Here is a 452,741-nt window from a genome sequence, read left to right as displayed (position 1 = left end):
CTCTAAAACGGAGCTCATTTTTATTCAATTCCGTGCCAGTGTTACACAGTTAACTCGCTTTTGTTTAATTAGAGTTCGTTCCGTCTTGCATCCAGAGCCACACACCCCCCCCCCCCCCCCCCCCACCGAGAAGCCCACAGCCCACCGTCCTTGCGATGGTTGGCTGAGCGTACACGCATGTTGTGCGTTTTGGTCAATTTTCGAAAGGCTCACAATCAGTAATGCTGCAGTGCTGAGGAAAAACGCCGTATGGACATTCCAGAGTTGCCAAATTTCCTTGGATAAAATGTTTATTTTTCAGGAAGATTATGAATATTTTTTCTTGAAATTTTCAGAAGTTTCAGATCAAATTACAAACAAAATTATCTGAGAAATTGGTAGACAATTATTCAAAAAAATCCTGAAAATTAGTGATTTGTCAAAGGAAATTTGGCAACGCCTGACGGCTTATACGGAGTTTCTCCCTAGCACGGCAGAATGCGTGTCAGCGGTGTTGGAGATATGCAATAATTAATCTGACAACGCAGCAAAGGGACCATCCCTCCTGCACTTGTGCCCTTGAGATTTTTTACGACTTTTGGGGCTATGCGCTTCCCACGCAGCTGCGACTGCGCGGACCAGATCACCAACCCCTCATCTTGCCTTTGTCTTTAGTCAGTCCAGATCCTTCTCTGTAGCTTAACGCCGTGTTCGTCTCAGTGCTGTAAAACTGAATAAATTCTATTTCGGAATTAAATCATATCTTATTAATATCATAACCTTAATTCCTTCAGGTTATGGGCCGCAGCTTACGTGATACGCGCAAATATCCGCGATCGTGACCGCGTATACGGAAAACAAGCAAAGTGTTGATTAAAACTTGTGAAAATTAAACGTGTGTGATGAAAACGCGTAAGTCTACGAAAATGAACCTAAACGTGTGTGATGAAAACGCGTGAGTGTACGTAAATGGATTCTGCACATAGAATACGCGCGAAGACATTTGATTTTCAGTCGACGGAAAATACAGTGTGTGAAAATTCTATTGCGCGCTGTGACATTCGAACCTGATATTTTGTGTGTGATCGATAATTTGATATTGCAACAAAGTTGAACATTAAAAAACAGTTATGATTTTCTGCGCTGAATCATGCTTATTTGCGCCAAGAGCCACTTAAACCGCATTCATGGTTCGTAGTTTGAATGATACCTATCTCTGATTAGAAGATAGTGAAAAAGCTCAACTTCTGCTCGGATTGAGGAGCGTCCAGATAAATCAGCACCAGAAAATTAGTTGTGCAAAACTTTCTTTGAGTTTGCTGATCACAGTGAGCGGACACAAATATACTTGGTGAAGGATAACACGCATTCCTATCGCAATGGCCACACAAATTGAGAAGACACAAAGTACTGGATGAACATGTTTCATGGACTCTGGTTTCAAAGGCATTGTGGAAGACGTTTGGTTCTGCTATGATGTACCCTATGACCTGTTATCAATACCGAAATTTGGAAAGCTGGTCATGCAGAACCCACTCATCAGGAGTCAACGTTAAAAGGGAAGTACCGTTACCTTTTGTGGTAAGCTTTTTCAGAACTTAAGTTTCGATGACAGTGCAGTGGCGAGGCGTGAATGATCGATTGTCGATGTTCCCTCATTTGAGACTATGGTAAAGAATCGATCATTAAATTGTTCGTTGCGAACACCCCATCTGTCGATATTTTTCAATACCTTTGAATGGCAGATCAGTCGATACACCGCAAAGTACGCCACGCTACTGATCGATAAGAAATGATTGGTAAATATTCCTAACTTGAGTTGACAGTTAAAGAATTGATGAGATGAATATGAAATATGGTTTGAAAGTTAGAGCTATACAAAGTAATGAGTGAATAAAATTTACAGAGTTGGAAGTTCGTAGAATATGTGAGTATATTGGTCTTAAAAGGTGTTGTATCAAACGATAATTTATGCGAGTAGTATCAATAGTAAAAATTGCCATTTCTAGAAAATTTGAAGATGAAATTTACGTCAGTATAAACCTCCATTAAAAAATGCACTCAAATATTGCTGATCCACGTAAGAAATCAAAACGATTTCGTTCTTTTCATACATGATTAGTATGCACACAATGGTGTGACTTTTAAAGATAGAACATAAATAAGAAGTATTTTGTCTTATGTTCGAAAAATTATACTGCGAGAATCTCAGAACTTTTTGATTTAGAAATTATTTCATATATATACTGTGACAATGATAGAAGTAAAAATTTCGATTAATTTAAACAGTTTTGTGTCGAGCAAGGTATCACGTCATAAGTCACCGAAATTTCACGAACCCCGCAGAAAAATGGCATCACCTAACGAATGGTGAAAGAGCTTGTGCAATGTTCATTGAAGTAGAATTATACGAGGCATTTTAGGGGTAAAGCTGTTTCAACGGAAACGCACCAAATCATAAGTACCCTAACAAAAGCCTTAGAATAAATTAAAACTTCAAATGAGTAATGGCACTTGAAATAAACCAAGGATGAATTTCCTATGCGTTTTTAGCTCTTCTGTAAGAATCTGGGATGAAACCAGGAGATGAAAATCCTGGAAAGCCATTCTGGTCCGTTTGATTTTTGAGCAGGCATAAAGCGTGGGAAGTGGAAGATAAAATTTGCGAGAGTCGAAATGTAGTAGTCGGTAAGACAAAATTACATAACATCGAGATGCGTGATGCATTTCGAGTGACCGATAAAAAAATCAAGTGGAAACTGATACGACTGAATTTGTGTCAAAATCAGGAATCTCCAAACTTGATAACAAGAAATCAAGTGGAAACTGATACGACTAAATTGGTGTCAAAATCAGGAATCTCCAAACTTGATAAAAATGATATTAACTCTGAAGACTCAGAAAGAAAATTCTGAGGATGAAAAACCAGAAAAAATAAATTCTGGAGAGGAGTTAAAATTAAAGGTCACGTGTGACTCAAAAGCAAATGAATGGTGCAACGTGAATAAAACGGAGACAAACTCTTTGCGAGACGTGAGTAAAGGTGAGCTCAGGCAAAACAGTATGAAATTCTGTGATAAGCTTAACTGAAATAGAGAGCAAGTCTATGATAAGCTTAACTTCAGAAAACTGTAATTAATAATATCATATACACAGTACTTAAAGCAAACAGTGTATGATGAAATTGAAATGAAAATACTGAAATAAGATTGAAGCGAAACGTGAGAGATTGGATCAGGCAAAAGGAAAGTGCAAATGGAAATGAGGATAAAACTGACGAGGCAAAATTTAATATTTATCTTTGTGAAGCCCAAATTTTGAACTTGCAATATTTACGAAAAGTTTCGACGAAAGTAGAAAGAAAACCGAGGAAACAACAATTTAACAGGCTCAATTCATTTACAAACGATAACTTTTGTGCTTTGATACATACTAAGGCAAAACGACAGGGTACTGTCGAGTGAAATTGATACGCGTTTTTAACATTGGCGAATAAAGGAATTTTGCAAAAATATTTGGAATGAGATGAACAGTACGAGTTTTTAGTCTCAGAAGACCGAGATGAAACCTATCCTCTCGATTACCAGTTTTTTTTGCCTCTCTAAATTCATTTTAGCGTTTGCAGCTAATTAAGAGTAAGAGAGAGAGACTTCATATTTTACACAGATTAATTTACAATCGAATTATTTTGAATGCGAAAATTGCGTTGATTGGCTACTATTTGAAAGTAGAAACTAACAATTTGAGAAGATAGATTCAAAATTTTGAGAAAGTTACTAGAATTTGAGAGGAGAGACTTCAATTTCGAGAGGAGAGATTATATTAGAAGGAGCGAAATTGAGGGGAGAAAAATGAGTATTTGAAGAAGAGAAATTGAGAAATGAAGAATGAGAATCTCTGACAGAGTTCGATTTGAAAAAATCGGAGATTACATGTGTTAATTGAAAAATACACTTCAAAGGTTCAAAGCAAGGTGCAAGGAACTCATCTGAAACGATTGCAGTCAAATTTTTTCTCTTTAACAAAAAGCAACAATTATTTTGAATATTGTGTCTGGCACGAGAATAACTTTGAAGTACTTCAGACTCTCATGCGATAGATCGTCAGATTTAAATTAAAGGTAAACTTTTGGGTATAAGCAGTGAGACAAATTATTATTAAAAAAAATTAAGCTCTAACAAGAAGAAGTAAGCAACAAAATGGTATGATAAGCTTAACTATACGTAGCGAGTGAAAAAGAAGTTGATGATTAGCCAGTGTATGAGAATGCGAATATTCGGTGAATAAGTACCCAAGTTGGGTGTGCATTTAAAAATTCAAACTGGAATAAAAGGCCTGATTAGAGAACTTAAGTAAATAAATTAAGTAAATGCAAGTAAGGGCGAAAAATACTTTATGAAAGGCAATAAGAATGAAAGAGAGACTAGAGGTAACGAAAGAGCTCTAGAAAATGTATTTTAGTAAATCGAGGTATCTAGTCAAGAGTAGACTTATTTCTATTCGAGAGTAGACTTATTTGATACCAGAAATTGAAGATGATAAAAAGTGGAAAGACAAATCATAAGAGAAATGATTTTTGAGATACGTTGAGGTAAAAGAGAAGATATTTTTGATTGGCATCGAAGATTCAAATTGGGCAAATATTGAGAATAACAAAAGGACTTTTCGAATTGAAAGTGAGAGAAAGAGAAATTCATCTGCATTATTATTTAAAACTGCATCATATGTTGGAACACAGAGAATCTGAAATCTGTGACGGCTTCTTTGGTGGAGGCAGAATAAATGCAGGTAAAGCAGTTGTAGATTCTCACTGGTCAAAAGTGATTTTTGTCAACACCAAAGCGAGTACGACGAAGCCCATTGCAACTTAGGTACGAGGATTGCATACATAAATTTAAGAATCTAGTTTGCCACGTGATATCAAAATATGAACGTGCATTATACGTGGTGAGAGGACGTCAAAATAAGGTCATTGATTTCGTACATGTGTTCACAGGAAATTAGCTGGCCGATATGATGATCAAGCTGTTACCAGTCTTGGAGTTCAATCAGTCGAGTTTTTGGACTTGGAGTAGAACTCATAGTAACAGCAAGTACACGATCTGGTGGAGGTTTTCCTGGGTTTCCCTTCATCCATGCAGCACCGAATGGTGGATCGTAAGCATCACCCCAGAGTTGGCACTTGAGGACGATTGCAGCACGGCATCGCAGTTCAACAGAGCAACATAGTCAAATCAAGCAAGAATCAGATTAATTCTTGAGGGGGCGTGTTGGAGATATGCAATAATTAATCTGACAACGCAGCAAAGGGACCATCCCTCCTGCACTTGTGCCCTTGAGATTTTTTACGACTTTTGGGGCTATGCGCTTCCCACGCAGCTGCGACTGCGCGGACCAGATCACCAACCCCTCATCTTGCCTTTGTCTTTAGTCAGTCCAGATCCTTCTCTGTAGCTTAACGCCGTGTTCGTCTCAGTGCTGTAAAACTGAATAAATTCTATTTCGGAATTAAATCATATCTTATTAATATCATAACCTTAATTCCTTCAAGCGGCTGTCCGCCGTGTCACCCAATCGCATTTCATCGCTCGTATAACATGTAGATTAGCAGAAAGTATATTCTCAGTAATAATTATTCAAGAACATTATACTGCCAAATTCAGTGGCGTGTCGTGCTTTGCGATATAATCGATTAATCTGTTATTTAAACCTATGGAAAAGAATCGATAGACAGGGTGTTCGCAACGAACACCTTAATCGATTCTTTACCATAGCTTGAAATATGGGGAAATATCAAAAATCGAATATGGTACACAGCTCAATCCAAAGGCAAGGGGTAATGCGAGCCTACCCCCCCCCCCCCATTGGATGCTTCGTGCCTCTTAGAAGGTCATTTCGAGAACAATAAACACATAAGGGTAATATTTCGGAAATCTGAAGACAGCAGGCTCGTCCTATAAGAGGCTAAGACATTGCAATGTCACAGCACGCGCCATCGCGCCTTCAATTTTGTGCATGCAACACGGACATCCATCAAGCACGAATAGTTGTATCTCTGCGCCGTCATCAACGATCGTCCTTTCTCTTGAACTATTTCTATGTTGACTTTGTTCTATTTGTCTTATTTGTAGTGGTTCTTGAAGGGTTACAGACCTCGTATTCTATAATTATGTAGGTATTTTCATCCATGATGTGGCATACATTCAATTGTCAGGGAATTTTACCAAAATGTGTCAGGAAAATCAGGGAAATGTCAGAGGATTCCATTTTCTATAACTGTGGCGACCCTGAAAACGCTCTCATGGGAGTGATGCAGAACGTTTTTGACTTATTTTGAAAACGCCCTATTTTTTAAATTTGTTCTTATTTATTGTTTTAAAAATACAGCCGAAGATAAGAAAAACGTATCGAGCCTCGTTTTTAATCGTTTTTCTTAAATGTGAGAATAACTTCGTTGGCAGAATAGAGAAGAGTATTGGAAGTTCACGCTTCGCGCCGCCATCGCACCTTCAATTTTATACATGCAACACTGACATCCATCAAGTACGAATAGTTGTATCTCTACGCCGTCATCAACGAGCGTCCTTTCTCTTTCTCTCCTTCTATGTTGAGTCTTGTCTTATTTATCATGGTTCTTCAAGGGCTACGTGAGCAACGCCACCGAGGAAAGACGTAATCCGGCCTCGTTTTTTAATTTTCCCCCAAATCAGAGCGATACACTGAGAAAAGAAAATTTGGCCGTATAAACCGAATGTGCAGTGTTCAATATTGGCCGTATTGTTCAGTTCCTGTAACCGTTCTCTTAGTTCTGCGAACCGTATCTTCGGTTCGTGCAACCGAGTTTTTTTTGTTATTACTGTTCGGTTTGAATGCTCAGCTACATGAACCGAGGATACGGTTCCCAGAACCGAGAGAACGGTTGCATGAACCGAACAACACGGCCGATATTGAACACCGCACATTCGGTTCACAAGACCGAAGCTTTTTTCTCGGTGTACCTCACTAGCAGCATAGAGCAGAGCATTCCGCGGTCACGCCTCGCGCCTTCAATTTTGCAGATGCAACACGGACATAAATCAAGCACGAATAGTTGTATCTCTGCGCCGTCATCCACGCGAGTTGCGGTGTCTTTAAAGTTTGAGAAATGTTAATCTTAAGTTTGCCGCAAGTAGGTATGTTACCATTTGCCCAAATCGACAATTTGTCGCTTGGCTGACACTGGGCGTAACTATTTTTCGCGATGAGCCATATCGTCCATACGGTTTATTAATTTTAACGACATCTCGCTATGCAGTTACGCCCTTATGTCAGCCGAGCGACGAATTAAAGGTACCTATCAAGCCGTTTTCCCGACATATCAGAGCGTTCTGCGACTCCAAATTGACATTGAAAGCGCCACATGCAACACTTATATGCTGAAACTTGCATCGTGCATTGTTTCTGTAGTGCACTGTCAACACTCGAGACTCTACTCGTTTAGAGGTTGATTTCCAGGCTTCTCGTTCTGTGATTCGTTCTTCATCTAATTTTGAACTGAAAAAATGCCTCGTAATGCCTTGTCTTGAGGCGCGCAATAGTGAAGAAAAATTAGAGAATATCTCAAGACCACGATGTTGGCATGTTCTTTTCCGTGAAAGAAAAGTGTGCGCTATTATTTTGCGATTGGAAGTCATTACGCAGTACAAATCCACCCACCTCGGGAGTTTTGAAAAAAAAAGAAAAAAAAGAAAAAGGAAAAGAGAAAAAAACCACACACTTAAGCGCAGTTAGTATATAGAATTAGTAACGTAACAATAGCTAAACTCAGAAACGAAATCTGTGTTTTTCCATGTCAGTTTCTGATTGATTCAGAAAATATACGCGAATATTCACTCTTTTTGGAGGAAAACACCTCTCCTGTGGAGTGATTATTGGAACTGATGGACAATAGGACTGTATTTTGCAATTTGGAACTATAAATTCTGGCTCTTCTAGAAAAACACTTATGTGCATTGGGAAACTAATGGCACATACGTTGTTTTTCAACCGGGCTAGAATTTATAGTTCCAAATTGCAAAATGTAGTTCAATAAGCGATAGGCAAAAAGACGACGGGAAAATGGAGCGATCTTATTGGTTGAAAAGGGTGGTTGCAATGGGCAAAAGAGAAAAGTACCAGTACCTATTTAGGTAACTAACGGCAACCCACGAGGAACCCCGCAACTTTTCCATCGTTTCCCCCTAGTCAATAATAACCACCCGTTTCAACCAATAGGATCGCTCTATTCCCTCTTTGCCTTCGATGTTTCTCGCTTTGATCGCTGGTGTAGGTGCAGAAAAAAATACTGCTGAAGGTCTAGATACACACGGCGATTAATCGCCGCGATTGAAAGACGGAAGCCAATGAAGAGCCTTGATTTCGATCCATTAACATCGATATATCGCATCAAGGCTCTCCATTGGCTTCCGTCTTTTAATCGCGGCGATTAATCGCCGTGTGTATCTAGGCCTTCATAAGTTACGCTGTTTTGAAGTTAAACCATCGCAACGCTCTTGAAGCTGAAGTTCTGTATACGAAAGAAGAGCTTTAATTTCAACATCTGGGACTGGGAGCAAGACCGAGAGCGAGATTCCGGTTGACAGAGTGAGTTTTTTCTCCGGCGGAGGGGGAGGGGGGCCTCAAGATGTGACGTGAGTGAGCCGAGCTATAAATCTGCACTGGAGCAGGAGGGCGGGGTGGGGCGAGGGGAGGGAGGGGAGGGAGGGCGGGGGCGGTGGAGCAAAGGAGTCCTCGGGGAGCCATGAAAACGGAATAACTATGCCACAGCCAACGACGCCGCCAACCCACATCCCCTGGAACCGGCCTCGCTCAGCCTTGCCGCTTTGAACGAGGATATTCAGGATCCCGAGTGGGATTTTCGAACTGGGATGTTGCGATATATTGCAGTAATACCGTAAGTAACAGTAACACTACTAGGATTTTTTGCTCAACATCTGACACGATTTTTTTCATTATAAAAAAAAAACAACAAAAAATCGTCATTTTATTGGAGATGGAATTTTCCGCCCCCCCCCCCCATTTTCCTCACATTATAATAAAAGCGATTAAAGTTCATTACCATAATTGAACATATTTTTATTTATGCTAAAAGGAACCATGTGCATAGGGATTACGTGTAACATAGTTCTTTTTAGCAGAAATACGTCCAATTGGCGAGCCACCTAAGGCAGTCCTGAGGAAAAGCCCCCACCGAATTGCCACAAAAAGTTGAAATAACTCCCATCGGCTAGGGTATCATTTACCTCAGACACGCCCTAAGTAGATAAGCATGCTAGAGGTGTGTAGCGTGTGTTGCTTATATTGAAATCGAAGGCGAACTGACATTGTAAGAAGCTATTTTTATATGTTATGAGGAAGCGTAAAATTGCACGATGACATACCTCTATTCCACTTCTTCCTCTCACTCAAATCTTCTTTTTTCTCCCATCGGATACATCCGATTTCTCTTCCTTCCATTTCCTTCCTTTTTTCTTCGACCCCTTCCTCTTCTTTCCTTTTTTCCTTTTCAATTCACCTTCTTCTCTCTTTCTTTTTTTCTTGAATTCCTTATCCTTCACTGGAAAAAAAGTAGCTTGGATCTAGAATCCAGACTCTTAAAAACATTGACAAGAAAAAATACTCTTGATCAAACGAATTTTTTGCTTGAATCCAAAGGAAATCCGCCCAAATCAAGAGGAAAAATCGGATTAAATCAAGAGTATTCTTCCTTGTCAATGGTATTGAGAGTCTAGACTCTAGATCCAAGCGACTTTTTTTCCAGTGTTTCCTACCCCATGTTCTCTTTTAACATTCTCCATCCTTCCTCTTTTTCTTTCCTTCTTATTTTTGCTCTTTTCCTTCCCTTCTTCTTCTCCTTTCTCGTTTCATTTCCTTCCTTTCCCTTCTCTTTCCTTCCTCTGCTCGTGCTTTCATGACTACAACGAGTTTGCCGAAAGGGGCGATTTGAATATGAAGGATGATACCACTATTCGATCACATGGGAGCCTGTGTTGCCTACACTAAGACTTGAAGGCGAACCGACATGGCGCTTAAGTAACCTCCTCCTGATTAGTAAAAAGCTATTCTTTGAATTTGTCCCGAGTGAGTCTGTCATTTCACTACGACACCACTATTCGCCCACGTGTGATCTCGTATTGCCCCCATGAAAAGTTGAAGGCAAACTAATGTCACGTTAAATTAACCTCTTCAAGCTTGGTAGAAAGCTATTTTTTTAGTGTGTTCTAAGGGATCGTGCCATTTCACGATAATACCGCATGTTAAGCCTCGTTGGCAAAATTGCTCAGTCCGGAGACCATAGGCAAATGTTTTGCACCGTCTGTGAGCTGGGCAGCCAGCCCGCGGAATGGCCAATCTAAGGTCTGGAAATTACGCCCATGGGCCGATTGTTAATATTAGCCAAAATCCATATGCTAACCGACGAATGTCCCTCACCGATGACACACACTCTAACGAATAATTCGCGAGAATTTTAATGAGAATAAAAAAAAAATCAAAATAAAAAACCAGTGCAATTCATAAAAATTTACTAGTTACGTTGATCAAGTTTACGATTATTTTTTTCAATTTCTTGTAAGGGTTTTCAAAAAAAAAAAATAGGGAGTTTTTTTTACAAACCCGATATCCAAGTAGGTTAATACAATTGGTGCTTAAGGTAGGAATATTCATAAGAAGATTCGACGGACGTCATTTTTCGTGTCAAAGCGACAGGCGATTTATTGATTCATCGTTCCATAATTTCGGCTACTTGTCATGTTTTTTTACTCTTCAGATTTGCACTTCTGTACTTGCTATGAGACTAAAGAATTACTGTACCAAATTTGACGAAGAAATAGAAATCCATGGTAAAAAAAAGAAGGGTTTATTTAGAGGAAAAATATCCCATTCGAGTGCACTTTCGATATCAATATCGAATGCGACATTTTCCCTCTAAAAAAAAACCCTGCCTTTATTTCTTTGAATTTTTTTGTCAACTTTGGTATACATAGATTCTTTATAGTCTTATACGTAACAACAGAAGTGCGATCTCAAAAAATTCGAAAAAATTGACAAGTGGCTGAAATTATGGATCGATGCGATGTATCGCTCGTCATTCTGACACAAAAAAGGTGTCCGTCGAATCATCTAAAGCCTTTTGAAAAATGACCAGTTAATTATTGGCCGTGGACACCTCGGTCTTGTCTCTCGTGTCACTAGCTGATAACGCTCCCCTACATAGATACTTTGCCATTAAAGTGCAACAACTGACGAGACTCGTGCATCTCTAAAGAAGTGAGAGCGAAAGTGCCTTCAATTTTGAACATGCAACACGGTCATCCGTGGAACACGAATAGTTGCATCAAGGCGCTGGATTCAACTCAGTCTAGTCTTCGTACTAAGGCAACGCCTCAAATTTTTGAGTATGCAACACGCACATCCAAAATAATGAAAATATTAACAAAATTTTTAAAAAAAAAAACTCGATTTGTACATAAACTTTCGAGGAAAAAACGAATTATATTACATATTTTTATTACACAACGCCTGAAAATGGTTTTGATAAAGTCAAGTTTCGTTCAAGATCTTGCGAATAATACGTCGGAAATCGGCCACTGAGACATTCGTGGATTAGCGTATGGATTCCATTTAAAATTGACCACCGGCCCAATGGGTTGGCGTAATTTTGTTACTTTAGACCGGGCAATCCGGGGACTGGCTGCCCAGTTGACGAAATGGGCAAGAGCTGGAATGGGCAACAGGGCTGACCTGCCCACGGACGGAACAAAAAAATCGGACTAGGCAATATGAGATCTGACATCATTGCCTGCTCCCCTCGACTTGGCGGCATGACGACTAATGTAATAGCCATTTGCTGAGCTTTGACGGGCTTTCACGCCTTTCCTCTCTTACGAATGTTCCCTGCTCGGGGAGCTGCATTTCAGCGCCGCTTAAAATCCAATTATCGGATTCAGACTCGCCAGAATTGCCAACGATATCTCCTCGCCATTGCCCTTCTTCCCTCCGTCTCCCCGACAACCACACTCCATTGATAGTTATACTCAAGGTCGTTCTAGCATCTCGAATTCCTCCGCTGGAGTCATCGATTTGAGACTGGTGTTCGCGGATTTTTAATCGATTTTCTCGAAAAATCCATTATCTCGCATCGATTTTATTAAGATCGATTCATCGCATCAATCGATTTTTTCACTCACGATCAAAAATTTCTATATTTTGACTGCCCGAATGTATAAATCCACTCATACTCGTAATGTATAAATGCACAAATTCACTCATATATAAATCCTCAAATACGTCATAACGTTAACGTATAAATTATTAAAAATATATTTATAATATTAAATAACTTAAAACATAACATAAACGGAAGAATAAGAATGAATTCTACGATATCTTGTATAAAAAAATAGATTTATGTCTCTTCTTTTTATTGATATAACTTTTCACTCAATTATAATATTTATATTTTTTTAAAAAATTATTACGTTTGTTATTGTTAGTAAAATGATACTTGAGGATAAAATTAAAATTATAATCTTAATAGGTAATAAAAAAACTTATCTCGTCCCGTTAGCCGTCGTCAATCGGCCCGTGAGCCGATTTTTTTTTAATTTTTTGAGTTCGAATTTTGAGCATTCGTAATTAACGAATTTTTAAAATCGATTCTCAGGAATTCGATTTTTTCGTCGTGATTTAAATCGATGTAATCGGATTCTCACAGAAAATCAAAGCGATTCGATTGATCGATCTTTGTTTAAAAATTCTCCAACATTAAAGCCTTTAAAAGAGAATGAGAGGGGGGGGGGGGGCACTGGCGTTCTCTGCACATCGATGGTAAAGATGAAACATGTATAGCACCATTTCAAACCCTCGAATGGTGTTTCATTAATTATTTAGCATGACCCAAAGATTTTAACAATTATTTTAGCAATCGACCAATGTCACTTAATCAACGCAATACGCGAATTCTAGAATGATGCACTATTCGATGGTAAAAGTGCAGAAGTGCGTATCTCGGAAAACACGACTTTCCAGGAGAGTAAGAAAACGGTCTACATTCCTCTTTATTGTTAGTAGAGGGGTAATCATTCTTGAGGATAGCAAGAATAAGATACTTTTTCAGACTCCATCAGTATTTTGAATAATTTCTCAAACTGTTAGAAAATACGGCAGAACTGCCGAAATTCGCGTTTTCGGCACTAAGTCGAATTGACGCTTCATCACGAGATACGGATTTATGCAATTAGTGTTTTTAACCTGTTGTTGGCGGATTTTGATCATTTACCTAATGACTGAAAAAAGAGTTTCACGCTTACAATTCCTTATCAGATAAGCTTTAGTTTGATCTCATATTCCTGGTAAAAATTGGCAGTAGAATCTGTGTTCCAAAATACCGTAGACCTACAGCCGGCTGTAAGATTTCCAATAGCTTCTACAGCCGGCTACACAATTTATTTTAGTCTTTTATAGCCGATGGCGACTAAGCAACAGCTAGGCGGTAAAGTGTATGCGAAACGTTATTAATTACGGATGCTAGGACCTAGTGAGTTTTTGACTGCTCTCTTTTTGGGCCGTAGTATCTTGGTTTATTTTGCGAGGAAAGCTCCGTACTTTTGATGGATGCCTGCCATTCCTGATATATTAGAGCGCCTTCAATTTCGTATGATACTGCGCAATACCTCTGGTGTGAAATAGTTGCTTCAAGCGCCGTGGCACGCTGCGGCGCGGCAGGCGGGCAGCCGCAGCGCGAAACGCGCATTATTGGCGCCTACAAACCTAACAGGGATACTTGACGCGTTGCGCAATGCGTGAAGTATCCCTGTTAGGTTTGTAGGCGCCAGTGCGTCGCCACTCCGCTTTGTGTTAGGCTCTGATATTTAATTTGGCGGAGTCAGCGTTATTCAACTCATGATTTCGAAATGTTTGCACATCCTGTATGGATTATTCTCATTTTAATTGATGAAAAAAAATATGTATTGAAGGAAAATATAATGTGTGTTTTGTAAATGTTAAGGTGGTTCCGTATCAAACTTAATGATTTCCAAAGCACACGAATTTCTACACAATTTCTTATAGGTAGCCTTTTATAATCGATGGCGAAAAAGCAACAGCCAGGCGATAAAGTGTAAAGCCCGCCGATAGGAACTATGGCCCGGCCATATGATTTTCTCCGCATTCTACAGCCAGCTAAATGATTTTCTTTGGCTTCCTTAGCCGGCTATAAGATTTCCTATGGTATTTTGAAACGCGGCTTTTATCGCCAATTTTTATCAGGGATGGCCAGATCAAGCATTGTATGATTGGAAAGTAAGTAGTGAGTTTGAGTAAGTTGCGATCTTGTAAATGGTGACTCTGTCAGTCTTCCATGAGACTACTATGACCAAAGCCAGAAGCCTTTAAAACCACAATTCGAACCGAGCGGTTGGACACTCTTTTTTGAAGTAGGAATAACAGAAAAGAAAATCTTAAATGAAAAAGTGCAATTATGTTCTTCGGGCCTTTCTTAAAATTACGGCTCGATTGAAGACTCCAAAATTCTGAATATTTCTGGTCAACATCGTTGTACAGGTCCACTCATATACGATACAGAAGAGCGCCTTCAACCCACTATGTAATCTAGATGCGAAATTCTGATACCACAATTCGTGCACCGCGACAGTCATTTTGCATAGCCGGCCAATTGAAGGCAAATCATGGATCCAGGCAACAGGGTAAAAATTTCAGCAGTGTGATACGTGCTTTTAACATCTCAGGGGGTGAGGGGTGCCCCACCTGGCATCCACCCAGTCTCCAGGGTGGCTCCACCTAACATCCAAGAAACCAAACCCCCAGGGGTGCTCCCCTTGGAATCCAAGAAGCCCAACCCTCAGTGGCTGCCCCCCTTGGTAACCAAGGCGCCCGACCCCTCGGAGGCCGCCCCACCTGATATCCAAGAGGCAGACTAAACAAATATTGAAGATGAAGCTGCAACTTTCGGAACTTCTGTACCATTTTCCAATTAATTCTGTTTCTGTTAAAGTTCTAAACAGAAAACTCCACTGAAGAGCAGCAATGGAGGTGGGCTAAATTTTAGTGACAGGTGCCTAGTCTAAGGGCTTACACTTTTTAAAACTAAAATCTATGAATTTACACAATTTGCTTAATATCGGCGTGAAAGGTGCCTGCAATATGTAGTTACGCACATTCCTTTCTCTTGACTCTCTTCACCTTTTTCCTTCTTCCTTTCTGTTTTTTCCTACATCTTTCCTTTCTTTTTTTTTCATAATACCTACTTACCTACCCTGTCAAAACAAATCATGGTTAAACCATGGTCAGATGGAAAATGCTTGGTAATTATTGATAAAAGGGTATGCTTGTTAGGAAGAGAGTAAAATTCTTTTTAGAGCGTAAAAAAATTATTTTATTGAAGTTGTCGAACGATTAAACAATTATTAAAATCACATCGACATTATTCAAAACAAGGAGAACACCAACAATAAGGGAACACTTAGGAGAAATAGGGCGGGGGGAGGAGGGTTGTTAGATTTACAGTTTGTGAAATGAGCTAAGCATCATCTGATCAGAAGAGTGATACCGTATGAGGAGATTTGATATACCTAATTTGAAACGCAATAGCGCTGCTTTCTCACATACTATTTGACAAGCTTGGAATTCTAATTTTCTCAGTTTTATCTATGTCAATTTCGGCATTACATACATGGTAAAAAATTATCACACTTGCAAATATAAATTCAATCTGATGGAAATCTTGGAAACAGTTCGAAGGAACAAGTTGACAGTGTTTATAGAGTGAAAATTAAAATTATGTGAAGACGAATGCTGAAAAGATTATGAGCAAACTCATAGAGTTTCATCTTTTCAAATACCTAAATACCTTTAACATTTTTTTCTTCACTGAAACTTTTTTCAATGAAAGTGGCATCCTAAAATTTTATGATCACAGAACGACTGATTAATCCAAAAGATTGACCTCCATTGGACATTTTATTTTAATGCATTGACAAAACGGTAGAGATAAAATCAAAAATGAAATTTTAAAATTTCATGGCCTTTTTTTGTGACAAAAACAAAATCAAGGGGAACAAAGGGATCATTCACTAATTGAGAGACAGGCCTCGGACTTACAAAAAAAGGAAGAAAGAGTCATACATAAAAAAAATAATTGCAGCCAGACTTTTTTGCTGTAAATTGTTTTTACCAACAAGAAACATAAAGAGGGTTTCAAAGCTAAATCGTTTTTGAAACTTGGAGAAAAATGTATCATTTAGGTCGTTAGCCATTAGTGTCAAGAAATATTTAGATACATAAGTACCTAAGTAACAGAAAAAAATTACAATTGTTGAAAACAATGGTCTACTGATAAATGATAATGTAACAATTCTACGCAGAATGTTCAGGGGTAATAAAAAAAGAGCAATGAGAATGAAAATCAACGACGATTAAAAAGAATCAGTTCGGCAGAAGCAAAACTATGGCGTGCTTAGATTAGATTGTACAACATAAAAAAACCGAGTCAGAAAATGGTACTTATTTGTAATGATAGAAAGAGGGAAGCTTAAAAAATAACAGCGAGTGATTGAAAGAAAAGGACATCTTTCTGCTACACAGAACTATGTGCATTATGACGTGAGCCCTGTTCTGCATATATTCTTATGGGTCTCACGGCTCATGTTTTAATCCACACAATTCCCTTTGGCAGAAATACCTCCAAATATGTTTATACTGGCTGAGCCTCACAGCATTGCAAAAAATAAAGGAGAGGCAATTGTGATAAAACATACAAACGCGGAGTAAAAAAAAATTGATTGGTGAGCCAGAGAGATAAAAAATTCGATAAAAATTGGAAAATTAAAATTATCAACACCTTACAACGAGCAAACTATGGTGCTACAATCTGGGGAAGGAATGCGTGAGGTTGAGGATTCGAAACTCACAAAAAAATCAAAATCTCATTGATATTAAGGCCAGAAAATGGGGAATATATCAATGTAATCAGGACGAAGTGACGTCAACTTAACAGAGTACAATTTGACACCTTAAAAATTTCAAGGATGGGTACATTTTTCAAAACGAGTTTGCTGATGACAGAATTAACTTTTCAACACAGTGGGTGTCATTGTCATGATTTTAGGCAAGTCTTGATCACATTATCATGTTACTATCATGTATAAAACTACAGGAGGCTGGGGGGCCTGCCCCTTTTCCAGGAAATTTAAAAGACTAAACAGAGATGTTTTTAGTTCAGGGAGGAGGGCAGCATGGAGGATTACTCTGCTCCTATGTCCCCTTCATACATCCTTCGTTCTGGCTACAGTTAAGTTAAAAAGGTGGATACTTTAAATATCGATTACACATTTCATCGATTTCGATTAATCTATAGTTGATGAATAATGTTAATATCAAATTTATTAAAATCACTGCCTATTTTCTTGTTCCCATGATCAGGCACACAACCACATATCTCAGCTTGCGACCTTATAGACTTCCTGTCATACTTTGTTTTTCAAACAGAAAGCTACTCAACAGCAATTCTTAAGAAATTCTGTGATTTTTCTTCTAAGTGCAAGGAAAATTCTGCCAAAACTTCAAGAAATGATGTTGATTTGTACTCCTTGGAAAAATAATAAAATAAGAGCGGAGATATCTAAACACCGCAAACAAGATACGTGATTATGAACTCACACCGTCGATATCATTTCTTCTCTAACGTAATCCATTCCTGAGTAAGCATTTGAGCTTTTCCAAGTTTAGAAAATCCAAAAAATTGTTAATTATTTCTCACTGATTTTTTTCTTACTTGCGAGTATTGATTTTTACTGATTTGAAATTCGGATCTCATTATGAAAACGCTCATAAAGCCACATTGCCAAGAGAAACAGAAATTTTTGTTTTGTTTTTTAATTTATGTTGACAATGAATAGAAAAAAATAACCAAACAGTCTCAATAAATCTGAAGAAAACAAGATATTCAAAGCCAGAAAATCACTGTGACATGATAGCCTTATAAAACAATCTACGGACCTAGCATTTTGCAACTTTCATTGAACAATTATTTAATTTCAACCAAGATATTCAGTTAAAGCTACTTAGAGACATTGAGTCAATCTGAGTTTTGACAATTATTCTTTGAAACAATCACTGGCCCTATCTCTTTTAATTTGGCAAATATTCTATTCATCCTTCAATGATTGAGCCAGTTATTTTCCACTTAAAGTAAAGAAGCCACTATTACAGGTTTGAGAAATGCAGAGAAAAGAGAATTGAACAATTTACTAACGATCTTTGCATTTTGATAGAAATACGCGTTTACGGAAAGAGAATACATTTTTCACACTGCAAAGGTTGAGAGAAGATCGGTCACTTCACTTTTCTTGCTTTCCTCTGATTTGCAAATGATAGTATGTTACTTAGGACATAACTGACTCTGCTCATGCATGGAACATACTGTAGGATTCCACAGCTTTAATACCACAAGAGCTCAGATAATATAATTTAAAATTATTTTCTTTTTTTTTTTTGGTGGGCCTTTGAATCAGTTTGGAAATATGAATTCTAATCCTTCTTATTTGAGAATTCATGGATCAGATTAAATCAAATATCTATCCAAAATGTTGGATTGAATTTACAACGTGATCAATTTTTGTGACCAAGTTGAAGGATAGAAAATAGAGAGAAAATAGTAACAAACACTTCAAAGAGATACAAAAAAAAAAATTAAATGGATCAATGACTAGAAATAAAAGTATTTAAAATGCTTCAAAATAATAAAAAGGAACATTTCCTCTGAACAATGAATTTTCTTTTCGGATAAAAAAAAAGAAATTAAATTATGCTGCGTTCTCCTTTACACTCCTTAGAAAGGAGAAAAAAATAGGAAGAGGAAAACTGAGAAGGAAAAGAAAAAAGAACAAGCATGAGAAAAATTATTCAAGGTGAATGATTAACCGTGTTGTTAATATTAAATTTCTTATCAAGTGAGGAATTATGTAAATAGTGATGTGAGCACCAAAAATCAATGAGCTCTGTCTTTATCGCTGGTGTAAACTTTGGGGGAGGGGAGGGGGTGTCTTCTATCATTGTTTTCTCAAGACTTGTCTTGTGAACTAAGTTTTGAGGTAAATATTCTACGAGAAGAGAAATGTGCAATATAAGAGAGGGCAGATCTTTCATTTTTGCAGCACTCTATTTTATTTAGCAAATTTTAACCATTGAAATTCAGAATTATGTGCTAGCAGACCAACAGCTTTAAATCAAAGTGTTCCTACAGACACTATTCCCTTAAAATTTCAGACAGAAAACGTATACGCAACAAAAGGTTAAGCAATAAACTTTTCAGCCAGATATTTCCTAATTGGTGCAGAAAATTCATTCAACCCAGAAAGTCAAGAATGATGACTTCATCCGTTTATTTCATTCAACAAAAATTGATCGCAATTGGTGCTTTGTGGCTCCTGAGGACACTGTTGAACTTTTTGCAAGAACTTTTTTTTTTTTAATTTCTACAAGAAATTATAGAAATAGACAGCCCCAAAAAATGTTTTTCGATCAAAGCCATTTATCAACTGGCTTATTATTTAATTTAAAAACTACTTCCTACAAGCAGCTGAGAAATGTCTTCAAAATGTTAAAAAAAGAGAAGATGTAGCAAATTTCCTTTGATAAAAGTGGGGGTAGAAAAAATTCCAATTTTGAATAAACCACATCTGGTAAAAGAGTAAAATATGTACGGTTCATACTTGATTGGTTTTTTTTATTTTCAAAAAAGTGTGCCTGAATTTTTTCCAAACAAAGTTAACAGAAAATTTTTATAACCCTGCAAAAATTCATTCTTCGCTTATTATACTGCCATTGGATTTGTCAAAACAAAAGAAGCCTGAGCTGATTGGAACAGACAGAACACATTGGAGGTTATACTCTAGCACTGAAGTTTCAGTTAGGAATGTTTCAGCCACAGCGAAGACAAGAGATTGTTTGACTTGACAGAAAATCCTTGGAGTAGTAGTTTATGGCAAGAATAAACTTTAATGAGAGGATTTGATTGTGGAAGGGTTAATTTCCATTATAAAATCAAACAATCATTGATGAACAAATGCTTCCCTACACTGGTTTCTCTTTCCTAATTTAAGCCTTTGGGATTCCCGATTTAATTCTTAGACATAAAAGGAGTTGAGGTTACTATCTCTGCAATCTATTTAAGCTGATTGCAAGCATTACCTCTAAATCAAACATTACCAAACATAAAGGGAATATTATTGTTTTTGTTTTCAGACATATCAAACTTCACTCCTGAAATTGAATTGAATGAATTTAATTGAAGCTAAACGCTGAAAACAGGAATGTTCTGCTATTTTTAAAAGTTAGCTTTTTATCTAAATAATTCTTCAAATTCAACCTTGTAATGAGTTAAGGGATGAAAACTCTAAAGTTTATATCTCAACGTTTATTAATGTGAAAGTTCAAGAGAATCGTGCTTCCAGACAGTTTGAACACGACTCGTTCAACAAGTAAGACCTGTGACCAAACTTGACTGGAAAAGGAATCACTTTGATGGCAGTTTAGTTTCACTTCAATGGATTCAATTTTGTGTGAGATTAAGGCAGGTTAGTATAACGTATGATTCATTTTGAAATGAAAAAGGTCATTTGTTTCACATCATTGTGAGCATCGAAAAGTGGAGATTAAAGAGCAAATTTCGTTACGGTCAGAATGATTTCATGATATATTTTAACTATATGGTTCTACCATTCTTTCCAATAATTCAGATTAGATTAAATCTTAAATTTGTGCTTAGAATTTAGACTTTACACAGAGCACTAGTTACTCCGATAAAGGAAAAACTAGAAAGGAGATTAGGTCTTGGGCATTTACAGTTACAGCTTTTAGAAAATTTTGAAAGAAAGTGCTACAAGTCAGAGGTCAAGATCAGTTTGTACCAGATAATTTTTCAGTAAAATAAAAAAATAAGATGGGTCCTTTGTCATTTCAAGAAAATAAAAGGTGAAAAAGAAAAGAAAACCTTTTTAGAAAGGCGTGAGGTTAGAGATGAACGCAGATAAAAAATTCAATTCTTTTGTGAAGGATTAGAGCTCCAAATTGAGGGAGAAGGAGATGGTGAGGGCGATGACCAGATACTGCTTAGAGATCGGAATGGGTCATACTCTTGCGTCTGTGAAAGCTTTGGCTGAAAGATAATACATGTAAAAATGCATTAAAAACCGAATGAAAGAATTTAATGTTTACATGTGCAATAGCATATACCCTCCCAACCAGTTGATACTTATTTGTTCCCACCAGGCCAAGAAATCACGCAAAATATGGTGGCTATTAACTACTTTTACTGAAGATTGCTCCTGCACAAGGGGTATTTCTTGGTAATGTTCATGATACTTTTTGATGGATTCCATGGAGAACTGACGGATCGCACTCTTACTTAGTTACTTTATTGGCGTAGAGTCACAAATTATATGATAATAATCTCATAAAAATTGGCCGAAATAGAGTAAGTATCAGAGCTATTTCAACACTTGACAGTGAATGGTGGTAATTCTTCATGCCTGTAGTCTCTGATAATTTTCTTGTGATTCTTGACCACTATTGTGTAGATCTCAGATTTCTATGAAATTTTTTATATTTTGTACTTTTTCTGTGACTGCAAATGGCTCCATTCTGAGCTGAAATGTCTTGGTTTTTACTATGCATTTTTAGTCTTGTTTCCCATTGTCCCCCTCCCCCTTGTTTTTTCATATTACTATGGTCACTGGCTGCTGTGTAGAAATTTTGTATCCCTGATAATTACAACAAGAGTTGTCAAATTCTAAACAAGAAAAAATTTAAATAATAGGCATTAGAGGAACTCACCTGAGATTTCTCTTGATTGGCAGTGTAGCTTGGTGGAAGAGGGATGTCTCCTTCATCGAATATCCGCTGGCGCGAAGCCAAATTTGGATAGACATGGAGAGGGGAAGAAGGGGCCACTCTCGGAGTGGTGGGTGCTAGCCCAGGAGGCGGCCGCAAGGGTGTGCGGGGAGGGGTAGAGGCAGCAGGAGGTGCCCAAACATCGCTGCCCCACACTGAACTCCGTGTCGGAGACGAGTTGCTCCAGACCGCATTGCTGAGTGGGCTCCCGGTGTGTAGAGAGGATGACGGAGCGTCTGACCATAGCGAGGGGATTGACTTTGGCCAAGAGTCTGAAAACCGATTATTTAATTAATATTGTAAAAAAGGGGTGTAGAAAGTTTAGTTTTTTTTTTTTTTTTTTGCTGCATCAACAAGGATGGCATCTAATGTGCGCCCATACCCCACAGTTTTCTTGAAACAGCTCCCAAATCTTCGACTGATCCTTCCCAATTTAGAGGAATTTTAGAAGTTGTTACTCGATGATTAATGAAATTTGTTACTTAATATTTACCAGAAAAGAAACGAAAAGGGTCTTAGAAAGTTTTTTGCCCTCACATTGCTGTCGACACAAGACTGCATGCTTTCCTATTTTCTTGGCATAAAACACACAGTTCAGTTTTCTTTGCTGAAAGTAATGTGCTTAGCAGTTTCCCTCTGAAAGTATGATGCATCTGATAGTTTCATTCACAAAAAGTAGCACTGCCTTTGAATGTTTCCTCTTTTTGAGTGCCTTCACACTTAAAAAACCTCCTTTGGGCAGCTTTTACATTTAAAAAACCTCCTTTGGGTGGCCTTCACATTTTTATCGCAACCACATTGGCCTTTTGGTTGGTGAAGTTTCGCATTTATGGGATAGAATTGTTAAAATTTTTGTATACTATAGCTATACCTCAGTTTTCTATAGACTAATAAACTTGATCTTAGATAAAATCCCTAGACAGCAAGAACTGATTACATAATATATCTTTATAAGCCGAGACAGATTTTAAGAAGTGACGACATGACTTCAGAATCACCTATTAAAGCATTGCGAGCGAGAGTTTCTTTCTTGATCCTTTCCTCTTCTATCATTTTCAGGACAATAGACTGATCCCATACTTTGTCAACATTGCTAAACGGAGGCACACTTGAGAATAAAGAGTTTCCCCACATTTGTGACGCTGGATTTGTGGATTTTTTGGGTCCAATTGGTTCTGCAAAAAAGAATCGAAATAAATAATTACTCCGGAACTCAGCAAATATAATTGAAGAGTAATTCTTTCTAGCTGAAAGGGGGACTACCCTCACTTTATAAGTCAAAATAATAGTAGAAGAATATAATTTTAGCATACAATATTCATCAGAAGAACATAACTTAAAATTCTTTGAGTCATAAGACCTGGTGTCTGAACTCTATCAAGATTACCATCATGTTACCTCGGCTCACAGTTCTTTGCATTGGTCCATCTCATTAGTTTCATGCTTATGTTTGTTCCTTTTCATTCCTTATTTTACGATGTTACCTCCTCTACTTGCCAGAGATTTCTTGCATTACAATAAACTACTTTAAATATTCTCGCCAATAAACACTGCTACGTATTGATAAAAAGTGTTTCAGTTACAATATCTTCATTTCAATTTTTATTATACACAATTTGATGCACTAATTAACAAAATAACTTCATGAGATGTTTTACTTCTTAACATCAGCATCATATTCACAGAACAAACAAAAGTTGAGTCACTATGCTTGAATGATACTTAAAGAGAATCTTCTGATTTACTAGCATAGATAAAGTGCAGCGTTTTTCATAGGGCATTGTGTAGGCTTTTGAATGAAAATCTTTGTCTTTAGTCTTACCTGGAGGAGGAACTGAGAAATCGAAGGCTTTTTCTCGCTTGTGGTAGGCTGCGCTGTTAGACGGTTGACGATTATCGGAGCGTGCAACAACATCACTGAAGCTCAGTCGCATGGGCTTGGATTGTTTCAAATTTTGAGAGCGGTCGCTGTAATTAAAAGGTGTTCCTGCAGGTAGCGGAGGTACCCATGCTGTAACTAAAAATAAAAAGATTCAAAAATTAATTTACATGAAAAATTCATCAGTAAAAAGACAGTAATTAATTTGCTTAAATTGTTAGGTCTTGATGAGCTTACGCTCAGCAAGAAGATACTACATACATAATTTTTAGGGCACAAAAGCTATTTACCAGTTTCCTGGCAAGATTCCCCATCAGTATAAATTGGACTAAATTTTTTTTTATAAATGCAATGGATCTGTGACACCCATTTTTCAATTCGTTTTTGGACAGTAGGTATGCAGTGAATTGCGCTTCTAGGAATTTTTTAAATTTTTTTGAAACCCTAAAAGACAAAGGCAAATAAAATAGATCTAAGGTAAATTAATTTTTGGTTTGTTGGAAAGCCAGTGCTATGGGTTAAAATAAAACATAAACTCGCAATAACTTGAAATTGAAGAATGTATTAGTTGAAGCTTTTCGGCCTCAGCCATCTTCGTACTTAGCAAAAAACACAGTTTAAGACAATACATGATTAATTTTGATTAATATCAGATCATACAAATATTCATACATTTGATGTCAACGTTTGTATAAACTGATATTAATCAAAATTAATCATGTATTGTCTCTAACTGTGTTGTTTGCTAAGTCCTGACGATGGCTGAGGCCGAAAAGCTTCGACCAATACATTCTTCAATTTCAAGTTAATGCGAGTTTACGTTTCATTTTAACCCATAGCACTGGCTAACCAACAAACCAAAAATTAAATAAAATGTTACTACCAAAATGCTGTGTATCAACACTTTCAGTAAATTAATTTTATCTGTTATACGCACCTTTTGGAGTGTTAATAGCTTTGTTGTCTTCCCAAACATGACTCCTAGTTCCATTCTCCAAATTTGACTGTACCGAGACCGGACCCACAAAGTTTCCTTTGTTACTTCTGGCCAAGGGTAGCGATTTAACATTCGTCAGCACTGTTTTGACTTTTTTCGTTTGTGCATTTTCAAAATTGGCTGTCAAGTCTAAACTGTTCGTCTTCTTGTGACCTGGCTTGGCCACCTTCACACTCACTTTAACTTTGGGTTTCTTCTTGTCACTATCATCGCTTGCCTCGGTTGTTGCATACGACACAACTCCATTGGTAAGTGGTTTGTCTACTTTGGCTTGCTTTGGAGTTAACTTGGCAGCCTGGTCACGCAGTTCTTGAAGTGGCAAACTCCTTTCTGTTTTCTGTAATGAAAAATGAAACCATTCTTACAACATTCTTACACGAGTGAAATGAGTGAGAAATATGAATCGACTGAAAAAGCTGAGAAATATTCTGAGGAATAAATGAATCTCTTGGTTCAAAAACGACCTATTTCGGAGATTTTTCAGGAGCCGATAAAAAATGAGTAACAGCTAGAAAATGAGTGTTTTTACGCATAAAAAAATTAACATCGTAAAACCCCGAGTTGAGTCCTTTCCAAACTGAGATTCAAATTGCGAGTAGCCTATTTAATTTGAAAGTCAAAAGAGGAGGTAAAGTTACGATAAAAAACCCCAGACATGACAAATTGCAATTTTGCATAATTTTCTGTCAAAACTAATTATTTTCTTATTGCTACTTTCATTCCATAATAATACCCATTTGGTTCGATATTTTGGGGAATTTCTTTTGCTAACATTTTTATGAAACACTTTTTTAAACAGTAGTATATATCAATGTTTCGATTTTTATTTTTTTTTGCTTTGAGGTCCTTCATTCTGGAAACAGTCACAAATACTTCACCTTAACCTTGAAATTTTCCTTATGATACAGTCTGAATGGATAGAAACAAAATTCATCAGAATCAAGTTTTTTAGACTGAACGCAGGTATCCTAAAAAGGTAACCGTCTTTCAAATATAGTGAATGAGTTTCTATTTAAATTTTGCAGGTGACTCAGAAAATAATAGTAGTTTCACTTCCTGTGCAATCAGGTCACAGTTTGTTACTTCTATTTCCTTTGCCTTTCTTTACAGATTATTTTTAATTTATTTCATTCTATTTTTAAACTTTAGACTGAAAAGAATGGAAACTTAGAAACATCTAAAAGAAATCACTCACTTTAAACTCCTTTTCATGACAGCTAGAATTGGTCGATGAAGGAGAACTGCTGGATGAGTTCCACTCCTCCAAATTTTTCTTCGTTAGACTAGTTTCAATTTTTCCCTCTTTTTTCGACTTGGACTTAGTTTTTTTATTATTGGCTGCTGCTTTTTTCTGCACGCTCACTTCACTTGGCAAGTGATTAGTTCTACCGTTCACTTTGGGGGTTGAAATTTTATTGTTATCGTCTACTTTGACTGGTTGTTCAGGAGGTTCCGATTTCACTTTTGGTGCACTGGACATATTCAAAAGTGAACTAGAGGTCCTGCAAAAATATAATAGACATTTCAAAATGAACAAACAAAAAAGCATATTTAAACAAAAAATGGCATGGTCAGATGAATGTAACAATATTCTACCGTGCTAAGGAAGAAAGCCGGATCCCTCAGACCCTGCAAAGTTCCTTCCGATTAATACCAAATTTACTGAAAAAATTGCGAATATTATTTTAAACAATTTTCAGACAATGTAGTATGGAATTTAATTTAAAACATCCGAAAATTTCAAGGGAAAATATGCATCAATGTCGTCAAAAATACATGTTTTATCGAGGGAAATTTGGCAACTCTCAACTGTTCATACGGCGTTCTTCCTTAGCATGGCAGGATTACACATCGGTTCAGAAATATATTGTGTAGTATATGTTACGAAAAGTGGTGCCTGAGAAGTGGAGTTAGGTGAGCAGCTCGAGCCATTTTTCAAGGATTGATTGGCTCTAGCAAGCCCCTAGTCTTTGAATGTGCCAATATGACTGTGTTCCAATCCTTGAATTAAACATCAAGCCTGTTACTAGCGCTGCTCTTCAGCCACTATTTTTCATGTCACAAATGTGCTCTTAAGTTTTTCCACTGAGAAGTTTTCTGAGGTTCTACATAGAGCTTCTAATTGCTTATGGTATGCATATACTTCATACAGTATACTTTAAAAATTTCACTCCCATATCTTTCTTGATGTAAAATGAAGTGACCAAGCTTTTTCAAAAGATGAGAATTTGATATTATGAACTTGAAACAATAAAAAAGTATAAGAAGAGACAAACAAAGGAGAAAATCGATGAGGGCTCTTACGCATTGAAAATGCTGGACCAAGAGGTGGACTCAGAGTTTTTGCTAGCAGGCGTTCTTCTTTTCAGTGTTGAATTAGATGTAGAATTAGTTGAAGATTTTGTCTTCACTTTTTCTTTATCGCTCTTCTCTTTGTAAAACTGAAAAAAAAAATGACCAAGTTATATAATGCCTTCCAAAAAATTGTTAGAAATAGGAGGTAAAAATTTACTGCTGCTTCATCGTTAGAAAAGAATAAAAGAGAATGTAAAGAGTTCAACTTTTTTACTTTCTACATGATTAGCTTTAGCACACAAGTTTGTAGAAAGTTGCTGAGGTGAAGAGAGGTTACTTGCATCACAGAAGGATTCAGGCTGAAGCCGTAGGAGTTTGTCAAATGGCAATTTTCATTCTTTGCGATGCATTTGACAGACTACATTTCAATTTTAAAATGAAAAAATGCACAGCAGAGATAAGACCATCAAATACTTTCTAACTTGATTTACTATTAAATGAGATTAGAAAAGAAGTGGAACTAAAAAAGAACTAACACTTTTCAACTTGCTCTGAAAATGAAAGTAGAGCTAGAGTTTCTCAGGAGAGAGTGAAAAAAGAAAAATTCTCGTGAAATTTGCAATTTTTGAGGCATCAACTTTTGACTTCTAATCCCTGCAAACCAAGCATGAAACCTTGCCGTTAGTCTCAAAATATGGTCTAGAAAATTCTAGACACTGTATTGAATAAATTTTCCCCGCTTTCACTGAAAGACTATTAAAATTCTTTGTTATTCACTTCTTTTATTTCTATTAAAATTGCAAAGACTTACCGATGATGGGAAGCTAAACCAGGAGGAGGACTGACTAGAGGGATCACAGTAAGATTCATCAAGGCTAATGGCGGGAGGTTTATTGCCTTCCTTTGTGCTAGATTTATCACTATAGTTCATCTTTTCTTCAATGTCTTTTTCAGCCACACTCCTGAAAATTGAGGCAACACGCAATTATGCAACATGATACTTTATCAAAGTATAATTTATTTATTAGTGCAAACATCATTAAAATTGATAAGAATTGAGATGATATTTAAAGAGCAGAGAGGGTGTGTCCTCTATCACTGACCTCCATCTACTCAATGCACAGAAAGGCTGAAATACGAGAGGTGGATTGAGTTATGAGAAATTTACTCTTTGCAAAGGATTGGAAACTTGGGCACTATTTTGGAGGAGTCTTCGAACTTTACAGAGAATTCTTTGATTCCTCCTACAAATCAATCGAATATTCTATTGGCATGAGTAGCATAATTGACGACTGATTGTGTTTCTAGTTGCGACAATAATTTCAGGTATTACTGTGAGAAGGAGAACAAAAAAATTAGAGCAGAATTTCAAATTCAAAAATTCCAATTGAAGAGCTTCAGATCCAAAAAAGTTACGAAGTGAGTTACCATGCTAATGATTGATAAAGTTGGAGACATTAAATATTTTACTGTATTTGTGACCATTCACAAGAAAAGGGACCTTGGTTCACGCAGAAACATATTTGATGGGAGCAATATTGGATACTCAATTCTATTTTCCACTAAAGAACCTTCAGCAGAAAGTTTCAGTCCTTGAAAAAAAAATTTTCTTCATCGGCTCTAAGTTCAAACTTACTTAAGATCAAGAACTGGCTGAATAGCTGCATCTTGCGCACGGATGATTACAGACTTCAATAGTCGTTCCGATTCTAAGAATGCTGCTACGATGACGCACGCTAGGAGCGTGAGTTTCAAGGTCAAGACAATGTAGTAGAGTAGCGGCTCCCAAGCAGGACGTTTAATTACTGCGGAGCAAGGGGCGAGCATGTGCGTCGGAAGAGTTGCAACAAGTGTGTAATTGGTTGGAATCGACATGTCTGTAATGATGGTAAGCGTGCGCTCTATTCGTGCCAGTGTGAAATCTGGAGTGAAGGCAATATCCACCTTGAAACAAAATCGAATTGATAGTTATGAATTTTTATGAATATTTCTCAGTACTTCTGACTGAATAAGTCAGTTAAGATTGTTAAGACGCCTCCTGAGAACTTTTCATCAATGTACAGGAGCGATTAGAGAGAGACATTAGGACCAAATCAATTCATATTGAGAGAGAGAGAAAAACAGGAATTTTCTTTTGCAAACATAGTACTAGTTAAATTAAAATTTCAACGAGACAGCTGATGGATTTTTTTTATTTCTAAGAGGAAATTGATGAATTTGAAGGGTGTAACCCAGGAATAATATCTTAATTTGTGCCGTTTCCTCTGTTAGGAGAAGTCAGCATATCGATGGTACATGGCAATCTTTTTTGAAAAACTTAATGTTTTATCTAAATTAATCAAATTTGCATTTTTTTAAAAAGATTTAATTATTTGATTTAATATTCAAACATCCATCTTCATAGGAGCAACATTAGTAAGAGGAATTTTTTATGAGAAAAAAGAGAATTGCTCATGGAATGAAATTAAACAATAATTCTGATAGAAAATACTTTTTATGACAAAATTTTAATCTAAACGATTTACATAAGACTTTTTCTTTACTTAGTGGCGAGAAAATTGAATTTTACCGGAAACTTATTGCTAATTTTGTGTTTAATTGACTGATTACTTTCTCTACCTCAGAACAGACGGCAGATAAAATGACAGAAAGAAAAGTGGAAATCCATGAAAAAGTGCCAAGTGTTTACTGGTTTTCATTATTCAAAATGTGGTATTCTACGAACCAAAAAACAAGCAGGCTTGTTGTTTTCGAAGACATGGTTCCTTTTCAATGAACACCACCTTCGAAATAGGATACGTTTCGGATATTAAATATGACAAGCTAGAAACTAAACTCTTTGTTGCTGATGATGCCACATGGAATAAGATGGATATATGCTGTGTGCTGATAACCTAAAACTACGTTGTACAGGGGCGACTGAAAATCAAGGATGAACAAGCTTGTTTTACCTTCCGCGTTGTGTTGGAGAGAAGGACAAAAGGCTCTGGATTCAGGACTTTAAAACCGTATCCTTCTGTTGGTAAGCCATTGATCAAATATCCTAGTATCAGGATCGGAAGTTCACCAGTGTTACGTGCAGTGAAGGTCCTTTTCACTGTCAAATTTGGAGCAGCTGCATCTTTTTGATTTTTGTCCTCTGCAAGAAAAAGGATAGTTTTCAATCACTTAAATCTTTTTCAGAATACGCGATGACAATTATAGTACAACTTTTCAGGGCTATGACCATCGGCAGAACATCCTGTTGAATACACTAGATTGATGACTTAAGGAAAAGGATGGATATTGACAGAATGTGATTCTTTCTGTGAGCACTATGTGTTCGTTTATCACTTACAGTAGAAATCGCACATAACAGAACGTATCGGGATCGGCCAAATGTTACATTATAGGGGGGATTCTGGTACAAGCAGTTTTCGCATAAATATTGAGTTCTATGTGGCAACAGCGCGGCCCGTGCCTCTCCACGATAACTGGGTCCGTCTGGTCCGTCTTAATGCTGCCTGATGCCGTGTCGTGACAGCTAAATACCTGATTTCTTGGGATCAATTAGAATTTTATTGCGAGCAGTACTTAACCCTTTCCGGTCCGCGGCAGTTTTCCACGGCCGTCGTTAAGTGAGGTTAAGGTAGCAGCGATGTTGTCAACAAAGACAGTGGTTTCCAAAGGCTCCACCAGAGGCCGCCACTTGCTGGAGCAGTCGAATATACCCGATATCGGGCCTGCACAGAAGTTCAAACTTTTGGGCGACTATATCCGACATCGGACCTAAACGCGTTATTTTTCACGGCGAATATATCCGACATTGGACCGGAAAGGGTTAATTTTATTATAAGCGGAAGAAATAAATTCGTTCTTATCAAATATAAAACAATAAGACTAATCCATGCGACAAGCTGTCTCTTTTTTTAAAACTGACATGAAATAATGTTAATAAATTTTGGGTGAATATGGCGACGATGGACGGTGCTCCACATAAAATGAGATTGAATCAAATATCTTTGAAGTTGGATTAAAAAAGCTGGAAATTACTTACTCTCACAATCCTTCAGATGCTTTTCTGTAATTTCAAACAAAAGTGGCGAATCAGAGCCTGGTTTTCGATTACCGAATTTGAACTGAACTTCTGTCCCAAGACCGTGCAACTTGACGAGTTCCAGTGTAGTTAAATTATTCCTGTGAACAGTAATTTCAATATTTTGAAGGGGTGCGCACTTTTATGAAAAATCATACTTGTAAGAGCTAAATTATTCTTCAATGGATCCAGGGTGCATTCTGACTTTATAAAAATGTCTAAAATAAAAGACTCGCTGCTTTCCTTGCTCAAATTGGTTTAGATAATAAGGAACCTCATTTAGGCTGCAACTCATGACTTCGTATTTGAAGGACCAGTTTTGAATGATATTTTAAGTTAATTGAAAAAGACGATAAACTTTCGAATAACAGGTTAGGAAAGAGAATAGCGTTTGAGCTTCTCTTCCTGCACTCAGTAGTGAATACCCTATCATTGTAGTCTTATTCTCACCAAAAGATAGGAAATATTACATGCTTATCTCATCAACAGATAGGGAATACAAGGCGATGATTCTGTTGCGCAATGGCACTGCCTTGACACAAGTTAACTGTCTGTCGTATTGAAAGGGTAAAAACACCAGAGTTTTAATTTATTCTTGGTTAAAAGACAGTTTCTATTGTTGAAAGCAGAAAATATATTCAAATAATAATGAAATTAAAGACTTCCTCTGAGATTTCTCAATGAAAATTTCTCAAAAGTCGCAGCAAACGAGAATGTAGGAAGAAATTTTCAGGGTGTTTGTTTCATTTTGGGAAATCCTGATTTTTTACTGCTAAATCCTGATCAAAAATAGGAGAAGGTTTTGAGCCAGGATAACTCCTCTTGCGGGAGGCAAACTGCGGAAAAATAACGTCATCACTTCATGCAAGGCGAATGTAATTTCCAAAAATAGCTTGATAAAAAAATCCGATCGGACGGCCAACTTTTCTCAAATCCTGATTGTACGACCAATTTTTCCTCAAATCCTGATGAAATCAGGATTAAACACTGATTGACCTCAAATCCTAACAGGATCGGGAAAATCCTGATGCTAGACACCCTGCATTTAATGGCAACTTTAAAGAGAACAGGGTATTAAAGTGCATCTGTACCTTTCTATCTCTAGATTTACATTGACTGAAAAAAATCTGAACACTGGAAAATATTCTTCCTAAATTAACTAAAACTAGTGAAGAGTAGTCAATTTTTTCAGTTGATTTCTGAAACAACAAAACTAGCATTGATTTCTCCGTGTAAATAAGTGCAGGAAGTTATAAGTACCTGATAGCTATATATTCTATGATTGACTCGGCATTTGATGGAGAAAAACAGATAGATAGGGTGAGGTTTGAAGCAGGAGGGATGAGGTACAAAATTGATGCTCTGTGTGCATTTGGATAGTCCCAGATCAAGGAATCTTCTACTGATACAGAAAACTGGCTTGGATCATTCAGTGCTTCATTGGTGAAATTAAAACTGAAACAAGGATTGAAATAAAAATATAAAAATTCAATTTCATTTCAATGACATGCTGCGTAAAGAGATTTTCAAATTTTTATGAAAGCAACTGCATTTTAATGGTGAAACTACAAAATGCGGATCTTGGTTGTGGTCATGTGTTGTTTCAAAATCTCAGCTCCTATTTAATGTTTTAAAAGGAGACCAAACCAGCATCATAACTTGAAATTTTCACAGTATTTCCTTCACATTGAATGAAAAATCACCGAAGTTTTTAAGAAATGACATTCAGTGGTTTTTATGTAGAAAATTAAGTATGCCAGGAAGTCTCCAACACAGCAGACCAAGATACACATTCCTGCCGTTTCACCATTGATCATTAAAATCTCTCCATCACACTGGGAATTCGACATTGACAGTTGGACATCGTAAAATTAGGCGTTTTGATTTGTTGGTATCAGTATTAGAACATCGAGGTACCTAAATAGCAGAATATCAGGAAAATTGGGGGGACTGTACAAAAAGTACATTTTACTTTTAATGGATTAAAAAAACATGGAATATTGCGGGCTTGCAGTTGGTTGATATATCCTTCTCTTTTCCATCTTCAGAGCTCTCCAACAATTTTCTATCATTTGTTAGTTTATTTATAGACAGTAGAACAAGCAGGCAGTGCAGAAAGTTCCAAGCCTTTCCTCAGATTCAAGTGGTCTTTTCCAATTTTTAACCAAAATTCATTATCATTTTCCCCTACAGACGAAAAAAAAAAAAAACCAGCCTTAAATAAAAAAAAATTAGACTTTTTTACCCCTGGAACACCAATAATAGTAATGGTATTGTTACATTATCCAGATGCTCCTGGTTGCCAGCAACTACAGGATAAAAATATTAGCATGAGGGAATATTTCTTTAATACAATCATACTTACAATTCACTGAGTTCTCGTTCATTTTCCAGATAATCTTTGTAGAGGACAAAAGGTGCAATCTGAACAACTACAGGCTGTCGACTGGAAAAATTGATTAGCGTCAAATTCCGGAACGTTTGATTCCCGATCAACGTCAGAGGAAACTCAATTGTCTTTTGAGTCATGACTGGCCATGACAGTGGGAGCTGAGCTAAAAACAGGTGGCGGCGGATTTCTGTTGTGTCAAGTCTCAACGAAAAGTTGAGTGGTTGTGAAAAAAAAGTGCGGAACTGCTGGCGCTGCGAATTTAAATGATGAAGATCCCACTCTGCAACGTTTAACGGAAGCGAGAGAGATGCTAGGAACTCTTGTGTTTCTGGAATTAAATTGAATTTAATTAATAAAGCATTCGCATGAAATTGATGCAATCAGGCTCATATTCATGAGTGATTTACTTTCTTAATCTCTAGCTTTGACAAAACGGTTTGCAAGGGAAAAATTCCTCTGATAATAGCAAAGTTTTTAATATTTTACAGAACTTTTATGAAAGATGATTAATGCATTTTGGAGTTGGCCATTGGAAAATGTCTAAACTAGAAAAAAAGTAACATATTTTCTCTTCAAAATCTTACATTAAAAACAATCCATACACAGAGATTCCATTTGTATTTTTGCCACTCAGTCAATGTTGATCTTAAACACTTATTTCTTGTTCAGAACTAGATTTTCAAACTTTCCACTGTGTGATTAGTTTTTCTCGTGAAATTTGGAAGAGATAACATGTTGCGTAGTGCTTCAATTCATGCCTTGTCTAATGGCCCATTTACAGAGCCTCATTTTAATTTTATCCAATTCACAAAAATTAGGTCTTCAATTTGAAACTGACATGCAATTGTCTATTGGAAAAAGACCTTTATAACAACACAAATTATTCGGGAAAGCAAATTTTACCAAGTTTGGTCAAAAATCTAAATTAGAGTTTTTGACAGAGAACACAGTCTCGTGTCTTAAATATTAAGTTCTGAGAAGTTATGTTCATTTTTGTGCTATGCACATGGCAAAACGGCTCACAATCTTGAACACAGGAGATTAAAATTCTCAAAACTACATGTTTTGGATTGCAAGCCTCAGACCAGGATTTCACAATTTTTGGTGTTTTTCTTTTTTGCATCAAAATACTTGGAAAACACTTCTCTTAGCGGAGGTGACAATATTTCCCTACTAATGGTTTTTTGAAGTTGTAAGGCCCTTTATGATATTTAACATGTAATTTCTTGAGTTTACATAGATACACATCAATATTTTGAAACTAAGAATACTTTAACATGATTAAATTTCTACACATAAATTGTGGTACCTGTGCTGTTGTGGAGCAGTGACTGAAACGCTTCCTCTGGAGGTTTCCAAACTAACTGTCCAACGATACTAGTGGTCATGGGATCTATTCTTGCCTCCTTTTCTGGTGAGAATGAGATCCCGCTTGCATCAAGAGAAGTGTGCGATACATTCACCACATTCATTGGAAAGTTGAATTCCGATGAAATTTCCAGTGGAATAGAACACGACTGCTCCTGGAGGTAAAAAAAATGGCAATTGTAGTCATGCTTAAGAGAAATCTACATGTAATCCACAACAAATGATTGGTTACATTTTACACCTAAAAAGTAGGGGGTGAGGTAAAATTAGAGATATGGATTGTAGAAAAATGAGAAAACTTACTGGAAAACAATCACTGAATTTGACAGGCTGATTGATAACTTTGATCTTTCCATCTACAACTTTCATTTGAAGAGCGAATGAAAGCCGCTCAAATTCTGATTCAACCCACACATCACCTTCCACGACTTCATCGGGTTTCTCTGTTTTCACCGTCACCTTCAGCACAGCCTGGTGCCCAGATTCAATTGTTTTCTGAAAGTAAAAGAAAGGGGTGATAAATTTAATTGCACTGGGAGACATGCTCATAAGTTTGTGTAGGAGAGTAAATTGAAATTGATTCAATACGAAAAATTGCTGATTTTTTGGGCGAGAAAATCAAATGAGTTTTTATAGTTTTGAAATTTTGTATTTTCATAAAGATACATATTGATTGTGAAAGTCCTAAACCATGTATCCCTTTTGCGGTGTTGTAAAATTACCGCTCTTATTTTATTTTTTCAAGGGAAAACAAATCAAAATTATTCCCTGAATTTTTTCAGAATTTTCTTGCATAGAGAAGAAAAATCATAAAAGTTTTCAACAATGGGCCTGTTGCAAACTTTTGCTAGAGCAAAAATAAGAGTTGTTTCTTATAGATAATGCCTCAAAAATCACGATGAGCGCATCGGCAAAGTCTGAAATGCACTCATAACTTCACAGTCTGCGTAAGAAATTTGCGGTTTTTTGAGCTTCCCGCTTCAAAAACGATACTACGGCACAGGTGAACATTTTGTTAGAGGAGTCGTTCCATCGTCGGCAATAATCATCATGGCCGACGCCAATCCGCCAAAACACGTTTGATGGGACGAGATAACACCTGAACTGGATTAGACCAGATAACAATCGGTGTGTTAACGTTCATATTTTCCACGCCCGAATTGATTGACCTTGAACTCTCCTCGAATTACGCGCGGAACTGCGCGCAAGCGTCGGCCATGATGAATATCGCCGACGATGGAGCGACTCCTCTAACAAAATGTTCACCTGTGTCGTAGTATCGTTTTTGAAGCGGGAAGCTTAAAAAAACGCAAATTTCTTACGCAGATTGTGAAGTTATGAGTGCATTTCAGACTTTGCCGATGCGCTCATCGTGATTTTTGAGGCATTATCTACAAGAAACAACTCTTATTTTTGCTCTAGCAAAAGTTTGCAACAGGCCCATTGATGTTGGATGGTTTTCCATTTAAAAAATATAGTATGGCAGGAAGTCTGCAACATCACAAACCGAGATACATGGTTAGGGAGTTTCACAATCGGTATCCAGGATTGAGGCATAGTAGATCATCTTTTTCTAGAAACAGAGTGGATTAAAAAATGCATCAAAGCAAACTGTATCTTTTAGCTGAATTGATAAGCGAATTGTATCTTTCACCTGAATTGATAAGACTCACCGTATCGGTAAACTTGCAAATTGCTGACTGACTGATGCATCGCAAAGAATGAGCGCAAGTACCGAGAAGTTCAACAGAAACTGCTGCCAAATCACTACCCCAACTCTGCAATTTTACAGGTGCTGGATTCAAATTCACAAGCCCAACATTTGTTGTGAGTAACCGTTGAGCCTCGATTGTACCAATAACTAAGTCATCACCTGATTCCGTTACCTGTAATCAGATTGAGAAGCTCATTAAAAACAAAACAAAAATAAGTCTGGAAAAGTTCTTGAGAAGCAGTGAAAATGATAGTTTGAATGGGAACTGCAGTAAATATACTTACAAGCGAAATTAAAGGATTGAAATCTTTCAAATGAGTTAACGCTGTTATTTTCGATCAGATATAATGCAAAGACAAACAAGAAAAATAACCTGATAAAAATCTGTATAACTTAGGACCAGAGAAGTAAAGAGGCAAAAATAAATGAGGCTAACAGCTAGCTTTTATTAAAAAAAAAAGAAAAAGAAAAATGGTAATAGCTTAAACTGTCTAGGTAGAGGGAAGTACCAAGATTCTTGACATCATGTTCCACACTGAAAAGCATTGACGTCTCCACGCTTTGACTTATGTATGAAAAACGCCTGAGATCAGCGGCAACTTTTGTAATTTATATCAGAGGAAAATGATAAATGCTGCATACCTTCATGAGATGACCGCTGTATCGCAGTAGAGGAATTTTCACAGACGAAACATTTGAATGAATTGTAATTTCTGTATTCAGACTATTGAAGTGCTCAGAACTATCGACTAAATCTAAGGTAAAAAGAGGTACTTTTTCTCCAGGCATAATGATGATCGGCTCGAAGTTGATAATCTGAAAAGAGAGATCAGAAAATTGAAATTATAACATAAGGAATACAGCGTAACTGTCATATTCTTAACTTGGCCTGAGCTGGTCCATTAGAATTTCCTGCCTTCCAACATCAGATATTTAATGCAACAAAATAGGTTTACAAAATCCAAGGTCATAGATTTCTCAATCTTGGGAGGCTGTTGACAATTAATGAAATTTGACGAGATTTAAAAAATTAGGGGGAAATTTGAAGGATCCAATACTCTTGAAACACCAAAACACAGCGATACGTGACAAAAACAGAGGAAATCTTTAAAATCTTTTTTCACTTCATGATAGTGCGACCAGCAATACTCGAATAAGCTAAAATCAGATCAAAATTCAAAATCTTTGATACTGTAATAATATTTCAATGATAGGCATTTTTCCTGACCCTTTAAAATCTGGAAATGTTTAAAAAAAAGTAGATGCTCACCCTTTTTTCTCTTTTTTTCATTTGACCTTAAAAACCCTTCAGTCGATTTCTTCTCCGGAGAGTTAAATGTAAAAAGGAGGGATAATATATGAAAAGCATACCTGTATTTGTTGGGCAGCTTCCCGAGGCACTGTGACATTTAGAATAACAACAGGCAGTGCAAACGTATTTTTGATGTGAAACGGTTGTTGATAGAACTCCTTGTTGAGGGGTTGGAATTCAATGGCAGGCACATCAAAAACAAGACCACCATGTAAAGTGCGAGCAATGTAGCTCATGACTAGTTTCTCTACTCCCCCACCCACCCCACTACTTTTTATCACAAGTTTTCCCTTGCTATAGCTCTGATCTTGCGCTAGTTTCCCTGGAAAGGAAAAAAAAAAGAGCCAATAATTTGATAGAAAAGCGACTCTCTGACAGAGGTTTTCTCAGAATGAACCACTAATCAGGGTATGAAATTATGCAACACAATGTGTACATATTTTCTCATTAAAATTTCAAGTACATCTCCATACATTGAAATTATCCACATTGAACTCATGAGTGAATAGGTAGCATTCTTCTGAACATCAATTTATATTTTCTGCACTACTTTGTCTGGGTTGCCAAGGCATTTGGAAAACGAAATTTTCTGACATTTTCCTGACGCATTTTGGTAAAATTCACTGACAATTGTGGATATGCCAGATGGTTGAAAAGACATAATTTGAAATAGTTTTCAGGCAAACTTTGTTGTTCAAAACGTAAGACCTATTCTTAAAGGAGACTTAACAAATTTTCCTGACAATTTGGTCATTTTCCCTGATATTTGTTGGTTTTCTCTGACTTTGCAAAATTCCCGGTTTTACCGCTGTTCCCTGATTGTGGCAACATCACTCTGTACTATGGCATCAATAATCTGATTTCAGATTCCATCAATGGACACCTGACAAATACTGAATATGAATAAAAAGCTTAAATTCTAATTTAAAGAAAAAAGTTAAAAGCAAAACACTTACAGTCAAAGGTTAAAGATGCAACTTTGGTTGCAGTCTGCGAATCAGGAGGCACTTTGATCGGTTGAAAATCGATCTTCAAAGCTTTCGACGGAGGAATACTCATTATATTCTGTATTTTGATAGGTTTCTTCCACGAGTTTTTAAGATGGAGTAACAAAGTTTTTGGAGGGTCTTGATGCCCTCCAATTCCAAAATCGATGATATCGTCTGGTGAGTAGATACCAGAGCTCGGACTCACTTCTACTTCGAGAGGTACGATTAATACCTCCTCACTACGATTCACTTTTAATCTAAACAGAGAGAAAAATTATATCAGCACGGGTAAATGCAACACCTGATGTGCCACAAACTAAGATTTACAATGTTAAAGTCAATGAATTAGATTTCTCAAAGGTGCGCACAAAACCACCTTTTGTCCCTGAATAATAGTTTGAAATTTTGGAGGCCAGATAAACAAGGCCTTGGTATAGGTCAAAAAGAAGAGGATGAAGAATCCTACACAGAACAAAACAAAGGTGACCTTCATTAGTTATCGATGACAAAGGTAAGTAATCTATTATGTATCTCCGTTAATTTTCTGGTTTGCATAAATTAAGTATTCAAAACTCAGCAACCTCCGAATAAACGGCCTGGCACTACATACGGACTTCTTGCAGCTCTGAAGTTTCTGATGCACATGCACACTAAAAAACATATGGCTTGCTGATATAAAACGTCATTGTCTGTACTTCCTTTGCCTAAAAAGATTGTTCATTTTCATCTGGAGTTGGATATTATACCACGAGCAAGGAGAAGTCTTCGGAGCTAAAACTTCAAAGTCTTACAAGCAAGGATGCAGAAAATACTTAGCCTTCCTATTTTTTCGACTAGTCTCCCTATTTTGAAAACCTCTTTTCCCCCAAAATTTTCTTGGCTGCGACCTTTTTTGTCTGTCATTCAGATGCTGCTACAATTTTGCAAAAAAAAAAAAAACAAGCAAAATCCACCACAATTCCACGATAAACCCAAAAATTTCAATGCAATTTTCGAAGAAATACGCGACTCAATACTTTAGTTAGTTGGCCTTCCGATTTTCATGGCCTTTGCATATTTTACATGAGCAGTGATGCAATCATGACCCTGTGATTGGTAAGTTTCTGCACTTCTGCTAAGAAGCTCGGAGGAAGAACAACCTTAGAGACTTTTATTGATTTTACCTGATATAAGCTGTGTGATTCTTTTGTGTATGTGCATTAAATTTTACTCTGATGACCGGCTTGGTGTAGAATGCAGGTATTTCCCATAGTTGCTTTGGACCCTCGAGCTCCCCGGATGGTAGCTCCAGGTGAAAATCCCCTCCACTGCTGAACACCTCCACAAGCTAGAAATTTTACAAGACAGATGAAAAAACTGGAGAACAAAAACAAGACAAATTGATAAGATTAAGCGGAATATGTCAAAGACGGTTGTATGACCTGTTCTTCAACACTAAAATGAAATATATGAAAAGAATAACTTATCAAAGGGGGCGAGAAAGATCGTGAAACTCTCGAATTCCTAAAAAAAAATTATAATAAGAGTACATGCCTTGTAAAAATCGACAAGTTAAAATAAATACAGAGCTTTACAGAATTTCCATGCTTTCTCCATGATCCAATTCCCTGACTCAAAAATTGTCGAATCCCCTGCTTTTATTTGACTTATCCTGACCTTTGAACGAAACTTCCACAGGATTTTTTTTCTCTTTTTGTTGAATAATTATGCTGACTTTTGTTCAACTTCGGATGAAATTTCCACTTCTAGAGATTCAAATTACGGAAAGCACTCTCTCCGTTTGCTCTCTCTTAAATGGAACTGGCTAAAGTTGTTGATCCAACACACTTCTCATAGAAGTCCTTGACTTTTCCAAGTCACAGTGAATTCCCTGGCTTTCCGGATTTTGTAGACCACCAGGAAACCCTTTTTAATAGAACTGGCATAAAAATAATGAGCACTATGTTGAATAATATGAAGATTAATCATGACGATGGATTCAAATGGAAACATTCCTACGAATTCTTGCATGCCCTACCTGCACATTTTTAGCACTCAATCCATTATTCCTCCCTCTTACTCCACCCCCATTTTTCCTTCCGGTTTTTTTGTGATTTCCATTTCACCTTAGGGTCACTATCTCTTCCGACCATTGCAGGTCAATTTATCTGTGCTCTCAATTAATTTTCTCTTTAATTTCTACTTTTGTTTACTTATTCAGTGATTCCAATTATTTATTTCAAGATTCGTGATGTACTTTTTACAAAACTGTTTTCTTTATCATGGTAAAATATCATTATTATTGACTTCCTTGATAATTCTGAGCTCATAATACCATTTCTTTAAATATTTCTTCTCTTTCCATGGGAATTACCGAAAAAGAATGAACTGCTTTGCCCCCACAATCATTAATAGGGTCACCAATTGATTGTCTTTTTAGAGCTTTGTCTTACTTCATGCTAGATTAACCCACAAGAGGTCAGCAAAGCGCCCTCAGAGGGTTGGGCCGCGTAGCGGCCATGGGGCATCGCCCCCTATTGGGTAAATAAAAGCTACAAACCTGAATTGGTGTTGAAAATGGATTATGAAGATTAATTAAGGGACTGAAAGATGCATTGAGAGGAAGGCGGATCCCTGACAATGGCCGCAGTCGGTAGGGGCTTTGAATACTAATGCCTCGTACCTGGTGGAACAGAAACACAAAAGAACATTAGATCATAGTATGAATGAAGACTTAGATAATCCACAACGCTAAACTGCTGTTTTGGACGAAATTCAACAAAAACTGCTCTCTTAAAAAAAATCTGTCTCGATGCACTAAGACCCTTTCACCAGAGGACAGTAAAAAATAAATACAGAAATTCAATAAACGAGTTATGCACCTTCTGGCATCCTTGACTCATTCCCTTATTTATGTCAACAAATAGTAGTGGTAGATTGTACAAAAGTATGTTAAGCGGGTGAAAATTTAGCTGTTTTTCTGGTGGTATTGATCACTAGGTAATGAGGAGGAAAATAGGGGAATCTATTGACTGCTGTCAACTCCATGTTCAAGTCACATTTTCCAACTAGTTGAAAGTATGAGTCATTCCAACCGAATAAGCAAAAACAGAAGGAAGGCAAATAAGAGTAAAATTTGCTAACAATAAGCAAAGCCTAAAATTAGGTTTACAAATAGTAAAGACTGATTGCTTCCTTCTTCTCTTTCCCCTTCTTTCTTTCTATCTCTTTCCTTATCTTGATGCAATTTAATGAAGTCAATTGAAAACATGAAAACAATGATGGTGGATTATTCCTACATGAATAAGTAAGTAAGGAACCGTCCATAAAATATGTGAAACTAAAGGGAGGAGGGCTGAGGAGAGTGATGCACCATTTTGTTTTAGTGTGTTACAGGATAGGGCCCTGCGTCAGAAAAGCACTATGAGAGGGTGAGAAGGGTCGAAAGATCCGAAATTCAGTTCTGTGTATTTAATGAGTGGCCCCTGAGGTGTGAATTAAAGCACATTTCATCTTTAAAAATTTAGAATACAAAAAGGATACTGGTTGAAAAGTTAAAAAATTAATTTCTTGTATAGATATTAGAGACTAATACTAAAGCTAAGCAAACAGAGGGAAAAAACGGATGAGATAATTAAGTTTGGGGTATTTTAATTTTGTATTTGATCAATGTTCACTGTGAAAGTTTACACTTCGATCAGGTAATAAATTTCAAGAAATCACAATTGCTTACACAATTGTATTACATTCATCTCAATTATAAAAAAGATTTTCTATTTTCCACATTTTTTCTCTCCAAACTATATACATTATGCACACTTTGTGGCATTCTGGAATGTGAACATACTAGACAGTGCTTCAATCCATACCTTGGGTACCAGCCAATTGAAATAACACAAGAGGAGGAACAAAGAGAAAACTGAAATAGCGAACGAAGAGAACAGAGAAAGAAAATTAAATCTTCAAATTAAAATGAAAAATAATGACCTGTAGCAGAGAAACCAGCATCAACAACACCAACATGATAATTTGGTAAAAAAAGAACTGGCCACTACACAGATTAAAGATTTATTGAATGTATTGAATGATAAAATTAAGTGTGGCGTGTTCTGATGCAATGGGGATAATGATGGCAAGTGTCACTGTAAGGTTGTGGAATGACATCATAGGCATGAGAGGCTTGGGCATGTTTCAGTATTTTTTTGGAGGAGCACGTAGTTTCAATTTCCTTTTTTGCCTTGTTCAAGGCCAAAGTTAGAAGAGGAGAAAAAATGATGCAGCCTCACTTTGCTCAATTTTTTTCACATTTTTTTTAGCATCATATTTTGCGATAAACTAGAGCAAAAAAAAATAAAAAAATGTTAGAAGAGTGCGTGATGAGTTCCCATGAAATGACAGTCACAGTTTCGAGAGTTCAATCACACAGAGTTCATTTTAAAAAGTTTCTCTTGTATAAAAACAGTTACCACATATGAACTCAAACCAAAAGAAATATTCGATTTTGAGTCCTCCGTTTCAATTTTAAAGAAGTTTGCTGATATTACATTCGAAATCCAACAATTTAAACCGTAAGAAAATACGGAGAGGATGCAAAACTTTTCTGAATTCATTGTGTTCACCTTAAGTTACTTGTGTCCTCTGCTATTTACCATCAATTTTCTAAAGAAGGCCTTACTTTTCCATTTGAGTGGCTCAAAATTAGATAGGTAAACAAGAAGGTGAATAGGTAGATATTCAGAAAAGGGGAGGCGAATGATACTTTAGAGAGGCCTACTTTTTTTTAACTCCTTCATTTTCAAGCTTCAAATGAAGCAACATTCCCTGAGGTATTCTAACAGAACTTAACAACTGAAAAACAAGGAAAATATAAATCTTTACATACAACTTCATCAATTTCTGGGCGCTTTTTTATTTTTTTAAGAATGAAAAGAAACACTTATTTTCCAGATACTCAGAATAAATTTTACTTTAAATCTTCAAAAAATACTCTACAAATATTCAAACTTAAAAATGCAAATTGATAAGCTTATGAAAATTCGGGGTGGACATTTGGAGCCTTTGTAAACAAGGAAATGAAGGAAACTAATCATCGATGCCCACCATAAAAACTGTTTTACTTGCATTTTCAAGTTAAAAATGTCCTCTATAGTGAGACCTGATTTTTATGTCATAAAAAAGCAAGGCATGCTCTGTATCTTACAGGGCAAACTAAAAAGCAATTGATTCATTTGAAAAAAGAGGTCAGGGTTGGGCTACTAGTTGCCCTTTGTCATGCAACTTCAAAATGTTGGGGGAAACTGATTGGTGATGAGGGGAAAACATGAAAATGTCAATGGTAATGAAAGAAAAACATAATAAAAGGAGGACATAGCTTAATCTATAATATTTACAAGAATCTCCTTTCAATGACACTGACACTACATTTCAATAAATGGTATGAGGGAACAGATGTAATTCTAGGTCACCTACATTTCTATGATATGCATGCAAAATAAAAAACTTTCAGAGGTAAGTGTTCTTCACTTTTACTTGTACGTTTGGTGCTTCAACGTTTGAGTTAACAAATCATTAAACTAAGCTATTTCTGATACCTTCTGATACTATTGACTAAAAGAGTTGTCTTGTGAGAATGATAAGCACAAGATATACAATCAGATCTTTTTATGTGATTAAATGAGCTGAGTTCGTTTATAATCCATGATGACAATAGGGTCTGAGAACCAACAATATGAAAATGACCCTCGAGAAATGGCAGTCTTTATTAAGAGCTCAAAAAGCTCTTCATAAGGGGTAGGCTTTTAACATTGTTGTTTCAACCCTTTAAGAAGTAAAAATATAATGAATGCAACTATAAACAAGCAGGAAGCTCCAACGCATTGGCGTCGGAGAGCGGCTCTGGGGGCAGTAGTTGTAGTCAAGAATGAGGGCCTAGACACATTTTGTCATTGATGTACAATCCGACAACTGTCGATTCATGTTTTGTAACTTAGCAGATTTACGTAGCCGGTGTATAAATGTGTATTGGGCTTTGATATGGCGAATACATGGCATTATCACTTGTTGTATACTTTTAATTTTGAAAGCTCTTTGGAGGTCCGCTTCCTAAAAAATCTCTGGTTGATAAGTCGTTTAGCGAGGCTGCAAAAAATTTGCATTTTTATATCTGAAAGTGTAGGTATTGGTTTTTTGTATAATTGTTTTTTTGGATTGCTGGAAAAGTAACGCATACTTCTATAATTTAGGACTGAGTCAGGGAAATATAAGGTTCGTTAAATAGTAAATATTCCTAGTACCGTGTGACACTATTGTTAACGAAAAGTTTTTGCAACTTGTCAAAGAGGTTGTTGAATGATCTTCGAATAACTTTTGATGAGCTAGAGGTAATGGTTCTATCTGCAGCTCGTGGACTTCTGTACGATATTGTCCAGAATCATCTAAATTTTCAAAAAGTGTCCGCTTGTTCGATACCCAATTTGCTCATTCATGCATACAAGGAGAAGCGCATGAAAGCTTTAGCAGACATTTTGGAGATGAATCAAGAATTAGATGAAGAATTTATGACTTAAATCACGGCACCTTAATCACGGGATGACCTTAATTACGGCAACTATTTATTGTCCATGAGATGCAGATGGTTCCATTTCCCTAGCTCATCAAAAGGTATTCGAAGATCAATTTCATCAGCCACCCGTACGAACCACGTTTCTAGTGACCCGTACTTGCTTCGCACGTATGAAACATACAATCAGAGAAAACAGAATTCATCTTACAATAATCAATAATCAGTAGGACATGAATCGTTGCGATGTATAATACGACATTATAATGCGGCATTACTATTGTAATTCATTTTAATGTTTAGGGGCATTATAAATCATTATTGCCACGTCGGAATGAAATGTTGTAGACTGAATTGAAAAGCATGTTGGCAAAATTTATTATAAAAATAGTATAACATGTAGGTACATAACATAAAGGTAATACAAATTAAATGATTAGAGCGTGTATATTTCATTACATTATAGGTATATTACAATCATTTTTGTCATTGTTGGAAATTTTGATAGTTTGAATTTTGATAGTTGATAGTTGATAGTTTGAGAGTTGAAAATTTGGTTATTTTATTTAGTTAAGGTGATTCGATAGACGCCATATTTTGTGTCAGAATGGCATGCGACTTTTCCATCAATTGGTTCCATTTTTTCATTTACTCATCATTTTTCTCCAATTTTAAGTTTCGCAATTCTGTTTTCAGGAGACTAAAGCACTCACTTATCAATTTGTATATTTATATTGAGTTAAGGGTAGAGACGTATTCCTCACCGGAATTGAGGAATGGAGGTGTTACAGTATGTCCGGCATTAGGTTCCATTTCGACATCAGCGACGATCAACGCTGCGATACTGGAAGCCAGTCTTCCGATATTAAATCCCTAGCGGGGAAGAAAAAAAATGCCTAGATTTCGCTAAAAATCCCTAAATCCCCAGATTTGCTCAAATATACTTAAAAAATCCCTAGATTTTGCAAAAAGCGCCATTTTTTTATGAAGAATCATGATGTCATTCGATGTAGCGATTTGCAATATTTAAATCTGATTGGCTCGTTTGAATTTTGGCGCTCTCTGAAAGCAGTGCTAATCCAGACCAATAAAATGAAAGAATATTAGTTGATTTCTTATTATTAACAGGTTGAATGCAGTTGAATGTCAAGTACATCGAAGGACACAATCGTTTTAATTTCCGGCTTATTTGCGGGGAAAATAGTGTTGCCAAAAAGGCCTACAAAATATAGATGAAAAAATGTTTTCGATTGTCGAAGCTATAATTGAGGTTAAAAAGTTGATTTTTGGTAACTTTACCTCATCAAAAAAAAATCCCTAGATTTCCTGAAAAATCCCTAAATCCCTGGAAATTCCGGAAAATCCCTAAATCTAGGAATAAACCCTTAGACATCGGATGGCTGTTGGAAGCATTAGAGTCAACATTTGAAACGCTGCTGCAGAATTTGCCGGGAGTATAATCGAGTGTTGAAAGTCAGTAGAATTGAACAATGTAATAATTGCTTTCCGAAATAAGCGTTATAATAAAAAAACAACGAATCTGAACTGTTAATACTGGAACACACCTTCTGTAAATGTACCTTGCGAGAGATAAGTAAAAAAATAGATGTACTGGAGGAGAAGTGCTTCTCCACAGAGTTTGAAGAAGGAAAAAAAATGCCCAAATTTACTTACTTCAGCATTTTCGGCAAAATCACTGCAATTTCCGAACCTTTTTCTGGCCAGGGGCCAAAATTAAATGATTATGAAGGGCCACTTAGATGTTGTAGATAAAAATAGGACTGTTGAAAAAGTCGCCGTTTTCAATAAATATGTTCCCGGAATGGAAGAGTTAGGTTAAAAAATTTAGAGTTAAAAAATTCCCATGAGCCGAGTGCCGTAGGTTAAGGGCCCGTTCGCCAAAACTAATCGGAACTGTATGAATGAATTGCTCCTTTTAAAAATCAAAACAATATCGAATTGCGATATATTACACAGTTAAGATAGGGCTATGTCCTGTCGTAAGCGGCGACATACAGTCGATATCATTTCAATAATCGCCCCAATGGCCACGATAGTTGTTAGACGTTTACGGTTTCCCTGGTAACCTTTGTTTGCTATCAGCTGATATCGAGTAAATGACTAGGAAGCTCCAACTCAGTGGTTAAAGCTTCCTTAACCGCGAAAACTTTAAAATTCAAATTTTCAAATTTTGAACGTAAAGTACATTTTTTCCATCACGAGATAAAAGCACAAACAAGTTTTGAATTGTTGACTGTATCACCATGATTCCAAAAATACAATACACAACATAGCATTGACTAACAATAAAACAGTATGCAATAAAATAAAGTCATGACAAGGAACATAGCCGAAAATGGCGCCGATTCCCATCAACCAACGCGCGGTCTCTACAATGTAACATGCTGCATTGATACTCCCCAGCTGGGACCGTCCGGAATAGCAGCTCTAGTGCAAGCACCAGAGCCGCTAAAAGCACATTGACAATTATTAAATACATGTTAGAAATTTATAGTAGAGGTTATTGAGTCATACTTTTGTCCCTACTTGATATAAATTCACACGGATTATTGAATACCTACATCAAGAGCCTGCAGTTTAGAATGTATTTCTATTGCTGCTGTGAGAGTTGAATTATGTGAGGCTTAAACTAAGGGATATTTTCCAATGTCAACATGTGCCAGATGAATGTTAAAATGATCACCAATTTTTCATCACGATTCAATGTTTTCTAACAACCAGGTTTCTTTAAAAAAAAATTATTTTCTTATTCATCTTTAGTTGATATGTTAATTTTGAGCAACGCCATGCAAACACACCCTTGCATAACAAATTATGTATACTTTCTTTTCTACCTTGTCAAAAATAAAGGAAACATAATGCCACTTTGATAATAATTAAATATACATTTCGCTTACTTTTAAAGCAGTTTATTTAAGAATTTCTCACTCAGGACTATTTTTTTAGTTAAAAGGCTTGATAAAAAAAATAAGAAAAACTGAACATTCAAGACAAAAGGAAGAAAGAGAAAGAAAGAAAGAAAGAAAGAAAAAAAACACTGACAAACAAAATAATCATAAAGGAGAAGAAAGCTGAAAAATATCAAAATTAAAATTACCTGATATTTAAGACTCCCGATGGAAGTGTGGATGAACAGAGAGCTTTCGACCTCTCCTTCTTCTCGTCCTAAAAATACAACGTTGAACGTCGTATTTCCAAGGGGAGGTATCAGCTAGGAAGAAGAAAAAACACATGTTCAACAGTTTATTAATTAGAATAAATAAAAGGTCATCACTGACTTGCCACAGAATTTTACCTTAGGGAGGCTGTGAACTCTTTCACATGAGGTTTTTTGAGAGCTGAAATTTTAAAGGAACAAAAAATTTCAACTTACAGATGTAAGAGACCTGGCACGCAACACCAAGAAATATGGCACCTACTAAATGTTGATATTACTTTCTATAATAATCGAAAATATTTCCGGAGCAAAATGATCTTTTAAAATCAAACTTCTAACATGCCAAAGTCTAGGAAAACCTAGTGAAAAGTGAAATGTTTATCTTTCTTACACTCGTCTTCTTATGAAGATGAGGGAGTGTTGTTGTATTAATGTTAACTCTGCACTGCGCATTGTTATTATTCTAAGGAATTGAATTATTTTTGTTTGCTTAATCTTCCTTGTTTGAAAGGAAACTAAAGCTCTTCTACATTATCAATGAGATGCTGCAACATTTCGACTAGATATTGCGCATGAAAATACTAAAAAATTATTTTTTTAGTCCCGCCTTTGTTGAGATTGGCTCTTAGAAAGTTTTATTTTAAAGATGCATTATGCTAAGGAGGCCATACAGAACATCATTTAAGATAATATTAAGATTTAGTCGGCACCAAAATTTCTTCAAATTCCGTGCGCAGTCCTTTGAATTTTATTTTCCTCTATAGTTACGAAGTGTTTGGGTCAAAAATAGTTGGATCAGTGACAAGTTCGTCCACTAAAGTTTACTCAAGATGATGAACCAAAAAAAAACAATAAATAAATAAAAAATTCCTGACTAAATTTGGTGAAATTTGAATGTCTTATTTGTAAATTTCGTTTGCAACCTCAATGTGTGGCGCAATTCAGCTATGGACTCACTCTGAGATCTAAGTTCCTAAATAAGTAATTTTTACAATTTTAGGAAATAATTTAAGATTCAAAAAATTAAAAATAAAAAAAAAAATTCATTAATTTCATCCAGCACACAAGTGAATGACAATAAGAAGAAAAACTCTTTCTGCTTCTTTAAAACCGAGTCAACCAGTTGGTTCTTCTCTGGATACTGGGCAGGGTAATATAACTTGGAAACATGATTATGCCCAAGCAACCACTGCAAGCTTATAGTACTTCAGGAGAGAAATGAAAATTTTGAATGGGTAATGTAATTTAAATTACCACCTTGCCTTAGAAGAATACGACTGTCCGAGAGAAAAGAGACCTTTGTACCAAAGTGGTGTGAAAGAATTGAGACTTTGGTATCACTGCTAAAGGAATTATTTTATCAAAATGTTTACATACGCCATGCCCAAAAATTGCAAGCCTAATTGTAGTTGGGAATGAGAGATGTCTGCAGCTTAAGATATGTAGATTTGAGATGGAGTTATTTAAATATTGGATTTTCCATGTTTAAGGCTACCAAATTCTCCATCTGAAGGCATTCATTTAACACTCTGATTGACACAAGAATGAGCTCTTAACTGCAGTGTGGCAACATATTCTTTGGGATACTAGATTATTCTTTACAAAAACTCAACTTTGCATTTTTGGGCCAAACTTGACAAACATAAGCCTCCTGAAATAGGGTCCCTTTTTCCATGAACAAATAATTAATTCAGCAAACAGTGCTTAGTTCTTACCTTATCTTCAAAAAAGGAACTATGAAAATGAACAGTGCTTCCTGATATAGAAGACATTCTGATGGTTTTATTTGGACTTAAGTTAATGATTGTTACTTTCTCATGATGAGGAATTCCTAAATGCCTGCAACAAATAAGTTAAAAGAAATGTTTCACAACAGTGTCTTTGATTTGATAGACAAAGACCGGTTTTCTTTGAAATGGTTGCATTAAAATAGAATCTGCTGGCACAAAGTAGCTTTTAAATAAAATTGAAACTACCTCTGCAATTTTGCCGCAGTAAAAGTGGAGTTAGAATTACTTATGGCTCTTCGTGGTATCCTAAGTTTTAGAAATACATTTTGAGTACAATTGATATAACTTGATTTCCAACTTATTTGAAGGCTTTGTAGACTGTCTTTGTGTACAAAAATACCTTCATGATTGATATAGAGACCAATATTCCAGTTCTTTGGCGATGGTACTATGAATAATAGATATCTAATACCTATATATCAAAATGGAGATGATTCACAGGGTTAAAAAATGAGGATTCAACTTCATCCTAAGTTGCAAGACTAATTAGTGTTTTATAATCTCAAAGGTTGGAGAAAAAGTACACATGATTCGCAACAAAGCAACTTAGAATACCGATATTATGGTTCTTCAATTATTATAAATAATAATTTTTGAAGAATACTTATAGAGTCCATTCTCCCTTCAGTTGAATAGCAGTGCTACCGATCTAAAATCCCTTCAATTTTGCGTTTTCCAAGCAGACAGCTGTTGCAGTCTAAAGCGAGGCCAGGTTGGTGGCACTGCCTGCTTTACTGTCTTAAAGAATCTAGAAGATAGTCCAATAGACCGTCTGACAGACCATGCAAACCCACTCTCACTACGATCTTCATAAGTTGAGTGCATCTGCATACCTTGTGCCAAGGTCCACTATTCTCATGAACTGAACAGGTGGCCCGTAAGAATTCGGAATCATATCTGTAACTTGAATACCACTAAATCCGAAATTGAGCTTGTATAACTTTTTAAGGGATACAATGAAGCAAGAATCAAGGTGATTACTTGCATTGCAGTATGTTCATTAATTATTTTTTCTTTCTTTTTTTTTTTGCTTAGGAAACTTAATTATTAGATCAAATATTAAAGATGATAAAGAGGATGAATAAATCTGTCTCACCTTTCTTTGAAATCTAGTGAAGGTGGCTGAAATTGAATACTGGATGCAAGGGCTGCATCTGTTCCCGAGTCTTTCAGTCTAGAGAAGAAAAAAAAATTCATGCATGAGACACAAGTGTTCTAATGAGCATAAAATAATGGAGTAGGAGAGAGGGGAGTAAACAATGAAAAGAGAGAGTAGGGGTGCGAAATATTCTTGCTTGCGATGATGGGAAGACCCTAAAAACAGGTTCTGAAAATGGGAAGGGTGGCACTTGTTAGTGCATAGTTGCGTATTCTCTAATGTATCAATATGAAAAACACAAGTTTCTTGCAGAGCCCCGGTGACTCTTCCTACTTTTTGATAAAGTCTGTATTTTCCAGAATAAGGACATTACTTCGTGCTTTTTAGACTGATTGCAAGATAAAAAATATTTTTCAATTGTGAAGTTCATACTTACAGGTACATTTTGCCCCTTATTTTTACACTAAGAAAAATTAAAATATTTCTAGGGGATTACTAAAATAGATAATTAAAAGTATCATTTACCTGTCTTGAGAGGAAGAAGAGAATTCCTAAAAATAAAAAAACAAAAGATCATTAGGAATAATGGAAGAGGCAAACTTGAGAGGCATTAGGCATGTTCATAAGGAATGTGCATACCTACTTACCGTGTGAAAGTCAGAATGAGATTTTATCTGATTTATGAAGGAAATTACATTTAAAATTACAGAAACATTACTTTTTTGAAGGAAGGAAGTTGAGGCATCAGCATTGCACTGTTGGGACTTCATTACTCCTACGTATCTTAGAATGGTTCTTCTATAAATTGACTCATACAAGTTATTTAATCCATTTCTTTTCTCTTTTCTCGTATCAATGTGATATTATTTACAGTAAAAGGATACAAGATAATTTAAAAATATATAAAAATCCTGCATGAATGTTTGGAAAATACCTAGAGAGAGGAGAGAGCATTTTTCACGCCATAAATTATTTACCTAATCATACGTTACCTGATTTAAGCATATCACAGCTAATGGACATGTTGATTGTTTGAGATATAACATACCTTTGGTATGATGACAGGAATTCCATTGACCAGAACTTTGACGTCCAGATCATTATTAAAATCTGTAAAAAATGAAAATAATTAGTATTATTTTTTTTGTACTTTGAAAAGTCTACATGAAAACTTTCTGTGAGCAGTCTAACAAAGTTCAACATTTTTGTCAAAGCCCCAGAAGTGCCCTACTTGAGACTGCGCAGCTCAGATTACCAGGTAGGGAATTCGACAAGGAATCTTCTAAAAAATCTGATTAGTAAATAGAAAAGAGAGAAAAATTAAAAGAAAAATTTGGCTCATTGATATTTTTCTTTTCCTGACAATGAGCATACAATATTTTGGGTTTAGATCAGTATGAATTTATGAGCACTGATGAGAGATGAGTAAAAAAAAGAGGACTGGAGTTGGTTGCAACATCGTACAACTGTTGGGCCAGAAATGTTCATGCAAGGTTTCCGGTAGATTAGCACCGATGTTGACTCTTTAAAATAGGACATCACACAAAATACCAAGAGTTTTGATGCCAGTTAAAAATTGATGTCAATGGCCAAAGTGCAAAACCATTTACCTCCATTGCAGTGTTTCAAAATTTCCACATGGATCTATTTAATTTTTCGAAAAGAAACAAGCCAACTTTATGACTTGAAAGGGGTGGGTGCAAAATCGACAAAATTTCCCCCCTCATGGATGTTGACCAAATTTCAGTATGTCATTCCTCACTATAGGATACGCCTTTTCCCAAAATTTCACGGCCTGAAACGAATTTCTCTCCGCGTAGCAGCGTTGCCAAGTTGAAAACCGTCGAGTTCCATATCTTTTGAACGAAAAGAGATATTGAGATGTGGTTTGCGCTAAAATTCTCCAAAAATTGCGTTCTTTCAATATATGTACTCAATTTGATCGTTTAGGTAATTTAAGATTGCAATGATGCCATTTTTCACACTTTCTTAAGGGTCAATTTTTTTTCAACCCTAGTACATCATCAAATGCCGGATTCTCGATTCGAAAAAAAAACTGTTCATTGTATTATTCGTACTTTTCCATTTCTTTTGATATATTATAGCTCCCAGGGAAACGATTAGTAACGGAGATATGAGCAATCTAAGTTAACGCTCCGCGCGCGCCGACCGGAATCCGGGCGCCGCTCGCCGCTCTGAGTCGTCTGCACACTCCCTTTCTTAAGCTTCACGAGGTCGTTCCTATGTATTTTTTTGCGTACTTTCCATTTCTGGCCTTTGAAAAGGGCTCCGATGAATTTTTAGGGGCCTCGCGGTCCATTGTTGCCATTTTTTGCTCGTATTTAGGGTTTTTTTCCCTATTTTACTCACAATTCTACTGAAAAACTTAATTTAAACGGAAAACTGTGTGCGTTGAGGGAAAGAACGTGAAGAAGAAATAAAAATTCATGTAAAAATTTTTCCTTCGTTGCCAAATTTTCGAGAAAAATCGTACTAAAGAGCCAAATATTTGAAAAATTGGATAAATCCCCACGCCATGGTTTATGAAAGTGGGGCATAGCTTTCATATTGACGTACTTACGTAACAGATCTTACCTATCTATACAACATATTAAAAAAGCATAGTTGTATTTGGATTCCCACGATCTGAAAATTGTCCGGGATGTCACCTTTTGCGGTCTTTTCTTGTGTGTAAGGTAGATCTTTTGAATGTTTTTCGACCTTTAGTCATCCTCCGTAGGGGTGTATCGTAACCATATATCGTAGAACGTAGAAGGTTTTAGGAAATGAATAATGACTTTCATGCAGAATTGAAGAGCTTTTCCGGAAAAAAGGGCACATACCGAAAAAACGTGTTGTGAGAAAAACGCATTTGAAGTTTTCATTCTTACTTTCTGGCCACTGATGATGACATACATCGGAACTGGGGCACTCATATCAACGTTCATACACTCCAGAATGAATAACGGCCATTGGTAAAACTTACACTTCTTCCAGTGTTGTGGGAAGAATTTTTTAAAATTATTCGTTATGTGCCCTTTTCCTGGAAATGGACCAGTGGTCATAGGTTTTGGCTTTTGAAGCTGAATTTTCGAGACTTCAACGAGTTTCTAAACAAGAGTAAATAATTCCGATTGACTAATAAATAATAATTTCGATTGAGAACGCGCGGGTGGATCATCTTCGATCATTAATAATGAAAAAGACTGCGAAACACGCGAAAAAATCGAAAAATTCAATCTCACACGAGACCATAAAAAATAAATCATTAATAATTAAAAAAAATTCACGTGTGACTGGTGCAACGCGTAGAGAATCCCTACAATCCCTGCAACCCGATGCTATTGCATTGATTAGCAGAATCAGTGCGATGCATCTGTAGTGAGGGATCCTTATCAGTACCCATCACCTCCCTGCCTGCCCGCGCACTATCTCCTAAACGTCGCGGCGAAAGTACCCAGAAGCCAATAGATGAAATACGTCTGTGACCCCTGACTTATGCTTAGCCTCAAAAAACGTGGTCTCGTAGATCCAAAAATTGATCAATTAAGCTGAAACTCGGGGCATTGGTACATTAGGATGCAAGGAATCCATTTCTGTCACCTCCGATAGAGGGCACATACGCGTATGTGCCCTTTTTCCGGAATGCTCCTCAATTGTGGGCTTCTCTTCTCATGCAGCCTCTCTGCCTCTCATCTTGGGGAAGTGGCCCGTAGCATTAAGTCATACTTAAAATTATAATTATAAAATTAAGTCGAAGTCATAATGCACTTTCCTAGAGACATCTTCGTCATAATTAATCCAATTTTTGGCACTTTAGGACGATTTTTCTTGAAAATTTGGCAACGTAAGAATAAGTCCTTACGAACGTTAATGATGTACTTTTTTACGTTCTTTTCAAAAATGAAAATTACAGCAAAAATACATACGATACACCCCTACGGAGGATGACTAAAGGTCGAAAAACATTCAAAAGATCTACCTTACACATAAGAAAAGACCGCAAAAGGAGACATCCCGGACAATTTTCAGATCGTGGGAATCCAAATACAACTATGCTTTTTTAATATGTTGTATAGATAGGTAAGATCTGTTACGTAAGTACGTCAATATGAAAGCTATGCCCCACTTTCATAAACCATGGCGTGGGGATTTATCCAATTTTTCAAATATTTGGCTCTTTAGTACGATTTTTCTCGAAAATTTGGCAACGAAGGAAAAATTTTTACATGAATTTTTATTTCTTCTTCACGTTCTTTCCCTCAACGCACACAGTTTTCCGTTTAAATTAAGTTTTTCAGTAGAATTGTGAGTAAAATAGGGAAAAAAACCCTAAATACGAGCAAAAAATGGCAACAATGGACCGCGAGGCCCCTAAAAATTCATCGGAGCCCTTTTCAAAGGCCAGAAATGGAAAGTACGCAAAAAAATACATAGGAACGACCTCGTGAAGCTTAAGAAAGGGAGTGTGCAGACGACTCAGAGCGGCGAGCGGCGCCCGGATTCCGGTCGGCGCGCGCGGAGCGTTAACTTAGATTGCTCATATCTCCGTTATTAATCGTTTCCCTGGGAGCTATAATATATCAAAAGAAATGGAAAAGTACGAATAATACAATGAACAGTTTTTTTTTCGAATCGAGAATCCGGCATTTGATGATGTACTAGGGTTGAAAAAAAATTGACCCTTAAGAAAGTGTGAAAAATGGCATCATTGCAATCTTAAATTACCTAAGCGATCGAATTGAGTACATATATTGAAAGAACGCAATTTTTGGAGAATTTTAGCGCAAACCGCATCTCAATATCTCTTTTCGTTCAAAAGATATGGAACTCGACGGTTTTCAACTTGGCAACGCTGCTACGCGGAGAGAAATTCGTTTCAGGCCGTGAAATTTTGGGAAAAGGCGTATCCTATAGTGAGGAATGACATACTGAAATTTGGTCAACATCCATGAGGGGGGAAATTTTGTCGATTTTGCACCCACCCCTTTATACAGAATATTCTGCTGACAGAGAAGAGACTTTGAGGAGGTTTTCACGAAATTATGTTGACTAGCTTTGCAAATCAGAAATACAGTATAAAAGGAAGCCTGTTGCGTCGCCAACGAAATACGCGGTTTCACACTTCAGCCATGCTTGGCCATGGATGCACTGGAGTACATAAAATGCCTTGTCAACATCTTCGACCAAAAAAGATGCGGAGTTGCATTACGCCAAAGATTAGTATGATTGACGCCGAAAGCATTGTACCATTGAGAAGCATGTTTTAAGAATTCCCTTAAAGAGAGCTCTTTGGCATTCAACACACAACGTGATCTTGTTTATACTGAACAGTTGGAATACAACCAACATGCTGACATTTCAAGGTATCCAGTGATTTCTACCTATTACTTGATCAGCTCAAAATAAAATGACATAGGATCCACTATTTAAGGCAAAGATTACATTTACTGCATGCTTCTGTGAGAAGTTCAACGAAGCTTACAACTGGGAACTTGTTGAACGTAAACAGACGAGGAAATCAATACATGTAAACAAACTGAGGGTGATAAAATTTCATTGGAATCTCAGCTCTCTATCAAGAATGTTATCCAAATTAGTGATTGCAAGAGAGCTTCCTACGATATATCGGTAAAATTTGATGTGATAACGACCAAAATCGTCATTGATGGAACTTAACCTCACATTACTTTGCGACCTGTCTGATCCCCAATAAGCAACTTCATGAGTCGGAAAAATTGATGGAAATGAAAAAGATAGCAAATTGATTTGCAGAAAATATTGATGTGCTAATTGCCATGACAAATAGTGGATGGATTGGAGATGGTGAGAGAGTTGCAACCATGTTTGACCATGGTAAATATACAATGACTGAAGCAATAAATATATCAGGAGAATATAAATAATGCAGCGAAAGATGTCCTTGCACCTGTTCCAGACATCTTCAAAAAATTTTCGACGGAAAATGACATTGTGAGGGCGATGAGATGAAAAACGGAAGAGAATATCGGTGCAAGGAGGGAAAATTATCCTTCATATTGATGGAGTCTGAGGCAGCTATCTAACAACAAAACAGCCACTCACCATGATTCTCCGATGATGAAAAAACTTGAGATTTGACTAAAAACAACTCTAGGGTTACGAATAAAAATAAATAAACTGCCGCGATGGTTTCCATTTTAAACTTATTACATTTCAGAGATTAGTTACACAAAAATGAAATGAGTTTGCTGATACGAAAACGAGAAGCGACAAGCGCCAATGGGGGGGAAAGCCGGATACACACTGACGATAGATTTCATCAACAGGAGCGCAAGACTTGCGCACTCATCGTCTTTCTTGTTTATACCATTATTTATTCAAAATTATTTCATCATCCCCAAAGAAATTTTAAGTCTGACGTGGAATCCCTCTGGATACCGACTTCCATTAGGAATCAATATTTTTTAAGGGCAAATTTATCATGATGTAAATATAGCTGCGCGACGGTCACGCGTGGAAACTTCACACAAACAGTCAAACAAAACACGGAAGGGAAGTTGAAGTTGTGCGGATGATAAGGTGCGTTCACACTGTCCACTAGCAAAGTGGCGCTCTCGGAGTACGAAGGAACCCAAAAATCAGCATTCTATGGTTTAATTTGGGGTCTTACAGCTACAATTAGTGAGTGATAAAGGTTTAATCTGTAATAAACCAATTAATCCAGTTATTAAACTCAAAATAAATACAGATTTTATTTGAATTATACACAGTCCAGAATTTTTTTCGCGGCGCGGCATGTGCAGCAATCACTGTTGGACCATGATAAATAAACACTGTCTGTTATCACTGTTATCAGTGATTTTTTACATTAGTACATTAAACTTCTTTCCTTTCAGATGAAGAGCTGCGATTGCTCTCTATCTTTTATCAGTAGAGTTTTGTAAATTTTATGCGTAATCATTCTTTTGTTTTGATCTTCAAATGTGTAGCCCGGTAAATTTTGCGTTGACAAATTCACACACTCGCAAAAATCAGCTGGAAGGATGGCGGGAAATCGACCCGTCGATCATTGTGATTACCCGTCCATGCTTCTCAGAATTCCCGCGGACGTTACCTTTGTAATTTCGTGTGACAATAATCATTAAATTTTACTGCCAAAATGTCGAGCCCGAAGATTGTTAGTGCCGTCAAGGAGTCCATCATTCCAAAGGGAAGGCTGTACGTCAAGAAAAGAGGTACGTACCAAGCATTTATTCTCAGTTACATAAGGTTTTGCTTCGCCTTATCAGTTGCTCTCGAAAATGGCTAGCTGGGTGTCTCGTGTTGCTTTCAAGCTCTTTAAAGTGATCTTTTGTGTGACTTTATACGAGGTTTTGTTAAGTATAAGTCGATGTTCAATCTTTACGCCCTAAATAGTATTTTCCGGAGGGGGGAGTCAGCATGTCCGGTGTGTACTCTTTCACCGTCGAGGATCACCTCCACACGCCCAACTGCCTTACGCATTCATCCTCCATACCTTATTTTCATACTTCTCTGTAATTTCATCGCCATCCCCTCAGACTAGTTCACAAAAGTGAGTATGAAAGATTGATTCGCTCTCTTCTCCAGCCACCATCATGACCATATTGTGTTCGTCAAATCAGGCTGGCGCTTCGAGTTGTAGCAACGAATACCAAGTCTGGCAAATTGGTGCACTAATCTAAGTTTCATGCCGATGATCAGGGTCAAAGCAGGAGTTACCGATCTAAGAATGAAGTAATAAAATTGCAGAATAGTACCCAGGTTGGCTGGATGATTCATGACGATGGTCCTTTGTTGTCCAACATACACTATTGCAAGATTGCTGACTTGTTCAATTTTGCTTGAAGTGCTGAACAATGACCTTCAGTTTTATTAGTATGTAGCAATCAAGAGAAACATGAAACGAGGAGATTGACTTAACGAGAGCCTACTGGAGGGGCAGACTGATATACGCAGTGGCATACTATGACATCTGGTTTCTCACTCGCTTATTACCTAGCCACTGTTTAGATCTGCAAGCGTGAAGAAGACAGTTAGCTTGCCTCGCCTGTTTTTGTCATACTCATGGGCTCAGAGGGCATCATTGTAATGTGCGAGTGAGAAACAAGATTTCAGCAATTCCCTCTGGTATTACTCATCTGTATAAGTACACCATCAACGTTCCCGGTCAACGATTGTCATTGGATGAGGGCAACTCGGTTGAACTCAGTCACCTCGAAACAAAAAATTAACCAACTTATCTGACGTGAGACTTATGTATGCAGCCTGGATTTGGCATACATTTTTTTGAAGTGCGAACATCAAATTGCTTTAACTTCGGTTTGATTGTCATGCTTAGGTGTTCTTGTCTCTCAATATTTTATCAGTCACTTAACTCTGTGTTTGCGGGTGGATTCTTTCCTCGAGGACAGCCAAATTCGCATACTTAGTGGAGTATCGGCATGAGAGTATTTCATTTCTTCATCAGCAAGTGTTTGCTGAGCTAAGTTCACAGTAGGTATGTTCTTCAATAATTCTCTGTCACAGGAGATGAGAGAAAAAAGGATTCTAAAATAAGAAGATGTACCTTCTTGTGATGTCATAGGGCAGCATTCTGCATTTAAACACATACATCTCGCCAAATTAGATCATTCTGCCGTACCTCAGCCTCCTACATATGATTGCTCGATTTTAAAATCGAGTATTTTCTCTTGCGCAGTCCATATAGTAATTTCTATTTTTTAGATGATTTTTTTTATTTCAAACCCCTACAAATTCTCAATTACTGATGCTACAAGCATCAGAAGTGATCTTTTCAAGTATGGCATCAGTCTTAACTAAATTGAACTGCATTTTTCTCAAATTTGACATTGGTCACACTCTTACTTTGAAAAGCCAAAAAAAGAAGAAATTTAGGAATTTTTGCGCAGAGTGAAATCAAATTACTTAGCATTAATGCTGCTCAGCGCTGAGCAGCAGTATTGTAATTCTATCCTCTCCCTTCCCCTTGTAAGGCCCAATTTTCCTGTCTTCATCAAAAGTATCATGTAGGCTCAATTACGTGCAGGTCGTTGTTCGATTATCCGCGATCTCGGTTTCCGCGATTTAGTTATCCGCGATTCGATCAATCCGTGATATCTATCCTCTCCCTTCCCCTCGTAAGGCCCAATTTGCCTGTCTTCATCTAAAGTATCATGCAGGCTCAGTTACGTGCAGGTCGTTGTTCGATTATCCGCGATCTCGGTTCCCGCGATTTAGTTATCCGCGATTCGATCAATCCGTGATGTGGTTCATCCGCGGCCCATACATACGTTTTTATGTATGTAAGGATTCCAAACCTGGGAAAATATTTGTCGAGTCAGTAAATTTCTTCAAATTAATTAATAACCCCCCCCCCCCCCCAAATCTGTTTCTGGTGGATAAAATCTTATTTCCTTCAATTTGAAAAAAACTTTCCTCGAAGGAATTCTCTCGGTTTCCCGGTCATTTTTTTCATGTCGCAGTAACTGCAATATTTGATCGACCATGATACCTTCGGTGCCGATCAGTGTATATGTCGATGAGTCTTCGACTCTAATGAAAAGCCCTATTTGCCTTAAATAAATTCGCCTTACGAAAATTCGGATGTTGCAAAATTTCTCAGGCGAAGTATTTTATTTTTCGTGGAACGTGCGATTTTTTGCTCGAAATTTTTAAGATAATTTTACTCGTTATTCAATCCAACGTTTCTGAAAATTTCAAGGAAAAATATTCGTACATTTTTGCACGAATGTATATTTTATTTGGGGGGGGGGGGGGGCATCTGAGAGCTCTCACGGCGCTCTTGTAACAGTAATCCTGTTTTACTCAAATAACGTTTTTGAAGAATGATAGTGTAGCCACGATGTGCAGACCATGCAATGCGATGATGGTGAGCAATACTTAATGACGATAATATGAGTTGGTTGGTAACAGGACAGGTGCGCCTGTAATCCTGAGACAAAAATTTCCATACTCGACGGACAAAGGATCAATGCCGGAAGGGGCTTAAGCATCAATGTCTTCTGTTTCTTTTAAAGACAGCCCCCCCCCCCTCCCCATTTCCCTCCTATTCCTCGCTTCCCATTTCAGCCAATCATGATCACGGAATTTCGTGTTAAATTCTGCCGATCCAAGTAAATACGCTATATCCCCTAACAAAGAAACTAAACATAATTTCCTGTCCATCATTTTTTCGAGTCGACTAGGAACTCAGAATGAAAAATCAAGCTTCATGGCAATCAGGGGCGCAGAATTTTCACGAACTAACGACCAACCGGTCGTTCGCGAATTGCGAAAGCAATTTGAAAAATAGGTGGTCTATCACCTTGAAGATGTAAAATTTGTTACGTTTTGATCAAAATGTGCTCTAGGTACTTTGGCGCAGTTTCGCACATCGCTGCCATATCGACGGTGAAACTACTAGACCCGTATCTCGGTTTGGCAAAATGTGCTCTATTTTGGCGCAGTTTCGTACGCTCGCTGCCATATCGACGGTGAAACTACCAGACCACTTATCTCGGTTTGCGACGTCGCAGACTTCCTGTCATATACTTTATTTTTTATATGGAAAACTACTTAACGTCCTCTCTTGAATTGATTCTTCTTTTCTGTGTGAAGAAAAATCTGCGAAAACTTCTAGGAATAATACTGGTTCGTTCTCTTTCACGAAAATAAAATGGGAGAGGAGGTTTTGGTATGCAAAGACGTGGTATGGTAGTTTCACCGTCGATACGCTTATCCGAGTGGGAGATAGTGCGATGCTTGAAGTATAACGACAGTTCTGCAGGCGGTACCCGTGATCATTTTTCGTCCTAAGTTCTAAGTTCCGGAAATTTTCTTCCAGAAGAATGGGGTCCTGTTTCGAAGACCCAGTCACAATTATGAAACTAGGTACAAAACTTTCTCGCATGATCACAACAGTAAAAAAGATCCTGGTCTCTTTTCCGCTGACTTTAACGCTGAGTAGGCAAGTTGAAAGGGACAGAACACGTGATAAAATTATTCCGACTTCCAAGGAGATAAAATTGCATGTCCACAAAATGAAGGAGAGCGTGAACTCTTTTCGGCTGATTCAGAGACATTGACGCAGAGTAGAAAAGTTGGATGGGCAGAACACGTGATACAATTATTCCGACTTCCAAGAAGATAAAATTGTATGTCCACAAAATGAAGGAGAACGTGAACTCTTTTTGGCTGATTCAGAGACATTAACGCAAAGTAGAAAAATTGGATGGGGCGAAACACGTAGTGTATCTTTCTTGACGTCCAAGAAGATGAAATGCATATCCACAAAATGAAAGAGAACGTGTTATCTATGTACCATCCCAACTATTCGGTTCGTCAAACTCACTTTGCAGTTCGTGTAACCGAACGTTCGGTTCGTCTCCTTTTGCAACGATTCGTAGGTAAACAATACGAAGGAATTTTTCCCTGAAACCTGCCGTAGCGTTATTCATATCTCCATTGAAATTATCATGTTTTATATTTCATCGGAGGAAAGGCAACATGTGAGTGCATTTACGAAGTTTTCCTTCAGCGCGGAAGCTCTGTGCTCCAGCTAAAATTTACGTGGAGGTAAAAGCTCTCACACTAATAATGCAAGCGCGCCTATTTTTTCCGGGGTTTCTGCGCTAGTACTGCCGTAATGGCGGGAAAATGACGTCACTTCGCAAGCACGGCCCAAGTTAGAACGCTATAATTCAGAGCTATCTCGACAGCTGAGAGCGTAGTGGCTGGAATATCGTACTTTTCTAAATGTCAACTTTAAAATAACGCGTGTCATGCAAACCGTGGCACGCAAAATAGTGCGGGAATGATGCGACACGAGATGGGAGTGGAAAAAATCACACGAATCGCGAGTAGATAATTTTCAATTCAAAAATTAATTACACGGTTGCCCAAAATCAAAAATCTAGGGAACCCTTTGAACCAAACTAAGACTATTTTTTTTTTTTTATCAAAAGTTTGATTTTGGCTGTCATTAAATTTATAAGAAATGCAGTTTCTTCTGAGGTATCAGCCGTGGATTTATACGCATGGCTTTTCTCTGCATGGGGGTGCAACTTTCCTCAAATGATATACTCGCTCGTATGGGAAGATCTATACATAAAAATCCATGGCTGACACCTCAGAACAAACTGCATTTGATTGTATTTTCCGGAGAAATTATTTTTGGTATTTATTTGTTTGGGTCATTTCAAGGGTATCATTATTCCTCAGGACAGTGAGAATCATTTTCGGTCTCGCCGTGGCCTTTTCTAAGGGATTTGTCCCAGTGAAAAATCTCAAACGGAAAATCTCCAGTTCGGAAAAGTATTGAGGTAGCCAATACAAATCACAGTACCAAGCAAAATTCTCGAGGGGCCCTAAAAGCGACTCAGGGAGAAGGCTGAGAAATTTTGCTGTTTTCTTTTCGTGAGGAGAGCCCAGAAGTTTCATCCCTGCGATTCGAACCCGGGACAAATCTCACAAATCCCGTCAAACGTCGCGTGGAGACAAGACCTAAGGGCCATCCTCTCAGAAACATAGTTCTTCACTTGATAGCCGAATCGGAAGAAAACTTTTCACCACCAAGCTGCCTTTTCAGTTTTGGAAGTGCGCGTGACTGAGGCAGTGACTTGCGTGCGTAAGGATCAAAGTTTCCCGGAAAAATTCTGGGAATGGAAAAGTTCTCGGTGGCTGTTGAAAGTTCCATTGATAACCGCCTTTACGTCAGTGGCATATCCAGACATTTTCTGGGGAGAGGCCAAAGGTCAAACATTCTTAAAAATCATCGTATGACGTTTTTAGGAAAATTTTCCGGCCTTTATTCAGACCCTGTCGGTCTCTTCCCACCGTAGCCACGTCACTGGTATCTGTGCATGCACGTGTGTGGTTTTTTTTTTTTGTAAAAGTTTCCCGGGGCGTGAACTTAGGTTGGGATTTCTCGAAAGTTCCCACTTATACTGCCGTGCTTAGGAAGGACGCCGTATGAGTTATCCAACGTCTCCAAATTTCCTTCGATGAAACATGCATTTTCCGGAGTATTTGTGATTTTTTTCCCTTTCAATTTTTCAAAGAAACTTATTCGCGATTAGATGTAAATTTTCTGAAAATTTCAAGAAAAAATATTCATAACTCTCCTCAAAAATAAACATTTTATCGGAGGAAATTTGGCAACCCGCAAATGCCCATACGGCGTTTTTCCTTAGCACGTCAGTATAAATCCTCAGTCCGGCAGATAAGTGCCGCTAAAATTAGACCACATTTTGGTATAAGGAACCACTATTTCTGGCTCTTTTCAGAAATAGCGTTTGTTCCTTCCGTTTGCCTTCGCAGATAGGTGTTTTTATGGATGAGCTAGAAATCGTAGTTTTTTTTGTCGACCAGTTAAAGGATCTCGGAGCGTATGACTGTGACTGACAGTTGAGCAACTTAAATCCCCTCATTAAACCGTGGCTGTATACTCACTCTCAGCCTAAAGTGTACTTGCTTTTTTAGGCGGTTTTTTTTTTGGATTCACACATCGGTCGAGCATTTTTTTGCCTCGTGAGTGTGTAAGTGCTGTCAGAGAGCGAAGCAGTAGAGAAGATGGAAAATTTTATTCATTTCCCCGCGTGAACTTCATGAAATCTTTGAAAATTTCCGGGAATCCATGCAGTACCGAGAAACGCCTCTAAATACTTGTTGAATCGCGCCAACTAAGTCTAACACTTTTTTAGACTGCGACAGAAGATCGTCTGAAGTCATTTTCGCATGATAAGTAAATGCAATAATGAAGATGGCGCATCATCTGTCGGAGTCTGAAAGTACGTTAACTGATTTGGCATGGACTCTAACTACCACCAAGTTATTCTTGAGCAGTACTTCTTGGTCTCTTTACTAATGTATTAAACCGCATCTAATGTTGATTTCATAAGCATTTGGCCTTTTTATAGTATTAATAAACCATGATTGATCGATGAGGATTGACGCAATAGCCGAGCCCCTTTTTTATTCCTAATTTTTTACCCCCATGCAAGCCTTAAGTATTCACTCGGTTAGTAGATGGTCAAACAAATGGATCTTTTGGAACACCGCAATCGAAACCTTTTCGGCAATGTAACTCCAAACCTTTGCGGTTTAAAGTATCCCAAAAACATTTGTTACCAAAATGAATTATTCCATGAAGACACAATTTATACCAGGGTAACTTATTGTTAGTCGAATTAGGTTTCAGATTTTGAGATTTTCATAAACCATGCAAGAAAAAACAAAGAGTTTAGTTCATTTTTGTACCTACAGAGGGCGTAAAGTTCCATTACTTTCCGGTAGTCTCGTGCCCTGAACATGGCCAATTTTGTATGGCATGTAGTTTTTTCTCGTGACTAATTTTTTCGAACTTTAAGCTTTAAACCGCAATATGTCATTTTGACATTGTCGAGCGATTTTGTCGGAAAATGTTCGTAGAACGCTCTTCTATGTTCAGCATCAATGAACCAGTCTAAAGGTTTTTTCTTCACCAGGGTTTCTTTTCCTGTGTAGGGCCACATTTCTTTTTCAGCAACATTTCATGCATGCCAATTTATCCGAACTAGAATTTGCGATACCCCAAAATGCACGTGGAATGTATACATGTTAGCGCGACCTTTCGATCGGATTCTCCGTGTTGTTGGCCCGTTCAATTTTTTCGTAGCTGATACCATGAAAAACGGTGCTTTGTGATGTGTTCAAGACAGAAAAATAGAGAGTGTACTCCTGAATTTTTCCGAAACGTTTTTGACCGAATCAGGAGGGCATGAAGGGACCATGAATAATACGAATTCAACCTTGAAACTTGAAAACAAAATTATCATGAGTCAGGCACTTGGTTAAGTGTCCAGTCCCTAAAAATTCTGTGAAACAGAAAAGTTTGCCAGAAAAAGAATAAGATGATTAAAAGAGAAAGAAAAAATGTCTATGTTTTGTTGGGCATTGCTGTGGAGGTCAGAGATTTACGAATTTGGAACAAGTGCGAGATAAATTTTTAACTCTGGATTTTCAACCGCATGCTATGAGTGAAAATTACTTTTTTTTTTTTGCGGTCGTGTTTTACGAGAGCATTGACTGCGAAGTTTTTGCCTACTACGTCAATATACTTGTATTTTTTGTTTTTCCATGTTCATTTAAGTCTCAGTCTTCTGCGTAAAAAATGGGCTCGGGCAGACTATCGTCATAGTCGGAGAAACTATTCAAATGAATCCACTCGCGTAGTTTTTTTGCAAATTTCAAGGGGGGAAGGAATTCAAGGACGTTTTTTTCCACCTACAATTAGTTCCCGATTTCTGTTTCAGGAGGCCGCATCGAGGATGTGCACTTCGATAAAATTACGTCTCGGATTTCGAAACTATGCTATGGTCTCAACTCAGAATTCGTCGATCCGGTAAGTCCCTTCTTTGCGATAGTCGATATATCGATTGATCCGCCATTTAAAGCTATGGAAAAGGATCGATATAAAGGGTGCTCGCAATAAACACCTCAATAATCGATCCTTCATCACAGCTTCAAAGGGGAAATATCGATAATAATTGATCATTCACGCCTCGTCTCACTGTGGATCGAGTCAAGTAGAGAGAGGTCGGACATGAAATTTTTGACTAAACCCGCGAATTTTGATGTTTATTTCGTCAAATTTTAAATTTGAAGGGGTGCTTTATGAGGGAAATTTTACGAGGAAACCAAGAACCACTTTTGAGCCTCAAAGTTTTGTATGAATGGAGTTATGAGCGTTTTAAAGTCGCCAAATTTTGTCCAACCTTTCGTATTGGCTGTATCCACTGTGCGCCGCTGGTCCCTTACCATGATGGAAAATGGGTGAATGCACCGCGTAACTAGTGGAGCGAAGGGAGATTTTTTTCGTCCTTTTCCTAATGACAGTATTTCAGAAACCATTAGGTGAACTCGTCATTTTCACTTCATGCATTTTTTTTTTCTTCATGTATATATTTTGTATTGGTGGGGGCACGGGAGGGGCGTTCAGCGGTTTGGACGTTTCTGATAATCGAATGTCACTGAAATCGATGGTGAATTAAAAAAACACGCAGATCGGTTCGCGGAGTGTTGTACATTCTTTTGGAATTTTGATATTTTGAAGGACGACTAATTATCGCCGGCCATCATACAAAAGCTTACATCGATGATAAAACTACCAAACAGCGACACTAAAGCGACGTCGTGAATTTTCTGACACTCGTCACATTTTTGAAGGATAATTTTATTAATCATCGTTATTCGACGAAATTTTGCGTGATTTTTCCTTGGGTTTCGGGGAAAGTTTCTGAAAATTTTGAACATAGTCGTCCGTTGATGTTCTTCCCCCCCCCCCCCCCAAAAAAAAAAATCATTCAATTTCATGAAGATGAATCTACGTCGCATTTGCTCTGTTATAAATTGGTGTATCATGGATCCTTTCTATTCAATTCAGTCCAGTTAACCTTCGTACTAACGCCTTTTTCCGTGGAAATGTTAACCCTTTTACTAACGTCTTTTTCCATGGAAATGTTAACCTAACGTCTTTTTCCATGAATATTTTTGTTCAGCAAACCGTCCCGAATTTCTCGAATTCGAATTTATCTCTTTTTTTATTTATCGTGTTTCTTGTGTATCGTGTTTCGTGGAAGAGAGGAGAGTCATCTTAAAACAACAAAAAGTGCGTGACGTAATTCTAAAATGACAAGTCCGAGACAATAGTACAAAAATAGAATTCCTCAACTTGCGTAGTCTAGGAACTTTCTCGGAAATGTTCGCTCTCATTTCCAGCAGCTACCGTGGCCCAATGATACCTATTGTTCCCGAACGCGCGGTCGCAACCAAATTGTGAAGACTGAGAGAATTTTTCCCCCTCTTCTTTCTGACGGTTTTCAGATTTTCAACTCATGTGGAATGATGCGACTTCGACGCAAATCCTGAAAGTTTTCAAAAATTAAAAAAATGTTGACAGGCGCATTGTGTTGACCCTTTTGCGAAACTCCAGCACTGCAGAATTCAGGGTTGCCGGCGGACCGGAGAGCTGGGAAAGTCAGGGAATTTACAGGAAAAGTCAGGGAATTCATAGGGAAAGTCAGAGAATTCATAGAAAAAGTGAGGGAATTCATAGGAAAAGTCAGGGAATTTTGCGAGGTGCGTTTAGTAGAAGTGAGTGTAATTTAAAGGAGGAAAAAAATCAAAGTGGAAGTTTTATTCTAATATCAGGGAAAGTCTGGGAATTCGATATTTTTGGAGTCAGGAAAAACCAAAATAGTCGGGGATTAGTCAGAAAATTTGATGACAAAACTAAAACGAATGATTGTGGTTTTTCTCACTTGATATCTGATATAATACTAATAGTGAGTGTCTGTTTTTTTAGATCGAGATCACAATGAAGGTGATCAATGGACTTTACCCTGGCGTTACGACCGTGGAGTTGGATAATCTGGCCGCGGAAACAGCAGCCACGATGACAACTCGCCATCCCGATTATGCTGTTCTAGCTGCCCGAATTGCTGTCTCCAATCTCCACAAAGAAACCAAAAAAACATTCAGTGGTAAGAACTGAGAGTCCTTTGCATCCCTGGAGAAATCCTGACTCAAAGTTGTCAAAGGGGTAAAAGAGAGCTTCATTATAACCTTACATCGTCTTCATGAAAGCAATCAATGACTTGCTACGAACACCATTGGGTGGCTACATAAGTCTCGAATCTTTTTTAAAAACACAAACAAATTTTAGAGAAAACTGACTCACTTGCGTAAAATTTTGACGTGTTTCGGGCATGACTGATTATGGGACCAAAGGTCTTGAAACGCGCCCCATCTTTTAAAATTTTATGCAAGTGAGTTAGTTTTCTCTAAAAATTTTCCGTGTTTTTTAAAAAAAATCAATGATTTTCCCTTGAAAAAAAGGAAGTACTAATTGGCTAAAAATGAATTTTCCATGTTCCTCAGTCCTAAGATTATTTTGGCGTAAGAAACCTTTGAGAACGAATATGCAAAATTGTAGATTCCTGATGCGTATGAATGTTTTACTGGCTTTTATGAAAACATGTCATTCATTCTGAAGAGCTAATTTTACAGCTTAAGGTCTTCTAAACTTTTTGAAGTTCCTTTCTGCTTTTTCCTTTAAAAAATAAGGATCTAATGATGCCTTACACCGTTTGATTCACACAGTCTTACTTGCCAGATTTTACTGATCATCCTATAGTTTTCCCCATCTGTTTCATGTTTACAAGCATTGCAACATTGTAGTAACTAAATACATAAATCCTAATTTTCTGTCCCTCAACTCACCAGTTCGTTTATTTTTATTATTTCAGATGTGGTTGAAGATTTGTATAACATGATAAGTGAAGTAACCAAAAAACCAACACCAATGATCTCAGATTTCCATTACCAAATAGTCAAGAAAAATGCAGATCGACTTAACTCTGCGATCATCTATGATAGAGATTTCAGCTACAATTATTTTGGCTTCAAAGTAAGTAACCTGCATGAAGCACAAGAATGCTTTTCAGCTAAGTAGGATCCACTGAGCAAAATATTTTTTAGTCACAAAAGGGAAGAGTAAATCTTTCTTTTCCAGTCAATGAAAAAAGAAGGGTTGTCAGATGAACTGGCTACATAGCACCTTTTACTTTCAGAAGGAGAGAAGAGGTTGTCTCCGTTTGGCTGATTGTTCCTATCAATTTCTGCGATCATCTGGTGCCAACAAATTTCTCCTTCATGTAGACAATAACATGTTTTTTGCAGTGAAAACATTTTTAATCAGAAACTTCAAGACAGTAATTCGAAACTCCATCATTAAAACTTTTTGGAAGAGATTAATGGGTTGTAAGTTCCCTTTTGATTTCATCTTAAATGAGAAATTCTCTTTTAAACTCATTAAAATAGTGGACAACTATAGGAAAGAGACTAATTTGCATCTTGCCATTGCGTACCAAGAATTATCTGCATATTGTATTGTTGAACTCGGAAAAATCCTTTGATTTGTGATTGATTCTCTCTTTGTTTCTTTTGCAGACCTTGGAGCGCTCTTACTTGCTTCGTATTAATGGGAAAATTGTAGAGCGCCCGCAACACATGCTAATGCGCGTAGCCGTCGGAATTCATGGTGAGAATATTGAAGACGCTATCGAGACTTACAACTTGTTATCGGAAAAGTATTTCACACATGCCTCACCCACTTTGTTCTCAGCAGCTACACCAAGACCTCAACTATCAAGGTAATTTTTTTCTTACACAAGCCCAGTGGCTCATTAAATACACAAAATAGTTCAGTTCAAAAGTTATTTTTCTCCTTGCCCTCTCTTTGCTTGCCAAATTTTTTCCAAGTAAGTAAATTTGGCAATTTAGGAACAAAAAATCTCTGCATGTTTAAATTTTACAATTCACTATGTAAACTGCACAACTGCCTGAAGAGTGGAAGTAGAAGAAAAAACTGTCATAAGCCTGGGAGCACTTATCCTAGGGCTTAGCAATCAGCCACTGTCCAGAATTAGTATGTTACACACTTCAATCAAATGAGAAACAACGTTACGAAAAATAATTTGGTTGCTCTTCAATGAATGCCATCAGAAACAGCATATTTTATCAAAGAATGTGGAAAATTGAATGTTTTAGTTTATATCTCGGCCATATTTTCCCCATCTGGGAAAAAGATTAAAAACTTAAAAAATTTGACCAGATCCTCTAAAATTAAATTGATCCTGTGGAATCCAGTGGAAATATCATCAAGGCCCTGAAATTCCATTTTGTAAAGCACATGCTGTTTCCCCACATTTTCCACTACTTTTTCCTACATTAAAAACAAAAATCTTCATCTCAGTGGATGGGCCTATCTTCAGAACTTATTTTCCTACAAAAATGTAAAAATTTCTGAAAATCTGAGATGTGTCGTTTCTAAACCAATCGATCTGATTAAAATTATCTTTATTTTTAGAAAGAACGTTTGTAGCTTCTCTCTAAAATCTTTCTCTGTAAATTCAGCTTACTATTTTTGTCTCATCTAATCTTTTACCATAAAAAATGGAAAATGTTTCTCATCTGTAGTAAACTTATCAAAATGTTTCTGCATCCTTGATTTTCTCTGACCATCACAGTTTGACCTTTCATTATGTTCTCTGCTCAATTTTACAGCTGCTTTTTGCTGGCCATGAGGAGAGACAGTATTGAAGGGATTTACGACACTCTGAAGCAAAGTGCTCTTATTTCCAAGTCTGCTGGAGGAATCGGAATTCATATTCACTGCATCAGAGCTACTGGCAGTTACATTGCAGGAACAAACGGAACTTCCAATGGAATAGTACCCATGCTTCGAGTTTTCAACAACACAGCCCGATATGTTGATCAAGGCGGTAACAAGGTAATTGCTGATTATTTCGCCTCTCACATCAAAGCTGTTGAGAAAGAAGCCCTTTTCACTCACTAAATTTTGAGATGCTCCATTGTCCAATAGACAGTCCAAAATTAAGCATCTCAATACAAATTTTACGTACAAACTTTACTTGAAACACATTGAGCACATATGAGTCTCGAAACTGCTCCCTTAAGTAAGAAATCAGTGTTTTCTATGTCAGCGAAGAAATTTTTGTGGAACCTTACTTTACTCATTTTTTGAGGGATGAGTTAGTTTTCAATGCCCTATGTGATAAATATGTTTTTTTGCAAGAGAGAAGAAGTTTGAATTGACTAACACTAGGAAGAACCAATAAATGGTAATTTCTCACAGGTTGATATTTTAGTACTCAACAGGTCTTTAATGAAATTCTGATCAGATAACTTATCTTGTTACTCTTATTTGCAAGTATCATTTTGTTCTCCTCTATTCGCTAACTGTTTAGCACCATTTTGTCTGTAAATAATAAAATAGTGTATATTAGTTTATTTTTCAACACAAGCAACAAGTGTTTCATACATATTAAGTTTTGATGAAGTAACATGACTAGTTATGCTTCTTGTCAATTATTTTGCTCTGCGCAAATTATTCATGAATAAGCATCTGTGAACTACAAGAGCACCCTCTCTTTCTATTGCAGCGTCCTGGAGCTTTCGCAATTTATCTGGAACCATGGCATGCGGATATTTTTGAATTTTTAGACTTGAAGAAAAACACAGGAAAAGAAGAAGTGCGAGCTCGTGATCTCTTTTACGCCCTTTGGATTCCTGATGAATTCATGAAGAGAGTTGAGCAGAATGGAGTATGGAGTCTCATGTGTCCCAATGACTGTCCTGGATTGTCAGATTGCTGGGGAGAAGAGTTCGTAAAACTTTACACTAGGTAAGTTCTTGCTCGGTTTTCTTAAATAAGCTCATTTTCTTGGAAAGTGTCTTGTTATTGTATCTAGTTTACCTGCATAAATTTTGAAGAAAAGCAGGTTGTCTAGTTCTAAACTTAGACAATCTGTATAAATATTTAAACTTTAAGAGTGGTGAATTTTTTCCCCTCCATTTCGTGTAAAGGAGCCTTCGCATTACTACGAAGTATAAACAGTGCACATTGCTCTTTTTGTCTCATCATATAGCATATCTAATAGTTTAATGATCATGATGTAGCAAATTTTACATCATGATATTGTTTTGGATCAATAAAGTAAGGAAAATCTTGTTTCGTTCATATTTGCAGTATATTAATTAAAACAATGGAATCTTCACCAGCCAGTTGTGCATTTTAACAACCCTTGTACTCCTTTTAAAGACTTCGTCTTTTTTGTAGCAATCAAATTTTGAGAGTGAGACCAGAGGCAGTTTCTCATCTCATCAGCTAAAATTTCAATGGTTTTCTGAAACAAAAATCTAATTAATTTAGCTACCCATGTTGTTTTCAGTCATGTAGAGTGCAATATAATTTAATAATGACATGACTTTCTATTAAAATATTGCATAATTTTGTAATTGATTTTTTAATTGCCTTCATGCTTATAGAACCAGAGTCTATCACAATTTTTTTCCCCAAGTCCTTACCAGTATCTTCTCAAATCCTCCCATTTTATAATCATACCAAGCAGGTTGTGAAAGAAGCTCTCAAAAATGTTTACAATCAGCATACATGATACATCAACTATGAGCACAGATTAGCTTGAAAATAACAAAGTTACTTTCATCTTCGAACTGAATATATTCCAGTATAGATGTAGATTAATCCCTAATTTTTACTTTGTCTGTCTTAATTTGATGTCGATCATCTGTTCTATCATTGACTCTATTTTACTGCGCAGGTATGAGAAGGAGGGTCGTTACATTCGACAAGTGAAAGCCCAGCAGTTGTGGTTTGCCATTCTGGATTCGCAAGTAGAAACAGGTGTACCATATATGCTCTACAAGGATGCCTGTAACAGCAAGTCAAATCAACAAAATCTAGGAACCATCAAGTGTAGCAACTTGTGTACTGAAATTATAGAATACACGTCTGACGATGAAGTAAGTCCTTACTTCAATCTGTGTCTCCCACTCAGATGACCATGGGTTTCATTTAATTTTAGAATAATTTCATTCCGCAGTCAGAGAATTGAGTTTCATAATGGGCCTGTTGCAAACTTTTGCTAGAGCAAAAATAAGAGTTGTTTCTTATAGATAATGCCTCAGAAATCACGATGAGCGCATCGGCAAAGTCTGAAATGCACTCATAACTTCACAATCTGCGTAAGAAATTTGCGTTTTTTTAAGCTTCCCGCTTCAAAAACGATACTACGGCACAAGTGAACATTTTGTTAGAGGAGTCGCTCCATCGTCGGCGATATTCGTCATGGCCGACACTTGCGCGCAGTTTTGCGCGTAATTCGAGGAGAGTTCAAGGTCAATCAATGCGGGCGTGGAAAACATGAACGTTAAAACACGCCGATTGTTATCTGGTCTAATCCAGTTCAGGTATTATCTCGTCCCATCACACGTGTTTTGGCGGATTGGCGTCGGCCATGATGAGTATTGCCGACGATGGAACGACTCCTCTTACAAAAGGTTCACCTATGCCATAGTATCGCTTTTGAAGCGGGAAGCTCAAAAAACCGCAAATTTCTTACGCAGACTGTGAAGTTATGAGTGCATTTCAGACATTGCCAATGCGCTCATCGTGATTTTTGAGGCATTATCTATGAGAAACAACTCTTATTTTTGCTCTAGCAAAAGTTTGCAACAGGCCCATTGGAGACTAACCTTCTATGATTAAGTTACTCTCCATTTGAAGAAAGAGCTTGATGCAAAAACGGCTTTTTTCGCCCCCCCTCTGGAAGTTCTTCAGACTTTGTCTATTGATTACTCATACTTGAGCGCTTCTTTTCCCAAATTTTCAGACCCCCAAAAAATTTTGGGGGGAGCTAGGGGGGGTGGAAGTCAAAACCTGTGAACCTCGATATCTCTTGAAGAAAGAAAGATATCGAGGTCCGGTTTGGACGAAAAATCGTCTGAAATTGCATACTTTAAGATTCCAAATGTCGAAATCCCGATATCACATTTTTAAGTCAACATATGTGCTTTTTTCCAGTTTTTAGGTCAAGAAAATTTCTTATAAACAAAAAATTTACAAAGATCTCAATTTTTTATTTGAACCAAAACCAGTTTTTTAAATTGTTCGTCTTTTTCCGCATCCAACGAGTGGTCCATTAAGCTGGGGAACCGAACGGTTCCGGAGTTATGATCGATTGAAGTTTCCGCTCATCGCGCGCCGACCGATTTTCGCGCGCAAAAAAGTCGGATTTGACTGTTATTAGATCAGATTGAATGTTCAAACTGAGCAAAATGCTTTATTAGGGACTCTTGAGGGTCGCTGAGTTCAGAAATTACAGATACTTCCAAAAAATTCACGATTTTAAAATTGCAGCATTGGACAGGACCACTGAGCGGCCGGTCGGCGCTCAGTGGGCCTCTAAAATAGCGCTGCGGAGCTGTAATTTTAAAAACGTAAATTATTTGGAAGTATCTGTAATTTCTGAACTCAGCGACCCTCAAGAGTCCCTAATAAAGCATTTTGCTCAGTTTGAACATTCAATCGGATCTAATAACAGTCAAATCCGACTTTTTTTGCGCGCGAAAATCGGTCGGCGCGCGTTGAGCGGAAACTTCAATCGATCATAACTCCGGAACCGTTTGGTTCCCCAGCTTAATGTACCGCTCTTGGATGCGGAAAAAGACGAACAATTTAAAAAACTGGTTTTGGTTCAAATAAAAAATTGAGATCTTTGTAAATTTTTTGTTTAAAAGAAATACTTCCAAATAATTTACGTTTTTAAAATTACAGCTCCGCAGCGCTATTTTAGAGGCCCACTGAGCGCCGACCGGCCGCTCAGTGGTCCTGTCCAATGCTGCAATTTTAAAATCGTGAATTTTTTGGAAGTATCTGTAATTTCTGAACTCAGCGACCCTCAAGAGTCCCTAATAAAGCATTTTGCTCAGTTTGAACATTCAATCTGATCTAATAACAGTCAAATCCGACTTTTTTGCGCGCGAAAATCGGTCGGCGCGCGATGAGCGGAAACTTCAATCGATCATAACTCCGGAACCGTTCGGTTCCCCAGCTTAATGGACCACTCGTTGGATGCGGAAAAAGACGAACAATTTAAAAAACTGGTTTTGGTTCAAATAAAAAATTGAGATCTTTGTAAATTTTTTGTTTATAAGAAATTTTCTTGACCTAAAAACTGGAAAAAAGCACATATGTTGACTTAAAAATGTGATATCGGGATTTCGACATTTGGAATCTTAAAGTATGCAATTTCAGACGATTTTTCGTCCAAACCGGACCTCGATATCTTTCTTTCTTCAAGAGATATCGAGGTTCACAGGTTTTGACTTCCACCCCCCCTAGCTCCCCCCAAAATTTTTTGGGGGTCTGAAAATTTGGGAAAAGAAGCGCTCAAGTATGAGTAATCAATAGACAAAGTCTGAAGAACTTCCAGAGGGGGGGCGAAAAAAGCCGTTTTTGCATCAAGCTCTTTTATTACAATGGAAATGAAGAAATTGTCAAGGAATTTTTGATAATCCCTCAAAGAAAATTCTCCAGAATTTTTCAAAGAACCGCCAGATTCAAGGTCAACTGGAATTTTTTGCAAGATTTCCTTCCGAGGAAGATTCAATCGTTAAAACTAAGTCTGCCGCCAAGATTTGTCTCTTTATCCTCTAATTTTGAAATGGTTTTGAGATCTTTAAAAACGCTGAGAATTCTGGTATCCGTTTTTCTTTTTTTGTTACTACACCTTTATTAACTAGAATTCTCTGAATTCTGTCCGTCGACCAAATTAAGACAATGTGATTTATCCCAAAGCCTTATACCACTGTTCATTGATGTTAGAGTAATATGTTTAAATTTTTTTTCTCTTACAGATTGCTGTATGTAATTTGGCCTCAATTGCTGTAAATATGTTTGTCAATCCTGATAGGACTTATGATTTCAAGAAATTGAAGGAGGTGACCAAAACTGTCACCAAAAATCTAAACAAGATCATCGATATCAACTACTATCCTGTACCTGAGGTAAGCTATCGCATTAACCATCAAAATGTCCAAGTGAAGTAGTCAAGTTAGGGAAGACTTTGTGACAGCAAAATTTCTGTCATAACCAGTCTAGACCTCATAACAGCAGTAAAACTAGAAAAATTTCTGTTTCAGCTCACTGTTCTTTAAACTTTGTGCTACATTTTATTTTATTTGTAACTGACAGCAAAGGGGCATGTGGTACCATTGCTGTAGCTATATTTTTTAACTTGACTGTCGCTACTGGGATAAAATCTATAGATCTTCTCTATCATCACAGAAGAATACCCTCTGTAAATTTTCATGCCAAACTGTCAATCGCGTCTCTTTAAAAAAGAGGTAATGAGAGTAGAAATTTTGAAACACTGCAATCGAAGTATGTTCATGTTTCTTAAGGTTCATTATTTCTTGTTTTGCTAGGCGCGCAATTCAAATATGCGCCACCGTCCCATTGGCATTGGAATCCAAGGGTTGGCCGATCTTTTCCTTCTCATGCGTCTGCCTTTTGACAGTGAAGAGTCGCAGAAGATGAACATCCAACTATTCGAAACAATTTACTATGGTGCCTTGGAAGCCAGCGTTGAATTAGCTGAAATGAATGGACCATACTCGACCTATGAAGGATCTCCTGTCAGCAAGGGGGTAAGTAATCAATCGCCTTGTAGTTTCATCTTTTTTGCAATTTTTGTCCATACTAAATACTTCAATTTTCTTTTTCCACTTCGTGAAAATAACTTTTTAAGACTATCAATGGTCAAAGTGTCACTCGTGAATCAATCTAAGTTAATCAAATTTCCAATCGTGAAGACATGTAAAATTAAAGTAAGCACTCCTCAAGAAAGAATTCTCAATTTTTTCTTTTTTGATACTTTTTACTCCTTTTCAACAATTTTTTCTTTTTTGATACTTTTTACTCCTTTTCAACAATTTTTCATCATGTATCATCCAACTTACATTTTTTTACAGTTTTATATTAAATATATTTTATGTGTCCCTCAAAGCATTCACTTACAGGTCGAGGAGTCTTATGAAATATTTCATGTCAAAGGCACATGTAATCCTGATTTCAACCTTTAAATGTTCTAGATTTTGCAGTACGATATGTGGAATGTTACCCCAACAGATTTATGGGACTGGGCTGCGCTAAAACAAAAAATTGCCAAACATGGAGTGCGTAACTCCCTCCTTCTAGCACCCATGCCAACAGCTTCAACTGCTCAGATCCTAGGCAACAATGAATCTTTTGAACCGTACACAAGTAATATCTACTCGAGGCGGGTCCTCTCCGGAGAATTCCAGGTACCTTTTTAGTTTACTTTTCTGTTTCCTTTCTTGCTCATCTGAGTTACTTTTTTATGACCAAGACAACTTCATGGTTGATGTTGCTTTTGATTTGATTTACTGGTTTGAGATGAAATCGGAAATAATAATAGAAAAATCAAGGCTTATTTTTCAAACTAATCACACGTTCAAAAGATTAGATGTTATCCATAACCCTGTGAACACAATCATCTTTAACTGAGACTTTGTATGTCCAAAAAAAAAAAAAAAAAAAAAAAAAAAACAACTAAAATGAATGAGACATTTTTATCATAAATTTGTCATTTTTCAGGTTGTTAATCATCACTTATTGCGAGATCTTGTAGAACGTGGCTTATGGAGTGATGACATGAAAAACGAGCTCATTGTCAACAATGGATCTGTGCAGGTATTTTCCAGTTATATACAACTTTCATGATTTTGAATGAGTGTTCTCTATTTCATTTGACAATGTCATGATATCGTTTTGCATTTGCTTGAATACCCAACTGTAAAAATTGAAGAAGTAGTTGGAGATTTTACTTTCCCCAGAAATATAAGGGGCATTCTATTTTTTTATGGAAAATTCTAAGGATTTTTTTTTGTACGCACACTGCAGCAGGAATGCAGAAACCTCTAAAATGCTGATTGCTTGTTGCGATCGGGGGGCTTCTGCCTCAAGGTAAAATTGTCAATTTGCCTCTTTTTCTGAAAAAAGATGAGTAGAAAAAAAAAGATCAGTCATAATCTTTTAAAATTGCCTTTCAGCTTTGCTCACGTTTACTGTGATTAAACTTCATATTACTCTCATATTTTTTTCTGCAATCTGCCCTCTTAATCCTTTCCACAATTATCGCTAAGTAAATTTTGTTCACATTTGCCACGCTTACTAGCCAGCACGCGAGACTAACCGACTGTCCTGCAAAGCATCTAAGCAACACTGAACTCTTTTAGCGCATTGCCACTGAACAGCCTTTTTTTGTTCTTCTTTTCAGAATATCAAAGAAATTCCAGATGATTTGAAGGCTTTGTACAAAACTGTATGGGAAATTTCCCAAAAAACTATTTTGAAGATGGCTGCTGATAGAGGTGCTTTCATTGATCAATCTCAATCCTTGAATGTCCATATTGCAGAACCAAACTACGCCAAATTATCGTCAATGCACTTCCATGCATGGAATTTGGTAAGTTAACCATTATGTACAATTTATTTTCACTGCATCAAGTTACTTTTCCAACGAAAAAGGCTTGAAATAAAGATCCACCTAGTTCTTGATCCATTGTATTTATAAATAGATACATACATAAAGTCGCTTTTATAGCGCCGCCTCGCGCTCTGCGACGCCCAATCGCCATTGCCCCCTATCCTCCCAGAGATCATCAGGCAATTGGCACCTTCTGATCTCCTCCTCCACCCCTTGTCGCCAACCTTCCACAGGACGTCCACGCCGTCGCCTTCCGGGAAGAACCCAATCGAAGACCTGCTTGGGCAACCGGTCGTCTGCCATCCTTCGCACATGTCCATACCAGACCAACTGCTTGGACCTGATATCGTGCACGATGTCCTTCTCTACACCCATGATCTCGCGTACTTTTACATTGCGGATACGCTCTCTTCTTGAGATGCCAGCAGACCTCCGCCAAAAGTCCATCTCAGTTGCCCTAAGCATGTCTTCAGTTCTTTTCTTGAGTTGCCAGACCTCACTCCCGTAAGTTACGATACTCTTCATGATGACGTTGTAAATTTTCCTTTTGGTCTCCTTGGAGATACTCTGGTCCCAGAGAACCCCATTTAGCATCGCGATAGCTTTCCTGCCTTGCACATTCCGATCTTTAATAGCCCGATCCAAATTTCCGTCCTTAGTTAACCAAACTCCTAGATATTTATACTCTTCACAGTCCTGAATTTTCCGACCATCCTCCAGTTCAATGCTTTGCTGATCACCACCGATAACCAACTTCTCCGTCTTAACCACATTTACTTCCATTCCCCACTTTCGGTATACTTCCACTAGCTTCCGCGTCATGTAATTCGCATCTTCTTCGTCCTGAGCTATTACCACCTGATCATCAGCAAAGCACAGAGTATAAAGGGTGCCATCTTCACGTAGCGGGACGCCCATTCCCGAACAGCATCTTTTCCATTCCTTTAAAACTTCTTCCAGGTACACTTTAAATAAGGTTGAATAGATGTATAATAAAATAAAAAAATAGATGCGTTATAAATAGATGCTTTATCAATTTTATTTTTATTCATGAGTTATTTTAAATTAAAACAATTATCCTATGGCTGTTTTTTTTTACAACCGATTTCCTACAGATGAGCCAAGATTCTTGCATATACTGGGATCTAAACTGAATTCTCACCTTAGATTACCTAATTACAATTTCAATGTCAGCCATTTGTCGATTTATTACATTTAACGTATGATGGACTTTTTCTTATGAGAATCTCAATCTTTTAATATCGCAATTTATGAATTTTAAATTTTTTTCTCTAAGATGTAGCCTCCTTGCATTGTTTTAATTCTATGAAATTATTGGGCATTTTTCAGGGTTTGAAAACAGGAATGTACTATTTGCGGACAAAGCCAGCCGCACAAGCAATCCAGTTCACTGTTGACAAAACTAAACTACGAAAAACAGTCAAAACAGAACAGAACGGTGTTCAAAACGGAGTCCAGAATGGTGTAGAAAATGGAACTCATGAGAACGGAACAGCAGAGGAAGAACAACGTGCTTATAACATGAGTGCAATGGTCTGTTCACTGCAAAATAAGGACGATTGTTTAATGTGCGGATCCTAAATCACTCACCCTCTTCTGTAATATTGAGGACCAATTTACACTCCTTATCAACGTTAAAATTATTCAGCGATTTTCTTAAATTTTAACCATTGTTTTAAGATTTTAACAATTATTTATGATTTTAACTCCTTATCTTACTTTCAAATTCAGTTTAGGTACATGCAAATAATCCTAGAATGGGAACCGTAAGATTTCAAAGATTTTCCTAGCAGCACCACCTTATTGAACCATGATGACAAAAGCTGTAGTAAGATGATCAAATCAAGCTCTCAAATGTAACAGGATTTAGCAGGGCTGGCAACTGCCAACTCTGACAACTTTTCTTTTGCACCCCAATCAGAACTATTCATTTAATCTAATTCCAGCAGGTAGCTCGAATATGATAGAATAGAGTGTGTGATTGGCTGTAGATGAGTGACTGGAGTGGAGTGCTTTGTGTTCAAAAGTTGTATCTCCACAACAATTTTTGATCTTGTCAATTTGATGACCCGATTTGATCGTCTAATAAGGGCCTATGTTATCTCTAATTAGTATTCAGTCCTCACAAACAGCTATATTTAGGTTTAAAGTTTTTTTATCGTTGAATTTTCCTCAGTTGCCTGTGATTTAGCAGGTAAGAAGATCACTTGCGTGGTGTTTCCTTTTTTTATTGTATTTATTCAAAAATGTCTGCACGTTTATATCCCCATCTTTCAGATCTCAGTTTAGAAACTTTGTCTGCAGATTAAACTCGTGATGTGTTGCGGCTAAATCTGATATTGGATTAAGCTTTGGTTTCAAAACGTTTTGATAATTATAGTATTACTTTCAACTTTACGTCTGTAGAAAACACGCTCCCAGTGACCTTATTTTTATTTTCCATCAGCCAAAATTGCCAGCTTGTTGGTTTGCGCTGGTTATATTTTATAAGATTTTTGAAACCGTATGTATTTTATCAGATTTTAATGATGTAATGAAATGCGCAAAGTGTACATAATTATATTTTTTATCTGATTCAGAAAATTTTACTCGATGATACTGTCATAATTGCTCAGGAAATTTATTTTGGAAACTGTCTTTTGGGTAAAGCACTCTCATGTACTCAATTATTTTGTCAGGTAGCACTCTCTCCTTCTTAGTATTTAACTTTCTCCTGTCCTGTATTATGTCTTTCATTGGTTTTAAAGTTCTATTGGGTCAAGTTTTTTACATTTTGGTCATGATTTTTTTCTTCTTTTTGGCCCTGAAAAATTGTATAGCAATATGAATTAATGTCATGTACCAAACAAAACCATACTGTTTCTTTCTGCTGTGAGAAGCTCGAATACCTGGTTTGGTCTAAATATCTGCATTCAACATTTACTGAAACACATTTATACTCTCTCGATAATTAATAACTGGTTTTTATTCCAGCAAATTTTTAATATATTGATCTTTGAAGATATTTTATATCACTGATAGAAATTTAATAAGTAATCTTCTTCTGCAGTCATGAATCAGAACATTTGGTTCATTTTTATGTAAGATGTGGTATACTTTATTTTTATTCAAAATGAGAAAAGCGGTGCCTTTATTACCTAAGTGAGAAAAAACAAATTACCAAGAATGTAGATTATTAAGTTAAAAAGCAGTGTGTATTGTAATTATGAAAGTTATGTTTTTGGCCGTTGTAATGCCTTCAAAATTTGACTTGAAGTTTTAAGTAACCGATGTTGAAGGATGTTCACCAATGTGTGTGCATGTGTAAAAATAATTCAAGTAGATAAAATGTTCTCCGAGAGTAAATGGAGACTCTGTCAAACATGAAGCTGTGCATGTCCTTGCTACCTTAATTATTAAAGAAGCAATCCGTAAATTTTTATGTTTTTTTTAAATTATTACTTCCTCTTTAACATTTTTCCTAAGTTATTATTCACATGGGATGTGATGAGAGATTATTCCTTGAAGAATTCGAATACCTAACTATTATAGTGCCAAAGCAATTAAATATGTCAAAATGGTAAACCCAAAACTACATTCACTGAAATATGATTCTGCCATGTCCTGTTACAATCTAACTTCCACTCAATTTTCAATAGGTACTCTGATTCTTAAGTGGGTATGTACTAAGTTCATCGGTCTCTTGATATCCCAACAAATCGATACCTTAACTTGGAAACTTCTCATTCCGGTTCCCAAAGTTACGGAGCTCTATCATTCTTTATCATTCAACTGAGAAACCAGTCAAAGCAATCTCTTGGAAATTTTTTGGAGCTTCTTTTCAGTTTAGTGAACACTATGATGGTTTCAAGCAACAAAGTTTACAAGTTTATTCTAAAAAATCTAAAGAAAGGAAAATTTTGAAATCATGAATTTGAGACTCGTGGTTCCTGGGTGAACTCTATGATGGTTTCAAGCAACAAAGTTTACAAGTTTATTCTAAAAAATCTAATAAAAGGAAAATTTTAAAATCATGAATTTGAGACTCGTGGTTCCTCGAAGTGAATGAGATTGAAAATATCTTGCAGACTTCTTGCTGGCATGGAGGGCCTCATTTAATGAGTAACAGTCTCCTCAACCAGGACTTTCTTAGAGCATGCTAAATTAATTGCCCATTTTGTTCTTCTCAAAGGGCTGTTCAAATATTAAGTTGGCCGTTGAGTCGGGTGGGGGTCTGAGCTTGCCTAACAAAGGGGGGGGATAGCAAACCTTGTTTTACGTCAGCCTCCCACTTCAAAAGAGAAAGAATAACTCGAAGGAATTCATATATTTAATATATTTTATCTATTTTCATATAAATATTTTATCATATTTTATATAATTCATATATTTTACATTAATATTTTTCAGCTAAGCGCCAGATTTTCTCTATTACATATTTTACAAAGAGCATTCCAATGTCGCTAGGATTGTGCAGCTTACATTCTTTGCCAAAAAATTACTGAAACCATGCAAGAAATTGAATTTACAAAGGTAATTTTAGTCTTGAATTTATATTTTATTGGAAGTAAAGGTATAACTTGTTCAGATGACTAGCTTATGTTTGTAAGGAGAAAAAAGTTGCACAATCTTAGTGATATTGGAATGCTCTTGGTTCCTTTTTGCAAAATCCAAGCAGAGGGTGGGAAGTCACGCCATAGTCTTACATACTCCAAAGAGGAGGGAGGGTGTGTCTAGAAGTTGGTTCAAATGCCTTATGTAATATTTAAACGGCCCCCAAAGTAGAATATGAGCACCATCATGGACGGAGTATCGATGGCTGAAGTGCAAGAGCCACATATCTCCATTGCGATGTTTCAAAATTTCTACTGTTGTTTTATTATTGCCAGTCAAGGGAAACAAGTTAACTTTTGTAGTCTAAAATTCAGACAGGGTGTCCATGGAGACGAAAAATCAAGGCAATTCTCAAGAAATTACGTCAACAAGTTTTCTTAAGAGGGCATTAGGTACTTTAAGTATGACAGGAAGTTCATAACGTCGCAAACATAGATACCTATGTGGTTTCGCACTTTTTTCCATCGATTTGTGGATTAGCACAATATTCCGATGCCTACAGGCTACAGTTGAAAAAAAATTGCGTATTCCCAAGCAATTGCGACGTTGCAATGCTTTGTTGACATTTAATTTTTCTCAGAGAAAATCAGTCTACGCAGTTTTTCTATAAATTTTGTTTTAATTATTTACCCATAAAAGTATAATAAAAGGTTTATTTGAAAAGCGGCAATAAGGGAGTCACGCATTTTTCGATTAACGATAATTATGCACTTACAGCCATCTATGTCTATGTCGTGTGAATTAATGTCGCGTTAGTGTCAGTGATTTTCGTTTTTTCGTGGGACAAAATAGAAGCAACTTTCAATGATGACTGCCTGGAGAAAGTCTTTCATCAAATTCTAACATTCAGTGCATCAAATTCACGTGGGTTTGACATTCCCACCATTATAAATGTATTCATTACATAGTCGGCTGTCAAAGCTTTTGATCAGTTTAGAAAGGAAGGGATAAAGGGATTCGAATTTCGAAGATCCGATCGCCGTGAATAAGTCTGTAACCGCATTGGAACGGAAAATTTCTCTCCCCCCCCCCCCCCCCCCTACTGCTACCACTTGCTTCTTGCCAGAGTCTGCGCTCTCCCCCACCCCGCTGCGCAGACGCACAGCGCCGCAGGACGCTCACGCATCTGCAGTTCTTCGAGATCCGAGTTCCTTCGCCGGTTGGCACGCGCCACGCGTTGTGTGCGTTCATCGTTTGATGCTACACCGCCGCCGTTCGGAAAACGTTTACTTTTCATCCATTAAATCATTTCTAGAGTTTCGTTTAGCACATCTGTCGACTTCAAGTCTCGCGTACGAATTTTCGGAGTGCGTTTACCGCCGTTCACTGACTGTGTCGTGTTTCGCGAATCGTAATGAGCCGGTCGGTTTCGTTTTCGGTTTCCTCCGTTCCAAGCCACGCGGTTTTGTGGCTCAAGATCTGATTTGTGTCCCTTTGAGAGTTTCGCCTACTCTCTCGTCGTGAAACGAACTTTCACTAACTTTCAGTGCGTGAACGATTCGTGTGGAAACTTTAAGTATCGGGACTCGCTCGAATGGTGTCGGATACTTAGTGTTAGTTCTGGTGCTCACTCTACGTTTGAAAACTTGGCCTTTCACCTTCGTCTCAATTTGGTTTGGTGGTTCTGGATCAAGGTTTGAGATACTTTAATCGTTTACTTCTGATTTAAATTCTGCCCATCCTTTGAGTACTTAATTCACTTTATTTCATCATGTTTCGATGTGCCTATTTGACAGAAGTTGTGTCTCATCAGTTATTGAAACACACGCTGGCCTAAAAGCAATTTGCCGGTAAGAAAGCGCCCTTGGCCGCCAAGAAAATCGTTGTTAAACTCAGTTTTTGAGGTTTTTTGCGCTTTTGGGGTTATTCAATGGGGTACCTACTCCAGGCATTTCGAATGGGCAATTTTAGGTACCTACTCTAGGCAATTTTTCATGATGGCCCCTATAAGAAAGTTGCAGGCCAGATAGCGGCTAAGATTTCTTGCCGAGTTAAATATGTACTGTGTCTCATGTTGTATCTCTTTTTCTTTTCGTCTGATTTTTCTCTTCTCCCTTTCTTTTTCTAGTTTCCAACCGAAAATTCAGATATTTCAGGTACCCTACGCAGTTGCCCAAATCAACTAGGTAGGCTATTTTCCTTGCTAGGCAGCATCTAAAGTAGTCGCCACCGACGCTTGGATTCGTACTTAAATGGTATCTAACCGGGACAATACTTTAGTGCACCTACGCATTTTCCCAAGTCTCTTGCAATTATGTTCACAAAAAATTCCAGGAGTACCTATTAAATAGTAATTGGGTATTATTGTCCGATTTCTCTTAGTTAAAATTACCCATCATCGTAGATTTTTAAACATCTATTTTTCGACTTTAACAAAAGCCGTAGAAATTTCCTGAAACCGTGTCCAAATCCCTGAACAGACCAAATCAATCAGAGCAGAGAGAGTGGGCGGGGGGGGGGGGGGGGGGGAGAGCTCATGAAGTGATGAAAGACAAAGGAACTTTCCCGCTTAATTTGAATGAAATAGCGATTATCGGTAACTCAGGATCGATGTTTATCGAGTCTTTTGACTGTGTGAACATGAAGTAGAGTGAGGGGAACGAGGTGGGTGGCGGTCGGAGGCAAGTGGCGACTACGGGGCAGCGAAAGCCTTTTCGTTTTCCTCACGTAACTAGCGACCCACCGGATGTCTGTGTCTGGCTGTCCGGTCTAGGAGGTAGATAAGCCCCCTTTTTCTCGGAATTATCGGCTCGCCTCGAATGATTTCAGCAGATTTCATCCGCCCGATTTCTTCACTCCGTTCTTTCGGTGACTTGTCTTCGCCCTTTGTCAGTCTGCCGCATTACGTCCGTGTCAATCAAATTCACACTTCCTCCCCCCTTCATCCACACATGTGTTTCAGGCATAGTGCCGGCGAGTTATTTCCTTCTCTCTCGGTCTTTCTTCGTCTGTCACCACTTCTTCCAGTCTGCCGTGTCATGTTGCCAAGTTTCTCCTCATAGAATCTTTATTTTTGAGGAAATCCGTGAATGTTTTTCCCTGAAATTTTCATCGGTCTCTCTTCGTCAGTCACCGCTTCTTCTACTCAGCCGTGCCTAGGAAGAACGTCGTTTGAGTATCCGGATGCTGCCAAATTTCCCTTAATAGAGTATTTATTCTCGAGGACACTCGTGAATATTTTTCCTTGAAATTTTCAGATTCTGCAGATTCAATTGCAAATTAAATCTATAGAATATTAATTGAATGAAAAATATCCACAAGTTTCCTTGAAAACTCGTATTTAATCAGATGAAATGTGCTAACGTCTGAAAGCTTTTACGGCGTTTTTCCGTAGCACGGAAGCATTCTTTCTGATAGTTTTGAAATCCACTAGGCCTGCGACCAGTGCAAATTCTTCATAGAGAAAAAAAGGGAGGTGTTCGCATTTCGAGCATCTTGGACTTTTTTGATGATTGAGGTCGGTATTCGGACGACATTTATCATCGATTTTCTTGGAAATAGTGTAATTCCTTGAAAAAAGTCATTCTATGAAAAGTGTTGGAAATTAGGTATATCATGAGTTCATTTTGGCAAAAAAATCGGACTTTATGGTCCGTGTTTCATTCTTCGATTTCCGGATTACCCTTCCCTGCCTCGCTGGATGGCAAATAGGCGGCTGTCAAATTCAACTTTAAGTAAATTATTTCATGAAATTGCTACGTCTCCATTCAACACCACGAAGCGGAGTAAAATTCTTCAACTGTGATTAAGATCAGATCAGGTATCCACAGTTTCCTAACACTAAAGTAAACTGATCCACTGAATACGGCGTGTCATCCAAAACGCCTTCAATTGCGTATGATACCATGCAACACCCCAGAGTTGAAATAGTTGTATTCTTAGGTTTGAACCCAATCAAGGATTGAGGCCGATTTTTCATGCGTGTTTTTCTTCTTACGTGCTCCTCTGCTTACTGCTTACCACCCATTTCCCATTGAACTTGTTTCTTCAGCCCCTGAAATTTCCTGCCTCACAACCGCTCTAAATGTTGGGAGGTCTTTGTAAAACCTTCCTCTAATTACATATTATCTCCCTCTTTTTTCTACTTCTTTCTTCTCTCTTACTTTTTTTTTCTTTTTCTTCCCTTAGGTAATCTCTTTTTTCTTCGTTTAATCTCTACTCCCTTCTCTTCTCCTCTCTTAATATCTCTTTTTCTTCCTTTACTCTCTCTTTTTTCTCCCATCACTTTTTTTCCTTTCCTCCTATTCCTTTCTTCCTTTACTCTCTTTTTTTCTTCCTTTACTCTCTTTTTTTTTCCTTTACTCTCTTTTTTTCTTCCGCCACTATTTTTCCCCCCTTTACTTTATTTTTTTCTTCCTTTACTCTCTTTTTTCCTCCTATAATTACTTTTTTTAATCTCTTCTCTGTCTTCCTTTAATCTCCTATTTCTTCCTCTAATCACTTTTTACTTCCTTTAATCTCTTGCATGTACACTTCGTCTTGGAGGTCAAAGCCCACCCCGGGCTGAAGCGCCATTAGTAAGTAAGTAAGTAACTAAGTAAGTAAGTAATCTCTTGCATGTTGCATGTTGGTTTTTTCTTTTTTTTTGGGGGGGGGGGGGGATTGAGCCGAAGGTGCGTCTCCACGGTTCATCCGACTGTCGGATTGGAGGTCCGCCAAGCAATCCGCCGGGCGCTTTGTCTCCCGACAGAGCGCCCGGGGGGCTGTTTGACGTACCCTCCATCTGGCAATCGGACGAACTGTGTAGACGTCCCTTCCGCTCCAAGGCCCTCGTTACACGGACAAATAGCGAGCAGATCCCCATCCAAGTTGAGGTCACCAACGTTCATCGATGCTTATCGGTGAGCATTGATGAGCTCCACTCGGACGGGGATCCGTTGGCGATTGTCCGTGTAACGAGGGTCTCGGGTGGCCATGCGTTTGGTGGTGGTGGTGCAGAACCCCCTGGGGTTTTGAGGGGCACCGTCCATCAGGAGGTCAGCGCCAGGAGGTCTGGGAGGGTCTGCGGATGGGATCCTCGCCGGAGCTGCACGAGCGGCGATCGCCGTTGGACGTCACGACCGCGAGATGCAAGTCGCGATGAACACAACTCGGGTTCCCGGGAACCCGGGTTCAGCGGAACCAGTTCGAGGCCTTATAAGATTCACCTCTAGGCCTCATACGATTCACCTCAAGGCCGCATACGGGTGGATTTCAGCTAATGGGAGAAAATATGGGAAAGACGTGTGCTCAAAACTTTCAATTATAATATTTTCTCTCGATGTTGGGTTTTTTGCATTGAAACAGGTCACATCAACCACGAAAAAATTCCTCAGGAGATTTGAATAACTCTAAACCTTTTTTTCAACGTGCTAAACAGTGAAAATGTCAGTTTTGTGACGTGTATCTCGGGGGTAGTCAATGTATCAAATCGTTATATAAATAAACCAGGACCTTTTGCGAGCTTTGTCTAATTTTTTTAAAAGTCTTGAGTGTATATTGTTTGATATAATATGCATCGAAACACCAGAAAACTATATTATTCAATTTAATTTGAGACTTGAAGCGTGTAACTCAATATTATGTCAGTTTGGGGACGCTATGCGTTTTAGTTTGTGGCCACTCAAGAGATTGCGCTTGTGTGCGTAATAAGGGATGGAGTGCGTAAAAGGAGAAAGAATAGACATGCACTTGATAAATGCACATATTTCTTCCAATTTCAGCATAATTTCAGTTTTTTCCATGGTTTTTGGAGTGTCTCACTTAGTCAATGTCAGTTTGGTGACGCTGTTTTCCATCAAAACTTTTGGTGGAATATGCAAGGAATATGTGAGCAAATATTTTTTTTCATACATCTACAGGTGGCCTCTCGACCTAACCTCAATGATTCGTTTGATTTTGTTACTGTAAATTGGCAGAAAAAATTAATAACAGCAAAATGTCAGTTTGGTGACGTCACCAAACCTGACATGTCCAAACCAAACTGACATGCCAGGCTTTGTAAATAAAAATAATCGTAAAGATATTGCGCAAGAAGAACCATTTTCTCCCATTAGCTGAAATCCACCCTTATACTCAGGCACCCACTTATTTTTTTTTATTATTTTTTTTCTTTTCTTTTTTTATTTTATTTTTTTTATTTTTTTTTCTTTCATTTTTTTAAATTTTTATTTCAGGGAATATAACTCTGTAGGTACCCACTATGACGACCAAAAAAAAAGCTTACCCATTAAAAATCTCTGACGAATGGTAAGCTCTATGGCAAAAAAGCTCCCACGTGACACGAGCATTTGCGATTTCATTGAAGCCCCGGGTTTCCGCGGGAATTTCTACCGGAGATCCCACGGATAATCCGAACTTACGGACGCGGTTTTAAGCTATGTGAGGAGATGAAATGTGACGATGCGATTCTACGAAACGTTGCAGTTGAAGTCATCAATCATTATAATGATTTCACTCGGAAATGTTTGTTCAGATGTTCAGATTCCTTTTCTCTTACTTGCGCTTAATGTTTTTGCGATGGACAGAGCATAAACTTTAATTTATTCCGTCGCTTATTGCCGGAATAATTTTCAAAAGGAAGATAAAACAAAGAAAAAAAAAACAAGTTTCTCAGTAGGAATGATCCGTTGAAGTTTTGGATGCTGTTGTCGTATATCCTCATAGTTGACTATTCTAAAGTAGTCATATCCATTATAGTAACATACGCATTTTTAGAGCTTCAGAAATCTGTCCGTTGAATCCTGCTACTCTGCTTACCGTGTTTAATGAACCTACGTATATTCCTATTGTCATCAGTGCGTAATTTGAATTTTAAGCCGTATACTTGCCAAATGCTCCTTGAAACCCTCTTGACTTGAAATCCCCTTTATATCACATTAAGAGAAATTCTCAAACTACGGGTGAATATAAATATGACGGATTGATAACTTAAAATATTGGGGAAAATAATGCTAAAAATTCGTAGTGGTATGCGTTTATTCTTATTTTCACACGAAGATATGTCACCTTCCCTAGGAAATGGCAGGCAGGGGTGCATTTTCTTCTTCGGTGTGCGCCCCACTCCCGAAACAAAAATCAAAGCACACGCACTTATTTTCACCAATATTAAACGCGGTCCCAGTAAGTCTCCTGAAGGTAATCAAGCGCGCTCATATTATTCTTTAAAAACAATGTAATCTCAATATTTCTATTTAAGACCATCAATATAAATGTAGGTAATTAGAGAGAAAAAAATTAGTTTGATTTTATTAAATTTCTTATTTTTTTAATCGTTTTAAAAATCAACAATCCATACAGAATGTGCAGAAACTTCATTGTCGTAACAAGTTGAAAAACCCTGACTCCGCAAGTCGGAATAATCTCACGAATCGCAATGAAGTCTGCGTGAGAAACATTTTAGCGCCTACAAGACTGTGGGAATACTTCACGCATTGCGCCAAATACGCGGTCCGCCGCGCCGTAATACCTCACGCATTGCGCGTACACCACGGCGCGCGTTTTAATCGTTGAAGATTCCTAATTTGTCGGTGCCGGACCTACCGCAAGCTGTGCAAACGGTGGGGGAGGGGGGAGGGAGAGGAAGAACACTGCACTATTATACGTATCACACCGAACCGGAGTTACGGCTATTTGAATTTTGTAGTTCAGGAAATGTAGCGTAGTTTCGAGAAAAAGTGTTCTAAGTTCTAATATGCTGTGTTCAAAGAATATGGAATTGCCGAGTCTCGATTGTACATTCCCTTCCGTGTCACAGAAAGGAAGAAAACGGCTCCTAGCTTATTTTTCAGTACATCTCTGAGAGTTTTCCGCTAACAAGCGTAAGACTATTTTTTTCGACCCTCAACTCGACAAAAATCGCTCACTGGAAAAGCCCCCTTGGATTATTCTTTTTCCTTTGAATGGTCACACATCCGTATAATTTCAACTCGCAATTCAGATGAGACGAATTAGAATCCACACCGACTTCGGCAGAAAATAAATGACGTTGCTGAAAGAGGTGATTCCGTGCATACTTGAAAGAATAAAATGGAAGCATTCGGATTATGTTGGTCGCAGCATGCCTCTTTCAACAAAAATCACCCTTCTAGGTTTATATTCTCAATTCAGATCGCCGATGAATATTTCTCACCGCAAGGATATGAATGTCGCAATATTTTCCTCGAAATTTGATCGCATGTAAAAACAGTTTTCTCAATTAAAAATTGGTCCTTTCTGAACCTCAAAAAGATTGACATCTCAAGCATACTTTTACTGGGGTATCTCTCCACTTTCTTCCTCCCTCTTTTTGGAAAGATTTTGAAGGTCTGCTCTGAGTCTGAATATTCCTAGAGTGCTCGCGTTTTTCTTCTGTCATGCAGTTTTCATTCATGGTGTCTAGTTTTTTAAAAACCGGAGAAAACCGGGATTCATCAGGGAATGAAAATTAACCGGGAAAATCAGGGAATCTATTCCAGAAACCGGGAATCTATTTCATTGACCAGATAATATCAACATCAGGAACATTTTTTTAATTAAAATTTTGAATGTGCGCCAAAGAAATGGCCGTAAGATGAATTAAAATCGATCTTCATATCTGAAAGTCTGGAAAATTATATTCTTTTCCCCTAGAAAATCCCGGGAAAGTAGGAGAAAACTTCGGTTTCTCATCAGGAAGTGAACTCCTGATAATCAGGGAAAATCAGGAAAAAATCAGGGAATGAGCTTTGCCATGAAAACTAGACACCATGTTTTCATTTTTATGACGCATATAGCTCCAATGCTCGTCAGGGCCGTTTCTCTAGAAGTAGCTTCACTGACGGAATTAATCTTTTCAATTGATTTTCGCAATTTTCGATGATGTTATAGTTTTTTTGTATAAAACTACCTTGAGTATTCTTCAAATAATATGTTAATATTAGTAAAACTAGGGGATATGCTCCCTGGTCGCTACGCGGCCCAACCCCCTGAAGACGCTTTGCGCCATCGAAGGGCCCTCGCGGCCCTTTTTTTGTATTCGTAGGCCATTCAGCCACTGCGTAACCTTCCGCGCGTGGTGGCATCAGTTGGGGAGTGTTCTCCAAATTAGCTCACATTTATAACATGATGGTAAAAAACCTGAGTCCTATTTCCAAAATCTGATTAAAGCGGGCTCATGTAGGGACTGTCACCCGTCGATGGCCGCAAAATTAATGGAAATTGGCCCGATAGAACGCTCTAACGAACTGTGATAAAAAATGAAAAGTTACATTGTTTCAATGGGAGATATGGCAAACTTTACCACGTAGTATTGAAAAAACCCGGCCCTTATTTCCAAAATTTGATTAGTGCTGGCTTTTTAGAGGCAATTACCTGTCGGTAGCCGCAAAAATCATGAAAATCGGCCCGGTAGAACTCTATAACTAAGAAATCCTACCAGAAATGAAAATTTAGGAGGCTTCAGAGCTTGTAGTACAGGTAGCGAAGGAACCTCACAGAAACTCTATGTGAAATAATGTGTTTAAATTTTTTCCGAAAGAAGGAAGAAGAAAAAGTAAAACATGTGCGGAAACTTCGATCGAAATTCTTCATCGGAAGCATTGGCGGATCCAGCGAATTGGCAACACTGCTTTTCCCCATTTAAACCTATGGAAGTATATCGATTCCTGGAGGGGCCAGGTGCTCCAAAAAGAATCGATTATTTAGCATAGGTTCAAATGGAGGAAATCCGGTGTTGCCAAATTACTGAGTCCGCCTCTGATCGGAAGGATCCGCGGTTACAGGCAAAAACGGCTGTTGAGCTACGGAGAGTGAGCCATGGTAGATGGAACGACTTTGCGGCTTTTCGCAGTCAAAATTCGTTTGAATTAGGAGTATTCTGCCTGCTAAGGAAGAACGCCGTATGAACATTCGAGATGAGCCAAATCTCCTTCGATCAAATGTTTACTTATTTAGGAAAGCTACGAATACTTTTCCTTTAAATTTTCAGAATGTTTAAGCGAAATTGCAAACAGAGTTATCTGAAAAGTTGGGAGGAAAATATTCATAAGTTTACCAGAAAATTTGTGTCTTGCCAAAAGAAATTTGGCAACGCCTGAAAATTCATACGGCGTTTTTCCTTAGCACGGCAGTTTTATTTCGAATACCCATTGATATAGTCACGAGACGCGTATGTTGTTCGTTATTCAGGGGCGAACTTGTGGGCTGAAAATTTAACCGGCGATATTCTTAGGTGCATCTGCCGTACTTGAACCGGCCTATTTTACCTAGATGATTTTTTTGCACTGTGAAGGAGTTGAACTGGCTCAAAAGTATCCTATCTAGCGACTGGTCCACCGGAATTTTTCTCAATATTCCCGCCTGTCTCTTCATTCACCCAGTAATACTTATTGATAGAAATCAATATTTTCATAAATGATTAACTAAGGCTAGAAAGACTAGACTAAGAATTGAAACAACTCTAACAAAGCTATTGCAGTAACGAAGAAAAAAAAAACAAGAGAATAACAACTTTTAATTTATCCTTCTTGTAACTTCTGTGTTTAAGAATTTAGGAATTGCCCTCATAGCCTGGCCGAAATCACCGCACTGCGTGCGGGTAGAGACGAAACGGGCAGTGAGGGCAATAATCGAACGGTTTGTTTGAAGAGGGCGTAACCGGCGAATTTTCAGAAATTGGGTTTTTGACGGCATTCTATTCTTTGAGGGTGGACACATCCTACTACAGAGCGATTCTACCTAAATTCCTCCGTAAATTTCATTTTTTTAACGAACTTTCGAGTAGGTATCTGCTTTAGTTAGAATCGGGCGTAAGTTCCGAGCCGTTTCCTCTAGCACAGAGTTGGTACTTTTTACTGGTAGAAACCACGAGTCAGGGCACAAACTATCATTTTTAACTTTTTCTTGATAATTTCATAGTACTGCTAATAATGACAGTACCTACTGGGCGGTTTTGTGGAAGAAGGGCGTATCCACCAAAATGTTATTCATTGTATTATACTTGCTCCATCTTTCCGACCTTGCTCGTGTAAACGTGGTTTTATTACAGACGGTTTGTAGAACATCGCTTAATTTTCTCCTACAGAAATATGAATAAATGTCGAAGAAATAAAAGTTTTAAAGTTTTCTTAAAACTATTGACGGTTACGTTCCTCTTCAGTGGCGTGGCGTGCTTTGCGATATATCGATTTTTATGCCATTTAAACCTATGGAAATAAAGGATCGATAAACAGGGTGTTTGCAGCGAACACCTTAATAATCGATTCTCTACCATTGCTTTAAATAAGCAGAGCAATCGATACATCGCAATACATGCCACGCCACTGTTCCTCTTCAAATAACCCGCTCAATCCACACAACATTCACAGAAAATAAGCTGGTAATACCCATTACCAGCCTCCGGATGTCTGGCTAGTATTATCTCCCAGAAAATCTACTAACCTGCAGCACCAGACTCCTAGGGATGTTAACCGTGCGTCTAGATCTACTAGCTGCATGGTTGGGTACAATGCTCGGGAATCTGGTGCTGGTGAGTAGATTTCCTGGAGAGCATGTAATACAGTCATATATAGCTAGATAGTCTAATGCTCTCCACTCCATACACATTTTTATCCGTGTGTAAGGATTTTAATTTACAGGAATTGCACTCACAGCTTGGCCGAAATCGCCGCACTGCGTGCGGGCAGAGTCGAAACAGGCAGTGAGTGCAAAAATTAGGTAACAAGTTAATGACCATAGGATAAATTTATGTTAATGAATCAAATTAGAATCGGATTTTTCTATAAAAACTTCAGAGATCTGTTTTTTCTCTCGTTTTCTTCTTTAAAGAAAGGAGACTTAAATCGAGAGGAGAGGGTGGCTGGGACAAGATGAAAGCTCTTACTTCTATTATTAGACTTCATAGATCCCGTGTCCAAAAAGTACCTCATGTATTGAAGAAATATGTCTCATATTATAAGGCATGGGGCCGTGTAAGTAGTACGCACAAGGCATTTTGTCCTAATGTTTGACCCCTTGGAGACCCCCCCCCCCTCTCCCTCTCTTTAAATAATTAAAACAATTTGTGATAAAGCCCAAAATGTAGCTGAATTTTTGATTAAAACAAGAAAAGTCCCTTTTTAAAATGGAAAGTTTTTGTACGATTGAGCGTAACCCCGCTCCCTTTTCGTAAGATCCATTAAAGCAAGTTCAGAACTCCTCCCCGCTAAACGATTCGCGGAATACTTGAATAGCCCCAACGATATTATCTTTGGGCCGCGTTTAGAAGAGTCAAAAACAATTTTTAAGTCCAAATTTGAATGTTGTACTCGCTTAGCGCGCATTGAAGATTGCCTAACCGCTAGAGGCTGTCGACGGAGCTTCAACAAATGTCCTGCGTTTTAAAAACGAAAAAAATTAACGGCCGCACTTAAAAGTAATTGGTGTTTTTCATGTATCTCAAAGGAGATAATAATGATTGCCTAACCGTCAGGGGCTGTCGGCGGTAAAGTATTTTGATCCCGTCCCTTTTTACCTTGATTTGTATGAGATACTTTCACGCGCCACTTTTTGATGACTACGATGACTGGTAGATAACCTGATTTTTACTGATTTGCTTTTACTGACTTTCGCTCCCTTACCATGAAAAAATTATTCCTGTTCATAGGGCTTCTGCACTTTCTTTGTTAAAGCTACAGAAGTTTCCGTTATGAAGGACAGTCTATACTCTGTACCTACGACCGAAGTTCTGTTCTCACAACAGAAAAGTTCTGTGAGTATAACAAAGAAAGTGCAGGAGCCTTGTTAACAGAAGGTTTTGTGATCAGCACAGACTATTTTTTGGTGTGAAGCAGAAAACAGTGATAAACGTTGATAAGAATATCTGTCATGACTTTTTTTCGCACTTCATCGAGGTATCATTTTTCATCTGTAACGCGTCGCTGGATATCTTCAAATGGCGTTCCCCCCCCCCCTTTTTTTTTTCTAAACACTTCTCTTGTTTCCGCCAACTTAGAGAAAAGTTCGATTTTGCTCTTGGGTCTCCCCACTTCGCCTTAGTAACTTCATTAATTGATGCGAGAGCAAGCTCGTGAACTCGAGCCGTAGCTGATTAACAAGTCAGTCTAGGTTGTATGGCTTGTATTTGCCTTAGAAACATATGAAATTCTTCACGATGTCGTGTAGCTTAATGAATTATTTTCGTCAAATTTCAAATCTTTCCAATCTTTTTTCCCTTTCAAAGCTCGCTTTATTTAACTGCCTATGCCAGCAGGGGCTGTCTGCTGCTTTTTTAATGCCATCAAGAATCCCATTTTCTCGCCTGCTACGATGTATGCGAATCTTTCTCAAACTGCAGAGTTTGATCCACACGGACCTCTCCAACGTAAACTTTGGATGACTTTTCCAGTCTCATCGATACGTATTTTTGACGGGTCACAGTTTCAGCTTTTTCAAGCGATCGAATTCGACTCAAATAGAAGAAGTGGAAATAAGTTGAGGTCGTCGTTTCCCGTTCTGGATCGGCTGCATCCGTCTCTCCTCTCTCGACACCCTGAAATGACTATTCAAAAATGAAAATTTATATGAAGTTTTACTCAAATTTCAATATTTTCAAGAGTGCGATGTTGTCTTTTGTCACTCGCCATTTACCTACGAAAATGTTCCTGTTCTGAAGACTTTGTTTCATTTGAAGTGTGTGCCAACTCCTTTTTCAGGATGTTCACAACAGTAACCTCTCTGTTCCATGTCAACGCTATTTTTGAATAATTTAGAACATAAAGCTATACTCGGTGCTCTAAACGGACCACATCGTCAGTATTTTGGAGCAACATTTGTTTACATTGCAAACATTCCGATTGAGTGCTCACAATGAATTCGATGATTAACTCTTTCGAGTATCGCTGTTTTTACGGTACACATAGAAAGTTGTGTATGGGTGTTTAATACGCCCTCAACATCGTAGATATACTTCAAACTCTACATATACGTTCCGATGTGCAAATTGCCTATACTGAGCCTGCCGGCGTGTGTGCAATTCTACACCGTCCCCCCGAGATCCACGGATCGGACGATCGAGCATATTCTGTACGCCTGCAGTCAGCGAAAATAAGTTTGTATGAAAGGAAGGTGTCGAAATTCTTCGAAGTTGATGATCGTTCGGCTCAAATCCCGAAAAATCACGCTGGACCTCAAGAGCACGCTTCTTACAACACCGTTTAATAATAGTAAGAATGCTCACGGACGGATCTCCTCCAGAACGTGATAGCGCAACGAGCGTGATAGCGGAGTTGATTGTTACCCGATGCACAGAGGTTAATTCGGATAATCGTCGATTGTCAACAGGGTTGTAACTCTTACAAGATGAAATTTAAAACAGAATTTGAAAAGCGCAAGAGGAGGCACAGATTTCCGGAATCAGGTGTGTCAAATTTCACCGGGACATTGTGAAGCCTATCAGAAGTTCATTTTCAAAGTAAAAAATTGGAGGTCAATGATGAATCTACCATGATAATGCAACATTGACAAGAAAGGCTGTATTATCTTCTCGCAGGACAATTCAGTGTACAGCCGAAAGTGCCCATTCAAACTCAAATGGAGCCACGACGATGCACGTGGCATTTCACTCGAAGAAGTCAGATTCGAAGAAGTTAGACTCGAAGAAGTCGGACTGAAGTATATCTGCAACATTGCAGGCGCCTTAAGTAATGCACATCGGCCTCGTTGTGTTTATAACTCTGGAGATTACTTGATCTGCGGCATCAGCGTTTTCAGATTGTCTCAATAGTGGCGGCAAATTTTCACGGAACTGACGAGTGGCTCTGCTGAAACAGATTCCATTCGGCCTTAATCCTGAAACTTGTGTGATTGTCTCAATAGTGGCGGCAAATTTTCACGGAACTGACGAGTGGCTCTGCTGAAACAGATTCCACTCGGCCTTAATCCTGAAACTTGTGTGATTGTGTCAATAGTGGCGGCAAATTTTCACGGAACTGACGAGTGGCTCTGCTGAAACAGATTCCACTCGGCCTTAATCCTGAAACTTGTGTGATTGTGTCAATAGTGGCGGCAAATTTTCACGGAACTGACGAGTGGCTCTGCTTAAACAGATTCCACCCGGCCTTAATCCTGAAACTTGTGTGATTGTGTCAATAGTGGCGGCAAATTTTCACGGAACTGACGAGTGGCTCTGCTGAAACAGATTCCACTCGGCCTTAATCCTGAGAATTTAAAAAGCCTAGAGCATGGATGTGCCAAAAATCTCGCTCTGATGTCTGCAGACAGTAAATCTCCATAGTAAACACATGTGTCCGTAGATGGCTGTAGATTCCTAACTCACTAAATATAAAAGGAATGAAAGACAAATAAATTTCAAAAAAAGAAGAAAAGACATCGTGGCCTCATCATGAAAATACCTTCTGATACCATCAACTTGCCGAGTATCGACTTTTCGCCTGTCTGGGGTCTACAAACATGACCAGGAGTCATGATTTTGCCAAAAGTGAATGTGTCATTCGTGAATATACTTCATTTGCAACGCACCAGAAGTGAGTCAAAATCGGGTGATGTCCACTGCCCAGAGGCCTGTGAAAGTATGGCTCATTACAGCACTAGGATGAAGAAACGACTTTTTGTGGCAGCGAAGATGCTGACACCACCGGACAGACTCATCGTGCCAGATCAGATATCAGAGCTCTTGGTATTTTGACGGAATGGAACTTTTGCACCGAAGAAGAAACAAAAGAAGGACACTACAAAGGAGAATTAAATTATTATTATGTTTAGAATAATTTCTTTCGAATAAAATCTTAATAAAAAAGGAAAAATTTATTTGCTGCGACGAAGAAACAACAACAACAACAACAAATAATCCAACAACAACAACCACAACCAACAACTGCACACACACAACTACAACACAACTGCAATCCAAACAATTACTCAACGGAATCAGATGAATTGGAATTTGGATTTTCAGGGTGAATTTACCAGCTATCTTTGTGGGTGCATCGTGCAGGCTCAGCTCTCGGTGATACATCCCTGCGAACGATGAATATATCCGCTGCACAATGAAGAAACCACCATCGATAAGACGTAATGCAGAGTTATTGCCTGAAATTATTGACTGGGAAAATGGAAATTTAACAGTCACTTCTCGTAGACTAGACAAGAAGATAACCGTTGAACAAGATTATTCCTAAAATATTTCCCCGGATGAAGAAAGAAGATGAAGACCAACGCTGTGAAGGATCGGACTACGTCAACATTGGAAAATACTGTGACAACTTGCGGACGAAAGGTCGTAATTGTGGCGTAGATTTTGGGGTTAGATGGCAGAATTTTTCTTCAGGAAAAATGATAGTATAATCTCGTGAACAGACTATGTAAAGAGCCATTCATAAAATATACGTGACGCAAAATCTCGGATTTTTCGTCCCCATCAGCTCCTCGCCATGTAACGCTTAACATGTGAAAAAATGACTCAAAGCTCCACTCGACCCCCCGTTCTCTCTAGAGCGTCACGTATTTTATGAACGGCCCCGGCCCCCAAAGAGCTTAAGTTGTATATATTTTCACGGAAATTCATCCGCTGATGCCGCGTATCGGCATTTAATGTATTAACACACTTGGTTGTGACTTGATATTTTGTTTAATTGCATCGTGAGGCTCTGCTTTCAAAAAGTAAAGCAAAAGCTGGTGATGTAAAAATTTAATGTAGGTAAAAACAGAAAAAATAAAGAATGAAAAAAAATGAAAGAAAAAAAAAACAAAAAAAAAACAAAAACAAAAAACAAACAAAAAACAAAAAAAACAAAAAAAAACAAAAAAAACAAAAAAAAAAACAAAAAAAAAACAAAAAACAAAAAAAACAAAAAAAAACAAAAAAAAACAAAAAAAACAAAAAGAAACAAAAAAACAAAAAAACAAAAAAAACAAAAAAACAAAAAAAACAAAAAAAACAAAAAAAAAACAAAAGAAAACACAGGAGAGTAAATTAATTAAAAAAAAAAAAAAATTGTTTATTTGACTTAATGAATGTACTTAATTTGTAAATGAAAGTCTGTAGCTCAGAGCCAAAGGATCGTATCTCCATATCTTTTATTTAAGACTTCTTGGAAAAATGGTTACACTCCTACTCCTTCTTTCTCGGAATTTAATTTCCACTTTTAAATTCATTGTCTTTGTCAAAGCATGTTGACCAAGTTTTTTAAACTGTTCTCTAAGCAGCAAGTTTGACTTACCACTCCATAAATATCTTGATTCTAATCCTCCGAAAGATAGATACGATCCTATGGCTCTGGGTAATGAAATAATGACAATGTATCCTAATCCCAATCAAAAATCTCGAGGCTTTTTAGTGGCCTGTTATTGCATTTTGTAAACGCAAACTTTCCACGGAAACGCACGGAGAACACAGCTCTCATCTCTTCCAGTTGTTTCAGTGCTTAGACACTGGAACTTTTTTGGTAACAGTTATGATTTCAGCTTCGATAACATTGCTCTTTTATTATTAGGGTGAGGTAGGCAGGCAGGAACATCGGGAAAAATCTCAGTGCACCGGTCGATAATTAGCGTTATTTTGGATCTCGGTTGGCTTCCTTATACAGCAAAAAAAAAAAAAAAAAAAAAAAAAAAAAAAAAAAAAAAAAAAAATTGGGCCGGTCCAAGCACTGAAGGGCCAATACCTCCGGCCATTTTTTCGATCGGAGTCCGCCCTTGTTAATAACCTGGGCCAAAATAATGGTTATAATAGAGGGTATGTGCTAGTGACTAAAAGACGTAAGTGAGGCGTCGAAAAGACGGAAAGTTTTTAAGACTAGGATTTTAAGGTAATGGACCTAAAAGTCATCAGAACTAAGATTTTATTTTACTTTATGTGATGCTCTCACTTTATCGTACTCACGCTCTAAACGTAAGCCTAGCGATGTGTTGCGTTTTTGTTCCTTAAAACTACACCCCAGATTTGTCAACAGCCGTTTACTTGTTATCCTATGAACAACCGAGTTGCCGTTGGTAAAAAACATCACAACTTCTTCATCGTCATTACTGTAAGCTCTGTGACACGCTTAGTGTTAATTTTTTTACCACGCAATAATGAACTCAAGTCTCCAATTTAAAAACTGTAAATATCAGTGTTTTGTCACAGTTCGTTTCAAAGATCTGCTGGACCGGTTTTCACGATTTTCGCGGCTATCAATAGGAGGTCGTCCGCCCCAGATGAGCCCGCGAAGCGCCCCTTAGGGGTTGGGCCAGGGGGCGCGCCCCTGTTTTTAAAAAGTAATAAGTCATATCGATAGATTTTTTCCCCATATTTATTTACGTAACCTTAGGATCGTATTTTTTTATTTATTGCTTACCTCTGCGTTTTTAAACATCAAATCAAGAATGGGCACATTTTCTTCGTTTATACGAGATCTTCAAAGAATCTTCGTTGAGTTAGCAGTTCATTTCGCGCTTTCAGGGAAGTTCGGATCCTGACGAGCATTGCGATTGCGACAGTTTTGTAACATTTCACTTCTGGTGTACTTTTATATCCGGGAAACAAGGAGAGTGACTACATTGTATTAGCTCTCTACCCTCCCCATTTTTCCCTGCTCTACTAGTTAAAAATGAGTCGTCTTGTGTTGAAATGTTAACTTTCCGGGATCTCCCTTCAACCTGAAGGGCCTTCAGGTTATGTACTTGCTAATCTCTGACGCGACTGAAATTGGAAGGATCGTAAAATCTGAACACACATTATTGGATGATGCTAATCTCCGTGTTTCAAAAATGCTGAATGTTTACAATACTTTGAGACGTATAAATAACATTCTTCACATTTTTTATGTCGCCGGCCGCGGTGCCAGGTAAATTCACCTATTTTATGAGCTTGAATATTCGGACCTTCCTAGACGTTCGAAACTTTTCCAACCCGAGTTTAGAATCCTAACTCACGGTACAAAACGTGTTGAGAGAGAGACGTGTTGTTTTGAAATATCCCCAAGTTCGAAAAGTAATGTAATGTGATGTGATGTCTTGCGAGAAATACTTGTAATTGCCCATGACGTTGTCCAGTTGGCTATTTTAGTTGGAATAAACTTGGCGTAGGAAATTACTATAGTTTGCTGAATATCCTCACTTTAATCGCAGATCCGAATGCTTCCATTTTAATTGTGTTAAAGCGTTATTATCGAACCTAAATACTAGAATAAATAATTATAATTGTGAATTAGGTAGTTCCTTTCGGTATTTCCATCCTGAAACTTAAATTTTGCATTTTTGAATTTTCAGCTGTCATTTAAGGTCCCTATTTCAAGAGCGGGCCCAGGAACAAATATTTAAGAATCCAAACAATACTAAATTTCCTCCTTTAGATCAAATCCACAATATGTAACATATTTTTAGGGATCTTCTGTATGATCAAATCACTCGTAGAAAGTATCGCTCGTCATTGGTTACGCATCCCCCCCCCCCCTCCGTAGTTATTTTACAGTGCCCTGTGGTTTCTCTTGGGTATGATGTATCGTTGGCAAAAGAAAGATAAATGAACGGCTTGCTTTTCAGTCGAAGTTTTCATTAATTAATAATTCTAATCGTTATCCGAAACTACTAAAGTTAAATCTTGATTCTGAAACTCTGGAGCTCAAGATAAACTGCTTTTTGTATAATTCATCTCTGAGGATCCTTACATCAAGCTCTAAAATTAGATTTACGTAGGTTCGAGATGATAATTACTTATGAAACGGCTAAGCAGAGGAAGCAGTGATCAATGATTTACAAGCATGTAGCAATTGCGGGCAAATTGCAACTTTCTTTTGTGTATTAAAAAAAACAAGAAAAAACAAAAAAAAACGACAAAAAACAAATAGGAATTCAGAAGTAAAGAAACGAGGTAAAAAGTACCGATAGTTATACTTGTAATAATTTAAGGAGGATTTTTTTTCTCTTTGAATGAACCACCAAGCACACTCGTGAGTGCTTGTAGTGAAATTAATGATCGTAATTAGGTTTGGTTCGGATAGGCAACTAAACCAACTCTCTGGCAAAGCGGGAAGTATCGCCGGGATTTGAAGGCGCTCGAAGCCGACACCGCGTCGCACTGATGCAGTTTTTTGCTAATGAAATCTTTACTTCCATGGTGTAAATTATTGAAATTAACGAGTCAATACACACTCGGCTTGCTAAATACCTGCGGCAAATACAGATTTAAAAGTTCTAATAATACCCCTTCTATTAGAGAAAATGAAGACCTCGTCAGTGACCATTCAGTTCTATAATCTCGGCTTAATTGTTCCATCAAAGGCTCGCATCGTCTATAGTGGGTCCTCCTACAATTATACAACTTCCGCATTTTTTTTTTTTTTTTTTTTTTTTTTTTTTTTTTTTTTTTTTTTTTTTTTTTTTTTTTTTTTTAAATGAATGAAGAAATTAATTTTGCAAAGGCTCGCATCGTCAATAGTGGGTCCTCCTACAATTATACAATTTCCGCACATTTTTTTTTCTTTTTTTTTATGAATGAAGAAATTAATTTTTTTAAGTTATATCATCGATTACACTAGACTCTCAACGGTGGGTGCCTGGTTTGTTATCAGGCTTCAAGAGGTGAAAATGAAAAATGAAGTCGCGTTTTGGGGCGCGGCTCAGTGCTGCGCTCCGGAGGAAACGCGACTAAGGGCCTGAGGGCCGTGTCCATTGTTGTGCAAGGAGTTGCTTAAACAACGACCATTAAACACGGCCCTCGAGGTGAATTCTTTCAGGGGGGCCTCGTAGGTTCCGCTGCAGGAGCGACTTGCATCTCTCGGTCGCGGCGTACAATGACGACCGTTGCCGTCAGTTCCGGTAAAAGTGCCTCCACACGGTCCGTCTGACGGTCGGGCGGACGGCCTGCCAGACGGTCCATCGGACATTCCGTCGGACGGCATTCCATCGATCTAACTTTACTTTCAGCCTGAGTTATTCAACTACAGAACGCCATCTGTGTCCAAACATTTTGTCCTAGGGGTTTAAGGCAGGGTTACCATAAGGGTAGGGAATAGTGGGTAGATCCGGGACGCTATTTTACCTCTTTTTTCCATGTATCAGAAGGCGGCGCTGCAAGGTGAATATCATCTACACAGCGCCGCCGAATAGAAATCCTGCTATGTATGATATACCGTTTGGGCGGACTGGCTCAATTTGTTTTTCTTTTTTGGGAGGGGGCAACAAAAGAGAATTGGGGGCTTATCATGTCAAGGGAGGGGAGAGCATGTTCAGCAGAGGCCGTGGATGGCCCTGCGAACGAATTATTTTCCGCATCGCAAAAATCCTCCCCTCCCCCCTCGTAATTTTTCTGGTCTCATTAGGGACGGACTGGCCAAAAATTTTCAGAGGCGGGCCTCGCTTAAAAAAAAAAAAAAAAAAAAAAAAAAAAAAAAAAAAAAAAAAAACATTTGGGGTCCACAGAGCCTCTCCATAGAAGGGCCCCCAGATTTTGCCAGAAGGGGCCCCTGTAAGGCACACGAAACCAAAGTTTATGACATGATCATCCCTAAGCCCCCCTCCCCGCTTGATGGGAGGGCTTTAAATGTTAGAAGTGTTCAATAGGGTCCCCAGGGGTGAGAGTTTCTGTTGGGGCCCCGAGATTTTGCCAGAAGGGGCCCCTGTAAGGCACACGAAACCAAAGTTTATGACATGATCATCCCTAAGCCCCCTAAGTCAATCCGCTCCCCCTCCCCGCTTGATGGGGGGAGGGTCCTAAATGTTGAAAGTGTCCAATGGGGCCCCCAAATTTTCCTGCAAGGGGGCTCCGCGTGAAGCGCATTGACGAATGAACTACACGTGGTATGTTTTCCCAGCCAGTCCGCCGCAACTACTCACAGGGCCCCTCTTCAAGCCCCTAGGAATATACGATTCTCGGTGAAAAACCATTAACGGCTGTGACATGGATGGCGCTCCATAGTTGAATATCCCACAATAGGATGAAAGTGACGTTAGGACGGTAGAATGCCGTCCAACGGAATGTCTGAAGGACCGTCCGGCGAGCCGTCAGCCCGACTGTCGGACGTCGGACCGTTGGACGCACGAGTAGGAGCCATCTGCGGACCTGTCCCGACCGCTGGCCTGACCTCTGCTGGACGGTGATAACCCCTTGAACCCCTAGGCTGGTTCCTGCCGCCCATGTTAAGAACGGAAGTTCTTACCGCATTTTTCTTGAGCATGGTTACCGGTCACGGAAAAAAAGAGTTTGTGTCTACGACGCGAGATGGGCGGTAAAAAGGCGTTACTTCACCATCCTTGTGCCTCGTGACTGCCGTTCGGGGCTGTTGCCGGCCCTGATAAGGCAGTTTCGAGACACAAGGAAGGTTATGTAACGTCGTTTTACCTATACCTTGTGTCTCAGGCGCGAACGCCTTTTTTGCCGTGGCAGTTAGGTGGGGTTTGTTTTTATTTCTTCTTTTTTTTTGTTTTTTTTTTCGGGTAGGTAAGTATTCTTTCTTTTTTTCTTTTTTCCGTTTTTCAGGTAAGTTGCAGGTAGGTAAGTATTTCAGGTAAGTATTTTTTCTGTTTCCTTTTTTCCTTTTTTCAGGTAAGTTTTAGGTAGGTAAGTATTTCAGGTAAGTATTTCTTATTATTCTTCTTTTCTCATGTACTTCTTCTTTTTCTCTTCCTTTCTTTTTTCTTTTCTCTATCTTTTTCTTTGTTTTTTTTCTCTCTATTTCTTTGTTTTTCTTTTCTCCCTCTCTTTTTCTTTGTTTTTCTCTTCTCTCTCTTTTCCTTTGTTTTTCTATTCTCCCTCTTTTTCTTTGTTTTTGTTTTCTCTCTCTTTTTCTCTGTTTTTCTTTTCTCTCTCTTTTTCTTTGTTTTTCTTTTCTCTCTCTTCTTCTTTGTTTTTCTTTTTTCTCTCTTTCACTTTAACATCCGCCTGTTCAATTTTTAACTCTCGCACCTAACTCACTCAGTCTTCTCATGTTTCCATCCATCTCCGTCCGTCTTCTTCCTCTCGCTGAATTGATCATAAAACTTGAAATCGTCTCCAGTTTTGTTTAGAGCAAGTTTCATTTAGTTAGACACTCATTCGGTCATTCAAATCCTGTGTTTTCCCCACTTTCCCCTTCCTCATTTTTCTCGTTTTAACCGTAGCTTGTCTCATAATTTTCTAACGTACTCGAAAATGAGACGGGTCATCCTTGGATCGAGTATCTCTTTGATGCTAAGGTTGTTCCGTTGTCATCCATAATCATTCATAATCCTCACTTTTTATGAGATGATCGATGTCCAATTTTTTGATTTTTATTTGAGTAGGGGAAAGAAGCCACCAAGATTTGGAGTAATTTTAACTGTGTGACTAGTTGTGACTGTGATTAAAACTGATATGTGTCGGTTATCCCGCCGGTTTTGAGTGGAGTCCATTTTAATTGCTTTAATTTAATGATGATGATTTGGAGTGGAATTTACATTTTTTAAGACTAAAACTGCACTGTGAGACCGATTCGTGCAATTTTCTTAATTCAAACACGTGTCAATCAGCATGCAAGTCCATCTTTGAGTGGGGTTTGAAATTTTTCCACATTTTTCTTTTCTAAGGAGAAACTTAGAGAAGAATGTTATACCTTGTGAGGGAGAAATTTTACCTCATTTTAAAGCAAGTATGTTGTTCTAACCGCTTAAACGCGAATTCGTTCATAAGCAGGTAGGTATAGGAGCAGGGAAGAAAGTTCTTCGCAAACTTACGAGATGAGTGAAAAGTTCTCCCCAAAATGAGATGAGTCAAAAAATCTTTGCCAATTTATGAGATGAGTCAAAAGTTCTTCACTTTATGAGATAAGTCGAAAGTTCTCCACAAAATGAGATGAGTCAAAAGTTCTTCACAGATTTATGAGATGAGTCGAAAGTTCTTCACAAAATGAGATGAGTCAAAAGCTCTTCGCGAATTTATGAGATGAGTCTAAAGTTCTTCGCGAATTCATGAGATGAGTCAAAAATTTTTTAAAGTAGCTTACTTTGCATATGATTGAAATTCAAGGAGCACTTTCTACCTTAGCTTAAATATGAATTGTGATGCACTATATAAATATTATGTGCGTGCCAATGTATAAATCGAGTTGACAGTGATTTTTTCGATTTTTTTGTTTTGAGAGAAATTTGAAGACATTTTAAGTGCACATAACGAAACTGAATATTACCGAAATTTGCGACTTTCTGCCTGAACACCCATCCACCTTTGTTTGATGGCAGTGTCTGATATTTTCGATTTACGACATAAATATGCTTCATTAGCGTTTAGATTTATTATAGGTTGAGGCGGCAACACCTCATAGATTTTCGAGTTGAGTCAAAAGTATTTTCAGCATTTCCCCGTGACGAGAGAAATTGGAGAACAATGATGATTTCTCTAACAGATAATGTACCGCCTTGTGGCGGACTTACTATGATTTTACTTCCAGACACTTTATCGGTAAATAAAGTAGATTAATGAGATGAGGCCGTAAGACTTTCTTTGCTTATCTTCCTGAGGGTGGTAACTGTAAGGAAAAGTGTAGATACATGACAAGAAATTGTATTATCTAATAATAGAATAGTGGACCATTCAGCATCGGAACATTTTTCTCCTAACAAGCAGAGTGTAATGAGCGTATAATGAGACGAAACTTTTACAATATACACGAGGTGCAATATTTATGAGTTGAGCTGGAAAAGGTTTTACTTCTGTCTCTGATGAGGGAACTGTGTGACTGTAAAATTTAATTTAAAGATTTACTTAAATTAGTAACAAAATTTTGTGCTCTGATCCTCCATCCTCTAATTTATTTACCGCCTGAGATGCAACCTTCCGTGGAACTTAATAAAATGATGTTTTATTTAAAGTTTATTTTTTTTTAAGAAATAACTTTAAATTAAGAAATTAATATATTTCTGGAATGAGTCCAGTCGGCTTTTTAAATCAATTTAATAATATCTCTCTGTCATCTTTCTTTCATTTTATTGTTGTGTATGACCTAATAAATTTTGAACAACTGTACATGGGCAGAATTTAAATCAGCTTAGACGAACCTGTGTCTTTAACCAATATTTAGTTTTATTCTAAGTCTGTTTATGGCCAATTTTTCCAGTTCAGTTTCGGTGATAGTGTCGTGAGTGCTTTCAGCTTGGCGTCGGGCAATTGGATAACTTTCTGCTGGTACGTACCTAAAAATTCTACTTATTCCTTCTCCTTTCTCCCCCCCCCCCTTTCATTCGTAATGAAGGCTAACGAACAATACCACCCAACTTCCAATTTTGGCAAAAAAGAGTTGATGACTTTGCCGCATTCTGCACTGTGAAATACGCAAGCTGATGATTTCAGTTTTCTCCAATTCGTTTCGGCGATTGATGCTTGCAACGCAACGCAACGCAACGCAATGATGAGCGTTTGGCGGGCTAACAGAACGCCTTCATTCGTGCGAGATACCACAACAGATGCAAGAGCTGTCCTATTGCATCCCTCAATAGGAAGTTTTGGGAACAGATCAATGATGGAGCTAAGAGTGACGGGAAAGAACAGAGGATGGACTTTTTTCCAGGGCGAGAATAGACTGTTAGAACGTTTCTTCAATTTTTAGTGTCTCCTCAGTGTTTTACGTGCAATATTGATGAGGAATTGGACTACATTTCGCCAAGAGGGACTACAGTATCTGACTCTCTTGTATAAACACTCATTTGCGTTTGGAAATTAATGGCCCATACATCGTTTCTAAAGTGAGCTGGAAATTTTAGTTCCTAATTGCAGACTGTAGTCCAATTATGTATCACAGTGCTTTGAAAGTGTGAAAAATAATTAAAAACTCGGATAGCACATATCTGCTGTCGTTCTGAGGAGAAACAAATGCGATTACAAATTCTGCCTCTAAATGTGTACTTATACCTTTTTTTTTTTTTTTTTTTTTTTTTTCCTACTTCAAATAGCCCTCAAGGGCTAATCCCACGCTTTTGGTCCCATCCCCCCTCCGTCCCTACTGAACCAGTCCCAGGCAACCATTGTTTGAGACCATCAAACTCGGGTCGCCTGGCCGGGAATCGAACCCGGGACCTCCCGATCATAGAGCAAGCGCTACAACCACTACACCATAGGAGGCCGACAACCTAAGGAAAGTCGTGAACCTTTTTCCTTGTTTTTAGGCGCACTAAAAGAACATATACAATAAAGGTTTTGAATTTTGCCTCATTCTTTCCGGATGTATATTTGTAGGGAAAGTTATGGACATTTTGCCTTAAAGTTTCCAGGCTTCTTGACAGGAAAAAGTGCTTGAATCTTGATAATTCTTTAATTTTACGCATTGAATCCCCCCCCCCCCTCCTTGATTCAAGTTGAGTTTCTTTAGAATCCGCCGGAGATATCGCGTACTCTTCGCGATATTGAGATGCAGTTCGCGCAATATCTAATTCTTAACAAGCGGAAATAATGCGAGCAACCATCCGAACTCAGGAGTTGAAAATAAGGTATCACGATAAACTGGAGAAAAATCATAGCTTTTCGCCTAAATTGAATTGCTCTATCATTAACGATTATTATGCTCGTGTTGATGTAATAAATACGCGTTTCTTGCGGTACCTAAATGAAAAGCGCATAATTTCTCATAGGATTCAACGCATCCGCATGTAATATTGCTGAATTTTCGTGATGTAGACATGAAATTCGTGCCCGGAGCCGCTTTATATAAAGCGGAAATGAAACAAGGAACTATTCGAACTCCATAGTAAGAATGTGGTATCACCAAAAATCGAAAGGAAATCATAGCCTCTCGTCTATCTCAAATCACTTACGTTCATTTACATTTTGCCAGGTATGGTATGGAGTATCACGCAAAATTGAAGGAGATTCATACCTTTTCTCCTATCTGAATGTGCTACTCTCATGAAAATTATGGTCGCATCGATATTAAATTCGCGTATTTTCCGCGAGTGGGGTGAAAATTGTGGAATCTTCAATATTCCTCATCAACCTCACAGTAAAAGTGTGCACGCCAAGAAATCCAGGCGAATAACTCGTAATTTTAAATCATTTCACAAAACCTCTGATACAATCGCGTAGCTGCCACAATATTGCGGTGATTCGTCCGTATAATTTTTTTTTTCTCGCGTAATTGCTGGATGAAAAGTGCACCACGCTGTGACACACTGTGTGTGTATCACTAGTGAGGACACACTAAAAATTGAAGAAACGTTCTAACAGTCCATTCTCGCCCTCTAAAAAATTCTATCCTTTGTTTTTTCCCGTCACTCTTAGCTCCTTCATTGATCTGTTCCCAAAACTTCCTATTGAGAGATGCAATAAGAAAACTCTTGCATCTGTTGTGGTATCCCGCACGAATGAAGGCGTTCAGTTAGCCCGCTAAACCCTCATCATTGCATTGCGTTGCGTCGCATTGCGATTATCGCAAAATTATCAAAATATACCGATGAAAATATCTTAATATTCCAAAATTAAGACCTTCATCAACATCGGTAAAATTTAGGTGCACGCCGCGAAATCGAGGCGAACACCTCGTCATTTAAAATCATTTCACGAAATCTCTGGAACAATCGCGTTTTTGCCGTGATAATGGAGCGATTCTTTCCAAATTTCTCATTTTTTCTTGCATAATCGTCAGATTTAAAGCGATACACATCTGTGTAGGGCTTAATTTTGTAGCATCTCACGAATTCACTTGCCGTATCCCGTGCTTTTTGCAATATTGAGTCGAAAATAAAGCCATTTCTCTCTTTTTAATAGTCGGAATTGAAGCGAGCAACCATTCAAACTCCGGAGTAGGTATGTGGTATCACGCGGAATTGAAGGAGATTCATAGCTGTTCTCCTATTTGAACGTACTACGCTCATGAAAATTTTCGGCCGCATCGATTTTAAACTCGCGTATTTTCCGCGAGTAAGGTGAAAATCTTGGAATCCTTAATTTTCTGCATCAACCGCTGTCTTATTTGGGTGTACGCCGCAAAATCCAGGCGAGTAACGCGTAATTTTTTATCAAATCACGAAACTTTTAGAACAATTGCGTATTTGCCGCAATGTTGCAGCGATTCATCTTTATTTTTTTTATTTTTTTTTTCCTTGTGCAAAATTGCGAGGTATGTAGCGATACACAGATGAAAAGGGATTATTTTTGAAGCACTTCACAAACCCGTCTGCAATATCCCATCTTTTTCGCAATAATGGGTTGAAAACTTCTTCACGCAACTTCTCTCTTTTTCTTACTTGTCCTGAATCAAAGAAAAATGCGAAAAAAATGTATCCAAAAACGGGTTGCAGGAGGTGAGTCTATGGTATGTAAGGACTTTAAATCGCTAAAAATCAAAATCTTGACTGATCCTAATTTCAAGGTATCGCGATTTGAAATGTTCATGGTAAATGCAAGTTTTTACGGATTTCAATGCGCTTTTTTCTTAATTTGTCCTTTGAATCGGTGTTGATCGGTTCACGTTTCTATTTTTCATTCAATTCATGGCGATCGACTACATACCCTCTTGTTACATGCAGACCATTCACCATACCCTTCTTTTTTTAACTGAACATTTCGCCTTCAGCTGCGTCTGCAGCAAGTGTTCTTACGAATACGTTGTGCGTGCTGATTTTAACTCATTACATACTCGAATCTTTGAAGGCTTTTTTTGTGCGCAAGGAGCGCGATCTTTCGGAGAACGAACGAAGTAGGGATTGAGTGATTCCTTCAATCTCGCTTCTTTTATTCTCCAACAGGGTGCTCTACTTTCGCTCATTGAACGCCTTCAAAGAGTCAAGTATGTAATGAGATGAGATCAGCATGCACAACATATTCGCAACAACAATTATTGCTGCGGACGCAGCTGCAGGCGAATTTAAAACACCCGTATAATGCAAACAACACAACAACATAAACATTTAAAAGTTGACATTTTCAGTTGAGAAACATTTTAGCTCTTTAATTAATACTAGCGGAAAGCCCGTGACTGAAGTCACGGGTCTAGATGCTTCACCAAAAATTATTAATTTAATAACGGGGAGCATTAGGCCGATATTGTTTCGGGGATGATACCAATATTCGACCACATTAGAGCTTGTTTTGCCTGAGTGAGCGTGCTATTTAAGATTTTTACGATTTTAAGTCCATACGTACCGTAGACTTACCCACCGCAAACCGTTTTTGGTCATATTTTGGTCGCATTTTTCTTTGCTTCAAGACTACTGGAAAAGAGAAAAGTTGCGCGATTTTCAACTTAAAATTTTGAAAAGGATGGGGATATTGCTGATGGATTCGTGAAATGCTCAAAGAAAAAGCCCTTTTCATGTATATGTATCGTTTTATAACTCCCAATTTTGTTAGAAGAAAAAAAAAGAAAGAAAAAGAAAAATACGGAAGAATCGCCGCAACATCGCGGCAAATATGTGATTGTTTTAGTGGTTTCGTCATTTGAATTTGATTAAAAATTGCATGTTATTCGCCTCGATTTCGCGGCGTGAACCCAAATAATACAGCGGTTGGTGTACAACATTAAGGATTCCAAAATTTTCACCCTACTCACGGAAAATTCGCGAATTTAAAATCGATGCGACCATATATACTTTTCATGAGCGCAGTACACTAGTACATACATTCAAATAGAAGAAAAGCTATGAATCTCCTTCAATTTCGCGTGTTACCACATACCTTCTCTGGTCTTTTCATGGGCGGGGGATTCTCCAAAAGATCTTCAACATAAACAAAAACATATAATAAGTTTCAATGCAAAGTAAAATTTATCGTACTATAAATTTTTAGTCTTGGCGGGTAGTTAAGCCTGAACATATCGGATTACTGAGGAAGTGCCAATACAACAATGCTCTTGAAGTAAAAGAAAAATGCGACAAAACTATGTACCCAAAAACGGGTTGCAGGAGCCGAATCTAAGGTACGTGTATAGCGTTCCCAGTGCTTCAAAAATTTGCTTTTAAGACTTTCACAACTTTGCTCCGATCAATATGCTAAAACGTCACTTCTATCTATGAATTCGAAACTTCCCTCTACACTAAAAGAAAAGATTAGTAGAATTTACCATTCCTTCACGCTGTGTTTCACACAGCATCATTTCAGAATCAATTCTGCCAGAAAAAAGGGATACGTTACTACATACTGGTACAAGTAACCCAACAAGACTTTCCTTTGTGTTTTATACTGAATTTGTAGCTCTCGGTTTCCATTTTAGAGCGGACTTCAAAGTTAATTGAATCCTGAGTAAAATTATGCCAAGACCGAAAATTTGTAGCGCGGTACATTTTATTTTGCATTTTAAACTTCGTTTATGTTTTATGTAGAAGTTTTTCGACATTCCCTTGTGAAAAGACCATAACATACAACTCTCTATTGGTAACAATGTTGTTTAAAGAGCTAAAATGTTTTTCATCGTGTATCATACGGTTGCCTTCAATTCGCCTTCAGCTGCGTCCACAGCAATTGTTGTTACGAATATGTTGTGCGTGCTGACCTCAGCTCATTACATGCTTGACTCTTTGAAGGCGTTTAGGGTGCGAACGTAGAGCACCCTGTTGGAGAACAACAGAAGCGAGATTAAGGGGATCGCTCAATCCCTACTTCGTTCGTTCTCTGACAGATTGCGCTAATTGCGCACATAAAATGCCTTCAAAGATTCGAGTATGTAATGAGTTAAAATCAGCACGCACAACGTCTTCGTAACAACACTTGCTGCAGACGCAGCTGAAGGCGAATTGCTTCCGCACACAAAACGCCTTCAGAGAGAAAAGTATGTAATGAGCCAAAATCAGCACGCACAACATGCCTGGCGCACATTATTAAAGCCAGTCAATGGGAAGAATCATCAGACATGACTTAAAACCCTATATCTTCGATAATACGAAACATAGACGTTTAAAAACGGTTCCATTGGTTTCCCCTCAAAATTATCTTCAAGAGGCATCCCTCAAAATTATGCATTTTTAGTGGAATATTTCATGTCTGACTTCTCCCATTGAATTGCTCCACCGTGCTGTATCGCACGTCTAAGTGGAGGCTCAAAATACGCAACTTAGCACTCGTTTTTCGTGGTTTGACGTCATTATTTGAACAAATCTGGGAGATTGCTGTGTACAACGTGCCCTTTCTACTTTCCAAAAATACAAAAATTACAAATTACTAAACATGTTCATTGAGTGTATGTGTCACTTAACTTACCTCCTTTGATTTTTCCTCCATTTCATTACACAGCAAAATAATAATGATCGTTCCCATCTTCTGTTTCAGAATTGGTAGCTGCGAGTCTTTCATGAGGTACGTAATTTTATTATTCTGGATTGACACAATTTCAGATCACTCTAACAGTAAAATTTTCCGTATCAAACTTTTAAAGGAATAATTTCCGTTGAAAAAATTGAATGCCCCTTTGATTGCCGTTTAAAATCGTATCTCATAGCTTCATAAGAGTACAGATAGTAAACATGGAATTAACTCATCATCGTATTGATCTTCGACTTATGAATTTTTGTTTAACAATATGACGCCCGCCCCTATATACCTCACTGGAAAGAAAGAACACATTGGATCTAGAGTCCAGACTCTGAAAAGCATTGACAAGAAAACATACTCTTGATTCAATCGCATTTTTGCTTGAATCCAAACGAAATCCGCTTAAATTAAGAGGCTTGGTTCTTGATTTGAGCTAAATTCTAATTGAATCAAGAGTACTTTTTCTAGTCGATGCTCTTAAGAGTCTGGACCCAAGATCCAAAGATCCAATGTGTTTTTTTTTCCAGTGCTTAAAAAAACATATTTGTCGCTTAATGACGCCCCCTCGCACGGTAGAGGATCCCTTTCCGCCGCAGTTCTCCATTCAACCATAAACTTTCGAGAATCTAGGCATTTAGAAGCTTTAATGGCTGCAAGATTAAAATCTGAAAGATATTTGATTCGGTTTATTAGATGGATTAGTTTCAAATCTTCAGCTCACTGTTATCGGTACTGAGATTGCACTTTTGGAAAGAATGAAACTGAAGAATTAGGTATAGCAAATCAGTTAAAGGAAATTCAGCGTGGTTAGGTTTATTCTCTTGCGCATTCCACCGCCAATTCGATCAGTGGCGTGGCGTGCTTTGCGATGTATCGATTGATCTGCCATTTAAACCTATGGAAAAGGGTCGGTAAACAGGGTGTTTGCAACGAACACCTTAATAATCGATTTTTTACCATAGATTCAAAGGGAGAATATCGATAATTGATCGTTCACGCCTCGCCGCACTGAATTCGATATAGCTTTAATTGAATTAAAAGCAAAATTCCAGGCCCTGTATGGTCTCTCATGGAAAGTAGGGGAGAAGCGTAAAAGCATAGATTTTACATTAATTTTTAAACAGTCGCATAGGCTCAATATTAGTGTCGAATTTTTCAATGTTCCAAATACCGTTTGAAAAGAAAACTCAAAATTCCGAACTCCAGATTCTCAGCCGGAAAACCCGCTAGGGATTTTTCGTTCTTCCGCGACCGTATGGATCGTATTCAACAGTGGTTCAATGTATCGTTTGGTTCAAAATGATGGTCAGTAGCCTTAAACAAAAATTTTATAATTTAAGTTAGAACAGCTGAAAGAGAGGAATCTCCTAACAAAATCACTTCTCATTTTCATGTGATACTCATAAGAATCAAAAATTAATCACAAAAACCCGTCCTCAGAGATAATGATTATTTTGATGCTTGTTTTTACGTTAAAACTTTAGCTTTTGATACGACCACATCGATAAACCACATCACCACAATTTGATGAAGAGCCATATAGTTACATCTACATTAGCAAGCATTTTTTCATGCGAACACTGGTGAATATGACTTGTTTAACGAGTATGATGATATAAGTGATCTTCGAAGTGTGAAAAAAGTTATTTTTGGAGGACGATTATTCGCCCCTCATTTTGGCCAATCTTAGTTGATTTTCGGCCCTGAATTTCATTAACACGTTGAGTACTTGCACGGTTTAAGAAAGCATTCTGAAGTATTACCAATAATTTCTCTGAATCATTAAAAATCCACGTCCTGACAAGAATCAAGTTTTAGGGTGATTTTAGGGGCGCAGCTCAAAAAAAAATATTCGCATTTCCACCGTTTTTACCTCAAATTTCGCGTTTTTTACCACTTCAGAAATCATCCAAAAACCTGGATAGTCTCAAAGCTTACCTCCCAAAACCATTAATCTTTTACGATGTGCTCGAATCTCGAAATATCGCTTCGAGTTATCGTCGCGCAACGGCACGTCGAATTTGTGCACGAGGTCAAAAGACAAGAGTTATCCCTGGTATGCTTTTTAGATTCTAAAACTTTCACACAGTTCGATAACGGTAAACTTTGAAGCTCTGATAGAAAACTCCAACTGCGTACGAAAAAGTGGGGTGTTTTTTAATGCATGGAATATTAGAATAAAATAAAACATGTTGAATGTAGACACTTTTATGACTTTAAAATACACAAAGAGAAATGTTAGGAGGCAAAAATGATACATACATATGCTACTGTGTTTTTAATAAAAATCAATGGAAAAAATCAAAGATAAGGAACAGATACATTGACAGGGCTGCCACCTTATTTGGGGACTCTAAAACTGAAATCACGGCAACCCTGTCAATGTATTTGCTCCCTATCTTTGCATGGAGAGTTTGTCTTGATGTAGAGGTGGACTCTCAGGATAGCGTGGGATATCCCCTCCATTTTGACCTCAACTTGAGAGCTTTTTATTGAGCATGGGAGTTGATTTCAGAGAAAACCAGTGGCACCATCGTGTTTCTCGCGAACTTTTGCATAAAAATCAACAGTCAATTCGGAAATTCCTCACACATGCATGCAACATCTCCATTTCAAATGCTCTACTTGCAGAGACATCTTTTTGAATTAGCTTTATGGGTCTCCGACCACTCCCAGAACCGAATAAGAAATGATTTAACTGCAGAGACAATTCTTTGTAAGCTATAGAAATATAGAATGAGAAAGAGCAGCTCCTTGGAAATTCGACAAAGAGACATATAAAGACAAAAAAAAAAAAAAAAAAAAAAAAAAAATAGGTTCACAACTGACACGCTCATGCGCAAAGTCTCATAAAATTATCAAGATTCATTTATTAGAACGCAGCACGTAATATCCTCAAAAACACAACATTGATAATCGTTAACCATAACAACGAAACACATGAAAACCTTGACACCATCCATGCACCTTTTTCTCAGAATTTATTTGAGATATTTTGAACAATTTTTTGAATTTGGAATTCGCACCGATTTTTCAGCCAATGTTTTAGCCAATAGGAGAGGTGACTGCATTTCTTGCTCCCAGGGCACAGTTTTTATGTCTGTAGGTCAGTGGTCCGCACTTTTCCCCCTGCGAGTCGGGTTATTTTATAACCAAACGATTGATTTTAAAATGGTGCTTTAATTAACAGATCTTGAACTCGAAGTAGGATGCAAAAGTGATGGGCTAGTTTGGAGTAATATTACAGCCATCTAAGCTTGTAAATGCCTAGATCCCCGAAAGTTCATGGTTGAACGGAGATCTGCGGCGGAAAGGGAACCTTCACCGTGCGAGGGGGCGTCATTAAGCGACAAATATGTTTTTTGATGGTAAGCGCGTCGCACATTGGGACGAGCCCATTACAGAAACGGGACATTCATGGTAAAAATGAAATCCATTAAAATCAAAAACCAAAGGTGTAGAAGTTACCTGGAGGGTCTAAACTTCCAGAATAACGAAGATTTTAACAATTTAATTGAGGAATATTCAAATGACAGGCGTAGAGAAACGCATATTTCGGAAAGATGAAGAAAAGAGGTAAAAGCGCACGAATACAAATGTTGCTCCTCTAGCTTCCGAGATTATTTTAAATGCAATTTTTTGTTATAACAATTGAATATAAACGTAGACTATTCGTTTACGTCATTGGTGATGATTACTTTTTACTTCCTTGGGGTCAGAGAGTGAATTCAAAATCGACAAGTCAAAAAACTAAAATTCAAACTTCAATTAGAGTTTTAAAAAAATGTCCAGACTTGTCCAAGAAACGGTTTGCATATCGAGATTCTACGTATCCTTAGCTTTCAGAATCATATTAGTTTTCATCCGACTTCTTCCGACTTTGGAAGTTACAAGGGAAAACATGAGCGCGGTTCGCTTAAAATCGAGCGCTTTCACAGGCCAATTGACGGTTGAGGTTGAGTGCAACGGGCTACGGGCTGCGTTGCTGGCCGCCGCGCCGCCGCCTCTGCGTTGCTTATCAGCTTGCTGCAATGCTTATCTGATATCTAGGATACTAATTGCTATCGTCTTTTTTTGTAGACCGATTTTTTATTTTGAATTTGCAAAGAATCGGATGATGTCGTGATGGAAACTGTGCTTAGAATCGAGGCTGAAATTAAAAATTTAATTTCACCCAAAGTAGACAGTTTCACAGTATCCCATGATTTGTATTCCACCATGTTCGATGGGAAAATGCAATATATTGAGTGGCAATAAATCCTCATTCTTATGAACGATATCTCAGAAGTGCAGAAAAGACCCCTAAGAAACTCGGAGTTTCTAAAGTATGGAATTTTGCCTTGACATCTCAAGATTAGAACTTTTGAGTGTCTGTTGCATATTTCGTATAATCAGGATTTTAGAAAATGGCGCTCAAAAACGGAAGAAGAAAAGTCCTTGAAAAAAAACGGAAAAAAAGCATCTGTGTCACAGAATGATAATAATTGGGAGCAACTTATTCGTTTATGATTTTCGGATTAACTTTAATGTCTGCCCATTGATGAACTCATTCCCCTATAGTCAAATATCGCTGCGGTTTTTGCGATAGGTAAGAAGATGGCGGGGGGGGGGGTTATTCTTAATAAAAGGATTTCTCAATTTCAGGATAAGTGAATTCATTTTCTTTTTCAATGAAAAAAAGCAAATGACACGCGCGTTAAATCACTACCATAATCATGCTAATCTGTCTATCAAATAGATTAAAACAGAGACTTGGCAACACCATTTTTGGCGGGATTGTCACTATGAACTAAATACTGAACATAATATTGGATTCCTTTTCCCAAAAAGACCGAAAATGTCAAGTTTTGAGAAGATCGGCGAAAAATTATCGTCTAATGTGCGAATGTCCCGTTTTGACACCTTTTCGTCCCACTGTGCGTCGTGTTGTCAAAAAAAATTCATAAGTCAAGGATCAATACGATGATAAGTTAATTCCATGTTTACAATTCGAAATAGGATGCAAAAGTGATGGGCTAGTTCGGAACGCCATGATGCAAACATACGTGCTCGACGAACGTCCATGTTGTATCCAGCGAATTGAAGGCACTTTGATTTATTGTACACAGCTTTTTCCTGCCAGAAGTTATGAGTCTTAGAATTCAATATAGACGCTATTAATGGTGACGTCATCGTAAGGATTCTCATTTTATCGAATTGGATGCATACAATAACATTGGCGAAACCTCTTTTAATGCTACCAATGCGAAAAAATCGATATAAGTATATCGCTTTTCTCTGACGTGACACTAATAGCGTCTATATCGGCGGTGAAACTGCCAGACCCCGCATCTCGGTTTGCAACGTTGTAGACTTTCTGTCATACTTTACTTTTTAAACGAAAAACTACTGAACGTGAATTCTTGACGAATTCGGTATATTTCCTGTGATGTGCGAAAAAATCTTTGTGAACATTTCAGGAAAAGATAAAGATTTGTTCTTCTTCAAAAAGATAAAATGGGAATGGAGATTTTGAAACACTGCAAACGAGATACGTGGTCTGGTAGTTTCACCGTCGATATGTATTGTAATATTGAAATACTGACCGATTTCTGAGCCATATTTTAGCATGCGACGTAGTGGATTTTTTCGGAACTACAGCTGGTGATTAACCTTTAATGCCCATCTTTCCATGATCTTTCCATTCAGGCATCACGGACGCGGCGCAAGTATCGTCTTGGGCGATTCCTCCGCTCGGCCCCGTCGTGGCAAGTCATAAATCTCCCTTTCTGAACGGAGTATTCGTCGCCGAGAAAGGAGTGACCTCATTGAAAATTCAATTAACTCGAATTGCAAAGCCTGGGAACTGCCCGGGCTCCAATCTGTCGCCCCATTCAGAGGTGGGAAACAAAACGCCGCCGCGGAATTAATGGCCCCTGCTCCCTGCTCCGGGGGAGCTGCAAATAAAAATCTCTAGAATAGACGCCGGCTAATTTAAATTTATAAAAACCAATAATCCGGGGGAGGGGAGGGGGGCTGCGGCACTCCCCTGAGATCGTCATCAGCACCGCAGCACGCCCCCTTCCCCCCTGCAGCCACCCCTCGACCTTTTCCGCCGGTGTCGAGATAAAAATTGTCATTTCTCAGATTTTTTAATTTGCTTTCAATAATAGTCCATCCTGGAGGGATCTGCTCCCCGCCAAATGCGCAGTATTGTCAGACCTCTGCGAGCTCCTTTCATACCTCACTCATTCAGTGGCGTGGCCCGTGGCGTGCTGTGCGATGTATCGATTGATCTGTCATTTAAATCTACGGAAAATGATCGATACGTCGCAGGCAATTGGCAATCGCTGGCAATTGACAAGACAGTGGTGAATAAATATAGAAAATCATAAAATTCAAAAGTAAAAGAACTAGATTAGAATGTCGATTATGTTGCCTATAATGTGAATAGACACTTTTCCATCCTTGAAAACATGGCAGGAATATGCACACTCAGAAGAGCGCGCAGTGAACTCCGTGACATTAGTTGAGGTCGGACAGGCAACTAAACTAACATCGTGACAAAGCGTAGAGTATCACAAAGAATGAAGGCGCTTCAAGCCGAGCTCATACTTTTGAAGACCACAACCCTTAAAAATGGCATCATGCCGATGCGCATTACTACGATTTATTGAAACAACGTGTGAACCGCTTGCGAATTGCCGGCGATTGCTCATTGCCTGCGACAGATATACAGGGTGTTCGCGACGAACACCTTAACAATCGATTCTTTACCATAGCTTCAAATGGTAAGTATCGATAATCGATCATTCACGCCTCGCCACTGCACTCATTAAGGTAATTTGTCGTTTCCCCCATGGAAGAACGTAACTCCATCTCGATGTTGCAAAATTTCACCTCACTAGTTGCATTTTAATCAGGAGAATAGTGGGCTCTTCCAACTGAAAATTTTACTGATTTACCCTCCGATTTCATATAAAAATCAGACAAATAGTGGATAAAAATAGCACGCGTACATTTTGGTGAAATAAATTAATTGTTTGAGACAATTTGGCAACCTTTGAATGAAGTTACGCTCCTTCGTCCGGGCAAGGACGGATTCCTCAGTTCTTATTAAGAGAAAGATTCGACATCCGATCGATTAATTGATAATTCCCGAATTGCAGGATATTTCATAAGAAATTTCGAGTATACTATCTCGCTATAGTATGCCAGGTGCTCATACTTAAAGATCAAAAGACACTTTGAACTAACTCCAAAAGCACGTCCTGAGTGAATATCGCAAATTATTTTGCTAACTGACGTGTGATATTCACTCTGAACCAACTTTTAAAGCTATTTTGAAGTGTTAGGTTACATTGTGGAGACAATGGACCACTAGACAAGGTACGAATTTAAGCATTCTAATACATGTTTCCGAACCAGAATTTCACGCGAAACACGATTTGCGCAACGAAAATTACTGAAATCAACTCCTAAGGAAGATACTAAAGTTTTTATTTCACATTGGTTATGAGGAATTTGAAAGGCCCGCTCACAAGAAACTCAAAGCTCTACGTAAGTCAAATCGCGCACTACAACGGTTTCAGCTAGCCTCTCAATCGAGCAAACGTTCATGTCCCACCATGTGTTGTTCAAACTATAAGCAATTTGCTATAACTGAGCCAAAGCGTCAAGATTGAGGTTGCCAGATTTTTATATAGCAGAGACTGTCATGATGACGTTTAGCGCGCGATGTGAATCACGTATAGCATTGAGTTTTCATGAGCGGGTGGTTTGAATTCACGCATCAAGAATCATTTAATTTCTTCGTAAGGAGTTGATTTCGGTAGTTTTTGTTGTGCGCATCGTGTTTAACGTGAAATTTTGGTTAAGAAACCTGTATCAGAATGCTGAAATTCGTACCTTGTCTAGTGGTCCATTCAAGTAGACAGAAACTGATTCTCTCTCGCTTATTTCAATAAAGACTTACGCTTTCATAATATTCCCGTCCGCGTTTTAGTTATTTTCTAACCGTTTTGATGCACCGCGGGCTGATTGTTGAAATTGATTGACATAGCGATAGACAAAGAAGACATAGGGAGTATGGAGGGATCCCATTGGTTGACATTTGTGGTTCTTATAGACCGAGGAGGTAAATGATCGACCAACTATAGGGTCTCTCGTGGGCTGCCGTTAGTTAGTTTATTATCCACCTCCTTTGTCCATTGCAAACACCCATCCATTGTCCACCAATAGGATCTCTCCATATCTTTTGGCGCGTATACGTAGTATACCGCCTTTGCGATCGTTTCGACCCCCCCCTCGATACAATAACCGAGTCCCCTAGTTCCTTACCGAAAAGTGACTACCGCGAACTTCTGAGATTTTCCAAAGCGTGTAAAAAGTTTACTAATCCGTCAATAATAATGATTAAAATTTGTTTCTCATTCTGGGGCTCGCTAGTTTATGTGTAATGAATACCAAGAGTCTACGTTTCTTGGTTTTTTTTAAAAAAACCTTAGAATGGGGCGCGCTGATTTAAAATATGCATATATAAGCGGAAGCAAGCGAACTGATTCGAGGATGGCTGACCAGTTCGGCACTCCTTGAATGAGAATTTCACTCACTCCGTTTTGTTCACAACGTTGCTTTGACATATCTCCACAACACTGTTATCCTTTTCAAAAGTTGGTACTCCTTGCTCTGATAGCCGGGGCCACCAGGATAGTGGTAAGTGCAATCTGTGATGAGCCTCGAGACTCATTAGACCATTTGCTAAACGTGGCTCATACAGGAGTCCACTAAGCCCTCTCGTCCCCACGCTCCTGATCACTGCGTCGGCGTCACGAAGAACAATGGGCCTTGGGTCCCAACGCGGCCGATACCCGTACCCCAATTACTCACGCTTCATTAACCATTTCACCGTCACGCTAGGATTCATCCAATTTTCAAAAAAAATTGTTTCGCATGTATTTAGCAATTTTTTCCTTACTCTCCGTTAAAACACAAATAAAAAGAGACCTCATTCATAAAAATCGGCCGAATAGAAGAGAAGTTACAGTAATCGAAATCCGAAGAAATCAACAAAACCTCGACTCCTCGATACGAAAAATAAAATGAAGGGGAAAAAAAGAAAGTATAAATTACAATTAAATATAATTGACCTCAAAATTTGACAAACAATTCATTTATATACCTAACGCTGAAAAAACTGGGAGAAATTACAAAAAATTTGCCTCTTGCAAGGGGCTTCTTTGTAAGAATTTTGACCTGAAGACAACGGTCGAATAACAGCAGTACTCCATACAATACACGGTGTGCCTGAACGAGTTAAACATTTTTCATACGTCCAAATCGAAAAATCTTTATATTTTTAACTACAATGTTTCTTGAATCGTTTAAGCAAAAAAAAAAAAAAAAAAAAATTCCGTCGAGATTCTGGAACGCAAAGGCGCTTTAAAAGTATTCTGGGGCTATAATAGCTAAATCACCGGTAGTAAATTCGTTATATTATTAAAAAGAAATTGACTCCATAGTTTAATTCCTTAGTTTCTTGAATACGATTATTTTAAGCACTTAAACATTTATACCACCAATTTTAGCCATGGGGTGATTTCCTGAGAGCCGATAATATCACGAATTTCTCATAGAACCCCTCAACAGTGGCTTGCTTTTTTGGCAGCCGATTCGGCCATCGAACCGGAGTTTAAATGGAAGCTGATAATAACCCAAAGCTCTGAGAAAAATTTTGAGATGAGTATAAGAACGGTTTGTTGTAAGTAGCGAGGAGAGGCGGGCAAAGCGGCTAAAATCCTATCTAATTTTTACAGTTTTTCTGTTGAATTAATGTTGCCGCGGGCTTCTGACTGTCCACACATAGTTCTGTTCAGCATATCGATACATAAGTATTTACATTTTACATACGTAGAATCTAATTTTCACGTCGGGGAGTTGACATATTTTGATTTTTTCGATTTTATACGGAAAATTGATGGTTTTTTCGGGATTGAAATTATTATTGTTTCATGAAAAATAAATGCACCCAAAATGACTATAGCATATTGATTCTTACACATTTGCACTCACAAAATTGGTTGGTAAATTCAACGAGTGGGTGCATCGACCTGGTATATCAAGTTTCTGCAATTTTTTACGGCAAATCAGTAGATTTTCGGGATGTAGATTGCTTACTTTCAATTCATGAATGAATAAAGCAACGACATGGTTGAACTTCTTTGCATGGAAAGACGTTTAAAATAACAAAATCAAGACGTATTTAATGCAATTGCATTTATATCGAGTCAATTTCTTTTCAATAATATAACGGGATTTTTACTACCGGTGATTTGGGTATTTTAGCCCCAAAATACCTTTAAATCGACTTTATCTTCTAGGAGTTCGACAGAATTTTTCCTTTCTTCGCTTAAATTATTCCGTAGCACTTTTCTTCAAGAATCTGATAAGATTTTGCTTGAGGCAGATCAAAAAACTTAAATTCGATCGAATAGCTTTCTACTTTCACAATACACGGTCTCGTCAAGGTGCGTCTTTGACCTCGCAGTGTTGGATCGTGAATTCTCTTTTTATGCTGTTTGCCTATTTTGAAATCTCTGTAAATGAAAACTAAAGGGGTTGATATGTGCGAGTTAATGACGCGCCTTATCAACACATTGTGTTGGAGTTCACTGCTTGTTTTTTCTTCTCTGTCTTTAGCTTTGTCTATCAATTTCAACAATCAGCCCGCTGAGATCCTTTTCTCGGGGTTCTCAGCTAATACGAATCCGGAGAGCATTGAACCCATCGGAAAAACTAACACTAACTATAGAAACTAACTATAACTAACTAACTGTATTAACAAAACTATACAAACTAACTATAAAAACTTAAGAGTCGAGGTGAAATCGCATTTAGGTACGGCATAAGCGAATCATGCGCCACCATGAGCCCGTCTCCTAGCCGGTGCCAATATTCTAATATTCTACATCGTATCACTCCGTTTTGTTTCACAAGTTATTAAGCGACTTTCTCATGATGGGTTAAGGAAAAAATTCGAATGTCAAGAAATTCCAATTTAAAATCTGAGCGGCCAGCAGAAACTCCTGGATCGAAAGGTAAAATTAAGTTATTGAATAAAAGAAATGCTCCCCTCAGTGGCATGCGACGCACTCACTATAAACCTTGTTTTTTGCTGAATTTGTCCAACTGATGACGAATCAACAAACTTAAGACTATGGATTACTTGGTTGCGCACAGAATCGTGTTCTTGTGCTTGATTCCTGTTGATAAGCTAAAAAATAATACGATCCGTCAAACAGCGACTTTCTTCGTTGAATATTTACCGAGATATCGCGCTCTGAAAAACTTTGAAATCTTTTATCGTAGTTTGACAACATTTGAACAAATTTTGGAAAATTACCGTGTACGAAGTGCCCTTCTTTTAAGCTAATACAAGAATTACCAAGTACTAAACATACTCATATACTTAGTGTATATATGTGTCACTTAACGTACTTGAGTGTCCTCAGTTGTATTCTCCTCCATTTCAATACAAAGCATAATAATAATAATCGTCCTTTCTTCTGTTTCAGAATTGATAGCTTCGGGCCTCTCATAAGGTACGTAATTTTCATGTTCTGGATTGACAAAATTTCTGATCACTCGACAGTACAATTTTTCATGCTAAATTTCAAGTGGATAAGTTGGGCGTATTTCTGCCAGACGGAACTATAGAAGAGTGGGTCAGATGGAGGTATGGGGTGTGCAATTTTACGGTTATAAGAAACTTTGTCCAATGTTTTTGTGTCCATTTTTTTTTGGTCCATTTTACATGATGGTCCAATAGTTAGTTTGGTCCAAAAGAAAATTTGTCCTACTTTTTTCAGTCCTCTTTATTACTTTGCCCTATAATTATGTGTCCAATGATACGAAGAGTTATCATAAAACTTGCAATTTTGAATTTATTGAATTTGTATGAAGTTTTTAACCTTTATAGGTTAGACAAAGATGAGAAGGCCCTTTCCTCCTTCTTAAGCACCATGTGTGCATAAAATCATATGTTGATGTTTGTCTCACTTGTCACTAAAACCTTCTAACCCATTCCTATCGTACAATTTCAGTGGTCGAAAAGAAAAACATTGTATAAAGGACAAAAAGAACGACTGGACCTGAGAGCAGGGCCATTTTATGGATTGGGCCAAAAAATGTAGGACCAAATTTATTGGACCACGTGGTTCTGGACGAAATTTATTGGACAAAAATTCGCTAGGACGAAAAAAATTGGACGAAAATTCCTGAAACCAATTTTACTTGCAGAATCTTGGGTATTTTATGATTGAAACTTTCACTGCTTTGTCATCTGATCTCATGCAAAAATCAGAAAAATTTGGGGGGAAATTGCACAGGTTTACTCATGCAAAAAATCGAATTTTTCGAGTTGATTTTGAGACCTGGAATTGAGTTACGCGCCTTCGTCCAGGAGACGACGATAAGCGTCAACAGAGCCCTTAACGTTGAAGCGGTTTCCGCTGCAGGATCCAAGGTCATCCCCATCGCACCGCGTGCGTTTCATATGGGCAGGTCAGCCGGAAGTCATAAACGGGCGACCCACTTATGAGAGGGGTCCGCGGCGCGAGGGGAGGGGGGCATCATCCCCGGGAGAGGGGACGCGCGGGGGGGGGGGATATTTTTCACAAAAGCTGGCAACCCGACTGACAGTGAGTGATTTATGCGCAGGGAGCTTATCCCGCGGGTTTTGTCCCAGCCTCCGCTGAAATACCGCGGATCCGCACTTTAACGTGAGACCTGCGGAGAGTGAAACTCAATGCTCTCCAGGGCTCACGTTGTAATCGAGTCGAGGAGGAGCGACGGAATGTCCCCTGGTGAGCTGCACTCTTCGGCGCTCCGCCTATACTTGGACGGATTTTAAAATTGAATGCGCCCCGGTCCCGTCTTGGAGGGCCTGATCGCGCCGAGATCGATTTTGTCCTCCCCCCCCCCCCCTCCCCCCGAAAAGGGAGACAAGCGTCATTTTTATCGAGATGGACTGGAATATTTCCGCGTTAAAGGAGAGAGCAGAAAGAACGAGAATGAAGTTTTGGAAAAATGGGTTGTGCTGATTGTGAGTTCGAGCGGAAATGAGGGGTTAGAGGTCATTGGCGGATCCCAGCAAATTGGCAACATTGTTTTTCGCCATTTAAACCAACGGAAATGTATCGATTCTTGGAGGGCCTGATCGCGCCGAGATCGATTTTGTCCTCCCCCCGAAAAGGGAGACAAGCGTCATTTTTATCGAGATGGACTGGAATATTTCCGCGTTAAAGGAGAGAGCAGAGAGAACGAGAATGAAGTTTTGGAAAAATGGGTCTCGCTGAGTTCGAGCGGAAATGAGGGGTTAGAGGTGATTAGCGGATCCCAGCAAACTGGCAACATTGTTTTTCTCCATTTAAACCAATGGAAATGTATCGATTCTTGGAGGGCCTGATCGCGCCGAGATCGATTTTGTTCCCTCCCCCTCCCCCCTCCCCCCCCCCCCAAAAAAAAGGGTGACAAGCGTCATTTTTATCGATATGGACTGGAATATTGCCGCGTTAAAGGAGAGAGCAGAAAGAACGAGAATGAAGTTTTGGAAAAATGGGTTGTGCTGAGTTCGAGCGGAAATGAGGGGTTAGAGGTCATTGGCGGATCCCAGCAAATTGGCAACATTGTTTTTCGCCATTTAAACCAACGGAAATGTATCGATTCTTGGAGGGGCTAGGTGCTCCGACAAGAATCGATTATTTGACACAGGTTTAAATTGAGAAACACCGGTGTTGTCAAATTGGTGGTTCCGATTCTGAGACGGCCCGAGAGGGGTTTTGCGGAGAACATTTTTGGGATTATACATATTGTCATTATTATGTGGAACGAGAATCTAAAAACGCGCTATGCTTAATGGAGCCCATGTGACCTCTCGAGATAGGACTTTTAATCCATGCCTGGTTGCCCGGATAACGTTCGATAACGTTCCTTGTCTCGTGTTTAGTTGTATCAAATTGGTTATTCGATCTTTTTTGACGCTTTCAGTGATAATACATCGATACCTATCGATATCCACCGTGACGTAATGACTAACAGTGCCTATGATTCCCCTTTCAATGAGAGGTCATAACCTTTATGGGGGAGGTTGAAGACGTCGGGTTTTGTTTATAGCTCATAGTTTACAGGTGAGGAAAATTCTAAATCCCAACACAGCGTGTGTCCCGAAAATGAATAAGAGGGTGAGATGGAGGCCCTGGGAGGTTATTTACTCCAAAGAAAATTAAAGAACCGCCCTAAAAGTGACCCCTTTTTGGGGAGCCAAACGATCGACCTATCGTATGGCTAAAATTAAACGTCGTAATGATGAATTTCTCCGTCAAGATTTTTAGCTTGAGCTCGAAGTCGATTTTGCCGGCAGGCCAATGCGAGGTTTATAACTTTAGCCTTTAGTATAGGTATTCTTTAGTGCCCAACCATTTAAATTGAGCAACGCTGCAGGCTTATTATTGAAAGTGATAGACAAATAAGCAATCGACGAAGAAGAAACATGGTAAATAAATCGATCCTATTGGTGAAAACGGGTGGTTGCAATGAACTAAGGAGGTAAATAGCACTAACGACACCTCAGAAAAATTCTTTGGTCAGTCCATCATTTTCTTCATAGTCCAGAACAACCGCCCGTTTTAATCAATAGGATCCCTCCATTTTGCATTTGTCCGTCTTTTTGGCTATCAATTTCAATAATCAGCCCGCTGATGCATTTTAAAATAATCAATTTTTTTCGAGGCAGGCTGCCGTCAGAGATCAATTGTTTATAAATGAATGAAATGAAGGAAATCTAGTTTTGCCAACAAAGTGCCAACAGATTTTAATGGTTTGTGTATTATAAATTCTCTTTCAAAAACCAAATCTTGTTTGACCTGAGAGGCATTAGAACAGTCTTTTTTCCGAAAATAACAAAAGCTTTGGAATTTCGAATTTGTTTCAAACTAACGAACCGGAGTAACAGAAATGATCCCTACGAAGCCCACTGCTTTGAAACGCCTTCAAACAGGCATGATACTTCAAGCTTCACCCTGAAGTTAGTTTAGAAGCTTAACCCAACCATACCCGACCTTGGATCGCAATGCCGTGTACACTGTACAGCTATAGCCTATATTTTAGGCATTCTCCCGTAAGCAACCGGGGGGGGGGGGGGGGGGGAGAAAGCATGAGGCTTCGCTAGATCCGCCTGTGGCCCATACCCCCTTCCTTCCCCTAGCGCCGCGCTACTTAATAGCGCGTTAATTAATTCACAATCGCTTCCCAAATTTCCAAGTTTTTTTAATTCAACATTCCGATAATTACTGCGGGTTGCCTACGCAGCTCCTGAAAAATCGTTGTTAATTCATGGAGAATGAAATTTCATTTCGCATTCCCCCTTTGTAGCGCAGCGTAACGCAGGCCCATACCCCCTTTATGTCTTTAGAGTGTTATGTAATTGATGGCGTTGCCAACATTTCCAAGTTTTTGATTCGAGCATTCCAATATTTGTTGCGCGTTGCCTACGTAGCCCCTGAAAAATCGTTGTTATTTCATGGAAAATGAAAATTCATTTCGCATCCCCCTTGCAACGAATCGTAACGCAGGCCATGCCTCCTTTAGTTCCCCCGAGGGGCTCCGTAAATCATAATACCTACCTGAATTTCCAAGTTTTGAAGTCGAACATTCCAATAATTGTTGCGGGTTGCCCCTGAAAAATTGTCGTTATTTCATGGAGAATAAAATTTGATTTCGCATCCCTCCTGGTGAAGGTGGAAGTGCGAGCCGGCAGCCGCGGCGGACGGTGGCGGTCGGGGGTGCAGGCGCGCAGTCGCGGGGTCGTCGCGAGGACGCCCTCCCCCCGCCCCCTCTCGCCACCCGCCCCCCTGTCACCCCCTGCGATGCCCGCGGTGGCGGCGGCGGAGTCGGCCCTGCTAACAAGTTGTTGGTGTTGCTCGGGCCGGAGTGACGCGCCCTGCTCCCTGCTCCACGCGACCCCCGTCGCCCGTCGCCGCCGACCCCCTTTTTTACTCACTTGTTTGCAGTTCGCTACCTGTTACGCGGCCGAGCAGTCCACGCTCCCGGGCCTACGAGCCCGACCCCCGAGTGTCGCGTCCCGGAGTTCGCTTCCTTTCGCGGGTTCCCATGCGTCCGTCACTGCTGCCCGAGTTTCCCGCGGGTTCGTCGCGCAGGAACGCGCTGGTTCGGATCCTCGAGATATGACGCGGCGTGGAAAGTGTAGGGACTTGTCCGAGGGTAAATAACTCGGAAACACGAGAGAACGGTTAGCCAAGGCTGAAGAATTTACCTTTTTTAGCTTTCTAGAGAGGATTTGACGTTTGGAACAACAAATGCCTGGAAACTATTTCAAATTATGTCTTTAGGGTCGTATGACGTAACTTCAATTGCCAGGGAATTCTACTCAAAAGTGTCAGGGAAATGTCAGGGCATTTCATTTTCTGAATTTTGTGGCAACCCTGTAAAAAGCAACGAAACATAGATCCTGCGGGCTGATTATTCAAATTGGTAGACAAAGCTGTAGACTAAGAGGACATACGGAGTATGGAGCGATCTTATTGGTTGAAACTAGTGGTTTTCAGAGACTAAGAGAGAAAATGATGGACTTGGTCAGTCTATTACTTACCTTCTTTGTTCATTTAAATCCCTCGCTTCCACTCATAGGATCCCCCCATAAAAGTTTTGTCTTCTTTGTCTACAGCTTTGTCTATCAATTTCAATAATCGGCCGCAAGGGCGTTTCAGGGTGGTTTCAACGCTATCTTTGACCAGGGAACAAAAGTAAATAAAAAATTGTCAGAATCAAAATACCTAGATTCCCATTTCGTGATGACAAAAAGTGGTCTTTTGATTTTTGAAATGTTTTAAAAATGTTTGTTTCCTGGCCGAAGAGTGGGTTGAAATCACCCCGTAACGTCCCAGGCTTCATGTTTTGTTGTTTTAAGCCTTGGTTACACGTTCTCTTAGGTTTATGAAATTTTCAATTGCCTATTGAAAGTTTTTAGACTTTTAATCATCTTAAATTTGATTCATTGTTTGTAAGAACGACTTATGAGCCTAGCAATGTCAATCAGACTGAGCAATTTTGTATTCATTGTTTGCAACAAACCGTACGAATGTTCTTTTGGAATTTTTATCCCTTTAATCTTATCTTTACTCTTTTTCGGGAAAAATTCTCTAAGTGCATTTTGGTTTGTTACGAATAAGATACGGAGTTTCATAATGTAAGCAGCGCTGCAACGCTTCTACCTCTTTTTTGCAAAATATGTCTTAGCTATTCAAAACGAGCCCCACATTCAACATAGTAGGTATCGTCTTACAAAAAATAAAAAAAACCTCTTAAAAATTGTCAATTACTAAATTACGAGTGACCTTCTTGAGTCAAACGATGTGGAGTCAATTCTTATAAACAGTGCTACATGGTTATTTCGAATCTAACCCTTTTATCTTCAGTTCGTTTTTCCTTGATACTGTCTCTAAAAATAAACTATTAAATGAAGAAAAATGTTCATATCCGAAAAAAAACTTGTCAAGCTGTATTGACTTAAGTATAATTTATAGACAAGAGGAAAAAATAAAAAGCCTCGGGTTGGATATTAATAATTTTTATCTGAAAGCGCCGAAGTTTTTTCAGTCTCTATTTTCGTCTGAGATTGATGTGTTTGATAGACAGTCGCATCACTCGAGGCGCATGATACGCTATATTTATTTACTTTTGCGTGCAGATAGAGTATAATTTTCGTCTTGTTTAGGAAGTTACATTGTGCTGCTAATTCAGCGCGCTCAGCATTTCTGACATTTTCCCTTTAAAATTCAGACCGACAAGTTCTTGGAAAGTCAAGGAAAACCTGAAAATGTTAGGGAATTTATTTCCCTATCCCAAAACCTAGGGAAGGTTAATGGATTTAGCAGAGGGTTTTTGAATTTCTTGTCTCTGTCCTGAGATGGTTTTTTTCCAATTTCATGAGATTTTCTACTAAAAATTTATTGAACAATCATTCAAAATGTCAGAAACATGTTTCCAAAAAGTCCCAGAAGTCAGGGAAATTCAATGAAAAGTCCAAAGATTCTGAAATCTAAGTAAACTTGCCATCCACACTTCCATAGTAACTGTCTTGCTGTATTTCATGAAAGTCATCAACTTAAGGATAATTATCTAGAAATCGATGAGAGGATGCGTCATTCATCTGGAATAATCATCTCTGCGAGGTTCTCTGTGTCTATCGCAATAAATTGATGTCACAATGCATTAAAAAGTAAAGATTTTAAAACAAAAATTATTAAGTTTTCTATGGACTTGAAAATCCTACGACACACTCGAGTGTTAAAATCAGCTCTTACCTTACTTATTTCCACTCCCTTTATAATGCTTTACGTTAGGTTATGTCTCGATAAGTTACGTTATGTCTCGATAAGTTACGTTATGTCACGATAAGTTATGTTATGTTTAGCTTACGCGGATGTATAGATTCTTGATTAAAACGGTGCTTCTTCTTTTTAGTGATGATACCGCGGCCTCCGCTCCATGAGCAAAATGTGTGCGGTGTTTTTTAAAGTCCTTTCTGTTCGGTGTGAAATTTTTCTGGATAAAGTGCGCTAGTTCAAAACTTGATGGAAACTCTAAATCGCACGACTTTGGATTAAGAATGTGCCCTAACCGCGGAGTAAACTGAGGAGGTTATCATTTTTCATCTACCCTGCGTTTCTTGGAAACACATCATGTGAGTACATTAAAAGCCACCGATTCCAAAGTTGCTTCAAAATTAGTCGTACTAGTAGGGTTGCTGGCGTTCTATAAAAACCCCGGGGAAATCAGGGAATTTGTGACGACCTAAAAACACTTGGCAATGGCTTGCCAAATTTAACTGAGCAATTCAATTTTTTACATGGCAATGGTTTTGTGGATTTTTGTGCAAATTTCAGTGAATTTCCTGCGTAGTACGAAGCAAATTTCTTAAAATTTTCAAAGGAATCCGCACAAACGTCCTCTTTTAAGAAATTGAATTACACAGTTTTTGGCAACACCTAATGTGGCTTGGCTCCTTTCTGCTAAATGCGGTCCAAATAGTCACTTTAACACCATAAACGATGCCATTTCGACGGTGTAATCACATATCTCGTTTGTGGTGTCTGAAAAGTTCCGCCTTTTTGTTATTTTTTTAAAGGAGAACAAATTTACATCAATCCTTGAAGTTTTTGCAGAATTGTCCTCGCACAGAAAAGAAAAATTCACGGCAGTTTTAAAGAACTGCCGTTGAGTAGTTTTCCGTTTAAAAAATAAAGTAATATAGGAAGTCTGCGACATCGCAAACCGAGTTATGTGATTGCCGACTTACACTGTCGATTTGCCGGTTTATTCTTTGCTCCATACTCAAGGTATTATCGTCTCCTCGAGATTTTTCCACGCAATTGCTCGCTGCTACGATTCGCACGTGCACATCTGCCATTCATTGTGATTGGAATATTCAACGAATATTCAGAATATCATGGGAGTAGCGTGTCTCGCTAATCATGTCATGAACCAGTCTCTCCTCCTTTTTACACTCAAAATGAATTACACTCCCCGCCTCATTATCAACAAAATGATAACTAATGGGAACTGCTTACTTAGAGCGATGTCTTGATATCTGATTAGAAATCAGGAGTACTTGATTTCACAAACAGAGACATACCACGATCGGAAAGAAGCGCGAAGCGCCTGAGGGTCTGAAGCGTGAAGCGGTCAGGGGGCGTAACCCCCAGTTCTGAGTGAAATCAAATTGAAACGTTCATTGTGTAACGTTACATTTCTGTAACGAGTATTTTAACTTCATCACCGCGAATATTCTATCACGCTTGTGTGAGTTTTCAGAGGAAAAGGGTAGAAAAACCAAGGTATTCATTAAGCAGTGGCCGGCTAATTACTTCATTACCTCTTAATTACCGCTGGACAGTGGTCATAAATTAATTAACGCACTTGTTCCAAAGTTGAACCGCCTCTCTTATTATATAAAATGCGGCTTTTTTTTCCCTGCTCTAATTCCACAGTTAAAAATCTTGTGATCATTTTTGACGTAAATTGTTAACCCTCCCCCTTTTTACTTTCCCCGTTTTTCTTCAGTACCCCTCGCAGAAAAATTTACGATCGGGTGAACAATAAAGAGGAGAGGTCCAGTTGTTTCCGTTAGGTTCAGGGTAGGTTGTTATCCGGGAGAAAACACATGAAATAAGTGGATATTTGGCACTGTGTAATGTACAAATAGTTCATCCGATTCGGGTTAAAACCATCAAATTTAGGAAGTCTTAAGGTTAAAATTATCGGTTCACCACCCACGGATTACGTACTTTTTTTCCCCTGTTAGAATAACAAGTCGAATCCCTTAATTCCCTCAAAACTTTTGTCAATTCATTGCGTTTTTTGTCAAACGCTCGCTGTAGTTAAAGAGTGTAACAAGTGTGAATAACGGCATCCAAGCATTTGTGCCTCCGCGACATGAAAAAAAAAAAAAAAAACAATTTCATTTTCGGGCTCTAACTTCGACTAGGCAACTAAACTAACTTTGTCGCAATGCGTGGGGTATCACGCGAATTGGAAGGCGCTCCAAGCCGGAACCTGGAATGCAATGTCCGTTGGGACCAACTGTTTTTGCGCTCGCGGCTCGACCCACTTCATAGGCGCGGTCCTTAACCTATCATCACTCCTCAACCCCAGTCCCAGGTGACCATCATTCGGGATCCGTAAGTACACTGCCGTGCTAGGGAAGAACGCCGTATGGACAGTCGAGGGTTGCCAAATTTCCTTGGATAAAATGTTCATATTTGAGGCAAATTCTGAATATTTTCCCTTGAAATTACCAGACTTTTCAGATCAAATTACAAGCAAAATCATCCGAGAAATAATTAATCGAAAATCATTCAACAATTTTCCTGCAAATCAGTGTTTTACCAGAGAAAATTTGGCAACTTCTGAAGGCTCTTACGGCGTTCTTCCTTAGCACAGTAGTACGTGACGCTACGACGGAAAGAGTCTTTAATCGTTGCCGTCACAGTGAGAGAGGTTTTTTTCTCCAGGCAGGGTGCACGCTGGATAGAGCGTCGTGCTCTGCGATAATCGATTCATTGGTCATTTAAACTTGTAGAGGAGGGTCGAGTATCGAGGTAAACTCTACTAATCGATTCTTTATCAAGCTTCAAATGGGGGAGTATCGATGGTTGATGACTCTCGGAAGAGATTCGGTTCGGCGGCGATGAGTGATGAGTGGCGGGCATTTAAAACCTCGTGAAGTTCACCCAGCATGCAGTTTTAATCGGTTTCCAGCTCCATCTGTTGCCCTTTAGGACGTGTTCGGGAGCTTTGAGAAACGAGGGGAAAAATAAACGAGCAAGTCGACGGAGCGGGGAGCTCTAAGACGGAATAAACGAGAGCGTCTCTCGGGTATTTCATAATAGTTCAGGTTATATTTCAGTCAAGTTGGAGAGTTAACCCCGAAGATTTTTTTCCTCGAGAACTCCCTGCAACTTGGGGGATTTGTTTGATTCAAACGATTTTTGAGACTTTTTAGCGGCTCTGGTGCTTGCACTAGAGCTGCTATTCCGGACGGTCCCAGCTGGGGAGTATCAATGCAGCATGTTACATTGTAGAGACCGCGCGTTGGTTGATGGGAATCGGCGCCATTTTCGGCTATGTTCCTTGTCATGACTTTATTTTATTGCATACTGTTTTATTGTTAGTCAATGCTATGTTGTGTATTGTATTTTTGGAATCATGGTGATACAGTCAACAATTCAAAACTTGTTTGTGCTTTTATCTCGTGATGGAAAAAATGTACTTTACGTTCAAAATTTGAAAATTTGAATTTTAAAGTTTTCGCGGTTAAGGAAGCTTTAACCACTGGGTTGGAGCTTCCTAGTCATATTACTTGATATCAGCTGATAGCAAACAAAGGTTACCAGGGAAACCGTAAACGTCTAACAACTATCGTGGCCATTGGGGCGATTATTGAAATGATATCGACTGTATGTCGCCGCTTACGACAGGACATAGCCCTATCTTAACTGTGTAATATATCGCAATTCGATATTGTTTTGATTTTTAAAAGGAGCAATTCATTCATACAGTTCCGATTAGTTTTGGCGAACGGGCCCTTAACCTACGGCACTCGGCTCATGGGAATTTTTTAACTTGTCCTGGACGGACTCGTCTGTAGCGCCTCGTTCTTCGTTGTGTGTGTGATTTCGTGAAGAAGTTTCTATGGCAATTTGCTTTTATTTGTGAGCTGTTTTTTCACGGGATTTTTGAATGTTCTGTACGAATAAATTCGGTGAGTACCTCATTTATCCCTCCTTCCAGTAAAATTATTTCAACTTTTCCTTCTCCCTCATTCTGGACCCACTCATGGGCTGATTATTTTCTCATTCTTGAAACTTTAGACTGGCAATTTCTATGCACAATCTATAGCTCATTAACCTATAGTTCAAGAGTTCCTCACTAGTGTCTTGCTCTTCTTTTTTATTTTAAAGCCTCAATGTATTTATAGAATTTCAAAATTTAGTTTTTAGTTGTACCTACATGTTATACTATTTTTATAATAAATTTTGCCAACATGCTTTTCAATTCAGTCTACAACATTTCATTCCGACGTGGCAATAATGATTTATAATGCCCCTAATCCATTAAAATGAATTACAATAGTAATGCCGCATTATAATGTCGTATTATACATCGCAACGATTCATGTCCTACTGATTATTGATTATTGTAAGATGAATTCTGTTTTCTCTGATTGTATGTTTCATACGTGCGAAGCAAGTACGGGTCACTAGAAACGTGGTTCGTACGGGTGGCTGATGAAATTGATCTTCGAATACCTTTTGATGAGCTAGGGAAATGGAACCATCTGCATCTCATGGACAATAAATAGTTGCCGTAATTAAGGTCATCCCGTGATTAAGGTGCCGTGATTTAAGTCATAAATTCTTCATCTAATTCTTGATTCATCTCCAAAATGTCTGCTAAAGCTTTCATGCGCTTCTCCTTGTATGCATGAATGAGCAAATTGGGTATCGAACAAGCGGACACTTTTTGAAAATTTAGATGATTCTGGACAATATCGTACAGAAGTCCACGAGCTGCAGATAGAACCATTACCTCTAGCTCATCAAAAGTTATTCGAAGATCATTCAACAACCTCTTTGACAAGTTGCAAAAACTTTTCGTTAACAATAGTGTCACACGGTACTAGGAATATTTACTATTTAACGAACCTTATATTTCCCTGACTCAGTCCTAAATTATAGAAGTATGCGTTACTTTTCCAGCAATCCAAAAAAACAATTATACAAAAAACCAATACCTACACTTTCAGATATAAAAATGCAAATTTTTTGCAGCCTCGCTAAACGACTTATCAACCAGAGATTTTTTAGGAAGCGGACCTCCAAAGAGCTTTCAAAATTAAAAGTATACAACAAGTGATAATGCCATGTATTCGCCATATCAAAGCCCAATACACATTTATACACCGGCTACGTAAATCTGCTAAGTTACAAAACATGAATCGACAGTTGTCGGATTGTACATCAATGACAAAATGTGTCTAGGCCCTCATTCTTGACTACAACTACTGCCCCCAGAGCCGCTCTCCGACGCCAATGCGTTGGAGCTTCCTGCTTGTTTTATTTTGTAACTGTGTTGAAATACATCATATTCGATACATCAAACGGGTGAAATTGTATCGATATCGATTGGTTCAAAACATAAACATGGCCTCAAAAGTAAATTCAGAAATCTGAGAGAACGGGTCTTTTGTAACAGATTTTTTATTCTTTTGAGTATCAAATGCCAATGCAAAGTGAAACAAGCAGGAAGCTCCAACGCATTGGCGTCGGAGAGCGGCTCTGGGGGCAGTAGTTGTAGTCAAGAATGAGGGCCTAGACACATTTTGTCATTGATGTACAATCCGACAACTGTCGATTCATGTTTTGTAACTTAGCAGATTTACGTAGCCGGTGTATAAATGTGTATTGGGCTTTGATATGGCGAATACATGGCATTATCACTTGTTGTATACTTTTAATTTTGAAAGCTCTTTGGAGGTCCGCTTCCTAAAAAATCTCTGGTTGATAAGTCGTTTAGCGAGGCTGCAAAAAATTTGCATTTTTATATCTGAAAGTGTAGGTATTGGTTTTTTGTATAATTGTTTTTTTGGATTGCTGGAAAAGTAACGCATACTTCTATAATTTAGGACTGAGTCAGGGAAATATAAGGTTCGTTAAATAGTAAATATTCCTAGTACCGTGTGACACTATTGTTAACGAAAAGTTTTTGCAACTTGTCAAAGAGGTTGTTGAATGATCTTCGAATAACTTTTGATGAGCTAGAGGTAATGGTTCTATCTGCAGCTCGTGGACTTCTGTACGATATTGTCCAGAATCATCTAAATTTTCAAAAAGTGTCCGCTTGTTCGATACCCAATTTGCTCATTCATGCATACAAGGAGAAGCGCATGAAAGCTTTAGCAGACATTTTGGAGATGAATCAAGAATTAGATGAAGAATTTATGACTTAAATCACGGCACCTTAATCACGGGATGACCTTAATTACGGCAACTATTTATTGTCCATGAGATGCAGATGGTTCCATTTCCCTAGCTCATCAAAAGGTATTCGAAGATCAATTTCATAAATAATCAGCCCATGAGTGGGTCCAGAATGAGGGAGAAGGAAAAGTTGAAATAATTTTACTGGAAGGAGGGATAAATGAGGTACTCACCGAATTTATTCGTACAGAACATTCAAAAATCCCGTGAAAAAACAGCTCACAAATAAAAGCAAATTGCCATAGAAACTTCTTCACGAAATCACACACACAACGAAGAACGAGGCGCTACAGACGAGTCCGTCCAGGACAAGTTAAAAAATTCCCATGAGCCGAGTGTCGTAGGTTAAGGGCCCGTTCGCCAAAACTAATCGGAACTGTATGAATGAATTGCTCCTTTTAAAAATCAAAACAATATCGAATTGCGATATATTACACAGTTAAGATAGGGCTATGTCCTGTCGTAAGCGGCGACATACAGTCGATATCATTTCAATAATCGCCCCAATGGCCACGATAGTTGTTAGACGTTTACGGTTTCCCTGGTAACCTTTGTTTGCTATCAGCTGATATCAAGTAATATGACTAGGAAGCTCCAACCCAGTAGTTAAAGCTTCCTTAACCGCGAAAACTTTAAAATTCAAATTTTCAAATTTTGAACGTAAAGTACATTTTTTCCATCACGAGATAAAAGCACAAACAAGTTTTGAATTGTTGACTGTATCACCATGATTCCAAAAATACAATACACAACATAGCATTGACTAACAATAAAACAGTATGCAATAAAATAAAGTCATGACAAGGAACATAGCCGAAAATGGCGCCGATTCCCATCAACCAACGCGCGGTCTCTACAATGTAACATGCTGCATTGATACTCCCCAGCTGGGACCGTCCGGAATAGCAGCTCTAGTGCAAGCACCAGAGCCGCTAATGTCAGGAAATTTCTCATTTTCAGCTTTTCCAACTCAAATCCTAATAGTTTGGTTTGAGGTTATGTTCTATTGTTTTGAACCAAACGATGCATGGAACCCTTTATCGAATACGGTCTATATACTTCAGGAGGTGGTAAAATGATTTGGACCGCGTTAAGCAGAAAGGAACCAAGCCACATCAGCTATTGCCAATTTAATTGGGCAGTTTAATTTTTTCCATTAAAACGGTTGTGCAAATTTCAGTGAGTTTTCTGCATAGCACGAAGCAAATTCCCTGAAATTTTCCAAGGAATCCGCACAAACCTTCTTTTCTAGAAAATTAAATTGCCTCGTTAAATTTGGCAATATCTGATGTGGCTTGGTTCCTTTCTTTTAAACTCGGTCCATTCCAATCCTGAATTTTCCAGCACTGAAGTCCGTTTCGTCTACATCGAAAACACTTTTCCGGGTAATGATTCCTAGATAAATATTCTCGTTGAGTTAGCCGGAAATATTTTCTACGACACTGGATTTTTCTTTGAAATTACAGACGTATCGTTTGAAACAAGGAGATTTCCTTTTGACTCAACGAGAATTCTCGTCCGAGAATTAATTGAAATATTTATTGATCCGACCGAAAATTTTTCCTCCGCACAAAACGTTGGCATATCGCTCCTCTTCCACCGTGATGTATTTTATCTGAGAAAATTTTGAAACCTTTTCTGCCCTCTTAATATACCGAAGTATTCTTTAAACCTTATACGAAAATGGAATGCATCCCTGCACTGCATAACCCGGAGCTCAAACGATTGAGGTAGTCAACAGTCAACAGTGCAGTAAGATAGTTAACACTCCATAATAGGCCCAATAACTGTTGCTGCCCTGTAATTTATTGTCTGCAAGGAAATGTTGAATCTCCAAAGTGAGATTATTTCCGCTCTTGGCAAGCGAGGTCTTCTTCACTAAACAAGGTCTCGTTTGCCCAACAGAGATTTGTTCTTCAAACAGGCGGCTGAACACTGTGAGGCACAATCATTACGAATCGAAGGTTAGCGTTAATCCTCGAAAAATGTTGCTAGCTAAACTAGGTCCTCTTTACTAAATGAGGTCTCGTTCTCGATAGTCAAACAGATCAGTGATTATTGCCACTTTGTCATCGCGAATTGAAGGTTAGTGTTGACCGTAAAAAAATGTCGATCGGAAACCGAAGTTCTCTTTAACAAACAAGGTCTCGTTTGTCCAGCGGACCTTTAAAATGCCCTTAAGTGCTTGTATTTCGGCACCAAAAATCTCTTTCTTAGACTAATTTCTTCATTTACTGTTCGGTTTCGTGTGTGTCTTGATTCTTTTCATTTTTCCGAGTTGGTGTGTTTTCGTTCTCACTGATTCAATTGGAGATTTGTGTCGATCCTCGAAAAATTTTGCTCGCTGAATCAGGTTCTCTTCGCCGAATGAGGTCTCGTTCGTCAAAGAGAGACCCGTTTGCCAAACAGATGGTTTGAGCACTCGGCTAATTAGTCATCGAGAGTCGAATATTAGTGTTGATCTTGGAAAGCTGCGAAGTTCCCGGTTTTTTCCCCTCCGGGCTGCGATGAGGAGATAAACGGAGTAATGAGCTCAGCGGAGTTGATCAGGTAAATTTGTACTCGGCGTCGCGACGCCCGCCCGCTACGGACGGAGACACAAGTCGGCGACGTCGACAGCGACGGCGACGGCGAAAATCCATAAATCACGACGCCGATTTACTGAAACTAATTCTGGAACGAGTGCTTTTGTCAAGACGGCCGCCGCCCCGCCCGCCCCCGCGTCCGGGAGGGAAAGAAGTTGGAAAGCGCGAAATCTCGAGTCGCGAGAGAGGACTTTCTTTCCTCCTCTCCGGAGTCCGGACAAACACGAGTAAGCCATTATATTTTTTACTTTTTCTTCCCGGTTCTCCGCGCCGACTTCCGGGTCCGTAGCTTCGCGATAATATCTGCGCCTCCCCCCCCCCCCGCCCCCACCGCTCGCCCGAGCCGGAGATGAGGAATAACTTTTCCAATCCTTATTAGCGACTCCGGTCCCGAGGCCGCCCGCGATGCGACGAGCTGGGTCTTTTTCTGGGGGATCGCACGGGGGGGGGGGGGGGGGGGGGTCCTGGTCCTGGGTGGGAGGGTGCGTCATTGCCGGATGAAGGATGGATATTAGGGATATGTGAGGATATACAGGGTGATCTGGAATTATGGTGTCTCCGGAAGACCGGAAGGATTCATCAGGGAATGAAAAATTTTAGGGAATTGAAAAATCAGGGTATCTGTTCTAGCAACCGGGACTATATTCTTCTACCGTCATGAGACGAATTTTTAATCGAAAACTTCGATTCATCGTTAGGTAACGAGCTCCTTAAAATCAGGAAACGAGCATGACCGAGAATCATGACACATGACTTCTGGACACCTCTTTCCTTCGACCGAAGAGCACTTTGATAGTTTCGAGTTTCTATCTTAATATTTTCAAAAGTTTGTCTGGTGTGGTGGTTCTTCTACGCCTTCCTTCATTTGAGGGGCTTGGAGGACAAGGCGTACAAGTGCAGTTTTGGGGAAAAATTGAGGTATTGATGATTCCAAGTGAACCTAGTTAAGAAAAAGATGCATTTTCTGTGAAAAATTCGCTCCCAAACCCCAATTTTTAAGCATCAAAATGTCAGTTTGAACTTTCTTTTCGCCGTAAGGATCCACGTGAATTCGAAACTTCGAACACGTATTCCTCGAAAGAGCAAAAACTGTACTTGTGCGCCTTATTTTCCTCTCAATTATTTCTTTTTTCATTAAAACAGGTATAGACTTTTGACGAGAAATAATGGGCATAAAATATGAGAGGTAATTTAAAATACAATAGTAAACAGGTTGACATGCCTTATTTGGCAAATAAGTTTACTCGAGTTAGGTTCCAACCAAAGAATACAACTATTTCAACTCTGGTGTGTTGCACAGTATCATTCGCAATTGAAGGCGTTTTTTGTCGGTCCGACCTCAACCTCTATTCTCTTGTCCTCGCCTTGCCCTCCAAGCCCCTCAATTATTTAATTTTTAATCAAAAGAGGTTTAGATTTTTGACGAGAAATTCCATTTGCAATTGCATTTTTGCGAGGATTGCATTTTGCAAAAAGGAACCACTAGCATTGCAATGATGCTAAGATTGTGCAACTTCATCTTTTGCAATAAAATTGCGGAAATCGTGAAAAACTGTGAAATTTAGATGGTAATTTTTGTCTTAAATTTACAGTTTTTAGCGAGTAAAATAGAAACTATGAATGGATAATCGGGTTTTTCCTCCAAGACAAAAGAAGTTGCACAATCTTAGCAACATTGCAATGCTCGTGGTTCCTTTTTGCGAAACGCAATCTTAGGGTTTTTTTTTTTTTTATCGCGGATCAGGGTGGATCGCAGTGGAACACACTGGATCGGAATCCTGAGCGATCCGGATCGATCCACAGTGTTCCAAGTGATAAATAAATCCAAACTTGGAATTTGGTTGAATTTGTTATTGTTTTGATTTGTTGGGGATGGCAACTTCCTCGCATTAGGCTAGGATCACAGTGGATCGCGAGCTCGCCCCACCTCGGAAGAGCAATCCAGCGTTCCACCCTGGAACGCTTGGATCTGGGATGAGGAACGGAATGAAAAAAATACCGATGTTCATCGCGATCCACAGCGTTCCACTGCGATCCGCATAAAAAAAAAACCTCCAAATATGTGAGGTAATTTTAAAATACAGCAGTTAACAGGCCAACATGCCTCATATAGATAAGTTTACTCGAGTTAGATTCCAACCAAAGAATACAACTATATTAACTCTGGTGTGTTGCACAGTATCCTACGCAATTGAAGGCGTTTTTTGTTTGGCCGACCTCAACCCCAAGTCCCGTGTCCTCGCGCTTCGCCTTGCCCTTCAAGCCCCTCAATTCTTCACGATCTCCATGTTCGCGCGTATAAAATGCAATTTTATCGGTTACTCAAAAGAGGAGGGTGGCGCGTTCCCCGTAGCCCGCACGACGCTTCCTCTCGGGTGTAAATCCAGGCTGAATGGGATGCATTTTTATTTGTCATTCCGTTTTTATCCCTCCTCGCACGAATCCCGCGATGTTTCCAATCATAGTTCAACAAGTACGGAGCGCTAATACGCGTCGGGCCCAGGCGGGTCGGAAATTGATGTAATACGGCCCGGCATGCGATAACAAAGGTTAACAGAGGGAATCGGCATCGGCGGTGTTGCCAATTCGAAACGCATCCACTCACCACTCACGGCCGCGTTGGGGCGGATCCTTAATTCAACGAGCGCCTCGAGCGCGTTTTAAATCAAACGGCTTCGACACCGAATGAGATCCGAATCGTTCGTGCGTGTAACCAACTGTGGAAACGGATATTTTCAATGCGGTGTCTCAAAATTTCTGCTCTTTTTCTGTTACCTTGAGGTTACACCGGAAAAAAAACACATTGGATCTAGAGTCCAGACTCTTAAAAACATCGACAAGAAAAATTACTCTTGATTCAATCAGAATCTAGCTTCAATCAAGAACCAAGCCTCTTAATTTAAGCGGATTTCGTTTCGATTCAAGCAAAAATCCGGTTGAATCAAGAGTATTTTTTCTTGTCAATGTTTTCAAGAGTCTGGACTCGAGATCCAATGTGTTTTTTTTCCAGTGTGTATCAGAATACTTAACTTCGTGCCTTGTCTAGTAGTCCATTGTATTTTATCTGCGCACGTCACTGTCAGGGAATACCGGGATCTGTCAGGACAAAAAAGTCAGGAAAAACTTGGAAATGTCAGGGAAAATGATGAAAGTGTCGGGTGAAAATATAAATTCACCTTTATTTGCTTTCTAGAATGAGTTTTACGTTTTGAACAACATTCTGCCTGAAAACTGTTTTAAGTTATGTCTTTTTAACCATCCGGCATATCCTCAATATTGTCAAAAAATTCTACGCTAATGTGTCAGGAAAATTTCAGGGAATCGCACTTTCTACATTTTTCGGCACTCGTGAAAATGAAAGAATTAGCAGAAGGATAGACGAAGAAGGAAGAGACATAGAAGAACTGGAAGAATGGAGAGAGGAAGTGAAGGAGGAAAAATAGGGAATGGAGGAAAAGAAGAATTTTTTTTTCTTTTACTATTTCAAATACCGGGGTAAATAAAGAGTTTTTAGTCAGAGCCCCATCCCCTACTTCTCAACAAATCCGTGACAATCTTCGTTCGAGACCATCAAACTCTGGTTACCTTGCCGGGACGAGAGGAGGAAGGTTCGGGAGTTGCAAAACTGATCCGTTTGAACGCAGCGAAGCGCCTTCATTTTGGCTTGATACCCTAAGCCTCACCGCAAAGTTAGTTTAGTTGCTGAACCCAACTTGACCCAACTCAGCTTCTTACTCCTCCTACGCCCGCTGTTTCGTGTGTGAGAACTAAACAGCAAAACTGATGTTATGCCTTATTTGCATATCGTAAGCTTGATATCTTATAACTGGAATACAAATGATACTGACACATACACTACAAAAAATATTATTTGCTATTGGTTTCGAGTTTAGTGTGAGACGCAGAATGTGAATGCATAAGAGAAGATAATGACAAATGAGGAGAATTTGGAAGAAAAATAATAATGAAAACGGAAAAAAAATGAAAAATCAAGAACCTAGCGCAATTACGGTGTTTTGTTACCTTTTAAAAAATTAATTTGCGATAGGAAACTTACAACGTTGTGAAGTGAGGTACGTGGTTTTTCAGAAAAACAACGAGCACGCACAAGCACTTTGACTGCATGCACGCTGTTCTAGGCAATCTCCTTCCCTTATTTCCGCAGCTATGGTCACGGGAGGGCTTTTTTACGGTTGTCGCACGATTGCAAGAAGGGGGGGTGGGGAGGGGTTGCTGTTCCTTTGCGGTCGTCACTCATGCAACCGTGAGATAAGAGTTTTTCGCGTGGGCGAACACGTCAAGAATTGTTTCTCGCGAGCAAGAATGTGGTTGAAAATGACGGAGGAGACGGGGAATAGCGAAGCAGGCGGTTTGAAACCTACCCGTGAAGTGCAGCAAAGACGTCATAGAAGGAAACAGCCGAACAAAAGTGGGAGTTCAGAGGATTTGGACACATACATTAAGGTGGATCTACAGTGCGTTTGAGAGGTATTTTGCACTGGAAAAAGAAACACATTGGATCTAGAGTCCAGACTCTTGAAAACATTGACAAGAAAAAATACTCTTGATTCAATCGGATTTTTGCTTGAATCAAAACGAAATCCGCTTAAGAGACTTGATTCTTGATTTAAGCTAGATTCTGATTTAGACCCAAGTGTTTTTTTTTTCCAGTGTGGGCGAGTTCAGCAAAAAAGGGCCGCCCTCTAAGGGCTAGTTGTTGAAATTATTAGACAAACACTGTTGCCGCGCACTGGTAAAAAAAAAAAAAAAAAAAAAAAAAAAAAAAGAAAAAGAAAAGTTATGACCAAAAAACCGCGTGTGCGCGACGACTCTATCATGAGCTTGGTAGCAGAGCGCTGCGCCACTAGTGAATCCTGTAGGCACTATGACGAACCAAGCAGCCGCGCTCTATCAGAGAAACCGCGAACCCGTTGGTGTCTAGAGCTCTGACTTTTTAGCATGTGCACGACGACTCGGTACTTGCGAGTTGTCTGACCGCCCAGCTTCTTAATGTTAATGGAAAATGGAATGTAAGAATTTCTTAATTTTACATTCATAAATCAGCACAGTAAGCGTTACAAAGATCAGCGAAAAAGAAAACCTGATTTTAAAAGTTTGTTTTTCTGCATGTATATGCGGATGAAGTTCAAGAAAACTTACTGAAGGAAGTATTGATTCTGTTGTTTCGGAAATCTCTCTTCACGAAAACCTTTCCTCGTTTTTTCGCTCACCACGGCGAATAAAACAGCTTAAATCACGTCAATTAAAACTGGAAAAAAGGTTAGTATGACACTAAGAACTTAGAACGCCTTTTTTCCGCCCCTTCCTTTTTCCCGGAGGCTTTAACATAAAAACTCTTCGGGGTTTTTTCGCTCACCACGGCGAATAAAACAGCTTAAATCACGTCAATTAAAACTGAAAAAAAAGGTTAGTACAACACTAAGAACTTAGAACACCTTTTTTCCACATTCTTTTTTTCCTGGGATCCTTCTCGCGAAAGTTTTTTCAGGGTTTTTTCGCTCACCACGGCGAACAAAACAACTTAACTCACGTCAATTAAAAAAAATAGGAAAGGTTAGTATAGCACTTTAAGTTAGAACGCCTCTTCCATCCACTGAATACTCTCATCACAAGAGTGTTTTGTTTTCTTCGCTCACCTTAGCGAATGAAAAGAACCTAAATAAAATTGCATTGAAATCAAATAGAATCTCAAATAAAAAGCTAGTGCGGCTCACCCGAGCTCAGAACTTTACCTCCGCTTTACTTCTCCCGCAACGGAAGTCAAGTTAAAATTATTTAGAAACAATCCTTACAAAAAAAATCCCCAAACAGGGACTGCAAAATCCCGTAAAAACGGAAAGGCTATTTTTCCCGTAAGTCAATTGCAAAGCTTTATTAACCCTGCTTTCGGCCGCCCTGCAGGTCAGTTAGTAGGTTATTCTCTAAAGAATATAATCAAAATTATTCATCGCTTAGCGTGAATAAAACATATTACTCACTCATTCACTTAAAAAGCACATCAGAAATTCCCCGCTCATTAAAGCATGGATGCAAGTTTCTGTAGAACTTCAGCATTCATTTTTCCAATGCGAAAATTATTATGTCTTAGAGAAAAACAGAGTTTTTCCTGCTAAAAGCTACAAAGCAAAATTATTCAGGATTAAAATTAAAGCAGCTCCCACATTTATGCGAGCACCAATAACTAAGTGAGCTACTGCCTGTGTAGCTTCTCCCTTCAATTTTACTGGCTCTCAGCTAGCATCTGTTCCCGCGCAAAAATTAATCCCGAGCGGGAAATATGAATAAGAGAGAAAACCATCTCTTTGAATTTTCCCGCGCGAACATCACTCCTCATTGGCTCGTTGCATAATCGAAGCTCGGCCGAGCAAAATTCCAGGAGCCAATGAAATCATTCCAGCTTTGACCGTGCTTGCGCGCAGATCCCGCGCAGCACCCGCCGCTCCACCTCCCCTCCCGCCTAGCCAACACTCACCATCATGATACCAGGCTGCAGAATACGGCACTTTCATTCCTTTTGCTTTTGATCACTGCTAATAGTAATCTTCTTCCTAAATCTACCATAAAACCTTTCAACATACGCCTGAATTCACTTTATATCAGTATTTCAAGAACCCGAAGTTCCACGGGTAACCACCCATTGTCACCATTTGATGTGCTTTTCTTATTCTCCGCACGCAAGTTTCCACGGAACTATTGTATTTTCCGAAAAGTACTCGTTGAGAGCTATCAGTTACAATTATTAAAAATGCAGAAAGTCCAGATCCAAGATTAAAAACACCAGTTTATTCACTCCGCCGTTAGCACAAATCAGCCCAGCGACGCCTCTTCGGACGGGAGGTTTCGGGGTTTTGTTCCTTTTGGCTCTTGCGCTGTCATGGAGTACCCAGGGACCGGCTACTATCTTCACTTGTGTCTCAACTGCCGGACTGGACGGATCTCCCTTGGAACTCACTTGGACTGGACTCTCCTCTCTCATCTTGGAAATTGGACTCGGACTGTTATGAAGGAAAAGGACTTGCCCTCAGCATCAGTCATGGATCAAGGACATGAAAGCGCTCTTCCTGTTTAGTAGCGGAGGTCCCTTGCCCGCTTGAAGAACGAAGTTTGGAATCACCAGTCATGGATCAAGGACATGAAAGCGCTGTTCCTGTTTAGTAGCGGAGGTCCCTTGCCCGCTTGAAGAACGAAGTTTGGAATCAACTCTGGCAGCCTACACCTTGGACTAAAGGTCATTGAGATTGTACAAGAGGACTCACTTTTCTGGCTTTGTTCTCCTCGCTTATTTAAAAGCCGTTTTTCTCCCCAGTCCAACGGAGCAGTTCACGAGACCAAGTCAAGGATTTGGAAAAGTGTCATATTATATGACGAAAATAGCTCAAGAAAGCTATCAAGTGATGCTATACTAACAATAATTTCTTTTCAGCTAAACCACTTGTATGTGAATATCCGCCGGATATTTTCATACAAGTTTGACTTCTCCTTCAAAAATCTCATTTTTTCTTTTCTATCCTTTTCACTTTTTAAACTCCCTAATTAAATATTTTCATCCTAGCGTACGTTGCAATTCACGCTAGTTGCGAGTATATGTTGGCTATCCCATGTACTTATGGCTTCACTTCTTTCCTAATATTATATCATCCTGACGTTTGATTGCAACCACGTCAGTTGCGAGTGTTCGCGGCTATTCCGAGCACTTAAGCTTTCAAATTCTCTCTTCATCTCCCTAGCGTACGCTTGACATTCACGTTAGTTGCGGGCATCCCCCCTGGTGCCTATGATAAAAATTATTTCTCACATCAATTAGATTCATCTACCCCTATATCCTCATTTAATATTCCAATTCCAATTAATCCTAGCGCATGTTAAATTCACGCTAGTTGCGAGCGCTTTTGCACTCTGCAAGCGCTTACGTGTTTCTCGTATAATATTCCCAAATTTTAATCTCTCCGTCACGATCATCTCCAACCAATATCTCACCCTAGCGTATGTTAAAATTCACGCTAGTTGCGAGCGCTTTTGCACTCTGCAAACGCTCACGTGTTATTCATTTAAAATTCAAAAGTTTTGATCATTCTCCAAGTTCTCTAATCATTTTTTCGTATCTGGATGTTACGGTCTTTGCCGGTTTCTGGCCACCTCGAAAATTAAACCGGCTGGTCCCTCGGAAATTAAGCTAATCTTTTTCATCGGCTTGTGCCTTATTTTTGTTATATTTTTTTTTTTTGAGGCCCTCGTCGTTCCAAACACTGCCGTGCTAAGGAAGAACGCCGTATGAGCCTTCACGCGTTGCCAAATTTCCTTCGATAAAAACCGAATTTCCTGAGAAAATGATGTACATTTTTTCTTTTTTTAAAAAAAAATTGCGTTCGATAAATCGAAATTTTATCTCAATGTATCAAGATTTTTTTGTTCGATAATATTGCAACACATCGCCGTCGATAAAATCGCAATGCAATCGCAAATTCACGCGAAAAAATCGCAAATTATCGTAATTTTTACCGATCAAATCGCAACTTAGCGCGCAGCTGCTACTTGGGTCATTACTTCGTTTAATTTAGATTTTTCTCCATGCAAGTGTCTGGATCAAGGAATTTCTGGTCAGCGTTTCGGTCTAATTTCGGATAATGAGTATAATCCAAGCACACGTGAGGGATGTTTCTCTATGCTGTCGTGCTAAAGGAAAACGCCTTATGAACATTCGAGAGTTGCCAAATTTCCTCCGATAAAATGTTCATTTCTGAGGAATGTCATAAATATTTTTCATGGAAATTTTCAGAAACTTCAGACAAAATCAAGAATAAAATTCTCTGAAAAATCGGAGGAAAAATATTCTCAAATTTTTCGGAATATTCATGATTTGTCATCGGAGATTTGGCAACGTCTGAAGGCTCATACGACGTTCTTCCTTAGCACGGCAGTATGAATTCCATCATTATATAAACAACTCTCTTCGGGAGACTTTTTACAAGTTACAAGAAGAGGTAATGACGTGTGAAGCGGAGGATTTCCCGGCTTCATTTGTCACCTCTCGCCGGCCCTCGCAACAGTTGAAAATCCCTCTCGACTGAAACCTCCGCTCGCGTCAATCTCCGCGAATCACTGGCTCGGAAACCACCGGTGACAACTTCCTCCCATCCTCGTGTCTCCCACTTGTTTCCCGGAGTTTTATTATACGTTCCTTGTCAAATCAATGCCCATATTATGAACTGGTATCTGAAGGATGTCGCTGGTAGGTGGAAGAATCGAAGATCGTTGGATTTATCACGTTCCCTGCAACAAATACATCTAAATTCGGCTAGAGACGTGCGCACTGCGCAGGCACTATGCAGCCGTGCTAAGGAAGAACGCCGTATGGACATTCGAGAGTTGGCAAATTTTCCATAGTAAAACATGTATTTTTGACAACATTTATGGATGTTTTCCTTTGAAATTTTCAGATATTTTAGATTAAATTGCGAACGAAATTGTCCGAAATTTTTGGGAAATAACATTCAGAATTTTCCCAGTAAATTCGGTTTTCATCGGAGGAAGCTTGGCAACACATGAAGGCTCATACGGCGTTTTTCCTTAGCACGGCAGTATGGGCGTAATTCTGCTATAAGGAATCATTGGAAAGAAAGTCGCTTGGACTTAGAGTCCAGACTCGTAATACACTGGAAAGAAAACACATTGGATCTGGAGTCCAGACTCTTGAAAACATTGACAAGATAAAATACTCTTGATTCAATCAGATTTTTGCTTATATCAAAAGAAAATCCGCTCAAATTTAGAGGCTTGGTTCTTGATTTAAGCAAAAGTCCGATTGAATCAAGAGTACTTTTTCTTGTCGATGTTTTTAAGAGTCTCGACTCTAGATACAATGTGTTTTTTTCCCCAGTGTATCGTTTTAACCGTCTCACCGTTTGTCAATAAATTCACGCACTGTTTTCCGGTAATTCCACCTCCTCTCTGATAAATGTTATCGTTCCTCAGTACTTTCACAATTCTTTCGGTGATCGGGCAATTTAAATTTTTACATTAAAACGATTGAACGGATTTTTGAGCAACGTTCAGTGAATTTCCTGCATGGTACGAAGCCAATTCCTTAAAATTTTCAAAGAAATCCGAACAAACGTTCTCTCGTAAAAAATGTGATTGCCCAGTTAAACTTGGCAATGTCTGATGTGACTTGGTTCCTTTCTGTTAAACTCGGTCCAGTTCTCTGAGTAGTTTCCACTTAACCACGAAATTAATGAAAATTCAGAAACCTGCAAATCTCCATTCAGTTATGTATCCTCAGAACTTAGCCGTCGACATTATCTTAAATCTAGACATCTCGATGCGCAGTAAAGCAACTACAGAAGCCCGGACTGAAGAGCACCTTAACGAATCATCGATTAACGACGCATTCAATCACTCGAGGGAGACCGAAGGACGGCGTTATTGAATAAAATCCGCGTCCGGGACACGCAGAACGCGGACCGCCTAAATCCGCAGCTCACGAGAGCGCTATCCGCGAAGCCACAAATAACGCGCTAAACGGCAATTTACGCGCCCCCTCCCCCCTCGCGCCCTCCCGCCGACGGCGGCGTTGATTCGGGTGTTTTAAACTTTATGGGTTCATCTGCATAATTGTTGGTCTGTCGGTTCCGGGGCTGAGCCAAGTCCCGTTTAATTCCGTTGGTATCGGGTTAAGGAGATGCACGCTTCCGCCCCATCAAAACTCCATTACCGGATGAAACAATGGGGTGGGCGGCCCGGGCGAGGGAGCGGGCCGCGGTCAATATGTTCCCCGCCCGCCCCGCGAATGCCCAGCGGCTCCGAAATCACCGCTCCCGTATTTTACCGAAGAGAACAGTAACTTCAGAATTGAAGTTTCCGGGAAATGGACCTAGTGCTCTGCCGTGATAGCAAAGAGAGTAGTACTTGCGAAGGAAAAACGCCGTATGAGCCTTCAGCCGTTGCCAAGTTTCCTCCGATAAAAACCGAATTAACTGAGAAAATTGTGAAATTATTTTCCAAAATTTTCAGACAATTTTGTATGCAATTTAATGTAAAGTATCTGAAAATTTCAAGGAAAAATATGCATGAATGTTGTCAAAAATACATGCTTTAGCCGGGGAAATTTGACGACTCTTGAATGTTTATACGGCGTTTTTCCTTAGCACGGTAGAGTAGGTACATACCTCGAGACACATAAAAGTCTGTGCTTATCATGCAGTTGCGTGGCGTGAATTGCGATGTATCGATTGATATGTAATTTAAACCTATGTCATAGAATCGATTATTAAGGTGTTCATTGCGAATACCCTGTCTATCGATCCTTTTCCATAGTGTTAAATGGCAGATCATTCGATGTATCGCAAAGCACGCCACGCCACGGTTACCATGGCTCATGCAGAAATGCACTTACTGCTCTCTCCGCTTTCACGGTGGTGCTGTAGTAGCTTTCGACCGGAAATTTCAATCGAACGAATTCTCCGGTCCTCGTAAAATTGTCGTTAATCAGCCGAAAACTCCTTAAATTAGTTCGCATGATTAAAATCAAGGAAACGGGGAATTTGCGACGACCGGGAAAAGTCGCTTGATTCCAATTAGCAAATTCATCCCAATTCGGCGAAAAAAAGGAGACGTTTTGACACACAGAATCAAGTAAGACGTGGATGGGAAATGACCCGATTCGGCACAAAATATTCTGCTGATAGCTTTTATAAAGTTGAAAAAGAATTGCTCAGTTTGTCACGGAGAGTATGTATAGGAGACTTCACTCGCCGTTAGATCAGGTCGAAGCGGTGGCCCATCCTTCGAAGGTACGCATCCCCAGTGATAGGCTGGTTTTGATACCGGTCGAATTGTGAGATCATATATGCTGTTCCTTTCGTCTAATTGGTGGTTGTCCATTAGCAGAAGCTAAAATTTTGAGTAAACGCAGGTGGCTGTAGGTCCTAACTGAGTGTAAGCCAATAAACAAGCAGGGGAAAAAACACACACACACACCCTCCCTCACTCTCACACACACATCACTGAGCTTCTAACTGTTTCCCTTTTCTAGTCATTTTTAAGGCTTGCCATCGTGAAACCAGCTACTGAATGTCTTTCCCATAATTTGATCTCTAAACGAGGAAATTTTGTCCTGAGTGTAGCAAAATTCGGCGTATTTAAAAGGACGGAAATGTCAGAAATTCTGGTGGAAGGGCCGGAAAAGTCTTGGGAACTGAATAGATTGGTTTAGATCCAGAATGAATTTCTTTAGAAAAAAAAACAAAAACTAAAAAGTTTAACAGAAATTTCGTGTGTCATCAATTTAAATTTGGCGACATTCGAACACTTATACGGCGTGTCTCCCCAGCAATACAGTGCATACTAGTCAACTCGGAGTCCGAAACTATAGATTTTTTGCCGCCGTGGAGAAACGGGAAATGAAAGCGTCTGACCGCATCTTGGTCCGGGAAAACGGCGCTGGAGTTGGCTTTATCGCGAGGGAGGGGATTCCGTATGCAAATTCCGACACACTCGAAAAGCGCAGCAGGGGCCTGGACCTCTCGCGGATTCTACGACGAATTCCACCCTCCGACGCGAGAACACATTACTGCCGTGCCAAGGAAAAACGCCGTATGAGCCATCAGGCGGTGTCAAATTTCTTTCGAAAAATGACACATTTTCAGGGAAATTTGTGAAGATTTCTCCTCCAATTTTAACATGACCTCGTTCGTAATTTGATCCATAAAGCTTGAAAATTTCCATGAAAAAAATGTATAACTTTCCGCAAAAATAAATATTTTATCGAGGGAAATGTGGCAACATTCGAATGTCGATACGGCGCGGCGTTTTTCCTTAGCACGGCAGATTAGCAGGTTCCCATTTTGCAGTGAGGACTACTCGCATTGGCCATAATTTTAAGGTTTTGCCGAATTCGATATAATTTCTGAAAAATGTTTGGCATTTTCTCACAGAGAATAGAAGTTAAGCATGGGTAGGAAAAAGGATAGAAACGAACCTCTAATATGTATGTTTCTAAATAAATTAAATCCGAAAATGTCAATGAACGTGAACCGGGTTGTTGCGAATTAAATCAGGTGAATAATTACCACAATGAACTTGCCTCTTTGAACTTTAATTATTTTTTGCCCTCTCTCTCTCCCAACTCTATATAATTAAATGTTCCAACTGAATCATACCTGCGTATCTACAACGTACACATGCAATGCCGTTTCATATTTTTTTCTCTGAAATGGAAAAAATGAACTCTGAAAAGGTTTCTCTATGACAGCGCCTTGATGCAACTATTCGTGTTTGACGGATATCGATGTTCGTGTTGCATACACAAAACATCGCAGGCGTTCTGGCTTTCTTCATCTCAATGCAGTTCGTGCTCGAGGGATATTCTGATGTCTTTCCTTAATCATGACAAGCTGCGAAATTTAATTACGTCGTGTAGTATTACTACAGAGTTGCCAAATGGTGAGCTTTGCGGATATTTTTAAGTCTTTTACTGTGTACTCGCCAAACTTTTTCGTGAAATCGTCAGACGTGACATTGCAGGACGTTACATGTTTTCCTCCTGTAATTTGGCAACCGTGTTTGAATGACATAATCCAACGCATGGTACAAACCAACGACTATTTAATCCGTAAAAGTGCTTTTTTACGAGGCGGAGCTTGCACAAAAATACACTTGAGACGAATGAAACGCACATTCGCGATTAGCCTGGATACTTTCTTTGGGTGAGGAATTTTTTCGATTTACGATTTACGACACAATGAATTCGCCATCGTTGGTCTATGTGGTAGTCATTCACCTCTTTTTCGGACCACTCAATGTAACGTTCTTCGGAGGATTTGCGCGGTGGTAGGAAAATTTTGCCTGTAATTAAATCGAAACAATGAAATTGCAATATTAAACCTAAATTTATCATTACTTGACTATATCGATGCCAGTGGCGTGGTAAAAAATCGATTATTAAGGTGTTCGCTGTGAACACCCTGTCTATCGATCCTTTCCATAGGTTTAAATGCATAAAAATCGTTAAATCGCAATTCACGCCACGCCACTCATCTATGCTCTGCGGCTCGTTTTAAGCGTTTTTTGCCAATGCTTGAAAATTACCTGGTGTTTCTAAAAACACCATTAAAGGCCTTGGTGGACAAGGCGCATAAGTGAAGTTTTTGAAAAAATTGAGACATGAATGATTCTAAGTAAAACTAACCTTAATACATGCATATTCTGTGAAAAATTCGCTCTCAAATTCCAATTTTTATGCATCAAAAAGTCGGTTTGAACTCTCTTTCCGCCATAAAGATTCATGCAATTCCAACACGTGTATTTCTCAAAGTGGCAAAAACTGTACTTTTACACCTTGTCCTCTGAGCCCCTGAATTATTTCTTTTTTAATCTATAGATGCTTAGATTTTTGACCCGAAAAATAATGGGCATAAAATGTGTGAGGTAACTTGAAAAACAACAGTTAACAGGTCGACGTGCCTTATGTGGCAGATCAGTTTTTTTGAGATAGGTTCCAGCCTAAGAATACAACTATTTCAACTCTGGTGTGTTGCACAGTATCATACGCAATTGAAGGCGTTTTTTTGGTCCGACGACAACTGCAATTTCCTTTGGAAGCTCCAACAGGGAACGCACCTCTAAACTGACCGACCTATTAATACAACTATTTCAACTCTGGTGTGTTGCACAGTATCATTCGCAATTGAAGGCGCTTTTTGTTGGTCCGACCGCAACCTGAATTCCCATCGAAAGCTCGCCAACAGGAAACGCACCTCTAAACTGGCTACGAGTGAAAGACCAGTAACCGAGCCAATTTCATTTTTAAAAGCCCACGAGAGAATTCCACAAGTCAACCAAAACAACAGAGGCAAGCCTCGCAAATCGCCACAATCTCGTTTTCCCTCCGTTTAAATCCATCATAAACAATCGATGTCGCCTGTTGCGATAGGTATCGATTGTCTAAATGAATTTAAACGGACGAGACGGAAACTTTGCCGGTGGCAACGAGCGGGTTCAGATAGTAAATATTGGACCCGACGAGGAGGAAAAAGCTTGGAGGAAAGCCAAATTCCCGGGCGGCAGTACCTAAACCATAATAACCGCCGGGCTGTGCACATGAGAGCGGTCACCTGTTTGCATCGTCCGCCACCGAGTGATAACGGAAAAAAACGCGCCCATCTATAAAAATCTGAGCACTCCCCGGGGCTAATTATTATTTCAACGGCCGCACTCTGGACCGAATCAATAGGAGGAGTCGGAAAAATGTGGAAACTTTCATCGCTTATACACTGCCGTGCTCAGAAAAAACACCGTATGAACCTTCAGACGTTGCCTAATTTCCTCCACTAAAAACCGAATTTACTGAGAAAATTGTGAATAGATTTTTTTCCAAAATTTTCAGACAATTTTGTACGCAAGTCAATCTTAAATATCTGAAAGTTTCAAGGACAAATATGCATAAATTTCGCCAAAAATACATGTTTTATCGAAGGAAATTTGGCAACTCTCGAATTTTCATACGGCGTTCTTCCTTAGCACGGCAGTACAGTACTCTCTCGTTGTAACGAATCGGCAAGGGACCGGGCGGTTCCTTCTTTAAAGAGAGATTTTCGTCACAGTGAGTGTCGTTATAGCGAGAGAATACTGTATTTGCGAAAATATAAGACATTAAAGTTTGAAAGTGGTTCTGTTGGGCTTTTTGTGAAATTCTCTTTCAGGAACACCCCTTGAAATTGAATTTAAGACGAAATAAACATGAAAATTTGAAATTTTCGTCGAGCAGTTCATGGCCGACTTCTTCTATTAGCTCGTCCCACTGTGGGCCGGTCGCGACCGAGAGAAATTTATTGTGCTGCGGAAACCTGAAACGTGTAGATTCGTGTTTCGGGAAAGATGAAAGTTCGAATAGCTTTTGAAGTTTCGACCATCCCTCGCGCCTGGCGTTTGATCGTTTAAAAATACTCTCGGCGATCAATTATTTATAATTACCGGACGCTCAGTCACGCGTGGTAAGTGGGACGGTGGACGTAAATCGACCGACCATCTGTGAGCCGAACCCCCCCCCCCCCCCCCCCCCTCCCCGGGCTCAGAAGCGATTTTTAACGTAATAGAACACTACTACAGGACCAAAGTCGATCATAAGTGGTGATTTTTGCAAGTTGGAAACACCGTTTTTTCACTATTCGAAGGTGCGTTAAACATTTTGGTATGTAGGATCACCGAGAAAAAAGATTGGTAGAATTTATCATTCCTTCACGCTGTATTTTACACAGCGTGAATTCAAAGTCGATTCTGCCAGAGGAATGGTTACCTGCACGAGTATATAGTAACGTTTACCTTTCTTCTAGCTGAATTGACTCTGATTGACGCTGTGTGAAATACAGCATGAAGGAATGGTAAATTCTACCAATCTTTTTTCTGGGTGATAGATCTTTTTTAGCGTCCCTGTATACTGTACATTATTGGACAGCACGGACGTGTTGGAATATGGAGCTCTTAGGGCTAACCAACCATCCAACACAGAAAAAGTTACTACCAATCTTCAGATTACCAATATCAAACGAAGATACGGCCATTGGCCATCTTGGTTATTTGGCCATTGGCCAAGCATGCTCATATAGGAGCGTTCTTCCTCGAAAGAGAGTAAGTATAAGCAAAAACCAAGTCAAATTCGTGCTTTACAAATGACGGGTTGTAACAATTGTAACGATAAATCACTATGGATATTTTGAATCAATATGTTGGCTGCCCTTTTGAGCCCTAAAATTTCAGTTACCTGACCTCAAAATTACCACCATGTCCGACATGTGTATAGGTCTTTTTAGTTTCGTGTTTCAATTGTTTGAGTCAACCGTTTACAGATCCTGAATGCAACGAAAAGTTTATCTCCATTTACCAAAGTACCCTTACAGAAAGAGTATGGGCCCTAAGTGTGATAACGTGGTCCCTCATGCACTAAAAAATAGCGGCGGCTCTGGGTGGGATGGGAGGATATAACTGCTCACCTTTCACACTCATCACTTGTTGGTCGTGTTGCCAGCCCGGGCATATTACTGCCGTGCTAAGAAAGAACGCCGGCCGTATGAACATTTGAGAGTTGCCAAAGTTCCTTTAATGAAATGTTTATTTTTGAGAAAAATTATGAATATTTTTCCCTAAAATTTTCAGGAACTTTAGATCCAAATACGAACAAAATTCTCTAAAAAATTGGAAGAAACATATTCATAAGTTTACCAGAGAATTCGTGTTTTATCAAAGAAGATTTGGCAACGCCTGAAGGTTCATACGGCGTTTTTCCTTAGCACGTCCGTGCCGCAGCGATGCTACCGTGATCATCTCTTTGATCAACTAGTGACTCAGGCAGTGAGGATCTTTGCAGGGATTCACTTTTTTGTCTTTTTTCCAACAAACATAAGATGAACTTAAACCCATTTGATTTGTCCTTTTTCCTCTACAAATGGTTCCAGCTGATCTTTCAATTTAATCGGAAATTCAGTACGAGAATTAATCGATCTCTAAAGAATGACGTATAAATTGAGAGGCATCTTACCGCTGTGAACCCGTTTTTTATGTACCAGCCCTGTGAAATTTTGCACAATGAGTAGCAATAGTTTGCTTTGCTTAAGAAGCTTTATATTTTCGAAATTGGAGCTGTGGTTCCAAAAATATACGCTTTTGAACACTTCATCGTCTTTTTCTCGAAATTTAAAATTCCTTCATACGTTGTTTCTACAAAGAATGCCTCAATTGTAAAAACAGTGTTTTTTTAATTCTACTTATGCTAAATTTTCAGTCGGTAAACGCCGCTGTAAAAGGTTCAAGTCTACAAGAGCAAGCTGTGTAAAAGTATAATGCAGATAAAATATGCTCTTCCCTTGTTGGAATATGTCATTGACACCCATTCTTACCGGCAAGTCGCGCCGAACCTCTCGAGAACGAAGTTTTCTTTTTTGTTTGTTTGTCGGAGAAAAGCACGATGCAACCGCAGCAGTTTTTTTTTCACCGAGGTCTTGAAAAATTCAGCGGGGATTATGGAGACCGGGAAAGCGACGAGACGTTTGGGGGGGGGGGGGGATTAAGGGAGGGTCGGTGGATAAGAGGGGGGTGCGATGCGTAGGGGGTCAACAAGCTCATTCTCAATTCATGAAACATACAAGCGTCATTGTCACTTCGCCGTTTTTTTCGGATGCGAACCGCGGTGATCGCTGGATCAATGCGATTTTCGGCAACTATGGAAAACTGAGCAACAGCTCGCAAGCCGAGGGCAGCGTAATTGTCAAATCGTTTCGAATCACATTTTCTACTTTTTCCTATGTCCGCTTTGACAGTAATTGAATAAGGTGACAAATTCTTGAGGAGTCGGGGAACGCTTACCCGGGTGTGAAAAGGCTGGACATTTTGGTGTAGAATTGACAAATGTTGTCTGTCAGCCGAAACATCCTACTCATTTTTGACCGCATCTTGGAAACTTGGATCCCTCCATTTTTAAAACTTATTATTTTCATTAATGGACCACTAGACAAGGTACGAATTTAAGCAATCTGATACAAGTTTCTTAACCAGAATTTCACGTAGAACACGATTCACATAACGAAAATGACTGAAACCAACTCCTAACGAAGATATTAACGTTTTTATTTCACATTGGTTACGAGGAATTTGAACTGCCCGCTCACAAGAAACTCAAAGCTCTACGTGAGTCAAATCGCGAACTACAACAGTTTCAGCAAGCTTCTCAATTTAGCAATGTTCCTTTCCCACCATGTGCTGTTCAAACTATTAGCAATTTGCTATAGCTGAGCCAAAGCGTCAAGATTGAGGTTGCCAGATTTTTATATCGCAGAGACTGTCATGATAACGTTTAGCGCGCGATGTGAATCACGTAGAGCATTGAGTTTTCATGAGCGGGTGGTTTCAATTCACGCATCAAGAAACATTAAATATCTTCGTAAGGAGTTAATTTCGGTAATTTTTGTTGTGCACATCGTGCTCTACGTGAAATTTTGGTTACGAAACATGTATCAGAATGCCGAAACTCGTACCTTGTCTAGTGGTCCATTATTAAGTAAAATGAGTTTTGGATTGGGTATCCTCGGGAGGAAGGCAAACGGGGACGTCCCATGAAGGGATGGCGCGGCGGCAGGGCGACGATTAAAAAATATTCCGTCGTTAGCTGCCCAATAGCCTTTGAGGAGATAGGCGTATGGAGCATTTGGGTATCGCTGAGCGCCAGAGTGCGCTGTAGGAGCGACTTATTTGTGTGTACATTTTAAGTTGATTATCAGGATTGAAACCTGTGAAAAACACCTGTAAGACATTACGAAGGAAACGGTGAGAAAACCGTCGTCACGGTTGTCTCTCTGCGCCAGTGGTTTTTTGAGTCACAAATAGCATTTTTTGTCCTCTAGCTCTAGAGTTTTGAATTTTTCCATGTTATTTATTGAAATTATCGCAGGATATCTTATGTAGGATGAAAAAAATTAAGCAGATATACACTGAGAAAAAACTATGGTTTATAAACCTATTAGAGGTAAATATGGAACACCTATAATAGTCGTAAATAAACTAATGATTCTCGGTCTGTGAACCATACTAAGGTCTCTGTACCTAATTGAGGTACAGGTACCATAACTAAGGTATATGTGCTATTATTATATGTAGAGGTACTACTATTAGTGGTGTTCCATATTTACCTCTAATAGGTTTATAAGCCATAGTTTTTTCTCAGTGTACCACTAGATAGTGTCCATTAGGTACATACACCAGAGGCATTTTCATATCGCTATCTGACGGTCTGCCTGAAAGCCTACCCGCCTCACTGGCTTGTTCTCCCACAGCCCTTCAGGGAGATGACACTCCCTCACACGTTTGTCATTCAAAAGTTATTTTGCAAGTTGGCAACACAGTTTCTGTTCCATTTAAATCAATTAAAAATATCGATTTTAGGTGAAGCAAGCTGCCTCGCCAAGAATCGATTGTTTTACATACTTTTAAAGAAAAAAAAACAGCGTTGCCAACTTCCAAGAATCACCGCTGTTGTCACCACCCTTTTAATGGGTATTCTGGGCGTCTCGGCCCAGGTGGAAGCGAATCTAGCATCTTCTTTTCATCCTGTAAACATGACAATACAAGCTGTTTCATATTTGTACTTTAGTTTCCATATAATAAAATAAATTTCTCCCAGAAATAACTAACTATGCAAATCAGCATATTTGTTGTTCGATCTCCATCAGCGATTTATCAAATTCCACATAGTAACCTCATTAAATGAATAGCTCGCAAAATGACTCCTAAATCTTAGCTGGTTCGCAACCCCTGGTTTTCTCTTCCGTGTGAATGTAGGACAGTGCTACCATTTGGACTATATTTTGCAATTAGGAATTATAAATTCCGGCCTGGTTTAAAAACAACGTATGTGCCGTTAGTTTCCCTATGCGCACAAGTGTTTTTTCAGATGAGCCAGAATTTATGGGTCCGAATTGCAAAGTGCAGTCCATTTGATTTTACCACAGATTCAGGGATTCCCAGAATCAATTCCGATTTCCAAGAGATCTGAGAAAAATCCGATTCTTCACCAGTTCCGGGAAACATTTCCGGAATACGCCCGGATTAAGCTCTGAAGATCGTCAAATTTGATCAAAGAATCATGAAGGATCAAGTAATTTGTTAAACTGACAAAAAACCCCGGTATTTCGAGAAAATCCAAAAATAGCTGGAAATTCTGGGACTTTCAAAGAACCTGAGTAAAGTTCCGAGCAATTGCAACAGTTCCAAAATTCGGAATTAATTTTGGGAATAGGTAACACTAATGTACGGCTCATCATTCATCACTATGTTGTAGCATACTGCACAATTTTTGAACCTTTTTCGACACTATAAACATTAATTCTTTGTTTAAATTAAACATTTTTGAAAACCGACCATAAAACCGACCGGTTTTCAAAAAAAAATTTTTCAAAAAAGTTTAATTTAAACAAAAAATTAGTTGTCATTTATCGTTGATTGGATGCCCAAGAAAGTTTTCACCGTTAGAAATATCACTGCTGGAATGGGACACCTGACAGAGAACAATTCCGATTTCTCCATAAAAATTGTAATAACCGGTGCGGCACCAATGGAGACAGCGCTGGGAAACAGAAATGCGATACCAGTTTATCGCCTTTATTCACGCATCACGCTATTCTTTCTTCCGCTGTATAATTTTCCTCGCGGGCACCCTGACTTGTCCAATGAAGTCGGAAGTAGATCAGCTGAATATTACAATAGCTTTTAAACGCCAGTCCTTCCATGTGTTTAAAAGTTCACCCTGTGAACTCCCGCTGAATTGACATTTTAAATCATAGTCTCTGCACTGCAATATTTGGAAATCTCCAGTGGGATCGTGTAAAAACGTCGTTTTGAGTTAGAAATACCTGTGAGCGAAAGATGAAAAGATTTACATCATGATAGACTTTTACTTTAGTACCCAGGCAGTAAATAAAATCACCGACATTTTGTGTTAATATGGGAAGTAAAACACAAAATAACCCAAGCCTTCGGTTAACTCTAAGGTTTCCCCCAGTCTCTTCATTGATTTCTGCGCTAATTTCACCACAAACTGTACCAAAATCAACACAACACGTGGGTTGGTCCATGTTTTACTTCCTATATTGACCAAAAGTAACACAAGAACACACCTATTTTTATCAGCGTAGAAGCAAATAGGAAAAGGGTCCTAAGTCACATTGCTTAGCGGTGTTGCTCACATAGATTTTGAACCACCACTACAAATAATACAAACGGAACCAAGAGAACATGGAAATATTTCATGAAGACGCGGCGATGACGGCGCAGAGATACAACTATTCGTGCTTGATGGATGTCCGTGTTGTATCTGCAGAATTGAAGGCGCTATAGCGTGAGGCGTGAATTCGCAATGCCCCACTCTATGCTGCTGATGCGATGAGGTGTCGCTCAGATTTAGGAGAATGCGAAAAACGAGGCCTGAACACGTTTCCTCTATCTTGGGCTGCGTTGACACTCGTTTTTTTTCCTTTCCAATTTGATGTCTGATCCTTTTTTACCACGTGTTTGTAGACGTATATCTAAAGCTTGTGTGCACCGGCTCCACACAACCCGCAGGCCACTTGTTTATAGCGAGCGTCGGGTCAATTTGACTCGGTTTGGGCATCTAAGGGTTAAAGTCTCGAATTACGTTTAATTTTTTTCAAAAGAAAACTAACCAAAGTGCCCTTTTGAAATTTCTTAATAATATTCGTGAGTGGGTGAAACAAATTCACATAAAACTGGATGAAAAAGTGTTGGTTTGTTTTATTTTGAAATACATATTAAGCCGAATTATACAAAGGCACTATTTAAGATACGCAAGTTTCGACCTGGTTCATCAGTATGTATCTCAACAACGTGCATTGAAATCATTTTTGTATCATTGGAAACATAAAGTCTAGTAAGCTTCGGTTTTTGCACTTCTTTTTCTCCTGCAAGTTGGGCACATTTCGAATCAATTTATTCAAATAACTATCACGTTTAAACCCGTTAATGCAAATTTAAAGCATAACATTCATTCTTCTGAGTGCTTTTAATATTTATGGGTCTATTAAATTGGGGTTTCCGGAACCGAGAAAGAATGTGCGGCTCAGTGGCGTGGCGTGAATTGCGATGTATCGATTGTTATACCATTTAAACCAATGGTAAAGAATCGATTTTTTAGGTATTCGCTGCGAACACCCTGTTTATCGATCCTTTTCCATTGGTTTAAATGGCATAACAATCAGTATATCGCAATTCACGCCACACCACTGGTGCGGCTTTCTCTTCTTCCAAGAGATCTTATCGGTAGGATATTTGAGGGAACGGCGAATACAGGTGTGAACGGGCGGGAATTTTTTCATTTAAGAAATATTGTGCTCATTATAAAAATAAAAAAAAATCCGAGAAACGCGTTATCCTCAAACGTAGTAAGTGCATCACAAATTCACGACTGCTTAAGTGATGATAAGAGATTTTCAATTACAACGCGAAAAATTATACAATCAATTAAGGCTTCAAGATGTTAAGGAACCTTTTTCCTACCGATTTTTCAAATTTTAATGCTCCTTCTTTTCCACTACGGCCATTTCGAGCAACCGCTCATCGTCAGGTGTTTGAAAATTGGACTGCATTTTGCAATTTGGAACTATAAATTCTGGCTCATCTGAAAAAACACTTTTGTGCATAGGGAAACCAACCAATGGCAGGTACGTTGTTTTTAAATCGGGCCGGAATTTATAGTTCCTAATTGCAAAATGCAGTCTAATTACTGAAGGCTTAATATCATAAAATTTGATTCGATTGTGCTTTAACGTTTAGTATCTCGTTTGTTTTATGCGGAATATTGTGCTTAAAACCATCGCATTTTCCGCCATAGTTTGTCGGTAGGTTAAGCCCAAGTTAATCTCAGGATTAAATTTTTCTGCTTGCTTTTTTTACATTTTCTATCGCAGATGACCAATTACTTTATCAACGATTTACAATATTCACGACTTTTTTTCTTGATTTGACAACATTGACCTGCACCCTTGCTTTATCTACCACCTTTTACCGTGCGACTAAAGCTACACTATAATTATTGAAGGAAGTAATTAGAGATTAATTCGCGGTAAAAGAAAGGAAATGTTTCAAGACGGAGCTAAATACAAACCGCAGAGAAAAAGTGTCCATGACAAAATTTCCCCATCTTCAGGAAACTTAGTTGCCTATTCTCCTCCGTTCTTTGAATAAAATAATCATGAGTATCTCAGCCATGAAGCGTTGTTTTGTTTAATTCTGTTTGAAATTTTGTAAGAGGAAATATTTACGCTTTAACAATTAATTCCTTGAAGTATTTGCATAACTTCAAAAAAATAATGCGCTCATTGTGGGTGGTTTCAGTACATAAGTCTATAATTATAAGATGATGAAATTTCTGTTCGTTCTAGACTAATTCGACGAATATATTCAGAAAATTTCTGAGGGTAAATTTTCGCTGTTAGGCTGAGGGTAAAATTTCGTTGTTCCCTCTTAACGAGGACATTTCCTGATTTTTTCTAAAAGAAGAAAAAAAAGGAAGAAAAAATTAAGCCTACACTAGTCAGTATACCAACTGTTTACTTTAAAATCTTGTTGTATAAAGGTTCGGTGCATATTAACTATGTGACAGTATACAGAATCTCACCACAATGAATGCATCCTCGTAAAAATTTCACGTAGAATACGTAGAATATCATTACCCGATAAAATGTATGCTCCCTATCGTAGACTTAGCATTTCATGTAAAACTGCAATCTTGTCTAGTTACGGTCAATGCAAGTGTGCCACCTTTAACTCACATCGCTCGCTTGCTTTACTTGAGAGGGTATTGTCCGGAAAATATTCATTCTGCGAGGGTATTTACCACTAAGTAACGAGTGTGAAACCGCATTTAAAATGATATTCTACAGTCTCCTCCCTTGCAAATACGAATTATAGAAACGAGGAACATTTTGGCAGCCACGCAGAGTTACTAAGCAAGGTGAGCTAAAGATAAAAAGCTCTTAACGAAATTAGTTATCGTCAATCCAACCAAATTTGCGTCACATCTGTTTACCTCGGCCATCTGCTGTTGTTTTATTCCGAAATTAAATTCGATTCACTCTTTGTCCTTTTCTTTCCTCTCCATGTACATAGTAGTGAGTGCCGAAACAGCCCGTCTTGCCACCCTAAGACGCTTCATAACTTTTTGAATAATTCTTTCGTCATTGATATGTAACATACTGGTAGTAGCACTGAATTAAATTGATAAGTGAAAGTGCTAAAAAATGTGCAAGGAGTAACGCACATAAAACTAAATCCAATTACAATTTTCGGTCGAAGCTTTTTCGGCTAACAATAAGTTGCCATCGTTAGGGTTTTTAGAGTCAAAATAGAACATTTAGATCAAATTTTCTGATTTGAATATATAGTTATCTGACTGTAAAGGTCCTTCCTGATGATGGCATTTGTGCCGAAAAGCTTCAACCCAAAATTGATATTGAACCAAGCGGTTTTCATGTAAGTTATCTCTTGCCCATTTTTAGCACTTCGGTTACCTATTAAATTTCTTCCGTGCTTGTAACAATAAATATTTTTAAATAATTTGTTAACATTTTTGAAAAATGACATGATTGCTAATCCTCAGTAATTTATTTTGTCGTTCTTTTCAATACGATAATTTTTTTACAGTGTTGAATTTTTCTTAACAATTTTATAGTCGGAAGTGTTACATATACTCGTAAACAACGAGATTGTATATTTACGTAAATTCAAACCCCTTAATTGCTCTCATACATAGTATGAGGGTGCAAGTGGACGCAGTGGGTGCAATGACCCAAGTGTACGTTAATTTTTGGCAAGTGGTAGTTTGAATTCGCAAATTTTAATGTTGATTGTTCTCTTAAAGTATGATTTTGATCTTATAACGTGCTCAATGTATTCTTGCTCAACAATTCATGTAATATCTGGCAGGCCTTTAATTGGCCGCATTCAAATTAAATGGAATCGTATCCATTGTAATGTTAGCCCTGTTATTCATGCTCTCTCATGGATCTCAGGGCTCATATCGGCAAGTATAAAATTCCTTTTGATTTAAATACGTCCGATTGGACTGCGTTTTGCAATTTGGAACTATAAATTCTGGCTCATCTAAAAATAAAAAAACCTATGTGCATAGGAAAACTAATGGCACATACCTTGTTTTTAAACCGGGCCGGACTTTATAGCTCCTGGTTGCAAAATGCAGTCTAATTTTTCTTCGGCCAGTGTTTCATCGCTAGTTACAGCGATAAGGAAGTATACTAAGTCTCAACTCATGCATATCTTTCAGTATCTTTCCCTCTCAAATCACGGTATCATCGCGCATTCATTCTAATAAAATATTTTGTTTCCTTTTGTTCCAGGTAAGTTTCATCGCCCAACCATCTCTTATTTTCTGAGCCGAGCTATGTACTTGAAAACTGTTGAGTTCAAAAACCGGTTTTATCAATCCAAGGCGCAAAAGACATTTTTCCCCGCGAAATTTTTCGAGTGAGTACTCCTTTACTCTTCTTGGTATTGATCGGGCATTGTGTTTTAGTGACTCGTAAATAACGATACAATCTTTATCTTCAAGTTTCATTGATTAAAAAACGATATATCGCAGTGGCGTGGCATGCTTTGCGATATCGATTGTTAATCCATTCAAACTAATGGAAAAGGATCGATGTACAGGGCGTTCGCAGCGAACACCTTAAGAATCGATTCTTTACTATAGGTTTAAATGGAATAACAATCGATACATCGTAATTCACGCCACGCCACTGCTATCGACTCGATCCACTACTTAGTACCTGCTTCGCGGTAGGTAGGGGAGACCGGGGCTATGTTGACCAGATTTTTTGAAAACTTGTGTCTGAAGAAACAGAAGAATAGAATGCCATTTCTTTAATGCTCTAATCCTTGAGCATACAGTGTCAAATTAAAATCAACTGAAAACATTGTACAAAATACTTTAATTTTGTGAGTTTCATGCGTTTTTAAAAGAAAATCCATTTTGGTCAACATAGCCCCTGCTTGGGGCTATATTGGCCACCCCCAGGGCTAAGTGAGCCACCTGTGAGGAAGCTATGTTAACCTTGTTCAGTTGATTGTAATTGCACTTAAAAAAGCTTAGTATTATGCCCTTACACTTATCTTTCGTAATGTTTGTAAAACTCAATACCTTTGGAGCTAAAAATTTAAAAATAAAAAAAAATTGTTTAAAGAACAGTATCAAATTTAATAAGTGAGTTGGCGTGAAAAGCAACTTAAAAAATAATAAGAAGATTTACTTCTCCACTAAATAGGACCGTTTTAAACTCAAAGAAAATGGATTTGAAACCTTACGCAAAAAAAAAAAAAATATATAAAATGTATGTTTTCTTAGTAGGTCAACGTAGCCCCAGAAAAATGGTCCGCATAGCCCCGATTGAGGTTACCTCAAATCAAAGTCATCCAACTAAGAAACAAGGAGTCAAAAGCCATTAATCCATACACTAAAATCAAAGGAAAGGGGTCTACTTCAAATAGAAACAAAGATTAATAAGATACAAAACAAATACTCGTCACAGCAAACAAAATTCAAAATTAAAAAAGTCGCATTTTCGGGCTATTTTCGAAGGTAAACAAGAATGTTACAGCACAGAGCATAACAGAGGGGGACACCATCGATGTTGATATTTTAAATTGTTAGTCTACATCGCTGCCAACCTTTCTTCTCATCCAAACGTAAAATTTACGTTTTCCTCTACAAAATTCTCACGATGGTTATCATAGCCCCGTGGCCAACATAACCCCGGTATTGTTCCGACCCTGCGTATGCCATGAGGATTGTTTTGTCCGACCTCTCCTTTTGACTCGATCCACTGTGCACCGTAACACGGGAGTTTCGTCTCGAATCGAGATCCGTAATCGGCGCCTCGGAAGAGTCGGGTGTGAAACGTGTGGAGGTCCCATCGAACGGCGAGTCGCCGGCGTATCGACGAAATTAGAAGTTAAAAAGCGGAACAAGTGGAACATCAAATGGTGTCAGATACGCGGAGGGCGGGGTTATTAATGATCTTCGGATCAGTATCGGGGATCCCGCGGGGGAGGCGGGGGAGGGCTTGATAACCGAAAACGACGGAGGGAAAGTATTCCCCGAGTGGCTGAGGGGGCATTAAGTTTACATTAGTGACGCGATCCCCCTCGCCCCCCCCCCCCGCTCTTCATTTGCGTCTTGGCGCGACGGATCCGACGAAACGCGGTGAACTCGATGAAATACTCTTCCGTTGATCATATTTTAGTCTAATTAGGAAGGAAAATAGGTCCTTCCAACTTCGAACAGTTACCAACTCGGAGTTTTTCATCGCTCCTTCGATTCCTGGGTTTTAATTAGAGGGCAATTTATTACGATGACTGAGTGCAAGCGGATGGCCTCAACTCGAATCAGCCTAAATACATTGCACGTTGCCAGATTCCCTCTCGTGTTTTGATTGGCCTCAACCCGAACCGGCGGGCCGATTATTGAAATTGATAGACAAAGCTATAGACAAAGAAGACATACGAAGAATAAAGGGATCCTATTGGTTGAAATGGGTGGTTCATATAGACTAAGGGGGTAAATGATGGACTAACTGTTGGGTCTCTCGTGGGTTGCCGTTAGTTAGTTAGTTAGTTAGTTAGTTAGTTAGTTAGTTAGTTAGTTAGTTAGTTAGTTAGTTAGTCTATTACCTACCTCCTTTGTCCATTCCAACCACCCGCTTCTATCAATAGGATTCCTCCAAATCCCTTTTGTCTTCTTTGTCTGTAGCTTTGTCTATCAATTTCAATAATCAGCCCGCTGGCAAGGTCTCTTTGTCTTTTTGTCTATAGCTTTGTCTATCAATTCCAATGATCAGCCCGTTGAAGTTATATATCGTAGTGAGACCTAATGTCATATTTTTCATCACGTAGGGTAAATTCATAGGAGGTTTTAAGGCCTTACCCGGTTTAGTTTTCTACTATGGAATAAAAGAGGGGTAGGCAGTTTGAAATACAGTCAGGCTGATTTAGGTTGAATATGTTCAATTTCACTCTGATTCGTGGCTCATTACGCTCACTTGTATTACGAACGAATGCACGGAAGTAGCGTTGATGTGAAAGACTGGATGCAACTATTCGAGCCTAACGGGCGTGCGTGTTGCATGCGCCAGATTTGAAGGCGCTCATATGCTTTCCTCGATCGATTCGTGTCACGGTACTGCAAAATGCACTACGATGCTGTTGCAAAGCCTCCTCTCTTGTCGGGCTTGACATGTCTGGTATGGTTCTCTACCTCTAATTCATGTTTACGACACACGTCTTAGAAACGAATCCTTCGAATGCATTCAAAATTGGGTGAGAGGACCATTGTAATAGTCGCATAATTTTTTTTCTCAGTGCGGCAGAACGAACAAACAAATATTTCAAACGCTGTCTACGCTGCTCGGCTGAGGAAGAACGCCGTATGAGCACTCGAATGTTGCCAAATTTCCCTGACGAAATATTTATTCATGAGGAAACCCATGCGTATCTTTTCTCGAAATTTTCAGACTTTTTAGATTAAAGTGCGCACAAAATTTTATGGAAAATCGGAGGAAAAATATTCAGAATTTTCTTTGAAAATTAGTTTTTTATCGAGATAAATATAACAACGTCTGAAGGTTCATACAGCGTGTTTCCTCAGCAAGGTTGTGCGACGTTAAGGTTGCTAACTCCTCGGAACGACAAGAAGGGGAACTAAAGAACACCTGCTGCCAAGGCTCTAAAAGCCGCACCCCGTACGAAACACATTGCAGTATGTCCTTTCCTCACATTTCCCGCCTTACACTCCCCCTCCCCCGCTCCGCGAGCTAAGAGAGAAAAACCCTTAATGTCCAGGAAGCCGGGATCAGAACTCAAGTGATGCTGACAACTGACATAGCCGCGCCCGGGATGTCGGCAACAGGTGGTACGTCGGTGTGTAGGGAGCAGGCTGCATTTGAATAGGCGCTCGCAATCGGCAAACAATACCATTATATGACTGTTTTATTTGCCGGAACACGGATTTTCGAACCTCTCAACCCCGTCAGCACACATGATCGGGGTTTAATGATTCAATCTCCTTGTGTTCGCGGGAGGAACGTTCCCCCCTCGTTCCCGATAATTTATTTATTCGCTCTTTGCCAATTTAAAATTTAACATTTTTACACGATTTCCGTTTGGTTCGTTCCTGCCTTTACGTGTTGGAATTGTAGCAGTATCCCTTTTGCATTTTGAAACTTTTCCAGTGGCAAATCATATTAATGACATGATGGATCCAATTCGTCAGTAATATATTTGAATTCCACTCCGGATTTTTTTCTCTCTTTTTTTTTTTCTTTTTTTTACGGCGCAATGTTCAAAACCTCTTTAATAAGAGAAATACAACTTAATCTGGAAGAAAGTCGGAAACTTGTAAAAATTTAGTCATTTTGAAGCATCATGAATTCAATTGCAACTAACAAATGGATGATATTAAACGAAAAAGGGTGATACATTAGGGTGCGTCAAAAAAAATGAAAGTCTGAAATGTTCCGCTCCCCAGGCGGCAATCGATGAAGTTTGGTATAAAAACATGTTTGCCAAAATTTGGGCCAATTTCAACCATTTTTAGTGGTGCCAAAGGTCAATTTTGTGATGAAATTATGATATTTTGGTTTAGACCTCGATTTCGTACAAAAAACTCGATTTTACGCTGAAATCGTGCGTTTACGAGAAAAATGCCAAAGAACTCGACTTGTAAAGGATGAAATTTTACACTAGGGGAAGGTCTTTGTAACCGATAAAAATGAAATTGAACTAGAGAAACTCAACTCGGTATTTATTTTTTTGGTCCTCAGAATTTCCGAGGTCCTACAAAGTAGAGGTTTAAAAGACTAATTTTTCACGAAAATAAGTCGAAAGAGGGTATAAATGAACTGTAGGCAAGTGTTAAGGATGCAAATGTCATCAGAACTTCCTCAGTTTCAAAAAAAGTTCCAACAATTTTGCACAATCCTCCAAAAAGTGTACGGCTCGAGAAGCAGGATCGTGCTATAATAGTAAGGGGAAAGTGCGGTTTGACCGGGAAAAATTGCGTAACAAACTTTCCCATTATCATAATAACCTAGTCTCATTATCATAATAACCTAGTCTCATTATCATAATAACCTAGTCTCATTATCATAATAACCTAGTCTCATTATCATAATAACCTAGTCTCATTATCATAATAACTTAGTCACATTATCATAATAACCTAGTCTTAAGCTTAGTTTAAGTCAAACATTGTAATATAATATGTATAATTCCTGCACAAGGAGAATATGTAAATAAATATAGAAAAAAAAAGAAAAAAAAAAAAAAAGAAAAAAAAAAAAACTTTCCCTATGTAATCATCATCAGTAGGTCCCCCTGAACAACTTCCTAAAAGTTAAAAATGGCCCCACCCCGGAACACCCCTCAGAAAAGTTATAATTGAAAATGGCGGCCGTAATAAGAGGGTCCGGGAAATCGGTATTTTAAAATGCTCATTCTGTCTCATCATGTTAGGTATCATTTCCCATGTAATTTTGGTCGTAGATTTCATAAATGAATTCCGCAAGGCCCCTTCTGAGCTTACGTTTCTCTCGGTAGTTGTATGTTTCCTTTAATTTCCTTTATTAAATACGTTTATAACATCAATTTTAAGTTTCTTGGCCAGAAATGCATGAAAATAAAGACTCTTCACTTTCCTTGTTCCTTCGGTGAATATTTAAAAAAATGCAACCTCCTGCCTTTCACATTTGGCCGCCATCTTTGATTTGGAGCGCCCCCTTTGGCCGGAGGACCTTGTGGAATTCCTTTATGAAATTTACGACCAAAATTACATAGGAAATGATACCTAACATGATGAGACAGAATGAGCATTTTAAATTACCGATTTCCCGGACCCTCTTATTACGGCCGCCATTTTCAATTTTAACTTTTCTGAGGGGTGTTCCGGGGTGGGGCCATTTTTAACTTTTAGGAAGTTGTTCAGGGGGACCTACTGATGACGATTACATAGGGAAAGTTTGTTACGCAATTTTTCCCGGTCAAACCGCACTTTCCCCTTACTATTATAGCACGATCCTGCTTCTCGAGCCGTACACTTTTTGGAGGATTGTGCAAAATTGTTGGAACTTTTTTTGAAACTGAGGAAGTTCTGATGACATTTGCATCCTTAACACTTGCCTACAGTTCATTTATACCCTCTTTCGACTTATTTTCGTGAAAAATTAGTCTTTTAAACCTCTACTTTGTAGGACCTCGGAAATTCTGAGGACCAAAAAAATAAATACCGAGATGAGTTTCTCTAGTTCAATTTCATTTTTATCGGTTACAAAGACCTTCCCCTAGTGTAAAATTTCATCCTCTACAAGTCGAGTTCTTTGGCATTTTTCTCGTAAACGCACGATTTCAGCGTAAAATCGAGTTTTTTGTACGAAATCGAGGTCTAAACCAAAATATCATAATTTCATCACAAAATTGACCTTTGGCACCATTAAAAATGGTTGAAATTGGCCCAAATTTTGGCAAACATGTTTTTTTACCAAACTTCATCGATTGCCGCCTGGGGAGCGGAACATTTCAGACTTTCATTTTTTTTTGACGCACCCTAGTGATACATACGTGGCCAACGGCCGTTATTGCGAAACCAAGGCACAAAAACACGCTGAAACACTCTAATAAGAATGAATAAGAATGTAAATGATATAGGGTCTTTGGAAAGAAAAAGGCTGACTAATGGGCGACTATGAATCCAGCTCGTAATTATTTTTCAATAATTTTGCTTAGAAATACGTAGAATACGGTTGCCGTTATTTAGTTTATTCCTTAGCTCTGTTGTAGTCACCCACATCCACAGATAGGATCGCTTCATTTTCCCCATGTCGATCCTCTTCGTCTATAGATTTCAATAATCAGCCCGCTGTATGGTCAATTCTAAATCGAGGGTGACAACGGACCATTGTAGTCGCCCGCTTCCACCGATAGGATCGCTTCATTTTCCCCATGTCGATCCTCTTCGTCTATAGATTTCAATAATCAGCCCGCTGTATGGTCAATTCTAAATCGAGGGTGACAACGGACCATTGTAGTCGCCCGCTTCCACCGATAGAATCGCTTCATTTTCCCCATGTCGATCCTCTTCGTCTATAGATTTCAATAATCAGCCCGCTGTATGGTCAATTCTAAATCGAGGGTGACAACGGACCATTGTAGTCGCCCGCTTCCTCCGATAGGATCGCTTCATTTTCCCCATGTCGATCCTCCTTGTCTATAGATTTCAATAATCCGCCCGCTGTATGGTCAATTTTAAATCGAGGGTGACAACGGACCATTGTAGTCGCCCACTTCCACCGATAGGATCGCTTCATTTTCCCCATGTCGATCCTCCTTGTCTATAGATTTCAATAATCAGCCCGCTGTATGGTCAATTCTAAATCGAGGGTGACAACGGACCATTGTAGTCGCCCGCTTCCACCGACAGGATCGCTTCATTTTCCCCATGTCGATCCTCTCTGTCTATAGATTTCTATAATCAGCCCGCTGTACGGTCAATTCGAAATCGAGGGTGACAACGAGCCATTGTAGTTGCCCACTTCCATCGATAGGATCGCTTGTCGATCCCCATGTCGATCCTCTCTGTCTATCGCTTCGTCTATAGTTTTCAATAATCAGCCCGCTCTACGGTCACTTCGAAAGCGAGGGTGACAACGGGCGTAGCGGCAAGGGGCAGAAGATTCCACTTTTCTGGTATCGATCTAGGGAGGGAGGCCTCGTAGGCCGGGGAAATGAAGCCGGGTAATGCATGCTTTTGTCTCCACGTGTGTTGACTGTTGAGCTATGAATTATGCAAGACAGTAATATAAACGCTAGCCGAGCATTCAAAGCGCCACGGCCGCGGTCGCACGGTCGGATGGTCGCACTCTATCCCCTCCTAAGGAAAAACGTCGCATGAACGTTCCAGAGTTGCCAAATATCCCACGATAAAATGTTTATTTTTGAAGAGAGTTATGAACATTTGCTCTTAAAATTTTCAGATAATTTAGATTTAATTGCTAGTAAAATTCCGTGCAAAATTTGTGGGATAATATTCACAGGTTTCCTGAAAAATTGGTGTTTATTTAACGGAAATTTGGCAACGTCTAAAGGCTCATACGGCGTTCTCCTTCCTTTAGCGCGACAGCACTCTCGTCAGCCTTTGCTTAGCCCGGTCCGCGCGGGATTAAATTCGCCGAAACACGCGCGCTCTATCGGCGAAAGCGCGCAACTGAATTTTGAAACGAGCCCCTCCAATTGTGTGTTTCCTTGCTTTCCAGAGGCGAGGTGAAAATGGAATTACCCCCGGTTTCACGGTTTGTGTGAAACTGTGGCTATTTTACTTGAGGAATAAGGCGCGTTATTAAAATCGCACAATATGCAGAGGTCGCCCACCTGCCCTGTGACGTTGCTAGAGGTTGCAATGTAAGAGCAGTTTTATTTATTTGTCACGTCATTAACGTTCAGATGAACGTTGCAAGGATTGTTGCCAGTTTTGAGGACCGGACATTCTAAAAATCGAATGACGATTCCGTCAATGGCAAACCTCGCCTTACGTACATTTGCAAAGAACGCTAGGGTTGTGAAAGAACAATAAATTCGTGGATATGAACGTCAGTGCCACACGAGGCACGAGGTCAATCAAGACGGATATCTATCAACGCGAGAAAAATGTGAATGTAAACACGCAGATTGTTATCAGATGGTTAGAATTATCGTCCCGTCACATGTGTTTTGGCGGATTGGCTTCGGCTATATGATGAATATTTCGTCGTGTCCTTCCTTGTGAGCAGGGGTTGGATGTTGGATGGAATGACTCCTCTAACGAAATGTTCACCCGTGCCCTATGGTATCGTTTTTGGAGCGGGAAGCTTAAAAAAACGGAAATTTCTTACGCAGATTGTGAAGTCAGGTGTGCATTTCAGAGTTCGACGATGCGCTCATAGTGATTTTTGAGACATTATCTGCATAACGAACAACTCTTATTTTTGCTCTGGAGAAAGTTTGCAACAGGCCCATTCTAGTTCGTAATTGCAAATTGTTGTCCATTAGGCAACCGGGGTCGTAATCCGAGGCGGCAAGCGCCGAAAACAAATTAGGTTGGAGAAGAAAGGCTGCATTTCAGACGCCGCCGCACAGTGGATCGAGTCAATCGGAGAGGTCGGGCATAAAATTTTTGACCAAAATTGCAAATTTTGATGTTTATCTCATCATATTTTAAGTTTTAAGGGGTGCCTCCAGCAGAAAATTTCACGAGAAAACCAACGAAACCACTTTTAAAATCTCAAAGTTTCGAATAAACGGAGTAAATAAGCGTTTAAAGTCTCCAAATTTTTCCCGACCTCTCCTATTGACGCGATCCACTGTGCGCCAGCTCACACCTTCACCTCTTGAAGTGGCCATAATTCGGGAGCGCATATTATTAAAGTTCGAAACCCCCGAGCGCTTGCGTCGGGGATCGGAAGGGGGGCTGGGACGGGGGGAAGTGAGGGTGGGGGTGAAGTTTGGGGGGGAGGTGAGCACCCGAGGAACAAAGAAAATTGCCACCGGTGGAAAGCAGGTTACCCGATCTGTGCCATTGTCCTTGGATTTCAGCTTTTCAGGCTTTAAAGCACGCTTAGCGTAATTACGCGCAAACCGACCATAACTTTTCGGGTGAAACTGAAAATAGCGCCCCTTGGGGGCTAAGCAAAAGAGGCTCGTCAGACTTAGCGCTGCAAAGTGAAATTTTCTTTTGCTGCATGAGGGAGTTTTGCAAAAATTAATGGATTTTTCGGAGGTTATGTGGACCGCGTTAAGCAGAAAGGAACCAAACCGCATGAGGTATACTAACAAATTTAACTGGACAGTTTAATATTTTACAATGGCCTGGTTACACGCTCAAATCTCCGTCAAATTCCGATCAAAATGATGACCAAGATGTCGGTCGAGAGTTATCTAGATCAATGAGTAAAATTAATTAAAACAGCGTGTTGATTGAAATAAGCATTAAGTAAGCACGGTTGTGTGGAAATCAGATGAAGGATGAGCCCCACAGTTCCTTCATCTACCATCAAATTTTGTAACCAGCACATGTGAAAATGGTTGTGCGGGTTTTTGTACAAGTTTCAGTTAATTTTCTGCCTAGTACGAAGCGAATTCTCTAAAATGTTTTATGAAATCCGCACAAACGTTTCCTTGCAAAAAATTAAATTGCCCAGCTTTTGGCAACAGCTAATGTGGATTGCGGTTCCTCTCTGATAAACGTGGCTCAGGTATGCAGCTTGCAGCCAATAAGCAGTGGCGTTGCGTGCTTTGCGATACATCGATTGATTTGCCATTTAAACCTATAGGAAAGGATCGATAATCAGGGTGTTCGCAGCGAAAACCTTAATAATCGATTCTTTACCATAGCTTCAAGTGGAGAAATATCGATAATCGATCATTAACGCCTCGCCACTGCCAATAACTGAGAATCCGACGGGGAACTTTGAAGTTCTACTCATGGTAATTTGTTCAGCTGCAAATTAACAAAATCGGGCTTTGACTATTTAGACGTGTTTCATGCCCCTATATGAGTCTAGTGAAATTTTCTAAAAACATTTTTAGAAAATGAAAAATATCCGCAAATATCGGGACCTTTAATTCTATTTTCCCTCCCTGATCATATTAATTTTAAAGGATATCGCATTGATTCAGTATGAAACAAAATTATTAATAATAAAACGAGTTGATATTTTTCTTTGAAGTAGGTATGGAAAAAATTTTATTTTTCTCCAAAAAATCTGCGCAAAACGAGATGAAAACGCAGATTTTCATCAAGGAATTTTTTTTTCCGGAAATAACGGATAGTATCAGGGAATAAAATAACCAAAGGTTTTTTATTATAAAGCTTATTTAAGTAGTACTTTAGGCCCTAGAGGGTTTCATTTTACCTGCATGTAAATAAATTGAAATTAATTGTGTTGAATGAATTAGGAAATCTTTGGACTTTAGAAATAAATATAGTTCTCAAAAAAAAAAAAAAAAAAAAAAAAAAAAAAAAAAAAATCTTCTAAAAGTGGGAGGAGGCCGTGTATTTTTATCAGGCCCTGTAGGTTTCATTTTATTTGCACATGAACGAATTGAAATCCTTGGACCTTGGGAAAAAATATAGTTCTTTCCAAAAAAAAAACTGCCACAAATGGGAGGGATCTGCAGATTTTCATCAAAGAATTTCTTTCTGGAAGTCACGTATAGTATCAGGGAATAAAAAAGCGAAGGATCCTAGTATTTTAAGCCTCAGAAGAGGATTTCATTTTACCTGCATGTACGAATAAAGTCCCAGGGTTCCTCGAGAAGAAGGGCCATTTGGACGTATCTATGCTAAAAGGAACTATATGGTGTACGCAAACCCTATACGCACAGTTCCTTTTAGCATAATACGTGCATTCGTAGCGCGGCTCTCTGTGAGATCCGACTCCTTCGTATGCGAGTCATTAAAACTGGAGAACTTGATAGGATCTGTAGCGTGGCGTGGATTGCGATACATCGATTGCTCTATCATTTAAACATATGGGAAAGGATCGATAAACAGGGTGTTCGCAGCGAACACCTTAACAATCGATTCCTTACGATAGGGTTAAATGGCATAACAATCGATATATCGCAATTCACGCCACGCCACTGATAGGATCTTATGCAGGGGGGATAATGGACGCGGCGGAAGCACGGGAAAGTGGCCCTCGCAGGTTTGCTGGAGCTCCGTCCTGATGCGCCATTAATAAACTCGTTTTTATAGTACTCGATTCGACAATTAATGAAGAATTAGCATCGTTCCGCTCATTAGGAGGAAGCTGACCGCTGACCCATTTTCGCAATAAGTGCATAATTTTACGCGACTTGCTCGCTAATCTCCAGCGGAAGAGCCAAGACCGGAAACGGAGCGAGAGGGATAGAACGAGAGACGCTCCCGCGGATCCCCGTCCAGGGTTGCCACAGTCAGGGAAAACGGGAAAACCGGGAAATGTCAGGGAAAATTTGTTACAGCACTTTCATTTGCTTTCTACAATGGGTCGGAGGTTTCGAACAACAACTTTTGCTTGGAAACTATTTTCAATTATGCCCTCTTAACCATCCGTCACATCTTCAATGGTCAGGAAATTTCACGGAAATGTGTCAGGGAAATCAGGGAAATGTCCGGGAAATTTTCTTCTTTTGCTTTATAAAATTGCTTTGAGATTTCGAACAACAAATTTTGGCTGGAAACTATTTTCAATTATGTGTTTTTAACCATCCGTCACATCTTCAGTTGTCAGGGAATTTCACCAACATGTATCAGGGAAATCAGGGATATGTCTGGAAAAACGACGAAAATGTCAGGGAAAATTTGTTTAAATCACCTTCATTCGCTTTCTAGAATGCGTTTGAGGTTTCGAACAACACATATTGTCTGAGAACTATTTTCAATTGAGCCTTCCTAACCATCCGCCACATCTTCAATTGTCAGGGAATTTTACCAAAATGTATCAGGATAATCAGGGAAATGTCAGGGAAAATGACGAAAACGACGAAAATGTCAGGAACAATTTGTTAAAGCACCTTCATTTGCTTTCTAGAATGCGTTTGAGGTTTCAAACAACAAATTTTGCGTGAAAATTATTTTCAATTATGTCTTCTTAACCATCCGTCATATCTTCAATTGTCAGGGAATTTCACCAAAATGTGTCAGGAAAATCAGGGAAATGTCAGGGAATTTCATTGTCTAAATTCTGTGGCAACCCTGCCTCCAGTGTTGCCCGATCTCATAACTTTTCGCAGTGCGTTAGAAAGTCTTATAGAGTTCCAATTGAACAACACCATTTCGGATTGTATGTACTAAAAAGAAACTCAAGTGTTGTGGATTTTCCCCCAGTTTGCTGAAGCACTTTTCGGATTACTTCATCATCAAAGCAGTATGAAAAATCTTGAGCACAAAATATTCACCAGTGCTGCCATGTTCTTTTACCAGAATCCATAGTTCCCGGAATTATTTCCGATTTCCAAAAGTTCCGAGAAAAATTCCGATTTTTTTCAAATGCTCCGGGAAAAACTTTCAAAATACACCCGGATTATATTCTGAAGATCGTCAAATTTAATTTAAGTATCGGTCAAACTAAGACGAAGAGCCCCGAAATTCATAAAAATTCAGAAACATTCAGAAAATCAACAGTCTGACAATTGCAAGGAAACATGTGTACCGTAGAGAATTTTAAATTGTCACTGAAAAATCATGGACAAATTGTTAGATCACCTTTATTTGCTTCCTTTACTGTGTGTGATGTATCGAACAACGAATGTTGCGTGTTAGGGTTGGGTAGGGACTGTTATCAACCATCCCGCTAATCGTGACATGCGCAGGGATTTCAGGCAAATGTTTTGAAAATCCATTTTTGAAAATTATCTGGCAACCCAAGAAAACTCATTTTTCGGGCCTCTAACCTCGATAAATGAAAATATTGTGGACATTCAGTACTGACGAAATATCCTTCGGACATTTCAAGTGGCAGCTCTGGGAGAGAGAAAGATGGAGAGGGGGAGGAGAGAGAGAGAGAGCCGTTTCGAAGGACGGCGCGGCGTGGCGTAGAAAACCCAGGGACAGGAAGAGGAAAAGCGCCGCGGCGGGGGGGGGGGAGGGTTGGGGCTGCGCGCGCAGGGGTCGTAAAGCAGACCCCTCGCTCCGGCTGCTCCAGTTTCGCCGGGCGCGGGCTCGTATTCATGATTCATCAGTTAATATTAGTTCTATACATTGTGTTCCTTTTGAGCTCGCCTTGTCGCGTCGCCTACACAGCCAGTGCTCTCCATCCCCCGCAAAGGGGGACAGCGGGGGCCGCTATCCACCACCAATGTCGTTACGTCCGCGGCTTCGCACAGTCGGTGGAACCGGGGATAGCGGTCGCGTTACCGAGGAGAGCGGTGATGTACGTAACGCTCGGGGGAGGGGAGTGGGGGGTTGACGACAGCATGAGTATGTTGAAAACTGAGTAGCCTTTGAAAAGACGTACATTTTTAAAAAATACAACTGCGGTTAACAAGACTAGAAAAGAGCACATTCATCAGAGGAGGATAAAGGGTAGCATCACGTCTTTCTGTCCTTTTTTTCCGTTCTTTTTTTTTTCATTTTAAAGGACAGGGGTCCACGTCACGAAAGCGTGAAAGGGAGGAGGGGTGCTCGAAAAATCCGAAAATTAGCGTCACGTATTTCATGAGCAGCCCCTCATGCCTAAATTATCAAAATAGAGTCACCTTCAAAATTTTACTAATCTAATTTGGATGAACTTACGCCCGCGTCGCAAAAGCGTTATATAGGGAGGGAGAGGTGCTCTACAAATCCGAAATTTAGCAGGCAATGCCCGAATTTTCAAAATAGAGTCTCCCTCAAAATTCTACTAATCTGCTTTGAATGAATTCATGTAGACAAAAACAAAAACCAAGAAAATGGGTAAACAATGCCGAAAGGGACATCAAAATGCCTCGGAAATTTTGAGGTGGTGTTAACCCCTGTGTTCTCAACAGCAGTGAAAAATAAAAGAAAATAAAATGAACACGAATTGACAACCCGGACTTTTTCTTTTGCTACCAGCGAGCATAAAAGTCCGTTTTTTTTAAAGTTTTTGGCATTTTTTTTCTCTTATTTTGTTTCCCTGTTAAGAAGGAAGTTGATAACAACTTGTGAAGTACAAGGCAGTTTGAAACTCAATTCAGCCTTGCTCAGTCATTTTCTCGTATTTTTTTGTTGATTGGGGCTATTCTTGTGTTCCGTTCAACCGATTTTGTTAATGCGACGAGAATTCGTTTTATTCACATAAATAACGAAAGCTCCGAGAAAGCAGTAAGTGCCAAAAAATGTACGACATTTCAGACTATACCAAAGTTCATATCATCCCCCGGAAGAGAGCTGAACTCACCGTTGTTTTGAGTAAAAATACCCTTTTTCGCCAAGTCCGAACCTTAGTGTGTGTTTTCTAAACGTAGCCACGCAATAATCGTGCAGAACATTGTGCGTTCGGTTGCCTTGCGTAACATGAAATGAAAAACGCCCTTTTTAAATGGTCGCAGATAAAATTAGTAGATTTCTAATAACAATTCGCTTTTCCTAAAAGCGCTAAAGTTTTGCTCAAAGCTTCTTTTGGACGACTAGTAAAAACTTTATGAAGGACGGAGAGTTTCGTCAAATAAAGTGTTCTAGCCAAGAGGCTCCACGTCCATTAATCAAAATTACATTTTTAGGTTGACCGCTTTCTTCGGTAACACAGCAGGTTATCTCAGTGGGGAATCCATCGTTGTGTGCGCAAGGAAGCCCAATTAAAGTGCCTTCATCTTTTGCGGATATGCAACAAGGACATCCGCCGGGGCCGAATAGTTGCATCCACGCGTCCACACGACCGCCAACCTGCTTGAATATAATCTTGAGTAACTATAAGAGGATGGACATGAAAGGAGAGCATTACCTTTATATTCTTATATTCCTTATATTTCTTCAGTGGCCGGAAACCTGTGCCAATACCATTTCTCGGTCGGCTTACGAGTTCAACTCTTTTATGATATACTTTTTGACTGCATGTACAAATATATCGTCGCTTTTCTGATGTAAGGGCATATCTCAATGCCCACCTGAGCCCTGTGTAACATATGAATCCTATACTTTCTTAGGCTCATGAGGAGATCGAGTTTTGCCCTTGTTAGAGGAGCGACTATATCTCTGACTTACAACTTTGCGTTGTTACCGAAAGCAGCACTAACGACGCCATGTTACCGAAGTAAGCAGTGACGACCGGACGATCGATTTCAGAGACGCCACTAACAGAGGAAACCGGGAATAATCAGATGTGAGAATAGGGTTAAGATTATCCCGAAAAAGTCATGGAAAAAAAGCAGAACAACCTATAACCCAGAGAAAAATTGCGTTTACGAAAATGGCGAACTTTTACGTGTCGCATCACATAACACAGGTCTTTAACGCAAGAAGGTCTTCAAGAAATGATGGGGATTCATGAAATGAATCCTGTGTAATCTTAGCTCTAAGTCGAAGTATGGCCTCAATTTTCTCCTCACGCTTACAATTTCCTGGAAAATTGTAATTTTCCGGAAAATTTGTGAATGATAAAAAAACCAGGTCAATTCAGATTGAGTTGTTAAAAGTTCACTGGAAAATATGAATTTCATGTCTTTAAGATACTCTCGCTGTGCCTGATAACGAGGCCAGTCAAATGCAATAATCCGCATAGTGATAACTCCATGTTAAACTAGCCCGTTATTTTGTGTCTGAAAGGACAGGGAAATCGTTTTATGAAGGTGTGCATTAAAGTTTTTTCTACTTACTTTTTGCTGCGCTATAAAGCCGAAGTTGATCGATCTTAGTTTTTTCCATCACCGAAATTGCTTTAAAAAACCCGACTTTGCAAAGAATACCTTCCTCAGGTGACAAAAAACGCTTGGTTATTTTTGAAAATTTTTCATCTCGTTTGTCTCAAGAGACTGGAGTTTTGCTCAAAGTGGGGGATTTGCAGGTGTCTACAATTTTGTAAATTTCATGTTTAAAATTAAACTGTCAAGAGAACTGAGCATGAGGACATCCGAGATTTCTAAATTAAACAATCGTTGGAGGAAATGCGACAAAATAACCCAATCCGCTAAAATACATGTGTTTAAATGGGAATTCTTGCCTGGTGACGTCACAGAGCGGCGCGTTTTATCCCTTTTAAATCTTTTTTTCCACAATTTCCCATTTCAGACAAAAATTATGAAAAATACCGCAGACCCAGCTCATCAAGCATTCTCAAAAGAGGCAATAAAATTCGTGCGTGCGAATTCTCAGTACAGGTGAGAAAAAACACGTGAAATAATAGGGAACGCCAGGTATTAGTCGCTGCGGCCGCCGTATTTGGAAATTTTCAATACGCTCAACGCGGTTTGCATGAGCTCACGATAAGGAAACACGTCCCGCGACGTCTGGTTACCGCGGGCGACGTTGCCACGTCCAGGACGTCCCTTTGAGCCTCCTCGTTGACGTCAGACAGGTTCGCACGAGACCCGACACCGCGGGTGTCTCCGGGTTTGAATGCGAGCGTAATTGGTTATTCCACTCCTGCCCTCCCCCCCCCTCCCCGCCCGACGACGACGACCGCGCCTCATCCTTATTACGAGCCCCGTTGCCAGATCGAGGCGATTCCTCCTTGTATTTTTCGGAGATTTATGCAAATTCGTGCACGGTCTGGCGACGTCGGCCACGACCCGGGCGCGATCCTCATTCACCCGCTTTCCGCGTCCTCGCGAGCTGCCCAAAAATAACACTTACAAATCGCCCGCCCCCCCCCCCCCCCGCCCCCCTCGTCTTCCGTCGATTCCGGGTTCTCGACGTCGAATAACGTCGCGTCAAGGAACCGCACTCACCGCTCAAGGGTGGGTTCCCGGACACAGGTGGCCACAGTCGGTAGTAATACAGACGGTTCGGGAGAATGAATTTGACTTCATTTTGCAATTAAGAGCTACCGATCTCTAGCTAATCCGTAAAAACACGTATGCACGTAGGGAAACTGAAGGTACATACGTCGTTTCTAAGTTGAGCTAGAGATTGTAGCTGCGAATTGTAAAGTGTACACGGAAAAAAAAAGAATTGCTGATTCAACAATTCATTGCTAAAAACAGGAGTGCAATGTTTCAACGCAGATTTTACGACACAAAATGCTACTTTAACCTCATTGTAAACTAAATTAACCACATTGTAAACTAATTTAACCACGGGGTGGTTAAAGTAGCATTTTTTTGTTGTAAAATCTGCGTTGAAACACTGCACTCACTGTTTTTAGTAATGAATTGTTGAGTCAGCAATTCTTTTTTTTTTTCCGTGTAGTCCATGATTAACAGAAGGGTGGATTCCTAGGTACAGGTGGCCATAGCCAGTAGTAACAGAGAAAGTCTCGGAAAACGTAGTTCCAAATTGCAAAATGTAGTCCACTGGAAAAAAACACATTGCAGGGTGGCAAGCGTCAGGGAAAACCGGGAAAACCGGGAATTGTCAGGGAATTTTGAGTGACCGGGAAAAGTCAGGGAAATGTCAGGGAATTATTGCCGCGGTCAGGGAATTTTCGTAGCGCATCAGCGCATCTTATGAACTAACGTGTACATTACGTAGCAAACAGAGTTCCGTCCCTCCTCCACATGGCAACAGTGTTCCACGATCGGTCATTTCCGTCCGACTCCGTTGGGTGTCGTTCCTTTTCGTCGGTCCCCCACTCCTCCGTCATCGTTGTGACTTACCAACCTATGCACACTAAAAGAATGATCCTGTCGGTTATTTCGTTGCGCCCGGCGGCTTTCGGTAGGGGGAACTAACAGAAACACGCGCGGATCGGGAATCGTTGACAACCGTGTACCAATAAAAACAATTTTATTAATAACCTCGAGTCAGGTCCGCGCAGATCGTGGTGTATACTATGCATAGTTCGAATCTGCCGTGTTTTGGTAGAAAACATGTAAGGTTGGTGCAACTGCATGGCTGGGCGGTGAAATCCTCCTAACCTAACATCGTAAATGAAGTGGTGCTGGTGCTGAACTCAGTGATCCGATGTCTAGGGATTTATCCCTAGATCTAGGGATTTTCCGGAATTTCTAGGGATCTAGGGATTTTTCAGGAAATCTAGGGATTTTTTTTGATGAGGTAAAGTAAGCAAAAATCGACTTTTTAACCTCAATTTTAGCTTCGACAATCGAAAATATTTTTTCATCTATATTTTGTAGGCCTTTTTGGCAACACTATTTTCCCCGTAAATAAGCCGGAAATTAAAACGATTGCGTCACTCGATGTACTTAACATTCAACTGCATTCAACAGTAAAAAGACAATAAGAAGAACTCAATGTCTGCATGGTTCCGAAATACCAAAGGATTGGAAGGAATCTTGGATTACTCCCAGTCATAAGAAAGGTAGTAAGCAAGATTGCGACAACTACAGAGGTATATCGGTCACAGGAACCTTGAGCAAGGTCTACGGTAAAATTCTCAAGGCAAAGGTCGAAGAGGTTTGGAGCGGCCAGGAAGCCGAAGAACAGGCTGGTTTTAGAGCCGGTAGGTCTACCGTCGACCATTTGTTCACCATTACCCAGGTCATCGAGAAGAAAAGGGCGGTCAGCCAGGAGCTGCACTTGGTGTTTGTGGATCTTCAGAAAGCTTATGACAGCGTGCCGTTAGTGAAGCTTTGGGAAGCCTTGGAAAAAAGGGGTTTTAGCAAAGGACTTGTGGGGCAATTAAATCATTTTATAACGGGACGATAGCAAAAATTAAATGTCGTGGAGAGTTGTCCGGAGGTTTTTTCGTCACAAAAGGGCTAAAACAAGGCTGTTGTTTGTCACCAACACTATTTAAGGTATACCTAGAGCACGTTTTAGAGGAATGGAAAAAGAAGGTTGCAGGAATGGGCGTTCCACTCCTTGATGGGCAGACCCTTTATACTCTATGCTTTGCCGATGACCAGATCGTTGTAGCTCAAGATGAGGAAGATGCAGATTACATGACGCGGAAGTTGGTCGAAGAATATCGGAAATGGGGCATGGACGTTAGTGTGTCCAAGACAGAGAAGCTGGTCGTGGGAGCAGCGCATCAACGGCAAAGCATAGAGCTTGAGGATGGACGGCGCATCGAAGAGTGTGACGAGTATAAGTATCTCGGTGTTTGGCTCGATCAGGATGGAAGGATGGATAGAGCAATTAAGGACAGGATCATCCAGGGCAGGAGAGCCATCGCGATGCTGAACGGGGTGCTCTGGGATCAGAGCATCTCAAAGGCAAACAAGCACCGGATATATGACGCCATCGTTAAAAGTATCGTGCTCTATGGTAGTGAAGTGTGGCCTTTGACGAAAAGAACGCAAGAAATGTTGAGGGCAACTGAAATGGATTTTTGGCGGCGATCTGCCGGCATTTCGAGACGGGACCGTGTCCGTAATGAGAGAATTCGCCAGGTGATGAAGGTTGAGAAAGATATCGTGCACGACGTCATGTCCAGGCAGTTATGCTGGTATGGACATGTGCAAAGAATGTCGGAGGAGAGGTTGCCCAAACAAGTTTTGGATTGGGTACCACCTGGGAAGAGGCGACGGGGACGTCCCGTAAAGGGTTGGCGGCAGGGCGTTGACAAAGAGATGTTGCGGTGTCAGTTGCCCGATAACCTCTGGGAAGACAGGCATATGTGGCGCTTGGGTGTCGTAGAACGCCAGAGTGCGTTATAAAGCGACTTTATATATTATATATAGAAGAACTCAACTAATATTCTTTCATTTTATTGGTCTGGATTAGCACTGCTTTCAGAGGGCGGCAAAATTCAAACGAGCCAATCAGATTTAAATATTGCAAATCGATATATCGAATGACGTCATGATTCTACGTTAAAAATGGCGGTTTTTTGCAAAATCTAGGGATTTTTTGGGGATATTTGAGCAAATCTGGGGATTTAGGGATTTTTAGCGAAATCTAGGGATTTTTAGCGAAATCTAGGGATTTTTTTCCTTCCCCGCTAGGGATTTAATATCGGAACACTGCACTATGGTCTGGGGGCGCCGAATTGTGGCCATAAATCAGGAAATGATCAGAATATCATGAAATTTGGTGTACTTATGTTTTTTGGGTCGCTGAATTCAAATTTGACCTTAGTTTTACAAAATTCTTAAATCCAAGATGGCGGCAGGCCCTTGAAACCAAAAAATTAGAAGAAAAGCCAAAATATGATTAGAATACCACATTGAATGTCAGTTTAATGTTTTGAAGGTTGTCTAACTATAATATGAAATCTATTTTTCAATGGTCAAGAGGTTATCAGGGCAGAAGCCCCAAAAATACGTATTTAATCCAGAAATATAAGAGGAGAAGAAATGATTGAAATTGAATCAAGTCAGTACTATGTTTTTCGGTCTATTGATCCTGACTGGAGCGTAAGTTAAAAAAAATGCACATTCAATATGGTGATATTCGTGTTAGCAAGACATATGGTATTAGCCCTTTAGGTCGCCCCCTCCCCGAACCAAAAATTGTCCCTAAAAATGTTCATTTCTAGCGATTTTTTAAAAATAATTTACTCTTTGATCATCAAATCCTGCTAGCAAAATTTTCTAGATATATTCAATACTACTTAGACCTAAATAGCTTTGACATTCTTTTACTCATTGGAGGCTGTCAACCATTCTGCGCTGATTTTCATGGTTAGAATTATTATAAAGATTCTAGGCCTAATGAATCGTGGCCAAAAATCCGATTTTGGAAAGTACGAAAATCTGGCAATCGAGCATATAATCCTTATCTACATCATTTACTAGGTGTGAAATGACCTATCAAATCTTGTGTAATTGTTTTTACGATCAGATATAAGGTGGCGAACTTCACATCCTCCGAGGTAAGTAAACAAACGTGAGAATTTAAAGTGCACGTTATCGTGTCTTGCCTTGTGTCGTTTTGTGATAAGTTGGCGTAAATCCCCGATCAAATATGGAAAAGAAAGGTGAAAGTAAGTACTTTTTGATGGTTTAATCGTTTTTAGTATTAAGATTAATTTTATGACCACCATGAGACTCCAAAGTTTTGTCTTAATTTAGGCAAAAAATTGCCTTCACCTTAAGTTTAAGTTATCACTAACACGAGCTAACACGTTCTTATCAGTGCAAGAATGTAGCTCATATGTTCCTCAAACAGGATATCATAGGTTTTTTTGCATCTTTTTGGCTCTTGGGCCTTCAGACCCAGACCCAGATCAGACCCTAAAACCTTGCGGATTACACAGAAAAAAATGGATGGTGCTGGCGACAGAACCTTTTGTTCATACGGCTCCCACAGTTTCTTTGTTACACTTACAGAACTTTCTGTCGTGGGAACAGAGTACTCTGTTCCCACGACAGAAGTTCTGTTCTCACAGCAGAAAAGTTCTGTAAGTGTAACAAAGAAACTGTGGGAGCCGTATAAACAAAAGGTTCTGTCGTCAGCACCATCCATTTTTTTCTGTGTACCATTCTCGGGTTGCCTAGCCAGGAATTGAACTCGGAACCTCTTGATCTTAAAGCCAGCACTACAACCACAGCGGGCCGAGTTAATACATTTGTATTATGTATACAGGCTGAAGAATAAAAAAAAGTACCTAAGTTTTATCCACCATTTGTCGTTTTTCCGGAGAAAATATTGTTTTGCTTAAAAATGAGGTTTTTTGCAAAAAAACTTTATTTTCCGGAAATCAGGCAAGTGCTGGAAAAAAACTGATATCATTTTCGGATTCAGCAGCCAAAAATACATATGAATCACCCTATATCAAATGTTGGCCTTGTCTCATCTCTCTTATCTCCTTCTGCAATGAAATCAGATTGCGCAGAAAATCGTATAAGTCCTTCACTAAAATGACCAAAAAAGGCCCCAGACGCAAAAATACGCAAAAAAACCTGTGATGTCCTGTTAGAGGAACATATGAGCAACATTTTTGCACAAATGAGAACGTGTTACCTCGTGTTACCGATAACTAAAACTTAAGGTGAAGGCAATTTTTTGCCTAAATTAGGACAAAACTTTGGAGTCTCATGGTGATCATAAAATTAATCATAATAATAAAAACGATTAAACCATCAAAAAGTACTTACTTTCACCTTTCTTTTCCATATTTGATCGGGGATTTACGCCAACTTATCACCAAACGACACAAGGCAAGACACGATAACGTGCACTTTAAATTCTCACGTTTGTTTACTTACCTCGAGGATGTGAAGTTCGCCACCATGTATCTGATCGTAAAAACAATTACAGAAGATTTGATAGGTCATTTCACACCTACTAAAGGATGTAGATAAGGATTATATGCTCGATTGACAGATTTTCGTACTTTCAAAAATCGGATTTTTGGCCACGATTCGGCGCTCCCAGACCATAGTGCACTGGCTGAACTGAACTGTCCGAATTTCGGATTGTTGGAGACAAAGCTCTAGGATGTGCTCAGGTAAGTTTCGAATACTTCAGTTCTTTTCTTTTTCTCATCTCCGGGAATGAAAAAGATGCTCAGTTGATATCACCGGCGGACCTATTGGATGTGTCAAGTCATTCCTGTCTCTGCATTGTTGTAAATTCAGTTCCAGACGTCTGCATATTCACACTTGAAATGTAACCATTTTTCCCAATATTTTGTAGTGAAAATACAAATATTTCTTCAATTATTTTTCTCATGAGGGCAAAGTATTTAATTCGTACGAGCATTATTGTTTGCCTGTATCAAAAATAGCAATACTTTTTTGATCTTCAGGATCTCTGACCACTTTTTTATGCTCAGTATACTAAATGTATCAGTTTCGCTATGTTTTGTTTAATTAATTCAATTAGGTATTCTTGTTCACTCATACTCAGATCAATACTACTTTTATGATTTCATTGATCTGTTGTTCTAAATGTGTCTCTTCTAAATGCATTAAGTGCATTAATTTGTTTCAATATAAGTGCTAGTTTCTTGATCTCCCAGACCTATAAGTTTATTTGTTCCTTTTAATTTAATAAATTTATGAACTTTTTTCTGTGTTCAAAATCTTGTTTTCTTGCTTTCTGTTTTTGCTCCCTCATACCATGTTCAGCATCTTTCTACAAAGTACTCCCTGAATGGCTAGTGTTATTATCTTAGGACGAAATTTTGTAGCTATTACGGCACAATCTCATAGCTTTTGCAGCTGACCGATTTCAGTGATTTTAATACAGAGACTGATTCATCGTACGCCACTCCTTCCCTTTCATACATTATTAAGAAGTTAAATGAAAATTTAAAATTTTAATTAATGTGTGTAATTTTTTTTTCTGAATTTTCTTTGATTGTGAAATGGTTATCTCTTTTTATCAAAATAAGTTAAAGATGTGCATTCCAGGCTATAATTCATTCAATTATTCAGCACCGAATTTACCCACAACATTCTGAGTGCAACTGCGCGTCGATGACTTTAAAAAGTCAGGAAATTTAATCGTATTCAGAAAAAGTCGCGGTCTCTTGCCTACAAAAAGTCAGGGAATTTTATTGTTAAGTCAGGGAAAAGTCAGGGAATTTTGAAATTGAACTTGACTTGCCACCCTGCATTGGATCTAGAGTCCAGATTCTTGAAAACATTGACAAGAAAAAATACTCTTGATTCAATCAGATTTAAGCTTAAATCAAAAGGAAATCCGCTCAAATTAAGAGGTTTGGTTCTTGATTTAAGCAAAAATCCGATTTAATCAAGAGTATTCTTCTTGTCAATGTTTTTAAGAGTCTGGACTCTAGATCCAATGTGTTTTTTTTCCCCCAGTGTCCAATTGATGAACAGTACGGTGGATTCCTAGACACAGGTGGGGCCACAGTTACTATAGTAACAGAGAAAGTCTTTGAAAATGTAGCTCTAAATTGCAAAATGTAGTCCAATTGATTAACAGAAAGGTGGATTCCTAGACACAGGTGGCCCAAGTCACTAGTAACAGAGAAAGTCTGGGGAAATGAATTGGACGTCATTTTGCAATTAGGAACAACAATTTCTGGTTCATCCGTAAAGACACTCATGTAAGTAGGAGAACTAATGGTATATACGTTGTTTCTGAACTGAACCACAGATTGTAGTTCTTCAATGCATAATTTATTCCAGTCGGTCAACAGAGTGACAAGTTTTTCACGGTGAAAGAAAGATCGATTTATATTGAATGCCGAAGTTTTTCGATTCAGATACTTGAAGTTCTCGGTTACAGAAACCAAACTTTGGGTTAGCAAATCAAATGTGTTTCCTATTAGTTCTGACGCCCGAGGAAGTCGGCAAATTGTACTCAAACGGGGAAAGCCAGTAAATTTCACCATCAAATCTTGAACTTTGTTTACCTGTCAATCGGTTTAAATGGGGCTCTTCGCATGAATATGTCTGATCGGCAACACTCAAATATCGCATTGGATTCGTCCTGTGAAAATCAATTCTATTCTAAACATCTCTGCGAAGTCAGGGGAAAGTCAAACACTTGTCTGAAAACCACGAAATTCCAGGAAAATTTAAAATTCATGGAAACAGTTCATCCTGTAATGTATGTACACCGTAGAAATTCACCGGTTCGGTTCAGACCTATGTTTCCGTTTCCGGAAAGTTTTCTGTGCATGACAGTTGACGGACGCGTGGGGCTGAAGGCTGAAGTTGCGCGGGGGGGGGGGGGGGCGTCATGATATTTTGAGATATTTCGGGGAAACTGCAAACAATCGTAGAAGCCTCCGGCGGGCGCGGTTGAGCTGCACTTTGCTAATCCGCTGGCCGGCCGTGTCTAGTTCGCTCGTAAATACCGGGTTCCTCGCCGCGAGTTAATTAGGGAAAAGGGATTTTTCAAGGTTACTCGGCGCCTCCGCCCGGCGTCCCACCCGTAGGGAGCGGGAACCCGGGGTCGTTCCAGGAATTCATCAACATTCTCAAGTTCCCCACAAACGTGCTCTAATTCGATTTTAAATAAATTTAAATGATGCCAACTTCACAAGGAGTTCCGCAACCATCCAAGTTGTCACGGTCGTGGTCCGTCCCTGCGAAATGAGCTCGGGGCGCTCCGTTGCCTTTTTGCATTCGCAAGTGCAGTGCTGCCATTTTTATTTAAAATGTCATAAGAAACGTTTCGGAAGGCACCGGAACGAATGAAAATATTAAAAAAAAAACTGAAGGTTAGATTAGAAAAGAACATTATGAGCCAGTTTTTTGCTGAATTTTTTCATCATTTTTTAACGTTCCGTGCTGCATACTCGACCTTCGGAAATTCTTACAAAATTTCCACAATAGAATTGTAAGAAAATTGAATAGAAAAGTGAGATCTCATGAAATTTCTCAATTTTTGGGGGAATTATTAATGCAACCTGTAGAAGTTTGGAATGCGCTTCAGATGGTCTTCCTGTTAATGCGGCAGTGTAATGCTGCCTTAATGAGATACTGTACACGAAGGAGGCACAAAAGGGAGTTTAGAGAGGAATTTAGCCCAACCTTATACCTCCAAACCAGGCGAAAACACTTGCAACGCGTGAATGTTTTAGGCTTGGGGTGAAAAATGTCAACATTAAGATTCGCCGTCGCTAGGCGCGTCTTAGCGTTTCTTGGCCCCCGAATGTATCCAAAAGTTTCAAAAAATTTCACGAGTGAAATTTTTCGCGAATAAATTCTTGAAATTTTCCATCTCTGCTCCCCAGTAAGGCCGAATTTCATTTCGCGTCTGAGCCGCGGCATATGCAGGGGCAGAACAATACCTACCGCGAAGCAGGTACCACACAGTGGATCGAGTCAACAGGAAAAGTCGGATAAAATTTGAAAACTTTAAAAGCTGACAACACCGTTTATACAAAATTTTGAGGATCTAGAGTTGGTTTCATCGGTTTCCTCGTGAAATTTTCTTCTCCAAGCACCCCTTAAAATTTAAAATAAAACGAAATGAACATCAAAAATTACAGTTTTAGCCAAACATTTTGAGTCCGACCTGTCTGATTGTCTCGATCCACTGTGCACCAGTGCCCGGGAACTCCTCCCGAGGGACTTTTTAACCCACTTCTTGAACAAACCCCTTGAATTTTGATCCCCAGGAAGGGACGGCCGTCGTCACGGGCGGCGCACACTGATGAGTCCAGTCATCGGGGAGAGGTCGGACGAAATTTGGAAACTTTAAAAGCTTATAACTCCGTCAAATCAGAACTTTGAAATTTTAAAAATGCCTCCATTGGTTTCCCCGTGGTCTTTACCTCATGCAGCGCACCTCTCGTAATTTAAAATATGACTAATCAACACTGGGGGAAAAAAAAAAACCACATTGTATCTAGAGTCCAGACTCTTGAAAACATTGACAAGAAAAAATACTCTTTGATTCAATCGGATTTTTGCTTGAATCAAAACGAAATCCGCTTCAAAGAGGCTTGATTCTTGATTTAAGCTAGATTCTCATTGAATCAAGAGCACTTTTTCTTGTAGATGTTTTTAAGAGTCTGAACTCCAGATCCAATGTGTTTTTTTTTACCCAGTGAAACATCAAAATTTGCAGTTTAAGTCAAAAATTTCATGCGCGACCTCTCCGATGGACTCGATCCACTGTGCGGCGCGCGCCTTAGGCGGTGCGGAAAGGGTCAAGTTTCGCGGGGGGCAAAGATTAGGTGAAATCGAAACGCGGTATGAGGGACCCCGGATCCGGCGAGCCCTTTGAGCCCTGGGGATTACAGCCTCTCCGCTTACCGTGCTCCCCGCCGCGCGCCCCCCTCCTCCCCCCATCCCCCCGCCCCGCGCGCTTTTTCCAGAATCGTTAGCAATTCATTTCAATTACTCATGAGTCATTAATATTTTATGGCTCGGTCCTCTTTATGGAGCCCCGTTTGTCTTTTTCACGTGCCCAGATGTTATTGCCGTCGGTCAGTCGGCGGGAGCGCGTCCATGCATCACGAGGGGCATTCGAAGTGAGAAGCGGTTGCGGACGCCACCCCGTTGCATTTTTTAGAGGGGATGAAAAGGGGACCCTCGGCGCCAGCGCCTCGAATGAGGTAACAACAAATCTGGTATGATAAAGAAAAACGCCGTATGCGACTTCAGACGTTGCCAAATTTCCTTAGATGAAACACGAATATCCTGGTAAACTTATGCGTATTTTCCTTCCAATTTTCTAGATCATTTTGTTCGCAATGTCATCTCAAGTTCCTGAAACTTTGAAGGGAAAATATTCGTAAGTTTCCTAGAAAATGGACATTTTTTCGGAGGAAAGGCAACTCTCGAATGATCGTTGTCAGCTCTACTTTACTACCGTGTTACATACGGTTTTTACCACGTTTCTTATTTAATTTTTTTTTTTTTTAAGAATTTAATCAGGGTCCCTCTTTTCGTGAAAGATCATACATTATCTCGAGTGGGCTGATTGTTGAAATTGATGGACAAAGCGATAGACAAAGAAGATATAGCTCCTATTCTATTGGTTAATTTGGGTGGTGCTTATCAACTAAGTCATTCCGAAGCTAGTCATAACGTGAGAAGCTTTGTAATAAAGTTCCAACCAAACTTAATATAAACTCAAGGATTGATCCTGAATGAATATATTCGAACTTTGTTGAAAGGAAATCGCTTTAAGTCGATTGCGAGTACTTTTTAAAGATCGTAAATTCCAGTGGCCAGCCGTGAAAGTTCGATTATCAATATCTTCCTCTTTTGAAGCTGTGGCAAAGAATTGAACACTAAGGTTTCCGTTTCGCACACCCTGTTTAGTGTCTATCGATCCTTGGCCACAAATTTAAATGGCAAATCAATCGATATACCGCAAAGTATGTCACGCCACTGGTATCTTTATTTTAAACATCAATAAAATATTGGACACAGATAAAAAATATGGAGAATAGAATTTAATTGAACGGATTATAATATGCTCCCAAAGGCGAACATGAGCTATTTCACACAAAAGGTGGTGCTGAATTTCTCCTAAACTTTTGGTTCGGATGTTTGAAAATTTTCTTCAGAGTTACAATCGTTGGTGCCACTCCGAATTTTGAAAAGCCCTTGGTCTCCCCACTCAGAATTCCAGGAGTTGGCGACCAACCAGTAGCTTTCGCCTTTTTCTGTCCCGTAACCAAGCACCCTCACAGCATGCCCTCCTATTTTTTCGCCAGTTACGTGATGATATACTCCTGAAAACACAATCATAAGTTCATATGGATTGCATTTTGCAAAAAAGAACCAAGAGCATCCCAGTGTTGCTAGGAATGTGCAACTTACATTCTTTACAATAAAATTACTGAATCATCATGCAAAAAATTAAATTTACCAAGGTAATTTTCGTCGTTAATTTATAGAACATTGGGAGTAAAGTTATTACTTGTTTAGATGATCATTTTACATTTGCAAGGTGAAAATGGTTGCACAATCTTAGCGACATTGGAATGCTCTTCGTTCCTTATTGCAAAATGCAATCCATATAACCTTGCCGGTACATACGAACTTTATATACAAGGTCTACGGATACATCCTATAAAAATAATCAGACATAAAATTGAAAAAGAAGAGGAAAAACTCGGGTGTCAAAACAGCCGAAGATAAGAGAGATGCATTCGGAGTCGGACCTCGTGTTTTGACTTCTCTCCCCACTTCGAACAACACCTCATCGGCAGCACAGAGCGAGGCATTGCTAGTCACGCCTCGCGCCATCGCGCCTTCAATTTTGCAGACGCAACACGGACATCCATCAAGTACGCATAGTTGTATCTCTGCGCCGTCATCAACGCGCGTCCTCTCCCTTGCTGTATTTCCATGTTGCTGTGTTGGTTCCGTCTTGTTAACTTTCCGCTCCTTACCCTCATACTTCTCCATACCTCATACTTCATACTTTTCCTCGTAGATTATTACCTGATCGCCTCTTTGTTAGAGTGAAGCAAATTTTACGAAACAATCATTGTTTGACATGCTAGTTTTTTCCAATTTTTTAAAGTAGGACTCCATGGTTGTAGAAGTATAATATAAGTTTCTCTCCAGATTCATTAAATTAAACCGAGATTAGAAGCGATCAGATTATAATTATTCTAATTGATGAACGTTTTTAAACTGTGGTTACCTGTTTTATAAAGATAAAAGTCCTCATAAATTTTGAAACTCATCGTAACTGGACCCTTTTCAACCAATTCTTTTTTGAGATCAGCAACCGTCACTTGGTAAGCACGTTTCCCTAGAAATATTGAAAAAAAACTCGTTTTCATTCATTTTCAAACTAAGGATTTCACGAAATTGAAAATTTATTCATTTGTAGCGAAGGATAGAGTGAGGAAGAGGACGAGAAACGTAGAGTGAATGGAGAATTTGCAAGGGTCTGAAATTTGATGAATTTCCTGTTTAAGTGGAATCCTCTGAGTGAACTGAACACGAAGATACCCTTGATTCATAAATTGAGCAATTATTAGAGGAGATATGACAAAATAACCGATTCCGCTAAAATACATGTGTTTAAATGGGAAATGCCGCCAGATGACGTCACAAGGCGGCACATTTTCTCACTTTTAAATCAATTTTTCTCCAATTTCCCATGTCAGAAAAAAATTATGAAAAATATTGCGAACTCAGCTCATTAGGCACTTTCAGATGAAGCAATAAAAAAATTGCGTGCAAATTCTCCATTAAACTTCTTTCACTACTTTCGAACGTTTGAATCTCGTTTATGAGAGGTTGATATTTACTTATAATTATCATATTCCTACATGAACTGTTAGCTTTTAGCTCAACTACATTTCGGTATCAGGCTTCGACTGAAGTAACTGAAATCAAATCGTTTTGGGAATTATGCTGAACACAGAAATATTGTCTTCCCAACGGTATTGAAAATTTCACCCAATTGGCTTTTATAGTTTTCAATTCATCGTAACAATTATTATGTAATAAAATTAGCTTTGATTCGGAAATCAGATCATGCGTGACTGAAACAAGCAAGACAATAATTGACCAGCGTTTTAAATGTCATTTAAAGGCGTAAGAAGGAAGAAGATCATGAAACAAGTATTTTTCAGACTTTTTAAATCCTCTGTCATGTCAGTCAACCTACCAAAATGCCTGTCTTTGCTCATCGGTGTCTTGTAGCCTTTATTGGTACATGCATTCACACAAACTGGAACCACTGTTTCGTTATAACTTTTACAATTAGGATATTTCCCTTTATCGCCCATGTGGTGAGAACAATGTTTTATTTGGTACGGCATGCAGCCCTGTGAAATGGAAAATGTCACTGAGTTTATTCATCACAAATAAAACGTGAAAATAAAAGAGAAAGACAGTTTCTTTGATGCACGTATTCCTTGTTCCACTTTTAAAAGCTCACTCCGAACATGTGGGTGATTTACAAGTGGGACCAAGTGCAAGTATGTTTTCATGGTTAAACGTTTTCCTTGAGCCGTTGATTCTAGGCTCTACTGCCCCTTATTCCCTACAGTTCAAGAAATGGTTCAATTGACAAGAAAGCAGGAGTAATTGCAGACGCTATTCTCAGTTTTAATCTCACACTGTTAAAAATCAATGATTTACTCTGAGTGAATAGCCGGCGCACAGTGGATCTAGTCAATGGGAGAGGTCGGACAACATTTCGAAACTTTAAACGCTTATAACTCCGTTTATACAAGACTTTGAGGTTCTGAAAGTGGTTTCATTGGTTTCCTCGTGAAATTTTACTCTAGAGGCACGTCTTCAAATTAAAATTGTGACGAATTAAACATCAAAATTTGAAAGTTTGGTAAAAAATTTCATGTCCGACCTCTCTGATTGACTCAATCCACTGTGCGGCGTGAAAAAAAATCCAGCGCGGATGTCGCGCCGCACTCCGAGTGAAAAGATCAGAGCGTGAATATCACCAACGACGGACGAATTAGTTGAGGTTCCTCAAGTAGCGTGAATTCAGCTATACTTGATGTGAGCGTCGAATGGCAAAGTGGTAACGTACTCGTCTGTCACCGCCGCGACTCGAGTTCAAATCCATGCTGCGGCAGCTCCGTTACACAGAAAAAAATGGATGGTGCTGACGACAGAACCTTTTGTTTATACGGCTCCCACAGTTTCTTTGTTACACTTACAGAACTTTTCTGCTGTGAGAACAGAACTTCTGTCGTGGGAACAGAGTACTCTGTTCCCACGACAGAAAGTTCTGTAAGTGTAACAAAGAAACTGTGGGAGCCGTATGAACAAAAGGTTCTGTCGCCAGCACCATCCATTTTTTTCTGTGTATACATTTGCCTGTCAGATTTTCACTCCGACCAGAGCGCGAAATTCGCGCCGGATCCATGCACTCAGAGTAACAGGTGGTCAAAATAGCAACTGAGTAAACGTGAATTTCGCGCCGGGATTTTCAACATTCCAGGAATAGAAAAAAAAATCATTTTTCGAGGAACTATGGTGGACATTTTCCACTTAAACAACATAAGACTATTATAGCTGTATCGTATGATGGTCGGCCACAATCAGGTTTCGAAACCCCCAAAAATGAATTCTACCTTCTCTCTGTATCAAAATTGAAGAAGAATCCTATTTTCTCCTCTTTTTGTAGTCCTCTCTTTCTTTCTTTCCTTCTTTTTTTAGTCTCTTGTAATTCGACGCTTTCATCCAAAACGTTACCGAAATATTAAAAAAAATGGACTTCTTATCTCAAAAATTATAGGACTACTGTTGCGCCGGAGTTGAGCAGTTTTGGAGGAAATATTATACTTAAATAATGTCTCAATTTGATCCAAAGAATCTCTGAAAATGATTTTGTTCAAATCTCCATCACTTTTAGTTACGTCGGATATTGAATTAACACCCGGGTCGTAAAAAAAGTTCGAAAACTGAAAACGTTCAAGTAAACCGCTTAATTTCAGACTCTGAGGATGTTAGGTTGACTGCCCGGGCTATTAAGACAAATGTTTGGAGTTCTTTGCTCATTTTCCAATAATGTGTTATTTCAATATCCTAAATTTTTTTTGGTGTAGTTTAAATCAATGACAACATCTTCACCTGATTGGTTCCAAATTCTCCGCCGGTGACAATCCCTTGTTTCACGTGAAATTCGAAAGCTTTGCTAGTGAAGCCGCCGCCACAACTTTTACTGCACTCGCCTATGCAGCAGCATACGAGATTCCAGCCTGATATGTAATCCTTGAAGGCTCCGTTACTCGCGATACAGGTTCTATCCGTGATGACAGAGGCCGCGGCAACAGCCTGAAATGAGAGGAACAGAAATGAGATATTTTAGACACCATTGATTCAATTTTTTCGGTAAAACCGGCTGAAAATTTATAGGGAGCGTTTTGAATCCAGCAAAATGGAGCAACTTTGACCCTCTGCTGGCCGTCTCTTTGCAATACCTCAAACAAAAAGAGTAGAAATCCGAAACCTGAAAAACGCCACCAAGTATTGCTAAGATTAGCCAGCTTTTCCTCCCACTCTACCAAAAACCAAGCCTGAGAATAAAAATTCTTGTTATGAAAAAAAGACCTTTTGGAGCAAAGCTCCTCAAATCGTCATTTTCAAACCCGAGACGTTTCGACTCAACACTGAGTCATTTTCAGTCGGAAACAATAAAAAAATTTTAAAAGAAAAACGCTAAAACCTGAGCTCTACATGGTGGGGCCGGGTCATTTTCGGTTACTGGTGCTGGCATCGATGTGTCTTGTTTGTTATCAATTTTCTTTTTTTTTTTCTCTCAGATCCCGGCCCCACCATGTAGAGCTCAGGTTTTAGCGTTTTTCTTTTAAAATTTTTTTATTGTTTCCGACTGAAAATGACTCAGTGTTGAGTCGAAACGTCTCGGGTTTCATAATTGTGTATTTTTAGCCTTGTTTCCCGTTTTTTTCATCTTTGTTGTTCCACTGTTATCATCGTCTTGGGCTGCTCCTAAAAATTTGTATCTATCGTCATTTTCCAGACGAAGGTACGTGACTCTGTTCCAAGGTTGCGAAATTGAATCAAAGAATTCGATTTTTTACAAGAATGTATCCGTGGAATTTTTGTCCAAAATTTTTCTAATTTTACTCGGAATCAGATAAAAATCATTGAAATTTTCAGCTAGAAGTGCCCAAGATTCTAGAGTTAAAATTGCAATTTGCGAGGAGAAGTTTCGTAATATTGAAATGTAGTTACATTATAACGTGGGAAAGTGGAGATAAAGGCCACTGAAGACATCTAGGTTGCTCAGACATCACGCATAATCTTAGCAACACCTAATGACGCTTTCCACAAATAGAAATATGCTCTTAGAGTGCAAGTTCATCTCCAAAATGATTAGTTCAGACTATGTATAGATTTCTATTTTAAAAAGGAAACAAATTGTGGAATTTACAGCGCCATCGTGAAGAGCATAATTACCTACGGGAGTGAGGTCTGGCAATTGAAGAAAAGATCCGAGGATGTCTTACGGGCAACCGAAATGGACTTTCGGCGAAGGTCTGCAGGGATCTCGCGGAGAGAGCGCGTTCGTAATGAACGAGTGCGTGGAACAATGATAGTTGAGGAAGATATTGTGCACGATATTACCAGGCCGCTGGTTTGGTATGGACACGTGTGGAGAATGGCGGATAGTAGGTTGCCCAGAATGGTATTTGATTGGGTTCCTCCCGGAAGAAGGCGGCGTGGACGTCCAGTAAAAGGTTGGCGGGAGGGAGTGGAGGGGGAGATCAGACGGTGTAATTTGTCCGATGATTTGTGGGAGGATCGTTTCTGATGGCGATTTGGAGTCGCAGAGCGCTTTAGTGCGCTGAGGTAGCGGCTTGTTGTGGAAACAAATTGTGGAACTAATGATGAAACTTTGAACCAGATTATGAAACACAAATAAATGTAAATAGCTCGGATTGATATACTTACCCAACAACTACCGCAATTTCCCTGGTCGTAGATATGAAGAAGACTCGGACACTTAGTCCATTTCTTTCTTGCGTCGAATTCCGCGGGTGGGTCGGCGGCACCCGTGTGAATAGGGTCATCAAGAGCATTCAAAACTGGTAGACTCGGTAGATCGTTTTCCTCTGGGAGCCAGGCAGAGGCTAATTGTCTCAAGTAGTCCTGGGAGATGTCATCGGGAAAGTTTTTTCCAGCCTGTGCGATACCGATAGTTGATCAATAAATAACAGTCGCTTAAAGCTCTTTGCAAATGAATGTAATAAAACGTTGATTGAATCATTAGAATTAAGGCTAGACACTACTAGATAAATAGGTATGTGGCTAAAGGCAAACAGATAGAAGGAGAAGGAAAAGGAGAAAGAGGAGGGGGAGGAGGAGAGAAAAAGGAGGAGGAAGAGAAAAATTAGGTGATTTTATACTCGCACTGGAAGGAATTAGCAGGACAACGCAAGAGTAGCGCTGCGAGTCATGTGAGTAAATTAGAGCGCCTTCAATATTTTGTATATGCAATACGGCCAGCCTTTGAGCACGAATAGTTGCCTCCAGGCGCTACGATCAGCGACCAACTCCGTGCTCATAAAAAACGGTACATCAATAATCGAACGCTGCCAGATTTTCCTGAAAATGCGTGAGCGCTTCCTTCCTAAATTTATCGGATGATTTTATTCGCAATTTAATTTGGTATTTCAGTAAATTTCAAAAAATATGCGTAGCTATTTTCAAAGTAAATTGAATCGACAGCATGCACCTTTCAGAATGTTTGTATCCATTGATTCCTTGAGCAGCAGAGAGTTATCGATTGAAAAGTTGGGTGTGAGAGAAAGTGTAATTACATTTGGATTGCATTTTGCAAAAAGGAACCACTAGCATTGCAATGATGCTAAGATTGTGCAACTTTATCTTTTGCAATAAAATTGCGGAAATCGCGAATAACTATGAAATTTAGATGGTAATTTTTGTCTTAAATTTACAGTTTTTAGCGAGTAAAATAGAAACTATTAATGGATAATCGGGTTTTTCCTCCAAGACAAAAGGAGTTGCACAATCTTAACAGCATTGCAATGCTAGTGGTTCCTTTTTGCAAAATGCAATCCATTTATGAGACATTAACCAAAATTGAAATAGATTTATACCGTATTTTATTTTGACACTCCGAGTTTAATGAAGGCAAATGGCTCCAAAATAAATCGTTTACGCGCTACATTTGTGTTCTTTTCGTAATCTCACTCGCGTGCATTTGTTTGTCATTTGTCAAAGAGCCAGATTTGAATTCGTTACCCTATATACATCAGTCTATCTACCTATTCAGATCAATGCTTCTGCTCGAGGTTACAGTCCATGTATTGTTTCCGCACCTGGAGGAGCGTCACCCTTTCCTATCAACCAATTAAAGGTCTCCACGTCAGTTTTCGTGTTATGAACTGTACAAGAGACAGTTGCACTGTTGTCCATTTACATCATTGGGACGATGAAATACTTGATTCGTAGACTTTTATTCTGTAGTGCGTTAATGTATCTAATTTATACTCTTTAGTGTGCGGTATCATAATGTTCAAGATGGCATTCCTTCGTTTCGATATCACCATGTCTCCTTTTAATGTTCTCTCGTCGTCTTTCCAAACTTTTTTGGCAAGATTCATCGTTTAAGCATCATTTTTTAATGGGGAGACAAGCTTATTTCTTTGATAAATCCGAGAATAGTCATCCCTGTAACTCAGCGTTTGTGTTTAATTTTAAGTTCTACAAAGAAAAATAGAATTTTACTCATTTATTTTTCACGCCTTTCATGGAAAGATAAAAAAAAAATAATAAGAATCTTACTAATTCCTCGAAATTTTGAACTGAAATAACAAAGGGTTCTCACCGTCCATGATGACTGAACTTGGTTGATGTGATCGATCATCGCATCTTGATTTTTAAGGCTAAACATTTCTGAGTGTCCGGAAACAATATCACGAGCCAACGCTGGAAGAAAACTGAAAGCCCCCCAAAGAAAGAAGACTTCCCACAAGGGCGGAATAGTCCAGTACCACATGTGCATCCGTGTGCAATTTCGTGGGTAAAATTGTTGTGATATGTCATTCTCTTCTTTAGGATGTCTAGAATCAGAATTTCGATGGTGTCAAGTTCAAAAATTGAACCGACGCCCAGAATTCAAGATGGCGTCCAAGATGGCCGCCGCCATGGTGAAAGTTTTAAATTTTGCGGATAGCGTCGAGTCAGATGTCGATTCCTATGTAAAATGACACGAGGAATCCGAATATCACATTTAAAAACACCCCCGACCCAAAGGAGGGCTCCAAATCCAAGATGGCGGCCAAAAATACCACTCAGGGGTACTAATTTGCCTATACGGGTCCAAGTGCATAGTGAGGTATCAATTATTAGGTTTTCGGGGTCGTAGAGTCCGAAAATGAGGTCCATTTTTCGCTGCGGCCCTCCAGAGACCCTAAAATCAAATATGGCGCCCAAAATGGCCACCGGTTTTACGGCTGAAACACCAATTTAGCGCAGCTATGATAAGCAATACGTTCAAAATTTAGTTTTGTGGGGCAAGGAGTTCGAATAGGAGATCAAATGTTTATTCCTACAAAAAATTAAGCCTCCGAATCGAAAATGGCTACCGATATGGTTGCCAGTTAGAGGCGCAGGCCGGTAAATGACTATTGATATTAAGGGGATTTGCCAAAGGAGCTAGGGGTTTCGATAAGGGCCGTTTTTCGGCCCATACCCTGAAATTCTTCAATTTTACGATTTTTTTGCTTCTTCGGAGTCTAAATTTTACGGAATGTGTCATGCTTTTGTCATTTTCGGCCTATTTAGGGGTCTAATGCTGGCCTAAACATGAGTCTTTTTTGCGGAAAATTCGGGTTTCTTGGCATTCGACGCGCTGCGCCCGCTGTTTCATAACGATCAAATATCATCGGAGGAGCAAATTTTCCTTCAAGTATGTTCATTAAGGGTGTAAGATATAGTCACTCTGGCCAACTTTCGTCGATGGCAACCCTTGCGCTCATAGTTAAAACGAACTTTTTAGAATTTTCTTGTTTTTCATCATTATTATCAAAATGGCATAAAAGAGGGCTACTCATCTTAAACCAGAAATAGATTCCTTGGCGGAAATTGTACGTAGCCCTCCAAAAAATTTTATGGAATTAAAAGCCCCCCCTCCTCCAAAGAAAAAGCCGGTGTTGCCATTTTTTGTTGCCTAAAATCACAGGAAACTATTTGTGATTATTTCAGTATTTGGAGGCTGTTCTTCGTCGAGCTCATTCAGCAAAGTTCAAAACCCTTGATTTTTCATACGTAACGATCACATGACTAGTGAATATGCACATGCATTTATCTATTGTTATTTTGTTCATTACATGTATTTATCTAAAGAGACTCCCATCGCGGCGCGGCATTGCCACATATCATCGGTAAAAATCGAGAAAATTATTCCGAGTTGGCCCAAGATTTGAGCCATTATTTCGCATTATGCGCATTAAATAAATACGTAGGACTCAAATTACTGTATTCAGGGATGCAAATGAATCATATTTTTTGCAGGTAAAGTTTTTTTTTATGATCTTGGGCTTGTAGGCGACCCATTATCTTACGAATTTTTGACGTGATATTTACGCACGAAGATGCAACTTTGAAACATTGACCGTGATCTGGGATCCGAATAAAAAGTAAGCCATGTGTCAGAATCACGAGTTCTCAATGTTGATTTTTTACCCACCCTGACAAGCCCTGCCCTCCGTCACTTTTATTGCCTGCGATCGATCAGAATTCTACTTCCCAAAAATAATTGGAAACTCTGGTTTTCCTGGTTTACTCCTGCCTAGCCTCCTTACCGCTTCCTCATCTGTTGCCTCTTCATCAGGTTCCTCCCATCAGACAACTCATTTGGAGCTACCATTGTAGAATTTTGGAGAAATGACGCGTATTCATCCAGCAAACGCTTCGGTTTTCGAGTTCAGCTTCATATCTGTAATGAGCGAGGTACTAGATGACAGATGCAATATGCGCTGGGCAGCCCACGACTCTACCGTCAACCTGCCGTTGGTAATACCACCCGGATATGCCCACAGGGTTTTATGTCACTTTCAGATACGGGGCTCAAGCCCCAAACCCCCCCCCCCCCGGCCGAAAGCAAAAAAAAGGGGGAAAGAGTGAAGGAAAGAGGAGACAGAAGATGATGAGGAAAGACGAGAAAAGAATAAGTTTGAGGCCTTCGAAGATATTTATCTCTTTTGATGTAGAGTCTTAAATGAAACCACAGTGTTCATTTGATTAGTATTTTATAAAATTTTCGTCAAAAAATGCGTCTAAATACAGTTTAAATTTCAAACAATTTCCAGATTTGTTGATTGCAACAATTCGAAAGTATTTTCGTGTTAAGGTAAAAAAAAAGTTTTTCTGCGGAAATTCATGAAGATCTGTGTTACGGTAGCCTCGAAATGCGTCCAAACAGAGTTAAAATTTCAAACAAATTTCAGATTTGTTAAATGCAATAATTCGAAAGTATGTTGTGTTAAAGGTACGAAAGCGTAATTTTTCTGCATTTTATGATAAACTTGCGCTATGAAAGCCTCGAACTGCGCCTAATAAGATTACACATTTCTAAGATTTGTGATCTAATCAGACGCCATCTAAATAATGATGAAAAACAAGTAAAGTCTAAAAATTTCGTTTTCACTATGAGCGCAAGCAGTGTTCCAAACTCACCTTTGAGTTTTAGGAGTCATGGGGCGCATCAAGCCTGAATTTTCGGCGCCATTGAAGATTTTTTAGGGGCCAGATTGACTTTTTGCTTGTATATTACGGCATATTTAGTTAAAAATTAGACGCAAATTTAGATGTTTTCGTAACAGAACTAGTAAGTAGCTGTGACTTGGTGAAGACAAAAGGACTAAGAATGAAATCGTGAAGAATAGAAAAAGCTCTCACTAATTGTAATGCTGAAAATTTCGAATGATCACCTAATATGAAAATTCAGATTTTAAAGGGGCAATTTTTAAGGGCCACGTTGGCGCAGAGCCTTCTTTATTAGGAGCAATGACCGATGTTTTAGGCGCATTTGGCGCGTTGGCGCCTGTGAGTTTCGAACACTGAGCACAAGGGTTGCCATCGACGAAAGTTGGCCAGAGTGACTATATCTTACACCCTTAATGAACATACTTGAAGGAAAATTTGCTCCTCCGATGATATTTGATCGTTATGAAACAGCGGGCGCAGCGCGTCGAATGCCAAGAAACCCGAATTTTCCGCAAAAAAGACTCATGTTTAGGCCAGCATTAGACCCCTAAATAGGCCGAAAATGACAAAAGCATGACACATTCCGTAAAATTTAGACTCCGAAGAAGCAAAAAAATCGTAAAATTGAAGAATTTCAGGGTATGGGCCGAAAAACGGCCCTTATCGAAACCCCTAGCTCCTTTGGCAAATCCCCTTAATATCAATAGTCATTTACCGGCCTGCGCCTCTAACTGGCAACCATATCGGTAGCCATTTTCGATTCGGAGGCTTAATTTTTTGTAGGAATAAACATTTGATCTCCTATTCGAACTCCTTGCCCCACAAAACTAAATTTTGAACGTATTGCTTATCATAGCTGCGCTAAATTGGTGTTTCAGCCGTAAAACCGGTGGCCATTTTGGGCGCCATATTTGATTTTAGGGTCTCTGGAGGGCCGCAGCGAAAAATGGACCTCATTTTCGGACTCTACGACCCCGAAAACCTAATAATTGATACCTCACTATGCACTTGGACCCGTATAGGCAAATTAGTACCCCTGAGTGGTATTTTTGGCCGCCATCTTGGATTTGGAGCCCTCCTTTGGGTCGGGGGTGTTTTTAAATGTGATATTCGGATTCCTCGTGTCATTTTACATAGGAATCGACATCTGACTCGACGCTATCCGCAAAATTTAAAACTTTCACCATGGCGGCGGCCATCTTGGACGCCATCTTGAATTCTGGGCGTCGGTTCAATTTTTGAACTTGACACCATCGAAATTCTGATTCTAGACATCCTAAAGAAGAGAATGACATATCACAACAATTTTACCCACGAAGCTGCACACGGGACCTCTTATTTGTACATGTGGTACTGGACTAGAAGATAGCTAGCAGGGTTTGAAATTGCATCATTTCTCTCGAATTCACTGAAAAACACCACAACGTTCGTTTCGGTTTTGAATGATCATAATTTTTTGTCAGTAAGTTATAATGCTCTAAAAGAAAAATATTTTCTAATTACTTAGCTGACAAAGTATCTCTTTAAAAATCGGAATAAACCATGAGAACATTGGCGGATCCAGCAATTTGGTAACACCGGATTTCCTCCATTTAAACCTATGAAAATGTATCGCTTTTTGGAGGGGCCGGGTGCTCCGACAAGAATCGATTATTTAGCATGACACGAAGTCTTCTACAGCGTCGCAAACCGAGATACGTGGTCTGGTACTTTAACTGTTGATATGTAGCTAATGCTACAAAGGTCTATTTCGACGGTGTAAGTCGGCAATCACATAACTCGGTTTGCGAAGTTGCAGACTTCCTTTCATACTTTACTTTTTAAACGGGAAACTACTCAACAGCAACTCTTTAAAACTGCCGCGATTTTTCTTCTCGGTGCGAAGAAAATTCTGCGAAAACTTTAAGGAATGATGTCAATTTGTTCTCCTTTAAAAAAATAACATAGAGGCGTAGATTTTCAGACACCGCAAACGAGTTATGTGATTGCCGACTTACTCCGTCGATTTGTATCTATAACTTGATTGGAGTCCGTTTCAGTGGCGTGGCGTGTATTGCGATGTATCGATTGTTATTCCATTCAAACCTATGAAAAATAATCGATTATTAAGGTGTTTGCTGCGAACATCCTGTTTATAGATCCTTTTCCATAGTTTTAAATGGCATAACAATCGATATATCGCAATTCACGCCACGCCACCGGTCCGTTTATTCACTCACATCTGTGTAAGTTTTGTGCCGAACAAGTATTGCACGAGAGCTATTACAAACCTACCGGAAACGCATTGCTCTTGGATTAAACCTCCCTCCAAGAGTATTCGCAGTCAAGTGACAATATTCGAACCGAGGACGAATGGCTCAACTACGTCTGTGCAAAATCAATTTAGGTAGTCTAGGTGTGTGAACATTGAGCTTTTGGTGATCTATTTGTTCAAACTTTGCAAATTCATGAAGAGTTTCGGCTCTTTTCCTCATTCACCTGAAGTCCCTTTGAGGAAAATGAAAGCAGCCACCACATGATCGTTAATTTGCAATGTGAGCTAATTTGATCTAGAGCAATAAATCTGTTGAAAAAATGGTGAGCGTTGATAGCCGAGTCTTTCATGCACGTCATGAGAAAGCTCTGTTGTTGTTCCGTGCCTGCTCTCCAATATGAGCCGATCTCATAAAAAATGGTACATTAATCAAGTGTAACCTTGATCGCGTACTGCCTAAAAAAGAGATTCGACTCTTCCTATTTGCAGACCGTTTTGATGAAGATGGGTGAGTTTGTGGCTTGTGATTTGAAGCACAAGATGCATGCGTTATCGATGACATGACGTTATGACCCAATTCTTATGGGAGATGCACGTGCCTCTTTAAAATGTGACGAATTAAAGATAAAAATTTGCAGTTTTAGTTAAAAATTTCATGTCCGACCTCTCTGATTGACTCGATCCACTGTGCGTTGTGAGGATTGTTTTCTGAGTAAGGTTTTGAAGAGAAAACATGTGACGTTTTCATCTAGTTCAGACTTTGCCTGGTCGCCCATTCTATTCATCCAGCGATACTTGAAAAATTCAACGTAGAAACAACCTGTGAGTTCTGCAGCATTGATCAGACTGTGCAACTTTTTGCGTTCTTCAAAAGCGTCGTACGGTTTCTCTTCAACATCTTACGGAGGAAGCGAATCACACCACGAGAAGTTCAGAGGTCATCACCTGAATAGATATTAACAAGTATTTTTAGCACCGATAAAAGGAAAGATAGATTATACAAATGACGTCATTTGTAGTGTTGCCCTTGCTTATACACTGGGGAAAAAAACACATTGGATCTAGAGTCCAACTCTTGAAAACATTGACAAGAAACTAGGGACTCTTGATTCAATCAGATTTAAGCTTAAATCAAAAGGAAATCCGCTCAAACTAAGAGGCTTCGTTCTTGATTTAAGCTTAAATCTGATGGAATCAATAGTATTTTTTCTTGTCGATGTTTTTAAGAGTCTGGACTCTAGATCCATTGTGTTTTTTTTTTCCCAGTGTAGGCTAAGGGCGAAATGATGGACTAACTTTTGGGTCTCTCGCCAGTTGCCGATAGTAAGTCGATTAATTACCTCCCTTGTCCATTGCAACCGCCTGCTTCCACCAATAGGATCCCTCCATACCCCTCTTGTCCTCTTTGTCTATAGCTGTTTCTATCAATTTCAATATTCGGCCCGCAAAGGGGTTAAGATCCGCTTAACTGTTTCCCAGCCCTCTTAAATGTTTTTGTACACCCTCGAAAACATCCAGCATGTTATTATAATCACATGTCACGGAATTACCTTTACACTGGGAAAAAAATACATTGGATGTAGAGTCCAGACTCTTAAAAACATCGACAAGAAAAAGATTCAGAAGACTTGATTCAATCAGAATCTAGCTTAAATCAAGAACCAAGCCTCTTAATTCAAGCGGATTTCGTTTTGATTCAAGCAAAAATCCTATTGAATCAAGAGTATTTTTTCTTGTCAATGTTTTCAAGAGTCTGGACTCTAGATCCAATGTGTTTTTTTTTATAGTGTATTTTATCGAGACACCCCTTGTAAACGCCTTTAATTTTCAAAAATTCGATTTCGAAAAGCCGTCATGAGCCCTGCTAAAAGTCGCAGACCATATTTTGAGAGCCGCTGATATTGACAAGCGCATTTTACCACGAAAGACAACTTTGCCAATCGACGTTTTCAAATTCACCGGACAATTCAATTTTTCCGACGACTCCCTGAACGGAAAAACGCTTTTTCCGGGATGGCCAGGCAGTGCGGCTCGCTTGCGGGTGTTTGATTAGCGCTGAAAAAATTCCCGGGTCCGGTTCGGTTGTGATTGACCGCTCGCGAAGGAGAGATCGCACCGCCGCACGGTGGATCGAATCAGTAGGAGAGGTCGGACAACATTTGGAAACTTTAAACGCCTTTAACTCCGTTTATACAAAACTTTGAGGTTCTGAAAGTAGTTCCATTTGTTTCCTCGTGAAATTTTCAGCTCAATGCCCCCCTTAAAGTTCAAAATGTGACGGAATGAACATCAAAATTGGCGGTTTTAGTCAAAAATTTCATGTCCGACCTCTCGAATTGACTCGATCCTCTGTGCGCCGCCGCGCGTTGGTTGATCCGTCCCCCGCAATGTTTGTGCAATGCTGGCTTCAATGTTTACCCGCCTTTGAAACGGGTCCTGTTTACCGAAATACTCGACGGGACCAGTGGCGTGCCGTGCTTTGCGATATATCGATTGATCTGCTATTTAAACCTATGGAGAAGGATCGATTAACAGGGTGTTTGCAACAAACACCGTAATAATCGACTATTTAGCATAGCTTCAAATGGGGAAAAATCGATAGTCGATCATTCACGCCTCGCCGCTGGAAGGGACTCGATCCCCTATAGAATCGATAGAATCGATCCTCTACGGACGGTCCTTCGTTATGATAAGAATGTTACATCACTTTCTGTCATTGAGGACAGTGATGTATTCAATTGAAACATCAACGCGTCGATTGACTATTGGTTGGGCGTGCTTTGCGATGTATTGATTTATCTATCCTGAAATTTACTGATGTTTCTACTAATCTCAGGAAAATATCTGAAAAATTTTGGACAAAAATTGTATTGGTACATTCTTGAAGAAAATTGAATCGTTCGAGTCAATTTTGCAACCTTTGAATTGAGTTACGTTCTTTCGTCCGAGAAACGACGAAGTAGGCTCTTTATGCATAGATCGTATTCGATACATCAAACGGGTGAGATTGTATCGATATCGATTGGTTCAAAACATAAACATAGCCTGAAAAGTTAATTCAGAAATCTGAAAGAACGGGTCTTTTGTAACAGATTTTTTATTCTTTTGAGTACTTAATGCCAATGCAAAGTGAAATTGTCATGAAATTTCTCATATTCAGCTTTTCCAACTCAAATCCTTACAGTTTGGTTTGAGGTTACGTTCTATTGTTTTGAACCAAACGATACATCGAACCCGTATCGAATACGGTCTATTGTTGGCGTGAAGGATCGATTATCGATATTTCTCCATTTGAAGCTGTAGTTAAGAATCGATTATCTAGGTCTTCGTTGCGGACACCTGGATAATCGATCCTTTTCCATAGATTCAAATGGCAGATCAATCGATATACCGCAAAGCACGCCACGCCACTGCATCGTTCTGAAAATTAGTAAAGACCAAACATCTTGAAGTGAGGGGAAAAAACATTTAAAGAAGTGCTTTAGATGATATTATGTCTTTTAGCCCTTTCTAAAAGTAAATAATTGCTCTAACTCCACAGATGAAGTGCTCATCTCAACAAACTTTTTTATCTTCGTGTCGAAACTTTCCCGTTAATGCGACAGATTTTGAGGGTGGATATGCTAGTGTAGGATAACGTCTCGAATCGCAAAAGAAATAAAAAGGGGAAGAAGAAAAAAAAACGCGGAGGAACAAAACAGAGCAATAAGAGGGAAACGGCAAAAACAAGCACGCACACCATGTTCGCAAACAAACACGCACAGAGACCCACGGCGGAAAGTCAATTCGGGAGTATCTCGGGTGGGTTAAAAGTTAAATAAAAGGAAAAAGGGAGAAGTAAAGATCGTGATTACTCGTTTTAAGTACCTCGTTATCGTCGGCGTGGAGTCCCGGCGCACAGAGTCGCTCACACAAATGTCGCCGGCACGAAATCCTACCCTCTCGATGGCTAGAATTTAGAATCACGTATTTCAATTGCGACGTTTTCCATTTCCCGTGTAACCCCTTGATTCTTCACAAAGAAAGTGATTCAGCATTATGACTTGAGATTGTTTTTTCATTTTCGTTTATCATGCCACAGTCATTTTGTGAAAACTTCAAAGAAGAGGCCGACATCAATTTTAGAAAAAAATGTATAGGATTTTGTTTTTTGGGCTAATTTTTTTTGCATGTCCACACGAGCAACACATTTATTTCCAATAATAGTTCGGTTAGTAGGAGCGTTTGGGGCATTGGCGGGTCCAGCAAATTGGCAACATTGTCTTTCCTCCATTTAAACCTATGGAAATGTATATATTCTTTGGGGGGGAAGGGCCAGGTGCTCCAGCAAGAATCGAATATCTAGCACAGGTTTAAATGAGGAAAATCCGGTGTTGTTAAATTGCTGGATTCGCCTCTGTTTTGAGGGAGTGAAGGTTGAGGCGTACCCCTATTATATCAACTACTAACTGTTTTTCTCACCAAACATTCAAATAAAGTTTTCTGTAAGCCAGTTTCTTTTCACACTTTCCTTTTCTCAGGTTTTTGTGGGTCTGCTTTCAAAAACTTTTTACTGTTGGAGTCCTTCCATTTTCCTGCACATTTTCTTTTGAGGATTTTCAAAAATAATGTTTTTTTGTGATGATGTTAACTAGTTTTCCACAGAAAGAATGAGGCTTAACAGGAAATCAACAATGTCGCAAATGGGGATAAGTGTTTTCGCACTTTGGCCAACGAAGTAAAGATCTGCGTCCATGGACGGAAATCGCTCCCTACGAATTCCTTGTTTGGATCCAATACTTTAAAACTAGTTCCACTCGACGCAATCAATAGCTCAGTTGTCCCGAAAACGTCACCTAACAATCCTAATATACTCATGCAGAGAACTCTCCAGTTTTGTTTACCGCGGGTGTGACGGGATGCACACTGCACGTCAATGTTCTTCAAAGAAAGATAAATAACTGAACCGTCACGAAAACGGGACTTATTTAGCGCTACTTCCTCGAAGGTCTATTCACACGACTGGTTCAAATATTTAACCAAGTGATTGGGCCACGGACGGATGCAAGCATCACGTGTCATGTTTCTGGTCCAACCTTCGTTCCGATTGCAAACAAAAGTCCGAACTTTTAAGTGCAAAATTTTCCTGAATGAACCCTCTGTTCTTCGGTTAATTGTCCATGAGCATCACAACTTGTAGAAATTGTTCGGATGTTTAAAAATTGACGAATTCATCTTCGATTTAAAAAAAGCGCTTATTTTGTTCCAATTTCACCCACTCCATGACCGTCAAAAGTTCTGGGATTCCTTTTATATTTTTTTCCAAAGTTCCGGAAAATGCGAAAAATCCGGAACATTTCGGGAATAGAGAATTTGCAGGTGTCTGAAAGATGAATTTCGTATTTAAGTGGAAAATACTAAGTGAATTGAACACGAGGATACCCTTGGTCCATGAATTTAACAATTATTGGAGAAGATATGACAAAATGATCTAACGGCCGCCCGCTTGGAGAGAAAAAACCTCCATGAAGTCTGATTTTGACAGTGCCTCCGTTCCCCGGAAATAGTTTCAAATTCCGAAACTTTTCGGTTATTCCTAAATTGTCTCCGGAACTTTTGGAATGGAGAATACATGCTAAAATACATGTGTTTAAATGGAAATTGCCGTCTAACGACGTCACTAGGCGGTGTACTTTCTCACTTTTAAATCTATTTTTACACTATTCCCCATATCAGAAAAAAGTTGTTAAAAATACTGTGAAATCAGCTCTGTAAGCACTTTCAGATGGAGCAATAAAAAACTGCACTGGAAAAAAAAAACACATTGGATCTAGAGTCCAGACTCTTGAAAACATTGACAAGAAAAAATAATCTTGTTCAATCGGATTTTTGCTTGAATCAAAACGAAATCCGCTTAAATTAAGAGGCTTGGTTCTTGATTTAAGCTAGATTCTGATTGAATCAAGAGTACTTTTTCTTGTCGATGTTTTTAAGAGTCTGGACTCTAGATCCAATGTGTTTTTTTTTCCAGTGTGGCATGAAAATTCTCCATTCCAAAAGTTCCGGAAAAAATTTAGGAATATCAGAAAAGTTCCGGAATCCGAAACTATTTCCGGGGAACGGAAGCACTGTCAAAATCAGACTTCGTGAAGGTTTTTTCTCTCCGAGCGGGCGGTCCGAGTGTTCGAGATTTTCGGAATTCGTTCCCGTTTGCGGCAGCGAAAACAAAGTGAGTACACAGTAAACTTGTTGGTTTTATTGAGCCCGAGCGCCGGTGCCGGGACGAAAGTGCCATTGCGGTGAAGGGGGTCGAGGGTTAAACTTCGAAGTGGCCCAAGAGGCCGCGGGTCGTAAAGAGTCGGTGCCCCACATGACGTGGATCTCGGTTTCAATTAGAGGCCAACTTGTCTTTATTACGGCCGTTCGCTCTCCGAGTGACCGCCCTCATCCTTCCGCCATTCCGGCCCGCTCCGGATCCGAGGTCTTAAAGAGCCTCGCCGAAGAACAGATTTACTCGATTTTACCGCCATTCGAGGACAAAGTTCTCGCGTTTAACCCATATATCCCGTTTCTTTCTACGCCGTGGTTTATCCAGGGTGTCTAGTCTACAAGTCCGGAATTTCCGAAAGTCCGGAAATAGTATTGATTTTTTAAGGGCGGTCTGGAAGTTCGGAAAAAGTGCGGATATTCCGCAAAAGGGTCCGGAATTTTTTTACTTTTTTGTAATTTTTGTCGCAATTTCAAATTTTTGAAAATTTTCAAAATTTGGCAACTGGAGGTACTAAAAAAGTGCGGAATTTTTCTGATGGAGAAGGTACTGAATTTCTTGAAAAGGTACTGAAAAAGTACTGTAAAAGTACGTATTTTTGATCAGCCTGTTTTAGCAGACACCCTGTTTATTTTATCCTATGACAGGAGGACGCACTTTACCGTGCAACACAAAAACGCCGTAAACACCATTTTACATTTTTTGGAAATAATGTATCATACACTGGAAAAAAACTGAAAAAATACACTATCATCCACTCGGCTCCGATCCTTCGCCAGACTCTCAAAAACTCCCCTCGCGCACAGTGGATTCAGTCGATTACAAATGTCGGACATGAAATGGACCGCGTTAAACAGAAAGAAACCAAGCCACATCGGCTATTGCCAAACTTAATTGGGCAAATTAATTATTTACATGAAAACGGTTGGGCAGATTTTCGTGCAACACTGGAAAAAAAAACACATTATGGATCTAGAGTCCAGACTCTTAAAAACATTGACAAGAAAAAGCACTCTTGATTCAATCGGATTTTTGCTGTAATCAAGAACCAAGCCTTTTAATTAAAGCGGATTTCCTTTTGATTTGAGCAAAAATCCGATCGAATCAAGAGTATTATTTCTTGTCATTGTTTTCAAGAGTCTGAACTCTAGATCCAAGCAACTTTTTTTCCAATGTAGCAGAAAAACTCGTGTACCTTGGGACAATGTTTGTACAGAATTCTTTCGCACATACTATCGAGAACTTACCCTGAATTTTTGACGTGCATGGGTAAAACAGTTTTTGTTTTATGAAGTGTTAAGTTCCAAAAGCGCGCGGAAATCTTGATGGATTTACGGCGTTCTTGCTTAGCTCGGCAGCACACAGCCGAAATTCCATCACAGCCAGTGGCACGGCGTGTTTTGCGACGTATCGATTGAGTTGTCATTTAAACCTATGGAAAATGATCGATAAACAGGGTGTTCGCAACGAACGCCTCAATAATCGATTCTTTACCTTAGCCTCCAATGGGAAAATCACGATTATCGATCGCCCACTCATAACAGCAAGTCGCGGTATTGAAAGTTCGTTGTTTCTCACACGAAGGAACGTAACTCCACTCCAAGGTTGAAAATTGACTCACAATTAAATTTTTTACGATACTAGGCCTGCATACTTTTCGAAAAAAAATGCTTCTGATTTTTGCATGAAACCAGAGGAAAAGTCAGGGAAATTTCCAGTTAGAAATTTTGAAAATTCTCCCGGTTAAAATACAATTTGCTTTGAAAAATTTCGTCATATTGAAATATAGTTACGTTCTTTTATGGGAGAATTGATGAGTTGGCAACATTGGTTTTTCTCCATAAAAATGTATTTTAAACAATCGACACCTGGTGAGGTAGATTGCCTTACTTAAAAGCGATATTTTTAATGGATTTAAAAGGAGAAAAAATAATGTTGCCAACTTTCAAAATGGCCACTGATGACTCGAATTTCGAAATTTTTCTGAGGAGAGCCTCCCGAGCCCCCCTTCCATCCCTCCCATTCGAAGTGTCTGGATCCCCCTGTGATTCGCTTGAACCATATCATTGTCAAATTTCATTCATTCTAATAAGTTTTTGTTTCTTCTTTTGTTTCAGGTAAGTTTCCACCGCACAACCCTCTAATTTCTTTGATCTTGGCTATCGACTCAGAATTTGTCGATCAATTCATCAACTTCAATGGCATGTAAGAACCTTTTACTCCGAAATTCTATCCGATTAGCACTCCCGTTAGCTGTGCTCTCTGCTACTGATCGGGCATCCAATTTTGATGCACTGTATATTAAGTATGGTGTCATTTTAGTGTACATGGTATCCCTGGGGGATAAACAACCCGACTGCAGAAGCATGCTTTATGGATCAAAGTGAGACTTTTTTACTGAATTAAAATATTTAAAAACAAATGCTCCCCAGTCGAAGTTACGGCTTCCTTAATTCTTCGGAAAATCGCCGCTTTTTTGGAATTTTGAAGACGGCATATAACCAGAACTTTTAAAAATAGCTTGCCCTTATGATTACTACGCTGAATGTATTCATGGCCGCTATTATTCCCAGACATCAAGTCAAAAAGGGATGTAGTGAGGGTCTAAGGGAGGGAGAAAAAATCAAGTTTTTACCCGTGAAAGACTCAAGGCCTCCCAAAATCTCCCTTTAACGCGGACTTATACTTAAGGTCATGGATGAATTCAGCTCCCAAAATTGTGATCAAGAATGCCATATTTCATGAAATTTGGTTCATAACCGTCGTCAAAGTTCATAAAAAAAACGATGCGTTTTGAAAAAAGGTAGGGAAGGGAACGCAGCTTTTTCTGGGGGCACTTTCGGGGACGGGGCTTTTTAGAGGGAAACGTATCATTTTGACTCAGTAGAAATGCTCCTCCAGTCTGATACCATAACCCCAACACACCCTGTATAAGCTTCTAACACTAAAACACAATTCCATGACTAAGGATAGCTTACTCATTCATAGCCTCAGCGAGCATAAAGTATTTTCACTCAAAAGCTGGAGCTCTAATGCAGTGGCGAAGTGTGAATGATCCGACTATCGATAGTCATTCATTTGAACGTATGGTAAGGAGTCGATTATCGAGGTGTTCGTTGAGAGCACCCTGTTAATCGACTCTTTTCCATAGGTTTAAATGGCATACCAAACAATATATCGCAAAGCACGCCACGCCACTGCTCTCATGGCCAGAAGAATAAGCGCTCGGTGCAGCGGCGCCCACGAATTTAGCGAAGAAATCGCATAAATTGACGGAATAACAAGCCAAATTGAACTTCGCCATAAATCACAGCAGCGAAACCGCGTGCCCCCCCCCCCCCCCTCCTTGCACCTTCCTTGGACGTCTCCGCAGCGTTTTGCAAAAACGGCCGATCGGTATAGGATTCCCCGGTGGCGTTACGTGTTTGTTGCCTGGCTCGGGACCACTCCCGTAAGTTCTTGGAGTTTTTATTGGACTACCTCCGACATCAATTTACTTTCAGGGTGGGAGCCGCGTTGTCCGGTCGGTGTGTAAAATTCATCGCGCTTTAAATTTTATCGCTCGAGTTTTATGACACGCCTTTAATAACGTCACGTCCAACTCACTCATCGGCCCTTTTTAAAAGGCAAGGCTGAACGTTACCACGCACCATTCACGTGAGAAAAACATGGATGTGGCTGTTAGATTACTGCGGGCTGATTGTCGACGTTCATAGACAAAGAAGACAGAGGACAAATTGGACTGCATTTTGCCTGGCTCATTTGAAAAAACACTTATGTTCATAGGGAAACTAATGACACATACGTTGTTTTTAAACCGGACCAGAATTTATAGTTCCAAATTGCAAAATGCAGTCCAATTGAGCGATCCTTTTGATTGAAAAAGATGGTTCTTATAGACTAAAGTAGACTAGATAGAGGAAAAATAAATGAAAATAAATATTAATTAAATTTAATTAAAGTAAAATCTAAAATTATAGACTAAGTAAAGAGTCTCTCGTGGGTTGCCGTTAAATGGACTGCATTTTGTAATTAGGAACTATAAATTCCGGCCCTCTTTAAAAACAACGTATGTGCCATTAGTTTCCTATGCACATACGTGTTTCTTCAGATGAGCCAAGATTTATAGCTCCAAATTGCAAAATGCAGTCCAAATAGTCTACTTACCTCTTTTTGTCATTGCAACTATCCGTTTCCACCGGTAAGATCCCTCCCATTTCTGTTTGTCTTCTATGTCGATCCTTTTGTCGATCGATTTTAACTATCAGTCCACTGTACTGAGAGAAATCAGTTTCGTCGCACCGGGTGATAAGTCGGCGAAAAGTCAGGGCAGCTCCGAAAAGTCATGGAAAATTTGCCCAGCCTTGAAAAGTGCGGAACTTAGTATCCGGAAAGAATTATTCCCTCCCTGCAGAAAATATTACATTTCGATTGCGAAACTGGGAGTGTGTGTATCTCGGTTGCGCTGTTTCGGAATCTTCGCTCCTGTACTATTTTTTAAAAGGAGACTGAACCAACAGCATAGCTTGAATCTTTCACAGTATATTCGCTATAGAGAGAAGAAAACTCACCAAAATATTAAAAAAATGACGTTTAGTAGTTTCCTATGTAGAGGGTAAAGTATGGCAAGAAATCTGCAACGCCGCAAACCGAGATACAAATCTCTGTATTTTCACCATCGATATGTTTTTGATTTCTGAAGATTTGCTCCTAAAATTTTGCGTGAGCTGAATATTTTTGAGAGAGCATGCCCCCAAGAAATAGAAAAGTTAGGGATAAGCCAGGGTATTTTATAGTCAAAATTCTGGGAATTTTGTATTTTAAGATAACTTGCCTCCCTGTTTCAATGATAACAATCATCGATCCCTCAGCAAATTCCTTTTGGGGTGAGAAATTACTGCTACGTATGCATTATATTTAATAGGAGGCGAACTTTCACGTTAAGGCGATTCGTCCCAAGGCCTGGCTGTGGTCGAACTGGCGTGCAATACATTTTTTGATCGATCTTTGAATCGCTTTTTAGTGGCTTTGATCGATAAAAGCATTCAATTGCCAAGACGGGGATTTATCCCAAATATAAATGAGGCCATTCGATAATCAGTGGGGAGGCGTGAATGATGGATTATCGATAATTCCTAATTTTAAGCTATGGTGAGGATCGATTATCAAGGTGTTTGTTGCGATCACCCTGTATATCGATCTTATATCCCGAGTTTAAATGGTAGACCAATCGATATATCGATGACGATTCAACGATAATCCAGGCGAAGAATGATATGCGCTGAAGTAGAGACCTGACTCGGACTCGAGCTATTTTAAGCTGAATCTATAACGTGGCAACCGCACGGGCGGAAGTGAAACGTTATGCAGCTATTGTAATGACGCGTATTTATTCTCCGTAGACTCGTGCGCTTTCGTCAGACTATTCGCACGAGTGAAAAAGTGGTTTCTTGACATTCATTTTTTGAACTTTTTCCACCAGAACGTTGTCCATATTGGTAGTAACCCCTGCTCTGCGACTTAAACCTGTCAGGCGCTCTATGCATTCTCGGAAAAGTATACTCTCTCCCTTTTTCTATCCCTTTTTTACCCTTTTTCTATCTCTTTTTTACCCCTTTTCTATCCCTTTTTTACCCTTTTTCTCTCTCTTTTCCCTCCCCTCTCTTACCCGTGGTAAAAATTGGGCTTTAAAATAGCATTTTGCACGGAGAAAACAACTTCGTGCGTGGGACCCGTAGTTTAGGTCATATGGATCTCTGAAGCTTCCGGATTGAGCATCTGAACACTTTAGATCTAGCTGTCGAGGTTCGGTTCTCACATCCGAAAAACTTCGGTTTTCACATCTGAAGGACCTCAGATTCAGTATTGTGCTTAAAATTGTCTCCATATTTTGAGGAAGGCTTCAAAATTTTAGGTCATCGATATTCTCCCTCTTCCTCTGTTATCCTCCCTTTCTCTTCACCCTCGTCGCTTCGTTTCCTCTCATTGAGACTTGAAACTCAACCTTAAAGAAAGAATCAAGGAAAAAGAAAAGAACAGGGATTGGGGTGGAAATCGGGAATTCGTGAGCCGTTCTGCCGTGCTAAGGAAGAGCGCCGTAAAATCCATCAGGCGTCGCCAAATTCCCTTTGACAAATCACAAATTTTCAGGAAACTTTTTTGAATATTCCTCCACCAATTTTCAAAGGATTTCGCTCGCAATCCGCTCTAAAAGTTCTGAAAATTTCAAGGAGAAACATTCAAAACTCCCTGTGAAAATAACTATTTTCTGAGAGGAAATCTGGCAACATTCAAATGTCCATACGGCGTTTTTACCGAGCGTGGCAGCGTTGGGCCCGGGTGGGCCTGCTGCATTAATTATGAGGCGGCGCGTGAAAATATCACGAGGCACTTATATACGCGCACTTACCGGCGGCGCTGATTCCAGTTTCATTATACGCCGTGCGTGCCGAGGCCGGGTTAATAAAGTTCATCAATAAATCCGCGGTTCAACCCCCCCCCCCTCCCCCTCTCCATGCCCCGATCCCTCCACGTCCCGTCCCACAGTGGACCGAGTCAATAGGAGAGGTCGGACAAAATTTGGAAACTTCAAAAGCTTATAACTCCGTTCATATAAAACTTCGAGGTTCTGAAGGTGCACCGAAAAAAATAACATGCTGTTTTAGCATCTAGGATGTCAAAAATGTGTCTGGTGATCCCAAGATGCTGCCTTTACTGCCCCCGCAGTTAATTTTACATCCTTTGAATGCAAATTCAACTGCGGGAGCAGTAAAGGCAGCATCTTGGGATCACCAGACACATTTTTGACATCCTAGATGCCCAAACAGCATATTATTGTTTTCAGTGTGGTTTCATTCATTGGCTTCCTCGTAAAATTTTCTGCCAGAAGCATCCCTTGAAATTTAAATAGAGAATTTGCAGGTGTCTGAAATTTTGTGAATTTCATCTTTAAAATGATACTACTAGAAAAACTGAGTACGAGGATATCTTCGGTTTCTAAATTGGACAATTATTGGAGGAAATATAGCAAAATAACGTAATCTGCTAAAATACATGTGTTCAAATGGAAAATGCCGCCTGATGACGTCATGAGGGTGAACATTTCTTCACTTTTAAATCTATTTTTATCCAATTTCCCATGTCAGGAATAAATTATGAAAAATTCTGCGAAGTAAGCTCATTAGGATACTCTCAGATGAAGCAATCAAATTTTTGTGCGCAAATTCTCCATTGTGGCCATAAACTTGAAAATTTGCAGTTTTAGTTAAAAATTTGGACCGCGTTTGACAGCAAGGAACCAAGCCACATCAGCTATTGCCAAAAACTAAGAAAGTCAATTTTTTACGAGAGAATGTTAGTGCGGATTCCTTCGAAAATTTTAGGGAATTTGCTTCGTACTACACTGGAAAAAAAACACATTGGATCTAGAGTCCAGCCTCTTAAAAACATCGACAAGAAAAAATACTCTTGGTTCAATTGGATTTTTGCTTAAATCAAGAACCAAGCCTCTTAATTTGAGCGGACTTCCTTTTGATTTAAGCAAAAATCTGATTGAATCAAGAGTATTTTTTCTCTTCAATGTTTTCAAGAGTCTGGACTCTAGATCCAATGTGTTTTGTTTTCCAGTGTATGGAGAAAATTCACTGAAATTTGCACGAAAATCCGCCCAACCGTTTTCATGTAAAAAATTAATTCGCCCAATTAAAGGCAATAGCTGATGTGGCTTGGTTTCTTTCTGTTTAACGCGGTCCATTCATGTCCGACTTCTCTAATCGACTGGATCCACTGTGCGTGAGGGGAGTTTTTGAGAGTCTGGCGAAGGATCGGAGCCGAGCGCGGAAAGATGAGGGTCATTGATGTTCGTCGCTGAATCACATCCCCGGAGCCGGCGCGAGTAAATCCGGTCTTAATCAAACCCGTATCCCCCGTTTCGCCGCGAGCTTTCCGAAGGCAATCAAACTTTTAGAAACAGCAGCTGCTCCGTCTGTGCGCCCTCGCATTCTTCCGCAGTTTCTTCCGTCCGCCCCACACTGGACGCAGCCCATAGGAGAAGTCGGACAAAATCAGCCGACTGATTATTTAAATCGATAGACAAAGCTATAGGCAAAAATGATATAGGGAGTATGGAGCATTCCTACAGGTTAAAACAGGTGATTCTTATAGACTAAGGGGGAAATGATGGTCTGTTCCGTGCGCCCCACACTGGACCGAGTCGATATGAGAAGTCTGACAAAGTCAGCGGACTGATCATTGAAATTGATGGACAAAGCTATAGACAAAGATGACATAGGGAGTATGGAGCGATCCTATAGGTTGAAACAGGTAGTTCTTATAGACTAAGGGGTGAAATGATGGACTAACTGTCGGGTCTCTTGTCGGTTGCCGTTAGTTAGTCTATTACTTACCTCCTTTGTCCATTGCAACCACCCACTTCCATCATTAGGATCCCACCATATACTTTTTGTCTTCATTGTTTATAGCTTTGTGTATCAATTTCAATAATCGGCCCGCTGGCAACTTTGAATGCTTATCCCTCTATGGTATGAATTATTATAGGATCTTAGATTCTAGGGGACACTAATCTATTTTGTGGCTCGCATAAAAAAATAGAGCACCAAATTTACTTTTCAAAATTTTAAAGTTAAGGGAATCAATTCTTCAAATGAATAAAAAATTAATGAAGTTTTGCAAAATCATGGCACAGAGGAAAGATTCAATTTCTAAAAATTCCGAAAATACGTTCTTACAAATTCGTAACCAGGGTGTCTACAAGTCCGGAAAGTCCGGAAATAGTATCAATTTTCTAAGAGCAGTCCGGAAGCATTGAAAAAGTGCAGAAATTCCGGAAGAGATCCGGATTTTTTTTCATTCTATAGGCATTTTTGTCGCAATTTGAGCGAGATATTCAAATTTTTGAAATTTTTCGAATTTCGTCAACTGGAGGTACTGTAAAAGTACTGCAATTTTCTGTTGAAGAAGTAATGAATTTTTTGGGAACTTACCGAAAAAGTACTGTAAAAGTCCTGATTATTGGCCAGCCTGTTTTAGTAGACACCCTGTCATCCCTCCATGGCATGAATTAATGTTGAATCCCAGATTCCAGGGGACACTAATCTATTTTGTAGCTCGCATAACAAAAATAGAGCACCAAATTATTTTATCCAAATTTTAAAGTTAAGCGAATCAATTTTTCAAATGAATAAAAAACTGATGAAATTTTGCAAAATCATGGCACAGGGGAAAGGTTCAATCTCTAAAAACCCGAAAATGCGTTCTTACGAATTTGTAACGCTATGCCATAGAGGGTTATATTGTACAAACTATGAAGCAAGAAAGGTTAAAATAAGCTTCATTGGTTTTTTCATAGTGAAATTCCCGTTTAGTAACACCCATTGAAATTGAATTCGTGACTAAATAAACATCAAAATTTGAAATTGTAGCCAAATATTTTATGTCCGACCTCGTCTATTAGCTCGCTCTACTGTGCGCTCGCTGCGCACCACGCCGGCAAAGCATCTTACGCTCCGTCCTCTTGTTGTCCTGTAACCTTGAGGGTTTTTTTCAGTTCGTCAGAAGCAGCAACGAATTTAATTTACATATATCTGACTTATTTTTGGCGCGTCGAAATAACGTAGGATCGGAAAATGGAGTGCTGTTTTCTATTTATTCGCTAAGAAAAAAAAAATACATATATACATTTGCGGGCTGATTATTGAAATGGATAGACAAAGCAATAGACGAAGAAGACATATAGGGAACATGCCAAGGATTTAAAGTTGCTCAGATGAATCTACACCAGAATCAAACCAACATCGGGACCTCGGGCAGATTTTTCTAAACAGCTGGTTTCAATTCAAACGTATTCACTGGAAAAAAAAGAAGAAAAAAAGAAACACATTGGATCTAGAGTCCAGACTCTTAAAAACATCGACAAGAAAAAGTACTCTTGATTTAATCAGAATCTAGCTTAAATCAAGAACCAAGCCTCTTAAGTTAAGCGGATTTTGTTTTGATTCAAGCAAAAATCCGATTGAATCAAGAGTATTTTTTCTTGTCAATGTTTTCAAGAGTCTGGACTCTAGATCCAATGTGTTTTTTTTTCCAGTGTTGTAACAAACTGATCCAATTCAGGGGCAATGAAAGATTTCTACAGACATATTTCAGCTGGTTCTTATCATCGAAAAGTCTATTTTGAAACCCTAAATCAAGAAAAGAACCATGTATTTTCGCAGACAAGCGGTTTGCTTGATAATTTCTCGGAAGATCTTTATAACTGTTATTATTTTGTTATATATTTTCTCTGAGCTGATTTCACCAAAATAAAATCATAGAGCGTACCTTACCCTGCCCGTTTCTCTGAGTTGATTTGGTCCTTTTTGCGTCCAGGAAAAATGAGAGCCAAGTTATCACACAATTTAAAGACATAATGATTTTTACAACCAACTTGACTCTCTTCGTCTAGAATGAACGAAGAATGCTCCTGCAGTATGTTAAGCTCTTCAAGTAGGAGACCCCTTACTTTTCAAAAATTTGAATTCTTTCTGAAAATGCAATCCATTTAACGCCAAGATTTCAAGATAGCCGTGGAACATCTCCGACTTAAATTCTCCTCAAGAGTGCTCTGAGCATAGAGATTTCTCTCTTGATAAAGAGCACTCACGGAGATTTGAAGTCAAGGTAGTGTCGAGAGCCTCTTGAGTGCGCGGCGCATAAGGGGCTGTCTATAAATTACGCCAGGCGCCCTTAGGTGGGCGGGGAGGGGAGCGTCTTGAGGTGCCCGATACTGCTGAGCTACCAAAAGAGAGCAGTGAGTACAAAAACGAAATTTTCTTTCAGATTCAACATTTATAATGGACCCAGAAAATAAGGTGGGAGATCAAATTTTGAGTGAAGAAAATACTGCGTCAAACCATCTTAGCCGAACAAAGTTAAGAAAAAAAAAAAAAAAAAAAAAAAAAAAAAAATGCCCGATAGCGTCTCTCCTTTCTTCACCTGTGTAGCTCACGTAGCCCTTGAAGCACCACTACACATGAGGGGATTTAAGGACAAGGCGCATAAATGCAGTTTTTGCTACTTCGAGAAATACTTTTTTGAAGTTTCGAGATTACATGGATCCTTACGGCGGAAAAAAGGTTCAAACTGACTTTTTTATGCTTAAAATTTGGAACTTTGGAGCGAATTTTACAGAGAGTATGCGTTAAGACTAGTTTTCTTTGAAATTGTTAATATTTCAATTTTATCAAAAACTGCACTTATGCGCCTTGTCCTCCAAGCTCCTCTAAAAAGACGAATGAATCAACCGACATGGAGGTAGACCATAGTAACAGACGTTTGTCGATAACGGCGCAGAGATACAACTATTCGTGCTTTATGGATAACCGTGTTGTATCTGCAAAATTGAAGGCGCGATGGCGCGAGCGGCAGACAATTATTCTTGGATGGATTGGTAGGGTTCGAGTGTTTGAATCATCACCTCGAACTTTTTAAAAACTAACTTGTCAATGTTAAAATTCAATATGTCCAAATGCTAAAATTTCACAGGTGATGGAAAAACGTCTTAGTATTCGATGCGAAAACCTCAGATGCACGTTGATAATGTCATTTCATGTTTCTGAGAGTGCGTGATGTGAGTCATGACCTATTCCTACAATCCTGCAGAGTTTACGTTTAATTCATGAGCAAACTTAATAATGGACTCGTTAGTTCTTTACATGGAATAAACGAAGAAGGTAAATTTTGTTTGAAAGGCTCCTTCAATTTTCAGAGTTTTTGCGCGATGTTCACACAGACCATGAAGATTTTCTCAAATGAATGGGTCTTTTTTTACGTAAAACTAATTTGTCGACTTTTAAATATGTCGGATTTTATCGTCAACTGATTCAATTGACTTCGTTGCAACTTCCCTGCCAACTGTATCGATTCAGGTTTGTAGACAGAGACCATACACTCTCCTGCACGACTCGAAACTCTCGGAGCGGTTGAATGCATGCACCGTGGAGGCGGTATAAACTGGAGTACAGATTAGCGCCACGCGTTCGTGCCGTTCTCGCTGATAGAGATCGGGGCAGTTAGAACTCCATTTTCACATCACTTCCCTGCCACCTGCAACTGTCGCAACTCTCCCTGCCTCCTCCAACTCTCGGCCTAGGATCATTGGCGCTCCATCATTTATAAATCGCTTAATTCATTCCGTCACTGCGTTGGAAAAAAGTAGCATTTGATTGATTCCTTCCAAACTAGACGGCATAGTCTCATCCAGTGATGATTTCGTGAGTCTGGTTTCGTGCGGTCTGATCAGCGAAATTGATAGACAGAGGAGACAAAGAGAGAATGAATCGATCCGATTGTTAGAAGAGGATGAATGCAATCTATAAAGGATGTAAGTTTTAGACTAACTAACGGCAATCCACGAGGGAAGTCAATCATTTTCCCTCTTAGTCTATAACAACAACCGTCCGTTTCAACCAATAGGATCGCTCCATCTTTCCTTTGTTGCCTTGTCTATAGAATTCAATAATCAGTCGGTTGATACATTCGAAATAATCGATATTCTCCGAGGTAGACTAGCGTCTCTAAGATCGATAGTTTATAAATTATTTAAATAGAAGGAATCCAGTTTTGCCAACTTGCAAGGAGTACCATAGGCCTTTTCGGTTTTTGCATTATAAATTCTCTCTCTAAAAAAAAAAACAAAACTTTTGTGACCTGAGGGTCATTCAAACGGTCTTTTCTCAAAATTAACAGATGAAAAAATGAGCAGCCTCGGAGTCCAGAATTTGTCCCAAAGCAATGAAGCGGAGTAACATAGATGATTTTTACAATTCCACGTCGGCGCGCCTTCAATCAGACGCGATACCTCAAGCTTCACCGCTAAGTTAGTTCAGATGCTTAACCTAACCAAACCCAACCTCCTCCATCGCTATCTCAGAATTCGTCGCAATCCGATGAAGCGGAGTAACGAAGATGATTTCTTCAATTCCACGTCGGTGCGCCTTCAATCAGACGCGATACTTCAAGCTTCACCGCTAAGCTAGTTTAGATGCTTAACCCAACCGAACCCAGCCTCCTCGATCCCTATCCTACAATTTGTCCCAAACCAATGAAGCGGAGTAACGAAGATGATTTCTAAAATTCCACGTCGGCGCGCCTTCAATGAGACTCGATACTTCAAGCTTCACCGCTAAGTTAGTTCAGATGCTTAACCCAACCTTCTCGATCGCTGTTCATCAAAATGTTCATGCACCGCGCTTTTTTTCCATGCAGGTATAGATAATACCCTAAACGTGCATACTGAAATCTTGCCTCAGAGCTTACGATGCATGACTTAATTAAGAGCATTAAAGCATCATGTCTCCGTTGCTTGGAATAACAAGGAGCAGTAATGCGATTTCGGTGATATTTTACACTTGATAGACCGGTCGAATTGGGAGTCCCTCGGCCGCTCTACGGCTCCATTGTGCGCTGTATTGCCCCTCTCCCAACCGTTGTCCCCCTAGGACCCCCCTCTGGCCCCCTTTCACCCTCTAGTCGCCCGGTCGGCGAGGTGTGGCGACTAGTTTGATGAATCGGGTGTACCGCTTAATTGAAATGATTGATGAGACCTGTGAATCGGCGAACGTCAAAACCGAACATGTCCATATTTTGATGAGCCCTAGAATATAGGTGTGCGAATGGAGCTCGGGGCTCATCGGATGGTGGTCCCGATGGGTTTTCGAATCGATTGATCCTGATGCGCGCGACTTCCAGCCCAACTTCCGCGGCTTATTAATTATTTCCAGCGACAATATCGGGGACCACCTCGGGCTCATCACCGCACGCGCGAGGTTGATTGGAAATCGTCACTCTCACCGTCGCTGCGGTGACGTATCTGCCGTTGATTTTCCGGTGGGGATAAGTGCTTTTACAAATGTTAAGATTTGTATCTCCACGATGAAACGAAACGCCACACAACGGATCGAGACAATAGGAGAGGTCGGACAAAATTTGGAAACTTCAAAAGCTCATAACTCCGTTCATACACAATTTTAGGTTTTGAAATTGGTTGAGTTGGTTTCCTCTTGAAATTCTCCTCTAGATGCACCCCTTGAAATTTGAAATGTGATGAATTTAACATCAAAAGCAGTTTTAGTTAAAAATTACATATCCGATCTCCATCAGTTTAAAAAGACTTTAAATTGAGTTCTACGCATAACCGTTGATAAAAATGAGGACAAACCCGTCTTGCAAAACGGAGCCTTGGTTTAAGTTCGCGATTTCTTAGACATATTTTCGAGGTAAAGTAATTCATTCTTTTGATTTGTCAGATTAGAGATGCAAAATTTTAGAATTAAACTGCAATTTCATGACCTATTCTGGCACAGCAACAGTGATACAAATGAACTGACTCGCCGACTGTGTATTATTTAGCACACTACATATGGAGAGGACTTTCCGGCGAAACCTCTTAATCTGATTTTTTCGACTCAATTCGAAAGACATCGTTCTACTAGCAACTTTTCCCCTGTGGACTAACGTCGCTTTTCCCAATGCATCGATGGTGAAATTTCAAAACCACATCGGTCGGTTGGCAACGTTGTAGGCCTCTTATCACATTTTAGTTTCAAGAGGATAAGTGAACTACATTTTGCCATAAGGAGCTACTTCCGAGTCATTCTAAAATTGACCTATCTGTCATTATTTCCTTTGTGCAGATCGATGCTTTAGTGAATGAGCGCCAGAAATATCAGTTTCCTCTCGCAAAATGTAGTCCAACTGATCATCGTTGGTAAAAAAAACGTAGTGTGATATTTCTTTGCCCTTTCGAGAAAGTTTCCTGAAAATTTCGTTCAAAAATTGTCCGGTAACATTCTCGCCGAACAGCGGAAATTTAGAAACACCACAACGCGGAAAAGAAGTGCTAGTTTGTCCCCTAAAATTTTGGTGCTACCCAAATTTGTGGGACGATATGGACAATTCCAATTAACTGTGATAGTACCGCAACATTTGGGCTAGTAAACTAATTTATCGGGGCACTACCCCAATTAATTAGAAATGTCTATATAATTCTACAACCTCGTGTTCTTTTTTTCGTGAATGGAGATCCGTACTCTCGTAGTTTAACCGTCGATGTTATTTGTAAAGAGATAAATCCTCTTGTGGTACTTTTCCGTTTTGTTTCCCTCCGATGCATGCGCTGTTCATATGACGTCACATGATTAAAAGCAGGCATGCCGCGTAGCCCTCAGAGGGAGCGAACCCATGACGTTGGTACGACCAGCTGTCAACACTAAAGAGGCCCCTGATAAAAAAGGCCGTGAAAAACGAGCATTACAGCGAATTAAAAGGAATAAATCAAAGAGTCCTGTCGTATCATTGTGACAAATAAAATTTACTCTCTCCCTTTCCCGGTCCAAACGATCCGGAGAGAAAAAACTCGGTCAAACCCGTCGAGGGGAAATAGGTCTTCAAAACCGAGCATGGTTTTTGCCGTGCGGGCGGCTCATTTTTTCGTCAGACTTGGCAACGCTGCGTACCCGACGTGAATTCTTCAAGCCGTTTTATTATGGAAACTTTTTCTCAACAGGGAAATAAAATGGGGAAAATGTGTAACGTCAACATTTCTCTTTTTCTTTATTTTTCACTTCAAAGATCCTCTCAAGTCGATGCAGGCTCAGCTAAGGAACGGTAAAGAAAGTCATCACTGTGCAAGGAATAAAATGTCAACGGTTATTATTTTCCCCTTTCATCGCCTGTAATGATATAAAATTATCAATTTTACCGATCAATACCAATCACCGATGATTTTCAGGCATTCTATTCATTTTGCATCCGGTTTTATTGTCATCTTTGACGGATACTTTTCTGGTTTCAAATAAAAGAGTGTCCTAGAGGTTATGGAATATTGACATTACTGGGAAACAATGATTTTGCGACGAATACTAAGTGTTCCATGATAACTAGCAATATTGATAATCTTTTTTTTTTTTTTTGGTAACCGTGAGGTAAAAAGTAGCGAATTTGCGCGCAAATATGACAATTTAAGCTCCAAATGCACATCAGCCCATTTTGGCCACACCCACGCAAGAGTTTAGTTTCGGTCTGGGCTGACCTGCTAGGGGCTTAAAATTGATAATCTTACCTACCTGTTTTTTCCTCCTAGCGGAAGAATGGAAAGAATAATAATGAGCCACTAGACAAGGTCTGAAGTAGAGGAAAACGTCACTTGTATTCTCTTCGAAATCCGACAAAGAAAAATATTCACACAACGGGAAGTTTTGAAATCAACTCCTGAACGAAGTATTAAAAATTCTTTTAAAAACAGATCAAATAGTTCGATTACACAAATGACGTCATTTGTATTTTCGCCTTTTAACCAATGTTAATAGAAAAAACTTATAAATTATTCAAGAGTTAATTCTATGACTTTTCGTTGTGTGATTCGTCCCCCCCCCCCCCCCCCCGGAATTTTGAAGAGAAAACACGTTGTCTTGTGCTTTAATTGATACCTTGCTAAGAGGCTCATTGATGGACTCTAATAATTACTGAGGTGGCTTTTTCCCACGTTTTCAACGTATGCTGCTGCATTACCAGGTGTTTTTATTTTTTTCAAAGGTTTGTGACAATTTGCATATATAGGCGTTTTGAAGCAAGATTTCAGAAATTTTGAATAAGTCGTCCTCATACATTTTGACCTCTCACGACTCACGTATCAGTAGCGAAGAATAAAACATCCCTAAACGCACTGAAAAAATGGTAAGCTGCTGCAGCACCTAGTATGTCAAAAATGTGTCTGGTGATCCTAAGATGCTGCCTTGATGGTCCACGCAATTGAATTTGCATTCATAGGATGTAAAGACAACTGCGGGGGCAGTAAAGGCAGCATCCTGGGATCACCAGACACATTTTTGACATCCTAGATGCTATAACAGCGTATTATTTTTTTCAGTACGCCCTCGACAATTTTTCCGGAAGTTCTTAATTTTGGTTTTAAGAAGCTGTTATGAACCCTACTCCGCACGTAGGCGATTTTGTATTTCAGCGCACCGTGTAACGACCATTCACTCATTTTAATCTTTACAATCTTTCAATTTGAACCGGAGGCACATCCATTTTTTCTAGCCAAGACTGACGCGATGCAATAACTTAGTTGTTAACCGCAATAATTGCCGATTCGCCCCGGAAAATCCTCGGAATTTTCTCGTCGATAGCTTCAAATTCGAGCGTGTCGGAGAGAACGCGGCTGGGCGGGCAACATGTGACCACACTGATGAATGGTGTAGATCCGGGAACCTGGCAGGCTCCCCCCCCCCCCTCCCTTATTAGACCTAGGCCCCCACGAGCCCCCTCTTGGTACCCCTGCACGCTCAACTTAATCAAAAGCTGTCATCTGGGGCGAAAGGACGGAGTGCCGTGGTTGTGACGTGTAGTCTGGTCCTGTTTCACTCGCTCAGGGTTGCCAATATTTTATAAAACTCCGGGTTTTTTTTATATCTTAGTTCAGGGCCCTGGTAAAGCAACAACATTCCATTAGCTTTGGTCTCCCTGTTTATATTTTTGTTTTAATATTTGAAGATCATGCCTTTCCTATAAAGCGGATTTAATGGGACGACCAGCTGGTCCATCAATATTTAACGGCTCGCTGGATGTATATCAGTCCCGTTCATACTATTCATTTTTTTGGCCATATAAAGTGGTAATGGACGTTATGACCGTACCGATGGCAAAAATGCAAAAACACGTTCCTCCATTTGCGACGTCACAGACTTCCTGTCATACTTTAGTTTTTCTTTAGAAAAGCCGTCACCGTAATTTCTTGAAAACTATCTAGATCTCATCGCAATGGAGATACGTAGTTTCGCACTTTAGCCATCAATACTTATTTCGAGCATTTGAAAATTGGTGGAAATGGACGGTTTCTGATGTGACAAAATATTTCTATTTTGGTCGACACTTTAAAACAGAAAAGGACTGAAGTGACGTTATGCCCATGATAACTGCGAGACTTTGAGATATTAATGAAACTATCGGTAGTAGGTCCGAACCTGTTGACCGCAAACAGATTTTATTTCTAAAGCAGAATCCCATGTTGCTCTGCTGAAAGGAAAAAAAAACGTATTGGAGCTTGCCAAGTTTTTCCAGATAAACGTAACATTTCCTCCAGAAATCAAGACTTTGTTTACAATTCTTCGGAGAATTACATTTACAGTTTATTGCAGTATGTCTGAAATGTTTAGAAAAAAATCTTATGATATTTACTAGGAAAAAATATTTTATTGGAGAGAAATAGGCAACGTTCGAACGTTCATACTGTGTTCTTCCAAAGCGCGGCAGCACGGACTAAAGGCTTTAGTCCGTGCAGTAATCGGGCACTCAATCTGCGATGAATATCACATACCGAGTGAATTCGGTTTCATCTTAACAATGAATTACGTTTTCTCGGCAATTTCCCGTTGCGCCAAGAAAAATCCTGGCTGCCTGAAGGAGGCAATTTTTTATACCGATAAATTAAATCAAATTAAATAAATTTAGCTCTCACGATGAAATGTATTTCTGTTTACCGCTAAGAATATATAAGGCACTTAGAGGGCTAAGGGGATATGGCCTGGGCTTGCGGGGTCCTGTGAGGAGAAGGAGAAGCGTTAGGCTATGGGTTATGTACCTATGCAGGCCTCCCATTTTGAGAATACAAAAATTCAAGTACAAAATAATTGTTTTTCGGCAACTTTAGATTTTATATGTTACTCTTCAGAGTAATTGAGGGCGAGGATCAAGCCAATGTATGTAATTACCATCTGCAATCAATTCTCAGAGGTAGCGTTCAAAGCGTTCCACTTTCCCAAGATGAAAGGATAGATATTCTCTAATATCATTGAATTTGATTCATTTTATTCATATCGATGGCTGAATAAGTACGACACGACGTACCTCCATTGCGGCGTTTCAAAATCTCTGCTCCCTGTTTGTTTTTTTCGAAGAGGAACAAGTCAACTTTATGGCTTGAAATTTATACAGAATATTCTTTTCATAGAGAAGAAAAATCAAGGACGTTTCTAAGAAATCATTTTGTATCGGGCTTCAGAAAAAAAATTAAGTATGATAGAGATACTTGGTCTCGCAGTTTAGCCACCGATATCTTTATACTGAGTTGTAGTGCTGCTAAAAATGATGATATAAATATACAGTGCATATTTTTTCAATAACTAAAGAAGACAAGGAAAACGGATAATAAAGGCTGAGAACTAACCGAACATTAAGCGGTGGACGTTTTGGGGGTGGTTTCGACCCCCTCTTCAACCCGGAAACTAAAATGTATAAAATTAATTTTTTTTTTTCATTTTTGTTTGAAACCACCCCGAAACGTCCCAGACTTTATGTTTTGTTGTTTTCTAGCCTCTGTTACCCGTTTTTCTTGAGTTTTTTAGTTAAATTATTAGGGCTAATATCGTATATTTGTGTTACATCAATAACTTACTCTATGTAATCTTTGTATTATAATTAGATGTCAGTTCAAATCAAATTTTCAAAATTCGTTTCGTCTCCTGTCTTGGCAGTCTGGCAGCACGCAGCGGATGAGAATTACGAATTCAAATTAAATTTACTGAAAAGCACTCCACATTAGACTTCTCGCCGTCAGCGCAGAACCCTCGGGCACATTCAGGAGATTTTTCTCGAGTTTCGGAAGTCGTAAATGCAGGCCGAACAGAGGACCGTAAATTATAAAAGTTTTAAATACCCCGTCATCCCGCTTCACCCCCCTTCATCCCCGTCCACGCATCCTTTCGCTTACACTTTAGTGCCGCTGCCAAGCCTTTGCCGCCGTCGTCGTCGTCGTCGCGGTGAAAAGACCTCCGGCAGGTTACCTTTTTTTCTCCGGCTCCGGGGCTCAAAAGGTGGAATTATAACTGATTGTTTACTTTTGAACCCGCATCGTTTGTTAAATCCGGGAACGTTTCACCCTCCTCATTTCACGCACCATTTACGGCCGTCCTCGGCGTTGTCCTTCTTACCTCGCGGATTTGTCAACCCGTATTTGGCCGTATTTAAATCAAAGTTGCCATTTCCATTGTGATGGAAGGTCCTCTCATGGTTGTATTCTCATGGGGCTTAGGACTCAGGTATCAGTATAGATGGTTCGTTTTGATTCAGGAACGTCGGACCTTAAAGGTTTCGGGGATTTATAGGAAGTGAATTTTAGCAGAATTTGGAAGTGAGGATGATAACGATGCCAAATCTGAGGTGCTTAAGAAAAATGCCGTGTAAACATTCGAGAGCTTTCAAATTTCCTCCCATCAAATCTTAATTTTTGAGGAGAGGTATGAGTATTTTCTCTTGAAATGTTCAAGTAATTTACATCTAATACCGGGGGGGGGGGGGAATCTGAAAAATTTGAGGAAAATTCGTATTTCATCAAAGGGAATTAGGCAATACATATCTGAAGAATTATACGGCGTTCTTCCTTTAAACGGTAGAAATGATGTCGTGGTAAGGAAGAGAAACCGTCTCGTATGAGAATTCGAATGTTGTCAAAATCATCCTAATAATTTTTTTTTAAAAATAATTTGTAGATATATTTTTTAAAATTTTAAAATTCATCAGATTTAGCGAATGGAATCTGCTGCAGACTGAAGAAATGTACACTGTACAGGTATGCCAAGAGCTTTTTGTCGCCCCATCAGACGAAATTTGGCATCTTCCAACTGTTCATACGCAGTTGCGAGGCGAGAATGATGGATTAACGATACTTTCCCGTTTGAAAATGTGGCAAAGAATCGATTACGAGGGTGTTCGTTGCTAGCACCATGTGTATCGATCCTTTTCCACAGGTTTACATGGCAGATCAAGATTTATCGCAAAGCACGCCATGCCACTGTTTATACGGCGATTTTTTCAGGACGGCAAAATGGGGTTTTCTGGAATCAGAGAGTTCGAAAGGAAAGTTGAAAGAATATTTACGGCGTCCTTGTGAGGATGATTGTAACCCTGGAGAATGAGGCATGGCAGCTTGAGAGGAGGTCTGAATGTAATCGAAATCAATTTTTGGAGGCTATCTGCGGGAATTTCAAGAGGGAGGGCGTCCGTAATGAAAGGGTCCGTGAAATAATGGGAGATGAAAATGATAGCGTGCACGGTATCGAAAGCGAGTATTTTGTTTGGTATGGACATGTGTGGAGAAAGGTGGATGATTGGTTGCCTAAGCAGTATTCGATTTGATATCTCCCGGAAAAGGCACCGTGGTTGACCGATAAGAGGTAGGCGCCAAGAGCGGAGGAGGAGATCGGTGTCGTTTCCCTGATGATCTGTGGAAGGGTAATTTCGGACGCAATTAACTGTCGGAAAGTGGCCAAAACCACCTTTAAGCCAGCAGGTTATATGCATAAATTAAGGCGTCAAAAGTAAGTTTCAAAAGTGGCCAGCTTCATTGCCTGTCTAAAATTTGTGCAATCATAGTAACTTTCTGTGTGGAACAATCAAAACGTCCAGCCGTTTTTATAATTTTCCAAATTTTCTCGCTTAATGACAGATAATTCCGTAAAAAACATAAACATGTAGGTTTTCCCGTTCTTTCAATTTGCGGTCTCAAAATTCGAGAAAAATGACGAGTAGCTAAAAAAATGAAACCAATCGATGCGATATATCGCATGTCGTTCTGACACAAAATTTGGCGTCCATCGAATCACCTTAACATTTCATGCGGAATTTTCCGATGATATTCCTTTCAAAAAATAAAAAGAGAGAGCACACATTTTGAAACACCGCAATCAAGATCCGTCTTTCGAAGCTCCACCGTCGATTCTGTACCTAAGGGGACATGCAACGCAACCCTCCTTCCGCCGCCGTCAAAGGGAAACCGGGAACATCACATTTCCGACTTTTTTGTGTCGAGGGAAAAAAATAAATAAAAATAAAAATAAACCGCACCCTACTCCCGTGTAATACCCCGAGGGCAAAGCTTCACTCGGCGACGACGGAACAGGGGGAAAATTACGCGCTCAGCTCATCCCGTTGTTTACTGTTTATTTTCGTGGGGGTCATGTCAGCATCGGTGCCGACAGTGATGATTCTTGTAAGGTGGCAGCACTGTTTTTTGCTTCGATTAAATCCATTGAAAATATCGATCCTAGGTTAGGCAGAATCGATACGCAGACTGACAACTTTATAATGATCTTCCAATTTATCTCAAGAAATTTTTTGCAATTGATCTTCCTAACATATTCTTAGTCCAACTAAAAACATGTTACAGACGCGAAGGGACGGACATTTTTTGAAAAAAGGATGGACACCTAGTGATATTAAAGCAGATCTCTCAAAGGATTGTGGTTTTTGCGAGCAAATTTTAGATACCACCTAGTTGACGCACAACCAAAAAAAAAAAAAAAAAAACAAGTTGGATTTTGCAATCGCTAGCGATAGCAATATTCGTCATGGGAACGTTAGCTTCTGGGATATGAAAATGTTAAGGTACAGTTCGTTTGTAGTATATCTTCTGATTTGAAGGGGCTATGTAATTTTGTGTTGACATCTCTTTTTTAACATTTTTAATTATTTTCTTTGCATACAAGAAAGCTGTTATGTACCAATTATTTATTTTCGTTGGATTATATATGGTTTTCGGAAGTTAACGCATTTAAGTTTCAGGTTCGCTTTTTCGGCGTAAAGTATACGTAAGGTGTCCCAAAAGCACCGGGACTTGTTCTGTAACTTCGAAAGTAAGATAGATACAGACATGATCTTGATCTCATTTTAAAGATCAACTCAATACCTATCGATTAAAACCAAGATCAGCTCAATCGGATAAAAATTGACCGAGTTATGGCAATTTGAAATCAGCGAGAAAAGTTTACGCCTACGGTTTTTAAGGAAGATTCTTCATCGCCGTAAATCGAAAAGTCGGCCGAAAAAGTGATGCTTATTGTGTTTTTTTTTATTTTCGAGGTATCATTTATCAACATTTTGTACCATCAAACACAACAGTTGACAGTGCGTATTATTGCAAAGTACTAAAAAAGTTGAGAATGCACATTTCCCGGAAACGGTCGGACTTGAAAGCTTCGTGGATACTCCATCAAAGACAATGCGCGGCCTCACACATCGAGCTTAACACGTGAATTTATGAGTAAAAATGGAGTTGAAACAATCCCTCATCCCCCTTATAGCCCTGACTTGGCTCCATGTGATTTTTGGATGTTTCCTACGCTTAAAAAGGAGCTTCGCGGACGAAGATTCGTATCGAAGACCGAAATCCAGAATGCAATTCAAAACTTCTTCAACTCCATCCCAGAGGAAGAATTCAGGAAAACAATGTTGGATAAGTGGCAAGAGCGCATGAAAAAGTGCATCCGGTTTGATGGACGGTACTTTGAAAAGCAAAAGGAAGTTATGGAAGATTCGGAGGAAAGTGGATACGAATATTAACTTTTTGAATCCTGGTAAGCGAAAAATCTTCCTAAAAACCGTTGGGGTAAACTTTCCTCACTAATTTCAAATTGTCATAACTCGGTCAATTTTTATTCGATTGAGCTGATCTTGGTTTTAATCGATAGGTACCTATTGAGTTGATCTTTAAAATGAGACCAAAATCATGTCTGTATCTATCTTACTTTTGAAGTTACAGAACCAGTCCCGGTATACTTTTGGGACACCCTACGACGTATTATATTTTTACTCTACACATATGCCCGAATACGCATCATAAGGGACCTATGTGCTTCCTAAGTTGCCAAGTATTAATTATTGTTAGATGATTGGTCTAAAACATTCAATACAACCAGTAAAAATTAGCTGTCCCCTACGAGATTCGAACCCCCGCTCGCACCAAAAGGGACAATTTCGTGAACGTGGGGAGAAAAAAGAACTGTTAAGTGATCTCGGACGCTGAGCGGGGCTTCACAAAAGACGGCCTTGAGGTTTCGGCGCACAGTGCGGCACTCCGTGGACAAAAATCGAAAAAGTCGTCAAAATTTTTTTTTTGAAAATGCACAATTTTTCTTGATATTCATGGTGAGGAACGTTTTTCTGACAAGGAATGATAGTTTATTTGTGATTTTCATTCGTAGATCACCATGGATAAGCCGGTAAAGTTGAAGGAAAAATCTCGGGAATGAATTTCCCCATTGAAAACATATGGGGAAAAGACTAAAAACTTAAAAAGACTTTTCTCGAGAAATACTCAAAATACTCCTGGACGTTAACATTTTCTTATTCCCTATATATCCTACTTTGATCGTGCCAAAGGGTTTTCCTATGTTGCTGCTTATAATTTTTTTATAAGAAGTTAAAGTTTGGGTATTTGACGGTGTTTTTACATTGCTAACATAGGGCTGATTCGAGGTTGCCAACTTTAGATGGACTTTTCTCGAGAAATACTCAAAATACTCCTGGACGTTAACATTTTCTTATTCCTTAGGTATCATACTTTGATTGTGCCAAAGGATTTTCCTATGTTGCTGCTTATAATTTTTTTATAAGAACTTTAAATTTGAGTAATAAGTGCATACGGGGATTTTACATGGGTAGCATAGGGCTTGTTCGAGGTTGCCAACTTCAAATGGACTTTTCTCGAGAAATACTCAAAATACTCCTGGACGTTAACATTTTCTTATTCCTTAGGTATCATACTTTGATCGTGCCAAAGGATTTTCCTATGTTGCTGCTAATAATTTTTTTATAAGAACTTTAAATTTGAGTAATAAGTGCATACGTGGATTTTACATGGGTAGCATAGGGCTTATTCGAGGTTGCCAACTTCAAATGGACTTTTCTCGAGAAATACGCAAAATATCCTGAGATATTAGCATTTTCTTATTCCTTATATGTCCTAGAATGACTGTGCCAAAGGATTTTCCTATGTTGCTGCTACTTTCTTTGTTATTTGAAGTTAAGTGTTATGTTTTCAACCTAAAATGCATCAATTTTTGAAGGCGGCAACATAGTATGGGTTTTCCCATGCGGGAATTCCCAAATCCCGCTGAACAGCGTTCATGGTAAACAAAACAAAACAAATCTTGTGTCTTGTGTCTCGCTTATCACTAGATACAATCGTATTTAGCTCAAATCATGTGCATGTGCCGAAGTAAATTCTCTCAGATTTAGCGAGAAAATTGTGATCTATTTCGTTCAGTTAACCGGAGGTGAAACATAGAATAGCTATCACTAGAAATGTGAGTCTTGGGTGCTAATAAGTACTTGGAGATTTGTGGATTTCGTTGTCCATTCTTAACCATGGTAACAAATATTTACACCTTCTTATTTCAAATGTATTAAGCTTTCAGCCGAAGTGCGGATTTCTACCTTTACCCGGCAGAATGTATGATTTTCAATGTTCTCACTCTCAGTGAATTGAATGACCTGATATCTCAGGCCCCAAACGTTTTCTTCCCATAATTGAATGAAGTAAGGTTTCTCTATTGTTCAGGTAAAGTCTGCCTTTACAATTTACCTCCCTTCAGCAAGTGAAATTTCTTGATTAGTGAGTATTGACTGTTACGCTGAGGTCAGATAGTGCGGTACGTCAACAGCATAACCTCTAATTCTCATGAAAGCAAGATCCATTGCTCAATTCAATAGTAGCTGTATAATTATTTAAACAAATGGCATGATCACATATTGTGCTTCAGCTTTGTTTAAAAATTTAGCAGTGATAATTCATCTATACCTACTTATCGTCACATTGAATACTGTGCGCGTTAATCAAGTCATGTTCGGTGCTTACCATCCTATACAGTTCTTAATCGTTCCTTAGTTTTTGAAGCTCATAAAAGGCTGTGCTCTTTGAATGGGAGAATTAGTGGTGTTTTCAATCATTATGAGAATGAGTGAAATACTCCTGAATGTGGTGTGTGACTAAATACTTACTCTTGAGTATTTTTCCTTCTGGTTTGTCCTTAGGACACTTGCGTGGTGAGTTTCATTTTCTTTCTACTCAATAGAAAATTTATTTCCTCCTTTATATTTGAGCAAATCAGGGCCTGCATTTCGTTTCATTCAGGACCCTTAATTAGGAAGTTAGGTGTTAAAATGCTTAGCTCCCAATTTCTGCATTCTTAAAATTACCATTACCTATTTCCTGCATTTTCATAACATGATGCTAACCATTATCAGTCTAGTCATGGATATATTCTTCTTGATGATTTGAGAAGGATTCTGTTTTAATATGTCATGCCAAGATTTGACCTGTATCATGTTAAAAGTCATTTGCGCTGCAGCACAAATCCTATGATGTCATAATTTCTCACGTAGAATCAGCATTGCCCAAAGCGCAGAATGCTTAAGCGCATGCGCAAAGGTTCAGAAAGTGCCTCCCTGATGCTACATCACTAATTAATGGATTTAATTACCTACTCCTGCCACTGACTATACTTTGGCGTCAAATTAAGGGAAATATATTTCAGGCTGTTATTATAGGCTGCATTCATTTGGCCAAAAACAACTGTTTTGGGAGACGGCATGTGTGCTCGTCACTTGGTTTGCAGTGTTCTTCATACAAGTCAGTGATAATTAGTGTGCTTTTGATTCATTTTAATGAATCATGCAGGTATGTGTATTTAGAAATCTGTGGAGGAACCAACTGTGCATTTGCTCATTCTATTGTAAAGATCAAGAAGGTATCTTTGGTGCATGGAATTATCATCCCTACAAAAATAAAAAAGAAATATTTAGTTATTTCTCACCCAACTTCAGGTTTCTTCATGAAGAATGGACAAACTGAAATCTTGTGGCTCATAATACTTACCTCATCCGTATTATTCAAATTTTCTGTTAATGAGGAGGTTTTTTTTTTTTTTCATTTTTTTTTTTCATACTGCTTTTAAAAGCCATAACTTAAGTCCTAGAGAATTTTAGGTTCTACCTAGAATTGGATTCTACGGAAGAAATTACATAAGAATGGATACTTCAAGGACCTGCATCCATACAAATCAAATTTTGTATTTTTGAGAGGATCATTTTGAGGTTTTTTGGCATCCATCTTGTATTTGAAGCCAAAATTTCAGTCCTAGAGAATTTTAAGTTGCAAAATTGGATTCTATGTGAGAAATTACATAAGAATTGATACCTCAAAGACCTGCATCCGTACAAATCAAATTTTGCATTATTAAGAGGATCACTTTTAGCTTATTTGGCAGCCATCTTGCTTTGGAGCCAAAATTTCAGTCTTAGAGAATTTTTGGCTTCAGAATCGGATTTTACGGGAGAATTTACATAAGAATTAATACCTAAAAGACCTACATCCGAGCAATTCAAATTTTGTATTATTGAGAGGATTATTTTGAGGTTTTTTGGCAGCCATCTTGTTTTTGAAGCCAAAATTTCAGTTCTAGGGAATTTTAGGTTGTAGAATTGGATTCTACGGGAAAAATTACATATGGATTGACACCTCAAAGACCTGCATCCGTACAATTCAAATTTTGCATTATTGAGAGGATCATTTTGAGGTTTTTTTCGGCAGCCATCTTGTTTTTGAGGCCAAAATTCCAATCATAGAGAATTTTTGGCTTCAGAATCGGATTCTACGGCAAAAATTACTTCAGAATCAGCATCTTCTTGGGCCAATAATCCTTTTTTCATCGTTGTAACGATTTTTGTCTACATCGTCCATAGGCATGCCGCACTGTGCGGCGGTGCGGCCACTGCCGGCCGTGATAAGAGAACGGATTAAGCGCATTTCTCTGTGAGACATTGTTTGCCTATGCTATCATGTGTCTCAAGGTTCATCTCAGGATGCATTTGCTATCGCGGCAGTAAGCTGAGGCAATATTTCTGTATTCATGGATTAAATCCATCAATCGAGTTCTGATTTTGGCTCATATATCCGTAACGGGTCCTCCAGAGCAATTTTCCACCTTGTACGATGGTTATTACACGGAAAAAAATCAAATTGTTGATTCAACAATTCAATTGCTAAAAACAGTGAGCGCAATGTTTCAATGTAGATTTTACAACAAAAAAATACTACTTTAACCACCCCCGTGGTTAAATTAGTTTACAATGTGGTTAGAGTAGCATTTTTTTGTTGTAAAATCTACGTTGAAACATTGCACTCAGTGTTTTTAGCAATTGAATTGTTGAATCAGCAATTTATTTTTTTCCGTGTATTTCTTTATATCTATGTTTAAAATTTGAGGTGGGATAATGGCGGCTTCTCAAGAGCAACGAGGTAGGCGATCTTTTGCACCAACGAACAGAAAACTGATGGCGAAAAATAACCAATCGGAACCTCCCAAAAAAAAGAATTTGCCCAAAATCGGAACTTCGTGGTTCTGCGCAGATTTACCAGTCAGACACGACATCTCAAGATGGAAAAAAACTCGCTGAAAGCGAATTTTAGAAATCAACACAACTTGACGTAGAGACATGATTGGCTAAAAAATACAACGGTTTTTGATACATCGGAAAATCAACCAAAAATCGAACACTGGGCGAAACGCTCAAGGTCGCAGAGGCATAGGGAATCCCATAGCGATAGCAACGGAACGATTGTATGGGGAACTCCGTTCCCATGACAATAAGTTGCATTAACATCTTTTTATAAGCTTGACAAACTACGTGATGCCTCTGCTGTTAACTACACGGAGAAAAAAAACCTCGTGCGAGGGACCCGAAGTTTAGGTCATAAGGATCTCTGAAATTTTCGGATTGAGCATCTGAACACTTTAGATCTAGCTTTCGAGGCGAGGATCACACATCTGAAACTTCAGTTCGTACATCTGAAGTACTTCGGATGTGAGAACCGAAGTACTTCATATGTAGAACTGAAGTTTCAGATATATGATCCAAACTTCAGCAGCTTGACTTAAAGTGTTCAGATGCTCAATCCGACAACTTCAGAGATCCATATGACCTAAACTTCGAGTCCCACGCACGAAGTTTTTTTCTCCGTGTAGATTACATTATAATGTTTTTCATACTTCAATTCTATGCTGTCCTGAAACCAAGCTGTCTCTGTGAACAATTTTCTCCTGTTTCTTGTTTGTTTGGTGATCGTACTTTTGAAACTATATAATTGATCTTCGCCATAGCTACTTCGTTTCATTTGCACCAATTGAGCCGTTGGGCGGAGAAAAGGCAGTTCTTGGTTTCGGTGTCTCGGAATCTCCACTGCTAATTTATATTTTAGAGAGGAAACTATTGGTTGAATTTTCTCCAATTTTCCGTATTTGCGAAATCATCATAAAAATTCAGTGAAAGTTTCACCGAATTCCATACATTTGCTTTAAGTATAATGGATCAAACGTTATACGGATTAAAAAACAAGCTGCTGGTTCCAACACTACTGTGTTGGAGAGCTCGCCTTTGGGAAACTATTAACAACTATTAATGCTTTTTTCTAAAATTGTATACGTATTAAATGAATCTTTACCCAATTATCAGAGGTTACATGCCGATGCAAAATGTTATGACGTAATTTCATAAGTCAAATTTTTCACATTTCAATAAATAAAGAGAAATAAAGAGAGAGAAATGGAATTATCTTTTATGAATGTGATTTTGCGGCAAATGTTGCAATGGCTATTTTTGCCATCGCATTTTTGTTTCTGGCTTTCATCGTTGATAAGCTTTTTCTTAACTTGTCAACAATGTAATGAAACCATATGATTTAATTTTAATTTTTTTTTTTTTTTAAATCAAGTCGCCAACTTGAATTAAGGTTATACTTTGTTAAGCTGGCAGTCTGAAATTCTGAATTTTTATCGGCACAGAGTTCAAAGAAACTATAATTGAGCACGGTTCGGAGGAACGTTTCTGCCATAATTCTTACACAATACTTATGGTATACACTAAGAGCGGAAAAGGAACTCACTTGAATTTTAGCGTGGAGCTCGAAAGACCACTTCAAGTCTTTGTATGCGAGTGGCTCAATGGAGCACATCACGCCTTTGTATGTATGCGGTGGCTCAATGGAGCACCTCGCGCACTATAAATAGCACGGAGCTCGAAAGAGCACTTCATGCATCTGTATTTTAAGGTTAAAACGAACTCTAAAGAAACTCAATGCGAGGCTCAAACGAACTCTCAAGCATTCTTAATGCGAGGCTCAAACGAACTCCCAAGCATTCTTAATGCGAGGGGCTCAAACGAATCCTAAAGCATTCTTAATATGAGGTTTAAACAAACTCTGAAAGGATCCCAATGCGAGTCTCAACCGAGCTCTCAAGCATGCAATTATTTTGAGGTTAATTAACCTTCTATGGTACCAATAACGGCAATCTTAAGGATTATCCATTAATTATGCGCAAATCTCAATCTTAGTCTTAGTAACTTAAAATTAATTGAACAAATTATTAAATCACGTCGAGGTCACCATGTTTTTTATTTTAAGAAATAATAACAATTGCAAGTACAACTGCACACAAAAACTGCATTGAAAAGATAAGAGGATGATAACATACAATTAGGTAATTTGCTATAAAACCATAGCAACATGCTATGATATACTCGGCCACTGGAAAGTGCTGCTCTCTAGTGTAGCAAACGAGGAACAATTAATCCTCAGTTGAATGAGGGAACGGAAATGTTCGACGGAGGAAAACTGTAACCCGCGAAAATTCAACTTTTAGACCTTGAAATCAATGGGATTTTGGCCGTTCCTCCGACGGCAACGAGAACCATCCATTTGTCGCCACGGACACTACCCATGCTAAAAGAAATCGATCGCAAAGAGCTCTCCCGAGTGGGCGAGCTCAAAAACACAAGTTTGTTGTGTGATATGGAAATTTCCAACTAATTGTGGTAGTACACGAATGAATCGTGGTCGTACCCCAATAAATTAGGTTAGGAACCCAAATGTTGCGGTACTACTACAATTAATTAGAAATGTCCGTATCATCCAACAAATTGTGGTAGTACCACAATTTTAGGGGATAGCCCCTAACACTTTTTTCTCGTGATAGCGAAGATTCTGAAACACTGCAATCAAGAATTGCTCTTTTTGCACCAAGCGCTTCAATTTTTCAAAATAAAAATACCTCCAAATTTTCAGAAAAACAACACTCACGCGCCTTGTCCTCGAATCCTTGCTTCAGGTGTTTTCCGTAGCCGACGTTTGATACGAAGTCAGGCGTCTCGGCGAGCGTTTTAAACGAGGCCACATGGGGTGACTCCTGGCTGTCTGCGGAGCTGTTGCTCCAAGTCGTGTGTTCCGTTGTTGCTCCATGACGTTGAATCGGAGGCAATCAATATCCCCCTGTCTTCGGCCGAGGATTCGACTTGGCTCCACTCCCCCGCCCTCCCCCATACCTGCGCCCCCCCCTCACGCCCATTCACATTCAAACCCCCCCCCCCCCAACCTCGCACTCATAGTGCTCCCTGTCAGGCCGCTTGTTGCATCTCGGTGAAGCGCATCGTAGGTCAGGACTCGGGATAAGGCGACACGGGGCTTAGCAAACATCGAGCACTTTGAAAGCAAAATCCGTTGTAAACCCACCGACGTTTCCAGACCGTGCGAGATTTTCGTCTCGCTTCCGAGAGGAAAATGGAACAAATCGATGCTGAGGGTCTTAGTTAAGTACTTAGTAAGGAAACGTAACTAAAACCTCGGCCTCCTATGCTGCCGCGCTAAGGTAAAACGCCGTATGAGCATTCAGGCGTTGCCAAATTTCCTCCGGCAAATTACTAATTTACAGGAAAATGTTTGAATATTTTTTTGCCAATTTTTCCGATAATTTTGTTCGTAATTTGATCTAAAGTGTCTGAAAGTGACTTTCTTACTATTGTCAAACACGGGGAGTAGAAAGACATTTAATGGAAGTCTTAGAAACCCGCGTTGCTTGTGATTGGTGCCGGATGACGTCATGCCGTTTGGCGCGAAACTGGAGCGTTTTGAATCGGTCGAAAAGTTGCGCTTTTTAAACTACGTATCTCTGGATTCCTGTGTGACTTTTTCGCGTTTGGAATGTGCGCATCGTGTTCAACGCGTCATTTACCATTGCAAAAATGTATTCGCAAGTTAAAATGTGCAGGGTGTCTACAAGTCCGGAAAGTCCGGAAATAGTACTGATTATTTAAGGGTGGTCCGGAAGTACTGAAAAAGTGCGGAAATTCCGCAAAAAGGTCCGGAATTTGTTGCAATTTTTGTCGCAATTTCTCATTTTTGAAATTTTTCTAATTTCGTCAAATGGAGGTACTGAAAAAGTACAAAATTTTTCTGTTAAGTGAGGCACTGAATTTTTTGGGGAGGTACTGAAAAAGTACTGTAAAAGTACTGATTTTTGGCCAGCCTGTTTTAGTAGACACCCTGTCATCCCTCTATGGCATGAGGTACTGAATTTCTCGAAAATGTACTAAAAAGTACTGTAAAAGTACTTATTTTTGACCAGCCTGTTCTAGTAGACACCCTGATGTGTCCCTGTGTGGTTTGGTGACCCATTGCTCAGTTTGGTTTTATGCTGAGCTGAACTACTTGCCTTCAAGATATATTTTTTAGATTTCATTTTTCGGTAGAGCGGGGACGTGGCTTAATTCGACTCTGTCATTCAGAGCATGATCAAGTGCACTCAAAATAATTGCGCTCCGGATGCAACTTCCCCATCTTATTTACAAAGTTGTTGGAGCAGGAAGATCAATGGGTGCAGATTTTCTTTCAGCGTGGGAAGGAAATACGACGAAATCAAAAGCGGGAAAGTTCACCGTGTGGTTAAAACTTTACGAGGCCTGACCGATGGAAGTGCTCGCTAGGATTGGATTTTGGCTGTCAAAACTTTCTCTTTCATGAAGACCTGGAGCTCATTCAGTGGCTTTAACAGCAGGAACAACTCTGCACCATTTAACGAACGACTCAGAGCCAAAGCCATAATTCATTTCGAGCTGCAACAGTTTGTTCAATATTTACAGATTGTTCCTCAGTCGTTTTCAATTGTGAGAAGGCAGCTTCTGCGCCGATAGTTAAATGCTCCTTATTAATAAACGTAGCGCTGGTTCAGATTACTCCACCGTTATAAATGCATCGATTGTGTGGAGGTTGCTTCCAGAGGCAGAGTAAGAGTATTTCAGTTGATGAGTTAAAAATAGGAATATATGTTTCCGCTCAAACCTCCCTTTTTCGAGAACTGTTTCTTCAAAGCCTCTGGAGACAACGGCCAAAACTAATTAAACTATCGGGAAAAGTGACCGAAAATCTTTGCGGAAATGCTCTATCCCGCCCCTGTACCGCCGTACTAAAAGGTAGAACGCCGTATGAACATTCGAGAGTTGCCAAATTTCTTTCGGTAAAATGTTTATTTTTGTGGAAAGTTTTGAATATTTTTCCTTGAAATTTACAGGAACTCTGTGTGAAATTGCGAAAAAAATTATCTGAAGAACTAGAAGGAAAATATTCATAAGTGTACCAGGAAATTCGTGTTTTATCAAAGGAAATTTGGCAACGCTTGAAGGTTCATACGGCGTTTTTCCTTAGCTTGGCTGTAATGCTTTCAAGACTCTCAAAAAAACACCGATCTATCCCTATTTTGCATGAGGTAATTTAGGGATGATCCTTTAAAAGGATACACTCGATTCGAACTCGAGGTCATTAGACAAGATCTAAACTAAAAAAACGACGTCATTTTTTCTTTCATTTTTAAAATCTAACGTAGAAAACGATTCATACAGCGGACATTTCGAAAATTAATTCTATTTCGAGATATTAACGCAAGCACTGGAAAAAAAACACATTGGATCTAGAGTTCAGACTCTTGAAAACATTGACAAGAAAAAATACTCTTGATTCAATCGGATTTTTGCTTGAATCAAAACGAAATCCGCTTAAATTAAGAGGCTTGGTTCTTGATTTAAGCTAGATTCTGATTGAATCAAGAGTACTTTTTCTTGTCGTTGTTTTTAAGAATCTGGACTCTCGATCCAATGTGCTTTTTTTTCCAGTGAGTATTTTAATCACGATCAAATGGAAGTTAGATCAAAAGAATGGCGTCATTCTAATAATTGTAAATACTTGAGACTATATTCAGGTGTGGGCTCCCAGACTTAAATTCCTGTTGTTTGATTCGTTTTCCTCGGGCGATTCTGAAGAGAATATGTTCTGTAGTTCTTTAATTCATACCTTGTCCAAAGAACTGAGATGGACTTTTGGCGAAGGTCTGCTGGGATATCGAGAAGAGAGCGTATCCGCAATGATAAGGTACGCGAGATGATGGGTGTGGAGAATGACATCGTGCACGATATCAGGTCTAAGCAGTTGGTCTGGTATGGACATGTGCGAAGGATGGCAGACGATCGGTTGCCCAAGCAGGTTTTTGATTGGGTTCCTCCCGGAAGGCGACGGCGTGGACGTCCTGTGAACGGTTGGCGACGAGGGGTGGAGGAGGAGATCAGAAGGTGCCAATTGCCTGATGATCTCTGGGAGGATAGGGGGCAATGGCGATTGGGCGTCGCAGAGCGCGAGGCGGCGCTATAGAAGCGGTTTTATGTATGTATGTAAAGAATCTCTTTTAATTACGACGCAAACAAGGTTGGGCATCTCTAAGGGATGGAACTGTTCCGAGAAGGACCATATCGACGGTGAAACTACCAAACCACGTATCTCGTTTGCGGTGTTTAAAAATCTACGCTCGCATTTTATTTTTTTGAAATAGACCAAATCAATATCATTCCTTGAAATTTTCACAGAATTTTCTCCGCACAAAGAGGAAAAATCACAAAAATTTCCAAGACTGGACGTTAAGTAGTTTTTCATTTAAAAAATAAAGTATGACAGGAAGTCTGCGACGTCGCAAACCGAGATACGTGGTTTGGTAGTTTCACCGTCGATATGGCCCTAAGTCAAATCGTTTGATTGGATTGAGTCCAGACCCTGCCCTCCTAGTCGCACTCTTTAAGTTGGTATCGGTTATTGCTAGGAAAATAATGCTGCGTCGAAAATAACCGGGAGCGACACTTCTCCAAATCCCAAACTTTTAATAAGCTGGGACTGATTATTTCTGGGGATGTGCCAACTGCTCGCTACGGGCAGGTCGCAGTTGCAATCTCCGGCTATTATCTCCTCAGTTACTCAGATCATTATTTTAATCTTATTAAAAGTTGGAGTTGACAGTGTTATCCGTGCATTGAGAATGCTCCGGAGCGCCCCGCTAATTGGCTCCATGTTCATCGCGGCGGAAGTTTAAGAGTCGCTCCGACTTCATGCACAAACTTCCATATTTGAGTCGGTCTTCAAATTCAAACAACACTCGCACGTATCAGAAACTTTAAATTGCTGCGTTTTAGCGCTCAGATTCCGAGGCTAATTGAGATACTTCGCGTCCATTTTCACTCGGGGAAAAAATCCGGAAGGAGCTCTCTATTCTTCCTGATATACTTTCATTTTCGGTCTTCAGAGTTCAGACGCGTTTTATTCTATCAACTCGTGTTGACTGAAACATAGATACAAATTTTTAAGAGCAGCCCAAGACAATGATGACAGTGGAAAAACAAGGATGAAAAAACGGGGAACAAGGCTAAAAATACACAAGTAATGAAACCCGAGACGTTTCGACTCAAAACTGAGTCATTTTCAGTCGGAAACAATAAAAATTTAAAAGAAAAAACGATATAAAACCATGTAGACCATGTGACCATGTAGACCATGTGACCATGTAGACCATGTGACCATGTAGACCATGTGACCATGTAGACCATGTGACCATGTGAACCAGAACCATGTGACCATGTAGGGCTTAGGTTTTTTATAGTTTTTTCTTTTAAATTTTTATTGTTTCCAACTGTAAATGACTCAGTTTTGAGTCAAAACGTCTCGGGTTTCATTAATTGTGTATTTTTAGCCTTGTTTCCCGTTTTTTCATCCTTGTTTTTCCACTGTTGACTGAAACAACTTTGATCAAAAAAATTATCATGTTTACACCGTCAATGGACCGCGTTAAGCAGAAAAGAACATCGCTACACCAGCTATTGCCAAACCTAATTGGGGGATTCAATTTTTTACGTGAAAACGGTGGAATGGATTGTTATGCTTACAGTAATTTTTCTGCATAGTACGAGGCGAATTCCTTAAAATTTTAAAAGGGATCCGCTCAAACTTTCTTTTGTAAAAAATTAAATTGCCCTGTTAACTTAGGCAATAGCTTATGTGGCTTGGTTCCTTTCTGCTAAACGCGGTCAAAGTATCCAGGGGCTAATATGCTCTGCTGAGTTCACATGGTCTCGTATTGTATATTAAAAGCTCGCGCAAAGTCAAAATGTCGTTGGACCGAAGAAGGGTTCAACTTACGTGGCTTCTAAGCTGCGCAAAGTTTGAAAAATTCAGCTTCATCGTATTCTTTCTGCCGTGGTTCTTATTGGCGCGTTAAGAGACCGGGAAAATGTCGAGTTAAGCGGATTTTCGTCTTAAGTGTAATTCGACTTGGCTATCTTTCACTGTATTACTTATTCAAGACTTTCTTTGTCTTCTTGTGTCTTAACGAAAGTGTCGCTAACATTTTCCAGGAACGCGATAGGGTGCCATCCAGGTCATTTCTGACGCTGAATTTGAAAATGTTATTGTATATCTCTATCGTCTACCCTTCTACTAGACAAACGGAACTTCGGGAAAATAACTGAGAAGGGTTTTCTGAAACGCGATATTCAGCAATGGACATGTAGGGATGGTACGAATTTAAGCATTCTCATACATTTTTCTTAAACGAAATTTTACGAAGAACACGATTCGCGCACTAAACCAGGAGAGTACGTTTTTTATGCATAAATTCCAACTTTCCGCTAATGGAAAAAGCAACAATCTACTTGAGTTAAAAAGCATGCAGGATAAACGTTACCATGACAGCCTCTGCGATGTGAAAATATTGCAACCTCAATATTGACACTTTGGCTCAGCTATAGCAAGTTGTTTACACTTTTAACAATTTAGGATGGGGAAGGAACAATGCTCGATTGAAGCCTGCGAAAATCGTTGTAGTGCGTGATTCGACTCACGTAGAGTATTGTTTTTCTTCTAAGTGGTGATTTTAAATTCTCCGTGACCAGTGTAAAATTAAAACGTTAAGTTCATAGTTAGGGTAGTTGATTTCTGTAATTTTCAATGCGTGAATCCTGCACCGGAAAAAAACACATTGGATCTAGAGTCCAGACTCTTGAAAACATTGACAAGAAAAAATACTCTTGATTCAATCGGATTTTTGCTTGAATCAAAACGAAATCCGCTTAAATTAAGAGGCTTGGTGCTTGATTTAAGCTAGATTCTGATTGAATCAAGAGTACTTTTTATTGTAGATGTTTTTGAGAGTCTGGACTCTAGATCCAATGTGTTTTTTTGTTTGTTTGTTTTTTTTTTCGTTTTTTCCAGTGTGTTGTACGTGCGGCTCTGGTTTAGAAATATGTTTTATAATGCTTAAATTTGTACCTTGTTCTGCTAGTCGGTTGTTTTTTTATGGTTTTTCAAAAAGTGTATTTTAGAGGTCATTGCCGCTACTGAGGTAATAGCGACCCGATATAATAGCAATTATTGTGATAGCGGTAGTCCTGCCTATTTATTCGCTGAATAAAGGGCGGAAGAGCTTTAGCGAGCAATTTTGAAGCCCATGCGCGAAACACGGGAAATGAATTGTTGCTAGTAGGCTTTACCTGCGAGAGGGCCGAGGGGGCAGCTGGCGTTATCTAACGGCCCTCTTATTTTGATTAACGAGAGTGAAGTGGCTGTTACGACCTCCCACCGCACCGCGTCCGACCGCATCCACGCATCCAGCCCAGCTTTGACAGGACAAAAGCGATAATTAAAAGCATGTAGTGATGCCCGATGATGTGTGAAGTGACGTCACTAGTGGCATGCGGCCACACCTCGCCGTCGCACAGTGGATCGAGTTAACGGGGGAAGTCGGACAAAATTTGGAAACTTCAAACGCTTATAGCTCCGTTTATACGAAACCTTGAAGTTCTAAAAGTGGTTCCATTCGTTTCCTCGTGAAATTTCCTTCATGTTTACAATGTGTCGAAATAATCATACAAAGTTACAGTTTTAAGAAAAAATTTCATGTCCACCTCTCTGATTGACTCGATCCACTGCGCGTCAGCTCGCATCCATCGCAACCGCCGAATTCCGTTGCCGCTCTGTGGAGAGGCGGATCCAGCAATTTGGCAACACTGTTTTCTTCCATTTAAACCTATGGAAATGTATCGATTCTTGGAGGGCCTAGGTGCCCCGACAAGAATCAATTATGTATAACATAGATTTAAATGGAGGGAATCTATTGTTGCCAAATTGCTGGATCCGCCCCTGGCTCTGTGTCCGATACCGTCATCTTGCCCATGCTGCCACGCTAAGGAAAAACGTCGCATGAGCTTTCAGGCGTTGCCATATTTCTTTCGATAAACGACGAATTTGCTGGGAAAATTCTAAATATTTTTCTACCTAGGTTTCGGACAATTTTATTCGTATGATCCCCCCGTGTAAGCCGGATAAACCTCGTTGTGTTTGAACTTATTATGACTGTGCCAGGGGTGTATGGAGTCAATGACGACTCAACTGTCGCAGTGGAAGACCAATGGACCAATGACGCAGTGGATTTGAGGCCAATTTTATTCGAAATTTAATCTAAAATATTTGTGAATTTCAAGGAAAAATATGATGAACTCTCTTCAAAAATAAACATTTTATCAGTGGAAATTTGGCAACCCTCAAATGTTCTTACGGTGTTTATCGTAATTTTTTAAACGGAAAACTATTCAGCGGCAATTCTTTAAAACTGCCGTGATTTTTCTTCTCTATGCGAAGAAAATTCTTCAAAAACTTCAAGGAATGGTGTCAATTTGTCCTCCTTTAAAATAATAACAAAGAGGCGGAGATTTTTAGACACCGCAAACGAGTTATGTGATTGCCGAGTGCCGACTTACACCGTCGACGAGTAACTTTGTTCAGGAGAACACTTCTTTCATCCGTGCAGATGTTTAAGGTTCCGGTCGATTTATCCGACTTGGTGGACCAACCGGTCCTTTTAGTTGATCCCACCGAAGAAAAGGAACGCAAAGAAACCATAACCAAGGAAATTTTTAATTGTGTAGAGCTTTTCCCTGCGTATATCGACGGTGTAAGTCGGCAATCACATGACTCGTTTGCGGTGTCTGAAAATCTCCGCCTCTATGTTATTTTTTTAAAGGAGAACAAATTGACATCATTCCTTGAAGTTTATGCAGAATTTTCCTCGCACAGAGAAGAAAAATCACGGCAGTTTCCAAGACATGTCGTTGGTTAGTTTTCCGTTTAAAAAATTAAGTATGATAGGAAGTCTGCGACGTCGCAAACCGAGTTATGTGATTGCCGACTTACAACGTCGATATGCTAGACCAAAAAAATATCTGACACTAACACGTGAAGCATAACGTTCATCAAGCATTTTATTTCGCCCGGATTGTGAGCCGTTACGACTAGCGGCCTTGCAAGGGACAAAGCTGCAACGGAAATGAAGGGATTTGACGGGATGGAGGCCGAATCCCTCGAGAAACCCGTCAATTTCCGCTTATCAGAAAGGTATTTGTCGGGCACGATATTGAAGGCGTGACGCAAGGCCAACACCCCCGATTTTTCTCGGTACGTGTGGTTTCGGAACAGTGGCTGAGCTTGCTTCACGATATATCGATTGATCGGCCATTTAAACTTATGAAAAAGGATCGATTAATAGAGTGGTCGCAACGAACGCCTGAGTAATCGATTCTTTACCATAGCTTCAAATGGGGAAATATCGATGATCGATCGTTCACGCCTCGCCTCTGTTTCGAAATCTCATCCCACCGTTTTCTCCAGCCGGTGATGAAATAAGAAAAAGGTTCCCCTTCCTTACACTTTGATTTGTCACGACTTGAAAATAATGAGGACATGAGACACTTGGACAGATTTAAGCGCACAGAAGCTATCTACACATCATCAACCTTAACCATAAAACAGTAGTTTCTGAGTTAAATATTAATGGCCGATCTGACTTAATATTTAACATTGGTTAAATGAACAAAATATAAATGACGTCATTTGTATGATTCAATTTGACCCATTTGATCTTGTGATCTTCAGTGAGTACTGAATATCTGTTCATATCTAATTCAGGAGGTGGTTTTCAAATTATCTGGTGTGTGCGAATTTTTTTCTTTATAAGACTTTGATAAGGAAACATGTGGCGTTTCTCCCAGTTCACACCTTGTCTAGTCGCCCATTATTCGGTCAATATAAAAATATTGGTGACATTTAAAAGGAAGCTCGATTTCTAAAATTGATGTATCACCACTCCCTTTGGTAACAAAGTAATTTACTACTTCTTCTTTTATAATTCAATTCTTCGACACAAATGGACGAAGGACGATCAATATCGGTAGCCGTATGTTTCAAGAAACATTTTGAAAAAGAAGCGTCGAATTCCTTTTAATTTTGTTATTTGTATGTGTAACCATCCGTTGACTACATAATAATGATAATTATATCTTTTTTAATCGATTAAGGCGATTTCATTCTCAAGGAAAATAATGGGCATAAAATATCTGAGGTAACTTGAAGTCAATAGGTTGACATACCGTATTTGGTAGATCAGTTTACTTGAGTTAGGTTCCAACCTAAGAATACAACTATTTAAACTCTGGTGTGTTGCACAGTATCATGCGCAATTGAAGGCGTTTTATGTTGGCCCGACCGCAACTTACGGAGATCAGAGTCTAGATATGTTGACCTTGAGTGCTGGTTGCGCTGCATACGTCGAATGTAAAATGATGAGTAATCTTCTTATATTAGTATTACGGAGAGCCTAAAATGACATTCCGGGTTAAAATAAAGTATTTATATGCGCATCCTAAAATAAAGTTTAATACTTTATTTTAACCCGGAATGTCATTTTAGGCTCTCCGTAATACTAATATAAGAAGATTACTCATCATTTTACATTCGACGTATGCAGCGCAACCAGCACTCAAGGTCAACATATCTAGACTCTGATCTCCGTAAGTTGCGGTCGGGCCAACATAAAACGCCTTCAATTGCGCATGATACTGTGCAACACACCAGAGTTTAAATAGTTGTATTCTTAGGTTGGAACCTAACTCAAGTAAACTGATCTACCAAATACGGTATGTCAACCTATTGACTTCAAGTTACCTCAGATATTTTATGCCCATTATTTTCCTTGAGAATGAAATCGCCTTAATCGATTAAAAAAGATATAATTATCATTATTATGTAGTCAACGGATGGTTACACATACAAATAACAAAATTAAAAGGAATTCGACGCTTCTTTTTCAAAATGTTTCTTGAAACATACGGCTACCGATATTGATCGTCTTACGCGCGTATTTCTTGTATACAACAGAATAAATCAGTCCATTTGAAGTTGAAAGGAACCCGCGTTTTTTTTTTAATGAAATCAATTCAGCTCTCCGAATGAATTGAGTCGACCGACGGAGATTCGGCTCGTGGAGCAGCGGCTGCGCTTGTTTGAGTTGTTTGCCTGCAGCCTGGCGTGGATGGGTGCGGGGGGGGGGGGGGGGGGCTGAGGGGCTGCAATTCAGCACGACGTTGGTGACTAGTGTCAATATTTAGCCGGAGCGTAATAACTTTTGTGCTTTGAAAGCTGTCTGGTGCGATAGTGGCGCGCGCGCCCGTGTTCATTGGCCGAGTAATTAACTGTGCGGCATAGAAAAGGAGGCCCCGGCGCCGCCCTCCTGTCACTCATCGCACCCCCCCCCCCCCCCCCCGCCGTCACCCCCGCGGGCCCGCCGCGCCGAGCCCCATTGTTACGAGGCGGGAAAAATGAGAACAAGACAGCTGGAAGACGACGCCTGTCTTACTTCATCCCGCAAATTAGCCGAGCGCCCCCCGAAAAGGACGTCATAACTGATGAGCCGCCACGCTCTCTCGTCCCGGGTAGAGTCCCTTTGTACTGAGAGCAAAGACAATGCGAATCCATTTGTGATTGGTTCCCGTATTTCAGGCCTGCACAGTGTCACAAACGGGATTAAAGATTACATTCCCACCGATTTCAAAAATTTTCAACTGGGATGGACCTAGAAATAAGGGGTACGGCAAGGAACTAATGGAATGAGAGAGGGAACGGAGAGGGGTGCCTCCATCATACCAATGGAGATGTTGCATGTGTGAGGAATTTGCGATTTGACTGTTGATTTTTATGTAAAAGTTCGCGAGAAACACGATGGTGCCCCTGGTTTTCTCTGAAATCAACTCCCAAGCTCCAAAAAAGCTCTCAGGTTGAGGCCAAAATGGAGGGGATATCCCACGCTATCCTAAGAGTCCACCTCTACATCAAGAGAAACTCTCCATACAAAGATAGGGAGCAAATACATTGACATGGCTGCCACTTTATTTGGGGACTCTAAAACTGAAATCACGGCAGCCCTGCTAATGTATTTGCTCCCTATCTTTGCATGGAGAGTTTGTCTTGATGTAGCGGTGGACTCTTAGGATAGCGTGGGATATTCCCTCCATTTTGGCATCAACTTGAGAGCTTTTTATGAGCTTGGGAGTTGATTTCAGAGAAAAGCAGTGGCACCATCGTGTTTCTCGCGAACTTTTACATAAGAATCAATTTTCAAATCGCAAATCCCTCACACATGCAACATCTCCTTTCGGCAATGGGTTGATCAAAGAGTATAAAAACGTCTAATTTGTGTAATCTTTATTCTCGCATGTGACATCCATAAGCCGCGTTGTCTCAACTCTCTCGATCAAGGAACTCTAGTCCTGGGTGGGATGACGACGCCTCGACTGGGAAACCGCGCGTTTCAATCGGACTAAGTTTTGCAATGAGGAACCTAAATTTCTGGCTCGGTGTAGAAACAACGTATGCACTATTGTTTTCCCTTTGCACGTACGTGTTTTTAAAAATGAGCCAGAAATTGTAGTTCTTATCGTTGCGAAATGTCGTCCAATCGGGTGGTGTCAACCATAATAGTAGTCCTTTCATACACAGAGTTGCGCATTTTTCAGTCCAGAATGGGCAAGAATGCGTATGAATTTAGCGCTAAAAATCATGAATAATTACCTTTTTTTATTAGTTTTAGTACGTTGCCAAAATTTAGAGATCAACGATGATTTTCCCAAAAATTCAGAAACCTTATTTATGTATGAGTTTAGCGCTAAAAATCATGGGCAAGAATATTTTCTTTTATTAGTTTTAGTACGTTGCCAAAATTTAGAAATGAATGATGATTTTCCCAAAAATTTAGGAGCCTCAGCAGCGACTCGAGGCACGTTTTAAAAGAACCTAATTTCAGAGAAATTTCACATTTTGATCCATGAAACACACTCTTGTTGTTCGAAGGTTGGAACTTGAAACATCGTGCAGACTGAAATATCAAACGGTTTTATTGCCATTTCAGTGAGTTTTTATTGTTTCTGTAGTTTTTATCGGTTTCAACGCTCAAGTTCACCAATAAAATATGATTAAGTGACAACTTTGTCGACACATTGCAGGCCCACGTGCAGGCGTAGAAACTGGACCCTCCTTCACATCCCCCATCATAACGAGTTTTTAAAGCGACTGGAACTTTTTATAACGAGTCGTAGGCAATGAGCAGCTCCTTGATTTTCCCACCTCATCAGGGAGGGGTTTCATTAAGAACGCGAGTGCACAAAGATACTTATCGAGGTTTATTTTCATTAGCTCTCGCCAGTGAATTAATGAGATGTCATTTGTATAATATAACTTTCCGTGCCGCATCACGGTTTAAAATCTCCGCGTAATAATTTTTCAGAAATTTCCGACGCCCAGGTAATCGTTTCACACCTGTACTTCACACGCTGATGTAAACCTCGTGGTTTATGAGTGGGTTGGCGTTATTCGTTTGTTTACGGGCAAAAGCCTTCTCGGCTTACACGAATGTTTACGGTTATGATTCTGTGCTAAGGAAAAAGATTATGGTTCGAACCTTTAAATATTGCCAAATTTCCCCTGATATTTTCCAAAATCTCTGAAAACTTCCCGATTTCTTCCTTTAGATTTTTCAGAGAATTTCATTTGTACTTAATTTCACGTACAGTACCCCAGAGTTTTGAAGGAAAATGTTCGTAAATCTCTCGCCACTAATTATCAATGGGGGTTTTCCCAATATTTAAATTTTCATGCTGAGTTTTTTTCCTGATGTATAAGTATGCCAATACTCGTGTCTTTTGCTCACGGTTTTTGCTGTGCATTTTCTTTCACATATCCCTTTACCTTTATGTTTGCATCTATACCCATGTCTGTACATTTGCCCCTGGATATGACTTATACTATATGACAGGTGTTCATAACTATGACCATACTTATGCTTTTGTTTTCCGAAAGCAATATCTATGTTACCACGTTACTATTTCTATGTTAATGCCTCTGTATATACCCTCGTCAATTTGTACGTGTGAATATAGAAACAAAATTAATACCAGAGGAAGAAATGCGAGAATTTTCGGGGCTGTTTATCCTTCTTGTTTGTTGAACAAGAGCGAAGGAATTCATTATGATGGGCTGTAAAATTATCAATGGAGTATAACATGCTTGCAGTGGTTACTATAAACATCGGTCAAATAGCGTCTCGTCTGTCTATCAGCGCTCCTGCAAAGTTTTTAGTTATCTAGAAAGTAAGGAAAACTGGGAAGACACAGGAGGCCCAGAATTTTACACTAATGGCGGTTGGAACTTTTAGGTTACAGTCGTTTGAATGATTTTATTGCTGAATGCTACCTTTTCTCTTGCTCCTACAAACTGAAGAAGGAAGAATAATGTTAAGCCCAGAGCCGGAAAAATCTCCGGAAAGAGCGTCCGCTTCGCATAGTAGAGGGCGCTCAATACTTACGAACTTAATGTGAGGTTCGAAAATATTTTTGGTGACTCGAGATAGTAGCGTTTTCTTGTAACCTCCCCCAAATACATGGTGTCTAGGACTGGTGTCCGCGAATCGAAAAATCGATTCAGCTGCAAAATCGCGTGCAAAAATCTATTCAATTTAATCAATTTTTTTGTGCAAAAAATCGATATCTTCAGAAAATCGAAAAAAATTAATAACACCACGCGGCAACTTGTGCTCGTAGGGGTGTCAGTCTGCACCTCCTACGACCTCGGGGCGGTGGCGATGGTAGCAGTGTGATCCAAGCTCCAACGCTGCACGCAGATGAAGGGTTGTCAGATCACCCGGACAGCGGACGCACCCCTCCGCATGCGGGTGGATAGCCTGCGCTTGGCGTCCATCGTCACTCGGAAGCGCGGCCACTCCCGCTCAAATTTAAGCAGAGTTCTTCATGCGTACCGGATCATGTATACGCCTCCAGGCGGGCTTCCTCGTTCTCTCGAAACTTGTTCTGAAACTATGAGCCACCCCTTTGACTCGAGAAAACCCTGTGGTAGCCAAATCATCCCCTCCCCCAATGTACCACCCCACTGAGCAGTGCTTCTGTTTTACATTTCTCATAGATGCACAAAAAAACACCCAGAGATCTGCAGATAGTCCACGGATATTTTTCTTAATTTCCGCAAATTGTCAAAAAGAGTATAAACAGATTACTTGTTTTTCCTTAGTTAAGAAAATATTAAAGACATTAAACAGTTAATTAATGAAGGATATCACGCATGGAGGAATTGAATGCGATATTTCAAATATGAAAAATCGAGACGCAAGTTAGTGCTGTGGAAATTGCTGCCCCGTTCAAGTTTGAGTTTCATTTTTGCCATATCTTCATTAGCTCTTACCTAATTCTACAACTGGATGGACAAAGAGCAAAACTACGTATCTCCGTTTCCGACGTTGCGGACTCTGTCATATTTAATTTTTACTCTGGAAAACGAGTCATCGTAATCTCTTGAGAATTTCTTTATTTTTTTTCTGGATTTGAAGAATAATCCGTTGAACTTCCAAGACATAGAGTTGGCTTGTTTTGTTCGAAAAATTAAAACAGGAGAGGAGATTCTGAAACACTGTATTTGAGATACGCGGTTTCGCACTTTGGTCATCAAACTGTAAAGTCGTTATCCAAAAATTACGAACATGCTACGTAGCCGTTCATCCATTATACCCTTTAAAGGTAATAAATTAAAAATTGAGTACTTTGGAGCTGTCAAAAATCCAAGGTCTGATTTTAATCCACCCATCCACTAGACCTTTCACTCGTATCTCGGCTATTGTGAAAGCTTTTACTTTCGGGACATCAACATTAAACTGTTGACTTACCTACATGGTTGATGTTTAACAACGTGTTGGTAGTTTCGTTTTGCAAACAAGCTAAAACAAGCCGTAGTTGTTTGGGAAACTTGTTTGGCTCATGACGTCACCCGAAGCTCATCATCCACCATGTAGGTAGGCCAACAGCCGAAAATAGAGCGATGACTGTTGCTCCCAAATAATTGTCCTTAAGGAAGTTTTGAATCCCCGAAAGTAAAAGCTTCCACCTGTCGCCAAGAGGCCAGTGGAGGGTCGCTTGTCTCTGGTAGACACATACTGATGTCTCCTTCAGTACGGCACTACGGCAGCACTGCGCTCGGTATAATTTTTACACTTGAAAGCTTTGTTTCTCGGAATTTTTCCCGTCATGTCGCGAAAAAGAAGGGAATTTATCTGGAGATGAGTCGGCGGACGAAACAGCAAAAGTGGCGATGCCCACCCACCTGCTCCTTTATTTAGACTCATCGTGCTCCGTTTCATCCGCGCCGGAGTTGAGTAAACAAAGTGGGCAGGTTAAAGTAATGAATCGGTCTCCGGATGAAAGCGACTGCTCCGTGCTCCCGCGCCGGGCTCGGGCGGCAACCCGCCGCACAATGGGATCGCGTCAACGAGAGAGGTCGGGTAAAAGTTGGAAACTTGAAGGGCTTGCAACTCAGTTTATTCACAATTTTGAGGTTCAGAAAGTGGCTCTCTGGCTTCCTCGTGAAATGGATATGTTGCATGTGTGAAGGATTTGCGATTTGATCATTGATTCTTACGTAAAATTTCGCGAGAAACGCGATGGTGCCACTGGCCAAAAGCTCTCAAAGTGAGACCAAAGTGGAGGGGATATCCCACCCTACCCTGAGAGTCCAACTCTACATCAAGACGAACTCTCCATGTAAAGATAGAGAGCAAATACATTGACAGGGCTGCCCTTTTATTTGGGGACTCTAAAACTGAAAACACGGCAACCCTGCTAATGTATTTGCTCCCTATCTTTGCATGGAGAGTTTGTCTTGATGTAGAGGTGGACTCTCAGGATAGCGTGGAATATCCCCTCCATTTTGACCTCAACTTGAGAGCTTTTTTTGAGCTTGGGAGTTGATTTCAGGGAAAATTAGTGGCACCATTGTGTTCCTCGCGAACTTTTACATTAGAACCAATAGTCAAATTGCAAATTCCTCACACATGCAACATCTCCATTGACTCGATCCACTGTGCGCCGCACGCCCCGCTTGTCCCATAAAACGAGCGTGAATCATGGAACTCTGCACTAAGTTCTAATCCATGTGACGAACGTGATTAGCTTAGTTTCCAGATAAATCATGATTCAAAGTGCCACACCTGTAATGGCCCTCAATGAGGGAAGAATTCAGGCATCGCTTCGCGGGGTTACTTGGATTGCATTCTACAATAAGGAGCCACTATCACCGGATTTTCCTAAAAGCACGTATCTGTATAGGGCAACAAATGGCATGTATGTAGTTTCTAAAATGGGCCAAACATTTTGGTCCCTTATTGCAAAATGTAATCCACTTAAATTCAGTGGCGATTCTTGAATGTTTGCGACACTGTTATACCTCAATTCAAATACATGTAAAACAATCGATTGGATCACATTTTGCAATGAGGAACCACTATTTCTAGCCCATTTTAGAAACAGCATATATGCCATTGGTTTCCCTCTGCAGGTAGGTGCTTCTATGGAAGATCCAGAGTTTTTTTATTGCAAAATGCCATCCAATTTGTCGGCTTCTATCGATATTTTCAATGGATTTAAATGAAGGAAAACAATGCTGCCACCTTTCAAAAATTGCAACTGTTTGAATTTCTTACTAGGTTTAGTGCATATCTATTGATGACAATATAAACTGTTTCAAGTCGCTTATAAAAGAAGTGAGTTTAATAGAAAGAAACCAAGTCACCTATCTACGATAAAACTTCCAAGCCAAGCTTTTGTTTGCAGGATTTTAAAAGTTCATCTCCTGGAATTTTACTTTTCGGAAGAAGAACAAATCAACATCATACCTTGAATTTTTTACCGAATTTTCTTAGCACGAAGAAAAAAAAACATGGAAGTTTTTAAAGATTTACGTTGATTAACTTTCAATTTAAAAAAAGAAAAAAAAAAACCTGTATCAGGAAGTTTGCAGGGCCACAAAGGCGCAACATGATTGTTGCATTGACCACAATGTATCTCTTCACCATCGATGTTGAAGATCTAGGACAGCCCCTCTTTAGAGGTTACGTTGCAGTTCTGGTGCCGCGAAGGATGCAGTTTTCAGCGTTTATGGCGTGTTTCCCATCCTTTTACCTTTCTTACGACGTGCTTTTATCGATAGTAAACGGTGAAAAATCACGAGGATAGTCAAATTTCCACGATATTTTAATAATGCTAAAGTGCGAGCCATACGGCGATGGTGTTATTATTCCATTTATGTGAGATGCATGGTCGTTGAACCATGAATCGTTGCTACTTACGACGTCACAAGTAACGAGACAATGAGACACGTTGTATTCAGTAGTCCATCCTGAAGCCTTTTTTCCGCCTAGAATAGATGCTACAGATGACGATGTATTAAATTGCTCGACTAAATGTGAGGCTGACTCATAGTCAACCAGGTGTTAACACTTCGGAACTGCCAGTTAGTATCACATCGGTGGTAGTAGATGGCTTACTTAATTATTTCTGCTTCTTTTATGTAGCTCTCTGACAGTGCTTCTTACTATTTTCCCATTCTCTTTGCATTCTGAAATATTTACTGAATCTTTTTTTGTTATTCTCTGTTTCAGGTAAGTTTCCAGCCCTTCTCTCTCCGTCTCATTTCTTGCATTCAAAGAATGGATGCCTCGGTGTGTCAACAGATCCACAGAACGGGCAGTCCGGAAATCCTTCAGGTTAAATCGCTATAAGTAATGGTCGAGAAAACCGTGGCCGGTAAAAAAGTGTGTCCAGGTAAAGAATTGCCCAGAAATAACTATAACTAAAAAATTGAAAGTAGCATTCATTTGAATGTGTCCTCGTGAAAAAAGTCATACGTATCATTTACAACGCGGACCATTTCACGCTGAAATGACGCCCTAAACACCAATTTTTTTATTTTCTGCATATCAGTATCTAGAAAATTTAATTTTTTCACAGAAATAACTACTCGATCCCTGCTCTTAATATTGCTGATTTTTGCCAGCAAGCTCTGAGATAATCAGTGAAATGCAACTAAAACTGCGAAATAGAAATTGAGACGTTGGGTGCAGAAAGAGCATTTTTTGGTTGCAGTGTCTCAGGATCTCTGTTAATGTTTCATCCATCATAACTAAAGCAAATGCATGGGATTCGCTAGAACTTTCACTGAATTTTCTTCATGATTTTACAATGCTGCGTGAAAATTAAACATTTCTGAAAACTCTCCGAATGTTTCTCTCTGAATTGTAAATTAGCATTGAAGATTCTTAAACACCGCAACCAAGAAATGCTGTTTCTGCACCCAACGCCTCAATTGCGAGTGGAAGTTTTACTTTGATATCTAGCTTCATTTCCTCGCCCGGGGAACGACGAATCCTTGCAAAATTCCCTGAGTCAACATAGGAATTGGCAACGCCGAATCAGGAAAGCGCGAATAACAAAGCGAGCTTTTCTGGGTTATCATATCATTTGATTAATTAAAGTCTATTTATCGACTAACGCGGGGGTAGAGCCACGAGGGGTGGGGCCAGGGGGCGGGGGAGGTGCTTGCGCTTTGGGGCTTTGAGGTGGTTAGGAACCACTTTTGAAGGTCGTTTAACAAAGTGACGACTCTGCGGAGGAGGGTGCTTGATGTAATCCCTGAATGGACGACTCAAAATTTTACCTCAGGTCGATGCCAAATCGTCTGCGAACCCTTCCGACCCGTCGCGTTGCACGGCGAAATAGCGGAGCGAATGGAAAAATATGCTCTGTAATTAAAGATAATGAGGCACTAGACGAGGTGCAAGCTGAACTGTCCATACTGCAGTCCCGAGAAAAAACTCCGTAAGAGCCTTTAAGCGTTGCCACATTTTCTTCGATTAAATGCGGATTTTTTTTATTAACTTATGAGTATTTTCCTTCCAATTTTTTAGATAATTTTGTTCGTAACTCCACCTAAAGTTCCTGAGAATTTTAAGGAAAAATATTCATAACTATCCTCAGGAATGAACATTTTATCAGAAGAAATTTGGCAACTTTTGAATGTTCGTACGGCGTTTCTCCTTAGCACGACGGTATTGTCCGCTACCCGTTCTCTCATCAAAATTGTATCTAGAAAATGGTTAACACAGAGTTCAAGCTCGTTAATGAAACCCTATCGACATGAATTAACCTTACTTAATGATGAGAAAAATGCAAGTGACGCCATTTCCATTTAATCAAAGTCAGAACATCATTTCATTAATGTTTTCTCAATAAAATGTTGTAGAGATACAAAAATTTTGGATTTTTTTTTGGGGGGGGGGGGGGGTCGTGCTGACTCACCCCAATGCGATAGTCAGGAGCATTTTCTCACCTCGCGTTCTCTGGTAAAATGTTGTTTAGAAAAGGTCTAACGTCCCGTGGAATGCCATTGCGGGTTCTCCAGTATTTTATATCCTGGTCTTACGAGAGGTCAATATCCTTGGCAACCGAAGTTGACTGCGCTAAAAAAACTTTTTTTTTTTTTTTTTTTTTTGAGGGAAGGGCAAATTATATAAGGTAAGAGATCACATCCTTTTTTCTCTGGACAACATTTGGACGTATTTCTATCAAACGGAACTATGTGCATTAAAACATGAGTCCTGAGATCCATAAGAATACACGCATAACAGGGCTCACGTCATAATGCATATAGTTCCGTTTGATAGAAATACGTCCATTTATGAACCCGGAACCGCTTGTCAACTATTTGATTGCGGCGAAGATGCCTACTGCACGTTTGATCAGTGGCGAGGCGTGAATGATCGATTTATCGATATCTTCCGATTTGAAGCTGTGGTAAAAAATAGATAATTCAGGAGTTCGTGTTTGTCGATTATTTTCCATGGCTTCAAACGGCAGAGCAATCGATGTATTGCAAAGTACGCCACGCCACTACGTTCGATGGGGAAGTTTGCGAAGCAAGTTTGTCAAACTATAGGTTTTGTTCCCCTAACAGATCATCGAAATCTGAGCGTTAACTTCGGGAAGGAACTTTTACACTGTCAGGAAGATAGCAGAACGGGGTCAGTAAGATATACTGTCTCTATGCTTGGTTCCTGAGCACTCTCTCCCTAGATACTTTGGGAAGTTAGCAGTCATGGCAACCGAAGTTTCCGGCGATGCGCGCGCGGCGGGCCGGAAAAATTGACTTTCCATCTCTCTCTTTTCCGCTTCATGGCCGTAAGTTCGTAAGTTGGTGAGCTCCTCGTTGTATTGCAGAACAGAGCAATAATGACCAAATTTTGAAACCGCATTTCCTTCAAAATTTGACCAATCTAATCTTAAACGGCAAAATTCGCATCTTCAGACAACATACCTAAAAACTCAGGAGACAGAACTATGGATGCAAACTATGGGTGTTTCTTTTAACAAAATTACTGAATTTTTGGATACTCATAATGAAGGAGACAAGTATTGAGCTTTTAGCCCATTTTTTCCTTAGTAATATAACTAAGGCCATTACTAAGGAGAAAATGGGCTAAAAGCTTAATATTTGTCTCCTTCATTATGAGTATCCAAAAATCCAGTAATTTTGTCAAAATCATCCATAGTTTGCAACTTTTCCGTCATAGATGCAAAAGCGAGCTGATAATAAAACTGCTAGTCAGGCAGTTTGTTTCGGCGCTTCTTCAACAATTCAGGTCTATTTTCGTTAAGGGATAATAATTTCCCGATCCCTTTTTTCCGTCCTGAGGATCTTATTCTTTATTTTTTCCTTTTTAACGAAAGCATACGAATAGACTTGAATGAAACATTAAAATAATATGGCTCATTACATCTCGGAAAAATCCTGGCAAATTTAAAAAAATGTTCATCTTGTTTTACCCACATAAAACAGGCAGTAAAGAACTTACAACATCACAAATTAGGTATGAATAATTTTATCCCCACCATCGGTGATGGGAAAACGTGTACCTGCTTGCGCACGTGCTAGTGTGTAATGTCAGCGGTAATCTTGATCCTCTGCCATCAAGTAAAAGCGATAGCGTTGAAGGCGCTCTGAGCAACTATTTCACCATAGAAGTATTGCACAGTATCAGACGAAAATGAAGACGCACTGAGCAACTGTTCCACCATGGAAGTATTGCACAATGCACAGTATCAGTCGAAAATGGAGGCGCTCTGGGCTACTATTCCACCATGGAAGTATTGCACAGTATCAGACGAAAATGAAGGCGCACTGACGTGACGACTGGCGCACTGGTATCGTTTATCGCTTTGTCGAGTCCTACTCTGTTGTGCTAAGGGAAAACGCCGCATGAGCATCCGAATGTTGCCAACTTTCCTATTAGAAAGCATTAATTTCAAAAGAAAGCTTTAGATATATTTTTTGGAATTTTCAGACTATTCAGATCAAATCACGAACGAAATTCTCTAAAAAATTGGGGGAAAAATATCTACAATTTTTTCCGAAAATTCCTAATTTGTCAAAGGAAATTTTGCAACGTCCTTAGACTCATACGGCGTTTTGCCTTATCACGGCAGCACTCATCCCAGAATATACGGCTCTTGTTCGATCGGTTTTTTTGAAGCTTGGTCGGAAGTGACACTTTTTTGAAACTTGGTTAGAAGTGACATTTCTTCGACGGAAACTTGAATCTCGACTCAAAATTTCAAAGTTTCTGTTGGATGTTTCTGCTTTGGCTATGGTCCGTAATATTCTTTGTTTTCCTTTGCCATCTCTTCTTGCTCCTGAGAAAAAACGAATTCATGGGCAGCAACCCCAGAGCACAGATTCGGTGGGTATGCGGGTATTTCACAGTGAGAACTGCAGCTGAATAAAAGTGAAGCAGTAGTCTGGAAATCCTCCTGAAACCTCTATCTTAGCCTCAATCGTCGTAGCCCGAGAAGAGAGTCGTGTTTCAAAGAACACCTCCTTTGAATGACCGCAAAGCGTACCGTACCGTTCCTTGGTTTATATTTTGTTGCTTGATACCGAAACCCATTTTTTGTGACGTTCTCCATCCCATTTCTTTTTTCGTCAGCCCCCCCCCCCCCCTCGGGTCTTTCTCCGCGCATAAAATACCATTCATCGAGGCGGCGGGTATATCACGTTGCACAGAGCTTACACTGAAAAAAAAGAATCTTAAATTTGCCGCCAAGAAGCATTTCTTCTTAAATCAAGAATTTTGCTGGTTAATATAAGCTACTTTTTTGCTTAACCCAAGCATTATTTTTCTTGAATCATGAAAAAGTCAGCTTAAAGCAAGATAAAAAAAATTCTTGGCCGCAAATTCAAGAATTGTCATGCTTGATCCAAGCTAATTTTTTTTCAGTGTATACCAGAAACTCTCGGAATTTAGCTGCTAGTCCAGCATACGGAAACAAAAATATACGCTATATTTTACGAAATGGATAAAAATTCTTTGCAATATGTTCCTTCCGTTTTTTGATCGTTGTTCGTTGATCACAAATTTAAATATTCGTTTTGCTACATTCACAACGGTTGCCAAAGCCATCGTTTTGAAAATAATTGTTGTTAAGTCTCCTCTTCTCGTTTAAAAAAGTCGAATGTGTCGCTTTCCATTGTTATTAATCTCTATTGAATTATCTGCATTTTTGCTGTATGTAGAACTCCTAACTTTGTCTTTATTATTTTTGAAATACGACGAACGGACTAATCGTTCGACAGCACAAAAAAGAGCGAGAATCGAATAATATCAATCTTTGCGGATTTTATCTGTTTTGCTACACAGAGAGTTTCAACACGAAAGTCCGGTTAATACGGGAAGGTGAATACCAGCGTCTTTATCGGAGGAATGCATTTTCCTGATGTCTTCATTGTTTTCTGCGCTGAATTCACCGCAAACTGTACCAAAATCGACACAAAACTTGTGTAGGTTTTTGCCTCACACCCTACATCAACCACAAGTTATACAAGAACACAAATATTTTTATCAGTACATTCAAAAAATAATTCCTATAAATAATTGCCTTATTCAGCCTCTGTGGCTTATACCCTCATCTATTTACTTTCTTTTTCCTTTCTTACCGATTTGGGTCTCGTGAAATTTGTTTGTAATGACGACACGGTGAAAGAAATATCCACATCGGTGCCGAGGCGTGAATGATTGATTATCGATATCTCTCCATTTAAAGGTGTAGTGACGAATCGATTATTGAGGTGTTCGTGGCGAACACCCTGTTTATTGATCTTTTTCCATAGGTTTAAATGGTAGATCAATCGATGAATCGCAAAGTACGCCACGCCACTGATCCACTTCAAATTTTCAATCAAAAATATTCTTGAATGCCGTTGCGGGCTCGTGGAAAATATGTTAAAGAATCAAGCTTAATATGCATATTACACCTTGTAATACAATTCAAAAAGATCATGATTATGCCAAAGGTGCTTACTTTAACGTGTTCTAACTGCTAATGCATTTCGCCCGTTTGGGCATCTTCAGAGCTGTTGTGAATATGAATACTTCATAAAACTTTTTTGAAGGTTAAAACTTTAACTTTAAACTTTTACAAAGTTAAACTTTGAAAAATTTTAATAGGTTTAAACTTTTTTTAAATATTTATAAAGTATGTATATTCACAACAGCTCTGACAATGCCCGAACGGGCGAAATCCATCAGCAGTTATAATACATCAAAGTAAGCACTTTTGGCATATCATTATTTTATTGAATAATGTTGAAGAGTTTCGCTGAAACTCTGATGTTGATGATGAGTAATGATGGAATGATGAGTAATTCACGTGCGATTTGACGGCATCGTGCATGCGTGTTTTGACTCGCATTTTTTCCTGGCTATTCCACAAATATATGAACCGTGGTCGATGTAAAAAGCCAGCTCAGTTAGAGACAAAATATTTTAGAGACCTCCACGCGATGTAAACAGGGGAGGGAAAATATCATTTCGGGGGTCCACATTTTTATCTCGTCCGATGAATTTCATGTGTTGGATGTATTCTAAATGGAGCAGATGGTACCATGCTGGATTTTGGATTCAACATTTTGGTAATTACCTTTGTCAAAGTAGGTCCCGTTTGAACCAACAATAAGAGTAAATCACACCGCTGTAGTATACTCAAAGCAGTTACTAAACTCGCCATTACAAAACTCTACGTTAAAGGCCCCGTTACCAAAGGAGGTACACAGTACAGTATCACGTTGAATACTTGGATAGAGTTTAGTGAACCATCACATTTACACTCCAGCGTTTCAAAATCATATGTCCTATTTTAATATTTTGGAAGGAAACCAACAAATTTTTTTGCTTGAAATTTTGTAGAAATAATCCTCATATCACAAGCAAGAAAAATTGTTCCAATTTTTTAATGGGGATGTCCGTTGGTTTCCTTCCTAAAAAAAGAGGATTTTCGATTTTGAAATGTTGCAACTTGGATGTGACCATTTCGTTTAACTCAATTCAATGAAGATGTTGCATGTGTGAAAGATTTGCGATTTGACCATTGATTCTTATGTAAAAGTTCGCGAAAAACACGATGGTGCCACTGGTTTTCTCTGAAATCAACTCCCAAGCTCAAAAAAAGCTCTCAAGTTGAGGCCAAAATGGAAGGGATATCCCACGCTATCCTAAGAGTCCACCTCTTTATCAGAACAAACTCTCCATGCAAAAATAGGGAGCAAATACATTAGCAGGGATGCCGTGTTTTCGATTTAGAGTCCCCAAATAAAGTGACAACCCTGCTAATGTATTTTCTCCCTATCTTTGCATGGAGAGTTTGTTTTGATGTAGAGGTGGACTCTCAGGGTAGGGTGGGATATTCCCTCCGTTTTGGCCTCACTTTGAGAGCTTTTTTTGAGCTTGGGAGATAATTTCAGAGAAAACTAGTGTCACCACACTAAGAAAAGAAACACAGTTATTCTACCTTTACAACGGTAGTAATGTCACACGGGATTCCACGGTAGTAGAACCGTGGAGTTTGTTTCTTGTAACGATGAGTACGGTGATATGACCGTGTTCACCGTAATATTACTGTAGCCACTGCCATAATAGTATGGACATGGTTATGCTATTGTGCTCATCAATAGTATTACCAAAATCCACGGTTCCACTACCGTGGAATTCCGTGTGACATTATTACCGTGGTAACCGTCGAATAACCGTGTTTTTTTTTCTCCGTGCATCGTGTTTTTCGCGAACTTTTACATAAGAATCAATGGTCAAATCGCAAATCCCTCACTCATGCAACATCACCATTCTATTTTCTACCACATTCAAAATTTAATTTCTGAACTTCTCGCGGTGTAAATAATTTTCCTCGTAGAATTTAGTGGAGAAAAACGTGAAAGAGCGCTTAAGTTACTACCTTGTCGAGCTCCCCATTTGATACTTTTTTCCTTATATCCTCTGATGTCGTGACCATTACACCGAACGTACCACCCACTTACCGCGCTGCTGGAAAATAGGACATATGAACATGTTTATGAATATTTTAGAGGTCATTGTTGGAGCTCACCTAGAGGATTTAAGGGTTTTACGTTGGTGTAATAACGGAGTAGCAGGATAGCACTGTCCTGTAACGGATAAAAGTAGAGTGCTACGAGGAACTCCAATATTTTTAAACGGAGGGCTTAACCGCCGTCCTCGTACCGTCGCTCTCTGACGGAAGAGCGTATCTTGATTTACGCTTGAGCCCCAGAAAGCATAGATTCATATGTAGAACAGGGCTTATGTTAATTTTGAGGGGCGCCCTTTCGTCAGCGATGCGATGATATGTGGATATCAATCCTCACTAAATGCGTGTTTAACTTTAGAAAGAACGCACGGCGACTCTCAACTTAAACATTGGAAACTGAGAGGAAAATTACTTCAGGCCCTTTCGCCAACGCCGTCTCTCCAACACGCCATTAGCTCATACTTAGCGGCTGCGTAATAGTTTCATGCAATAGAAGTTTGATGGTTCCATCAAACAAACCCATAACCTTGTCATCTTTGCGCCGTAGTGTTAAGTATAATGCGTCTGAAAGTTCCTTGCAATCAAAATGTCGCTATGTGTCATCTCGAAATGTTAAAACTTGCATCCAAACCGCTATTATTGAACGCATGATTTGGACACCAGGAACGTTTTTGGAATTAAACATGTATGTGTGCACCAAACGGCTGAAAGATGGAAAAATTCGATATTCATATCTTGAACTCCGGGGTATCATGGTCATTTGCAAGAAAATCCCAGGGAGATGTGGAGAAACTTAGGTGTCTCAACAGGGAATGAGCTTCTGAAAATCAGGAAAATTTGGGAATTATCAGGAATTATCGGGGAATGGCCGGGAATCTGCAGATGAAGAAATTATGGCAACCCTGGAATGAGCATGTCAAGAATTTTAGACACTGTGGAAGCATAACGGTAGAATGAACTGTGACAAAAAATGAAAATTCAAAGGGTCATAGAGCTTATGTTAATGATGAGAAGGCAAAACGCATCATTTCTAAACTTATTCCTCCAGCAGATTCATCGATAATAGACTGATTAAGTGGCTGCGTTATTCGATGATTCGATATAATATCGAATCCTTGGTTCCAGTGTAAACAAACACAGAACCTTGTTTCAGATTTGCGCAATTTGTGCTATGGTGATAAGATGCTTCTAAGTGTTTCGTACGATCTAAAGTTCTGGTATTTAAAATGAGCCTTCAATTGAGTTATGACCGGTCAATGACTAAATTTCAATTAACTCAATTAACTCATGAAGAATTCATACATGAGGTCATGTTATTTTTTTTTTTTTTGCTTCTATTCCTGTTTATTAAGTATCTTAGGAATCTACAGCCATCTATAGACATGAGTTTTAACATAGAGATTATTTTATTGTCAGACAGCAAGCGGATTTTGGCACATTCATGCTCCGGCTTTCAAATTTTCAGGGATTAAGGTCGAGTAGGTGTTCAGTTTAGAAGGTTCTGGATTGGCCCCCCCCCCCCCCCCTCTGGCAGAAAGCGTAGAGGACGCCCTGTCAAATCATGGATTGAGGGTATAAGGCAGGAAATGAGGAGATGCGATCTGCCGGAGGAGTTCCGGCAGGATCGCTATCAGTGGCGGTTGGGTGTCACAGAGCGCACAGAAGCGCTATAAGAGCGACTTGTTTGTTAGTTGGATGTCAGTTTTTCGTGTATTTTCCGAAGGAAAGAAACACTATTTTTGGTTTGAACCAAGAATTAGATATATTGAATGGCGTAGTCACTAAATGGATTATATTTTGCAATAAGGAACCACTATTTCTGGCCCATTTTAGAAACAACATACGTGCCATTGGTTTCCCTATGCAGATATGTGCTTTTATAGGAAAGCCAGACATAGTGGGTCCTTATTGCAAAATGTAATCCAAATCAGTCGATGACGGCGTAGGGTGCGGATATAAAACTTTTACGAGAGACTTTCTCTGAGGAGTCGGTCTGCTTGGCAACGGGTGGAGAAGAGCTGGGTCGGGTCGAGAGAACGTCCCTGTAAAAGTTTTCAGGAAATCCGCGCGCTGGTGGAGCGCGGGAGCACGGAGGGCCGGAGGGGGGCTGAAGGGCACGAGGGACAAAGATCAAGACAAGCCTTTGCACTTTCAGGTTTTCACGCACTTACCGGCCCTGATCGAAACTGAAGCTACGGTGTCTCCGCTGTTAAACCCGGAACCTTAACGTCGAACACCGCTCTGCGTCGAGATGTCGAAAACCGGGAAAGGATTTCTTTGGGGGAGAGGGGGTTGTGTCCCACATATGGTGGTATCAAAAATGAGAGTGCTCATACTCCAATCCATTGGAGTCTGGACCCGCATCACAACGAGGTACGAGAGAAAGCGGGAAAGAGAGGAGGAGGAGATTGAAAGAGAGAGGAGGAAGAGATTGGAAAAGAGAGAAGAGATTGGAAGAGAGAGAAGGACGAGATTTGAAAAAAGGAAGGAAGAGATTAAAAGAGAGAGAAGGCAGAGATTGAAAGAGAGAGGCGAAAAAGATTGGAAAAGAGAAAAGGAAGAGATTGGAAAAAAGAGAAGGAAGAGATTGGAAAAGAGAGAAGAAAGAGATTGGAAAAGAGAGAAGGAAGAGATTGGAAAAGAGAGAAGGAAGAGATTGGAAAAAAGAGAAGGAAGAGATTGAAAGAGATTGAAAGAGATACATAAGGAAGAGGTTGTAAGAGAGAGAAAGAAGAGATTGGAAAAGAGAGAAGGAAAATATTGGAAGACACAGAGATTGGAGGAGAGAGATTTAGAAATTATCAAATAATCCAATCAGGCATTTTGTCAAATGCCTCAGGAAAGTGTAAAAAATTCTATCATACGTTGAATTTCTGTCTCTCCTGCGAATTTGGAACAGATTAATGTTTTTTATTTTTTCACATTATTTTTATTTTTTAAAATTAGACAAAAGTACCCAGGTAATTCGCAAGTTAACTCCTTCATGCGCCGTGTTCCTATCTTACAAAGTGTACTATAAAACAGCGTTATAATACTTTCTTGGTGAATTCTGCCATTTGCGAGGCACTAGCAGTAATGTCTGCTGCTCCGGGTATGAAAATATCGAAGAATTCGCGAGGAGACTGCCCTTTTACCTTAATAAACCTCCGGTATTACCGAGCCTAAGCTACCTCCAGAATAATTCCATTTTTATGAAATTCGTGATCACGATTACTTTAAGTGGTGGAGTGGCTTCGACTCCCTCGGGAACCGGGTCCCGCGACGCGACCTCGTCAGCAGTCCTTTGTTGGCCTTTTCCCTACCGCTTCTTCTCAATATGGAATTCCTACGATAGTCGTGGTTTCGCGATTTAATCATCCATCGTGTCGTAAAAATTTCCCCATGGAAGCACTATGCTGCCGCGCTCAGGAAGAACGCCGTATGAGTCCTCAGGCGTTGCCAAATTTCCATAGATTATACCGAATTTCGAATAAAACCGGAACATCAAACAACAACTCCGCAATGGTGAAGTAAAGAAATTCTTCAATTTACTTCGAAATCTCCTCTTAACCAAGGCATTTTATGATATAAACGAATTTCTGACTTCAGCTGTTGAATAACATTTTACCAACCACCACTTAATTTAACATTTTACAATTATAATTTATATTGTTAATTATTGTATATTGTAATCCCTAGTGTTTTTTGACTTGTGCCATAGCTCCAATAATGGGGCTTTCATGTACGTAAATATAATAAATAAATATTTAAATAAAATTTGGGGGAAGTATTTTGAATATTTTTCCGAATTTTTCAGACAATCTCGTGCGCACCTTAATCTAAAATATCTGAAAATTTCAAAGGAAAATGTGCACGAATGTCGTCAAAAATACAAGTCCTATCAAAGGAAATTTGGCAACTCTTGAATGTTCATACGGCGTTCTTCCTTTGCTCGGTAGAATGGTGATGGGTCTGTCGAAATCAATTTCAAAGCATAGGAAAAGATCAAAAGGCGCGTGAAGCAACCCCCTCGGTTTACGGAATCTACCCTCGGCGCGGATTGAACCGGAGGCTCAGATCAACGATCTTATTTCTTCGGTCAATGGGCCTTGCAAACTTTGGCAGGAGTTGAAAGATGTGTTGTTTCACTACAGAAAATGGCTCAAAAATCGCGATGAGCGCATCGGGAAAGTCTGAAATTCACTCTTAACTTAAAAATCCGCGTAAGAAGTATGGGTTTTTTAAGCTTTCCGCTTCAAAAATGGCACAGATGAAGATTTCGTAAAGTCAGCTAATTTTGAGAATCATGCGTCGACACGGTAACTTAAGTGGCAGGCTGATTATTGACATTGATAGACAAAGTTCTAGACTTGGGGAGATGAAGGAATTCTATCGGAGGAAGCAGGTGGTTGCAATGGGCAAAGAAGGTTCCAACCAATGGCAACCCAAGAGAGAGCCCGTGATTAGACCATTATTTTCTCCCTAGTCTTTAACAATCGCCCGCTCCAACCAATAAGATCGCTCCGTTTACCTCTTGTCTGTTTCTCTATCGCTTTGTCTCTCAATTTCAATAATCGGCCCGCCATTGCCGCCCGAGAGTGCGCAAACAACTTTTAAATGCCTTTCTCCATAATATGAATTTTTAAAATGGAAAGGAAGAGTATCGATGACCGTTTTTGGGTCCGAATTTCCTCGAATCCATAATTTTTCGCTCATTGGAGGTCTATATTTCACAAAATGCATCTTGATTTGGTCATTTCCAGTCTCTTTTCTGGTCTATTACTGGCCTAAATATGGGCCTGAGAACCGATTTTGGTTTTGAAAAAATGCGGGTTTTCAAAATTCGACAGCAAACTCTCAAAACGAGCATTTTCCGCGAATATTGCACCCCCCTCCCCCATATTTAAGCCAATATGATACCCGGAAGGAGACCGAAAGTGACCGAATTATGATGCATCTTCACGGAAAAAAAAAAGGTTGTTAGGGGGACAGTTCACGGTTGTAGTTGGCGAAATGGTAATTGCAACCGACGTGCTGGGTGCTACTACCAGAGTGCCAGTGCAGGTGACGAACCCGCTCAGGTAAACATAACTACCGTGCGGTGGCTAATACGTTTTCCTGGGTTGTCTGCTGTCGGCTTGTTGTAATAACTACCTCGCGTGTGCTGCCCTCCTTCAAAATTTCCGTTACAATTTAGTTCATATTAAAATGGCGTCGGGTACGGCCAGCTTTCCACGCGTGAGAATGGCGTGGGCTTTGAATCCGATCGTGGAAATGGAGTGAATAATTTCAATCACAAGTGCATATAAGTATAATGATATTTGAATTTGCCGCGTGTGGTCCGAGCCGGCAACATTTGGACAGCTGGAGCTGGGTGAGTGAGAAATGTGCACCGTCTATCAATTCTGTTCTCTGTGATCATCCTCCTTTGTTATCAGCCACGCTTGTGCATGTGCAGTGTCGAATGCTTCATTTTATCTCAAATCAACTCTAATATCCCTGAATAATTAAAAAACAGTGCTGAGTTTTTGTATTTGAAACTCCGAATTGTGTGTCTCATAGCTTATCAGTTACTTAAAGTACTCAGGAACGTCCATTTAGGCACCTCTTTGTTTCATCAACCTTGTGCCTCCAGGATCAAGTTCGACACTCGTTGTAATTTGTGATTTCTATTTCTTCCAAAGCCATGGTAACGAAGTGAGAATGTTAACGTATCTATACAAAAAGGAGACTATCTTCTTCCGAATCAGTTCTACAGAGTGTGCTTTTCTCACGTAACCGAACGTCACAGATCCAGCTTGTCTCGTTCCAATGATTTTGTCTAACAATTGAAGTACATATGTTTCTCAGGTACCCACCTACAGTTTTCAGTAATCCCCTTTGTTCTTTTCAGTTAGTTTTCTTGTTTGATGAACCTGCTCTCCTGAATTTAATAGGAGTCTGATTCAGAGAGGTACATGAGCCCATCGGTATAACCTCAAAACATCTTCCTCCTTAAAAAGTAATTGATAGCTGTATGACTTTTTAAACAAATTACTCAGCTGATTGCATCTTGCAGTCTCAGTATTTGTTTGAAAATTTAGCAGTGTTGATTCATCTATTTCACCCAATAGTTGCAGCCTCACTGCTTAAGCTTACGCTCTTACCTTAAAGATTGTGCAATTATTGTCAGGTGCGCGCACAGTGAGTTGTTGCTTAAATGCATGTTACCTCTACATATGGACTTTCATCTTATAATTTTTGAAATGAAAATCAGTGGTGCATCTATTATTTAATGAAAGGCGAATGAAAAAAAAAAAAACCAGAAAGTGTAGTGTACTCAAGAGATTCACATCCAACTCTGCAGAAACTTCATACCTTCTGATTCAATCGCAAAAATTGTCTGGTGAGTCAGTGTTTTATTTTATTCTCCGCTTCAACACTATCCATGTTCTCTGCAATTGTGACCGATCAGGATGTTCTCACATTTTATTTTATTAACGACTCTAGTGCTCTTCGCAGAGAGAATTAGTTTTAGCATACCTACATTGAATGTCTTATGCTCATCCAACTTCATATTCTAACAAGAACTAGATATTATAATAAGTTGTGCAGTTCTGTAAACCTTTCTTGATACTTAAGTTTTAAAATGGTGTATGCAGAATTTGTATTTGTATTTCATGAGAGTGATCTTTAATCAGTTCTCTTCAAGCAAGTTTTCTCACTGACTTGAATAGAGATACTGTTCCTTGCATGAACCAATCATTGCTCCTAGACCTAATGAGGTATTTTTTTTATTTTTCAATCGTGCTTAATTCTTGTTTAGAGAGATGTGTATGTGTCAAAGGCAAATAGTCAAATTAGGCATTTTATCAAATACCTAGGCAGATAGTCAAATTTTCAGATGTTGCGAGGTTTCTTATGTTTTCACAGAGACCTCTCGAATTTCCAATATTTAAAGTGTGAAAATCCATTAAAGTACAGACTGTTATTGCCTTTCCTATTCAAAAATGCTCCTCACATTTCTTCAGCTGTCCAAATTGTGAAATAAGTTTATTTTATTAAATGCTGTGTATTTTGAGATAAATGTGCAATCTAGGACTAGAAATAACTCAGGTATTTATCATTGTATGAAGCAAATTTCTACAGAGAATTCCTTCCCACATGATCAGAGCATTATTTTGTCTACAGTTAGTAAAATAATCAGAATTTCAGTCTAAGTGAAAATATTTGACCATTTGCCTAGGCATTCAACCAAATGCCTGATTTGACTATTTGCCTTCAACATATGCACCTACAACGACCGATCAGCGATTCAAAATTGGGAGGAACTGAAGTTACTTGGGAATTTAAAAAAAAAAATGAATTCAAGGAAAATTAGGAAAAATTAATAACCAGCTTTTTCTCTCCCTGCACTGTTTTTCATGCCTAACACCAGATCATTTTCCAAATTAAATTTTAGGCTTCATGGCATCGATTTTGATTAAAATTTGCTGTGCTGTCTGACTAAATATTTTCAAAATTATGACACAAGAGCCCCGCTTTTGAAGGTCCGAATGTCTTTTTTAGCCTCAAATAGTGACCGAGGGAGGTCTCTTCATTTTTCATTTAAATTTCTCTCAGATATTAAAATAAACAATGTGACTTTATTATTGCAAATTAATACATGAAGTCGAGAGATTTAATGAAAGGGGGGGTGGGGGAGAGATGATTCCAAATTCCCCTCAATAGAAGACAATATCCCATGTACCCTCTGGGAGGGATGCAAAAATCCGTGTTGGTCTTAGCAGGACCAACGGGGATTTTTGCATCTCTTCCAGAGGGTACTTAGGATCTTTTCCTCTATTGAGGGAAATTTGGAATCATCTCTCCCCCTCCCCTTTCATTAAATATCTCGACATTATGTATTAATGGGCACCCTAGCCCCCCCCCCCCCCCCCCACGAGAAAAAACACGGCAGTCAGGAGTACCAAAAATGGGCACTCCCTACTAGCGTGCGGTAGCGAAAAACGCGCCAGCTACCCTGCTGGTTTTCTAAACTGCCGTGCGCCTGTAGACCCAAGGTAGTCGTCTCAACCACCGGAAAGTAGTTGAGACAACTACCGTGGCAGTCACGGTGGCCACCACGGTAGTTGTCTCAACTATTTTCCGGTAGTTGAAGCTACTGCCACGGTGGTTGAGATGACTACCTTGGGTCTACCGGCGCACGGCAGTTTAGACAACCAGCAGGGTAGCTGGCGCGTTTTTCGCTACCGCACGCTAGTAGGGAGTGCCCATTTCTGGTACTCCTGACTACCTTGTTTTTTTCCGTGTTATCAGGGTTGGCCCAAACACGGACTTATCGATATCCCCCCCCCCCCCTTTCGACTAGAGTTTTGCAGGTCAGCGTAATTATAAGAAATAACATTATGTGTAAGTTTCGGTCGAAGGTCGGGAAAATAGGACGCATTTGAATCAGTGAGAACGAAAACACATCTACTCGGTAACTCGAAAATGCTCAATTTTCATTGAAGACAGCCAGTTTCAAAAAGGTCATTGAAGTAAGCGCATCTGGTCCAACTTGGGCCTTTAAAGTGTCCTTAAGTACTTGTCTTTCGGCACCAAACAGCTTTTTCCGAGACCAACTTCTTCATCTTCTGTGCAGTTTTGTGTGTGCCTTGATTATTTTCATGTTTTCGAGTTGGTGTGCTTTCGTTCTCGCCGATTTATTTAGGCTAAAAGGAACCAGAGACTGGTGGGAAAGAAGGAGTGTGCTCGTTAGTTGAGGGCCGTAAGAATGAATGGGAATTATAAAGCGCCCATGACGTCGACGACGGGGGCTAGGACCTCGACGTCAGGAATCTTTAACTCATGAGCCCTGTCCACAGCGCTCTCGTAACACACCCACGGCTCATGAGTTAGCGTATGTTGGCGCTTAGCTCCTTTCGATTAAATATCAAACCCCACCTTTCCATTTTCCGAAATGGAATCACGCCCACCTTTACATCATTGTTTCTCATGCAACTTTTACGAGCACACCCTATATCTTCCACACATCTCTATAGTCCTGTTATCATAAATACGTCCAATAGAAAATAGATAGGGAGATGGGAAATTAAGAAATTATATGGAAACCCTGCGAATGCGCTGGAAGAGTAGGGTCCAGTTTGGTGGATGGCCCAGTGAAAAGCTCGTGAACATTACTGCCGTGCCAAGGAAGAACGCCGTATGAACATTCGAGAGTTGCCAAATTTCCTCCAGTAATATGTTAATTTTTCAGGAGAATTTGAATGTTTTCCCTCGAAATTTTCACCTACTATAGATTAAACTGTGATTGAAATCCAGGGAAAAAATTGTAGATAAATGTCCACAGGATTTCCAGGAATTTCGTATTTAACGAAAGGAAATTTGGCAACGCCTGAAAGTTCATACGGCGTTTTTCTTTAGCACGGCAGATTAGGTCGGAACCCGGTGAGCTTTGGATCTACCATCTGACAATAGCGATCAAGGCGGCAATTTGTTGGCCTGCATGTCTCTCTATCCGGCCCGGCCCCGATTCGGAGAATAGAGAACCTCCTCCCTTCGATTCTCTCCTCCTCCTTTCCATTCTCTCCTCCTTTATCAGCTCGCTCCCACAAACGGGATCATCTCATTTTTTTCTCGTTCCGCGAGCTGACCTTTCCCGGCGCAACCTGCTCGCCGGGTGCAAAAGAGCTTGAAATCGATTTCTAATGACGGCTCGCTTTTTAAACGCGTCGGCGACTCCTCGCTTGTCGCTTCGCAGCCGAAAAATTGAAGGTATCCGCAAGCTCATGAACCCTCGGATATAGGCGTTCTTATGGGACTCGGGGCTCACGAGAAATGGGTTTGTAATATTTCAACGACAACGAGGCATCCGCGCCTTTATCGAGAGCTGGTTTTTCCAGGATGCCCCCTGGATAGTGAGGAGTTGCCCTTACATTGGCGGATCTACACACCTCGAGGGGGAGGGGGGTTTGGGGGGTTTCCCGGAAAATTTTCGGAATTTTAAAGCATTGAAAATTCAATTTGGGTCAATTTTTTCATATGCCCCGCAGACAGTGAGGAGTTGCTCTTACATTGGCGGATCCACACACCTTGAACGGAGGAGGGGGGTGTAAAGGGGCTTTGGGGGGCTTTCCTGGAAAAGTTTTGGAATTTTAAAGCATTGAAAATTGACCACTAGACAAGGTACGAATTTAAGCAATCTGATACATGTTTCTTAACCAGAATTTCACGTAAAACACGAGTCGCGCAACGAAAATTACTGAAACCAACTCTTAACGGAGATATTAACATTTTTATTTCATATTGGTTACCAGGAATTTAAACTGCCCGCTCACAAGAAACTCAAAGCTCTACGTGAGCCAAATCACGCACTATACAACGGTTTCAGCAAGCTTCTCAATCGAGCAATGTTCATTTCCCACCATGTATTTTTCAAACTGTAAGTAATTTGCTATAGCTGAACCAAAGCGTCAAGATTTAGATTGCCAGATTTTATATCGCAGAGACGTTCATGATAACGTTTAGCGCGCGATGTGAATCACGTAGAGCATTGAGTTTTCATGAGCGGGTGGTTTGAATTCAAGCGCCAAGAATCATTAAATATCTTCGGAGGGAGTTGATTTCGGTAATTTTCGTAGTGCGCATCGTGTTTTACGTGAAATTTTGGTGAAGAAACATGTATCATAATGCTGAAATTCGTACTTTGTCTAGTGGTCCATTCAATTTGAGTCAATTTTTTCACGAATAAGTACCATATATAAGCGTCCTTCCTTCTTTTCTCCTCCGTCCCTTCCTGTATTTCTTTCTTTCCTTGTTTTACTCTTTCTTTTTGCTGTGTGAAATTCGAGTGTTGCCAAAATTCCCGCGATGATAAGTGAATTTTTGGGGGAAAGTAATGGATATTTTCCCATTAAATTTTCAAGTATTTTAGATTAAATCACGATATTGTTTGAAACGTTAGACGACAACATTCGTAAGTTTCCTAGTACATTCATGTTTCATCGAAGGATATTTGGACGTATTTCTGTCAAGCGGAACCGGAGACAGGTGAGAAAGAAGGGGTCTGCTCGATAGTCGAGGGCCGCAAGAATGAATGGGAATTATAAAGCGCCAGTGACGTCGGCGGCGACCTCGGAGAAGTCGACCCGAGTCTTTAACTCATGAGCCCTGTCCACAACGCTTTTGTCACATGCCCACGGCTCATGAATGCCGCATTCATTCGGCACATAGTTCCGTTTGACAGAATGTAAAATCCCGCTTTTCCATCGCTCCAAAGGGAATCACGCCCATTTTAACAGGGCGTCTTATGCGGCTTTCTACAGCGCATCCTCTACTCGTTTTAGGTCCGTTTGGCAGAAAGATACGTCCGTATGTTGGAATTTTTCAGCCAACGTGCGTTAAAAATCAGCATAAGGCTGAAAATCTCAATATAGAGGGAAAAAGCTCATATGAGCACAATTTTCCCTCAAGAGATACGCTGTTTGGTGCAACACTAGTAACGATCATAGATTGAGATTTTCTGTTTTACGCTGATTTTTAACACACGTTGGCTAAAAAAGTCCAACATACTGTCTTACAACCCGTGCGTCTACCGCAATGGAGATGTTGCATGTGTGAGAACTTTGCGATTTGACTATTGATTCTTATGTAAAGTTCGCGAGAAACACGATGGTGCCACTGCTTTTCTCTGAAATCAACTCCCAAGCTCATAAAAAGCTCTCAAGTTGAGACCAAAATGGAGGGGATATCCCACGCTATCCTGAGAGTCCACCTCTACAGCAAGACAAACTATCCATGCAAAGATAGGGAGCAAATAATTTAGCAGGGTTGCCGTGTTTTCAGTTTTGGAGTCCCCAAATAAAGTGGCAGTCCTGTCAATGTATTTGCTCCCTATCTTTGCATAGAGAGTTTGTCCTGATGTAGAGGTGGTCTCTCAGGATAGCTTGGGATATCCCTCCATTTTGGTCTCAACTTGAGAGCTTTTTTTGAGCTTGGGAGTGGATTTCAGAGAAAACCAGTGGCACCATCGTGTTTCTCGCGAACTTTTACATAAGATTCAATAGTCAAATTGCAAATTCTTCACACATGCAACATCTCCATTGGTTTGTGAGAAATACGTCCATTTGGCACTGTCTGAAGTTTCATACGGCGTTCTTCCTGAGCACGGCAGAATAAAAGAAGTCTAGGAAGCGTCCGGTTAAAGGCCGGGTCGGATCCACTGTGCAGCGCTACGGGAATCCTGGGAATTTGTCGCGTCGCTGTTATCAAGCTGGGAAACGGGGAAATGGATTTAGCCGGGGCCCGGGGCAGCAGGGGGGGGGGGGCGCCCGGGGGTGCGAACCGGGGCAGTCGAGCCCCGAGCGACAGATAACAGACTCCTAGCCGCGGGAGGGGCGGGAAGCGTCCTATCCTCGACTCTCGAGTTTATTTTCCTTCTGACAGACTGACAGAGCTCCCGAATAAATTCCCCCCACGGAGGACCGGAAGATCCACGGACGCGGCTTGCAAGAATCCTACTGAGTAGACAACTGGACACGGGAGGGAATTAAGCGCCGTGGTCAGGGCGTCTATTAGTCCGGAAATAGAGCTGAGTTTGTGAGGATGGTGTATATTAGTCCGGAATTTCCAAAAAGTCCGGAAGTAGAACTGAGTTTAAAGGGCGGTGTCGATAGTCCGGAAATAGAACTGAGTTTTTAAAGGAGGTGTCGATTAGTCCGGAATTTCCGAAATTTTGGAAATAGAACTGAGTTTAAAAGGCGGTGTCGATAGTCCGGAAATAGAACTGAGTTTTTAAGGGCGGTCCGGAAGTACTGAAAAAGTTACCGAAGAACTAAAATTCCACTAGAACACTGGAAAAAACAAGTCTCTTGGAATAAAAACTGAATTTCCTAAAAGTCCGGAACTAGAACTGAGTTTTTAAGGGCGGTGTCTGTTAGTCCGGGAATATAACTGAGTTTTTAAGGGCAGCCCGGAAGTACTGAAAAAGTTACCGAAGAACTAAAATTCCACCAGAACACTGGAAAAAACAAGTCTCTTGGATTAAAAACTGAATTTCCTAAAAGTCCGGAACTAGAACTGAGTTTTTAAGGGCGGTGTCTGTTAGTCCGGGAATATAACTGAGTTTTTAAGGGCGGTCCGGAAGTACCGAAAAAGTTACCGAAGAACTAAAATTCCACCAGAACACTGGAAAAAAACAAGTCTCTTGGATTAAAAACTGCAGTGATTTTTCTTCTCCGTGCGAGGAAAATTCTTTGAAAATTTCGAACAATGTTGTTGATTTGTTCCTCCTTAAAAAAACAAAGTAGGAGCGGAGATTTTCAAACACCGTAAATGAGATACGTGGTTGCGAACTTACACCGTCGATATATCATCTCCGTACGCAGTGCACAGAATTTTCCTCGACGTGGCATTACTGGAGATGGAACCTACCAAAGCCCCGTGCTCCTTCTCGATCTAAGGGATTCAAATTTACGGATGCCTCTCGTCGGTCACAAGAACAGCTTCCGCCGTCGCGCTAAGCAGTAACGTCGTGCGAGCAGCCACGACATTGCCAAATTTACCATCATAAAATACGAATTTAATATAAAATTTGTGAATATGTTCCTCCCAGAATTTCATAGAATCTCACTCTCATCTAAACTTGAAGAGCCTGAAAATTCCGAAGATAAATATTCATAACTCGCCTCAAAAATAAATTTCGTACACTGGAAAGAAATACATTGGATCTAGAGTCCAGACTCTTAAAAACATCGACAAGAAAAAATACTCTTAATCCAATTGGATTTTTGCTTAAATCAAGAACCAAGCCTCTTAATTTGAGCGGATTTCCTTTTGATTTAAGCTTAAATCTGATTGAATTAAGAGTATTTTTTCTTGTCAATGTTTTCAAGAGTCTGGATTCTAGATCGAATGTGTTTTTTTTTTTGTTTTTTTTCCCAGTGTATTGGAGGACTTGGAAAAAATTCAAACGTTCATACGGCGTTCTCTCTTAGGACGGTAAAACGGGGTACGAGCTACGTCGACACGATCAAAGAGGATCTCCTCGTTGAAAGTCATCGGACAATGATCCTCGAAATGCTTGTTAAGTGCTTCAAATGGAGCACGGAAGCGTTTCCAAGTTGAGTGGGCGGCCCAGGGCCCACGTGAATACCGAGGATAAACCCCCTCATCTCATTCCTATGTGTGTTCAATCCTTACTGAACTGTAACTGAAGCTGACATGAACGCGGGGAGGATGGGGAGTAGCCCGTTTGCCCGGATAAATAGTGACCGAATTGGATTGAGTTTAACGTAAAAAACCAAAGTCAAATCATTTCAGTGCTGCCACTTTATTTTATCAAAGATTCTGGGGTTCTCGGAATTGATTCCGGTTTCCAAAAGATCCGAGAAAAACTCCCATCTGCGATCTCCTCAACAGTTCCGGGAAAAAGTTCCGGAATATGCCCGAATTAGTCCGATAATCGTCAAAGATGGAAGTATCATTAAATTTGATAAAATAATCCGTCAAACTGGCAAAAACCGCGAAATTCAGGGGAAACTTTAAAAATTGCAGGAAATTCCAAGGTTTTTGAAGATTCCTTGTAAAGATGCAAGAGACTGCAAAAGTTCCAATTTTCGGAATCAACTCTGGAAAATGACAGCACTGCATCATGATCGAATAAAAAAAAAAGATTTGGAATTTTAGTCCTTCATACGACATAAAGGAAGATATAGTATTCAACGCCTATTCTCACTTTCAAAATATATTTTCTTGAGTGGAAACAATTTGTGGGTAGCTTAGCCCAAACCCACTCCCAGCTTTTTTTTCCCGAGCATGTGGCCAAGTTTTTCTCTGTTGAGTTCATTTTAAGTCCAGTTATAATTACCATGCTCTTTTCCCTCCACCGATTTATTTTTGTAAACGTGGTTGGTTTTATCTTCTCGTTTCATCACGTGAATTAATGAAGTCATTTCCTCAAAACCTTACGTGTCAGTTGGAATGATAATGCTTTAAAATTGCGTTTCATATATCTCTTACTCTCCGCAGGTATTTAAATAAATAATGAGTCAACTTACTTTCTAGCAGGTTAAAATTTGAACTATTCCTCGGCAAAAGCCTTTGGAAAACCCTCTTTCCTTCGGGGTTGAATCGTAGACGTGGAGGCCCCCTTCCCGTAAACGTTTATCCTTCACTCTGGAATTCAAATCCTGCCTACGGAAGCGGCCCTGTTAATGCTTGCTCATCCTTTTCTGCAGTCGCTCGCAGAACGCCTTCAAATCATCGGTTATACTACAATGTGACACCCGAACACGAATAGTTGTATCATGCTTTCTTATGTTTGTTACACGGGAATAGGCAGCGTGGCTGTTACTGTCAGTGTTCCTAGTCTGTTAATTGAACTATTTCGGAGATTTGGCAACTTTGAATAGATCATACGTCGTTTTTCCCTACGCGGTGAAGCTCGGGAGCGTCGAGCGAAACTGAAAAGTGGACTGCACATTACATAAGAAGCTACAATACATAGCTCATACATAAAAACACTTGTCTGCATGGGGAAACTAATGGCGCGTGTGTTGTTTCTAAACTGAGCCAGAGATTGTAGTTCCTAATCGAAAAATGTAGTCCATGTCAGTGTCGTGGAGCGCTGTGAAAAAGCCGTTGAGGTCCAACGTGAAATTTTTAATTGAAATTTGGCTTATGGGTGCCGCACTCAGTTGGCTCAAAATTCCGTTCGCTGAATCGGAAAAGCGGGATTTTACATTCTGTCAATTGGAACTATATGCAAAGTGTATGAGCCATGGGCATGTGTCTAGAGTATTGTGAACTGGGCTCATGAGTTAATGCCCACTACGAGGAGCAGCGACGACGGCCTCGTCACTGGCGCTTTATATTTCCCATTCATTCTTATGGCCCGAGCATCAACGAGCAGACCCCATCTTTTCCACCTCCGCCTAGTTCTGTTTGATAGAAATACGTCCAAATGGAAACCTTCGATGACAAGGAAGTAGGAAAGTTGAGAAGATTCAGAAACAGGCCCAAAAACAGCCCTTAACGGTACCCTTCCTTTTCAATTTCAGTGAAATATTAAAATGACAAAATCAAGACGCATTCCCTAATGCAGATTTTCGCCAAAATCGGCTTTCAGGCCCATACTTACGGCCAGTAGTCGACCTGAAAAGAGACAAAAAATGACAAAATCATGACTCATTCCCTAAAATGGAAACCTTCGACGTCGAGGAAGTCCGAAAGTTGAGGTGATTCAGAAAAGGGCCCAAAAACAGCCCTTAACGATACTGCCGTGCTGAGGAAGAACGGCGTATGAACATTCGAGAGTTGCCAGACTTCCTTCGATAAAACGTTTATTCATGAGGAAAGTTTTGAATGTTTTTCCTCGACATTTTTAGGAACTTCAGATGAAATTGCGAACAAAATTACCTGAGAAATGGGAAGGAAAATATTCATAAGTCTACCAGGAAATTCGTGATTTATCGAAGGAAATTTAGCAACGCCTGAAGGTTCGTACGGCGTTTTTCCTTAGCGCGGCAGGATACCCTTACTTTTCAGTTTGAGTAAAATATTCGAGTCCGACTTCTCCGAATCCCTCGGTTCTCTGTGCGACGGGGGGACGGTCTGCGTCGCGCTCAGATTTCGCCCTGCGGCGAGTTTTCTTCTTCCCGAAACTTGTCAGACTGGCGCTTCAAACTTGGGCTCGAGTTTATCTCCGTGCTAATTTGCGGGGCCCCGGCTCGGGCTGAGAGTCACTCGACTTGCAACGCCCGACGCGACGCACGCCCCCAAACAAATTAGACCGAATGCGCCGGCGTCTTCGCTGTTTACTCAAAACTCCCCTCCGAGTATTTGCCTTTTCGCCGAGACGAAACTTCTCGGAAATTAAAATCGCGCAACAAATACCCAGTAGTGGCGTGGCGTGCTTTGCGATATATCGATTGTTATGCCGTTTAAACCTATGGAAATGGATCGATAAACAAGGTGTTCGCAGCGAACACCTTAATAATCGATTCATTACCGTAGGTTTGAACGGCATAACAATCGATATATCGCATTTCACGCCACGCCACTGACCCAGGTCACGCTGGGCGATTTCTATCGTTTCGGCTAGAGTCCTTTTATACCACTGAGACTTAAGACAGCTCCCCCCCTCATAAAGTCTCAAACGGGAATAAAGATTACACAAATCGTAAAATTTTCGTAATCTTTGATCGGCCCATTCTCAAATTCCTTTCTCCGTTCCTTCTCTCATTCCGTCTGTTCCTTGCCGAACCCGTAATTCCCCGCGGGTCCCCTCTAGAGTCCCTTTATACTGAGAGTCAAGACAACACTCCCTCATGGAGTTACAAGCGGGAATAAAGATTACACTAATCGAAAGTTTTTCGTAAACTTTGATCGGCCCATTCTCAAATTCCTTTCTCCGTTCCTTCTCCCATTCCGTTTGTTCCTTGCCGAACCCGTAATTCCCCTCGGGTCCACTCCAGATTATAATATTTGCAATTGGTGAAAATAAAATCTTTGTTCCCGTTTGTGACACTGTGGAGGCCTAAAATACGGGAACCCATCAGAAATGGATTCAGATTGTCTTGAGTCTCAGCATAAAGGGACTCAAGTTTCGGCCAGCGCCACTTGGATTGCATTTTGTTAAAAGGAACTACGAGCATTCCAACGGTGCTAGAATTGTGCGACTTGCATTCTTCGCAATAAATTTACTGCAACTGTGCAAAAAATTATATTCACAAGGGTAATTTTCGTCTTGAATTTAAAGTTAATGGGAGTATTGATAACACTTGTTCAGATGATCAATTTACATTCGCAAGGTAAACAAAGTTGCACAACCCTAGTGACATTTGAATGCTCCTGGAAAAAAGCAAAATGCAATATTTTTTATTTTGCTAATCGTTCGAGGTTCCCGGAAATAATACCGATTTCCAAAAGTTCCGGGAAAAAACGCCCGGATTTCGCTCGGAAGATCATCATATTCGATAAAATAATCGGTCAAACTGACGAAAAACCCTTAAATTCCGGGCATTTTACGAAAATAGCTGGATGCTCCGGGAATTGCAGTACTTCAGAAATTTAAAATTAATAAAATTTTGAATGTCAAATTAATCCCAGGAAATGGCAGCACGATTTTTTGGAGGCTCAAACGATGGAAATCTCATCTCTACGCCTCAAACTAAGTAGGAATCGGCTGTAATCTCGAAATTTTTTTCCCGTCCAAAATCGAAAAAAATCGACAGGGGTTACATGAACCAAAATTTTAGAATCAAACTCGAAGCTCTCCAATCTGGTTGCAAATAAGGTCATCCCCTTGGAAATTTGATTACTAATTTCAAGTGATCGAGACGCAAAGAGGAATCATAACCTGAACATTTTTTTTTTTTTTTTTTTTTTTTTATTGAGAGTTTAGTGGCTTCTATTCCTTTAGGAATCTACAGCCATCTATAGGCACTATTTATTGTCCGAAGACATCAGGGAGTTTGGTAGACATCCATGCTCGGGCTTACAAATTTTCACGGATTAAGGCCGAGCGAATTCTGCTTACAGATCCACTCGTCAGTTCCATGAAAATTTGTCGCCACCACCGGGATTCGAACCCGGGACCTATTGACCTAGAGAACCTGAACATTTCGCTTCCAGGTCCTCTTCCTTGATCATATGTTAATTTATTTATTATTTCTTTTCAAAACTCATCCGAACATTTTTTACATCTGTTTCAGGGATATTTTGAGGTTCCATCTGAGGAGCAAGGGTGGAAAATTGAGATTCTTCTTCTTGCTGTGCCAATTCATAACTGGTGAGTAGCGTTTGTCAGATTTAGTTAGTTAGTTATTATAATTTTGAGACATTCAGCGACTCAGGCTATTAACGTCTTTACAGAGATATACTTATCATCACAGCAATGATTATATATTTGTATCTTCGGCATCTTTCCGTTTTGTGAAACGAAAAAAGTTACAAGCTGCGATACATTATCCACCTCATCGTTTGGTATTCTCAGCGAAAGGCCAATTTGAAAGTTTATGTCAGAGCGTGAAACGATTTTTCAAAAACTTTACTCAAACTTTAAGCCCGCCATAAATTCTTGAACAGGAAGTCTATCCGAACACAGTAACTTTCCTCTCTCCCTTCGTTCATCTCCCTCACCTCCATTTCTCAGTTCGAAGACTTCTTCTCATTCCATTTTACGTATACATATCCTTATTTGGACCGCGTTCAGCAGAAAGGAACCAAGCCGCATCAGCTATCGCCAAAATTTGGGTAATTTAATTTTTCTCAAGAGAATGTTCGTGATGATTCCTTTAGGTTTAAAGGGATTTGTCTTGTATTATGCAGAAAATTCACTGAAATTTACACAAATATCCACACAGCCGTTTTAATGTAAAAAATTAGAGTGTCAAATTAAATTTGGCAATAACCGATGTGGCTTGGTTTCTTTCTGCTTAACGCAATCCATTTAAAAGAGCTGAGCACCCTCTCCGACTCGTTCACTCATCGCACTGCTGAAATCTGCCCGTCGCTTTTCACGAGAGAGTCGAGAAGGGTTACAGGACGTTTGGTCCAATTTTTTTGTCAAATAAACTTTTCGTCCCATTTTGAGGAAGTTAAAAATAATGAATTTTCAAGGCTCTTACAGACTGTCTTTATCTATCTTAGTCTACGAGATGCCCTTTTGCGCCCTGTTCTTCATGCCCCTCACTTGTCTTCCTAATCAGAAAATTCCTCCGCGGTTAAGAGGGAATCGAAATAATCAAGCATTCCGAACATGAAGCATAAACTCGAGCGCAAAGCGAATAGAAGTCACCTGCGGGACGTTCGGAATCCCTGGACGAGGTCAGTTTCAGGGTCTTGGTTTCATGTTTCCTCGGGTTCGGCGTAAAAATCATGTAAATACGAGCTGACGGAGCCGTCGAACGCAAGGGTCGAGGGGATTCTGCGAGGCCGGGATCGGGCGGGACGGTATAAGGCGCGGGGATTTTTTTAAGCGTCCCTTTGACGGGCCCGTCTGGAGAGCCCTCGCTTTGAGCCGAGACGCCGACCGCAGCGCCCTCCCACGCCTCTGACGTCTTTACGCTGTCCGCCCGCGCGTCCCTTTCCGCGACCAGCGGGTCGATTGTTGAATCGTTATCGAATGACCTTGATCGATTAATAGCATTGTGAAGATAGGGAGTTATCGATCAAACTCATCTGATTACGATTCAACAATCGACCCGCAGGGATGAGTTTAGGTCTTTCCGGAATCAGTTGGCGCCGCAATCGTCCCACGGAGCGGGAGGAGACGCAGGTAAAAATAGCCGCGATTCAGAGTTGTCACAGTCAGGTAATACCGAGAAATGTCAGGGAAATTTATAAAGTCAGAGAAAACCGGGAAATGTCAGGGAAAATGTTAAATCACCTTTGTTTGCTTTCTAGAATGTGTTTGAGGTTTCGAACGACAAATTTTGCCTGAAACCTGCGTTTTAAATTATGTCCTCTTAACCATCTGTCATATCTTCAGATGTCTGGAATTTTTACCAAAATAGGTCGGGGAAATGTCAGGGAATTTCATTTTCCAAATTTTGTGGCAACTCTGGCGATTGGACCGACGCACAATGGAATGAGTCTTTGGGGGGAGTCGGATAAACTTTGGAATCTTTAAAAGCTTATAATTCCAATTATACAAATCTTTAAGGTTCTTAAAGGGGTTTCATTGGTTTTCTCGTGAAATTTTCTGTGAAAGGCACCTCTCACAATTAAAATTGTGACGATAGTAACGAAAAAGTTGACCATTTTTGCCAAAAATTCCATGCCCGACTTCTTCCAAGGATTTGATCCACCGTGCGACGCGACTTCTTCTAGGTTTTCTTTTTTAAAATGGATCTGCAGCCTTGCGCAGTGAGAAATTTTTCCGCACAGAAATTTTTTTTTGGCGTCACGTATTTTATCGACAGCGCTCAAGAGTGATTCACGAGTTGCAGTATCGACGCAAAACATTCGATTCACACTAATAGCACACCAAGAAGCAAGTTGGTTTTAAAACCTACTTTTTTTTGTCTGAAAGAACTTTTTTAGGAAATATAAAATTTCAAAAGTATGAGAAACAACTTGGAAATACGTAGTTCTGGAAAACCTCTTTTAAATGTTGAAAAAATATTTTTATTTTTGGTTTACGTCTGAAAAATAAACATATTCCTTAAATGTTTTTGTGTGACTCATGTTTCACCGTAACTAATTTTGTGCGCTTTTCTAATACATACGGGATACATTTGGATGGTTTTAAATTTTCTCGGATAAAATATAAAATGGGGATGAATCGAAAAGTGTATATAAACTTATAAGAAAATATGCAACCTTGCTCGCAGTCAAATATTGGCAATTTTCCCCAATATAATCGAACACTATCTGACAACAGTGCCTTTTTAAATCGACCTCTCAGAAATGATGCAATCAAAACTTTTATTTTTGCAATTTAATTGTGTGAATCGTTTCTCAGAATTCACTTACTTAATGCAGTTAGGCCGTCATGACGACCAGAGATTAATCTTCAACGAATGAAATGAAAAAACACATAAATTTTTAAGTCCAAGTATAATTTTAGAGCAATCTCATTTCTAACGGATTTTGTTGGTTTCCACTCTTTCGTCAGAATCGTAAATGCGCATGAGGAAAAAACACAGATTAATCCATCAAATCTTGGCATAAAACCACCCACTACCACAACAACAACAAGAATAAAATTTTATGTCATATCCGTCAGCATAGGTGCCAGTTTAATCGGCAAACTAATCTTGTTGCACCCTTATTTGACCAAAAATGGAAGTTGCAAATATTTCAATGCTCGAGAAACTTCTTCGTGTTAAATAGGTAGGTAAAATAAAATATTTAACCAAGCTCCAAAAAAGGGACCTTAGATCATGGTGGCAACATTTTTAAAGGAGCAATTTTTTTGATCAGGGATGAAAAATTGGTATTGACATTTCAACAGATTACTCTTTTCAATGTTTCAATGTTTTAAAGAGATAATGTCGAGCGGTTAAGGCGAGCAAATTGTATCTTCATCCGTCATTTTCGTAGCTCAAATGAGGGAGGCTGCGAATTACAAATCGCCTTAACCCGTTTTGGTATGATAATTTACGAGCGGCCTTGGGTGACAAACCACGGAGGCTTCTTTCAATAAAAGTTGCTCAGACGCTACTGAACCCGTTTCCTCAAAACTTCATTTTAGCGGCTCTGTTGCTTGCACTAGAGCTGCTATTCCGGACGGTCCCAGCTGAGGAGTATCAATGGCGTTGATCAATGGACCATGTTACATTGGAGAGACCGCGCGTTGGTTGATGGGAATCGGCGCCATTTTCGACTATGTACCTTGTCATGACTTTATTTTATTGCATATTGTTTTATTGTTAGCCAATGCTATGTTGTGTAGTGTATTTTTGGAATCATGGTGATACAGTCAATAATTCAAAACTTGTCTGTGCTTTAATCTCGTGATGGAAAAAATGTACTTTACGTTCAAAATTTGAAATTTTGAATTTTAAAGTTTTCGCGGTTTTTTGGAAGAATGCAGTGGTTGGAGCTTCCTAGGCATATTACTCGATATCAGCTGATAGCAAACAAAGGTTACCAAGGAAACCGTAAACGTTGAACAACTATCGTGGCCATCGGGGCGATTATTGAAATGACATCGACTCTATGTCGCCGCTTACGACAGGACATAGCCCTATCTTATCCGTGTAATATATCGCAATTCGATATTGTTTTGATTTTTAAATGGAGCAATTTATTCATAAAGTTCCGATTAGTTTTGGCGAACGGGCCCCTTAACCTACGTCACTAGGCTCATGGGAATTTTTTTAACTTGTCCTGGACGGACTCGTCTGTAGCGCCTCGTTCTTCGTTGTGTGTGTGGTAAACGGTACTTGTTATTATTCATGTAATAAATATGTAAGCTGTAGTGGTGCATGTGTACAAACACATGACTTACAATTATATAAAAATTCATTACCTACAGTTTCAGATATAAAAATGCAGATTTTTTGCAGCCTCGCTAAACGACTTATCAACCATGCATTCCAAAGTTTCTTATCACAGGGCTGTGAAAATATACAATCTAATAAATGCAAAATAACCAAATATCTAAAAAGACAAAATTTCAGTTAGAGTCAGTTTCAGTCTTATTGTTGCACAAACTAGTTATTTGACAAAAAAAGAAGATGATCACTAGAGCCTTCAAAATTAAAAGTATACAACAAGTGATAGTGCCATGCATTCTGCATATCAAGGGCCAATACACATTTATACACCGGCTTTGTAAATCTGCTAAGTTACAAAACATGAATCGACAGTTGTCGGATTGTACATCAATGACAAAATGTGTCTAGGCCCTCATTCTTGACTACAACTACCGTCGCCAGAGCCGCTTTCCGACGCGAATGCGTTGGAGCTTACTGCTTGTTTGCACTTACGGCTGTCTTGTGTGACACATTAGCCTAGCCTCATCCGTACACATAAACCGAGTTTTTTAGAAAGGCACCAACCCACCTTTTCGAAAAAAATGAGTTAAGAATGATTTTGAGTTCCTCTAGTTGTACATTATCTCCTGCCAAAAACTGATTGTTGATGAAAGAAATTGGTTTATGAAGGGAAGAGTCGAAGTTTATTTTTTATATTGAGTATAATGCAGGAATAAAACTTCAAACCTTTTTCCCTCAGTTTCATCTTAATGTGGGTTGGTTCCTCCTCTCCTTTTCCTCTTTTCCTCCGTTTCATGTTTATGCGGGTTGGTTCCTCCTCTCCTTTTCCTCTTTTCCTCAGTTTCATCTTTATGTGGGTCAGTTCCTCCTCTCCTTTTCCTCTTTTCCTCAGTTTCATCTTCATGTGGGTTGGTTCCTCCTCTCCTTTCTCTCTTTTCCTCAGTTTCATCTTTATGTGAGTTGATTCCTCCTCTCATTTTCTCTTTTCCTCAGTTTCATCTTAATGTGGGTTGGTTCCTCCTCTCCTTTTCCTCTTTTCCTCAGTTTTATCTTTATGTGGGTTGGTTCCTCTTCTACGTTTCCTCTTTTCCTCAGTTTCATCTTAATGTAGGCTGGTTCCTCCCTGGTGAACTCGGTCCATTTGATACCGAGCGACCGATTTTCCCCCCCATTTTTTCTTCTTCTTCTTTCTTTTTTTGCTGTTAGGTAACCAGTCCAACCGAGTCACCATCCCAACGCTATGCTAAAAATACAACGAAATCACAACTGATGCAATGCACCGAAGATACAGGGAGGTTCACTCCAGTGTCCCGGAGTGATATATTCCCGACGCTAAAATTAATTTCGAAATTTCAGCTCATAACTCCAGCAGCGTACCTTGGCGCAGGAGAGGGAGCCTCCACGTATGGGCGATAAATATTTGCAAATAATTAATGCATCCCGGATGGAGGATAGAGGATGAAGGTTGCCGGTCGAACAGATTTTCCACCAACCAGGACCGTTGAAACGCGCGCGGAATGCTGATTTTCCCGTGCATTCGTTGTCATACATATGTAAACAGGGTTGCGACTGCCCGAAAAAAATCAAGAACCGTCAGAAAATATTTATTGAAAAAAAAACCCGGTAAAGTCGGGGAATTTTTTATTCCGAGGGAAGCGTCGGAAATAGGATCACGTCGTCGTCTAATTGTGAATTATACAAATAATTTAATTTCATTGAAAATTCGAGAAATTTTCGCGTTAATACTGTGGGATTTGTTTTCATTTTATTCCCCTTGATGAACAGAGAAAATCAATGAGATTTTAGGAAATTCTAACATGCGCAAGTGAAGCCTCGTGATTCATATCGTGACTAATTTTAAGAGAGATCTAATCAGATTCTTAACAAAGTCTCATTAAAAGGACAATTTTTAGAAATTTAGAATAAAATTTAATAGAATAACGTCGGAAATAAATCTTCGCTTTTTTTAAAACTTTTTGTAAGTACGTCCTTCTCTCAAAAAATTGCTCACGGCACCATGAAAATCAAGTAGCATGAATGTTGAATGACAGTATAAATCATATTTTCTGCCCTTAATCACGGCGTTTATCATTAGGAAGTACCCTGCGCAGGAAAAGGTGTCTCGAAACTTTCGCCTATCCCCCTAAATCAGATGTTCGAGTGTTAAAATGAGATGTTTAAAGAACAATTCTGTTAAACCGTTCGGTAGTAAGATCCTCCTTTATTCCGTCAAAAACTCAATGGGTCAGGTGCGCTGGTCACAGAATCGTGTTTTGATGCTTAATGCTTGTAAACTAGCTAAAAATAATAAGATTCGTCCAAACTGCAACTCTCTACGTTCAATATTATCCGTGATATCACAACTTCGGTTTATGACGAACTTCGAAGAAAACTTCGGTTTATGACGTCATTCACCGTGGTAGTGAAACCATTGGTCTCTCTGACCTCACTTTGGTCAATCCATGATTCAACGTGAAATTCGGATCAACGAATGGTGAAAGAAACCAAGGGCGTCACCACCACGGTGGATGACGTCAACAGAACTTTTCAAAGCTCGATATCTCGGTTATATAAATGTAGAAAGTTGCTGTTTCAACGGATCTTCTTATTTTTAGCCGATCTACAAGAATCAAACACCAAAACACGATTCTGTGACTAGCACAACTGACCCGTTTCTGAAATGTTGGTTTCACGCTCTCCGGTAAAGAACCCGTTTAATTACGTCTAAACATCGCCACTTACAGTGAGCGAGCAAATGCCCTTTCAAAAACCGTGTCTAATGTATTTGCACGGACTTTAGTTGCGACGTGTTCCCTAAACCCCCACTATCAATGAACCTGGAAATAAATACCTGGTGTTGCTCGTGTGTCGAAGCGTGGGTAAAACTCCACCGCAGGCGTTCCGTAAACAAATTCGGGTAATTTCATCCCCCCAGGGGAACCCCACCCCCTCCCCGGGGGCGAGGCGCGAGGAGTCGGTTTTGTTAACGGGCGAGCACGTGGGAGGGAGGCGAGGGGGTGGGGGGGGAGGTCGGGGTGCTATAGATGTTCGCAAAGCATCATGAATGAGGAACATTAACATGTGAGCAGACTTGATCAACTTCAATTAATCACGAGCGAAAGGGAGGGTAATTGATTTCGGGGCCAAGGTGAGGAGAGGGCGCGGCGCGGGCCCGGGTCTGTCGTTCCCGAAACATTAACTCGTCTCCGTTCCTACTTCGTTTCCGCCGAAACGTGCCCGGCTTCGTTCCCGAAACACGTCTTCGTGGCTTCGCGAAATACTTACGTGTTCCTCGTTGTTTCCTCGCTATCCACCGCGTGAAACAACGGGTGCATGGATTGCACATTTTCTACGTCTTCATTATTTTTCCTGGATCAATCACAGAGGCGGATCCAGGCCCCATCCTCCATCTCCCTGTTCTCCCGAAAAAATTCAAGGGAAGAAAGAGAGAAGGAAGGTCGTCTAATACTTGGTAATTTTTCATGACGAAATTAACTGAAGCACTGTATAAATAGCAGAGGTGTTAGGTTCAACTCATCATACAGTGATGAAATGGTGTTACTAATCAACGCTTTCTTTAATTCAATTTTTGTATGTAGTCTGGGTGTTGTGCGTGAATGGGTTATACAAGTTAAAGCTAAAAATGAAAATTTTACGTTAGCCAATTTATAAGTTATTATATTTGTAAAAAGGAGATAATTAACACTTTGTAAAAGGTGGTTGTATAATATTCTGAAAAATAAAAAAAAAGATAAAAAAAATTAATTCAATTGACGCAAGCATGTTGGATGCTCTTAAATGTCGACGATTTCCAAGGGTTGGGATGCAGAAAGGGGGGAGTTTCCATCCGCGAATGCGGGAAATTCGGAAAAGCGTGATATAAACTACTTAAATTTCGCGAGTTGATTTCAGGCTTCTTTATGTATCTGTTGCAGGCAATTAGCACTCGCCGGCTAATTGCAATTTATCCCTGTTGAATAAAAGAATTTAAAATTCAGAAGTATAAAGAAACAAGAGAGAAAGTACCGATGAATGCATGGTACCAGCTAACACAATCATGACTCAACTAACTGCGTGTGCTCATTAAATCAGTGACCTAAGTTGGGTTTGGTTCGAATAGGCAACTAAACTAACTGCCTGGTGAATCGGAGAGCATCATAGAGGTTTGAAGGCGCTTGAAGCCGAGATGATAGTCTTGAAGTTTTGTACAATGAAACCTTCACTTTGTCGATGCGAATTATTGCAATTTGACGAGAAAACACGCATGCCGTTTGCAAACTGCCGGCGATTGCTGACAGCCTGCGACTTATCCTCAGTGATTTTCGAGAAATTTTACCTGTAAAAAGACCCCCTACCTGACTGCATTTCTTGTGTGCAATAGACTCATTTTAAGAGCTTTCTGAGCTTGGCAGCGGGTGATTCTAAACAGGCCAGAGGCACCATTGTGTTTCTGATAAAAATTCGAAACTTCAGAAAAGTATAATGGAGTTATAGGATAATTGAAAAGGGTTTTAGATTTCTTTGGGGTACCTTGCCTATTTCTTCCACGAAGTCACCCGCCAGGTTCTTGAATTTTTCATACTGATGCAACAACTTCATCATACCCTCTTTTCAAAGCTCTTTCTCCATGTTCCTGAACCAAGTGTTAACGGAAGCTGCCACCTCTGCATCATTCATTGCGAAACTTTGCTTCCAAGAAACTGCATGCAACTGCGGGGCAAGGCGCGCCCGCTTACCGCGCGTATGGCCCAGCATTTCCTGGATAAATAAATTAAAGTTGGAAATTTTCGCGAATCAACTGTATTTCTTGGAACTAACGCCTAGTAATTTGCGCTTTCCTTGGCATTTAAACGATGGCCCATAAGCATATATTTTAGCAATAACGCAGGGCAACAGCTCGCGTTGGCAATTGACACGTATCTCAAATTGCGACGCAGCAAAATTTCTGACATTTGGACTATTTTGGTTTGTAAAAATTGAATAGATTTGTGAATTTTGCAGCGTCACAGTCGAAGTACATGCATTTGAACTCTTACCAGTGCATATCTGAAAAATATTGTACATCGATACAAAACGCAAAGTAAACTTTGACCGACAGAACATACAGAATTAAAATTACGCGTAAAATTGTTATCAAAATTTATAATAAGTGAAAAATTAAAAACTCGTAAAATTTCAATAAATTCATATCACTCGGGGCTTCTAGGCGCTGTATAGAATCTGGCACCAAATGAACCTGTTGCAAACTTCAGCTAGAGCAAAAATAAGAGTTATTTCTTTTAGAATGTGACTCAAAAATCACGATGAACGCATCGGGAAAGTCTGAAATTGACTCCTGACTTCACAATCTGCGTAAGAAATATGCGTTTTTTAAAGTTTTCCGCTTCAAAAACGATACCACGGCACAGGTTTAAACTTTTCGTGAGAGAAGCCGTTCCATTCAACCCTTGCGCACGAGGATGCTGCGCGATTTTTAACATGGCTCCCGCTTCCGCGCGGAAATCGTGAAAAAGCACCATGGTCTTTATCAACGCAAGGAAACTTTAAATGTAAACACGACGGTTGATAAAATCCCATCTCGTCATGTGTATTTTGGTAGGTTGGCTGCGGCCATGCTGAATATTGCGTAGCATCCTTGTCCGACAGGGTTGAACGAAAAGACTCCTCTTACGATATGTTCACCCATGCTGTGGTAGTGTATTGAAGCGGGAAGGCAAATAATGCACATTTCTTACACTAATTGCGGAGTGAAGGGCATATTTTAGACTTTTTCGGCGCGCTTATCGTAATTTTGAGCCATTTTTTACAAAAGCCAATTTTCTTTTTGCTGTAGCTGAAGTTTTGCAACCGGCTTCTTTCACTCCTCGATTTTTAATACACTGAAAAAAAAAAAAAAAACTCTGGCCGTGGCTTCCGTACTTACGGGCAATATAGACATACCGTACCGGGCCCAGAGGCCGGAAGTTCCAGGCGCAGCACCCGTAGCAATCGAAGCTACGGCTTCAGCACCCGGAACTTTCGGTCTCTAAGCTCGGAACGGACAGTATGTCTATATATACCATAATGTTTTTTCAGTGAGTGTATTCCCGTTATCGTCAAAACACTCCGAGGTTTTCCACATTGAAATTTATGAGTTTTTAAAAGTATTTTTTAGTAGTAGATGCTACTATATGGGGTCATGCCACACTGAAAAAAAACTCCGGCCATGGGAGCCGCAATTACGGACTATGTAGACTGCATTTTGCAATTTGGAACTATAAATTCTGGCCCGGTTTAAAAACAACGTATGAGCCATTAGTTCCCCCAAGCACATAAGTATTTTCTCAGATGAGCCAGATCGAATTTATAGTTCCAAATTGCAAAATTCAGTCCATATAGACATACCGTCCGTTCCGGGCTCAAAGGCCGAAAATTCCGGCTGCTGGAGCCGTAGCCTCGATCGCTCCGGGTTCAGAGGCCGAAGCTACGGTTCCAGCAGCCGGAATTTTCGGCCTTTGAGCCCGGAACGGACGGTATGTCTATATAGCCCGTAATTGCGGCTCCCACGGCCGGAGTTTTTTTTTCAGTGCACATTTTCGGCGGGGGTGTGGGTGAGGGAGGGCGAGCCGAAAGGCGTGACGGCGATGGCCACAGATATGTTTACAGGGCGGCTTTGGTGATTTGTTTCAGACGCGGCCGGGATGGGCATGAACGTGAACGTCACGTTCCGGGCGCCGCGCTACGTGCTCTTCGGCGACCGCGCTCCGCTCTACTGCGAGTACGACGTCGCCATCGAGGCCCTCCACAAAGTCGAGTGGCTCAAGAACAACAAGAAGATCTTCCAGTTCGTCCGCGGCCGCAACCCCCCCTTCAAGATCTACCCGCACAACCTCGACAACGGAGCCACCCTCGACGTAAGTACAGATCCTTCTTTTCACGCCTCTTGAGGGTATTGTCGTAAAATATTGTCCGGAAAAATGTCCAGGGAGCGTTGCATTGTTGCCACATTTTGTAGCTTCCCGGACGATGGAACGTAACCTCGTTCCCTGACTTAACGAGTTTGAATATTATTGAGCCAAACACGGAGCGGAGCGGCACGCAGTATGCAGCCAGCGCGCAATGCGCAGTGGCGCCTACAAACCTAACAGGGATACTTCACGCATTGCGCAATGCGTGAAGTATCCCTGTTAGGTTTGTAGGCGCCAATGCGCGTGTCACGCTGCTGCATGCCGCGTGCCTGACCCGGCGCACACTGTGGTATTTGACCGAAAAACCTGGCCAAAATCTTCTTTTTTTCTTCTTTTTTAAACAAAAAGTGATCTCTTCAACGCCTTTAAATTTCTGTGAAATCGCCCTAGATTTCGAAGAGTCTACTCCCATCAAGTTAGTTTTCCATGAAATAATAAAACGCCAGAGAAAATTAGACAACACTTGATATAGTTAAGGTGAATTGCAGTTAAATCTGCTAATTCTGCAGGGAGAACTACGGCAACATCCAAATGTTCATAGGCCGTTTTGCCTTTAGACGGCGGCTTAAGTGCCGCTGCACCGAATTCTTTGCGGCCCAGTTTCCAACGTTATCAAGTTAATGGGGTGGATTAATGGGAGGAGTCGGGATTTGGGGGAGAACTCGGGCAGTATATCACGCAGCTCATCAAAATGTAATGGAGGAGCTCTCATAAATCTGTCACCAAACGGAATTACGTCTCATATCTGTCACTGAAAATACTTCTATGAGCCTGTTACCAGACCAAAACGATGGGTTTGTATCGCGAAGAATTCTTGTTGAATGACGATGGGCGGACGAGCAGGGTCGAAAGCTCTCTTTTAACTTCGAAATTTTGACGCTTTTTTGAGCTTCCAGCTTCCGCCTCTCAAAATTTACTGCGGTAAGAGTTTATTTTGTTCCTCCTCTAGCGTAAGGGCGTATCTCGATTTCCGGATAAGCTCCAGAAAGCATGGATTTATATGCAAAACATGGCTCACGTAGAAATTGAGGTACGCCCTCACGTAAAAAGGGAGACGATTTGATACAGATGAGTCACCCCGATTTAATGATGCCTCGCAAAACCCACAGTTGTCGTAATCGTTTAATGCAGTGCTCCAAATAAAAAGAAAAGGAAAAAGAAACTTTCCCTTATCTAAGTAATTTGGGAAGTAAGGGAATGTTCGTGTTGGATAAGAGAAAGTATCTTCTTTTCTGTCGTTTGTTTTTTCCTTTTTTCTTTTCCCGTTTTTTGAAACTGCGTCAGGCAATATCTCAAACAGCGGCGATTATTGAAAGATGGCAACTTTGCTTCTTCTCCATTTAAACGTATGTGAAACAATCGATTGTAAATGAGGCAAGCTGAAGCTGCCTCGCTCATAATCGATATTTCTTATGGCTTTAAATGGAGTAAACTCGCTGTCGCCAACTAGGAAGCATCAGATTCTCTTCCTAAAAGAACGCAGTTCGACTTTTAACTTCGAATCATCATAGCTAATTCTAATTAGGCGACAATTTTGGGCGTCTTACCGATAAAGATTTGTAAAACTGATGCCGGTTACGCATATCGATGGTGAAGGTCGCAAAACACGTATCTAGATCGGAAAGTTTCAAAATCTCTGTTGTTGTTTTATTTGATTCAAGTAAAAACCAAGGAGCGTTTATTTTTAAAATGTTTGTAATAATTTTCGTCGATTTCTTTGGAAAAAGAAAATTTGACGAGGAATCTTCAAACAACGCAAATCGAAATATGTGTTTTGCAACCGTCGCTATTACGATCTATCGATTATTTTACGTGCATTTAAATGGATATAGCCCGGTCTTGTCAGCTTGCCTCTGGTTCTCGGATTGACCTTAAAGTGTGGCAAAGGGGGCGGGGCTGCTGGTAGTCCTGATTAGCAAATATCACTAGTTTAATTCGATCAGCTCAGCATATTGGCTCATCAAGTCTACCTTAGCCGTGAGGTTTCCCTGAGTGAGTGGTACTTCCCAGCATTGCAATGCTAAGGAGAAACGACATAAATCCCGTTGAATGTTGCCTTGTCTCTCAATAAATTATCCAATTTTAAGAATAGTTATGTGCAGTTTTGCTTGATATCTCTACAAACTCTCGATTAAATTGCGAATAATATTCTCGTAAAAGCTCAATTAAGAAAATTCACTAGGCTCCGGGAAAATGCATGTTTTTTTGGAGGGGGGATCTCCTAAGGTTCATTTGGCGTTATTGCTCAGCACTGCAGATCAGGAGTCCGGTCCGATGATAAATTGGATGTGTTTCTGCTAAACGGAACTATGTGCATTCAGACATGAGCCCTGAGACCCATAAGAATATACGCACAACAGGGCTCACCTCATAATGCACACAGTTCCGTTTGACAGAAATACGTCCAAATTGAGTTTGATGTCCGAAGGCTGATGACGCTTGGGCTGCGAACTGCACCGTGACTTAATTTCAATTTAACGGCAGCGCGATAAAATTGGCCCGCGGATATGGAATGCGATGATTGGCCGCCCCGTCGAGTCAGCTGGGTTTCGCCGCAATTACGGCGCTCACGCCCGGTGTCCCGTGTAGAATATTGGCGGTTGTCAACCGATTGTGACATCTGTGTGCTCGAATAATTTGCACCGTCTCGCCCTATAATGACGATGTTCCATTTGCACGGAGCTCCGCGCCAAACAAAATCACAACGGAAGGAGTATTCTTCGAAAAAGCAACCTAGATTGTCCCAGGATTGAGCGGTCAGACTGCAAGAATGCTTTATATTGGTCAAAATATATCGGACTTTCTGTCAGATAAAGGTTTTTTCTCCAAACTTGCACCGTTGAAGGAAATTGAACTAGGTAGTTATGAGAACAATATTTCCTATACTTCGGAATTCGTGTGAAACACAATTTGGATAATCCACACCGAAAACAAAGTGGCGTCAATTTAACATTCTGAATGTCTAAGAAGATTGCGAGAACTTGCAAAATGCTGCATTAACCGCTTCTGCACTTTTTTGGCAATGCCAAGATGTGAAATTAACTGCTGTAGCGGGTAATTTAGCATTTTGTGAGTTCTCACACACTTGTTTTACATCGAGAATGTTAAATCAACTTCACTTTTTTTCGGTGCAGTAAGTAAATTTGCGCAAATGGAAGAAAATTCACTCGAATATAAAACACCGTTTCGTGTTTTGGATCACTAATTTGTAGTCCATCATATTCGGGTGCTTCTTCTTTAATATTATAAAATTAATTTACTATTCTGCTGTGATTTTATACGAGCGAGAATTTTTGAAACGAGACATTTCTCAATGAACTTCCTCGATCCAGTTGTAGTTCTTCCGGGAGAAAAAGTGGCGAATCTTATCGAAGATATGACAATTTAAGCATCTTGTTCCGCCGGCTGTTCCTCGATCCAGTTAAATCTCACATTAATGAGAAGGCACTCCATTTCCTAGTGACCTTGCTATGAGCAACTCCATAGAAATAACGGAAAAAGAATCCAGGCATAAGTAGGGCTCAGTAATCACGTCAAGAGTGCATGCGCCAGCTGAATCAAACTTCTCAAATGTGACGCAGCGCCCGAATGCAACTATTCGTGCTCAGTGGATGTCCGTGTTGCGTGAAAATTGAAGGCGTTTTCGCTTCTCTTACCATCACCCACGCCACGGAACGCTGCCACTCGCGCCAGCATTCGATGGCAATGAGACGCGATTGAAGCAATTTAATACTAACTATGCGAAACCTCACTTCATACGATATAGATTTTCTTTTGATATTCCTTACTCAACTATGGTTACCGTGGTTTTCTTAATTTTTTTCACATATTCACTAAAAGTTCTATGCAGATATGTTTAGGGTTACGCTTTATTGATTTCCGTGACTAAGGACTCCGCTGGCTGAATATTCAATCTGAAAGACAAACCTATCGTATAGCAGTCGAATTACTCAGCAAAGTAGAAATTTATTGACCACAGTGGGCTGATTATTAAAATTGATAGACAAAACGGTAGACCAAGAGCACGACGGGAAAATTAAATTACCTATCCTATTGGTTGAAACGGGTGGTTGTTTTAGACCAATGGAGAAAGGACAAACCGTAGAGTTCCTTGTGAGTTGCCGTTAGTTAGTTTATCATTTACGTCCTTTTACCATCGCAACCACCCACTTTCACCCATAAAATCGCTTCATTCTCCTTTTATCCTCTTTGTCTATCGATTTCAAAAATCAGCCCGCGGAAAACGCCCCCAAACTTTACGTCTTGTACAACCGATGTTATTACTCCGCGCTCGAATGTAAATGGCGAGGCAACGGCGAGAATCACTCGATGGAAGATAGCGCGAGGTGGGAACTACGCGAGGTTCGATAGCGTTCGACAAACGACGTACAGTGGTCCAATTCAATGAGAGAGGTCGGTCATGAATGATTCTACCAAAATTGCGAATTTTGATGTTTATTTCGTCCAATTTTAAATTTCAATGGGTGCCTTCTGAAGTAAATTTTACGAAAAAACGAATGGGAGCACTTTCAACATCTCCGTGTTTAGTAATACTCGAGTTAGGAGCTTTTGAAGTTTCCAAATTTGGTCCGAATGGGTCAGTTACGCTGGTCACAGAATCGTATTTTAATGCTTGATTCTTGTAGATTAGCTAAAAACAATATAATCTGTCCCACCAGCATCTTTCTACGCTCAGTATTAGTAGAGATATCGCCCTTTGAAAAGTCGGGTTTTTGACGTCATCCTTCGTGGTATAGTGACACCCTTAATTGGTTTCCTCTACCTTTCTTTCATTCAAGTTTCACGTAGAGTAGCCAGTGCAAATGTGCGTCACACTGACTGATGAAAGCAAGGTGGAAGAAACCAGGGTGTCACTACCGCGGTGGATGACGTCAAAAAGCTGACTTTTCCAGGAGGCGATATCTCGGTTAACACTGAACGTAGAGAGTTGCTGTTTGGACGGATCGTATTGTCTTTAGCTAATCTACAAGAATCAAGCATTAAAACATGATTCTGTGACCAGCGCAACTGACCCATTCGGACCAAATTTGGAAACTTCAAAAGCTCCTAACTCCATTATTGCAAAACACGGAGATCTTGAAAGTGATCCAATTCGTTGTCACTGTTGGTGTCACCACCGCGGTTGATAACGTCAAAAACCTTACTTTTCAAAGGGCGATATCTCGGTTAATACTGAACGTAAAGAGTTGCTGCTTGGACGGATCTTATTATTTTACCTGATCTACAAGAATCAAGCATGAAAACATGATTCTGTGACTAGCGGAACTGACCCATTCGGACCAAATTTGGAAACTTCAAAAGTTCCTAACTCCATTATTACAAAACACGGAGATCTTGAAAGTGATCCCATTCGTTGTCACTGTCGGTGTCACTACCGCGGTGGATAACGTCAAAAACCTTACTTTTCAAAGGGCGATATCTCGGTTAATACTGAACGTAGAGAGTTGCTGTTTGGACAGATCTTATTATTTTTAGCTGATCCACAAGAATTATGTATCAAAACGCGATTATGTAACCAGCACAACTGACCCGTTTCAGGTGAGCACGGCTCAGGAGCAAGGTGGAAGAAACCAAGGGTGCCACCACCACGGTGGATAACGTCAAAAACCTGGCTTTTCAAAGGGCGATATCTCGGTTAATACTGAACGTAGAGAGTTGCTGTTTGGAAAGATCTTGTTATTTTTTGCTGAGCTACAAGAATCAAGTATCAAAATGCAATTCTGTAATTAGCGCATCTGACCCATTTCTCACTGACGCGTCCCATTGTGCGACGCGGCGAGGGAATGAATCCCGGCGAAGCCGCTTCGGCCAGAATCGGTGTCCATTCGGCGAGGGATTTTCGAGCGCAACTTCCGTCGCGGCACTCGATGCATGAAAGGTTACAAATTGCGTCAATAGACTCGCGTGCAACTTTTCAAGTGCTGACAAACGAGTCGTCAATTTTTGAATGAAGCGCTCAGGGAATTCTCGACGCTTTTGTCGGATCGCCCCGCCGCTTTTGTCCGCGGAAACTCATGCGAAATCGCCGCCGCCGCCGCGTTTTCACGCCGTAGCCAATATTTACAGCTTCGGGTCCGATACGCTTCCCAATCACAGCGCGCTTCAGCCAAGTGACGATCTTAATTGAATCCGCCCCGTCCAAAACCACCTTACTTTGAAGGAAAAAAGTGGGTAGAACCTTATTGGAACCGATAGTTTTTGATGACTTGTAATATATTTTTCCCTCTTTTTTTCTTAAAAAATTTGATTTAAAAATAACGCAACTACCACACTGCCCTGTCAAGGAAGAACGCCGTATGAACATTCGAGAGTTGCCAAATTTCCTCTGAAGAAATGTGAATTTCTTTGGAAAGTTATGAATATATATCTAATCATCGTATTATGCAATTTGTTTAGTTTATTTAGTTTTAATCGTGTGGATAGATACATAGAAATGCTTGAAGTAGTTACGTTGTATTTAAATCAAATTCCTTTTAAAAAAAAAATAAATAAAAATAGAAAGAAAAAAATTATTCCTTGAAACTTTCAGAAAATTTCACCCCTAAGACTCGTCAAAATCACGGAAAATAACAGCGTCCTAGCCTTGAGTCGTATGAAAGTAAAGAAAAATATCGCGGAAAGCGCACACCCGGATTGCCGTTTTCGCACCCCTAGGAATCTTCAAAATCCCGTTGAAAAAGGGTCCTAGCGAATATCGCGCGAACCGCACAACCCAGGAAGCTTCAAAATCGCGTAAGACACAGCGTCTTAGAGTGGAGTCGTTCGAAAGTCACAAGAAATATCGCGCGAACCGCACAATGGGATTACGGTTTTTGCACAACTCCAGAAGCTTCAAAATTGCGTAAGACACAGCCTCCTAGCGTTGATTCAGTCGAAAGTCACACAAATATCGCGCGAACCACACAACGAGATTACGGTTTTCGCACAACCCAGGAAGCTTCAAAATCGCGCAAGACACAGCGTCCTAGCGTTGAGTCGTTCAAAAGTCACAAAAATATCGCGCGATGCGCACAACGGGATTACCGTTTTCGCAAAATCCAGGAAGCTTCAAAATCGCGTAAGACACAGCGTCCTAGCATTGATTCAGTCGAAAAGACACAAAAATATCGCGCGAACCACACAACGTTATTGGCGTTTTCGCACAACCCAGGAAGCTTCAAAATCGCGTAAAACATAGTGTCCTAGCAGTAGGTCGTATGAAAGTCACAAAAATATCGCGCGAACCACACAACGGTATTGCCGTTTTCGCACAACCCAGGAAGTTTCACAATCGCGTAAGACACAGCGTCTTAGCGTGGAGTCGTTCGAAAGTCACAAGAAATATCGCGCGAACCGCACAACGGGATTACGGTTTTTGCACAACCCCAAAAGCTTCAAAATCGCGTAAGATTCAGTCGAAAGTCACACAAATATCGCGCGAACCACACAACGATATTGCTGTTTTCGCACAACCCCAGAAGCCTCAACATCGCGTAAGACACAGCCTCCTAGCGTTGATTCAGTCGAAAAACACACAAATATCGCGCGAACCACACAACGATGTTGCCGTTTTCGCACAACCCAGGAAGTTTCAAAATCGCGCAAGACACAGCTTCCTAGCAGTAGGTCGTATGAAAGTCACAAAAAAATTGCGCGAACCACACAACGGTATTGCCGTTTTCGCATAACCTAGGAAGCTTAAAAATCGCGTAGGACACAGCGTCTTAGCGTGGAGTCGTTCGAAAGTCTCAAAAATATCGCGCAAACCGCACAACGGGATAACCGTTTTCGCACAACCCAGGAAGCTTCAAAATCGCGTAAGACATAGCGTCCTAGCATTGAGTCGTATGAAAGTCACAAGAAATATCGGGGAAAGCGCATAACGAAATCGCCGTTTTCACACTGCCCAGGCTTCAAAATCGCGTAATTAACTGCGTCCTAGCGTTGAGTCGTTCGAAAGTCACAAAAAATATCGCGCGAACTGCACAACGGGATTACCGTCTTTGCACAACCCAGGAAGCTTCAAAATCGCGTAAGACATAACGTCCTAGTGTTGATTCGTTCGAAAGTCACAAAAATCTCGCGCGAACCGCACAACGATAAGGCCGTTTTCACACAATCCAGGAAGCTTCAAAATCGCGTAAGATACAGGTAAGACAAATGAGGTGTTTAACGCGTGTTGAGTTACCTCGTAAGGAAGTAATTGATAAAAGGTAATGCCCGAACGTTAGAACAAATTTTGTCTTTGCCGTGCTTAAATATGCCCGAGTTTCATCACTCTGGTCGGTCACAAAGCTCGGGAACTGATCGCAGAGGAGTCAGGTTAGGTTAAGTTAGGTCACGCAACTAAACTAACTTCTCGGATATGCTGGAAGTATCACTCGAATTGAAGGCGCCCCATTCCTGAATTTGTACACACTATTCCTGCAGCTTTTAACAATAGGGCTTTCTAGGCTTCTCGTCTCTTTCAGTCCATTACAGGCAGCAATGCTGCGAAAAAAAGCTTACGGATAATTAGACGTTGCCATATTTCTTCTGATGAAATACAAATTTTCCCAGTAACGTGTATAATATTGCAAAAAGGTTTATTCTCAATAATGTAGCGTACTTCTGCAATTTTTGGGAAAATATAGGTGTATTTTGTCATATGTAAATATTATACATTCCCTTAAAATTATTCCTCTCTCTCTCTCTCTCTTTTATTTTCAAAACTCGAATTTTCTTTTAAATTCATAATTAGCTAAAAAATTCCAACCTAGTGGGTAGGTCAACAGTTGATTGTTGGATACCCGAAAGTAAAAGCTTCCACCATTGCCGAGATACCAGCGGAGGGCATCATGCCTCTGCTAAAAACAAAATTGATTCGACCTGATTTTTCTGCTGCACGCGAGAACTGAATAAAATCTCGAAAAACTAAAAATGCGGATACATTTTAAAACAAGAAACAGAGACGCATACCAGCACACTATCGCAATCGATATGCTCGGGTTTTATCCACTCTGTGACGGATGCAATCCCGTCTCAATCCGGGCGAACACAGAAGCTTTGAAAGTTCCACCGGTCCCGAGCTGGAAAAACGCAACAAGAGGCAAAAAGGAATAATGGACAGCTGCGAGAGACACTAAAAAGAACGGTGCCCCATCTCTTTTAAACGACGGCGCAATCGAGTCGGACAAATGTCACTCCTCCGACGGGCGCATCTCCATACTCGCTTGAGCCCCGAAAAGCATCGAGTTATACGGACGCCAGGGCTCATTCCCGAATGCGGTTACGACCTTCCGTCGGAGGAGCAACGAACGCAGTCGACGGGGGTTCTCTTTGAATGGAGATATAGTCTCATTCGCATAGAGAATAAACTACCGAGGATTACTGCATACGTTAGATTTCAGCTTTTGATCTGCGCTGGAGATGAAGTCTCCGGATCGTGCTACAAGTGGGATATGAACCTATTTGATAAAAAAGAAAAAACTCGCTCCCCGGTCGTGTTTGAGTTCGATTTAATGATTTGAAGCCGAGAACTTAGGGAATTTAATTACTGTGCATGTGGTTGAGGAAACCGCAATCGGGGCGCTGCGAGGCAGCGCACAGTAGAATCATTTCTCGATAGCATAATCGGTAAAATTAGAGTCCCTTAATACTGAGAGTCAAGACAATGTGAATCCATTTCTGATTCCCCATATTTTAGGCCTCCACAGTGTCACAAACGGGAATAAAGATTACATTTTCACCGATTGCAATGATTATAATGTAGAATGGACCGTGGAATAACGGGTTCGGCAAGGAACAAACGGAATGAGAGAAGGAACGGAGAAAGGAATTTGAGAATGAACCGATCAAAGATTACAAAAAACTGTCAATTTGTGTAATCTTTATTCCCGTTTGTGACTCCATGAGGGGGTGTTATCTTGACTCTCAGTACAAAGGGACTCTAGGTAAAATTACCAGTGGAACAACAAAGATGAAAAAAAACGGGAAACAAGGCTAAAAATACACAATTATGAAACCCGAGACGTTTCGACTCAACACTGAGTCATTTTCAGTCGGAAACAATAAAAAATTTTAAAAGAAAAACGCTAAAACCTGAGCTCTACATGGTGGGGCCGGGAATTACCTAAGGTCATCTTTCATTTCTATTGACAATGGCGGATTTAGCAAATTGGCAACATCGTCCTCTCTCCATTTACACCTATGGAAATGTATCGATTCTTGGAGGGCCAGGTGATCCGACATGAATCGATTTTTCGGCATAGGTTTCAATGGAGAAAAGCCGGTGTGGCCAAATTGATGGATCCGCGTCTGTGGTGTATAATCTTACTAAGTTTGCTATGTTCAACAAACAGCCGACATCGAAATGCGGTGTATAGCATGATTGAGAGAGAGTTATTTGAGGAGCTTGGAGGACGAGGCGCATAAGTACTGTTTTTGCTATTTCGAAAATTACGTTTTTGAAGTTTCGAAATTATGTGGATCCTCATGGCGGAGAAAAAGTTCAATTTGACTTTTGATGCTTAAAAATTGGAATTTGGGAAAGAATTTTTCACGTAGCATGCAAAAAGACTAGTTTTACTTGAAATCGTAAATAAATACATTTTTTCACAAAAGTGGACTTAAGCGCCTTGTTCTCCAAGCCCCTCGCTTTTTGTCTTTGTCACGCCGACATCGTTTCAATAATCGGGCCTATGGGCTGGCTTAAGATTATTTTTCGATGTTGTAGAAAAGGCTCAAAAGTATTGCAAAACAAGATATTATACACCTCTCTTTTTCTAAGAGATTTCCGGGTCTCGATGTGTTTAACCTATTGGATAAAATTGAATATTTTTATAATCCAAATATTAGTCTGTGATAATCGCTCTCTTAAATATTTCTGTCAACTTCAAAATTATTTGAAAATTATTCCAATATTTGTCAAACCGTAATCATACAAATTATACAATAATCAGTCTAACTCCTGATTCATTCTCATGCCTATTTTTCAAAGAAAACGCGACAGCATACCGCCTTTAGCATCACAGTAAATGTTTTCTAGATTTAACGAATAGTGAAAAAATGTCTAGTCTAATCGCTTACTTTTTTGTTGAAATGAAATGGAAAAGGAAACTAAACTTAGGCTGTTGAAGTTTCTTTGATTCTAAATAAACCCATCTAAGTTATCAGACAAATTTCTAAAGATAACTGCATCAACTCATGCTTTTTTTCTGAGCTTTTTAAACAAGCTTTTGGCCGCAATATTGAATAAATGTCGATCTCTAAACCAACATTATTTGTCGAACACAACAAAATTAATACAATATTACATATAGTGATGTAAAATTGCCCGCAGATATTTATTTCGGATAGGAAAAGTAAACTCTGAGGAGAAATTTTACCCAAGTTTCAAACAACATAAACAAACTCATGGATTTGAAGTTACAGCAAGGCAGAATAAATAAACCGCCGCACAGTGCATGTAGGAAACCGTAAATAATAGACCACTCAGCTACGCACGCATTGCTTAAAGACACCAAAAGAGCTATTTTCTCCTAAATGCACAGGTTCCGTCATGATCAGGTTTCACTACGTTTTCAAATAGATGAAGCCGAATGTAACTAAACTTACAAAAAGCGCATATGCCTCCAAAATCCAAAGCTTTTAAACTTTGGTTTCCAAACCAGCTTTGAACTTTGAAGAGTTGAGGGGTTGGAGGACAAAAAACATAACTGCAGTTCTTGCTTTTTCCAGAAATAAGTGTTTAAAGTTTCAAAATCACATGGAGAATGCGTTGAAGAAGCGACTTGCACAGGAAGGTGTGCCATTATTACGAGCCCCTAATACAGTGGCATGGCGTGCTTTGCGATATATCGATTGTTATGCATTTAAACCTATGGAAAAGGATCTATAATCAGGGTGTTCGCAGCGAACACCTTAGTAATCGATTCTTTACCGTAGGTTTAAATGCATAACAATCGATACATCGCAAAGCACGTCACGCCACTGCCCTAATAGCCTCATGATGAATAGGCTGATGGTCGTAATCATAGTCCTTCCTTTACCAGCTCCTTTCTTTAGGAGGCTCCATGATTTGCATTGCCATTAAGGGAAGTTTAATGAAGCTATCAAACAGTTCATCATAAAAAGGGTAATTTTGTCGACCTCCAGCAAAATTCAGCAGCATAACTTTGGAAATTGACATTTGTAAGGAATTACGATGTACACCACATACCGTACAAAATACAGAGAAAGTATACCGCGAGTTTTGTAAACTTTAAGGCAGGTTTGCACCTACCTTAAAGTTTGTCAAAATTATAGAATTTGTTCTTCCTTATTTTGTACTAGAAAGGAGCTGGTTAAGGAAGAACTATAATACGACCATCAGCCTATGTAAATTATCATGAAGCTATTAGGGGCTCATAATAATGGCACACCCTCCCGTACAAGTCGCTCCTTCAGCACTTTCTCCATGTGATTTTGTACTTAAAATCTCCCTTAGTCATAGTGTAAATCAAGAAGGACCTCATTAAGAAGAGTAGCTGTGTAAGGAAAAAGTATGAATACGACCCCTCCGATGGAACTATTTCTTTTAAATTGAAATGAAAGTCTTGCCTTTACACGCTATGTTGTTTATTACAAGTTTTCGCGGTAGATTTACATTTCGGATGTAAAGTCCATCCTCACCACTTAATCACACAATTGGACTGAGTTAAGTAGAAAGGAACCAACCCACATTTTGGGAAAAATTGAGTTATGAGTGGTTTTGAACTCAACCACTGCTCTACTATCTATCGCCAAAAATTCAAAGTTCTTGTTAGAGCAAATTTTGTAGAAATTGAACTTGAAGTTTATCTTTACATTGAGTCTTATGCAAGAGCCAAACTTTAAACCTCTTTTTCTCAGTCCGATTCCGATGTGGCTTGGTATTCCTTTCTGTTAAACGCGGTCCAATTACAAAGTGAAATACCAGCAAAGCCAGCATAGCCTTTCAAGCAAGACTTTCTTTTTCAATTTATTTCAGTGAACTAACATGTAAAATGCGATAAATCAATTATTTCTTTTACTGTGTGTCAGAGGTCTTCGAGGAACTCGTGCCCACCGTGCGGAGCTGACCCCGTCGCTCACGCTCAACGTGGCACATGCAGTCGACATATTTTTGGCGCACGACCCACCTGTTCGTCGGCTATTGATCCGCAACTATCCTCCCCCCCCCCCCCGCACCCCCGCAGGCCTCCCACTCCACCCCGCCCACGGCGCGGCGCCCCACGCCACCCTCGCGGCGGGCGCCAAGCTCGCGAACCTTTTAGTTCCGCTTTTGAAAATTTAATTAATTCCCGGTGTACATAGATTTCGGTCTCCCTTCCCCCGCGACCCCGGCCCCGGCGCGGCGGCGGCCGCAAGACACGGAGACAAGCTACGGGAATAAATAATTAAAACCTGCTAACGCTGTCAAAAAATAACCGTGCGAGGCCGAGGTGTGCCTGCTCTAGTTCTGCGGTCGGGGCGCGACGTTTTGCGCGGGTCCGCGGCTGCGGTTTTGTCCGCCCCCGACCCTCCCCCCTCCGGTCCCCCCGCCACGCGTGGGGTATCGAATTCATGAAGCGACCCCTCGCGTCACAAAGCGCTGAAATGCGACCGGCCACTGACCGTACAATGCCGTCGTGAGGATAAACGACCTATGAGAATGGGAAGTTTGCCAAACCTCCTCTTCGGGGTGATTATGAAATGGAGATGTTGCATGTGTGAGGAATTTGCGGTTTGACTGTTGATTCTTTTGTAAAAGTTCGTGAGAAACACGATGGTGCCACTGGTTTTCTCTGAAATCAACTCCTAAGCTCAAAAAAAGCTCTCAAGTTGAGGCCAAAATGGAGGGGATATCCCACGCTACCCTGAGAGTCCACGTCTACATCAAGACAAACTCTCCATGCAAAGATAGGGAGAAAATAAATTGACAGGGCTGCCACTTTATTTGAGGATTCGAAAAATGAAAACACGGCATCACTGCTAATGTATTTGCTCCCTATATCTTTGCTTGGAGAGTTTGTCTTGATGTAGAGGTGGACTCTCAGGATAGTGTGGGATATCCCCTCCATTTTGGACAGATCCCACAGGTTTAGCAATCCTGCGGACCCCAGCTGGTAGCCCCTGCCTCAAAGGGGGTGGGTAGACAGGGCTCTTAGCTGTGGTGAAAGCAACCTGTCTAGGAGAGGAAACTCCGAAATCAAACCCTGGTCCTCCAGGTTGGGGGTTGGGGCATCGGGCTGACTCCCCGATCCTTGGAAAAAATGTACAATGTCAAAAAACCCAATAACATATGCCTCGGTAATCATGGAAACAAACGGACTCTTCGACTTAGATTACGGAAAACGACACTCGCTTTTGGTACTTGGAATGTGCAAGGCATTTCCAAGAAACTGACGGAAGCGGTATCGGAGATAAAGAACAACGGGATCGACGTGGCGGTAATAACGGAAACAAAGAAAAAAGGCCACGGATCAGAGAGCCTTGGGGACTACGATTTATTCTACAGTGGAGTGCCGAAACATCAGCGTGCACAACAGGGTGTCGCAATTCTGATCCGCAAAAAATTTCGAAAAAATATTAAGAACTGGGAGGCCATCAACGCTCGCATGATTAAGATGAACCTAACATTGCACGGTCACAGAGTCACTGTTTTGGGAGTATACGGGGTCAATGATGATGCTACCATTGCACTTAAGGATCAGTTTTTTGAAGAACTAGACGAGGAGGTAGTGAAGGTAGGACCTGGGAGGGAAGTCCTTGTGTTGGGAGATCTAAACGGTAGAACGGGATCCCGGGTGAACAGTAAAGTCGTCGGCCCGTTCGGTGAAGTTACGGTGAACGACAACGGAAGCCGCATTATCGACGTTTGCGAGCAGAGGGAACTAAAAGTGTTGAACGGGTTCTACCAACACAAGGATATTCACAAATATACTTGGGTCCAACCTACTCGCGGCTTAAGATCCATCATTGACTACGTGCTCGTTAAACAGGTAACAAACCTTAAGATCCAGCAGGTGAGAGTATGTAGAGGACTCTCCTGCGGTAGTGACCACTATTTCCTCAGAGCGGATGTAGCCTTTCCCGCTCGTGTGTCGCAGAACGATCAAGGCGACAATCAACAACCGGAGCGACAACGCGTACATCAAGTTCAGTATAACATCGATAGCCTAAAGCACCCGAGTGTCAAGGCTCTGTACGCAAAGCGCCTGGATGAAAAGTTAGGAGATGCGTGCGATGGCAGTACGGAAGAGCGGTATGAGTTTATCAAGAATTGCGTTCACTCGGCGGCAGCGGAGGCCCTGGGGGTTTCTGATCCAAAAAATGATAATCAAAAACCGTACTGGTGGGATGCGGAGGTAGAGGAGGAAATAAATGTGAAAAGGAATAGGTATCATCAGTTTCTCTCTTCTCAAAAGTTGGATGATAAAATCATGTACAAACAGGCTCAAGCAAGGGTCCGTCGGGTCATCACTCGGAAGAAGAATGAGGCTTGGGAAGAAAGCTGTATGAAGATAAATACCTACCTTGGAGGCCGGAAAAGTACGGAAGGCTGGAAAGTGATCAAAGGGTTGCGACGAAATAAAATGCGCGACATCATATCTCCGATACCAATTGACAAGATGGAGGACTATTTTAAAGATTTATTAACGGAGAGGCGACCCGAGTTTCAAGGCGGAGTCATAAGCACTAAAGAAGATTCCAACGTGGAGATCCAGCTCCAAGATGTAGTGAAGGCTGTGAGGGAGCTGAAAACTCGCAGAGCTCCTGGACCTGGGGGTATACCGGCGGAGTTGATAAAATGTGGCACCGGTAAACTATTTGAACATCTGAGGAAACTCATGCAAGACTGTTTGCATGGTTCCGAAATACCAAAGGATTGGAAGGAATCTTGGATTACTCCCAGTCATAAGAAAGGTAGTAAACAAGATTGCGATAATTACAGAGGTATATCGGTCACAGGAACCTTGAGCAAGGTCTATGGTAAAATTCTCAAGGCAAAGGTCGAAGAGTTTTGGAGCGGCCAGGAAGCCGAAGAACAGGCTGGTTTTAGAGCCGGTAGGTCTACCGTCGACCATCTGTTCACCATTACCCAGGTCATCGAGAAGAAAAGGGCGGTCAGCCAGGAGCTGCACTTGGTGTTTGTGGATCTTCAGAAAGCTTATGACAGCGTGCCGTTAGTGAAGCTTTGGGAAGCCTTGGAAAAAAGGGGTTTTAGCAAAGGACTTGTGGGGGCAATTAAATCATTTTATAACGGGACGATAGCAAGAATTAAATGTCGTGGAGAGTTGTCCGGAGGTTTTTTCGTCACAAAAGGGCTAAAACAAGGCTGCTGCTTGTCACCAACACTATTTAAGGTATACCTAGAGCACGTTTTAAAGGAATGGAAAAATAAGGTTGCGGGAATGGGCGTTCCACTCGTTGATGGGCAGACCCTTTATACTCTATGCTTTGCCGATGACCAGATCGTTGTAGCTCAAGATGAGGAAGATGCAGATTACATGACGCGGAAGTTGGTCGAAGAATATCGGAAATGGGGCATGGATGTTAGTGTGTCCAAGACAGAGAAGCTGGTCGTGGGAGCAGCGCATCAACGGCAAAGCATAGAGCTTGAGGATGGACGGCGCATCGAAGAGTGTGACGAGTATAAGTATCTCGGTGTTTGGCTCGATCAGGATGGAAGGATGGATAGAGCAATTAAGGACAGGATCATCCAGGGCAGGAGAGCCATCGCGATGCTGAACGGGGTGCTCTGGGATCAAAGCATCTCAAAGGCAAACAAGCACCGGATATATGATGCCATCGTTAAAAGTATCTTGCTCTATGGTAGTGAAGTGTGGCCTTTGACGAAAAGAACGCAAGAAATGTTGAGGGCAACTGAAATGGATTTTTGGCGGCGATCTGCCGGCATTTCGAGACGGGACCGTGTCCGTAATGAGAGAATTCGCCAGGTGATGAAGGTTGAGAAAGATATCGTGCACGACGTCATGTCCAGGCAGTTATGCTGGTATGGACATGTGCAAAGAATGTCGGAGGAGAGGTTGCCCAAACAAGTTTTGGATTGGGTACCACCTGGGAAGAGGCGACGGGGACGTCCCGTAAAGGGTTGGCGGCAGGGCGTTGACGAAGAGATGTTGCGGTGTCAGTTGCCCGATAACCTCTGGGAAGACAGGCATATGTGGCGTTTGGGTGTCGTAGAACGCCAGAGTGCGTTATAAAGCGACTCTATATATATATACGCAGTGTCTTTGAAAGTTACAAAAAACAGTGTTCATGCGTGTTATAAATGCAACTGGTCATTGGCCATACTACGCCGTGACAAGGAAAAATGCAACGTGAGATTTTGCAGAGCCTCTTGCAAATTTTAAAATCCACAATACGGAGAATGCGTACTGTGAAAACTTTGCAGCAGTGCATGTACATAGTTTTTAGCTGATAAGCAATTTCTTCAGTCGTAATATTTTACGTATACCATGGGATGCCGTGGTAAAATATACCCAAGTATTTTTCGGGAGACTTAGGAATTTCTTTCAATGAGTTTTCATCGATTGAAGAAAGAACTGGAAAAGTCAGGGAATTATATGTTCACACGAGAAAAAGCTCTAAAAACGTAGCCCGAACTGTATACGCAACAAGGTGGTCAAGTAGTGATGGGTCCACACTATTTTGCGAGAATAACAAGGCCAAAAGTTCAAAAGTTTCAATAAGTGTCAAACATTTTAAGCACCCGTGAGTATTAGTACAAGACCAAGGGGGGAAGAGTTAAGCTCAGACAGCTTGCTTTGGAATATTAAGGTGAGAGCCAAATTATATTAAGTTGGAGTAACGTTTATAGATCTCTCGACGTGACCTCAACTCAATATTCTAATGCAAGTTGCCTGAGCTGAACACCCCATCCACCCTCAATCTTGCACTGGTACTCATTACAAATTGAATTGTTCGACTCTAATTGGAATTTTTTAACATTTTAGCCTTGTTCTCCTTGCAAAATAGTGTGGACTTACCACTATTGTACCCCTTTTTTCGTGTTCAAAGATCCCGTGATTTAAGAAATTTTGGAAAACAAGAAAACTTGTCATCCTGTTCGACTTTTTATACCAATATGACAAAAAAATCACATTTGGAAAAAAAACACATTGGATCTAGAGTTCAGACTCTTAAAAACATCGACAAGAAAAAGTACTCTTGATTCAATCAGAATCTAGCTTAAATCAAGAACCAAGCCTCTTAATTTAAGCGGATTTCGATTTGATTCAAGCAAAAATCCGATTGAATCAAGAGTATTTTTCCTTGTCAATGTTTTCAAGGGTCTGGACTCTAGATCCAATGTGTTTTTTTCTTCCAGTGTACCACTATTTTACCACTTTTTTCGTGTTCAAAGTTCCTATGATTTATGGATTTTTGAAAACAAGAAAACTTGTCATCCTATTCGGCTTTTTATACCAATATGACAAAAAATCATACTGGGAAAAAAAAAAACAAATTGGATCTACAGTCCAGACTCTGAAAAACATCGACAAGAAAAAGTACTCTTGATTCAATCAGAATCTAGCTTAAATCAAGAACCAAGTTTCTTAATTTAAGCGGATTTCGTTTTGATTCAAGCAAAAATCCGATTGATTCAAGAGTATTTTTCCTTGTCAATGTTTTCAAGAGTCTGGACTCTAGATCCAATGTGTTTCTTTTTTCCAGTGTCCACCGAAAATGTTTCCACCATGGACTGAAGCTCCTTTTCCTGTGAACGGTTGGAATTAGTCTCGTTGATTTTTTTCGAATCCTAAAGGGAAGAGAGACGGTGGGAGGGGCGGGTTATTTTGCTTGCCCCGGTCGAGTACCATCGGTTGAAAAAAAAATCTCTCGTCGAGAATGAAGCCCGGGTAAACGAAGTGATGACAATTCACCTCTCGTAGCGGAGCGAGGCACGGGCTTCAAACCCATGTGCGATGCTTTGAGCTGCAACTTGTTGAAAAAAATCGTTTAAGCTGCTAAGTCGCGCGACCTCTTGACCTGCTCCAGAGCACATTCAACGCCGCTCCCTGTTTTCTTTTGCACTGCGAAACTTCTTGATGGGCACTTGTAATTTTTCCAGTCGGCCTCCTTTCATTCTATTTTCGCATTAATGCTGCGCTGCCTTTTTTTTCAAAAGAGCCGTGCACTCGTGTACAAACTGAGATGGAAAGTGAAATTCTCCGTCCTATGATTCCGGAAAAAATGAAATAGGCCTGTTGCAAGTTGCGAGGATTTGCGAAGTGATAGCCGATTCCAATGACAAATTTCATGAAAATAACGATGGCGCTGTTAAAAAATCTTGAAACTACCTCCCAAACTCAAATAGAGCTGTTTTAGAAACCGACCCATTCAAAATTATGACTTTCGAACCATCCAAGAAAATTGGTAGATTTTTCAAAAGAGCCATGCACTCGTGTATAAACTGAGATGGAAAGTGAAATTCTCCGTTCTATGATTCCGGAATTTATGAAATAGGCTAATTGCAAGTTGCAGGAATTTGCGAATTGATAGCCGATTCCAATGACAAATTTCATGAAAGTAACGATGGTGCTGTTAAAAAATCTTGAAACTACCTCCCAAACTCAAAAAAAGCTGTTTTAGAAACCGTGGCTTTCGAATTACTCAAGAAAATCGGTAGATTTTTCGGAAAATGTATGCTAAAAATCGGGAATTTCTCCGTATCAAATTATAATTTACTCTAATCGAAACTCAAACACTGGTCCTCCTGGGGATTGAGTCATTGAGCTAACTCCCTGCATGATATTCATACAGAAATGCATTGTTAAAAACCGAAAGGCTCGCGACCGAGATTAATTTGACCTCAATAAACTCAAAATAGTTTTTAAATATATGCATGAATTTGCCGAAGAAGCTTAAAACACATTCCAAACACACACATTCAAACAATTCGTCGTTCCCTGAACGAATTCGTGAATCATTTCAACGCCGCTAAATTTCCCTTCGTCAATATTGTATTTTCACCATGAAACTGTTGAGAATGTTGAGGCGACTCCTCTTCTAATTACTGACAAAAATCAGTAACATTTTAGCCAGAAAACGCACTGACATATTTTTACAAAATTTTGAATTATTTTTGTCAATTTTGCATTCTCGGCATGGTTTTACGTTTCTTTCGTCTGAGAAAATACGAATTAATGAGGTATCACAAAATTTCACGGAAGTGAATGTCAACGTTTTGAATCCGTGTATACATCATTTCAGAGAGTACTGCATGTCTTTGTATATTCGCAGAAAGTAACGTATACGTTTGACGTTGTTTAATAGTTACCTAGAATCAGTTCATAATAAGACCCTTTTCCTTGCATTCTTTTAAAAACAGTGAGATTTCGACATAATCCAGACTTAACTCTCTGGCTCTTGAAACTTTTCGATTTTAACCTCTTCGCTCCTTGAATTTCGTTAGTCGGTTGTTATTAACAAAATACGGAGTTCCGCTAGGTCAATCTCTGCTCCAAGAACCCTGCATTTTTTGTTTGTCTCCTCTCACCACTGTTCACAAAATTAGATTCTCTTGAACAAATTTCAAAATTCTATCTCATAAATACGCCGAACCCAAGAAACAGAGACGTTTAATTAATGTTTTTCAAACTTGTGTTTCCATCCGAAGTCTCTAAAACGTACATATCCCGTTCTGTGTAACGAGAGACGATTCTTGGAAGTTTGATTCCGTCCTTTTTCTTCTGTAGAAAAAGCTCGGCGCAGTTCTTTTTCGCAGAAGTCCCAACTCGATCGACATCGCATTGTCCCAATTAAAGACTTGAAACAGGAGAAATAGTTGGCGCAGCAGCGTTGTTTAAAAGATAAGAAATTAGGAGAGAGAAATTTTAACGTTAAAAATCCGCAGAAGAGGGTCCCGTTTTTTTTTTTTTATTGGAAAATTGCTGTAGGGAGGTACAGCTTTTTGACGGAATAAAGTGAACTTAATGCTGTTTTGCCTGGAATGACGTCAATTTTTGCTCTCTAGCTACTACCTGATAATACAAGTTTTTTTATCCATAAGACGAATATTGCTTTTTCAGCTAAATTAGCTAGTTATATTGTCAGCTTCGGAGTTGATTTCAGAGAAAATCAGTGACACCACCGTGTTTCTTGCGAAATTTTACATGAGAATCAGTACTTAAATCGTAAATTCCTGACATACGCAAGAGCTCCATTCTGAAGGAACCTGGATTTTGAAAATCGAGTTGTTCCTGCTCTATTTGACAGGCACGGTAAAATCAGAGGCGGATCCAGCAATTTGGCAACACTGGATTTCCTCCATTTAAACCTATGCTAAATAATCCATTCTTGTCGGAGCACCTGGCCCCTCCAAGAATCGGCATGGTGTCTATAAAACCGGAATTTCCGGAAAGTCCGGAAATAGTGCTGATTTTTTTGGGCGGTCCGGAAGTACTAAAAGAGTGCGTGTATTCCGCAAGAAGATCCGGAAATTGGTTTTAATTTGTTGTCATTTTTGTCGCAATTTGAGTGAGGAATTCAAACTTTTGAAAATTTTCGGATTTCGTTAATGGGAGGTACTGAAGATGGACTGAATTTTTATTGTTGAGGAGGTACTGAAAATATTGGGAATGAACTGAAAAAGTACTGATTTTTTGCCAGCCTGTTCTAGTAAACACCCGGAAATCGATACACTTTCATACACTGGGGGAGAAAAAACACATTGGATCTAGAGTCCAGACTCTTGAAAACATTGAAAAGAAAAAGAACTTTTGATTCAATCAGATTTAAGCTTAAATCAAGAACCAAGCCTCTTAATTGGAGCTGATTTCCTTTTGATTTAAGCTTAATCTGATTGAATCAAGAGTCCTTTTTCTTTTCAATGTTTTCAAGAGTCCGCACTCTAGATCCAATGTATTTTTTTCTTTTCCAGTGTAGGTTTAAATGGAGAAAAGTCAATGTTGCCAATGTTCTGAATCCGCCAATAGGTAGAACGTGACTCTTCAGAAAAATGGCGACAAACCCCAAGTGTATTTTATGCAGATGAATAGATTAGGTTTCACAGCGTCCGGCCTTAGCGGACCTCTTTTCGCGGTCGAGAAACAGCGAACTGAACTCGACGTTGGCTCCGGCTTGATATACATATTAATGCGGCGCCGAGTCCTTTTTATACCCGTCCGCGCACGCTGAATATGAAGCGAAAAAGTGAATAGCCAAGCCAGGCCCCAGCGCGGTCATTTCCAGTCCTCAGTGCACCTCTCGCTTCCAAATGAAGCCATATCCTAAAACAGCGTATTTTCAGCTTGAATTAGCCCGGACGTGCGTCGTTTCAAGGCGCGAGGCTCCTAATGCACGTTTGACGGTTAATGCTCATATTTGGCCCGTTCTCGTCTAACCAACTGTGCCTGGCTCAGGTCCCGCCGAGCGCAGGTGGCGCGAGCGAGAACCTCGTATATTATTACCTGTGGTGCCCGGCGAGAACCGCGCATCTGAGGGAGGGGTTGAACTGGACTTACGCGGTTCTGTTCGGCGGGGCAGTGGTCCCTTCCCGGGGGTCCCACTGCTTAATTTCAACGCCGTTGCGCGATTGCCCGACGTCGATATATTGCATAATCCGCAGGCGAAAAATATCGCGATGACCCTGCCCCCCCCCCTTATCATTCCTCGCCCCATCTTCTCATCGTCCCGGGAATGGGATGCGCTCAAATTTGGGACTCACGTTTTGAATAATCTAGATCGCTGAGGTTGAAAACGTGTATCTACCTTGCTCAGACATTCCTGCATTTAAAAATCGTGAATATCTTTTTTTTTTTTTTTTTTTTTTTTTTTTTTTTTTTTTTTTTTTAAGAAAAACTTGTCCTAATTCCCTTTTTAACATTTTTGTGATTATGTTTAAAAGGAGAACAAAAGAGTAATATAAAAGGTGAGGTTGCGATTTGGCCCCTCCACGGATTCGAGACATTTTTGGATGTTTGGCAATTGACGATGCATATTTTACAGAAATAGTCGGGTTTTCTCGATGCTCACATTTTTCGGCTTTGAAATAGGGGCCTAAACATGACTCCTGAGCCCAAAATCACGGAAAATTCTCGTTTTCGGGCGTTTCACCTCAGATTTTATCCGGGGCCCAAAGGTGACAGGTCATGAGCTTCAAATATGTTGTGGAGGACAATCACGTTTTCACATTTTCTGGAAGAAATTTCGCATTTCCTGAAAACTAATGTTTTGTTTGTAAAATTTACGGACAATTTTACTCATAATTTCATCTCGATATCTGGAAGGAAAATATTCAAAATTATTCATCTTTAAGTAGTTTTTTTACTCGCAAAATAATCAGCCATGAAGCTACACAATTTTTGAATGAACTGGCGCATGCAAACACGTCCGGAACGTCCGCTGTCCAACACAGTGTTTCAGAACTTGAGTAGACGATTTCGTCCCAACTTTCAGACACAACAAGGTTTAAGGCGTTACGAATGTAGGAAACTTTTATAAAAAATCTCCTTAATATAATTAAATGTTTACTAAACTGATGGATCTTACTTATTAGTGACGTAAGGCCAAAGAAACCACTGCAATTATGAAGCCCTGTAACGGACGTTTCCGCTCGAGCCGATTCAATGTTATGTACTGTTGGGCGTGATACCACTATTCGACCTCCTAGGAACTCGGTGTGCCTACTCAATTCATTGAAGGCGTTTTAGTTTGCCATCGCAGCACGCTAGACTCCTATGAACTATTGTAGTATGAAGCAGATTTTCGTTTGAAGCTGTTTTCCTTCAATCACTTTTCGGCATGAGATGTTGTTAATGCCTCAAGTACCTTTTATTTGAGTTCAAGAGTTAATATTGAGGAAAATCGAACTCTCTTTTTCGCAAATATCATCAAGAGACAAACAGACGAAAGATCCTTGCTGTATGCGGAACCTCCACTGCAGCTATTCTTGTGCAAGCGAGAGCATCAGTTCTCGGCTGAAGAATTCCGGAAGATTTCAAAACTTCGGTGCTTTTGTAAAGACGCTCAAAAAACACGTCCCAAAGTGCTGAGAAGATAAAAAAGAGTGAGAAAGACGAAAATACAATGGCGGTGCGCATTACGCCTAATGGCCAAACGAGATTTAAAGCTCAATAAAAACTTGTGGATTTAAACTAGTTATTGCATTCTTTTGAGCCTTGCCTCGCGTATGCTTCAGCCGGCACACTCAGTGCCTAATTCCGACCCAGCGCTTTCCGCACCGCTGTGCCGGGGATAAGCACCGCGCCAAAGCTCGAACGTCGCCAAATGGGTCACTATACCATGAACGAGGTTTGACTGGCGAATGCATTCTGCTGAAGGTAAATGACGCGCAGAACGAAATGCGGAAAAAACTCAGAAACCGAGGAATACGCAGTTCAAAATGCGCACATTTTCCGCAAATTTAAATTTAAAGCACCGCGCCAAAGCTCGAACGTCGCCAAATGGGTCACTATACCATGAACGAGGTTTGACTGGCGAATGCATTCTTCTGTAGGTAAATGACGCGCAGAGCAAAATGCGCACATCAAAAATGCGGGAAAAAAGTCAGAAACCGAGGAATACGCGGTTCAAAATGCGCAATTTTCCGCAAATTTAAATCGCTCCGGTTTCGCACCGAACCGAGCCGCATGATGTCATCTGGCACCAATCAAAATTGAGTACGCGCATGGGTTTCTATAACCTCTGTTAAATTAGAGAACTTATATCGCGAGAGTATGGACAGATCCCTTCATGGAGGGCTTAGGGCCCGAAAGTGGAGCCATTCTTCTAACCAACTTCTTACACACAAAAGAGCGACGCCAAGAATGGCACAATTTGGGCCAGAAGGGATTTTTCTGAAACCGGGCCGAAACGATACCTTGTGATATCCTAAAACTCTGGTTAAAATTTTAGCTTGAGTATACGCACGGTTTTTGAGAAATGAGGGGGCAAAGTTGCCAAATCGCCATCATTCTGGACAGCATTTCTACAGCAAAAAGACGGGAAAAATGGACGAAAAAGTTACACCTTTGATGGGTTTCGGCTGTAAATGTTCTTATTGGGCCCCTAAGCATTTAACTGTGTTCAGTTTCAAAAGTTTTGATCGCACAGTGGTCCAAAATGGGGAGAAATCGTCGACAAATCAGGATTCTTTGTCAAATTTTTAGAAATGGATGTAAAATTGTCGGTCTGCTGCAGTTTTCATGGCTAGCAATGTTCTTATCGGTCCTCAATGCATGAAATTGTGTTCAGCTTCAAAAATTTACATCATATAGTGGTCAAAAATGAGGGAATTAGTGGACAAATTAAGATCCTCTGTGAAACTTTTTAAAAATGAAGTGAAACTGTTGGTCCCCAGTAGAGTTTAGATCCCGGAAAAATTCATGTATTTAATTTCCTTAATTATTACTGCATGTCAGACCGTATTGTCTATAGAACGTTGTTATAGAATAGACTTTGTAGCATTATCTCGATAAAATATGCAAACTTTCAGAAATTTAAAAAAAGAAGGAAAAATGGAGAGAAAAAATTAAAAAATTATTTAAACAGTCCAAAAAATAATTTAATGAATTTTTTCAGGATCTAAACTCTACTGGGGACCAACAGTTTCACTTCATTTTTAAAAAGTTTCAGAGAGGATCTTAATTTGTCCACTAATTCCCTCATTTTTGACCACTGTGCGAAGTAAATTTGTTAAACTGAACACAATTTCATGCATCGAGGACCGATAAGAACATTGTTAGCCATGAAAACTGCAGCAGACCGACAATTTTACATCCATTTCTAAAAATTTGACAAAGAATCCTGATTTGTCGACGATTTCTCCCCATTTTGGACCACTGTGCGATCAAAATTTTTAAAACTGAACACAGTTAAATGCTTGGGGGCTCAATAAGAACATTTACAGCCGAAACCCATCAAAGGTGTAACTTTTTCGTCCATTTTTCCCGTCTTTTTGCTGTAGAAATGCTGTCCAGAATGATGGCGATTTGGCAACTTTGCCCCCTCATTTCTCAAAAACCGTGCGTATACTCAAGCTAAAATTTTAACCAGAGTTTTAGGGTATCATAAGGTATCGTTTGGGCCCGGTTTCAGAAAAATCCCTTCTGGCCCAAATTGTGCCAAAAAACGGTCGTTTTTGGCGTCGCTCTTTCTCTGCTAGTCTGCAGAGTCTGCAGATTTCAATTCTAACCTAGATGTTCAAGAATGTCCATAAATGAGCGTTCTTCCGCAAAAATTAGTCAATTTATGCAAAAACTAAGTCAGTTACGTGCCTTATAATCGACAGTTCCTAGTAATTGTACTAGTGAATCGCTCTGGATAATTGAAAATAGGTTGGCTGCATTTCTGGGCCCTAGCTTTGTTCGCGGAGGTATCGGTGAGGGCCCCATGGATTTTCGGAGTTTCTCATTCGTCTATACTGTCGCTATATAGGTACTCTACGATAAATGTCTTACTATTCCTCGTATATGAAAAAAATAGGAAAGTCGAAACTTTATCTTCAGAAGCAAAGAATCGGATCTCATTAATGTTATTTGTAGTTAGCAAGCAACAATTGCACTTCAAAATACGTTCATTTTAACAACCATCAGTGAAAAATGAGAGAAGATAGCAATTTGATTGCTGTACAACATCATGTTCATAATTTTCCTGTCATTACGACTCGTTTGGAATTCCCTCCGGTCTTCGGATTTCTCAAAACGTGGCTTGTGCGGGATTTTGGCTCCAAAAATACGCAATGTCCTCCTCGTAATCTACTCACCTGACACTTTCAAAATATTAAAAAACACGAGGTTTACTGACCCATTCTCTTACTACGAACCACAATTTATTTTAGAAATTTGGCTGAAGAAGAATTTCATCTTTTAATCGAAATTCGTAAGAAAATTTCACGGAAATTTAGCACTTCGTTTTTCTTAATTAAAAATGTAATGGAAAGAAGTTTGGCAACAAGGGGTTGCTCATACGGTGTTCTTGCTTGCGCATTGAGACGGAGTCGGACACCTGGCCGACTGTTTCTGTTCCCACCAGTTTTCGCGCCTTCCCAGTCTGTCCCTCCCCCTCCTCCCCCCTCCCCTCCGGCTAGCAACCCCTTCGCCGTCCCCCACGTATTTGTATTAATGTTTTCCTCCCTTCGAAACGTCGCTTTTCCGACCTAAGCGCGTAACTCCACCCTCGCGTGAGCCCTGAAGACCGTAAAGCTGAAGGAACAACAGGGCTCATCTGAGGAATCGATGACGCCCTTGCGTAATATGAGCGGGACGGGGTTCCATGGGACTCGCTTCTGTTGCCCGTCTCCCAATCACCGCTATTTTCCACGTCCTTTTAAAATCAAACGTATGTAATTGATTAAGAGCCGCCTCTCCGTCCAGATCCGAGCGACGACTCCACTCTTTTAAGCTTCATTAAAGATAGAAATATCGACATTTCCCAAGAGCTGCCCGCCGCCGCGGTAGTTAGGACAGTGGTTCTCAGAGTCTACTCCGTGTCGAAACGGAATCTTTAGGAGTTGAAGGGTTCCTGACGCCTCGTTTATCGAGGGTACTCGAATTTTTTCTCCACTTTTCAAGTTTTTAGGTATTTATGAAATCCTTGACAATTTTCCAAATTTACTTGAACATCCTTAAAATGACCTGTTGCACGCAAGGGAATTACAACTCAGCCAACTGAGCAATACCATCCTCTCACTCGACCCAAAATGGATAAACTCCTGAGAATATTCTGCCAAAATCTACTTTCCCTGCGGGATGACCGTTGAAGTTGATGTAGACAAAACTATTGACAAATAAGACACAGGGAGTATGGAGCGATCCTGTTGGTTGTCATGGGTGTTTCCTGTAGACTAAGGTAGATACTGATGGACTAACTCTAGGGTCTCTCTTGGGTTGCTGTTAGTCAGTCTATAACCTACCTCCTTCGTCCATTGCAACCACCCGCGGCCACCAACATGAGCCTTCCATTTTCCTTTTGTCTTCTTTGTCTATCGCTGTGTCTACCGATTTCAACAATCAGCTTGCTGGAAACTCTGACAGAGGATCACACACGGGTCAAAGTACGGTTCTAAGAACCGAGAGTACGGTTCACAGAAAAAAAAGTGTTAGCGTTTCCAATTTTTTGTGGTAGTATCGTAACTCAAGTTGGGGTAGTACCGCAACATTTAGGTTAGTAACCTACTTTATTAGGGTACATCCACAATTAATTGGAAATGTCCCGGGCTTAAACCCCTTTCTCTTTTTCCCCGTGGCAGTATCGACTTAATCTCAAAAATCGGTTTGCAGACTTTGACCATCAAAATACACGGTAATTACTCACACCTTGAAGATCTACCTGGAAAGTTCCCCCAAACCTGGAAACTCCCTATCCCTTTACAATCACTTGACTTTTCTGAGAAACTTTAATCCCTTAGCGGCCCTCTTAGGTCATGACACGCTCGATGAGGGTCGGGTCGCGTAGCAGCAAGGGGGACTCCTAGTAAGGAATAATCCCTGATGAAAGAGGAGGTCCTCTTTTCACACCTTCCGATTAACAATTCGGATCCTACTCCTCGGTTCGGGTACCGACCGTCTGATTCTCATTCCGGGCAATCTCAACTTCGGAGAGTCTTCTAAACGTGCCACTCAAGATTGGAATTGAATTTGCCAACTTCGGAAGTTGGTTAGTAACTTCAATGATGAGTTCCCTCAGATGAGGAACAATCAACATTGATGCCGAAAACCCTTTCGCTGCGGAACCGTCGCGTCGCCTAAATAACCACTCAGGGTGTTACAGGGTAACAGGGGTTGCTTTTTTCCGCCCTCGGTATATGGAGTGCGCTTAACTTAAGATATATTTTGAAAGTGTTGAAACGTAACGTGGTAATGTGCGCTTGAATTAATTTTTTTCACCGACAGTTACTCTTTACGTTTTCTCGCGAAATTTCCATTGCGCACACTACCTAAAGCAAATAACAAAGTGGTAAAGTAGTGCTGGGTCCACATTATTTTCCGGGGAAAATAGGACCGAAGAAATTCAACAATTTTTACCACCAGCTCTATTTTACCACCTTGTTATATAGTGTTCGAGTCATGTTTTTTAGTGTATTTTTCTTGCAAAATAGTTTGTTGAGAGACAAAGGCGGCTGTATGTCTGGAAAAAACTTAACATTTTGTGCGATTTCAATTTGCTGTAGGTAACTCTCGAGTCTGAAATTCTAGTTTGCGACGCTGCACATATTTTGATGTTATTTCACATTTTTGATGGAAAACTGATCGTCGTGTTTTGACAAAATTTCGTGCAATTTTTCTCAAGGATGCCATTTCAGCCATTTCTCAGGACGACAAAGGTTGTTGTGAAGAAGGAGACAAAGTTTCAAAACACCCAGAGAAGCCCCTAAAATTGATCAAAATTGACCAATATTTATTACCTGAAAATTATCCAAAAAAGTGGGGTTTCATATTTTTTTTTAAATTTATGAGGGCTTCAATGAAATATTAAGACGTGAAATTACACTTTTCGTCTCTCATTGCAGTAAGTTTCTTCTAGCATTAATACGTCCGTATGAAAATTGAAATTTTAAGTCACTAAATTAGTCACTGTGCGAAGCTCAGTTGTCATCGCAGCCTTTCCTCGCAGATCATTAGGCAAATCGTCGCTCCTCCAACGTAAGGGGTCATCTCAATTTCTACATGAGCCCTGTTTTACATATAAATTCATGCTTTCTGGGGCTCAAGCGAAAATCGAGATACGCCCCTAAGCCAGAGGAGCAACGAAATGACCCTTTGAAATCTCTACCTTTACCCCATGCCCATGACCTTGCTCCAGGCGTCCACGCCGACTCCTTTCAGAGGATAAAAATCCAATTGGACAATTGTTTAGGCAATCGATCATTTGTCATCCTCCGCATCAGTGGCGTGACGTGCTTTGCGATTTATCGATTGATTCGCCACTCAAACCCATAAAAAAAGATCGATTATCAGGGTGTTCGCAGCGAACTCGTTAGTAATCGATTCTTTACCATAGCCTCAAATGGCGAGATATCGATAATCGATCCTTCACGCCACGCCACTGCTCCGCATATTTCCGCATCAAATCAATCACTCGGTTTTGATATCGTGGACCGTATCGTTTGCAATCCTTTTAGTTCGACGAACATTTGCAGCAAGAGCACGTTCCCCTCGCAAAATCTCCGCTAATAATCGCCAAAAATCCGCAACATATACGTCCATACGTAAGCCGTGAGAGTATACAAATATTGGAAAACGAATCTGAAAAGTCAATACTATTCGTAGCACTCGAGCTTTTTTGAGCGAGCGACAGGCGATATAGTCCAGGCGCCTGGTAAGTCTACCTGGAATTTTGGGTACACAGCGATTTTTTTGGCCTACTTTATGTTTTTTGGGTCGCTGAATCCGAATCTGAAGTTTCCGCACGCGTATCTGGTGAGCATTTTCCGCTATTTTGAAAAAATGGCCTAAAAAGGCCTTTTTTTGCGGTTTTTTTGATATAGCGGCTACGGATGAGGAAAAGTCCCGGATTTAGCTAATGTTTTGAATAGCTGACATAATTTGGAAGAAAATGGTGTATACATATGTTAGGTTTGCTTAAAAATTGAGGAAGATACAGCATCGTGAACATCGCGCCTATTCACTTTTTCGCGGCGCACCCGTCAACGCGCGATCCGGCTCGCCGCGGTCAGCCAAGTTCCGAAGCGTTCTAAAGTTCCGAAATCCGAGGTTCCTCAATTTTTGAGCAAACCTAGCATATTTATATACCATTTTCTTCCAAATTTTGTCAGCTATTCAAAACATTAGCTAAATCCGGGACTTTTCCTCATCCGTAGCCGCTATATCAAAAAAACCGCAAAAAAGGCCTTTTTAGGCCATTTTTTCAAAATAGCGGAAAATGCTCACCAGATACGCGTGCGGAAACTTCAGATTCGGATTCAGCGACCCAAAAAACATAAAGTAAGCCAAAAAAATCGCTGTGTACCCAAAATTCCAGGTAGCCTCATTTTTAGCTACCAGGCGCCTATGGACTAATAGTAAATTTTAAGATCCCTGATATTCATCACCATTCTAACGCCTTGTCTCCGCGGGACGTTTCACGGGATTTTTCCCAAGTTCGAATCGCAGGAATGAAACTTCTGGGCTTTTTCCCTGTTCAAAAACACAACAAAATTTCATCCTCTTCTTTTGAAATCGTTCCTGGAGTTCCACAAGGACTCATACTGTTAGTTGGTACTGTGATTAGTATTGGCCAACTCAAAATGTTTCTCAACTTCGCAAGTGAAAGTTTTCCCTGTCACAAATCCCATTAAACGACTCGTGGAGACAAGGCCCATAGTGACACTAAAAATATTTTCAGTCATAATGTTGCTTTGATCTCCCCAGTATCATACAATGGAAAAAAAAAAACACATTGGATCTAGAGTCCAGACTCTTAAAAACATCGACAAGAAAAAGTACTTTTGATTCAATCAGAATCTAGCTTAAATCAAGAACCGAGCCTCTTAATTTAAGCGGAGTTCGTTTTGATTCAAGCAAAAATCCGATTGAACCAAGAGCATTTTTTCTTGTCAATGTTTTCAAGAGTCTGGACTCAAGATCCAATGTGTTTTTTTTTCCAGTGTAATGATAAAAAAACAGGGAGAAATGAATAAATGAATCTTGTACAATACGAGGAAATTTTGAAATCGCAATGCTCGGTTTTGAAAAACCTGAAACAGAATATTATTTTCATGGCGTTTCACTGATTCACTGATACCAATTTTTTTGATACGAGGAGGCTCATTTTGCCTTTTGGTGAAATGAAAGCAAATCTTGGAAGATGGCGACACTTTTTCCTACATTTAAATTAATTTTAAGTATTCGATTCTAGGCGAGGCGCAGCTTACTCCGATTTTTTGCATGCATTTAAATGGGACCAATGTTGCCACCTTAAAAGAATCGTAATTGAAGGCAATCATATTTGAAAATACCCTCGAGCGTACTCGAATGGCAATCACTAGTGCAGCAATCATTCAAGCTTCTCCTCTTCGTTGCCTCGGCATGACTTTAATTAAAGACAAACTACAATCAAACGATTAAAAAGACGGAAAAATAAAATTATTTAATTCTTCTCATCAAGCAAAAAATCTCCATTTTGTAATTGTGTACCCTCGGAAACTTCAATTTTTCTTCTTCTTCCTTTCCTTTAAATAATCCTTTATTTCTTTTATGTATTTTCCTTGTTTTTTCTTTTCTTTTTATATGAACTTGTTACACTAATTCGATCAGTATATACTTGTACTACCATCGGCCACCGTGCACAAAATACCACGGGTCTTGTATATGAAGGATCACGCTCTATATGAATACGTTTATTAGTTCTTCGGGCTTTCAGAAAGCACGGTTGGATTTACGGAGTCAATTAAAATACACGACTGGAAGCTGGAATATCCGCCGCGATTAGGGGTATTATTCCCGCCTCCACGCCGTGCTGGGCCTAAATCGCATATATCTATTGAAGTTTTTTCGCAGTTACGCTGCTTTTGTTTAGCAGGGCAGTTTTCCGTGAAAGAATAGCAGCGGATATACACGAGGTTGCCAGATTAAAGCGTGTAAAAATTACGTACCGCTTAATAAAACGTAGTGGGAGGGAGGCTTCAGGTATAGTAAATCAGAGCGCCGTCAATGGGTCACCAAACCATGAACGAATTTTGACTTGCAAATACACTTTTCCAAAGGTAAATGACGCGTAGAAACGATGCGTTCATTAAAAATGGGGAAAAGTAACTCAGAAACCGAGAAATTCGTAGCTGACGAAGCCCACCTTTTCTGCAAGTTTAAAACGCCTCGGTTTCGCGCCGACCGCATGATGTTATCAGGCACCGATCAGAAGTGAGCGCGGGTTTTTACGACTTCCGTCAAACGGTTTTCTACACTATGTGAAAACGATAGACATTTCTAAGAAATATCTCCAGAATCAAAGAATCGAATCTCTTTTATGATATCTGTAGTAAACAAGCAATATTCCTCATTGAAATACTTGTTATGTTAACAACCATATGTGAAAAATAAGAAAAGACAGCAATTTGACTGCCGCAGTACATAAATTCCATCATTTTTCCTCCATTTCGATGCGTTTCCAATGCCCCCGAGTCTTTGAACTTTTTGCAAGAAGGCTTGTGTGGGATCTTGGCTCCAAAAATACGCAATAAATTACCACGTAATCTACTTATCTGGTACTTTTAGAATTTTAAATAAAAACCTCAAGGTTTTAAAATATGAATAGTTGCATTCAAACGTTCTCATCAACGCTGCCGTCGGTTGGGACCTCACTCAATTCTTGTTCCGATACGGAACTGTATGTGACGATGCAGTGACCAATCGCGGAGGCCTCCGGCAAGTGTAAGCCGGAGTGCCTTCAATTTCCAAGACGCAACACGGACATCCCTTGAGTACGAATAGTCGCATCCAAGCGCCGTTTTACTCTCGTTTCGAAACGGAACGGTATGTGAGGATGCAAACGCAGCACGTGAGACCAACGCGCTTGCCCCGCTTTTCGGCGATGGCGAAGTGCGGGGGGCGGGGGTCGATCTGGCAGGTGTGTCGGCGATTTAAAGAATGGCGCGTAATTAAATCTTGGGGCAACGGAATCGGGATTCGGGTCTCGAGCCCGGGGCCGGAGCCGTCGGTGGGTGAATCGACCGCCCATTAGTTCTATCATTTTGTTTCAGCTGTGATTAATTCCAGCCGGGACCCCGATCCAAATCCCGATCGCATCCTCCATTGTTTCCCGCCACGCCGATCCCGGCCCCTCTTCCGGCTCTGTACTCACAGCCGATTTTTCTCTCTTTTTTCTCCTTTTTTCTCCTTTCTTTCTCCCCCTTCAATCTTCACTTGTTTTTTCTCGCTCGTCTCTCGTTCGAGCTGCCGCTGATTCGAAAGCCCCTAACCGGAGGATAAAAAAGAGTTGAACGTTAATCTGCCGTGTTAAGGAAGAACGCCGTATGAACATTCGACAGTTGCCAAATTTACCTAGATAAAACACGTACTATTGAAGAAAGTTATGCTCATTTTTCCTTGAAATTTTCAGACATTTTAGATTGAATTGTGAACATTATTATCTGAAAAATTTGAAGGAACATATTAATAATTTTCCCAGAAAATTCACGTTTGTCGAATGAAATATGGCAACGTCTGAAGGCTCATACGGCGTTCTTCCTTAGCGCGATGGAAATGTTCCAGGGATCGAGCTCTGTAAAATCTCTGGGAGTCCCCGCATGGCGTGTAATCTTTATGAATGGAGAATTTGCATGAAAAGGTTTTATTGCTGCATCTGAGAGTACTTATTGAGCTGCGTTCGTAGTATTTTTCATAGTTTTTTCCTGATATAGGATAAATCTATGATCGGGAGTTCCCGAGTTCGATCCCCGGCCAGGCGACCCGACTTTGATGATCTCAAACAGTGGTTGCCTGGGACTGGTTGTTAGGGTCGGAAGGGGAAGGGAGTAAAGCGCAAGATTAGCCCTTGTGGGCTATTTGAAGGCGCAAACAAAATAAAAAAAGATTATTAAGGTGTTAGATGCGAACACTCTGCCTACAGATCCTTTTCCATTGGTCTAAATTGCAGATCAATCGATATATCGCGGAGCACGCCGCGCCACTGAGTTACCGACACTCGAATCTATGGGATTCAAGAGAGGAACGGAAACGCCCGCGGGAGAAATTTATGCCCTACGTCGATTAACGCATAATTTTTCGAGGGATAATGAATTAGTCTCACATAATCGATGTCCGGCAAATTATGAGCGCCTCATTATTGGTCTTGATTATTGCTCGGTTTTCCTGCCAAATCAGGGATCAGTGCGCTTTAATTATGAGCCAATTATCGTCGCCCCTCTGACGTAAGGGCGTATCTCAATTCCCACGTGAGCCCTGTTTCACATATAAATCCATGCTTCCTGGGGATCATGTGAAAATCGAGATACGCCCTTACGTCAGAGGAGCGACGTTTTGAGCAAAATCCCAGATGAGAGTAATAATGACCCTGCTTTTTATCAGGCGTATAGTCGTTTACCTCACGAAGGATGTAACTTCATTCCAAGGTTGCAAAATTGACTCAAAGAGTTCAATTTTATACGAGAGTAAACTCACATAATGTTTCGTCGAAAATCAGTCTGGTTTTTGTATGAGATTCGGAAAAAAATTAGTGAAATTTCCGGTTAGAAATTCTGACAATTTTCCCGGTTGAAAATGCAATTTTTCTAGAAAAATCTGGCAGCATCGAAATGTAGCTACGTTTTTTTGTGAGAGATACGACGACACGAAGCCTCCTAACTGTCGTGCTAAGGAAAAACGCCTTATGAGCCTTCAGACGTTGCCAAGTTTTCTCGGATAAAACCTAAATTTAATGGGAAAATTGTGGATATTATTTTCCACAATTTTCAGACAATTTTGTACGCAATTTAATCTAAAATATTTGACAATTTCAAGGTAAAATGTGCATAAATGTTGTAGAAAATACATGTTTTATCAAAGGCAATTTGGCAACTCTCGAATGTTCATACGACGTTTCTCCATAGGACGGCAGTACACCTCTTTGAAACTTCTTGAATCCACTGATTGCTAGCTCATTTTCTCAGGTTATAAACGCGTGTAGGTATTATTTGATGTCAATGATAGCACGTAGATGGGTTTTGAAAAAAACTAAAAGAGGAATTTTCCAAAGTTACAATGCAGTTACATCAATTTTCGCTCAATAGTCCGTAAATAATCAAAACTGGCAACCCTCGAATGCTGGTCAATGCATTTAAATAACAGCTGTGCAAGACAAATAAAGCGTTGTTGAATCTGGCCCCGGTTAGAGGCCAGCCGAGTGCTGTAATTTTGCCAATTTAACGACTTAAACAGTAAATTGGATGATTTATCGGTGCATTTTGTTGTAGTTATGTCTGTTGCTGGATTATTGCCGCGCGTAGCGTCAAAAATGTCAAATCTATTAATGAGCCAACTCTCTCACATTAAATATGAATCACCCTCTATCTGGTTATTTACTCTAAATTAAAGGGCTTTCACCTCGTTATCTATAACTAGGGGTCCCCCTTCTGGTCACTACGTGGCTCATCCTGCGTAGGGCGTCCTGCGACCTCAAAATGTCGTTCTTTTGACGAAAGGGCGTATCTCGATTTCCACATTAGCCCCGAAAATCATGATGTTATATGGACTACAGTGCTCACGTAGAAATCTACATACGCCCTTACTCAGAGGGGTGACGAAAAGGCCGCTTCGTGGAAATAAAATTTCTCGGTCGTACTTCGAACATTTGAGATTGGTGGACTCATATTGGCTGGCTGATTATTAAAATTGATAGGCAAAACGATAGACAAAGAGGACAAAGGGAAAACGGAGCGATTCTATTGGTGGAAGCCAGTAGTTGCAATGGACGAAGGAGGTAATAAACTAGCTAACGGCAACCACTGAGAGATCCTACAGTTAGTGCATCATTTCCCTCTTAGTCTATAACAACCACCCGTTTCAACCCATAGGATCTCTCCATTTTCCCGTGTTCCTTTACTATATCTTTTTCTATCCATTCCAATAATCACCCCGCTTGATTGCTACCTGTTCATCATAGAAATTGGCCCGATTGATTCTTAGATATATCTGTTACGGAGAAAAGCTGAAATGTGGGCGTGTCGCATATCACCACCAAAGTTTTGGGCAAATTCCAAAATGGGCATTAATACCGGGGTTTCTTTGGATGAATCCAGGTTTGCCCAAAATTCCTGGCAAATATTTTAATTACCCCAGGGGAAGAAACGTAACTTTATTTTGAGGACGCAAACTTGACTCAATCGCAATTTTTCACTTACGCATAACTTAATTTGATCCATTCGTAATTTGCCTACTTTTTACCTGTGGTCAGAGGGAAAATTTGTGAAATTTTTAGGTATTTTCGAATAATTTTCTCGAAAAATAAAAATTTCCGGTGAAAATTTTGCAAATCAGGTACGTTCTCGTGTCGAGGAAATGTTAACAAATTTATCAAGTTTCGCTAAATTCCTAGTAAGAATTTGAATCGTATGAAACAAGTCGATTCTTATACGAGATACAAAAACCCCTTGAATGCCTCTGCCGTTTAGTGGAATCTCGAGTGGTTTCTGTGTTCTCCTCATTTGCAGTCTATTTTCCACTTTAGCTTTCAATCGAATGGGTGTTCCTATTCCTACACATGTTACCAATCCTAAGCTACCAACACCCCCCCCCCCCCAAGTCCCAAGTGAGGTAGATCTCCTGTAATCTAGAGCGTCCAACTCGGAGGCAAAAATTCGCACACCCTAAAAGAGGGAAAGTTCCAACGAAGCACATCTGAGTCCAAGCTAAATCAAGTTTAGCCTGGATCTGTCTGCCGTGCTAAGTAAGAACGCCGTATGAGCCACCAGGCGTTGACAAACACGTATTTTCAGAAATATCTGTGAATATTTTTCCTCCGATTTTTTATAGGATTTTGTTCGTGATTTGATCTAAAAAGTCTAAAAATTTCAAGGAAAAATAATCAAAACTTTCCTGAAAAATAAATATTTTCAAAGTAGAAATTTTGCAACAGTCGAATGCTTATACGGCGTTTTTACTCAGCACGTCAGCACTTGCTTTTCGTGCTGTGCGCTGTATCGATTGCTCTGTCATGTAAACCTATGGAAAAGTATCGATAAACAGGGTGTTTGCAATAAACATCTTAAAAATCGATTCTTTGCCATAGCTTCAAATGGGGAAATATCGACAATCGATCATTCTCGCCTCGGACTCTAGCGTGGAGCGAGGCGGATTTTTCAGTATCCGAAGCTTCATACTAAAATACTTCGAGCGCTTCGGAATGACAACATAAATCAATAAAATGCCCAGCTGTATATGTATCGACTGAGAAAGTAATTTTACGAACATATGGTGCCCGATAATAATTTGCCAACGCCCTCCTGAACCCTGCAGGTATTCTTCAGATATTCTGTCGCGGTTCAATAGCCGGTTGCGTCTGAAAAAACTCGGGCCTTTTTACCGAGGTCCAATCTCACTGCCCGGTCCAAAAACGCAATTGTCTGAAGTTGTTTTTTTTTACCGTCATTGTCCGTTTAGTTGGTTTGGATGTCGTATTATGATGGTCGGAAATCGTCGCAGACCAGGAATGATGGTGTCCGTTTTAGTATTAGGTTTATCCACGTTCAATAATTATGGAGGTGTTGCCGTTTTAAAAGATACTGTCATTGACGTCATCATTTGTCGTAGTGCACCTCTTGGTTTTTTCCAATTTGGTCTGGGGGAGATTAACTTTGAAGAAATTATGGTGTGCTTTTAGCAATACTTGCCACAGCAAGTATTGTTGTTGTGATGGATGATTTTGACTAAATTTTGGAATAGGAACTGTTTCTTGTTTATCCATAAAACATATTAATGCATAAAGGGAAATCAATGGCGCATATCGATAGCGAAGGTGCGAAATGACGTATCTCTATTTGCAACGTTGCAAGACTTTAATTTTTCATTGAAAATCTTGTCAACTTAATTTCTTGAACACTTTTTTGACTTTCCCTCTTTATCGGCAGAATATTCCGGAGATTTCAAGTTATATTGTAGTTGACTTGTTTCCTTTTGAAAAAATAAAATAGGAGTAGAGATTATAAAACACCGCAATGGAGATCTTTGGTCTCGCACTTTAGCCATCGATATGCTCTTTCTAGACTGAGCTGTAACAAGTGATTCTCTATTGCAAAATGCAGTCATTTTTTACCATTTTCACTAATTTTTAGAATGTATTTTATATGAGCCTGTTCTACAGAAAACTGATTATTTGAAAATCTTCCATCAATAAGTATTGTCATCTTCGTCTTCATCATCGCCATCATCATCGTCGTCGTCATCATCATAAGCTGTAGCAGCATCAACATCAACATCATCGTCATCATCATCGTCATCATTTTCATCAGCGAAGACATCGTCATGTTCTCCAGCGTCATCTTCATTATTATCATCGTCGTCGTCTTTGGCGTGTTCATCTTCATCATCATCATTATCATCTTCATCATCATCATCATCATCATCATCATCATCATCATCATAATTTAGACTTCATTTAACAGAAAAAAACCAATTCAAATTAGTTTATAACCTTCTTGTCCTTCTATAACAATTAGTGAACAAAATGAACTTCTGAGTCTACATTTAAATCAATACAAATTTTTGTTGGTTTCTAGTTTTTCGGAAGGAGAATCTCATGTAATTATTGCGCTTAAAAGCACCCAAAACTGATTCTTCTTGAAGATGTGACTTGGTTCCTCTCTGTTAAATTCAGTCCATCTCATCGTCACTCGTTCGTCGTCATGTAGCAACACAATTTCACAATGCTCTTCAGCAAAAAAAAAAAAAAAAAAAAAAAAAAAAAAGGTTAGGAACCCTTGGTAAAGACCAAAATCCATGGCATCTTATGGGGAAACTGCTCAAACGGGTGAGTGTCATAAATGAGAATTACGGGCAAAAATTTGGGCAACGGTGTTTAAAAACAAAAACTTCAATTAAATACGCACTTTTGAATATGAAATACCTAAAAGCATTAGGATTGCGTAAAATAATGACAAAACTTCTGTCAACTAGAAGCCGGCCCAAGTAAAAATGTCTGACTTTGCTTATAGCCTTGGAAGCTTGGTTTCCTTAAACCCCCAATACTCGCATTTAAGACAATCCTCCACACTAAAAAAATACTTACCTCGACACGTACCGAGTATTTTGAGAAAGAATTACTTGAATTTCGCGTCAGTTTAAACATTTGAAGAAAAGCCATTATTTTTACCAAGGACACCTAACCTCCCAGCTTATTTTTTGGCGGTGAAAGGTATGGGTAGGTGATATTGCATGTAGCCTCCCCAGTTTATCCATCGGAAAAGTCGCACTCAGGAATATTAGAGGAGACCGAGTCAAGTTCAATATTCATATTTTACCGGCGGACGACTTTTACAACTTTTTCAAGAATCCGAAAACGCAGGGTGCAAAGTTCCCGTCGAACGCACACTTACGAGACACTTTAGGCGAGGAAAGTGGCGAGCTGACTTTTCACCCCCGCCGCCGGTTCCCCCTCGAAATCTTCTCTTTTCTGCCGTGCTAAGGAAGACCGCCGTATGAGCCTCCCGACGTTGCCGTATCTCCCTCAATTAAGAACGAATATACTCGGAAAGTGATGAATATTTTTCTTCAAATTTTTCACACAATTTTGTTCGCGATGGAGAGTTTGCACACAAAAATTTAATTGCTTCATCTGAGAGTGCCTAATGAGCTAAGTTCGCGATATTTTTCATAATTTTTTCTGACATTGATGTCGGAGAAAAATAGATTTAAAAGTGACAAAATGACGTCACCTGGTGGCATTTTCCATTTAAACACATGTATTTTTAGCAGATTAGGTTATTTTGTCACGTTTACTCCAATAATTTTCCAATTCAGAAACCAAGGATATCCTCGTACTCAGTTTTCCTTGCAGTATCATTTTAAAGATGAAATTCACAAAATTTAAGACACCTGCAAATCCTCTATTTAATCTGAAATATCTGAGAATTTCAGGGGAAAATTAAACCAAACTTTCTTCTAAAATACATGTCTTATTCGGCAACTCTCGAATGCTTATACGGTCTTCTTCCTTAGCACGGCAGTTTTCCCGATGGGTTTTGCATGAACCCCAGGCGATTTCCTTCCCAATCGGCAAGATGGCTTCTTTCCCGCGTGACGGCCCGTATTTTTCCTCGAAGCGAGACGGCTCGACAAGAGTGTTGGGGGAAAGGGGGGACTGGAGGGGGGGGCTGCATTTTAGAAATCGAGTTTGCCACCGAGATCGGATGCAGATGAGTCGAGCATCGCCGCCGCCATGCTGCCGTGTTTAAGAACGCCCTATGAGCATCCGGAACGTGCCAAATTTCCCAAAACTAAATATTTTATTTGGAAGAAAGTTTTGACAACTTGGATGACATTATCCGGAATCAACCTAACTGCATTTCGCGTCAGAACAAGAAACTTAAAATATATTGGTTAGGAGATAATTTCAGTAATTTTCGTCGCTCGAATTGTGTTCTACACAGGATGTTTGTTAAAAAAACATGTATCAGAATGCTTAACTTCGTACCTAGTGGTCCATTTTCGGATTGCATTACGCAATAAGGAGCCAGTATTTCGGGGCCATCTCTAGAAGTACCTCTTTGCAGAAGGAAACTAAAGGCACATATGTTGCTATGAAAATGCCCAGAGATAGAGCTTCCTTCCTGAAAAATTTAGTTCGGTTTTCTCTCATCTTTTCTGAGGGACCTTCGACAAAAAATACACAACACGATGCTAAAAAAATGTATGTGAATTTCTCTTAGGCTTTGAATTGTATGTGCTCACTCAAATCCTGTTGTGAAACTCTGCTCAGTTGCCTGAAAAAAGAGAACATTTAGCACCATTTAGTGCGCAAATGGGATTCCGTCTTTTTTCCTCAATATGCCAGATACATTAGGAAAATTGTTGATACAATTCTGTAAATGGTGTTGAGGTTGTAAAAATAAATCCAAGAATTCTAGGCACAATTTTTTTAATAAAAAAATTGAAATGTTTTCCAGAAAATTCATATTCTATCGGAAACTAGTCGGCAATGTGTAAATTGTGTACGATGTTCTTCTTTAAACACGGTAGTATGGCTAGTCTTATCTTCCGCTTCGTAGATATACAGCGCAGATGAGGAAAGAAACACAAGACATGCTTCAAACTTAAGAATCATAATGAAAGCTTCTTCATACAAAGATCACGAAGAACAACATGACAAGCATATTGAACATTTCCACTAAAAGGATATTGGCTAATTTTATTGTTTACTCACTAAGTCATTCAAAATTTCCTCTTTAACTTACGAGTAATTTAATCCAAATCATCCAACAAGTTGGGGTGGTGTCTCAATCTTTCCAGAGGAATTTTAGCAAAGGAAACTTTAAAGTAACAATCTTTAAACCTGTACATATTTCTATAATTAATGTATTCATATTCCTAACTATTATGAAAATAATGCAACAAAACTACACAGTCTGAATACATAACGCTATAAAAAAGGAAAAACGAAGGCATTTTACGCAGAAAAATTCTGTACATGTATTTTATTTTATTTACAATTGTAAATTTGTTTGTAAAATTTGACTTTATTGTCAAATTGTTGAAATAAGTAAAAATAAACCTATCGAAACTCACTTCTGATGTCAAATTTCGTAAAAAAAAGGGGGAAAAAAAAAAATATGTTTCACACACCACGGGCAATGACCTGTCATAGAGCAACTTTGTCGCTCTGATGATGAGACGTTGTCCGAAACGCGTCTGCGGTCTGATTATTGTAGTTGATACACGAAACAATAGACAAAGAAGAAGACGGGAGAAAAGAGAGATTCTATTGGTTGAAACAGGTGGTTGGTATTGGCTAAGAGGAAATAATAGACTAAGTATAGGGTCTAGTCACCTCTATTCTCATTGCAACCACCTGTTTCAACCAGTAGGGTCGCTTCATTACTCCTTTGTCTGCCTCGTCTATAACTTTATCTATCAGTTTCAATAATCAGCCCCCTGGCATTTATACGAACTGAGACGTCGAAGTCGAGTTTCTTTAGCTTTAATTTCTAGTAGCGAGGCGTGAATGATCGATTATAACGATATTGCCCCATTTGAAGCTTTGGTAAAAGGTCGATTATGAAGGTGCTCGTTGCGAACACCCCGTCCATCGATTTTTTCCACGGTTCAAATGGCAGCTGAATCGATATACCGCAAAGCACGCCACGTCACTGTTACTTTTACTTATTCCATCAATACTTGTGCGGTCGTCACTCCCAACTCAAAGATATTGTCTAAGGTCGAAACTTGATTGAATACTCTAACCACGGTTCCGCGAGCGCTCAGTGAGCCGTGCCTTTTCCCCTTTGTGAGGTGTTTTCAATTGTTAAACATGCAGTTTTATTTTGCAGGGCCCTGCTTGTGCCGTTGTGCAACATTGGCAACCGTGCGTCTATACACCTGACACGCCGCCATTGACAACACAACAAGCAGAGCCGTGCGATATAAAACTCAAGGTAAGCCCAACGCTTTTCCGAGAATTAGTTTCACCACACATGTGCACCACGAGTAATAGATAAGGCTCGCTCCCCGGGTAGAGTGCACCCATAAATTATATAGCATGCATTTCCCGGCGTTTAAGGCCGCACTCTCCTAACCCAGCCAACGTATTCGCCGCCGGGCAATTAAATTCGGGAAGTTTGATAATTGGTCCTTAGTTTGTTTGAGGCCATCAGATGGTGTTACGGCATATTAGCCTTGAGAAAACAGATAATTGTTTGCGTGATATTCAATAGGGATGTTTGACTCGTCGTTTTCAGAGAAAAACAATTTAGAAGGGCGCATTTTGTTGGACTGGGTTGAAAATTTTCGTAAGACTATTGAACCACATAACTTGATCCCAGGGTTTCCTAATATACGCTAAACTTTTCACGCTTAAGTTTGGGGGGAAAATATTTTTAGGTATTTTTGAGGGCAACTATTGACACATTTTCTCCCTCGAAAAATCGAAGACCGGAAAAAAAATATTGTGAGTTCAAGATTATGAGTTGAATGCTATTTTTAGTATCAATTTTATAAAAGAATGCGCCTCTCTCTCCATTTTCTCTCTCTTGTTTCAGCAATTTGGTATGGTTCCTTCCTACTGCACTCTCATCTAATCGCCTCCTACTAAAATAAAGCATTTTCTATGATCACAATGTGAAAATTCATTGAAAACATAGTTTGTGTCGTACAGCGTTTTTCCATGCTAAGGAAGAACGCCTTATAAAGATTCGAGAGTTGTCAAATTTCCTTCAACAAAAGGTTTATTTTTGAAGGAAGTCACGAATATTTTTCCTTTAAATATCCAGGAACTTCAGGGAAAATTGCGGACACAATTATCTGAAACATTGGAAGGAAAATATTCATAAGTTACCTAGAAATTTGTATTTTATCAAAGGAAATTTGGCAACGCCACGAGGGCTCATACTGCGTTTTCCCGTGCTAAGGAAGAACGCCGTATGAACATTCGAGAGGTGTCATATTTCCTTTGATTAAATGTTAATTTTTGAAAAAAGTTATGCATGTTTTTTGATGGAATTTTCAGTTATTTTATATTAAATTGTGAACAAATTGTCTGAAAAATTTGAAGAAAAATATCCATAGGTTTAACAGGAAATTTGCGTTTCATCGATGGAAATTTGTCAACGCCTGAGGGCTCGTACGGCGTTTTTCCTTAGCGCAGCAGTATGTATCGGACGTGAGCCCAACTTCGGATGCGAGTAATGTGAGCTTTCAGAGCTTTCATTGTTTCTTAAACTCGAGGTGATTCAATTTAACCGCACTGACAACCACATTGCGTTTTATCAAAGGAAATTTGTCAACGCCTGAGAGTTCGTACGGCGTTTCTCCTTAGCACGGTAGTATGCGTCGGACGTGAGCCCAACTTCGGATGCGAGTAATGTGAGCTTTCATTGTTTCTCAAACTCGGGGTGATTCAATTTAACCGCACTGACAACTACACGTGTACCCGCGGCAGCCGGATGTCAAATCGCGAAATCCCCCGGGTCGACGGTCCTCCGACGTAAACGCCTACCTCAATGCCGACGTGAACTCCGTACTCCGTATAACTCCATGCTCGCCAGGGCTCATGCGTAAATAGAGATACGCTTTTATGTCTAAGGGGCGACGAAGTGGAGCTCAGGGGAGTCAGCAAGCACGATTAGGCAACGTTGGAGACGGGTGGGAGCCCCGCCCTCTTCTGTGTCGAGCAAGAACCACGTAACTGCAATGGTATCCTTATGTGAAGATGCGTTGTTTTTGCTGAGAATGGTAACGTTCGTGCCCGGCACGCAATCGGAGCCGCACGCGAAAACTCGCCTACTCGACTCGGTCCAACTACTCGCCAATCTTGATGTTTTAAATTGTGTCGCAGTGTAACTCCCATGCTGGCTGATTATTGAAGTCGATAGACATAAGGAAAAAGGGGGAATGGAGCGATCCTATTGGTGGGAGCGGGTGTTTGTAATGGCCAAAGGAGTGAAGTACGGTAAAGCATAAACACGGTGACTTCATTCCACATTTTAAATTTTTCTTCCGCATGATTTTCCGCATTTCTCCCTGCACTGAAGAGAAATATGCACTCACGCTGCCGTGCTAAGGAAGAACGCCGTATGAACATTCAAGAGTTTGCCAAATTTCCTTTGATAAAATGTTTATTTTTTAGGAAAGTTATGAATATTTTTCCTTTATATTGTTGCGGGGAGGTCAGGAAAATGACACAGACCACAAATCACTCTCGAATAACATATAATAATCACAGTAAAATCTTACATTAACAAAACACTCTGAAAACTGACAATACCATAACTTGACGGGCCTCTCACGGGGGGACTGACCGGACCATCCGGGAATCTATTCCTCGCGACTGATCTCGCCCATGCGATCACCGAATCTTTTTATGTCAAAACGTGTGCACTCCCGCGACACTGAAGCTTCACGTTTAGACATAAACAAGCGCCAACTTCCGACGGACCTATCTCTATCGCTGGCCATGGAAATCCGTGAATTCTCACGAAAAGCCATGACGCAAAGCACGCCTCAACTATGGAGCCGAATGTGGGGAACTTAAGCCTGTAAAGACTTAAGCGTTCCCACAACAATATTTTCAGAATCTTTAGGTAAAATTGGGAACTGAGTCATCTGAAAAATTGGGAAGAAAATATTCATACATTTACTAGGAAATGCTCATTTTATCAAAGGAAAGTTGGCAACGCCTGAAGGTTCATACTGCGTTTTTCCGTAGCACGGCAGCACGCTTCGTAAAGTATGGTTGGGAACCGCATACAGACTGTCAAAAATTTGATGCCGACCTAAGAATAGAGATAGAGTCCATTTTAGTATGGGCAAATATCACATACGAATGATATGGACTCTGAGTCCATACCGTATGGACCCTGCGTCCATACCGTATGAACAGTAAGTTCATACACCTAATTTTCCATACACGACATGTTTAATTGTTGACGGCACATCTCTGCTCTAGTCGTGGAAGCCTGACCGTATGTTCGAGCAGTTCATACCTTAGATATTCCAAGCAGTATGGACTCTCGCCTTTTAACCACTTTTTTCAGTGTAGCACAAGAAAATACAATTGCCACAAAGCTTTATTTTTTTTCATCCTGAGCTCCTGATAGTATGACGGAGTCGACTTAAAACAATGCACTATGAATATTTGTTGTTTTTTTTTTGTAAAACAGCATTTTGTCAGGAAAAAAGTGAAAAGTGTTGACTAGAGATATGGTGTTTTTGCTTTAGACGGCCGTGTAGTTAGACAAACGGCGAACGGAAAGATGCTAAGTTGATAGCAACTCTGACATGCAACTGTTCTCGTTCGAGGGATGGCCGTGTTGCACCCGTCTACATTGAAGGCGTTTAAGGTTTCCTCAAGCTGAACGACGCGTGGTGACGGTCACCGTTTTTCAAAGCTCGATTAGACGTCCCTTAGTGTGAGCTTTACACTACTAATCATTGAATATTCGCGCTTGTTTATCTGTTAATTCGGTGATCTGGCGCAACTTTTTCACCGCTGAAACGCGGCTTCTCCAGAATCGACACGGTCGAAACCGATTTTTTAAAAAACATTAACCACTCTAAACAAGGTACGAATTTAAGCATTCTAAACATGACACTTGACCAAACTTTCACTCAGAACACGATTCGCGACACAAAAATTACTGAAACTAACTCCTAACGAAGATATTAACGTTTTTATTTTACATTGGTTACGGGAAATTTGAACTGCCCGCCCACAAGAAACCCAAAGCTCTACGTGAGTCAAGTCGCGCTTTACAACGGTTTCGGCAAGCTTCTCAACCGAGCAATGTTCATTTCTCACCCTGTGTTGTTCAAACTATAAAAAATTCGCTGTAGCTGAGCCAAAACGTCTAGATTGAGGTTGCCAGATTTTTATATCGCAGAGACTGTCATGGTCTCGTTTAGCGCGCGATGTGACTCACGTAGAGCATTGATTTTTCATGAGCGGGAGGTTTGAAATCACGCATCTTGAAACATTGAATATCATCGTTAGGCGTTGATTCCAGTGATTTTTGCTACGCGCATCGAGTTCAACGTAAAATTTTGGTAAAGTCCGAAATTAAGTTGGTAAAGTCTGGTAAGTCTGAAAAATTTTGTCTGAATGCTTAAATTTGTAACTTGTCTAGTGGTCCATTGAAAATATATGTATCCTATATATTAAAATGCAAAGTTCCGAATCTTGGGGCATTAACTTTGAGAGAACCACCGGACCGATTTGCGTGATCTTTTTTTTAAATGAAAGCCCCTGAGCTGTAGATTTGCAGGCTGTGATCGTTTTTTCGATTTTCTCAAATTTTCTCCCATAATTTTCTCAAATTTTCTTCGATGCATTAAAACGGAGGTCCGAATCTTTAGACGTTAACTTTGAGAGAACCACTGGACCGATTTGCATGATTTTTGTTTTAAATGAAAGTCTGTGATCTGTAGATTTGCAGACTGTGATCGTTTTTTCGATTTTCTCAAATTGTCTTACTTTTATCGACGAGTGAAGTTTAGCTGGGCTCAAATTTTCTCCCATTTATTCAGACTAAAGTCCGCATTTTGGGACATTAACTTTGAGAGAACCACCGGACCGATTTGCATGGGGTTTTTTTTTAATGAAAGCTTCTGATCTGTAAATTTGCAGGCTGTAATTGTTTTTCGATTTTCTCAAATTTTCTTACTTTTATCGACGAGTAAAGTTCAGCTGTTTCGAGCGGTCATCTGGCCGCTACCTGCTTGCCCGTCCCTAGATACCCCCACAAGGGTCTCAGCCACCCCTCCCACCACGTTCTTTCGGCTATCTCCGTTTTCTTTCGTATAGCTTTCCTCCCACCAACCTCAAAGAAGGTTTGGGTCGCATTGTCGTTCGTCACTCACCACCCGCATTCCGTCGCAATCTCTCGGCTACTCCGCTTCACCACTTCTTGATAGGCATCCTGGCGGTTTGACTGACCCTGACTTATTAACTGCAGCGGTGCGCACACGTATTGCTAACAACATGTATTGTTATGGAAATTTCATTCTTATTTGTTCTTTTCTCTTTCCAACTTTGTTTCAAATTTGCTTCGTTTCTTCCTCTCTCTTTATTTTGTTGGTCGGTCGACTACGTTGATCGGCTTTTTGCTATTGAAAGCACATTAAGACTTCATGGATTTTCAATATCATCATTCGATCTTCCGGAATTGCTTCCAATTAACCTGAATCTTCAAGGGTCAGAGCCTGACTCTCCTCCCCCTAAAACTATGATTCCATGATTTCTGCCGCTAACCCAGAGCAACATCAAATTATTTCTGAAATAATTAGTCTCATCCAAAATCCATCTTACACGTGTAATGCGATTTTCATTGATGGTCCAGGAGGATCGGGAAAAACTTTCGTTTAAGAATGTCTTACTGCGTATTGTACAAAGGAAAACTTAGTTATCTCCGTTGCTTGGACAGGTATCGCCGCATCGTTGCTACCTAACGGTCGGCCGGTTCATAGCAAATTCAAAATTCCTTCGGTTCTGAATGAGAATTCTGTGTCGAGTCTCACGGTTAGCTCAAGAGAGGCTGAGACTATTCGGAAAACAACGATCATTTTTTGGGGCGAAGCTCCCATGGTTATCACGCATGCTCTGGCATGCATCGACTGACTTCTTATTTAGAGAATGGGTAATGATATCCCTTTTCGAGGAAAAATTGTCGTCTAGGGTGGTGATATTAGACATGTTTTACCCGTTGTTCCGCATGCTTCTCGCCAAACATTGGTGCAAAATGCAATCAAATTCTCACCACTTTGACCTCTTTTCAAAATCAGAAAACTTACTCAAAATATGAGAACTTTGCAAGACGAAGCGGAGTTTGCAAAATTTTAACTCGAAATAGGTGATGGTGTTTACCTTTCTGCTAAAAAAGACCATGCCGGAATTCATTGATTTACCGACAAGCAGTATTACTAAAACTGATATTATTACTGAAATTTATGGAAAAGATAGCTTCCTCATGTTCGAACGTAGATTTCACAAACTGCGCAATTCTGGCCCCTAAAAATAAGCATTGCAATGAAATTAACGACAAGGTTGTTGAAGTTCTTTCAGGTGTCTCTAAAACGTACTTCAGTGTTAACAGGCTCATTGTAGAGGAAGAGGGAGAGGCTCTCAATTTTCCCCTCGAATTCTTGGACAGTCTTAATCTTAGTGGCTTACCACCGCATAAACTCACACTTTTGGAGGGGGTTTTTGTCATGCTTTTAAGAAACCTCCACGTTTCTAAAGGTTTATCGAATGGTACCCGATTGATCGTCTGGAAACGTTATGAAAATTGTCTTGATTTGCAGGTCATTTCCGGCGAGAAGGCCGGTGAAAGAATTTCACTGCCAAAAATTGATTTGTCACCTGCAGACTCCTCTCTCCCTTTCTCTTTTAAGAGGCGACAATTTCCAATTCGCATTGCGTTCTGCATGACCATCATCAAAGCTAAGGGTCAAATACTGAAGCGAGTCGGCTTTTATTTACCCCAAACAGTTTTTGGCCATGGTAAACTATATGTTGCACTCTCACGAGCTACATCGTACAAAAATTTTGAAGTCCAAATTCTTCCCAAAGGCAACCGTACAAAAAACATCGTGCACAAAGAGGTGCTTCGATCTTTTATAAATCCCAAAAGCCTCATAGTCATTAGAAAATTATCAAAAAATAAAAATAAAAAAAAATTTAAACAGTAACACAAAAAAAAGAAAAATTAATAATGCGAGCTTTTTATAACATTTTTCGGTAGAATGGCAGTCTCCACCCTGTAACGCAGAGAGGCAGTTAAATTCCTTGATCTTCTGCCGCAGAATCATCATCATTATTAAATAGATTCAACTAATCGCTCCGATTCCAAATAAGCTACTGCACCACCATTGCTAGCTGTGGAGGGCGCCCGTAGGGCGCCCGGAGCAGCTAGTTTTTTATAATTTTGTTCGCAATCGGATGACGAAAAACGATAGAAAATTAGCCAAGCTCGTGCTTCCTGGTTACTAACAGGGTATGAAATGGCATTTTTCAGTCTTTTTTTAGTGGTTCCGATTACCTATTATTTTCGTTTTCTGGAGCGGCCCTCCGCCACATTACACCGAACATTGGATGACTTACCGTGTTTAAAAATCCTCCACTTTTTTCAAAATTATCCATAATCATCATTCTTTTGAAAAACAATGAAATGCTGCACCAGCAATTAATTTTGCGATGGCAAAGAGATGAAGAGTACGATCAAGAGATGAAAGCATTCCATACGTAAAAACATGTAAAATATTCATTACACGAAACATTCTGCTACCTTGCGTGGTGACGCATAAAAACACAAATAAAAAAGTCCAAAAGCAAAAGTGTAGGAGTTAGTCCTTGTCTATTTTCACTTGTTCCCTGCATCACTTCCGGGTCGCTCCACGCTTTTGCAATTTAAATACATAATAGACGGTTATTTATTTACGTGAAACCTGCGCTGTCCGTCAAAGGATAATCTGGAAAATGTGTTGAACGTTTTGCGTCCTCTTAGCTCTTAATTTTTTCGTGTAATTGGAAAAACCAAACGCAGAAGAACTTTTTTCTTGCCAGTTCTATTCCGCGTTGTTTAATCGCTCCAGAGTTTTTATCTCACAATTCAGTTCATGCTTTTACTTGCAATGGAATCTACGAGTATCAACATTCAACATACCGTTCTAGTCTATAGATTGTATTTTGAAGGAGCTTTTTCCGATTGTTGGCCTACGTTCATGATGACAAATAATAGATGAATCGTCAGGAGAAGAATATACTCATATTACTTCCCTCTATTTTGCCCATAAGTGATTTGTGCGTTCCTTTTTGTATTCTGTAACATTTCTACGTCTTGTTCACGCACTAAGAGTTATACAACTTCGAATTTCACGTATCAGAAACACATTACAATTATCAGAATATACGGTGTTTGGTAACTTCCGTGAAAATTCAGTGTTTTTTACAAACTATAAATGGGTAAACTGTATTCATTACGCAGAAAAAAAGAGCATGGGGTTGTTGGGTGATAATTAACCATGGTTGTGCCCCAATAAATTAGGTTACTAAACCAATTATTGCCGTATTAACCCAACTTGAGTTGCGGTACTACCACAATTAATTGGAAATGTCCATATCATCCAACAAATTGGGGTAGTGCCACGATTCTAAAGGATAACCGTATTTTTTCCGTGTAGATTTTACATTTCAGATGCATTTCAATGGGTGATATGGACTTCATTTTGCAATTGGACTGCATTTTGCAATTAGGAAGTATAAATTCCGGTTCGGTTTAAAAACAACGTATGTGCCATTAGTTTACCTATGCACATAAGCGTTTTTTCAGAAGAGCCAGAATTTAAAGTTCCAAACTGCAAAATGCTGTCCAATTAGGAACTACAATCTGGCTCATCCGTAAAACTTTTGTACCTATGGAAACTTATGTCATATACGTTTTTCCTTAACCGGAGCCACACTGGAAAAAAAAGAATCTTATTTGCCGCCAAGAAGTATTTCTTCTTAAATCAACAATTTTTCTGGTTAATATAAGCTACTTTCTTGCTTAACCCAAGCATTATTTTTCTTGTATCAAGAAAAAGTCAGCTTAAAGCAAGAAAAACAAATTTCTTGATGGCAAATTCAAGAATTATCATGCTTGATCCAAGCTACTTTTTTTCAGTGCAGGTATTGCAAAATGCTGTCCATTTGGTATTGAGACACGATCTCCTCCAGCAATTTTTGTCTCCTTTTTGCGATCTCATATTGCGTTGTTAACATAACCCATTTCCGTCAAAGTAAAAAATGTAACCTTTCTATCATAGCTCCGTAAAATAACCCTGCGAGGAGTTGGCACCATCCTCGGAGTCCCCTTTTAAATATGCATGATGCGCCGGGCGGAGGTGGAAGCTTCGCGCCGAAGCTATTTTTAAACCTGCTCGGTGGCATACTTCCGCCGTAATTTTCCTACCGATCCTGGGAAACTTGATGAGTGCAAGCACATACGAACAAGATTAAAATAACAACTTTAAAACGCCTCGGCGACTGCTTATCCCTGATTAATTACCGAGTTTCGCCGGCCAGTTTGAAGATATATTTTACTTAAAATAATGACATTAGTTGCAAATTCTTTTTCAGACCACGCTAATTCGAGTATCAGAGCTTAGCGAATGATAAGAAGCGTTAGTCTCGCACGCGAGACACGTACAGTAGGGTGTCCCTTATTTTTGAAATTTGAGAAAATTTAAGCTCCTCGGGTCTCAAAACGTGCTATGAGGTGTAAAAATGAGGAATGTTTTTGCAAACAAATATCAAATTTTTATTAGCAGTCTTTCGAGCGCCCTGGGCGCTCATGTAAAAATTGGTAATTTGGTAAAATTAGTGTCGTTCCCTTACGGATATCATCAAATTGCGGCCCTTAAGGGCAAAAATTTTGTCCGTTTGGCCGTATCTGTATCACAGAGGGAAAACTTCACAAAAAATTGAGTGACTACTACTATAATTAAGGGGCTTGGAGGACAAGGCGCATTAGTGCAGTTTTTGTTTTTTGAGAAATACGTTTTTAAGGTTTCGAACTTACATGGATCCTTATGGCGGAAAGAAAGTTCAAACTGACTTTTTAATGCTTCAAAATGGAATTCGGTAGCGAATTTTTCACAGAATATCCCTTTAGACTAGTTGTATTCATTAATATCTCAATTTTTTTCAAAAACTGAACTCATGCGCCTTGTCCCCTAAGCCCCTCAATTTTAGTCTCATCGCTGCGTTCAGTTATTTTTAAAACAATGTACGCTTTTCTAAGATTCTCGAACACCTGTGCGGGAAATTGACCGGATTATGCCACTTTCCCCGGGAGGAACGAGGTTCTCGTCGACTTTACCTCCATTATTTCAGCCAATCTGCGGAGCGAAGGATGACCGGATCCTAGGGTACCCCGCATATTTTAGCGAGGTTTACGGAAGTACCCTTATGTCGGGCGCGCGGGGCTCAACCTCAAAAGGTGTCCCCGAGCCCGTAAGTGGATTTAACACTCGGCCGATGTAAATTACGTCCTTTTCGCGAAACGTCACAGAGGATTACACGCTTAAACAATTATTAATTGCGGTCCACCCATTCACGATCATTATGAAGCGCCCGGGTAATTGAATCGCCGCAAAATAGGAGGCAACTCTGTAAATTGGAGTTAATTCTCTTCGCCTCGCGGCTGTCCTCCCGTTTACAAATTTAATTATCACGCCGGAGAATTTCGTAAGGATCGCAAAGGACGCGGACGCGGGAAAAAGGCGGAATTAATTTAATTCTCGGGCGACCTCAAATCTTGGCCAGCACGTTCGCAGCGGTGTCACTTGATTTTGACTAATTACACCGGGCCGGACTCGACTGACCCCGGAGCCCCCGGCTCGGACGGGTGCCTCTGTAATTTGACCCTTTAGCTCCGAAATTACCGCTCTCCTCGTATTTGATAATTAGGGTCGTATTCATAGTCGCTCCCGCGCCCTTAAGCCAGGTCCGTATGCTTAACTAGTGAAAACACTTTTTCACCGAGACTGCGCCAGATATGTATACGTCGCAGGCAATGTCAAATCAGGCGTTTAATTAAATGCATAGATAGATAGCCCGACGGTTTACAAAATGTTGTAAATCTACGGCGAAAATCTCTCGAGTTTTCGATATTTTCGGGGACATAATTCATTGAATCCACGAGCGCTTTTTATACCATCTGCAAATGCCTGTGAATGTTAAAATGCTGTATTTTATGATCTGCTGAAAATTTCAAGATACTCTTTCGTTCAAGAGCTAAGAATCGTTTAAACCACGATTTTGAAATGCATATCTGTACAGAGAATTTTTTCTTAAAGGAGCACTGAATTACCTTGTCTATAAACTTAGGAAAAGAATCAGAATTTCAATCCAAGTAAGAATATTTGACTAATTGCCCAGACATTTTGCAAAATGCCTGATTCGACTATTTACCAGCGACATATGAATATCAAAATTTCAACGAGGCTCATTTGCTCAAATCATTATTCTTTTAAAGTATTTTGTAATAATAATATGTGTGAGTCTCGTTAAATCATTGTTATTTAACTTTGATACTTATATATATATATATAAAGTCGCTTTATAACGCACTCTGGCGTTCTACGACACCCAAGCGCCACATATGCCTGTCTTCCCAGAGGTTATCGGGCAACTGACACCGCAACATCTCTTTGTCAACGCCCTGCCGCCAACCCTTTACGGGACGTCCCCGTCGCCTCTTCCCAGGTGGTACCCAATCCAAAACTTGTTTGGGCAACCTCTCCTCCGACATTCTTTGCACATGTCCATACCAGCATAACTGCCTGGACATGACGTCGTGCACGATATCTTTCTCAACCTTCATCACCTGGCGAATTCTCTCATTACGGACACGGTCCCGTCTCGAAATGCCGGCAGATCGCCGCCAAAAATCCATTTCAGTTGCCCTCAACATTTCTTGCGTTCTTTTCGTCAAAGGCCACACTTCACTACCATAGAGCACGATACTTTTAACGATGGCGTCATATATCCGGTGCTTGTTTGCCTTTGAGATGCTCTGATCCCAGAGCACCCCGTTCAGCATCGCGATGGCTCTCCTGCCCTGGATGATCCTGTCCTTAATTGCTCTATCCATCCTTCCATCCTGATCGAGCCAAACACCGAGATACTTATACTCGTCACACTCTTCGATGCGCCGTCCATCCTCAAGCTCTATGCTTTGCCGTTGATGCGCTGCTCCCACGACCAGCTTCTCTGTCTTGGACACACTAACGTCCATGCCCCATTTCCGATATTCTTCGACCAACTTCCGCGTCATGTAATCTGCATCTTCCTCATCTTGAGCTACAACGATCTGGTCATCGGCAAAGCATAGAGTATAAAGGGTCTGCCCATCAAGGAGTGGAACGCCCATTCCTGCAACCTTCTTTTTCCATTCCTCTGAAACGTGCTCTAGGTATACCTTAAATAGTGTTGGTGACAAACAACAGCCTTGTTTTAGCCCTTTTGTGACGAAAAAACCTCCGGACAACTCTCCACGACATTTAATTTTTGCTATCTTTGATACTAACTGTTAACTTTGATACTTACTGTTAAAAATCCGCACCTTGTCTAATGGTTCATTATTTTAATACGATGAAAATTCAATGATTTCCATTTGGCAACGCCGCAGCGAGACTTTTGTTTTAGAGCGTCGAAGCGGTGCAAATTTGCGGGGCACGGGTACGGGTACGCTGCTGGGAATTGAGACTTCACAAATGAATGATGGCATTTAAAAACAGCACGACCCTGTCCCCCCCTCCCACCTCGTCCAGCCCTGCCCCGCCCCTCCGTCTCGCACCTATGCTGAGGTAAGCACGGATCCCCTAGTCCCTTCCCGCCGGATTGGCGGATAGAGGGTCGACCCAGATTTTTGACACCCTCGACCCTGTTCCGAGCTTTTGCCGCCTTTTTCAACGCGCTCCTACTACCGCAGATCGCGTAAGGATAAACTTTTCATAGCGGCCCGCCCCTTTTGAAAATCATTCCTGACCGATGCATACCCCGCGGTTAAAGCAGAAGTATTTCCTTGTATTGCGTAAACGATCAACCAGTTCTGCATAAAGGACGGAGAATTTGCATGCAAATTTTTTATTTTTTCATCTGAAAGTGCTTAAAGAGCTGATTTCACAGTATTTTTCATAATTTTTTTTTCTAATATGGGAAATAGTGTAAAAACAGATTTAAAAGTGAGAAAATGCTCCGCCTAGTGACGTCATCTGTCCGCATTTTCTATTTAAACGCACATATTTAAGCAGATTAGATCATTTTGTCATTTCTTCTCCAATTATTTTTCACTTCATGAACCAATCGTATCCTCGTGTTCAGTTCACTCAGTCGTTACCACTGAAAAACGAAATTCATCAAATTTCAGACACCTGCATATTCTCCATCGCCGCCTCGGAAAAAAAGTCGGATAATCTGGAATAATTAAGAAGTGGAAGTTCTATCGAAAAGATTGCAAACAGGGTAAACCCAAGGTAACAAATCAATGAATAAGCGCGGAACGTGCACTGGCCCCTACAAACCTAACAGGATACTTTTTGCATTGCGCAATGCTTTAGGTATCCACTTAGGTTTGAAGGCGCCAATGCGCTTCGAGCCGCCTCGGTGAAACCCAGTTACCTCAAAATTCTGTAACTTAGGCACATTTGAACCAGACCGCATTTTGCGGAAAGGAACCAAGCCATATGAGCGATTGCCAAATTTAACCGGGCAGTTTAATTATTCACAAGATAACGTTTGTGCGGATCCCTTTGAAAATTTTAAGGATTTTGCTTCGCGATATGCAGAAAATTCCCTTTTTGCACAAAAATCCGCACAACCGTTTTCATGTAAAAAATTAAATTTCCCAATTAAATTTGGCAGTAGCAGATGTGGCTCGGTTCCTTTCTGCTGAACGCGGAACAACTAATCTAAAAATTTCATAACTGTCTTACAGCGCTACCTATCCAGAAATGTACACGAATCCGTCGATACGGTTGCTCGTTTTTAGCCAATTTATGCCGTATTGTAACGTTATTGACGATGTTCGTATGACTTCTCAATAATAGAACATGAAAAACAGGAATTTCTCATGGAAACACTCAGTTAATTGGTACTACATGTCTCATACTTGGACTGAGGTGGCTTTAGTACAGATAAAGCTTTGATTTTAGCTTCATAGTTCTTGTGCAAGAGATCTCCAATCCTCTACAAATTTCTTTGATAAAACTCATCCAATAAGTCAAACTTCACTTTGAAGTAAATGGAATGAACTTATCGAGTTACGATCCTCACTCTTTGGTGTAGGCTTGAAACTATAGATCCAGATAAAAATCTTCGGTCATTTTTCATGTGTTCAAGCAATAATGCCAGTAACATACACTCCTCGAAGTCTTATTTTGTGAAGAGGATCTCTAGAACCTTTTGTCCCTCATCTCAATCCGTGCCAAGGTATTTTGGCACAATGTTATACTGCCGTGCTAAGGAAGAACGCTGTATGAACATTCAAGAGTTGCCAAATTTCCTTCGATAAAATGTTTCTTTTTGAGGAAAGTTATGAATATTTTTCTCTTTAATTTTCAGAATCTTTAGGTGAGATTGCGAACAAAATTGTCCGAAAAATTGGGAGGGAAAAATTCATAAGTTTACCAGGAAATTCGCGTTTTATCAAAGGTAATTTGGCAACGCCTGAAGGTTCATAGGGCGTTCTTCCTTAGCGCGGCCGTAGTGCGATCAGCCTACGATTACGAGCTCACTCTCAGCTTTCAGTATATATGGCAAAAAAACTCTGTCTGTGTCGAGTAAAGAAAATTAAGAAACAGAATGGAATATTGATTTCTATCAAATGAAAAAGTGTCATGCAATGTTGAAAATGTGAAAACTAGAGTCCTTTTATACCCAGAGTTAAGACAACTCACTTTTGGTTGGGCTGAAAGTGGCCTAAAAAAAATCCAATTCTGATTGGTTCTCGCTCATGGAGGCCGAAACGAGTGCACCAAGATGGCGGTACCTTGAATGTGAACAAGAATAATGAAAATATTACCTAATTGTGGTTTATCAAGAGTAAATTGTAATTTCCATCGGTCCAAAATGAAAATAGATTAAGAAATTATTCACAAACCAATCTCATTTTCTTTTTAATTGATCAATTTGTTGATGTTGTTGTTTTTGTGTGACAGACATCGCAGGATTCCTGATCCTTATCCCTCAATATCGTTCCTTTGGGTGCACTCTTTTCGGCCTCCATGGCCAGCCATGGCCGGCTGCCAGTCAGCTGATAATCGAGTTGTCTTAACTCTGGGTGTACAGGGACTCTAGTGAAAACCATTGACTTCCACCTGTTTACGAAATCCCAGCCTCATTTTATTCAAGTATGACCTCATTACATGTTTCTGGTTTTCTATCATTGAGGATTTGTAATTTGATGCAAAACAAATTACAATCTAGTGATCGTTTTTTCCGGTTTTCCGAAGACTTGCTTCCCTAAAAAGCCATGAATCGCGAGGCGCCCTTTGAGCTCGGGCACCCCCAACCCTCACGCGTAAGTTTTTCTAAGTTAGTTCCGCTCTGATATTTTGACCCGATTCAAACTGAGAAAACGCCTCTTGAATAACAACGAATATACCTCTAGACATTGTTGCCGCATCTGATCTTCCGAAAAAAGTCTGTAATCGATACATTAAAAAATGAACTACACATGAACCGCAATAGCATGTTTTTCTGAGACATTTGATTGTCGTAATGTCTTCAATATTGACTTTCAAATAATCTCCAGCCGCACAATAATCAGAAGTATTTCTGTGTGAAAATCCTTCACCAGAGCTACCTATTTCTCTTAAACGAGGGAAAAGAATGTCATACTTTTAACAGAAGTGTTCGTGCATCCGGAGATCGGGAAACGATATCATCAAGCGAATTCACACGGTTTTTAAACCGTATAAAAATAATAATGAAAAAAAAAATGTAATTAAAAAATATAAGATGGCCGAAGATTGAGAGACTCAGTAAATACTTTTTAAACTCATTAAAAAGTCAAAGTTTCAAGATCCCTGACTTCTCGACTTGAGATCATCTTGAAAATACCAAAAATATGCAGAGTTCAATGTACATAATTAAGATAATTTATAGAGATGATTTCAAGTCGAAGAAATGTCAAGGATCTCATCGAATGTCGACCTGGGTCGAAGTAGAGTTAAGATCTAGCTACCTAAGTGTTTTTTGTTTATTCATTCTTTAAAATGAACCAACAGCGGAAATAAACAAATATCGACATATCGACTAGTGGCGTGGCGTGATTGATCGACTATCGATATTCTTCCCTTTAAAAGATCGATTATTAAGGTGTTCACTGCGAACACCCTGTTGATTGATCCTTTTCCATAGGTCTGAATGACACATCAATCGATGTATCGCAAAGGACGCCACGCCACGGATATCGACGGTGACACTCCCAAACCACGTATCTCGGTTTTCGATACATCAGACTTTCTGTCATATTTTATTTTTTCAATGGAGCACTGGCCGGCTGGCTTTTTTTTCGCGGCTGGAGCCAGAGCTTCGGCCTCTGAACCCGGAGCAATCGAAGCTACGCCTCCAGCAGCCGGCATTTTCGGCCTTTGAGCCCGGAACGGACGGTATGTCTATATAGCCCGTAATTGCGGCTCCCACGGCCGGAGTTTTTTTTTCAGTGAGAACTATTTTGCGTCAATTCTTGAAAACTGCCATAATTTTCCGCCTCTTTGGGAAGCAAAGTCTGGCAAAAATGATGTTGATTTGTTTACCCCTACAAAAATAAAAGATGAGCAGAGATTTTCAAACACCGTAAACGAGATACGTGGTTTGAATGTTTCTCCAACCATATCGAACATATTTCACGGAGGTACTGGTTTCAAATCAAATGTTTGACCAACTCTCTCCATCAACTCCGAACTCAGCCGCCCTACGACTTCTAACCTAAATTCGCCTCCACTAAAAAGATACGTTCCTCAGAAAGGCCCGATGTAGATACGATTGGTTTGGGTAACGCTATCCAGTTTGACAACCCGGTGTCTAAAAAAGTGGAAAGTGCGGAAAAGAAGGGGCGAAACTTTGGCCGAGATCAGAGGATGCTCTGGGACAAAGTTAAATTGTCGGGTATCTCGCCCTTTCTCGGAGCCAAAGTTGCCAGATTGTCTGAACCCCTGGATACTTTACATTTAGTTTAATGAGGAAATGTGCTGAATTCAGCACAATCTGGCAACAATACTCGGAGCCCATCCGTTTTACAGAAGAGAACAGTAGGTGCATTCCGAGGTTGAGCCCCGAGACCTGTAATAGCGTGTACTAACCGTGGCTCATACGCAAATCCACTTATGGTTTTTTCCCGTAACCTGGCAGCGTTGGAGGGTCGCCGTGTATTTTAAATGATTACCTCTCCTCGCCACACTCGGGGACTCCGGGGGTTGTTTAACCCTGTTCACAAGACCGGGGACCCCACTTTAAAATGTTCTAAAAATAAACTCCCCCTCCCTCCCCCCCTCCCCCGACCCCGGCAGCGTTCTGATGAGTAGTACGCGACAAACGTGACGTGGGAAATTCGAAAGTCTCGTGCCTCGTTCACGTGAAAGATGAAACGGCGGATAATTAATTCAGTGACTTTAAGTGTCAGACTCGGGAATGGAGCCTGGCTTCATAAACAATCGCTCTTCCGATGCCGAGCTTTTTCAGAACCGTTGCCCTCACAAAGCGTATCGCTCACATGGAGTGTGTCTTCGCTCTGACGCGTGTTTCTCTACGTCAGAGAATTTGCGTGCGCGCGTCCGGTGAGATTTTCTTTTTTAAAAATATATAAATAAGATAATATACTTTATTTTTCAAAACAATATACATTGAACATGAAATTGTAGAACAAACGATTAATAAATAGCAACTACTTTATGATTAAGGTATCAATCTATAGAGAAGAAAAATGATTTGTTACATTGACGGTTTTGACATTAAATATAGGCGTAAAAATGGCTGTACAGTTTGCTGCACAGGTTGTACTGGTTAGGAAAAAACTTAAACAAGTAAACATAACTTTTTATTAGATTATAGGAGGTGGGAAAAACTTGCAAAAAAAAACCCGGACTACTAGAAATTAGCGTTTTTTAAATATTGAGCCGAAGAAATTATCGTGGTAGTTGCAGCCGATTAAGGATCTTCGTGATGGATGCCTAAAGGTTTGTTTTATAATTAGCTCAGAGGACAAATCCGATCTAGAGAACCTGTTAAAAAATTATCTTGGATCACGTAGATTCTCCTTAACTGAGTGCAGACTCAGAGCTACATCTTAATTATGCAGAAACTGCAGCATATGGTGACGGCGCTGAGATACAACTATTCGTGCATGATGGTTGTCCGTGATGCATCTGCAAAATTGAAGGCGCGATGGCGCGAGGCCTGAACTCGCAATGTTCTGCTCTATTCTGCCGATGAGGTATCTGTCAAATTCAGGAGAAAGGTTGAAAACGAGACCCGAACACGTCTCTACTATTCTCGGCTACACCTGATTTTTTTCTCCTTTGTTTCAAGTTGATGTCTGATTCTTTCTTCGCGATGTATTTGTATGCCTATGTAGAAAAATCGTATGTACCGGCCCCATACAACCCGCGGAGCACTTATTTCAAGCAAACCTTGGGCATCCAGGGGTTAACCGCCCTTCTTTGGAGCCCCCTCATGGTTTACATTGAAATTCAGGGACGTAAACGAAGCCTTCAAAATAGCATCTTAAAGAAGAAAAATTTTGCAAACCTTAAGTCTAATTCAGCTGAACAACTTTGACAATGGATCCTTGCGAGGGATTACAATGCTTTGCTACCACAAAAAGTACAAAATACGAAAGGAAATATTTTGCGACTTTTGCAAAATTTAAGGTAGGTCGGTACCTACCTCAAAGCTTGTGAAAACTATGCAAAATTTTCCTCCGTATTTTCTACTTTTTGCAGTAGCAAATCATCATAATCCCTTGCAAGGATCCATTACTACATTTATGCGGCAGAGTTTTACTCTATTGTGGCAAAATTGTCCTTTTCATTTTGTCACTCTGAGGACTTTCTCAAACGTCCCTTAGTCACAATGTAAAGCATATGGAGCCTCCTAAGGGAAGGAGATACGTAAGGAAAAACTATGAACACGATCTTCAGCCTTTGTAAACATCTCGAGGCTCTCAGCTGATTTGAACAAAATTCAGCGCAAGTAAATCACAAATAATCTAAGTAAAACTGTATGTTTGGAGGTTTGGAAAAGCTAGAAAAAATCAGGAAAAAACATCGGATCGTCAGAGGATCCGGAAATTTCGAAGTCAGGCAAAATAATATAAAATCTAAGGGAGTTCGCGAAATTGAACGTGAAGAAATTTTAGAAATCCCGCAAAGCCTTCGTGTTCTTCCTCAAAGAACGATCTACTTCGTGTGCATTCCTCCCGAGAAAACTCCTTTCAATGTAGACTTTGTGATTAGAATATTGGAAACATGTGCTGCATCATGCCAAACGTAAAACATTGGCAACGATTAGTGTCCTTTTATACTGAGAGTCAAGACAACCTCCTCTTATGGAGTCACAAACGGGAATCAAAATTACACAAATTGACAGTTTTTCGTAATCTTTGATCGGCTCATTCTCAAATTCCTTTCTCCATTCCTTCTCTCATTCCGTTTGTTCCTTGTCGAACCCGTTATTCCGCGGTCCATTCTACATTATAATCTTTGCAATCGGTGAAAATGTAATCTTTATTCCCGTTTGTGACACCGTGGAGGCCTAAAATAAGGGAACCAATCAGAAATAGATTCACATTGTCTTGACTCTCAGTATGAAGGGACTCTAGCAACGACATACCCATAAAGCTGTTACCATTTTTAGGCCCTGAAGCAGCCTCCACAAGGCCAGGTGTCCTTTCTATCTCTATAAAAGCACTTGGGCTGTAACCTATATGTATGTCAGGCACGTTCTGAAATGTCTCGGTTTGGTGGGGTATCGGCATGTCGTTCGAAACACTTCGGATGATGATCATTTCGTCCTGCGACCGACTCGAACCGAAAACGAGCGAAATGAATCTTGGCAGGAGCAAGCTCGATTATGAGTTTTTTGGGGAAAGGAGGGGTGAAAAGGGGGAGGAAGGGGGAGAGTCAATAATGCCGCTGAAGCCTACCACTCAGCGGGCATAAATTATTCCAGTGCAAAGAAAAGTTTGTCGTTCATGGGAAAATTACACACACGGGCGAAATTGAGTTTTTTATGGTTTCCTTTGTGCCCCCCTCCCTGTCTCCCCGGTGCCCCACCACTACTGTTGTGGACGAGAGCTCGTGTGTATGTGTTTCGTCGTATGACGTAATGTTCAGCATCCGCCTTTGTTGACTTTAAAAGATTGTTCTTACGTTTCGTTCCCCTCGGTTGACGGCGGGGAGCTCGCGCTACATGGTTGCCCACACTCCGTTCCTAATAATCAGGCTCCATTAAAAAAAGCGGACGAAAATAAAGCGAAAAAACAACTTTGAGTGTCTAGCTAAATGAAGGAAATAATGGACGTTTAGAAAAAAAAAAGTAAGATATTAGCCCAGTGGCGTGGCGTGAACAATCGATTATCGATATTTCCCCATTTCAAGCTATAGTAAAGAATCGATTATTAAGGTGTTCGTTACGAACACCCTGTCTATCTATTCTTTTCCATAGGTTTAAATGGTAGATCAATCGATATATCGCAAAGCACGCCGCGCCACTGCATTAGCCATTTTGAAAGAAACATGTTGCAGTCACGACCTTCATGAAAAAATTAATCGCCCTCAAAGTTTTTGTGGTGTATTTTATGGTAATGGGATTTGCATGTTCTTGACTTTAATTCGTACAAAATGGTGCAATTACTAACCGCACTAGGTTTCAAACAAAAATTGGATTGACGATCATACATCATCCCTCTTAGTTTTCTGCCTCAAAATTTAAAATAGTAATTTCCTAAAATATTTTGTTTTCATTAAATGTGTCATCGTTTCGAAAGTTTTTTTTTATGTTATTTTATTTTAAATGTCTCAGAATTTCCGGGGCTGCGAATCTGACTCGCAACGAATATTCGAGAATTTGACCTGGAATTATGAAATTTGAGCAATGATAATTTTGTTTTAACATTTCGGGTCTTTGCTATTTCTCAGCGTTTTGTAGCCTCCTCGATCTGTTCTTCAAAGTTTGCAAAAGCTTCATTTTCACAGGTCTCAAGAAATTTCATTCCATAAAATTTCAAAACATTTTGCATCTCGTATACTACAGAGAATACTAATAGTCTCTTCCCATATTGAAGAATATAATATAATTAGGGTAAAGCGTTACCTACATAACGTCTGAGGTGCGGAGCGTTTCGAGGGGTTGGACCGCCAAGCGGCCAAAAGACGCACCCCTAGTTTGAGGTTAAATCGAGTTAACTTTGGCTACACCTCCGACTCGAATTTGACTAAAGTTTTATCAGTTTGCCTTTAATGAACTCCAAAATGACACTAAATCACTTCAATTACCTCCCAATTTGAGTCTCATTTGACTCGATTAACGAGTCAACCGACGCTACTGATCTACACTGTTAAAAATCGAAGACTGAAAGTCGGTGCCGGAAATAGCGCTCGGGTGTCGATAATGCGAAGAAAAATTAGCACCATAAAAGCGTTATGACATTTTGCACACGGAGTAGATTCCGCCCCGCAGTAGTGTATATCATTCCGTAAGGAGACTAGATTTCGCTCCGCATTTATATCACTCGGGTCTTTTGGGCGCTACTTGCACCCCGCGGCACAGAATTTCACTCCAAAATTTTTAAAAATTTATAAAATGGGGACAGAACCTTGTTCTTTTAAACAGTGCACCTAAAACTCAAAGACAGCTGTAAGGAGACTTTTGAAAGGCCTAATAACAAAAATCTGACAACGTTGACTCGGGCTTTTGAAATCGAGGATTCATAATAAATCACGATAAAAAGAAACAAACGGTGCCACCGGCAAGAGTCGAATGTGTCAACCGACACTGTATAGAGAGATACGCGGTGCCGCCCGTGAGGGATGCTACATAATATATTTTATCGATGATTTCGGCAACCACGAATTCGCTTCGCATTGAGCTCGCATGAAGATTGATTTTGGTCTCTGCTCTCGGGGACAGGTTAAATTGAGATCATTCTCTATCAGTTCCACTCTCATTTTCTTCCTCGCCTCATTCCTAGGCAAAAGAAAGGGACTTTCCATGAACCCCTTTTCCCGAGTCTGCACGCCTCACTCAGGACCGCGGACTTTAGTGGGTTATGTGACCCGCAGTTTTTAGACAAAATGGACACAGTGGACAAAATGCTCAGGATTTATTTTCATCCTCTTTTAATTTTTCATTTTTTCGTTTTGATTTCAGGATGCAGAAAACGACGAGAGGCACGTCACGTTAAAGAATGTCAATTTTTCCGCCTCGGGATTGTATTCTTGTGCGGTTTCGCTGGAATCGCCCATCTTCACCAAAGCGTCGAACGAGGCAGAACTTACTGTGATGCGTAAGTTAAACAAAATCTATGTATCAGTTGTCTTTGCTTGAACTGTTAGCATAACTTCCGAAGCTCCTAAGCTATAATATATTTTCATTTATTTAAAAAAAAAAAATTCATCATGCCAAAAAAATACAGTTTTTTGCGACTCTCTGAAAGTTGGAAAATGTGACTTTGTGCCATTTTGATTCCATACGCTTCATAACCAGTGTAGCTGTAAACACGGTGAGCACGCTCGTAGCTGAGATGGTTAAGAAAGTTGAAGCCCCTTCAATCCTCTGCATATGCAATACGGACATCCAAAGGGCACGAATAGTTGCTTCTAGGCGTTGAGTTATAACAAGAGAGGCAATGTCACGTCGAATCCGTCAATCGGAACATAGAAAACAATTTCTTCATTTTGTATTTGTGTCCGGTAAATAATGGATAGTCATGATGCGTCATTTTAGTTCAAATCAGGAGCTTTGCAACTTCAAGGAGAATCCTCTTAATTTTCTGATGATTAAGTAAAGGCGATCGATTGTTAAGCTCGTCCAAATTTAATCATCCGATCAATTTTTAAAGGGCTCGTGGGTTTTTGAAAATATCTCAAAGAGCGGAGGATTCGGAGTTTGGCTCAAAAAAAATCACGATGTCAAAAAACATTTACAATTTTCGCGGTTTTCTGAAAGTTGGAATAAGTGACTTTGTGCCCTTTCATCCTACACGCTCCAATTTTTCGACCCTCTTGAGGAGCCGAATGGAGTCGACTGTGGTCAAGTGGTCACCACTCTGCGGCACAGAGGTCACGGTTGTTACCTCTAAAACACGAATAAAATAATTAATTGTCTTCTAATTTCGGAGAGTGCTCGTAACGAAACAAAAGGAGTCGGGTGAGCAACCTCAGGATTCACGGTCGTTCTGAACAGTACGTGGCATGTATTGCGATATATCGATTGATCTACCGTTTATACCCATAGAAAAGGATCGATAGACAGGGTATTTGCAACGACCACCTCAATAATCGATTCTTTATCACAGCTTCAAATGGGAAAATATCGATAAAAGATCGTTCACGCCTCGCCACTGAAGTCCAGCACGTAAGAAAATGCGATTTTTCCGGAAACCCGGCGCCGCTTTCTCATCAAGAGAGCTTTGCTCGGAGCTTGTTCCGATTTTTACGGGGCTTAATCACTTAACCACACAATCCCGGAGACAAGGCGCGGTCGGATTTGTCGGGCATGCCCTCAATTATAAGAAAAGTAGTGGTTTCGTGGCCCCTTTGTAGCTATTGGGCTGTGAATCAAGAGGGTGTTTAATCAATGCAAAAGCAGGCCCATCAGACCTACATTATTTAAAGCTTGGATAAACCAGTCGAATTGATACAGATTTTGGGCAAAGTATCGTAACGCGCTATCATTGAAATTGATAGACGCAGTCGTAAATGAGGGTGACAAAGAGAAAATGGAGCAATCCTACTGGTAGAAGCAGGTGATTACAGAAGAGGTAATAATAATAGACTCACTTTCGGCAACCCACGTGGGACCCTTTGGACACTGGACAGTTCATGTTTTTCTCCCTCAGTTGAAAACAGTCACCCGTTTCAGCTAAAAGGATCATTCCATTTTCCCGCTGTCTTCTTTATCTATAGCTCTGTCTATCAATTTCAACTATCAGTCCATTTTCATGTAAGATTCGTTAAGTTTTATATCAGTACCCCAAAGCCAAGAGTTGCCTAATTCACATTTTAGGAAAAATCGAGTTTGTGGCGTTTTTAAAATCTCCATTAATGTGGTTCCGTGTGTGTGGAAGATTTGGTAGCCCTATGTCACGCCGGTTATGAGATACGGATTTTCAAAAATTAAGATTTACATTGAAATCAATGGGTCTGACGCGCGGTTTTCCCCTGATAACTCGAAAATACTTTAATTAAGGTTAATATGTTAATAAACTATGTGTATGTGGTGAGAAGTACAAGCAAAACAGTGATAATTTATTGAAATTCATTTTAAAGAAGCCCCCGAGTCTCTCACACAGTGGTTCGCTTTGAGAGTATCCATTTTCGGCGACATTTTCCCGAGACAAAAATTGTTGAATATTAATGAGATGCAAAGGTTGTCACCGCGAAATCGGGTTACGGCCCGAACTATACGCGTCCCGAAAACTTTGTCAGAAAGTTCGACATTTTCAAACAGCGTTGCGGTGCAGTTTTCACACACGAAAGCGGGTGCTGGCACACGCGCCACTGTGGCGTAAAGCAGAGAGGAAAATTTCAATTTCGGAAAGTTAATGCTCGTGACTTCGAATAATTGTGACAATTTCGAAGGAAAAACTTCAGCGCCTCTTAGCGCGTGACTCAAACGTTTTTATTGCAATATCCGGGGACCATACTATCATCTTAATCGAAATTGAGTCATTCGTTTTTTCGGAATCTACACCTATTTGAAAACAATAATTTTTTGTCAAATTAAAATTATTATGAACTAAAAAAAAATGGTAAAAGTAGATGAAGAGCGTTAACTTCAGCAACGGCGGAAGTGATTAGATTTTCCTTTTTGATTTCTTTGGATTAAATATAACTCCAGAAATGAAGGACACACCACGTATAGTGACGTATCGTGATAGCGTCGTAAAACTTGCACAATGTGTCGCACTCGCCTCTGTGCTCTCTAAAGCACTTCAAAACTAGGGATCATGAACATCAATTTTTACACGGAAATTATTTTTTCCGAACTGATTGGAGGGAGGTTGTCTCTGAATTACTTGACACTCCAAAGGATGAGCGAAGGTTTTCAAAGAATCTTGAATTTGCCGCCAAGAAGTATTTTTTCTTAAATCAAGAATTTTGCTGCTTAATATAAACCACTTTTATGCTTAATCCAAGCTTTACTTTCTTTTTATCAAGAAAAATTCAGCTTAAATCAAAATAAAAAAAATTCTTGGCGGCAATTTCAAGAATCATCATGCCTCAGCCAAGCACATTTTTTTTTTCAGTGTATATTTTATAAAAGGGTACGGTGGTCTTGAATGAAGTGTTTTGTTTTGTGCGACTTTAAAGGTGGTTCTTCAAATAGCTATCCAGGCTATCCTAATCTAATCAACAACTTTGAGGCGTTATCGTTTTAAATGGTCATGAATTGAGGAAGACACATCGCAGTCTTGCCGAAGAAAAATCGTTTAATCATAAATCCCTTCTTTACATAAAATAGCAAAAAGGGGGCGTTTTCAAAATTCTTAATACACTTGCAGAATTTCAAATACGCAGTGCGCCAAAGTAATAATTACAGCCCGCCCTCATAAGTCTTTCGTGTCCGTTGAAAAAAATATACACTTGCTATATTGTTGCCGAAGGGAGGAATTTCGCGCTTCAATTTCGTTCCTGCCTTCAGCGCTTCAACAAATCGGTAACCAAAGGTTCGAAATTTTAAAAAAACAGACTCCATCTCCCTGCAATAGGAGAGTTCTAATCTGATAAAAGGGACTTTGAGTGAGTATACGAGGAAAAGTCTATTGTTTCCCGGTTAATAAGTAGTATGATTTTCTCTAAGTTTTCGGAGAAGATCAAACTCACTGAAGTTGTTATATCTCTTTGCCAGTCGGACTTCAAAACTGACAATCGCAGGTTTCCTGATGCAATTTCCAAATCTTACTTCTAATATAAGCTACTTATTAATTTCGGCGAACTTCAGCTTAAGATTCCAAGCGTATTCTGCGAATGTCAAAATGATGTCGAATATAATCTGAATATTCACAGCACGTTCTGGGGCGGAGTCCGCGAGAAGTTAAATCGAACGAAACACCCCATTTTCAATGCGAGTGGTTGACATTAAGGCCAGAATAATTGGCTGAGGGCCACATTATTCATCGTCGTTCCTGAAACAGCTCCTTCTCTTAAGGAGGTCTTATATGGTACCCATTGTGATTAACGACGCCTCAAAAAATAGTAAATTTAAAATTTTTAAAATTGAAATATTCTAAAATGTTTACAAAACTCGAGTAAAGTTTAACGGTTAGAATTTATCCTTCAAAAGGGATTAATATGATTTTCCACCGAAAAAACGCAGTATTCAGAAAAAAATATATCGATGGTTTTGCAAATTTTGTGTCAAAGTCACAGAATCTTCTCTTTTGTACTATACAATTTTTGTGGTTGCAAATCGTTGAATTTTATTCTAGTCTCGTACAGATTGTCCCCTGCATGATGCTGCATTAAAGGTATTCTTAAACCTTCCCAACGTAAATCCTACAGGGCCTCCTTAATGAATAAGTAATTAGAGAAGAACATCTAAAAACATGGCTCATAGGCAGTCGTTCCTTTAACAGCTCAGTGACGCCCTATGAACATTGTCATGAAGAAGGCCTTTAAAATAGCATCATTAAAATGACAATATCTACGAACTTCTTTACAATTTAAAAGAAAATTCGGGAATAGTTCCTTGCGATGGATTACAAAGACTTTTCCCAACGCAAAAATGTAAAGTACAAAAGTAAATATATTACGAATTTTGACAATTTGAAGGTGAGTCGATCTTTCCTTGAAGTTTGTCAAAATTATACATATGAAGTTATTTATCGGGCGCTTCTGATTACCAGATCCGCCCTTTCCACCCTTTGGAACCCCCCGATGTAGCATGTGCTAAAGTATTTAGCGTGTTACCTTATGGGAAATGACGCTATTCTGATACAGGTGCCAAAATTTAAATATTTTTCATTTTTTTGAGACTGTAAAAACTGGTGACAAATGTTGAGTATGATAAAAAATTTGTGCACAGACGTATCACCCGGTTTTATTTTATCTTCCGCGCCTTTTGTGGCGTCAAATGCAAATCATCGTCCGCCCTCTCAATTAGTTTTTTTTCTTTTTTTCAAAATTACGCTGTAAATTTCACCCAAGGTTCGTAAAAGTTGTCATGTTAATGATGTTGTTCGAAAAACCTACTTTGATCATAATGTGAGCCATATAGGACCTCCCTCACATCGGGTTTAAGAAGCGACTATAAATACAACCTTATGACTGGATATGGCCCCGAGCATATTCTCCTCCGATAACTTACTCGGAGCTCTCGGTACAGAAACAAGCTCGTTTCATAATATTGTCAGCTCGTCACCCCTCTGACGTAAGAGCTTATCTCAATTTCCTTTGAGCCCTGTTTCACGTATAATGCCATGCTTTCTGGGGCTCATGCGGACATCGAAACACGCCCTCGCGTCGGGGGAGCGACGAGTTCTATCATCTATAAGAGGATCTAACGACGCTCATGGAGAGCGCTGTCGTGTTAAACGAGAACGCCTTATGAGCCATCCAGCGTTGCTACATTTCCTCCGACAAATCAGGAATTTTCAGAATAATTTGTGAATATTTTTCCTAGAGTCCCTTTATGCTGAGAGTCAAGACAATGTGAATCCATTTCTGATTGGCTCCCGTATTTTAGGCCTTCACCGTGTCACAAATGGGAATAAAGATTACATTTTCACCGATTGCAAAGTTTATAATCTGGAATGGACCGGGGAATTACGGGTTCGGCAAGGAACAAACGGAATGAGAGAAGGAACGGAGAAAGGGATTTGAGAATGGGCCGATCAAAGATTACGAATAACGTTCAATTTGTGTAATCTTTATTCCCGTTTGTGACTCCATGCGGGGGGGTTGTCTTGACTCTCAGTAAAAAGGGACTCTAATTTTTCCTATCCGATTTTCCAGAGGAACTTGTTCGTGATTCGATCTAAGTTCTGAAAATGTCAAGGAAAAATATTCATAGCTTTCTTCGAAAATGGATATTTTTAGAGGAGATCAGCAACACGCGAATGCTTTTACGGCGTTATTGCTTAGGACGGCGGAGCGGGACGAACTGGAGATCAAAATCTCGGCCGTGAGGAGGTTGGCGAAAATTAATATGTACTTAAGCTTCTCGTTTTCACTTAATCGGATCCTCGATGCTCTCCATTTTCAAAGCGTATGCCTTCTAATAGACTCTATTTATTTGTCCTCCGTCGAGCGGGCTTTGATGTGTGTTCCGTTTATTCAGCCCCCCCCCCCCCCCCCTCACTTTGCCAGGCGGTTTCTTCGGGTAAGGAAAACACCGAGCGAGGAAGAAAAAAAACCCGCCATGTCTCCGTTCGAACGTAGGCAAGAGAGCCTCTGAGTCTTCCAAAGTTAAGCGGTGGGAATAAAATTAAATATTGCTTTTAAGTTATTAAAATCTTACTTTGAAATTGAAACACTAAACACCTTCCTTCATTCTTTTTCCTCTCCGTCTTCTTCTTCCTCTCCGTCTTCTTCTTCTCCTTCTTTTTATTCTTTTATGCAGTCTTTTGTTTTCTTTTGTTTGCAGTCTTTTGGTTTCCATCGATAAATTGAACGTCATTACATTGTTCTAATGACAAAAAGGCTTCACTCAGTTTCACGTGAGGCCTAGAAGCGTAGTATTAAATTAACGCAATGGCTCCAAAGGCGAGGCGTGAACGGTCGATTGTCGATATTTCTCCATTTAAGGCTATGATGAAGAATCGATTATTCAGGTGTTCGTTGCGAACGCCCTGTTTATCGATCCTTTTCCGTAGGTTTAAATGACAGAGCAATCGATACATCGCAAAGTACGCCACGTTCATCTTGGAGTTGCGTCGTTCTTTTTCCACCTTTAACTTAAAACAGAAGGAGTCCATCCACAAAGTGAATATTAAGAAAAAACATCGTGCATTCCGTCATAATATGTGCACGTAAGCGTTTACATGATATTTTTGTTGTTTTTTCCGAGCCTCTTTGAAAGATATAGCTGTTATGCTAAATGATAACTGTCGTACTCACAGATGAGGAGGACGTGTGCGATTCTGTACGCGAGTCTCGTTTTGCTTCCACAGTAATGTATAATCCGTTGTTCAAAGTGAGGATGGAGTTAAGTTCTCTTGATTTAGGTAAGGAATGTGATTAAATAGAAACGCGAATCCTCAGTCACAGTGAGTGTGCGGATACCGCACTTACTCTCTCTTCATTTAGGACAGAACAATCTCACACCACCATTAATGTGATAAAATACCAGGATAGGGGTTTAAAGTAACTTTATGCGTTTTTTCGCTCGAAGACGGTCAATGGTAGGAAGTAAAGAAAGTAAGAAGATGGGAAAACCAATTATAAAACGAGAACACTCATTGCGTTTCTTTCGTGGCGTGTGGGAATATTTCTAAGACTGTCCCAAAGGCCGGAACTCAAAATCGAGGCATTGGTAGCTTTGCAAGGAGTGTTATTTTAAGGACGTCTCAGCACAGGAAAACTTATAAAAATATAAAACCAAATCGCATTTTCGACGGTTTACCTTCCGTAACTCCGAGCTTTACGGAAAAGATGTTTAAATTTTGGAGCCATCAAACTTAGGTCAAATTTAAATGTAACCTCACGCCCTCTATTAGCACATTGGTCTAAACCTCTCGCAAAGTCCCGATTTTTTTCTCTTTTTTTACAACGATACTCACAAATTTTTCCGTAGAAACTGTTGATTTCAATTTTGTAAACCTCATCTGAGGGTCTTGGAAAACCACGCAGATAAGTGCAGTTTTTGACAAAATTGAGCTGCATATGAACTCAACTAAAACTAGTTTACAACTATATTCTGTGAAAAATTCACAACTAAAATCCAACCTTAAAGCATCAAAAATCGAGTTTAAACTTCCTTTCTGCCATAAAGCTCCATGTAATTTTGAAACTTTAAACATGTATTTCTTGAATTAGCAAAATCTGCACTTATGCGCCTTGTCCTCCAAGCTCCTGAACTTTACTAAAAACTTAAAACTTAAAAATTTGCCTCCACGCAACGAAACCGAGCCCCTTTCCCCGCCAGCAGTCGCATTTATTGGAGTTTTCAAGCCCCAACTAAGTCTTGTAGCTTAAATCACTGCGGCTCTGATAATTTAAGTAACTTCCGCGTTTTTAAGGTCAGTTTTTTTAGCGCAACTTGGCTCCTCAGAGACATACAGCTTCTAGTGCATTAACGCCGTCATCCGTCCATTAGCACGTCAAGTGCTTCAAGCATTTCAGCTGATCTCAACGAAGCGTGAAGCTCTCGAAGCACTGAACAATTTCAGCCAGCGCAGCGTGAATATTTTTTAAAGCTGATTTTACATGCTTTGTTTCACCGTGACTTCTAACCCTCATCTTCATTTGAGCCTTTTTTCTGTATGCCCTCCGTTTCAATATTAATGGTACTTTTTACAGGGATTTTTTTCCCCTTATTCTCTGTTGAGAAAATTCATTAAAAAGGATGGACGAAGTAGATAACTGGCCGATAACATTTTGAGAGCATTAACCAGAATTAGCTTAGTTGCTTTTAACGTTGCTAGATCGTCCCTCATTACTTATTTTTGAACCGGTTGATTGAGCATCAGTGTATCTCAAGCTTTTGTCAGAATATTCGTCAAAATCAGCATTGAAGACCAAGACAGTTTCAAGGCACATTGCTCTTTTGTCTCTCGTTCAATATTGACGGCCAAAGTTCGAAACCACTTATCACTGTCAGCGACGTCACAGACTTTGAGCCTCGCCTCGAGCGATGCCGATGTCAGGGAGTTTTCACCACAAAATATTTAACATCGATATTTTTTACCCCAAAACCCGTGCGTTTTCGCTGCCGTGGAAAATTATTGGAGTTCCCAACTGAAGGTGCAATTTTATCCTGCTGTTTCACACATCGATGGCTAAAGTGGGAAACCACGTATTTCCGTTTGCGACGTTGCAGACTTCCTGTCATATTTTATTTACTCTTTGAAAAACTGGTCACATCTTGATTCGCCGCCCATAAGGACGTAACTACTCTTCGAGATGAACCCTGTTGTCCATATCATTCAATGCTTTCTCTGGCTCATCTCTAAGTGTAGTAACGCCCTTACGTCAACCGAACGACGAATTTATTGAGAACTACCTTGATTTTTCTTCTCTATTAGCAGAATATTCCGCGTGATTTCAAGCCATAAAGGTGGCTTGTTTCTCCTCGAAAAAGTTAAACAGGAGCAGAGGTTTTGAAACTTCGCAATAGAGTTACGCGGTTTTGTACTTTAGCCATCGTGAAGAAAGAAAAATGTGTAACGTCCGTTGCAATCACGCTTATACTCGTAGTTAGTGCCGTTCTTTTAACCATCGAAGTTACACGAATGTAACATTTTCGGTCATTGTAGCTGTTAGTCGTACAGATATCTCTTTCGGTCTCAAAATGAAAGTAAACTAAACATGTTGCTTGTAATGGGCGGGACACTTTTAAGCGCAGAATTCCCCTCCTGGTTATTTTATGAGGCCTTTTCAATGGCCGGAAAGAATACGGCCGTCAAAAAGAATTAAAGTAGACCAGAACGTTGCACTAGCACGCAATAGACAGAAGAAGCGCGTTTTCTGGACAAGGTACTACGTCTCTTCCCTGACAAAAAGGCGTAACTCAATTTCCATATGAGCCCAAAAAAGCATGGATATATTTGCAAAACAAGGCTCGTGTGGGAATTGAGTTACGCCTCACGTCAGAAGGACGACCGCACGAGTAAAACACAAACTCATACGGAAGAAGCACCTTAGTTCATGGGGAACAATTTTTTGGGGAGTTCCGCATACGGTTCGCATATACTTCCGTTAGGTGAATTTAAAATCCCGCTTTTCCATTTCACCAAAAGGAATCACGCACACTTTTACATTATTTTATATCTAGCTCACCTCGAGCACACCCCATCCTCCTCACTCGCACATAGTTCTGTTTTGTAGAACTACTTCCAATTATGGGATCAATTGATTTCATAATTGGTGGATCAAAACTAGTGAAAAATACTTAAGTATTTAATGATTTATATATATTATTCTACCTCTCCTTCTCTATTGCTAATGATTAATATCTTTCTTTTACTTATAGATTTAATATATTTAAGTGCTGTTTTATGTCAGCACTTAAATATTAATAACTATATTACTTTATGTATATATTATTCTACCTCTCCTTCTCTATTGCTATAGAAATATTGATTATGGGATTTATTTGATATTTATTGTAATCATTAAATACTTAAGTATTTTTCACTAGTTTTGATCCATCGCCTTACACAAATTTCAAGAAAAACTATGATTTTGTTGAAAACTTGGGGAGCTGTAGTTCTAACCGGAACGGACCACTAGACAAGGTACGAATTTAAGCAATCTGATACAAGTTCCTTAACCAGAATTTCACGTAAAACACGATTCGCACAACGAAAATTAACGAAGATATTAACGTTTTTATTTCACATATTGGTTACGAGGAATTTGAACTGCCCACTCACAAGAAACTCACAGCTCCCACGTGAGTCAAATTGCGCACTACAACGGTTTGAGCAAGCTTTTTAATCGAGCAATGTCCATTTCCCACCATTTGTTGTTCAAACTAAAAGCAATTTACTATAGCTGAGCCAAAGCGTCAAAACTGAGGTTGCCAGATTTTTATACCGCAGAGACTGTCATGATCATGTTTAGCGCGCGATGTGAATCACGTAGAGCATTGAGTTTTAATGAGCGGGTGGTTTGAATTCACGCATCAGGAATCATTAAATATCTTTGCAAGGAGTTGATTTCAGTAATGTTTGTTGTGCGCATCGTGTTTTACGTTAAATTTTGGTTAAGAAACATGTATCAGAATGCTGGAATTCCTACCTTGTCTGGTGGTCCATTTTTGACAAACCTTTATCGAGAGAAAAAGTCTTCTTTTGGCCGTGAATAGGCTCCTCAGTGTGGTAATCTTTCTGTGGGACATTCTGTACATTGCAAGCACATTATCGAGAAGGGGACCGTGTAGCGGTCAAGGGGCGGACCCGAAGCCCCAACCCCAAAGCGTTTCGGCCCTCTGTGTGGCGAAGAAATTAATTTTCCGATGCGAGTTCGCATACTGCCGGAAATGAAGCTCGGAAAGTGTAATAATTTGGCGTTTCATCGGCTGGCCGGTTATCGTCGAAGATACGATTCGATCAATCGATGTAACCTTTTGCGACTCGGCCATGTCATTGCAGGCTAAGTATCGAACGCATGAAGCCACAATCGACTGTCGTTCGACGCCTACTTCGTGTTTATACATTTTATAACGACCCGATTCATTCTCCAACAAGTGTTGACTAGGGCGTTGAAATTCGACGTTGTCATATTTGGCGTGATCGCAGCTCTAACGCCGCACAGAAAAGTGCTTTATGATTAAAAAGACGGAATGCTAACGCTGCTGGGGGCGCGATTTATATGAGATATTTGATGGTTGTTAGGATATTGGCTCGCAGGATGCTAGTCGTAAAAATTAACGCCCAGCTCCAATTACGTAAGTACACTGGGCCCAGCCGGCGCTGTTACCATATTGTGCTAGTTTTTAGCCCTTGAATTCCGTGTAAGGATAAGTTGAGTGAAATGCCGCAACTGCGTGGTGCCTGAAATATGGCAACACCGTTAATGTGGCGTTTGAAAATCGGTTTTTTGTTGACAGAGAAACCTCGCTATTCGCTACTTAGTTTTTGTGTGGACTAATAGTTATCAATTTTTCCTTTGATATGTGATTAATTTGATGGTTTAGAGATGATGAATGACCTATAAAAAAGGACCTTTGACATTGACCTGGAAAAATCGGGACCCATCGCGAACGGAAATATTTGGAAAAGGCATAGAACTTGTTAGAGAATTATCTATAAAATCCGGAGATTTCTTCTTTCCGTGCTCACTGATGCTCAGAGATCAAATTATTTAAAAAGTGGCGGACCATGTCGACTTGAATTTGATGGATCGGCCAAAAGATGAGAAAAATTGCATTTTTCACGAATATTAGGTAAAGTTTTGTTTAAAATAAGAAAAAGAAAATGAAAGTGAAAGAAAATCTCGGATTTTTATTGAAAGATTCCTCTGTGAAAATCAGGGAAAAAAGTGTGAAATTAGGGAACCAATCAGAAATGTATTCACGCTGCCTTGACTCTTAGTATATATAAAGGGACTCTAGGCAGTCCTCTGCCGTGCTAAGGAAAAACGCCGTATGAGCATTCGAGAGCTGCCAAATTTCCCTCGATAAAATGTTCATAGTTCAGGAAAATTCTGAATATTTTTCTTCGAGATTTTCAGACGTTTTAGAACAAATTACAAACAAAATTATCTGAGAAATCGGCAGACAAATATTCAAGAAATTTCCTGAGAATTATTGATTCGCCAGGGGAAATTTGGCAACGCCTGAAGGTTCATACGACGTTTTTTCTCAGCACGGCAGTAATTCTAGTCCAGTGTCGGACCACAGAGCTGGCTCGGCGGGAAATATGAAGGTGTGATCCGGCGCTTGACATGAAGGAGCCGGTGTGAACTGCAACTGCAAGCGCTCTCAACGTAAATGCTCCTTTCAAGCCGAGTCAAAGGGAGCCGTACAGGCATTACGTTAATTTCGTTCTCATGTCAAAAGGGCTTCACTGCTTCACGGCGTAACAAGTGGCGTAATGAGTGGTGCACTCGAGAAGGCCGCGTTTCCCGCCTTCGCTCCGATCCAGCACAGGTTCACGCTGTAATGGACGCTTTCAGACCGAAAGGAACTATGTGCATAGGGTCTGCATGCAACATAGCTCCTTTTAGCGTAAATACATCCTAATGTCTCCGATCCTTCGAAGCAATTAATTCATATTTGCTTCGTGCACTCTTCTCCAAAGGTTCCCAGGCACACTCCGTCAATGCAAGGCTCTGCATTATTTCCTCGATACGTCGTCGCGTCGCGCTTGAATGAGAAGAAAGGGTTGCTTCAATCGCGGAGGGACCTTTGTAATCTTGCGGAAAGTCCATGTCAAATGAGTTCGCAAGTTCTCAGAGTGAGACAGAATAGCTGCCATATTGATTCGTAGAGTTAGTTTCCACGCGATGATGAGAATAATACTGCCTTGCTAAGGAAGAACGCCGTATGAACATTCAAGAGTTGCCAAATTTCCCTTTATAACACATATATTTTTGACATCATTCATGCATATTTTTCCTTGAAATTTTTTGATATTTTAGATTAAATCGCGTACAAAATTTTGCAAAATAATATTTATAATTTTCCCAGTAAATTCTGTTTTTACCGGAGGAAACTTGGCAACGTCTGAAGGTTCATACGGCGTTTTTCCTTAGCACGGCAGAATAGGACGTATTCAAATCAAGAGGAACTATATCCATTTTAACAGGAGTCCTGAAATCTATCAGAGTTCATTCAAGACGGAGCTCATGTCACAATGGTTGTAGCTCCTCTAGATTTAAATGCGTCCAATAGATCTTCTGTCGCACTCTGGAAGCATTTTCGCACTGTAACGAAAGTTGTGTCGCACTGCGGACTGATTATTGAAATTATTGAAAGGCGGAGATATATGTAAACAAGACGAAGGGAAGATGCAGCGATCCGATTGGTGGAAACGGGTGGTTTATACAGACAGAGGGGGAAAATGATGGACTAACTACGATGGCTCTCCTGGGTCGCCGTAAGTTAGTTTAATACTTATCTCCGTCGTGAATTGCAACCACACACCTCCACCAATGAGATCGATCCATTTTATAGTTTTCCTCTTTGTCCACAGCTTTGTCAATCAATTCAAAATAGTCAACCTGCTGTAACCGAAGAGAGCACTAAGCTCAAAAATGCAGTTTTGAGATTATGAAAGTAGTGATGTCCAGGCGAAAAATTGTACCGAAACGGCTTTTTCTAAGGTTTTCATTTATTTTCCAAAAGACATTCAAATGTCGCGTAGCTCACTAGTATGTAAACCTCTCTTTGTCTGAGATTTTGATGAGGAAATATGGTATGTACGGTATTGACTGAGAAAATATGAAAACTCGTCGTGGAAACATGACACATATCAGACCGAGGAAAACCCCTGAAATACAGCCTCCGAATGATTCTTTCCTCATAACCCGAAGTTTTTTGTCAGCGAGAGGGGACGAAATTCGTATTCTAAGGAGTGCTACTACGGAGGCTTTTAAAGCCGGGACATCTGAAGGAACCAATGAGTACTCCGCCGCGCTAAGGAAAAACGCCGTATGAACATTCGAAAGTTGCCAAATTCCCCCAGATAAAATATGTATTTTCAAAGAAAGTTATGAATATTCTCCTCTGCAATTTTCAGGCATTATAAATCAAACTGCGAACAATATTCTCTGGAAAAATTGAAAGAATGATAATCACAACTTTTCCAATAAATTCGCATTTTGTATGTATGTATAAAGCCGCTTTTATAGCGCTCTTTGGCGCTCTGCGACCCCTAGCCGCCAAAGTCCCCTATTTTCCCAAAGCCCTTCAGGGAGTTGACAAACCCCCATTTCTTCTAAAACCCCCTGTCGCCACCCTTTCACTGGGCGTCGTCCCCTTCGTCTCCTCCCAGGAGGAACCCAATCAAGCAACTTCTTCGCAATTCGCATTTTATCGAAGGAAATTTGGCAACGCTTGAAGGTTTATACGCGTTTTTTTCTCAGCACGGGAGTATTTTTTCCAGGCTCTTTTTTCAAGAGGCGAGTAATGAGTTGGGGGAAGTGAGAAGATAATAAAGGGTGGGAAAAATAATGATTATCTCTCAAGTGATTACTCTGCGGCGACATCCTCCTTTGAGTGAGGAAGTGACGGCGGTGGGAGGTCCCGATGAAGGCGGTTTTTGAACATCATTTAAAATTATAGCGCGGAACAATGGAGTGTGTTCGCCGGGTTTCATATTTTGGTTCGCTGCTCACTCTCCTCCGCGACGTATCTCTCCACTTAATTCCAGCCCGCGGAATGTTGCCTTATTTGGAGTCTTGTTTTTGTAATTAGATTAATTCGAGTTTCCTCGGCTGTAGATTTTGTGAGCGTGCAATTCGCTGCTGAATTTGATTCCAGGGTTGCGAGAGTTTGGAAAATTGAGGAATTATAAAATTAAAATAAAATCGGAAAACTCGGGGATTTCCCCCACGAAAAAACCTAACACTGCATTTCAACGTTGCTCATTTTCCCCGCGCAGACTGCATTTTGACGATTGCAGTGTTCCTCAATCAACGCACCTATCTGCTTTTTTTTTCAAGATATCGTCTCTTTACATTCTTGCACAACGTTTTCAGAATATGCTCCTGAAAAAGTCAAGAAAAATGAAACTATTTGTTTAGCAGTAAAGATGATCGGACGTGTCTTGCAAAATCAAAATGAGTCGGAAAATATGCAAAGTCGCAAGGTGTTATATTAGGTTTTGTAGTCGTATTTTCGAAGTGATCACATCTCTCATTGCGCTGTTGGCTCGCACTGCCGCGCGGTTCACCTCGTGAGTGCACGACTGCACGCCCAGTGATCATGTGAGTCCGTAAGAGCGCAGCGAGAACGCCTTCAGCTTTTTGTGTATGCAACATGGACATCCATGGAGCTGGTATAGTTGTATCATTTGTATCAAGGCGCTGAGATACGGACCGACTCGACGTTAGATTCGACTGTCGCGCGCAGTGGCGCTCTTTCGTCTTGGCCTTTTAGCCTTATTCTGTCTCCATCCTTTTGTCCTTGACTCTTCAAAAAATAATCTTTTTAAAATCTTTCAAATTGATCAGATTAATTAGTTATAGAATTATTTCAAGCACCCCGCGAGTCTCCCGATTGGAAGAAAGAGAAATATTTTTGAGCACACTTCACTCTTTAACAGATATTATCCAGGCTTTCTCCGATAATTTTTGAGAAATTAGAGGGAAGGGGGCTCACGGAGGAAAACTAATTGTAGCTGTAATAATGCACCACGCCATAACTACAATCATAGTTGTAGGTACCACTGACGAGTGTGATCTGCTGATGCGGTCTTAAAAGACCCAAAATTTCATGGATCTCACCTTGATCCCAGCTTATTTGTCAATGCATCTGCCTGAACTGGATACTCTACCCCCCTCCCCATACTGATACTCATTGGTGGCCAAATGTGTTACTCAGATTGAAAATGTTTGAAGCTTTTGGCCTTGCTTTCCTCGTAAAATAATGTGGACCCAGCGGTGTCTTTCTGCCTTGTCATCATAAAAGAAACATTGTAACCAAGACTGGGAAAGTAAGTGGAACTTGCACTGAAAAAAAAGATTGGTAGAATTTACCATTCCTTTACGCTGTATTCCACACAGCGTGAAGGAATGGTAAATTCTACCTATCTTCAGAGCGACTCTGCCAGAGGAATGGTTACCTGCACCAGTATATAGTGACGTTTACCTTTCTTCTGGCAGAATTGACTCTGAATTGACGCTGTGTAAAATACAGCGTGAAGGAACGGTGAATTCTACCAACCTTTTTTTTTCAGTGTGGAAGCCTTCACCAGCGTCGTATAAAAACGAATCTTGTCAATTCGTGGACGTCAACGTCAGCACACGTCGAGTCTTACGTAATTCCTAAGAAACTTGAAAAATTATCTCATGGGTGCCTTGCGAAAATGCCCTCAGTCTTTTGCGTATTTGACATGGACATCCATTGAACAGGAAAAGTGGGGTTCAAATGCTGGAATACAGAGCACCGTCGCACAGTGTATCGAGTCAATAGGAAAGGTCGGACGAAATTTGGAAACTTTAAACGCTTATAACTCTGTTTATACAAAACTTAGAGGTTTTAAAAGTGGTTCCATTGGTTTCATCGTAAACATTTCTGCTTTAAGCACCCCTTGTAATTTAAACTGCGACGAAGTAAATGTCTTTGTGGAATAAACATCAAAATTTGCAGTTTTAGTCAAATATTTCATGTCCGACCTCTCTAGTTGACTCGATCTATTGTGCGTCGACCGTGAGGAGGGTCAAAAAGTCGGCTAAAATACCGTGCCATGTGACAATAAACGACCACAAATTCAAATAATCTTATATAAAAAACTTGGAAAAGTCAGAAAATTTTGAAATGTAAGAAACCTTGTCACCCCTTACAAGCACCGGAGGAGTTCAAAAGCGCCTCTCTAATTCAACGCTGAGAATGAAGGGGCAGGGATGAACAAAAAAGAAAGTAGGGGGGGGGGGGAGAAAGACACGAGGGGGAGCAAGAGGGATATCAAGACGAGTATCGAGGTCTCGCGGACGAGAGAAATGCCCTGCTTAGTGAAAACGTCGTACAATTATTCAAATGTTGCGACATTTCTTTTTTGATAATATTTATTTTTGAAGGAAGCCATGACTATGTTTCCTCGAAAATCTCAGACTTTTTAGATCAAAATACGAACGAAATCCTCCGGAATGATGGGAGGAGAATTATTCACAAATTCCCTCGAAAATTCGTGATTTGTCGATAGAAGTTTGGCAACGCTCGATGTCTCGTACGACGTTCTCACTTAGCGCGGCTGAGAAGTTGTTGGCCCGTCGCCGTACTCGTCCTCGAGGAGGAAAGTTCTTCATTAATTAAGTTGATTTTCCCGATGTTCCGCGAGATAAAAAATGAGGCGAATAAAATCCCCTACAGAACTCGAGAGCTTCGGTGTATTTAAAAAGTTCTCGTCTGGAATTCCCGAGGCCTCGTCAAGAGGGGCCACCGACGGTGGAGGGGGGGGGGGGCGTATTAGCGGTGACACTATCTCCCGACGACAGACTGCACGACCTGTTGCTGGACCCGGAGCTCGGAGACTTGGGACTTGGGAGAGTAGCCAAAACCATTCCCGATATTTCCTCCGTCGAGCGTCATAAATACACCCATGGTCTCTTCACTCTCAGCCCGATAAGCTATTATCGTCACCAGTTTGAAACTTCAAATCTTAGCTATGACCTGATACACTCAAGTCTAAAGGGCTCGAGTCATCGTCTTTTGAATCGAAAGACGAAGAGAGATAGTGAAAAGAAGTATTAGTAGTTAGGTAAGTTTATTTTAAAGCGGTGCTTTAGCATCTAAGGCTATTTACACCTCTGTGTGTTTACATGGAAATCAAGGTTAATCGGAAGAAGAGAAAAAGAGAGAAGACGAAGAAAGAGAAAAATAGGGAGGAAGAGACGCTGTTGAAGAAATTATTCTTCTTCCCTTTTTTTCTTCTTCCCTCTTCTCCTTCATTTCTGTTCTGTTTTTTTTCATTCTTCTTGCTCTTCTTCTTCTTCCTCTTCTTTTTCTTATTCTTCTTCTTCCCTCTTTCTTTCCGACACATCTCGAGAGATCCACGGCGCTGAATTAAAAAGACACGCTCCTCCTGCGTTGTTCATGAGAGATGACAAGTTTAAGATCATTCAGTATAATATTTCTACTTTGGGACCGTTCAAGTTCCATTTAATCATGTTTCCTCGTAAGGTACCCGTATCTAAAACATCTCCATCTCTTTTTGGGAAAAAGCATCATTGCTCTTACGATGCTTCACCGATGCTAGTAGATCAGGTCCTACCTACTTCTCTATTCATAATTACAATGTTAATTTTGTGGTAATCGCAATTAGAAAAGTAGGAAGTAGCCTGGAATGCGCCAAGAGCAACGATTCTTTTTCCTCCCCAATTTAGTAGAAGAAAAAAAACTGAGAAAGCTTGAAAAATAGTTGATAAAAAATTAACTTTATTAAAAAATTTGACTCTCTTTTTTAAAGAAGGAGGCTCTTAATGTAAACGATTCTAATTCAAATAAATCTAATCAATCGAAAAAATTCCTAGAAGAATATTTTTTCGAAATATCGGAGACAAAAGTGATGAGCAAGAAGAGAATAAGTCTAAAAAAAGCGTGACGGGAGTGCGCGCTGCGAGCAACAGTCAAATATGACGTTGATCAGCACCTCAGCGCCTATACCAGCTCCATGGATGTCCGTGTTGCATACGCAAAAAACTGAAGGCGTTTTCGCCACGCTCACGGTCCCACATGACACTCTGAGCAAACCGATCCAGAAGTCACCGGTCAGCACCTCAGCGCCTTGATGCAACTATACCAGCTCCATGGATGTCCGTGTTGCATACGCAAAAAACTGAAGGCGTTTTCGCTACGCTCACAGTCCCACATGACACGCTAAGCAAACCGATGTAGAAGCCGACGGCATGCAGTGCGAGTCGATAACGCAATGAGGAGTGTGATCAATTTGTCGATAAACATTCGAAACCTCACATCACGCGATGTTGCAGCTTCTTCATCTTATTTATATTTTTTGCAGAATGACCGTATATCTTTACCGCTCAATATTCTGTCATATTTCTCTGCGCTTTGGAAGCTCATCATTTTTTCAAGATTATACTCTAAAAATGTCTAAAATTTTGAAATATCTTGAAATATCTTTTGATATATTTTGAAATATATTTTGAATAAAATCTCTCGAAAAAAAGGTATTTAACAACTCTTCGCATCATCCCTCTCATTCCGGCACTCGGTTTCAGGAATTTAACGATCCCAAAACCGTCTTTGCTTCAATTAAATTTTATTTACATTTACAGCTCTTGCCCTGCTATGAGTTATAATTTGGGGGAAAGTGATGTTAGTTTCCAGGGTTGTAAATTATGTAAATTTTGAAATTTTTCTATAGAATTACCGATAAAATTTCCGACCACTCATGCCGGAATATCCTGACTTTGCCCTGATTTTACCGATGACCTACGTGCTCCTCATTTATTTTCCCTCTTCTCTTTTCTGCATTATCCCTTTTCTTCTATTTCTGCTTCTCTTTCTTCCGATTCCGAGTGCCTTCGTATCTGACATAATGTCACAATATTTTCATTCAACACTCCTCTATGCTCTGGTATCAATTATCGCTCAACGTAACCAAGATGCGTCCATTGTTGCTGCCAGCTTCAGACTTACGGTCGAGGCTTACAATCTTCAGTTCTCCAACATTCATTGCATACTCCACACGCATGAAAATTAAATAAACCTGTTCGAAGGTAATTAGGAAGTTTTAGCATCAAAAATATAAAAAGTACACTTTTTACTTGGGTTGTTGCTGCACTGAAGATTGTAAGCCTCGACCGTAAGTCCTTTTCCCCCTGATGTTATCGCATATTTTGCCCTTGGCTGCGATCCTGAAGGGGCCGTGCATGCAAATGCAATTTTAGTGGGGCGTCGTTAGAGCGAATTTGGTTTTTATACGGTCTGGCGTCGTCGACCCGTTATTCCTTCATCGATTCCTCCTCGCAACGTGTGCTGAAGGAAACCAAAGTCATAAATAAAAGAGGCATCCCTGACCGATTTGATATAGAGCAGAGGCGAATTTCCACCTACTATGCCTCTGAGACTCCGGCGCGCCAAAGAAAAATGTCTCACAAAAATACAGACGTTGCCATATTTACTAACAAGCCTACGTAGGCTTTTCCGCATCATTTTAGCTACCCCTTGTTGCGCACGCTGATGTTCGGACGCGCTGCCGTATAGCAGATCATGATCACGAAAGATTACATTTTCACCATTTGCAAAGAAAATAAACTAGAATGGGCCGAGAAGTCGGGGGCACGGCAAGGAGCAAATGGAATGAGAGAGGGAACGGAGCCAGAAATTCGGGTATGGGTTGATCAAAGATTACAAAAACGTCCGATTTGTGTAATCTTTATTCCCGTTTGTGACATCCATAATCCGTGTTGTCTCAAGAGTATGGCCACCGGTGTTACCACCTCTGATTGGCTCAGCCATCTTAGGCTGAATGGAACCCTTAGGACCCAAAAATGGCGGACGCCATTAATTAATTTAATGCAAAATGACTCAAAATGTAGTTTTCTTTGCTTATCGTAACGAGAAATTTACCCAAATGCACTATTGCGACTTTTTTACATATTTTTAAGACTAATCATTTTCGATTTTTGAGAAAAATTATCTTAGCTGTAGTAAGGTTGGCAGCAAGTGCGGTTGGTGATAACCGTCAACAGTTGGCAATGACCCCCCCTCCCATCCACAAAAACCAAAACAAAGCACCGCCATTTTTGGGTCCTAAGCCTCTCCATGGGGCCCAGTGGCCATCTCTCTCAATATAGGTACTCTAACTTTCGGTATAGACACAAAGTCTATAGACTTTCGGTTCTAGTACACACAAAGGATGTGCCTATGGTTAACCCTAACCGAATATCCATAAGCTTTCTCGAGGTAAAATATTTGATCCTTGGGAAATTTGTCAACGTGGGGGATTCTCATGCATGGTTCTTGCCGAGTGGAGCCGATCCACCGGAGCCGGGCTTATAATGGCTGAAGCGGGTTTAGCCTTAATGCAAAGCTCCTCGGAGTTATTATTCCCGGTGGCGAAAGGCGTTTCCGGGCGTCGCCGAAGCTCCTCGTCATAGTTTTATGTTTTAAATAGGTGCATCTTAATGCTCCTTAACTGCAGCGTGAACTTTTCCATTGTTTCGTCGCGGAGACGCCGACACCGACGCCGAAGCGCCATCATCCGCTTTTCGCCTCCAACTCCGGCCCCGGCGCCTGCCTTTCCATCACCCGCCGTTTACACCTGCCTTCATTACTCCCGGCCCATGCAACAACGCCCTATCGCAATACGCACCTTGCCAAATTTCCCCGACTTAAAGGAATACCGCACGGAGAAAAAAAATTCGTGCGTGGGACCCGAAGTTTAGGTCTTATGGATCTCTGAAGTTTTCGGCTTGAGCATCTGAACACTTTAGGTCAGCTATCGAGGTTCGAATCACACATTTGAAACTTCAGTTCTTACATCTGAAGTACTTCGGTTTTCACATCCGAAAGAATTCGGTTCTCACAACTAAAGTACTTCAGATGCAAGAACTGAAGTTTCAGATGTGTGATCCGAACCTCGACAGCTAGACCTAAAGTGTTGAGATGCTCAATCCGAAAACTTCAGAGATCCATATGACCTAAACTTCGGGTCCCACGCACGAATTTTTTTCTCCGTGCGAAAACACCGGGAAATGTCAGAGAATTTTCTAAAATCAGGGAAAACCGTCAAGGAAAATGACGCAAATGTCAGGGAAAACTTATCAAGTTACCTGTATTTGCTATTTAGAATGGATTGGACGTTTTGTACGACATATTTTGCCTGGTAAATATTCCTAATTATGCCTTTTTAACCATCTGGCATATTTTCAATTGTCAGGGAATTTCACCATAATGTGTCAGGAAAATCAGGAAAATGTCAGGAAATTTTCTTTTCTAAATCCTCTGGTAGCTTTGTTCCATTACTCCTGTCCGATGCAATAACGCCCTATCAGAATTCGCACCTTGCCGAATTTCCCCGATTTAAGGGAATACCGGAAACACCGGGAAATGTCAGAGAATTTTCTAAAATTAGCACTGGAAAAAAAACACATTGGGTCTAAAGTCCAGACTCTTGAAAACATTGACAAGACAAGGGCCCTTGATTCCATTAGATTTAAGCTTAAATCAGAAGGAAATCCGCTCAAATTAAGAGGCTTGGTTCTTGATTTAAGCTTAAATCTGATTGAATCAAGAGTATTTTTTCTTGTCAATGTTTTTAAGAGTCTGCACTCCAGATCAAATGTGTTTTTTTTCCAGTAAGGGAAAACCGGAAAATGTCAAGGAAAATGACGCAAATGTCAGGGAAAACTTATCAAGTTACCTGTATTTGCTTTTTAGAATGGATTGGACGTTTTGCACTACATATTTTGTCTGGTAAATATTCCTAATTATGCCTTGGCATATTTTCAATTGTCAGGGAATTTCACCAAAATGTGTCAGGGAAATCAGGAAAATGTCAGGAAATTTCCTTTTCTAAATCCTCCGGTATCTTTGTTCTACTACTCCTGTCCGATGCAATAACGCCCTATCAGAATACGCACCTTGCCAAATTTCTCCGAATGGAGAATTCGCACGCAACAATTTTATTGCTTCATCCGAGAGTGCCTAATGAGCTGAGTTCGCAGTATTTTTCATAATTTTTTTCTAACATGGGAAATTGTAGAAAAATTGATTTGAAAGTGAGATAATTTGCCACCTTGTGACGTCATCTGGCGGCATTTTCCATTTAAACACATGTATTTCAGCAGATTACGTTATTTTGTCGTATTTTCTCCAATAATTGTCCAAATCAGAAATCAAGGATATCCTCGTGCTCAGTTTTCCCAGCACTTTCATTTTTTACACGAAATCCACAAAATTTCAGACGCCTGCGAATTCTCTATTAAGGGAATGCCGTAAACACCGGGAAATGTCAGGGAATTTTATAAAATAAGGGAAACCCGGGAAATGTCAAGGAAAGTCAAAGGAAGTCAAAGGAAATTTGCCAGCGGAGACACGGCCCCCCATCCGAAAGAAAGGGCCCTGTAAACGCATCAGCACTCCAAGAATTTTTGGTCAGACCGACACTGAGAATCATTATGCAATTGGACGTATTTCTACCAAAGGAGACTATGTGTATTAAGACATGAACTCTCAGACCCACAAGCGGATGTGCATAACAGGGCTCACATCATAATGCACATAGTTCCGTTTGACAGAAATACGTTCAATTGGTTCTTCTCTCTCAATTGATTTCATCCACAGGAAGTCTGAGAGGGAACCAACTTTTCCCTTGGTCTCATTCTATGAATTGATTTGGCTCTTTTTAGATTTAGCAAATGGGGAACAATGTCTCATAGGTAATTCTAAAAATATCTTTGAAAAGTACTTTTTGCAAAAAAAATCCCGATTCCGCATAACCAGTATCCACATATTTTCGACAGAAACCCATAGAAAACAGGTTGTCTAACAAGAGGTGTTGACTTCACCACTTGTTTTTCTCTGCTTCTTCACTTTTCCACTTGAATCGAGGTTTCTTCGTCGGAAAGTTTTCAATTGCCCTAATGATGTTCAGCAGTGATGCATTAAATCGATGACTTTCAAGCTCCTCTCGCTGCAAGCTCATTGTTTGATGGTCGTGGATCACCGAATTAAAACTTTCTGAGTTAAGCAACTCCTATCTGGATGCACGTTCAACTCCTTCCACTTTCCACATTCTTCCTGGAATCCGATGCCAATTTTCCGGCAAATCCCTGGATTTTTTGCAATAGAAACTGCAAGAAAGCGAGTTATTCAACGGAAATCGCGTTGCAGTGATGAATGCAATCGAGTCTCAGCCGCACTGAAAGCCGTCAGGAGTTTTGTTGAAATAAGAAATGCGAAGATGGACCACAAAATGAAAAAAAATGAGTCGAGCCAGTTGAACTTTTCGATCTGAAAAGGAAGAATTCTGAGAAACACTTTCAAATACTTGAAGTCTCCCGTGAACGAAAGAAGGAAATGTTATTTTTTTAATCCAAGAAAAACACATTTTATAGTGGAAAAGTATACATTGAGTGTCGTGACTCATGAAATTTTAATCTTTTACACACATTTGGTTTTAAGGCCAATTTTTTTTGCTTCTTTGAATTTGTGAAAGGCTTTGCTCAGAAGCACCATTAATTCATGCTATTTTTTCTTAGTAGTATTTCACCTGTATCTTTTCCCGGATTCCTTCGATGTAAGCAAACTGAACCGTAACCTTATTGAAGGAACTACAATTTCTGGCTCGTTTAGAAACAACATGTATGCCATCAATTTTCTTGTGCAGATCGGTGCTTTTGTGAACACATTAGAAATAGTAGTTCATTATTGCAAGAAAACATTCTTCGAGGTGAAGCGTGTAATGTATCGTATCCATAAAGTCAAAAATCCTCCAAGATTTTGATTTTTTAGCAAAAACAAACGATGACAGCCTGTGCGCGTGAGTTTAAAAAATCGTTCATTCGAAGAACATTTCAAAAAATGAAAAAACCCTCGATGAGAACAAACAGGATATCGTGAAAAATTCCTCAAACCCCCACACGCAGGGACTATCGTCCTTTTCTCACCTAAAAACTAAAAATCCCCCAATATTTTTGACTTAATCATTTTGATTATCACACGTCAATTCTGCCGTGCTAAGGAAGAACGCCTAATAAACCTTCGTGGGTTGCCAATTTTTTTCTTGTAAAATACTAATTTCCAGGGAAACTTGTGAAAATTTTCCGTCTAATTTTTCAAGGAATTTTTATGCAACGTGATCTGAAGTATCAGAAAAAACAGGTAGAAATATTCAAAATTCAAAATTAATGTTTTAACCGGAGAAATTTGGCAACTCTCGGATGTTCATACGGCGTTTTTCCTTATAAAGGCAGGATTGACCATACTTATACTAAGAAATAACCAGAGACAGGAGACCCGTCACTAGTATCTCGGCCATGGTGGAAGGGAAGCTTTTACTTTTGGGACTTTAGCATTCTACCGTTGACTTACCTACACGGTCGATGTCCAACTACGTGTTGGCAGTTTCGTTTTGCAAACAATCCGAAAATGGCCGAAGTTTGGGAAACTTGATTGGCTCATGACGTCACCCAAACCTCATCATCCACCATGCAGGTAAGTAAACAGCCGAAATTAGGGTGATAACTGTTGCTCCCTTATAACTGTTCACAAGGAATTGTTGAATCCCTGCAAGGAAATACAAGCAGGAAGCTCCAACGCATTGGCGTCGGAGAGCGGCTCTGGGGGCAGTAGTTGTAGTCAAGAATGAGGGCCTAGACACATTTTGTCATTGATGTACAATCCGACAACTGTCGATTCATGTTTTGTAACTTAGCAGATTTACGTAGCCGGTGTATAAATGTGTATTGGGCTTTGATATGGCGAATACATGGCATTATCACTTGTTGTATACTTTTAATTTTGAAAGCTCTTTGGAGGTCCGCTTCCTAAAAAATCTCTGGTTGATAAGTCGTTTAGCGAGGCTGCAAAAAATTTGCATTTTTATATCTGAAAGTGTAGGTATTGGTTTTTTGTATAATTGTTTTTTTGGATTGCTGGAAAAGTAACGCATACTTCTATAATTTAGGACTGAGTCAGGGAAATATAAGGTTCGTTAAATAGTAAATATTCCTAGTACCGTGTGACACTATTGTTAACGAAAAGTTTTTGCAACTTGTCAAAGAGGTTGTTGAATGATCTTCGAATAACTTTTGATGAGCTAGAGGTAATGGTTCTATCTGCAGCTTGTGGACTTCTGTACGATATTGTCCAGAATCATCTAAATTTTCAAAAAGTGTCCGCTTGTTCGATACCCAATTTGCTCATTCATGCATACAAGGAGAAGCGCATGAAAGCTTTAGCAGACATTTTGGAGATGAATCAAGAATTAGATGAAGAATTTATGACTTAAATCACGGCACCTTAATCACGGGATGACCTTAATTACGGCAACTATTTATTGTCCATGAGATGCAGATGGTTCCATTTCCCTAGCTCATCAAAAGGTATTCGAAGATCAATTTCATCAGCCACCCGTACGAACCACGTTTCTAGTGACCCGTACTTGCTTCGCACGTATGAAACATACAATCAGAGAAAACAGAATTCATCTTACAATAATCAATAATCAGTAGGACATGAATCGTTGCGATGTATAATACGACATTATAATGCGGCATTACTATTGTAATTCATTTTAATGGATTAGGGGCATTATAAATCATTATTGCCACGTCGGAATGAAATGTTGTAGACTGAATTGAAAAGCATGTTGGCAAAATTTATTATAAAAATAGTATAACATGTAGGTACATAACATAAAGGTAATACAAATTAAATGATTAGAGCGTGTATATTTCATTACATTATAGGTATATTACAATCATTTTTGTCATTGTTGGAAATTTTGATAGTTTGAAATTTGATAGTTGATAGTTGATAGTTTGAGAGTTGAAAATTTGGTTATTTTATTTAGTTAAGGTGATTCGATAGACGCCATATTTTGTGTCAGAATGGCATGCGACATATCCCATCAATTGGTTCCATTTTTTCATTTACTCATCATTTTTCTCCAATTTTAAGTTTCGCAATTCTGTTTTCAGGAGACTAAAGCACTCACTTATCAATTTGTATATTTATATTGAGTTAAGGGTAGAGACGTATTCCTCACCGGAATTGAGGAATGGAGGTGTTACAGTAAGTCCGGCATTAGGTTCCATTTCGACATCAGCGACGATCAACGCTACGATACTGAAAGCCAGTCTTCCGATATTAAATCCCTAGCGGGGAAGAAAAAAAATGCCTAGATTTCGCTAAAAATCCCTAAATCCCCAGATTTGCTCAAATATACTTAAAAAATCCCTAGATTTTGCAAAAAGCGCCATTTTTAACGAAGAATCATGATGTCATTCGATGTAGCGATTTGCAATATTTAAATCTGATTGGCTCGTTTGAATTTTGGCGCTCTCTGAAAGCAGTGCTAATCCAGACCAATAAAATGAAAGAATATTAGTTGATTTCTTATTATTAACAGGTTGAATGCAGTTGAATGTCAAGTACATCGAAGGACGCAATCGTTTTAATTTCCGGCTTATTTGCGGGGAAAATAGTGTTGCCAAAAAGGCCTACAAAATATAGATGAAAAAATGTTTTCGATTGTCGAAGCTAGAATTGAGGTTAAAAAGTTGATTTTTGGTAACTTTACCTCATCAAAAAAAAATCCCTAGATTTCCTGAAAAATCCCTAAATCCCTGGAAATTCCGGAAAATCCCTAAATCTAGGGATAAACCCTTAGACATCGGATGGCTGTTGGAAGCATTAGAGTCAACATTTGAAACGCTGCTGCAGAATTTGCCGGGAGTATAATCGAGTGTTGAAAGTCAGTAGAATTGAACAATGTAATAATTGCTTTCCGAAATAAGCGTTATAATAAAAAAACCACGAATCTGAACTGTTAATACTGGAACACACCTTCTGTAAATGTACCTTGCGAGAGATAAGTAAAAAAATAGATGTACTGGAGGAGAAGTGCTTCTCCACAGAGTTTGAAGAAGGAAAAAAAATGCCCAAATTTACTTACTTCAGCATTTTCGGCAAAATCACTGCAATTTCCGAACCTTTTTCTGGCCAGGGGCCAAAATTAAATGATTATGAAGGGCCACTTAGATGTTGTAGATAAAAATAGGACTGTTGAAAAAGTCGCCGTTTTCAATAAATATGTTCCCGGAATGGAAAAAACAGCTCACAAAGAAAAGCAAATTGCCATAGAAACTTCTTCACGAAATCACACACACAACGAAGAACGAGGCGCTACAGACGAGTCCGTCCAGGACAAGTTAAAAAATTCCCATGAGCCGAGTGCCGTAGGTTAAGGGCCCGTTCGCCAAAACTAATCGGAACTGTATGAATGAATTGCTCCTTTTAAAAATCAAAACAATATCGAATTGCGATATATTACACAGTTAATATAGGGCTATGTCCTGTCGTAAGCGGCGACATACAGTCGATATCATTTCAATAATCGCCCCAATGGCCACGATAGTTGTTAGACGTTTACGGTTTCTCTGGTAACCTTTGTTTGCTATCAGCTGATATCGAGTAATTAACTAGGAAGCTCCAACCCAGTGGTTAAAGCTTCCTTAACCGCGAAAACTTTAAAATTCAAATTTTCAAATTTTGAACGTAAAGTACATTTTTTCCATCACGAGATAAAAGCACAAACAAGTTTTGAATTATTGACTGTATCACCATGATTCCAAAAATACAATACACAACATAGCATTGACTAACAATAAAACAGTATGCAATAAAATAAAGTCATGACAAGGAACATAGCCGAAAATGGCGCCGATTCCCATCAACCAACGCGCGGTCTCTACAATGTAACATGCTGCATTGATACTCCCCAGCTGGGACCGTCCGGAATAGCAGCTCTAGTGCAAGCACCAGAGCCGCTAAAAGCTTCCACCTGTCGCCAAGAGGCCAATGGAAGGTCTCTTGTCTCTGGAAATAACTCACGTTTTAAAAAGACAAATATCCCTCGGTTCACTTTTGCCGAATACCGCTCGGTTCCTTTTCGCCGAGGAAACTCTAGCAAAATCCAGGCCAAAGCTCAGTATGTAAATAGAGTTTTCGTACGAGTTTCCCTGAAGGAAAAACGAGAGCAAAAACGCTCTTATAGGACGCACTGACCTACTTCCGAGATTCGCGCGGCAACGCGGCGCTGATCCTTTGAAATTTTATGATCCGCCATAAAAAACGCCAGGCGAGGCGCTCCGCAGTAAAGACATCCCTGTAAGAGATAGTGAGGGCTCCTCTATTTGCATACAGTAATTCGCATACGCCTGGAAAGGAAAATACTCTTAAATAAACATATTAACGATAAAAGCTGTTAGCGCCGCCCAGAGAGGAGGTCGCGAGAGAGGAGCGACGCTGCGGGAGATATCGGGTCTGACTATACATCACAGATTTTGCAGCTCAACAGATTATCGAAAATTCATTCCGTGAACTTGGTCCCCGAGGGCGCTCGGCGGCCGCCGAGTAAGGAGTGCAATCTTCATAAATTTACAGGCTCCAGAAGGAAGAATATTGTAATGGCCGCCGCGGCGCCTGTGATGGAGACCGCTGTCCGGTTAAAACAAGCAGGAAGCTCCAACGCATTGGCGTCGGAGAGCGGCTCTGGGGGCAGTAGTTGTAGTCAAGAATGAGGGCCTAGACACATTTTGTCATTGATGTACAATCCGACAACTGTCGATTCATGTTTTGTAACTTAGCAGATTTACGTAGCCGGTGTATAAATGTGTATTGGGCTTTGATATGGCGAATACATGGCATTATCACTTGTTGTATACTTTTAATTTTGAAAGCTCTTTGGAGGTCCGCTTCCTAAAAAATCTCTGGTTGATAAGTCGTTTAGCGAGGCTGCAAAAAATTTGCATTTTTATATCTGAAAGTGTAGGTATTGGTTTTTTGTATAATTGTTTTTTTGGATTGCTGGAAAAGTAACGCATACTTCTATAATTTAGGACTGAGTCAGGGAAATATAAGGTTCGTTAAATAGTAAATATTCCTAGTACCGTGTGACACTATTGTTAACGAAAAGTTTTTGCAACTTGTCAAAGAGGTTGTTGAATGATCTTCGAATAACTTTTGATGAGCTAGAGGTAATGGTTCTATCTGCAGCTTGTGGACTTCTGTACGATATTGTCCAGAATCATCTAAATTTTCAAAAAGTGTCCGCTTGTTCGATACCCAATTTGCTCATTCATGCATACAAGGAGAAGCGCATGAAAGCTTTAGCAGACATTTTGGAGATGAATCAAGAATTAGATGAAGAATTTATGACTTAAATCACGGCACCTTAATCACGGGATGACCTTAATTACGGCAACTATTTATTGTCCATGAGATGCAGATGGTTCCATTTCCCTAGCTCATCAAAAGGTATTCGAAGATCAATTTCATCAGCCACCCGTACGAACCACGTTTCTAGTGACCCGTACTTGCTTCGCACGTATGAAACATACAATCAGAGAAAACAGAATTCATCTTACAATAATCAATAATCAGTAGGACATGAATCGTTGCGATGTATAATACGACATTATAATGCGGCATTACTATTGTAATTCATTTTAATGTTTAGGGGCATTATAAATCATTATTGCCACGTCGGAATGAAATGTTGTAGACTGAATTGAAAAGCATGTTGGCAAAATTTATTATAAAAATAGTATAATATGTAGGTACATAACATAAAGGTAATACAAATTAAATGATTAGAGCGTGTATATTTCATTACATTATAGGTATATTACAATCATTTTTGTCATTGTTGGAAATTTTGATAGTTTGAATTTTGATAGTTGATAGTTGATAGTTTGAGAGTTGAAAATTTGGTTATTTTATTTAGTTAAGGTGATTCGATAGACGCCATATTTTGTGTCAGAATGGCATGCGACATATCCCATCAATTGGTTCCATTTTTTCATTTACTCATCATTTTTCTCCAATTTTAAGTTTCGCAATTCTGTTTTCAGGAGACTAAAGCACTCACTTATCAATTTGTATATTTATATTGAGTTAAGGGTAGAGACGTATTCCTCACCGGAATTGAGGAATGGAGGTGTTACAGTAAGTCCGGCATTAGGTTCCATTTCGACATCAGCGACGATCAACGCTACGATACTGAAAGCCAGTCTTCCGATATTAAATCCCTAGCGGGGAAGAAAAAAAATGCCTAGATTTCGCTAAAAATCCCTAAATCCCCAGATTTGCTCAAATATACTTAAAAAATCCCTAGATTTTGCAAAAAGCGCCATTTTTTTATGAAGAATCATGATGTCATTCGATGTAGCGATTTGCAATATTTAAATCTGATTGGCTCGTTTGAATTTTGGCGCTCTCTGAAAGCAGTGCTAATCCAGACCAATAAAATGAAAGAATATTAGTTGATTTCTTATTATTAACAGGTTGAATGCAGTTGAATGTCAAGTACATCGAAGGACGCAATCGTTTTAATTTCCGGCTTATTTGCGGGGAAAATAGTGTTGCCAAAAAGGCCTACAAAATATAGATGAAAAAATGTTTTCGATTGTCGAAGCTAGAATTGAGGTTAAAAAGTTGATTTTTGGTAACTTTACCTCATCAAAAAAAAATCCCTAGATTTCCTGAAAAATCCCTAAATCCCTGGAAATTCCGGAAAATCCCTAAATCTAGGAATAAACTCTTAGACATCGGATGGCTGTTGGAAGCATTAGAGTCAACATTTGAAACGCTGCTGCAGAATTTGCCGGGAGTATAATCGAGTGTTGAAAGTCAGTAGAATTGAACAATGTAATAATTGCTTTCCGAAATAAGCGTTATAATAAAAAAACAACGAATCTGAACTGTTAATACTGGAACACACCTTCTGTAAATGTACCTTGCGAGAGATAAGTAAAAAAATAGATGTACTGGAGGAGAAGTGCTTCTCCACAGAGTTTGAAGAAGGAAAAAAAATGCCCAAATTTACTTACTTCAGCATTTTCGGCAAAATCACTGCAATTTCCGAACCTTTTTCTGGCCAGGGGCCAAAATTAAATGATTATGAAGGGCCACTTAGATGTTGTAGATAAAAATAGGACTGTTGAAAAAGTCGCCGTTTTCAATAAATATGTACCCGGAATGGAAGACATCTAGGGGAAAATTGTTACGATTTTCCGATGCAAATATTTTCCTACAATCTATTTTCCTATGCGTTTTGGGATTATACGTACTAAGCAGGCTAAGGGCCCGTTCGCCAAAACTAATCGGAACTGTATGAATGAATTGCTCCTTTTAAAAATCAAAACAATATCGAATTGCGATATATTACACAGTTAAGATAGGGCTATGTCCTGTCGTAAGCGGCGACATAAAGTCGATATCATTTCAATAATCGCCCCAATGGCCACGATAGTTGTTAGACGTTTACGGTTTCCCTGGTAACCTTTGTTTGCTATCAGCTGATATCGAGTAAATGACTAGGAAGCTCCAACCCAGTGGTTAAAGCTTCCTTAACCGCGAAAACTTTAAAATTCAAATTTTCAAATTTTGAACGTAAAGTACATTTTTTCCATCACGAGATAAGAGCACAAACAAGTTTTGAATTGTTGACTGTATCACCATGATTCCAAAAATACAATACACAACATAGCATTGACTAACAATAAAACAGTATGCAATAAAATAAAGTCATGACAAGGAACATAGCCGAAAATGGCGCCGATTCCCATCAACCAACGCGCGGTCTCTACAATGTAACATGCTGCATTGATACTCCCCAGCTGGGACCGTCCGGAATAGCAGCTCTAGTGCAAGCACCAGAGCCGCTAATACACAGGCCGTTTGACCGTCCGCCGGAAAATTGACCTCAGCACTGTTCTGCCGTGCTAAGGAAGAACGCCGTATGAACATTCGAGAGTTGCCAGATTTTCTTCGATAAAATTTTCATTTTTGAGAAAAGTTACGGACATTCTTCCTTGAAATTTTCAGAAACTGTAGATGAAATTGTGAGCAAAATACTCGAAAAAATGGAAGGAAAATATTCATTGCTTTACCAGGAAATTCGGCAACGCCTGAAGGTTCATACGGCGTTTTTCCTTAGCACGGCAGTGTTCTGCCATGCTTAGGAAAAACGCTGTATGAACCTTCAGGCGTTGCCAAATTTCCTCTAATGAAATACGAATTTATTGGGAAATTTGTGAATATCTTTCTTCAACTTTTTCAAACTATTTTGTTCGCAATTCAATCAAAAATTTCTGACAATTTTGAGGGAAAATATACAAAATTTTGTCAAAAATACGTATGTTTTATCCGGGGAAATTTGACAACTCTCGAATGTTCATACGGCGTTCTTCCTTAGCACGGCAGTGTTAAGATACCCGTGAGTGCCCCTACTGTTACTCCCGTGACGATGGACTGTAACAATGTATTAATAAAAGAAAAATAACATTAATGGTATAATATACATATTACTTTCTACCTGGTGGAAGAAACTTTCTACTCAGGAGTCAAAGCTTTTTCTCTACGGGTAGAAATTATTTTCGAGAAGTAGTTTTCATCTTTTGACATGGCGCCTGACAGATTCCGGCAAAAAGTTGCACGTGTTCCACTGCTAATATAGGATATCGGGACCAGGATGCCTTGCATGGGGCAAAAGAGCCATTAGGGGTTATTACATTTATTTGCAAAGAGCAGATTACGCTTGAAAGTGTCTATCCATCGGTTATAATTTTCTACCTATGGGTAGAAACTATCTTCCTATGGGTAGAAACTTTCTTCCTATGGACAAAAACTTGCTTCCTATGGGCAGGAATTATTTTCGAGAAAATACTCCTTAAATTTGTCGTCACCATTGGGCCTTACGGATGAACAACGTTTCAAACCTTTTTCCCTCGGTTCAACTCGATGCGATTTCAAGCGTTTCCGTGAAACACGGTCCATTTAACGTCATTTTTCGAGGATATCTTTTTAATAACTGACATTGATCACCGGGCTATAGCGAACGTAATTTAGATCACGAAACTCAACAGGAGCCCCTGACAAGAATGGATGAATGCGGGTGGGCGCAAGCGGGGGAAGGGGGGGGGGTCCGGCAGCTGTCAGAATGGACCGTGATGTTATCAATGTGCTGAATTTATCCCAAGTTATGGTCGCTGCCGGCCAAACTTTCCCGGGAACCACCCGATTGGGGGGAAGGGGGGGGGGGGGGTCGGTGCAACCCGGGACCCCGACTTTCCGGCGAACCGATTCATCATTTTTAGTCAAGCCGCTCGCTCTTCTTCTCGATGAATCGAATAATCGATAGATCGAATCTCTCGAGCGGGATTCCATTCCGGGCGAAATTGCCTGCCGAAAGCCGATCGCTCCGAATTGAACCCATCGAGCACCTATTGAGTCGATCCGCTCGGAAAGCGACATTAATCCAAAATTGACAGTCTAAGTGAGAAATTAAATGAAAGTAATATGTGGCTTGGAGATAGGAGGCGTTGCTGCTCATTCTCCGGTATAATCCGTCGATTTTAGGCTGAGGGATATTGGGCAACAATCCAAAGGCACTGATTCGATTAGATTTTAAGTAAAATCGTGAGTTTTTCATCATTTGAGTGTAACGAAATGAGAGTTTTAAGATATGACAGCACCGCACGGTGAATGGAGTCAATGGGAGTGATCGCACAAAATTTGGAAACTTTAAAAGCCTATAATTCCGTTTGTACAGAATTTTGAGGTTTTAAAAATGGTTCCATTGATTTCCTCTTGAAATTTTCTTTTACGAGCACCCTTTAAAATTTAAAATATGACGAATTAAAAATCTAATATTTCAGTTTTAGTTAAAAATTTCATGTCCAACCTCTCTGATTGACTCGATCAGACATGACAGAATCGACTCCAACTGCAAATTAGTTGCTTTAAAATTTCAAAAATTTTCAGGGGGAAAGCTTTCCGGACGCCCCATACGCGGCCCCTAGTTCGAAGTATCTGGATTAGCCTATGCATTCAGACGGCATTTGTCAACTTCAACCTAACTGCATTTTTCGTTTCTAAATTTTCTGATAACTTTTACTAAACGCATATTAGCGCCTGCTAGACTGGATGAATACTTCACGCATTCCGCCAAACAGTGCGATCGCGTGAAGCGCATACCAGCGCCTATAAGACTGGATGAATACTTCTCGCATTGCGCAAAACGCAGTGCAGTCGGTCATACGGCGTGAAATGTACAACGGGAGCCTGCGATCCTCGAAGGATCGTGAAGATTTACCTGCTCGCTGTTAACTTTCCCACCATTAAATATCTCTCATTGCACTTCATCTACTGATATTTTCAACAGAGGACCGAAGACTACATCATCCTCATTTTCGTCTGGAGAGAAATGAAGATGCATTTCGCATGGAAGGCGATGATCAATACGTGCGAGACCGGGTGGAATCGCGTGTTTGGCACTGTGCGCGTCATAAGCGAATAGTATTGTTAACGGTGAAGGAAGTTGGAAGTATTGGGTAACTGAAGAGGTTTACGGCTAGAATGAATTGGTTCAAATATTTAGAAATGCATGATGACCTTTCTTCGTTACTTCGTCACAAAAGGGCTAAAACAAGGCTGTTGTTTGTCACCAACACTATTTAAGGTATACCTAGAGCACGTGTTAGAGGAATGGAAAAAGAAGGTTGCAGGAATGGGCGTTCCACTTCTTGATGGGCAGACCCTTTATACTCTATGCTTTGCCGATGACCAGATCGTTGTAGCGCAAGATGAGGAAGATGCAGATTACATGACGCGGAAGTTGGTCGAAGAATATCGGAAATGGGGCATGGATGTTAGTGTGTCCAAGACAGAGAAGCTGGTTGTGGGAGCAGCGCATCAACGGCAAAGCATAGAGCTTGAGGATGGACGGCGCATCGAAGAGTGTGATGAGTACAAGTATCTCGGTGTCTGGCTTGATCAGGATGGAAGGATGGATAGAGCAATTAAGGACAGGATCATCCAGGGCAGGAGAGCCATCGCGATGCTGAACGGGGTGCTCTGCACGGAAAAAACGAGCTTAGGGTTGGGACCTACATGTTAGTGCTGGGCACTAACGAGGGTTAGATCAAATGGAGCCAGCAAGTCAGAGGAGTGCTGGGCACTAAACAGCTCGAGGCTGGGTCACTAAGGAAAAAGTAGTGTCAAGCCCTAAAGTGACTTTGGAGCGAGCGTAAAATATGAAACGCCTCCGCCTGGGATCGAACTCGGGTTGCGCCGGTGGAAGACCAGCGCGTTACCACCAGGCTATCGTGACTCCGACGTCTCATGGGTGAATTTACACCTGTTAAGCGCAACTACGTCTCGCGGCATCTGATTAGCACTACTCATGTTCAGTGCCCACCTGAACTGCCTTCCGGTGTTGAGCTGTACAGCGCTTAGACGCCAGCCCTCAACTACTCCCCACTAAACGGCCAGTAGTGCTCAACACTAGTCTTGTTTTTTCCGTGTGGGATCAGAGCATCTCAAAGGCAAACAAGCACCGGATATATGACGCCATCGTTAAAAGTATCGTGCTCTATGGTAGTGAAGTGTGGCCTTTGACGAAAAGAACGCAAGAAATGTTGAGGGCAACTGAAACGGATTTTTGGCGGCGATCTGCCGGCATTTCGAGACGGGACCGTGTCCGTAATGAGAGAATTCGCCAGGTGATGAAGGTTGAGAAAGATATCGTGCACGACGTCATGTCCAGGCAGTTATGCGGGTATGGACATGTGCAAAGAATGTCGGAGGAGAGGTTGCCCAAACAAGTTTTGGATTGGGTACCACCTGGGAAGAGGCGACGGGGACGTCCTGTAAAGGGTTGGCGGCAGGGCGTTGACGAAGAGATGTTGCGGTGTCAGTTGCACGATAACCTCTGGGAAGACAGGCATATGTGGCGTTTGGGTGTCGTAGAACGACACAGTGCGTTATAAAGCGACTTTACACGGAAAAAACAAGACTAGTGTTGAGCACTACTGGCCGTTTAGTGGGGAGTAGTTGAGGGCTGGCGTCTAAGCGCTGTACAGCTCAACACCGGAAGGCAGTGCAGGTGGGCACTGAACATGAGTAGTGCTAATCAGATGCCGCGAGACGTAGTTGCGCTTAACAGGTGTAAATTCACCCTAGAGACGTCGGAGTGACCATAGCCTGGTGGTAACGCGCTGGTCTTCCACCGGCGCATCCCGAGTTCGATCCCAGGCGGAGACGTTTCATATTTTACGCTCGCTCCAAAGTCACTTTAGGGCTTGACACTACTTCTTCCTTAGTGACCCAGCCTCGAGCTGTTTAGTGCCCAGCACTCCTCTGACTTGCTGGCTCCATTTGACCTAACCCTCGTTAGTGCCCAGCACTAACATGTAGGTCCCAACCCTAAGCTCGTTTTTTCCGTGTATATATATATGATGACCTTGCAGTTATCGAGTTTAACTTGCGATTGATTGTAAGAGCGAGAGGAACATTTTGGGACGAGCGTAAAAAGGTAGCAATATCTCGACTGAAAATCTGAGGAAAACAGAGAGGGTTCGACCCCCTCCCACATATTCCAGTTCTCCCAATTCATTATCATCCCTGTTGAGCTCTATTTTGCAAAGCTTTAACGGAGTGAAACCGGAAGACCTTTTGGGCGCTTCTGGGTACCAGATGCGCCCTTTCCAACCGTTCGACTCCCCCGATGTAACATGTACTATACTACATACCGTTTTGCCTTATGGGTAATGACGCCATTCTGGTACACCCGGGAAAATTTGATTTTTTTCTGCAACTGGTATTCGTAAAAGTTTTCGTGAAATGTTTTGCTTTTAAGCATAACAATCTCGCACGGACGTATTACCTGGTTAAACTATTTTGGGGCTTCGTTATGCTTAAATGCCTCATATTCGAGGTTGTAGTTTCAGATTGATTCGAAAAAATCACGAACAGTCACGTGATCTCTTCATTTTAGTGACGTATTACTGTGCTATTTTGTGATTGGTTCATTTTCTTGGCGCAGCATCGTCAAGCGTCAGCTGTTTGCGGCTCTGGGTTGAAGGTTTAAGGTTATGTCAGAGAGAATAGAAAGTTAGAGGCCCGACTCGATGCTAGGTAATTGAAACAGATGCGCTCGCAGCGCGCTCGCTGGCAACGTACGCAACTACTATTTTCTATTGTTTTCCAGAGACTAGCGGCGGGTATGTTGCTGCCGGACCACCTTCACGTAGGCAATTTGTTATACATCGTCCGTCCGCAATACTCTCGCTTGGCCGTATGAAAACGTTCCTCGCATGCGCAGTGTTAAAGAAGCGCCCTCCAACGCTTTGGCGTTGGAACTGCTTGTTTACAATTTGAGGAATATAGTGTACAGACGGAAGAACCTTCATATGAGCAAGAAAAAGTGCAACTTTCGAACGGGGATTTTGGTTGTTTTTTTTTTCCTCCAAATAATTGAAATAAGAGATTAGATTTTAGAACACCACAACGTGCATGCGCCCGTTTTGCTTAACTCTTTTCAGACTATGCCGTAAAAATATCGGAGAGTCAGGGAATTTTGAAATCCAAGAAAATTTTTAAAACTTTTATCCTTGGACGGTCACATTTATCGGATACACCGATTTTAGAGAAATTTGGCAAGCGTTGATTTCGCTCGGTTCCCTTTCGAGAAACAATGCCCAAAAGTGGTAGGTAACTGCAAAATCGACGACTCACTGCAATTATCAGTTAATTAATGAACAAGAAGCAAGATTTTCATTTATAATAATCAGCGAGATAACGGCACTACGCGCCTTTATCGCTTGATGATACTTCACGCACTACCATCGCGTTAGTTTAGTTGCGTGACCTAACCGAAGCGTTTCTCCGTGTAACCGTGGAAATAACGATAAACCTGATAACACCGGAGCAGGGGATCACAGGTGATAAATCACGTCGCCAGAATTTTTTCGGTGCGTGAATGAGGGGCTGCAAGGATTTGAACTGTGGGGAGGGGAAGAGGTCAACTCATCAATATCAGTTTCAACAGGCATTTGCCGGAAGCACTGTGGAAGATTGATACATCCCTCGGCACTGTCTTTGCTGGTCCGGGTTGTTTGCCTTTGAGGTGAGGAGGATGGCTTTGGCCAACTATAAGTTTTCTTCGCAGAAAAGTGGAGGCCTCATAGCTTCTACAGTGAAAGCCCATTCTTTTGGATGAAAGTTTGATTGCATCGAGTGGAAAATCGTTGAACTCAGGAAAATGAACTGTTAGAACGAAGGAAATCACATGGGTGGAGAAAGTTCCAAAATCTTGACCGCTTTTTGCGATGCTCCCTCTAAGGTCCGTTTTGCCTCACCGATAAATTGGCAATTTACTTTGTGTAATATCCAAGTGATTAGCCTATAAAATACATCATACAATCAACATTTTATTTAGGGTAACTAGTTGCTAATTCAACCAGTGACGAGGCGTTAATGATAGATTATCCGTATTACCTATCGAACATCCTGTTTATCGGTCATCTCTATAGATTTAAATAGCTTATCAATCGATGTATCGCAGAGTATGCCATGCCACCGAATATGATTAGAATTTAAGGTCTTGGAGGACTAGGCGCATTAGTGCAGTTTTTCCCAACTTCAAAAAATATGTTTTTAAAGTTTCAAAATGACATGGGACCTCACGGCATAAAGAAATTTCAGACTCAGGTTTTGATTCCTAAAAATTTTGTTTTAATAGCAAATCTTTTACAGGATATATTGTAAAACTAGCTTTAATTTAATTCATTAATATCTCAATTTTTTCGAAAACTGCTTTTAAGCGCCGTGTCCTCCAAGCCCTCATCAGAGAATTTGCAGGTGTCTGGGATTGGATGAATTTCGTGTTTAAGTGGAAACTATTGAGTGTACTGAACACAAGGATACCCTCGGTTCATGAATTTAACAATTATTGGAGAAGACAAGACAAAACTACGGGTTTGACAAGGAACAAACGGAATGAGAGATGGAACGGAGAAAGGAATTTGAGAATGAGCCGATCAAAGACTACAAAAAACGTTCAATTTGTGTAATCTTTATTCCCGTTTGTGACTTCATGTTTCTTCAGGGTGTTGTCTTAACTTTCAGTATAAAGGGACTTTAGGTTATATGATTTTTTTGGTGATTGATGCCGTTGTGGTCAACTCGCACGCGCGTCACAAATCCAAGGTTCCCTGCTGAGGGGGTGTTTTCCTTACAATATGACCTTTGACAGTGTTCTGAATTATTTAGTTTACACTCACAGTCAGAAGAGTGAGTTGCCAAATACTGTCGATAGACATTTGTTCAAAGGTCATTCCAGTGTCGATTTTTATTAAAATATCCTGGGAATCACACGCAATGTGACCTTTCACTCGAAAAAAGATCTCAAGAAACGGGAAATTTTTTTCAGAGCGTGAACTTTGTCATTCTATATTAGAAAATCAGAATTACAGTTTTCAACGGAAAACCCCTGGTATCCTAAAAAAATAGTTGTGAGCGGTTTTGGTAATGTATGTAACAAGAAACTTTTTGGTATTGGTAATGTGGTTTGAAAGAGAGCAGTGGAGGTTAGGAGTCGTAGAGCGCGAGGGAGTGCTGTAAAGCGACTTATATGTATGTATGTAACAAGAGAGAGGGGGGAGAATGAGGGAGAGAGGAGGGGTGAAGTTGCGGTCCGACAATTTTAGCTGCGCTTTTGACAGATCGAAACTTTAAAACAGATTTTATAGTCAAAAGTATTTTTTGACCGCTAATTTCAAGCTGCTGTCAGTCCATCACTCCGGCTTGCTTTAACATTTTTGGGCATTTTTTGAGGCGGAACATTTGTCTCGCTCCAAGCTGTGACATCTGACATTTCAGTCGTAAATTTTTTGGAATTTTAGTCAAAATTCCGAAATTTGACCTAACAACTTGTTCGAGTGAATTTATTGAATAAATATACAAATGTACCAAATGTAATTTTAACAAACTCACAATTTTCTATCCGTTTACTAGCATCAAGATGATGTCAGTAAATTTGTAAAATGAGAGTAACGGTTGTTGCAAATATACAGCGTAACGTAAAAACTACGAATGTAATTATCAATTCAATTCTTTAAAATTAATTTTACCGACAAAAATGAGTCTCTGAATTTATTTAAAGCAAAACAGAAAATGATGATGGAATTTAATCATCAATAATAGTTATATATCCACCAAAACTCAAGTAAAAATGGCAATGCGCATTTATTCGATGGAATGTTTTAATATTATTCCTGAACTTTCACCGAAGTTTGAACTCCGCAAGGCGTATTGTGATTATTTTCACTCGCCGCCATTCCAGAGTAAAAATAACGCGCATAAAGTTTCCTACAGAAAACTTGAAAACCTCATTCATAACGTCACATTTTCTTCTCCTCTGACTTCTGAATTTGAAAATTTAACCCAGTTTCCGCCGCACACATTGAATATATAATCAAGCATTATTAAAAATGCGTCGGTAAGAATTTTAAACAAGCAGTTCCAACGCCAAAGCGTTGGAGGGCGCTTCTTTAACACTGCGCATGCGAGGAACGTTTTCATACGGCCAAGCGAGAGTATTGCGGACGGACGATGTATAACAAATTGCCTACGTGAAGGTGGTCCGGCAGCAACATACCCGCCGCTAGTCTCTGGAAAACAATAGAAAATAGTAGTTGCGTACGTTGCCAGCGAGCGCGCTGCGAGCGCATCTGTTTCAATTACCTAGCATCGAGTCGGACCTCTAACTTTCTATTCTCTCTGACATAACCTTAAACCTTCAACCCAGAGCCGCAAACAGCTGACGCTTGACGATGCTGCGCCGAGAAAATGAACCAATCACAAAATAGCACAGTAATACGTCACTACAATGAAGAGATCACGTGACTGTTCGTGATTTTTTCGAATCAATCTGAAACTACAACCTCGAATATGAGGCATTTAAGCATAACGAAGCCCCAAAATAGTTTAACCAGGTAATACGTCCGTGCGAGATTGTTATGCTTAAAAGCAAAACATTTCACGAAAACTTTTACGAATACCAGATGCAGAAGAAAATCAAATTTTCCCGGGTGTACCAGAATGGCGTCATTACCCATAAGGCAAAACGGTATGTAGTATAGTACATGTTACATCGGGGGAGTCGAACGGCTGGAAAGGGCGCATCTGGTACCCAGAAGCGCCCAAAATTGCAAATATGAGACCGTCCGCAAGTAAAGGGAACTCATTCTACAGAGGGAACACTTTCAGCTGAGTCCTCTCTGTCGAGTCAGGTCAAAAAATTGAATCTGAAAATTTTGATAAAAATTTAACATACATCGATACTATCAGTTTCAAGTGATTTCCTTCATTTTTTTGCCGGGGAGGGCGTAAATTATTTCATTCGGAGAAGGAGACAAACAAGCATTTTTACTGTGTAAACCTATGTAAAACTTAAAGTTAATAAGAATATTTTTGTTCTGTTTCAGAGAGTCAGACTGAAGGCCCGTACATTACGATGCCAAAACCCGAATACTCGGTTGGCGACCAATTAGACATGAATTGCACGTCTAGTCCAGCGGTGCCTGATCCGGAAATCACGTGGATTCTCAACGGGAAACAGGTTAGTGCGATGTTTCAAGAAAAACTAACGACCGCGTATCGAGAGGATATGCTCGAGAAATTGTTATCATTTCTTATGAAAGTGATTGATAAGCTGCTGAGTTCAAAGTATTATCTATTATTAGAAACACGAAGAGAAAGAAAACTCGGTTTACTCGAACCGATATGTTTAGTAAGAGTTGTTCCGTCGAGTTTTGTATACTTCGGTTTGGTGATCCGGAAAATTTCGGTCGATGTAGTATGGACCTATCATGCTGAAAGGAACTATATGCATAGAGATTGCGTGTAATATAGTTCCTTTTAGCATAAGTATGTCCAACTTTGACCCGTGTGATCCAATATTTCTTGACTTCTTGATCTGCACCTTCAGTCCATCACTTGCACTGGAAAAAAAACACATTGGATCTAGAGTCCAGACTCTTGAAAACATTGAAAAGAAAAAGGACTCTTGATTCAATCAGATTTAAGCTTAAATCAAAAGGAAATCCGCTCAAATTAAGAGGCTTGGTTCTTGATTTAAGCCAAAATCCGATTCAGCAAGACTATATTGTTCTTGTTGATGTTTTTAAGAGTCTGGACTCTAGATTGAATGTGTTTTTTTTTTCACTGTGGTTCGCTATGATTCACTGAAAGGGCCATTTCACACGGCTGAGGATCGATCCTTTGAATTAAGAAGCATTCACCTAGAATTCATTAGTTCGTACAACCGAGTTTTTTTTAATTAATGTTGCAAATATCGTGTCAATATATAAAATTAGGGAGTTTACCGTTCAAGCTGAAGAAAATAATACTTAGAAACTCCTCATCCTTCTAGGTTATTTCTCTTCTGTTCAAAGGGCAAAAAAGTCCTACATTGACCTGTAGAATAGCCCCTCAAATGTGTCCCGTTGTCCCTGGAACACCCTTTATACTTCGAACTGGAGTGGCCGCAAATCCCTATCTTGACGTCAATTCGCCTTAACCCTACTCTTATCACCTCCTATTTAGTTCAGAATCCATATATTTCGATTCGTTGGAACAGATCTCTGCCGGGCGCGGTCTGAAGTGAGATTGATTTGTTCTAGGCCGCGTCTTGTCAGCCTTTTTCCTTAAAAGCCTCGAATTCTCTGAATTTCCTCTCATGTTATCTCTGAGCAGCTGGGTAATCAGTCTTTAAGTGTGGAGCATATAAGACGGAATTCTCCGGAATGGTTTCACTTGAATTTTTAAAGAACGCAGACAAAATTCCTACGAATTTCTCTTGGGGGTGGGGTGCAAATCAAAAGAAAAGAACTGTGCCAGTGCATTTCCTTTTAGCAGGCGAGAGGAGGTTATCTGCGATAAGCTGACTTTTCTCTAAACTTTTCGCAATAAGCTAGTCCTAAAAATAGCGTTTGAAAAAATATCACTGTAATCAACGCCGGTCGATTTGCCAAAAGTTGATAACTGCTGCTTGGAGGATTTTAACTCTGATACCAGGAATGGACCCCGTTTTTTGGATCAGTTTCGGTTGCCTCCAAAAAATCCAAATTTCTCTAAAAACTAAGCTTATCTAGATGAAATTACATCTTCCGAGAAATATGTGCAAGATCAGGGAACCCGATGCCATGCTTTCTAAATTTTCAGGGATTAAGGTCAAGTGGAACCTCTTTCAGCAGATCCACTCATCGCAGCGCCGTCAAAATTCGTCACCTCTCTGTGGATTCAAACCCGGGATCTGCCGATCTAGATTGCGCAAAGCGCATAACCGGATTGCCGCTTTTGCACCCCTAGGAAGCTTCAAAATCGTGTAAAACACAGCGTCCTAGCTTTGAGTCGTTCAAAAGTCACAAAAAATATCGCGCGAACCCGATGTCATTTACGGCTTTTTCAGGCAAAATATACAGGTAGTCATTTATCGCATGCGTAACGAATTTTCTCCTCTGTTCATAATGTCGAGATTTTTTGGTAAAATACCCCCTTTCACTCATGCATCACCAACTGCCAGGTAAAGCTGATGATTATTTTGTAATGAAAGAGGATGAGGAATCTTTTCTTCATGTGTGTAGTGACATTTTTCCCTCGTAATTTGATCGTTGAAACTGAAAATCGCTTCAATTTTTTCCAACACTTCGGAATATCAGGTTTCCAAGAGTGGGGGAGGATTCTGAGGTGAAAAATGCATTTTCCTAAAAATTTGTGTTTTTTTCTGATAAAATTATCTCATTTTTAGGACCTGTAGCCACCAATAGACGCTTTCAAGTGTTCGTAGACATCAGGCGAAACGCACATCCATGCGCTAGGGGCGATTTTTGAATGTTGGCAAAATGTATTTTCCTCCATTTAAATGTATGTTAAACAATCGATACCTAGTGAAGTAGCTCGCCTCACCTAAAATCGATATTTTTAATGGGTTTAAATGAAGGAAAAACAATAGTGCCAACTTGCAAAATCGCCACTGCCATGCTTTCTAAATTTTCAGGGATTAAGGTCAAGTGGAACCTCTTTCAGCAGATCCACTCATCGCAGCGCCGTCAAAATTCGTCACCTCTCTGTGGATTCAAACCCGGGGTCTGCCGATCTAGATTGCGCAAAGCGCATAACCGGATTGCCGCTTTTGCACCCCTAGGAAGCTTCAAAATCGTGTAAAACACAGCGTCCTAGCTTTGAGTCGTTCTAAAGTCACAAAAAATATCGCGCGAACCGCACAACGGGCTTACCCTTTTCGCACAACCCAGGAAGCTTCAAAATCGTGTAAAACACAGCGCCCTAGCGTTGAGTTGTTCGAAGAAATATCGCACGAACCGCACAACGGGATTACCGTTTTCGCACAACTCAGGAAGCTTCAAAATCGTGTAAAACACAGCGTCCTAGCGTTGAGTTGTTCGAAGAAATATCGCACGAACCGCACAACGGGATTACCGTTTTCGCACAACTCAGGAAGCTTCAAAATCGTGTAAAACACAGCGCCCTAGCGTTGAGTTGTTCGAAGAAATATCGCACGACCCGCACAACGGGATTACCGTTTTCGCACAACTCAGGAAGCTTCAAAATCGTGTAAAACACAGCGTCCTAGCGTTGAGTTGTTCGAAGAAATATCGCACGAACCGCACAACGGGATTACCGTTTTCGCACAACTCAGGAAGCTTCAAAATCGTGTAAAACACAGCGTTCTAGCGTTGAGTTGTTCGAAGAAATATCGCACGAACCGCACAACGGGATTACCGTTTTCGCACAACTGAGGAAGCTTCAAAATCGTGTAAAACACAGCGTCCTAGCGTTGAGTTGTTCGAAGAAATATCGCACGAACCGCACAACGGGATTACCGTTTTCGCACAACTCAGGAAGCTTCAAAATCGTGTAAAACACAACGTCCATGCGTTGAGTTGTTCGAAGAAATATCGCACGAACCGCACAACGGGATTACCGTTTTCGCACAACTCAGGAAGCTTCAAAATCGTGTAAAACACAGCGTCCTAGCGTTGAGTTGTTCGAAGAAATATCGCACGAACCGCACAACGGGATTACCGTTTTCCCACAACTCAGGAAGCTTCAAAATCGTGTAAAACACAACGTCCATGCGTTGAGTTGTTCGAAGAAATATCGCACGAACCGCACAACGGGATTACCGTTTTCGCACAACTCAGGAAGCTTCAAAATCGTGTAAAACACAGCGTCCTAGCGTTGAGTTGTTCGAAGAAATATCGCACGAACCGCACAACGGGATTACCGTTTTCGCACAACTCAGGAAGCTTCAAAATCGTGTAAAACACAACGTCCATGCGTTGAGTCGTTCGAAAGTCACACAAAATATCGCGCAAAGCGCACAACCGGATTGCCGCTTTCGCACCTCTAGTGAGCTTCAAAATCGTGTAAAACACAGCGTCCGGCCGGCCGCAGAGTGAATCGAGTCAATCAGAGAGTTTCGACTTGAAAGTTTTGACTAAAACTGCACTTTGATGTTTATTTTGTCCAATTTTAAATTGTAAGGGGTGCCGCCGGATAAAAATGTCACGAGGAGACTAACGAAACCACTTTTAGAACCTCAAAGTGACGTACTCGTATAAACGGAGTTATAAGCTTCTAAAGTTTCCAAATTTTGTCCGGCCTCTCCCATTGACTCGATCCACCGTGGCTCAACAGATTCTAGGTGGCGGTAGCCACCCCGGCCTAATCCTGAAAAACTTCCCCTTAAAAATTAACGACAAAAAAAAAAAAAAAAAAAAAAAAAAAAAAAAAAAAATCTCCTGAACCTCAAAAATCTATGATACTTGAACTGAACACCCTGTTCCTTTTCGCTGAACCCGATCCTCGCTCAGGAGTTGGCACAATCCGGTTCAATTAAATTGACTTTCTGTTGGGCGCGGTAACCCGTGGCCTCCCTCAAGGCGCCCCGTAATTTATGGGAGGCCCGAAGGGCGCCGCAAAGAGGGCGGGGGGGGGGGGGGGGCGCAGGAGTCATGACTTCACCTCAATATCCGAGGCAAAACGGAGAGGAGCCCAGGTTATAAATTTCCCGAGCTTTGCCTCAAATAAAATATATACAGATACGTATCGAAGCTTTCAAAGTTTTCTCCGGCAACTGCATCGGGGGATCGGAGGAGCTAACGGCCCGCTTCCGTGGGGAGTTCCCCGAAACCCGATAAATTTCAATCTGAACGCTTCAAAGTTCATTTGCCGCCGGGGCGTCTGCGCAAACAACCCCATTACCAGTCTCCGCCGAGTGCAGTCCGCCGAACCCGAGGCGATATCCATCCGTCGGACGGACGAAATTGCTAACTTCGGGTTCCTTTTTCGCCTCCTTGCAGAAACGAGAGCCCCTTTGCACCGAGAGTTATGACATGAGGAATCCATTCCTGATTGGCTCTTGTACCCCGAGTCCCCTCGATGCCCAAGTAGCAGTGATCGCGATAAAGAGCGACTTTATCGGTTGATTATCGCGATTATATCGGTGGCAATTCATTGCAATATTATGGAACAAAAAATTGCGATTTATGGCGATTAAATCGCTATGCATCGCAATTTTTTGTTCACTAAAATCGCGATGAATTTTCGTCGATAAAATCGAGATTAAATCGCCGTATATAGCGATTTTTGTTGAGATAATATCGCGATAAATTGCCGGGCGATAGAATCGCGATTTTTTTTCAACAAGATCGAGGATAATCGCACAGATGTTGATGATCTTAGCGATTTTATCGCCGACAAAATCGCAAAAAATCGCGATTTTTCCGTTGAAAAATGCTACTTAGGTAAGGGTGTTTCAAACGGTGATAAAGATCACCTTTTCACCGATTGCAAAGATTATAAACTGGAATGGATCAAGGAATTGGGCATTGGCAGATCCGGACGGGTCAGAGGGGGTATATGCCCCCCCCCCCTCCCGTTTGCCTGAAAAAAGGGAGGAAGAAGGAAGGAAGGAAGAGAGAAAAAAAGAAACGGAGGTAAGACGAAGGAAAAACGCTTATACTTGGTAATTATTCGTGGTAAAATCGACTGAAACTGCATATCAAGTGCTCCAAATCTCTGAAATTTCTCACCTTCTCCCCCTCCCCCGCCCCGATGACTGAATTTGAGAAAAAACATCCGCCCCTTCCCGTTCGAGGTGTCTGGATCTACCTATGGAACTAGAGGTATTTCAGGAAAAGAAAGAAAGGAAGTTGCCATGGAAAACAAGTGCTAGGGGTTATCTCCTAGCATTGTGGTACTACCCCCAATTTGTTGGATGATATGGGCATTACCAATTAATTGCAACCCAAGTTGGGGTATTGCCGTAACTTTAGGGGTAGTAACCTAATTTATCGGGGTACTGCCATGATTAATTGGAAACGTTCATATCATCCAGCAACCCGTGGTCTTTTTTCCATGTGTTAATGAGTTGATCGTAGAATACGATAAAGTATGAAAAACATATAATTCCGCGAAACAGCTGTTGCAAAGTATAAGTGCAGGATACAAAACTGGTGGAATACTTTTACTGTGCACGGTCCCAAATGTTCGAGACATTTTGAGAAAATGTGTAGGTTCTCAAGGGGAGGGTATTGGAATGTGTTTTTATCATGGAGAAAAAAAGTTTCTGAAGTAACACCCCGGATGTTAAGAATCTGCGCGACAACTCTCGAATGTTGATATGAACACCACGGTTGTTAATTCAACGTAGCTAGGATATTACTTTAACAGACGGACGATTCGTAACAACATTCAAGAGGTGTCGCGCAGATTTTTAACACCTATGCAGGATGTTACTTCAACAACTTTTTTTCCGTCTTAAATGATGAAAGTAATCTCAGCCGAGAGAATAAAAGTCCGACTACTTAAGATAATTTTCAGGGGTTTTTTTTATTATTATTAGGAAATGTTGATACCAAAGACAAGTTCATTAACGGTTTCAACTTTTTATGTCTCTTTAATTTCAAGTTTCACTGAAAAAGTGAAAACAATAAACTTTGCGTAGTAGCCTTCGCAACGCAGAGTAAGTCCCTTTTTTCCGGTGAAAGTTTTTGTGATTCTCAGGCATCCGAATGATTTCTTAGAGTGCTTGGATGAGTTTTAATAATTTTACGACACAAAAGACTTGTCTAGTACATTCCTGCTCAGACGCAAGGTCCATTTTCTCAAAACTTCATTCTTTGAGTTATAATTACCACTCTTTTCGATAAGAGGGCAGTCGGATAAGGTCCCGAGATAGAATCCGTGAAAAGCGTTGCGCCTGTCTCGGTGTGTAAAGCTCATTGGTGGAGGAGGAAAAGCAATTCCTCAAACTTTTATCACCAAGACTGAACGAGAAATGCCGTTAAATTGTGTTTTTTAGCCTTCCTCTTTTATCTGCTCCCACGGTTCGGAGGCGGGGATCACACTTTGCGCGGGTGTACTTTCCCGTAAGCGACAACATTGTCCCTTTATCCGCGCGGAAAACAGGAGGAAAGAAATAACAGAAAAATATTTGGTCTCTCCTCGGGGAGATAAAAAATGAGGGAAAGATTAGAGAACAAAGTTTTTCATCAATACTCTAAATGGTTTTCGCTCGATAAAAAATGACCCAGCTCGGATTTATATTCTGCTGGCGCAGACAACAACTGCGAAGAGACATACCTACCCTTCGACTCACGCACAGTCGGTGGAACTTGAAGACGTTTTAACCCCTAGTTTTGAGGTACGATTTTTCCGGGTAGTGAGAGAGAAAGCTACGTTGCAGGACCCTTGCAAAATCCCGCGATGAATAAAATACATTGAGGAAAAAAGTTCGGTCTTATCGTCGCTTTTCTGACGTAAGTATGTGCTCGATTTCTACGTGGGCCATGTTTTACATGTAATTCATGCTTTCTGGGGCTCATCCGGAAATCGAGGTACGCCTTTACTCTAGGAGAGCGACGTGATGAGCCATGGCAAAACGTTCCTCAGTGACCGCATTATTTTCTCCTCTGGTCACCGTATACTTCGGTTCATGTAACCATACATTCAAATTCACCGCGTTCCCTCTTAATCCAAGAGAAAATCTTCTTGCAGCAAATTCAATAATATTTCTGCTTCGATCAAATCACTTTTGTTTCAATTTAGTTCTAGTTATCAACATGTTCAATTCGTTCTAGCTTCTCCAAAAGTTTCTAGAGAAACTTCATAACTTTTCTCAAAAATAAAATTCTGCTTAAAACTGAAATTCTCACTGCAGAAGGAAAAAAGCTAATTCGAGCAGGGTATTACTCCTTTGAGAAATTGCAGTTTGGTGCAAGACTAGTTACGAATAAAACACACAAATAATTCAAAAAGAAATGATCCTCGTTGAATTTAATCTACACTATTTTTTTTGTTTTTTGTTTGTTTGTTTGTTTGTTTGTTTGTTTGTTTGTTTGTTTGTTTGTTCGTTTTTTGGACCCACAATCTCCTGAAAGACTTATTAATAAATGACCAGAAACCATATTAGAAATCAGGAACACAACTGCAGGCGCGTTTCAGGTTTAATTGGACCCATCGTCAGTACAGAAAAGTCAGGGGGCTGCGTTGCACTGATACGTACATACATAATTGCTGCTTTCACGGCGCTCTTTGGCGTACTGCGACACTTAGCCGACCTCCTCCAGAAGTCTAGCCAGAAGCACTAAGAGCAACGAAGATACCGTTGCTCTTAGTATGCCCTGTGTCCATTTCTTCAGCTGTCAAACTGCACATCCATATGTAAGAATACATTTTAATACAACCTTGTAAATTCTCCTTGCGTTGAATTAATTATGTGTCAAATTAGACCCGAAACGCTTGAGTTGAATGAGTATTTTTCCTCTGCAAGGAGAATTCCAGTTTTATACTGAATTTCAACGCGCGTCGGCAAAATTACTCTTTGTCGAAACGACTCGTGCGTCCAACCACAATTTATTCGTCACTGAAAACAAACATAATATCGAAGGAAATTCGGCAACATTCCAATGTCGATAGGTGTTTTTCCTCACGAAGTCAGGGCTGCAGTGTTCCCTGGGCCGGGCTGCATCGGCGGAGGCCGCTAGGAAGTCCGGGGGGGGGGGGGGGAGGCGGAATTTCCGGGAAGGCGTGGAGTCTGACTGCATTTCCGTTTCCTGTCGACAGGTGGAGCGAAGTTTCATCCGGACGTTTCCGGTGGACAACCGGGGGCTGGGGGCCGGGCTCAACGGGGGCATGTCGGGGGCGGTGAAGCTGGCGCTCCCCCTCACCGAGGCCCACGTCCCCAAGATCATGCTCACCTGCCTCTCCACCATCCCCGCCTACCTCGGGCCGGGCGCCAGCCGCCTCGACTACGCTGACTACCGGGCCAACAGCGTTTCCAGTAAGTCAATCTACTAAATATTTTCTTTTTCGTAGCCTTTTAAGGTGATTCTATGTGATCTAGAGACGAGATCTGCCACCACGCTGCGCTGCCTCGTGGTTTACGTTTTTAAGAAGCAATAATTATTGTAATCAGAGACAAGAGACCCTCCACTGGCCTCTTGGCGACAGGTGGAAGCTTTTACTTTCGGGGATTCAACAGCTCCTTATGGACAATTATAAGGGAGCAACAGTCATCACCCTAATTTCGGCTGTTGACCTACCTACATGGTCGATGATGAACTTCGGGTGACGTCTGAGCCAAACAAGTTTCCTAAACTTCGGCCATTTTCGGCTTGTTTGCGAAACGAAACTGCCAACACGTTGTTAAACATCAACCATGTAGGTAAGTCAACAGTAGAATGCTGAAGTCCAGAAAGTAAAAGCTTCCACCATGGCAAAGATACTAGTGGAGGGTCTCTTGTCTCTGATTGTAATGTACAAGATAATCAGGGTGTTTACAAGCTCGGACTTTCCGGAAAGTCCGGACATAGTACTGATTTTTTTAAGGCGGTCCGGAAGCACTGAAAAAGTGCGGAAATTCCGAAAAAAAGGTCCAGAATTGTTTTTGATTTTTTGTCATTTTTGTTGCAAATTCAAATTTTTGAAATTTTTCTAATATCGTCAAATAGAGGTATTGAAAGAGTACGGAATTTTTCTGTCGGAGGAGGTACTGAATTTCTTGAGAATGTACTGAAAAAGTACAGTAACAGTACTTATTTTTGACCAGCCTGTTTTAGTAGACACCCTGGATGCAAGAAATTAATCCAAAACGTGTAGCAGCATTAATATTGAGTAGAGTGACATCAGATTTGTTTAGATTCATCGACAATTTTTATTTGAAACTACGATAAGGGACGTCGTCCATTGACTCAATGTGTAAGAGAGAGTCATTATAGCGCTATTAAGACTCTCTCTTGCACATGAGTCAATGGGCAACGTCCGTTATCGTAGTTTCAAATAAAAATTTTCAATGAATCTTATAACAAACCTGATGTCACTCTACTCAGTATTAATGCTGCAATACGTTATGGATCAGTCTCTTGCATTAATTTGTACATAACGATAATTATTGCCTTCGAAAGACGTAAACCGCATATCAGCGCAAGTTGGTGGCGGACCTCGTCCCTAAATCACATAAAATCACCTTAATGCCATAGACCTGCGGGCTAATTATTGAAATTTAAAGACGAGGTTATAGAGAAAGAAGACGAAAGGGATATGGAGGGATCCTATCGGTGGAAGCGGATGATTATAACGGACAAAAGAGGTATGTCATAGACTAACTAACGGCAACCCACGAGAGACCCTGCAGTTAGTCCATCATTTTCTCCCTTAGTCCATAACGAACACCCATCTCAACCGATAGGATTGCTCCATACTCCCTGTGTTGTAATGTCTCCCTGTGATCAATGTATTTCAAATTCTATAAATAACAAATATTTAATGAGATTCACTTTTTGCACTCAAAGAGTCAAAATATTTTTCAACTTGTATTATACGGTTGATTTCTATCGCCCTCAGCTGCGTCCACAGCAATTGTTGTTACGAATAATTATGTTGTGCGTGCTAATTTTAGCCCATTACACACTCGACTTTCTGAAGGCGCTTTATGCGCGCAAGTACCGCAATTTCTTGGAGAACGGACGAAGTAGGGATTGAACAATTCATTCAATCTCAATTCTGGTGTTCTCCGACAAGTTGCTCTGCATTCGCTCATAAAACGCCCTCAGAGAGTCAGGTATGTAATGAGCGGAAATAAGCACGCACAGCATATCCGTAACAACAATTGCTACAAACGTTAGCTGAAGGCGAATTGCTTTCGCACATAAAAAAACCTTTAGAGAGTCAAGAATGTAATGAGCTAAAATTAGCACACACAACTTATTCGGAACAACATTGAGGCATAACACGCAGCTGACGGCGAATTGAAAACAACCGTATAATACACATAAAAACATTTTAGCTCTTCAATGAAAACTGTTCCCAAAATGTAGTGTGGTTTATTATATTTTGCATTTAAACTTAGTTTATCGTGAAACGTTTTTCGAGAATCTCCCATAAAAAGAAAATAAAATACAACTATCTATTTGTAACAGTATAAATTAAAGTGCTAAAATGTTTTTCAACGTGCAATATACGGTTGTTTTCAACTCGCCTTCCGCTGCGGCCTCAGCAATTGTTGTTACAAATACGTTGTGCGTGCTGATTTTGGGTCTTTACATACTCGACTCTCTGAAGGCGTTTTATGAGCGCAAGCAGCGCAATCTTTTGAAAAACGAACGAAGTAAGGATTGAACGATCTATTCAATCTCTTTTCTGTTGTTCTCCAACAGGATGCTCCACATTCGCCTATAAAACGCCTTCAGAGAGTCAAGTATATGATGAGCTGAAATCAGCACGCGCAGCTTATTCGTGCCGACAATTTGTTCAGTTAAAAAAAAGAATATGATGTGACGTCTGCACGCAACGCGACGGCAAGCATTCGGTCAACATGAATTGAACAAAAAAATAACGTGGATCGATCGACATCAATTCAATAGACAAATAAATAGAAAACGGGGTCAAAATCAGTAAAAAACTTGCATTCACTATGACAATTTCAAATTACGACTTCTCGAAAATAGGATCAGCCAATATTTTGATTTTTCGCAATTTTAAGTCTACTCGTATCATGGATTGACCCCTTGCCTTGCAAATCATTTTTGGGTATTTTTTTGTTGCATTTTTTGTCCTAAGACCACTGTGCGGCAGAGCTCCCAAAACGCGTCCGAAGAAATAGTAGTTTCTTCAAGTGAACCTCGTTAAAATTTTGTCATTCACAAAAATCTTGTGCAGTCCTAGTGAACAAATTGATATCAAATTCTGATTCTTACCTGATATGTTAGCGGAAAATTTGTAACAAGTCCCAAGAAATGGAATCAATCGAGTAGGATTTTTCACGTAACGATTTGTGTTTTCTAGTTGCCGTGAAGCCCGCTGCCGAGCCGATCACGTCCAGTGCCGTCGCTGATGAGGGCGCCACCGTCGTGCCAGAGTTCTCGTCGCTGTTCCTCATTCCCGTCGTATGGAGGCTGTCTCTCCTGCTCCAGTCTTACTCCTTGTAAATCAATTGTTTTCTACAAGACTGATCGACCGATGCTATAACCAAAAGGCTCCCAATCCTTGTAGACGAAACGTGGGAAAACTACACCGGATTAGTCCTCTCAATTGCAATGTTTGCCGAAATTAGAAGAAGCGAATTTTGCGCGAGTGGATTCGGATCGTTTCCACGTGCTGCCAACCTCTGTTATTACGGAACGGACTTCTCCTCAATTACGGTGCAGTTTTCCATGTTGGCAGCAATGACGATCAAATTCAAAATTTTTGACTCATCTCCCGAAGAGGGTTCATAAATTAGACGGATGCAAATTCTGAATACGGGCAATTAAACCTCAGAGTTTAGATTGCGGCAGTCTTTTCTGGTTTCCTTCGTAATCCTGTCAAATTGAATTCCAAAAAAATGAGCCGAATAACCCGAAAACTCCATTAGGTTATTATCCTCTTAATAATTGTAATAATGTCGAATGGGGTGGCTCGGTTTTGACCTTATCGGAATTCAAAAATGGGTGATAAGAGCCAAATGTTCCTTATTGGTCCGAAAAAGGGTCTATTTTCAAAATTGGAAAATTTGAATATCCAGGGCTTGTAGGATAGTCCCTCTCTGTAAGTCTCAAGCACAGGTTTTAACATTAGACAATTTTTCTAACGTAATAGTGCGGTATAGTTTGGTTTTATCCTCGAATTTAAACCAAGACTGATTGAACCAGTGCTCGTTTATGCTGTTGTGAATTTTTTTTTTATTTTACAAAAAAGAAACAAACAAGAACTAACTAGATGCACGACTTTTCTAGAATAAATAAAAAAATCGTTTTATCGGAGACAATTTAGAATGGTAGTGTGGTTTGCATCATTCGCAGAATAAATTAACCCATAAAACTTTCCCGTCGACAATAAATATCCGAGGAGTAACGTTAGAGTTTCAAAATTTCCAAAATCACTCTGAATAGAAGGTTTCGTGAAAAGTTGGGAACCCGGAAGCTTCTGTTGACCGGGAGAGAAGAGAGGGAGAGAGGGAGGATCGCAAGTGAAAACATTTGCGACTCCGACGAGGAATGGTAAACACATAGGTCAAAGTAAATAGCTGATTTACTTGCATCGTAAGAGCTCACTTTTGTTTGTCTTTCCAAGTTCTTTCACGTTCTTTCCCAGCTTCCGGAGGGGATGAACCACCCCCTCCCCTTCTGCCTGTGCTAACGCCACCACTCTCTTACATCTTACACTCACACGCGAGTCTCCTAAACCATTTAAATTTAAGGTGAGGAGTACGCTTTATCCCTCAACGGTGGGTTTGAAAATATAGTCAAAGAATCACCCTCTCAATTCGGTTTTCTACAAGGAGAGCTGAAAATCCAAGATCGGACACTGATGGACTTTCTGTGATGTTCTGGTGCAATGGCGTGGCTTGCTTTGCGATGTATAGATTGATCTGTCATTTAAACCAATGGAAAATAATGGATTGACAGGGTGTTCGCCACGAACACCTTAATAATCAGTTCTTTACCACAGCTTCAAATAAGGAAAGATCGATAATCGACTATTAAAGCCGCGGTACTGTCATGGTGAGAGCATGGCGTTTTTTGAATCGAAAATCGGTTAAAAATGCATACAGGAAATGAATCTCAGAATTCGAATTTTCACCGATTTTTGGCATCAAAACGATGAAGATTTTGCAGGTGTCTATTTGATGAATTTCATTTTTAAGTGAAAACTATCTAGTGAAGCAATCCCGAGAATATTTTTGTTTCTAAACTAAACAATTATCTAAGATATGGCAAAATGATCTAATCTGCTGAAATTCATGTGCATAAATGGAAAATGCCGTGTGATGACGTCACAAGGTGGTACATTCTTTCCTTTTTCTCGTGTTTTTCTAAAATTTCCCATTTCAGAAAAAATTGTATAAAGAACTGAAAAAGCGAACTGATTGTAAGCTCGTCGAGCACTCTCAAATTTTGTCGTGCGAATTCTCCATCAAGTGCTCGTTTAAGTAAACGTTGCAGCTGCTGACTCCGGTCTTGGATTTCAATCTCTATTTCTGATTGGCGGATTGCAGATACATTATAGTTTGTTTTATAAACCTATTCCTTTGTATAATATTACATCGCAACACTCGTAACCCAGCTCTGACCTGCGCAAACTTTATATTATAACACTAATTGGTCAATATCCCTCCCGAGAAATAACCCAGAAGAGGGAATTTTGAGCCGTCAGAATTAAGATGAATCATCTTGTCAGCACGCAATTCGTATCATTGACGCACATCATCATTTTGAGGGTGATGATGGAATTTTGCTTTTCATCTTCACGGCATCGACTCTCTAAAGAGATATCAAAAATCTATTGTTTCAATATCATGCAATATACCAGACCATATGGTACAATTGTACAATAAATTGTAGAATAGTACTTGTTTTATAAATGTTTATCTGTGTACTTGCATATTCTGAGTATGCAAAGCTTTTAGCCGAAGAGAATGGGTTTGTTTATTTTTCTCTGTCTTTTTTATTTCTGCATTTCGCTAACTATGTTCATAATTTTATGTATGTGATGATAATACTGTTTCAAGTCTTCCATTTAATTTTAATTATATTTTAATACAGGGTCTCAAAAACTTCGAACAAAATCAATCAGTAATATTTAATTATGTCATTCATGAGTCAATGTTATGAGATAAAGCTATTTTGCTAAGTGAGATATTGATTTAATAGGTCTAAATAGGGACAGATTTTCGCTTAGCAGTGTGCCGCTGTCATTTAGAATAGAATTTAGTCATTTAAGACTTTATTTTTATTGTTCCTAACTTCCTTGCGTAGGCAGTAACCTAGTTTATACCATGCAAGGTCCGCCGCGATATGTAACGGTGGCGTGGTGTGTTTTTCGATACATCGATTGATCTGTCATTTAAACCTATGAGAGAGGATCGATAAACAGGGTGTTCACATCGAACACCTTAATAATCGATTCTTTATCATAGCTTCAAGTGGGGAAATATCGATAATCGATCATTCGCGCTTTGCCACTGATATGTAAGATGGTATTGAATGATCAACTGACCGGAGCGTTGAAGTTTGCACATGCAGCAATAAGTGCGTTTCAACTCAATTTGTCGATGATGAGAGCAGAGCTCTTCTGAGGGAAGACCCTTGAAATTTGTTCACGTAATTTATCAAATTTTATTACATTATTCACAGTCGCAATCCCACAGATGCAACTTACTACCAAAAAAGAGGGGAAACTTGTACTGGCATTCCTTTGAATCATTAGAACTTGAAAAGCCTGTCCATTGTTTCGACTCGACCATGAAATCGATGAGATTGAAATGCAATTCAATGAATGAAATTGTAATGAAAACGATTTTAGCGTATCGAAGTAGATAGAACTTATTGACTTTATTTTCAGTTTTTGGAATGTGATTTTTGGCACGAACATTCCTTAATGATACAGCAAGAGACTGGAATGTCAATTCTTCCAAAATAATGCATCTACTGATGAAAATTTGAAATATTTTGATTGTGCACAGAATGTTTTGCGCCAAAGCTAAAGGTCCACTTCAATTGAATCAGTAAGAGCGAAAACACACCAACTCGAAAAAATGAAAATAATCAAGACACACGGAAAAACTGCTCAGTAGGTGAAGAAGTTGGTCTAAAAAAAGGATGTCTGGTGCCGGAAGACGAGTACTTAAGGTCACCTTAAAGGTCCAAGTTGGAACAGATGCGTTAACTTCGTTAACTTCAATGACCTTTACGAAACTGACTGTCTTCAACAAAAATTGAGCATTTTCGAGTCACCGAGTAAGTGTGTTTCCGCTCTCGCCGATTCAATTCTAATCGTTACAAAACAGCGTTCTCTGGAAAAAAAAAACACATTGGATCTATAGTCCAGACTCTTGAAAACATTGACAAGAAAAAGGACTCTTGATTCAATGAGATTTAAGCTTAAATCCAAAGGAAATCCGCTCAAATTAAGAGGCTTGGTTCTTAATTTAAGCTTAAATCTGATTGAATCAAGAGTATTTTTTCGTATCAATGTTTTTAAGAGTCTAGACTCTAGATCCAATGTGTTTTTTTTTTTTCCAGTGTTCGGGCAGATTTTATATTTTGCGCTGGGGCAGCCCGAACCATCAAAGCACGAATGTTTGGCCGGTGAAACTGACCCATTGCACCGGCGCGGCGCGCCGTCCGACTTTGAGAAGAAAAGCATCTTACATCAAAAGAGCTTAGAAAATAATCTCTCGCTAACCCGCGGGGATCGGCTGAAATGAAAGTTCACCGATACAGGTTAGCTTGGTATTTCGTAAAACTACATTTCCCCCTTTTTTGATCTAAAGAATACAGTAGCGAACGCCAATCGAAAAGCCCCGGCGATCCGCCCAAGTCGACTGTTATGATTGTGTTTACGCTCGGGTTGCTCGTCGATTCGCCTTCAGCCCGAAAACGCAGTCTCGTTGGACGGACTAAATTGTGATCAAAGGAGATTCAAGAAGTGAAATTGGGATATCCGATACTCTTCGGTTGAAGAACTTATTCAAACGTAACGGTAGCACACGTATCTATAATTTACAGAAGCAGAATACTGATAAAATGAGCCTGATGCAATGAAGATGTTGCATGTGTGAGGAATTTGCGATTTGACTGTTGATTCATTTGTAAAAGTTCGCGAGAAACACGATGGTGACACTGGTTTTCTCTGAAATTAACTCCCAAGCTCAAAAAAAGCTCTCAAGTTGAGGCCGAAATGGAGGGGATATCCCACACTATCCGGAGAGTCCACCTCTACATCAAGACCAACTCTCCATGCAAAGACAGGGAGAAAATATATTGACAGGGCTGCCACTTTATTTGGGAGCTCTAAAACTGAAAACACGGTATCACTGCTAATGTATTTGCTCCCTATCTTTGCATGGAGAGTTTGTCTTGATGTAGAGGCGGACTCTCAGGATAGCGTGGGATATACCCTCCGTTTTGGCCTCAACTTGAGAGCTTTTTTTGAGCATAGGAGTTAATTTCAGAGAAAACTAGTGGCACCATCGTGTTCCACGCGAACTTTTACAAAAGAATCAGTAGTCAAATCGCAAATTCCTCACACATGCAACACCTCCATTCTGGCTCATTTTAGAAACAATGTTTGTGCCGTTTAATTTCACGTGCAGATAGGTGATTTCTGGATGAGTTGGAAACAGTAGTTCTTTTTGCAAACTGCAGTCCATTCATCAGTCTGTCTTAATCTCTATCTGATAGTCTTAAGTATGATCAGCGTGGCCAAAGTGCCGGTCTTGATTTGCCTTTTTTCAAAGGTAGTTTCAGCTTTTGGAAGCTCCCTTTTCATTTCTGACACACACACAGTGGATCAGTTGCGCCGGTCACAAAATCGTGTTTTGATGCCTTGATTAGCTGATAATAATGAGATCTGCCCCAGCAGCAACTCTCCATGTTCAGTATTAACATAGATATTGCGCTTTGAAAAATTCGGTGTATGACGTCACCCACCGCAGTAGTGACACCCTTGGTTTCTTCCACCTTGCTTCCATCAATCGGCGAGACACAAATGTGCAACGTTACTCAACGTGAAACTCGGCTGAAAGCAAGATGGAAAAAACCAAGGGTTTCATTGCCGCGGTGGATGACGTCATAAACCGCATTTTTCAAAGCGGGAAATCTCGGTAAATATTGAAACTAGAAAGTTTCTGTTTGGACAGATCTTGTTATTTTTAGCTGATCGACAAGAAGAAAGCATCAAAACACGAGTTTGTGACCTGCGCAACTCACCCATTATACAATGATCGAACTTTCCTACCATTTGGAAGCAGAAGCGGATCTAGCAATTTGACAACCCCCGGTTTCCTCCATTTGAACCTGTTAAATAATAGATGTTGTCGGAACACCTGGTTCCTCCAAGAATCGATATGTCACAGGCAAATAGTAAAATCAGGCATTTTGTCAAATGCCTAGGCAAATGGCCAAATATTCTAACTTAGATTGAAATTTTGATTCTTCTCCTAATTTTAGACAAAATAATTAATTGCTCCTGTAAGAAAAAGTTATCTGTAAAAATTTGCATCACACCAAAGGATTTTAAACGATTTTTAGCTCCTGAACAGACATTTATCTTGACATTTCCAGCATGTTATAAAATACAGAATTTTTAGAATTTCATCATTTAAAAATATGAGAGGCAATAAAAGAGGAAGAGATAAGAGGAGTTGGTAGATTTGATGAGTTATTTTTCCCAAAATATTGAAAACTTGTTACCTGTTCGCCAAAAATTCACAAAATTTTGTAGACCGTCAAAATTTAACCATCTGCTTAGGCATTTTACTAAATGCCTGATTTCACTATTTGCCTGCGACAGATACATTTCCATAGGTTTAAATGGATAAAAATAATATTGCTAAATTGCTGGATCCGCCAATGTTTGGAAGGGTCCGAGGCACGAGTCTCTCTTCTCTAATTAAGTGCTAGTTTTTAGACAAAAGGTGTAAATAAAGTTGTTGACGTACTTGTAAATAATGTATCAATTTGGTGTATATGTATGGTTAAAGACATGTCTGTAAATACGCTGCTCAATGAGTGTTCTGGTGGCTAAAAAAAGTAATAATCCTGTTCTGATATGTAGTTCTAGCTGCGGCAAGAGAAAGGCTCAGACCCGAAGCGCAAATAAAGAGTTTCTTGTATAACACCGTTTTTCATTTTTATCCTTCCTTCCTGGTCTCACTTCGTTGTTTCTAGAGTCCCTTCATACTGAGAGTCAAGACAGTGTGAATCCATTTCTGATTGATTCCCGTATTTTATGCCTTCACAGTGTCACAAACGGGAATAAAGATTACATTTTCACCGATTGCAAAGATTATATTCTGGAATGGACCAGGGAATTACGGGTTCGGCAAGGAACAAACGGAATGAGAGAAGGACGGAGAAAGGAAGTTTAGAATGGTCCGATCAAAGATTACAAAGAACGTTCAATTTCTGTAATCTTTATTCCCGTTTGTGACTCCATTAGGGGTGTTGTTTTGACTCTCAGTATAAAGGGACTCTAGTTGTTTCCTTCACGAAAGAACGTAACTACACTGTTAAAAATCTCGGCGCGAAATTCACGCTTACTCAGTTCCTTTTTTGACCACCTGTTACTCTGAGTGCACGGATCCGGCGTGAAATAAGCTCGGCGCGAATTCCGCGCTCTGGCCGGAGTGAAAATCTGACAGGCAAACGAAAAACGGAATTGCCGCAGCATGAATTTGAACCCGAATCGCGGCGGTGATAGACGAGTGTTCTACCACTTTGCCATTCGGCGCTCGTACCAGGAGGTCCTGGTAAAGTCGAACAACTTACTAAGTCCTAGTATCTGTATTCAAAATTTACCGCAGAAAAACTTTACATCAAGCAGAGACCCGCTTTCATTTAGCGATTTCATTCTTGATTCAAATGAAAATATTTTTTACGTTATACTCAATATGTTGGTATTAATATATTAGGTTGAAGTGCTATAAAGTCCGTTTAATTATGTGCAACACCTCTCATGTGATACAGTAGCTTGAGGCGCCTTGGCACGGCCGGCGCGGCATGCTACCAGCTGCAGCGCAGGACGCTCACGGGCGCCTACAAACCTAAGGGGATACTTCACGCATTGCGCCATGCGTGAAGTATCCCCTTAGGTTTGTAGGCGCGAATGTGGACTTTGCGCTAGCAGCAAGCCGCTCCGCTCCGCTCTATATGTATTAGGCTCTAATATGTATTTAAACTCGCGGAGTCAGCGTTTTTCAACTCATGATTTTGACATGTTTGCACTCTCTTCATGCATTATATTCATTTATATTGATGAAAAAAAAGTATGTATTGAAGGAAAACATAATGTGTGTTTTGTGAATATGAAGGTAGTTCCGTATCAAATTGAATGATTTCCAAAGCACTTTAATTTTTTCTTTTATATTTTGTGCTTTTACTGTGCTGCAGCGTGGTGTACGCGCAACCAAACGCTTAAAATTGGAAGTATTTACTTCTAAAATAGCGATGTAGGAAAGGGTTAAAACCATAGATTGCGTGTCCTTTGGTTTTTTTCCCTCTTTTATTCATTTTCGTATAGTTTCTTTCAATATAAATACGGCTCATTGACATTAATATCGATGCCGTCGCTTGGAAAATATTTTACAAATATTTGTCACGCTTTAAAAATGTAAATATTTTTAAAATAAAGTAATGTTTTCATAATAAAAAGAAAAAATTAAATACATTTAAGGTATATTTCATGTAGAAAATTTTAAGGATAGAAATAAAACCAAATATTCACCAATGAAAATTTGAAAAGGCGAGTCAAAAGAAGAAAGTAACATTTCATTTAAAAAATGAGGTACCATAACAACACCTGCTTCTCTCTCAATTTTCTCCGTTCGATATTGTAAATCTAATTTTACATGCGGGCTAAAATATGACGCTTGGACCACGTGACTGTTGCTTATTTTACGCGTGGACGTTAACTACTGAACAAAACAGGTGCGCAGACGAAAAATTGTTGACGGAATGTCCTGAAACTCGCTTATTGAGGTACCCCAACTAATTCGTCCGTTGTTGGTGATATTTACGCTCTGATCTATTCACTCAGAGTACGACGCGAAATTCGCGCTGGATTTTTTTTCACGCTGGCTATTCACTCAGAGTAAATCATTGATTTTTAACAGTGTACATTTGAGGGGCTTGGAGGACGGCGCTTAAGTGCAGTTTTTGGAAAAATCGAGATTTTAATGATTTCAAGTAAAGCTAGTCTTAAGCTGTAGTAGTAGTCTTAAGTAAAGCTAGTCTGTGAAAAATTTGCTCCCGAATTCAAATTTTTAGGCATCAAAAAGTCAGTTTGAACTTTCTTTCCACCATACTGATCCATGTAATTTCGATATTTCGAATACGTATTTCTCGGAATAGCAAAAACTGCAATCATGCGTCTTGTCCCTACAGTCCCTCATTTCAACGTTGGCAAATCTCTCCTTGCAAATTGCATTTCTACCGGAAGATCCTTGGGCATCTCTATCTGAGACTTTAACTAATTTTTCCTCTGATCCTGTGCAAAAATAAAATTGACAAAAATCCTGCCGTGATAGCGAAGAGAGCAGTAAGTACATTCTGGGATGAGCCTCGAGACATAATAAAAGCATGTGCTAAGCATGGCTCATACAGGAATGTACCAACTGCTCTCTTCGCTATGACGGCAGAATCTCGCAAAAAATGTAATTATTTGAGTCCATTCGGCAACCTTTAAATGGAGTTACGTTCTTTCATACAAGAGACGACGACGTCATTCAATTCAATGGTGCGATGGTGGCCATCGCAAGTCGGCAGTTTAAATGAATGTAAAACAAGCGATGTCCATCTTTCATTTTTCATTTTTCATTTAATTATCTACAATACAAAACCTACCACGAAAAATCCACATGATTACATGCTGTAGATCGGGTAAATACGTTTTTTCTGTTCAAATAATTACAAAAATAATCTGATGTGCATGCATGCATATGTACAGCAGAAGCTAATATTCGAAATTATACATGTTGAAACTGTTTTATGTCACGTTAACTAATTAATGCTCATTCTTTATTGCAATTTAAATTCATTTTTTCTCATTTAGATTTGAGACTTGAGCAAGAAATGACGGTAGACGCTCTCGTTCCATTGCATAGACTCCTTGCAGTGGCGTGCCGTGCTTTGCGATATATCGATTGGTGTGCCATTTAAACCTATGGAAAAGGATCGATAAATAGGGTGTTCGCAGCGAACACCTCAATAATCGATTCTTTATCATAGCTTTAAATGGAGAACTATCGATGATCGATCATTCACGCCACGCCACTGGCTCCTTGTGTAAGAGAACCAGACTAAGATATTAAGAAGGCATTTGGTATGATTTGATAAGAGGAGACCAATATTGCAATACCACCGTGTTAAAGAAGAGAGGAGCAGTACAGTGCCGTGGCGTGAATCGCGAATTATCGATTGTTATACCATTTAAAAGTATGGAGAAGGATCGATAAACAGAGTGTTCGCAGCGAACACCTTAATAATCGATTCTTTACCACAGGTTTAAATGGCATAACAATCGATACATTGCAATTCACACCACGCCACTGGAGCAGTAAGTGCATTTCTGTTTGAGCCATGATTGACACACGCTTTTATGTGTCTCGAGGTTCATCCCAACATGCACTCATTGCTCTCTTCGCAATCACGGCAGAATAGTGATCAATGTGTGAGATTTTTTACAGTACGTATTCTCGTTTGTCATGTTGGTTTATTCTTCCGCCGGTTCTAAAGGCAAAGCCCTCACATTGTGTCGTCGCCTTCCGACCAAAGGATCACAAGCGCCCTGCAACGTTTAAAAACTTCCTCCGCCTTTTTATTTTTTACAGAGAAATTGTGCAACGAAGCTGTCCGAAAATTTCACTTAATTTCCTTCGCACTGCCGATGAAATTTAGTGAAATTTTCAAACAGATTCAACCAACAATTTCTCTGTAAAAAAATAAAATGGCGGCGGAAATTTTTAAACGCAGCATGGCGCTTGTGCTACTTTGGCCGGAAGATGACGATGTGTTTATCCTAGCGTTAGGGTTATTAGATACTTCACAACTTTTTCCCCAAATGATGAACAACTTTCTAAGTAATTTATTCAGAAAATTAAACCTAGTTTGACCAATGTGTTTTGCAAACTAGATAGCCTGATATATATTCGTCATCTCAAGTGCTTATGAACGCTCATCAATCATCATTTTGAGCAGACGAAAAGTTTTCTCGGCAGTTTGCATCTCTTTCAAACGAAGTCATTTTGAGAACTTATTCGATCATAAAGCACAGTTTGTTCCGAAGTCGGCGCAACTTATCGTAAGTACTTAAGTAGACAAACGAGTACTTAAATCAAGCCATAATTACCACGTAAATCAGTTGATTTCGCATGAAAATAAGTTAATTTTTCTCATGAGCTCTGCAAGCTGATCATTGAAATTGATAGACAAAGAAGATGAAGAGGTAATGGAGGGCTTCTATTGGTGGGAGATGGCGGTTGTATAATGCACAAAGGAGGTACAGAATAGACCGAGTAACGGCACCCAGGAGAGACCCTTCAGCTAGTCTATCATTTCCCCCCTTTGGCTGTAACAATCACCCATTTCAACCTAAAGGATCCTTCCATCCTTCTTTAGCTCCTGTGTCTGTATAGCTTTGTCCATAGCTTGGTCTATAAATTTTAATAATCAGCCTTCTGAAATATGCATACAAATATACGCAAGTCAGGGTTCATAAAATGGACCTGTTTCCTTTGGAATACAAGTGATTCGTATAAGATAGCCAAAAACAAGTCTCAGACGCATTTTGAAACAAAATTTCGACAAACATTCTTTGATCGTAGTTGTTCCTATTTACATATGTGTAGGCGCTTGCGCTGAGACAAGAAAAAAAAATAGACTACAAAAATTACGCTCGTATCTTACGCAATGTAGTAAGCTCATGCTTTTTGCAAGCTTAGTTTCGTCAGGTAAATTAGGGTTTGTAAGGACGGCTGCAGCAGCAGAACATCTGGTAAAACACCCGTTGGGTGCATGACGGAACGACGATGATCTCCGTTTCGACGATTTTCGTGACCTCCTGTTCCGGGAAGTGGACCCGATACTGCGAGTTCGACTTCGTTAGTTGGTGGTTGCTGCTGCTCGACTTCAGACTGGGTTTTGCTGGCGGATCAAAAAAAGGATAGAAATTAAAATATTAAAACTCAAATTTATATCAAATCTACGATATTTTCTTAGAAAAAAAAACTCAACAATTAATTTAATGATTAATTAATTTAACCCTAGTCTGCCTGAGCCTCTGAACCAACGAGAAAGCCTGAGCGGGGTCAATTTGACCCCAGCTGAAAATCAATTAGTTAACTATGTTTTTTTCATGTTTTTAGTTAATATCAGTGCACTAACCTTACAGGCCTTAACCATAAAGCTTATCTAAGTTTTAAAAAAACACGGCGCAGGATATGCAACCATTTTATCATACACATGTTGCCATGTTGTTCTCAGCATGAGAAAAAAAAATCATAGGGCTACTAAATACTGAAAACGAAAAAAATCTGGAAAATTTTACTTGTTTTATAAGTTTCTGAAAAAAATTAAAAAGAGAAAAATGAATACACCTGCTTCAAAGTAAGCTTTTGTGATGCTAAATGGTAAAATATATGTTATAAGGATATCTGACCCCGCTCAGGCTTTCTAGGGGTACTCGTGAATTTTTTGATCTCTCATGCACATTTTTTTTTCCCCCTTCAAAATCGTGTTCCTAGATATTTTTGTAGAGCTATTTGTGAAGGACAAAAAATTTCGTGCATACCACGAGAAATGGCAAAGAGTTGAAACTCCCGTGGGGTCAATCTGACCCCACTCAGGCAGACTAGGGTTAATCCATCACATATTAATTAATTTAAATAAACCACGGATTGATTTCAATATCAGAACCAACTTTAGCAGAGAGGAACTGTGTGAAGAACCGCTAACCGACATTGCAACAGAGAGGAGGACCTTATAAGTAAAGTTTTTCTCTAGCCTTAAAAAGAAAATTGCATCGCGATTTTCAATTGAAAAATATTTGCTGACTCATAAAATACGCACTTGCGCCAAAGTTGCTGTTGCACCATTCACTTTTAAGGAGCTCTGCCTATCCATTCAATCGCAGCTAATAAAACGCCTTCAAACCTGCTGGATGCAACATGGCTTTCACTCTTTATTTCAGTGTATCAGACATCAACACAGCTTCTTCCTGCTAAACTCATGTCAGTTTATTTAAGCACTCATTCTCTTCTCAGCGTGTTCGGCAAAAAACCACCCGACTGTTTCCTTACTGGTGTGCCAAAAAAGAAGTAAAGGCGTAAGATATCTGTACGTTGCCTGTTACACTCTTATCGACTACAAAGTCTCAGGTAAACTTTGGAATGTCTTCCCTTGGTTTTTCTTTCGAATTATTTCGAAAGAGAGAATTAAAAGAAAATCCAGGTTTTATTCATAGTATCTAAAGATATCAAATTAAAACATTAATTACTTTTTTGAATAATAACTATTTAATCGGAGGCAGGGCCGGATTAAGGGGGTGGCCACATGGGCCGCGGCCTATGGCGGCAAAATTAAGGGGTGGCAAATTTTGCATTTTTTTTATATGCTGGTACAAAAAAATCGGATTCAGAAAAAAATTACAAACAAGAAAAGGTGACAAAATCTCTCATTTCCTGATGAGAGTTCATTAATTTCTAATTTTGTCGTGATTCGGCGATACAAAAGACTGGGCACCTTTAATTAGTTGAGTTAAGAGAGAAAGCAAACACGTAATTTGGCCTGGAGCGGCGCGGCGCAAAGAGACATGATGACGAGGACTTGAGATGGGAGAAGCCCTCGACGCGGTGGTCGGCATGTAACACATATTAGCGCCTACGAGACTGCATGAATACTTCACGCATTGCGTCAAACACAGTACGGTCGGCGCGGCGCGGCGCGGCGTGAAACGCACGGTGCCTACAAGACTACATGAATACTTCACGCATTGCGCCAAACACAGTGTGGTCAGCGCGGCACGGCGGCGGAAGTTAAAATTATTAAACCACGTTTATGTTTGTTCTTTCTTAATTTTTTAGTTCATTTCTTACAAATGGAAGGCCTTGTCCCCACAGAGATAGGTTTACGGAACTGAATTTTCGCGCGAAGTTCCGTGAACTTTTGCTAGTAGTGTCGACAGGGCTTACGCAAAAAATGTGTCCAACACGAGTGAACGCGTCTTATGCACCCTTCTCCCTCCGGCACGTTCAATTGATGGTTTTTATTGATGTTTCAAAATGAATGAGAAGAGGGCGGCAAAATATAGGCGGCCCATGGGCGGAAAGTAAATAAATCCGGCCATGATCCGAGGGAATGTGGCAACATTCGAATGCTCATACTACGTTGTTCGTTAGCACGTTATTCTCTAAGGCATATGCCAAATATGTCTCCACAAGAGCCTCGGCTGTCAGATTTTCGACATTTTCTTAAATTTCCAACGAAATTGTAGGATCGGACGACCGAAACGTACACCTCGGTTGTTCCAGAGGTGCAAGATAACATTTTACGGATTGATTTTTTTTCTTTTTGTTTTTCTTGATTGAAAAGTTTCAAAATATCAACGCAAAGTTCATAGGGGGCGGGTATGCAACCTGCACCAAAAGATCGAGATTTTGACAAGGAAGTACATACATGTAGGTTTTTTTTTTTTTTTTTAAAAAAAAAATGAGTACTTACCTACGATATAGAAACTGTAGATTGGTTGTGGCCTACGAAAAAATGTGACACACATGGAGCGGGCGTCCGATAGGCGGGCGGGGAGTGGAAATGGCCAATTGCTATCTCTGTCACAACCTCAAATACATGGGATCTTACGGAAGTTTTTACAGTAAATGAATTAGCGTTGAAATTTTCATCGAAAACTCACATCATGAATGGCTAAGTGCCATATCTGGACCCAGATTTTCAAACAGTTGGTTCTAAATTTTACATAAGTCCGTACTCAGCAACAGTCCCATAAGAAGCCATAGAGACCGACTATCTTCGTCCTAACCTAATTGTTACTCCTGGTGTGTCAAGAATTTCAATGTTGGCGTAGCATAGAATCACCTCATCTTTAGTTTCTAGATAGCTGGTATTTACCAATTATGACCATCCACGGAAGGAAGAGGAGTATCTTATGAAAATTTTGTCCATTTGGGGCTCATGTGGACGTCGCATTTATAGGCGCTTATATGGACGTACTTATGCTGAAAGGAACCAGACACGGGTGAAAGAGGAGGAGTGAGCTTGTTAGTTGAGGACCGTAAGAATGAATGGGAATTTTAAAACGCCAGTGACGTCAGCGGCAACAACCAGGCTCCGCGCAACCAGCTGGACAGTTGTGCGCTTTAACTCATGAGTCCTTTTCAAAACTCTCTTGTCACATGCCCACGGCTTATGAGTTCGCATATTTTGGTTCTTCATGATTTAATATAAATTCCCAATTTTTCATTTTCCCAAAAGGAATTACGCTCACTTTTACATTTTTACCTATGCAGCTTTCATAAGCACACCCCATCTTCCCCACACGTCACTAGTTCCTTTTAGCGTCCAAATGCTTCTCGAATTTATTAAAAGTATCAACAAACATTTTCTTGTCATATCAAAAAATGACATGAAATTTCGCATCTGTGGTGCAGCGCGGATTCTTACGCGTGTTTTGGGCTTCCTCAACATTTTAAGTACCCGGGGCACGTACGCGCACGTCAACGCACGCGGCGGGATCGACGCTAGGGGGCAGCACCGCTGCCACAACGTCCGAAAAAACACGACGAAAGAGTCAACGCGGAACGACATTCCGGAGCGAGGCGACATCGCCACAGATGTATCGATTAGGCATGGCTTGCACAGAACAAATGATGAGACCTCCGAACACTTTCGGTAATGTAATTGCTTGATTAGCTTGATTAGCTTTGCGAATGTTCCACCGCTTGCGAATAATGCTCTTGTGAATGATCTCGTGCAGTACGGAGAATTGAAACCGGTGTCTAAAAATGCGACCGTCAACAGGGAAGGGGGACCTACGGATGAAAACAGTGAAGTTTCTAGAAAAAACAAATTATTGGACTTTATTTTTCAACTATCTCAGACAATGCAATAGGCTCTTCCGCAGAAGCATCTATCTGCGGGCTGTTATTGAAATTGATAGACAAAGCGATAGACATAAAAGATATATGGAACATTCAGCGATTCTATTGGTTGAAATTCGTGGTTGCTACAGACTAAGGGGAAACTGGTGGACTAACTACAGTGTTCCTCGTGGGTTGATTTTTTATAGTCTATCCTTTATCTCCTTTGTCCATTGTAACCACCCGCCTCCACCAATAGGATCGCTCAAATTATTTTCAGTTTGTCATCTTTGTCTATTGCCTTGTCTATTATATTCAATAATCAGCTCGCTGCATGGGGAAATATATCGACGTTGTAAGTCGGCAATCACATAACTCGGTTTGCGACGTCGCAGACTTCCTGTCATATACTTTATTTTTTGAACGGAAATTTACTCAACGGCAATTCTTTAAAACTACCGTGATTTTTCTTCTCTGTGCGAAGAAAATTTTGCGTAAATTTCAAAGAATGATGTGAATTTGTTCTCTTTTAAAAAAATAATATAGAGGCGGAGATTTTCAGACTCCGCAAACGAGTTATGTGATTGCCGACTTACACTGTCGATATGGCGCGAAAGGGTGGTTTCACGATAACTGGAATAGTTTTGTCGCCGTAACAGACAACACATTTTTCGGTCATATTTTTAGGAGTAATGATAATCACTCGAATTTTTTTGCATTGATCTACACAAGGTAACGTGTTAAAACACTTTTCAAAAAGTTTTTCGCTCTACTTTTCAATTTTAATATATAAATGGACAAAAATGTGCTGCCTGTTACGCTAACTTTTTACCGCGTTACAGGCAGAACATTTTCGGAATTTACAGAATGTTAATTGAGAAGTAGAGCAATAAATCATTAGAAAGCGTTATAATACGTAACCCTTTGAAGATCAATGCGAAAAAATTCGAGTGATTATCATTTCTACCAAAAATATGACCGAAAAATGTGTTGTCTGTTACGGCGACAAAACTATCCCAGTTATCGTGAAGCCACCCGTATGAAGAGTGGAAATGGGTCACCAAACCTTGTGTTTTTTTTTTTGACGTATTTCTGCCAAACGGAACTATGTGCATTATGACGTGGGCCTTGTTACGCATATATTCTTATGGGTCTCAGGGCTCATATTTCAATGCACATAGCTCCGTTTGGCAGAAATACGTCCATTTGATGTTCTGAAAGTACCGGGTGAGTAGATTGCGTGCTGATTTATTGCGTATTCGCAACAAATATCGCTTGTAAAAGTTGATATTTTATCTCAATTTATCACAATTTATTGTTCGATAATATTGCGATGAATCTCCGTCGATAAAATCGCGATTTCATTGCGAAATGCCGTTTAAATGCACTTTATTGCAATTTTTCATCCGATAACGTTGCAATAAATCGACGTCGACAAAATCGCGATACGTTCTCCGATCAAATGGCAACTCATCGGGATCTCTGCCACTTGGGCGGGGAGCTGAACTTTGAAGCGGGTCCGCACTCCGCACCCCATGACAGCGCACAGCGGATCGAGTCAATCAGAGGGGTCGGACATGAAATTTTTGACTGCACATTATGTCACACTGGAAAAAAAGCACATTGGATCTAGAGTCCAGACTCTTAAAAACATCGACAAGAAAAAGTACTCTTGATTCAATCAGAATCTAGCTTAAATCAAGAACCAAGCCTCTTAATTTAAGCGGATATCGTCTTCATTCAAGCAAAAATCCGATTGAATCAAGAGCATTTTTTCTTGTCAATGTTTTCAAGAGTCTAGACTCTAGATCCAATGTGTTTTTATTTCCAGTGATGTTTATTTCGTCACACTTCACATTCCAAGGGGTGCTTAAGGTAGACAATTTCAATAGAAAACCAATTGAACCACTTTTAAAACCACAAAGTTTTGTACAAACGGGGTTATAAGCGTTTAAAGTTTCCAAATTTTGTCCGGCCTCTCCTATTGACTCGATCCACTGTGCGGCGCCTATAAGCCCAAAACCCTTAAATCCGGTCCTGAGCGGAAAAAACGGGTACCTGGTAACTTCTGTGTTGCAGTCTCAGTCTCAGCTTCGCCGCCAATAGACACCGAGGAGTTCTCCCTGGCCAAAGTGCAAGCCTCCCCGTTCGCGCCAGATTTTGTCTCGTCGACCGCATCTCCGTCCTTCGGCGTGGCATCGGGTGAATCCAGATGATTTCCTTTCTCGTCGACAGTTGCTCCTTCATTCTCTGACATCTGCAAACCTCTGCATAGTATTGAGAAAACTCACGTGACCCCTACACTTGACCCTACGTTGATCTCGAGACACACGCACAATAATTCAATGTATAATCCGACTTGAATACGCGATAACTAGGCCGTCTTATCTCCACAATGGCCATCTAAGTTACGTTTGGGGGAAACTGATCTTCCTTTTGACTCTTAGATTTCAATCCGGCGAATTGCACAGGTTCTTTCATAGGTTAAAAACTTTTCGGCTTCACTTCCTGGCTTTTTTTAGGGATTTGTTCTTCTCGTCGAGTAGTTCGTCGGATTTTCTATGAAGAGCTTTGTCACACAATAGTAAAACGATACATGTCGGCTTGTATAGCTTTTGTCAGTCTTTTGAATACTGATAGTAGTCAGATGGTATTTTTACGCGTCACAACTGCTGCGTCAACATTCAGTTTCGGCCAAATTTTCGACCGAATTTCGACAAAAAACTGATGGAGATTTGACCGAATCAGGCGATTAAATCTATGAAATCCCGTTCAGTCGGACGGGGCCTCGATAAAAATTTAACGCATCACAATTAAAGCATCGTTTTTATTAAAATTACATTTTGTACCATAATTAGACGTAAAAATTAATCAAATCTCTAGAAGTTAGACAAGTGCTTCATACGAACGTTACGCGTTGACACTTCGGCCGAAACTTTGACCGAATTCCAAAGGGGAAAAGTAGTGGTAATTGGCGTAGCTCAGCAGACAGACCAGCTTTCGACGGGAATTTCGGACAGAAATCTACATCGACAAAATCTCACACGTCACAACTGAAAGACAAGTATTGCAATCGGCCAAAACTGTACGAATATTGATGGAAATCCGCATTCACGAAATCTCGGACAGTCTGATTAGGGTTCGATGAAAATTTTACGCGTCAACACTTGAACCGGAATTTCGAGTAAATTACAAAGGGACGGTAGTTTGACGTAGTTCAACGAATAAACCCGCTTTCAATTGGAGTTCCGGATGGAAATCTACATCGACAAAATCTTGTTTGGGGTTCGATGAAAATCTCACGCGCCACAACAAACGAGAGGGCCTCGGAAGCTCGAGCAAAGAACCATCGGCGCGCTCGGGTGACGAGGCGTCACGAGCTATGACTGATGGACAGGACCTCGCGGGGACCACCTTACAGGTGCTCGGCGTCGCCGTGGCCAGGCACAGGACGTCGCTGAAATCGGGTGACACCGACGGCGACGTCGAGTTCTATCGACTCTAATTGCGCTGCGCCCGGTGCCACGCGGAAGCGATCGATTGTTGGAACCTTGTGTTTAATTACGGAGGGCCCGGGCGGCGGGCTCGCATCTCGAGACGAGCTCGCCGAGGCGGAGGACGGGCAGGAGGACGCCCGTCCAAAATTGATGAGTCCTTTCGGTGTCACGCCGGAGCCGGACCCTCTATCCTGAATTTTAATCGACTCGCATCGGGCGAGCGCCGTGGTTTGCATGTGGCCAATGGCCTGTCGCAAACTTCAGCTAGAGCAAAAAGAGGAGGTTAGGGGCTTGGAGGACAAGGAGCAGTTTTTGGGAAAATTGAGTTATGAATGATTTCAAGAAAAGCTAGTCTTAATGCATAGTCTGTGAAAAAATCGCTCCCATATTCCAATTTTTAAGCATCAAAAAGTCAGTTTGAATGGATGCGGCCCATGGGCTCTTGCAACCTTCAGCTAGATCATAAAGAGGAGTTGGAGGACAAGACGCAGTTTTTGGGAAAATTGAGATATTCATGATTTCAAGTAAAGCTATAATCTTAATGCATAGTCTGTGAAAAAAACGCTACCAAATTCCAATTTCAGGCATCAAAACGTCAGTTTGAACTTTCATTCCACCATGAGGATCCATGTAATTTCGATACTTCAAACACATAACCTCTATCCTGAATTTTAATCGACTAGCATCGAGCGAGCGCCGTGGTTTGGATGTGGCCAATGGGCTCTTGCAAACTTCAGCCAGATCATAAAGAGGAGTTGGAGGACAAGACGCAGTTTTTGGAAAAAGTAGGATATTCATGATTTCAAGCAAAGCTAATTTTAATGTAAAGTCTGTGAAAAAACCGCTCCCAAATTTCAATTTTCAGGCATCAAAAAGTCAGTTTGAACTTTCTCTCCACCATGAGGATCCATGTAATTTTGATACTTCGAACACATATTTGGATTGCATTTTGCAAAAAGGAACCACTAGCATTGCAATGCTGCTAAGATTGTGCAACTTCTTTTGTCTTGGAGGAAAAACCCGATTATCCATTAATAGTTTCTATTTTACTCGCTAAAAACTGTAAATTTAAGACAAAAATTACCATCTAAATTTCATAGTTTTTCACGATTTCCGCAATTTTATTGCAAAAGATGAAGTTGCACAATCTTAGCATCATTGCAATGCTAGTGGTTCCTTTTTGCAAAATGCAATCCATTTATCCTCTTTCCTGAATTTTAATCGACTCCCATCGAGCGAGCGCCGTGGTTTGGATGTGGCCAATAGGCTGTCGCAAACTTCAGCTAGATCATAAAGAAGAGTTGCACGACAAGACGCAGTTTTTGGAAAAATTGAGAAATTCATGATTTCAAGTAAAGCTAGTCTTAATGCATAGTCTGTGAAAAATTCGCTCCCAAATTCCAATTTTTAAGCATCAAAAAGTCAGTTTGAATGGATGTGGCCAATGGGCTCTTGCAAACTTCAGCTAGATCATAAAGAAGAGTTGGAGGACAAGACGCAGTTTTTGGAAAAATTGCGATATTCATGATTTCAAGTAAAGCTAGTCCTATAATGCATAGTCTGTGAAAAATTCGCTCCCAAATTCAAATTTTCGGGCATCAAAAAGTCAGTTTGAACTTTTTTCACCTCTCGAACTTCAGTCTAACTTCATACGGTAACGTCAAACAATAGCTCGATGAAAATTTCCAAGCATTGCACAACAGATCAAAGTGCCTCAACCCACGATTGCCTACCGCCTAAATTGAAGGCGAAATGCGAAGCCTCATACAGTGCGTTGGTTAACCAAAACAACAACAGTGAAGCTACAAACTAATCTCCATTGCGGTGTTTTAATATTTTCACTTCTCCTCTATTTTTCTCAAAGAATACCACTGGACATAGGAACTCTAGCCGAACCGAGTTCAAGAGGAAGGAAGTAAGCCACATCAAACTTGAACCGAAAAAAGAGGTTTTTAAAGTTTGACGCCTCCATAAGACTCTATGCGAGAGGCAAAATCATAGGTGAATCCAGGGGAGGGGGGGGGGCGTACGCCCCCCCCCTCCCATTCGCCCCTAAAGTAAGGAAGAAGAAAAAGGGGGAAAGTAAGAAGGAAGGACCGTGGGAAAGGAGATGAAGGAACGCTGGTATTTGGTAGTTATTCATGATGAAATTGACTCGACTGCGTGTTTGATGCTTTTAAATATCGAACATTTTCGGAGGAGAGCTACCCGGACCCCTTTTACGCCCAGAGGCGGATCCAGCAATTTGGCAACACTGGATTCCCTCCATTTAAAGTTATGCTAAATAATCGATTCTTGTCGGAGTACCTGACCCCTCCTTAAATCGATACATTTCTATAGATTTAAATGGAGAAAAGACACTGTTGCTAATTTGCTGTGTCCGCCAATGTTTACGCCCGCCTCCCCGTTCGAAGTTTCTGGATCCGTCTATGGGCAAAATCAAAGCTTACCTTCACAGCCGATGTTTTATCTCGACTTTTAATTTTTGACAAATGTGGGGCTGGTTAAGCTTGAAGTCAGCTCTTTTTTTCCGGAAATGTCACTTGGCTCCTTTCTATTCAATGAATCATCGGGGAGAGTGTCATGTGTCATGACTTTCAAAGCACACTGTAAGCGTGCATTTGAGAGGTTTCGCGGATGGAAATCAATATATAGTTTTGTCCGAGCCTCCTCTCACTTCTCTTCATTCGTGGCGGGAAAACTCATCTCCTCGCTGAAACTTGATCTCACCCATCGAGTGACTTCACTTCGAGTTGCCCTTGTACCTATTTCTTTTCGGAAACATTGACCGAGTCACGCGTGTTTACAAGGAGACGCTCCCGTTATTTTCATCATTCTTTAAACAAATTGAACACCGAGTTTTTGACGTAAATGAAAGGTGAAGGAGGAGGAGTTACACAGAAAAAAAATCTCGGTGTATTTACTAAGAAAAAGGTAAAATTACTAAGAATTCAGGGTTCTATTTGATCCCAGTTTATTCTTGGTAAAATTACCATTTATGGAATTGGTAATTTTACTGGACCTTGGTAAAAACGCCGATATCTTTTATCGAGTCTGGTAGAATAGAATCACCGAGATAAAATGGTAAAGTTACCGGGAATTGATTACCAATAATAGTGGTATTCTTACCTGAAAAAAACAGTATAAATACCGGTTTTTAGGTAAGCTTACCAGTCTGTCTTGGTAAAATTACCAATAATTGGTAAAAAAAAGGTGAGATGGTAAAGGTACCAACGGACCTTGGTAAAAACGCCGAGAATTTTTTTTCAGTGTACAAGGAGTTACAATGAAAATAAACTCGGTGCGCTCCGCCAACAGGCTGCTGATTTTCAATCAAATGCCACAAATTCGTCATTTTCCTCACGAAAGAATGCAACTGCCTTTCAGTGTAATACATTGAAGTGAATATTCGAATTATTGGGCGTTTCAAGTATGATGTCGACTGTTAAAAAGATGTCAAAACTTTCACTATTTATATTTACGTCACATGCAAATAATTAAATCAGGCATTTTGTCAAATGCCTAGGCTAACAGTCAAAACAGTATTCTTACTCAGATTGAAATTCTGGTGATTTTCCTGACTTTAGACAAAATAATTCATCGTTCCCGTGCGAAAGAACTCTCTGTAAAAATTTGCATTTTACAGTAGTACTTTAAACGAGTTTTAGCTCCTAAACGAAAATTTCCTTTGAAATTTTCGGCCTGACATAAAAAACAATTTTTTTAAAATTTTAATATTTGAACATACGAGAATCATTTTAAAAAGAAGAAGAAGAAGAAACGAGTTAAGTTCGTGAATTTAATGAGTGATTTTTCCCCAAATATTGGGAATTCGTAAGCTTCTCACCATAAATTTACAAAATTTCGCAAACTGTCAAAATTTGATTATCTGCTAAGGCATTTGATAAAATGCCTGATTTGACTAAAGTCCGGCGACACTTATATATGTCTTCATTTGCGTACACTGGAAAAAAAAACACATTGGATCTAGAGTCCAGACTCTTGAAAACATTGACAAGAAATAATACTCATGATTCAATCGGATTTTTGCTTGAATCAAAACGAAATCCGCTTAAATTAAGAGGCTTGGTTCTTGATTTAAGCTGGATTCTAATTTATTGAATCAAGAGTACTTTTTCTTGTCGATGTTTTTAAGAGTCTGGACTCTAGATCCAATTTTTTTTTTTTTTTTTTTCCCCAGTGTACGGTTATTTTGGAAATATTTCATGTCCCGGAGTGCGGGGTTTACTTTTTGGGGCCGAACTCGGCGCTCGATCGCTCGCGGACTTGCATAAGTTGACAGTCGCGTCGAACTTGGTATACTGACTGACAGTCTGAGGTCAGCGGCTAATAAGCTGGATTGGATAATGACTGGGACCCGGACGGTATCCTATTTTGCTCGCATCCCATTCGCCCGATGCGTCATGACTTCTGCTCACTCAGCACTCGCCACCTAGCACCCACCCCAATCATCCCTCATGAAAGGGAATGTCCACGCTGAAAACACCGAATCACGTATTTCGCTTTTCCACGTCGCTTTCCTGTTGAATTTCAATTTTTTAAACCGGGCCTGATCATTGTTCGGATAGAGTTAAGCAAAAAAGGCATTCTACGTTCTCCATTACGGCGTGTGATTTAATTCATGTGGACTATGTATTTTGCAATTAGGAACTACAATTCGTTGCCCCTCTGACGCACAATGGATCGAGTCAATCGGAGAAGTCGGATAAAATGTGGAAACTTTAAACGCTGATAACTCCGTTCATGCGCAACTTTGAGGTTCTAAAAGTGGTTCCATTGGTTTCCTCGGAAAATTTTCTTCTCGAAGCGTCCCTTAAAATTTAAAATGTGATGGAATGAATATTAAAATTTGCAGTTTTAGTAAAAAATTTCACGTCCGACCTCTCTAATTGACTCGACCCACCGTGTGACGTAAGGTCGTATCTCTATTTCCACGTGATTCCTATTTGGACGTATTTATGCTCAAAGGAACTATGTTACACGTATGCAAATAGTTCCTTTAAGCATGAATATGTTCATTTTACGTATAAATCCATGTTTTTCGGGGCTCATGTGGTAATAGAGATGCGCTCTTACGTCAGAGGACCGACAAATTGAGCAGTGGCGCGGCGTGCTTTGCGATCTATCGATATTTCCCCATTTGAAGCTGTGATAAATAATCGATTATTAAGGTGATTGATGCAAAAACCCTGTTCATCCATACTTTTCTATAGGTTTAAACGGCAGATCAATCGATATATCGCAAAGCACACCATGCCATTGAAATTGAGGCGTTGGTTGCAGAAAGGGAATAGAGTCCCTTTATACCCAGAGTTAAGACAACTCGATTATCAGCTGACTGGCAGCCGGCCTTGGCTGGCCATGGAGGCCGAAACGAGTGCACCCAAACAAACGATATTGAGGGATAAGGAGAGTTAGTATAAATCGCATACACGGTAATTTATATACTGGGTGTCCGATGGGTAAATTGCATACTAGCATCAAATTGTTGGTTGGTGGGTACCGAACATCAAACTGTACTCTTGTTATGATTTGTTAGCAATCTACCAACAATTTAAACTAACCTCATTTCGGAAGAGGCAAAAGGGCAATATAGATAGCAGAATTTGACATTTATTATTTGAAATGTCGATATTCTTGAGAATATCTGAAACACCAATATCTGATCTCACCCTCGGACCCTCAAGGAAGAAGAGATGGTGATCATTAATTAGGGATTAGTAGCCAATAAGGTGACTAGGATGGCCCGAGAGTTGTTGATTATTTTGACGTTCGGTACCAAGCGACTTTTTTTAATGTTCACAAAAGATAATTAGAACAAACCCAACGATATGACGAGGCCGCTGAAGTTATCTTTCTATCACGTATTTTGTTGCCTTTCTCCATGCCCTTGACCAGTTGAAGTCAGCAGAAAGCGGCTTTTCAGGATAGGTACTAAAGTGTACAAATAAGGCCAATGATGAAAAGGAAAAATTTTAGGAGGCAGAGACCGAAGTTTTGCTGAGCTGTGGGTCTCACCAACAACTCAGGTCTCTGGTAATTTGGACAGCGATAGCAGAAAATGTAAAACCTCAAATATGAGGCTATTTTTCTCTACTTCCATTGTCAGCTGCGACATAAGTTACAAGAGTTATTAACGACATAAGATGTTACGACAATTTCACTTACCTCTGCTCAAAGATAGAGTGATGATGTTAGTTACCAAGGATTTGGAGCAATTGCCACTAATTAGTGGCTTGTTTTAGAGGCTGCCAATAAGGTTTCTTGAAACCAAGCAAACCTGCGGTTTGACTTGCTGCTATCATTTATCCAAATGCTGGGTTATCAAGAAACTTTCAGTGGCTAAGCTTCCTTGTCGGAGACTCCTTATACTCCCGTTATCTCTTGATTTCTCAACTGGAGTTAGTGGGGTCTTCAATTTAAAGTGTGAACAAACTAGCGTCGAGCCAAATCAAGCTGCCAGGACTACACACGTATTGAAAGGAATGAGACGTAACAAGATGATTCATGCAGGATGAACAAATTGGCCTGACTAAATTATGATGAGTAAACTGTTGAGATCAAACATCAGACCTTTTGGAAGATTTTAAATGAAAAAATGAGTAAGCTGTTCAAGTGACTCGGAAAAAACAGATACGAATGAAGTCAAGGACGGGGACGCAAGACACTTCGGTGCAGGAGCTCCACATGGATGAACTTCGACGGATATCTGGAGACACAAATACTAAAAGAGCTGACCCACTGACAAGACACTACTGAAATTGAAGGACTGTATCTTTAACTTATTTAAAATTATTAAAAATTTGTCTCCGTCCTAATCAGGACAGACCAGTGGCGTGGCGTGAATTCCGATATATCGATTGTTATTCCATTTAAACGTATGGTGAAGAATCGATTATTAAGGTGTTCGCTGCGAACATCCTGTTTATCGATCCTTTTCCATAGGTTTAAATGGCAGAACAATCGATATATCGCAAAGCACGCCACGCCACTGGGACAGACGAACGGTCACTGCCACACAGATTGACACAAAATATTGGGGACTCCTAAACGGGCTGCACACAGTTCTTCACTAGAATTTTTTAAATTTTATATGGACTCAACAATGTCAGAATGAACTAAGTTCTTCTCAAAGACGCTTAAAATTTAAGCCAACAGACTGGTTACGTTACCCCAAAAAGCTGGACAGTCTGTGGATAGTATCGATAATTGGCAATCCACCTTATCTAGATGTGAAATATATGTCTTTGGAAATATTAGTGCAGAAATGATTAATAATCCAAATGAGAATTATTGGTGGTATTAGGTAAAAAAAATTCCTTACATTATTTGTGAGAAAGAAGGGCTATGAAATTATGAATGATCAGAAATCAGAGTGAATTTCGCGATCGCCCAACAGTTTGACAAACTGGCAAATTATATGAATTATCCTCTCACCATCCATCTGTATATGATTTATCTGATTTCGACGGGAGTATACGATTTATCTTGTATACAATTTATCTGCCCCCGGATAAGGATCAGGAATCCTGCGATGTCTATCACACAAAAACAACAACATCAACAAATTGATCAATTAAAACGAAAATTAGATTGGTTTGTGAATAATTTCTTAATCTATTTTCATTTGAGACCGATGGAAATAACAATTTACTCTTGATAAACCACAATTAGGTAATATTTTCATTATTCTTGTTCACATTCGAGGTACCGCCATCTTGGTGCACTCGTTTCGGCCTCCATGAGCGAGAACCAATCAGAATTGGATTTTTTTTAGGCCACTTTCAGCCCAACCAAAAGTGAGTTGTCTTAACTCTGGGTATAAAGGGACTCTAAAAGGGAATACTTCGGTTGCGGTGTTTCGCTATGTCCACTGCTACTCGTATTTTATATTTTAGATAAGGAACTTTACAGTAGACTTTCTGAAATTTTCGTTTTCAGCAGTATATGATCTCGAAGAAAATTCAGTAAAAGTGTCAACAGATTCCATAGATTTGCTTTCGTTATAATGGATGATCCGTTAGAAAAGAGTGTGAGACACCGCAACCAAGAAATGCCCTTTTAGCACCCAGCGCTTCAATTTAGACCTCATCATGAAACAACGTACGTGCCATTAGCTCTCCTTTGCAGATAGGTGTTTTCATCTATGAGCCAGAAATTATCGTAAAATGCAGTCAATTTTCGTCCGGAGTCCTTCGTTCAATTTTGAGTTTGTGTAGACAAAGGTTCCCTTTTTTGTGAACGTCCACTACTGTGAAATTTTCTGCTACGTTAAGATGTATCTGCAGCGCTGCGTAGAAAAAAAGTTTTGCCAGGGAGTGGAGCAGATAAATGCACCCGACAAAATTTCAGAATTTTAACCTGACTTAATTAGAGTTGGTTTGAAAGCTTTTCGCAAGTCTTGTGGGTATTATCGTCGCTCCTCTGACGTAAGGGCGTATCTCGATTTCCACGTGACCCTGTTCTCCGTATAACTCCATGCTTTCTAGGACGTCGAAATCGAGATACGCCCTTACGTCAGATGAGCGACGTTATGTGCGGTATCTTGCCATGTTACACTTGCTAAGGCTCCGGCATTTCTCATTTTCCTCATAACATTTTATCCTTTGCCTTCGTAATTTACATAAACTGAATGCTGCGACGGCTAAGCTTGTAATCGCCTGTCCATTTGCTCAGAAGGTGGTAATCTCTGCACTACATGTTACGGCAGAGTTGGTATTCTTTCAATCGATTAGTCGCACATGTCAAGGAATCGTCTTCTGTTAAATGCAGTGACGTGGCATGCTTTTCGGTCTATCGACATATCCCCATTTGAAGCTGTGGTAAATAATCGATTATTAAGGTGTTCGCTGCGAACACCCTGTTTATCGATACTTTTCCATAGGTTTAAACGGTATATCGATCGATATATCGCAAATCACGCCACGCCACTGGTTAAATGATATATATAGGCACTGCTTCTAAACGGCCTTGGGCCATTACGCGATTAAACCCCATGCTTCCCTAAAGACATTTCCAGTTCTTAGACGGACTTTTTTTGACAGTGAAAAACCTGGATCAACCTGGAAGGAAACAAAAAGGACGCGGGCCACCCCCCCCCCCTCCCCCCAATAAAGGGTGACGTCAAGGGATTTTAAATTAAATAAGAGCATAGAGCAAAAAGAAGAGGCGTTTGCATTTCGGACATATTGATGGCGTTGATACGTGCAGAAAATTTTTATCATCGATTTTTTTGAAAACAGTGTTTGGTCTATGGAAAAAATTCATACAGTATAAAGTGTTTAAAACTGTATCATGAGTTGATTTGAGCAAAAAAAAATCGGACGTTATGGTCAATTTTTCATACTTCGAATTCCGGATTTTGCTGGAGTAAAATACGTACCGACTCACGCCACGGGGCAAACAATCCTCAAGATGCAAACACCTCCTTTTTTTCTCTATGAAATGAGAGAGTGCCAACTCCCTAAAGGGCTGCGAAAGGACAGGGTACAGTGACGGTCAGGCGTCGCAGAGCGCTGGGGAGCGCTGAAGAAGTGACATTTATGTTCGCGAAAAACCTGGATGATTTTCGAATATTTAAATAGGACAGCAAATTTATCTTCTGATCACAAGCAACAATAAACGGAATTTTTTAAAGAAAGCTTGGCAGTCATGCTTTTTAATGCAACTTGAATTTTTTCAGTTAATTGTACAATCTTAGAATGAAGTTATTGTACTTTTTTAAACGACGATTGTCTTACTCTTTAGAATATACCCATGGGAGTAACGAATAACGCCTGAGGCCTGAAGAACGTGAGGGGATTTGACCGCGAAGCGGTCCGGAGGACCCCTAATTAGATAAAAAATTATGAAAGTTCTAATATGTCCATCGTATTCGACGATAAATTTCGAAAAAAAAGGACGTACATTACGCGATGCTTAATTTCGTAATCTGGTCGGCGGTGAGTGGCGTTTTTGCGTGTTGGCAACACTGTTTTTCTTCCATTTGAATCCATTAAAAATATCAATTTTAGATGAAGCAAGCTGCCTCGCCAAGAATCGATTATTTCACATTCGTTAAATCCATTAAAAATATCAATTTTCGATGGAGCAACACCGACAAAAAAGGGAAGTTGATTTAACATTCTGGACGTGAAAAAGAGTATGCGAGAAGAATGCGCCCTGCTGTGGCGGGTAAACCAGCATTTTATAAGTTCTCGCACACTTTTCTTTACATCCAGGATGTTCAATCAGCTTCACTTTCTTTTTGGTGAAGCTGCCTCACCAAGAATCGATCGTTTTACATACGTTATGGCCTGGATACACGCTCAAATTTCCATCAATTTTCCGATCCAATGGTGACTGCGGTGCGCACCATCTACCATCGAATTTTTGCGACCTGCAAAAATTTGACCGCCATTTTTGTCATCATTCACTGGAAAAAAAACACATTAGATCTAGAGTCCAGACTCTTGAAAACATTGACAAGAAAAAATACTCTTGATTCAATCAGATTTAAGCTTAAATCAAAAGGAAATCCGCTCAAATTATAAGAGGCTTGTTTCTTGATTTAAGCTTAAATCTGATTGAATCAAGAGTATTTTTTCTTGTCAATGTTTTTAAGAGTCTGGACTCAAGATCCAATGTGTTTTTTTTTTCCAGTGTTTTGATCGGAAATTGACGGAAATTTGAGCGTGTATCCATCCCTTTAAAATCGAGAAAAAGCAGTGTTGCCGAATTTCAAGAATCGCCATCGCTGTCCAGTGGTCCATTGGCCGGTGAAAATGTGTCAGGAAGGGACTCGTCACACAATCCCTGTGACAAGCGCGCCGCTGACGCGACGTGGACGTGGACGTGGACGTGGACGTGGACGTGGACGTGGGTCTGTTGGATACATAGACGTACAATTTGTAGCGCTTCGGCCACGTTGTGTCGACGTCACGCGTCGCGTCTAAGTCATTCATTGAGCCTGCCTTGCGCGACCTTGTCTACCCTTTTAATCCCGTAGCCGAGAACGAGTTCGCAGTTTCAGACTCCTCACACTCCCTACGGTTGAGAGACTGTCGTTTACATCCATGGCCTAGGTGCGGAACCTCGTATCTCCGTCTGCGACGTTGCAGACTCATTGGCGGATCTAGCAAATTGGCAACACTGTTTTTCTCCATTTAAACCTATGGAAATGTATCGATTCTTGGAGGGGTCAGGTGCCCCGACAAGAATCGATTATTTAAGATAGGTTTAAATGGAAGGAATCCGTTGTTGCCAAATTGCTAGATCTGCCCCTGTGCAGACTTCCCGTCATACTTGAATTTGTTTAAATCGAGAGATAAGAGAAGAACAGTTAAAGAAAATCCCGGATTTTCATCAAGGGATTTCCCTGTGAAAATCAGGGAAAATCGTCAATGATAAGTTTGAAGATCTGTAGAAGACAAATGATCAGTAACATTTTTGAAAAACTTACTTGCATGTAAAATATTAATTTGCAGACGCGTTTCGCCGGCCCGCAAATTTTAAGATTTCTACACACCATGGTCAATCAGGATTCGGTTCTCATATCGATAGCAGAAATTTGAAACCACGCATCTCCGTTCGCGACGTTGCAGACTTCCCTTTCCACTTGATTTTTTCTTGGGATTATATTAGTCAACGTAATTTCTATAAAACTGCTTGGATTTTTCTTCCCTATTTTCAGAATATTCTGTTTAAATTTCGTAAAAATTATAGGTGCGAAAATGTTAATACACCACAAAAGAGATGCGTGGTTTTGAAATTTGGGCATCTATATGCACCGTGGATCACGTACACACATGAATTGACACCGATTCTATCGACAAATTGTCAAAAAACAGTATCGATTCGATGGACATAAATCGATCGAAAAACAAAAACGTGAACCGATCGACAAACCCCGGGAGTCGATCTCGATCGGAAAACCCGTGAATCGATCGACAAACCAGTTAATCGATCGACACACTCGTGACTCGATCGACAAACCAGTTAATCGATCTACAAACCTGTGAATCGATCGACAAACCAGTTAATCGATCGACACACTCGTGAATCGATCGGCAAACCAGTGAATCGATCGACAGACCTCGTAAGTCGATCGAAAAACCCGAGAACCAATCGAGTCACGTCGATCGGATCACGTTTTATCTTTTCGATCGATTTACACTGAAAAAAATCTCTGTGTATTTACTGAGAAAAGGGTAAAATTACTAAGAATTCAGGGTTCTATATGATCCCAGTTTTTTCTTGGTAAAATTGCCAATTATGGAATTGGTAATTTTACCGAGAAATCTCGGTGAAAATATTAACTTTCTCGGTAATTTTACTAGACCCCGGTAAAAACGCCAATATTTTTTATCGACTGTTGTAGAATTACCGAGATGAAAT

At 40.0% G+C, this 452,741-nt stretch overlaps 5 protein-coding genes across 12 annotated transcripts; 2 read left to right on the top strand and 3 right to left on the bottom strand.

The window, feature by feature from the left end:
* Nucleotides 1–16,076: 16,076 nt before the first annotated feature.
* Nucleotides 16,077–58,044, bottom strand: Tmem131 (Transmembrane protein 131). Its single transcript, XM_019049994.2, has 27 exons — nt 57,638–58,044; nt 52,602–52,663; nt 52,079–52,104; nt 51,551–51,628; nt 50,380–50,503; nt 48,605–48,718; nt 41,488–41,610; nt 40,112–40,275; nt 38,916–39,205; nt 38,019–38,281; nt 37,290–37,463; nt 36,607–36,819; nt 35,237–35,428; nt 34,875–35,088; nt 33,539–33,893; nt 32,434–32,628; nt 31,135–31,274; nt 30,050–30,237; nt 28,735–29,042; nt 27,910–28,060; nt 27,108–27,244; nt 25,999–26,305; nt 24,744–25,140; nt 23,750–23,944; nt 22,926–23,102; nt 21,871–22,199; nt 16,077–21,193 (listed from the first exon to the last, which is right to left on the bottom strand). The coding sequence occupies exons 1-27, from the start codon at nt 57,729–57,731 to the stop codon at nt 21,074–21,076; spliced, it is 5,130 nt and encodes a 1,709-aa protein (XP_018905539.2). The 5' UTR covers nt 57,732–58,044; the 3' UTR covers nt 16,077–21,073.
* Nucleotides 58,045–58,583: 539 nt separating this feature from the next.
* On the top strand, nt 58,584–82,924 carry RnrL (Ribonucleoside diphosphate reductase large subunit). Of its 2 annotated transcripts, none has more exons than XM_019050006.2 (14): nt 58,584–58,770; nt 66,847–66,935; nt 68,898–69,075; nt 69,841–70,001; nt 70,544–70,746; nt 71,660–71,885; nt 72,559–72,800; nt 73,738–73,939; nt 76,835–76,984; nt 77,405–77,626; nt 78,071–78,283; nt 78,597–78,692; nt 79,279–79,467; nt 80,839–82,924. In XM_019050006.2, the coding sequence occupies exons 1-14, from the start codon at nt 58,695–58,697 to the stop codon at nt 81,088–81,090; spliced, it is 2,499 nt and encodes an 832-aa protein (XP_018905551.2). In that variant the 5' UTR covers nt 58,584–58,694; the 3' UTR covers nt 81,091–82,924. The 2 variants fall into 2 exon arrangements, with proteins under 2 accessions (XP_018905551.2, XP_018905561.2); XM_019050016.2 differs by lacking the exon at nt 58,584–58,770 and adding an exon at nt 59,044–59,108.
* A 2,385-nt stretch (nt 82,925–85,309) lies between these two features.
* On the top strand, nt 85,310–427,878 carry LOC109036932 (uncharacterized). Of its 6 annotated transcripts, XM_072299690.1 has the most exons (11): nt 85,310–85,736; nt 109,083–109,150; nt 115,217–115,243; nt 126,751–126,777; nt 290,860–290,936; nt 301,762–301,985; nt 344,962–345,066; nt 367,038–367,173; nt 409,181–409,314; nt 417,846–418,062; nt 421,065–427,878. In XM_072299690.1, exons 3-11 carry the CDS (start codon nt 115,239–115,241, stop codon nt 421,205–421,207), a joined length of 1,068 nt encoding a protein of 355 aa, XP_072155791.1. In that variant the 5' UTR covers nt 85,310–85,736; nt 109,083–109,150; nt 115,217–115,238; the 3' UTR covers nt 421,208–427,878. The 6 variants fall into 6 exon arrangements, with proteins under 6 accessions (XP_072155791.1, XP_072155796.1, XP_072155792.1 ...); XM_072299695.1 differs by lacking the exon at nt 344,962–345,066; XM_072299691.1 differs by lacking the exons at nt 85,310–85,736; nt 109,083–109,150; nt 115,217–115,243; nt 126,751–126,777 and adding exons at nt 131,145–131,455; nt 133,718–133,937.
* Nucleotides 196,251–226,836, bottom strand: LOC109037205 (cathepsin B-like cysteine proteinase 4). 2 transcript variants are annotated; one of them, XM_019051749.2, is made up of 9 exons: nt 226,833–226,836; nt 209,343–209,369; nt 208,433–208,476; nt 204,187–204,341; nt 202,287–202,517; nt 200,442–200,645; nt 198,508–198,667; nt 197,530–197,640; nt 196,251–196,609 (listed from the first exon to the last, which is right to left on the bottom strand). In XM_019051749.2, exons 2-9 carry the CDS (start codon nt 209,351–209,353, stop codon nt 196,404–196,406), a joined length of 1,122 nt encoding a protein of 373 aa, XP_018907294.2. In that variant the 5' UTR covers nt 209,354–209,369; nt 226,833–226,836; the 3' UTR covers nt 196,251–196,403. The 2 variants fall into 2 exon arrangements, with proteins under 2 accessions (XP_018907294.2, XP_018907303.2); XM_019051758.2 differs by lacking the exons at nt 208,433–208,476; nt 226,833–226,836 and having other exon boundaries at nt 204,187–204,287; nt 209,343–209,402.
* A 2,673-nt stretch (nt 427,879–430,551) lies between the features above and the next one.
* On the bottom strand, nt 430,552–440,272 carry LOC109037091 (uncharacterized). Its single transcript, XM_019051588.2, has 2 exons — nt 438,907–440,272; nt 430,552–432,901 (listed from the first exon to the last, which is right to left on the bottom strand). Exons 1-2 carry the CDS (start codon nt 439,103–439,105, stop codon nt 432,714–432,716), a joined length of 387 nt encoding a protein of 128 aa, XP_018907133.2. The 5' UTR covers nt 439,106–440,272; the 3' UTR covers nt 430,552–432,713.
* Nucleotides 440,273–452,741: the final 12,469 nt, after the last annotated feature.

The sequence above is a fragment of the Bemisia tabaci genome, chromosome 4 (genome assembly GCF_918797505.1).
Source record: "Bemisia tabaci chromosome 4, PGI_BMITA_v3".
NCBI lineage: Eukaryota > Metazoa > Arthropoda > Insecta > Hemiptera > Aleyrodidae > Bemisia > Bemisia tabaci.
The sequence above is the reverse complement of the archived record's forward strand: the minus strand, read 5'-3'. Positions and strand labels throughout refer to the sequence as shown.

Coding starts and splice junctions, on each gene's coding strand:
- Tmem131 (XM_019049994.2), bottom strand. CDS start 57,731: ATGGAAACCATCGCGGCAGTTTATTTATTTTTATTCGTAACCCTAGAG. Junction 41,611..48,604: donor TCGGGAGTCTTAAATATCAG/GTAATTTTAATT, acceptor CTGTTCCACCAG/GTACGAGGCATTAGTATTCA. Junction 35,429..36,606: donor TTTGCAAGTTTACCGATACG/GTGAGTCTTATC, acceptor TTTTACTTTCAG/AAAACAATTGAATCTGGGCA.
- LOC109036932 (XM_072299690.1), top strand. Junction 301,986..344,961: donor ACAACGGAGCCACCCTCGAC/GTAAGTACAGAT, acceptor TTTATTTTGCAG/GGCCCTGCTTGTGCCGTTGT. Junction 367,174..409,180: donor GGCAGAACTTACTGTGATGC/GTAAGTTAAACA, acceptor GTTCTGTTTCAG/AGAGTCAGACTGAAGGCCCG.
- LOC109037091 (XM_019051588.2), bottom strand. CDS start 439,105: ATGTCAGAGAATGAAGGAGCAACTGTCGACGAGAAAGGAAATCATCTG. Junction 432,902..438,906: donor TGCAACACAGAAGTTACCAG/GTACCCGTTTTT, acceptor TTGATCCGCCAG/CAAAACCCAGTCTGAAGTCG.
- LOC109037205 (XM_019051749.2), bottom strand. Junction 204,342..208,432: donor TTCAAACCCTGCTAGCTATC/TTCTAGTCCAGT, acceptor GGTACTGGACTA/TTCCGCCCTTGTGGGAAGTC. Junction 198,668..200,441: donor GAGAATTTGGAACCAATCAG/GTGAAGATGTTG, acceptor TCCATTTCACAG/GGCTGCATGCCGTACCAAAT.
- RnrL (XM_019050006.2), top strand. CDS start 58,695: ATGTCGAGCCCGAAGATTGTTAGTGCCGTCAAGGAGTCCATCATTCCA. Junction 58,771..66,846: donor GCTGTACGTCAAGAAAAGAG/GTACGTACCAAG, acceptor TTTCTGTTTCAG/GAGGCCGCATCGAGGATGTG. Junction 78,284..78,596: donor TCCTCTCCGGAGAATTCCAG/GTACCTTTTTAG, acceptor GTCATTTTTCAG/GTTGTTAATCATCACTTATT.